Below are 552,670 nucleotides of genomic sequence, written 5' to 3'. Positions count from 1 at the left end.
TATTACCGTTGGACATAATTTCACTTGTCCAACAATAATTAGAGTTTGTTACATTTTGTAAATGTTTGCGATGTTAACAAATTTCATTGATATTATTAATGAAATCGGGCTTACGTGTTAATCTACGAAGGTACGATCTGAAAAGAAAGACTTCTTCGGCGTCGGCGAGTACGAGTAGGTTAGACTCTACGCTGTATAGTAACCGTGCGCGTTACGTTCACACTGCACAAGCACATGGCAAGTCAATGGCGCTAAAAATTTGAACGAGACGATTTCTCGAACTTGGACGTTTTTTTTAAATTAATAATTTAGAAAGTATCACACTTTTTTTTTGAAAAATTATCAGGACGTCATTGAGTAAAAATTGATAATTTTCCGAGAACGGATGTTCAGATAATTTTAGTAAGAATTCTTTTGTATTTTCAAAATCCCTAAAAAATGTGAGGAGAGAACTTTTTTGTTTCATGACAACGTGTAAATGAACGAGTTAATATCAACATAATTAGAGGGAACATTTTTCGAATACTATAAGATAATGAATCAATTTCACTGAATTTAGGTGTTATATTTAGTTTTTTAAATTGCTATAATGTCAAAAATATAATGGAATCAACATTTATGTTGGAAAATTCACCCACGGTAGGATCATGCGTAAGTTATTTTAATATTTTGAAACGATCGTATCAAAAATCAGAATCGCGTCGCTCACCAAAATAAGTCTTGATTGAAAATTTTCTAAATTGTTGAATTTAATCAAAGAATTGCATACAAGAAAAAATTATTCAATATTCTAATGCGAGCCTCAGGTAAGTAATTTGCCCTTGTTCAATGAAGGTGCAGTAATATCAATCATAATTATGTAATAGATTGGCACAAACAAAAATAATAAATGATTATTTTTCATGCAAAATCAGTGAAAACTCATTCATCCACGCAGTTCCTTCGACTGGATTCAATTATAGAATCTAAAATTAGACAGTCACATATGCTACCAGAATCGTTTGTGAAAGAGACGAGTACGAAGTAGCATTTTTTCCTGCGGTACTCGTCATTTTTCTCGTGAAAGCTCAAATAATCGCTGTACTTTCTTTTTCTTCTAATTGCGTCTAGTAATCGTTTAGCGAAATTTTTTAATGTTTCACACGATAAAACTGCGACGGAAGCGCAATAACCGTGGCGTCCGCAACTGATAAAGTATACGGAAAACGGCAGAGCCGTTAATTTTGCAAAAATCGAACGATCGCTCGGTATACTCGGTGTTGAATGGAGCTTCCGAGTCAACAGCTATACGGTTGCAAAATTGACCCATTGTCAAGTGGCAGAGCCGCGATATATAGTCGCACGAGAGATGAGCAAGAAAATCTAGACGTTGATGTGTGTACGTGCAGCAGTCGTGTGTATATGTAAGGCCGAGAACTATATAGCAGCAGTAGCAGCAGCAGCAGCAGCAGCGGAGTTGGTAGGTTCTGCGCACGCGAATTTACGCGATACACACACGCGAAAATGTTTGCTCCGTTCCAGGTGGAGCCGCAGGCGCGCAAATGTGTATAGCAGCAGAGGTTTTTAGCAGCAGCATCTGAGAGAGTGCGAGAAGGCCGCGGCAAATAGCGCAGGCTACAGCAGCAGCAGCAGTTGCAGAGGCATCCGAGAGGCGAGAGCCAAGGCTGGGCACAAGTGCTGGTGCGTGTGTGCAGCGCGAATTATCCGTGCGAGTGTGCAGCAGTGCCGAGAGGGAGATCGTCGGAGTTCGCGTGCTCTTCTCCGTGCAGTGCACAAGAGAGTAGTGCTCGTAGGTGTGTATGTGTTGTAGGTGTTGGCGTGTTGGTGCGGGTGTCGCGCGAGTGCAGCTGCAGAAGAGATAGCGAGTCGAGAGCGCGAGCTTGGGGGGCTGATGCTGCTGCTTTCTCTCCTTGGCATCATCCGCGTCTCGTCCGAGTCTTGACCCTTGACCAAAACCAAAAAGGAAGGAAAGAAAGAAACCACCGCCGCCCTGCCGATATCCCACGAGTCGTCTTCGTCCTGTTACTCCATACTTCGAGCCCTTTTTGCTGAGATCTGCCGCCGCAGTCGCCGCCGCCTCCTTTGTGCATAATACACGATACATGTTTTGGCGACGCTCGTAGCTCTTCCGAGTCTCAGGAGAAAGCCATAAGCAGTAGGTACAGCTCGATGCACTTGCTGTGACGACGAAAGTGCAGCAGTGACAATAACAACAACAACAACAATTGGCCCCACGACTGCCAAAAGCATCGTAGGCCAGCAGCGAGAAGTGAACCGACTCGAGTGCGGGTCATGCTGCTCCAAGCGTCAACGATAAACGTAATCGAAGCGAAGCAGCAGCAGCAGCAGCAGCAACAACGGTGAAGTGAGTGCACATTATACACGAGAGGGTAGCAGCAACGAGTATACTGCCCACCACTAAGCAGCAGCAGCAGCAGCAGTAGCAGCTGAATTAAAGCAGCCAGCACACACACAGACACACGTACAAGGACAATCTTTAGGACAACGAGCAATCATCACACATCACACATCATGTCGGATCGGGAGAGCCTCGACGATCAGCCTCAGAGTAAGTATTTGTCGTTGTCCTAGGCGACGATCTCACGTCGTGTGCATATCCGAGATACCCCGTCGTCCGTGGCAAGTCGCGCGCATCCGTGCAAGTGTGGACATCTGACTCTTGTGTACGTGTGTGTGTGTGTGTGTATGTGTGCGTGCGTTGTATGTGGCTGCGTGTGTGCTTGCTCTCGGTACGCGATGTGTGTGGCAGCGAGCGCGAATGCTTGCGTGCTTGCGGATGTGTGCTCGAGTGTGCCTGCGTTCGTGTTCGTGTGTGTGTGTGTATGTGTGTCAGTCAGGGTGACTTCGGGGCGGGGGCGCCGCCGCTGACTCGCGACACATCGGGCGGCCGTATCATCCAAGATGGCCGGTGTCTGAGTCTCGCGACTCTCTTTCTGTCTCTCTCTCTCTCTTTTCAGTATGCGCGCGCGCGCGCGCTCACGAGCAAACCCAACTGCTGTTCGCCAAACCCAGCTATGTTGCTGCTGTTAAAAAAAAAGAAACGTATTTTTTTTTTTTTTTTGCGTGTGGCTCGGTAATACGCGCGTATGCAGCAATGGCTAAACTCTCGTACAAACGCTCTCGACAAAGAAAGGGCTGCTGCTGCTGCTGGCGAGAGCACAGGAGTTGCGCTCCGAAAGGCTAAAAATGTGAAAGAGAGACAGAGAGAGAGATAGAGAGAGAAAAAAGTGAGAGCGAGCAAAAGAACAATCGAAAATCAAAGTTGGAGCAGCAGCAGCAGCAGGCTGTGTGCAACGAGAAAGTTTCTTTCTCTCTCTCTCTCTCTCTCCTGCTGCTGCTGCATCACGCATGCACGCGAACGTATTTGAACGGGCTTGCATCCGGATGAAATGTTGAACCAGCATCGCGACCATATTACGTGCATCAAGCTTCCAGGCGACGCGCGCGCGCGACTTGCGGATACGATCGCGAAAGCTCGCGCGACTCGCTGCCAATCTTGATCTTTCGCCTTCGTTGCGTGTCGTCGTGTCCTCTTGCGTACTGCACCTTTATGATGCCCTTCGATGCTCGCGGCAAGTCGATTCGCTCGCAAAAATATAAACGATAATAAAGGCTTTTGCTCCGAAATGATCGGCGCAACGAGAGCCTGTATGACATTATGAACAATTAAATCAATCGTTATGTACGTATGTATGTGTGCTTGGTCGTGTCGCTATGTCGGGCGAGCACGTGCTCTTTCGTTGCGAAGCGTGCTTGTATGCGAGACGGACGTTCGTTCGCGGTCCGATCGACTTTCGAGCTCGATGCTAATTTATCGCTTCTGTGTTTTTTTTCTCTTTTTGCAGAATATGGCAACTCAGGAAGCATGGACGCGTCTGGAGCAGATTTCGAGTCCGGTGAGTATATGGAAGCGACGACGAGCAGCTTCGCACACTCACACACGCATACGGACGTTGTAAATTCACATACACACGCATACATACATTATAGACACACGTATAGTCTGCATACATGCCCTGTGCGTAACACGCTCTTGGCTCTTTTTCTCTCTCTCTTTCGTCGTTGTGGCCTGTGTTGTGTGCACGTTACACAGACATATAAAGAGCTGCGAATGCGCACCAATCTCTGGACTCGGCTACAAGCAATTTGACATCGCATAGAGGATGCGAAAAAGGCTTTGGCCTCGGTCTCTCTCTCTTACATGTATAAACGAGACAGCTGTGTAAAAGCAGCTTATCTCGTTGGACACAAAAAAAAGAGGCGTGTTGCTGCTGGCTTTTGGCCCTCGAGGCCTCTCCTGCTCTCTCTCTCTCTCTCTCTCTCTCTTTCTTCTCGTCGACGAACAATTTTGTACAAGACGCCGCCGAGTCACGAATGCAAAACCTCTACTCGGCGTCCTTGTTTTGGCTCTCGACTCTCGAGACTCTGCGTTCACGCGGGTGTATGCGAAAAGTGCACATGCACATGCGCTCGTATTAATAGACTCGCTGATGTTGCACCGCACAGTGTGCACACGAGAGCTCTGCGAGGCGCCGTCGCCTGCACCGCAGCAGCAGCAGCAGCAGCAGCAGCAGCATGTGCACACACACACACACACACACTCTATGCTATACTACATGGGTGTAGTGCAGAGCAGGTATTAATACAAAGAGTCGTAGTCGTCGTCGCGCGACGGGGTCGAGACTGCAGCAGCAGCAGCAGTAGCAGCGGGCGGACTATTCTCGCGCGCGATAGATTATATCGTGTACAGCAGTAGTGGCATAAGCTCGAAGCGAGCATTCGACGGCTTATATACCGACGTATATAGACGTGCACTGCGAGTCGTCGTGCTGCGTGCGCCTTATACAGCGTATTATATGCATAAATGATACGTATCCGTATATAACTATAGATAAATGGACACAGGGTGTAGTACACCTTTATACGCGAGCTAGGACTGTAAGCTATACGCTGCATATAGCAAGTAGACGAGAGAGAGAGAGAGAGAGAGAGAGCAGTGGGCAAGTTGGAGTCAGCTGTGTAGCTCAACTGACGTCAGACCGGGAGGCAGGCGTGGAGGGGAGCGCGAGCCGATCACGTGGCACCCGACTGTAGACTTTCACGTGGCGCGTTGCAATTTCGTGCTGCTGCTGCTGCTGCTCGACGCGCATACCTCGTATAGCATAGACGATATCGAGTGCGCTTGCCTATAAGCTCTCGCGAGCCCGCAACGCGTTCCAAGCCGGTTCCCTGCCAGACGGGATGGATGCAAATTGTAATTCGATGATTTTTCGCAGGAAAAAAATTACCGATGTCCTTGGTTTGGCCCGCGAGAAATAGAGAGAGAGAGAGAGAGAGACTCGGTCTTTGACCCATAATCGACGGCGGGCAGCGCGAGCGCGCAGCTGATATTGATCCGCGCGTCGCAACTACACAGAGCTGCTACTGTTGCACTCTCAAGTTTGCGCGCGTGCAAGCTCTCGTCGTCGTCGTCGTCGTCGTCGCACCGCCTATCATCGCGTACCACACGGGCTATATTTACACTCGCGCGATATCGCGTGCCGCACTCGTTATCGCGATGGGGCCGATCCATACGCGCCGAGCACGGCTTACCGATTTACACCTGCGACGACATACACACGTATGCAACTGTACACGAATCCCTTTGTGCCATTGCCACAGCTGCGCATTGGTTACGATTCGAGGTGGCGATTGCGATTTTACACGTACACACGATGACTCGTAAAAAAGCTCGAACGCACGAATTTATGCGCTACATGGCTTTTTCACAGGCCAACAAGGCCAGCAGGGCGAGCAGGAGTTGGCCACGAAGATGCTTCAGATCCAGAGCAAACGATTCTACCTCGACGTCAAACAGAACAAACGCGGCCGATTCATCAAAGTCGCCGAGGTGAGTCTCGTCTCATCACCGAGTATATTGCTTAAATACATCCTCCGATGCACGATTATCTAATCGTTATCCATTTTTCACGAAATTTTACAGATCGGCGCCGACGGCAGGCGGAGTCAAATATTCTTGGCGTTGAGCACTGCATCCGAGTTCCGGGATCATCTTTCGACGTTTAGCGACTATTACGCTTCCTTAGGTAAACATAACATATAATGTATCTCCCGCACGCGGGTGCGGGCAGGCTGCAGTCGATTAACGTGCAAAAGGCCTCGATTTCCGCTACTCGCGTCGTATCGGGCTCGAGTCATCCGCAGACCACCCAACGTTCTATGTGGTTTAATCGTGCGAAATTAATTGGCCTCGCGCATCGAGTGCCGAAGCACAGTATGTCTATTGCATACTTGCGTGCGTTATGTGTGTGTGCACGTGTACACACATGGCTCGTTCGCGCTCGGTCGAGCGCAACCCCTTTAAGAGAGAGGCCTATTAGGACCTAACTAGGTCACAGAGCGCAGAGCAGCAGCAGCCTACGCTCGCCTCGCCTCGCCTCGCTCACCCCCGAGATCTCTTTTCCTCGTTTGCACGTTAATTGACGGGCGAAATAACCCATCTGCAAATTGCTGATTGCCAATCGGCTCTCTCGCTAATTCCTCGCCTTTCTCGCCTTTTCCCGGGGCGCTCCGTGTTGTATACTTGCAGGACCACCCAATCCGGAAAACGTACCTGACGACGGCAAGCTCAAATCCGAAAAGATGATCAAGGATAATCGGCGCTACTATTTGGACCTGAAGGAAAACTCGCGTGGACGCTTCCTGCGGGTGAGTCACCCTGTATGTATACCAACAGCACATCTGTTTGATTATATTATTTTCGTACTTTTTGTTCTCACGTTATTATATACATGCGAGTATGTGCGAGGGCGCGTCTGTAAGTGTGTGTGCGTGCGTGCGTGCGTGTACACGAGTATTGCATCCCTCTCGATGTTTATTCATGCTATATACGAGACTCGAGAGATTTGTAAAACTCCTGCAAGAGTCCGACGAGCGAATGAATGCCAAGCAGCAGCTGAGTACGCAGCGCGTCGTATGCACATCGAGCGAAGCCGTGTTCATTTGGACTAAAGGGAGCGCGCGCATGCGCCGCCCCATCCGGCCTTATTATTGCAGGTGTCGCAGACGATTACGCGCGGCGGACCCAGGACTCAGATCGCGATTCCGGCCCAGGGGATGATCGAGTTCCGCGACGCCCTCACGGATCTGCTCGAGGAGTTCGGCACCGACGACGGCGGCTTCAAGGGCGAGCTTCCCGACGGCCGCTACATGCGCGTCGATAATAAAAATTTCTATTTCGACATCGGACAGAATAATCGCGGCATCTACATGAGAATTTCCGAGGTTTGCTACCGTACCTTACACGAGCTTGTGATATATTTTTTACTCGCTCGCGCGTCGATGCGCGAACGGCAAAAATTGCGAGCTCTCTTATACATTTGCTTCTTTTTGTAGGTGAAAACCAACTTTAGAACAGCCATAACGGTGCCTGAAAAATCGTGGGCCAAGTTCCGCGACGTGTTCGCCGATTACTGCGACAAAATGAAAGAAGGCAGTGGTAGCTCATTGTCGGCCTCTGGCTCAACCGGTGGCAGTACCGACAACGCCAAGAGCCCAGGACAGGCAGCGCAGGCATCGTCGCCCTCCGGCACCTCTCAACAGCAGCAGCCGCCACAGCAGCAGCCTAATAATTCCAGCGCAAATCTCGACTCACCCCTCATCAAGTGAAAAAGGCTTTAACTTAACTCGAACTCTGATGATGATTAATTGCACCTCTGACTCTCGTTCTCTCTATCTCATCGATTCTCCGATACTACTACTACTAATAATAATTAATATTATTACTATTCGACATTCGCATAAAAAAAAACCTACGGTAATCACATTATTTCAATTGTATTGTGAAAATGTTTCATATGTCACTATCTTCACTGTTATCGACACGAGAACGCTTCTGTACGCGTTTGCGAGCTAAGCTGCTCTCAATGGTGTTTTACGAACCCAGTGATTCTACTTTATTAAAAACACCAAAATCATCAATTATTCTGACCATTACGAAAAGAAAAATGATTAAACAGAATATAGAGAGTATCGAGAAATCAAGCGCCACTCTATTAAAACAAAAAAGTAATAACAATAACTAATGAGGTCGAGAGGGTTCGAGGCAAGGATAACAGCGTCGTCATCCACGCGTCGCGCTTCAACTCCTCCGTGGTCCGTGTGTCCACACCCATCGTGATCTTCTTTTTCTGCCAAGCAGAATCGATGCATTATATAATAATTATTATAATTATATTATTATGAAAACAAACTATGCGAGAGTACAGTTAACGCCGCGAAAGATGGAGTAAAAACGCAAACGACTAAACGTAATGACTATATCTAATTTCCTGCTGCCCTTCGATTGTGTATAATAAATATATTATTATATTATATACATAAATGAATATATATTTAAAAGTATAGGCCGTTTAATGCGATTGCGCCTTTGAAAGGTCTCGCTTGGCCTGGTGATTTCTCACTTTTAGAATCATCGATTATTGAACAAATTAATTGATGAATTGAAATATAATACGAAGTCATGAGCGCGCACGCCAATCGTACGCGCCTCGTTAATGACTCGTGTGTGTACACGTTTAAAATAAATGTATTGTATATACGTATGTATATTTGCACACGCTTACATGTAACAAATTTTAATAATAATAATAATAATGTATGTGCAAGTACACGTACGTTGAGAAAAGTTTGAAAAACTGAAAAAAAAATTATAAGCGAGCAACGACGATGGGCAGTTTTATGGAAAAGTTTCCTTTCGTCGATATTTCTGAGATCAGAATCATTCAAAGATGTACCCGCATAACTAGATCTTATACCGATAATTAACTTTACAAACATCAAGTCCTTGAAGGATATGATTTTTTGCCATCAATTAAGTATACTATTATAAATTTTTACAATTGTTTGCGGTCGTTTACCGGGTGAACGATGTCAGATTGTTCGTTTTATTGCGAAGTGTCATTTTTATCATCTAAACTTTCGATATGAATTATTAACACTATTATTATGTATGATTAAGTGATATGAGCATTTGCGTGCATGAAGAATGCTCAGAGTGAAGTGGCTTTAAAGTGATTAATTAACTATTCGATTACACAATTTTCGTTATGCTATAGTTTTTTTTGCAATTATACCGTTCGACATTCTCGACTTTCTATTTCAAATGCATTTCGTCCAATCGCGTGATTCCTTAATATATGATATTATATATTTTAAAAAGGACATGGACTAGAGTGAAGGTTGCGTTACAATTGAATTTGATTGTTTAGATTTTATGGATAAAAAAAGTTGTTACAATTAAAAGGAGTAAAAGAAAAACTAAATAATGATAACGATCGCATCGCCGTGGAATAGAGCCGAGCATCATCCCGCCCAGCTTAGCTCTTAGCTCTTGGTTGATTGTCTACGTACGTGTACAAGAGATTAACTTATATCGTATTACAAAGTTGGCATTTCGTAAAGAGCAGGTTTTGAAACGGTGCAAAACAAATGAAAATATTAATTGTTTTTATTGTAAGTGAGAGAAAAATTCTATTTAAAAATGAAAAGCCTTCGAGGCTCTTTCATTGGCATACCCTTCCACGTATAATTAATGAAAGATGGCTTCTTCGGAAGTTTTTCAAATATGCGCATACACTCATAAACATGTACTATGTACAAACAAGTGTTTTTGTTTATTTCGATCTATGTTTGTTCATTTTTTGTAATTTTTTCGTACTTTCAACGACGAGTTGCTGCTGCGACGATAAGGGTGGCTCTCGTCCCTTTCCTAAGCGACTGTTGATCGGTCCTTTATTATTATTATTATTATTCTTTTTATTATTATTGATACTATTTTAATTATCTGTGTACATCGTAACAAAACCAAGCACGTTTATTTGCAAGCTATATTAATGAATTACATGAAATTAAAAAAAAAATTATTGATTAATAAAATGAAATGTGAACGTCTCTACTGAATAAAACTGGATTTAAAGAAAAAAAACACAATGAAATATTAAATATATTATAAATATATGTATACATAAGGATAGGGAAAAATGAAATGTAAGTGATGCAAAAAAATTAGATCCGTATGCAAATCTATTATATAAAAATGAAAATTATATTAACTTGGTACATAAGATTGATTACGTTGCGCCCAACTCCCCCGTTAATACACTGCAGGCAGATATCGAAGATTATTAGACAATTATAAATAATAACTGCGATACACGACACATCCTCGTATAGAACTGTACAATGAAATATAAGAACGGCTTGTAAAATCTATGTGAACGAAAATGAAACATGCCATCACTATGCTCTATATGAATGCGATGTCACCATGTGATTATTTTTAAATGATATACGCACTTGAAAAAGGATTGCGGCATACATAAGATAATAAAGGCGCAATATAGGTAAAGAGCAGTTGTATCTAAGTCGAGGAAGTTAATGTATGAGCGCATTCAATCCGTACGCAGATAAGTTACGTGCCTAATTCACGTAATATTCTTTCTAACTCTATTCTCTCTTTCTCACACAAATACACGATCGCATATTAGGTATGTATATCTGCGATAAAATAACGTAAAAAAAGCAAACGACGGCATATTAGATATTTGTATTACAAATAGGGTGTTTAAAGGATAATTGTAACCGATTGCGTATAGAAATGTCAAAGTCTGGCGGGACCCAGAAAAATTGGCACTAAGTCAACATTTACACACACTGACTATATGTTACATTAGCTCCTGCAATAAAAACGCACGAATATTCTGAAAAACAATTAAAATCCGTAAACGAAACCGAACAATTCATATTTAGTTTCTGCATGAAATATGTTCATAAGCAAACAAGCCATCGCGATTTTACTGATAAAATCGTCGCCTTTTATTCTGGGTCCCTTACGTTGGGCGCTACGAAAAGATTCATTATAATATAATAAAATAGGCAACGATGCTGTCCGATGAGGGCTGCAACGAGTTGATGTACTTGAATCGCAACGTCGATGGTATAGGACAAAGTAAGAAATGTGTGCGTGTTATTACAAAATATTAACAAACAAGTAATCGATATGTGTATATGTGTATGAGAATAAGGAAAAAAAGAAAATGAATAAGCATGCGTAAAGAAAAAGGTAAAGAAAGTTAAGAAGCTGGCATGGTAGAAATAGTTTGGTGTTTCATTTGCTGTTTTAACGATTAAAGAAAAATAAAAATAATAAAAATCGAAAAATACTACCAAAAGATGAAATATGGTGTCGTTAGATAGTTGTTGGTCGTTGCTGATTATAAACAAATTATGTATAGATAAATGGATAACAAAAAAATTTAAAATAACACACACAAGCCAACTGCGATTTTACGTGCGTAACGATACGAGACGCGATAAAAGATTAAGTGGACAAAAAAACAAATATATATTATAATGCCAGTTTTAAAACGAACAAAACACATTTCTTGATTGGATAAAACGTTATGGTCGTAATTTAGCGGATCTATACAATTGTGCTCGTGATAGAGACTTACATGATGGACAGTGATTTACTAATATGTAATAATGGCCACTGTGTGCTCTGAAAGATTAGCGAAAAGATCTAATTGAATACAGCAACTATCATTATTATCTTATCATAGCAATTATTACTATTAATTAATTATCACTATTATTATTATCATTACAATATATTGATTGTCTTTTAAGAGCATGGATCCAAATTTTTGTTACTGCGATTATTATTGTGGTGTTATGATATGAAAATAAACGAGTCAAGTGTTCACCGATTGGAAGATTCTTCGAGAAGATAGGAAATACATACTTACACTGAAAATAACTGAAAGCACACGCAGAAATAACTTCACCATGAGAGGGAGCAGTGCACAAGACTCGAAAAAAAGTTGAAAAGTTGTTCTTCGGTCTTATAATGCATTATAATATGATTATGTGAATGAAAAATACTGCGAGTTTGAGCCAAATTGAAAAATGATTTTTATTAAATAAACAATTATCGAAAACACAATGTTTTAAGTTACTTGGATTATTTATCGACCAAGTTTCCATGTATGAAAGTTAAATTTAATATCATTCACACTATGAGTTCATTGCACCCTGTTTCTTTCTAAACTCAAATTATGAGTTATTTGAGTTCTAGTTACTTATAGTTACATTTTATGTTGTGCATTGTCATTTTCTGACACGAGCTTTTTAATAAAAAATTTTATGAAAAACATTTGTGATGTTTAAAATTTAGTATTCACAATTTTATGCATTGCATATTATTTTACAGAAATTTCAATAAAAATCTAACAAATTTATTTATTTACATTCATTTCCTTCTTGCAAAAAGTTTGTGACAATTATAATGCTTTTTGCACTGGAGTTTCAATAATATGAAAAAAATTTTCATACTCTGGGAGCCAGTCTGGAAAATGGGAAACTAATACTAAAGCATCATCATGATTTTTTAAAAATATTTGTTTTAACGAATTTACTGTATGACTCTTAGAATCACTTGAATGATTTTCTGGCTTTATTCTTAAAAGAATGACACAGAATTGTAAATTAATTGGATAAAGATCTAATGTGTCTTTGCTATACTTACTGCAATGTAAATCAATTTGTTTCAATACATTTTTTATAAAAGTTTGAGTTTTTTCAGCATACTTTGTTATGACAAACATACTTCTCATTTGCTCAGATAAAAGCTGAAACAACGATGGATCACAACTTATTTTTTCAAATAGAAAGTCAAACTCTCTTAGTTTTTGTTCAAAATTTTGTTTTTCATCCGTGCAGCAAGACATAAAACAGTCATTAAATGGCTTTTCTATCAACCAACATTTTTGAGTTGTGTATATACTCTCAACTAGAATAGAACTTAATTTTAAATTGTCACTCTTATGAAAAATATATTTTAAAAAAGCCTGACTTTTTTCAGTTTGCTCTAAATCTATTATTCTTTTTATCACATTTTCAAAACATCTCATTGACGATCTATCTGTTGTTGAATTCAACAAAACTTCAGCCATCTGGACAAGATTATCAACATCATCGCAACTTTCAATCACTTCTTCAGATGCATATTTTTTCATAATACTCAAGAGTAGGTCACTTGATTTTTTTAATTCTTGATGAGGAAGAACTTTTCCTACAGAACTTTTAATTCTTGTCCAATCTCTCAAAGTATCCTGTAACAATATAAAAATAATAAATTATATTTACGAACAACAAAGTCAAATGTTTAATTTCATGATTTCATCTCATACGCACAATGACATTTAATCTGACAGAGTAACGCTGATAAGCTTCCCTAGAAACTTTATACGACAAAAGTTTTGTGAATGTACTTGATAGTTTTTCATTGAGATTAGGTTTGACGACTGGAAAATTTTCATTTTCATTTATGGATTGCCAATCATCTGATGATGCACTTTTATCAGCTAAATTGCTGCTCTTGATGATACTTTTTAAAATATTTTCATTCATAATGAAAAATTGGCACTCAAAATTTTTAGGATGTTCCTAAAAGAAATCATCATTTGAAAATGTTCGACTAAAATTAATAACAAACATTGAAAAATTGATAAAAGGGGCACTCTTTTGCACTTGAAAAAGATCACTGATTACAAAACAAGTCTAACTGCAATGTTTACGTTTATACACGAATGATCGTGTGTGAACGCGTGTCATATTTCTTGTCATCGTAACACATAGCAACAAAGCAGTAATGCCGCATTGATCAGCTCATGTATAGTTTTTATTTTGGTATTTTTAAAAACCATGAAAGTATATCAATTTCATACTTGTAAATTACGAGGGCCACATTTTATCATTCAATGGGCAAACGTAAGACGCGATTTAAAATATAGGAACATTCTTTAATTTTTATTTGAGCTTCCGATCAACTTCTGCTGACTGCGGTATCTTATGTGGATCCTTTGAACATTTCGCAAGGCTGTTCCTGCATAAATAATGCAAGCTCTTGACCGTCACTGATCGAAGTTCAAAGCAGGACGCGAGGGTCATGGCGAATTTCGAAACACGGCCCTACCTGCAAGGTAACAAATCCGCATTGCGTCTCTGCGTGCAGTGTTCTGCTAGATCGAATGGCCGTATTGATTTATCGTGCAAAAATAATAGGGAAAAATTTAAGAACGGTTGATTGACCCAACCTTCAATTAAAAACAGTTTTCATGATAATGTAGAATTTTCAAGATTAGTCCGACCAGTAAAACGGACTAGAAAAATATTCAAAGAAATGAAGAGAGTTATTCTTTTTTTGAACGGTACTGATGTCAATGGGAAGGTAATACTCATTATCATGTTTTGAATTTGTAACTTTATCTTTTCTGTTATTATTAGCCTAGTTATTAATTTCCGTCATATTAAATTTTTATGGTATTAATTTATTTTAACTTAAATCATTAGAATATGTTGAGTAAAATAACTGGTACGAAATTTAATTATTTTTTTGTTCAATTTAGGTATTTTTAGTAACACATTGCATAGATGAACTTTTTAAAGAAGCTAGTATGAAGTTCAACATTAAAGCCAAAAGACTCTTCACCCCCCAAGGAGGGGAAATTGATGATATTAATTTAATAAGGTACTTCTACATTCTTGTATGTTTATTTATTGTAATAGTTTACTTAATTTTGCAAAATAATTTGAATTATTGTTGCAGGGATGATGATATTCTATATGTATCTAGTGGTGAAGATTTTGCTTGGACAAGTAAAGAATATTCGTTAGGTAATAAGAATACTGATTGGGTCACACTTAATGTTGGAGGCAAATATTTTTCAACCACTAGAAGTACTTTAATTAATAAAGAACCTATGAGTATGTTGGCCAGGTAAAATCAAAAAATATATTATCTTTTTAATTATTTTGTTTTTTTATTAAATGAAAAATTTTATTTTAGAATGTTCACTGAAACTGGTCACAAAGATTGTCAACTATTGCCTGGTAGAAGAGACAAAAATGGAGCATATTTAATAGATCGTAGTCCAACTTATTTTGAACCCATCTTGAATTACTTGAGGCATGGACAGTTGATCATGGATTCTACGTTGAACCCTTTGGGTAAGTTCTATAAATAAGTGGAAGCTTTAATGGAGTGAATGGAAATTCATAATATTTGAAAAATAAAAATTCATCAAGGTGTTTTGGAAGAGGCTCGATTCTTTGGTATCGAAGGAATTGTTAGTAATATAGAACAAATGATTCAAGAAGAGGAAGAAGAAAAAAAACAAGGACCGCTCACAAGAAAAGACATTTTGAAAGCAATCATGTCAACTCCCACTAGTACAGAGTTACGTTTTCAAGGTGTTAGTTTAATTGGTGCAGATCTTTCAAAATTAGATTTGAGAAATATTAATTTTAAGGTAAAAAATTAATAATAAACTCAGAGAACAAATACTTTATCTTAAGAATTTACACGCTGAAAATTTTTTTGAAATAGTTTGCTGATTTACGTCACTGTAATTTATCTTCTGCAAATTTGACTGGGTGCTGCTTAGAAAGGGCCGATTTATCCGGCGCGAATCTTGCTGGGGCCCAACTTGTATGTGTCAAAATGAGCTGTGCCAATCTCGAAGATGCTGACTTACACTCGTGTAATTTTGAAGATCCTGGAGGGAAACCAGCACTCATGGAGGGTGTCAATTTGAAAGGTGCAAATCTTGAAGGCAGTAATATGGCTGCTGCTAATCTCCGAGTTGCAACGCTTAAACATGCTGTGTTGCGAAATTGTGATTTAAGATCAGCTGTCTTAGCTGGTGCTGATCTCGAGGTAAATTAATTCCAAACCAATCTTTTGAATTCACGTATAATTTGTAAAAAAATAATCTATTAATATTTTAGAGTTGCGACTTGTCAGGTTCGGATTTGCACGAAGCAAATCTCCGAGGGGCCAATCTTAAGGACGCTGCTTTTGAATTAATGTTAACACCATTACATATGTCCCAAACAATACGGTGATTTATAATTCTTACTATGAAGTTTATTTTGTAAATTGGATCAAGTATCGAAAAAAACGTTAGTTATACTTATGTTAATATTTTTTTGCTGTGTTCGTCGACTGATTTATTATACGGTTATTAATATGATAAAAATAATTTATTTTCATATAATGTGATTATTGTTGTTACTATTAGTAAAATAATTATTATTATTTATGTACTAATAATGTTGTATCATAAGTAGATCATTTTGTTGTATATGTCTGTCCATAGAGAAATAATAAAATTATTTTTTATAAGGTTTTTGTTGAGATATTTTTCCAATAAAAGACATAAAATTATAAAACAATAAAAATAAGGATTTTTTAGAAAATTTAAGAAAGGTAATTCAATAAATTTCGACACTCATGTGATAAGGATAAAGTAAAATCTTTGATTATTTTAAAGACTTGGAAATATATACAATCACTCAATACGTGTACCGCTTCTGAGTATATATAAATATGAATATATTCATTTATTAATGTATACTTAGTGCAGAGACTCTAAAGTTTTCTTCTTGATGCTCTTAAAAGTGATTTGTATTCAGAAAACAATGAATTGATTGCATAGATAATAATAAAAAGCAGGTGATATTTTTCTATGTGTTGAATGTCAAATAACAACAAGAAGAAAACTTCAGTAAGTCTGTTGGTTTTGCTAACGTTTGTCAATTTTTTTATTCATGGAATCATTCAAGTTATACGAAGACATCAGTAATATTAAAATGTTCAAAAGATCATCAAAGTTTCGTACAAGAAGTAGTGCAAAAGATTTTTTCAATCTGTGACGTAATTCAACATCTTCGTCTTTTTACATCTATACATTTTCACTTTTTTTTTGTCGTTTATACTTTATGTATAACTAATAATTATAATCACGAGATTAACGTGAAAATTTATTTTTACTTCTATCTACGTCATAATATACTCATACCTCTTGAATATGAAAGCAAAGAAAAAGAAGTTTGCCTAAAAAAAGATATGCCACCCGCGCATTATACAATAATCACGCGCTTCAACGTATTTCAATGTAATAAACAGGTAATGGGAGAAGAAAATTTAGAAAAAATGACGAGGATTAAGTTTTGAGCGATTAGTCTTGACAATGAATTGGACACATCGTTCGCAATAAATTTGCACACACACGTATTCATACATACTTACTCGTATTTCATGTACATGAAGGAAGTCGAAGTCAAAGTGTTCAATGGGGTTCGGGCCAGCAGCAAGGTCGAGGACTTACAGATCAAGGACTTTCTTTCGCAAATGTCGCACACATATTATATCTTAATAGAAAATTATCGAATAATTCTCAACGACACAGGCTGCTTTTTGCGATCAAGCGATATTTTATATAATTTTTTTTTTATACGATACAAGCAATATTTAATGTAATCACTAATAAGTGCACTGATCGGTAACAACGAGGTATACAATTTATTAAAAAATCGGTGATTACAAAGGATCAAACAAACAAGGCAAACTTGAAAATTCGTCGGGCAAAAATGGCACTTTTACTCCAGCAATAACAAATTTTTTCACTCAATTCAAACGGACACGATAATGCATTATAAGGTCATTATATAACATTAAAAATAATGACAAAAATAATAATAACTATCTGAAAAAAATTTGCCCCATAAATGATATATATAATTCAATTTATAAAGATTTTTATAATTATATAATTCATTGGACCAAATATTTTTTCAGTATAATAATAATTAAAGTAGTTGTAGTAATAATGATAATAATAATAAGAATAATAATAATGTTATATTCGCACGCAGCAAACCGAAGAAGTTTTATGTTTCTCCGATTATATACTCTCGAGATATTCTTACAGTATTTACAAACTTTATAATTATTGTTACCCATGATGAAAATTACAATAAATCAGTGACGAATCGATATTATAACAATAATTGTGTAATTATCGTTAAAAAAAGAACAGCCAACATTTCAATCTTTTGTTGCTAACTTTTCGTTCTCTTTCGCTCACACATTCACAGTTTAATTGCATTACCTATCTTTCTTCATTGCTATGTATATGGTATATTTAATTATTCATAACCGAATCCCTCTCTTTCTGCTTTTTAGTTAATTTTTACCTCGGAATTATTCGCTCATGCACGTATATTAGCATTATTAATTTTATTATTATAATTAATTATTATTTATTAATGTTGTATTTTCTTATTGAATCATTTACGTTGTTTTACTATATACACGAAAGTGGAAGTGAGACATGCATTTTGCCTTCTTTTACACACATTTATATCGTATTTTTATTTATATTCAAAATTTTTATAAATACAGCAGACTCGTACATTGTAGTGTTTTGGCTCGTTATAATGTATATTTATAATATTATCGTATAATGTTTTTAAGTGATGAATTGTTGCCATTCAGCACGTATAGAAAAAAAGGAGAACCCCAAAAAATTAATCTAATGAATAATATCGAATGTCCTGCGCGGCTATGTATTGTGGTTTTGGACAGCTCATAATATTGTATATCAGATGAATAGTTGATTTTCCGCTGTAGCTTCTTTGGTCTATACGGGCCACAGAGACTACCACGCGATATCAGATTGTATTTTGGTTGTTTTGTTTTTTATTTATCACTATCTATTCGGTAGACTATTTATAAGTATTAGAATTATATCACTACGTCTTGTTATAATAATTAATTTATACGATTTTTGTTTTTCTTATTACAAATTCATCGAGACTTAATCCGCACTTTGGCGCACGTATAAAAAAAATTCGAGAAACGAGTGCAACTATATATTTATATTATGTATATACTTACGTCGTTCGTAGTAAGGATTACGTTTTTTTGGTTTTTCATTGCTTCCGCACAGCATTTTAGTTAGTCGAGACTTTGAGTTTTTGTCAACCCCTTTTATTTAGACACTCACAAAAGGCATTGATACATATTGTATATCAACACTCGAAGTATGCACAAGATCATTTATTCAAGCATGTATATTATAGTTACGATTTCACTGTTCAAAACAGAGAGGAAATTTCGCTAGCACGCCAGCAGATCATTATAATTTTTTGTGTTACACTTTTGCACGCCACACTCGATTGCTGTTTCGCACGCGAGTCGATAGCAATTTCCAATAACACACAATTGGTCTACATTTTAGGTGGACTTGATTTTTTGTTTCGCGCTTCGTATATACATTCACAATTTTTTTATGTATATTTGTTCAAATCGTGGGGCTTGGTAATTATTTTCAGCTCATTTCACGTACATTTTAGGACACGGTTTAAAAATAAAGGCCCCAGGGCACGTTTCAACGTTCGATTAATCAATGAATATCGCACTCGTTTGTACGCATGGCATTTTATATTTGATACAATGAAAGATGGAGTCGTCGAATTTTTTTTTCACTCTTGTTGCGCGTGCACAATTAATAACTGACTAAATGACTTTTATACATTGGTTATACATTATTTATAATAATTGTGTACAAAACAACGGAGCATAATTATTCTTGTGCAAAGTGTTGAACGATCGTACAAATGAGTTGGTTGATTGTAAGTTTTATTCATAAAAAATCTCTCTTTTGTTACATTTTTGGCATTATCTCGACGAATGAAAAATCAACGTTTGGTTACAACGCATACGCATTATATTACCATTGCAGTCGCGTATATAGAAATATAAATTCACACGTGGTGCTCGTTACATTTTGTATTGTTCGTTCGTTATCAAGTGCTTATGGATTCTCTGTGTGTATGTGTGTATAAGTGTGTGTTTGACGTTTTTGTAAAACTTATTGGCACTCATGTGGTACTCGGACCACTCTTAAGTTCTTTAAGACTTTACTCAGTGAGCGAGAATTATTTTGTGTACTTGCGGATTACGACGTTTCGCACGTAGTTAAAAAATTATTCGGTGATAATAATTATTACTCATTCTTTGCGAAAAAACGTAGATCGATACATCAGATTTATTTCGAAAAAAGGAAAGAGAGAGAGAGAGAGAGAGAAAGAGAGATCGCGATAGAAAGATATATTCTTTTATATAAATTTCATATTTATAATATTGCATATTATGTGACTCTGGTGAACGATGCATCGATGTGAGATGATATTCGCAGGTGAATTGAAATGTTTCATTATTCGAACAGCAGCCTCTGGAATAATTAGCTGGTTTTCTATCCTTTTTTGTTATTATCAGAGTGCCGTGGTGCGCAGATGGGGGCAACGCAGAAGCGACAGGCCCCGGGGCCCCATCTCCTAAATGACGTTCATGTTGCGCGGATCCTGTTGTTGTTGTTGTTGTTGCTGCTGTTGTTGCTTCGGTGGTTGTTGCTGCTGCTGCTGTTGCAGCGGTTGAGGTCGTTGGACTCGAGGCAGCCGAGCATCTCCTCCTCGAGCGCTCAAGTCGATGCCCGTTGGGCCCGTCACGTCCGTGTGGAAGGAGTCCTCCTCGTCGCCGGCGCCGTACATGTCGCTGCGGTCCGAGCGTTCGAGTCGCGAGCGACGGTACACGCTGCCACCACCTACAGTCCGACGAATGGAAAAATCATTTGTAATTAATACAGTCGAGCGATTTAACGACGATAGAGTCGCTGTTTATTTTATTTTTTTTTTGTTTTGTTTTTCAAGTATAGTTTTTCTTTCGCTGTGATCGTTAAAACATTTGTCAGACTCATAGATTACTATATTCATATTTTCATTCAAAAAATTCTAATTAGTAAAAAAAAAACGTATTAGCTGTTTTAAGAAGCTTTTCGTAGATAGTCAACAGAAAATAAACCTTCAACATGGCATGCGCATAATTAATTGATAATATAAAAACCAAAGAAACTCTACGAAAAAAATTGTAAATTTATTTCGACTAATGCAGTCTTTAAAATATTTTCTAGGATGTTTATTATAATAGGCATCATTGTCAACATTCAACATGCATAATAATAACAGCGATTGAACATTAAAGTGAAAATATTGAAAAAAAAGGAATGACACACGGTGGTAAAACATAATTGATAAAAAATGAAAGTAAAAAAATTCACTAAATTTTATTACATAGCTCGAAATCTTTTTTTTCTCCTTAATTCAAGGGATGACATTGAAACCACATCAAACAATTATCTCGACGCGCTTTTTTTGGAATTTCTAGATTTTTAATTACTACAATTAATGGGACGTTGACAAAAAATCCAGGGTAAAACTTTATTTTTCATGCATGTACAAAAAACCCTTGAGTATCATAATCCGTACTTACAACCGCGTACGAGGCTTATAGTTATTACAAATTATGTAATATGTCTTTCAGTCTCTTTCAAACTAAACTCATCAGGCAATTGTGTCTATGAAAAAAGGTAATCTATTCCCTTTTCTATAATAACTATTCTCAATGTGCAATAAATATTTTTGGTTTATTTTCTTATTTTACTTTTGAATAACGACGTAGACTTGTGGCAAGGGACGAAGAATCTATTAATCGATAATTACTATGTGCTTGGCTTTTTCATTATCTTCAATCGGTGGGTTCAGGACTCATGTTGACCCTGCCTACTTTTCGGATGATCCCCGTAGCAGCCAATGGTCCCGACGCTTTTTTATCAATAACGGAAAAAAGAAAATATACAATACATACATATCAACTTTAGTATATTTGAGTAAAACTAAAATGTTTTTGTTTTTGTTCTAGCACTTCTATGCTCTAATCTGGGATTTTATGTTGCTGTTAGAATTTCGAATTATCGACGGAAAAACGTTGATCATGAATTGAAAGCCTGACGTGAGACTGATAAAGCATATTACACGTGCTGCAGATTTCGATTGTATCTATTTTTCTGGCAAATCTTCCTAACTTTTTTATCTGGCCTATCACGGCTTCTATTGCTCTATTATATATGAAAAAAATGAATTACTTATTACATAATTTATAATGAAAAAAAAAAAAAAAAAATTAAACAATTAACATGAAAAAAAAGTGAAAGCTGTGAGAATGATTACATAAATAGAGACAGAGATAGAGAGAGAACAAGCGTTAGTAACAAAAAGTGAAGAAAAATGTATAATGAATTTGATGTGATTATATTTGGAAACTAACAGGTCTCAAGCGGAAGATACACAAGCGAGCCTCGCTTTTTTCACTGTGGTGAATACAAATGCGCTGATCCGTAAATCGTCGCTGAAAGAAAATCACAATATGAAAATGCTAACATGACTGTTTTCTCTATTTTAAATGTTTTTTACTTTTTCTTTTTTTTCATAGTCACCTCGAGCATTCACGTTACTTCACACAACAGTTTTAGATGTCATGAGACATGTTTTTTTTTCGACAATTCAACTCGATATTTTTTCATTTGAATAATGAGAAATATAAAATGAACCAATGTGAGATGGGAACATTTGCAGACTCTATGAAAGAAATATTGATAGGAAGACAAACGGTATGCGCAGTGAAGTGATGGTTGAATGATCGAGGCATGAACAATGACTCTTTTACATTATTTAAAATTATAAAGATGACCTGCGTGAAAGAAAAGCTGAAGCAAAAGTGAGACGATATATGCGTACGTCGCGTTGGCAAAACGTCAATTAAATTAAAAATATATATAGTCTGAGAGATAACGTATAGTTAACATGCAACATCTACGTGCAGAAACAATCTGTTTATCATCTAATTAAAATGGATTTTCTTCGGTTCTTTTTTCGGCATGACGAATGAAACATGTGCGACATTATATTTTTAAATAATGGACAGTTAGAGCCAAAAATATAGCAAATGATTGAAAAGCTATGCGATAAAAGTAGGTCAGTGAAAAAAAAAAGTGAAGTCAGAAGGAAAAAAATTATTTAATTTTACACATGAATCGTTGGGATCAACAGTTCAGTGTATACATAATTGCGCGAAACCCTTTATATAACATAAATATTTACCTTATGCATGTACGTGGAATTTACGGGGTAAATACGTTATATTTCAGAAAAAAGTCTGAACGATTCGCGTTTCAAAAAATGTTTGATTCCCGAAAGGCTTCTTCGCAAATACGAGAGTTATTTGAAATTGCAAAAAATATTTTTCAATAGATTTTCTATCGAAAGAAATTTTCCAGAAGTCGAAACTGTAATTGAGAACAAACATCGAGAGTTTATTTCTGGTGGCTTTACTCGATGGAAAGTTAATTTGCGTCCATTCAAAGTACGCGAAAATATTTTGCAATATTTATCATTGACAAATTTTCTGAATGAAACGTTGCTCGATCGAACTATTCCACGTACGTACACGCGTAGGGTAAATGAAGTTTGGCAATTGGTGCAGTGTATAGACGAAAACGTGCAATAATAGATAGATAGAGAGATGCAAGAGAGAAGGTATAGAGCCGAGTATATAGATAGAGAGCCAGAGCTAAAAAAAAAGTAGTAGTAGTAGTAGTAGTAGCCAGTGCTATAGAAGAGAAGATGGGCAGTACCTGAGCCAGCTCGGGGCACCGAGCCGTCGTCGGTCGCGTCGGGAATCGACTTGGACATGTTCATGAGCAGCGACGGATGCGTCGCGTTCCAGTAGTGCTCGAGGTACTCGTGCACGTGGTCGCAGGCGTCCTCCAGCTGGTTCTCGTCCAGGATCACGTCGAACATCTCGCCGGGGCACTGGGACAGCTTCTCGGCGGCGACCATCTGCACGTTGAGGTGTCGCGCCTGCGACTTGCCGCGCGACTTGATCAGCCGCTGCAGCACCTTCTGCGAGGATATCTTGAGGTAGACGATGATCGGTGCCAGGCTCGTCTTGGCCAGCTGCGACGGATGATTGATGGTGTCGCAGTCGAGCACGACGAGCTGCAGCGTGCGCGCCAGCTCGAATATCCTCTCGATCTCGGCCTGGACCTCCTGCAGGCAGCTGCTGCGACTCGTCGAGCGCTCCATCACGGCCCGCTTCGGGTTGTTCAGCAGCGACTTCTTGGCCAGAGAGATGTCCGCCATTACCCTCGTGATGATGATTCTGCAACAAAAAAACACCAACGATGATTCACCGCTTGCTACATAACTACTGTTATTAACGAAATCAACGTCTACTTACCGGCCCTCGAACTTGTGCTTGAGATAGTCGAAGAGCGCCTTCTGCATCATGTCGGTCACCTCGTAACCCTTGAGGGATGGTCCCACCAGAACGACGGGTCTCATGCTGGGCACCACGTCGTAGGGCGACGCCGTTTCCTGAGAAAACCAATCAGCAAACCAAGGTTGGCTCTCGTTGGCTTTTCCGAGCAGGGGAATTTTGCATGCGGGACGGGGTTTTTTGCAAACATTTACCGGTTTTTTGAAGAAGTTTTTTCTCTTCTCCTTGGCCGGTGGATTCGTCATGTTCGTTCGGCCGGGACGGATGTTGCCCATGCTATCGCTGTCGTCGCCTTTACCATCGGCGCGTTTCGCAGGAAGACAGGTGAGCGAGACGAGGAGAGAGAACGAGCGAGAGAGAGAGAGATAGAAAAAAAATAACAGAAATGAGTTAAAATTTTTTTCTCAGCGCGCTTGCGTCAGCGAAACCCAAAAAATCATTGAATAACTTCGTATAGGCAAACGATAAGCGGCAATTCAATCATTCAAGAAGTCAAGGCCGTGCGCGCGAGTGCGAGGCTGAAATTTTTCATTTCTAGCGTTTGATTCATCGCACTCGCAAACTTCTTTAATTTTTTACTTTTTTTTTGAAATTATCGAGTACAGGCCGACACTTCTTAAAGGTTCTCTCTAGATGATGCATTACAAAGCTATGGCACGGAAGCGTTGCAGAAAACTAGTTTATCAATTGTTGTGCTGTGCGCTAGAACTAAAAACAAAAGCTACCCAGCTACGAGAGTGTTAAGCTACTTTTTTACACAGAGTTGGAAGTAATCTCGGCGACACAGTTGAAAACAGTTGGCGTGCTCGGAAAGTTCGTTAATGAACTGATCGCTCCCAACTCTGCGCTGCGTTGACAGATGTGTTACAATTAAACGCGATTAAATGAAAAATGGATAGTGACATTTTCATGACTTTTTGCGCATGTTTCGACTAATTAATTTTGAAAGTGATGATAAAAATGCGTAACGTTTACAAATTGTCATAATCATCGTGGTTTTCGTTATTACTATTTTTTTTCAAAGTTCAATTCGTACTCTCATGAAAATGCTATTGATAAATATTATATGTATAATACAATCTCTTGAATCTCGTATGCAAGACGACATAGAAAAAAAACACAGAAATTGATAAATAATACGGATAAGATTGCAAAAAAATCAATGATTGGGAATTTTTAGAAAAGCGAACATCGATCTTCGAATTTCCATGAATCTTTTGTTTTTTTTTTCATTCGTATTACGCTTCACTGAAATTCGTTCAAATAAATCAGCGTGATGCATGGAAACGAAATAAAAGAAGAAAAAAAACTCGTTGCTAACAGAAAAGAAAAATACAAGTCAAGTTGATATAAAGCAAAAAACCTTGTACTCTATTATTATATCCGATAATCGTGGTCAATATAATATATGCGGTATATTTGTAAACATTACGATGGCTGAGTTAATGAATGCTGTCGATATATAATATTTAAGAGCATAATGCTAAGGATGCAGTTGCATATACAAAAGAATTTGATGAAAATGCAGAGCAAAAATTTTTCTCTAGCTCTGAACTCGAGAACGTACAATAATAATAATAATAATAATAAGTATAAATGTGAAAATCTGCGATCGCTACCGATCGACGATCATTTTGCAGTATAAAAGTAAATGAGATGATCTTTGCAAAAATAACAAAAATACTACCTCGAGGGTCTTCGAGGGTACAAGGTTGCTTTACGTCGGTTTTTATACTTTTTTTTTTTCATTTTTGCCGTTTGCAAAAAAACATTGCGAGTGTCCAAGAAGTGTTATACATTAACAAATTATTACACATTTAAAAACAAATATATAGTAGTAGTATAATACATATTGTAAATATATAAATTGCTATATAAAATGTATTACGTAAAAGATAATACAAAAATTTTCGTGAGCCATCATAATCAATAATATATCGATAGATTTTGCAAAACGAACGCAGACCAAGTACGAGAAAAAACTTTTGAGCGCGAGAAAGAGCACATAGTCAGCGTCAAAGTAATATTGGTATATCAGTACATTATTGAATTGCGTTTCACGCGTCAGCACACGTCAAAAGTTAGTAGTAGTATACAGGGACTTTGCTCATATAGCTTTCTGCTCAGCCCATTAATATATGTATAGCAAGTATTGTAAATGCGTCAGGCGAGTAGAGAGTGTCATCGAGAAAAAACCACACACGAATGGACACTTCACTCTTTGTTTATAAAACAATCGCGTAGAGACTAGTTATTATTATTTAGTTTGGCTTTTCAAACCGGGCGGACTTTGAGAACAAGGGGGGGAGAAATTTCTCAGGTGGCGGAGTCACCTGGTGTGGGCGGTGTGGAACCTCGTGAGGGCATACCGCTCTCACCAAGGTTCCCCGAAGACCCTCCACGTGCACTCGAATATAGACCCTTGGTACCCCTTGCTGAGCTGGCCTGAGCCCGCAGTGATTCCAGCTTGGCCGGCGACGGTATGAACCCGACGTCGGCTTCCTCCTTGACGAGCCTGCCGATCCACCAGTTATTGTCGTACTTTTCCTGTATAGACAAAAAGAGAGAGAGACAAGTTTTATTTTTCCTTCTTTTTTTTATAAATTTATTAGAGGTGTAAAAAAGAGTAATCACTTTGATGTGAAGGAAGTCGCGAACGTCGAAACTGATGGCCGAGCCGTGGACCGGTGAGTCGTCGTCGATCGAGCCATCGTAGCTGACGTTGGTTCGAACGGAAAAGGCCACCGGCTTGTTCTGAAAGAGAGAGCATCAAATATCCTGTTTTAGGTAGGAGAGAGAGAGAGAGAGAGAAAAAAAACCCGCGTCGGGTGTGTAGGTGGAAGAGTATAAAGGAGGAGAAGATGCGTGCGGCTAATTAGCTGATATACGATAATGGCTCGTATTTGCTGCTAAGCCTCTCGTCGCTGTAATTTTATATCTATACGTACAACACACATAGTTTGGCAACTCACCCGAGCTTTTTGCAGCTGGGCGAGGGCTTGTTTTTCCTTCTCGCGTCGCAAGCCCTCCTTCTCCTCGTCCAGCGAGAGATCCGAGCTGGGCTGCGAGTAGTTCGAGTCTGCCGAGCCCTGAAACAGTACACACACAGATCCGTTATCTTTCGACCGTACCCAATGTCATGTCGTGTGCGTAATACGCAACCACGTCGCTTAATATTAAAGAGAAAAAATAAATACGCACGGGGTCGTTTTTATTTTTATCGAGATGTGTAATTAAAAAAAGCAAAACTGCAGGGGGGAATGAATAAAAAATAAAACAAGAAGGATAGATAGAAAAAAAAGTGCTCTGGCAGTGAGCCGTCTGAAAGAGCGAGAGGGCTGCTTTTGTCGAGAGAGACAAGGTCGAGGGTATGCCGCGCGCTCGCAGCTCGTGCGACTCTTGCGGATCGCTCGCTGCGAGCTACGCATGATTAGCTCGATCTGGGGGGGGGACTAATAACGCGCTTAGAAAAGGCAAACAAACGCGACAAAGCACAAAGAGGCCAGCCGCTGCTGACTATGTTGCAGCTATATAGCAGATCCGCGCGTGGACTGCATAAATACTCGCGCGCGACGATAAATAATGCAGATCGCAAGCTTGCAGCGGAGACAGAGAGATGCGAGAGCGAGCCGCGCAAAAGCTCTTATATAGCTGCTCGTGTATCACGAGTATAGACAATCGATCGGCGGCCTACAGACACAGACTACAATATACAGTTACCGCACACGAGAAATTTCTAGAATTAGATGAACATTTTCTCACGGTCTTTTCTATAAAACGGCTCGCAGGTATGTACATTGCTTTCGTGCCGATAAGCCGTCCTCGTTCGAATATAATAATGTACACGACGGCTCGTACACGACGATGCTCAATATTAATGCTATGTGTACGCTATACACAACGCGCGGGGGATGGTCGACGACACGCCGCCACCGCGTGTGTCTATATATGTGCGTTATAATTTGCCTATACATATTGTAACGTTATATGTTGTATATCGTATACACAAAGAGTCGCGTCTCAAGAGCTATATGTATAATAGCTTATATATCGAACCCTCCCTGTGCCTGCCTGCCTATATATACCTGAGTGAATAGCTTGTTGTAGCCGGAATTCTGTTGATTGTAACCGATCATCGCCTTCGGGAGGGCGGCGCACTCGCTACTTGTCGCCGAAACTCAAGTTGTGTGTCGCAATATCGCTGCGGATGCGGCGCGAGACTACCCAGAGTAGTCTCGTCGTCGTCGTCGTCTTCGGAGCTTTTAGTCGTAGACGGAGTGCAGTCGACGACGAGTCTCATCCATAAATATTTAGACGTACGCGAGGGATTTCTTATTTTTCTTCTTCTCCTCGAGCCAAGGCCCGGCAATTTTCGGCACACAACGCAATAACTTTTGCACTCGTGCGCTGTAAATAGTTTTTGATCGCGCGCACACGCACATACACACACGCACCCACGCACTCGACGAAAAACTGAATTATTGCCGTCGCCGATGTCGTCGTCGTGCACACGACGTACTTGTACAGCAGCTAGATTTTGGCGCAAGGCTAGTTCATTATTTTATCGTATCGAAGAACGACGAACGAGAGGAAAGCGCCAAGTACTCGTTGTTGCACTGGGATAATCGTTGCACCACCGACGAAAAGTAACAGCAACAATAACAACAACAACAACGACTACCAACACTACTACTACCAGAACCACGTCGACGACGTTTTGACTTTCTAGTCCTTGATGTGCGCGACGATGACGAGTAATTGTCGTTCCTCGAGGGCTGGTTCATCGTCCCTACTTTGCACACTCTGGAAGATCGATTCAGCACGGGCACAATGAGCTGTGCACGATAAGGGCGGGCGGATGAGTATATTTTATTACGACTCGAATGGGATCGCAAAAAAATAGCTGCTGGACGAGGATGATCGATCGGCCATTGCTGCTACGACGACGCTCGATGATGCCTTTTCTTCCTGCGCTTGAAAGCCATTCGATGTTTATACGCCTAGACTGGTGTTGTTGTTTTATGCGACAACGACGACACGACACACGAGGTCTTGGTACTGCTGCTGCGGTGGCGAGTATGGCACTGGCGCCGCAGCGGCCGCAGCTGCACTTGACACATTCACCCGGCTCGGAACAACAACGTCGCCGACGACGACAACGACGACGACGACGACGAAAATGCAGGAAAGGCCGAGGGACTACGTAGCGGCAGTGGCATCGCTGGTGGTGGTGGTGGTGGTGGTGGCGGCGTAACGGTAGCAGCTAGATAAGCCATGGCTCTCTCCCTCTCTTACAGCATATACACACACACAGAGAGTTAGCTCGAGTCGCCTTACATATACAGCAGTCACATTGGCACGGCACACACAAGCTATCGAGCTTCCGCGCCGAGGAATACGAGGCGCCGCGAGCGAGAGAAGAATATGTAGGTCAGAAGTACGCTATACTCCGTTATATAGAGAGCTCCGTCTGCTGCTGCTGCTCGTGTTCGTTAATTTCCCTTCCTTGGCGCGCGTGTGCGTTACGCGGCACGCTCCCCCGTGTGTGTCTGCGTATTAGCTATACGATACAATGCGAGTCGTCGTCGGCTTTTCGAGCTCGGCTCTTCCAGGGCGGCGGTGGCGGCGAGACAAATTAATATCGTCTCGGCGAATTATAAGGGAGCTTACCCCCTAAAAATATAGAGAGAGAGCCGAGCACGATGCAGCAGCAGTGGGTGTGATGATACTGGAACAGTCCTAGCTCACAGCATGAATGGCAGTTTAGGGTAAACGACCCTCTCTCGGCTCTACGCAAGCGCGCGCAAGCTCCTCTCTCTCTCTATATATACAGATACGCGCAAGCTCCCTCTTCCTCCTCCGTCCGTTTTTCGGTGTACACTCGAGCTGTACGAGCTTGCAGCAAAACAAACCATCCGGACTCTCTCTCTCTCTCTCTTTCACCTCTTCAGCAGATACGTAGGCTTGTTATACTAGCTAATCGGATATTTTTAAATGTTGCAGCTCGACATTTTTCTGTGACGGTTTGTGTATGTGTGTGCGTGTCACAAGCTCTGTTTTTTTTCGCAGGAGAAAGAGAGAGACGAGTGCAAAACTCGGACTGGATCATGACTCGGCAGCAGCTGTGCCCTGAACCCCTCCGCGCGTCTGCAGCAACGGCAGCGCAGAAGAGCAGCACGAGCACACCTTCGCTCGCTAGTTTCTACAGGGGGAGCTTTCGTCGTCGGTGCTCGCGAGCTCGACGTACACCACCACCAACACCACCGCTACCTAACACCGCAGCCAGCAGCAGCAGTAGCAGTAGTAGCAACTGCCGACGATCGACGAATGCTGTGCTACTATATACGAGAGAGAGAGAGAGAGAGAGAGAGAGAGAGGCCTATCGCGAGCTACCTATACTATGTACACAAGCTGCTTCTGTTACCGCTGCGGTACATATTTATCGATCGCTCGCTCGAGCACGTAAACTCTCCTGCTGCTGCTGCTGATATCCGCAGGCCAGTAGATAAATACATGTACGTGATACACGCGGACAGAGACATTTTTTTGTCGAAACGCTCATTTGAGATTAAAGGGACTCGAGTGGGAAGGAAAGCTTGCGAGGGTGAGGCAGAGAGAGAGAGAGAGAGCACGTGTGCTGATTCTTCGAGGCATGCCATGGATCAGTCATTCGACTTTGCACCCCTCGTATATAGCTCAGTCGGTTCCAAGTATTCATTTTTTTTTATTGATGTAAATTGTACGAATTGAAGCGTTGATCGAGTAGATACTGCATACTCACTGCGGACGAAGCGAGCTAGCGCGTGTATTTTGCTATACAGCAGCTTATTACGTTACTACTCCATGTGACTGATCGGCGAGTCTATGTTGCGAAGCTCGACGAGTGTTCGACACGGTACGCAAGCTCTCGAGTGTGTTTGTACATACGTATATTCGGAGATTCTCTCATTCACCGAGTCACGTGGAGCCTAACTTCCAAACAAACTAAAAAAATTTCCAGAATAGAGTGTCATACGACTCGATGAATAAAGGACAATCGCGCGTATACGTACGAGAGCTTTACGTACGGAGAAGCGCAAAAAAAAACAGAACATAATTAGCTGCTCGCGCAGCCGATCGGACGCCGTTAATCATTTCGACGGGGCGTACGACGCGACGACGACGACGACAATTATTAAATCTCTTTCTTCGGTGCTATACGTATGCGGTATACGCATATATAAAGCTCGAGCGAGCGAAGAAGCATCCGCGCACATGCACGCCGCCGAGACAAAACTTGGACCAATAACAAATATTTCGTTGGACTGCTTGCTCGATTTCGATCGGCGGCCGCCGCTGCTGCTGCTTCTTCGCTCGCCTATACGACAATTTACCTATGCTAAACTACGCGCGCGCGCGCGCGTGGTAATTTGGCAAATGTAAAATTTCGACTCGAAATTCTCTCGAGCAGGCGGAAACCGAGCTCGCGCGCGCGCTTATACGTACACGAGTGTGCCACCCCTCACGCTGTATTGTGTATAGACTTGACCCGAGCTAGCGAGCTTTTCTATTATGTACCGAATTCGCGAGTTTACGCAGAGGGAAATTCAAAGCTCGACTGCTGCTCGCTACGCGCTTATATAGGTGGGAGTAACGTGTATATTCGACGCATCGAATTCCTCGCATAGCCGAGCGCTGTAAAAAAAAAGATTTAGAAAAAAAAAGATCGCTTCGGTACGCGATAGTCGCACCTCGACACTACATTATAATATAGCGAATCGTGGTAGCTAATGTGTAGTTCGTCGATTCGTATTCGTTCCGTAAACTGCAACGAAAGCATAATTGCGAGCGCAGACGCTCGATATCGCTCACCTTCCTCTTGCCGAAAGTTTTGTAACGATTCTCTTTGCGTGCGGGACGTCGGAAGGCCGCCATAATACGCTATATGCAAATAATACACAAGCTATGCGTCAGCTCGGGCGGCGGCGGTGGCGAGCTTGCACGACGACGGGCCAACGACGGAATCGGCGGTGGCTTATTGTCGCAGTCGAGACGAGCTTAGGCCTCATTTATGGTCGCACGAAGCTCGGGCCGGACTCGCTTTCCAAAAAGCTCGCGCAGTTGCCACGGCTGTCGCGGAGGCGGCGGCAGATCCGCTCTCTGAGCTTTTTCAATGGAGAAACTTTGACACATGATCGTCAGGCAGGCACTTCACTGCACTCATCGTCGTCGTCGTCGCCTGATCGAGGGCCAGAGTCGATCGATGCCTTTGTAGCGCTGCTTGTGATGCTGCTGGCGCACTCGACGAAACGACACACACTCGCACGCACGCACAATAGCACACACACAAAAGCTCGATAACTTTTGCTCGAGGCAGGAAAATAACCTTTCGATCGAAGCTCTTGACCATCGGGCAACACGCACACACAGACACTTGGTGAAAGTAGCGGACTCGGACACGCAAAATTTAAAAGGAGGAAAAGTGAAAAGCCATGGAGAAGAGGCCGCCGCGGACGCGCGCGATGATCTTTTGGCCGCGATGCCTCTCGCACGCGCTTCCAACGCAAGAAAACTCGCTTGGTCAACGCAACAACGAACTTTACGCTGCTACTGCTGCTGCAGTGGAGTCAGGCTACACAAGCATACACACGTACACATCTGCGCTCGCGTAGCACATGCATGCACACCTACGTGAGCCGAATCTCCTCGTCTCGGCTATAAATAAAAGCTTCGGCGCTGATCTTTTCTCCTCGTGTTTCGTTGCCAACGCGCTCGAGAGCTGCGAGCGCGCCTATATGCACCTATATAATAATACGCACCGCGCGTACGCGCCAGAGAGCGAGGAGAGAGAGAGAGACTTGCATATTGGCTCGTACGTCTGGGTGTAAAGCTCGACACGCATGCTGTGTGCATGTGTTTGTGCGTTTTTCGCCACGACGACGACGACGACGACGACGACGACGTCTCGGCGGGCAGTAGCGCGGCCAAACGCAGAAATGATACTCGAAGGCGCGCGCGTGTCGTTAAGGCCAATAACGCGCTGCAAGCTCGCAAAAAGCTCGGCTGCAACTCATGCACTCGCGGTCCACGTTTCGATGTATATATGGCTATAATATATATCGAGATGATACGAGAGAGAGGCGCACGCACGTGTGCTGCATCATTTTTCGGACGCACCAAGCAATTAATCGACTGCACGCGTCGTGTCCGGGTGCAGAAACAATCGTAGCGGTCCAGATACTTCCGCGGCACCGCGTCAGCATACTCGAATTCTTCTTCGTCGTCCCATTTCGCTTTACCCATGATTGGACTGACTCGTTATTTGCCTATCGATAGCTGCCATCCAAGTCAAAAGTCAAGTGTTGCATCAATAAAAATAAAAGTGAAATAATACCGAGGCAAGGTCGCGGCGAAACGTTTCCAAATAATTAGATTTTGCTAGAGGTGCTTCTCTCTATAGGGCGCGCGCGGACTATACTTGAAAATATTTTTCCCATGATCCGACGGTTAATCTCTCTCTCTCTCTCTCTCTCGATATTGGTCGCGAGTTTACCGATATACAAATTCTGGCGCGCTTTAAAGCGCCATAAAGCTCGCGCGCGCGCCCCGCCAATCCCTACCCTACCGGCGATAGGCAACTCCGTGCGAGCTTTCCTATCGGCCAATCCCCAATTCCATCCGCAGCTCTGTCTATGATCTTTATGTGCGCGCGGCACACCGTATATCATACGCGTAGGTGGCTTTTTACGACTAATTGGTTTTTTATCTGCTAGATGTCGATGAAATGCTGCGTTACATTTCGAATCGCCCCCAGGCCCCTACGTAAACCAATCGACTATATACTGCCATGACATTTCAAACAAACTAGTTTGAGTCGATGAAACTGTATTTTTGCGCGGAGGGCACTCGAGAACGGGGTGGCTGGAAAAAAAACTTGCACCTCGCATAATACCGAGCTTCTCTCTCTCTCGACGTAATGCATCTTTTGCCGACAGGGCGAGGGAAAAAGAGAGAGATGCATGTCGCATAAATCATGAGCCAACGAGGCTCTTGAGGCAATCTTGGAGCGGAAACGAGAGCCTCGCGCGCGCACTAGTGCAAAGAGAGAGAGAGATTAAATCGATCTCTTGAAATATGTAAATTTTTACCGAGCTATCGGCACGAAAAACGATTAGAAGCGTCGTTTATATAGCGAGCCGTTAAAGAAGGAACGCGCGCGCGACCATCGAGCGTAATATATACGTACTATACGGAAAATTAATCGGCCCGAGGTATTATGTCGTTATGTCGCAACGAGATCGCAAAGCACACACACACACACACACACACATATTCTTGGGTACCTACTTTGCTCGGGGGAGGCATGAGCTACTCTTATACGGAGAGTTAAGCAGGCTAAAGAACGCGCGAGTGCTTTCAAGTGTGTATTAATAAAACCACCGGTAAGCTGCTTTGTAAGCTGCGTTATAGTGCTGTACTACTGTCTACTCGCACGATCTCAATAGACGAAAGAGAGAGAGAGGAGCATCGGAACGCGATTTTTGTCACGCTATTTTTACGCCTATAGGCACACGCACTTTTAATTTCTATTTCCATTAAAAATGAAATACCGAATCGGACATGCGGACCCGAGCCTGAGATAGAGAGAAAGAAATGAATGAAAGAAATCTTTGCGGGCGCTCGCGGGGGAGAGACAAACGAATGTGTTGTATGTATAAATGAGACAAACGCCATCGTCGTCGTCGCGTCTCTCTTTCGTAATAATACAATTCGAGTGTCCGACTCTACATTGCCTCGGAGATTTTAATAATTTCGACGACGACTAAGCGCGCGCGTATTATAATACACACTCGGGCATTTTCGCGGCCTGCGAGTGCTGCTGCTGCTGCTGCTGTGGCTGCTCGACGAGCTTTAATAATAGAATATTATTATGATATTCTTAATTCTGTTTACTCCCGCAGTAGTGGCACACACACACACACAGACTGCGCAAATTACGCGCATAGCAGAGCACTCCGGGCTGCAGATTAGACGTACATACGCGCACGATCGTGCGTGGGAGTGCGTGCGTGTACATATGCGCTCGATTTCGTCGTTAAAAAAAAAAAAAAAAAGGCGCATGCGAGATACTACTACTACTACTGAGCTAAGGACTCGCAATTGCGATCGTTAAAAAAGTCGCCGTGTTTTTTTTTCTTTTTTTTTGCGCAACTCCGCGGCTCTCTGGCGCAGAGTATAGAGTAGTTTCGCAAGTAATTTTTTTTTTCTTCCTTTTTTTTGTGCCCGCGTGCATGCGTCCGTGCGTGGATGTGTTTTTATACCCGGCCATCGTAATCGGCGCGCGGACTTTTTACGATTTTATATGCGCGCACGGCCGCCGCCCGACAAAATACCCGCGCGCGCGCACGCATCGACAAATAAATTCACGGACCGAATTTATTATACATTTTTTTCGCTCTCTCTCTCTCTTTTCTCATTCGCAGCTCTCGCTTCTACTACACTAGCATCTCTCTTTGATTGAAAAATTTTTCGCTTATTTTTAGTTGTTTGTACTTTTTCAAAGTTGAGAAATTTCGATGTCGCACGGGTATATATCCGTACTCGCGAGTAACAAGTGATTAATTTCAAAGTCTGTCGGCGTGTATATAATAATTACGTTGCGCGACTTGAAAAAACATATCGTATACATAGAGGGTACGAGAGAGTACAGAAACGGCAACAGCAGCGTATATAGCTTGTCACTTGCGCGATCGCGACGAGCGAAACATTAATTTTAGGGCTTTTTTGATCGAACGACGTACGGGCTCTCTCTTATATGGCTGGATTAGGCCGTGTGTCGCGCGTAAGTCGCATTGAAAACGGTTATTTCTGACAATTACGCGCTCGAGTGAGAATCGGGGCGAGCTTTTTATTTTCAACGAGAAAAGAATGTCGACGGCGGTGGCGCACGTGGAAGTGCCGCTGGAAAAACACGACGAACTCTTTGCCTCGATCGGCGCGAGAGATATTCTAAAATAAAACATTTATTTCGATGCGTTAGATAATAATCGTCGCGTTGCAAGATCGGCCTGCGCCGAGCAGCACCAGCAGCGACTCATAATAACATTTCCTCTCTCTCTCTCGTCGACGCGGTCCAATAATAAAATTTGCGCTCGCGGTAAGTAATGCGCGTGATCGTCGTCGTGTATTGCTTATAATATACGCGAACGATCGGTATGCGTCACGCCGAGACGAAGACGACGACTACGAGCAAAAAGAGAGCTGTATAACGAAAAAGAAAATAACAAGAGAGAGAGAGAGAGAGAGAAGCACTCGACGCGGTCCTTTGCGCCGCGAATTGACTTTGTCCGCGAGATGTGCGCGTATGACGCCGAGTGCCACGTCCAAAAATTCACGTTTTATAAAAGCCTCGATCCGTGCGACGGTGTACATTTGTGTCTGCGCGAATCGGATCGGATCGTAAGAAGGAGAGAGAGAGCTAAGCGCAAGGATCGATGCGGCACATATTTTCACTCGCTATGGCTTTGGTATACAACGCTTGCGTACGACGATAAAATGCCCGAAAAAAAGCAGCTCTGGCCAAGGCCACGACGGCGCGCGGAGAGTACATAGACGAAAAAGAAGTCGGAGAAACGAGAAGTTCGTGGCGCATACACACGCAGCAGCGCACAGCGCAGGAGGTAGAAGAGGAGAGAAGGACGAGGGGTAGGCGCGCGCAAGGAGGAGGACGACGGAGGAGGAGAAGAACGACGAGCGCAAAAAGGAAAAGAAGAAGCAGGCCGAGACACGACGCGTTTTTAAAGCGAATATTACGCGTTGGCGCGCAAACGTTGCTTGTGCAGCAGCAGCAGCTTTCGTGAATCGTCGTCGTCGCGCGCGCGGGAGTGACGCGAATGACTCCTGTACTCGCGCTTCGGGAGACGGGGTGCACGTTTATATAAAAGAAAAGTGTACACGTGCATCTCTTGTGCTGCTCTCTCTCTCACTGGCACGCAGCGCTCAACAACGGCCAAAAGGGGGCGAGATCGGCCAGCAACGAGTAGAGTCGAGTCATCACCTTCCGCGTCTCTCTTTTGCAAACTTGACCTTGATCTTGAGCAGCAGCAGCAGCAGCGAATACACGACGAGCTCACGAGCCTATACAGAGAGAGAGGCAGGGAGGGAGTGTGTATAATATACACGGAGCGCACTAGTCACTCTCGTACTGCGCGCCTTCCCTTATACATACTTACTTAAACGCGTGTGCGCACAAGGAGAGAGATGTGCACTCTCGGAGATCGCAGCGAGACTATATCATATATGCGCGAGAGGTAAAACGACAAAAGGCAGTACGAGCTCGAGGAGAGACAAATAGAATATAGAGGTGGGCTATATAAGCCCGGGCTCACTTGCATGAATTATACCATACCTACGCGCGCGTATAATATAATACTCCGGGCGCGCGTACAAATGGACCTATCTGCTGCCGCGGACAAATGGATCGAATTTCTCGGAATTGAATTGCTGCTACTATACCTATATACACACGAGGTGCTGCTGCTGCAGGAGCGATTATTATGAGCGCGTCGGGCAATTCGGCTTTGTTTTTCTGCTGCTGCTGCACCAAGAGTCACCCAAACCGAGAGTCTTTATTACTCGTACAATGTACACAATAAGTCCGATGGCTCGGTGAAATATCAAGTGCTGCGTGCCATTCTCGCAAATACCTATGCCATGCACGGGTCAAAAGCTTCATTATATTATATATATAGAAAGGCCAAAAGCCAAAAGGAGTCGAGAGGACAATTGTCTAGCCCGAGCTCTGTTATAAGCTTCGCTCGTAAGCGCAGTCGTGACACGAGCGTAATTTCGGAGCCTAATTTGATCGTACGAATTTTCGTCCAATTAAGAGTTTCCCATATTTTGCCTGGAAAATTTATCGATCTGCGTGCATCGGGCAATTTTCGAGATAGTTTTTATGGTTTCGATTTCGGGCGCATAATGAAAAATTCGTCCGCAGTACCTATACACGCATGCATACATATACTCCGGGAGCGGCGCGTATGACTCGTTTTTTTTTTTGCCTCTACGCTATACTCTCTCTCTCTCTCTCTCTTTCTCTCGCTCGTTAGTCTCGTTGATCGAGGAGAGTCAAGGGTTTTAGAAGTCACGGAGCGAGCGAGCTATAAGCGAGAAGCAACAACACACATACGTTATATACTGCACGAGAGGAGCTCGTGTGTATATACGCAGTGGCGGCGGCGGCGGCGGTCATAATGGCAAGACGTGTTTTCGTGTAATGTACTTTTTGTATAGTGTCCTTGATGCGTTGCACAGAAGAAGCAGAGGAGGCTGGGGTATGCTAGCAGAGATCGAGAGGAAGAGCGAGAGAGAGAGAGAGAGAAATGGGGGGAAGAGAGCGAGTGAGTTAGAGAGTGGGAGAGGAGTCTGCGAATGCAGAAGAGGGCCAGCTTCTAAACTCGCATCATCGGGCCAGCCAGCCAGCAGCAGCACATACGCTCTTTGGGCAATAATATGACTACGTCGAAAAGACGTTTATAGTATGGAGGCATTATATAGCCTAGTACGTATGTATGTGTAAAAAAAGGCAGGGGGAACTCTATCTGGCTTTGCGACTCCTTTCGACATTTTTTTCGTGGCTGCTCAGCGCAAACACCATAGTGGTGTATACAGAATCGGCAGACGCGCTTAGCTCGCCTGTACGATATTCCACCAGACTCTATAAATATAATACGAACTCGTATAGGGCATGCCCGATGCACCTTTTGTATACGCGACTCTATAGCGTTCGAATCGGCACGAGCTTTGCCTGCGAGCAGCGAAAGCTCAGGACTAAGGTATGCACGAGTTGTCGCGGACACTGCAGCGTAGGTCTTTTTTCGGAAGTCCGAGAGACAATTAAGAGCAACTGCTGGACTAATCGTGGTACTACGAATTAGTGTAGATTTTCTTGTCTCGGTGCATTCGTTATTTAGTAGTCAAGGTCAAAGAGGGGGCTTGCGCCTCCAATGATTGTATACTTTCACTATACTTTCGTTCTACCGAGCATCATATCGTCGTATTTGCATTTCGATACATTTAGGATATCATATGTACGATTCAAAGAAGAATCAAAGTTCGATCGCAATTTACTGGGCTGAAAGCGGTAAAAATACCTGTTGCCAAATACCTCGACTCGCTTCTCATCCAACGCTCCCTCTCTGCACTCCAAAAGCTCTCTTTCTTTCTCACTCTAGTTTTTCGACTTATATAAAGTAGCCGTTGTACGCGGGGCCTAGGCGCGTTTATATCTCGCCTCGCAATCACGCAGGCGCTGCACGCGAATCGGGACAAGGGCCATGCACAACTAAAAAATCGAGAGAGAGAAAAAAAAAGGATCTCGTGCTCGTACCACATGTGTGTGTACATGCGTGCGACGTTGGGCACGAGTATATATATTAGACTGGAAGCAAAAAAAAAAATTTTTTTTATTTCGCCCGGACCAAACGGAAAAGTGATCTATGTACCAAAAAAATAGTCTGTGCAAAATTTTAGCTCATATAAATTGAGATAACCCGTGCCGCCAGTCGCTTGAAGGTTTTTAAATTCGATTTAAATTAATTTTTACCGCTTCTTTACAGCGATATTCAAATGGCTCTGTAGCCGTCAATTTTCAAGCAAATAAAACTTCGAACCCGTCAAATTAAAGGTCTTGAAAAGACCTTTAATTTGCTTTTTTCAAAATTTTGATTGCTTCAAAATTAACTGCTGTAGAGCCGTTTGAATATTGCTAAAAAATAGAAAAAAATCGAAATTTTTCTAGTTTTCTAATAGCTGAAGTTCACTCGGAGAAACACCAATTTTTCCTAAACTCCGGGGTATTCTTTCGTGTGTAATAAGCTAAAAAATGACGTAAGTTTCGACCAGAATATTGCATCCTAGCTCCGTATAGCGGCATTTTAAATATTCAATTTTTTCGTATTTTTTTTTCTTTCATCCGTCTAATGATTACACGCTTTTTATTATGAGAACATTCACAAAATACTGAAACATTTTCCAAATACTACTGATGATTAAAAGCATCTCAAGACCTATCTTTTAAGCCCCCTAACGAGCTTATAGGTGTCTCGGAGTTAAATCTACAGCCAAATTAAGAATATAATCATTAACGAAGTTGAAAAATAGAATCGCGATTTCAAGCTTAACTATACTAAAGTGTCCTTTAATCCCCAAAAAAATTTGAAAACAACATTTTCGACGTATTTTTCGACGAGAAAACCAATGGTGACCTTGGATTTGACCTTGAACATAACCTCTAAGCTACAGCGAACCAAAATTGATTTTTCGTTTGGTGACCCCCATTTTTTATTGCAGATTTGAAAAGAGCGGAAAATTTTACGTTCAAATACATCTTTAGTTTTATTTCGGGTCATTTTATTCCATTCCTTATGTGAGATTATTCTAGGTTATGTAAGGTCTTTTAGCTTACAACATCGCCCTTAAGTGACCATGAAGATATACTTCCATAACCTAAAAAAAAAACCAAAGATGTATTTGAACGTAAAATTTTCCGCTCTTTTCAAATCTGCAATAAAAAATGGGGGTCACCAAACGAAAAATCAATTTTGGTTCGCTGTAGCTTAGAGGTTATGTTCAAGGTCAAATCCAAGGTCACCATTGGTTTTCTCGTCGAAAAATACGTCGAAAATGTTGTTTTCAAATTTTTTTGGGGATTAAAGGACACTTTAGTATAGTTAAGCTTGAAATCGCGATTCTATTTTTCAACTTCGTTAATGATTATATTCTTAATTTGGCTGTAGATTTAACTCCGAGACACCTATAAGCTCGTTAGGGGGCTTAAAAGATAGGTCTTGAGATGCTTTTAATCATCAGTAGTATTTGGAAAATGTTTCAGTATTTTGTGAATGTTCTCATAATAAAAAGCGTGTAATCATTAGACGGATGAAAGAAAAAAAAATACGAAAAAATTGAATATTTAAAATGCCGCTATACGGAGCTAGGATGCAATATTCTGGTCGAAACTTACGTCATTTTTTAGCTTATTACACACGAAAGAATACCCCGGAGTTTAGGAAAAATTGGTGTTTCTCCGAGTGAACTTCAGCTATTAGAAAACTAGAAAAATTCCGATTTTTTTCTATTTTTTAGCAATATTCAAACGGCTCTACAGCAGTTAATTTTGAAGCAATCAAAATTTTGAAAAAAGCAAATTAAAGGTCTTTTCAAGACCTTTAATTTGAGGGGTTCAAAGTTTTATTTGCTTGAAAATTGACGGCTACAGAGCCATTTGAATATCGCTATAAAGAAGCGGTAAAAATTAATTTAAATCGAATTTAAAAACCTTCAAGCGACGGGCGGCACGGGTTATCTCAATTTATATGAGCTAAAATTTTGCACAGAATATTTTTTTGGTACATAGATCACTTTTCCGTTTGGTCCGGGCGAAATAAAAAAAATTTTTTTTTTTGCTTCCAGTCTAATATATATACGAGGTATATAGCATCGTAGTGCGCCATCAGCCGCTGCCGCTGCTCGTGCACCGCATAATAATATAATAATGTACACAACGCGCGTACCGTGCACTACTACTGCTCCTCGTCGTCGTTGGAAGCAGCTCTCGGTATTTTTAGGCGTTGTAGCACCTGCGGCGACGGCAGCAACGGCTCGCGCGTTTGCACAAACATGTATTATATAGGCATATAGCCGCGGGGACTGTTCTCGAGTGTACCTATATAATATACGTTACAAGTCGTAAGTAAGTAGACGAGCCGTAAGGTTTAGCCGGTGCTTGCTCCGGCGAGCTTTTTTGCCGCCGCCACCACTATCACGTGCGACTGCTACGTACATCGTATGTATATCGATCGTTGCGTCGCGGTTCGCTGCAAAAAACAACGAATTAGCTGCGATCGTTGAGTCGCAGCAGGATTCGAAGTAAGCCGCACGTTTCAAAGCTCGAGCTTGCTCGATTTCCTCGTCGCGATATCTGCGCAGCGATGAAAGTTTCATCGGCTACGTATCCGCGAGCGAAAGCGAAGAAGGCGAGGGATCCATCGTTAACTCTTGACTCGGCTCGCGTTCACGCGGACTCGTGCGCGCGAGTGCAATTGGACACTCGCCGCTGGCCAATCGCGCCCATAGGTGCACTTTGGCGGATAAACTGCCCCCGACTCATCTACTCGCGAGTCCGAAGCTCTTTTCAGCAATATATAGCGGCGGTATATCCAATTACTCGCTCGGCATCGTTGTAATAATGCAAGAGCAGCGGCGCTTGGAAGTCGGGGGGCTCGTGCGCGCACTTATCGCTCGTTCGTTTCGTCGAAATTGCCCAGCTTGCGCTCTAGACGCATCGTGTATGTACGCGTAGTAGATGCATTGTAGATCATGCACAGCTATACGGAGAGAGTCTATAATATACAACTAACTAATCAGGCAGTAGTTGTAGCAAGCTGCAATAATCCCTCTCTGCTATCTCTCTTATACCTCGAACTGCATACAAAGCCGGAGAGCTGAAGCGCAGCTGTTGATAATTAGCGTTGGGCCACGCGCGTATATATATCCTTTTTTTTCGGCGCAGCTCAGCTCTCCGGCTTTCTTTCTAAGCAGCAGCAGCAGCGAGTTTAGGTCACGCTGCGCAAAAATAATAGAAGAAGCGTATATACAGCACAACGCGCGCAAGATGTATGCGATCATCGTGCAGAGAGCAGCAGCAGCAGCAGCGAGAGAGGCGCGTGCTGCACAACGCACTCCGACTGCTAGTAGTAGTAGTAGTAGTAGTAGTAGCAGTAGGGTAGTAGGGGAAATGTGCATAGAGCCGATTGGCAATTCGAAGCTGCGCCTCTATGCCGTCGCCGCCGCGGCACAGCACAGCACAGCACACAACACCTGTCGGAAGTCGAGCTCTGGCTAGTGTGCTCTAGTAGTAGTAATACCTGGAACTGCCCAGAACAGCGGCATAAGATGCATGGGGTTGAGAGAGAGAGCTGATACATAGTGCAACAAGCTTATATACACAGCAGCAGCAGCAGCAGCAGCATATAGCTGCGCCTCAAGGCTCGCTGCATGGCGTGGCGCTTGTGATGCTCCTTTTTTCCTGCACGTTATATATATATACGCGGCAAAGTCGAAAAAAAGCTCGCTCGGCGCGTGCTCCTGCTGCCGCCGAGTCGCGTGTGCAGCTGCGCCCAAGGCTCTTTCAATTGTTCGCGCGCGCGCGCATAGCATATATAGGAGCTCTTCTGTCTGCCTATGTGTGTACATGCATAGCTCCTCCTTCACGCCCGAAAAGCCTATTAGATGCAGCAGCTCTCGCCCAAAGTGCTGCTGCTGCTGCTGTATATCGAGGCTTAGAGATGCAGCACGCGCCGTCTTCTACCAACACACACATACACACGACGACGAAACATAGAGGAGCTGCTGCTGCTGGCAGTCGGCAATGTTGGCGCATAAAAAATGGAAAACGAGCTCTAGAGTGGCGCGCGCAGGAGAGTAATGCACGAGATGCGATGCAGGCCGGAAACGGCGGGCCTTGGCTTTTTTCCCCCTCTCTCTCTCTCTAATGCAGTGGAGTGAATTAGCCAAAGTCTACTACTGAGCGAGTGCAAAATTCAAAACATCTATCTAAGCGCACGAGCACTCGAGTATATAAGTAAGTAAGTAAGTAAGTAAATAAGCGCTAGTAAAGTGTACAACTATTTTGCGCGAGTGCCACGCAGCGACTCGAGAGAGATAACCCCGCGCGCTGACTTTTGCGAGCACGCGATTTAATCGTGCCGAACGAAATCGCGCGCAAAACAACAACAACAAGTCCTGCGGCGCGCATAGACTTTCATTGTTGCGCTCGTAGAGCGAGAGCGTATTATAATATACGAAACTCCGTACGCGGACTCCGATCGATCTGCCATTGTGGACGCGCGTCTTACGATGCTCGTACGAATCCGCGCGTATCGTAATAATATAAAAAAGAAAAGAGAGAGAGAGAGAGAGAGAATCGCCGTGGCCCACCCATCGTGCAAAATATGCTGTATGCTCTGTGCAGCCAACGACGATCTGCTAGCCCGAGCGAGTGAGCTGTGTGCTGGCCCAGGCTTATAATGCACGCATATCGAAAAAAGAGCGACACACGCGCGACCGAGCCTCGTCTTTCTTTCTCTCTTCCTCTCTCTCTCTCTTTCTATTCTTTCTCTGCTTATAATACGCATGCATATACGCATCGTGACGCGAGACCTTGAAAACGTGCTCGAGGCTAAATAGACTAAAGGTAAAAGGAGTGTAATAGCGAGACCCGAGCGAGCTTTGCAGCGACGACAAAGGGTTGTAATATTATTCGATTCTGCGATTGTCCGATTCGCAAGAAAAGTCGTCTCTTTTTGGCGCGTAGAAGTAAGCCGATCGAATTATCGCTCTCGTCTCATGGCGCGCACTCGAACGATTACATATATTATTTTGTAAAATCGCTAATACGCGTTATTATGTTGCACGACGCCGCAGCTCTCATATGGGTCAAAGGCGTCGAGCTACTTAACTCGACGCGCACGATAAACTCGAGTACACAGCTAATACACTTACTTATAATACTTGTAATACGTTCCGGAGAGCCAATGTCAATTTTTCCCAGCGAGCGATCGTATCGATGATTTATATTTCTTTTTCGGCTCGTAAAAAAAATAAACGGAAGCCGAAGAAAATAGCTCTCCGCGCTCATATACGTAGTAGTAGTGGAGTGACTAAGGCGTTGAAAATGTCAGAGCGAGCCCTTATATTAGCCCGAACGCCCGGCGCTTAGCCACGAAGGCTTCCGGGAGAGAAAGTGAATCACGCCGCTGCTGGTGTGCGACGGCTCAATCGCGGCGCGCGACCGTTTATTATAAGTCCAAGTACGGGAGGGAGACGCGGAACTCCGCGATAATGACGTTAAAATTTCAATTAACCCTAAGTGTCAAAGTGTAAGCTTCAGTCCGCGTCGCGCTCGGAGTCGTTTTTACGCCCGTTAGAGAGGCGAGCGAAGAAAAAAGAAAAGCAAACATTTATACGTGCGTCGATTGCGTCGATAGCTTATAAGGTCAGCTGTCCTCTATACCGCACGATACAATCGATCGAATTAATAATGAAAAAAAATTTTTATGCTCGCGCTGTATTTCAAGTGAAATGAGTAAAGCTTCGCAACGGCGCAGAAGGCCGAGTTATCTCTGCGCGCGTTTGGGTGGATCAAGAGAATCGGTTGCAACAGAAAAAAACAAAACGCACCAAGAATAAAGCTGCACCGGCGGCAAGGTGGCGCGCGCGCGGAATAATATCGCGTGCAGGAATAATACGAGCGCGGCAAGGTGAGATTAAAGTAGTTGCGCGCGTTCGCATTTCTAGGCCGGTGCGGTGGAGATCTGCGAATTGTGCACAGCTGCCGTCGCCATATTATGTATAGCTGCTAGGCCTCTCTCTCTCTCTGTGCAGCACAATCTATGTGTCTGCGCCGGCCGGCTTATAATACTTTTTTTTGTTTTTTCTACTACTACTACTCGGATCCGCACGCGTTGTGGTGCACGCAGGTTGCATCGTGTCGAGATAGCTTTGGCTGTATAAAGGGCCGCTGCTGCTCGCTTCAATTGCGAAATCCTTTCTCGTCCTAGCTTCGGCACGAGCCGTGGCTGCTGTAACAGTTTGTTTGTACAGCGCTAAGCCCGGGCACAGCCACGCGCGTTGACTCGGCACCTGTTGACTAGTCGAAGGGCGTAAAGCACATATACGCACAGACACGTTCATTCCCAGCTACCATATTATATTCGTATATATCGAGCGATCGAGTCGTATACGATAGAAATTAAAATTTTGCGGGAGAGGGTAATAACGAGCGCAACGAGTTCATCGCTTGTATCTGCTCGCGGTTCTCGCCGAACGCGATAAGTCCACCGCGATTGTAACGCACGCGATGCCGCGTAATAATTGCGAATTGCGCCGCGCGAGGAAAATTGCTGTATATAACGAGAGAGGCGAGAAGATTTAAAAGCTCGCGCATGAATGCGCATCGTCCAGTGTCGTAAGCTCCGCCAACCCCAGCTTACGTATGTATTGTTAAGTACTGCAACCGACAATGATTTCCGCATTTTTTACCCCCGCTTCTGTGATATAGCCGATCGAACTGCCAACGCGTATCGCTGTAACGTAATCAGCTCGAAGAATGTCGACTTTTTTCTCGCACTTTGTTCTTCAATCTAATCTCTCATTATAAAGAGCATGTATTTTGAAAATCATTTTCCACGCGCAGCTCTCGGAAGCTATCCGCACACATCGCTACCGTATAATATGTGCATTTACAGAAACACAATGATATTTATGAGTTTACGGAATATATCGCGTATTTAACTGGAAAAACGGTATACATGTGCTCCAATTACGAATAATCCGTATACCGCGTTTTCAACGTCGCGTCGCTGAAACCAACTCTCCGCAGCTCGACAAATAATAATTCCTTTCGCGTTGCGAACGACGCAGTATATAGTACACGTTGGGTAAACATTGTACGTACGTACGAACTTTGTCGTGTGTTTTCATTGCTCGCACGTGATATAGTTTTGCATAAAAAAAAAAAAACTTATTTACTTCGAGAGGGAGAGAGAGAAAATTGAACAAAAACTCGTGAGGCAAAAACGTTTGTTATCGAGACACGAATACGTAACGAGGCGCACACGCGACGAGTAATTGTACTCGTAAACGTACTCTACGTATTATAATGGAACAAATATCGCGATGAAGAATTTTTGCAAATCAATTTCGGGGGCTCGCAGTGTACGAATTTCTTAGCCTCGAAAGTATAAAGAAGGCAAAAAAGAAGAAGAAACGAGTAACGCCCGGATGAACCTGATTCGGCTCTAGCTGCCTCGATGTATATTTTTTTTTTTCGAGAGCTATAAGATCAAAGACAAAGATTATTGGAACATCATAGACGCGCGATGCGAAATTTCGTACACTGCGAGCGATCGGTATTAACGATGACGGACACAAGTACGCACCGACTATCCAGAGAGAGAAGAAGAAGGAGGAGAGAGAGAGAGAGAGAGAGAGAAAGGATGGACATAGAGGCTCGATGATAAAAAAGAAGCGCGAGAGAGAGATGAGAAAAAAAAAGAGACGCACAAGGCTATATCAGGTTTACTAATGATGCTGAATACCTGCGCCGGAGAGAGAGCATTATATGGCCCGTTGCACGCGTGTAAATGCTAAGTGAAAATGTGCGTAGTATAAGATCGTCCCTCTCACTCACTCGGCAGCTCCCCGATTTATATAAACATATGCGCGTTATATCGTCTCTCGTTTTATTTCGGTATACGCGTTTACGACAAGTTTTTCAAAGGTAAGAGCAACACGTCGTGTCGCGCTTATAGTGGTGGTGGTGGTTACGGCGGCGGCTCGAGTAGTCGAATCCACCTTAAAAGTCAGACGCGCACGGTTAGGTGCAGTGTCTAAGCAGCGCTAAAAAACCGTTTCGATGCCGAGAGTCGCAGAGCGTCCAAGGTCAGCTTTATACACGACGCACAACACACACCAAAAGCAATGCCAGTTTTTGGTCCCTCTCTTTGCGCTCTCCCATCTCTCTCTCTCTCTCTTTCTCTCTCCTCCTTCGCCCTCTGCGCTTCTTCTTCTTTTTTTTCTTCTCGTCCGCGCGCGCGCGCGCAAGTACACGATTCGGAGGCGCGAAAAGAATTTCTAAAAAGTTTGGCCTTGCACTTTTTATCCGCGATCCTGTATAATCCCGGCGGCGCGATATAGTATAGGGGGCCCACCGATTCGCGATCGATATTTCGTTATTATTAAATTATATGCGCCTGTACCTACGTATTTAATGTATACGCGAGAACACACGATGTGCAGTAAATGCGACGCGGAGTAATTGTAATTTCCAATGACTCGTTGCGATTCGTAATCAATCTTAACGCGCGCTTGGCGTAGACTAAACACCCGATTCGGAGTCATGGAAAAGTTGGGTGTCGAACGACATGGATCGACAGACCAGAAAATTTCTCCGATCGACGCTGCTGCATCGATTACTTACACATACTTACACACACTCATACATGAACGATGACACACGATATATACGCGCGAGTCTCTTTGTTATGTTCAAATAAAAGGCAACTCGTTGAAATGCACGCGGATTAACTGGTCTCTCTCTCTCTCTCTCTCTCTCTTGCGATTCTTGCGTTATTGTATTTCGTCGAGCGAGCTACATACGACGATGATGATACACACAAAAAGATCTGTACAGGAGAGGAGAAGACGAAGACGAAGAAGAAGAAGAAGAGAGAGAAAGAGAGATATTATAAACGATCATCCAAGTTATATAGCATCGTCGCACTAATTCGCGACTTGCGATGATATTCTCTTCTTTCCTCTGCAATATTATATTCACTCTCTCTCTCTCTCTCTCGCGTTGGCTTTTTGGCTGGTATGGCTTGTTGCGCTGTGCTTTTTTTTCTTCTTCGCTTTGGCCCACACTGACTAATACACTAATCTCTCTTTCTCTCTCTCTTATTCTCGCATAGTCCTCGGCTTTTCAAGGTTCCTCTCTTCTCCTACTCTCTTTCCTTTCTTGCAATTATTAGCCGTAGCGCATATATATATGCTGCTTGAGTGCCGTGTATATTCTAAACCGACTACGTACCAAGTCGCGCCAAGAGAGAAAAGGAAAGGGAAGGATGCTGAATGCGCTTCTCTCTCTCTCTCTCTTTCGCATACTCACAATGTATACATACGTATACACATTCGCATTCGCAAAACCAAATCTCCTGCATCGTTGCGGAGCTAAGCGGAGATCGAGCTGCGTGTAAAGTAAAAATTCGCGCATAGCCATGTAGTATCCCTACTCTCTGTCTCTCTCGCAGCGTCTCTCATTCTTTTACATTATACATACATACATCCTTGGCGCAGTGCAGAGAGTACCACGCATATTTGCGCCCGAAATTCCGGATGCTCCTCTCGCTCTCGAGTCCGGGCTATATACGTGTTTTCGAGTCGCATATACAGGGGCAGCCCCGCTCGCTCTCTCCACCCACTCGACTCTCTGACTGACTTTTTCGCTGTTGTTTTGCGCCCCCTTCGTGCGGCGCGCGTGTATATAGCACTGCAGCTCACACGTGTCCATGCGCTTTTTTTCGCAGAGCCGAGCGACGAGCCTCGAGCTTGCTCAGGAATTTGCCTCGTCGTCGCGACTCTTTTCTGCACTGGGGCCTTATCAAGATTCGCACGAGTTACGCAATTTTCGCTTTTATAATATTATTATATGGCATTTTGACGCGAGCCTAATTAAAGCCAATTTACCCCATAAAAGCGCCTCCGCTAAAAACTAGACCACAACATTATCTCTCTCGCTTACTTGGCAGCAGCTCTTATGAATTTCGAATATATGTATATGCCGAATCTTTAGAGAGAGAGAGAGACTCGTGTTCGGTCTTATATGCTCGAGAGCGAGACCGATCACCGCTATTAAATCCATATATTCCAACTTAATAATACTTTTTAAAAACAAAAGCATAATAGAATAGCGTCGAGTGTAAGCTGCCTACACATATGTATGCGCGCACACACCTATACGAGGCTCGCAAGTCCAAGCTATATAATAATCATCTAAAAGGCGTCTCTCTCTCTCGTGGGTCGCGTGCAGTCGAGGTGCTCCGAGGCTCGCCTGCCTGCCCTGAGCCCCGAGCCCGCGCGCGACTCCTATATAACATGCGATAATTATACGAAAAAGCAACTTTGCGTGCTTATAGCTTTTACTTTTAAAGAGCCTGTAATGACTGACTCTTTTCTCTCTCTCTCTCTCTCTCGCTCTCTGTCTGTATGTATGTATTTGCAAAAAGGAGCTGCTGCTGCTGCTGCCGCGCGAGGGAGCAAAAAAAAAAAAGGAAAAAGATATCGCATAATTACCTCGTTAACATGATGTGTGCGGATTCTCCTTCGCTATACTCGCGCGTGTGTGTGTGTGTGTTGCTGCGGCTCGTACGTATTATACGTACGTATATTTATATTGAACAATCGATAGGTCATGCCTGGCGCGTATTACTATATATATACATGTGGCATATAAATTATGTCCCCTTTCCTCCGTGTACGTCGCCGAGACGATTTGAGGAATTTTCGTTGACATTATCAACTGGACACGTGTAAGATCAAATTTTTCGAATGTACACACATAGATACGTGCGCGCGCGCGCGAGCCAGAGAGAGCTCGCAGAAATTACGTCATTCGCTGCGTGCTCGACTTTACGTACAGTACGTGTATGTATGTTGGTACTGCGCGTAATTTTATTCGTGTGGCTATATATTATTATGCAGCAGTTCCCCAATGCGGAGAACGTTTACCAACGTATATACCGCACATACACTACTACTATAATGCAATGACTTTTTTTTTCGTTGTTTTGCTTATATATAGCAGTATTATTATATGTATGCATAACGTCTGCGCGCGAAGTCATCCTCTCTGTGCTCTCTCTCTCTCTCTTCTCTCTCTGCACGATCAAGGCCGCATAGCTGCAGGCCAGTTCGAGGCCTCGAGAACATTAGGACGAGCGAGAGATGCGATTTTGGCAATTGACGCTTCGAAAAATATATATTATAATCGTTTGGATCCAGCCGGCCACGTAGATATATATATAGAGATAGATAGATAGAGAGGGAGCATTTGTATTTAATGCGCCATGGTCACGCATTTCACGCTATTGTATCGCGTGACGTTCCCTAATTATATTCATGAACACGAATCAATCATTTTTGCATTTTATTTACATACGCACACACAGACACGTGCAGCACCGGATAGACTGCTTGCTATATACATGTACATAGGCGAGCGAACAACTCCCACAGCATCGACGAGCTATTTGAATAAGTACAGAAATAATAATCGCTCGCGGCCTATCTACAGCGCTAACAAACAAAAGCCTCGTCCGTCGTCTCTCGGTGAAAAAATGCGCGCGCGAGAGAAAATTGCTGGTATAGTCGCAATGTACGATTTTATGTACGGTAATGTAACAATTGTAATCTCTTTGCGCGCGCAGTATGTACTCTAATGCAGACACATGTGTACACTTGGGCGCTTTCCAGTATTATATTTATTCATAGCTCATGAAAAAACATATGAATATGAAAATGGCTATCGCACTATCTTCGTTTTTACGAGAAAATTGTCACGAAGAATCGGTGAATCGATAGAAATTGGTAAATTGCAACGTCACGAGTCACTCCGGAGTTTCCTATGAACGCGGAATAATATGCCAAAAAGGGTCGAGAGAAGTAATATTTTTGAAGAGCGGAAATTTATGAGACTGATTAGAACGAAGTAAGTATTGCAAATAAACACGGTGACATGATAATATTCGGTATTTTTGCCTATCCCTATGAAAATTTGATTGGGTCAAAAAATCTTGATAACGAATGTACGTAGAATTATATAATGAGATGCTGGTGGAAAAAGATTAAAACGGTTACGAAGTAATAATTTTCTTGTAGTTCTTTTTACAATCATTCATACTTGATAACATTTTTTAGATTAAACCTCATTGAACGTACTTTATAATATTCTCTTGAAAAGACTATATATAGTTTGTATATTTTTAAAACGTACTAAGTCACTCTTGACCAGTTCGCAGAAGCTCATCTGATTTTGTACTGTCATATTGATAACGAGCGCGACGGGAAAGTATCTCAAACCAAGCCTCGACTTCCTAAAACTCTAATGTAACCGATAATATCAATGTATTTTAACCGTTTCATTTTTTTAAAAGACAAATAAAGTAGTATCATCTTTAATCTCTAAATACCTGTAAACCACTTAAAGTTTTAAAGTGTTGTGTACAAGTGCAAGCAAACAAGGATTAGAAATTTGGAGAGGGTTGGCAAGGTGCAACTGGACAATGTAATCTGATTTCTAAGAAAACAAGTATTAGACTGTGCAAAGTGCTTGTTTTTGGCAGATGGTAAGTGTATCATGCTTCATCTACTTTGTGCATTATTTACTATGATGTTTTTCCGAAAAAATCCATTTGACATTTTTTAGCATCTCATTCAAAAGCTAGCGTTTTTTTTCAATTTTGTTACTAAAATGTATGAATATCACTCATAACGATAGAGTTTATACGAAAATTTAACAGTTTTGTTTGCATTTTCTTTGATGTTTTTAAACGTTTCTACTGCGTATAAATATTCAACTTATTCGCGTACATATTTTTACATGTATTTTGCTTTATAAGTAGTTTTACATAAAACAAGAACAACAACAATTTTATATTAAAATTTTAATTTACATAAAGAATTCGAATAAAAATTAAATAATGTTAAAAGTGAAGTGTTGTTATTTATAAAAAATAATAAAGTTGTGAAAATAGTAAGTGCATATTATTAATAAAATTATAATAAATCAAAAATAAGACGTCGAATTTTCCAAAAATCATAGTTTCTGCTAGTGGTTAATTTTTATATAAAAAAAAGTAATTATAAATTTATTTTATATTAGAAGAAATATCTTAGGAAAATTAAATTTTTAATTATAGTTTCTTGAAGATTCCTTAAAATTAAGATTAACAAATTTATCAATTAATTTGGCTTGGGCAACGTAAGATATATGTAAGTTATACAAAGATAAAAATTGGAAATTAATTCTGGCTGGGCCTTTATGAAATTTGTATTAGAAAACTGAAGATTTGTTTGACTTCGCATTGATTTCCATAAAAATTTGGAGCTATCAATTCTTAAGCTATTATTAACTGATAGAAAATGATACGATTGGATACGAATGCGCATCAACAGTTCAATTCACTCGGTTTAAAAGTTACATAAAGAGATTACAGAGTAATCTGTAAATTCATAATTCATTGCTTAAAATCTGTACTGAAATTATGCTAAAAGGTCTGTAGAACAAGGGAAAACTTTCCATGGAGTATTTTTAAAAGATAATTATTCAACGCAAATGTAAAAAACACGTAAAAAAATTGTTATTTTTAATCTGAGTTAGGCATTTCTTTAGAAAACACAAAAGCACTTGTTTTATACGCTCTCATAACCAAAGTCCTTAGCTTGCACTTCTGTTCTATGATGAATAAAATCAAGAGTGGAAAGTTCAAACTATTTACTAGGTAAACTGTGGCTAACATTAAGAAAAGAAAAAAGCAGAAACATAGTGCATTTGCATGTTAGCTATAGTTTACTTTTAATTTATACCGTAATCTGGACCAACAATTTTTTATTAAATAAATTCATTTCCAATAAAAAACTATGATGCCTGTTTAATTGATATGTATGAGAGTAATTATGGTTGTTACATTTGTAAAATTTACATAAATTTATTTATGTGGCATTTCACGTCAACTCTCCCAATGCCGCACAGCGCGGCGTTATTTAGTCGAATCGCTAAATTAAGAAGAAAAAAGTAACCCATCATTTCGATGGAAAATTGAGTCTGCTTTTCCAAAATTTTCCGTTTTACCCGGAAAAATCGCTGGAAAACTTGAACAAAAGTTGATTATCTCGAAAACTTAATTTTTAAGATTTTTCTAAATAGTCTAAATCGAAAGATCAGGAAATTTTCCATCGATATAGACAATTTCTAGAGAGGCGTTTTTTGATTTTAGCGAGATATAGCGAGAGAAAGAAGAAAAAACGTGGCTTTTTCGTGCTTTTTGCATGCCCGACCGGCGTAGCGCGCGCTAATACCACGTTTTTTCTTCTTTCTTTCGCTATATCTTGCTAAAATCAAAAAACGCCTCTCTGGAAATTATTTATATCGATGGGAAATTTCTTGATCTTTCGATCTAGTTTATTTAGAAAAATCTTAAAAATTAAGTTTTTGAGATAATTAATTTCAAAGTTTTTCCAGCGATTTTTCCAGGTGAAAGGGACAATTTAGGGAAATCTGACCTCATCATCGAAAAGCTGAGGCAATTTCCCAACGAAATGATGGGTTACTGTTTTCTTCTAGTTGCATTTAGGTACTTTTACGGTGAGTTACAAATTTAGCGATTCGACTAAATAATGCTGCGCTGTGCAGCACTGGGAGAGTGGACGTGAAATGTCACTTATATAGGGCAACTAACGTAAACTTTTTTTTCAATCAGAAGAACGTATCGCCCTTTTGACGAACCTTGTCCTTATCAACTTGAAGCTTAAAATTATCTGGATCAAATATTTGTATATTAAAATGCAAAATAGCCAGAAAATTCTTACAAAGTGTTTTTGAATTAAATATCACTAGTACACAAATCACACACGATTAGCAACGTGCACTAAACGTCGATCTATCTGCGCAACTGTCAAATCGCTACTCGTCGCTGCTCGGCTCGACGGTCAACACGATCGGCACGTAAGACGGCAGCTTCGCGGAGAAAAAAAACAGGTGGCGTTGACTGCAGTTGCCAAGTAATATCTACCCAACATATAGAGTAAATTAGTTTTAAGTTGAATTAACTCAAGTAGTTCGGTGGATATTGCAGCGATTTTCAAACGATCGCATTTGAACGTGTTCATAAAAAGTTATTGATGTTGTCAACTATTTTGATGATTAACTATGTGTACGAAATTTTAAAATTCAATCGAAAACAGTCGCTGAAAAAGTTTATATAATTTTTCATACAGTCATTTGATTAAAAATTTTTAAAATTCGAGGCTTAAATCACACGTGAAATTTTTCTCACTTGCCGCGGGTAACGGACGTTGTTCATTGAGGTTCCAAAAACTTGGATGAATGAACAAACAATGAAAATTTGTATAGGTATTTTTTCAATAGCTTATTTTATACTTCAGAGAACGAAAAATTACGCTATCTCGAAAATATGAGTACTTATTCCATGTCTGGCATTGCCGAAATGATTTGAAACTTTTCTGTAACTTTGGTGGTCGCACTTTTAGTAGACGTTAAACTATCTATGCATAAATTCAACTATTTTTTAATCGAAAATCATACATTTATTAGAAAAATTTTTCAGAATAGGAAAGGATCAAAACGATTGAAAGAATACAAGTGAATTTTTTCGGATTTTTTTGGTAACCATTTTGATTATTCAAAATCTCCATATAATTCCAGTTTCTAAAATCCAAGTGGTCCAAAAAATATTGAAAGAATTTCAACGTTTTCTTGAGAGGGTTTTCCCTCTTTATCATCACGAAATTATCGCTTACATTCTTCTCGAGCGATTATAATTACTAAAATATTTTTCTTCGTTTTTACGTCAACATGGTGATCTCACGCTGTCAAATTTCCGATTGGAGCGCGGAGTTTATCTTCTGAACTATGATTTCTTTTGGTATGTCCTTATCATTGAGGAATTGTTCAATATTTTTGTCAATAAAATTCATAACCATACTTCTTGATCAAACAAACGACATAGCTTGTACGTCGGTGAAGTGGACTAGAGTAAGGTAGAAGTGTTATAAGTAACCTTACTGTTTTGAGAAAAATATTTAAGACCTTAAGGCACGATGCCATTTTGATTCTTTAGGATGCCAAAAGAAATCTCAGTTCAGAAGATAAAAAATATCTACGAGGAGTATGATGAAGACGACGACGAGCGCGATATCGATACCGCGAGAGGGTTGACCGCCTTCGCCGAGGTTATACCAATCGAACCGTGACACCCCAGTTGCACTTTGCCATGATAGACTGGATCCGTTGAGTTAATGGCCGTCTACAAAAATCTTGAAGCTCCGATTGTGCGAATTGAGTGATATTGGCCGGCGTCCATCGACCAAGTTGCCGTCGTATTGATCGTCAAACCTAGTAGTTGATTTGAAATGATCGGTCGACGTTTAGCATACGTTGCTTAGTTGTGCGTGAGTTCTGTACTAGTGATCTTTTACTCCAGATACTCTGTAAGAATTTTTCCGCCATTTTGAATGGAAAATATTTAACCTGTTTAATACCACGAGACCCTAATTTTGACTTATTTTTCTACGCATCATTTTTTATTAAGCGATTGTCAAATTAATGATAAAATACCATATCTTATGGGATTTTCATCGCTCTTTTCAAATCTGACGTCAGATTTACGATATATGCAACCGTTTCAAAAATACATTTGTTTAAACAAAAAAATGTGGTTTTTGAACATTTGTCTTCAAAATAATCGTATTTTTCACCGCGATTACGCATTCGGATGAGGTTAAAACTCTGGATCTGGTGGCATACAGGTCTATACTATAAGTTAGTGGCGTTTGTTCATCCCGATTCAAGATGTCAGCCACCAAAACAGCTGATTCAACGATTATCGGCTAAAAGACGATACAGCACATGTTATAATGCTTTGAGATGTTTTTACTCGCTAACAATGGACTCTGCGAAAAAATGTTATGAAGCAAAAAGTGTTTAGAATTTATACACAGAAACACACGTGAATTTTTTCAGAATTTTATGGTACTGTTACATTAATTTGACAATCGTTTCATAAAAAAATAACGCGTAGAAAAATAAGTCAAAATTAGGGTCTCTTGGTATTGAACGGGTTAAATATTTTAATTAGATAATTTTAAGCTTGACAGCGATTGGGGCAGGACTTTAAAAAAATTAAGGCAATAAATTTTCTTCATTAAAAAAATACAAACTTACGTTAGTTTGAAGATGTGCGCCTAACTTTTCTCAAGTATACCTCGTGCAGTACCAGATTTTAGGATTTATAACCCTTTGTAAGTTTAACGTCATAGAAAGATTAAATAATAAAGAAAAGTAATAACCTTACCTTTAGAAATTTATTTTAAAGTGCACGAAGAATAATTTAGAAGGACTATTATCGAATACAAGCATAGAGAAGAGCTCAGCTGCGCTTAATTCATCCGACATCGTAATTTTTTTTTAACAGATCTCGGGGAAAAGCGGAAGAAAAATTTCCTCAAAGCCACAAAGAACCTTTTTCGGATCACAACACTCTAATATCTTGCGATTAATTTTCTATTAAACAGCTAGAAGCACAGCCACAGCGTTCATGTACGAGACTCGCCATTTTGGTCGTCGGATTTCTCTCTCTTGCTTGCTTGCGCTCGCTTAGGGTCCGGAGACGACGACGACGTATCGCAACGTTCTGTGAGTCGCTGATAATCGTTCCCTCCTGATTCGCGCGCGCCACTGCTGGTCCAACCTCGTTCGAGAGAGAGCCGAGAATTATTTAGAAAAGTTATCGTCTCTGCGTGTGCGTGCGAGCGAGCGTATGTGCCCGTGGCGTGGTGGCACATTATGCGCAATTATTTTTATGAGTTTTTGATAACGCGCGTCGACTTGAGAGAGAGACTCGACGAGCGTATCGCTCGCTACCAGTGTGTTTTTTGTATTACAAGTATGCTATATCATTGAAAATTTCGAGCTACCGTTAAGCTCGCTACATTATTCGTACGTATATTAAATATATACGCGCATAGCCCCTGTGCACGATAAGAAAAGAGGATAGCCGTTCGAGCGAGGAACTTATGAGTTTTTACGTACTCTCAATTAATGTAGATTAAAAAAATTTTTTTTTATCGAAATAAATGCGGAGCAGCACACACGCACACAGGCAGGCTCCGGATTGCGCACGATGGCAGGAAAAAATGTTCCGTCTTACACCGCGTATATTACTGCGTTAGCAATTTGGGAAAAGGTAATGCGCGATCGTACGCGATCGATAAAAGCGCCGCATATTCTCGGCTTATCTTCCGAATTTCATTATTATAATTCACGCGCACGTACGCGAATGTATAAGAGCTTGAAGAAAAAAAAGCGAGACAAGTTTGCAATTGCTGCTACGGCCGCAGAGCTCGGGTGAAAGAAAGCCCAAAGAGAGGAGGCTCAAGGCGGACGCACAAAGATTTAATTAGCGAAACAAAACGAGGAATTTCGAAGAAAACAAAGCGTATGGGATCGGCGGCAGTGTCGGCGCATAGGTTTATTATCGCGCGTATATATATGCCGCATAGAGTTTGGGCGAATAAGACTTGCGAGAGGAAGAGGTAGAGAAAGAGAGGAATAGACGCTCTCACGACGCTGCTGCTCCCTCTCCTAGAAGGTAATCGATGTAAATTCGTAGAAATGCTATCCTAAGCCCGTGTAACCAGCCTCATAAATCCTGTATTAGCCCGCGGGAGCATTGCTTTTTACCTACTGCTAGCGCAAAGTCTCTGCCCCTTGTAGAGCAGCGCCGAGAATTGTTGAGGCCACACTTGCTGCTGCCAAATTCTCAGCAGCTCCGATGCAAGGAATACATAACGAATTCTTTGATAAAGAAAAAGAGAGAGAGAGAAAAGTAATAAGTAAGCATGACGCGCACAATATGTATGCATTGCTCCTGAAAAATATTATATACTCTTATATAGCCGGGGCCCGGCCAGAAGAGAGCAGCAGCGAATGCCATGTTATGTGCGTGCGTTGCACGATTCGAAATTGATACATAATCATCCGCGATTCGGCCGTTCCTCGTCTGCGTGCGCGCGCTATAATATTTTTAACTCTTTTCTGCGCTGCGTACGCGCGCATACAAACACACGCATATCTCCCTGCTGCTATGCGCGGAGCAGCAGCAGCAGCAGCAGCAGCAGCAGCATAATATGTATAAGCCAAATACCAGTTTTGATTTCTCGGACTTGTTACTCTTTGCTTCGACCGCGCGAGCGCTATGAAATTTTTCGTCTCTTTCGGGCTTTTATATGCCCATAATATACAGCAGCAGCATCACTTTGCAATACCATAGGTACCTTCTTATAATACACGCATACACACATCCGCACAAACTATACATACGTATGTGTTCTTCGTTTTTTTTTTGCGCTGTTTTCGCCCACCTGACTAACCACTTGACGATTAAACCTGCGCGCGCGGGTAAAAAAATGAGAAAGAAGAATAAGGCAAAAAAAAAATAAAAAGGTAAAAAGTTTCATCGCTACTAAATCATGTGCCATCCGAGATACATAGCCCAAAAGTGTACAGGTAAAAAAAAAGCCATTTTGAATTCTCATAGATATCCTTCTACGCCACTCTCGAGCCATGCTGCTCTTCTCTCCCTACGTTCTTGCTTTAATTACCATACGTCGCATTTTATAATATTCTTCAATACGCGTCGGTGCGGCGGCGGCCGCATAGGCACGCACTATTCAGGGCCAAAGGTTTTTTTCGCTATTTTGGCCATTTCTCGCTTTCGCAATTCGACGCGACCGAGACTGTGTATACCGAGTCCTGCGAGCTTTCGGACACCGTAACGGCAGCGGGAGCAGGAGCAGGAGCAGCGCTTGGAAAGCTTCGGGTACATATAACACGAGGCAAACTATACAAAATTGCTTCTCGGGTTGCTTCATAATACAAGGAGAGACGGAAATTTTCCCCTCGCGAGCAGCGTCCCAATCGTATAATGAATAATTATTATCAATTTCGGCGGCGAAGAGCGAGAGCGCATGTCTATAAAGCGCATGACGACGACGACGACGACGACGACGGACAACGACGGAGACGGAGAGACGTAGCGCAAAGAAGTCAAAAAGTCATGGATACATGAGCGCAAAAATCAACTATCTTACGAAAGTGACCAGTTTGACTACTGCGGTTTCAGGTTCTCCTCCTCCTCCTCCTCCTCTTTTCTGCTTCTAAATCTTTTATACGTGTGTATCTCTTTCTGGTACGCAGACATACACACACACACACACACACTTGCTCGCGCACACATGACGCGTATATAATATACACACGTATATGCACACACGCACCGAGAGACATATGTAAGCTATATGCGTATGTATAAGTTCTTCTTTTTCAAACCCTATGTATACGTATATATACATCTCGCTCTTCGTTTATATACATATAATATACCAATGCTACTCCATCTTCGTATGAAAAAAAAGGTAAAAAAACATAAAAAAACTCGTTTATTTTGCACTTCCTTCTTTCTTTAAAGTTTCTAGATTCTCTCTCTCTCACTCTCATACTCGCGCGCTGACTTTCTCAGTCACTCTCCTTTATCTATATTCACCTCGAGCGATGATTTTATTTTTATTCTTTGCAGAAATGCTTTTATTTAGCATTACTTTTTCCCTCGTGTCGTTTTCTCCGAATTCTGACTTGTTCTCGCGCGCGCATTATACACTTGCGTTGCGTTGCGTTGCGCCTTCTTCTCTCGTTCGCTCAATACTTTTTCGCCGTTCTCCTTCTCTCTCTCTCGCGCTTTTTTTTTCTACGCTCTTTTTATTTTTTGCTCCTACGCTCATTCTTTTGCACTTGGCCTTTTGCCTTTACTTTGACTCGGACTTGTTGCCTTTGTTCTTTTTTTTCTCTCTCTCTCTACCAAATTCCTAATTATTTTTCCATTTATATCGAGCGCTCTAGAGAGAGAGAACCGCAGCAGCAATTATAATGTAGCGTCTATCGTTTGCCAGGCTGCCTGCCTGGCGTTGTCGGATGAAACAGATTGAGAGCTTTATCTCTGTCAAGCGCATTTATTATTATTCAACAGTACGAGATAGTTCAGGGGCAAGCTCTCTGGAATTCTTCAACTCACGGGCCAAGCGAGATTTACTTCTAATCTCCGTATTTATCGTTTACTCGTTACTCACCCCAGGCCGGCGCGATTCGGCGCACGAGCGAGCTCTGCTCTCGCGATATAAAAATGTATTATTATACAGTTTGCGTTGCAACACGAGCGCGCTGCTGCTGCCTCTGCAAGAGGGCACCCAAGCCGCAAATCGCCGCAACTATTTCGAGGAGATTATCGCAGTTGTTGCCTCGAATTCGAGACTAAAGAGAAAAATCGTACATTGTCATGTGTATCGGGCGATCGGAAAATTTTTTTCCATTAATCTTTCCTTCGTTCTCGCAACAATTTGTAATTGAGAGTCTCGATCGAGTCGAGAGCCGATCTTCATGAATCGTATATATTTAATACGTTAATAAACATCTTTGCACGGCGCGAGCTTTTAATTATTCATGTGAATCTTTCTCGACAATTTAATTTATGTACCTGCACATAATATCGATGAGAAGAAGAAGAAGAAGAAGAAGAGAGAAAAAAAGTCGCTAGTCATAACCTTTTTTTAACGATGATGATGATGATGCGTGCGTAAATTCGGCAGATCGGGCCATTGCGCGCGCTAATGCAGACGATCGTGCGAGTATACACGCACACGCACTTATGCTTGTAGCGAGAGATAAACAAAATTTGCGAGAAGCGGCGGCATTCGGTGTGCATCGGTATTCGCGCGTTTGAAAAAGCATAGGCTATATGATGAGTTACTACATCGCAGGGCTCCGAGCTCCGATTGAGATGGAAATGCGGACTACTCGCGTGTGTAATATATAATTATAGGCCTCGTTTCGAGTATTTTTTTGAAAAATTAGAGGAATGCCTAATATACGCGCGCGCGATGTATATATGGTGGCAGTGAATTAAAAAATATGCCTCTACTCATTGGGCACCGGGCAGCTATATAATCTCGCGGGCGTTGGATGGATGCCTTACGGGGCTCTATGCGCGCGCCAAATTTATATATATGTGTGTATGTATCTCTCGCTCTATACTAGCCAAGGTACCCGTTTCGTGCGTATACATATATCTAAAAGTCAGGGCGAGCGCATATATATACGCATACTCGTGTGTTTGTGTGTGTGTGGGGCAAAGAAGAGAGAAATATTTACGGACAAAAGTTCCGAGAAATACGTTAACTGCATGTGTCATCTCGAAATCGAATACTCCACCTACCTGGAGATTCCTCTTTGCAATGCGAAAACATAGACAAGAGAGAGAGAACTCGGTATAGGGAAAAAACATATCTCACGAGTTGATTATTATAGCACGAAAGTAGGTACACACAGGCTCGCGTCAGAAATCATAACTATTTCGTGTGTGTGTGTGCGCGCGCCCTATACACGATTCATAATTGGCACACTAACCCTCGCGGTGCGCTGGTGATCCACTGGAGACTTTGGCCCCGTATACGTGTAATACGATCCAGGCCGGATTTACATGCCTCGATGACTCGATGATTCGCGTACACACAAGCGATCCGAGGCGCATAATATTATAATTTATAATTTTCTAGATTTCTGCGGACGCGCAAGGATTCGACTCGAGTTAGTTTGTCGCGCACACTTTGTAGTCGCAGGTGCATCGGGAGAGGGAGGCATAGCATCTTTCGCGTTCAGTCGCGATAAAAGCTGCGGGCGTTTACTGTATTTTTTTATTCAAGCGAAATATCAATTAAGTCGCGGGTCCGAGCTGCAAAACCTGAGCGCGGCGGTCATCCGCAAATACTCATCCGACTCTCTTCCCCTTTAGCTATATACGCGGAGCATTGCCTGCGCTTTTCGCTCGTGAATTTTTATAGTATAATATGCATATAAAGGTATAGCCAACAAAAACTGGGGGAGAGGAGGAGAGCAGCGCATGCAGCGCGCGGATGCTTATATGGGTTTATTCTGACACGCGCCATTAAATAATCCTCTCTTAGCCTGGGCTTGCTCATTAGGATCTTTATGAGGCGAAATATTATTCAAGGTCCGCCGGGGCTAGCTTAAAAATATCGTTCCTTTTTTTTCGCTCTCTTCGTCCTCCTCCTCCTCCTTCTGCTCCTGCTCCTCGTATACATGTATATGCGGAATAGCTAACCGCCAGGACTCGTATATGCAGAGAGAGAGAGAGTAGAGTATATAGCGTATAGAAAGAACGACCCTGAAAAAAAGTAAAGGAGAGTACTGCGCGCAAAAGTCGCTCGATGCCTTTTGCTTAGAAAAAGAGGGAGAGAGAGAGAGAGAGCGAAATCTGACTATTATTATATTTGCCGCGCGCGTAAAAGAATTCTCTCTCGGATTGCGTCGTGCAGCAGCAGCAGCAGCAGCTAAAAATCGATAAAGATTGTATTATTTTTACCCGCAGAGCGCCTATGATCTTGGCCGCCAGCTCGGCTTGCACAGCTACCTATATACCACCACCGCGTGCAGAAAAAAGCCTACATATTCTGTACATAATATAAGCTAGGACCAGTTTTTTCTTCTCCCTCTCTCGTTCTTTCGGCCTCGTCGCGAATTTTTCGGCCGAATCGCGCTGAACTTGAGGACGATGAGTTTTCAAAAAACGACAAACAACAACAACAACAACAACGAGAGGAGCAAGTGCTGGGTGAGGCGCCGCGCAGAAATATCCTTGCGTATCGCTCTGTGTGTCTATACGAGTCTCTCTCTCTCTCTCTCTGTGCGCGTCTCAATAGGCTCGTTATCTTTTTCAGCATCTCGACTATACTTCGACTCACCCTTTTAGCTCTCTTTTCCTCCTCTTCCTCCTCCCGCTGCTACTCTCGCGCGCGATTCCCAACGCTTGCTCATACTGACCTATATCCGGCGAAACCGGGTCTCCCTGCCTCCACCCCCCCCTCCCCCTCATTCCCCCCGCCTCCCTCTTCCCCTCAGCTCCCTCGAGTCGCGCGTTTTATCTCTCGTCGCTCTACTGGCCAGATTCACGAGATGTATATACGTGCAGCAGCACACTGCCACAGCATCGACGCAGCTCTGTGTGTGGTGTGTGTGTGTGTGTGTGTGTGTGTATTGTGTACACGTAGCCGGTAGCGCAGCGCAGGTCTACCCATATAGACTTTGCCGTACGGACGTGCGACTCTTTTATCATCCCCTCTTTTTTTCCGTTTTATTTATTTATTTATTTTTTTTCTTTTTTGACATCTCGGCTAGAGTAAATAAACACTCGAGCTCTCGGCTCAACCTCCAGCACTTGGCTAATTTTTAATTCATCGATAACAGTCGTTAAAATCACTCGGCTCTCTCTCTCAGTCAATATATACAATATCACAAGCTGTTCGGCGAATACCTGCGAGAAACGAGAGAGAGGCGAGAATACGCGACGAGGCCTAATATCGCGTATATAGCTCCGCGACGATCGCAGCAGCAGCAGCCGCCGAGGCTTTGCTATACGACGACGCGCGCAACTTGTGTCAAATTATCGGATATCGGAAAGTCTAATTTAACCTATCTCGCGCTCTGTTAATCCCTTTGAGTTTACCTTCAAAAGATTAAATTCGATTCACCTGTTGTGTATGGAGTCGATACAATGATTACGCTACTTTTTTGTTTTGTTTCGTTTTCGTTCGTATACATATAAAAGGATAGGTGCGAGCCCGCATAGTGAATACACAAAATCGTTCAGCGAGCATTACATGACACCTCTTACGATTCGGTACGCGGCTAGCATCACCATAGAAGAGCGATACAAATATATTCGTTATATAGCTAGTTGAATAGAGTCGGTAACCCGATATAGGCGCCGTAATGTACTGACATTAGAAAATTCTTAGACACGCGCGCCAGGCGCGGGCCAGGCGTGAAAAGTAATTAGCCCGTATAAAGCAACGGGTATACACATTACACGAATTATATATTAAAAGCGGACACTACTAACACTTGTATTAGTAGAATATATTATAATACAACTAGCTAATTATGTGTCAATGAAGGTGAAAGTCGATCTGCCACACGCGTTGTGGTTAGTCCATTAAATGGGTATGTATATAGGATGGACACCGCTACTCGCACTTGTAGCGTCTCTTTGAATGTATATAACAGGACTACCAGCTGCGGCTCGCTCATATACGTAATAAGTAAATCGAGTTGGATCGTCATTGTTCGCATGGCCAATCATCGCGGCTATTTCATATTATTACACGGAACGACTTTGACACGGTACAGTTTAGTATGTATAGGGCGGGGCTCGATTAGTCTAATGCGCGAGGCGTTAATTATCATATATATAAAGAATCCGCACTCACCTGATTGTTGGCTATGTTGGAGGAGGCTTGATGAGCAGCCGATCCTCGCTCACCAGCCCTCGCCGAGGACGGCTCAAGCTGGTCCCTCGACGAGGGCGGCGGCGGCTGCCTCGGGTCGTAGTCGTCGTACTCGTCCTGGTGGGCCAGTGGGTGCCTCCGGTAGCCGCGTAACGGCGCGGCTGCTCCAGCTCGCTCTTGGGACCCGCCGCCACCGCTGCCAGCCACTCGACCACCGCCACCGCCGCGTTCCAGCTCGTACTCTCGATAGTCCCGCGGCGGCTGGTGCTGATGATGATGGTGCTGCGGCGGGGGCTGATGATGGTGATGGTGGTACGAGCGCGGGGTCGAGAGCGCCTGCGGCGGCAGCGAGAGGTCCTCCTCCTCCTCGTCCTCCTCGGAGTCGAGCTGGAGCAGCTGGTCGACCACGCGACGGGGCCGGGGTGGCGCCTGCTGGTGGAGCTCGCCCCCGGACTGGCGCCATGCTCCCGGTCCTACTCCTCCTCCTCCTCCTCCAGCTGCACCTCCTCCGCCACCGGCGACGCCGCTACCGGCCTCGTCCTCGTCCTCGGAGTACAGCTCGGGGCCGCGGGCCAGCCTGCTCGCCGGGGCCCTCACCAGGACCCTGGGCCCGTACCTTATGGATGGCCTGGACGGCTCCGCGTGCGCTGGCGGCTCGTAACGCTGCTGCTGCTGATACACACCTCCTAGCTCACTGTCCCGGGTATCACATGCCTGGCCGCGTCGTCCGTAGGGATAGGAGGAGCCGCCACCACCGCCGCGATACTCGTCCTCGTAGACCAGGCGACGACGCCTGCCCCTGTCGCGAGGGTAGTCGTCGTCGTCGTCGTGGTAGTAGAGTCCGGCAGCAGCAGCCGGCGAGCCGCCCGCCGCCCCCGCTGCCTCCTCCGCCTCCTCCTCCTCCTCCTCGGACGCGTAGTAGTAGTAGTAGCGGGACACCACTACTAACTAACTCCTGCAGTGCTCTGCAGAACCAGCTCCAGCATCGACGAAGCGCCGACTAGTTGCGTCTGTCGAAAAGAACATCGTTTTATACACCCATTGCGTTTCTCATGTACGCGTCAACGTGTCATCTCGATATCGATAAAACGCCTCCGTTATTTACTATCGAAACACTGCGGCTGAGATATCGAAACGGTAGTATAGGGCTCGTCGTGCACGCGTGTGTATATCGCGCGCGCGCGCGAGGCCTCGAGCTAAATTGTTAAACACCTGTTGAACGCATTTAAGCAATCTCCGAGAGAGAGAGAGAGAGTACGATATAGAGAGTCGAGGGGGTGGTGGCTCTCGAGAGTAGCTAAGCCGAGACAAGGAGAGGATAAACAGGAATTTACGAATTTCTGAACTGGAGCCGCGAGTGCAGCCCGGGAGATAGAGGATTTAGTCACGCCCCGTATCTTTGGGATCGTGCCACGCGCCTGACCCACAAATCTATCTCCAATCAAAACATCGACACGTGTATGAACTCGCAGAGTATTAATAGATAGAAGTGCGGGTGTCATGTGCAGCTAAAGTATTTCGAAAATTCTATCGATGACATTATCGCTGTATAACGTAGATATATCCTAATGTAGCACGCGAGGGGGTCTCATTCAGCGGATTAAATTTTGTCATTTTTTTTTTCAAGAAAAATTGAAATTGGAAAACGTCACGATGCTCGGAGACGACGACCGCGTAAGTGTACTCGTTGACAATTGAATATGCTCTTTCTACTCTCGACACAGGTGTCTGGAGTGTAATGAAATTTACGTGCACGTCAGTCGCTCGGAGTGAGAACACTATACGACGACGACGTTGAAGCGGCCGCATGCAAAAGCCCCGAGTGCTAGAACAGTCCATTATCGAGCCGCGCTTCATTGGAAATTATCGAGTATATAGCCCGAGAGCAGCGGCAGCATCAGCAGCTCGACCGACGACGACGACGACGACGACGCTTATTGAAATTCTTTTGAAACAAATTATTATATCGAATGCTGCTGCCGTCGGGCCGAGCTTTACATACAGCGCAGGGCCGGGTTGTCGTCGTCGCTTACTCTCTCTGCTACTCTACTCGGCAAAGTCGAGGCTATTGTATCACTGTATAGCATTATGTACAGAGCGAGAGAGAGTACGTGTATATAGAAAGACGGCCACGCGCGTGGCTCGTTCTCACATTGTGCAGCGTTGTATTATATATCGCCTTGGCTTTGCTTTACTTTAGAAAACTGGATGTACCAGGTTATAACAATGTCGCAGAGATCGACGCGAGGCCTATATACACAAAAGATTAATCCTAATTATTGATCAGTTTTTCCCGACAACTCCAGCGACGAGAAAGAGGAGAGAGAGGGTCGATCGAGTAAGAGGAGTGTCGAGTACGTTGCCTCGAGAAATTTTTTCCTCCGGATATGTGTGAGTGACAGCCGACAGGGACAAGAAGAAGATGAGCGCGCGAGGAAGGGATGTAGTTGTTGCTAATCACTAATCAGAGTATCGATACCTTGAAAAAGTAGAGAAAAATAATAAAGGAGAGCCAAGAGTTCTGGTTTAAGCAGCGAGTCGCGCGCGAAAGTAAGAGAGAGAGAGGAAATCGATCCAGCCACATTATCGGCCAGATGAATCTGGATGGAGCACGTGTGTTTGCATGTTATATATATATAGGTACTCCAAACACAGTTGGCACACGAGGGGGGCTCTATATACATATAGGCGCGCCTTGGATATACAGGCGAGAGAGAAACGCGTGCGCGAATCGCAGGGATATAGATTCATATACACAACCCGGGTAAAAGAAGCCCAATCGCGGAGCTGGTGCGTGCAGTACGATAAATGTGCGTTATATATATTAGTCGCGCATCGAAGGTCGCGCGCGCGCGCGCCAAAACGACGACACCTCGGTACATTTCGTACACAATACCTACACTCGTGCATATTGCAGAGAGCTATAATACACGGGTAGAGTACGGGCAATGGAGCACGCGCTCGAGTCGTCGTGCTGGGGGTAGCTGTGGCGCGTGGACGTCCACCGAGTGTCCTCTGTCCGTCAAACGCGACACAGCTCGAGTCTATTAGCCCTGTATAACGCGCGACATAGGGAGAGAGCAGAGCAGAGCAGAGCAGAGCAGAGCAAGTGGCAAGAGCAGGCCACCACGCGACACGTCGACTACTCTACTCGGCTCGGCTCGAGCGATGTTACGACGACGGACGACGGCAAAACTACTCTGCAGGCGAGGGCACATTAGGTACGGTCGAACGAAGCGGGTCAGCGATCGATTACGCGTGTACACGGCAGTAGCAGCAGCAGCAGCACGACATGCCTACATTGTACACACACGCGTTTAGCGCACGCAAAGAGAGCTGCTGCCTAATACGTAGCGAGGCAAACGCAATTGCGCCAGCAAAAAAAAGCTCGTATACTTTTTTTTATCTTTCTCTCCGTGTGCACGAGGACGATCGCAATTTTGCAAAAAACGACGACTACTCGTCTCCCACGAACGACGACGAGTGCGTGCAGACTCGCTCGCATCACCAGCCAATCGATACACGATGATGCCGCCGCGATATAGACTTGGCACGTTCGACCAATGTCTACGTGTGCATGTGTGTGTGTGTGCAGTCCAAGTCGAGTCACTCTCTCTCGAGTTTCGAGCTTCGAGCTTTCTCGCGTCAACGAAAGTCACTCTTGGGAGGACGGCACCGAGAGCTGTGCAGTTGAGAGGTTAAGGGTAGCTCGGCCTGCGATTGGTCGAACGTTGTGCTCGAACGAGCTGTTCAGAGTCGGTGTTGTGTATAGTGCTGGATCGTCCGAACTTTTGCCTGATCTTACCTGCTGCTTTGCTTGGCTCTTGATTATTAGCTGCCACAAAGACGACTACGACGTCTTGAATAAGTGTGGAGCTGTCACGAGCCTGCACTCGAGGACACGCCAGCAGACTCGTTCATCGCAGCTGAGGACGACGACGACGACGAAGATTGGATCCACGCGCACTTGTATACTTGTAAACTGACTCTACTACAGCATCGACCGTAATTATCAACTCGCTTATTATTCGACAACAACACCCCCGAAACGAGTACGCGTATTATAAATAACTAAGCAGAGAGCGAGAGAAGAGTGAGGTAGCGACTGGCGAGGTCGTCGTCGCCGAGGGTTGCTGCTGCTGCTGCTTGTATTTCTCTCTCTCTATGCTTGCCTGCCTGTGCTGCAGGTTGGCTCTCTCGCCAGTCGAGCTGCTGAGCTTGCGCGTACTGCTGCTAGCACTTCTCGTTGGCTCTTTTGCCTATATGTACACATGCACGAGAACACACTCTGATACACATACACAGCTTCTACTATAGAGATCACACGTAGAAACACCAGCACTACTGGTACTATTGCCGCCTGCTGCTGCCAGTGCTGCCCAGTCTTTCTCTGTACCTACGGAGCTATTACGCGATCCCGAAGGCCGTCGTCGTTGCTCGCAGTCGCACAACCGTGTCACATCTATACTAGCATCCCCCTGCCCTGCCGCTGCTGCTGCCTCTGCACAACACAACCTGCCTGCACCGACACACACACACACACACACACACACACACACACACACACACACACACGCTCGCAATTACCCGATATATAGGTATATTGCGATCCGCTGTGTGTATCATACTACGTGTACTGCTCTCGGGAGGAGGGTGGCGGCGCGGGAGGCACTGACTGTGGATGTATATAGTACACTACGAGGCGGCGCGCGCGGATATCGACCCGTTTCGCGGGTCGCAATATCGTATCGCACCGCAGTAGCAGTGCTAGACGGCGGCCGTTGGCTGACTCTTGCAGCAGCAGCTCCACTTTGGTGCGGATGGCACGACAGGCAGTACTGTATACAGCACGAGGAGAGATCGTCGGCGCACGCGACGACGAGTACTCGCATACTCGTAATATAGAGTCGCCCGGTGCGCTCGTCCCCGCGGCAACTGCACCCGAATCACACGGACGCACTTTTCTCTTATCGCTCGCAAACACGTGCGTTTCGCGCGCGGGTGTTATTGCGCGGCGCGCGCCAAGAGAGAAATCTGTCTGATCGACGGTGAGTTTGCGGGGGGCTAGTGTGCGCTGGGTGCAAGCTGCGAGTCGTCATCCCTCTCATCGACCGTTATACCTTCGCTCGAAGTAGTCGAATGTTCCTTTCGAAACGAAAATTCAACAAAGTTTATCCTCTTCTAAGAATACTTGACGAAAAGCTCCAAAGCTACTTTTTACGTTCTAATTAGGGACTGCTTCAAAATTTTGTAGCGCAAGTCCTTACGCATTTCGTAATTAAAAAATGTACCCGACCAGGTTTGTGCAGAATACTCTTTTATAAAATAATGTATTTTGTGAAAAATTAATGTGAAGAAAATGAGCAGTGAAAATGTTATCTAATGTGCTGCTTTGATATCCAAAATTCTCCTCTTTCAAATCTCAATATAATTCCAAATAAAGAATCTTAACACACAGATAATAACCGTGGTAGATTGCTCAAGTCACTTTTAACTCGACAAACTTACAGGCTTTCGTGAAAGCGTCGTTTGAAAATTTTAGAACGCGTCAACTTTAATCTTTTACGCATATCGTCATTCGAAATTCGCGTGGGGTCGCTTCGAAAAAGCTTCGCTGCAGCCGGACCAACGGCTCTCTGCAATACGTTAAAACGCACGGGGTAGAAAATCTACCCTACCGGCGGGGGTTGCTAGCTCGAAGGGCGCGGGTGGCTGTGGGTGCACAGTCTAGCACGCGCAAGGGGTGCGCTGCGTGGAAAAAGCTCTCCGAGTACCAGCAGATCCGCTGCTCTTACGCTGGGGCCCCCTCTCCGATTACACTCGGATATATATACGTTCTCGCATATATGCACGAGTCAAACTACACACATAAGAGCGAGTATAAATCGCTAATATAATACAAGCGTCGAGTCGATCGGTGTGTGTGTGTGTGTGTGCTTTTCTGCGCGGAGACAGGAGAGGCTCGTCGCTTCCGATCTGCTATACTTGTAGTGGGGGATCAAAGTCAGGGGAAGTCGAGCAGTACTTTGCTTCTCAGACGCCGTATACCTCTACTACTACTATAGCGAGCGAGCGTCGCGACGGCGCACCGGCGACGCGCGAATACACATATACGAAACGAGTGTGTGCGAACATGTGCCCTGCGTGTGCTGTGCTTGTGAGAGTACTCATAGAGTAGTGTATATCACAAGCGTAAGAGAGAGAGAGGAGAGGAGAGCAAGTTTTGGGATTTGGCGCACAGCCTTGGGGCCTTGGCTCGAGGTGTAGATGATGATAGTCGTCGGCGGCTAGCGAGACCTGCAAGTAAAGCACATGAGAGAGCGCGACACACCACGCGTGTCTCTCACTCTCTCTACTCTGCACAGACTGCTTAAAAAGTTTACATATACACAAACGCACTCGCGCGCGCACACACGTATTGGCACGCGCTAGTGTTGGTTAGTGGCTCTCCGCGCTGGACTGTATATAGTCTGCACTCTACTCCGTGTGTGCCGCATAGTGCCGAGTGCGCCTCGCACGCAATTCGCGCGCAGTCTCGCACACACACATACACACTCACACAGAAGCGCCCGCGTTAAAGAGGGAGTCCAATAGAGAAACACCTAAACAGCGGATCGCGCACACAGACAGCAGCGGCAGCAGAGCATTTGAATGCAGCGGCGGCCTCGCCACTCGCACAGTCAGAGTTCGGCACTACTCGGCGTCAAGACCGGCCTGCATCCTACGGACAGTATCGTCCGGGCAGTGGCTCGCGCACCACACACACACACTATATATATCCAGCGGCACATTTCGCTCCAACTGCAACGACAGGCCCAGCGACGACGTTCTGTTTTTTGTCGTTGCGCCACTACTACTACTACTACCGCAACAACAACGAGGCTTTTTAATTAAGCTCTCGCATTCGCAGACACTGCTGCAGCCGCAACTCTTTACTTGGAGGTTAGAGTTTATTATCAATTCTAATCGCAGTTTTTGCCTAATTGTAAACAAGTGCGACTCATCGTCGATCCATTACGATATATACAAAGTGTGTTCTGTCCCCCGCAACGGGTTGTGTGGATTTTTTCGTTTTTTTTCTTGCAACGAAGCAGCAGCAGTTTCAACGGCAGCAGTTGAGCTTCTTCGTGATCGTGTTGTCGCGCGTCGTCGGTCAGTGTCTCTTCGCGGTCGCCAACTGATATATCTACGCACATCGTATGCGCCTTGATTCGCTCCAAGAACTGTTTGTCATTGTTTTAACGATCATTGCGCGTACACGACTCGTGCGTAATTCGCGTATAAACTCGCGTACGCGAGATATATTTCCAGTGCTTTGCCTCTCACGAATGTACATGTACTCCGTTTCGTCGTCGTCGTCGTGTGTGTGCGCCTGGTTTTAATGACTATTCGCCGAATTTAAAATACCGCAGCTTGTTCCTGGTAACGTATGATTATTGCATATTTTTTATACGTATTACGCATAACACGCACATAATAATAAAAACGGTCCAGTTCTTCCTTTGAATTTACCAACTTCGGTGTCATCGACATCTGCGACACGCCGGTGCGTGTTATTTTCTTACTCTTTTTTTTTCGCCTATTCGCTGCTCCGTTTTTTTTTTTGCTGTTGTTTGTTTTTTTTTTCTTGCTCGTTTTTGTTTTTCTACACTCGACTCGTTGCATACGGTCGACTCGTAAGCGTAGCATAGAATCGATAAAAAGTATCCTTTAATTGACAGCAGTCCAGATTCCAGATTACGTAAGTGCATCGTATAGCGCACACATAGAGAGCTCGAGCGAAAGCACACGTATATGTGTGTGCCTGCCATATCTATATAGATACAGAATAAGCGTCAGCAGCAGCAGCAGCAGTCGCAGTTGGTGCGAAATGTTTCTCGTTCTGTGCGCTGACGCTGCTGCTGCCGCTACTGCTGCAACTAACTCTTACAATACTCATTTACTTTAACGAACGTATGTACATTTGAGCTTTTTTAACAGTGCGCAGTGTTTTTCGCGCGACTTGCATGTGCATGTGTGTGTTTATGTGCGTGTGCGACCGCGTTTCAAACTCGTGTGCGTGTATAATAAACGTGGTGCTCGTTGCCGGCCGTCAGTCAGTCGGTCGGTCGGTCGGTCGTGCGAGCGAAGAGATGCGTAGCACAAGTGCGTACGTACGTCTGCTAATATTTCGGCGATGATGCACGCGCACGATTATAAATTATCGATGCAGAAACTCCGCGTATACGGATGTCGTATTCCGCGTAAAATCGCGAGCAGCAGCAGCAGCGAGACGCGTGTGTACCTATATAGTCATATATACAGTACGCGGTATATAGATGTGTAGCGCGAGAGACGACGACGACACGAGTGTTGGTGCAGCCGCGAGCACAAAATCGATAGTTGGCATTCGGTAGGCTTCGTTCTCTCGCTCGCTCGCGACGCGCTTCTGTATAATCCGTATATTGAGAGAGTCTCGCGCGAGCACGAGAGAGAAGAGCCATTATCTTTCTTGGATTCCTCCGTCTATTCTCCAAATCCGTACTGTATAGTTAGGCTTAATTTCGCTCGATTCCGTTTATACGATCGCGTCGCGCCACGCAGTAGTATCACAGTGTCGTCTCTCTGCACTGCACGCCTCTCTACTCGCTGCTACTGTGTTGTTGTTGTTGTTGAATGTCGTTGTTTATGTTTCGCGTCGTGTTCAGTGTACCCCCTTCTTTCTCTCCCATCGAAAAAGGTTGTGTAGCTCGTGCGTGCGAAAATTCGTGTGTGTACCTGCAGCCACGCGAAACGCACACGACGATATAATGCGCGTGTCCGAGTCGCACCGCGTAACAAGTGACCCGTGCAGCAACTCGCACGGCCTGTCAATCTGACGCTCTCGTCGACGTGATTCGCGTTAAAGCCTCGTATTATATGTATACCAGAGGGTTCTAGATCATTCACTCGTTGCTCGGCGATTGTTTTATTTTTTCCTCGAGTTTTTCCTTCCTGTATATGTACGGAAGAGAAGGGTACGGCTACAAAACGCCCCGAATAAAAATCGATAAATCTCATAAAACCTTAATTAATCCGCCGCCGCCGCCGCCTCATCATCGAGTAGAGAGTAATTGACTATATATTTATATCGCGTTGCGCGCGTACAGAGAGGGGCTCGCGGGGCACGCGTATATAGTGTTCGGTGCACCGAGACTCTACGACGATTTTAAATAGATCTCGAAATAGACGACGCTAGGCAGCTTATACGAGTCCGCGTCTCTGGCTCAAAACTACGCAGTAACGCAGTAGTGGTAATGGTAGCAGGGCCACCTCCTGCGGGGGTGGGAGATGATCAATCGCGCGGAAAAGTACTTTCCTATTAACGAACGTATACATTATATTATTGTACACACGACGCACGTTAATATACTCGAAGCTATAATTATTACGAGGCAATTGACGATGGGGCGATATAGATTCGCGAGCTCGCGCGAGAGCGAGATTACACACATCGTACGTATATATATATATGTATATAATACGAGCGAATATATATACATGACGATATAATCGAGGAGAAAAGATGATGCTGCTTCTGCCGGCTCGAAGAACATAGTGGGAGATGTGGAGGAGAGCAACGAACTTGTGTATGTGCAATGCATATAATATGCCCGCGACGTCGCCGCCATTGGTCTTTCGCGCGCGCTATCCGCGCACTTTATATTATATGCTCGCGCTCTGCACCTTGGACACGATTTTTCGCGATCGGACTGCGATGTGATATTGTGTGTATATATATAGGTAACGGCCGATGACGATGCGCGATTGACTTCTCTCTCTCTCACTCTCTCGTCGATTGTGTACACATACACGACGCGTCGCGTCGCGCACTCACCTCAACTGCACACGCTTAAATACTTTATATACTTTAAACTTGTCATTCAACTTGTCTCTCAACTTAAATACTCGTATATGTATTTGTGTGTGTAGGTCGTTTCGCACTGTTGCTTTTTCGTTTCGCTATATAGTTGTTAACGCCACATATTATGATGATAACGTGTTATATGTACGAAATTGTCCGATATCTCGTTTCCTTCTGCCTTCGTACGAGTAACTCGTACGAGCTTATTACAAATCGTGAAGCGGCGGCCAGCGCAATTTTTATTCCCAAATAATGATGTCTCTTCGGTGTTATAAAAAAAAACATTCGAGCCCACGGATAGTTTGATCAATACGTCTTGCACAGACCTCTTTCTGGCTTCATCGGAGCCATTTTCCTCCTCCTTACTTTCTTTGTTGTTTCTCTCTTTCTCGCGCGCGCGCGCGCGAGTGAGCGAACGAGCGGCGCCCAAGTAACCCAAGATACGTGATTAAAACTACTAATGACCCCGGAGCATGAGATTTTTCGTCGATAGCATCGACGCAGTGTATGAAATTCCGACTTTAACCGACCGAGTCGTTCTCGGATAAACCGAGAACAGTTGCAATATTTTTAATCAGTCGAATTATAATTAAATAATTAAATGTTAGTTGTTGAATATAATTTTCATTTATTTCACAATCAACTTTTAATGATTAATTACTCTTCGGGGTAATGAATTATTACATTTTAATCATTAATTACACTCTAAGTTAATTAATAATTAAATTTTAATTACGACTGTGCGGAATTTTCAACTACTATTTCATTAAAAAAAAGGATTCAAAAGTCCAATTCCAATTAATAATTAATTTGATATTTAATTAATTTCTTTAATTAAGTATTTTCAACCCTGCTTGTTACTGGCTCGAACGCGCTAGCACTCGCTGCGGAAAAGCGAAATAAATGAAAAAAGTAATTTTTTTCTCTCCCTTCTCTCTCTCCTCGTCGATAATCGTCGTCGTCGTCGTCGCATGTGCGCGCCTGTCCGTGTATAGAAGCACGAGTACAAGTCAACACCAATACTCTCATTTTTCTCGGCGCAACTCTTGTATTTACTCGAGATAAAATAACACAAGGAGTACGTCGGTGACAACGGCGGCAGCTGCGACGACGACGATGCAACCCGCGCTTAATCGATTATCCGCACAGGCCTTCATTTATACGTCCGCTATTAAATTGGCCTTTTATTATAATTGTCACGCCGATACATGTATATACGCGCGTGTAATGTCGAGAATGTGGCATGCGTAATATACGCCGGAGTCTTAATGTACATTTAATACGGTTCCTTTCCATTTTTATACACATAATAAAATATAATACGAGTACTTAGCGAACGTGTGTGTACGCAAAGAGAGCGAATTCTTATCATCGGTTACACACCAGCAACTGCCTCGGAAAAAAAAAAAATAATAATATAAATATATTATATCGTTCAAGCCGATTGTGGCATTTTATTCCCGCAGTTCCTTCTCGCCTCTGTATATCTTATCGATATATTTTCACGAGGCAGAAAAGCCTCTCGGGGCTCCTCATGTTCGCTCGTTCGACCAACGAAATTGCGATGATTCGGCCAATTGCTCCGAAAATTCTCTGCGTCAGTGCAGTTTACCGTGTACATACACAGGTATACGACCCAATGCGTCAATGATTTTTCCCGTTCGGACCGCACGCAGCATCATCGGCATCGCGTCGGTTCATTTAACATACACTCTCTATACAAACAGAGAGAGGTCCGAGTCGATGACTCAGCCCCGGCCCGATCGATCGGCGGCTCTCTACTATACGAGCACAATTGCAAACTGCGGCTGCGAAGCGGTAACGAGACGCAGCAGCAGCAGCATAAGCACGCGGCACGTTGTTTGTGCGTGCGCCAATGAATGGAGCAGTAATGCGCGCACCGCTTACGGGATTCCCTTTTTCCGGAGCCCCGAAAACGTATACACACAGATACATACACGGTAAATGCGAAAAGGCACGAAAAAAAAAAGACAAAGGATCGGCAGCACATCGGGGGCATTTATATACCTTGTACCGTTATACGTGGAAAACGTCACTTGTGCCAGTGGTACCCCCGCAATAATATATTCCGCGTATTATTATTTTTTTCTTCTTCTTCTTCCTTTAGCGAGGAAGCAGCAGCAGCAGCAGCAGCAGCAGAAGTAGCGGGAGTGGCGGGAACAGAAGAAAAACACGCGCGCGCGCGTTACGTGCATAAAATAGGATCGGCTCACGCTCGTCAGCCACCGCACGTGTCTAGCGCGCTCCTACGGATTTTGCGCGTGTGCGAAATAAGGAAAATTGCTCTCGTTGAAAGGAGCAATAGCAGAGGAACGTTATAATACGCGTTTTATATGTGTAAAAGCGCGTGTGTCCCGGTGCTGCGTTGCACATAACTCGGCAATTACATTATATTCGCGCGCAGTAAAAACCCACGTGGGCGCGCAACACAGAGAGAGAGAGAGAGACACACATACTTATCTTATGAAAGGAGGAGAGAAAGAGAGAGAGAGGAGCAAGGAGGGGAGCGAGAGGGTAAGGCTTGCTGTATGGAATAAACGCGTGGGCGCCGGGGCAAGCCTTTGAGCGCCTGCACACGTTGTATATAGTAGAGTCCTATAGCATGCAACTCTCGCTGTATTTGCGATTATATACCTTTGTTCAAAGTCGATGGATTTCCGATTTCGACACGAGCTTTCGCAGTACATTATTTATTATATTAATGCCGGTTCTATCGCAGACCCGTGCGAGCTGTTTTTTACTGCGCCCCGATTTGCCTCGATTAATGCGCGCGCTGCCTCATCTACATATTATTCGGCGAGCCAATTCATTGTTGCTGTACATTTGACGGGCAGATGTTCCTCCTCGTCGATCGTTGCGTTGTCTAGCATCGACGACGCATCGCTCTCGTTGTCTCTTTTGCGCGTATTTTTTTTTTTTTACTTTTGCTTTTTTTTTAATACGCACACGTCTCTCTCTTTTATGCGAGTCTTTGCGTGACTTCATAGCATAAAGAGAGCAGCAATTATGCTGAATATGTGTATCGCTATTCAAGGCGATTTTAGCTATAAAAGTCGTCAAAATCGTGCGGCGGCTCATTGATTGGTCCGTACGTACGCGCACACGCACACAATCATCGCCAAGCTCCGAAGCATACACAGTTCGCATGATCGTACTCGCTCGCTCGATCTTTTTTCTCTCTTTCCCGTAATCTCAAAATTCAATGCTCCAAAAAATTCTCCTCATCTTACAAAAGCCCCATGTCTTTATATGTACAAAATACGCACGTTGATACTTCATGTGCGCAAATTGTATATATATAAATACATCAGCGTGTATGGGACCAATGACTTCAATACCTTAAAGCAGCAGATCAGAGACTCGTAGGAGAGTTGGCATTTTGATAGGCCTCGGCAATTCCTCGAGCGTATTATTCAACGCTCTTACATATACGTGTGAAACAATCGAAATTACAGGGCACTTTTTTACGACATTTTGCGCGGGGCTTATTATATTTGTGAAGGATCTCTCCCCCCATCGGTAAATGCGTATAATAGTCAAATCCCAAAGCCAGTGTAACAGCACCATCCGCAAATAATGACAATCGCGCTCGGCCATGCGCTAGATTCCATGTAGGCGGCTGTGTCGAACGGAATTTTACGATTCCAAGAACAAATAGTTATAGTGTCTATATACGGTGAAGGGCTGCACACGTACGCGCGCTACAATAATGTAATAATGTGTCTATTGTCGCGCGCAAGCGAAATGTCTCCATATTTTAATGTATCTGTCTCGGCCAACGAGCAAGAGAGCTCGTTTACATAAACACACACGTACGTGCCGCAAGTATGTAGGGAGTAAACTCCACTACTTATACTACAACGATATAATTACAAGAGCTTCAATCAGCGGTCGGAGGTTAAAAAAAGCGCGATTATGCGAACTTGGCAAAATCAACGCACGTCGAGCAAAAGTCAGTTACACTTTACTTACCAACAACTTGCTCTTTTTATTTCGGGTCTTCACTTAAAAATTGTATCGGATTTCTCACCTAGATAATCGTTAGATAATCCTTAGATTTTGCATGCATAATTCATAATTGTGAAAACTCGTGCTCGTAATGAGTCCGCCGCAATAACGCAACTGCAGTAGCAGCGAATTACAGAAAATTCGATCGGCTCTGTATAAAATAATTGATAAGCGATCCCCGAGAGCTTCTCGAGCTGAGAGCGAGTACGCGTTTGAAAATAATATTTAATGGATTAGTATTCAATATGTGCTTCAATATGTAACTTTTATGAATTTTGCATGTATTGCAATGTGATTTACTTAGATGGTGGATCTTTATAGATCCCAACCCGCCAAATCATTTAACACACTCGCACGAGGAAGAGCCTCATCATACATTCACGTATTCTCTCGTACGCACTGGCGTATCCAAAATCATACGAATCGCATTGCCGAATACGACTACGACGACTTTTGACCTCTGATCAATATTTATGCTCATAATAATATATTTATGTACTTTCATTTGAGTATCGTTATTCGTTTCATTCGATACACGCCCCCGATCGAGTTTATTAAGACTGTACGTGAAACCTCTTTACTGTCTGCGCGACGAAGCTTATATACATCGTCGAAAATTTGAAATAATTTTCTAAATTTGGATCTCGATTTCTGCCGTTTGTAATATACACGAAAGAGTACATTGGACGAGACGGGGGCAGAGAGAGAGAGAGACAATTTCGGTAGTATGCTAAAACATCATAATGTTTCGTATACTTTTTTTCACTCCCCCCGAGACTGCATAGATAATTTAGAGCATCCGGCTCGTCGAGTATAGCTCCTCGGAGTCGACGCTCATTTTTTCTTCATAACGTACAAAATGTGTCAGATTTAGCGACGACGACGACGACTCTTGCATGCATATACGAACGCGCTCAATAAAAAGTGTCCCGGGGTAATCGAGGAGCGAAAAGTGCGAATAAAGATGCAACACGATCGAGCGATGTGTATCTCCGCAATGTATAATAATAATACAACGGGCCGCGTATACCGTCGTACGTATATCTCGGCTTTAGCGTAGCGTTAGCTCGTCCGAGTCCGTCATCGGCTCGTCGTGTGTTTTTGTTATTTTTATACTTGCTCCTTTTTTCATGCTGCTATGCCGCTGCTGCTACTGCTGCGGCGGGCTGTGCTGCTGTATAGCTGCGTTACTCTGCCTCGCTACGAGCAATTATTTTTAAACAACACCAATGCACCTCTTGTTTCAGATTGCTCTCGCTCTCTGTCTCTCTCTGTCTTTCTCGCAATGACGACGAGCAGAGCAAGGGAGAGAGAGAGAGAGAGAGAGTGAACGTATGTTTTTCCAACTACTATTACTAGAGAGCTCTTGTGCCGCATCGAAAATAATTGTGGGCCACCAGGCAACGACGCGCAATGAGAGCTCTAGCGCTCTTTCCTCTATATGTGCGCGGACTCGTTTGGTGCACACGCATATACGAGTTATGCGCGTCGGTAGTTGAAGCGGGGTTGGCCACGCGAGCCTAATCAAGCTTTTGCCTCGTATACGCGTCTATGTGTGTGTGTGTATATAATCCGTGTTATAACGAGCGCGCGTTAGGCTACTTTGCGTCGGCGTTGTATTACTTCACGCGCCGAAAATATACAACGGCGTGCGCTCGGTACACCCCGCGAGGAGACCGAGTTGCCGTACGCGTAGGCGCGCGCGCGCGCGAACCTATATTATACACACACACACATTTACAGCCCCATCCATTGGCTACTGCTACCGCTCGTAAACACGTTATATTTATTATTGCCCCGCGCGAATCATCGCGTTGCGCGGACTTTCCTGCTCGTTTATGCCGCTTATACCGCTCCGCTAATGCTGCAAGCCCGACGACGACGACGACGACGACGACGACGACGACGAATTTGAAATTTAAATAATTACGCGCGCGGATATTGCGCAACGATCGTCGTGTGCAAGTGCGCCTATGTGCTGCGTGTACACAGAGAGTTGCACCTTATTATACACGCAGGGAGGGCATAATAATGCGTGTACAAGTGACATCGATCGCGACGCGCAAAACAATAACGATGACTTTGTCGCAAGAGTACATTTGCGCTATACGCACACGTACCGTAACATTACGTTCAAATATATGTATATGCGTAATTGCGCTTGTGTACATGAATGCGATTACAATAACGTTATATAGAGGCGTAAACAAGTGAGTCGTGTTGAGGCGATCGCGCGGAGAAAGCATATAGCAGCAGCAGCAGCAGCTCGCTCGACAGACAGATAAGGCGGCGGAGCACACAGCACACAGAGAGGCAGCCGGACACGCCGTATATTGCTCGTAATAATAAATACAACGCCGAGCTACGCGTGTACAACACAGATATAATTTGTAATGAAAGCTCATCATCATCGTCGTCGTATGCTATATAAAGTTCGCAATAATCGTTTTCATAGAGGCTTGTTACACGTATTATATATTATAATGAGACTCGCGGCTTATCTCGAGTCCAAGAGAATCGACCCGCGTCTTGTGTATGTTCCCCTCGCGCGCCCGAAACTTAATAGAGAGAGAGACACTTTCTGCGGACTCGTTCTTCTCTTCTCTCTCTCTCTCTCTATATTAAACGTAAGCGTACAATAATATTTTAGGAATATAAGTGTAAGCTGCGTAATGTAATATCAATCGATGTTTTAAGTCGACGTTAGCGCATATGATTTCCGCTCGTGCACTCTAATGTCTCTCTCTGTCTTTCGCTCTTTTACGTCATCGCGCGCGGCTCTGATTCTGCCGTATATATATTGTGCGCCTCTCTCTGCACGCGTATTGCTTTTCCGGTGTGTGTTGAGCCGTGCACATTAATTATATATACAGACCGACTCGCGAGCGAGCGCGAGCACACACGCGCACGTACACACATACACACGTGCGATCGCGCGCTCTTGCTGATGGGGTATCGAGTGGCACGTATCATACGCTCTCTCTTTCTGCTTTTATTATATCAAAAAAAAAAAAAAACGAAGAGAAGACAGAGAAAAAGAGTAAGAAAAAAAAAAGAGTTAGCCGAAGAAAAATGTTATATTTAAGAAGAGCAGCGTTTCCTTAAATATAAAGAGGACGCTTGCTACTAACTAAGATTCGACAAAAATTTATCGTTTGTCGTCGCACTTGAATTTTACATTTATAGAGAGAGAGAGCAAAGTGTATGTATACAACTCGCACCACCGCCCGCCCGCCGCCCCCCGCGCGTACACAGAGAGAGAGAGAAAGAGTCGAGCGAATTCAAAAATATATTATGTATGTGTGTGTGTGCTGCTATACAAGCGCACGTACTACAATTATTTATAGACCGGAACATGAGCCTTTTTATTTCGATATCATCACCTCGAGCTGCTCTCGCAGATCTTGGCGCGCACTCGGGGAAAAAGTTAAAGAGAATGAGAGAGAGAGAATGAAAGAGATTACAAGCCTGACACTTTTTTCCGCGACGATTCTCTCTCTTATGCTCTCTCTCTCTCTCTCTCCTTCTCGACATATCAAGTAGTACAGCTTTTAGCAGCGATACGCGCCGCGAAAAGCATAAACGAGGAAAGAAAAGCACGGCCGCGGGGCAGCGCAGTCGACGTGGAGAGATCTAATTTGCACTGTATGACGCTTGCACATTATTACATTAATACATTATACATATAAGGTAGATCACGACTCGATCGCGTGGGGGCCTATATACATCGAACAGTCTCATCCGAATGTTGCACACATATTTTATTTATTATTTCGTTGGCCCGGCAGCAAATCGGAGTACATAAGTAAGTACGTGCAACACATACACAGACACACACAACGCACAGAGAGTGAGTATATGAGAAATTTCTGCGTGTAAGTTGTATATGCTGCACTGCTCTCGGACTGTTGCTGCTGCTGCTGCTGCTGTGTTGCTGCTGCGTGATGATATCGTATCATTAACCGGGAGCCCCCGGATTACACTTGGTCAACGCGCAAATAGCTTCGCTATACTTGTATATTCGTTACATGCGTAAATAATCAAGCTGTGCGTGAGTGTGTAAGTGAGCAGCGAGTCATACTACATATTATTATTTTATTTTATTTTATTTTATTTTTCTTTTTTGGAATTACATCGAATTCGCGTGCGCGCGAACCCGTATTATACGCGCGCTCGTTTATATTATATTATATATATTGTGACCCACGCGAGAGTCCGTTTCGCAACAACAAGCCTCATCATCATCATCGTCGTCGTCGTTGCCGTCGTCGTTTTAATACACAAAAAAATTTAATGCCTCGATTTTTTCGTCGCGCGTGCTGCTGCTATTGCTGTTTTATACACGATATATACACTTTATGCGGCTTGTGGGGCGATGAGTTATGCGCGAGGCGCCCGCGAGCGAGTCACAGCGCCAGAGCCGCCACACATTCGAGCCGCGAGCGAGAGAAACGGCACCCGATATATATATTTGCGCGCTAATACATAACCAGTAGTAATTAACGTGCATAAGTGCAGTAATCGATATACGTAAGATCACTAAAGACGTTCTCGTGCGTTCATCTGCTTGCAGGATTATTGATGCTCTACTTTGGTGACCGCGACGACGAGTGACACGAGTGCAAAAACACACCACAGGTCTCCGCGAGTCTCTCACTGCAACACAGGGAGGAGAAAGGCAGTGCGAGGCGAAGAAGAGGAGGTGGGCGGGTGTGCGTACGTGCACGCGAGTCACGATAGCACCTCTGGTGCCTACGGCCGTGGACCCCGGTAAATCGGGCGCCATGGCGGTCGCTACGACTTCCGCGCAGGGCGAGGCGCCTCACGCCCTCTCGTCGGTCGGTGGCGGCGCCGCCAGCAGCATGAGCATGAGCAGCAGCATCATCAACGACGCGCCCGAGCAGCAGTACTCCCTCAGATGGAACGACTTCCCGGCCTCGATGATCTCCAACTTCAGGCACCTAAGGGACCACCTGGACTTTGTCGACGTCACCCTGGCCTGCTCCAAGAACACCAATTACCTCGCGCACAAGGTCGTCCTCTCGGCCTGCAGTCCCTACTTCAGGTCCATATTAAAGGTGAGTCTCCTCTTTTTTTTTTCTGTTTTTGTTTCCTATCGTTAATTAGGCTTGTCCAGACGAGCGCGTAAAAAAACAAATAGTCGAGCCGATCGAGACTCACTACTATACGCTAATCAGTTGACCGAGTCGCGGCCGAGCTTATCTGAGCGCGTCGCATCGATTGTTTTTATCTCTCTCTCTCTCTCTTTCACTCTGCGTCTTCTCAAAGCACGTGCCGTGCCACACCAAAGTGTCAGAGGTCCAAGTCGCTTTTGTCATTTTTCTCGCATCTCTCTCGTCGCCGTGGAAAGAGGAGGAAAAGAGAAGAAGCTCGGATCTGCGAGTGCGCTGCTTACGATGCATGCGCGAGTACTGCACGAGCAGCTCTCTATTCTGGTCTGGTCGTCAACGACGACGACGACGATTCGTCCGAGTGAGCTTGCACAAGTCGCGCGTGTTCTGCACGCGGACCACAGAGCACACATACGGTGTTTGTGTGTACTTCGGTCTGCTGCTCTACATTCTATTATTAAAAGTGCAGGCGCCCTGCCGTTTTCTTCTTCTTCTTCTTCCTCTCTCTCTCTTTCTCCCCATATTGCACACACGCATTACATAGCCTCTCTCTCTCTCTCTCTTTCACTCTCACTCTGGCCGTCACACCTGTTTTCTGGTGCTGCTGGTGCTGCTTTGCGCTGCAACGCGCGCGGCATTACTACGAGCAGCAGCAGCCCCGACGCGCGCACAAATCTTCATTGCGAAACTTGGTCCATCTATTTTTACGGCCGGCTTGGTGTACGCAGTGCACTGCGCAATTATACCATTTAGTGCCGCTGTTGCTGCTGCTGCTGCCGCTCAAAAACAGCAATAGACACACGCTCCCTTGCGTATTATTACATGCAGCACGAATCTCGATCCGCATCCATCTCTCTCTCTCTCTCTTGCTTGATTTTTTTCGACGTTTCTCGGAATTACGTGCGCGCACGTAACGAATAAGAAAAAAAAATCGGCACTCTAGGCTAGTTAATACGACGCGCGAGTCAGTCGAGTAGAAGTATATACGCATATATATAGAGAGATGCGCGAGGCACGCATATTCGCACGCATTTTTTTTTTCTCATGGACGCCCGAAACTTAATCCTCGATCGAAAAAAGCCATTCGGCAAGAGAGAGAGAGAGATGCTTTATCTTTGCACTTCATTTACTCGTACTGGAACCTGTCGCCGTATTTGCATATATGTTAATTTTTTCTTTCGGTATATATATGTGCGTATATTATGTACGCCCGTGTCTCGTGAGCCACAGCACGATCATCAGGATTCACCGCGATTTTATATTTCTTGCGGCCTCTTCCTGCACACAGACACAGACACACGCTCGAGAGAGCATATATCGAGATCTAATAATATTAATCGCGACCCTTTGTCGCTCGAGACTCCTTATAAAAAAAAAAAGAAACAGCCTCGACGAGTTAATCGTCCGCTTGACCTTGTGTCCGAATTCAATCCGAATTGTGTGCTGCATCGCGTCGTTGAAACGAGAGAGAAATTGCTTATTCTCGAGATTCTCGCTCGCCTTGCAATTAGAGCAAAGCGAATTTCCAAAATATTCACGCTTGTACCCAAATTCATCCCAAGCAATTAGAGTAATATCGTGATTTGGCAAAAAAAAAAAGAATCAATCTTGCTTGCTCTCGTTAGCTTTCTCCACATTGTACGCTGTTTGTGCGAAAAATGTAAGTAAAGAGGTCGCAGGTAGTAGTAGTGGTGGTAGTACTTGCGTCATTAAACGCGAATCAAATCAAACGTACGTTGTCGTCGTCGTCGTCGTCGTCGTCGCTGGCGCGCGCATTTTAATGGAATTCCAATGCAGGCGCAATCGTGCAAAAGGCGTGCGTATACTCGTGCGCGCGCTGGGGCTTTTATGCAAGTACTCTCGGAGCCTCTGCACTCGCACACAGACGTGTGATGTATATAACGAGTTTCGCGTGGGTGGCTTAGACATGTACGTACGTACGTACGTACAGTGAGCAATGCAGAAAGAGGAGTAGTGTCTAAATTAGATGTATCATAATAGCACGAAGCCTAGCGCGATCGGATCGATTCTCGTTTCGCTTCGTTGTTTTTTTTTTTATTATAAGCTGCTACTCGATCAATTTCATTGACTATGTGTCGCAATGTATAAATACGCACACACGTGATATTATAAAAAGCCGCTAAAAATATGGACACAGGATGCTGCTGTATACGGTGGCTCTTCTCACGCAGCATACATATAACAACGCGCACACGGGGGCCCCAATGACGAATATTCCTGCCTGGCAAATATAATTTTTTATTCTCTTTTTTCCTTCGCTCACTTATTCTCTTACCTTATAATACATAGTACTTAATTCCTTTCGCATTATTCGCTTTATTAACGGCAACATATTATATTGCCTACGTTATAATCTTACGAAATATTCCGATGTAGCATACAGCCGGGCTCTGCTGCGTCCTCAACGTCTTTTTTTTTTATTTCACTTTTTTTTTTCATTTTTTTTTTTTTTTTCATTTTAATTGTCGGATCCGATCAGTGAACAATATTTATTGGAATCTGTTCCTTTCTAAATTCGCAAAATCCTTTACGCTCAGCGAACATGCGTGCGTGCGGTAAGTAGAGGGGAATAAAACTACGGAGAGAGAGAGAGAGAGAGAGAGAGAGAACTCGTTTTTTATGACTAGTAACATTATTCAAAGTCTATATTTACATCGCATGTCCGTGTATATCTCTCTCGGTACCGATCGCGCGCGAAGAAACGAACGAAATCCAAATTTTTCTTCTCCCAGGCCGCCGCCGCCGCCGACGACTCTATCGGTTTCGATTATAAAATTAAAAATCTATTATTGTGCGTCTCGCGTAATACAGCGGCTCTGGGCTGGTGCGCGCGCGGGGGAAGCTGCCGCGCCTGTGCAGAATTGCAGCCCGCTTATTTTTATCTTATAATACACGCACGTATAGCAGTAGTACGCCGGGCTTATTACACGACGGAAGTCGCGAGCGGCAGACGATCGCTCGTAATAATCGCTCCAATTTTCTCTAATCCTCGAATCGTTTTCAACGCAAAACGGAAGCTGCGTACGTCAAACTCGGTCTGGAAAGGCGAGCGCGAGTATACCAGCTCCGCGGGGCGATAAAGAGAAAGTGTCTCGCCGGTTCCCCTGCTACATGACGATCGTGTTCGCGTGCGCACGCGAGTGCGTAGGAATTCCGTACGTAGGTCGCGCGGCGCACATACTCGCGGAAGAATAATGCAGCAGCGGCAGCGGCGACTTGCCTAATGCTTTATGAGCGAAGCGCGTGGGCCGTGCTTGCGCGAACGTGTCGTTTTTTTTTTCTTTCCTTTTTTTTTGTCGTCGTCGTCGAAGCGAAGCCATGAGCTCACTCATACGCCTATATAACCGGATCAGAAACCATGGCATGCAAAAACGTGTCCGCGGACATACACACACACACATATCTGATACTCCGGCTACTCTATCTCTCCGAGCACACATAGAGGCAATATTGTTAGCGCCGTCGGGGGATTGTTGTCGCTGTACTTGTCTATATTCTCTCTCTCTGGACTTGGCAGTTTCTTTCTGTCTTTTTCTTTTTCGTGTTGCGTTTCGTATACACAGGTACACACAATCCAATAAAGCAACGGCAGCAGCAGCAGTGTTAATCTTTCGTACCCATTTCAATTCCATTACGTATAGCTTGCAGCTACTTACTAGATCTACGACTTCGGGGCTCTGGGCAAATGCCATACGTGTATTACACGAACAAATCACATTTGTCGTATAGTGCGCGCGACGATGTCACCTGCCTGATTATTAATTAAGTCACTCACACACACACACACACACACACACATATGTACACGCGTGATGCGCCCGATACACGTATTGTCATGCAAAGCTTTTCGGTGGCGTCTCTCACGCTTCGGCCCGCCCCCCTTATAGGCCGCCCGAGAGAAATTACTTGCCCTCCCCTTGCTCGAGCCTCCCCCAACAGCTATGTCGATAATTCCAACAATTTCAATTAACGCTCGTCTCTGTATCCGTGTCTCTCTCTCTCTATCCCTCGTGTGCCTTTGGGCTTTCGAGTATCGAGAGCAACGAGAGCTGCACGCTTACATGGATTTAGATGAAATATAATTACACGCGCACGCGTGAATTGCTTCTGCTTCCTTCTTCTCTTTTTTTTATTCGCATCATGTATTATTCCATCTCCATTACTTTATGTACGTAGATCGAGTACAACCGCAAAAATTTATTCGTATACGGAAAGTTATATATTCATGAAAAATTGAACTCGTTCGCGATGGCATTTGACCGCCAAGGTACCCCCACGCGTGTGAGTACTCATCACTTACCGATATTAATATGCAATGACGGAATCTTTTAATTCCTCGATTATGTCAAGTATGTAATGTGTCCACTTGAAAGTCGACAAGCAATATCGACGGACGTATCGTATTACCTCGAGTAATGATTAATTATTTTTATCCGTAAACGCGACTCGACCTCTCAACTCTCGTGCTATACAAACGGGATGAATTTCAGATCCGCGCGAAAAATAAAAATCTCCGCGCGACCCTTGGGACGTAAGGGGCGCCTCTCTGAATATTACAATATGGACAATTTCGTCGTCGCCGAGCGAGATCTATTGCATTATATCGTATCAATAATTGACCGTATCGTTTCTCTTTGCCCGTGTGTTTAATTAATACGTGCTCGCGCATGCAAAATAAGCTGCGGCCGTTTTGAATGGAAAACGTATTACGTACGCCACCGCCGCCGCCGCCGCCGTTGCTGCTAAGTCGACTCATTGTTCCATTGTAATAAGCTTTCTGTTGTTATTATTGAGCTCGAATATGAAAAAGAGGCCTTTAGACAATTACTCAGTCTGCCTGTGTGTGTGTCTGTATCGCAAACGCAGTCGTCGACAACGACGAGAATAGAGAGAGAGACAGAGAGATCTTTCCCAATTGCGCGCTTTAGAAAATCACATTGATCATCGTCCGATATATAGGCACACGCATTTCGCGTGCAGCCTGTAATTACACGTATATAAAGTCGCTTTGCTCTCTCTCTGGGTATAGTACTCGCGCGTGGGCCGATGCAGCAGCGGATACAAAGTAAGAAAAAAAAATTCATCAATAGCTCGTTAGCATTATTACAGACAATGTGTACGTTATATCTCTATGTAAGAAAAATTTTTCGACGAATCCCACGCGCGTTCGTGTCTGTGCGCGCACTCGGCATCGCTTGCTCAATCGAACGCGTACAATAATAATGGAATGCGCACCTCTGTATATATTACTTCATCCCTTATACATCGAGCAGCTTATTATTCGAAACTGTAATCTTCTATTTTGCTCGTTATACGAGGATGTCTTTTTCACTCTTTCGGCTCTGTCGGATCGTTACAGGACGCGGCGCAGTGCACACACCCCGTCATCATCATGCGAGACGTCCCGCACACGGACATCGAGCAGCTCCTGTCCTTCATGTATCACGGCGAGGTGGCCGTCTCGCAGAATCAGCTGCCGAGCTTTCTCAAGACCGCCGAGATGCTACAGATTCGCGGACTGACGGACTCGAAGGACGACAAGGACGAGAAACAGGACAAAGTCGACATCCAGCCCATCTTCAACAACACCGTAGGAAACACAATGGTAAGTCGCACTTGGCAATTTTGCGCACGCTATCGAAAATTGCTTCGCTCGTTTCTCATTCGCGAATCGTGTGTTATAGGACAACAACACAACCAAACGGAATCACATCGACAGCGTGGACAAAAGTCCGACGTCGAAACGTCGACGAAGCTATACTCCAGAACTGACGGGTCTGACCTCGGAGCCGGTGTCGCGTCCGACCTCGGGCTCGGGCTCCGTATCGAGAATGGGCAATAACGCGGAATCGTTGCTCGGCCAGGCGCTAGAGGGTGGACCCACCATACTGACCCCGTCGAAAAAGAAGCACAGACGACGACGCTCGACGGGCGGCAACGAGTCCGACGACGGCGCCAACAGCGACGCCGACGTCTCGCTCAACGACAGCCAAATCAAATCCGAGCCCATCAACGACACCATCAACGACACCTTCGATCGATCGCTGTTTCACGGTGCCTTCATGAACCTCCAACAAGGTGCTTGTCATATTTTTTTTCTCGCTTATGATTTTTGTAATCGCTTCGAATGTAAAATTGACCGTTGGCGTTCTCTCTCTCGTCCACAGCCGCCTCGTACATGCCCGGTCCATCCGGAATTCAAGACAGTCGCATGGGTGAGTACGACTTTTGGGTCTCTTTCCTTTTTTTTCTTACTTAATCATCGCCACTATTTTTGACACCTGTTTTTTTCACGTAATATACTGACTCGTCAATGATTCAAATTCTGCGCGCTTAACCAAACAATTTTTCTAACTTTTTCGAATTCAAAAAAGCCCAAACTGCTAGCAATCTTCCCGCCATTCCTCCGTTTATATACTTGCATTTGTGCAGAAAAAGCAACTCTGGTCTCTCGTTACTTTTTTTTTTTTAACATTATTATCATTATTTTTAAAAATTTATGATTACGATTAAAATTATTTTTTATTAATGCCACAGTAAAAAATAAATCTGCAGCCACTATTATTTCTTATAATCACTACTGTTATGATTGTTTTTATTACAATGGTTATGATTATTATTATTGTTGTTGTTGTCATGATTATTATTGTTATTATTATTGTTATCATTACTGTTGTTATTATTATCATTACATTGCGTTGAATGCATGGAACTCTCGTACCCCTCTCAACGCCAACCCTCTCTTTCTCTCGCGTAATTTTCTCACTGATCCGCGAATTGTGCACCACTGCAAAAACACCTCTTTCAAACATCACTCATAATTTTTTTTCTCTCGCTCTCTCAATCTCTCTCTCTACGTTTTTTTTTAAATAAATTCACGTGTTACATCATTTCTAATTTCAACTAATAATTTGCACGTGCATATATAAATATTCATACCTCGCCCAGTTGACGATTCTTCGAAGCGAATTTGCGTCGTGGGGTCGACGTGCGTTCGAGATAATCGGTACGCTGCTTAGAGAGATAAAGAGGACAAAAATTTTGACAGATAAACAGAGAAAGAGAAAGAGTGAGAGGGAGAGAGACATACAAAATCAAAGTCAAAAATGTAATTTCATTTTCTATTGCATCTTTTTCTATTGATCGTGCTGGTGTGTATCTATCGTATTGGTGGTGGGAGGGGTAAAAAGGAAGCTTGCGATTATGTAACGATATGAAATATCTCAATTACAAACATGATAATAATAACTGGTGAGCGAAAATAAATTTAAAAAGAAAAAAAACGGAATAAAAAGAGTGAGAGAGCGTGTGCGTATGCTTGAAAGTTAGAAAAAGCTCAAATCGAGAGATACAGATATAGAGATAGAGATAGAGATAGAGAGAGAGAAAAAAAATAAAATTAGTCAATGATACCCGTAAAATCGAGAGTGAGAAAGAGAGAGCGAGAGAGTGAAAGAGAGCGAGAGAAAGAGAGCTAGTTTAGTGTTTAAGGACGCTCTCGGGAGGCTCGAGATGGCTGAGGACTGAAATTGCCTGCTGGTTCCAGGGAGGTGGCAGCCCTCCGCTGACTGCGGCGAGGTTTCGGCATCGTGCAGTGGCTCTGGCGGCTCCTGGCAGCAGCAGGCCACCACGGCGGGGGCCTCCGTCGTCATCCAGCAGCAGCAACAGCAGCAGCAGTTGAACCAGCAGGCTCTCAACGTCCTCAGCAGCCTCAACCCTGAGCAGCTCAATAGTCTGGTTCAGCAGAAACTGCAGCAGCAGCAGCAGCAGCAACAGCAGCAGCCAGCCGGACACGATTTCAATATGATGCTGCAATCGTGCGCTAAAAAGAAGATGGAAGAGCTCGCGTTGATGCAACCCTACACGCAGCAGCAGCAGCAGCAACAGCAGCAGCTCATGACGGACATGCAGACCAAGCCCAAGTGCCCGGAGTGCGGCAAGATATACTCGAACAATTCGAATCTGAAGCAGCACATCGTGAACGTGCACACGATCCAGACCGAGTACGTGTCCTGCCACGTGTGCGGCAAGCAGTTCAAGACCAAGCAGTATTTGCAGATACACCTGCTGTCGATGCACGGCATCAGGAAGCGCAAAAGTTATCCGGTCTATCAGCCGAGCCTCGTGCAAGCTCAAGCTCTGCCCACGGTGGCTGCGGTCTATCAGCAGCAATCGACTTCTCAACAGCAGCAGCAGCAGCAGCAGCAGCTGCAGCAGCATCAAGCTCTGCCCGAAAGGTGGAGCAGCTCCAGCGGCAGCGCCCTCGAGGACAAGCACCACTGATACGGCTGAGCGAGCGCTGATTTTCGCTCCCTCTCTCTCTCGCGATTTTAGCTCGGCCAACTACTACTACTACCGCTACTACTGATTATATACGATAAATTGCGCGCGTCTATGTACACACTCGGAGAGAGAGAGTGACGTGCGTTTGTGTAGCATAGCCTGTATATATTACATATAGGAGTCGTCGTCGCCCGCCCACTGCGAATATAAGTAAAGTATAAGCAGCGCAGGCATCGGTCGCGACTGTGTCGCATTATACGATTCATATATTTGTGTGTGTATAAGTGCATGCATGTGCCGTATGTACGTACTGCGCGCCTAGCACTGCGCTGGCTGTGCGCGCCTGACTGTATGCTGTGTGTCTATATAAGCGTGATATTATAGATGCGCGAAAGTGGCGCGCAGAGAGACAAGCGGAGTTAGACAGAGAGAGAGAGAGCAAACTCGCGCGTATTGATCTCTCTCTCTCTCTCTCTCTCTCTCTCTCTGTCGGGCGCGCAGTCACTCTATGATTCAACAAACAACGCCTTAAGACCTCCCCGCGCTCGCACCTACACGCACACACAAACGCCCACCGTGTGTTGGGCGAAGAAGACACCCCTTCCTTTTCCATCGGCAGTGGCAGCAGCACACTGCTCTCTCTGTACTACTACTACTACTACTACTACTACTACTGCTACTCGACGCTCCGCGCGACTGATAACTCTGTAAAGTTCGCTATCGTACTTTTTCTTCGGTCTCTTCTCTCATTCTTTTCCTCCTTTCTCATCTCTCTCTCTCTCTCTCTCTCTGTCTCTCGCTCACTCAATATCAGTTCTCTCTCAGCTTCCCCACCACCAGCCTCTAACAATTTACCGGAAGAGAGAATAAGATTTCGCGCCCCCTCTCGAACCGTACGTACTACTCCTCTTTGCTGCTGCTGCTGCTCGGAGATTTCTCTCCGCATGCCACGCACCATCGTATCCGTGTGTGTGTGTGTTGTACGTGCTCGCGCCCCTCCCCCTCTCTCTATGTGCTACCGCCGCCGCCGCCGTCGCGCACACACGGAATTCACTGTGTGCTGTGCGCTCTAACCGAAGATTATTTCACCACACACACATGCACGACTATATATGTACAGCAGCATATTCGCATACACACACATAGACGAGCGATCGTTGTGTTCCCTACTACTATACTACTAGTGATGCTGATACCGCTTGTAAGGCATCCGCCCCTTGGTAGATTGCGCTCATCGCGCGAATTCAGCAGCCCCCTTCGTGCGCGCGCCCGTGTGCGATTCTCGACCGAAAAGCCAGTTACTTTTTTTTTTACTTTACTTTAACTTTGCTTCTCTTTGCCTGGCCTTTTAACTTTGCCAAGGGATACGATCTAACGCGCGTTAAAATTGCCTCTTCTTCTTTTTTTTTCAATACTTTGAGTACGACCAGATCCGGCGAATAAAAAAAAAGAGTTGGAAAAAGTGACTTTATTCGTTTTCAACGAAATCAGTAAATATATGTGTATATGCAGCTGAAATTCGCAACGACAGATAAGACAGTAAAAGGCTCGAATGCGAGACAACCGGCCGACGTATAGAGGACGGCGTGACAAAAGCAATAGCTTATAAATAGTTGCTCAGCTGGTACTCGCACGCGCACGGTATACGACGCGTGTGTGCAGTATTGTATGCACCGCACACACACACACACACACACACGCCTACGAGAGAGCGCCTAGTTCGAGCCCACGAGCTCTGTAGTTCGAACTGCGTAAACAGGGCCCTGTGCACGACGACGAGCTTACGTTATAGCCACACGCACACAACCGCTGTCCGAGCAACGAGCAAACATACAGCCCGGAATCTCTTGGAGCGAGGATTAATCACGTCTGGCTGCGCGTAAATACCGCCCGACTGCCATTGTGTGTGTGTGCGCGTGTGTGTCCCGTTTGTCGCGCGTCGATAAATCCCCGGAAAATTTCCGCGTCTTTTTTGGAAAAAAAAGAACGCGACGAAACAATAATAAAAATCAACGAGCTCGGGGACGAGGAGAATAATGATCATGCTAAATCCGTGTAAATCGGTAGCGCGCGGGGCGATTACGCTCTGCCTTCGTGTAAATGTTTCTGAGCACGAGTCGAGCATCAGCGCGGTAGTAAAAAAAAACGCGATCAAAAGGATCGGAAAAATACTTGAGCAGGTGACGCGCCGAACAGATTTTTATTGTACCATACCGAGTCATTTTTTTTTTTCCAGCGAATTTCGATGTAATTTATTCTTCTCGTTGTACGACTCTTAAATTGTAAACGTTCGGCGCACGCATGGGGCTTGCGATGACTTTTCGTCCGTCTCTGGATAGCCCTGCGCGCGAGGTAAGGCGATTCTCCCGGCGTCCATTATAACCCACACAGAGAGCAGAGGGTCGAAAGTCAGAGAGAGAGAGGAGAGATGGAGACTCGTCGAGATTTTCTCTTTTGCGGGTGACACACGGAAATAAGATCAGTTCGCTCGTGGATGAAAGGGGTCGTTGGCTCCTTACGCCGTCCTCGGCCCCTCTCTTATACTATCTGCTAGCTCGGGTGGGCTGGTGCGCGCGCGAACGAGAGAGAGAGAGAAAATAAGCCTCTTTCGCATTTGAGAATACGTAATATTCTTCTGTGGAAATTTCACTTGAACTCTTGCGAGTCCAGTCGCAGAGACGCGCAACCCCACGACTCGCTCGTCCGTCTTTTTTCTCCATTTTGCACAGTGCCACCAACGCAGGAGCGAGCTTTCGCACTTACGATTCGATTCGTTTCTCCCTTTTTTTTATTTTTTTTTTACTTTATTTCGCCTCTGCACCGCTGCGTACGTTGTACATATCGAGAATTTCGACACATGTGCGCAGCCAGCCACCCTTGCCTCCTTTGCCTCCGGCAGAAGGAAATAAGAGAAAATATGTTTGATATTGATTCGGATGAGTTTTGCTCTCCCTCTCTGTCTCTCGTATCTATCCTTCACTTTCTCTTTCGCAATACGTTTCATACATAATTTTTGCTCGTGCTTCTTTTTTACCCTACGTACCTATATACCGCATCTTTTTGTAAGCTGCGATGTATTTCACGTTTCGAGTTGAAATATCGAGAAGCACCAGACGCGATCGCCGCCTCGCATGTGTACGCGCGCGCGCCTATCTACCCCCTTTTGCGAAGTGCTACTACTACACCCGCAAACGAGTCGGGCATATTTTAAGAAGGGTTCGAAGGCCCACCCTGAGCTAACGATTATTTGCATATTTATCACGATATGATTTATGTGCTCTCTCTCGCTGCTGCTGCTGTTGCTGCTGCTGAATTCGGCCAACAATTTTTTAGCTCGCTTTTAATCGAAAAAAAAGGCAGACAAGAAAAATACGTATAAACGATAGCTTCTTTGGCGGAGAAAGATAATAATAATCGAGCTTATTGGGCCGTGAAGGCCGCGAGCACAAACTTTATACTGCAGCAACGCGCAGAGCTACAATCGAGCTTGGATTTTTTGCTTTTTTTCTCTCTTTCTCTGAAAGTACAGTCTATATTTTTTAAGACTCAATTATACTTTCGATCTGTACGACGCTCTCGAATCTCCCTATTGGCTTTAATCAATGCTTGCTGCACGCACAAGTTCACAGCGATCGAATCCAAGTGGTTGGCGAATTTCAGACTTTCCGATTAATTGAAAGGACGCATCTGTCATAATGGGAAATCGTTGTATGCATTGTGTAGGCTATAGAAACAAAAAGACGAGCGCATAATATCTTCGATTAGAGCTGAAAACGCACACATATAAATCTCAGTTCGAGACCGTCATAAATAAATATCAAGCCAAAGAGATCGCGTGACGAATGCGTGAAAAAAAAGCTCGTGTCTCGAGTCGTGCATATACGGGTGCGTACCACCAGACACGTACGTAGACGTGCAAAAGAAGCAAAAAAAAAAGGAAAAAAAAAAACTAGAAAAAAAGGGAGCGAAAGGCGATTGTAAAAGGGGGTTGGTTGGCAAAGCACTAAGGCAAGTCTCGGCTCTTGGTGGAAATGGGCGAGGCGGCGGCGGCAGCGGCGTTGGCGGTGGCGGTGTGAGGCGTCGGCGGCGGTGTGAGGCGTCGGCGGCGGGCGCGCGCTCTGGAGATTCGCAGGAATGATAGTCATATAACGAAGAGAAAGAAGGAGCGAGCGCGTGTGCGAGGCCGATGGATCAATACCCGTTGCGCTGCTTAGATACCTTCCTTCATTGCTCGATGGGCAAAGAGATGGGAAAGGATGAGAAAGAGAGAGAGAATGAGAGGGAAAGAGACAGATACACCATAGATAGACGAAAAGAGAGAAAGAGTAGGATTTCTTCCGGTATGAACGCACATAGACACGCACACACGCGTGCGGAACGGTGCTGTTGTCCCCCCGTGGAGAATTTAACCAATGACTTACGCACCACCACCACCACCACCACAATTACACACAAACGTTAAATACACACATATACGTGTATATCCTGCAATCGGGCACGCCCTGCTACGAGAGCGATACGAGAGTGTGATATAGTTTCAAATTAAGCAAAGACCAAAAAAATAAAGTAGTGAAAACAAAAAAAATCGGCTGAAAAAAAGTTAAAAACGATTTATATGCATGCCTGAGTAGCCAGTTGAATTGTCTGCGCGCGAGCAATGGCGGGAGAGATGCTGCACGCGCGTTGTTTGCAGAAAAATAAAAAAAAAATAAATAAAAAAAATAAAAAAGTAAAAAAAAAAGCTGCAGGGCTCTGACGACGATGATCGCGAAGCGAAAAATGTCTCCTTGCAAAAAAAACAAAAGCTCTGAGCTGTGGCACTGGTTGTTGCCTGGTTGTAGGGTCCTTGCCGGCGTCAATGGCCATCGGTGTCAGCAACAAGGACAGTCAGCATCAGCAGCTCCATCACCACCGCCGGACGTCGCAGTCGTCGTCGTCGACGGCTGTGGAGAATTTCGCCCGTCTTTACAGCGCCCTGAGCAGCGCCACGGCAGCCGCTGCCGTGGGTCGACAGCAGCAGCAGCAGCAGCAGCAGCACTGCTCGCAACAAGCTAGCAACAACGTCGCCGAGGAGCTGAGGCCCGTGTGCCGCTACTGCGGGCGCAGCTACTCCTCGCCCTCGAATCTGCGCCAGCACGTGAAAAACGTACACTCGAACTGGCCGCCGCCCGACACCTGGCCCCAGTGCAACGTGTGCGGCAAGCGCTGCAAGACCAAGCACTACCTCATCAATCACCAGCTGCAGGCCCACGGCATCCACCAGAGGCCCAGTCTGGCCGGTGGCGGTGGCGGTGGTGGCCAGCAGCAGCAGCAGCCCCACCCGACGCGCTGAGTCGACGTTACTCGTACGATTCCCTCCGCGATCGTGACCACCACCCCCCCGCGCTATCGGGCTGACTCGTGACGGACGAGGTTCGGTCCCCGCCACCACCATCGCTTCTTTCGCTTCTTACGTTGTTGTTGTTGTTGTTGATTGATTGACCTCATCATAGCCTTTTGCACCATCTTCATCCTCACAATCACTCAACACGTACACATACATAAAACACACACACAGTTTAATAACACACTTGAAAAGAGAGAAAGAGAGCGAGAGAAAGAGAGAGATACGAAGAGACATATAGATAAATAAATAGTTAGAGTTGAGAGGTTGAGAGAGATATCGAGAGATTTCGAGAGAGAGAGAAACAAACAAAAATCGGGCTGCTTGTGTCGTTGGAGGTGTGTAACATTGTGGTATGGTGGTGGTTGCAGATCAGAAGTACGACGAGCCCAGTGAGACCGCTGCTGCTCATGCCGCTGCTGCTGTTTCTGCCAACCACGCGGCCTACCACCACCCCCACAGCAGTCAACAGCAGCAGCAGCAGCTGCACGCCATGACGAGGCTGCTGCGCCAACACCAGCAGCAGCAGCAGCAGCGCCAACAACTTCAACATCAGAGTCAACAGCAGCAACGTTATGGTCAGCAGCAGCAGCCAAGATCGTCCGCAGGTTTCGCTTGTCCTCTCTGCTCTAGGGTGACCCCCGACATAGGCGACATGAGGGCGCACCTGGACCAGCACTATCCCCGCGACTCGCCCATGTGTCCGGTCGCCTCCTGCGCCAAGACCTTCTCCCATCCCAATAGCGTGCGCAATCACATGCGCCTCAAGCACCCGCTCCAGTGGGACCAGATCAAGACTCTCAGATGGACCTACGTCTGATGACGATAATCTCTTGTATCGGCCTAAAGGACTATCGATATGCCGCTTACCACCTATAGATACCTCTCGTATATATGTAACGACGACATCGCGACGTCGACATTCTTTTTCTTTCTTATATATTTGTCTTATAAAAGAGACGAGCGACGACGCCTCCTATAATCACTATTATGTCTCCGGCTTTGCTGTGATATATGTTATGTAAACTATCTATTTATCCTTGTATGTATAAAAATTGTATGACATTTATATAATTATATATAGTCTATACTTATACACGTAAAACGCAGAACACAAATACAATATATATATACAATATTGATTATATTATTTATGCTCTTGCGAGCGGCTAGTGACATACCGATTATACTCGATTATTACATTTACGTGTACTTATTGCTATCGTAGAGGTAGTCTCTGATACACGCATTACAAACACACAATAATGCATACTCTTTCTGCGTCGACCGAATCGCTGAAAGGACGCACCCGATTACGTTTGTTATTATTTCGTCGCGAACGCGACACGCGTTGGCGCGCGGCTTCCTTCCTTCGAAACTTGCTACCCCCGCCCCGGAACATGTTCACGTGAGTATATACGACAACAACAAGCAAAAAAAAAAATAAATACAGCAACCATCGTGGCCACGATGCAATAAACTTACGCGCACATGTAAATTATTAGCGATCGAAGCGCTGTACACAATACCTAGCGAGCTAAGTTATAGGCTAAAGAGAGATAAAAGTCCCCCCCCCTCCCGAAAAAAAGCAAATACCTCGTATATTTTCAACTTTGCAGCGGACACGCGCGAAAAATATATCGTATAAATAAAAATATCGTACAATAGATACTCTATAGAGATTGTAAGAAGTAGAACGCGATCCATTGCATGCCTAAAATAAAATATTAAAAAAAAAAAAAAAACGATGAAAATGTATATTCAATATGTAAGAGTAGTTAAGGGAGAGAACGAATGAAAAATAACGTTTGCGACGATTAATAATCGGGCGAGAGAAAGACGAAGAAAAAGTTGGGAAAGAAAGCAAAACAATGTTCCTCGAAGCTGAGTAAGCCAGCCTTACGCTACAAAATTAGCTTTATAAAAAAAAAAAATAAAACTTAGAGATTCCTAGATTATTATATCGCGTATAATGGAGTAATCACTCTTAATTTATATAGAAATACTATATATTATGAAAACGAGCGAATTATAGATATATATAAATGAAAAATAAATTTATAAATATAGATGAATTATTTTACGAGACTGCGATATTCATTGTGAGAAAAATAAAGTGAGTGAGACACGCGCGCGACACTTGTTTTTTGAGGATTTTCTACGTTTAACTTTAAATTCAACAATCATATATATGTGTGAGCTTGAAAACGTAAAATGTATTACGATTGTAATACTTTGTAGATGTGATTTAGTTTTTTTGTAATAAGATTAATTTTTATTTTTTTACTAAAAATTCCCCCCCGATCATTGGTCAGTATTTTGGCAAAATTTACAAACAAAAAAATATGTCCCTGAGTGAATGAGAAAAAGTTTGTACATACGTGTGCGTGAAAGACAGGAGAAAAGTTACTATAATTGTAGAAATTAGACAAGTAAGTTCATTATAAATGAGTTATAAAAAATGTTTTAAACGCCGTGTGTTGAATGACTCGTGTGTGTGTGTGTGTGTGTGTGTGTGTGTGTGTGTGTGTGTACATACAATGTATAAAAATATAAAAATGTTTGGCATTTGTTATTTCAACGCGCGTCGCCTAATGTGTAAGCAAAGGGTCTGATATACCAAAAATAACGCACCAAAACGCGTAGACCCGTGTGTCTGCGTGTGTGCCCTCGTAACAGGCGCGCAACGAGCTCCCGTTCATAATCCGCGCGTATACGTGTTGCGTCGAAGGAAATTATTTTTTTTGTTTTTTTTTTGTTTTGTACTTTTCGCGCGCGCGCGCGACACGCGTTGAAAATGAGTATGATACAGTGGTGTACTCGAAGCGAATGATATATATATTCGAAGATATTGGCGCGCATCCGTGTTGTGTTGTCTCCGATACCGGAAAAAATAAAGAGGCGCCAGAGTAACAAAAAAAAAGGTCTATTTTCGAATATAATCTACACACGATTAATCTTCGCAATCAAACTATAATGTACGCGTTACGGTAGCAAATGACAAAACAGTATGCATATGAAAAAAAAAACACAAGTTATATTCTATAGAGAGCGAATTGTGGTGCTTTATTTTAGAAATCTAAAAGAGCAGAATATATTAAGGGAAACAAAATAGTAAAGTCATATTAAAAAACAAACGCGCAAAGAGTACGATAAGAATTATCGACGCCAGAGTTATATGAAATTGTAATTATTTCAATAATGCTTTGTATAATAAAAAAAAATAGGTATCTAAAAACTGAAAGTTCGTCACTTTTTGATTGACCCAAATGCATGCTTTATAGAAAATAAAAAAAAAATTAATAAAATGAAAAAAAATCCATTAGCCTCTAGCGCTATTTTCCTTCTCAACGTAACATTTACGTTTCTCTGCACGAGAGGATACATGCAGTCTGGGCTTAATACTAACATCGCCATGCAGCTGCTCTGCGGGTTTGAACAATTCTTACAGTTAACTCTATCGTAGATTAGACATATATTCCAGAAAGACATTCCCTCCCCCCCAACGATCGTCGATTAAATTTCATTCGTGTCTCGTTTTTCTCTTGCAGTAATAGGACGCAACGGAGAGCAACATCCTCGCATACGCGCTACCGATCCCCGGCCGTGCCCCAAGTGCGGCAAGGTCTATCGATCGGCGCACACGCTGCGCACCCACATGGAGGACAAGCACACCATCTGCCCGGGCTATCGCTGCGTGCTCTGCGGCACCATCGCCAAGTCCAGGAACTCTCTGCACTCGCACATGTCTCGGCAGCATCGCGGCATCAGCACCAAGGACCTGCCGGTGGTGCCCATGCCGGCGCCCTTCGATCCCGAGCTGGCGGTGCGCCTCTTCGCCAAGGCCGGCCACATCGTCGACATCAACGAGCTGCGCGCGAGAGCCAGTCCGACGAACGGCGGCGGAGGCGGCGGCGCTGGCGGGGGAGGCGCCACCTCCTCCTCTTCCTTGGGACGGCGACGATACGACACGCAGTCGATAGACGACGACGACGGGGAAATGAACGCCGACGACCCTCAAGATTTAACGATGGGCGTGACCAACCGGTAAGTGAAATTCACCTAGTCACCGAGAGAGAAATTCTTTTCCCTCGACCCGAACGTTTCGTGTAATTTTTCGTTTCTCTTTCCCCCCCCCGCAGTTATGCCACGTCCACGCCCAACAGCATCTTGAACAAGTTCAATTACACGCAGAACGGACTGCATCAGACGCCTCAGCACGGCGCGGTGTCTTCCGCGAGTGCCAGCAACGGTTGTCTGCCACCGTCCATGTCGCAATTACCAGCGGGACTGGCCGCCTTTAATCCGCTGTCGAGCCTGCAAGGCCAACCGAACGGCTCGAATCCGATCGTCGAGTCGTTCCTGCAGCTCTTGGCCGATAACTCGAGCTTGTCCGCACTCGGTCAGCTGGGCCCGGAGCAGGTGGCGGCTTACACGGCTCAAACGAAGGCCCTCCAGATGAGCGCCTTGCGTAAGTTAGCCAACAGCGCCTACGGCTCGTCGGTGATGATGGCACATGCCGCCGCCGAATCGCCGTCTCATTCTGCGCCGTCGACGTCGAAAAATAACGAACGAGATTCGTCGGTATGTGAGGATGACACTTTTAGCGATGAACTTGAGCCTGATACCGCTCAACCCGAATAAAAAAAAAGCCGCCGAGCTCGATTGCATCGGCCGATTGCACCACACACTATCGCGCGCGCACGCGCGCACATGAATATCAAATATTCTCGTAAATGTACGAGATCGGTTATCCCATTAGCTTTCAATTATCAAAAAACAGCTTGCCGACGGCAGCAACAAATTGAAACGGAAAATTAAAGCTGAGAAAGAGCGCTATATCCTCGAGCTAACTTGAAACTGCCGCCGCACCAATGGAGAAAGAGACTAACAAAATAATTCAGGTTTCTCGAGTAATGCCATACGAAATGAAGATGTTTGAACTTGCATGTGTGCACGAGTGAATGTAGTTTACTTTCAATAAGTAAGGTTTATGTATGCTAGTGAACGTTATCATAATACTACAGGAATGAAACCGATAATATTTTAAGAATATTTAGAGTGAGTTGTGATGAAAGAGATTTAAAAAATATATTTTATGCATTCAAACATCGGCTGTTTATCAACCGGTCTTGGATATTTTTTTTTTAAACTGACGCGTTATCGAAGTTTACTAATCATTTTAAAAAAGACTTTGATTAAATTTTTAAGCAATGAATCGTAATTTTCATTCTTAAAAATATCTATATTGCAAAAAAAAAAACGAAAGACTTCTCGTCGTAAAATAATTTGCTGTTTTTTCAATGGAACTAAATATTTTGTGGTCATAAACTTGAATGGCTCCAAGAAATTCATAATGAAACCACTTCTTGCCTTGATGCTCTCTAAATAGTATATAAATATTTTCTGAACGATTAATGATAATGAAATGTCAAACCTACAGGTTTACCGGTGAAAACGAACGATTAATCGTTAAAAAGTACAAACTTGATCAATCTCAAAAATATTATAAATATCAGAGGTCAAAAAAGAATTTATATACAATTAAAATTTAGTTCTGAACGATTCAATGCATTGATTTAAAAAAATATGTAATATAGTTGCGTGTAAGATATAGTTTAACTAATATTTGGATCTGATTATTTGAATAATGAATCATAAATAAGTATGATGATATAATTAAATTCAACGAATTCGTATAAGATTTTTGAATGATTGAAAGTTGACTTACGAAATGAAAAATATATTGCAAGTGAACGAGTGCAATTATGAATTATTTTAATGTGCATAAGTTATAAATTTAAGCTTTTCAATATAGCTGATCGAGAGGATTTGGGAACAGGCATTAATGTATGCCCATTAAATTATTGAAATCGAACAAAAAATGTGTGAATGATCGCGTGGAGATACCTTTACCGTGCCATATACTCGTTAGAACGAGTCGAACAATGAAAATCAATTTTTCACAAAAAAAGTAATGCAGATCTGAAAAACGATAGACATGTGAGAATTTTTAATGAGGATCTCGTTGGTACAAAGACTCAACCACGAAATTACTACACATTTACTGTATCTCTTACAATATTAATTGTACTATAATAAAATAGCCGCGGATCAAGGGAATACTTTAAAATGAATTTATATCTATTAATAAAAATTGTATTATAATACGAACGGTTTAAAGAGCCGTCGCAGGCTACTGCTGACGAGTTAGAGACGACGTCGAGCATAATTGTAGTTATATTTAACTTTCATCTGAGCTTTTAGAGCTCACAAAGAATCAGATTCTATCCTTTTACCGCAATCATACGATGAAGACGACATAATGTAAATATATATTTATATTTGATAACATTTAACAGCGCAACAGAGTCACATCCGCCGAGTCAGCCTACTAACGATACACAAATATCATAATTTTTTACCACAGTATTTACAATAATTACTATATAAAAATAATAGAGCTCTATTTATACAAGCATTATAACAGAGATAAGTTAACATATCCTAATCTGCGATGATATAAGCCGCCCATTGGAATATTTCACGCATATTTATATTTATACAGAGAATGTATTTTTACCGCGAAAAACGCGTAACTTTGTACACATGCATGCTCGATTGTATATAAAAGACAATGTGTATACCTGAACAAAATGAGGAAAAAAATGAGTTGCCCGTCGTCTCTCGCTTGTCGCCCTTATGTAAATTGCGTTGTAACTTGGTAAAATATTGAAATATAATATGAACCCGAAAATAGTCGACAATAGTCACTTTTATCAAACAATAATACAAATAACAAAATAACAGTATTGCAATAGTTGTTAGAAAAGCCAAAGTCGATCAAGTTCTTCGACCGCAGAAAGCTCCAATCTCACTTGCAGATTTTTCTTATCTTACTGCCTTTGTTGTAATCCGTCCCTCGATCAAATCGAGCAGCAGTCAAATCCATGATCTAATCTTTCTCACAAAGATCGTTGTTAATTAAATGTGTATTTGCCTATAAAAATGTATATCTGTTGTAAAGCGTACGTAGACAGCAAAAAAGGCACCAAGATAAATAGACGCCTACATGGGAGCTTTCGTGCCGGTTTCAACTTGTGACGATGAATATTTTGTTTTTTTGTTTTTTACTCTCTGTTCATAATCGAATGCATACACAATCAATAGATAAATACTCTTGATAGCGATTATGAAGCAAACTACAAAAAAAAACTACAAAAGCATCCAGGCCGTGATACTATAATATTTATATTATTACTACTACCTAACTACTATATACCTATTGAATAAAACAGGTGATACTCTGATGAGTATCTTATATGATTCATACCAATATTTTACCACACGCTTGCCGCGAAGCGTTTTTAACAGATTAATGAACATAATACATACATAACTCTATTTTTTGTCATTTACGTGTTAATTGTTGATTTGTTGGTTTGTTACAAGTTTTTCTTTTTATACTGCTGCGGGCAACAGTTTTGCTTGCGTTCGCGCATGAAATACCATTCATGGGGAAAAATGTATACGGTTTTTTTCAAGTCTGTTAAATGATGATTATTATTTTATAAAGCGAGCCACTTATAACAACATACAGAAAAAGGATAGCCATACTTGTCAGTTATCCATTTCATCATTTGTTCTGCGTCTTTTTAACATGACTATTTTGTATGAATGATCATTAAACGTAAGCGAATTTAAAAGATATTTGACGGAAAAAGTATGTGTATGTAATGAATTTATTCGCATGACGAATTTTTAATTTCATTGTATCTATTTATCGGGTTTATGCACGAATTCTTTATAAAATTTTTCTTCTACTTTTTTTTCTAAAGCCAAAAATAATTTTAAAATTTTTGTGTGTCTGAGTATGATTGAAATTATTAATTGCTTAAAAAGAACTTAAAAAATTAAATTAATGATGAATACGATTATAATAATTATCGTAATTGTAATTATTTAAGTAATTAAATATAATGAAATAACATATAAAACGTAATAGAAATCTCACTGCCGATAAGTTTTTCTTGCGTTCGGTAAATATACATGTTGCGATTTAATGAAAATATTTATTTTTATTTTTTTTTTATTATACCATTTCGCAAGCTGATGTACTTATACTCGTCTTTTATGTACGCGTGCGAGCGGAAGTATTAATTTCTCATTAATCTTACTGTAAGCAGAAGTCATTTTTGTCCAGCGTCATGTGCCGTAAAAAATTCTTGATTGTAGATTTATATCTTATTATTTAATGTTGGAATCTACGAAAATGTACAGATAAAAAATCTGAAAAAGCGAGTAAGCAAAAGATATCGGAAATGCATTTGCCATTGCACGTTATAGAGATATTTGTATCGTACTTATAAGATTATGGGAAAGAATTGAATCTCAAATGCCACGCGATTATAAGAGGAGTAGAAAAAAACTCATATTGTATTTATATTGTAGATATACCTATAGTTTAAAGACAAAAACTAAACAGGGCTAACTTAAGTAATTCATGTTAAGATCGTGAGAGTACAGTTTTTCTATTATCAATTGGCGATTCCGAGCACTTTTAATTATTATTGTTACATTCAAAATATCGAATATTTCGGCAACACGCCGACTTACACACACGATATCAAACTGTTAATTGTGTACTTGAGTCGTTTTCGTTCTATTAATGTGCAATCTACGAGCATTGAAAAGCTAAATTTAAGATTATTCAATCTGTTGACTGTGCACCGACCAATTTCTTAAAATGCCGTTTTTATAAGAATTTATTTTTGAATTAACTTGTAAAGAAGAAACTGCAAAGCAAATGCAGCATCAAATCAAATAGCAAGCTATTGTACTCTTACTTCTTGTCGAAAATTACAATGCATATCGTAAAGTCATGGAGCAAGCAAATGCGTAATATCCAACAATAATTACGAAAACGAGTTCAAGTTTCACAAAGTCAAATAATTTAGATCTAAACTGTTATAATTGAAAATTTAAGGTGCTTTCTAGTTTATTACGTAAATTTATGTACTTATGTATTATTATTGTACTGAAATTGGCAAGTAACTCTATTCTTTACTCTTGCAAAATTTTGTTTTCACCTGTTGATTCGTATTACATCTATCATTGTGTTAATATCCTCAATTCTATTTTTCATCCTCTCATTTTCATTAGCATGTAAGCGTTTGAACTTGCCAAGTTTAAATAAATAATTTCAACGATTACATTACGTTTTTATTTCATTTTTTTCCTTTATCATTTCATTATGTATACTCCCTGTATAATTTCATGACAATATTGCATCTATATCCATTTGTAACAATCGCACGAGATTAACAGAAATATTTTTACATGCAGTCACGATATCATCTTAACCGATAATTGTAAGAATACTTGAAATTGACACGACAAAGGAAAAATTATGTAGCAATGCAAGAATGCGAAACATACAGTGAAAAGCGCCAATTATCAAGCATTTTTCGCTACATCGAAGAAGCTCGTGTTTCGCGGGTTTCGTGCCTTTTTATAGCCTGCGTAAATCCATTATTCTAACACCATTAAGAGTAAAAATCGCAGGTATTCACAGTTCCTAAAATTGCCTCTACATCTACTCAAACAAGTAATGTAAAGGCTGAAATGCATTCGTAATTAAACGAGTGCAAATTGTAAAAAAAAACAAATTAAGTCAAACGAATAATGACATTGTATACGATAATTTTCATAATCATTAACATAATTGTGATGAAGCATCACATAGCATAAAAATATAAAATAAATTATTGTTTGAGCCGATGTATAAAACACCCAATTGTGTATGATGCTTGATAATTAAAGTAAAAAAATATGGTTTTATAGTGTACACGTTTTTATTATTTCATTAGACGTCAGTATAATCAAATGTCTATGGAAATAATGTGAAATGCATAAAATTTTTTTAATGTTTTTTTGCTTTCTCGAAAAATGTAATAAAGAATATTTTTAAAAACTTAAAAAATGCATTTGTTTATTGATTTTGTAAATGTTTACAAATATACGCTTATTGATTTGTATACAATCTTTAAATATTAAATAACATTTGAAGATAGAGAACACTCGATATTTTTGTTAATTATTGCAAAAAATTGGGAAAATTTATGTCGATAACTTTCAAAATGATCAGTTCTCGAGTAAAAAAATTTATTTTTTATTTTTGATTTTTATTTACAAAATCGCGATTCATTTTACCCACTTGGACGTCGTAAGTGTAAAATATAAAAAAAGCTTGCTCTGATTACGAACTAAATGAGAACTGTCAGAGAGACGCTTACTTTGTAAAAAAAATGCTCAATTAATTGATTATTTACAAAATTTTCAATAACTTTTTAATCTTCATAGTGTAATGAACAAGGAAGTTTAAATCGAAGACTGGTTGCGCGCCATTGGCATGCCATGTGAACTGTGGTGGCAGCAATTACAGTCGAAAGTAAGCGTGGCCGGTGGAGAACCTGACCGAGTTTCTAACCTCTGTCGTTTTTATTTTTTTTTAGTACACTGAAGAGACTAATATGTAAGTTTGATTTGTTTATTTATATTAATAATTATTTATATCAATTATTTAAATTAATTTTATCAAAGAAATTTGTTGAAATTGCAAACTTTAACAGAGTGCAACTTGTTTTCATTATAAGATATTAGAGTACCGTAAAATAAACTAGTTACACGAGTGTATTTGTTTTAACGGTTTCAATATCGATTAAGCAACTGTAACAATTAACTTGACAACAATAAAAACAATTGAATAAAAATAACTATCTGTAGAAATTATCTTTGTGTATTAACTTAATCAAAATTAATTCAGATCTTTTGTTTTTCCATTGTAACAGCTCATCATGGGCAAGGGAAATAATATGGTGCCCAATGGGCATTTCCATAAGGACTGGCAGCGGTATGTCCGCACCTGGTTCAACCAGCCCATGCGAAAAATCCGCAGAAGGACCAATCGCATCAAGAAAGCACGCTCTGTTGCCCCAAGGTAAGTTATCAGTTATTTTGTATTCCAAACTTCTTCCAATTATGTGTTTTTGGCATTCATGATACTAATCATATAAACTACTCTTGCAGGCCAGTTCAGGCTTTCAGACCATCAGTACACTGCCCAACCCAGCGTTACCACAAGAAGGTCAGGGAAGGTAGAGGATTCACCCTCGCTGAACTTAAAGCTAGTGGGCTCAACAAACGCTATGCCCAGACCATTGGCATCGCTGTCGATCCCCGCAGAAGGAACAAGTCAATTGAAAGCCTTCAACGAAATGTCCAAAGGCTAAAGGAATATAAGACAAGACTTATTTTGTTCCCTCTGAATCCCAAAAAGGTATGTTGCAAAAGTCTCTTCTTTGTTTTTAATTAAACTTTGAATTAACATCTAAAAATACAAAATATTTTAATCTATTTGTCATGTGGTTATTCATGTTTATGAAAGTAATTGCCAAGGGATATTTTCTAAAACCAACAATTTCATGTTTTTCAGATCAAGAAGGGAGAGACTGAACAGTCACAAGCTGTAACTCAAATTAAGGGCAAAGTGATGCCAGAGGGTGTTAAGGCTCCATCCGCCAAATCAATGGCCCGAGTCATCACTGAAGATGAAAAGAAATTCAATGCTTACGTTGCATTGAGAGTTGCCAGAGCCGACGCTCGTCTTGTTGGCATCAGAGCAAAACGTGTCAAGGATGCATCTGAAAATCCAGATGATGTTACCAAAGTCAAGGACAAGAAAGCAAAAAAATAAGTTCATCGACACTGTATTATGTTTATTAAATTTTAGAATAGATTTTATAATAAAATGAAATATCATAATATAATTAGATGAAATAAATTTTTTAATGAAATATTCGTGTCACACAATATCTATGAATTGGGACCCAGCATCTACCCAAATTTTTCCTACATAAAATGACAAAAGGAATTAGTCTTATTTTTTCTTATTTTTGATATATAAAAAGAAGCTATGATCGATGATTTTAATTTAAAAAAAAAAAACTTAACTTTGATTTATCTTTTATTATTTTTTTATTTAACATCTTTAACAGACGCTATTACTATCATTGTAATTGTAATTATTATTACATTTTATTATTATTACGACTCGACTTTAGAAAAAATTGGATACTATCAGATAACGTGCAATCTTCATTGCCAACAGTACGCGAAAAACATAACCCTGTTTACACACATAACTTGTCAATGTTTTTGTATGCATGATGTACGTCAGTTCCTAGCAGGCGATGTCAGAACTTCATCAGAAAAGTTGATAAAAAGAGTATAAACATTTATAGTGTCTTCTAAAATAGTGTAGTCGAGTAAAGATGTCGGTGAAAATCGGCCAGAGGGTTGAAATTGCTGGCAAGGATTGCCAGGGCGTTATCGCCTATGTTGGTCATCCAGCTTTTGCTGCAGGCAAGTGGATTGGTGTCATTCTTGATGAGCCAAAAGGGAGAAATAATGGCACCATCAAAGGGCAGTTTTATTTTAAGGTAGTGTAACAGGACTAATTGAATGAAACTAATTGCCTATGTAAGAACTTGACAGTAAAAAACCAACTTTCTCTTCAATATTGTAATTATTGATTTTGCTTACTTGGTAAGCCAATTAATTTCTTAAATTTTTGTCAATGAATTTCATTAATATTTTTTGGTTCTCAAAAAGCAGTCACATATTTAAAATTCAAATTTATTCAGGTCCCTTTATTAATATTTCGCATACTCATTATTTGAATACCCAAAGTCTAACAATTTTCTTTCTGCATTTGTAACAGTGTCCTGACAATCATGGAATGTTTGTGAGGCAAACTCAATTAATCATGCTTGATGATGCTGGGAATAGACAGGATTCTGCAAGCCCAGCCTTATCTGCTAGTGCTAGTGGTCAAACTACTCCAGATGAAGTTGGAGCATCAAGAGCAAGAAGTCGTCTAACAACGTAAGTGCAGTATACTAAATTATTTATTAGCTAATTATTTATTAGTTACGATTATAATCTTTGATAATTTTTCAATAATTATTATAATTAGGATTCTTTAGTATTTTTGATACATTTTTATATAAGTAGAAACGTAATTGATAAGCGTATGCTGAAAGCTAGAATACTTCATGTTAGCATGGACGAATGAGTTTGTGATTTTCATAATAATTATGTAATTAATACATTTTTGAGTTCATTTGAAATTTTTTTAATCATAGTTCTCCATGAGTTTTTGGTACAATTATTTTTCCTTTTTAAATTAATAATTTTAAAATTATGCATTTGCCTGTATCCTAAAAAGAAACAGAGTCTGTATGCAAGTTATGTTTCTTAATAACATACATTAGCTCAAATTTTTAATTTCACCGTAGTGCTGCAGTACGACAAAGGAATCAACCAACAGCGTAAGTTTTCTGAAATAATAGTTTATAACATGTTTTTAATCACCAATTGGTTCTAACTGACCGTGAAAAAAAAATTAATTCAATTTTAACATGCCTACGCTGCTATACAAAGTGTTCGGAGAAAAACGTCACCAGCAAAAGTTATACAACATACAGAAAAACTTTCAGGGTAAGAAGTGAATGAGACAAAATGGTCAAAAACTGTGTTTGGTTTCATTATATAAATTCTGCTTTTCATTGAATCCATCGTGTGTCACTTTTATGTTTGTGTTTTTGTAAAATTGGTACTTGAAAATCAACTTTTTTTAAGATGACTACTTTGAAAGTTTTTTTAAACGATCATTCTTATATTTTTAGTTAGTCTATTTGTATATTCTTGTGTGATTATGATTAATGTTTAAATACAACAATGCTTCGTTGGATCTGCAGGTTTGTTTTCTGTTGTGTAGTTACTTTTTAGGTTTTCATTTTTAAATTTTATTTACACCATCTATAAGTGTTGAACTATTGTCACAAACATGTACATGTATCGCTACTTTATTAATAAAATTTATGGCCCAATTTTAAATATTTAACATCAATATTTTACGTATAAAAGCGCTCGTTTGAAAAAACTTATTTTGATAATGAACATTCAAACAAACAATATTTAAAATACCAAATTCTGACAATATTAATACCTAATAAACTAAGCCTATCTAATGTAAATTAATATTTATATCGATTTCTTTTAAAAATCTTCGATTCTTTAAAAAGTTAAATCAAGGTTGTAACAGTCGCTTCAGAAAGACTTTTTTAAAATTTTAATCAAATTTCAATTATTCTCACTACGATCGCTCCTCACTGAAGCTTAAAAACTGCGTTTGACATTTAAATTTGCATTAATTTTTAACTCTACTTTTTTTCCTTTTCATGTCACAGCTCTAGATTATCGTTGAGTGGTAGCAGAACTCAATTGAAGGCTCCTAGTACCGAAAACCTTAGCACAACTAGTGGCTATGAACGTAAGGATGCCGGAGAGTCTCACATACCCGCACCGATGACAGTGATCAAACGAGCTTCTTTCATCGAGGTATTTTAAAAATGCTCACTCAGTCATTTCTTTACAATTTTCCCCCTACATATTTAATTGTGTTTTTTAATCAATACCTATATCTGGTTTTCGGGACTATTACGTTTATCTTTTAAAAAAATCAATTTATTGATACTAATTGACAATGAAATATTAAGTGAAATGTTTCATAGATCAAGAAGCTAAATTCATAAAAATTCTGTAAGCAATAGATGAATACTTTAAATGTTTATTTTGTTCTGGTTGAGGTAAGTTTATGGTTTGATAAGTGTTTTCTTGAAGACGTAAAATCTATTCTCACTGCATCACTTTCTGACTAACTAGAATGCTGAAAAGATCAGTTTCAACCATCACGATAAAAGCAATGGGACAAACAATTTAAATAATGGTTGAAGTATAATGTCGGAAAAATTGTTGAACGAAGTAATGCACGGCTATTTTCTTATCTTATTTTTCCGAACAAATTCTTGTACAGCACAGCCACCAAAATATGTTGCAAATACTGTACTATTGCTTTTCACAAGTGTGCCTTGTGAAAACATTCTTCAGAGGAAAACATGTTCACTCACATGAAACTACGTGTTTTGCAGAAAAATCCTAGCACGAGTGCCGCTTCCAGCAAAAAATCAAAGACGTCCGAAGAACACGACAATGTAATTAATACTCAATAATTTTTTTGTTTTCAGTTTATCTATATATGCCTCCTAACGTTAATAATCAGTGTTTATTTAATGGTTTTAATATAATGTATCATTTTAACTTCGTTATTAATCCCCTCGATCATTCACCATAAAAAATGACACTCATTTATCAAGTTCGTTTGAAAATCGTGTATTTTTTCTTACGCGTATATTATAACAAAAATTTAAAAAATTGCATAAATAGTCAATATCTGTGGCTCTCTAAAGTATGATGTTGACAGAAAAAGTATGAAAAACGATTTTTAAACGATCTTGAAAAATGTAACAAATATATAAATCTATATATATTATAAATTGTTAAAAATCAATTACAGAGTCAATCACAAGTGTTCTAAAAAATAATTGCTTGAAAAATTTTACCGCATGATCCGTAATCTGTATTTTCTTGTTGCTTTCATGCATAACTAGTATATAATTTACCACAACACCTACACTAAAAAAATTTAGTCATGAATATCCCATGGAGCTTTTCACTGATTGGACAAATGTCACATTTTTTCTTTAACTCTAGCTATTATCAGAGGGCAGTTTTGATTGTATACTTTCCTGAAATTGAATATTCATTTTAACAGTATGCAATCATCGCTCTCATAATTACGGCGATCCATTTGCTTTTTTATATCATTTTGAAATTGTGTTCATCTGCTGTAAATATTTTTTTCTCATTCAATTTATAGCAGGTGGGCATACATTTCGACTAATGAAAAAATTTAGATATTTAGGTTTACTGTTTAGGAGTGTTTACTAATTCTCACCACGAAGCAAGATATGTCACGTGCATTTTCATGTCATAAACATTGGAAGCTGTCGCCAAAGAAATATGTGTTGCAAAACTTTCTATTTTATATACATAGATAAAGTCGATATTTTTAGTGACTGTGATAGACCACTATGATTGCATTGCTTTTATGTTACTATCTTAACTAACTGAGTGTTTAACTTTAATTGAAAAAGAGAACTTTGTGGTAATTAGAAATAATTAGTAATACTAACAACGTTCTCTGGAAAAATAATATTAGTCCCTTGACCGCCTAAAATTTAAATGTTCATAAAACTGAAAAATTAATAATAATTAGGGTGATCATAATACTTATACGAGCATCAGTTTTTCGAGTAACACGTGTAATGGGTGATCTAAAAACATCTTTTACATTGACAAATATTTCGTTCGATTTTGCGTAACAAAAGATTTTTTGTTCTACCATACAGACGGGCTTTGTAGAAAATCTAAAGCCACAATTCGTTCCTGGTCAGGCAATAGGTCCAAGTGCAATATCCAACACGATGGAAGAGAAACTTTCGCTTCTTCAAGCTCAGCAAGAAAATGATAATCTGAAAGCACAAATAAAGGATTTGAACGAACGCATCGAAGTGTTGCGCGTGAAGAGGATGCAAGACAAAGACAAGATGAAGGAGTTTGAAAAGGTTCGACTGCAGTGCGAGCAGCTCATCGAATTTAAAAATAAAGTCATGGAGACTCAGGTACTTATCTCAAGCGAAACAAATTTTGCTCATTTAATTTTTGCCCTAATCGAAACTGTCCCCTAGGCTTCTTTGCAAAGAGATTTACAAAGGGCTCGTCAAGAGGCTCGAGACGCTCACGCGGCCCGCGAGCAATATCAGGATGAAATGGCTGATTTGTCTGAAACCGTAGAAATGGCTACGCTCGACAAGGAAATGGCCGAGGAAAAGGCCGAAACTCTACAAATTGAGCTCGAACAACTGAAAGAAAAGCTCGAGGAGCAATCGTTGGATCTGGAAATTTTACGCAATGAAATGTCAGAAAAGGTACGCTGCAACGTTCAAATGGATATTTTTTTTCATTTAAATAGCAGAATTAGTAATGATAAAATTATTAATTATTGTACAGATGGGCAGCGGAGGTGTGAGAGAAAATGCCACGAGTTTTGAAGTCAAACAATTGGAGCAGCAAAATACCAGGCTTCGCGAGACTCTTGTGAGAATGCGAGATTTATCGGCTCACGAGAAACACGAGTTCCAAAAATTACAAAAAGATCTCGAGCAAAAGAAATCGGAAATTCTGGAGCTGAGCAGAACAAAAGAGAAGCTTTCCGCTCGAGTTGAGGAGATGGAGCATCAAATAGCTGATTTGCAGGAACAAGTGGATGCTGCGATGGGTGCCGAAGAGATGATCGAAGTTCTTGGAGAACGCAAGATAGCTTTGGAGGAAAAAGTAGCTAAATTAGAAGAGGAAGTATCGGATTTGGAGGCCCTTCAGGTATTTGAACATTATTTAGAAATAATATTAAAATTAACTCTTAGCTTATAATTGTATATTATTTCAACAGGATACGACGGATCAATTGCTCGAGTCATCGAAGGAGCTCGAATTGGAGTTACGCGAAGAATTAGACATGGCTCTCAGCGCAGCTCGAGAAGCACAGCGTCAGAGAGACGCGGCTCTGGAGACTCTATCGGATAGAGAATTGACCATTTCGAAATTCCGCGAGCTCACCCAAAAACTGCAAGTCCAGTGCATCGAATTGCAAGAGAAATTGCAATCGACGGGTGGTGTGAAAGGACAGACCGGGCAGCAGCTCGCTGAAATTTTAGATTTCCAGAAGACGTTCGCCGAGAGTCGAGCGCAGACCAAAGCCGTCGACTTGGAGTTGAGGCGGCTGGATGCCGAGGAGGCACGAGCCCACGTCAACTACTTGCTGTCGTTCATGCCGCCGGCGTTCATGAGTCGCGGCGGCGATCACGATGCCATTTTGACGTTGCTCTTGATTCCCAGGACGATACAGAAAACCGATATCGTCGTCTCCCAGGTCAGAGACAAGTACAAACTCGTCGAGAAAGTCGACAGGGCGTCGGTGCTCAAAGGTCACGCGGTGGCGCAGGCGGCCTTCAGCTCCCGACTGGCCGCGCACATGTACAGCTTGCAAACGTCGCTGGGCTGCTTCGATTCGGCCCTCAAAGCCTGCAGCACGGAAAACTTATTGAAATTGGGAAGCGCGTATCCGGAGATAGCTGCCCAGGAGAAGGCCGTCGATTCGTTGATCGAGCTCGCGAAACGAGATCAGCTCGATGAGAATCTCGCGATGGAGGCTATCGAGCGCTGCTGCGCCTACTTCTTCACCCTCTACGGCGTGTACTTCGGCGAAGAAGATTTCGCCAATCAAGCAAAGCTAGTTTACAATGGGACTAAGTGAGTACGATTGTTATACCAAGCGAGAAGACTCGACGCTAACATCGATTATTTGATTTTCAAGGTGCATCGGCAGTGCTTGCGAAGCCATACGAGTGGAGGCGGCAGCCCTAAAAACTCTCATAGACGGCGAGCCAGGGGACATGGGTCTACTGTGTCAACACATCGAGCTGACCTGCAATTCGATCGAGCAAAATTTGAAATCAGCCAGAAGACGCGTTCCCCGCGACTCTCTGAACGCGTCGACTCCCAACGAGGCTCATCTCGGCCTCGAGCAGCACTGGTTCGAGCAAATACAGAACTGCTACGATCACGCCGTAAAACTGATGCGCACCCTGCACGATCTCGTGAAAAGCACGCTCCAAGCTGTACAAAGTTCCGGAGGTGAGTTGATTTTTCAATCGGTTATTCGATTATACGCTTTCTCCACCACCTCTCCTCGCAATCAAGATCTTTTTCTATAAGGTCTCGCGGCGCCTGCCAAATTGACGTTTAATTGACGTTCGAGGTGATCAATTTTCCCAAGATGCTTAATTGAGCGTGTACTGTTTGCGAGAAAAGAACGACTTTTTGAAACGCAAGCGCGCACTCGATTACCAGTGATCCAATTTTTCCCGGGCTTGAATGCCTCATTAAGCACGTTTTATTGGGAAGCTGAAATTGGGTCAGTGATCGAACTTTTTTTTTTTCAATCAAAGAAAACGATTCGAAAACTCGATTTATCCCGAGACGTTCGCCCGGCGATTCAATTCTCGGAATTTAGACATTTCAATTATCGCGATGAAAGGAAAAAACATATTTATTGTATTACTTTTGTTTTTCAAAAAGCATCCGTGGAGCAAGAGAAAGGTTTGAGCTCGCCGCGTATGAAGGAAATGGCTGCCGCATCGACGGAAAAAGTCTACGAATCCGACGACATTGGTGCAATCGCAACTATAAAAGCCAGCCTCGGCGTGATACAAAAAACCGCTTCCAATCTGTCCGAGCGCATGTCCGAGTGCGAAAACGAACTGGCAATGAGCAGTACCTCGGCGTCGCAGAAGAAATTATCTAACGCGGAGGAAACGAGTCCTATCTCCATCAGAGCGCAGGCGGCTCGAAAAGAGCTCGAGGAAACGAAAATTCTCACGAGGTAAGTAAAAATAACGAGCAATGAATTTGGCGACGCGGAGGAAAAAAAAACTCGTCTCGTATATTCTTGCTGTATTCGAGCGCGCATACGTGCAATTTTACAAAAATGCCATGTTTACTCTACATATGCTAAGTCATAATGTACTTACATTTTTTTTCCTCGTAGAAAACTCGAGGCGAAAGACAGCGACATACGCGAGTCCAAATTGGCTCTTCGCGAGAAGCAAGAAGAGCTGTCTGAGATGATCTTGAGAAAAGAATTGGCCGAAAAGCGCCTAGCGACGCAACAGCACGAGCACGAGCTAGCTATCGAGAAACTCAAGAGAAACTTGGAGGAGGTGCAGACTCAATTAAGAAGAAAGGTTTGTATTCTATTTTCCAACTGCATTATTTAGTTAAATTTGATTTTTGGCAAGAGTTTGATTCTCAATTATTATTTAATGGTTCTTAAAATCATTTTATCTCTTTCTCTCTCTAACGAGCAAAAATGAATTGCAGGAAAAAGAGTTCGAGGAAACGATGGACCACTTGCAAACGGATATCGACAGTTTAGAATCAGAAAGAGGTCAGCTGAAAGAAAAACTCAAATCTATTGGCAAAAAAGGAGGCGTTCCGTCGACTCCTGGATCGGAAAATCTACCGAGTTTCGCGTCTTCTGGTACACCCATGCTCGAGGGTGCTCTGCACGATAAGCTCGAAGCTCTACGGGAAGCTCTGCGCGACGAGTCTCGTCAAAAGCGAAATTTACTCGCCGACAGTCTACAGCGGAAACTCAACGCTCTGCCGGTTTTGCCTAAACTGGACGTGAAACCCGACGACGATCCCAAAGTCAAGGAACTCGTGGAAAAGAAAACTGAACTGCTCAGGGTTCGTTAAATTTAATTTAACTCTCGTAATCTAAAATTTATGAAAAATAATTTATCGATTCTTATTTTTTGTAGGAGGCCAAAAAATTGACGTTCTTCCCGGTTGTGCCAGACTTAACGCGAAAGAAACTGCTTCTTGCTACGGATGAACCTATACTAGAAAAAGCTTTGCCTGTCTATCAATTGCTAGAAAGGGAGCAAAATCTTAGAAATTTGAAGAACCGCGTCGACGAATTGAGCGTAAGTAACCGACATCTTCTAAATACTGTTCTAACGATTCTAATGTTTATTGCTTTTCATACAGAATCAAGTCCGAGAAGAAACGATAAAGCGTACTTTCGGAGGCCAGGCTGAGGCGGAGTTTGCCGTATTTCCATCGCGGCATGTGGCGGCAGCTTTGAAAAATTCCAAGGAACCTGTCACTGCTGAAATTATAATACCGCGAAAGGGCCCGTCGCAAATCATAAACATGCCCGTTGGTACTCAAGAACTGCGTAAAGTTCACATGCTGTTATCGTATTAAAGCTCTATAGAATTGTATTATTGTACAGACTTACCGCAAGTAATTATTGCTATTGTTTTGTCCACACTGGCATATCGACGACATAATTGCATAATTAGGTAAATTTAATTTCGCGTCAGTGTTTTTCACCCTGTTACGGAAAAGATGAATGAAATGTTATAATAATTATATATATAACTGATGCAGTATAAAATTACACTTTCCCGAGAATTAAAATGTGTAAATAGCTTATATATTGATGGAATAATAAGAATGAACAACGCACAGAATGCAGTTAATGAATTTTTGATATTTTTATTTTCACCTATGATTTTTGTTTCATAAATTGATGAGATTAACTTTGTGAAAGTGCAAAACAATGAAGATTCTTCGTAATTGAAACTCCATTGAAGCGTGTCTTTTTGTCATTTATTTTCGATACATATCGATAAGCTCGATGAATGTGCTTCAGTGATTGTTTTAAATTTATTACAGATATTATTTTTTTTATTTTTTATTTTTTCTTAAATAACAACTACTATACGAGAAAATTAGACCGTATCAGCTAACGCCTTACAATTATATTATATTTTAATATGTAAAATGTACCAATTACAATAAAAACAATAACGATGAAATATTTAAATTCTATTTTGTGATATAAATTCCATTGTCATGCACATTGAGTTATTTTCTGAACTGAAAGTCGGTCGCTTTAGTCCCTACGACAATGTTTATAAGTTTTATAAAAAGTTTCTTTTATTTTAACAATACAAAATTAATTTTATATATATTTACAGTCATTCGCATTTATAGCTCTTATTTTCGCATAATACAAAACAATAACGAACGTCGCGTTAATTCACTAGATAACACAGAAATAAACTATCGAATCATTTTTAATAAGGTAAAGTTTTTTTAGACTTAATTTTTTTCTTGGAAGAAACTTAATAGCTTTATAATCATGACATCTGACTGAATAAACTTTCTTTACATATCTAGCTTTATATCGCTTATAAATCTACGTCGCAGCTTTAACCTACATATAGAATTCAATAGCAAGAGTTTGACAGTAATAGACGCTGTTTCGAAGTGGAATGTATAACAAGTATTTGTTGATGAGTATGTCCGTAATTTTATTTTTTAAAGCATGCTCTACCATATTTAATCGTACTTTTATTCGTTTTCATATTTACATAGAATCATTTATTATTTCCTAAGCGAACAATCGAATGACTTTGCGACGAAGACGATCGCTAAATAATATCAACAGTTTGAGTTTGCACAGCTTTCGCATTAGAGCAGTATGGTTTGTAAAATAAGAAAATAAAACAAAGAGCACCGTTTGGGTCTCATCGACGCTCAACGAGACCAACGAGACGCGGCGTCACATATTTACACGTAAATCGTAATACTGTTTTCGAGAGTATCAAATTATCGTAACAATAATTCGCGTCGTTAAACGAAGAAGCAACGAGAGCTTTCGAATAATGGATATTTGCGAGGACAAAAGTTGAATCGCTCGGTGAAACGACTTCTCCGTTGGGTCGAGGGACGACGAAATCGACGAGGTGTCAAAGCGCCGTCTCCTCGGTGCGACGCTGATTCGGCGAGGTGGTGCTGGTAGCAGTGGTAGTCTGCGAGGTCCCCTGCAGCTGCTGCTGCTGCGACTGCGACTGTTGTTGTTGCTGCTGCTGCTGCGTCTGAGTCTCACCGCCGCCGAACGTCACGGAGAAGTCGGTCCTGTCTCACGTCCTCGAGGTCTGCTGGCGCCAATTGGCGTTGGTCATCTGGCCCCGATGCTCGGCGTTGGGATGCAGAGCGTCGAATCGGCCACCCGAGTCGCGAAAGCAGTGGCGACAGGTCAGCCGCCAGAACGCCATGCGAAAGTCGGCCGAGTAAAAGGCGTAGATGAAGGGATTGATGGCCGAGTTTATCCAGCCTGTAACGAGGCAAGAGAGTAGGACATATCAAAGAGAGCTGAATTTCGAGAGACAGAGAGAGCAGAGCCGAGATTGAAATTTATCAAGTCCGTGTGTGTAGTAGACTGGATGCAGTTGCTTATATACGAGAGCGAGGGACTTTGCTGGGCTAAGGGACGGACGGACGGACGGAGGGTGGCTTGCATGTGTAGATATTCGCGGCCTGCAAGAGTCAATGTTTATTCATGAATCTGCACTTGGCAACAGCAGCAGCAGCAGCAGCAGCAGCAGCAGCAGCAGCTCCTCCAGCTCGAGAATGAATCATAGTCCATTAAACCTCAGCTCCGGCTCATAATTATTATATCTACTCTTGCACGGGGCAGAGAAAGAGAGAGAGAGAGAGCTTGCAAGCTCTGCAAGCACAAACGCGACTAGACGTGTACCTAGGTAGGTACGAATTTGTACGGAGCTGCTGCTGCTGCATACTACGGCTGCTCTTGTGCGGTGGCTATTTTTCCAGGACAAATAAACAAAGCTCCCCGCTGCTGGTAGTGCTGCGTTTAGTTAGGTACTCTGTATGCCGTATGGATCATTCGAAAATTCGTATGTGGTTTCGTGCGCGCTACGCGAGAAGTCTCATAAATCAACTAGTGCAGTGGCGCGCGCTGCTGCTGCTGCTGTAGTAAGCGAGCAAAGTTTGTAGCCGGGCGCGCGCGAGGCATGATTTATGACGCGAAAAGAGAGAGAGAGAGAGAGAGAGAGAGAGACTAGTCGCGAAGATCGGGCCGGAAGTCAAAGTCGAAAAAGAGACAGGACGCGCGACGAGCTGATATATATTACGACGTGTTCATTCGAATCGAGCCGTCGACGCGCGGCATAGCTCGATTATTTCATCACGTGCACTTGTTGTTTTTTTTTTTGCATTCTATTATGTATGAAGAGAGAGACGACAAGAGACAAGGAGGGACGAGGACAAGAGTGGCTGCAACAAAATGGAAAAGAGCAACTCTCGACGGGGGCTGCACGTGTACAAGAGAGCCTATAGGCCAAGTGGGCTAATTATCTCTTTGAAGATGGGACGAGCACGTGCTCGATGGAAGATAGGAAATGGGTTTTGATATACACAGTTCGATTACTCACCGAGCCAAGTGAGGGCCGGCATGAGGGCGTCCGGCGGCGCGACCGGTACGAAGGGCGTCGCCAAGTAGAGTATGAAAAAGGGCAGCCAGCAGAGGACGAATCCGCCCACCACCACCGCCAGAGTGCCGGCCGTCTTGGTCTCGCGGGTCACCCGATTGATGCAGCTGCTGCTGTGCTGATGGCTGCGTATCGTCCCGAGCCGACCGAGGCTGCTAACGCTCGGCTTGGCGCTGCCGCGACTCGGACTGAGCAGCGTCTGAGGGCCGCCACTGGACTCGGTCGTCGTGGGCGAGCTCGGTGCTCCTCCTCCTCCTCCATCGTTGCCGGAGCTTGTGACGTCCAACGACGGCACCTGCAGAGTCGTGGTGGTGGCTGGCTTGCTGCTGGCAGCTGGCGCAGCTGTGGTGCTGGTGGTGGCGTCGCTCGTCGTGCCGTACTCCGAGACGGAGAGCCTCAACGACAGGGCCTGGCGCAGCGACGACTTGGCCAGCTTCGTCGACGAGGCCTGTCGAATTTTCCAAATACAAACACGCGTGTGTGAGCGATCGAGCGCACGTATAAGAGCAAAGCCGAGCTTGGCATTAATTAGTCAGAAATGGAGTGGCAAGCTCCATGTATACACAATGTAGAGAGCCTATATGTATGAGCTTTATGGCGCGCGCGGGGGGTAGCGGTTGCTGTAGTTGCGTTATGCGCGCTACGTGCAGATGCACTGCCACATCCTTTATATGTACTATATAATGTTCTCTCGCTCGCTCGCTCTCGACGTCGAGCTTACAAGCTAAATTCGAATAAGCCAAGTTTCTCTATATCAAGCCAGAAGTTGGTGCACTGCGAGAGAGAGAGAGAGAAAGAGCGGCTACCGGCCTCTCTCTCTGCGCTCTGTGTGTATATTTACATAATTTAATGCTGTACCGAGCGGCTGGCGGCAAAACTCGTCTAGCTACGACACAGCCTTATATATGCGCGTTATATATTATATATTATAGCTTGGATTTATAATACTCGCGGCCTCCCCCCCAGTGTATAGCAGATTTATTAGCTGCACTACTACCGTGCATACTCGCGGACGAGAGGAGAATTCGAGTACATTATATATATAATTTGCAACGGAACGCGAAGAATGCCAAACTACCTGTGGACAGTTCCTCCTGATGACGGAGCGCTTGTGAGCCCTGGGAAAGCCGCCGCTGTCGAATTTGCCCTGATGCTCGTTGCCAGTCTGTTGCTGATGATGATGATGATGATGATGGGGCGCCGCGGCCGAGGAGTCGCTCGTCTCGAGGCTCCGATGACGCTTGGCTATGACGCACGATATACGCCCGTACACGTAGAGCATGACGAGCATCGGCAGGAAGAAGCTGCCCATGGCCGAGAAAACGACGTACGAGCGGTCCATGTTGTACGAGCACTTCTTGTCGATCTCGAGGCTGTTCCTGACCATGGGGAAGCAGCCGAGCAGAGGCGGACTCGTGATGGCCCCGGCCGAGATCCAGACGACGACGATCATCAGGCCGGCCAGGCGTTTGCTGCGACGCCTGCGGCTGTAGATCAGCGGCTGCGTCACCGCCAGGTATCTAAAGATAAAATTCGAGCGATTAATTCATTTCGTAACGAAGAAGCTGCGATCTTTTACAGAGCTATAGCAGCGGACGACTAATTGCCAGCGAGTAACCGAATTAACGCTCGAATTGTAACGAGAGCCATTGTGCTCGCGGTGGTGGCAGCAATTAGAGCCGCCGCTGCGACCGCGGGTAATATTTATTAAATTAAATATATTATATGAAACAAAACGCGCGGGGCTAAATTGAAAAGGGCCACCCCTAACAGCGGCCAGTAAGCAAAAAAAGACAAAGCAACAGCAGCAGCAGCAGAGACAGAGAGAGTCAGAGAGCTGCATAGCTGCGGCGAGTTGTGGCGCGAGAGCAAGAGCGAGTTCTCGTCACGTGCGGGTGGGCGCCGCGCGGCATATAATCAGCTCGTTTTCCACGTCGAGAAATACGTGACTTGCCTTGGCTACTCTCTCTCTCTCTCTCTCATGCTGCTTTTTTTTTCATTTCGCCTCCGCTGCTGCTGCTGCTGCTGTGTGCATATGCATACATATATATATACGCGAAGGGATAGTAGTGGTGCTTATAAGCTGCGCTGCAGCCAAGTGATAGTAGTGGTAATATAGCTTACCTGTCTATGGATATGGCGCAGAGCGACAGTATGCTGGCCGTACAAAGTAGCACGTCGAGCGACACCCAAGAGTCGCAGAGTATCTCGCCGAGCTCCCATTCGCCGCCGTTCAGCTGCGCATATACATAGTGTTGACATACGGAAAATTTCAATTATTCTCGGCTACTTCACCCCGCTACATGTATAGCTGCTGCAGATTATGCAAATTTATTATTGCGTACACCTCTTTGGCTGTTTCTGCCAGCCATCCCGAAAAGAAGCTGAACAAATTTATACCCGCGAATTTCTATACTTATTAAATTCTGCAGCTCTTACGGGTACAACTCGCATACCTTTATATTGTTATTATATTATAGTCAGGCTTTGGAAAGAGAGTTTGGCGCGTTACGTATCGCGTACACCGCACGTTTTCCGCTGGCAACTTTTAGCCCTTTTGCGGTGCTTTTAACACCACCGCAGCAGCAGCGCACAATGCCACACTCGAGGCGCGAATAATTCTCGAGAATCCTTTCTTCCTTTCGATTTCGAGACTTCTCGAGACTCGATTGTGCGAGATTTGATTAAATTTCTGCTAAAGCGAGAAGCACCGCGACCGGGCTAATTCTTGACATTACTATTTCACACGTCGGACGCGAAAAAACAACGCGATTCGCCACCCCGTAAATTTTTAAAGCGCGTCCAAAACGACGCAATCCGATCGCGCAACCCGAGGTGTTTTGTCGACGGTACACAGCTGTTAAAATTAACGCAACGGCATGCACCCCCGCAAATACGTGTCGCGCGCGCGGGCTATTCGATCGAGCGTAAAAATTCCGAAAACAAGCGCAACTACTGTGCTGGTGGCTATGCAAATGGCTTTTAAGACGCAGCGTACGGTATACGGATCGCTGCTACCGCTGGGGCGAATTTACATGTTGCCGCAACGATGCACTGCGCACTGCATGGTACACGTATGCATGTGTAGAGGGGGGGNGGGGGGGGGGGGGGGGAAAAAGTGAAAAAAATAAAAAAATTCGATACGCGCTTTGAAGCTCGAACTTTACTCTTGCGCCGCTGCAGTCTAACGGGGCTCGCAGCGGCTCTTTGCGTGCGCTCACCCATACATACACCCACGTGTACACAAAGCTCGCGCGTGCCAAACTCGTTATTATATTCCGTATGTGCATACGAGGGGGTAGGGTAAAACAAAAGCCACGAAAAAGTTACGTTTATCCGCGCGTGTCTATACATGTATGCACCTGCACGCGTACACCTATACAATATAGGTATCTGTGCAGTGCGCAGCCCGGCTCAAATCCACTTGTTATTTTCTTGCCAACCGACGCTTTCCGATCGTTGTTCTCTCTTTCACTCTCGTTACGGCGCTTTATTTGCCAGTTTTGCTATTTTCGCGAGGTAAAACGCAGGCATTTTCCATCGGAAGCTATTGTACGCGTACAACGGCAAACGAATTGCAATTTAATAATTTAAATTAATATTGAAAGCAGGCCGAAAGAGAGAGAGAGAGAGAAAAACAACATTTAAAATTGTAATATTACTCTCGTGGCTATACGAATAGCTAGTGGCTCGCGCGCACCTGAATATGAATACATGAAAAGCTCGATGGAGTTTATTAAAAATTCATCGGATACTGTTGCACGTTCGCGCTTTGCTGCTGCTGCTGCTGCTGCTTTGCTGTGTTGCTTCGCGGCGCGCGTACGAATCATGAATGTATTTGTAAGGTAGACTAATGTAAAGGCTGTTCGACTGCAGGGGCCCTTCCGGACCGACTCGAGCTTTCGCGCGCGCTCCCCAGATTTGCCGATTACGAGCCGAGTGCATTACGAGATTCCGCGTATGAAGATGCGATTTTTTCTTCGTTCTCGTATACCGTCGTGCAATTCAAATTCAACGCGATGCGCCTTCATTACGCTTTGGATTAAAAAAATTTCGGGCCAAAGTTCACGACTCCGAAATTAGTATTCTAATTGGAAAAAAATTTCTCATTCTCGTTGCATCCGTTTGCGTTTACGCTTTAATCCAAAATTATTATTTTCGCGCGCTCCGAGCGCTATATACGCGAATCGAGGAATGAAACGCTAAATGATTTAATTAAGGATTTCGTGCGCAACAAAAAAAAGAAAGAAAAAAAAGAACGATCCAATTCACGCGCGGGCACGTGGGTGTTAACGCGCGTCGAAAAGTCCTCCTCCTCTCCCCACGGCAAAGCGCGACGAGCGGCGGTGGCTCATTGTGTGCTGTTTTCTTGCGCCTTCGTCGCCGCCTCGTCGACGGCGGTGGCGGCGACATAGCCTTTGTCTGGCGGCGCCGCGTTTGTGCAATACAGAAACTTTTCTTTGCAAATTAGACAACGATCAAAGAAAGCTACGGCAAGTGCGCGAATAAAGTTAAGGCGCGAAATTGCACGAATTGCAGTTGTGCAGCCCCCCACTGACACACGTTGATACAAAAGCTCGCGACGGACGCGTCGATGAGCCTCATTTTCATTCGCGAGCACCGTATGCGAAACTATCTGCAGCACACGCTGTATGTAGACGCGACAGCAGAATGAGCTTCGCGCGTAGCTCTCTATTGGCCTCGCGGTGGCCATCGCATCGATTTTCAGCCGCTGCGGGCGATGTTGTTGGGCGGGAGAAAAAAAAGTGTTGACTCGAGGCAATATAAATCGATTCGTTTTGCGGACAGGCGAGCCGGAAAAAACCAAGTTTTTTATCAAAAGTAACAGTTTTAAGAAAGTTTCAGGGTTACGCGCGGAAAAAGCTGCGACGACTACGACTACGACGCTGATTTAATATACGTGCCCACGAGATATTGCGTCGACTTAAATCGTACGTACGTGTACGTAGCCCCGGTGCCGGATCGCGGCATCATCGTGCCAAGATTAAGATTTATATTCGGCGAAACGTGGCCGCGGCGACTTTTCTGCTCGATAACAGGATATTTGCTCGCACGAAAGATGACACTCGCTTTGCTTTGGGAAAAGTATATTAATAAGCTCGCGAGCAATTGACAAATTTATTTTTTCTCCTTTATATCAAGTAATATTTCGACGTAAAACTTTGGACTTTTGTCGTCGTCGTCGTCGTGCACTCGCAAATGGAATAAAACAAGAATATAACAACGAGCAGCAGAACAATGATCTCCAAACGAGCTTTAGACTTTTCTCGAGGGAGCAGCCGTCGCTCTCTGTATACTACTTTGCGTCGTCGAGTAATTCGCACATTTACATCTCATTGAGTCTCCGAGAGTCGCGGTACAAAAACGGAAACATATTTTCCGATCTTACACGTGCAGGAGCGAGAGATGCGTGGCTACATATGTATCCGAGGATCGATCGATCGCGAGAGAGATTCCGGCGCGATGATCAAAGTCAACTGCGTCAGGGTCGGTGCGGTACCTCAAGTAGCAGCAGCAAATATGCGAATACCAGAACACGCATACACGCCCGGTAATTAGCGGTCGAATCATGCCGATTGTTTCTCTAAACGAAGGGGCGCCTCTACTATATACGTGCGTACCTGTAGCAGCACAGCCGGCGGCATGACCGCCAATCCGACCAAGAGATCAGCCGCCGCTAGGCTCGATACGAAGCAATTGGTAACGGACCGCAGCCGACGCGTCGTTATTACCGCCGCTATGACCAGTGTATTGCCCACCTGCAACAACAACAACAACAACAACAGCAATAAGCGACGAATACAAGTATAAATGATCGGTTGGCAAAAAAAAAGTCATATTATATTCGCAATTGGCAATTGGAGCTCAGCTGTATATGCATATAGATTGGCTTGGCAATTTAACTCGTGCAGCAGGGCGCAGCGCGCAGGAGGAGTTATATTAGAGACGTGCAGCAGCAGCAGCAGCAGCAGCGCCGGGCAAATTCATCGAGCGGATTTAATCCGATCGCCCTCCTGCCTCTGCCTCTGTGTGTGTGTGTGTGTGTGTGTGTGTGTGTGTGTAACGTTTATACAAGCACCGCTGCAGCGAGGTATGAGGCTTGTGATCTATTGGCATTCCGCGCTGAGTAATATTGCGCGTTTCTGGGCGCGTTCATTATTATCCGATTGCCATCCGCGGAACGTAGCGCCAACTTTTTAGCCACCGCCGGAAATAGCTATTTTGTACGCGAGACTTTGCTCGTCCTCCGAAATTCTTTATCCATCTCTCGGTTCGCTCGAGAGCTCGGCCGAATCAATCAAGACGATCGTGCACGCGTGCGAGGCCAAATTAATAATGAATCGATTAATTTGCCGTGCCGAGTGAAATCAGTTGAATATGCATGAATCTCTCTCTGGGAGCAAGTGCACCCAACGTAGTATACGTATATATTTGAAAATTCTATCGTCTATGTACAATACTCGTTGTATGTGTGTATACAGGCGGTTCATCGACTCCGAAGCGCTTAGAGAGAGAGCAGAGATGGTAACAGCAGCAGTGCACGCACGAAATCTCCAAGTAGCAACAATGCGGGCGGCCTCTCCCCCTTACACTATACTACTTTGGTACACTATACAACGCCATATATTATATAAGCTGCACTCGAGGGAGGACGAGAGAGAATAGCTCTGACGTATACGCGTCATCGAGAGTCGTCGTGATTTGTCTTGGCGCACTTTAACTGCGGAGCAGAGAACGGCAAAAGTTTTCCAATCGATGAGTGTTTGTTAAGTTAAATTGTTGACTCTCTATCTCTCTCTCTCTCTCTCTGGGAAGCTCGAGCTCGTAGATAAATATGTACATTTCATTGGGAGCGCCTCGTCCTCCGCATCACACTCGAAGCCGTCGTCGTCGCTATATACATATTGATCGCTGCATCGCACGTTGATTGGCAAATCTCCGATGAGAGAGAGAAACATTTTAATTAAAAATTCACGAGCGACGACGACAACGATTTCCGCACTCGCAATTGCCAATATACGAATACATATATAGATACTCACTATGGTAACGACGATGAGGAGCGAGAAGCAGGCGGCCAAAAACAGATCGGTCCAGTCGGGCAGGTAGTCGCCGCCGTCCTCGTCGTCCGTCGCGTTGTTCCGTTGTCGTTGCGTGAGATTGACTAGCAGCAGCGAGCCGAGATCGGTATCGTTCTCGCTTGCCCGCGTCAAGTTATCCATCACGCGCCTTGTCGCCTTCCATTCGGCCTACTTACCGCACCCCCGCCTCGCCAACCCCCATCGAGTATACCCAAAGATCGGCCCAACGTTCAATGGACCATGATTTTCTATTTGCCCAGTAGTCGAGGAGAGATTGGCCTTGGATCGCGTGGGCCCCCGCGCACTACGGCAGCGGCCTTTTCTTTCGCACTTGATTCATTTTCAGTCGCGCGCCGGTCTCTGCAAAACAGAAAACATAGACGTATGATAAACGCGTATATACAGCGCGAGATATATAAATTCGTTGAATCCGTCGCAGAAATAAAAAGGAAAACAAATTCAAACCCTCGTGTATATCTACGAGCTGCTATATAGGGAGAATTTGTAAGCCAAGCTCGGCTATGTTGTATTCGATCGTGCCGAATGGAATCGAACAAGCGCGAGGCTGTATCCGCTCGTCCGTCGATCTTCGAGCCCTGCGCCAATCCGATCAGCAGCAGCAGCAGCAGCAGCGAGGCTCGACGCGCTATACTGCATACTCACGGCAGCAACATCGACGTAGCGTATAGCCTTATACACGACTAGCTGCTTAGAGCTGAGCAGCAGCAACACGAGATCCCTTCGACATAGCCGTGCTAATACACGAGCGTATCGATGCATGTGCAGCTACTTCGGCTGATCTGCTCTCCTTGAGCCCGATACATTCGAGATGTCTCATTCCTATGTAATAACGTTGTATTAAAAATTCACTCGAGTTCGATCCTGTATTACATAGCTACGAATTAAATGACGTTATTCTTCTTTGTCGCAGGTGCATCGTATACAGCTCGCGAGTTAGATCCTCCTCTCTTCCTTTTTGTGCCCTGGCTCTCTCTGTTTTTTGAATAACGCTCCTGGCCCGTGCGATATTTATCATCTCTCTACTTTTTTTTTATACCGACGAGTAGAGCGCGGCGGGGGCGAAAAAAGCTTTTATGAAAATTAAAAGCTCCGGCTGCTGCTGCTGCTGCTGCCGGGGGTCTAAAAATAAGTGAAAGGCAAATAGAACGACCGAGGAGGCGCGCAACGGTAGTGGAGCGGAGGGCTACACGTCGAACTCGCGCGCGCGACAATTCCGAGAGAGGATGAGAATTGGAATCGAGCGAATATAATCTCTCCCCGCGACTACGACGACGACTTTGACTCGAGGAAGTCGGGGCGACGCTTTTTTTTTTTTACTACTTTCTTCTTTTTTTTACTCTTCATCGTCGATATGCTCGCACACAAATTTTGCGAGCAGAGCTCCAAAGTGAGAGCCGCAGGAGGAGGAGGACGACGACGACACTTTCTCGACTCTCGAGATACGCGTCATAAAAATGAAATTTACGACGCCAGCAGGTGGGGCATAAATATGCCGCCGCCGCGTTGAACGTTTCAATCAACTCTCGCTCTATATCATATAATATATATGCGTATTCGTCTTGGGCCGCAAGCTCGCGCTCTTACACGTATCTAATGCATCGTTCGTTCACCGGACGGTCACTTTGCCTCTATATACGCGTGTGTGTATCGCACGCGTCTGGCGCGCGGAATAACCTGGTTAAATGACGAATTAATTCTGCATCAAAGGTGCAGAGAGTGCGTTAGCTCGCTTTAAAGGGCCATTACTTTGCATTACTCCATGGAAACGAGGGCGCAATTTTATCGTTTAAATGATACACGCGCGCAGGCTCGCGACAAAAAAACAGAGAGTCACTCTCCGTATTGTTTCTCCTCTCGCGCGTACATCTATGACTCGTCTTTACGAGGATTTACATAGTATATATACATGATCCACATGGAATAATCGCGCGTACGTAACATTTTCTCGTACAATTTTTTCTCTCCGTTTCGCGCACAAAAGCGCGCGAGCGATATCCCCTAAATGCGTGTTTAATCAACTCGAGCTCTGGATCTTAAGAGTCAATATCGTATATGTGTACGCGCTTTAAAGCGTTCGAGCTATGATAAAAAAAAACAAGGGAGCGAATAGCACTAGTGAATATTTTACGGCTCGATGTACGATTTTCGCTAAAAACTTTTTCTATCCTCTCTCTTTCTCTTGCCTCGCGCGCAGACGATTGAAAAGCCTCTAAGTGGATGAAAACTTGCCGATGACTTTATTCCGTAACTAATTCCGTTTGTACTCTACCAGCTACACCTATATCTCGTACCTGTACGTTCTTGGCGCAGTTTCGAGAGCCCGAAGGAGGTAAGGGGTCTAAGTGTACTCTGCGCACGCCACCTCGACGTCCGTACATATACGTATCCCCGCACGTAGATAGGATACATGCCACTCGCGCCCGACCTTATATATATCGCCATTATCGACTTGGATCCAATTTTACGCGCCATACGGCTACGGAACGTAATTATACATATGTCACGAGTCGGGTCTATAATGAACGCGTACCTATATATGGCTTCAATCAAATTTCACACTCTCCTCTCGGTTAAATTAAATTCATTAGCAGCTCCAATAGCCCAGATGTATTTGCACTCGCGCGCGAGCCATAATGCGCAGCACTAGCCATTATCTATGTAGCTCTACCTATACGTACACCTACGTGGTCGTTTCTCTGACAAATCGAATGATCCAACAAATTATTTACTGTTGACGTAAAAAAGTTGTTGGTTTTTTTTTCGTATGAAGAGACGTTCAAAAAAAGGAAAATAGCAAAACCGAACTTCTCAAGTACCGAACCGAAGTCTATCTTATACTAGATCTTAGCCTTTTCTCTTGTGATTATCGAGAATTCGGGCACGCGCCATCTAGTGTTATCTTGAGTATTATTTGATGTTTTGTTCGATGAGGATGAGGTTTGAAAAAAATTTTTTTTCGTGACATTTTTTCCGAATTACGTGACTTTTTTTAAACATTGTTTTACGCGTATCTCGCTTGGAAATAATCGATTACTTCGCATTATACGATAATTCCAATTGTATTATTTGCACTGTATTCCTTTTTTGTAAGTTTTTACAATATCTAGTTTAAAAAGCTCGCTAGCACATTTTTTTCTTCAGCCGATCAAGATCGAGCTGGGGATTGTTGAAAATTCTAATAAAGTTCGAGGACACAAAGAAGCGGCGTTAAAAACAAGTTTTCCGTACCAGTGAAAACATTTTTTTGTTGGCCTTACGATTTTACAAAGAATCGGCCATATGTATACACCAAGGCTTTGGCACGTGGGAAAACAAGGGGCCGCTGCGAGGCGGACGCAGACACGTTTTTGAAAAAGTTGCGAAAGGGCCTCGATACTGTATAACGGCCGCGTGCGCCAGAGATAAAAGTTCGAGAGGCGCATTTAATGAGATCGAGGAAGGTAATTTACATGCCTCGCTTAGCATGTGAACGGGAGCTCATCAGCTCTTTCTCTCGCTCGCTCGGGCGCGCATATACGCTTTAACTGCTCTTGTTTTCGGGCGATCGCGTGCACTCACGCACGCAGAGAGAGAGAGAGAGAGAGAGAGAGAGAGAGAGAGAGAGAGAGAGAGAGAGGAAAAGTTTTGTGTGCAAACAAAACGACGCCCTCCTGCCCCACGTGCGAGCGAGGGCGATATCGCGCAGCAAAAAAAAAGAGAAAGAAAGAAAAAAGCGCCGAAAGCTCGACGCGCAGCGTATAAATGCCCACATTATATCGTAGCCTAAACGCGTACTGTATGTGTGTGTGTGTGTGCGTGTCGTCGACGAGCAATGCGAAACAAATTTAAAGTAGAGAAAATATGTAAGGTCCGTGTGTTGTGCAGTAGTTATACAATGCGTATTAGCTGTATACAGCTGTCGTGCGAGCGGCGCGGGCCCCCGTGCAGCCTCGATCGAAAAAGCTGCGAGGCACTCGTGCGAGCTATGCCAAAGTTTCCGCGTCGCAAGCTCCACAGTAGCTATATAGCTAGATCTAGCTCGAGTCGCGTATATATATAATAATGATCGTGTGGGGAGTCGAGCGCTCGCTCGGTCATAAATTCGGAATCTCATTTTAGCGCGTGGCCAGCTGTCCATGCGCTCGCGAGATGTATATCTATATGAACGGACAACGTGGGGGGGTTCCCCCGTAGCGCACTAAGCGCCACTTAATTATCTCGCCCGGCTTGCATTATTCATCGCCTTATCTTCTATAAAAATTGTATTATATAATCTGCTCTCTCTCTCTCTCTCCCTCTCATTCTCTCTCTTGGTGAAGATAACGCTCGAGTAGAGGCGGCGCTACATCGATGGAATTCAAATGACGGACGGACGAAGAAGAAAATTTGCGGAAAGCTCGCTCGCTCGTGAACTCGCGCTATGTAGAGAGCTATATATTTGTGTGTGTGCTCGCGCTGGCACGGGGGATGTTTAATGTATGAGCTAGTTATACGGCTCGATATCATATAGTGCCAAGATTCGATTTTCGATCGACTGCGTTCGCTCTCTCTCTCTCTCTTCGATATATTATATAATAAATTTTAACTCCTTTCTACGCGCGCCAAATGACACACGGGCGGTGATATCGTAATCGAGTTTCGGCTCGCCACTACGCAGCAGCGGCAACGATCAGCGGCTCCTCCCCGAAAAAAAAGCTCGGCTAATTGCGAGCTAGCAATAGGTACGTATAGGCCTTACGTAACGTCGCTCGCTCGGCGATCCACACGTGCGATTAGAGTTTGCGGCGTATTATATGCGTGTGTACACGCAATAATAACAATAATATTATATATCCCCCTGCCTATTCTCCTGTGCAATGCACGAATGCACGAATGCACGTGTGTGCGCCTGTGTGTGTGTGGGTATACTCCGCAGTATGCGTGCCTCTCTCTGCGTGTGACGTACATGCGTAATTACGTAATTTCTCATAACTAATAGGAGTTGCTCCAGTATACCCACTCTCTCTCTCGCTCGTATTAGAAACTATACTATGCGTGTATAAAGCAGCAACAGCACGTGCTGTATAGCCGTATATGTATATACATCACATGCGCGCACCCCGACTATATAGCAGGGAGAGAGAGGATATTACGGCCCGCCCGATAGGACTCGCGAGGCTTATATTCTAAGGAAGTTGCACACACACACACACACACACACATACACATTCGAGAGACTCGACTAATTTGCCTCGCCCCCCACCCATGCACAGAGAGAGAGACGACGCAGCTCTGCACCGCATCGATTTTTCGCGCCTTTTATAATTACGTTTTGCGCTCTTCGGCCTTGTAATTTACATAACATTGGCTTGTTTTGCCGCGGATAAACTTCGCCATTGCTCTCTTGTTAATTAATCGTTTAAATGCCTTTTCCTCGAAAGCCAGCTTCTCTCCCTGAAAAGACGGGGACGGGGATAATGAAACGTAGATCCGTCAGCGCGTGCTCGTCGCTTTTCGAAGCGCGTAAAGGAGACGATAAGCCTCTGCAGCTCGACGATCTATTCGTATACATAGATAGCAACTGCTGAAACTATTTCGCAGTCGAGTAATCAAAGCTCGAGTTGAAGCGCCCTTGAGATCGAGTCCAAGTTTTATTCGGCGGTTCGAGGGAAACAGAGACAGAGAGCCAAAATAAAAATAAAAAAAAACATCAAGAGTCTCTAGCTTTTTTGTTTTTGTTGCTCCGCTCTCGCTGATTGTCATTCCTGCGGCGTATACAGTCTAGTAGCAGCAGCAGCTACGTTTTATCGACACTGCACGCGCGCGCGCCCAGCCAAGAGTACGCAAACTTTCGATCTATCGGGGAGAATTTTAAAAAGTACTCGTCCACCCGCGCGATTCAGCACCGTGCCAGCGCTGACAGTTATTATTTCATCTTTTTTCCTTTGCTTTACGACTTTTCCCCAGTGCGTAAAAGAGGATTAGAGGTTTACTTCGTTCCGTACCGTAGTTCGCGCAGGGAGGAGCTGCGGAAGAAAAAGTAACATAGTAGTAGTAGTACGCGGCCCTTCGAGGACTTTATCGTTGGCTTTGTTCTCCGATGAAAATGTAATACGAGTAGTGTGCCGAAGGATATGCGCGTGGCAAAAACATCGTAAGACAAAAGTTGGATATTTACCGACTCGTGCGGAAACTGAATTGCCCCCGTTCGCGCGACAGATCGTTGTCTGACTAAAAACTCATCTGTATCACTCGGAGCCGTGCAATATCGATGAATCGCTATTTGTTGACTATACAGAGCCGAGTTGCAATGAGTGAAAAATTTCATTTAAAATACTTTTTTTTTTTACATTTCTTATTTACCGACGATGAATATGAAAAAGTCGTTGATACAAGTTTGAGATCAGACCGATATTGCGAACAATTTCGTACCTTTGTCAAAGTTAATTTTCAATAATTGAGCCGAGGAAAAAGCGGATTAGTTTAGACTGAAGTAATGTCATTCTCGGAATCAAATCCAATCCTCCATCAGATGGCATTTTCGGCAGTCACCGGCTGCGGATTCTAAAACATAAAGTGGATCAAAATTCAATTATTACATTTATTGGAATTTAACTTTTGAAAAATATGACAAAGGTTACTTGATGAAAATCTATACGATGCGGAAGTTTCATAAATTGCGTTGAAAATTGTTATCATTATTGGCCAGGCTTTGACGCTAGCTCAAAAACAAAGGAAAAATTTTAAAAATGTATGAAAATCCATAAGCTGTATAAATCTAAATAATAGAATTTTATACATAAAAAATTAATCAGTTGACACTTGATTTCTAGATTGAGCTTATTGGACTCTTTTCAAATCAGGACACGTAGGAAGATTGCGTCAATTGGTAGGCCGATGGGCTACCTGCAGCAGGTATACTCGTCGACTGTCGAGCCACGTGAAAGCCTAAGCGAGGCGCAAATCAAGGTATAATAGTGATTAATTGGGTTTTCAGCTTAATTTCGTGGCCGTGAGGTACTCCGCATCGTCTACTATCTCGTGCGCAGTGCAGTTATCTATACGTATATCGTTGGCGCGACGTCGTACACGAGACGACACGAGAGCCGCAGGGGAAAGCCTCGAGAGACTCGCAGCAGCAGCTGCAGCGACTCTCTCTCTCGAAGCTCCGTGTGTTTTGTTGCACGATCCGAGCTAATATGCACTTGCGCGCGACTTTACACGGGCAATTAGCGCCTCGGTATCGTCGCGCTATTTGCCTCTCGCAGAGGACCGCCTTTATCTTTGCGTGTTAATTATCGCGCGGTGCGAATCTCGGCGTACGGGACGAGGATTGAAAATAGTACATAGCTGGGGAACTTTTGTTGGGCAATCGACGGCGACGACGACGACGATGACACGTCTTTTTTTCGTCGAAAATAAGTCAAAACAAATCGGCGCGTTATATAGCACACGCGTGACTCCGATAGCTGTACAGCTGTGTATGGAGAGAGAGAGAGGAGCTGCTGCTATACTAGCGGTGTGCAACAAGAAAAAGAGAATATAGAGGGACGAGCTTGCGAGAGAGGGTGAGGGCGAAGCGAGGAGTATTAAGGGGACGATTGGAGCGAGAGCAGAGAGAGAGAGAGAGCGTTAAACGGCCAGACTCGAGCTGCAATCGCCCGACACCTGCACGAGCTTGTTCTATACTGCCACTATACTAGTACTACCTACTACCCTACACACTATACGAGCTAGCTCGAGCTGCGCTGCTACTATATAACACAGCGGCTATTATCTCTCTTCCTCTCTTTTCCGCTATTTTTCCCGCTCTCCTTCCTTTTTTTTTCGTTGCTTTTCTTTCTCGGCTCGCGGAGCACAGCACCCCTCCCCGCCATCGATCGATTTCGTCTATGGCTTTTATGCGTGACTCCGCGCGAATCGAAGATGAATTTTGCCTAACCCGAGCTTGCAGCGCTGCCTGTAACAAAGTGGCCTTGCGTGTTTTTTTTTATTACGCCCCCCCTCGAGCGATCCAAAGCGTTTTTGCTCGTATTATAGGACGTTATACGCTTGTGCGGAAGGCGCGTTAATGAAATATATATATCGAAGACGAGCTGCGAAACGCGTATAACTCGACAGCGTTGCTTACGCGCGAGCAAAAAGCTCCAACGTACTAGTACGTGCGGAACGTAGAGCAGCCACAGCAGCAGTGGCTCAGCCAAACTCCTTTAACGAGGCACCGTTTTCGGAAGTATTTTCGGGGCTTTTAAATGCAGCCACGCTCCGCAGGAAGAGGGGGAGCCACTGCGCGACGAGAGAATGTAAATTTTGTCGAGAGGAGAGCTTTTTTGCCTTGGGTGTTTGCCATCGGTGCTGCTGTTGTCGCCGTAAACCGTGGCGGCGGTTACGTACGTGCGGTTTTTTTTAAAGTCCAAGTGTACCGCAGGCAATTTATATATTACAACATACATCTGCGATGCCGAGCTTAAAGTGAAACATGACGCGCGCGATGTTAATTGCGAAGCTACGTAAAGCTCGCAGTTTGTACGGTTTTATCGCGGCGCGCGTACACGCGCTGCTACGAGAGATATAGTAAGCTTGATTCGGGCCGAGCCGCGGGCTGAAAAATAATCAGTCGAGGCGCGACGAGTCGGAAAAAGCTGCTACCTAAATAAAAGAAAAAAGAAGAAGAAGAAGATATGTTCCACGCGGCTATGCTGCGATGCGGTAGGTAGGTAGGTAGGTAGCTACGCTACGTACGTGTGTGTACGGCACAGGAGCGCCTGTCGCGTGCGAGGATCGCACATACGGGCAATTAGGCACCTGGCGAGGATACATCACGTGCGTCGCGCAAGCTCGTCTCTCTCTCTCTATGTGTGTGTGTGTGTGTGTTGTTAGTGTGTAGCACACACGTACATGCCTCACACAAACGAAATTCAATTAATCATCGGTACACGCGCGCGCGAGCTAGCGAGCGAGCGGCTCTGCGCGATATTTGACGTGAAAGTTATACGAGATCACGAGCGGCTTGCAAGCTCGAAAACCCACCCGCCTCTCCTCCTGACTCTCTGCCTCTCTCTCTGCCTCTCTCTCTGTGTCTGCTGTGTGTATGTCTGCTCTCGCGCGTATGTGTACGCGAGCGAGTATAAATCAAAGTTTGCGGGAACGCAGCCAGCTCGCTATCGCGTACTCTCCAGCTTTTATTATGTACACATCGACGTGACTCTGTACTTTTTTCATCTTTTTCTTTCTTTTTTTTTACTTTTTACGTAATTTTCTCCCAACGATAAGTTTGTCTATCTTTCTTTTCCCCCCTTTTTTTTGCACGAAGCCAGCTGTTAACGCATCCGTTTTTTCGAAGGTCGACGATTTTATTTTTTATTTTTTTTCATTCGATCCAATAAAATGCGAAAGCGAGCGCGCTGCAAAAAAAAGCTCGATTTGCGGCTTTATATACAAGCAAAACGAATCAAGGTCGAAGTATACATAAGAACAAGAGCTCTTAATGCCAGCGAAAATTCCTCCGAGTAACTTTATATCAAACTACTTTCGTGATTGATACTCGAAACTTTTTACGACAATCGAACGCGCGAGCGAGCGAGCGACGACTGCCGAGCTCAAGCGCGAACAAAGAACATTTCTGTAATTTCGTTTTAATTATTACTCTTCCGAAACTTTCCAAGCATAATAATCCAAGAGAGAGAGAGGGAGAGCGAGAAGGGGGGAGGAGAAAGAAGAGCACCGAGGTGAATGAAAAAATGCTATCAAACTAATAATGCTTCTTCGGCTTAATTAGCTTGACGAACAAAAAACGAAGAAGAAATCTAGGAAAGAGAGAGGGGCAGAAGCTCGAATCCCAAGTCCGAGACCTCTTTAATGTAACAACGAGTAGGCACGCATAGGCCATGCCACGGATGCTATACACCGGGGCAAACTTTTTTATTTATGTTTCAAAACTACTACTACTACTATTACTACTAGGACAAAAGTTGAAAGTCCTTTTGTCATTTCCAACGCGTGCAGAAGGTCTCGCGGTAATTATATTACGGCTGCGCGCTTCAGCTCGCTTGTCTTCCTAATGAGTCGTTGTACACATTTTTCAATTGTCCAAAAAATTACCTACGAAATAATTTTTCATTCTAATTGAGACTTGTTGCTCGCCTCGCGATCGTTATTTTGAACCACGACTCTGATTCTTTACCAATCGGTGTACGAGTCGTCGAGGTAAGCTTTTCTTTCTTCTTTGCGTGCGCACTCGATGCGATCGAAGCTATCCTGATATAAAAAATAACGTTTCGAAAAGAAAACTTTGAATATCGAGAATCGATTGTATATCGTAAGCTTGCAGCTAAAAGCTGAAAAAATGCTAATAACTGCGTTGTTGAAATGGAGATTACAAAAAAAAGAAGAAGAAGAAGAAGAAGAAGTTACGAGCATCGATTTATTCAGAGAAAATTTCATGCTCCGATGTAATACAAACGCTCGTGCGACGAAACGGCCTTTTGAAACTCAATCGAAACTCATTTCATAACTCGGGCCGAGCGCGCGCGCGCACATGTGCAATAGACCACCGCGCGCGCTGTACCACTACCGTACGATAACTTTTGTCCGGCGCAAAAAACCCATACTAATCGTAAAAAATGCATGTATATATGTTTACACAAAACACTCGGCTCTGTGGCGGCGGCGGCGCGCGGCAGAGGGGAAAGAAAATGAAAATAAATTTTACTAAAAGCTTAAAAAATTTACGAGCTTCCATTCCCTCTCTCGAACTGCGGTGTGTGTAGACCAAAGCGCGTACACATGGCTTTGCGGCCAGCAAAACGGGCTATAATGAAAACTTTTGTAATTCTCGCTGCGAATAAAAAAGGTGCGCGACGATCCCAAACATCTTTATTATTAACGCGGGATACGGAACGTTCGACGATGTAGCGAGTTCGATTTCGTTCCGCGGGAAGAGCAACGGCAGCGGCAAAAGAAGTAAAGAGAAAAACGGAAAGAAATTATGTCGATGGCGGTATGTTGAAAGTATAAAGTTGTTAGCCATAATTAAAGTCGAGGATCTATTGTGATGGGGCGTACAATTGACGACTCGTCATTTTCGACACGCGTAATAATAGGTATACGGGTTTATACGGAAGGAGCTGCGAATAATTCACTTCTTTTCCTCTTTCGCGCGCTCGCGGCTCTTATTTTCAGGAAAGAAATAACTCGTCGAGCTTAACTAATCATTCCTCTTTTACCGATGCCAGATGAGAACAGTCATCGTCGCAGTCCATACATGGCAGCTGCACAGAAAGGGGTGAGAGACATCAAAGCGACGTCGCACCTCGCGACAAAAAGAGTCGAAAGCTCTCTTGGCATATTTCCGTCGGGAGGGAGAGATTTTCTTTCTTTTTTTTTTTTTTTTGTTTTTTGGCGAAGAGCTAAAAAGCGAGACAGAGGCTGTACTTACACGCCGCTCGTGAAAATCGACAAGTCGAGTGTCTCTTTGTGTGCTGCGCTGCTGTGCTCGACTGCCGCGACGGAGATAGCTGCTGCTGCCGTTGCGCGCGCGATGGGCTATCAACTAGCTCGTGGGCTGGCGCGATGACGACTTTGCACGCGAGCTTTGTCGCCCGGAAACGTATCTATACTAAATATAAAGCAGTAGTAGCTCGAGCGACTTTTCCGGACACCGCACCGCCAGCGCCGCGGCGAAATTTATATTTTATTTTTATGCTTTTCGATGCAGGAAGTCGCCGTTGCAGAGCAACGGACCTCGGCGGCAGGTTACTCGGCCTACATATTCCTCGATCGAGCGCGGGGAGCATTATTAAATAGGACTTCTCTAGACGAGTACGGTGTGTATAGGCGAGCCTCTGGGAGCTTGAATGCTACCCGCGAGCCTATCAGGAAAATGAGCTTTTTTGAAAGCATAAATTATCCGGATCGATTGCTCCTTCATCGGCCGTGTATCATCGAATATGAAAAAAGCCTGCGCGCCGCGTACAACGTATATATGCTGTACTTGGACAAAACGTGTATACGAGCGCGAGTTGCGAACTGCGCGCGAGAGAGAGAGAGGGGCCGACGAGTCGCTTTTAAAAAGCGTCAATACAGATCCGGAGCTTTTTTGCTCCCTCTCTCTCTCTCGCCTTTACAATTGCGAGATGAATGTACAAAGCGGAGAATTGTGTATAGCGAGGCAAGAGCAGAGAAAAAAAAAAGGAAAAAAATAGATGAGGAACGCGTTCACGTATTGATGCAGCGCGAGCTGAGAGAGAGAGATCGACACGGCAGCAGCTCAGCCAAATGGAATACGCCGAGGCGAGCGCGAACGAGTCTTAGCTAACGCTAATTGCCGAGCGAAACATCATCGCCTACGAGCTCGGCTTTTTTGCCCACGGGCGTATTAATTCCGAACGGGAGATGAATTCGGTGCGCGTCTCTTTGGACTTTGGAATTCGATGCTAGCTCTGCCGAGTCGAGTTATGCATGTACGCGCGGGTGGCATTAGGTAAGCTCGCGGGGGAGGGGACTACATACGTGTATGCCAAAGCCGCGCTTACGGCGCTCCAGAGAGAGAGAGAGAGAGAGAGAGACTAGTAGTAGTAGTAGTAGTCGCGCAACGAGCGTGTGTAGTAGCGACGGAGCGGCAATCAATGCAGATCCGATGCACGGCTCGACGATAAATTCTCTCTCTCTCTCTCGGATACGGCCTGGCTCTAGGCTGCCACATAGCTACAGCTGCACTACAGCTCCGCACAGCTATAGGCGCGAGGCTTTGCCACCTATCGTATTTTAAAGCCAGTGCCGCCGTGGGTGAGGTAGGGTATACTATAGCTTCGAGCTGCCGAGCACGCGTGCAGCAGCAGCAGCAGAGTATCGAGAAATGACTCGGCGTCGGCGCCGTGTACGTATAAGCGCGTGCTGCGCGGGAGCCGCTGGATTTAACCCCGCAGTCGTATATATTCAGCGAGTTGCAGCTGAGAATTCAGCCGAGTACAAATCATGCGGGAATTAATGCAAACCCTATCTCTCTCCCTCTCTCTCTCTCTCCTCGCAGGTTCGTCCTCTCTGACTCCTTCTGCATAGCTGCTTTTTTAAGATTATCCGCGGGGAAAAATAAAAAAAATGTCCTCGCCGGGGTGGTCTCTCCGTGGCAGCAGCAGCAGCAGCAGCTCGAGCCGCGGCCTTAAAATCAACATAATTACGCTCGACGAGCTCGCAGCGGCAGTAACCCAGCTCTCGTTGTAGCTAAATTAAACAAACCCTCTGCCGCTTTTTAGCGCAATAATATTCTAAAGCCTTCCTTCCAGCCCGAGCTAACTCTCTCTCGCTCTCCCCGTAGCATTTCTATAAATTTAAAATCACGTGAACTCGAGGCTCTGCACATACACGTATATACGCAGACATACACATGCAGACCCGTAATATAAAGTAGCGGTAGGAAAGGCCGGAAATTCACCTGGTGCATGCCGCGCGCCAGGCCTCGGGGCTCTTTAATAAGAACGTTTTCGTGGCCCATAAAAACACAAACGTGCTGCTGCAGCTAGCTCCGTGCATGCGCCCCTCCCTCCCGAGCCAATGAATAAGGCATGCCAGGCCAAGCTAACTTTTCTCTTTTCTTGGCTTCTTGGCTTCTTGACTTCTTGGCTTCTTCTTCCTGCTGCTGCTGCTGTTGCTGCTCGACTGGAGTAGGTCTACCCTCGATGCTCCGACGGACCGATTTTATGACTCTATATAGCTCAGCCGTGTCTGCCTGCCTGCCTGCCTGCGTGCTTGACGATGTACATATATTTCAAGAGAGAGATCAAGATGGGAACGAGCGAAAAAAATTACCTTGATGCTCGACGAGCTTTTCCTTTTTCTTATATACTACGACGACGACGACAGTACCATGATGACGACGACTACGGACATTAACGTAAATCTTGTACGACTGTTTGTACGCGAGGCTTTATGAGCTGTGTGATTTGTCACGCGACCATTAATTATTTTTCGCTCTTTTCCGCGCGAGCTGGAGCTCAGCTGCTCCCATGACGACGACGACGCCGAATGTGTGCCCGCAAGTCGGGAGTCGAGCTGAGATTTTCGAGTGTTTCGAGCTCTCTTTTTCTCGATTCGATCGCGTTTCATGTAATTTGTTTCGTTTCTTCGAAACTTCTAGCCAATGATATCCGATACTCGCCGTGAAGCGATTTACAGCCAAGTGTACACGTCGAAACTTTGGAAAATTGATTTTTTTTCTCTCTCTTTCTTTTTTTTTTTTTGCTGTATTTTTCCTTTTCGTTCGCAGCCCAACGCACAAAGTTCCTTGTTGCACAATGGCTGGCGCGGAGGAAACAAATTTTCATGCCACTTTTTTACTCTCTCTCTGCTCTGCTGTGCTCCGCTCTCGATACATGACACGCGCATAGAAGGTGGGCGCGCGGGCGCGAGCTTAAGGAAAAATGGCTCGAGATTCGTTGTCTGGTAGGGGAGAAAAAGTTTAGCAAGTTTTGCCGCACACACGCCAGTTTGACTCGCGCGAATGGATTTCAATATCGCTCGGCGCGCGTATACGCGTGAAAATTCTCCTCCACCACCTCCCCTCGCTGTATATTTTCTGCGCCTCTTATTTTATTCCCGCGAAATCGGCATATGAGAAAGTTGGGATTTATCGATGATGCTTTATGAAATATACGAAGACCGAGTGCATAAGCTCTGACGTACGTTGGCCTTCGACGCGGGGTGAAAAAAGCAGCAGCAGCGCAAATACATCGCAACTTTTTATATACGTGTATAGTATACGAGAACGCAGTGCATCGTCGGCTAAAAGGGCCGAGATAGATACGATTAGTCACGGAATCGCCAAGAACCGGGCAAAAGAAAGTGAGTAGGAGAAAGAGAGCAAGAGGGCAGAAAATACGTAGGTATGCTGCACCCTGGGCGTTGATTGAATCGCGCCTCAGCCACGGTCTGCGCTCTGTACTGTAATATATCATACGTACGTGTGCAGCGAGTATGCAGCGCACGATTGTGTGTTTAAGAGGCCTCATTAGAGAACGCGAGTCGAGCTCGAGAAAGAAAGCGAGAATATAATACAAGAATACGACGAGCAGCGACGAGAGAGAGAAAACAGAGAAGAATTAGAGTGCGCGAAAGTTTGAGGTTTTCATCGTGGCCTCGGTAATAGCAGCCCCGCACATTCCTGTCCCAGAGACATTGATACTCGGTGCAAAAATATAATGATACAGGGAGCAAGATTAATTAGTTTTGAGGTAGCACGACGCTTATAGCGCAACTCGGCTGTATGGCAATGGATTGTTAATTTTAAATCGTCCTGCGCTGCTGCTGCTGCTGCTGCTGTGCTAATGCTGATGCTGATGCTACTGCTTTAGTCGCGAAATCTTGACTCGCTAAAGTGTAATTATAGCGACAGAGGACAATTAGAAGCTCGTAGAGACACGAGTGTAGCGTCGTCGGCGGTGCTTGGTCAAATACCTACCCCCGCGTGTACCCACTCGACTGGAAGTTTCGCGCATTCGTCATCGCGTTTTCGAGTGTGTGCAGTATATACATATATACGACGCGCTGCTTCTCAGCTCGCAGTGCAGCAGCACGACTCGGTGGAAGCACGAATTTCCACTACGGTCTGTTGACGCGATACTAGGCAAAAATTAACGCGCGAAATGCAAACGACGGAATTGTGTATATATTGTGATGGCCGCGTTGTGTAGCTGGCGTCTAAGCTCCGTCAAGACTCGTCGGTCTATATAAGCCACCTATCAAGCTGCGACGAGAGCTACGTGTACACGGGCGGCAAAATTAATCCTCTCTCTCGTCTCGCCTTCCCTCGGCCTCTGATCTGCAGCAGCAGCGCATAGAGCGGGGGGCTCTTTGCACCGTACACAGTGTATCGCAAACATATACAAGCCAATTTATCAAACTTCGGCTCTTATACCGATAAAATGTTTTCTTCCTTCTCCGCACGGATTTCGGATTCGCGCGTACGTGTGTGCGCGTCTATAGATATTCTTCTCTGCTCTGCCTCTGTAGCGCCCTGTGTATACGTATGCATGTACACAGAGCTCTGGAAAATGAAAATTTATGCTTCGACGATTTCGCTCGCAAACTCCTCGAGCGGATGAATTATAACAGGAGAGGGGCTAAACAAGTAAGCAGTGCATTAAATTATGTTTTACCATTTCGCGCGTCTATCGGCCGCCGCCGCCGCCGACTTCACAGCGCCCGAAAGAAAACATTCTCCAAACTGGATTAATTAGCTCAAGTACTTTTGTGTGTTGCGCAAACTTGAGGTATTTTCAATATCATTAACATAACTCTTAGAGAGAATTACGCCCGGACGAGCTGAGCCACATACACGCGTACACAGGCCAAGTTTTTCAATCGCAAACGGATACGTTGAACAAATAAACTTTTGCTTCAAGTACATAATAAGATTTGTCCGAATAACTTGACTCTTTTCTCCCACCCTCCCTCTATACTGAGAAAAAAAGCTCCATGTAAATCAATGCCGCATTACATCATTTGAATGTAACAAGACTCCGATGCTGCGCTCGTGTATATATGCTTACACCCACGCATACGTGTAACACGTACTTATGTGTGTATGTGTGTAAAAAAAAATCGATACAGAGTGCACGTACGGAGCAAATGCGATCTTCTTTTGATTCAAAGCTCTACCGGAAGGACTCGTGTGTAATGTACGTTGCCTTCTTCTTCTTCTTTTTATACCTCCTTTCTCTTCGCCTTCTTTTTACATGCATGAAACTCATATTTTTCCTGCGTGTATTTTCTTTTTAGTGGTTACGGGATTTGCGAGTACCCGATTTTTTCGAGTTTTACTCGACTCGTCGAGTTGGAGTCGAGTCAGGAAAATTTGAGTATCTTAATAGATAAAAATTTTGAAGATAAAAATATAGAAAAAAGAAAAAAATTTGATAACCATGTCCTCAGGAAGTCCTATACTATTTGTATGTACTCTTAGAAGTGAATTACCACTTGTGGGAGCGACTTTCTCGAGATGCGCCACCTGGCGGTCGGTCTTGAAGCTCGTCGTGGAAAAAAATGAAGGCGAAAAAGTAACAAGTTTGAGTTTATTGATTCGACTGCGTTCTTTATTGAATTTTATAAGATTTTAGGTCTTGCTCTCGAGAATTTGTTTCCATGTAGTCTTATTTACAGTGCCATAAAAATTCCATTCTAAACAAAAATATGAACCCCCCTAAAAGATACGATAAGATCACGAATAAAAATGTATATCGGAATAAAAATGTATATGTTGAGGTAGAATCATTTGAATGGAAGTGAAAAAGAGTAACATTATAGGCAAGGCAAAGGGCACTACGACTTAGATATCATTAAGGAGACTCGCGCAGTTTTAATTTCAAGTTAAAAAACTTCTGACCAGCGAGGAGTGTAATTACATATGTTTAAAGCCACGATGAATTTTTTCTCCGCATCCAAAAGACGACTTCAAAGAAGCCGAGTTATGAATGTGAAATTTTTCGAAAATTCTTCATAAAAATACTTTTGAAATTAGGTGCTCTAAGCAATTTCGAGCGCGCGCGATAAATTTATTTATGAAACGAGTTAATTCAGAAAGAATCGTTACTGGAAAAAATTCAAATAAGCACGTCGCCGAGTCTTTTTTTACTTCTTGGGTCTATTTCATATAATAACAACACCCGACCATAATTTCTGGAAATTCCTTGCCGAGCTGCGGGCGCGCACACACACACACACACACACACACGCGAACACACATACATTACGCTACGAGGTAGAGTATATAGCGTGTGCATTGTTGCGGCGGCAAAAAATGGACTAGGTTATTCGCGACGGAAGTCTTATACGTCGGTGATGTATACGATACAAGATAAAGGCCTCGTCCTTGGCTTGGCGGGGAGGGAAAATATATGGCGTATTAACGCGGCGCATAGCCTTTAATCTTACAAATATTTACTGTCGTTGAATAAATAAAAAAAAAGTACAAACTCGACTGGCGTCGCGCGCATTTGTTATTTTTTACGAGAGCTAGAGAAAAAAAAGGAAGAAACGACGAAAGAGTCGGTTGTCGCGAGGAAAAAGTAGTATAGAGCTGCATATAGGACAATCAGAAGCGCGAATCGGCAATTTTCGTCGGCTCTCGCCCCAACGTGTTCATGAGAGCTACAGACTCTCGGTTCATTCGCCAGTTACATTCTGGACGTTGCGGATCGCTGCATGTAAATTTTTGTGCGAATGAAAGCGAGCTTGCGAGCTATTGTGATAAATGAGAGCTCTCTCTCTCTCGGATACTTTGGCGGACAAAACGATGATACAGCCGCAGCCGCGAAACAAGCTCTTGTTTGACGGCCGGAACAAAAAACAGCACTACGGCCGTGAATCGAGAAAGAAGCCGAGCAAATCGATGCGTGGGGGGAGAAAAGGGCTAATTTTCGGAGCAATGATAAATCGTGGCATAGGTGTGTATCGACGCTACGAAAATGCTCTGGGCTCCGCGCGCAGCTCGTCCCCCGTACGGTCCATTATTATTGGCTCTCTTGGCGAGCTCGCAGCAGCGGCAGCAGTAGTGATTTATTTAGCAATAATAATTATTCAAGCTTGGCTCGCTGCGTTCGAGCGTTGAAAATAGCCGATTAATCACTTGGGCTATATTCACTTATTCGCGTACATCATATGCAGCGGTAGCTAGCTAGCTAGCTAGCTGGTAGTAGTGGTATATAGAGCTTATAGCTGCGCGCAAGTATGAAAAAAAATTCCTCGCGTAGCTCACGACTCGCTGTACGCAGAGAGCCGGAGAAAAGCTCGCAGCCTGTGGTGGTACTGGCCGACCAAGAGCAGAGAGAGAGAGAGCCTTGCCTGTTGGCAAGACGACTCGAGATTCCTCTTGTTTTTCTTTTTTTTTTTAGCTTGCAGCGCTCTCTTGGTATATAGCAGCTCGCGAGAGAGAGAGAGTAACGCGACTGATTTAAATGCTGCATGCACTACAGCAGCAGCAGCCACCGAGCTCGAGCTCGCTATAAGCTCGGTACTAGGTATACTAGCTGCTGCTGTTGCTCGCGCGCGAGAGGGGAAAGTTTGCGCGCGTGAAACATTCTTCGCGTGCCCCAACGCGTGTTTTATATACAGTCGGGTAGCTAAGGAACAGACAAGCAGATGGTTTTCTTTTCTTGTTATGCCGAAGAAAAGTTTCTCTCTCTCTCTCTTGCACTGTTCTCTGTGTATACATGGTATATATGCTTGTGGTTTCTGCAGCAGCGCACACACAACGCGCTATATACAGAGTATACATACGGCACGCGTTATATATATAATACCAGCGCTATAATGCCCTACTCGTGGAAATAATGCGATTCGAGTGTAAATTTCGCGCGCGACTGGGGCTATTCTTTTGCATCCTAGTCGGCGGCGATGCAGCGCATCGGAATACGTAATGAACGCCTTGCCTTGTTTTCTCTCTCTCTCTCTCTCTCTCTCTCTCTCTCTCTCTCTCTCTCCCTTCACTCGTCATTCGTCGCGCCGCCGCCGACGGCTTGTTTCGGATTATTTCCCCTGGCGATAATAGCCAAGCCTCCAAGTGATTTTTCTCTCTCTCTTTCGAAAGCGAACTACTACTACTACTCGGTGCACGCGAGAGACGAACTAGGTCGCTCGATTCTTCCCCAAAAATTTTCCCTCGCAAACTAAGAGAGAGAGAGAGAGAAGCGTCGTCGTTATTCCAGATGGGCTGCATAGAATCAGCATTTTTCAAAAGATTATGCAAAACGCGAATATATCGTGAGTCACGTGACGCCGCCGCCGCTGCTGCTGCCGAGGAAGCGTGAAAATTTTCCAACCAGCCCTTACGTACAACGCGGATAGGTATAAGTCTGTCTGTGCAGCTCACCGCCGAGTTAGTGGCGGTATAAGTTCTCGCGCGGATATAAGCCGCTGACGGAATGATCGCGCATAGCTATATACGTATATAGTAGCGGAGCCCGCGACGAGTTCGACTTCTCGTACGTTTCGATCGGCCAAAAAAAAAGTCGAGCTGGCTGCTTCTGCCTAAATGCCTGACGCACCACCACGCGCGTATTATCTATCGAAACCGTCGACTATTCGTCATATCAGGCGCAGAGCAGCAGCGGCAGCGGCACTGCACATAATACGGGGTAGTAGAGTCGGCGGCGCTCGAGGAAGAAGAAATACGCGGCCCCCGGTGAAATACGTCGTTTGGAGCGCACTCGAACGCACACACACACGTGTGAAATTTGCTCAGCTCACGTGGCACTTTTTCGAGTACGTAATGTACTCTCTTGGATTTATTATTATCTCGGCATGGTCGCTTTGGCAAAATGTGTGTGTGTATGTAGGTATAGAACGAGCCGAGGGACTACACAGTATACGCGCGGTTCGACGGGCTGCGCGAGCGAATTGCGGCCAACAGATTTTTCCGAGCTCGAGCTGCGTGTCACGGGTACCTCGGGTAGGTCGTTTATCAAATATTCAGCCCGCAGCAGCGGCAGACTGAAACGGTCCCCGCGTTAAAATCGAACTCGAGGCAGTTACACACACGGATGAAATATATAACTGTCCAGGGCGGGCGGCAGTTTTAGCCTTTGTGTAGATACGGCCGATAATACTTCCGCTCTCTATTCAGTCGCGCGCGCGTCCATGCGACTACTACTACTACTACTACTACTATATAGCAGCAGCCCCAGCCGGGCCGGATTATATCCGTATTTATTTGCGCGAATGATTTCGCTCGCGCTACAACTGCAACGAGCCCCCGAGTGTAGTCGGATGTTTTACATTCGTGGAAATTACCCGACATTATCGTAAACGTTGCTCGCTGCCCTACAATTGGTAATCTAATTTCGCGCGCGAAAATATATATTCGTGCGCTGCAGTAATACCAGTGTGTGTGTGTATACCTAACGTCGCGCCGTATATATATTGCAGCCCGGCGCGGGCGCGCGACAAAACATAAAAATAAAACTTAATCGCGCCCCCCCCTGCGATCGATTCTTGTAAATCATGCATATTAATTCGCGCGCTGTGCCTTTTAATTTAACGCCGTATATATACCGTATATATACCGGCGCTAAAATCATGCGCCAAGCCAGGGCCGGGATATAAAACGTCATGCATACATTCATAAAGCTTCCATCATCGCTGATGGCCCGGCCGTAGCTCGAGGGTGGCTGTATGTGCAGTATATATTGTATATGCATAGGATAGAAAGCGTAAACACACATATAAAATAATCGACGAAAGCTCGCCTGCTAGACTGCCTCGACTGCTCGACGCTGTGGCAGTTATTTACAATCAACGCGATCATTAGCTTCTATTATGTCTCTCCCGGTCGGCGAGCTATATACACATACCGAGAGGAGGGATAGTGCGCGGCACGTTGCGATATTATGCCGTCGACCTACATTGCGAGAACGCGAAAACGTCGTCTTACGTTCAATGCGGCTAATATCCGTCCTTTATTATGATATTACTCGCGTCGTCGCGTCGCGCGAAACAAAGTCGTTATTTATATTAAAGAGATGCCACGCGTTGCTGCTGCTACTGCTGCTGCTGGTGTTTTCCATCAACGTGTCTCGTGTCACGCGAGGCGCATTATTATTATAATGCTAAACAGCTACCGCCGCTAGACGCCTGATGAAATTAAACGAAAGGAAAGAAAGAGGCTCTACGGCCGGCAGCGACTTTAAATTCCGCAGATGGGATACGACAGCTTATTTAGCTGTAAACCAAGCCGTTGCGCGCGCGCGCGGTAATTAGCCGCGGGCGATTATTATTCGGCGAGCGAGAGAGAAATGCAATTATGCAAGTGCGATCGCTGCCGTATGAACGCCGCGTGGCAAGTATCAACCGACCCCCCTCTTGTCCCTGCGATCCGAAATTGGCCAGTCCGCAGCTGGTCGCTGCTAACATTTATTTAGTCGAGGAAATGAAGCACTTTAGTTCGAAAATTTGGGCGGTAAGGCGGACCGAGAGGCGATTTTTTGCATTCGATTCAGGAACGCTAGTGAAAACTTTGGGACCTATTGCGATGACGTCCCGGCGGCCAAGTACGAAAAAGTTAATTTCTGCTGGGGGATTCATGAAAAATAATATACGCTTCTATGAAGCGAACAAAGAAAGCCTGGGAGCACATGTTTATCAGCATAATTACACGTGCTCTGAGGCTTTCCAGCATTTCGCTCCCTAGGCACGCAATATACTATTACATCGGTCAAAATCGATCGTATTATTACGCGGCACGTCCCCACAGTCCAAACTATAATTATTAACATAATCACTCCACGAGAGAACGACAAACGATGCGAAAACATCTTCTTTTGTTCCGTTGCATAACTCGTCCGGCTATTATGTATAGGTGGCGCACAATTGCCAGCTAATCCTCAGAAATGTAGGCGCGGTATATCGGGTAAAAACAGCTTGCGGCAGCAAATTGAAAACACGCGTGGCTCATGCGACGGCGTCACATATTTGATTAATGAAAGCTGCTGCTGCTGCTGCTGCTGCGGCAAAAGATGAATTCTGAATGCTGTCTAACGTGTCATATTGACGCAGTCGGGGTGGCATCCGCGCGTCAGCAGCATCCGCGTACGCTGCAGCACGTACCACTACCATTGCCACTACTAGTTGGCAGACTGGAGCACAGAACACATAATTTGGTACTTGCCGCAGAGCGAGAGAGAGAGAGCTAGTACATGCAGTATTGGGAAAGCCTCGTCCTTTTCGCGCGCGCTGCACAAAACGTCGTTGTATTCGCGACGCTGTGGCACTAGCAGCAGCAGCGAAATAGTTTGACGATTGAAATTTCCTGCATACCAAGTACGCATCGCATCTCCACGTATATATATGTGCGCCAAGCAGTGGCGTAACGGGCGCGAGGTGCGCTTATACATAATATACGAGCTTGTCGTCGCCGCGTCGAGCTGCTGTGGCTGGCGCACATCGCGCGGCACCGCAGCGAAATTACAAAATTTACACGTGACTCGGAGGTGATTATTAGAAAAAGCGAATTATATCGAGGATATACGCGTATACGGCGGCTGACTGGCATGCATCAGCGAGTTGGAGATATCGCCTCGTCGAATTTACGAGCTTTAGCACCTGCGCGAATTATTAAAAGTCGAAATTAAACGGCGCGACCCTATATGCCCATATGATTGTGCGGCCGAGCGAGCTGTTTCGTCGAAAAAAAAAAAGTCATGCGTCGAGAGACCGGGCGACAAATTCCGGCTATTACGGTAGTCGTTTCATTTCGAAATTGCTCGCCATATAATTTCGTTGATATGATATACTAGCTCTCTGACTGACGCGCGCTGCCAACGGAGAAAGAGCTCTAGCTTTGCACACACAAAAAAAGGGAGGGGCGGGGGGAAAGGGTAAATTTAATTTCGAAACAGCCCGAGCTTTCGCACGCGGGGCGCGTGATACTACACTCGCGCTAGCCAAAAATATTAATAATGCCCGAAAAGTTTTATCACACGGCGGTGGCGGCGGAATTTCCCCACGTCCTGGTACAAAGTCGTAGTCGTAGTCGTCGTCGTCGTCGCCGCCGCGTCGGGGGCTAGACGCTGTAACTTTGCATTAGGCGCAGGCACGTGAAAATATAAAAGTTCTCTTTGCCAGGCGCTGCGCTGCGCACAGAGAGCTGAGCCGAGCTCTGAGCCGAGCTGAAAGCAAGATGTTACACTCGGGCTGGCAGGTCGGCTTTTGTGCATCGCGCGCCAGCTCATGCCAGCTCGATCGTAACAAGTGCCACTGAAGCCCCTCGCGCAGTCCTTCACCCTAGTTCATAAGTATTTTCTTTGCCTGCGAGCTTACACTGTCTAACCACTTGTACGTACCGTACGTAATATATTATTACCCCCGTGATATGGTATATCTGTAGCTTTCTTTTTTTTTTGCTTATATATAGCAGCGAGCAAGTTTCTAGCTTTTTCTTACGTAAGGAAGAGAGTGCGAGAAGGATCCCTTCTTAGTTATGATGATTTTTGCCCTCGAGTAGAGTAGCTAGGGTAAATGTCGCTCCGGCATAATTAACAGTTTCAAGACGTGCCTTTGAAGAAAACTAGACAAAGATCGGACCAAGAACCTCCGAGGCTCTTTTCTTATTACAACGTGCCACTATGGCTGCGGGTATTATGTAACTCGACGAGCCAGAGTCGATGCCACCACCACCGCCGCATGGCTCTCTCGCGACGACAGGAATAATAATGTGCCACGGACACTCTCGAACTCGAAGAGAGAGAGAGTTAGTTTGCCCCAGTCCTTCCACGTGATCATCGCGACCCGGAAAATGAAGTAAAAACATTATATTCGTCGATAATCCCGCGCGGCTCCCTTATATACGCGCGGTGTTATTTCAACGGGTTTTTTTCCCGCGGTTTTATACGAGAGTCAATTCCGTGCGCTATCCAACCAGCAGCAGTTCGAGTCTATCCAGCGTCAATTGTGCGCGTGGACATTAATTCCTTCGGCTTCCACGGACCCTTTCTCGTATTTCCTGCGCCCTTTTTTTCTAATTTTTTTGTCGTCGTCGTCGTCGTCGTCCTCGCGAGGGCAAATTTCCGGTGAATACGCGAATAATTTTGTATTACGCGTCGCTCTACATCATCCGCGAGAATAATGGGAGGATAGGTCTGGGGTCGTCGTTACGCGTATTCGACGCTGCTGCGGCTCGGGGGCGAGCTTTTCCGCTCGGCTAGACGCGCGCTCGTACTCGGTTCTAATTTATAAGCGCTTCGTGCGCTCGCAAGCTCGAGCTTTTTCGAGCTCGATCCGCGATGACGACTCCGAGTCTCGGGCTAACGTACAGGATTTTTCCAGCTGAAGGCTCGTTAAGATAGACCAAAAAAAATGACCTCGATTACGCGTACACTGTATGCAGGATATAAGGACGTAATAGCTCGGACACGTTTTTAAATACTTGTACAAGGAGCCGTGCGATCGAAGGGCCAAGTAAATTAGTGCATAATATCGAATGCAATAATGATCGAGCTGCTGCAGAAGTACGCGCGTATAACATATATATCCCAGTAACCGCTCAACGTGTATCAAGAACAATGTCCCGCTGGCCATCGCCGCAGATTAGATCTATACACTGTGTAATGCGGGAGGGAGGAAGGAAGGGGGACACTGAAAGTGAACGAGCGCGGCTAGTCGAGTCGTCGTGCCGTATTATACACACAGATACGCGCGTTGGCGCTCGGCCGCGCATGTGCACTACTTGCGCCCTATTACGCTAGCTACACATACGTAAGCTAGCCCTCCCCCGCTACCGCTCTGCAAGCTCTCCGCGATGGAGGAATTTTCGATAAAATTTACGAGCTATACACGAGTGATTCCGATAAGATGCGGCTCTCTCGCTCTCTGCGGGCCGCATACTGCACACACGGACAACTTGGGCTCGCAGCCCATAATCTATTTATCCCGCGTACTCGGCACGATCTCGCGTGTATCATACGTACGTAGTACTGCTCGCTCGCGCATCAAAGTAGAAAAGTATCGCAGAGGGGGTGTGCGGAAAAAGCGAGTTGGATCGCTCGGAAGCGCCCAAAGTTTTGTAGCTACCGATGTGCCGTGTGTGTTACCATTTCGCATGTCTCGTACAATAAGCAATCAGTGAATAAAGGATAGGATACGCGTGCTTATATCATGTGCTGCTGCTGCTGCTGCTACTAAAGCTCATTCGAGCTAAGCGAAACTTTGGCTGGATGTGTGTGCTATATACACATGCGAGTCGGCGGGAACCAACGTCAGCTTACACGAGGCTACTGCGGCTGCTGCGTAAATGACGCGCTAGACTCGAAAGAATCGGAGCGAGATCGAATTACTTTATGCCGTGACACCGTGGATTGGGGGGATGGAAAACTTTTGAATAAATATTAACATTTATCACAACATATGTGTACGAGGATATAATTACTTTAAAGTACTTAGTTTTAAATGGCCAAAATATTCTTCAAAGAAATCCGCGCTAATTTGGAATTTTAAACTGGTTCAATAATTGTAGGATAAATGTATAAACAGATAAATCGGTAATCTAATTGTCAACAAAACGATTTTGACATCGTTCCTCGATACGTCAGTTTGAATGTTGTTTTTCTCGAGGAATCAAGACATAATAACAAAAGATAAATTTTACTAATTCAATTTTTGTGACAATAAATAGAAGGATACATCGTTTATTTTAGGCACTAATATGGATAAAAATCATCAGGAATCCGAAGAAGTTATATCGAAAAATAATCCTAGTGGACACGACATTGCTGTTTCTGATGAAAATCAGCCCGTTTTTGATATTTGTCAGGAGGCATTTACACTAGAATCAAGTGGGATAATACATCAAGACACAACCAACAACGAACAAAAAAATTACGCATGTGACAAATGCGCAAAAAAGTTCGAGTTCCGAAGTCATTTGAGCAGACACCAAATATCAGAACACAAAAGCCGCAACGATTTTGCATGCGACCAGTGCGAGAAAAAATTTGTGAAAAAATCGAGTTTGTTTACGCACCAGAAACTGGTACACAAAGATCGCGAAGATTACTCATGCAACAAGTGCGATAAAAAATTTGAAAATAAATTAACTTTATTCAAGCATAAAAAAATATTCCATGAAGTTTTCAAGGATTACTTATGTGAAATGTGCGCCAAAAGGTTTGGAAATAAAAAGAGGTTGCTAATGCACATAACGAGGGTCCACGAGGGTCGCGAAGATTTTGCAAGTGACGCGCGTAGGAGAAAATTTGATGGTGAATCGAATTTGCTCTTCCAACGAATAACAGTACACGAAGGTTGCAAATATTACGCATGCGACAAGTGTGAAAAGAAATTTGGAAAAAAATCGAATTTGTCTGAGCATCAAAAGACAGTCCACGAAGATCGGAAAGATTTCGCATGCGACAATTGCACAAAGAGATTTAAAAATGAACAAAGTTTGCTCATACATGTGAAGACTATCCACGAGGGTCGCAAAGATTACGCATGTAACAAGTGCGAAAAAAAATTTGGATATAAAAGGCTTTTATCCTACCACCAAAAGACAGCCCATGAAGGTCGTAAAGATTTTGCTTGCGATAAATGTGAGAAGAAATTTGGACTAAAGTGGATTATGACTCAGCACCAAAAGATAGTTCATGAGGGTCGCAAAGATTATGCATGCGACAAATGCGAGAAGAAGTTTGGAACCAAAACGCGTATGCTCGATCATCAAAGAGCAGTCCACGAGGGTCGCAAAGATTTTGCGTGCGACAAGTGCAACAGGAAATTTGGATATAAATTTTATATGCTTTTGCACCAAAGGACAGTCCATGAAGATCTGAAGGATTACGCATGTGATAAATGCGAGAAAAAATTCGGACAAAGATCTTCCTGGCTTCTCCACCAAAAGATAGTCCACGAAGGTCGCAAAGATTACGCATGTGACATATGCGAGAAGAAATTTGGGGGACAAAGCAATTTGATGGTGCACCAAAAAATAATACATGACGGTTACAAAGATTACGCATGTGAAAAATGCCAGAAGAAATTTGGGCAAAAAGTGCATTTGCTCAATCACATAACGGCAGTCCATGAGGGTCGGAAAGATTACGCATGCGACAAATGCGAAAAGAAATTTGGACAAAAAAGTAATTTGACTAGACACCAAAGGACATTCCATGAAAGTCGGAAAGATTTCACGTGTGACAAGTGCGAAAAAAAATTCGGGTATCAAAGTAATTTGACTAAGCATCGAAAAACATTCCACTAAGGTCGGAAAGATTACGCATGCGAGAATCGTGAGAAGGTATTTTGACGGAAAAAAAAGTTTGATAGGAACCACAAAACAATACACGAAGGTCGCATAAATTACCCCCATGTGACAAGAGGGAGAAAAAATTTGGGGAACAAGGAAATTTGAGCACATCAAAAAACAGTACTCGGATGACGCAAAGATTTTGCATACGAAAAATACGATTAGAAATCATGTACGTTACCAAATTTTAGTGGACACCGAATTATACAGATAATGACAACGTTTTTGTATGTGAATGTGTACAATTGTATCGATTCTCACCTAAGACAATAATCAAGTTTATAATAATAATTTATTGTTTATAAGAATGTCACGAACTGATTGCCGTTATTTGCTTTATATTGTTACTCGGATAATAGCGCGTATCTCATCAGTGAAATAATGACTAGCGCCGATGTTTTTTTTTTTTTTTTGACAATTCTAAATATATATAGAAACTTATATGTAATTTCAGGTAAAAGTTTTTCTAAAATTCTCATAAAGTTTCTACCGAAATGATTGTGTTTTTTCTGAACCTCGTGAAATCAACTATCATAACGCTTGTGTTCACTGTCGTGGTGGTACATTATTTTTTAACCAAACCAAATTTCGCGTACTGTTAATTACTACTCTCCGTGCATGTTTTGGCTACATTGCTTCTGCAAGCTTATTATGAAACGTTCAACATTGCATATATTAGCGTTTACTGAAAATTTAATCGATTTCATGTAAAAAGTTCTCTGGAACTTTTTTATTTCAAGGTGATGAATTTTAGGTCACACGTCCAGTGTCCTCCTGCGGTCATCCTGTCAGTTTTTATATTTACCATTTTTAAATTGGTTCTAAAATTGTAGGATAAATGTATAAACAGAAAATCGGTAATCTAATTGTAAACAATATGGTTATAAACGATTTTGACATCGTTCCTCGATACATCAATCAAGTTTATAATAGAATTAAATCAGTTTAAATGTTGTTTTTCTCAATGAAACAAGACTTAATATGAAAAGATGAAACAAGACTTAATATGAAAAGATAAATTTTACTAATTCAATTTTCGTGAAAATAAATAGAAGGATACATCGTTTATTTCAAGCAGTAAAATGGTAACGAGTGTGAAAAAATCCGAGGAAATTGCATCGGACAATCATTCAATTGAACACGAAATTGTTGTTTTGAACGAAAAAAAATACGTTTGTGATATTTGCCAGGAGGCATTTACACTGGAATCAACCATGATAACACATCGATACACAGTTCACGATGAACAAAAAGATTATGCTTGCGACAAGTGCGACAAGAAATTTGTGAAAAAAACAAGTTTGTTTCAGCATCAAAAATCAGCTCACAAAGATCACGAAGATTACTCATGCAACAAGTGCGAGAAGAAATTTGAAACTAAATCAACTTTACTCAAGCATAAAAAAATATTTCACGAAGTTTTCAAAGATTACTTATGTGAAAAGTGCGCCAAGAGATTTGGAAATAAAAAGAGGTTACTAATGCACATAACGACATTCCATGAGGATTACAAAAATTTCGCATGCGACAAGTGCGAGGAGGAATTTAGATATAAATCGCATTTGCTATTCCATCTACGGACTGTACATACACATTTAAAAGAATACATATGCGATGACTGTGAGAAAAAATTCAGAAATAAATTTAATTTGTTCTTGCACGTAACAAGAGTTCACGAGGGTCGCAAATATTACGCTTGCCACGAGTGTGAAAAAAATTTTGGATATAAAATTCATCTGCACACGCATATAAAAACGGTCCACGAGCGTCGGAAAGATTACTCATGTAACAATTGCGAGAAGAAATTCGGACAAAAATCGACTTTGTTCAGGCACCAACAAACAGTCCATGAAGGTCGCAAAGATTACTCATGCAATAGGTGCGACAAGAAATTTGGATATCTATCGATTTTGCTCGACCACCAAAGAACAGTACACGAAGGTCGCAAAGATTATGCATGCAACAAATGTGAAAAGAAATTTGGACAAAGACCGCATTTGTTCTCCCATCAAAAGATAACCCACGAAGGTCGCAAAAATTTCGCATGCGATAAGTGCGAGAAGAAATTTGGAATGAAACACGATTTGATTAGACATCACAGAACAGTCCATGAAGGTCGACAAGATTTTGCTTGTGACAAATGTCAGAAGAAATTTGCGGAACGAAGCAATTTGATCAAACACCAAAGAACAGTCCATGAAGGTCGACAAGATTTTGTTTGTGACAAATGTCAGAAGAAATTTGCAGAACGAGGCAATTTGTCCAAACACCAAATGACGGTACATGATAATCGCAAAGATTTTGCATGCGACAAGTGCGAGAAAAAATTTGAACGAAGATCAAATTGGCTTCTCCATCAAAAAACAGTCCACGGAGATCAGAAAAATTACACGTGCAATAATTGCGAGAAGATGTTTAGACATCGAAACGATTTGACCAGACACCAAAAGTTAGTTCACGAAGGTAACAAAAATTATGTATTCCATCGTAACTCAGTTGACACAAAAATACAGTCCATAAAATTTACAGAAACCGATTACAAACAAGTTGCAACGAGCTGAAAAAAGTGAAGACTTTAAGTTATAACAATAATTGCCAAATAACAAATACCTGTTAATCAAGTCTCAAACTTACTAAAAATGTGATGATGGCAAATACTAGTGGTATACTCTAGGATATATCGACCCTTTTAGTATTTTGGATCATGATCAGAGATGTTTTATCGGAGCCATTTTTTTACATTATTATCGTATATCCTTCTATTATAGTTTACTTTACGCAGTTAACACTGATTATATTATTTTGACTAATTCATCAGATAATAGCGTGTATCTCAATAGTAAAATAATTACAGGTGTTGATTTTTTTCTAGACAATTGTAAATGTACATAGATGATTATACAGTTTCTCGTTTGAACTTTGTGCTTTAACTATCATTACACCTTTACCTATTGTCGTGTTACTGAATTTAATATTTTGAGTTTTCATAAATCAATCGTCTAAGTGAGCGGCAGATGAAAATTTGCTTGGGGTGGCACTTTGTCCAGTCAGCCACTGAAGACGAGATTAGTTATTTAAGAAATTAAGAAAGGAAAACGACGACGACGATGAGATGAGCAAGTTCCGATCCGCAAACTTTTATTCGCTCTCTCTCTATCTCTCTCTCTCGAGTAAGGAAGGAAGGAAGGAACGAATAAACGATCTCTGGCCCCTTTCAATTAATACTTGTTTCTTCGTAGTGTAAAACAATTCCTCGAGGCCAAATGTGAGTCGATCAGCGCTCGGACTTTTGAATATCGATGAGCTGCATTTGTTCGCTTCACTCATATATATACGTGCTATAGAGTGCGCGCTCGGCGCATACAATACATTGTGCTTGCGACGCGACTCCGCGAGAGCGTATAAAATAAACAAATGACTAGCCGAACGAGTGCATTTAATCCTCGTGAATTATGTGCATATATTCATTAGTCGATTTTCGGGGGACTGGAGAACGAGAGCGAGCGCAGCCTATATCGCGCGCGTATGTGTGTGCAGCCACTCGTGTCCATCATCCGCTCGCGAGTCTGTCTCGTTCACGGAAGTCAATTGCGCTGCGTCGACAAAAAAGGAAAAGTAAACTCGCGAAAAATGGGATAAAAATAGGATTTCGCTGGGTAGAGGACAGAAAGAGAGAGATCCATGCTTATACGCTATTATTTGCTGTGTAGCTACTGCCGCTGTATATATACAGTAGCAGCGTGGCGTTGTTGGCCGAAGCAAGTAGTACGAGTCAAGCGCCCGGTCAGACGCTGCTGCTGCTGTGTGTGTGCAGCGATCGTTAAGTTTCGCAGTAAAGTCATTCGTCCGTGAATTTATGTGGCCTCGCGGGGGGACACGCCAGTATGAGACTCGAGACTCGTGATTCGATACAGCTACACGGTTTGTGTACAACAGACAGTATATAGGAGGGTTCGACAAACCATCGGCATTTCGAAACGTACTCGATATAAGGCGGAAAAATAAAGTCTTCCCTTCTCGCGTTTTCGCACGTGCACAGTATTTGAATAAATCAGCTCGAGGAAAGTAAGAAAAAAAAGAAGAAGAAGAAGGGAAGAGGCGCCAAGTATTACAGCGAAGCGGGCCGCCGCCTCGAGCCGCAAACGCGCGCACGCAATAATTCATGGCCGGAGCACGGCTCGAGTATACACACACACGTACACAAACATAAACGCGCGTCGGTCCATCCGCACGCGAATCTCGCTTTTACACATCGCTTATACACAGTAGGGCAGCAGCAGCAGGTATTTATACAGGGAACGCGTCGAAGTGAGATGTTTACGAGAATATCTCTTTGCATGGAGCAGCGGCTCGATGGAATCGCCGCCCAGCGACAATATATTACGCGCATAAGCTGGCCGGAAAACCGCACGATACAGCTGCACGCGAACTAATTTAGCAGGATATACCTGCGACTGTCCGTTATGGCGGAAAAAATTATTTCGTTCCGACACTTGCTCTTCTCGTTCGAGAGATCGAGCGAGAAAAACAACGTTTTGCAGCGTGTGTGCGGCTGCAAATTTACCTCTCCTATACTTGCAACCACCAGTCAATTGGCTCGCATCGGTCGATGGCTTTCGTCTCTCCCGTACACTTTGATTCTCGAATACCAACCGCTATCTGTTAGGACCATCGCGACTACGTAATATCGACTGCACCACACAGCCGAGTCGGCCGATAAGACGGACGACGAGCTGCAGATGCATTAATTAATGCTACATATAGTACACGTGTGACTCTCGTGCGTCGCACACATCCCCAGCTGAATTCCTCGAGGCGAGTTTAATCGAGCTCGCGAATTCGCCGTCGGCAATCGACACCTTGGCTGCGTAATAATAGCTGGGAGAGTCGAGACAATAAACGTGAGAAGCGCTGCTACGTGCGCGGAAATGCGGATCGGATTCGACGCTTTTTTTTGTTCGGAGAGCAGCTGAGAGCGCGGCAACAAAAAAAAAACCAAAAAAAAGAAAAACAAATCCAACGCACACGCTGCAACTGCTGCAGTGCGAAATCGATCGGAGCTGCGCGAGCTTCTCTCTCGCTCTCAGAATTGCGTGCGCCTCATTGCGTAATAAGACTATACATTTCTGTCTCTATCTATCTCTCTCTCTCTCTCTCTTGCTCCGCTCGGCACTGCACACGCAGCAGCGGCAGCTATATGCGTTACAAATACGAGAGAGAGAGCTGATATGCACGTGGCACAGATTCGTCACATATAATGCAAGCTGCACGGCGTATATATATAACGTACACGAGCTGCACTGCCGAGCGTTTCAATTATCGCTAATCTGGCTGAGTAACGGCTGTAGCTGCTGCTGCTGCTGCTGCTGCCTGTAGTGCACGGCGGCCGAAATCTCGGCCATCAATTTAAGCATCTAGAAACGTGAAAATGGCAGCCCTGCAGTATCGGATCGTCGTCGTCGTAGCTCGAGATACGGGCCTCGAAATCACGAATGAAACTTTCCATGCAATAAAGAGCTCCGCACGGCTGCTATAAATATATAAAAATGTTTCTTCCGCGTTTGCGTTTATTATTATTTTCTTTTCTTTTCTTGACTCTACCACCGCTGCTGCTGCTTGGCTCACTCGATAGACGCGATATCGCCGCCCCACCCGCTATATAATTGAGCCCAAGTGTTATTGAGTTACACGAGTGGTATTGACGCTGTCGCGCGCGTTTAAAGCGCGTTAATCTCTCATTCTGCCGTCATATGCGCGAGCTTGTACATATATAGCTCTATCCGGGCTTATAAAGTACCCTATATCGGTGCGCGGCGTCCGCATTGCCCGTATTCGCTCTCTATATTGCGTAGCAGCAGCAGCGGCAGAGACTGAAAAGCATTGTCCGATACATATACAGGCAGCGCAGCAAGCAAGCAAGAGAGAGAGAGTCAAGTGGGTGTAGTCGAGGCTGCTGCGCTCGATCCGATCGATAGCTTCACAATTTGCTCCCGAGCGCGCATCTATTTTCCGGCTTCGATCTCGTTATAAGCGTATATAATAATATACCTATAATAATGCGTGTCATATCCGAGCTCCTGAAAAATCATCCATTACGGCGTATATAGCGCGCGCGCGATGACAAATGCTCCCCGCGCCCTTATCCGGCACAATTATTATCAACTGCTCGACGACGACGACTTATACTACCACTACTACTACTAGACTCTCTCTCATACTTTATGCATCGAATATCTCCCCGCGATAAATTTTTAGATGAGATTTTGAGAAGGAGCCGGCGAAATTACAATCTCTCGTTCTCGCGAGAGAAAATTTATGCTCCCGTGCTGCGAGCCGCGCTAAAAGTTTCCTTGGGAAAATATCGTTGGCCGAAGCTCCAGCAGCTTAAAGCAGACTCCAAGCCAGAGAGAGAGAGATTGTCCCGATCTCGCACCATTATCACGCACGATGATCGTTGAAAGAATCATTCGCTCGCAAAAGAGAGGATGCGGATATATTATTGCTGTATCTGCGCTGCACGTGTGCACCGCAGCCGCCTTTCAGACTACTACTGCTACTCGTCGTCGTAGTCGGCGTTATATTTTCAATTAAACTTGATGGCTTAATGGACCAGAAGCTCGTCGAGCCGCAGATCGCATTGCGAGCCGAGTCGGCGTCGGCGCATATATATTCATTATGTGGCAGTTACGCGCGCGCCAATGTAGCATATATTTACGCGCACTCTACTTTCGCAGCGGTATGCGTGTGTCCCGATCCGTGATCGACATTTTTCAATCGGGCCATGGGAGTCGAGAGTGTGCGAAACGAGAGAGAGAGAGAGAGAGAGAGAGAGACAAAGATACGAGCGAAATAAATTAAGCGAACGTACGTGTGTGTATGTATCAGGCATATAATTACGTCATTAGTCTCTGGGGCGATTGAAGCGTGCGTGGCGCTGGCGATTTTTATATAGAGAGCGCAGGCAGCTGCGCGACAAACAAATTAACTTTTCACGCGCGCGCGTCCCGTCCTCGATCCAAGCATTTTATTATCTTTTCGTATTATTCGCTGCGCAGAGCTTCCACGACGGCATAATCAAGTTTATATATGAGCATACGCGCGTACAACGTTATATATCTGCAGTCAGTCGGAGGATACCGAGTTAAAAGTTATTTCGTGTAAATAGCCCAACGTCGCAACGGACCGTCGATTCCGCACCTGATCCGAACTATATTATACGGATCGCATTTATTTATTTGACTCTTTTTAAAAACATTTTAACCCTATCGTTGAGATACGTAAAATTATAATTAATAAGTCGGCAACAGCAGCGGCAGCCGAGCGAGAAAGGAACATTCGAGCGCGCGCAGCGCATTCGTAATGTCTCGACGGCCCTCTTATAATTGCCATTGTAATTAAGCTATATGTGCAGCTTGCGATACATAGCCCAAACCAGAGCTAGTCTAGCGAAAGCAGCTGTGAAAAACAAGCGCGACGCTCTTCCTTTGCGCTTAGTCACCTCCCCCCCGCCCGAAATCTCGACGGTGCGCCGCTATATATATACCTATACGTACGCTGCAGCTCTCGAGCGCCGAGCATTAGGTAATTAACTTGGCTGCTCTTGTACGCGTAATGCCAACCCTATATAGCTTCTACTTTGCGCGCGATCGATATATATCAGTTATACATACGCGTATTTTATTATTTCATCTCCGTGCTTCGTATATTATTCCCCGTCTCCTTTTTGTTGGCCGCTTTTCACGTGGAAAATCGTGAATTTTCCCCAAATCCCATTGAAGCGACTGCGTAGTACACGCGTTCCGCTGCAGCGTATCTCTGTGCCACGAGGGGGGGGAGGGAAAAAAGCCCGCCGCCTGTGTTTCGCAGACGAGTACACGGCTATATTCGCGCGTGCTGCTGCGGAGCTTTTGAAAACTCGCGTGAGCGCAACTTGCGCGGGACCGTCATAATTTTTACTTCCTCATTGTTCCATTGTAACCGTGCCGAACTAAATTCTTGCTTTCAGGTCCTCTTTTTGTTTTCTCTGCTGGTCTCTTCTTTCTTTCTTTCCTTTTTTTTTATATTTCTCTTTTTTTTAATCTCTGCTCAGGTGCGAGGGTCGAAAAATAGTTTACAAGTGTAGTGGCAGTAGCGAACAATGACCAACTTTTTTGCCTCCTATCCCCTCTCGTAAGAGGAATAAATTTGGCGTTTTATTCGCCAATAGCCAGCAAGGAAATCAATGAATCAAAGAAAAAAGAGAGGGAGAGCGAGAAAGAGAGAGAAAAAGCTCGATATAAAACCAATCAAGAAACGTTTGTACAACTGCAATTTAGTTTCGCTCGCAAAGGTTGTTGTATCTTTTCGACACCTTGGGCGAAAAAAAAAGCCTCGCGCGCATTTATATAGCCCAGACTCTCTGCTTTCAACTTCAAAGCAGTTAGGCAAACTATCGAAAGAAAATTGGAGAAACACATCAAGGCGAGTTGCCGCTGCCGCTGCCGCTGCTGCTGCTGCGCAGAAAGGAATAGAAAAAAAATAAAATAAATAAAACTCGTGACAGCTCAAATATAGAAAGCTCTGTGCAGCGGCGAGAGAAATTGAGCCGCTTAAGGTACCCTTTCTCTCTTCCTCTATATATGTAAACTCAAAGCCTTCAAATGTACAGAGGCTTTATAGTCGAATTTTACTTTTTTTCTGCTCGTCCTGTGTGTATGGTTTGTTTTTGGTATTTATCAAATACGTGTATACAATTTCGTTTTATTCCCTCCCTAAATACATAAACGAGTAAACAATATTTTTATACATGTAAAAAAAACGAATACACGGCGTCTCATGATTCGCGAGCATAATAACGCAAAACGCGACCTTTGAGCTTTATAAATGAAATAAAATCAACGTCGATCAGGAAATTTGTCGTCGCGAACGTTAAAAGTCACACACGTGATATATTTTATGAATAAACAATTTTTGCGCACTCCCACTCGAGTGGCGTGTATGAAGTAGCGAAACACACGCGGTGCGACACAAGTCAAACACATGCGGGGGCGACACGAGCAGAGCAAAAACGACGTCGACGATGAAAATGCGACACGAAAATGATCGCGTCGTCCACTTTGAAAGGCGCGCTGCGCGTGTCAGTGAACGAGAGCGACGAATTCATATAATTTAGCCTCGGGAAAACAATTGTTGCTTCCATCCGAGCACAACACGCTGAGCTGCAGCTCTTCTGTATAATCCGCTGTATGAACATTCAGCACGTAGTACTCGGCGCAGGGATAGAAGATGCTCCCGAGCGATATTACAACAAACATTTTACCGAGGATTTTTCAAGGATAAGCGAAGCTATACATTCGCAGCTGCTTTCGCCCACGTTCTCGCTCACGCTGCAGTGCTCTTGTTTTTCATTTCTGTTTTACATCGAGATGCATGCCGTTACAGCAGACTCGCGGATCGACTCGCATAATTCCGAGAAAAGCTCTCTATAGTGCTCATTTTTTTCTCGATAAAATCCTATATAGAATATAGATCTGTTGAGATATTATAACCACTCTGGCCCCTTTGCGCGTTCGATCGATTCCGGGCAATTTTTTTTCGTATTCCGACGACGACGAGCTGCCGAGCTTTCGAGCTGACGCTAATGCCATCACTCAACGACGAGAGCGATGCGGATTTTGACGTGGCTGCCAGTCAAGCTGCCGAGGTCGAAAGTGGCTCAACCGCTCGGTTAATCAGCTGATTGCGAGTCAATTAAAAAAGCTATGAGCCGCGCGACGACGACGACGACGACGACGACGAAGGGCGGAAAAGTGAAAAGGCAGCGAGCGCTTGACTTTGGACAATTCTTGACCTAAATTATACCCTTCGCGTCGCACACAATGCGATAAGAACGAGCCGCTGCACTCAATATATGCAGAGAGAGAGAAGGCAATGTCATTATCGTGATTGGTATACCGTTTCAGGATATATAACAGCCCTAGTGTCATATTCGTGTGCGCGAGAGAGAGAGAGAGAAAAAACCTCAGCACCTTTCGATTTTCCGATATCAGTGTCTGTGTGGGTGTGTGTGGATATACATGTATAAGCCGCTCTCGAGTATACACGCACTCAAACACACACACATGCACGAGTAGTTTTCATATAAGAAAAAAGTCTTCTTATACTTGCCTAGCGGTGCAGTTCTTATCTGCGCGCCAGACACAGTGCGGCGCGGGCTAAGGGGAAAGAGAGGAAAAACTCTTTCATTACCCGAAAATCCGAAAACCAACCGCAGCTGCAGTAGTATAGCAGAAGCAGCGAAGGAGGAAACCTTGGCGGCGGATATATACGTACATATAGCATGTGCATACGTATACGCGTGCAGAGAGCGAGAGAGAGAGGAAGGGAATATTTCGACGCACCACTGACGAAACTTCTGCCTTTCAATGTGTGCGCGTGGATGCGAAAACTGCTGCACTACTGTGTAGACTATAACCAGTCCCGTGTAACTTTACAGCTTATGCAACCTTGGCTGCTTTTCTCCCTCCTACTTTTTTCTTCCTCTTCGAGTCTTTTTCTTCCTCTTATTATTAACGGGACACGCGTTATTGAATTCAGACTATTTCAGATGCATTTCGAGTAATGCACGTACATATACGCATGTAGGAGAAAAAATCGATACACTTTCTTTAAAAGCACGTATAGTCGTTGACTCGCAAATTCCCATGCTCGCTCGTTTATTTATTTATTTATATTCCTCCCTTTTTTCTCGTTTTTTCATCGGCTGCAACGAGCTCTGGTATAACGGTAGAGCAGCGAGGCAAGCACAACGATGCTGCTGCTGCTGAATAGCTGTTTGTCTCTCTCTCTCTCTCTCTCTCTCTCGGATTTTACTGCCTTTTTTCGGAATTACGAGTTATCGCCCGCCCTGTGTGCCTCGCTCGCGAGAGCTACACACACACAGATATACCTTCTTCTAGCTCTCGTGTTGCCTTCGCGCGGGCGCGATCTATTTTATCGTTACTGTTTTTTATGTACCATATACACTGCTACTGCTGCTGCTGCTGCTGCTGCTGCTGCTCGGGCGACACCGGGGCTATGTACGTAGTCTTGCGCGACCGTCTCTACTCACTTAAATGGCTCATAGTACACGCCAGAGATAAGAGAGATGACTTGCTTTTCTTGAGAGACTCGAAGCTCCCGTAGAGAGAGAGCCAAGATTAAGAGATAATAATTGCGCGCTGCGGGACGAATGACGAGCGTTACGTTACAGCGGCGCGATATAGATACCTTTTTCGGATTAAACATCGTCGTAACTAGCAAATTGTTTCGCCCTTATATAGCTCGGAAACTTTTTCTCTCTTGTACGCGTTATACGTATATATATATATAAGATGAAGGGAACGGCAGCAGCAGCTATTGTTCACGTGCTGCACGCGAGCTTATGCGCTCGGCGCCCTTTTTCCCAAAAAGCTCAAAACTTAATCGGTGTCAAAACATCCAGATTATACCGTATATATAACTGACAATGGCTCCCCGACGAACAATAAAGAGGAGCATAAAAATATACTCTTGCCGCTATTATTCGCTGCCATTGAGAAACAATCAAAAGCTCGAGATTTTGCCTTCGAAAGACACGAGCACGCGAAACGACGTCTCGCAATTCTGCTGCTGTTGCTGCTTTTATATATATATAAAAGCGACAACTTAATCGAGTTTCTTTGCCGAGCGGATTAAAGCTCAATTGATCCACGATGAAGTAGCTTCTTTGATGCCAAATTATATGTATATACATGGCTGCTGCTGCAGCAGCTATTTTTACGAACTTACTTTCACTCTCACTCTCTCTCTCTCTCTCTCGAAAATAAAAAGAAGAGAAGAGCAAAAAAAAGACGTGCTTGTACAAAAGATGCGAGGGATAGGAAAAAGGCTCGTCGTCGTCGTCGTCGTAGTCGTTCGGGGACGGCTTCTGTATGTGCCTCGAGCACGCGCGCGTATAAGGACACACAAAAGCGGCAAAAGATGGAACCGAGCGCAGGACCCGAGAAAATTTCGCTCCAGCAACACACACAGTTACAAACACACACACACACACACACACACACACGTACGAGAACTGCTGTAAAGAAGAATTTCTTTGGATTAACTGTGCGCACATAGCCGATAACATACGTGTGCTTCAATCGGCGATCCTTTCGCTTATCGCGTTCTTTTTTTTCTTCTTCCTCTTCGGTATGAAAAGGTTTGTAAAAAAAAAATAGCGTTGATTCTGCGACAATATGGTGCTCTTTATGTAACATGTAGCGTGTAACGCGAGCTTACGGCTGACCTTTTTTTTTGTATAGATACAACTTTTTTTTTGTTGTTTTCATCAAAATCGCGAAATTTACATCGCAGTGAACAGGTATATAATTGTTAATCAGCCGTTGTTTTATTCATGTCATTAGCGGCTTGATGAGCTTTTCGGGTCATTCCATTTTGGCAGGTCGTAATAGTTCTTCGTACAGAAACTCGCGCTTGCGAATATGTTACTTAAACAAATACAATTACGCGCGTATATCGTACGTTATATATATATGGGCGCGCTAAAATGTATTGTATATATCTGTGGTAGAAAGGCATAACGACTTAAGTCCATTTTTCGTATTTTCGAGAAAAACGCGTTTTAAGTTGATTGTGCCAGCCTAATAAGACGCGGACGAGTTGAGGTCTGAACCTATAATATTTTTACCTATTATGAGGTAGCTTTTGAACTATGTACTTATGAAATTGAAAGGCGCATCATAGCGATGATAGGGAGCAAAAAATATGGACTTAAGTTGTTTTGCCTTTCCACGGTTTGCACTTAAGTCCACTTTTGGCGGTCACACTTTTTTCAATATCGATAATTTCGCGCAGTTTGTTCGCACAACCTCATTTAATGATTTTACATTGATAAGATAGCTCATTTAACGTTATACTGCCGTCAGATCTCAAATCTTGCAACGAAAAAAGGCCAAACTGAAAATCGAGAAAATTGCCCCTCGCGTATCAAATGTAACAATCATATAGTGTAATTCACAACATTCGAAGAGTGTGGAGCTATGTTTAACATTCTAATACCATTTTCTTTCATTTTCAAATAAAATTAGACTCTCTAAAGCATTTTGAAACTCGCAAGGGTGGACTTAAGTCGTTTTGCCTTTCCCCAGTCTTCGCGAAATGGACTTAAGTCGTTATGCACGATGCTGCAACTAATGCTAGACGCTATATTCGTCTATTCTGACCCTTGTACATTAAAATAGACACTAAATATAGACGTTTTTCATCATAAAATCGATTTTCAAAAAAATGGACTTAAGTCGTTATGCCTTTCCACCACAGATATATTATACATTATCGTGGCTATATATTAGATAAGCTTTTCGCGCATTGTGTAATGCACGAGAGAAGTTGTCCTGCGAGCTCCGCAAAGTTCGGCTGACGTTTAAAGTTGATTTGCCATCCGAGAAATTCGTGGCCTGCAATCTTTCCGAGATCCTTACAATTCTAGGCACAGCTCTACTGCCTATCCAAAACTCACGATGTACCACGAAACGAGATTATTTCGGCGTGTTACGCGAATAATTTTCTCCCTCGACGCATCGACGAAAAAAAGTTGAGCTTTTTTTTTTGGTACGACTTGGCGGTGTATATGTAAAATTGATATGCCATTAATTTCCGGACAATGAGACGAGCGCGCTCGTTGCGCAAAAAAGCTCAACAATGCAGTAACAATTTTTCGCTGCTATATACACGGGCCACAATGTGCGGCGCTCCGCGAGTGGAAATTCTTTCGTTGCGTAATTTCGCATCGCTTCAAAGCCGCTTCTGCTTTGAATATATATTTGTGTACTTTTTTTGTTGTCGTACTCTTTTTGTCGATAATCCATTCAGCGCCGCCTCATTTGTGTATACGATATACGTAAGAGCTTGCGGGCGCATAAGCATATGCAGCAGCAGAAGCAGCTGCTGGCAAGTCTCAATAATTCAACGTCGGCTTGAGAGAGAGAGCTTTCGCTTGGGCTTTTTTTTGGTCCGATCAAACGCGCGCGTACGCCTCTACTCCTCATTGGCATCGGAATACATAAAGTACACGTATATAAGCGCGCTCGAATCGCTGCCATTAATCGAATGCGTTTCTTGCCGGAGCTTGCGCGATTCCCGCAAAGCTTTGCTTGCAGCTCTCGCGGATTTATTATTTATGCAAATGGAAGGTAAAGAAGCTCGAAGCGAGCGAGCTTAGGCATTTCCATATACGCGCTGCGTTAATTGCGTTATAACTTCAGCTGCTGCTGCTGCTTTTACAGACTCTCGAATCGGAACTACCTATAATTTTTTTTTCTCTCCTACCACTACGCTACGCTGCGCGATCGGGAAGGTAAATTTGACGAGGCGAAAAAAAAGAGAGTGACCGCGCGCTCGAGCTGGAAAAAATGAGAATACGCTGCGGCGCGCTTTATCGGTTCGCTGGGCTCGAGTAACCAGATACACATAGAGAGCTGCGGGGCCAATTAAGTTTGCGCGCTCATTTCGCCACCCCCGCGCGCTGGAATGGCAATTCGCAACGAAGCGATAGAGCCGTTACTTAACTAGTATTTAGTTACCGTGTAAAATAAAGCTGCAGCTACGTAGAGTCTTCTTCGCAGCAATGAACATCGAGGAAAAAAATTCGAGATTATTACCACTGCATCCCGTATATGTGCGGGGGGCGAAGCAAGTCACAGAAAAGTATCACACAGCACACCGATTGTACGGCACTTTTTTTTTCTTTGAAAACTGGAGTACGTCGAAAGTCGCGCGCGCGCTCGACTGGTCGCGCACCAGCACTGGTACTGGAGAACGGGAGGCGCGATCGAGCTTTACGTATACGCGCTTATTGTACGGAGACTCTCCGTATCTCGTTCCGTGCGAGGCAGACAACGCGCTGGTCGCGCGCCAACTGCTGCTGCTTTGCTACCCTTTTGCCATGGAGAGCAGCAGCAGCAGCAGTAGCAGCCGCGCAGCAGCTATAGCGCCAGAGAGAGAGAGATATGCCCTTCCTCCGCCTCCACCGTCTCCTCCTACTGCGTGTATAGCTGTACTATACTACTATAGAGCAGCGACTATGCTATACTTAAACTGTACTGGCGAATGCATTTGGGTGCGCACGGCTAGCCAGCAGCAGCTCGCATGACACGTGTTTTCTCCTTCTCTCTACTCTTTTTTTTGTTTTTAGAGCTCGTTCAACGCCGGAGATTAAGAGTCGAACAGAAAAATTATTAGTCACGACGATTGCGCAACGGAAAAAGCTCCAAAATTACTCGAGAAAAATTGGAAGAAAAAAAAACAGCGTGCGGACGAAGCTTATTCGAGGCAAAGTGTGCACACAGCGTATAATGTAAATAGTCGCGTCTCGAGTCCTCGGTAAAAGACAACTTGGAAGCCCTGCGGACGCGGCGATGGCTGCCTCTGCATACCGCCCTGCGGAGTCCTCGCCGCGCGACTTACCTCGAGGGACTAGACACCGCAGCAGCAGCAGCAGCGGCATCAGCTCGACGTGTAAACACGTTTTACATGGACAGCTCGTCTCTCTCTTTCTATCTCTCTTACCTGGACGCGCGAATTATACGCGTTAAAGCTCGTTTGCTCGACGACGCGTATACAGCTACGCTGCAGTAGTAGCTCGACTCGGCGAAGCGTGATATACTGGGCGACAAAAAGACGCTACGTGATACTGCGACAAAAACTCGAATCAACCCGCGTATTTATTTAGCTGAGCGAAGCGAAGTCCTACTATTGTTAACTCAGGACGGCCTTGTAAACACGATACCTCAATAATCGTTCAACCGATTAGGTCCAAATTTTTATGGTGCCTTTCTAGCGACCCGAAGATGTGCTGTATAAATTTTGGAATCGATACGATCATTTTTCACCCCTCTATCAACCCTTAAACTATTTACGTGATTCTCGCGTTATATTCATCAGAATTTTTGTATCAATATGTATCTGGAGGATTAAATAAATAAATAAATAAATAAAAATATAAATAAAAAATAAAAAAAATAAAAAAAAATAAAAAAAAATAAAAAAAAAAAAAAAAATAAAAAAGAAATTTAATAAATAAATAATGCTCTAGATCGAGTTGGAAGCACTTAAATGATATAATGCAAAGAACAAAAAAGATTTATAATATGTTAAATATTTTTATCATCCCTTAACGTCCCCAAGTACGTCTTCAGAAATGTTTTCAGAATTTTTGTGCAGTATTACATCATGCTTATACCCCAATGATATTTATAGGGTAATTTGAATTATGTTATAAATGTTATATCCCTCCTCATATATGTATTTATTTTTTTTTTTTTTTTTTTCAAACGTGAATTTAATTTATTTGATACTGTAATATCATATATGGGTAAGGCTCAGAATTTTTTAAATAAACCTGCGCTCGTATGTCACCGATCTTGACGCGCTTTTGGTATGTTATAGTACATAGTAAAAAGGTCCCAAAAACAAAATTTGAGACCCCCTCCCCCCTCCTACCCCCCACTTCCGGTATAAACGTCCATTTTCTATCTATATTTTTTCTGAAGGCCTGAAGCAATTAAAAAATCTGAAAAAATTCACAAAAATACTTTTCAACAATCCAAACAACCTTGAATTTTTTCAGATTTTTTGAGTGCTTCAGGCCTTCAGAAAAAATTATTGAAAATTTTGAAAATTCATATACGGCGCTACGATGCAATACAAAGCCCGATCTTTTTTTCCACTTATTTTTGACATCAAAATACATAACCTCAAATTTTTTCAGATTTTTTCAGACAGAGCGCTGGCGGTTTTTAGCCGAAAAACGCCCTTTTTTTACGAAAATAATTTTTTTAGGGCGATATGAAGCTTTAAAAAATCTGGAAAAATTTTTTTCTTGTTTTTCAGGTCAAAATACATAACCTTGAATTTTTTCAAATTTTTTAATTGAAGGCGATAGCATCTATGGCTAAAAAACGCTATTTTTATGAAAAACGGTTCCTGGAACCCAGAGGTTCCGGTAAAAAAATTTGAAAAAATTTTTTTCGAATTCCTTGTCAAATTTTAATAAATTTTGACCGTCGCAAAATTTCGATTGGAGCTTCCTAGCTCATTCTAGAGCATAACAAAGATTCGAGCGAAATTCTGAAGACGTTCATCACAATTACATTATTTTTCAAATTTCTTCAGAATTTCGCTCGAATCTTTGTTATGCTCTAGAATGAGCTAGGAAGCTCCAATCGAAATTTTGCGACGGTCAAAATTTATTAAAATTTGACAAGGAATTCGAAAAAAATTTTTTCAAATTTTTTTACCGGAACCTCTGGGTTCCAGGAACCGTTTTTCATAAAAATAGCGTTTTTTAGCCATAGATGCTATCGCCTTCAATTAAAAAATTTGAAAAAATTCAAGGTTATGTATTTTGACCTGAAAAACAAGAAAAAAATTTTTCCAGATTTTTTAAAGCTTCATATCGCCCTAAAAAAATTATTTTCGTAAAAAAAGGGCGTTTTTCGGCTAAAAACCGCCAGCGCTCTGTCTGAAAAAATCTGAAAAAATTTGAGGTTATGTATTTTGATGTCAAAAATAAGTGGAAAAAAAGATCGGGCTTTGTATTGCATCGTAGCGCCGTATATGAATTTTCAAAATTTTCAATAATTTTTTCTGAAGGCCTGAAGCACTCAAAAAATCTGAAAAAATTCAAGGTTGTTTGGATTGTTGAAAAGTATTTTTGTGAATTTTTTCAGATTTTTTAATTGCTTCAGGCCTTCAGAAAAAATATAGATAGAAAATGGACGTTTATACCGGAAGTGGGGGGTAGGAGGGGGGAGGGGGTCTAAAATTTTGGTTTTGGGTCTTTTTTACCATGTACTATAACATACCAAAAGCGCGTCAAGATCGGTGACATACGAGCGCAGGTTTATTTAAAAAATTCTGAGCCTTACCCATATGTATTTGGATAATTCGAAAATATTATTAAATTTTTGTTAAATAAAGTATTTCAAACTGTTATAAATTAGACAATTTGATATGTCATTGATTAATATTGCGGTTCTTCTTTATTCCTAAGTCTTCAAAATCGCATTTAAATCTTTCTGATTTTATAGTACGAAATAAATGAATAAATAAACATATAACCATATTTCGCTCAGCTTTAGCAACAAATGTTGCCACTAGTTTACTTGATTTGCATAAAGGTACGCGCGGCTTTCCTATAATTACGCGTCCGTGTCCTTTCAGCTGCCGATGATCGTCGTCGTCGTCGTCGTCCTCAAAGTCGAACTCGCCGCGTGGGCCAACTTTGCAGCTGCGACGGCTGCACTTGAATGCACACACGGACACATCCTTATTCTCTACGCTGTGTATCTATCCGATCTATCCGAAGAATATCCGCGTGGAGAGTAGCTGAGAGCCGAGTCACAGCGTGTCAAAGGGGGATCTCGGCTAATCTTGTGCAACTATGGCCGCATGTCAAGCTCGAGGAATTTAATCGAAAACCGACGTCATTGTCGAGTGACACAAACGCGCCGCAAGTACGCGTGTATGTACAGCAGCGATTACTACTTGGACAGTTAATTTCGTCATCTCTGTCTCCGCTTCCTCTTTCATTATTTTATTTATTTTTTTCTTTTTTTATTTTTTTGTGGAGCTCGATAAGCGCAACCGAATCGATGCCCCTTTTGGTTCGGCCACTCGATCGAGCTGGATTTTTTCGGACTCGCGGAATGGGCTGATTCCGAATTCCCTTATACAGCAGCAGCTGCTGGCAAATCCGTCGTTCAACGTGAAACTACACGCGCGCGCGCGCGATTACACAGAGCAGCTACTACGTGTTTGCGCGTCGAATTTCAACGCCGAGTGAAATACGCAGAGCCCTCATATCTCGCGTAGAAATGTATATAAATAAGCTCGAGAGAAACTCGCGCCGACTCTCGTCGCTTTGGACTCGAATAATTACGATCGAAATGTAAACGACACCTATTCACGTTATTTACAGAATAATTTCGAGTCTGAGAGCTCCGGCTCGAGAGAGAGATTTCGCGCAGCTGATGGCAGTCGCATATATACGGCACATACAAGTTTTCAATGAGAAGTTTTCGATTACCCCCCTCCGGTGCGAGCACTTGAGCAGCTCCTCGTCGAGTGCAGCGAGCTGCAGCCTCGTATTCTTGTTCTCATCCTTGATGAAGTTTGTGTGCGCGCACGCCGAGCCAAGAACTTGTTGTCGTTTTGTTGTTGTCGAAAGAGAGGCACACGTACGTATATAGGCGGATGCGGAGGCAAGAGTTTTCCGCTGCACAGCCCCTATAGCTTCTCTGTATTATATAGTGCAACTCCGCCGAGTCCCCGAGTACTACTCTCGACGGCTAAGCCAAAGCTATACTCTTTACATGCGCACACACACACAAACGGCACATTTCTCCGCCACGGCTTTTCTCGTATTTTCGGCAAATATTTTCAGTCGGTTGCCCCCCGCGCGTGCGGATGACCAGCTCTGTCATAACAGTTTACTCGGCCGCAATCGTCGACGACGGACAACTTCTGAATTCGCGTTTTTTTTCTGGACTGACGATACCATACACATTTGTCCTCACTCATTTGTTACGTAACAGAGATGCAACGCTGTTTAATTATAGGATGACGCATAAAGGGAATACATTTGAGTAAACTTTTGTTTGAAAGCATTTCACAATATAACTTCTTTGAAATAAAGCTCAATTTATTTTCATCCAAGCTCTCTGCACTAAATCACTTACAAAAATCTTTCTGTACTTGAACTCTTTGAAGCAATTTCGTTGTAATTACTTTAGATTAATTAATTAACTCATTTTTTATTTATTCATTCGATACAAGTAATACTCTTTACTTTTAAAATTTGCGAAAGCGTTTGAAACAACACATTAATTGATTAATTATTTACAAATTTTTTTCTTTTTTAACTATAACAATGAAAAATCTCCTGATTTACGATTCTCACTATACTTAATTATTTAAACATCAAGTATTTACAATTTTTTGACACGTACAATGTTGAAATAATTTGGCCAAACTATCTTAAAAATCTTGAGGTCTCCGAAAATAATTAATCTTCACTCCTGGCTATAAACGTGCGATAATACAATTTTTGAATAATACGTGGGTAAATCACTTGCTTCCACCAATTGACTCCTTTATTTTTTGTGATCGAACTTGATGTGTCTGATGAGACTCCTCGAATGGGCGTACGATTTGGGACACGAGGTGCATTGGTAACGTGTCGCTGAAACGGATGGGGCACAAGGACTGTCCACATTAGTTGATGTACTCTTAGAAGTTCTTTTCGGGGTGTCGGCGAGAAGCTCGCTGGGTGTGCTTGTAAGACTCGACTCCGCCTTTGAAACGTCCTCGTTGCAATTCGACTGCTCTGAATCAAGCGAGCTTTCGGTCTTCGTTTTTTCGTGCGTATCGTTAATGTGGGAGACGAGATCCTCCAAATTGTCGTACGATTTGGAACACGAGGTGCATTCATGGCGTGTCGCTGAATCGGATTGGTCACGAGGACTGTCCACTTTAGTCGAAATCCTCTCAGAAGTTCTTCTCGGGCTGTCCGCGAGAAGCTTTCGGAATCTTTTAAGGCTCGACTCCACTATCGAAACGTCCTCATTGTTCTCGTTGCAAGTCGGCTGCTCTGAATCAAACGAGCTTTCGGCTATCGTTCCATCGTGCTCATTATTCCAGTCAGTCTGAAGCTCTCTTCGAGTAGCGAATTTTTCCGCACCAGCGTCGAACTCGAAGTCTCTTTTTCTCTTTGCCTTCGTAAATTCCGAGCTATCGTTACGAACGTTGATACTTTCGGTACTACTAAATCGGGTCGGAGTGGGTGTTGATGTCGAACTGTCAAGCATTTCGAGAGCTACTTTTCCATCACAATCATTTTCGTCTCTTTCAGACTCGTGCTCGACACTCGAATAGTCACCAAAAATCCACGAAGCAGGGAATATTTCTGAATCGGGCTCCAAATCACACTCGTCGCGCAAGACATCCAAATAATCGATGCCGGTGTCGCTTAATCGCTCATCGTTATGGTCTAACGTGTCGAGAAGATGATCGAAAATATAAGAAATAAGAAAGTCGCAAAGCTGCTGCTCGGCTTCGGGCGACGAAAACACGTCGCGGCACAGGTGGAAAAATTTTCTGCCGCAGGCCTCGAACTCGTACGGATGGTGAGTTTTTTCGGTGATCTTTCGATGCAGGTCGAGATTCCGCTCCGACGAGTATCTCTCGCTGTAGAAGACGGACTCGAATTCCGGACGGACGACGTGCCTGGCAAAGAGGTGTCTTCGCAGGTTGATCGGGCGACCGAACGAGCCTGAACAGACGTGGCAGCTCAGCCCCTTGACGAAGCGGTACTCACGCGTTGGCGGCGGCGGCGGTGGCGGTGGCGATGCTGGTGGAGGATCCATCCGAGCGATCCTCCTCAATTCGTCCATCATGACTTGGATCGTCGTCGGGGTTTCGTCGGACTGCGAAGAGTCGGGCGATGTACTAGCGCTCGAGACGCCGCTCTCGTCGCTGTGCACCAGTGCTCGGTGCCGCCTCTGCCTCTTGCCGTCCGCGTCGACCGTCTCCTCTTCTTCCTCCGTCTCCTCGGCCTCCTCGTCCGATTGCTCTTCGTCCTTTCTCTTTCGCTTCTTCGACTTTTTCGGCTTGGGCTTTGGCTTCTGCTTTTGGGCCGAGTGCAGCGACATCACGTGCCTCCTCAGGCCGGAAGACTGGGAGAAGCGTTTGCCGCACTCGTTGCACCGGCTGCGCTTCAGGCCGGAGGAATTGCCCACGCCCGAGTCGTCGTGACCACCGGCGCCGGTTGCCGCGTTGTGCCGAAGGCTGCTGTGCTCCTGGACGTCCTCGGCTCGCTTGAACGCGCCGCCGCACGTCTCGCAGACGTGCTTGGCTTCGAGCTCCGGATGGTTCTTGACCAGGTGACGCTGCAAGTCGCCGTGGTTCCGGTAGCTGGCCGAGCACTCGCTGCACTCGTAGACGCTGTCGATGAGCTGCAGGTTATCGTCCGCCGTCGACGACATGATTTCGAGGTACGCGCTATACGATTCAAGAAGCAAAAAAGGCACGAGAGGCAGATTTTCCGCTCGATCGAATCAAATAATCGGAAAGATAAGGCAGGAGAGCGTTTCGACCGTTGACAGCAGACTATATTTTAGAACGTTCGACGCGTTGGCATCGGAGAGCGACGCGGGCCGCGGCCGGGCTCGTGTTTACAAATAAACACCCATACAGAGAGATCATCGGTCTCGATGGAGATTAGCCACACTCATAATACTGACATAATTACTCGCGACTTTGATTCGTCGCGATCGATTAAAAATAGCTGCTTATATTATATAACATCGGCTCGAAAAAATCTTAACGAGCGTGCCTAACAATAATACGCGCGTCGCGAGCAATAAACAGAGTCGCTATATAATACCGTAATAGTCGCGGCGCGTGCAGGCAGAAAGAGAGAGAGAATCGCATAATGAAACGGTCATGCATAGGCCGCCCGGGCGCGCATAAAAGAAGCTGAATAAATTAAGCGATACGCGCGTGTACGTATAATACGTACGTTTTTGTGGCCCCGGCTGTTATTAGATAATACACACGTATAAACTGGCGGACGAAATAACAGAGCTGCTCCGCGCCACGACGAGGCTGCTGCTGCTTTTTATTATAAAATAAATATATACGCGCGTTTTCGTGTGCAATTGCAGTTGAGCGGCATGATACGTATTTTGCCGTATGTACGGCTGAAAAATATACATGCCTCTATGTATGTATGTTGTGCTGCTGTGCCGCCTTATCGGCAAGTATTTCAACACGAATAGAGACATTAATTATATTGGCCGATTTGAAGCGGCGCAACACGCGCTGCTGCTGCTGCTATACACGCCCGATTAAATTGCCCAACCCATACAAACGTATACACAGACATTCGGTTCGCGATATGTATCTCGTCCGCTGTAATATGTTCTGTATATATATATTCCCGGCTATTCTGTGTATATATGACCGAGAGAGAGAGAGAGAGAAAGCGGGTGTCGAAATATCAGACGGGTATACGTATAACGTATCTTGATTCGCGATAAGTTACGAATACACTTGCACGATGTACTCTGTATGTAGCGAAACTCTCTGTATCTACGCCTGATTCGATTTGCAAATGTGCCCCGTGCGGCAGTAGCAGCAGCAGAAGCAGTAACAGCAGCAGCATCAGAGAGAAGAAATTATAAACTGAAAATCAATCAAGTTTTCCAAGGCAAAGTTCCGGGATAAATATTTTGCCGGGGCTGCTGCTAACTCTGTTGCGAAATAGCTCGACTCCTCTCGTTAGTGCCTCCCTCATGCCTGCTGCTGCACTTCCGCCGTCCTAGTAGTCGTCGTGGCCGCGAACGTCGGCTTTTCCCTTAAATCCACTTATTAACTATGCAAATATTCATCGATTACGAGAGCTGCTGCTGCTGCTTTGGCTCGTATATTTACTAGTTGCCCGAGACGAAAACTATTTGCCCCCCTCGCAGAACTCGGCCGATTAATATCCTCGGCGCGGCTACACTCGAGCTACTTATACACATAGAGCGGCACGGGCAAAGGCTAATCATATCGATTAGCGGATCGGCCCCCCGCGCTCACTTTTATCTCTCTCTCTCTCTCTTTGAGACGTATTTTAATATACGTATATACAAGTTTCGTCGTTGCGGCGTGGAAAGCTCCAGAGTGAGTGGCAACTTTTTATATCTGAGCTAGCCGCGCGAGTAAATAAGAGCCTTTTTATCGTCTTTCGTCCAATCTCGTCGTTGCCGTCGCCGCCACCACCGACGCGACTCGGGGGACTGCTTTAATTCGAAAATAATAGCGCTCTCGATGACGTAAATCACCCTCCTCGCGCGCATATACACACATACTCGCAGCTTCTGCTATGTACGAATTGGTGTTGTGCACACAGCTGAGATTGCTTTTACCCTCCCAAAAAAAAGAAAAAAAAAAGGGAGTCGAGAAAAGAAGGCAAAATGACATTTTTCCCATTAACATAAAGCGCTGCAGCCAGCCAGTTCAGCTATAGAGCTAGCTCGCGCTTTTTATTTGGCTCCGGTCACACAATGCCGCATTACATACAATTGCTTTTTGCGCCGAGCTCCAGCCGCCCCCCATGAGAATTTCATCCGCAGCTCCTCCTCTCCTCTCTGCTTCTTCTTTCTCGCTGACTTATACCTTTCTTACGCGCGCATAATAATGTATACGCGCGTCTCGCGACTTTTTCTCGCGGTCGAAATACGCGCGAGCGAAGCCGTGTCGTGGTGCATCGAGCCCCGCAACGACGACGCGCGTACATAAATTTCGATAAAAAGTCTCTTGTTCTTCGATTCGGCCAAGTTCGTGGCTTCTTTTCTCCGTCTCTCAGTCTATATACTTGTATGCGATACTCGCACATGACATGGAAGTCGCGCGGAGCAGCGAGAAATCACGTTTGAAAGAAGCACAGGACTCGAAGCACAGAGGGAGAAACGATACGAGGCCAGAGGATGGGGGGAGGGTAGGAGAAGGGGAAGAGTAAGCTCGACTGCAAATCAGGACGCGGCGCTTCAATAGCATCAGGTACACCCTTTGTCTGTCGCGTGCTGTATTCTAGTTCTCTCTCTCCAAATCGGCCTCGTATTCCTCCGAGCCATCGTTCACAGCTGTTGCTGCTGCTGCTGCACACGTATTCCTCTACAAACCGCTTGTACATCCGCGAATTTTTATCTCTACCTCTCTGTCCCCACGAGCTCGATAATAATAGCTCCCGGTTGATGCCAAGCTGCCGCCGTCGTCCTTGTGTCAGCGTCCTCTACACGTGTTGTCGATTTAGCTCCAGCTAGCTCATATCGTATGATATTGCTTAATTCTTTTATCGACACTCGTATCGAGCGATCCGCGATGTACACGTCGGAGTGTATTACTGCCACCGTCGCGAGGATCGGTACAGCGACGAAGATAAATTTCTCAGAGTCGTGATCGCTCTCGCGTCTCGAGAATATCGACTACTGACCCACTGACTGTATGGACTCTTGTGATTTTTATATTTATTTTACTCGAATCGATTAGTCTATTTGCTATAAAATAATTTTGTATATAAATATAAACAGTCTACGTCTAAAAAGTTAATATAAACTATATGATATAAAAATTGTATAAATCTATGTAAATGTGAGCGAGCGAGTCTTCAGGCAGGCCGAGGCGTCGATCGACTGCGACGTCTGTCGCTCGTCGCACCACTGCTGTACGGAGCTCGTCTTCCTAGCTGCTGCTGCTGCTGCTGTTGACTCGAACCAGTCGAGCGTCGTCGTCTCCTTCTCGCTGCCTCGATGTCGTCGAATCGTCGCTGAATCTCGAGCAGACTCGTCACGTCGCGATGAAGCCGCTCGATACAGTCGCGTCGCTCGGTCTCGAGCTCGAGCGCCTCCGCCTTGAAACCGTCCACCAGCAACTCCTCTTCCTGCTCCTCCTCCTCGTCCGATGTCTCCAGAGGTGGTTGCTGAGACGACTGCTGCTGCTGGTGGCCGTTATTTTTCCGAAACGACGACGCGCCCGACGCCACGTCGACTCGTACTACTCGCTTCGTCGCCGGCTGTTTCATTCGTTCGATATTAGTCTTGGACTTGCTGCTCCTGGGAAGGCGATCGGAGTCGCCCGCTGCCGCGGAGTAGCGAGCCTCGTCCAGCGTCTCCTCGCCCTGGTCGTAGTCGCTCAAGTCGAGCTGCTGCATCGCCGCCGCTTTCTAAGTGTGCAACGCGCAATTTCCATTACGATATCGTCTCGAAAATGAATCGATCTATTTTTTCAGCGCGAAGGTCGGGCGCAATTTCGGTAAAATCAAAATAAATCGAAATATCACATACAGAGAGCTGCTCCTCTGTATATGTACGCGAGATTTAGCTGTCACAGCGAAACACGAGGAAGCTTCTGAAATTGAAAGATGAAACAACACAAAACTCACTCGAAGTCGGCTCTCGTCGTCGTTGGGAGCAGTAGTAGTAGTAGTAGTCGAATTACGACGCTCGGGCCATCTCTCGCAGCTGCTTACTCTCGGGCAGATTCTTTCTTGCTGCTTATTTTGCTGACGACGTACTGCGCCTGGACGTTTGCGGCGTGCTGCCCGCTGCTGTAGCTGCTGCTGCTGCTGCTGCTGCTGCTGCTGCTTCTGCTGTCGGATCGAGTTTTGACCCAGCTCCGTCGTCTCTATTTTTTCCTAAATGCGTCGAGCATTGTCCAACTTTTATCTTTATTTATTTATTATTTTTTTTTTTACGAATTTTATCAAGTGCAAGTCACGAGAATCAACATTTTCGCTCGGATAAAATTGATTTATCCGGAACAAATGGCTCGGGAGAGTAATTGATTGGAAAATCACAAGAACCGTAATGGGCCATCGAGGGGGGCGGCTCGACGCGCTTATATACCGTACAAATAAATTAATGAAAAATGACGAAAGTTTATCGTCGTTGCTACATGGCAGTCGCCTCGACGACTCGGGGCCAAATTTTCCCTGATCCCAAAGTCCATTATGCTAATAGTCGTTCTGGCGTGTAGGCCAAAGGACCAAAATATCAATAAAACTATGTATACGCGAAATCGCAGAGGCTTTCGAATAGAAAAGTAATAACAGAGTATCAAAATTTCATTGCTCTTAGATTCTATCGTTGATGTCTTTTTTTTTATCTCGTCTCTTTTTCTCTTTCCGATCCCAGTACGCATGCACACAAGTATGTATACGACACATATACACGAACGAGCATTCTTCCATATACTCCTTGAGTCTCTCTCTCTCTTCTTTCTTTTGGAATTCCATCCGTTAAAGTGAAGGAAAGACAGCCTGAGGGCATTTAAGGGAAAAATGCACGTCTCTACGATTTTGCTGCGCAGTGGAAGAAGAAAAAAAAAAGAAGACGATCCGACTATCTGCTCGGAGGCAAAAAGCTTTCGATATATATGTACATTTATATGTGCGTAGCAAGAGTACAGGCATATATATATATATCGAGCGGAATCGCATAAAGCGCGATATGCAAAAAACCGAATTCAAACCGAACGATAATGAATAAAATTGTATATCGCCGGTGATTCCAGATTTAATAAGAAAAATGGCGTTATCGAGTTCGTTCGAGCGAAATTACCTCGGTCCTGGAGAGGATAGTTATTTTTGCGGCCGACGCGGCGACGTCGTCGGCCTTGAGGTCCATCTCGCGCAACAACTCGTCGACGGTGGTGCGACGGTGCTTGACGCTGCTGGCTTGTTGTTGTTGTTGGTTGCTGGCCGAGTTGGGCGGACACTTGCGCGCCTTGGCCTTGCAGTCGGGCACGCAGCACTTGGGCGTCTCCTGGCCCTCGCTCGAGTTGTACTGAGTCGTGGAGTTGTTGTCCATGTCGTAGAGGCTGCATCTGAGCCGATTCGACAGGCAGAAACAAGTGACGCAGTGCGGCACCGGCGTCGACTTTGGTCTCGTCATCGTGTTCTTGTCCTCGTCCTCGTCCTCCTCGTCGTCGTCGCTCCGTATACGCAGCAGCAGCAGATCATCCTCCTCGATGCAACGACAAGCGCCGTTGAGCTGCGGTATGCTCGAGCGTTTGCCAGTGACGTTACTTTCGCTTGGCTGCTGTTGTTGCTGCTGCTGCTACTCGATCGATCGATTGTAGTTAATTATACGAGTGACAAAGCCTCGAGGCTTGCTCTCGGTCCGTACCTCGCGAGGATCGGCGTACATGTTTGACTCTTCCTCTTTGGCCGACTCGACGACACGTCCGATCCCTCGTTGTTCCCTCGTTGTTCCCTTTCAATTCCACTCGCTCGTGCTCATGATGCGGCCCTTTATGTGTTTCGTCGAAAAAGAGAAAATCCACGACTGCAGGAAAATACGACGAGCTCCGATGCGCGCTGAATCGGCCTTAATTTGTTATATCGGCTTGATGGGTTATGTGAGTGTGTGTTATGTTTACGTGTGTGTGTGTGTGTGTGTGTGTGTGTGTGTGTATGGCATTGACGTCTCGAACGACAACAACTACCACTATAACTATAGCCTAGGTTATAAGCAGCCCGGCGCCGCGTTGCTAATTTGCCTAAGTGGCCCCCTTGCCGCGCGCACAAAGCCCCACCGGCGCGCGAGACGTCAAAGTAAAAAAAAAAAAAAAGAAGAAGAAAAGAAAGAAAAACTGCGTTAGATTCGTGACGAGAATGCACGGCAGCTACTTATATATTACGAGATGACGAATAGCCACATTGCCGCTTTTTTGAATGCCGCTTCTCTCGCTCGCTCGCTCGCAGACAGCTAACAAGCGCCCCGCTGAATGCCAGCATTAAAAACAGGGAGCGAAAAAAAAACAGGAAAAAAAACGGGGATAAAAAGCGTACACGCGCATACACACACTCGGTGCGTATAATGCAGGCGCAAACACAGCGATAGTACGCGAGAGAGCTAAAGTTTGTTGTATCACGCAACAGCGCGATAATCATCGCGACCCTTTTTTTTTTACGATTTTCAATGCGACTGGCTCAATGGATTCGATACAGGTATAATAGCGGACAGATACACGTGCACGCGTACAATTTTTCATGCTCGAAACATCGACGCTCTTGTTCTCTCTTCATTAAAAATAAAAACTGAGAGCTTTTTTACGACGACTGCTCGGTCTACTCCATCGTACTATACGTAGTTCGCCAGTTGCGAGCTTGCGGCCATGGCGAGAGCGCAGGTCGTCGTCGGTGAGCTCGTCTACCCGAACGAGTGGCCCAGATTGGCGAGGGGGCGAAACCTCGCGGATCGATGGGGGGTCCGTCCCGTGCTGCTGGAGCCGAGAGAGCCGCCGGGAGTGGGCATGGAGAAGCTGCGAGCTCGAACGAGCCTCGGCCGCTACCTGTCCACCTGCGCCAACGAGGCCAGCCTGCACGGACTGAATCATCTGTCGGCCGCCCGGAGACACCCGTGCGAGCGCTGCCTCTTCGCCGCCGTGATAATCGCCGCGCTGGCGGCCCTCCTCGCCGTGGCTCTGGACTCGTGGCTGCGCTATCGCAGCCCCGACTCGACCATACTGCTGCTGGATAATAATTTTCGAAAGTTTGAAATTGCCAAGCCAGCCGTGACCGTTTGCCCTGTTAATCTATTACTTAGCCGAAAGTTCGGCCAAGTTTTTCAAAAGTACGGCTCTTAGGCGGCGCCACAGCCACCGCGTATATAGCAGCTCTAGCTATAATATACCTTCTTATACATGCGGGTGGAGAGAGAAATTTATTTAAGCGCTTTTCTTTTTTAATAATACAGGTACAAGGTCGACGATACGGCCGAGACGAGGGAGTTTTTCAGGAATCTGGCCGGTTGGACGTACGAGAGCGGCGCCGAGCGAATAAATCCGAATTTTTCCGCCGTGGCGCCCGATCTCTGGCTGAGGATGCTTTACGAGCTGCGAGCCGATGTGCTGCTCGAGTCGACCTATCAGGAGGACATCGAGCGCGACCGAGTCTGGACCAGCACCGAGAGCGGCTTGTGCCTCGTCGTCGCCAGCAACATAAGGCCCTACATCGATATCGAGTATTCCAATTTCTTCATCTTTTTTTAATTTCTCTTACGCAATCATTTTCTTTTTTTTTTTATAGGAACTGGTTGTCGAACAAAGTACCGAAAAATGCCAAGAGCGTGCGGACGAAAAAAGCTACCTTTGGCGTGAAAAATTCCGGAGCCGTCGGATACATCAGCTCGAGCAGTCACGATTTTCGGGTAAGTACTCGTACAGACTATTTGGATGCGCGTTACTTTTTCGTGCGTGCAGTTCTACTGGCACTATCCCGACACGCTGGGCGACTACTCCAACGGCAAATCCAGCAAGCTCGTCCGCCTGTTGACGCTGAACTCGATGACGCTGAGCATCGAGGAGGTCGCGAGCACGAGCCGCGTGAGGGCGTCCAGCGATCCTCGACGGCGCGACTGCAAATTACATCGGGACAAGGCGGCCGTTGCGACTGGCCCCGGGGGATGGCCCATCTATGCACGAGCCATCTGCGAGCGAGAGTGTCGTTACGCCAGAGTCGAGCAGCTCTGCCAGTGTCGACCGCACACGGCCATGCGACGCACCGGTCTGTTTTCATCGATATATATCATTACTCTGTGTGTGTGTGCCGGCAATAAATAATTTCGGACGCGTTCCGTTGTTGTTGAACTGCGCGCAGGCATGCCAATTTGCAACGCCAGTCAGCTGCACTACTGTCTGGCGGGACAAGCGGCTAATTTGATGGCGTTGAAAAGCCGAGATCTTCGAGCTTGCGGTTGTATACAAGATTGCAACGGAGCACTCTACCTTGATAAAGAATTCGACTCGTTCGCTTTGTAAGTATTGCGAATCTCAGCTTCGAGCCAATTACACGAGAACGAATCTTTCTACCCGTTTTTTTTCTTATTTTCTTTCTTCTTCTTCTTTTTTTCTTCTATTTTTATTCCAGCAAGGAGGGCTCGCCACCGGATGCTGTAATAAATCTCGGCATAGACTTTCCACAAATCAAATACATTCGCGAGGAGATTTTCGGTTTTACTGATTTTTTAGGTAAAATAAAACTTTTCCCGCAGCCGCTTCCATACCCGCCCGTCGTATATATTTATGTATACTCACTCGCTGCTTTTTTCATCAGGATCAGTTGGAGGCGCGGCGGGTCTGTTCTTGGGCGCGAGCGTTTTATCGGTTTTCGAAATAATTTACTTTGCTACGCTGAGATTTTTCTTCTATAATCAAGAGGAGAAACGACGGGCTGAAAAAAAACGAAAGTTCCTACTTGAGAGTAATTTGGATTTCGCCAGAAGCATGAAGATAAATAAACATTACAAAGTTCAAAGTAGTCTAGGATAAAAAATATTACATCGTATTTATTGTAAACAATTATTAAAATCTCATAATTACTTTCATAATGATAACTTACTTTAAAATCTCATCAATAGTCAATACATTAATAACCAAATATATTGCTCGTTTGGATCCAAAGAGCAATTTAATTTTAACATTCATATAGATTAAATGTGCAGGAGTCGATAAATTTATTATTCATTATTTTATAAACAAGCCAAGATATCCGCAAAAGGAGAGCCAGGTTCTTTCGAAGCCTCCTCGAACGTCTTAACAAAGGTTTCTCTTTGAGAGTCACTAGGCAACTGAAAAATCAAGGAATGTTCAGATTTTCATCATGATGTAAAAGAAATTGAATGTAACGTTAAACCAACCTGCGAGTAAAAGTCCAAAGCAGCTATACAAAGTATTTTCTTATCCTCTGCCTCGTATTTGCCGATCCTCGACTGCACGTGCGGAAATCTTCGATACGGTTCGAGAGTTAAGGATCGTAAGAGCGTCAAAAGGACTTTTTTTTGTCGTACTTTCGTTTAAAGTAAAAAAGGATACAGAGCACGTAGCCAGGGATTCGTCGACGAGCTGAGGAAGAAGCAAGACAGGCACCAAGTCGACATTATAAGCGGTAAGCTCTGAATAAAGTTTTGTATGCTGAAAACCACCCAAGTTTGCAGCAGGCTAAGCTGCGCGCTGCTGCCGGCTTTTTCGCACACCTATATATGATTGAAGTTAATACGATTACAAACATTCAACGCAGCCCTTTATGATAAAGTTAACGCTATTATGGCAGTTGATACAGCAGCAGCAGCGGCAGCTGCACCGCCGCCTCCACCGCCGCGAAAACTTCCGACAAAAGATTTAATTAAACGTTTTGTTTAAGGCAACTTGCTATTACATGCGACTGCGCGTGAGCCGCTGCTCGTACACTTGGCTGCTGCTGCTGCTTCGAGCGCAAAGAGCTTACCTTAAACACAATAGCGGACATCAAACGAGGGTAGGGCTGCTGCGGCGACAAAAACTCTCCGATAACTTTTGTCAAGATATCCATCGGCGGGAAGAAGTCGATGAGCACTTCGGCCAGCACGTCGCAGAGTATCTCGACCTCGAGTGGGTAGGCTTTTTTGATCTTATCGAAAATAGCTGAAGATCTCTCGATCGAGCGAACGAGTACTTCGGGCTCGAGTGCGTCGGCTGCGGCGAGCCCCTCCCCCGCCGACGCCGCCTCCTCCTCTTCTTCGGCTTTGTTGAAACGCTCCGCGCTCTCGGTGTACATACAAGTGAGAAAGAGCTGTAGCGCCGGCAACGAGAGCACCGGATTCGACTGGCGCAATCGATCCAGCGATATCTTGACTATTTGCTCGGACACCTTGCCGAGGACGCTGCGAGTGGCGACGAGGCGCTCCAGGCCCTGCAGCAGCATCCGATGCAGCGAGCTGGAAATGCTCGCCGAGGAGACCAGCGACATGATCATTCCCAGGACGGCGGGCGCCTCGACCTCGGGCGGAGTGCTCTCCGCGTGCTCCAGCAGGAAAAACACCAGCGCCCAGAGCAGGCACTGGTGCTCCTGGCTCTGGCTCGACACTCGATTGTCAGCCGTGCCGTTCAAGTGGCGCGTGATGTACTCGATGCTCGCCGAGTGAACCGTGCTCATCGTTTCCTCGCAGTCGGCCAGCACGGCGCTTTGAAGTATGTACAGAGTGCCGTGCAGCGTCGCCATTCGCATGGATATCGAGCCGCACTTCAAGCTGCTGTCGACTATGCGCCTCACCTTGTCCAGAGTCTCGGTGTCCTGAGCGACCCAACGAACGTAAAATTACATTAGCTAATGCACGAATAATCGAGACTTTCTCGTTCGTACTTACCAGTGGGGTGAGCACGGCGACCGATTTGCAAATGGCGAGGATCAGATATCTGCGCAGTATCTCGTCGTCGGCCACCTGAGCCTTCCACAGATCGAGGCAAGACTCGAGCATCCACTGAAAGTGAGATCTCTCGGAGAACAGATCGGAGACAAAGAGCAGCGACTTGATCAGCTCGTGGAGCAAGCGCAAAGGTACTTTGGCGCTCGGACTCAGCCACGAGTTGTAGAGGTCAAGCAGGAAATACAGGCAGGAATTAACGTCGAGAGCCGAGTTTGCCAGTGCATTATCCCGTCGCTTCTTTAGTTTCAGCACCGATGAACTGAGCTTGTCGGCGTGTAACGAGCATTGGCACCACAGATACGACACGGACAATTGACTAAACGCTTGATCTTTTTCGCTGGAACGAGGCTCCAAATTGCCGCGATTGAAAATATGCTCGAGCTCTGGCAAATCACAGTCACTTGTGTTTAATCTGAAATCATTTTCGAACGCATCGCTCATTAAACTCATATTTATATAGTGAAAAAAACCTTTTTTTTCTACCTCCATAGTAGTAATTCTTGAACGTAAAACAGCCTTTTGGTACTTTTTTTCTGCAAAGACAGCTGAGGATCGCGAGGATGTCTGATGACTCTCCCATTGCTCGGATTGCCCGGAGTTGGCAAAACAAGAGTCTGCACGAGCAGACTAGTGATGGCTTGCACAGCGAGACTGGCCGTATGACTCAGACTTGACGCAGAGTCCATTTGCTCTGATCGATTGTTCTGAAGCTGTGAAACGTTCAACACACCCAGCAATACCATCCAGATCTCTTCGAATTGCTGCCGAGACGTCCAACCGAGCAAGGAAATGCGGTACATGAATTCCTCTAGGATTTCGAGATCGGGAATATAGTTAGGCTCCGAAAGAAACAGAGCGAAATTACACCTGGACGAAACGAAGCGTGAGATAAGATTAATTTGTACTTTTCAACGCATTAGCAGAGATTATACTCACTTGGTAGGACCGGATCCAACAATATCACAGCCTTGCCTCCACAACAGCGGAGGCATCAGCACAAATGAATTTACCAATTGTTGTCTAGCTACACTTACAATTATACTTTTTATGGAATCATAGAAAAACATTGGAATGTCATCATTTTCCGACTTTTTATCGTTCGATCTTTGTCTTCTCTCTAACCAAGCGACCAACCCCGACATTTGTAAACATGCGGTGGCGTACTCTCTAGTGGATTCGCATGCCATTGCATCTTGCAACCCATGGCAGTTCTCATAAATTTGATCAGGCTCAGCGCAGGAGTGATTTTTACAAAAATATCGAACAATGGTGTCCAACGCAGACGCAGCTGAACACGTCAAAGAATACTGCCTCGAAGATGATAAGAATGCATTTACATCTGGATTCTGAAGGATTACTTTAGCACATCTCAAGGCAAAATCAAGTTCATGTGGTGATACTTGACCAGCTGACGGATAATTGTAAATAAACGATTGGCAAATTTCGAGACACAAAACCGAGAAATGCGATAACGGCTCCGCGTAATCGGGTTCGATCGGACGCTCAAGTTTCGATGACCATTTGACGTAGGCCGTCACCGCTGGGATTAAATTAAATATGATTTGCCGAAATTCTGGATCTTCCAAACGAGTCACTAAGGACGATGTATACGAGTTTACTTTCTCAGCAAGGGGTACAAAAATTTCATGAGGTTTTTCTAACTTGTTAAGAATACTGGTGATTTGCTGTATTATACTTTGTTTAGTGGCGGTGAACAACATATGTTCGGATGGTTCTCTATACTTATCAGCACCATCGAGCTCTGAAATAATAGAATCAATTAAATAAAGACAAGTTTTAATGTGCACGAAAACTCACTGACAATGCTTACCTAATTTTTGTATACCAACTGCAGTCAGTCTAGCACCAATTATCACACACTCTTGTAATAACTTGATATCAAAACTCGACGATGAAAATATATCAAGACACTCGTTGACGTTCAAGTGACTAAGAAGCAAGGCTGATTCGTAACAACCATAACTAATGCACGATGTGCAGCATCGGGCTTTGACCTGTACACATAAAAAATATGTTGAAAGAATTTGTTTAAAAAAATTAATTTCGAAAAACTAACTTGTGAAAAAAACCAAGTGCGATCCAGTTTAAAGCTCTTTATGTCATTGAAAGCCGACGATTTTTTAAGCTCCAAATTGAGAGGTTGCAAATCGTAATGGACTGTTGCAAGTTTGTTAAGTAAACCAACCAGGGCTCCGTGTTTTTTAGCGAGACCTTTTTTTTCTAGGGCCGTGAAAATATTCTACAAAATTAAAAAATTATTAACTCTTCATCATCGCTATTAAGGATAAACTTTAACACAGAAAATTATTTATTTCCAAGACATATACCTTCAACTCATCTCCACTAAGATGAATCAAAACTTCATCTTTTCCCATTGTGAGTAATAATTCAACTCTCCTACTAGCAAGTTTAGCTGCCAATCTAGACAGCACTAAATATTTGGTAGTCAGCAAACTTGGCACAAGAATCTTCAAAACTTTTCCTGATTGAGCCTGATGAACTGCCTCGAGACACCTAAGCAATCTTTTGACATACACTGGTTTATCAGTGGACGGATCGATTTCGAGTGCACTGAGAAATAAACCACTCGACTCTGACTCTCGATGTACTGCCACAGTAACCAACTCCCGTACCGGTTCTTCTTCTGACATTTTTACCGCGGCTGACGAGTGATTAGCCAAGAACCATCGTAAACTCTCAGAGTCGCTTATATTCTCGCAGATATAGTCACAAAATAGAATAAGAGATGCACGTCGGTGAATCAGTGTATTTAAGGATACCTCGTGGTCTTTTGACGAAGATGGTCCAATCATTTCTGACCAGAACTTTATCCGATCGTAGCCTAGAAGAGTAAGAAGATAGACCCACTGACACGAAATTATTGGACAATTTTTTCCAATCGATATCATGGCCGCGTTCGAATGATCCAGTGAAAACTGTTCATTTTCAGGAATGTCTCTACCACTCAGCAATTGCATACTGGCATTCGCAACCTTGCAATGACTTCCCGTCTCGAACATGTGAATGCACAGTTGCAAAAATAATCCAGACTGCTGCACGAGCTGGTTTTCATCTTTGAAATCGCCTTGACAGTTTAAGAATTTAACAGCCGATCCTTGAATGACATCGAGGAGGACCGTAGCAATCATTTCGACGGCTCGTAACAAAAATCTGGCCAATATTCTTTCCGGCGGAATAATTAGTTCAGGCTCCATGCGCCCCGAAACATTGAGTGGATCGCCGCTGAGGGAACGTTTTACATCGCTTTTGAGCATCAATATGTCGGCCAATTCGGGAAACGTGATCGCCACGTCAGCCAAACGCGACAGCATCGCTTCCTCCTTGGCGTAAGATACGATAGCCAGCAGAGAGGAGTTTACGGTGACTAACCATCGTTGAAAGTCCACGACAGTAACTGACGGCAGATCGTGCGACGATTGGTTGATCGAAGGAGGCACAGCGAGTAGCACTTTGAGCAGCGGGTCAACGGGCCTGAATACGGTTGGCGATGCTGCAGAGAATAATTTTATCAACGCAAAGTTGGCTTCGTTGAATTCCAATCGGACTTTTCTGGACGACAGCATTGGGAGTATCGTATCTAAAGCCTGCCTCGACCATCTTCTCCATTTTTCTTCTCCATTGCCGCAGTTACTACCTCGCGACTCGGTAAGACATCTCGCAATTAATTCGATTATTGCAGGATATTCGGCCAATCTCAACATCATCGACATCAATACTTCTCTCGTCGTCTCGAGCTCTTTTTCCTCGTTCGGGTTGGAGGGCGGATTTTTCATGAGGAACATTTCCTCCACGACAGGCACCAATGCTGGGATGCAGTGAGTTTGTGGCGCTTGTCCACTGGCCATCAAGCCATCGCACAACTGTATAATTTTCGGCATTCCGATGATCATTTTTGAATGATACTTCTCGTACGACAGCCTCACGAGAAAGTCGACAATTTTCGGGAGTAAGAGTTCTGTCTGTGGAATGTGACCGTCTTCGATGAACTCGAATTGCTTCATTACAAAGCCGATGAAAATCTTATCCGAGTCCATGAGACAATAATTTATACGTAGTTGTACCAGTTGACTCAGAAGCATCAACACTTCGCATTGCAGCGAGATACAATTGGTAATGGTGTATTGAATCAAGGATTTTATGACCAGCGGTTCGAACAAACGTATGAACGATCCTACAGAGTTTTGATCAGAGTTGCGATTTAATATTTTAAGAAACGCAGGCAATTTTTTATCCTCCGTACGTTGAATTGACTTTACCACACTGAAATTATTAGATAGAGAGATTTGAGAAATAAATTTTGAGAATATTTAAAATTTGAAAACTCACCGGTAGGCCACATCCGGTTCGTTACAATTTTTGCTATTGCTATCGATTTCCTTAATTCTTTCGTTCATAACTTTTGCCGGTCTCTGAAAGCATTGCTCGTAAAATCCGGTGTCCCGCTCGATATCGTCGTCGTCGTCCCAAGCCAACTTGGTGTTGATTAATTTTCTGGACTCTCGAATCTCGAACCACCTGGCGACCAGATTCGTGCCAAAGAGACTTTTAAGAAGCTGGCGAACGCATTGAATCGTCGCCGTGGGTAGCAGCGTCATCGTCGATTGAAGGTAATGAAGTATTTCCTCGACCACGCGATTCGATTCGATGACCGTAGCTACCTCCAGCACTTGGGCCAAAGCTCGCAAGCACGCGTTCAGCAAGCCGAGATACAGCTCGCTGGCGGATTGATCGAGCGTTATGCGGTAATTCGAGTGAGCAGTTCTCATTAATTCGTACAGGCGGTAGTAGTGACTTTGACCGGTTAGCGAGCCCAGCTGGTCCTTGCTGTTGAAGCGGAAGATGGGTCGGCTTTGGTGCTGAGATTCGCTGCTGCTTTTTTCCGAAGATTTCGTGGACTTAGACGAGCCTTCCATGAGTTTACGTTTGGGTGACTGTGCCGTTGGCGAGGAGAGATTATTGGCCAGATTTGACTTGCTCGAGCTTGGAATCGGCTGTGAAAAGACAATAAAATTGTTGGTGCATAACTACTGTCAAGAAAGTTATCACTAATGAAAAATTATCTAACCGATGGTAAATCTTCAATAACGTGTTGAAAAATATTTAATATTCTCAGCAAATGTTGCAAAAGGTTCTCCATGTTCCTCGAAGTTTCCTTGTCTTTAAAAAAACTCCAGTACTTATAGTCCGATTCTTGCTCGAGTCTTTGCGCTTCATGACGAAAGCTGCTGCAAGCGATACCAGCTGCTAAATTACTGGAGAGTAGCAGCAGGTGCCTATGTAACGACAAGTCCAAGCCAAGTGGCGAAGTCGTCAATAAGATCATTGATTGAGAGAAAAGACTACTGCTCAATGGGATCAGAGGTTCACTCGTTATATCTATTAAAAATAAATTTAAACATTAATCCTTCTCAAAAATCAAATCATCAAATCTCGCGAATTTGACGCACCTGGTAAACGCTCGGTTGTATCGCTGCGTGCATTGGATCTCTTTTTTTCCGTCTTGCTTTTGTGCCCTCTTGGACCTACGTGACAATCCCAGGCTCTGTGATAGATACTCGTTAGATATGTTTCGCTCAAAGTATAGAGAGCCTCGCAGTAGCCGTACGAGGACTGCTTGGACGAATGAATGAGCAGACGTTCGACCAATACGTTCAGAATTCGCGACAGGGCTTCGTCGATTTCTACCATGTGATCGCGAGAAACGTCGACAGGACGATGAAACAGAGCTGCGAATGTCGGCATTAGACTGTCGACCAGAAGACGATGATGCACGCTGTGAGATGGGCCGATCGGAGCTTGTATGCTCGTCACCACGTGATGCTCGGTGTACTGCATCGCACGACGAGTAAGGGCGTCCTCTCGCGCTTGATTGAAGTGCAAGCATGGAATGATCCTGAAATACGATTTTTTTTCATCGAGTATTTTTATTATTCAATGGTTCGATCGATCGTGTTTTCTTACTTGACTATTGCATTGCTGGCAGCCTTTCGGACTCGCTGATCTACGTCGACCAAAAATTTCAACAAAATATCGACGACTTTGTCTTGAAACTTCAAATCCGAACATACGTGCTCGATCGTTGTATAAGGGAGTTCACAAACCACTTCCGCTAGTTTTATTTTCACCAGGAAGTACGGATTATTCGCTAAACATGGTAAAGTTTCTAACATGCTGATTGCATGAAGGCTCTGCGCAGATTCTAGTAAAGTTGGCAAAAGTACACTGACTGCGCTGAGACTTTGACGACATGTTGTTGCAGATTCATCCTCGAGACCCTGACAAATAAAAAATTATGTTAGAAATATTATAAGAGACAACAATTGGGGAAAATTACCTCTACTATAGAATTTGTCAGCCTTTTGAAGTCAACTAATTCAGAATGTTTCAATAGAACATCTTTGTTTTCTAAAACACTTCTCAAGTAATTTGCTATCAAAAGCACTACGTTTCCCCTGATTTGTGGATCTTGATGTTTTGCAAACTCCAATACATCTGAAATTATTTGGCTTTCGCCATTGGTAGTTTCTAATTTTTCGTTCAGCATCTCTGGTACAAGTCGTAGAACCCCAGCCAAACAACTAAGAGCTAGTGATTTAACACTTACTCTGAACAAATCGTCGGAAACTATTTCACCAGGTACGCCAGTTAAAAGAAAAGAAGAGGCTACAAGACGACAGCAGTATCTTAGAGCTGGTGCAGAATCGTTGATGTTACCGATTGTTAATTCACCACGTTTACACATGTACTCTTGAACATTATTGTGAATCGTATCGTCGAGGTTGTAATAAGTCGACGGTGAATCTTCTTCGATTTCTGAATTTAATTGATCTTGACTAGTAGGTAAACTTAGTTCACTTGGTTTTTCTATGCGAGACGGCTCACTACTTGCATTACTTTCTAGATCATTATCTTCTGCTGTAAGTATCAAAATTTAGGATTATTTTTTAGTCATAAGAATTTAAAATTCAAACTTTTTTTAACTTACTATTTATACTTCCAATATGAAGTCCACTATAGTCCTCCATTTCTTTGGCATCAATGATCTGACTAGAATTAAATGAAACGATTTTGCCCATTGTTTTTTGAAAATTTGTTGAAACATCTACACTATCAGTCATCCATTTTTCTACTTTTGGATTTATTTCTGGAATGTCTATATCATTTTCAAAAAGATTAGTGGTAGATCCAAAATCTTCTGATGACATAACTGTTGTTGATAAACTTATTTTACTGGACCACTGTTTTCCATGATCTTTTAATTTATTAATTCGATGAGCTATACCATCTTTTGACAACAACACTCTAATAACATTTTCTGGAGGATTCTGAAGCAATTGAGCCAAAGTTTCTAATGCAGCATTTATCACATTATGATTTGAATAAAATTTAGCATAATATAAGCACAATTCATAAATGCAAATATAATGTTCTAGAATGTGATCTGAATTAAAATTTTCTGTTATGGTTGATTTTGAATCAATATTAGGTATTATTAGTCTTAAACATGTAAAAACTCCAAAAATAGAATTCATATTTTCTGCTTTTTGTACTTCATCAGTACTTGTTTCAGATTCTTGAGATAGAACATCTAAAAAAAATTTAAATATTACTTCACTGCTTACAATTTATTACATTATACTTTTTAATGAAAAATAATTACCTAATAAATGTTCTACAACAAAGTTAAAAAATTTTGGAGGCTTACGACAATTTACACACATTGCTACAATCATATTAGCTGCACTTCTTCTGATGGTAGCCTCATTAGATGCAATATTTTGAAAAAATGCTTTGAGTAAAACCTGAATTATAATTGAAATATGATAAATCTATTTAATATAAACTGCTAAACCTATAAAAAAGAATTACCTGTACATCCTTGTCTGCAAGATAGTGACCTAACGTTTTTAAAATTAACGTTAATGATTGAGATAAAGTTTCTAATACTGTATCTTCTTTACGTTTGACTATTTCTAAAATACATGGTGTCAGCTGCGAAGCAAAAACTTTGGCTTTTACTGGCCTTATCATATGGCTGAGCAAACCAAATCTCCACAAAGCTGCTTTTAAGCACCGTGCTGCACCATTCCTTTTAATTTCACGGTACAACTCAAATTGTATTTTGAGCACATAACTTTCAACAGTTGCCTGCAGAAGAAACAACAATTGTAGTCATTTTTTTTTTTCAAAACTATCATGAATATTTACCTTAATAATTTTATTAAGGCATTCATCAGCTACTGTTCTAATATCAGCATCAAAATCATCACATAAGCAAAGCAAAGTTTCTATTGAAAGATTCAGAACTTGAGGTGCAGATTTGACAACTGTCAGAGTTACATTATTTGTCAAAGACAAACAATTGGCAATTTTTTCTTTTTTCCTAAGAATGAAAAATGGAAATGTTTAGTAAAACTTGATTCGTTAATTAAATACTGAGTTAATAAACATTTACACACTTGGTATCATGATCAGATGATAAGGATTCTTGAAGTTGTAAGGTACGCAAATTTTCTATTGACTTGGCAATAACTCCTAAAGCTGTCATTGTTACTTTATTCAGTTTATGGCAAATAAACACATGAAAAAGGCCATTCCGTTCTATAATTAATCATTTGTAAGAGGTACACAGCAATTTTCAAAATAAAACTGCATCATGCAAAGTGAATCACAACAAACTGACTGACAGCATTCGTCTCTTGAGTTGTTTGTTTTTAAAATTCGACTGCCAGCTGGCCATACTCACGAGCGCACATAACCGCAAGTGGTAAGGCAATATTTCTTGATGCAGAATAATATCGGTGGCTTTTGTAAAACATAACACCTTGATTCGCTGTAAGATGCATCATCACATTATACAATACCAATCGAGTCTATTTCACTCTCCTTTTTATCTTTCTTTAGCTTTATCTTTTAGAGTGTAGTCCTTTGAACAAAACAAAGAAAGGAAGGATCGCGACAGTTAGAGAGAAAGAGGAATGAGGAAGTGATGATACGCGTTTGAATTGAGGGTTCACACGCGCGGGGTAGTTATCTATCTCGAATGCATTTTTAGCGGCTTATATTAATGCAAATGACAATTTAACAATATAAAAACGACTTGAACGGATAAAAATTGAATTGCAACGACGATGTTGATAAATATAGTTGCCGATAAATTTCAAAAATTTGCGATTTTATTAATTAATATTCCGAAGAGTTAAAGTCAAGGTCATGCCAATTAAAATAAGAAAATAACGAATAAATAATTATCAAACATGTAAGAGCACTTGTCGTTTTGGTGCTGAAAAGTTCTAACCGACCGCAAAAAGCGACATTAATACTGGTTGTAATACTTTAATCGATTTTAAAAGAACTCATAAAGAAAAAATTTTAAAAATTAAGAGGTAATAATTAAGAAAAATTGAAAAGAATAAAAAATGTATAATATGTACTTAAAATTTATTTCTCATAAAAATATGCATATTATGTACAAAGTATTGAAGTTTTATGAACATGTGAATAGTATCAAAGTACTAAAGTCTTATGAATATGAACAAAGTAATCAAAAGCATTGATTATTAAAATTTATATGGCACCCATAGCTTAAGAGTTGTATCAAAAGACATAGTTGCAATGTATTTCACCAGATACGTCAAAAGACATTACTTCATCATGGTGACAGACTAAGATTTTTGGTATCAGTGGTTTGGTATAAGTGTAGCTGGCAAATTATTTTTGCCTTTTTATCGTATGAAGTGGTGATCAAATAGTAACCATTGCCTTTTTGGTGTTTTAACAATAGTGGTCACTTGAACCAGTTGACTGTCAATGTTTGTTAAAAGTTTTTTACCACTTCTGCCTCCACACACGGTCAGCTAAAACGTGTATCTTACATATTTTTTGTGTTGTATCCGCTTTGAATAGAAATGTAATACAGCTTACATGTACATTGCTACAAAGACTTTTCAGTGTTCTTAACTTACTACAATCTGGCCCAAACTACATAAACTGCATAAAGCTGATCGAGAGGCTGTGGTTAATATTTGAAAATCTGGACTTAATTCACTATAGGATACAGGCACTATTTGAGAACCATAATCGTACTAATCTGAGTGAATCTGGATGTTCATTAGACCAAATTTTGTCTAGATTCTCCTGAATTCGCTTTAATCTCTCGTTAACTCTTTTCTTAATGGCATCCGTCCCTGAACAAGACATTAATTTTCGTAGATGACGTCTCATGGCATCCGGTCCTTCGGCAAATAAACTAGTAGGTTGCTCTAAACGCCACAAAATTTCTTTAACTACTGAATCATCTTTTGGCAGAATTATTTCTTTAGCTTTTTTTTTCCTTTCTAATTCTTCTCGAGTTTGTCGGTAGTTCGACATACTTGTCTCCAACTCAAAGTACTGATCCAATGTGTAAATATTGCCCGGCATTTCAGATAGTATCGAATCTCTACTTGTATAGCAGAACACTGGATCTGAATGGTAATGACCAAATCTTTGCTTTTTGACGAGAGGGATATATGCGCCTACTGACCTGATGCGTATTCTGCAAGCACAAAGATATAGGATCGAGTTCGATCGATATCAAGATTTTTTACCGCGAGTCGAGCTATTCGCAATTCAAGCCTCCAAACGGTAAGTATAAATACCTTTGTATATCGTGGCTCCCGCAGTGCCGACAATTCGCAACACGTGCCTCAGATATTTGCTTACCACTGACACATCACACGGACCACAGTACCGAGAGTTGAGACTGACAATAATAGTTACTAATGCTTCTGCTAACAATCATGTGCGTATCATCTTGCTATTTTGTAAGCGCCAAATTTGAAATATCGCAAAAACTATTATTGGTTCCTGGATGGAAAAATAATTCTCTTGTTATTTTTTTAATGACAAAACTTGTTACAGGCATAAGAGATTCATCCTCTCAATGTACTACTACGAGCCTCGTCTCGTGCTGTTTAATTGCAATAGTTCAATTTCTGCGTGAGACTCAATTTTCGCAATAGGACTTATCTACGATGCGATTCTGATCTTGATATTGAATTTTATAACCATTACAACAAAAATGAGTAAATATCTACAAATGTTACGATCTAGCGGTTCCAAACAATAAGTACACCGACCAATGACTTGTCCGTCAAAATAAGTGCCAGTACAGCGACTTCAGTAAGATTCAAACAAAGTAGATCGCCACCTTCATTTTTCATAATTCTGAGGAATGTGGTTTTCAATGAAAAATAAACTCAGCACAGTGTACACAAGGGATGTATTTGAAATGATCAACGCAATCAACGTATGCAAAATGTAGTATGCGTTTAAATTTTCTCGCGACAATAGAGTCTATATGTATAAGATAAGTTGGTTTTATCATGAAAAATATGGCATTTGATGAAAATTCAGCGCATATGTACAAAGGTCGTTCAACGGTGAGTTCGTCTACAAAGCATAGATTTTCACGTAATCGACCTTCAAGGACTCGTCGTCGGCCGTCCAGGTCCTGCGCCAAGTGTCCTGCGACGTGTAGAAATTCAGAACCGCCTTGGCGCCGATGTTCCTCCAGGGCTTGACGGATCCCGAGCTCGTGCAGTAATCGGGGAACTCGGACAAGCCTCCGACGGCCAGGCCAAGCGTCAAGAAGAACTGCGGAGCAAAAAATTAGTAAGAGACAACCGATGCGGTAGCGGAGTCGATAACGATCGATCTTTACCGGGGTGTCGTTGGGCACGTTGACGGATCTCTCGTCGTAAACTTGACCGTCGACCTTGAGACTGATTCGGTCGAGGGTCCAGATCAACTCGTAGGTGTGATAGGCCTCGGACCAGGGATTCTCGCCGACCTTCGTCGATCTGAACTCGTTGACGCGCTGAAACTGCTGGCGGGTGTCCTGCTCGACGACGCCGCCCCAGAGTACGTGGCCGCTGATGTCCAGGCCGTCCTTGGAGCGCAGATCGACGTTTCCGGCCGACGAGGCTATTCGGATGTTTTGATTTCTCCCGTTGGGATTTGCTTTCGCGGTCTCCAGCATCAGCACTTGGGTAAACAAAAAAAAAACGTTTAAATCGACCGTGTTCGATCGTGTATGTAGCGATTTGCACGCGATAAAAATCATTTACGTGGATAAATCCAGTCGCCTTTGGGAAGCTTGGCTCTGATCTCGACTTTTCCGTACTGAAAGTTGAAGGATTTCTTGGTATTGAGACGACCCGAAGCCACCGGTGGCAATATATTCCAGTGGACTCCTTTGCGCAGGCAATCGCTACCTCTTGGATTGCCCGTACATCTGCCGAAAAAAAAAGAAATAATTGATTTGAATTTCGAAAGATCCCGATAACGAACAATCGATACGACGCTCACTTGTTCAACTTGAGCTCTCCGTATCTGACGAAGGTATCGTTGGACTCTTCCGACAGCAAAGTCGGCGTCAATTTCAGGCCGTTTCTTATTTTCACGTTTCTCGGCGAATCTCGATAAACGACAAACTCGTAATCCTGATAAAAATAAAACGGATGAAAAAGTAAAATCGATTAAATGTATCGATCGGTGGTCGTACCGGCGCCGTATTGAACTGCTCGAGGGTCGTCCACTGGGCGTCGGACGAGCGAAAGTCTTCGCTGAAGACGAGCTTGCCCGCGCACGGGGACGTCTGTCGCGAGCCGAACGAGTCGTAGAGCTTGGTGGCCGAGAGCGAGCGGCACTCGCCGTTGCCGCTGTTTCCCGAATTATTTTCCAGCTCGGGCATGTCCCTCTCGTCGATGAGACCGACGACGCTCTGGATCTTGTTGCCGTTGTAATCGTAAAAGTCTACGGATATAAAATCGAATTATACACGAGGAATATTTTATACGGCGATCGGCGCATTCACCCTTGACTCTGTGCTCCTGATTGAGGAGATTGTAGCCGAGGCCCCGATAGACCACGTGGACCCAGTAGTAGACGACGTCGTTCTCCTGCAGCTGGGTCGTCTTGTCCTGATAGACCCATCGGCCGTTGCGCTGCTTGATGATGTCGCGGGCGATCATGCCGGCCTCGAGGGCGTAAAAGTCCTCGTTGATGTTGATGTGGAAGGCCACGAGGCTGATGCCGCTCTCGTCTGCGCCAACAATCTTATTAATATAGTACTTGACTAGACACGGGTTCGATCGATGAGATACTCACGCGGAATCGAGACTCGTATTCCAGCGGGTTTTAACGGCTCGACGGTGGCCATGGGTGGGTTGTAGGCCCCGACCCCGGCGACGAGGCAGCAGCACGTCAGAAACAAGAGCCCGGACAGCTCCATGGCGATTTTTCGCGGAATACAACTCGGTATATAAAACGATCTCTGTGCAGCTCCGCTCGCTGTATACTGAGAATTGCCGATGCGCTCGATCGCGACGAGAGCAGCTCGTTCGGGACAATGTTTGCGTCGGCAGTTAGGCGGAAAAACTGGTTTTACATCGATGTATATGTATGCACATGTGCGCATCTGCTGCCGCTCTGGCCGATCGTCTGTGTGTGTATATATAGTTATAATATATTATTATAGTCGCTGATCGTCTCGAGATTGCACGGATTTTCAAGTGTGTATCATCTTAATGCGTATTATTCTTTCGAGTGTTTGTAATCGTCATCGCTCTCTCGTGTCTATATGTGTGCCTTATCGCTTCGGATATTTTAATTCATTGCATAATTTATATAAGCCGCCTTGAACTATTGATAAATACATGATTTACGCGTCGATCGAGTATCTACACAGCTGCGCACTCGAGACCAATTCGTTAAAATAATTATACACATTTGGACGTTTAAAGTATTAAAAGTAATATATATTTCGTCGTTGAAAATGAACGAAGTAGCCGCGTACATAATCAATACATCTTGTGGCGACAAGCCGCGGAGGAGGGCTTATTGGACTGAGACGACGATCGGTTGGACTTGGACGATGTTCTCTTGGGCGCGCGCTCGGCCAGCGCCGCGAAGTAGGCGGCGAACAGCTTGCCGCCCTCCACGTAGCAGTGCTTGGAGATGTTCTCGCCGGAGCGATGGGCCTTGGACTCGCAGTCGACGATCGGCAGCACGAGTATGTTGCGGCCCGGCATCGCGTCCCGAAGCTTCAGCAGGGTGGGGAAGCCGTTGCCCTCGCGAATGAAGCTCGCCTCCTCCTTGTAGACCTGCCTGATGGCCAGATTGGCCGCCTCGTAGTTCCAGTGGTCGTGGTCCTCCACCCACGGGTCCAAACAGTTCTCCGACTTGACCTCGACGCGATTCGGTGTCTCGAGCTCGGCCACGCATCGGTCGATCGCCTCCAGGGTCTGCTTCACGATGCGCTCGTGCTTCTGATTCGGCACCGTCCTGCGCCAACGATCGACTTTTATGATCGATTGCCGATTACGATTGCATCGATTACAATTGTCTTTTCTCAATACCGAATGGAAAATCGGGCGTGAATCTCGTTGGGTATGTCGAGCAGACTGACGCAGTTGGCCGTGTTGATGAAGTGCAGATTGAACCAGGGATAGCGCCAGACGTGCATGAGCACGAGCTTGAGGTTCTCGTCGTGGCCGAGCTTGTTGACGCCGACGTTGGCCCGGTACTCGTTCTTGTTGGTCTTGATCTTGTGATAGAAGGACTCCTCGTCGGGGGTCACGGGCTGCACGTCGCTGCTCAGGCTGCTCATCTTCACGTTGCCGAACGGGTCCACGAGGCTCCTGAGGATGTGCAGCAGGTCGGACATGGGCTCGCGCACTACGCCCCCGTAATCGCCGCTGGCCAGGCTCCTTCTCGGGCCCGAGATCTTCAGGTCGAAGTAGCAGACGCCCCGCATGCCGTAGACGATGCACGGGTGACTCTTGCCGATCCAGCGGCTCTCGTTCAGGGCGATGCAGTCGACGTCGGCCAGGAAGGTCGACTTGAGCTGCTCCAGCACTTGGCTCAGGCCGCGACTCTTGCACTCGTGCATCGACTCGCACACGATCTTCAGGTTGATGGGCAGCTCGATGCCGAGCTCGCGGTACGCCTCGATCGCGTGCAGGAAGCACAGCAGGGGACCCTTCATCTTGGCCGCGCCCCGCCCCACCAGTTTGCCGTCCTCCTCCTCCGTGAGCTCGTACGGGTCGTGGATCCACTTGTAGCGGCGGACTTTCAGCACGTCCAGGTGGCAGTAGTACAGCAGCGTGACTTTCTTCGGGTCCTTGCCGAGGCTACCGATGATTATCAGCGGATGGTGGCCCTGCGGTGGATTTTTCGATCGCTATGACTAATTCCTGTTTCGTTCGTCGATCGGCAGCTGAATATAAGAGTTAAGGGCTTGCCTCGTCCTTGTCGTCGCCGGATTCGTGAAGAACCACTTGGAAGCCGAGGCCCTTCAGCCTGTTCGACATCCATTGGACCACTTTCGACAGCTGCTTGCCGGCGTTCGGATCCGACGAGACATTCGCGATGCTGATTAAATTTCGAAGCTCTTCGATGTGCCTCGCCTTTTCACGGTCGAGATACTTTAAACATTGCACTACGTTTGCCGGGATAGGCATTTTAATTATACCGATGTTATATTTATCATTTTTATCTACGATATTAGGTTAATCGATTTTCCAGATTCACTTGTTTTACAATTGGTATAATTGACAACAATTGTGCACTCGGTATTATCGTGATAAAAGTAACGTCTTTGAAACAAAGAACAAATATTTAATATACCTCATGTAAATTCGGCTTTATTTTATATATCATTGGCCGCAACATTTATTGGCTTATTGCTATTACATAAAACTGTACAATATCGTAACAACGTGTTAAACAAAGACAATTAACTGCCTATTTCATTTGTAGAATAAGATATTCAATTTCAACTCAAAGTTAGTTTTCCTAATTAAAATTTTAAAAGTCTAAGTCTTTTTTCTCGAGTCACAATTTATTTGGTAGAACATAAACACCACGGTGAAATGGCTTCATCGCAATTCAATAAAACATTGAGAATTGTCAATTCAGTATTGCCTATCGTAACATTGATTGATTTTTCTAATTTGTAAGATACATTGTTCAATCCAGTCTGTCTATCTCTCCTGCGTGTTACTTCTCTCTGATTAAAACATTTGACCATATCTCTTTTCCTATGGTTTCTATTGTGAACATGTCTAAAATAAGATTATTTATTAATTAATAACAATTTAGATCACAGATTATGAAAATGATTGAGCCAATGCTTACTTAAAAGTTTTCTCCTTTCCTGTAGAAAGATTTGGAGGCCTTGTCACATTTAATCCAGCCTCTTTTAATCTCACATAAAATTCATCATCTTCCAGTCCCCACCCCCAATATTTATTTGACATTCCATTAACTTGTTCAAAGTGTTCCCTGTATAGTAATGAATTGTTAACTTAAAATAGCTAAAAAAATTCAATAAATATAATATAGAGTATATAAATTACCTATTAAGTAGTAAAATCCCTCCAATAAATGTTTCATAATGATAACGAGGATGTAGCGTTGGTGATGAAATATGTAGAGGACCTTCTCTTGGATAATAGTAATGTAGTTTATCATTCATAGGTAGAAGATCAACATCATGCATTGCAATATAATCAAATTCCTTTCTTGTTTCCAAAAAACCAACATTAATAAGTGATGCTCGATTAAATCTAAATTTATCTATCTGAAAATATAAATAAATGAGTTAAATTCTCTTTAAGCTTTCATTTATTCATTTATTCAGTCATTATTTCACAGAGCCCAACCTGATTCAATATGAATATATGATAATCTAAATTTTGCTTATCAAGAAACTCTTTCATGTGAGGTGCAAACATAAGCAACTCGTCAAAGCGGTCTCGAAATGGCACTAATACAGCTAAACGATGTTTGTGATGCTTTTGAATTTGCTTACTGGGCAAATGGTTTAATTTTGCAGTATCTTCATACTTATCACAGTTGCAGTCTTCTGAAAATCAAAATGAAAAGGAGTTTAGACAAAAATATGTAAACAAGTGTCCTATAACCTTCGTGAAAGCGAGTGTGTCGCATGAAAAAAACTTTTTAAAAAACTTACCAGCACAAATTGGCGTGAGGCCGATGAAGCACGTAACGACGAGAATAGCAAGTATACAAGCGAACACGTACTTGAGTTTGATGTTTCTGAGGACGGTGTCGATAGGCGCGTTAGATCGCGGAGGATTCAACGAGTTGTACATCGTCGACGAGGCGGTGTTTCAGGCGACGACGACTCAATACCAGCAGCTCTCATGAGCTATCTAGCGAAATTACAAAATACTAGCTGCCGTTTTGCTAATTTCTTCTTGGCTCTAGCCATGATCTTCGACTGCCAGTAGAAATCACTGCTCGATCAGCCGTTCTAACCTGGCCACGACGTTGTCTGACATGCCAGACCGGCCAGCTCTGGTATTTCTGCACTACATACACCGGTCCGCCCACGCAACGCGACAAAACTCGCTCCAAGATTTTTTTTTCATGAAACTACCGAAACCACGAATGCGATCGATTCGAGTTATCGGGCTTACGAGCTGATTAATCAATGAAAAGCCTAATTTATATTTGTTTTGTCACTGGCATCCATGTCGTTTGCATTCGATAAACTTATAAATTAGGTGCATTTTAAAATTGTCAGCAGGTTTAATTATGTAAAGAAAACATTGATCCTGCCGTAAGCATTTATTATTTTTAAATTACAACTGCTGCACATGTGAGTCTATTTTCATGTTTTGACAGGGATGTGAAAAAAAAAACAAATCGATGCTAATGACAAACAAAGTCGCGACCTCGCGGCAAATCGGGATCGATCGCATTTCGCGCAGTCTGCATTGGCTGCAGACGACGCTAGCGTGCAGAGATTCCATCGGCACCACGCTATTCATATAATTCCAGCAGTCGTTCCCGCAGCAAAAAATAACCCACGGCCCATAGGGTTTGCCGTTTGGGAGAATCGCGTTTGCATCGTAAGTTGACGTCATGTGTGTTTTGCGTTGCGCAGAAACCGTACGCGCAGCGCAAATATCACGCGGCGGCGCTGCCTGCCGCCCCAACCAACTATAGCGACAGCCTCGGCAACTCGAGAATATTCAGTAACGAGTCAGTAGTCGAGGTGTCGACGTCGCGCTGAGTTGTTTTTTTTTCTTGACTCAACATTGATACAGTTCGTATCTAAGTACACGTACAGTGTCGGGAATCGCTTATCACCGAATCTTGTGCAAGAAAAAGTAACCTAGAAGATCGCCCTTGTCGACGGTTTCATCGATCGGACCGCAAGAGAGAAAGAGAGAAGAAGGAAAAAGCAAAAAGCAAGGTAAACAACGGCCATACAGCTCGCAGACGCTTTGTACTTTAAAACACATGCACGATACACGCAAACTGTTAACTCAACACATGCTGCTACGCATATAGACTTTTATAGCTGTATCGACCACCCACACAGAGCCAAGTTCCAGAATGTACTTGAAAACGCGACGTACTTTACGCTGGTGTGTGTGCGTGTGTACGTCGACTTGCTATGACGCATCGCCGAATTCGTTGTCGTGTTATTATAAACTTGCCTACCTTGTCGCGTTTACGAAGACTTTTAATACCCATCGAAGCACACCTTTCGTGCAATTTACATAATGTCTGCTCGGCAGGGATTCACGTCGGCGGCGGCAGCAGCCGATCGCAATTCTAAACGGCTCGACACACCAGAAACCAGCTCATACCTACACGCATAGATAATGTACACACCTATAAGCTTACATACCCAGACGCTTTTTGTGCTTTCACGTATATATATATATGTGCTGTACAATATTTTGATGCCTCTGTATTCGAACCTGTTGATGCTTCGATTCGCTTCCTGTATTCGTGTAATAATTATATCCTATACAAGTAAAATTAGACCATTGTGCGCTGCTACACGTGAGCGATTGTCTGCGGCATCATGTATATACATTGTTTTGCATTTACATCAGTATATAATCCAGTAGCGTGGTCGGGTTTTCCAGCGTCGTCCGCCCAAGAAGCCACCACCGCACTGGCGCTTATTTCGTCAGCTCGCGCAAGACGGACTTTGATCTATCTACGCGTATACTCACCTACTTCGAAGGCGCGTGCATTACCTACATTCTGTAATTTTTATTGCATTTCGTTCGCGCGACTACTCGGATTTCGCACGCATACACACACACGCGAACGTGCGCCGTTATAGCCGACCGCATCGACGAACGCCGATCTTGATGGCCGCCACTACAAGTCTATACGTAACGACGGTCTCGTGCTGCATTTTGTTCTTGTTGTTCTTTATTTTATTTATGCGTGTGTGTGTCGCGCCCGTGTTTACGACACATCCATAGAGCAAAGCAGCATTGGAGCAATAGACGCGTAAAACAATACGCGCGTCGTATAGACAGGCACACGCACCTGCGTCATCGTACAGGGAAATCCCCTCGTGTGCCTTGTGTTCTTAGAGCGACTCGTGCGCGACATTGCGACACTTTATATTACGTTGATAATAAGCTTTCTTCGCGTCTTTCTGGAAACTTGCAGTATACTTGTTTATCGTACATGACAGCTTTTGTGTTATCTTTCAAACGCTGCTCCGAGTACAAGTGGCCTATTTTATAAGCACGTATGCATCTTTCGTACATTTTTCGGCCTTTCTGACGCTCAAGATTTCCGCTAGTTATGCTTTTTGGAGCTCCACAGACGGATAATGACTTTGTTTTTCAAAAAACTCAACTATTTACGAAGCCTTTACCGGCGATGACATTACTCCTATTAACGCAATCTAATCGATTTTTATTTTTTCGATACTAAATAATTGCCTTTTTACGACGACGAGTTCTATTCTTTTTTTATTGGCCTCATTGCGATCATAATTGTGCGTGGGCATGAATTAGCGTGGCCTTGAATCCGGGCCATTGTTGACACTCGACGACGCGGCCTTGAGCCACTGTTCGCGTTAACGTGTAATGCACAACAAAGCGTGGCTGCTTTTTTTCACGCACCGACGCTAACTTTGGAACGAAAGTTCATTGCACCAGACCCCAGCTTGAAGCGGCGAGCAGAGAAATCCAAGACTTACAAGTGCGCCGCAGCGTTTCCCTGCGTACACATCCGTCTGCGTATTATGCGCTACGATGAATATGCCCTGCTCATTTTATAAAATTAAACGCATGACTCACGTCGTGAGCTCTAATGTCAACGATCAACGTTTACGTGTGCCCTACGTGTGCGCAGATTAAGCCATCTCTATATAAGCTTTGACTCACACCGCGATAACGCCACGATGCTCAAAGAATATGTAGACTTGTACGAACGCGACGTTATTACAGGTACAGATAATGCTTTTTACGTAACACATCGCGACTTCGTGCATGAAATTGGTCTACGCACGACACGCTCGTGCATAAACTTGGCTTTGGAGAGACACGTTTTTCAACCGATTCCAGTGCTTCGTCAGTGGTGGGATACACTCGCCGGCAATACTTATGAATAATTGATCGAGCCATTTGACATGCACATAATATAGTACAAAAAATGTTACTCGGTCAAAATGATACGAGCAAACTTCAAATTTAGTTTGACTAAAAATAATCGATCGAATTTGTTTTGTCGCGAGCTTCGCCCGATCGTTTAAGAGATCGCGTCGCTTGGCCTTTACGAAAATAATACTAATCCATAATGCAACCTGTGCATTTGAATATTGACGTTTCATGTTCGGGAGATATCTTATGTACTTGTGGCGTACTGCGTAACCGACTTGTTTTCATTCGATCGGCGTGGATTGAGTAATGCAGTAGAAATTGCATTTTATATTTATAAAGGATTTTCTTTTCCCACACATGTAAAAATTGAAGTCGATATAATCTAGAAGAAATAAACTTCCCGAATTACAAATGCGCCAGCTAAAAATTATTAATTCTTGGAATTATCTTGAATTTGATTTTGTGTTTATGTATCATCATTGCTTCTGCACATTTATTAAGTAATTACCATTCAAAATGGACACATGCTCACAAATCATTTGCAAATTTACAATAAAATCACAAGTTGAGCTTAATGATACATTGTTTGAACGATTCATTCATTGCTTTATCAAGAACAACTGATAAGTATTAAATTATACTCTAACTGTAAAGAGTTTATACTTAGATACTTAAAACTTGACTTTTTAATGCAGATTATCTTACTTGAAATATAGCTATTAATTAGTTGATTAAATTAGCCTAATCTTAATATTTTTTTCAGCTAGGAAAGATGGCAAATTGGCAGAACAATCCTGGTGGTGGTTTCTACCCTGGCCAACAAGGTTTTTTAATTTTTTTTTTGTTTGTATTTTATCGTCGCATTAAGTAAAAATCGTTAGCTTTTTCTTTGTAATTAGAAATTAGTACTGCTATTTGAGTAATACTGCATTCATTAATAAAAATTTTACATACTCATGAGTTCTTTTTAACATTTTAACATTATGTCATAACTTCATACTCGCTGAACCAATACTGTAGAGAGTGCAATTTCTAATAATATCTTGTTTCAGGTTACCCACCCTATCCACCAGGTGCTAATCCAGGTTATCCAGGAGGTAATCCAGGCTATCCAGGTGGTTATCCTCCACCACCAGGTACATTCATCAGTACCATTATAAATCTTAAATCCTATATATACATTATTATACTAAATTATTGGTTTCTTTTGCAGGTCCGGGATTTGCTGTTCCACCTCCTACTGCCCCTTACGGACACGTTCCACCACAAGGTGGTATGGGCGCGATGTATGGGACTAATTATGCAGAGGACCCCATGGCCGATGAGGTCAAGGGGTTCGCTTTTAATGATGTATCTATTAGACAAGGATTTATCAGGCAAGTTTCATTATGATTGTATTTTACAATTTAATCTATGATTTTAATTATATGAAATTAATTTTAAAAATTAATATTCATTGAATTATTACAGGAAAGTTTACTCAATCTTAATGCTGCAACTTCTCATCACGTTTGGAATGGTAGCACTTTTTTCATTCAATGCTAATGCAAAACAGTTTGCACTTCAACATACGGAAATTGTATGGATTTGCATGATTGTAACGTTTGTTTTACTAATTGCCATGGCCTGCTGTACAAATGTTCGCCGTCAAGCTCCAATGAACTTTATATTTTTAATGATTTTCACTATTGCTGAAGCTGTTCTACTTGGTTTTGTTTCTTCTATGCACGATGAAAAATATGTGAGTATATACTTAATATTTTATTGTTGTAAAATAATGAGTATATTCATCTTCATATTAATATCATGATCATTACACTTTTTTAGGTTTTGATGGCTGTTGGGATAACAGTTGTAATTTGCTTTTCCTTGACTTTGTTTGCATTCCAAACAAAATACGATTTTACTGGAATGGGTACATACCTTTTCGTCGCTGCCATAGTTCTTATGATCTTTGGATTAATTACCATATTTTACCATGGAAAAACAGTAACTATTGTATATAGTTCTTTTGGAGCTCTACTTTTCTCCTTCTATCTCGTTTATGACACACAATTGATGCTTGGAGGAAAACATAAGTATTCGCTATCACCTGAAGAGTACATTTTTGCATCATTAAATTTGTATCTAGACATTGTGAATATCTTTATCTACATCTTAAGTATTTTAAGCGCTAGCTCGCGAGACTAAATGCATAATTAACGTTATAAATTTCATAAATCATTGAAATCACAAATATTGGAAATCTGTTTGTGTGTATAAATTTACTACGTGTGTTTCTAAGTATTCTGGTTTAAGAAATAATTCAAGTATAACATATGACATATTTATACAGCATGATGAGTTATGAAAAGTTTCCTGTTATAATGACTTCTATTATTTTGATTTTAGTTAAGTAAAATGAAACCATTAAGGTACTTCTTGTATTAATATTTGAATATTGCAACGAAAATTTTGTATGAGATCGTTTCATATTAATACTACTTTCTTTTTTCATTTTTTTTATTAGTTCTGCCAAATTTTTTGACGGAGTAGTTTTTTGATAACTTGGAGTACATGTAACTATTATAATAAGATTTGTATAATTTTACAATAAGTTTAATAAATTTCTCTTCTTGTAAAGTATTCATTAATTAATACTGATCAAACAATCAGTAATTGATCATTGATTTGAAGTTTTTGAAAGTGAATATAAATATCTAAGTATCTAAAATCATAACTACCAATTGGAAATAAAAAATTAAAAAAAAAACTCAAACAAATTTTATCTAGTATTTCAACTTTAAATGTCTCATTGTAAAAAAGTATGATTACATGTTAACGATTATGATTGTCTCTAGGTAATTAAATAATATGTATAACTAGAGAGACGGTTAATAATAGCATTTTACTTTGACTTTCGTTGCTTTTACTATTCGTCATATTAAATAGTAAATTTTTCGCCATTAACATTACATCATCTTGTTAAAAATGAATATGTAATCACTTGATTAAATGTTGGTGTACGATAAGAGAAAGTGTCTTATGCTTATGATACTTACTGTATGATATTAAGTTAATTATATGGACACATTTATAAAATTAAAAAAACTATTGAAACGACTATTGATTGTTAATAGAACAAATCTTTTTTGGTACAAAATTATAAAAATATTTTTTTATTATCGTTCACAATAGGATAGTTTAATAATTTATTTAATAAAAAGTCAATTTTGAATTATGATTTTGGTTTCCTTAATTCCGAATGTATATTTTATAAAATTTTAGATAGCCTTACTTTAATTTTTTAAGAAAACAACTATTTTCAACTTGTATTTCAAAGGTCCAACTGTTTTTGCAATTTTAAAGAATTTAGGAACATAGAGAATAAGAATTTTTCAAATCTGTTGTACCTTGATATAAAAGAAAATATAAATTTTAAGTAAGACTTGTATAGAATTTATAATGTAAAACGGATAATCCACGAAAATAAATTATGCTACAACCTAAAAGTAAATAAAAGTCATTGTTACCAAGTTTTTATTTTATTATGCAATTTGAAAAACAGGCGAGAGCAAAGGCTCAGTTTTTTTAACTTCTAGTATTACTCAGTTCGCCTTAATATGTAACGAAGGATCACAATATTAGATTGCAACAAATCAGAGATTATAAAATACAAACAATAATTTTATAATTAAATATTCTATTCGTAAAATATAAGAAATTTGTGAGCTTTGTCTTTGTCAACCGACGCCTTTCGCACTGAAACTGTCAGCTTTATTGCATCGCGACGTGAACGGCACATCGCGCACAAATATAATATTCATAAATTCAAGTCAGATTTTATGAAAATAACTTGTAATAAATCGACTCGAATGGATGAATTTAAATAAAAATACATCGACGATTGTCATTGATGTGCAAAATAATTTTACACACTCTACTACGTTGAACAAATTAGTGTATACAATAGACTGCTTCTCATTTGTTTTTCCATAATAAAAAATTTGTTTTGACATGATTATGTTCATTTATTTCTATAAATATTTTGCACCATCTTATTTGACATTTTTCATGTGCCAACTACAGATATTAGTTGAGCGAACTGTAATAAAAAAGTGTTACTTATACTTTTCCTCTGTAATAAAAACGGTTGATTATTACAGAATTCAAATTTTTTATTAATATGATTTTTCTTTACTGAAATTCTATCATAAAAATAAAGTAATTTAGTATAAAGGACACGCATATTAATTGAATTTCATGTTTATTTGAAACTTTACATATTTTTCATATCAAATTTTACTTATGAATTAAGTATTTTTATCTACCGAAAATATTAAAAAAATATGAATTTTGTTGGCTTACTTTTCGCATAAGCTCAATTTTCATGTTGAGTTGTATAGCATCGTGAATGGTACAAAATGATCTTTAGATGATTAAACTATACAATGTACAAAAAAACTTGCAGAGAAAATCATTCTCCATCAAGAAGTCTTTTCATATATTTTTAAGGTGAAAACGACATTGAAATAAGTAATACTCATTACATTTTACGACATCGATCGCGTATCAGCTCAATTGTACATTAATATTACGAAAAATCTTACTTTCTATACAACAAATCACAATACAACCTCCTACATTGTCATCGAGAACAGTCTTACGTGAGTTAATCATATTAATATTAATATATAGTTAACGCGAATTTATTTTGTTAATGTGATTGCTAGCAGTAATATTATATAAATGTAAGAGCAAAAATCGAAACAAACCGCATTGATACAAGGCGTATTTCTTCGTGAAGAGATTCAATGCATGTGTGCGACAATACATTTATGAATAATAATGAGATATGCGCACATTCACTCGTGTTTCATCGTTTTTAATACAATATATAAGTAGAAACGAACAATATCGAGCGTAAACACAGTTAAAGAAGTTATAGAAAAGAGAACAAGCTTAAGATAGAAGAGTATTAAAATTTGTTCGGCCGAAACTAAAGCAAGTATGGTAGCTTATTGCGCGTTTATTCATCGACGCATTAATCGTCTATTAAACGCATCGTTAATAAGAGAATCAGTGAGTATTTGAACTTGGATATCTAATTTATGATTGGTAGTGCGTCTGCTTTGTTTCTTCAGCATGACTACAGACAGCTCCTGGCTGCAATATTAGCGTAATTGTGTAAATCATAGTGAACAACGGTCAGTTATTATCAGCGGTAACGATGTAGTATGAAACTGATTCAGCAGCAACGACTGCTTGTCTTTTCTTGTCTGCGATCGACCTGTACGCGGTCTGGTGCATCGTGAGGATCTCTGCCTTGCGTTTTGTCAAATATTGCTTCTGCCAATTCACGGAAGGCACGATCGATGTTGATGTCGGCTTTTGCTGATGTCTCCATAAAACGTATGCCATGCTCTCTAGCGATCTGAAAGATCGGCATAATTTATCAATTTATTATAATTGATTCAATTTTAGTTTCGGTTTTCATTCAAAATGGCTATACTTACTTTTTCTCCCTTTTCAGTACTCACAACGCGTTTATCTTCCATGTCGCTTTTATTTCCCAAGATCATTTTTTCGACGTTTTCACTTGCATGCTGCAATACAATGTTTTAAAAATTTATTTTTATGAATCTCACATAATTTTTTTGCAAAAATATTAAAAATTTACCTCGTCAATATTTCTCAACCAATTAACAATATTTTCAAAAGATTTTTCTGCTGTTATGTCATACACTAACATTATACCCATTGCACCTCTGTAATAAGAAGTTGTGATAGTGTGAAACCGCTCTTGACCAGCAGTATCCCTGAAAAGTTAGATTTAGATTTCAGTTTCACAATATTTTATAAATCAATTTGAGCAATGCATTAACAGTTATATCATCTTACCATATTTGAAGTTTTATTTTTTTGCCCCGTAATTCTACAGTTTTGATTTTGAAATCTATTCCTGAAAAAAAGTGAGCGAATAAATAATCAGTGAGTTTCAAGCCTATCAAACTATCATTTGAAACAGATAATATTTTAATCTCTTTTTGATTATTCATGAACTTCTAAAAAAAATTCAACATTTTTTAACAATACAATTTTTAATTACTGTCTGACATTCATAAATACACTATTCATTTTTTTAGCAAGTATTTTCAAATCTTTAATAAAAATATGAAAAAATAACCAAATAAGAAATAACTTTTCTTATCAATGGCTGTATTCAATTAATAAACAAATATACAAAAAGAAAGAGATTCCTCAATTCATTGCCGTTTATCATCAGGACTGCTAAAAATGTATGCTCTCAGACCGTGAATTGAATAATCTCTAAATTCATTGCTTTGTCTTATCACGTTGAAGCGAGGCTTTGAACGAAGGGAGTTTTTTTATCTAGCCCCAACTAACCTTGATCTATGATCGCATTTATCCCTAAACTAGCCAGTCATTTTTCGGCTGTGTCCGATAAAGTAAAGTAAAGTCATATTTTTAATGAAAATTGAAGACAAGAGACAGAGCGATTCGAGTCTCGCAATAGCCTATATAGAATACATCTCGGCGGGGCAGAGCGTTTAAAAATAAAACTACATCATAGACAGACGTCGTTTCATTAAACCGTCAATGTGGCACGCAATAGTTGCAGCTGTATATGCTCGCGAGCTCAGCAAGTACGACACGAATGCACATTTTTTCCGATGCAAGTAAATCTAGGATTAATCGAAATTGTGTATCGTCGCTCACCTATGGTCGATATGAACGTCGTCGAGAAGGCGTCGTCGGAAAAACGAAAGAGTATGCACGTTTTGCCGACACCGCTGTCGCCGATGAGCAACAATTTGAACAACAAATCGTAGGTCTTCTTCGCCATCGTCGTCTTGTCTCGCGGCCCTTCGAATTATATTGGTCCGAGTCTTGTCAATGGGTTTTTTGCACTCAATTTCCAAACCGCAATAGCACTGCTCGCGAGCGACGAGTCACACACTTTATAAGTACGTAAGGCAAGCAAGTTTCAAACCGAGCTATATAGGCTGGTCTTCAGCGTTTTCTGTCTTGTTTGTATGTGTATATATCTGCGCCAGTCTCGCGCAGTGTATAATGATATATATGTTTATAGCGATGAAAAAGGAAACGGAGGGGATGGGGAGACCGACGGACGGACGGACGGCGGCGGCGACGACGGCGAGCGATTAGCGACGAGCGCCGGGCTGCGGCTGCTAGCGCAAGGCCTTATAGCCTGCCTGTAGTATATCGCAAATATGGGTATATACTGGACAGAATTTTACAGCTGCATTCACTGCACCGTTATGATATTATTCTATTGGGTTAATTTGGATCGGCGGCTTTTCTACAATGCTACGCGCTAGGCTGCACAAAAAATCCACCTCAGAAAGCCCTAGCTTCGATTTAGCTTTTATTTCGATTTCAAGATAGATCTATCGATGCAATCAACATTTTTTTTTCGAAATATTTGATTTTCACTTTTTGAAAAACGAGCGAGCACAATGTAAGGGTGTCCCGTGAAGAGTGATTTATGCAATTAAAATATCGGCGCGCACGTCAATCATTACCAGCAGCTGAGCGCGACAATTTGGCGGGCGACTGAAAGTCACTCTCGCGGGTTCTCTCATGACGTCTATTCAGAATCCTTTGTTTACACGTGCTGCGCCTTTAACCATAATAGCTCTTCAGCGAGCCGAAGTTCAATCACTTGATCATTTTTTTAGCATTCTTCGTGTCAATGGCATGAATCGGTTCTGACAGTTGGTTCAAATTGAACTTTTGAATTCATTTATCTGCATTTTGATGGGACGTTCGATTACGCTTCAACTTGAAAAAAAAAATTCAAGATGAATAATGTAATCGAAATAAGTGATGATTCAATCGATGGTGACGACCTTTCTAATAAATGTTTTACTCAAAAATCAGTAACTAATGCGCTGGATGCGATTTGCATTGACAGTAACTCTGATGATAACGAAACTAGTTTAGTGAGAGGTGAGTTGAGCCGTAGATTCAGTTTATCAGATTTTCCTGAAGTCGATTTTGGACATGAAGTTGAAAGAAGTGAAGATGCTCGAGGCGGCGTTGATGTATATAGAGGGACCCAAAATACTGAATCATATTCAAATTCTCCATTCAAAAATGATATAAAAAGTAATGATAAAAATAGTATTGAATTATCTTCAGAGGATGATTATGAATCAGAAGTAGTCAAAGCTCCAGTTACCTATCCAAAAATTACTTCTAATCTTTCATCTGATGAATCTGATGATTCAGAGCCAAAGTACGAGAAAGAAAGAGGTAAAGATTAGAATAACATTTTTTTATGAGCAATAAAATAATTTGAAATAATATTTTAGGAAAGAAAAAACAACCAAAGTCCAAGAAAGTCAATCAGGAAAAAAAAAGAAAACAAGAGGAAAAGCAGCAAGAGAGACAACGTAAACAAGAAGAAGCTGCAAGGCAAAAGGCATTGAAACAATTAAACAGCAAAAATAAGCTCAGTGCTGATCCTGAACATTGTCTAAAATTAATGGAAATTAACTATGATCATGAAATAATGTCATCTGATTTTTTTATTGATTTTTTGCAAACTATTGCTGAATCTAAAATCAAACATTCTGTTCAATCACAAATTATACCTAACAGTATCACATGGAAAAGAACAGAAGAACAGAATTATTTAAACGATTCAAACGAAATTTGTACAAAATCTATTACTATTGATGAATGTCAAACAATAATAGTTTGGAATTGTAAAGAAGCTGTCAAACAAGTATACGAAAATAATTTTTTGAATACAATTAAAAAGATTAAATGTCTTTTACCAAAAAAAAAGATTACATTAGTTATTTATAAAATAGAAGATTATTTCAAATATTCAAAAAATTTGAAAGATGCAGCTATGCATGAGCAAATACTGGGTAAGTTAATTCAAGTATTAATAAATTATTTTCAGTAAATGATTTGATATTACTATAACAGGTACAGATAAACAGAAAAAAAGAAAAGTAGATAAAAATAATTACTCAGACTATCCAAAAATATCTAGAAAAAAGTTTGAAGAAATTCTAGTAGAAGTACAAGTAATTTATGGTGTAAATACAAGAATCATTGAGAGTCAGTCAGATATAGCTTTGCTTATTTATCAATATACCAAATCAATAGCATTACTACCTTCAAAAAAGGAGAAAAGACAAGAATCTTCATCTGTTGATTGGTATGTTAACAGTGACAACAGAGATACCGTCAAAGTTGATAAAGATGGTAATGGCTTAAAAAGGCTTTGGCAGCAACAACTGGGTCAATTTTCCCTTGTCAGTTTAGAAACTTCAGAATCTATAGCATCCATTTATAAGAGTCCATGTCAACTTATGGAGGTAGGATTTTATAAATCAGCATTCGTTAAATAATAATTTGTTTCATAACGTGAAAAAATATTTCCAGGCTTACAACAACTGTACTCCAGCTGAAGGAGAAGGATTACTAAAAGATATTCCGGTAAATAAAATAAGCTTCCTATATCATTATAATTTAAGTATGAATTCACAGTTATTTTTAATGTTTTTAGATAAGAAGAGCTGCGGGACCTCTTACAAGTATTAGAAAAGTAGGTCCAGAATTGAGTCGTAAAGTTTATGCTATGTTCACTTCAAAAGATGGGGAAGCATTTTTACATGAGTAGATAAATTTTTAATATAGTTTTGGAGAAAATATTTATCTATAATTAAGACTAGATTTTTTTATATTAAATATTGAATGAAATATATTTTTTATAATTTTAATTAATATCATAACAACTTTTTCTAAATTTATTCATTGTATGTACATAATTTATAAAATAATGATTATTTCTTTAAGAATTGTAAAATTTTCTTATTTTGAATGTTTTACTTGAAATTAAAATCTAAGACACATTATTAAAACATGCAACAAATAATTCACCACTTAAACTAAATTATAATACAAAATCAACATTGAAAATTATTGAAATATACATACATTTATAATTTAAGCTTCTTTATATAGAATGACTTTAAAATAACTTGAATGAACTAACGGTTTTTTTATCATACAATGAAAATATAGTTCAATTCATTCAATTTTACATTAATTTAAATATTTGGGATGAACACATAAAGTATTTTTTAATCGAGTTAAACATAATATTGTATTGATTCAAGTACAACAAATGTTCATCATCAATTAAGGCACTCTCAAACTTTTTTCACATTACTTTTAACTTTTACTATTTTTGTATTCGTTGTTTTTGATCCTGTTGGTTTTGGAGTTGCTTTATTGGTTTTTGTTAGTATCACTGGTCCACTCGAATTACTTTGATCAGTGCGTTTAGCTAAAATTATTTTTGTATACTTTACTCCGATCGGTTGTTGCGAAGGTGTTCCTTCGTTTATGTAAACTAAACTGGGTATGGTCGTAGTTGTCGATGTCGGAGGAAGATCAGTTGGTACAGAATCTGTACCATCTTTGGCAATGATGATAGGTAAATCAAGAATATTCGGTATTAGATTTTTACTAAGATTTGCTCCACTTTCCGCTTGTGCTTGTGGTGACTGAAGTTGTTTTGACGGGCTTGTTTTAGTTTTTTTCGTTGCGACAGGCTGTGAATTATTTTTAGTTAACAAATAATATTATACAATTTGAATTAAGTGAAAATATGAATGTGTCAAATCACGAAAAAGTAAAAAGTTCACGAATATGCGTTGTCAAAATACGTAAAAGTCTCACATTGTTATAAACATTTCAAATATTTTTAATCTCTCATTCTTTTATTTTTTTTAATTTTAGAATATTAATTATTTTTTGAATTTACTTCAAGTCAGGCTTAATTGTAGAAAATATTTGAATAAAGGGGGATATAAAGTCCATACCTTATTGGCATTCGGCGGACGACCTTTACTAGGCAATTGCGGGCATTTAATTGTATCTAGTGGAGTTGACAAGTTCAAATCCTTGCGAGGAGTTTTAGGCAACGAAACGACCAAAGGAGCTGAAGTGCGTCTCTTAGGTGATTTCGTTTTCACTTGTTGATTTGAGTGTTGTTGGAGCAAAGGCTGATGTAATTTTTTGCTGCTGTTGATATCAGCAACTATAAATGTAAAGAGAAGATGGAACTATAGAAGACGAGATTTTATACAATGATTTCTCGTATTTTAAAATATTACGAGGTAATATAAACAGTTGAAAGATTTTCAAGTTCTTATTTTCATTTGAACACACAAAAAATTAGAATATAAAAGTGAAAATAGCAATACATGCCCTTTTTAGTTCATTAGAAGATAGTGCATTAACTAGACATGTTAGTACGATTTACAGTAGTTAATTCTGATATAAGGAGTGGGATTTATCAAAAAAGGTCTAAAGATAAAAAATTATAAATAAATTTACAAAAATATTTATTTGAATCTAATTTTGATCCGTCCAAGTGATTTTGGTCGAACATTTTTAATTTCCGATTTGCAGTTAAATATTTCATCACATTCAATATTTTTGAAATGATATTCAAATTTGATTGTAGCAAAACGATTGTAACAACTATACAACTTTATAAGAACGTTTTCGCTATAGTGGTACTGAATCAGTTTATCACAGTTAAATTCAAAAAATATCAGTGTGATACAAAATCCTACTTTTTACAATAACAGTTTAATATTTATATCTTAAATAAATAGTTATACTCGATTTTATGCTTAAGGTTCTTTCAAAGAAAATACGTTCGTACTTATTCGACATCTCTATTTTCAAATTTTATGAATCTTAACTAGTGATTTTCACATACATTCACTCATTTGCATGGGGGTCAGAATATGTTCTAACTATTCTCTACCTTTAGTTGCCACAGAATTTGATGCAGCTGCTACTGTGGTTGTAGCAGATGTTGTTGAAACTGTTGTAGAAGATAACGATTTCGGATTAAAAAGTATATTTGATGACGTTACCGGCTTCAATGTTGCGTGATTAAGGTTGATACTTTTAACATGCTGAATACTAGGGAGATTCACTGTTGGTATACTGGATGTAGCCTTTGAACTAGAGACTAAACAAAAAATAAGTGTATAAAAAAATCACGAATAATTGACCTGCATACGTAAAATCTATGAAATTACCTGCTGACATGGGCGGAAGAACTTTGATTGTACCACCAGTTTGGGCACCAGCAGGTACGAAGTTTCCTTCATTCAGTTTATTAACTGTATTGCTAGCTCTGGAACTGTTACTAGTTTGCTGAACTTTTTTTTGTGGCATAATCATTTTAATTTTAGCTATATTTTGTGTTTGTCCTCCTACACTGACCTGACTATTATTTTTTAAAACTTTAAAGTACGCATTTGACTGCGTTTTCAAAGAGTTTAATGTTGGGGGTTCCAAACGAATAGCACCCATAGAAGATAAACTTGCAAAAGAACCAATGTTTAAAGTTATACCACCAGTTGGATTTTCTAAATTTTGTTGCTGCTAAAACAATTAAAGTAAAATACATGTAGACTTTGATTTTAAGAAAATATAATTTAAAATTAAGCTCAAAATATAATACTTGAGGCGTGATCGTAGCAGAAATTATTTGATCTGGTTCATTTCGAGTATTAGATGCAGTTGGTTTAGATTTTTTTCTAGGCTGAGGACTTGAAAGGCTCGTCGATGCATTTCTTTTCACTGCAGCTGTTTGTTTGATTGAAGGTAAATTCGCGGGAGTACGAATCTTTTTTGCAACTTGAGGTTCACTGTCAAATGTATTAGCCGACACTTTCCGTTTCCGTAAGTCAACTTGCTTATCTACAAAAAAGTATATTTAAAAATTTGAACATGGAAAAATACAATTTTTAAATTATTATTTACTCACTTCTATTTTCATATGAATTAACGGAATTAGCAGTTCGTATAATGGGATGCGGTTGTAATAAAATATTACTAGCGAAATCGGCAATTTCATCGATTATGCATCTATCAACCATACTTTGACTGATTTTTTCATTGATTTTTTTTGATGTGGAAATTCTTAAATGGTCATCAGCAGAACCAACTACCACCAAACTAGTTGGTACAAGCATACGTTGACGAATATCTTCGATATCGTCGGGTCTTACTAGCATTGCATGCTGACCTATCACAAACATAATAGGGCAACGTGCATCCAAAAGAACATCATCGGGAGAACCACGTTTACCATCAGCTGTATTGAAAGGAAATCCAAGACAAACAATTGCTGTCACTGCATCTAACAGTGCGACCTAAAAAAGAATTCAAATGATATTTTTATTATCATTAATTAGTACTAGTGACTATTACTAGGACTTAATTTATACATGATTTTAATAACTGTGACATAATGGAAATCTTAATGACATACATAAATTTTACATTTTTCTATTTTTTCACATACCTGACAAGCTAAAGCTGCTCCTGTATTAAATCCAATTAATACTATAGGTCTTCCAGGCTGACCCACCTTAACTTCCTGAATTTTTAATCGAGTAGCTTGAACCAATTGTTCCAGACCAATCATGACTGAAACTTTGTTAGCAGCGAGTGGTTGATATGAGTTAACTGTAACAACATTGGCTAAATTTCCCAATTGACTAATCCACTTATTATGTCTTGATGAAAGAGTAGTGGGACTTCCACTAGGAACAACAATGAAAATTGGATTTTCAGGTAACTTTTTCTAGAACAAAAAAAAAGTTTATTACAAATTTTAATTGAGCACATTACTATATTTACTGTATTTTTTTGAAGAAATTTCTCACTCTAACTTACTGGTTTGTTAGCATTTAATACAGGTGTTATAGGGTCCCAAGACTTTTTTAGAAGAGGTCCTAATGTATCCCATGTTACAGTGCTTCCCTTAGAATTTAAACTTGGTTGGGTATTGATCATTTTATCAATAAGTGTAGGAATTTTTTGTCTTAAGCTTTGCAGGATATCTAAATAAATAGCCAAATAACTCTGTGGTAAATGATCATACAGTAAACTATGGAGCCATTGTGCTATTTTCATATCCCAAGCTGCTGATGCCATAGTTTCCCTAAATTTTTTGGCTGTATTATCAATGGATGCTCTTCGTATAATGGGTTCATAAGGGTCATTTGCTTTGGCTAATCTTGTTAATCGTTCAGAATTTAGTATTCTTACAATTCGTGAAAATATTCGCATTTCAAGTGGTGCCCAGCCAGTTTTATCTATTTTATCTTCCCAATCTTCAGTTTCTTCTGGTCTGACAAATTTTGCAACTCTTGCAAATTCATCCATTGTTTGATACACATTGGAAGTATCAAATGGAGGTGGAGTTTTTTCTTCAAAATCACCAACAACGTCAATAATATCTTCATCTCCTTTTTTTCTAAAATAAGGAAATAAGTAACAAAATGAATACACATCAATAAAGCTAGAAAAATCAATAGTCAAAATACTCACTTAGATATCACTTCAGTCTTTGGAAAAAATAATTTTTTAACAGGCTTAACAAATGCATGATCGGGTTTCCAATTATATGGTCTAGCATAACAATGGTCTTTGATACTTGGATGAGGTTCGAGTTCCAGAGTACCAGCTAGATCACGAAGATAATTTAAAAAATTATTGCCAGTTTCCTCTGGCATTACACTATTTGGGCTTGGCATGCTTGGCTTGACAGTACTAACTGAAGGAGAAGAAGAAGTAGTCGAAGATGTGTTATTCAACAGCATTTGGGATGTATTATTTTCTTTCCCAGATTTTGCTGTTGAATCCGGTGGTTGTCAAATTTTTGGTAAACACTTTGATCTGGAAGAAATAAACTAGTATCAAAATAACCTCTAGGGTAAATTCTCGCGGTCGTTTAAATCTTTTTGCGTCATAACATTTGACAAGCACGTCTTTGGCGCAGAAAAATGATTGCAAAATTAACAATTCATTCAAATTTCTTTATAAATTTACAATCGTTATAAGCAATTGAAAAAGACGATCATTGTTCTGTAAGCATTTTTAAATTAGGTAATTTTGTGCAAGATTTGAATCGACCGGCACATTTGGTCGTAATCAGAACGATTGATTGAGACAGGGAGTAGCGACAGCGCGACCGGGGATTGCAAACACGTGCACGAGGACGCACAGTGGCAGACTCGCGATCAAGCTCGTTGTTGATAAACTCTACGACATCATGCTCGTAAACGAACCTCGCAACGTTATCGATAGCTGCAGCGATCATTTCACCACTGCGAGCGAGTTCGACTTCGAGGGCAGGAAAGCCAGCGAAGGCAGCTTCTTCGTCGTCGTCGTCGTCGTCGTTGATGAGCGGTGGCACACGCGGCGGCAGCGCCGACGTTATCGCAACACTACCACTACCACTCGCGTTCTTTAGGGGCGACGGTCGCGAGACCCGACTGCTGGCCGAAGATGATCTTCGCTGCTGCTGCTGCTGCTGTGTCGAGTTGTTCGCCGCGGCAACGACACGCGCCGCCGCCGCTGCCGCCGACTCGGATCCGCTCTTGCGAACACCGCTCGAATCTTCCTGCGCCGCCATTTGACACGATTTGAAGCGATGTCTAAACGCTATGACGGTAGCACGAGACTGGCTCGACTATAGCCGAGACTTGTTTTTCTTATTATAGAAAAATATAGAAATGTCCTCAATGCCGACGTGCAACGGCCAATGACTGATGTGTATTAGCAAAGCGCGCGTCTCCGTACAGTGGATATTTAAATGCAGCTGTGCTTACTGTTCGCTCGTATATATAGCAACTGCTGGCGCAAGCGAAAACCACGACTGAGGCTAGTTTTACAATGGCTTGGCGATAAATAGCCACTAGTCATCCTCGCGACTTGTCAGACGAGTCGTTGCTTTGGGAGGTGGAGGAGGAGGTAGAGGAGGAGTGCCCTCGTGTCTCGCTCTTATTGCTAAATATAAATAACGTAAAAAAGAAAAAAAAAACAACAGTTCGATTCGAAGAGGGGATGTTACACGCTATATGCAAAGCCGATCGAGTCGTTCGTCGTTGGAACGACGTTGCCAAACGTGCGTCCGTAACTCCGAACTTGCGAGGAATGGCGCGCAGCGCGAATTTCGTTTTCGACCCGAGTCCGCAGCCGCCGCCGCTTTGAAAGATAGAGAGCTTATTTGCCTGACGGACGATCGAGTACTCGCAAGTTTGGCGGTTTATTGCTTTGTTTGAGGCATGTACAACAGCTCGAATCAAGTATGCATCGGTCAGCTTGAAAATTAATACGAGTTGCAATATGTTATGTCGCGCGCAACCCAAACATTTCGACGCATCATCGACTTACGCGTCGATGCACGAGTCTATTTAGGGTTCGAAATTTCGCACGAATAAGGTTCGACGGGCCGTCGAATGGCAGGTGTCTCGAGCGAACGACGGCCTGCACTGCACACACCTGGATGGCGCTGCGGAGCTTTTTGTCATAGCTGCAGGTGCACGTATACGATATTATATATGTAGCTCAAAGTGTGTACGCGCAAGCACGGGGCAAGTCAGGTCGGTTCGCATGGACTTGCAGCAGCAGCAGCAGGAGGGGGATCGATAAAAATGTACTCGCGCTCGAGTGCACGAGACTCCTGCAGCGGACTCGAGCGTACGTTGTTTGTTCGTCGTGGCCCATTACGATCATCGATTGCGAAGAAATTGGCCAAAGTAGGGTGACGTTTCACCCAAGTCCGTATTATTATCGGCTGGACTCGTTTCGATACTCGCGCGCAATTATAGATTCGATTTTTTTTCGGTCGTTGCCGAGCCATGCCCCGCGATCATCGACTGGAATCATATAGGATAGATATTCCAGTGGATCATTACGCGGGAGTGCCTCCGCGCGATGGCAGTAGCACTGGAGCATTAGAGCGCTCGCAGTGCAGCGGTTGGCCTAGTCTCTCTGCTCTCTGGACTCTGTCGCTGCAGCGGTGCGCGCGCGGGCCGCAAGTAGTACAAGTGCATAACAACAACACATCGATAATCCAGCTGCGCAGTAGAGCCTCGAAGCGTAGCAGGTCGTGACGCAGCCTACGTCAAGCTCACGGCCGCCCGAGGCGAGCGCGACTGCCACTGCACTGCACTGCTCCTCGCAAGCTCGCTCGCTCTCGCCAGTACGAGTCTACGAATCACGGGGATAAGAGGGGTACGCTCGAAGCCGCCTTGGGATGACTTGTCATGTGCCGCGGTGACTCGCTACCAATTACCCAGGATCAGACATCAACGGCAGCAGCACCACTAGCAGCACTAGTGTCGAATCGTCGCGACGAGTTCCCAGCGCAAAAGAAGAGTCTCGATGCAGAGCCAACAGCAGCAACAGCAGCAGCAGTCCAACAACGGCAGCGGCATTTACACCAAGGTCTGGCGAGATGATCGTCCGCCACCGCCGCCGCCAGCCCGCAGCCGCACCGCGACCATCGATCATCATCATCATCCGGCCTCCTCCTATCACCACCATCACGACTGGGCCCAGCAGCGCAGCAGCAGCACCAGTCGGCTGAGCAGCAACTCCATGAGCAACTACCAGACGCTCGGCAGCGGCGCGTCTTCTGCTTCGGCTTCGCGCGCCAATTCGCCCTCGTCGGCTCATCACTCGGCGTCGAGCGACAGACAGTTGCTGCTCTCCTCGCAGCAACAGCAGCAGCAGGGCCCAGGCGGCAGCGGCAGTCAGCGCGGCGCTACGAGCCCCAATCATTACTATTGTTACGAGCAGCCGATCCTCGAGACAGTCATGATCGTGGAGGTCTTCTTCCGTGTTCTCCTGGCGATCGTTAACATGTGAGTGATATACATTTACTTGTATTTATGTAGCTACCTCGAGCTCTATAGTCTTGCTCGAGCGAATATCGATCAAACACCGTTTGCGCAAATTATTTTAAATATAGATCTCACTTTTTTTTGATCGTTTAAATATAGATCGAAATCTTTTCCATTTTCTTCCATTGACTTTTTCATCGCCTTTACTTTATTCATTAATTACTTTATTTAAAATTAAATTGTACTTGGTGCTTTTTTATAATTAAATTGACTTGTTATTTTTTTCTTTTTCCACTCGATACGATTAAAGAGAGCTGGAAAACATGGAGCCCTTCACGAGAAAGATTCACGAGAACGAGCTGTGGCTTTACAAAAATCCCAGAGTAGATTCATACGTGACTACGTCAGTATTATGGGTATGTAAGCGTACCGTGCGTACCACTCAATGTCCTTCGAACAGTAGTTTCGATTCATTTAACGTAATTATAGATAATATGCTGAATTTCCGAACGTTGTTGCTTTACAGGTAGCAATTATACTAGTGCCATTGATAGTCATATCACTGGTTTTTTATATTCAAAAAGAAAAAAACGACTTTTCTCAGGCTGTTTATTCCTATACGTTATCCTTAGGTTTTACTGGAGTAGTGACTAATATATTAAAAATAATTGTTGGTAAGACTTTTTTTTCTTAGACATTAGTCAATTTTATTTATTTTAATGTATTTTGTAGCAATTAGTTTGTAATTTTATTATAAAATTGTAGGTAGGCCTAGACCAGATTTCTTCTATAGATGTTTCCCAGATGGCAATGTCAATTTTGATTTTGAATGCACGGGTGATCCTGTAGCTATAAGAGATGGGAAAAAGTCTTTCCCCAGTGGTCATGCCTCCTGTGAGTTTATTAGTTTTAGTTAATTGATGTCTAGCTAGTTTGGATAGATTGTATTTTGTGCTGAGCAATAACTTTTATTTAAATATTTCAGTGGCCTTTTCAGGATTTGGTTTTGTGGCACTGTACGTAGCTGGAAAGCTCCATACCTTTAGTTGGAATGGGAAGGGACAGTCATGGAAATTGTTTCTTTTTTTATTTCCACTGGGAATTGCTCTTACAATAGCTATAAGCCGTACCTGTGACTATCACCATCACTGGCAAGGTACTATCAATTACTTTAATGTTATATTAAATAACATTAATTGTTTTCAATAAATTAAAATAACATATTTTTGCAGATGTTTTAACGGGTTCATTAATTGGTTTGGCAATGACCTTTTTATGTTACCGCCATTATTATCCACCATTGGACTGTTTAGTTTGTCACAAACCTTATATATCACTGAAGAAAATTGAACCAAAAGAAATGAAAACAACAAGAATAGAACTGAGTCGATGGACGTGATAAGGTTTATCAAAAAAAAATTAGCACCTAAAACTTCATCTCTGGTGCTACACTCTTGTACATATTTGTAATTATTTTAATTTTTCTTTTTTTTTTTTTTATTATGCACTCAACTATTTTGTATAAAAAAAAGAAAAAGACTAAAACTGACAACGATTCGATATATTGCTTGAAAAATATATCGAAAATTTAACTATAAAAGATGTTTTTTTTTATTCAACTACCCTTCGTACCGATGTAATGGAATGCAACCATTTAAATATTTGTGTAGTTCGATTGGAGAAGAAGGCCTTTAATCACGTTTTTGACAATCGAGTCGATCCCGAATTGGAAAATTCTGAAAAGTTTGGCTCGATAAGAGTGCGAATGGAGCTATAATTAGGTATCCAGTTATCGAGTCTCGTCGATTGGCATCAATAAATTTTGCTCTGCCCGCGCGTGAAGCTGGCGCAGCGAGTGCAATAATAAACTGGCGCGATAAAAAATTTAAAAGTCCCTCGCTGCAAGCTCATGCGGCGAAGCTCGCGCGAAATGTGGCAACGACGCGATTTTTTGCGCTGACGGGTATAGTATGTGCGAACTGGTATATATACATATGAGAGAGAATGGACATTGGACGCAGAGGGGCAGACTGCGCAGTGCATCGAGAGAGAAAGAATCAACCACTGCACTCGAGACAGAGTCAACGCTTCGCGCATGCGAAAAAATCACGCGTTTCCGGTTGAAATTTTCTTAAAATTATAGAACGTGTATAAATAGTAAAATTTGTACGGATATAAATAGTAATACTAGCGTATATAAATAGTATGTATATAAATGGTAAATTCATAAATCCATCCCCATCTTTGAGCGCCACCATGTTGTCAGCGTTTTATTCGCGATTTGATTGGTAGATGGTAGTTTGGTATTAAAATTCGAATGCTTTATTTAGACGATGAGATTCAAATAAAATCTCGGCTCCTAAAATTTGTCAGATTCAAAAATTAAAATATCGAAAAAAGAAGTTAAATATGCTGTTCTCGTTAACAGTTGGACAGTACCGCATTAGTTCCTTACCGTAGAATCAAAGCTCACAGTTTTTGTAATTACGTCAACGTAATTCTCTCTTATCCTTTGTTCGATCCTTCCAAAAGATGGAATGTTTAAATTTCGAAAAAATTTGAATCGCCCTCTCGCAAAGTGTAGAATCGATAAAGCAGAACTCGACGAGGTCCGCGCGCGCGTGCATGCACCGCGTCCGCAAATCGCTACTCGGGCCGCGTCACGATTCGCAGCTGCAACGAGCACACGGAGCTATTCACGTCGATGCGAATTATATTCGTGGCTCGCTACTTTTATATTTTCTGCTCCGTGCTGTCGGTGCCGCGACGGTGTGGCACTGCGCGAAACCTTTCCCTCGCTCCGAGGCGTCGCTCCGCTGGATGATGACGGAGAGGGGAGAGCAGCAGCAGCAGCAGCAAAGTCGAGCCTGCCGCGCTGCGAGCAGCACTCGATGCAGCCACCAGAGCAGCAGCTACGATGACTCGCGCCTCTGCGGCCAACAACGTATCGTCGTAGTCGTAGCAGCGCGCACACAAGTCGTTGGATGGGCTCAGTCCCGACTCAGCCATCGAGTATAGAGCAAATATATAGGCGTACCGATTGATACAAATCGCCCGACTCGCGACTCGTTGGCAGTAATTCGGAGTACTGAACACACATTCTCGTTTCTCGCCCTCCTACCCTACGTGTTTGTGTGTGTGTATTTGTTCGGCATGATCGATGTAATCTCTTGGACTTGTTCGTCGTCGCTACCGTCGACCGTTGTTGAATTTTAACTGACGCACAGCACAATATAATCGGAGCATCGCGATTGATGCCTCGAAGCTGCGGAAAATAGCGCCTGCCACAGCAGCATCCGAGCGCAGCAGCGACAAGTTGCAAATATTTTCTGCGTACATAACCTGCCTCGTCGAGAGTTAAAAAGCAGTTGAGTTTTGCACGGAGCTCTCTCCGTCTCTCTATCTCTCTCTCTCCTATACAGCTCTCGCCAATTCCGACTTCCAATATAGGTAGCTATATATAAATACGCAGAGAGCCAAAGTGTGTGACGTGACTGTGTTAGTGTAGGGTGCTGCTGAGTTGTGCTGGCTCTCGGGCTTCGTATCTATCTCGGTGCGATTCAGTGCGCGATACATATATATTATTGTAATTTGTGAGTTTCGCGCTTGTGATCGGAGAATTTGCACTGGTCACACTGCAAGAGAGTTGCTTATCATCGAGCCACGGTCGTGTGTCTCCTAGCTGCGTGCATCAAAGCTGGGACGCTTCGAGTGTGTCTGGTGAACTTCTTTGACAAGTGCGTTATATCTCGGAGCATTTGTAAACCTGTATACATTGCTGTATCGAGCCAAAGAGAAGTTACTCGAGTAACAATAACAACAGGATCATAATAATGATCAACATGGAGACCGATGAAGAGACGCGTCATCGTGAGGTATTTAACAGCTTTTCATTTTTACACTTGAAATCTGAAATGTAGCTGCCTTTATCGTCAAACTTTCGACTGGTTTTGCAGTTCTATTTAAAGTTTATAAATTGCTTTTTAATATTATAAAATCAGCGTCATGTCTTTATAATCCAACGCTATTTGTTTTGACTTATTGTAGATATACATTGTTTTCCAGTTGAGATAGTAATATCTTAGTTGTATGTTGATCTAGCATTGCTACTGCTCAGTGTCTTTTGAGGGTTCATTGACTTGATAGAAAGATGGGGACGAAAAAATTTAAAAAGAACTTGTTTATACGTCCCTTCACACATTCCCCCTATTCCTTTTAAAACATTAAATTTTTCATTTAAATAGCAGACAACTATACATTAAACATTTACACTTGTTATATTTTATTATAACCTTTCATCCATCCTTTCATTTATTTTTACTAATATTAATTCTTCTTTATAGTATTATTGTGAGAATGTTATTAACAAAGTCCAGGGGGTTAGATTTTTTTCTAGGACAGTATTTATTACCTTCAATTTGAACCTTAAAGCTAGACTTACTGAAAACTTAAATATCAATTGACCACCTCACATAATTCATATCATTATCAAATCATATCTATAAAAAAGTTTACTGCTTGCACACAATTTTCTTATGAATGAGGGACAAGTAGCTTACTTGCTTATTAGCTACATTATAAGCTTTCCATTACCTTGATAACAAGTGACAACTATTTATGTGACTAAGTATCTGCCAAACATTATAACTGTTGTTCAAAAGAACAGGATCGTTTTCAGTAGTTTGCTTTCAGCATATTAAGAAATGCTTCAATGATTGATTTTAGTCTCGAGTACTCAAAAACAATGAAAAATAGCATTAGGCGTTCGTTTGTATGTACAGCTGTGAAGTTAATCTTTTTCTCCTCGTTCGCTCGAATTTCAATTCATTAAAAACTGCGAATAGAAATGCGATTTTAAAGAAGCCGTGTGGCACAATAGCAGTCCGCAAAACCTGGCCAATAATTTTGCGCGTTTCGCACGTGTACGTGTGCGAGCATAGAAACGGATCACCGCCATCTTGAGACAGCCTTTTGAAAGCTGGCTGTTGCAAACACGACGGTGTGTGCCTTCGGCCTTTTCCTTTGCTCGCATGCATCTGCCACCGTTCCCAGTGCACAAACGTGTATTGGCACGGGCGCTGTAAATCTCTTTTTTCGCGTTGCATATATCGAGGATCGAATTTCACGCGATCAAGTGAATCTATCGACGAGAACGAAAATTGTCTGGCTTCGGTGATAATTTCAGACATATCGCTGTGACGTGCAAAAAAAACCGAGTCTCGCTATAAACTGCATGTGCACGAGTTCCATGCTGCAACGTGCGATTCGCAGTTATGCATATACGAGCGCGATGCAGACTGACCTAATCACGATATTTTCCAAGGGTATTTGTTTATTTTTTTTTATCGGAGCTACACACACGTTACGTGACATGCGCGTATGCCTATCAGTGCACTAGATGCAAACCGGATGGTAGTTTAATTTCAATGAAGAGTTTTTTTTATCGATTCACGCGACCGGATTTAGATAATAATAAATGAATCGATCATTATTCCCGCTCTGGCTTATAAACAATGAAAATGAAACTCCCGAGGGAGAAAAATTCATAGCCAAACAGCGTGTGTTTGTCATTTGCAATGATAAATTTCGCTACGGATGACGTCACTCGAATGCAGCATCGTTGCGATACACGAGAGCGATATACATTTTCTATACGAGAGCAACAGTCGCCACAGAGCTATCGATGTTATATTTCTGCAGGCGTCAACGAAATAAAAAAAAAACTGAGAAGAAGAAGAAGAAAATAACGACTCGTTGATAGGTGGTATTTAGGTCACGATGCGCGCTCGAAGGTTCCATTTTTGTTGTGTGCACGTCCGCGCGAGCGTTATATGCATTTGTGAGCACAGCGCAAAAATTAAAGTGCAGCGTATAATTTTTATTTAAAAAAATACGTTGCGGTCGTCGCGATTAAGCGACTGATTCGACGGTGAAATAAGAAAAACGTGTCGATGCTTGCACGAGCGAACGAGCCACGTCGAAAATCTACAACGGAGCAATATTCAACGCGTGTTAATTTGAATAATTAGAGAGAGAGAAAAAATCACACACATGACGTTTGGCCACGACCACGACCACGTGTACGACTGCGGACGAGGCACACACGAATGTACACACGTTATACGGAGAGGCAAATGGGATGTATAGAGCTGGCAGCAGCAGAAGCAGTAGCATCGTGTCGCACACTCGTGCAAACGTCAACGCGACTCGCGAGTTCGGGCCGCGGCAACGTGGTACATATCGAATATATATATATGCCACGGTGAAGCGTGCGAATACACAATGCGACGTGTATATGTGTGTCTATTTTATACAAGAGTGGAGAGTTATCGAGTTGTGTGTATACGTGGCCCTTGCGCCGCGTCGCCTTTTCATCGATTTTACCTAGTTTCCAAGGCGTTTGTTTTTTATTCTCTCGCTCGGCTCGGCTCGGCTCGGCTAGCTCTCGCGGCCCCGTTTCTATGCCGCCGCGCATAAGCCCGTCTATACATCTATCCGACTCTATATAGCCAGCCAGTGTGTCTATATAATTCGCATCTGTTGGACCACGATGATGACGACGACGATAATAAGCCGAGGCGCGTGACGAAAAAATCACTTTTCACGCCTCGCCGTACACTTTTGCCTTGTGCAGGTATATAATATAATACATCCAAGTCTTGGACGACGACGACCTCATTTTTTGGAAAAACGAAGCTAATAAGCGTTTTGTCTGGCTTATCTATAGTTAAAAACGTGTGCCGAATTCCGAGACGTTCGCACGATCGATACGCGAGCGATTTCGCGAAATTTTATACTATAATAATACGGCGAGCTGAAAAATCGATCATGCACTCTTGAGCTCGTTTGCAGTCGTCAGCGGCTCGCGAGCATTTCTCCGTATTGTAATAAGACTCGCGATCGCGCGGGAAAGACGAGGATCATCGAGTCCTCGCCACCCTCGTCGTCTAAGCTCGTCGAATTTCCTCTGAACTTCGACGAGCGTGAGTCATATTCGCGTGTCGAAATCTGGCACGAATAGTATGGTATAGCTGTTCTTTCTCCTTGCGCTTACGTATACTCGCGCGGCTTTTCTCATTCTAATCTTTTGTGTCTTTCTTGCTTTTAGATTGAATGCGTCAAAGCGCGACAACAAGTAACGGAGCACATCGCGGCCATGAATTCCCTCATTGTTGTGTCTCACACATATGTTCGCGAGAGATTCGCTTTATTATTTGGAATTTAATGAATAAATTATAAGTTTGTTCGCTGATTGCTCTATGCACACGAGAGACGTTCTCGTAACCTCAGCCTCTGTCTTTACGTATCTCTCTCTGTCTCTCTCTCTCTCGCGCGCGCATGAGCGCATAACATGTAGGTTAATAGGATCCTGCCGCTGCCGCTGGGGAATTATTAATATTATCATTGCGAGCTGCAGCAGTGCTACTGGTTAGTTTGTATAAAGAGAAAACCGTTGATCGATCAGCGTGTATATATACGTGTGTATAGATCTGCAGCGGCAACAGCATTGGAAGCTCGATTGACCCTGCGCCGCGTATGAAATCGCTGCAACGTTCATTAGCTTTTTCTCACGCGTTCTCGCTCGTTTGTAAAAGTTTGCTTTTCTGCGAGCAACTCTGCTAGCGCTGCAGTACTTATGGGTGTATATGCTAGCACTCGAGACTGGAAAAATAATCAACGGCCTATGTATCACAGACGTTGTACGAAAATCGCCTCGCGCGATCGCGAGGCCTAAATCGGAGCACTTCGACGATCGGCTGGACGACTGCTGCGCAACTCCGAGACTGCCAAAATCAGCGTACTTAAATGTGTACAACTGTACACGCGCGCGATCGCCGCAGCTGAGCTGCCGCAAGTATTATTTCGACACGTATAACATACGTGTGATTGACTTTTTTTTGGTATTATACAGCGTCGAGTCGCGCTTCAGTAAGAGCTGAGCCGCGCGTTGGCCAACGTCGACACCCGCGAATCGACTCTTTTTTTTTGCGCCCGTTTCATTAAATGTCACGCGCGAGCGCACTCGTGAACGCATTAACGTACACTAAGTTGAATGGTGGAACACGCATAAGCATAGGATATTCCGGCGTTCCACTGCACAGAATCAAAGTCAACCTATACTCGTATGTTTTATAGAGGCAATAATTACATTTTTTTAGACTTTATTTGAAACCATTTCTAACAACTCTGAAAATTTTTTAAATTAAGCGTACATACCTTCAAGTCAACAAAAATAAAAGGCAATTCGGAGATCTTACGCTCGAAGCACGCTGAATCCAACATAAGTGAAAGTTTACAACGTGTCTGTTGCTTCGTACATCTCTGTCTCTTTCTCGCACTGTTACACGTTTTGGTGTGCGTCAAACGACACGCCCGTATTACTATCGAATCGAGAGACGAATACAATTTTTCAGTTGAATGGTATTTGGAAGGATAACTCACTTGTATGCACTGCGACCAACCGTTCAGTCAGTATCCAATGGAAGGACCCTCAACTCGATAACAATTAATCAAAGCCTAAATCCAGCGAAGTAAGGCCGCTGCTTGTGCCTAGCCGTGGGACTGTACTGCTATTTTCATCATTGCCGCGCATGCTCGATACAGAAATAGCTCCGTCTACGCTCGACTTACGAGTTCCACAAATGAAATAGCATCGTCCACGTATTAATGAATCAAAGTGAACGTACATTCAATACCCGTAACTACGCCGTAGTGTATACATTGGAAAAAGATTGTATCTACTTCAGCAAGTGAATAATATTTATCGTGATTAAAGTGAATAATATTTTTGATTATAAACGAATGTGTGTTTTTGTGTATAAGGGTGCAAAATGTCTGTTCCGCGCGACAACGAATCCGCTCGTAATGTCGATATCAATCGCGAAGAGAGAGAAGAAAACAACGATCACGTGATTCATCTTAACCAAGAAAACCAAATGATAGACATCGCTCATTTTCACACGGCCTGTAAAAAAGGATGCTACGAATACGTCGAGAAGTTCCTCAAGCGCAATCGAGATGCCAATTGCCTCGTGCAAGATACAGGCGATTCACCGCTGCACTTGGCTCTGAGGTCCAACGACATAAAGGTGGCCGAACTGCTGCTGAGAAATGACGCCAATCCCAATATAGCAAACAAGATGGGAATTACTCCCCTACACATCGTTTGCAGGTACAGCCCCGAAAGTGACATAGCGCAGATTTTATTCGAGCTCTGTAACGATAAGTATCGGCCGATACAGATAGACGCCCAAGACAATTGGGGTCGGACACCGCTGTACTGTGCTGTTGATTACGCAAACGTGCACCTGTTTATATTTCTGCTGGATATGGGTGCCAATCCGAACATACCCAATGCGAATAGAATGACGCCTCTGCACGCCATTTGCCAGCTATACGACTTCGAACGTCTGGTGAAGATGTTGGTGGAGTGCAGCCACGCGAAGAAGCAGCCGTTGCACATCGACGCTCAGGACGAGCTGGGCTGGACGCCGCTGCAGTGGGCTCTCTCCTGCAATCACCGCAAACTGGTCCAAGGCTTGCTGAGAAACGGCGCCGATCCGAACTTGGCCAACCGGGAGGGACACAGCCCTCTGCACATCTGTTGCATGAGATCCGACGATTACGCTTCGGCGGAGATGCTATTGAAGATCTGCGAGGAGGAGTATCGGCTGGTGGACGTCGACGCTCGAGACAGGAGGGGTGACACACCCTTGCACTTGGCCCTGCTCTACGGCAGCAGCAATACGGCCGAATTATTGCTCAGACACGGCGCAGATCCTCGTGTAGCCAATGTCCAGGGAGCAACACCTCTGCATATTATTTGCAAGAGCAATTACGACGCTCTTGATTTGGTAAACTTGTTGATCCGGCTCGGCAAGGATAATTTTCAGCCGGTGCTAATCAATGCCCAGGACAATAATGGCAATAGTCCATTGCACTTGGCTCTGCGTCATAATCGCACAAGCTTGATCGAGCTACTGCTAAGGAACGGGGCCAATCCAAATTTGGCCAATAATAAGGGTCGGACAGCTCTTCACATTGTTTGCAAGAGAGGCAACGATGTAGACTTGCTGGAGATGCTATTCGAGATAAGCAAGCAAGCCAATCAGCTGGTGCAGGTCAATATTCAGGACAATTATGGTTACAGTCCCTTACACTTTGCTTTGCGTTACAACCGCACGAATTTGATCGAATCACTGCTGAAAAACGGCGCCGATCCGAATTCGGCCAACGCCAAAGGATCGACAGCTCTCCACGTCGTTTGCAAATATTATCGTAGTCACGTCTTGGCGGAGATGCTATTCAAGAACTGCAACGACAGATATCAGCCGGTGCGAGTCAACGCCCAGGATAATCGTGGCAACACCCCACTGCATTCGGCTTTGCTCTACAATCACAGAAACTTGGTCAAAGTTTTGCTGGAGAATGGGGCCGATCCTGATATAGCCAACGAGGAGAAATCGACAGCTCTGCACATAATTTGCCAGAAAAAATACAGCAATGACTCGATGAATCTGTTCTTCAAGACAATCGACGACATCCAGCAGACAGTGCACGTAAATGCCCGAGACGTGTCGGGTAACACACCGTTGCACTTGGCTCTGGAGCGGGAAAACAAAAATGTAGCCGAGTTGCTGTTGAGAAGAGGAGCCGATTCGAACCTGGCAAACAAGGTCGGAGAGAGACCTCTGCATATTTGCTTAAAAAAAGACGATGATGATTTGGCGACGATGTTCTTCAAAATCAACGACGACATCCAGCAGAAAGTGCAGGTCAATGCACGAGACAAGTGGGGATGCACACCGCTCGAATTGGCTGTGAAAAATCTCTTGCCCGATGCGATCGATGCACTCGTGGATCACGGTGCCAATCTGTCTGGATTCGCGTTTCCCAGCGCGACTTATTTCATCGCGGCATTCGAAGCGCGCCGTCGCGATATCAATTTTAAATTGAGATTAGCATCTGGCCTCATGGCCATTGCCGAACGGCTCGCGAAAAGAGGATACCATCTGCGCCAAAGCCACGCCAGGACCATCATGAAATTGTTCGCCAGGTACGAACTGTTCGAGAGCTCGGCGGTGAACGTCGTCGAACTCTTGCGCAGAGACGAAAAGCTGTCGAGCCAGGCGAAAAAAATCACGATAAATTCGAGCCTGTCGCTCCACGATCTGATCCAGTTGCCGTTCGAGGAGGCGGAAAAACTGGTTTCATTTTCGGACTACTGCGTGCTCGGGCGCTCGAGAAAATTGCGGATGCTTCCCAGAGAGTCGGCTCGGGCTTGCGTCGATCATCTGTGCGAGAAGCTGGCGAGAGGATTCTTCCGAGGAAGGAGCATCGTTCCGTTGTCGCGGCCGGCCAGTCGCCGACTGCCGTACGATCGCCGCGAACCGTTCGTCGAGTCGAACAAAAATTTGTGCCTCGTGCACTTGCCAGCTGTGAGAAACTCGCGTCGGCATTACTTGGAAATATTCATGTTCGTCATTCATTTTATAATGATAATACATTTTTGTTATGGAATTCTATATAATAAATTTCTAAAATGAATCAATAAATTTAATAAAATAATTAATAAAATTATAAAATGAGCTCTGATTAATAAAATAATGAGTTAATAATTAAAATAATTAAAATAATAAATAATTAATTAATAAAATAATTAATAAAATTATAAAATGAGCTCCGAGTATTTTTTAATTAAAAAAGTTGAAATATTGAAAATTTTCCGACGACTGATTGTCAAGTCATTGTCCTCTCGCGTATACACTTGATAGCGCTCGACTAGCCCCGCACAGCAATTGCACTCGGTGTCTGCGCATATACATATAGGCATCATCGCCGCTTACCATATACCTGCACAGACATCGTACAGTGACGCATAATCCTATAATAAGCATCGTTGTCGCGCGTACCTACATAATGCTCGACTCGCACCTAGATCCCCGTATAGCGTGAGTATGTGAGAAAAATAGCTAGTACACCGCTCGGAGCCACCCATATTACATGCATCTCGTATACTGCAGACGTGCAATGGTCCCACCAATATAAGCTCGCATACATTACGTTGTGCACGCGCGAGCCGAGCTAGAGTCAACAAAGATACGCGCACAATTTCCACGTGTTTTCATTGCTGCATGGGCTGCCGTACTACGCGCTGGATTATTTATTGTGCATTCTCGTTCTCGCGAAGAAAATTGATTCCGATCCCTGTGAACAACAGCGGCTCTTCGAGAGAGAGAGAGCGATGCACAAAATTCTGCATCGTCTTTGCGCTTCTCGTGCTGAACAACGCATCCATTATAATCATCCGTTCAAAGTTCACTCTTGATCCGCCGCGGTGAAAATCCTCCTCTCTCTGCTGCTGCTGCTGCTCTTGAGAGGCTCTTTCTCTCTATCTCGGCTTTACGCAACAGCCGCTCGATTGTCAAAGAAAATACGTGGAAAATCTTCGAGTAGAAAGTCGATCCTTGTGCCGTAAGTAAATGAGCGTGTGTGCGTGCCGCGAGCGGATCGAAGCTGCAATGCAATTTCGCAGCCTCTCACTGTATATTACACGCGCTTCTCCATACCGCCGCACTCTGTGTGTACTCGCTCACTCGCTCGAATTATCTCCACGTTCTCTATTTTCGAGGCAAGCGTGAGCACGATTTTATTATAAAGAGACCTGCGAAATACGCGCGAGTTGCGAGCGATTATAAAAAAGGGAAAGGAGCGGCTAGACACGCGCATACACGTTGAACTGGCTGCATCGTGCATCTCTCTGCATCTGCATGCGCGAGCTGTATTATACATGTATACACGTATGTGTTCACCGCTGCGGGCCTTGAAGTTAAGGTCAACGTGTCTCCAAATGCACACGCGCGCGCGCGCCTGCATTGTCCGTGTAATGAGCGGTAGAACGAGTTTCTTTGTATTATTCGAAAATCTTAATTTTTCATTCCGAATCGAGTCGGCCGAGCTTCGTCTCTTTTTCTTCTTCTTCTTTTTATTTGCCTCGAGATGAATTTAATCGAAGCTACTCGAGCAGCAAATCGGTTTTCAAGTGCGGACCTTATCAGATCCTTATCAGATCGGCAACTTTTCGAAGCGCGGCTCTTTCGCTTTATAGCCGAACTACTCACCCGGCGCGCAACTCTCTTTCCCGATGCCTCGCGCGGGCCGCGTTTGTCGTAACAGCGCTGGAGTAGAGAGAGAGACAGATAGAGAGACATCTTCATCCGGCTGCGGAAACGCGATTGTTTCCCGTCGCGAAAAGTCGCACGACAGTTCCCCATCACGTGCGCCTGCTGCAATCAGCGTCTTACGGACAACAATTTCTCGTGCCTCGAGCAACAACAACAACAAAAAAAACTTATCGCGGCGTTACGAAATCTCCTGCTTCCGTATATATTTATTTTCATTTCGCCTTTTCTTTTTTTACTTATCTAAGGAAAAGTGGCTCTGTCCTGATACATGCGACACTTGACCTCGAAATCATATCGCACGACGCGGAGTGCACCTCGGCGAATACATTACATTCTATGTATACGTACGCTTGGCACCTCTCCGGCGGGTCAACAACATCATCTCTCGGCCTCATGCTATGCTAATAATATGTGCATTTATGACATATACGTATGTATGTATGTATGTATTTATGTGTGCATTTGCATGCGACGATCGATCACTCACTCGATAATTCAAGACGAATTAAACTCGAGCGAGCTGCGAATTTTCATAAAGTCGACGAGCGGCGATTCGATCCGTTCGTGTGGGCTCGGTCGAAGGAGAAATTCGAGCACCGGACTCGAGCTCGTATTATGCGCGCCATTATGCGGCTGCGGCCCGCGAGGAATTTGCATTTAAGAATACAATTACAGGCTGCATTCGCGTCTGTCTATATATAAAGTGGCTTTTGAAGGAGAAATAAATTGATAGACGAGGAAATGCATAAAAGTCGAGCTCTGTATTTACTCATCGATTTTGTACGAGGTTGCGCTCGGAGAGCCACGAGATCTTTTGCTCCAGTGATTTGGACGTGCGTACAGAACCGATTAGATCGCGCGTTGGAGACTTTGCACGTTATGACGTTCGAGGTGGCTGTTATAATAGGTACTCGGCATGCAGCTGTGCTATGCGTGTACGTATAAATGCAACCGCACATAGGCACGCAACAAAAGACGAAACTCGAAACAATGCATATCGTATTTGCAGCCAGGCCAGACTTTTAACGCTGCGAGCTTGTGTGTGTGTGGATAAAGGAGAGTGAGAGAAACGGCGCGGCATGACTCATGCCTGTATACCGCGTATCTGTCTCGATACTCGAGAGCGCGACACGTTCGCAGCTGCCGATGCTTGCAATATTATTATTTCTTTATCCATCGCGCTTTATCGCATTTTCAGACTTTTATCGTCTTTCCAGCTGTGCACTTGCTAATTTCAAAACGAGAGGAAAGGCCAGTGATCGCCATGATTCGGAGCGACGATTAATTTTATGCTGTATATACTTTACTGCAGCCTGTGTACAAGGAGTCGCAGAATCTGATACAAGCGCTGGCAGCTCCTGATTTTCTATACAGAGCTGACCCAAACGAGTTTCGACTGCTGCCGCTGCTGCCGCTGCTGCTGCTGCTGCTGCTGCTGCTGCTGCTGCTGCCCTTTCCGCACCTTTAAATGGCAACGAAAGCCGAGAGACACGTATTTCGCAGATTCTTCAAAGAAATCTCCCCTCTCTCTTCCTCCGCTGCACGAGGAAGAGAGCATGCGAAAACCCGCGCGCGCTCGTATGCAACAGGACCGAGCTGACTCGCCGCTGCTATTTATATCTCTCTCTCGACTCTTTTCATTCATTTTTGTCCTGTAATTTGAGTTTCGCCGAGGATTATATACATTTTCATCCGTTTTCTTTTCTCTCCCAATGACAATCGAAAATTGACAATGCGCACATTGGCGCAACACAATTGAGCGATACGCCCGACGCGTTCGCAAATTTTCCATTGTCTCTCTCTCTCGTCTTTTCATTCGTTATCCTCCTCGCGACTCTCTTTAACACAAAGGCCCCCGTTATTATATGTAGGACTTAGAAATCGAATATAATCAACGACGTCTCTCTCGCTCTGCTCCGACTCGTATATTATATCCTCGACTCGACTCTAGTCGCAAAAAACGAAAAAAGAATTTTCCAGCACAAAGCGACGACTGTCTTCCTCGCGTATCGTAAACAAAATCACCGCGCCGATGTTTAGCGGCGTGGACAAGTTATGAAACTGCCGCCTATAGAAAGCTCACACTCTAATACGGAGAATCCGAAAAAAAACTTTCACCTCGCGCGCGCACACGAGTACATATAGCAACATTAATCGTCGAATTTCCGATTCGTCGTACGTATCGACTGATAAGTTGCGTCTCTCTTTGTTGAATACGTCACGCGACCGATGCAAACTTCAAAGGCTCGTCCCTGTAGTAGCTATATATAATGCATCGAGCAATTATAAACTCGTTGGTAAAGGGTCTTTATCGAGCAATATGTGCTACATAGGCGGCGGGGAGTGCACTCCGAGCTCTTAACTCTATAACGATTATAACTGTATAATTCGATCGAATAAAAATTGGCTCCTTTTCGTGTGCAACGTTTAATACGGACCGTTAGCGAGAGACACACTATGAACTCGGCCCACTCGCGACAACGAGCCGACGAATGCGATCGAACAATCGAATGGAAATTGGGTCGACTAAGTATGTATATATACGCACCAATTCGATTTATAATTGTTCGACTGTTTTTTTATATTAATAGTGCCAAATGCAGATCTTTGCCAGCCACCGAGCTGCAGATGCTAGAGAGAAAGCCGCACTCGGCGTTATTTTCTTCTAATGAAATCATTAACGATGATTACCGATAAGGAGTTGTAAAAATAATAAAACGAAAACGGTACTTTCATGCATACACGATAATCCGCGCTAGCGAAAATTTAGCAAACACATTTGCTCGATCCGCCGCGATGCATCGACGTATCAACATTTATTATTTATTAAATATTTTGAAACGATGCTCGCTAAGCCCGAGTCGAGATAGAGAGGGGAAAAAAGAGCGACGCGAGCTCGCGTCTTTAAGTACGTCTATAAGGAAGAGGAAGAAGCCAAGCAAGTGTGAAAAGTCTGCAATGAGAGCTCCAACGAAAAAAGAACGAGAGAGAAACGACTAGCCGTGGCTTAGCCAAGCGCAAATAGATTTGGAATCACCGTTATGTACCTCCTTATTCGCTTGCCACACGTATATACGCCGCCGCAGCTGCTTGTATATAATATATATGAGAGATATTACAAGTAAGAAAAAACGAAACCTGGAATGGAGCACAAAAGTTTACGCTTGCACACCGAGTTGTGTTGCAGCAGCAGCAGCGTGTGCAGTTACTGCAGCAAAGTGTGTGTGTATACAGAGACAAAGACCAGATGCGGACGAAGCCGAGAGAAAATAATTATATTCGCCGCCTTGTCGCGCCGCTGCTGCAACGACTGCAGAGCGAGATGCGGGGCAAAGGCGGTCGTCGCTAAACTAAACTCGTCGATCCCAAAGACAGATAGATGGGATGTATACAAGTTTTTGAGTCCACGGCATGAATAATTCCTGCATTATGTACTACTCTACTCCCGCGATACATAAAGTCGTCCTCCTGCTCGCGCGCTTGTGACGCATTTCGACGCTCGAGGCGCCGCTGCACAGTTGGCCTACAAATCTAGATCCTTTTTTTTTTATTATTATTATTATTATCGCCCTACGTCATCTAGACGGAATTTTTGCAATTTCGTGCCTTTGAAACGTCGCCGCGCACTTTGGGAAGGAAAAAGAAACAGACAGAAAAGACAGCTCGCGCGATCGGCTATATAAAGAGAAAAGAGGAAAATAATGCATCGCAGCGGTGAACTTTTCCGTTGCGCTTATAACTACGTGTACGTAACAAAACGGATGTCTTTTCTTTCCTTCTCCTTTTTTTCCTCCGCTCAGATCGGAGAAATTACATTTGCGTGCGCACTCGATAGTTCGAAGGTTGTTCATCATCGCGTTCTAATATCCACTCGGCTCGATGGCTAATAGCCTAGGTATATAACATCGGCGATATACGCGCGTACCGTATGCCTACACATTGGCAGCTGATCGATACTCTCGCATAAAGGATAATATATAGCCAACTAAGGCGCGCATTCATCTACGTATACTTTTTGAGACAAAGCGTCGATTGTTTTTTTTTTTTTACCTATCGAGAAAAAAAAGACGTAAAAGACGCGACTAATCGCTCGACGCGTGATACGATAATTAAAAAGTAATCCTCGAGAGTCTCTCTCGTCAACGACGGCGAGCATAGAACGTCGCGTGCAAAGTTATATTAGACGGCGCGCACGCAGACAGAGACGCAGACGGGGCTAGCTCGTATACAGCTCCTCTCCTTAATGCCGCGGCGTGCGGAGCAAAAGTTCATGCATTATACACGGAGTCTCGCGCGCATCTCGTTACGCCACACTACTACTATACTACTACTGCTACCACTCTTAGCGAGCACGATTGTGTGCGCTGTATACGTATATAATACACGAGCACTTGAACACGAGTCTCTGCTCACCTCTCGGCTTTTTTCTACCATTCTTTTCTTTTTTTTTATAATTCGCAGAATTTTTTTGAAACGCGCAGCGCTCGACACAATATCCTAGTTTCTTAATTATTTCTTTCCTCGTTTCTCCGCTTGTATACAGCTATGTGTGTGTGTGTGTGCGCGCGCGTTCCAGTGGATTGCGATCTCGCTGGCGCGCGAGAAAATCGCTCGCGATGGATTATGTTAATAAATTCGGACGCGGGGGATAATAATCTCGGAAAATCTTCCTTTTATAGATGTGTAATTGGCTGCGCCGCGGTGAAATCTAGCCGCGCGCACAAAAGCACGAGATCGTAACGCACGATTCCGTATTATACACGCGTAATATATCCGGATGATGCGCGTGCCAGGGTGCCCAGATTCGCCAGGGCAAAATTTGCAAAAGTCCTACGTAGTCCCGATTTGAATTATAATCCGAATTCGTGCGCGGGGAAAGTCAGCCAGCTATACAGCCTCGCGCGCGCAAACATACCTGGATACGCGTTATAAATCGCCAAGTTTGGGAAAAGTTGCGCCGCGCTACTACCACATCTAGGTGTATATAAACCATTAGGCGGGCGACATTATAAAGTGACATTAGCATTGGATAACGGGCCTCGCGCGAGCGCCGTTTTCCCATAAGCCAGAGAGCCTACGGAGCATATTATATTGCGTAAATCATGCGGCCGTCTTTTGACTACTGCACTGCAACTTTAACCTGCGCCCGACGTCGTTGCAGCGCTGCAGCAACCAAGTATACATACGAAACTCGTCGAACGATGATTTATATCTCGGCGACTTTTTGCAAGTGAAAGTACTGTAAACATGGGCTTGCTTGTCTGTAACAGTTGCCGTACGAACTTAAAACTCGGATTAATGGCGTGCACCGCTACTGATTTGGAGCAATCGATGTGCAAAACTCGCTACTCTCGATCCAAGTGATTCGCGAGGGACTTGGATCTGCAGGTAGATGCGAATAGCAGCGCGTCGAAAGGGCAGCTTTTCGCATGATTTTCGAAAGGCGCGAGACAATTTTTTGTCGGAAAGAAGGCCGAATTTCAGCGTGACGCGATCCGTCGCCTCGTTTTTTCAAAATGTTTTGTTGGCTTACTCGTTGGCTCGCTCGAACGAATAAAAAAAAAAGAATTTAAGCTTTCCTCCGGCTGCAAGCGCAAAGTAGGTAGGTAAGAGTCGGCCGCCGAACAAACAGATAACGGCAAACGAGGGCGCGAGATTCGCATTGGCGATTCCATGGTCCTTCCAAGCTACGCATACTAACTACGGCAGTGGCAGTGTAGTTCGGTAAATATATCGTATATAGGAAAGAAAAATATACGAAGCGGCGATTACGAATGTACTTTCCATTCTTATCGCATGCGCGCTAAATTGCATTGGCGCATTCTATTAAGCCGAGAGCAGCGGCGTTAGTTAACTCTCTCTCTCTCTCTCTCCCGACGAGCAAAGTTTCTCTTCTGTGTGCATTATGAGCTACGCATTATATATTCGCAGCTAATTCAAATTTTATGTATACACACATCGAGATCGGATACGTGCTCTTACGCATCTCGTTAAAACTGGACTGCATGCGCGTGGATATGTATAATACGGCGCGTGAGGCCGCGCGCTCGACCGATCCTCGACAATTGCAATTATTAATTTTGCGTAATACGTACGAGAGCTCCGCGATCAGCACGTACTTGGACACGTGGGCAGTAGCGGCGAGCCGATTTTCCAGCGTATAACCGTGCGCGTGGCTTGCTTTATCTTACGTAAATTGAAAATGTCAAGCGCAAAATTTCATCGGCGTTGCGTAATTATATAGATATGGCGCACGAAGCGAGGTCGGGTCCCATTGTCCACGCTTCGAGGTGTTGAATTTTACGCGCGATGTCACGTTGAATAAGTATCGATGATGTCCATGCCGCTTACGCGAGATTGACGCGTCTTCTCCGTTACGATCCGATGTGATTTTTATTCCACGCCGCGGGGAGGCAGTCGAGCGTCCCGAGTAAACAAGATTCGTATCGCCCGATGAACCTATGCGAAGTTTCTTGCGCGCGTGAAAGTTCACTCGATGTGCACTCGTCGATTTTTGTCCGCCGCATACACACACACACACACACTCGAAAAGCACGATCGACTTTCGACTTTTTTGTTTTGTTTCGCAACTCGAGATCGCAGCTTTTTTTCTCCCCCCGTAAGTACATCATCTCCACGAATAAAAGCTGCGCCGCGCACTCGGGAGAGAGAGAGAGAGAACCTCGACGCGAGCAGTTGCTTTTTTTTCTCTCTAATTTTCCATCGAACTCTATAACGTCTGTTTACATAATCGCTCTCGTCAAATGTCCAATATTCGTTCTCGAGTTTCTCGCAAAGCTCATATATACTTTTTCCCGATGGTGCAGAGCGATGCATCGACCTTTCAAGTTTGGTCAAACAAAAGAGGATAAGGTGACAGCGACTCGGTGATTTCAATGACAATAATAGAGTTACGCTCTCGTCAAGAATAGAAGTAAAAAAGCAACAATAATGAATCGTAGTGTATGCGTCGGTCAGCGATAAGAGAATACGTGCACTTGCCTGGACAATTATCGCGCTTGCAAATTATCGTTATTGACTCGCCGTTCTATGTTTTTTCTTTCTCTCGACTCGGCTATATTATATTTATATATAATAAATATTTGAGATACGCATCGCGCTAATGCACCGAGCAGTGCGCGCAAGAAATACCTGCCGCCGAGGAGAGAAGGAAATGAAACGTAAGAGTCTTCGGTGCGCAGCGTTAAAACGTTGCGCCTTTTTTTTTCGTTGCCGTTGTTGCGTACTTACCGCGAATCCGCGCATGTATCGCGAGGCTTTATTACACATATATAACAGCCGCGTAATCTATGTAACGGTACACGTGTCCGCGCGCCTCGTACTCTGTTTATACTTCTTCGGTGCAGCGGACAATCATCGTCAATTATATTATCCACGCGTCACGTACGAAATATTATATTACGTCTCGATTCTCCGTTTCGAGCTGCTTTTCTTCGTCGTACGATACTCCTCGACGACTCGTATGCACTATACACGCGCGGTTTATCGCGCGTCGCCCGAAAACTCCGACGATATCCGTGAGTCGCTGCTGCATACGCACCACCCCGTGCGTGTTATAACGTACATATATGACGAGTGCGCCATAGGCACAGTTCAGGGTCAAGAAACTCTCCGAGTCGGGCAAAACGTGACGCGAGCAGCATCCAGTCTCTCTCTCTCAAACTCGTATACAGTCTCCCCAGACACTCGATCGCGCCTCGGCGGTGCCAACTCTTTTCTTTCGGAGCCGTGTGTCGCAGTTTGGCGGAAATTTATAAACGATGAAAATTTTTAAATAAATCAATGAAGCCTAAAATGCAGCTGCGTCGTAATTTCCGAATATTTTATGTATGGACGGGTAATGAAACAGCGTGTACTCTTTGTAGCTGCAATTCCGATGAAATTTTCCTCGTCAAACTTATTACCGCCGCGTAAAATAATCGGAAAACTACGCTCGGCCGTATAAGCTCGATACGTACTCGACGAGCGCATCCTTTTTCTCCTCTTTCTCTCTGCTGCGCGCTGCAATATAACCCGCCTCTCTTCTCTCTCTCTCTCTCTCCCTTTTATAATTGGCCATAAAAAGTCAAGCCCGAGGCTGATTGTTGCTCTAACTGTAATCCCCGAGAAGAAGTTCGATCGTCGTGGTTTTTTTTTTGAGTTGTTTCTACGCTGCTCAGCAGCGAGAGAAGTGGCAGCAGCAGCAGCCGGATGCGCTCCGTATGCATTGACATAAAAGACAAGTTGCACGGCTTTGGCGTGTAATATTTTTCGTATTTGTATAAATATCGGAGGGGCTCGTTGCGCAACAGTCGTATCGATAAGCCGGCTCGGCATATACACCTATTGCGTAAATCCGTCATTAACTAATTTCAATGGCAACTCGATATCGCACCCGCAACTCGAACCTGCCATTGAAACGCACCGCGCACCAGTCGTACGTATTTTTTTTTTTTTTTTTTCATTAAAAAATTTAATAAGTGCATCCGCCGCAACGATCCGCACTCGGTGTGTGGATGCGCAGCGATAAAAATAAAAAAGAAACGCAAGAAATAAAAGATAAAACAATAACGAGCAAACGTAAGAGATGACGAATATGAAAAAAGTAGAACATATTGCGCGTGTATCGGGAAAAATTTTCAATAAAAACGCGGAAAAAAAATGAGTCGAACTAGCGTAGTATCCGCCAATTACAATCGTGACGTTATGGTATCAACTAGTTTTTTGCCGCTGGCGCTTTTTTTTCCGCGTACATGTGCGTCCGTGTACGAAGAGCTGATCGCGACGTGATCGTTGCGCGTTTACGGTAATGCAAAAGAGGAAATAATCGCGTACGTTGCTCCGATACATGAAGCTCAACGCGCGGCATCGTCGGCTTTAGCAGCAGTCCAAATATCACGCGACGTGGAAAAATACAACTCGCGGCGCCTTTCTTACCCCTGTTCGCAAACCATTTCGTCGTCGTCGTCGTCGTCGTCGTCGTCGTTGGAGAAAAATATGATTCAACAAAAAAAAAAAGAGAGGAAGGAAAAAAACAACGCGCGCGAGGCAGACGGAGGGCAGCAAAAAAGCGAGGGAGAGACTAGCCAAGCGCCAGAGCTTTATCGATCTTCTTCTTTATATATACAGCCTGTATACGTATATAATGTGTGTATATTACTTACAACGTCGTCGTGTCAGTTATACTCGCTCGTCTGCCCCGACGAGTAGTAGTCCTGCATACCCATTTACGACGATAACTCGATAAAAGCGATTATTTTTTTTTCTCCTGTATATAAAATGATTACTGGCCGACTCTCGGGCTTTTCAAAAGTAATAATTTTCGCCCCGTCGCGAACTTTTACATGAAAAAATCCAATCAAGTCCTGCGTACGATGGCGGTGATCGATCAACCCCGCACACTTTTTTTTCTCCCTTCGAAAGCATTCGACGTTCGCTCAGCGACTCGATAGTTCAAAACTTGATTACAATAAAGCGTCTCTATGTGACGATGAAAAAGACAGCCAAGAGACACTCAAAATTTTTCGTTAAACGATTCCATCTGTTCGTGGCGACACGCACATCTTCTTTTTTATTCCGTCCGAGTACCGGTTTTTAGCTCGCTCGCGTTTCTCGTAAAAAAAAACAAACATTAACTCGATGTGTGATTTAGGTCTTGGCCTTGTATAATTATATGATTTTGGACTGTTTTTTGGTACCTGGACAATGCATTCGATCAAAGTCACTTTTGCGCATAAAAAACCAGTCGACGGGCTCGATAAAATGTGTTGTCCGTCGTTGGAGAGCTAGTAATAACGATTGTCATTTCTCTGCTTGCAGACCGCTCCAATGACGCTATTGAGCGACGTTGGCGAGACGAAGAAGGAGCCACCAAGCGCCAGCATGTCGGCGCAATTCAACGAGGAGCTCGACCACTGCATGAAGTACTTTGAAAAGTGGAACGACTTCGAGCAAATCAACTGCGTCGAGCAGCTGCTGTCGCGCATGTGTCACTACCAGCACGGCTACATCAACGACTACCTGAAGCCGATGCTGCAACGAGATTTCATCTCGCTACTGCCCAGTAAGTTGAAGCAATTTGGGGTGCTCATCATGATGATGAAACTTGATTGGTTCGATCTTTCGTTTGCTCGCAGAAAAAGGACTGGACCACGTGAACGAGACGATTCTCTCGTACCTGGACAACGAGTCGCTGGCGGCGGCCGAGCTCGTCTGCAAAGAGTGGCACAGGGTCATAAGCGACGGCATGCTGTGGAAGAAGCTGATCGAGCGCAAAGTCCGGACGGACTCGGTGTGGCGCGGCCTGGCCGAGCGACGGGGCTGGATCCAGTACCTGTTCAAGCCGCGCCACGGCGAGCACCACCCAAACCACACGTTCTATCGGAATCTCTTCCCGAAGATCACGCGCGACATCAAGAACATCGACAACAACTGGCGCAACGGCAACTTCAATCTGCAGCGCATCAATTGCCGCTCGGAGAACTCCAAGGGCGTCTACTGTCTGCAGTACGACGACCAGAAGATCGTCTCGGGTCTCAGGGACAACACGATAAAGATCTGGGACCGCAACAGCCTGCAGTGCGTCAAGGTGCTCACGGGGCATACGGGTTCGGTACTCTGCCTCCAGTACGACGACAAGGTCATCATATCCGGCTCGTCCGACAGCACCGTGCGTGTCTGGGACGCCAATACCGGCGAATTACTGAGTACTCTCATACACCATTGCGAGGCTGTGCTGCATTTACGGTTCAACAACGGTATGATGGTCACATGTTCCAAGGTGCGTTGTTTCTCTTTCAATTCTCTTTGATCGCGCTGATTTTGAAGCTGTGTTTGTAACACGATCGATGAACCTTTCAGGATCGTTCTATTGCCGTTTGGGACATGACGTCGCAGACGGAAATAGCGCTGCGACGCGTACTCGTCGGGCATCGCGCGGCCGTCAATGTGGTGGACTTTGACGAGAAGTACATTGTGTCAGCGAGCGGCGATCGCACGATCAAAGTTTGGAACACGTCTAGTTGCGAATTCGTTCGGACCCTCAGCGGCCATAAACGCGGCATAGCCTGTCTTCAGTATAGAGACCGTCTCGTAGTAAGTGGAAGCAGCGACAACACCATACGGCTCTGGGACATCGAGTGCGGCGCCTGCTTGCGCGTTTTAGAGGGACACGAGGAGCTCGTGCGCTGCATCAGGTTCGACAGTAAACACATCGTCAGTGGTGCTTACGACGGGTTAGTCTCGACTCTTTCTCCTCTCTCCTCCATTGTCAGCAAGTCATCATTTTTCTCTCTTTTTACAGTAAAATCAAAGTCTGGGATTTAGTGGCAGCCTTAGATCCACGAACCAGCTCAGCGAACCTGTGCCTGCGTACATTGGTGGTGAGTTTTTCACTTGTAACTAATCTTCACGCTTAGCCTTCACAATTTGACGACGATTCGACTTTTTTCCAGCAACATACTGGACGAGTATTCCGATTACAATTTGACGAATTTCAAATCGTTTCGTCTTCGCATGACGATACCATACTTATCTGGGACTTCCTCAACTGTAATCAGGAAACTTCGGGCAGCGACAACAGCCCCAACAGTTTTCGAAACAGTGCAGCGAGTAATCATAATCATTCAGATACCAGATCTCCATCTCGTGAGTTACAAATTTTACTCTTTTGATGAAAAAAATTTTTTTTGGTTCCATTTTTTTATGTTTGATTTTTTTTCCTTCTTTTTTTTATGAACGACCGAATCCCTTCCGATATTATAGCACCAGAATTAGTTGAGAATGAATATTAGCAGAAGGATTGAGTAAGCATGCAGAGAAGGCTTGTCCCTATAGTGTTCTATCAATTAAAAAACTTTCTAACAAGTACTGATAACTTCTGTTTTCAACAGCGTTCGAGTGACGATTCAAAACAATGATTCCTTTATTGTGATATAACTGTGAGTATCTCCCTCATGAATATTACCAACTAATTTTACTTAATTTTAGATGATTAATAAGTGCAACGTTATTTCTTCTTACAGACAAATGGTTTAAGAGTAATTTCAATGTGTTCGCGATAACCTGCGCCATGGAAAACGATCGACTGTAAGGGACGATCATTTTCCTGAGTCGAACGCATGCTATCGTGATCTGAGAACAAGGCTGGAGATGAGAAATTTAGCCGCTAATTAGTTCATCGTTTTTCGTTACGAACCGTGTGCATCGAAAAAGCATCAGAAGCATTTTATTCTTCTAGGTACTAAAAAAATCAATAAATATTGTTCGAAAGAATCATGCTTATATTTACATTGAATCGGTATATAAAGCGCATGAAAAGTCAAAACTTGCAGTTATAGCTGCTAATGAATACGAGTACATCCTATGGATGTACATTGAAAACAAGTTCACAAACTACTGGCTTTTCACTTGAACTCAATCAAAGAGTGCATCTCGAGTAAATATGACAAAGTTGACCACTTTTTTCCAATGCAATTTTTGCGCGGAAAAAATTTAAAAACTGTACGAATAAATTGAGTGTGGAATCGTAGAAAAAAGACTTAAGAAAGAAAGGAAACGATCTTAGGATGGTGATTAAGTAAAATACTAGGTGTATTATAGTAAATGAATTTTTTAATGTAATTAATTTATAGTGTGAAGTTGTGCGATCATAAAAGGGACAGCTTATGTTTTGTCGTGTGTTTTAAATGATAATTTCATTGTGTACGTATGTCTGTGACTGAGTTCAAGAAAATCGTATAAACTTTGAACAATTTTTGATTATCGTCTTATAATTACCAAGTTATAAAGTTATTACGTGAAGAAAAGTATGGTTGGAATTGCTATTTATCTAGCAAAATTAACATTAATCGTCAAGCGCCAAATGTGAGTTATAGATGTAAAATAAATATTTTTCTTCACCGTGTATTTGTATGAAATGAAATAAAAATTTTCTATGTTATTCTCCCTGGATTAAAGCAGCAAGTATGTACAATTTTAATAATGACAAGCTTTACATAAGTGATGATTAAATATGCATAAATTTCCAAATAAACGTTTGCGCATTCAAGCCTTAGCTACGATGCAATGCCATTTCTAGTTAAAATTGCTATTTGTAACTGGAAGGTGTGTAAAAAAATTAAAGAGCTCATACAGGTGCTTTGATATTAGTTTTCAATATAATAACTTTTTAATTATGAAATATTTTTTCATTTATTGGCGTAAGCAACATTTTTGAACCAAAACAAAATTCAAAATACAAATTATTCTTATTTGAATAAATGTATACCCTATTGCTATTCAGTTGGTAAAGCACCAATGAAAATTGATTTGAATAATTATGAATGAAAAACCATTCGAAAGTTACAAAATATTGTATAAATTGTGATTAATTTTTCAACTTTCGAGGTTCTACATTTTTTTTTTCATTAATTTTATAAATAATATTTTTTCAATTTGTTCTATGATTTATTCGTAAATTCACAGATGTAAGGAAATGCAGTACTGATTACTTATTTTTAAAAAAGGTGGTGTATGAGTGTGTAAATATATACAAAATTATTTGTCATTCGTAACAAAATAACATTAGTTGGATAAATTCCCAATGTTTCAATGAAACGAAAGAAAAAAATAGACTGAAAAAAAATTCGTAACAAATGTGAGTGTGATTTCAAACTTGTTTTTGATATCTAGATGTATCCTATTTTTCCATGGCAAATCTCACTTTGAAATACATTATACATTTTAATTTTAATAATTTTTGATTTACTTGTGTAAATAATTCTTAACGCTAAGATACCTTGACGCAACATGCGAACAAATTTTTCGATTATAATTGTAAATCAATTCATGAATCAGTCTTTAGACTATAATACAATCATTTTTTGAAAATTTTAAATATTTAAATATCGATTTTAAATCGAAAACGATACAATTTTTGAAATCATAGAGTACCGAATGAAAATGATATCAATGAGCAATAATTACAAATTAAACCCATGGTAATTTTTCATTCAATTCATGTACTTTATAATTTTTAGATTGTTTAAATTGTATATAATTTCGCCCTTTGAATCACAAGTAATTGTCACATTATTCCGATCGTTTGATACTGTGGATGAATGTATTCAATATATAGTAAATAAGTTGATATGTATCACTAAAATGTAACGTAATGTCATAAGAAAATTCCATTTCAGATCTCTTACGAAAATTATAGTTTTATTCGAACTCTACAATTCCTAATGAATCCTGCAACAAATTCGCTTACGAAACTTTTAAACGATACAGCCTTTGTTTGCAAGAACAATTTTCTTATTTACCTTATTTACAGAAATTTGGAATGAATACATTTTTTCTAACATTTTCCGATTGACTTTAATCGAAGTACAAGCTGTGACCAAAACGTACTCGACGGTAAAAAAATACCAGCCTTCTGGTTTAAATTTTAGCCGAGATAAAAAAAAAATTAGCTAATTAGTGAAAATGAGCGCTCATTGATTCTGAGTCTTATCCAACTTTATAAGCCTCTCCTCTATCGGTGAAAATTTCTCCTCGACGAGCAGCAGCAGCCTCATCTCGTACTCCTGCCTCAAGAAATACTTTCGCAGCTCCTCCCTCGGCTCGAAGTGCTCCGGCCTGACGGTCGGCAAGGACTCGTAGTAGGCCTTGTTGGACAGCATAGTCTCGTCGGCTGGGAAGAAGAGCAGGAAGGTCGCGACGGCCTCGCAGGCGCTGCCGATCTCGTTGAGCTTGTAGTAGGCGAACTGCAGGTAATTGAAGAATTGCACGAGCAGTGCGTCGCGGTACTCGCCGTCGATGGTGTTGAGCAGTCGCGAGCATCGCCGCTTGCAGTTGAGATCGAAGACGAAGTGATTGGAGACGGAGGTGACGAAGTCGGGATTCCAGCTCTGCTCGAAGGAGCCCTCGCAGTAGTAGCGGCACTGCTCCTCGCCCTCGAGGTAGGAGGCCACCGCGGCCTCGAGCCTGACCACGGCCTCCTCGTAGTAGCCGGACTCGTAGGCCTTGACGCCGGCCACGTAATCGGCCACGAAGTCCTCGGCCAGCAGATTGCGAATGGTCGTGTTGTCGACCTCGGGCATCTGCATGTACCAGGCCAGAGCCGCTCGGCTGGGCTGGTGATCGGCGTGCCAGACGAGGTAGGAGTAGGCGGCGTTGGCCGCCTCTTGGAGCATGTCCAACTGGTAGTAGCAGACGTGCAGGTAGGCGAAGTACTCGCCGCCCACGAGCTTCCACTCGAACTTCTGGGGGACGCGCCGGAGGGCCTGCTTGTGTCCCGGCAGCTCGCGATAGTCCTGATGGCAGTTGAGCACGCACAGAGCCTCTTGGATCTTTCGCTCGTAAAAGTGCAGATCCTCGATGTTCTCCGGCCAGATGGGCTTGAAGCTCTGCTCGAGTTCGTTGCGACATTGGCGACGGCAGTCGATCAGCGTCGACTTGAGCTGGCGATATTTCGCGGCGAGCTCGTCGAAGCCCCGCACGCAGCCCTTCCAGTCCTCGTCCAGGTAGGCCTGGACGGCCGTCTCGTACGTCTCGACGATGGACTTGTTCCAGTCGACGCGTACGTTTTTACCCACCTCCGTGGCAGCGGAGCTGGCGTTTTTCAACGGACTTGCCGATTCGCGCGGTATCTCGTTGTCCTCCTCGGGTTCGATCACCGAACGGACGACCCCGCTGCAGAGGGCCAGCAGCAGGTACCATCTCAAAATCGAATGCATCGCATGTGCGAATTGACTACGGTGAACGCGCGAGTAGCTCCGAGCGCAAGTAGCTAGATCGACTGGCCGCTGGAGCCGAGAATTGACGCGCGAGCTTGTATATCATTGCGCGAGTCGGGCGACGAACCGCCTACGAGCGCTTTGCGGCTACGCAGTGCTTTCCCCGTCCGTACGCCTCTCAGCAGATGCAGACGATCGTTATGACGTACAGTACGAACTGTACATGAATCAGGGAAGTTACATCTTACCACATGACAATTTCTTTTACGGAAAATGATTGCAATTAATTTTTGAATTTTATTAGGACGAATCTTGCAATTTTTTACTGAATTACGACTCGAAGAATTATTAAGCAATTGTAAATTTTAACTCGAATTTGAAAATTCTCTACCATAATTTAAAATTTCCAAATGCATGGTTAATAGCTTACGAATATTTATCTATTTAATGAAAATGAGACCATTATTGAAACTTAAATGATCAATGTTAGGGATTATTAAAAAATGTGTATTTTTTTGAACGAAAAAAAATTGTTGCTGATACTCAGAGAGTACAATTAAGGAAGTCCTTTTATCAAGCAGTAATTAAAAAATAAGACAATCGGTACATGAATGATTAAATATTATTTATTACAATAGACGAGACATTTTTATTTTTTTAAATAGTACGACTTTGTTCGCTATGAGTATTATAGATGATCGAAGAAACAATTTACTAGTGCTTCTTTTAGTGCATTTAATAATATTTTTTTAAATAATTAAATAAAAAAATTTATTTTAATAAAACAGGAAAAGGAAGTATTACAATTTATTAGGAATAATTAAAACTATTAAACATATTTTAATTTTAAAACTTCAATTTCAGTAAGTAAGTTCAGTGAGTAAGTTCTTACAGTCAAAATATTATTAGTTGTAGAATTATATTCGAATAAAAAAGCAAGTTATAAAAAGTTATAAAAATAGATTGAATTTATATTACTGTTTATCAAATAACAAAGCATCAGAAAATTGTTGGTTCATGAATCTGAATGATTGCGATTCACTGATCTTTTTTTCATATTCAGTGCAATAATTTTCCAATTTCTTCAAAGTATCTTCATTACTACTTTTATTCTCTGAAAGGATTTTTTTACGAATCAAATCATAAATATTATAATAATTTTTACCTGTGATACGCGACTGAAAATTCTGAAATATAATTGCGATTTACAAATAAGATGTAATCAAAAAGTTATATATACATACTTTTAATTTTTACCTCAAATTGTGCATCACAAGGATTCATCTTGATCGCCTTTAAAAAATAATCAGCAGCTGCCTTCAAATTTTTGCATTCCAATAAATGAGTAATTGCTATATGTAACAAGATATATATAGTAAGACTTTTGTTGTCTTGATATCTTTTCAACATACTTTCAAGGTATGCAATGGCATCATAATTATTTGATTTTAACGAAGTATTTCTAATAAGATTAAAATAATCTATATCAGCAGGGAAATTACCCGCTTCACCAATAGCTTTCAGATAATTTTTTTTAGCTTTCTGAAAAGAAGAGAATCTCAAAAGATGTTATTGATTGTTGACATTTTTAAATACTTACAGGATAATTTCTAGTTTTTTCATAATATCTTGCTAGATAATGATAGTAAGTTTTAGTCCTTTTTTCTGCAGGATATGTGTTTTTAACGTAATCCAAACAATTTTTGGCCTTAACAAAATCTTTGTTTTTTATGAAAAATAGGGCAAGAATGAATCTGAATTTCTTCCATTTAGGCTCTTTCAAGTAGATTTCATTGTAAATTTCCGAACATTTTCCCCAATTTCCACTCTCCATGTACATTCTAGCAACAGACATGCCATAATCAATGGATTGAGATAGTTCGTAACATTTTAGATACTCATTTTTTTCTTCTTCTGAAACACATAGACTGCGGTGTTCATAACGTCTTTTTTTTCTAAGGTACTCAGCAGTTATATAGTGCCATAATACACAATTAGGAGCATATGAAGAAGCTAATTTTGATAGTTCTATAGAAATATCTGGATGTGTATCATTAAGCAGTTTTGTCGCTATAGCTTGACATCCAAATACAGTAGCTTTATCAATATCAGATTTGAAATCATTCGCATCTTTTATTTTTCTTTCTATTTCTTTTGCTTTTTCTTCCTTCCCAATCATTGAATAAATATGAAAAGCTGTTGCATCTTTTATGTGTATTAGTACATCGATGGAATAAACTTTTTGCTCCGAAACCCTGTAACAACAATAAACAGTTAGTTTTTTTCGAGAAATCAGAAATTTATTTTATACAGCACCTTTCATAAATATTATCCCAAATAGCATTGATTTTCGCAATTAATTCTTCAGCAGCAATACTATTTCCTATCATAAATTGAATGTATGCAAATGTATTCATCATAATAAAACATGAGATAGGCCAATTTTCATAATCGCGCACGATTTTTTCTTCACAAAATTTTTTAATATTTCTTTGGTCCAATTTCCATGTAAATGGACTTTCTATCTTAAGCCCTTTAGGTAATAATTTATGGATATCCATTATTCTTTGCACTGAAAAGAAAGGCGCTTGATAAAAAAAGTACAAATACATAACACAATTGCAGTGTTTAAATCAATATTTTCAAATTTCAAATTATTTAACTAGTATTTTATGTTGAAGCAATCATTATATATTATTCACATTTTAAGTTCAGAAACACAAAATAATATGATATAACTTAATATGTCACCCTAAAAAATTTTACTGAATTTTAAATTGGGCTTCAGGGCAAAACTATGCAATAAAGTATACTGTATTTGAATAAGATTAACATCGGCTCTTTTCATTTAATAAATAAATAAGTACTCAACTTATTACGATCTTAAGAAAAATCAACTGCACATCTCATATTACGCACAAGTATTCTAAATTTCAATCGTATGAAGAATTAAGGTTTGGATAAGGTAATGTAATCTCGCCATTGTTACTTTTGTTCAATTTCATTTGCATACGATGAGCTTATAAAAAAACGTTCTAATGAGAAATATGATTATAGAATACAGATCACCAAGCTCTCTTACCTAGTTTTTAATGAAAAAGCTGAACTCACTAGATTTTTAATGAAAAAGTCTTGTTGAGAAGCGAAGCCCCAGTCACGATAGAAATGATCGGGAATCCCACTATTAGGCTGTTAGATAATTTCACAGTTAAACTCATCCTTAGTCCTGAGTCACCGATCCCATTATCGAGCTTGCAGGATGAATCGACGGATGGTAACACCAGCGTAGCTTTAACTCTCGACAAGAAATTTTTTTGTATTACTCAATAAAACCACTCTGATCAAATTCGACAACACAACTATTCCCAATCATTCCATCGCGAAGACTCGAAAGCTCTCAAAAAACAACAATCAAACAAAAATTTATAATATGATACAACGTAAAAAATGTTTCATGTCTTTCTTCCTTGTTATCCTGGAAGGCTAACTTTTACACCTCTACAATTTCAATGAGACAATCTGATTTCGTCAAAGTTTGTTACAAAGGGAATAAAAATTATTTAATGGTTTTCGGTAATATGTTTATAATCGTTTTAAAATGATAAATTTATCAATGTTCGATTCAAGTGAGCCACGAGACGATACTGTAGCGGGAAAAAATTGCATTGTAAATCGGTTTATGAATTCAAGTGGCGTTTTTTAGTGTCGTTTCCAAAATAGTTATACAACAAGGGTATTTCATACTTGATCACTAACATCCACTATGAAAAGTTGAAAAGCGATGACAGGGTGCATTTTAAACTGTAATATAACAATCGTTAAATTTTCGTTTCCATTTTAGACTCAATTCAGCAACAGTATCTCAAATAACAAATCAAAGTGATGAGAGTATTTAAACGGAATTTATTGATAATAATAGTCAATCTCAACTATCTAACTACAGCATTATTCCGTTAGTTATCAACAAGCGTCATATACTCTTACATACAATTGAAAATCGTACAAAAATATTCTTCTAATCATGAAGTAGAATATAATAAATGCTCACATTGACAAGTGTTACAATAATATCAATTTATACTCTTTGTCTCAATTAAATCAAAGTTTATATTGATAGGCAGAGATTTATTGTTCCCTGAATGCATTTCGAATTTTATTTATTGAGAGATAAAGTTTCAGCAACACTTAAGCTTAGTAAATCTGAAACATTATTTTCTTTGCGATTTTTGTATTTAATACAATGATTTTTCAATTCTTGAAGAGTATTTCCGTAATTATCTTCATTTCCTGTCAGGATTTTTGAACTGATCAATTCAAAAATATTATACCTATCTACATCTCTAAAACGCGTCTGAAAATTCTGAAATAAAAAGTTATTTTTCAAATCAGAAAATCACTTAAATCAGAGATTTAAACATGTTTTTTATTCTTACCTCTAATTGAGGATCATGTGGATTTGTCTGGATAGCTTTTAAAAAATAATCAGCTGCAAGCTTTAAATTTTTGTTTTTAAACAAATAAGTGATAGCTAAGGTCAACATTATGTGTACAGTGAGACTTTTGTTATCTTTATATCTGTTTAACATACTTTTGAGGTGCTTGATAACTTCATAATCATACTTTGAATTTGAAGTATTTCTAATAAGAATAAGGTAATCCATATCTGCAGGAAAATTATTTGTACCAATAGCTTTCAAATAATTTTCTTTGGCTTTCTGAAAAAAAAAGAGAATCTCAAAAGATGTTATTGATTGTTGACATTTTTAAATACTTACAGGATAATTTCTAGTTTTTTCATAATATCTTGCCAGATAATGATAGTAAGTTTTATTTGACTTTTTTGGAGGTAATATTTTTTCAATGTAGTCCAAACAATCTTTAGCCTTCACAAAATCTTTTGAACTTAAAAAAAATAAGACAAGAGATAATCTTGTTCTCAAGCTTGTAGGCTCTTTAAGGTAAAGACTATTGTACATGTCTGAACATTTTTCCCAATTATTACTCTCCCGGTACAATCTTGCAACACACATGTAGAAATGATCAGATTCTGATAACTCATAACATTTTAAATACTCATTTGTCTCTTCTTCTGAGATATTTGCACTAAAATTATGAAAGCGTCTCTGCATTCGAAGACACTCAGCAATTACATAGTGCCACAACGCACAGTTGGGAACATATGAAGAAGCTAGTTTGGCTAGTTTTAGAGAAATATCTGGAATTTGTTTTTTCTCGTCAAGTAGTTTTGTCGCTAAAGCTTGACATCCAACTATAGTTCCTTTTTCAATATCAGATTTGAAATTATTTGCATCTTTTATTTTCATTTCCATTTCTTTTGCTTTTTCTTTTTTTCCTATCATTGAATATATGTGATATGCTGTTGCATCTTTTATGTGCATCAGTACATCAATTGAATAAACTTTTTGCTCTGAAACACTGTAACAACAATAAACAGTTAATTTTTGAGGCAAACCAAAAATATATTTTATGTAGCAACCTTTCATAAATTCTTTCCCAAAGATCATTAATTTGTTCAATTAATTCTTCAGCAGCAACAATCCTCCCTTGCATATATCTAATGTATGCAAAAGTCACCATTTGAATATAACATGATATCGGTGCTTCTGTATAATCGGCTAAGGTCTTATCTTCCTCACAAAAATCACAAACTTTTTGTAAGTCCAATTGCCAGGTAAATGGACATTCCATTGTAAGGTTTGTAGATGGTAATTCATGGATATCCATTGCAACTTAGTTCTGAAAGTAAAGAAGAAAATTATATCATGCAAAGAACCTTGCTACATGTTTCTCAATTTTTCAAATAATTTTTATTTTATCTTCACTTATATGATGAACATTTTTTGTTGAATTCACTATTATTTTTGTTTGAATTCAAAAAGGACGAATTAATGTTGTTACATTATGATGAAAAATAATATGATACTTTTACTAAAAGCATATGCATAAAATTCGTATTATTACATCGAGTAAGTACGATTTTCTGTATAAATTTTATCAGATATTGTTTTTGTTTGTTTTTATTTTACATAGTACTTTATTACTAATTATTATTAAACTCACCGAATATTTAGCGATACAAAAAAGTGTCTCTTTGAAAATGAATTGAAGCACAGCGAGTTATGTTGTGAAATGAAATCGCACTAGTAGGCGGGATTCGACTGTGAAAGATGTCCAATCCTAGCATAATCCACTACTTTCTTGTATAACAAAGGAATGTTATGTGTAGTCAAGAGTTTGTTCTTCAATCACTTTTGGTGGTTCTAATGTGATTGAAAAAGCAAGTAATCAAATGCGAACATTACTCATGTTGGCAGCACTGACATGTAAAAATGGTAGAGTTTATTTGCCGAAGTAATTCTTGCACTCCTAACACTAGCGATGTTGTGTTACGATTCAAATTCAAGGGCGGTTTTATGCTGTTGTTTCATTGTAGCTGTTAGTCGACTCGTAACTTTTCATTTAACAATAAACAATTAAAAATAACTTCTCTAAATGTTAATTTATACTCGTGCCGCCCGCGCACCCGATGTAAAGATATATTGTGGACTAAATTCTCATAAAAATCGTAAATTTCTTGTTCTAACTTAACACTCTGTCGAGTTCTCCAGCACATTGATGGCCATTTTTTAATTAAAAGTATGATTCTGATGAAAGGCCTTTCAACAACAGTGATTGAAAAAAAAAACAGTTTATATGCATAATCAAACAATATTTATTGTTAAAGACCATTTCCGATGTTACATTACATTAAAAGTATAGTATTGAATTAATACTCAAAACTTTGATACAATTTAAAATTGTAATTGATACAAACACTTTTATATTAGTACACTTTAAAATCAATTTCTAAAACATGATTTTTTAATCAATATGCTCTCTAAAAACTACACTTAGTTACAAAAACAACTTTTAATAAGCATCAATAAAATTATAACTGGACAACGCCATATAAAAATGTAATTTTTTAATTTGTGTGTCTTGGTTATATTTTCAGTCATTCGGGTCTCTTTTCATTTTGAAAGTCAATAATTGCATAGGAAATAGGTTCTTGTTGTTGAGCACATAAACATCTCGCTGTTTCAAATTCAAATTGACCATTAAAATTGCAAGTATAGCATAACCAATCATGCTTTTGGTTTTAAATTTTTCCTGCGTGAATTTCTAATGTTACTATTCTTTAAGGGAAAGTGCTTTAGCAAATTTCTCGTCCAGTGAATCTACGACATTGTTCTTTTCTACTCTCTTTTTATATTCAATGCAATAATTTTTCAATTCTTTGAGAGTATTCCCGTAATTATTTTCATTTCCTGTCAGAATGTTTCTACTAATCAATTGAAAAATGTTATAATTTCTTTTATGATAAAATGAACGGTAATCCTGAAATAAAAAATATTTTTATAAGTTAAGAAAATCAATTCAACCAGTAACTTAAAATACTTTTGATTTTACCGTTAATTGCGGATCGCAAGGATTTATTTTTATAGCCTTTAAAAAATAATCGGCTGCTAGCTTCAAATTTTTGTTTTCAATTAAATAAATGATGCCTAAATGAACCAATATATTCAAAGAACGACTTTTGTTGTCTTCATATCTTTTTAGCATATCTTGAAGGTATTTAATACCGTTATAATTATTCTTTGAACTACATCTAATAAGATTAAAATGATCCATATCAGCAGGAAAATTGCCTGTATCTCCAATAGCTTTTAAATAGTTTTCTTTTGCTTTCTGGAAAAAGAGTTATCTCAATAAATTGTTATTATCGATCGGTTCAATTTCGAAAAACTTACTGCGAAATCTTTAGTTTTTTCATAATATTTTCCCAAATAATGATAGTAAGTTTTTGATGTTTTTTCTGGAGGCAATAACTTTTCAACATAATCTAAACAATTTTTGGCCTTGAAAAAATCCTTTTTATTCATGAAATACAAGGCCAGAATTAATCTCACTTTCATGTTTGTTGGCTCTTTACTGTAGATTTCATTGTATATATCTGAACATTTTTTCCAATTTTTACTTTCCTTATACATTCTTGCAACACACAATCTGTATTGATCAGTTTGTGATAACTCATAGCATTTCAAAAATTCATTTTCTTCTTCTTCAGAAACAATTAAACAATTCTCTTGACAACGTCTTTTTCTTCGTAGACACTTGGCAGTTACATAGTGCCACAATGCACAGTTGGGAACATATGAAATAGCCTGTTTAGCTAATTTCAAAGATATATCTATACTTTTTTCTTTAAACAGACTTAAAGCTATAGCCTGAGATCCAACTATAGTTCCTTTTTCAATATCAGATTTGAAATCATTTGCATTTTTTATTTTCATTTCCATTTCTTCTGATTGGTCTTTTTTTCCAGCAATTAAATATATGCAATAAGCTGTTGCATCTTTTATATGCATTAGTACGTTGACTGAGCAATCTTTTTGCTCTGAAACTCTGTAAAAACAGTAGATGTTTAGTTGGTTTTAAATTAATCATTTTAAGGGTTCATAGTCCCATATAAATCGAAAATATTCTTATTCAATTTTTGGAAAGGTTTTTTTCCCTTTCATTGCATTTTTCAAAACTCTGAAAAGTTGATTTTTCACTGAGATACAGCACTTTTCGTGAATCTTTTTTGTATACTTTTCCTGATAAATTTTTTCTTCTTCTGCGTTTTGCGGTGAGTCGTGTTTTTGATCATCTATCGTAACGTTCAAAACGTACAAAATTAAGTTACAACACCCTACCAGGTAAGGTAATCTTCTTCCGAATATCAAAGGTCACAAACGCAACTTCGAATGGAAAGAGAAAAAAAAGCCCTTTCTAAAAATTGAATAGAAAAAATTTTCGATTTAAAGGTGCCTATGAGCCCTTCAGTTACCTTTCATAAATGTCGTTCCAAACATTATTAATTTCTCTAATAAATTCTTCAGCTGCATCAATTTTTCCTTGCATAGATCTAATATATGCAAATGTGTTCATCTCAAGAAAATGTGTTACTGGGCATTCTTCATAGTCAGCTAACACTGCTTCTTCTTCATGAAAACTACTAACTTGTTTTAAATCCAACTCCCAAGTAAAAGGACTTTCTATCTTAAGCCCTTCAGGTAATAATTTATGGATATCCATTGTTCTTTATTCTGGAAGAGAAAAGTGTTTAACACAAGGAGTATTAAAATTCGATTATTACAGTTTTCAAATAAAAATTTACATCGCGATGTAACAATTATTTTTATTCAAAGTTGAAAAGCAAAAATATAAAATAAGTATGATGAAATAGGGTTATCTTCGATTGAGATTGACCTTTGACTCGATCGTATTATATAAATAAATATTCAATTTATTATGGTCTAAAGCATAATCCTATTCGTATATCATAATAGGTACACTGTCTAAACTGTGCACGCCTACATACATGCACTATTATTTTATTAACATTATCTATATGCATATGCAATTTTGACATATGTAATATATTAAGTTTAGTCAGTGCAAACCAATTCTAAAAATGTGTGTGAATTTCAATTCGGATGCTGTATATGTCGTCATCGTAGCTTTATTTGATTTTAAATACAGAGTGTAAAATTTATCAAAACTTACCAATAAGAGGATTCAATCAATGAGTTTAATTAATAAAATCTCAACGAGAAATTAATTATAAGAAGCAGCCAGTTGTGATAGTATAAGCGTCAATTTCTCTATGAGAGTCGCTTCAATACGATCCACGTATATCCGAATATCACAAAGAAATTTGTTGACTAAAGAATGAACGTACTTTAATTATTTCCAACAGCTCACCGAATCGCCGGTTTAAAAATAGTGTAGTGTATAATGTAAATAAATCATATCGATAGTGCCGAACTGCCTCGATCTATAAACCAAAGTATATCGCACGCTAGCGCCACAAATCACACAATCCGATTTAAAGAGCGTTGTCATCCTTCTCGATTAGCGCGCTTGTCGGCTTATTTTGGTTTACTGCTGAGAAATGTTTATACACATCACAGATCGCAGAAACTGTGACCCTCGACAATTTTGAGAATAAAATTTTTAGATAAACCGGCGAGTTAATAGCAATTCATCTTTTAGTTTTTTATAGAGCTCCAAAATTTTAATATTAAAATAAAGTTTCTTTTGTCCAATTCTTCACGCAGACATTTGAATAATTAGTTTCAACTTTGAACCAGATTAGACGCATCAATATTTTTATCAAAATTGAAAAGTAAAAGTACAATTGAAATAATCGAACAATTACTAAATAAATTTATTGAAAAAGAAAAATAATTTTTTGCAAGAAACTATTTATGTCCATACTCTAATGCGGATATCTTTTTCGTCATATTATTATAAAATTTAATATAAAGATTCATATAGTTTAGATATTTCTAATAATGTCGTTGGCTTTATTGTATGGTCTAGATATCAAATAACAGCTAACTTATAGACTGTGTGCTTCGTCTTCCTATAAGGCATGTACATTTTTCTCGTACAATAAACCATCATACTTTTAGCAATAAAAGTAAAATATCGTTCGGCTGTGACGTCTGAGATGTCCTAATTCTTATCCTATAGGTTCGCTGAAACATTCTAGTCGTCTTCATAAAATATGAAAAATTCCGTTTTTCGTAATATAAATTACATTTTTGACTTTTCGCAAGGAGCATCGTAACATATAAGTATTACGAAACATTTAAAAATATAATTTAAAAACGCGACGTATACTCATTTAAAATTAAAATTTTTAAGCGTAACCATTTCTTCATTCATGCCAATGAAATCGGTAATTTTAATAGCGTAATCATTTTGTACCTTTGTAATGTAAAATGAATCTGTTCAGAATTGGAGTTATTCAAACCACTCACTACACCTCAAAAACTTACATTTACAATTTGTGAACTTCGAACTTAATACTGCAGCTGGTAATTACATGCAACTATACTACTATGAAAAAATAAATTAATGAATGATTATATAATAATATAAAACGATTTTTTATTGATAAACAATTTTTTCGAAAATTATTCTTTGTTATTAACATTTAAAAATACTCTAAAATATTTAATAAAAACCTAAGTTTCAAAAGGCATCCCCCATCTGTATGGGGAACATTTTTTAATGAATCGAAAACCTAACTAAAATACTACATACGACATCATTTTATATGTACAATGTATGTAAAATTATTTATATATTTACAAACTCCAATTGCAACGATCATTTTAAAATATCTTCAATTTTTTTTATAATATATTCAATATTCAGATTATCGTTCTTAACTTCTAAATCCCAATCCAAAACGTCGTCAAGGTCGCATTCGGTTTCCGCATCATCGATTCCTGAGATTGAAATTTTAATCAGTAAGTGCACATTTTTTAAGTAATCATGAGTACCTACCACGTGTAAAAACATATCCGCGTTGGGCTCTGGTTTCGTCGCTGCAGGATACTCGGATTGTCCTGCAAGCGCTGTGGCAGTACTCTCGGAACCACTTTAAATCTGATTTTCTTCTTGCATCACTTACGATCCAGATCGATTTGTTGCTAGCTAAAAACATCATATCATCTCATTGAAAATAATTCACCTCTCCAGTGCGTAAAATTTGAAATTTTACCATTATACATTTGTATAGCAGCACGGCAAAAGTATCCGTAATCTTTATTTCTCATATGTTCACCCCATTTGGCCATCTCCAATCGATAAATTTCTTTGTACTTTCCATCACCAAATAACTGATCAGCATCGAGATTCTTTACTTTTGCCCAATGTGTTTTTATCGGTCCAGAAAGTTTTATAATGACGCTTTTGTCGTCGCCGAGTCTGTTGTAAACATAATGTTAATTAAAGAATTGCCAGATAAGCTAATTTCAATTGAAAGATAAAAAAAATAAAAAACTTTTTTTATCGACTGTAAATGTTGCATCGGAACACTGCGCGCAATTCTGGAATTTCAAATATGCAGACTTCGTGCTGCTCCGTTTCACTTTTTTTTCCCGTTATTCCGGATGTAGAATTTACACTGACTCCTTTCTACATATGTTAAATTCATGCACTTGTATTATATATTAGTTTTTCAAAGTCTACTAGGCGATTCAGGGTATTTTTAAATCCTTGCTTTCAATATATCTCAAACGTCAATTTTTCCCGCTTTTCAATTCAGAGAAATTTTTGAAATTGCACATATTTGTTAAGCGAATATAAAGTTTTTCATGCTCATAAAAAATCGCTAAATTTAAATACCTTTTGAACAATTCATCGGTGATAAAGTCTTTTCCGGATTTTCTTTTGCCACTGAAAATGAGTATTCTATCGGGCTTTTTCGACAAATCACATTCCTCGCCAGCCGCAGCAGACTCGGGCTCGACCGTGCTCGCCATCTTAGCAACACTGACTGTCTGCCACTTATGCTTTACAATTTCATTGTACTGCTTAATTCATTGCCGAAAACGTCACGGACGCGCACGGCCGTATATGCTGATTATTACTGATGCTGTAAAGAACGTGTATATATGCGTATTCATCCATGCGTGCTCACGACAGACAGTCATTTGCACTTTCATTTTCTTTTTCACGTGTGTTCGTGAAATTGACGTTTGATCAATCTGGATCTACCGACACTTTGTCATGATAATTATTTCAACGAAAATACGGCTCTTTTTACAGTGTCTATACGGTAGACAAAAACTCCTACGACTTGTTATTATAAAATAATTATTTCTGACATATATAAGTCAAAGTTTGAATTATTTTTTTTTCAGCTTCGCGTTAATACTCTTTTTAATTGTCCTACAGTTTCCAGGTTGTGTTTTTTGGCATGTTTCTGGCTCCTGAAAATTTTCAGGTCCATCTAAAATAATAAATAATGTTCAATCAAAGGGTCATTTAAAATAAAATTTTTAATATTTCATTAATTTTAAATACAAAAAGGCATAGGTGACAAATTCAAATTGTAAAGACAAACTAATGACCGTACAGTTAAAAAATGCATAGAACTTATTTTCATTACGGTTACTATGATTTTTGATACAGTTGAAACGTTTAGCATAATGCGGAATACTATAAAAATGCACGAATCAGTAGACGCGAACAATAAACATAATACCCTAGGTATAATTTTTTTCATGAAGATAAGATAATGTACGTATTAAAGTTCAAGTTTTAATTGTGACATTGTGCTCAAATTTTATTTTCTCGATTATACTCAAGTCCAAGAAAAACAAGTGTAGAAATTTTAATAATTTTGAATCAAAGAGTCAATTACTAACTTGGCTTTTTTGGAGCTTTATTCTTTACTGTCACGACATTTCACGATATTATTTACTTGATTCCAGGCAAAGTCTTTGAAGCGAGAAAAGTACCGTCACTTCTGTCTGCAATGACGTACTCTATACAGCGCTACCTTAGCTAAATGCGCTCAGCTCGACCTCATGGCCATTCAGTGTTCATCAGTAACACTGAACGGATGATGGCGCGCGCATCTGCTACACACGCTACATAAGTGCATTATTTATACCATATATCGTATCTGTAAAAGAGGCAACGCTATTTTGGACTCGAAAGCTGACTAAACGTCAAAAGACACTCGGGAAAAAATCATGGAAATGGATATAAATAATTCAATGATCCCTGGCGATCAACGCTTAATTGACCATATAGTTGGTGAAGTCAAATCTCAAGGCATTTTTGACCAGTTTAGAAAGGAATGTTTGGCCGACGTCGATACCAAGGTGATTATCATGAACCATTAAATTATCTAATCTAATTTCAAACTTTTAATTCAAGTTTTCTCCTGCATTTCATCGTTCTATTAATTTTTCAAGTTTTATTTCAAATCATAATTTGACTGATTGAAATTTGTGAAATCAATCATGATCTATCTAGTTGCATGAATTTATTTACTTCTTTGTCATAGCGATAGCTTTTTTTTTCCTGGCTCATTAGCTGTTAGTGTTTCATCTGATACTAGACATTCATCTCTTTTTTTTTTGAGGATTTATGCTTGTTAATAAAAAACACATGGTCTTTCAAGGTAAAAGATGCAGTCATTATAAATTAAAGAATTAAGAAAATATTAGTGGTTTCTTGTGAAAAAAGGAAGCTAATTTACTATGCAATATCCTTAAAATAGCTATATGTAGGTTGTAAATTTGTTTTAATAAGTTATAAAGATTATGAGAGTATACTTAAAAAATTAAAAAGCTTGAAATCCAACAAATGAATTTATATCAGTAGTGGATTCTATTTTTTTTTTTAAATAAATTGTTTTTCAATATTCATCATTCGAGTTTGTTTCAAAGAGAAATGTTTGGGATTGCTATATAACACAATTATAATTATTATTCTATTGTTTGAGTTTTTACCTAACCAGTAAAACTTGAAACAAATAATAAATGATTTCAATTTTTGTTCATTTTAATATAGATTCCTAAGACATAACCCTTACTTAAAAATAGATGAATATAAATATTCATTTGTTTTATTGAATATATCCATGTATTAAAAACAACCTTATTTTGCAGCCTGCATACCAAAATTTGAGGACAAGAGTAGAGAGCTCAGTTACTTCATTTTTGAGCAAGCAAACTTGGAGGGCTGATTTAAATAAAAATCAGTTGAGGGAAACATTAAGAAAACATATACGTGATGCGCCATACCTAGATGTAGGTATTGAGAGAATAGTTGATCAAGTAGTTAATCCAAAGATATATTCAAACTTCATGCCTCATATTGAAGATGTCGTTTATAAATACATGGGAATTGAAAGACCCAAACCTCAAAAAAATGGATCTTGCGACTTGACAGACTTGTTACCAAAAGATTTAGATCCAATTTCAGAATCAGACTCTGAAAAGGAGAGTGAAAAAAATCTTGTGATGGATATTAAAAAAGAAGATGATGATGATATGGAAATAAAAGAAACCATCACAGAAGAAATGGAAAAACCATCGTCCAATGTATCTGAAGAAAAACCAATTCTTTCCTCGTCGATAGTACCTGAAGTAAAGGAAGAAACTATTACTCTTGAAAATCAAGAAAGCATGGAAGTTGAAGAGAGCGTGTCAGAAAAAGTTGAGTTAAATACCTCGATAAAATCTGATGATGCTAATAAAACTGAAGAAGATGAAGAAGAAAGTCCAATGTTTGAACCAATTGAAGCTATACATGCAGCAGAATCTAATATGTCAAATGATTCTCCAATGTCTGGAATTTCTGAGTTAACGAGTCCAACTTCACGAAGTCCAGACTATTTGGTTAATACTGCTCGTGATAATTTTGATGGTAGTAATCAAGATTCTCAATTTAGTAAAGTTTCTTCAAATTCACATTTATCTATTGTGACTGATATTGGCTCTTCCAATCAAGCTTCCAACTCCCTGTCAGAATCAAAAGATGATATAAAAAGTTCCAAAGATAATTTTAAGGCCGTAAGAGAGAATGACTCTACTAAAGATTCATTTGAGTTTGAAGTTGCAAAGAAAAATATGAGTAGTAATTTATCAAAAGAAAATTCTCAAGATGCTACTGATTTCAAAAACAGTAAAGATAAGTATGATTCTAGAACAAAAAGCTCAAAAGACAAATATGGAAGTCATAGTAGTAGAGACAAGGATAAAGATTCTAAAAAACAGTATAGCAGTAAATATAGTAAACATTCTAGGAGTAAAAGTAGAGATCAGAACGAATCGGAGAAAAGTGAATCTCAAGACAGTGTCAAATATAAAGATAGTAAAACAAAAGATTCAGAATCGTCAAAAGATGTTAAGGATTTGAAAGATCTGTACAAGGAAAAAATACGAGAACTACGTGAGAAAAAAGAATTAACAGAAAAAGAAAAATTTGGAAGAAGCAGTAAGGACTCTAAGGAAACCAAGGATAAAAAAGAAAATTCAAATAAAGATGATAGTAAAAAATCTTCATCTAAAAGTTCAAGTGATCGCAGACATTCAAGTCAATCAGATTCTCGAGATAAGTATAGTAACACCAAATATGAAGAAAAAAAAAGTGTTACCAGTAAAAATGATTCTAAATCAAGTAGCAGCAGGAGAGATTCAAAATATGAAAGTAGAAGTAGTGATAGATCGAGAGATAAAAAACGCACCACAGAGAAAAAATCTAAGGATGATCACGCCAGTCACAAAAGAAATTCTCATGAGCATCGCTCAATAGACAGAGAAGGATCTAATGATTTTCACAGTAAAAATTCTGATAAAAGTTCACATGAATCAAACCTCTCAAAAGTTGGACAAACTTCCAAAGGAAGCAGTAGAAGTAGCCATTTAAGCGGAGAAAGCTCTAACAATGTGATTGATTTACCTGCAAAATTTAAAAACTCTCATCAGGAACATCAACTTAAGCGAGTGGATCCTGGTTCCTCAGAAATATCATTACCTTTGAAGAAAAGACCACTTCCTAATTCAGACTCTACTCCATGCACATCAGCTCCTAAAAAACCAAAAATAGACGATACAAAAGTCGTGAAAAAGAAAAATGATATTTTCAAAAGTGACATGGATGTTGAATGCGTTCCAGATGATGAACGAGTACAAATTGTTGAATATGAAGATGAAGACTATGATGGTCCTTACCCTGAACCAAATCCTATTTTATCAATTGAAGAGACAAAGAAAATAATTCTTGATACTGAACAATTTACTCAATCAGCCCAAACAAAATTATCAGAAATGGAACAATCCATAAGAGATTCTTTAAGGGAAATGATGGCTGACCATGTTACAAGTAAAAGTCCGATTAATGAATCAACAGAAGACAGCATAAGTAATTCTACACTTGTTGATGATCCTAAAATTGTTACTGATTCAGAATCTCTTCTAGAAACCCTTACTGATGATTCAGTAATTCCATCTGAAAGTCTTCTTGATACTACTCAATCTTCTGGAAATTTATTATTAACTGAGAATATTGAAGAAAATATTGAACATATTCAAATGGATGTAGATGAAGCAGAAAGAAGCATAAAAGAAGATAAAAAGAAGTTGGAGGCAAGTTTCTCAAATAATGAAACAGATATTAAAAATGATGAAAATATCAGTGAGGCTTTTGATGTTGGTGAAAACTTAGTTGACACCAACACTGAAGAAAATAAAAATGATAATTCGCAAGAATATAAACATTGCAATAACCTATCAGAAGTAAAAAGTATTGAGGCGCCTCAAGAACTTGAAGTAATAAAAGATAATGTTCTTTTACTAAATCACGAAGAATCATCCAATATCACAACAGATACTGACAAAATTGAAGAAACAGAAGTACAGGATAGTAAAAGTTCATCTGAAAACTCCAAAGTTGAGGTCAATGACAGTATAGAAAAAATTGATGAATCTGTAGATAGTAATGATGTGTTCAATGAAAAAGACTCTGAAAGCATGGATAGTACAGGTGATAATATCGATGAAGGGAAATTAATCATAGATGAAGATTCTGAAAAAGAAAATGATCAAGAAATTAAAGAACAAGAATTAAGAAACTCCGAATCAAGAGATCAATTTCTAATTGACACTGGTGCTCAAAAATCACCTGCATCAGATTGTTCAAACAATGTGGCAGATGAAGTTACTGATATGAATAATGAGACTATTCAAAAAAATATTGTTTTTGTTCAAAAACCAATTGAAACAATAGATGAAAAAATAGACTTATCTGAAGATAATATTTTGATCCAATCCAGCAAAAGATTAGAATCAATTATCAAATATGAGTCTGAAGATAGCAATTCAGCAGTAAGTTCAATTGATACTGATTTAAACAAAAAAGATTCTGAATCAACTTCAATTGATACATCAAATAATGAAGATATGGATCAAGAAAGTATTAAACCCTCTTTGAAACGTAGAGCTGTTTCACCGATTGAGGAAGATTGCTATTATCTGGAGAATGATACCACACATTATCAAAATTTCTTGTGCTTTTTAAGAAATTTTGAAGCAAACCAGTGCTCAAGTCCAGATCCTCCGGTTGAACTCAGATCTTCTGAAGTTCTAGACAGTCAATCAGAAGCTATTTCTCCTGGAAGAGAATCAGACACTCCATCCCCTGCTTTTAAATTTTCTACAGATTCAACATCTGAAATATCTTCAAGTAATAGTACTTCTGCCGAAGCAGTATTAGAAAATCCTCTAGCAGAATCGGAAATTATGTGTAAAAAAAAGAAGAAAGCCGGCAGGGCTAAGAAAATACATAATTCTCCCAGTACTAGTGGTCAGCAACAAGTTCATCAACCAATGCAACCACAGCCTGGCACATCTAGCATGGAAGATTTCCTTATGCCTCTCAGTCCAGTCAGCGACGCTTCAGTTACCAGTGACCTTGGTCTCACTAGAGAAGAGAAAGGGTAATGATTTTTCCATACGATATCAAATAATTAATAAAACCACTTTAACAATGAACTAAATGGTATTTTACTACTAAAATAATAGGCGTAATCGCAGTAGGCAGCGCTACTCGAGCGACGACTTATACAAGCCCAGGCCTCTAATAACGTCATCTACGCGCAGACAGAGACGTTTCCAACCGGCATAGCCACGCGCCTTTCGGCGCTCCCGACTTCGGTACCGGGTCCAGCCGACATTGCCGACAACGGTATTGTCATCACCAGAATCGCCGAGCCAGCAACAACGCGAACCTCGCATTGTTCTAAGCGATTGTCTTCTAGACCCGGCGACTCGTGCTCGTCTCGCTCGCAAATGATGTATTTTGCTGGGCTTATTCAATAACGTTAATTTATATAGACTATAAAAAAATTATATTTTGCGACATATTATTTACTTAAGATGTCTTTAAACAAAACATCTGTGGATAAAAGCAGGTGTTGAATTAAAATAGTTGGTTCAAGGTGATGCATTTATAGTGCCAAAATCATATAGGTAATTCTCTAATAAGTTGAAAGATAAATGCACTTTTATAACGAAGCTCAATTTGCAGATTTTGATCAGAGCAAACTTTACTATTAAAAAAAGTATGTAGACGATGTTCTTTACATATGATTAAGAGGTAGAAAGCATGAGAATATATTTTATTACTTATTCAATTTTATAATAGAATGAGTATTGATGAACTGTTAAACATTTTATTCTCTGTACAGAAGATTTATGTGCTTTTAACTTTTATTGTGTGTATGTCTGATGGATATTCTGTTTAAGTTGAGAGATCATATAGATTAGTGAATGAATTAATCGTTCGTCTGATTGCTTTTTATTCTCGCACTTCATCTGTCACTCTGATAATCTTTGCTTGGACATTTTCTTCATAGTTTTTGTAATCAAGTAACTGAGCATTATTTGTTATTTTCGTTTGATATTTTAAGTTTTGTTGAAAGTGTTGAAAGTTGCTTTAATTGTTTTTAACAACATGTCCTTACAGTACAATTTAATAAGCGCAAAAATGTTGTCATTAGGTTTAGTGTACAATGTTCTTATCTATAAATTATTTTTATAAATCATATCTGCAAAAATTGCTAACATCACTTTGAAATTTAACTATGATAAATATTCTGGATGTAAATATGAGATAAATAAGTACAAAAATTCGCGAATTTGTGATAAATTGAACATGGTGATGTTCGTGCAAATTTAGAAAAAATCAAAAACACTTCAAATTGATTTGAAAAATAGTATTCTATATTTTTAAATATAGTTTTTGGAACGCTTTAATTAAGCAAATTGCAACCAGTCAGTCAATTTTATTTGGTTAAAAAAATTGTTAATGTTTAAAAATACTTTCACGTCAAAAGTAGAAAGTATTTTTGTATTCCATAAAAATAGTATGAATTTTGAATAAAACCAAAATTACTTAATTCGTAATAAGCACTGAATCGCAATAACATATCTCTCACAATTGACAAATTTTACTTGATTGCCAGCAAAATACTCTTTGCCTGCATACATGTGAACTCATTGTATTTACCAAGAGTAAAATTCATTTTTAATTGTAGTTGTACATAGAAAAAATACGTGCTTATGAAAAATCAATTACGCACGAGATACTCTATAAAGAAAACATGATAGGAAAATTTGTTACATATAGCAGTGCCTGCAGGAATGTATTCATCTTAGATAGTTAAATTTTCCGTAAAATAAATTTATTGTTAAAGATCTTTTTAATCGAATACACACATTTGTATAATTATTATATGTAATTTTACGAAACTGAGTCAGATTTTTTCGGTAATACTAATCTAAAATCGTAGCAATAATTTATTGTACCTATTAATTTAAGCGTTTAATAAAAAGTACTATAAAAATAATGTAAAATCGTTGGTATTTTATTGAGAAGGAAACATTGAATGCTACGTCATTTGGTCGTTACGAAGAACAACCTTGATACTTGAAACTCTCGTAGAACCAGTTGGCGTGTAAAGGATAATAATGCAGAGCGCGGCGCATCGGCGAGTATCGATCGCTAAAAAATCGACTTTCAGTTATTTAAGCGTTGGTGTTGCCACTGGCACCGACCGATTGCGTAACACCGACCAAATAGAGTTCAAAATCATAGAAAATGTATAGATGCATACGTCCGGTCGTGGGCATCCGGCTGAAATTGAGCATACGATTCGTACGAGCTAATAAAAAAACGAGCGCATTTTCCCAGCCGCGATTGGCTTTCACCTTCGATTTTTCATTCGATTTTCCTCATCGCGACGCGATCTCTGCATCAGCGTATACGTAAATAAACAAACGATGCGACTGCATAAACATGTGACGATATAAATCGAGCGCTATATCGGCACGTCGCTGGCTGTACACACATACGTGAGCAATTTCATAGAGAAAAAAAATGTCCTTATCTGCATCTCGCATCGCGTCTCCACTATCTCGCGAGATAGACAAATACGTGAGCCTCCATTAAGTGGGTGAGACGATATATATATTTTAAAACGTCGACGCGGGCAAGGCAAGCGATCGACGCTGTAAATTATCAATTATTGCGTAAACTGCGCGCTATGCCACGAGCTAAGCCCTTATACATTAATTTTGTGCCTTTTTTCGATGTCCAATTTTGAATTTTATATTTTAAAATGATCGATATAGAAAGTAAATTTTGATTGACACGAATAGAGTGAGAATTTAAACTTTCTAATCGAGCGGATTTCTGAACTTTCATGGCGTTGAAAATGTGACATTGCGGTTTTTTCTATGTGCCAAGCGGATTGCATCTCAAGCTAATATATCAAGAGTTGACTTACTTACACTCGTAATTATTTCAAATATGCATATTCAAGTAGGCACTGCAACGCTCGCGGTGCGATAATTTCTAGTGGCCGAATGTTTTTCGATCGATCGTTTTTTTTTTTTTTTTTGCAACGTTCCAGTACAAATCAGCTGGCGGAAAAAAGTAATTGCAATCGAGCCAAAATATCACGAGAAGTACCATAATTGCCAAGTGGACGAAGGCAAAAAAAAAACCAAGAGACTCATTCGCTTGGATTATGTAATTGTTCGCTATTAAGGTGAGCATGCGTATATGGCGCTCGTCGCGAAAAATCAGCGAGTAATTGTTTGTGTATTTTTTCGTCGGCGTTATCGCTCGGAGTTGCGCGGCTGGAGTAACGACGGCCGCAGACTCGGGGGGCCGAAGACGCCGCGACAGTGTACATTTAAGCAGCGATCCACGCGAGCTTACATACTCGATGACAATTGCGATGCAACCGCATACAAACTACTCGGCTCGCATCGATTGCAGGCTAGACGCGTAATAGCGATAGGTATCTTGGTCAAACGTAAGTATAGTAAGTAGGTGCTGCTACCACGCTATTATGCACGAGCTAGAGCTGTCTATAAGCAGAGTCGTCCGATGGGGATACCTATATATTGTACACTGTATATAGGCTGACAAGTCCGACTGAATGGCTACTGCTTGGCCTTAGCAAGCACGTGGTCTCCTCGCCGGGCGTGCGTGCCAGGCGCTTTACGTCGTCTATATATCGCTTTGGCAGGTCCAGTTAGCAGAACGTCGAAAATGTGCAATTGATCGCCTGCTAAGCATTAGCTCGTGCTTTTGGAGATCTTCACGAGTCATAAGATTGACCGTCCGCAGAAATAAAGCGCCAATTTTTGACGACTGCTCCGAAATCCACGACGAATCTGCATAGAGGATTGCGAAGTCCGAAGCAACTCCTTTCTGCGTGATTAGAAATGTTTTAACTGCGAATGAAAGCTGCGCTTTTGGAGTCGTTCTTTAGGGACCTCCAGCAGCGATCGTACGGCCGCTTCGAGTGCCAAAGGTGTACTGTAATATACGAGTCGATACGAAGTCGCGAGTCGAGCAGAACGCGTAACGAAGCTCCGATATCGTAAAGCCGCAATGTAACGTAACGTAAGGTAACGTAACTCGTCGTCGGCTATGCTCGGCAATGTATCGCAAGCCTCGTCGCAATCCACCCGTCACTTTGCACTGCAGCAGCGCAGCGCGCAATTCTCGACTCGAGTCTGCTACGATCATCGTGTCGCACACCGCGCTCCGACTCCGTGATTATTATTATATATACACGCAGACACAGGCACGCGCGTATCTATATGTATAAGTGCAGCAGTAGCAGCAGCCGTAGCGCGATTCCGCAAAGCCGAATCAGTTTCGTCCGCGCTGCTCTGCCTGGCGCCCGTATCAAGCCCCCCGTGCGCGTATAGTATAGTGTGACTATCGCGGAGCGGAGCTCGCCGCCGCCGCACACCGCTCGTGTCTCGTGTGCGATATATACCAACTACGCTCTCAACTTCGTCGAATACACATGTATAGCATGTGTACCAGTATATAGGTATATATCAGTGTATATATATTATATTGCAAAGTGCAGACTGCTGCCGCCGCCGCTGCTGCTGCTGCTGCTGCTGTGCTTTGCAGTCCGAACCGCGTGCGGGCTGGAGTGCGGACGACCCATAGTGCTGTGGTGTGTATATCAATAAGCTAGCATGTTTATCTAAATGGATTAGGAGCAAATATCCTGGTCCGAATCCGACTCCGAGTAAATATATCCCTCTCGCGAGAGGCGATTTCGCCAGTTTGCGATCCTTGCTCGATTTTACGCGAGGAATGTCCGAGTTCGTTTTTTGCTCGTTTTTCGCGTGATTCGCTTTCTACTTCCACAAGTCATTCGCTATCGACGATGAGATTTATTATTCATGTTATGCGGCAGCGGCGAATTTCGACCGAGGCATGAATTCCCGTCGTTTCGTTTCTGCACGAGAGAGACGTGCGTGATTTGCTGCTGCTCTGCTGCTCGAATCAAACTAACCTCTGCAGCCCGTATCATCACAGATCAAACTCCACTTGGGATTTCGCGTATTGCTGCTGCTGGGCTGCTATTCGAGCCGCGGCACGCTTTGGCAGTTTTCGCCTGTTCCTCGTGAAAAAGTGCCCAAGGCACTTTGCAGCAGCAACGTTTCGCGCTGCAGCCGTTCGGTGCCTTTTACTTTGATTCGTTCAAAGGATCGTGTGATCGTCTCCGTCAAAAACTATGATTGACAGTAGTCGGTGAAGTTATTTGGTCGACTGTACCCGGTTGGTCTCTGCTATTTTTTAACTTATTTTTTCCATCTTTGCACTCTTTGCACGCGGCCCCGATCTCGTATGCTCCTCTCGCTCCCTCTCTCTTTTTCTCTCTTTCTCTCACTCGCTCAGTCTCTCTCTCTCTCTCTTTCTCTCCCGCACTCGCGGTTACATCGTAACGTGAGGCAGCTATTATCTGTTTTGCAAGCAATTTGACGAATTGCTCAATACTTTAATAATGATTAAAAACCAACGATTTAAGCATTATTATACCATGTGGTTTGTCGGTATTTCCTGAGGTAATTTTTTTTGCGCCTTCGAACGAACGAGTCTCGTGAGTAGCATTAAATATCATACTCCAACGCTCATCGTCTATGTGTACACACATTTCAACTCCGAAGACAACGAAAGTTAGATAAACCGGTCGTTCCTGCATTTCGTGCGTGACATGTGCTTTTTTTGCCTTCGGCGTAATAAATTCTTCTCAATCCTACGATTGCATAGATTTAGTTGAAAAACTTTGATGCACAATTACTAATTAATCTCTGTTTCAGGTCTAAAATTACTTTGACGTGCCAGTAACTGAAGACGACGAAAGAATGAACGCCGACGATTACGAAAGTCTGCCAACCCAGTCGGTTGGTGTGCACATGATGGCTGGAGCTTGTGCTGGAATTATGGAGCACTGTGTTATGTATTCAGTTGACAGTGTCAAGGTAATTTTATTGTTTGCAAATTCAAAGCTATCACCCAGAGAATTCCTCAGAGGCCAAACTATGTAGCCTCAAATGCTAAACCTGCTCGTCGCGTAGCAAAGAGACACATTTGCTTTTCAAGCATCAGTCTTAGTGTTATAAATAAAAATTGTATGTACCTGGTTGATCTACTTTTAAAAGCTGGGAACTGCTTAACACTACTTCGATACTAATTGATTCACTTGAATATAATTTAATCCATGAAAATTTTCTAAATCAGTGCACTGATCAAATGATTGTAATTTTACTTACAATGTCTAGATAAAGGGCATTGAAAAGTAATAGAAAATGATTCAAAAGTTTTTCATGATTACCATTAAAATAAAAAATATGTCAATTAGTTTGATACAATATTGAATATTAGCCACTTTGCATTGAATTTAATAAGATTCTGATAGGCGCTGAACTATTTATAAAATTAAAAACTTTTCACCACATTAAGTAAAATTTTTAACACTATAAATCCTAATGTAAAATTTATGGTTGTTGTCAAAACTAGGCATTCAATATTTTTCATTATTTCATTCAACGCATCTGAATGTAGGGTTATGTTTGCGCGAATTCATTATGAGTGAGAATATAATAGTCACATGAATAAATTAAAAAGATTTCCCAGTTCTTTAAATGATCATTCCTAAAAATGGAGAAATTCAAACTTTTAGTATCACAATTCAATTCATAATTTAAATCTGTGTCATACTTCCAAATTAATTTTCAAAGTCATTTTGATTATACCTGTGATTACATGCATTATGCAAGCATGATAGTTGAATATAACACGTGAAAGTATTTTAACTATTGAATTGGTATTTGTCAAGTAACAGCTTATTTTTATGCATAAAATTATTCAAATTTTTTTTCTTTTCAAATAAAGCTTAAATTTTCATTTAAGACCAAATGTTTAAAAAATGGAGTACTCAATTTTGCTCATGATGATCTTTGAATTAAATAATTGCAAATACAATTTTTTAAACAATTTAGAATTCTACTTGTGTTCTATTCTTCAAATTGGAAACTGTTAAATATGTTGTGATTATTTCCTTTCTTTAAAGGAGAGCATGTGTCTTGTTGTGAGATTACATAATACTCAGTATTCTTGTAACAGATTCTATTTATGAATTTCTGCTAAGTACCATTCACCCAAACATTAATTATAGATTCTCTGTATGATGAATGCAACAGAATTAAATTCAATTTTTTTATTTATCCTTAAATAAGAAAAAAATGAATTAAAAAAATTATATCATTTTTACAGTCTCAAAAAATGAGAAAAATAATTTTTTTGTAATATTTGATAACAAATTAAAATTTTTTACAGACGAGAAGACAAATAATGACTCCAGGACCCGGTGGAGGTGTAGGAATAATTACAGAAATTGGCAACATGATGCGGCAAGAGGGTATTTTTAGGCCGTTTCGAGGAATCAGTGCTATGGTTATTGGTGCAGGTCCAGCGCATGCTCTCTACTTCTCTTGTTACGAATATTTAAAAGACAGAATATCGAGTACAAAATTACTTAGTGGTCATCTCATTTATGCATTTGCTGGAACGCTATCCACTGTATTACATGATGGCGTGATGAATCCTGCTGAAGGTAAGAATTATTGCAATCATTACAATTAGAATTGTTTTTGAATTTTATCATTTTTGATATTGACTATAATTATTATTGCTAATAAGTAAAACCCAAATTCTAAAAATGATTCAATAATAGTTATAGATGTCATATTATAGAGAAATAAATTTGTTTACAAGCTAGTTATAACATGTCATTTTTGCTGAGTCATAATTTGTCGTATTTAATTTCCGATTGCATGTGCGTGTTTAATAGTTCAAAGTAGTTTTAAAATTTTTGGAATACAAAAAGGAAAGTTTGTCTCATAGGTTTTATTATTATTTTTCATTCCAGTGGTAAAACAACGTATGCAAATGCCAAATTCGCCCTACAGATCAGTGATAAACTGCGTTAAGCAGGTGTACGCGACCGAGGGTCTAGCAGCGTTTTATCGAAGTTACCGAACAACACTGCTCATGAATGTGCCTTTCCAGAGCATTCACTTTGTTACTTACGAATTCGCTCAGTCAATTACGAATCCACAGCGCACCTACAATCCAGCGGCGCATGTTGTTTCCGGTACATGATACTTTATTAATTTGTGTAACATGTATGTGTATACATCTGTTATCGTTGCTAGTATCAATCTAGTACGAAAATGATGTCACTGACCATGAAACAATTATTGGTATTTTTTTTTTCGTCACAATAACATTTTTAAGAATTGATTGTCTGTTTCCAATAAAAAAAAATAGTTACAGAATTATGAAATTTGAATGACATGGAATACATTTTCAGGTGGTATGGCCGGAGCAATAGCAGCTACTGTATCAATGCCTTTGGATGTTTGTAAAACACTGCTCAATACTCAAACAGGGGAAGTAAGAGCCACGGGTATGCGAGACGCCATGGCACTAGTCTACAGGTACTGGGGGATGGCTGGTTTTTTCCGTGGACTCAGTGCGCGGATTGTTTACCAAATGCCCGCTACTGCCATTTGTTGGTCAACGTAAGTAGTTTGAGTTATATAGATTGAATGAAATATTCGTATTTTTTCTAGATTTGTATCTAAATATAGCAGCATCGTATTATTAATTCTGGTTTGTTGTTATTTCTGAATAAAAAATTGATTTTTGCGTTTTAATTGATAAAGGGGACAAAAATTTCAGTTTACTTTCTACAATCGCGTTTGCTCAAATGAAATCATCGCGATAATTTTCACTATCGCGTAATTGATACATCTTATCTTGTGCTATAACTTTCAGCTACAATTTATCGCTTTAAAATTCAGCGTACATTTTGGAACAATGATATCTTTGATGCACACATACACAAAAGAAAAATTCTCAAAAATTACGATGCATTTCAACTAAAGTATTATTTATTTGTTTTAAGGTATGAATTTTTCAAATACATGCTGCAAAACGTTCAAAACGAACCAAGCAAAATGGACAGCATTATAGAAGATGGCCCGTGCAATCTAACGATCCAGCAACGTAACATTAGTAGTAATATTAACATTAGTAATAGTAATATCAATAGTAGTAGTAATAGCACGGTGAGCGTTCCAAGTAACAATTTTCAAGCGGGAGCAGGTCTCCTGTTCAATCCGAAACCTACGACCCCAGTGCTGTTTGATGTCACACGAAGCTAAGACCAATACACCAGAGTGTAAATAAGAATAAAGCGATAAACGCGTTGAAGCGAGAATAATACCCTCACAAGTGTATTACGTCACGTAAACAGTTGTTAGCACAAAAAGCTTTGCTTTTTCAAAATGTAAAATATATGTGTCTCTCGCCAAACAATGTTATACTGTAAACGCGCGAGCAAGTAGAAAAAGAAATTTAGAAACGTTCAAAATATATTTTTCGGAGGCGCTGCTATTTTTGGCTGATTCTTGTCTCAGTATTTAAAATGAATATCATCAAAAAATTGTTTGAAACGAATGTGTGAGTGAGATACGTGTTAATGAAAATGATCTCGTTTCATTTTTGTTATCAATATAAGTAAAGAGGAATCTTTTGGACGATTGTTATAATGAAATATTTTATCTCGTGTAAAAAAAAAGAACATGAAATTTCTCTGGATGGTTAATATCTTGGAGACGTGTAAGATTTTTAGAATTGAATCAGAAAAATAGGGAAATTTTTAAAATAATTGTATAATTATTAAAGCGATAAAATACAATTTCTATAATTATAAATATATTTATAAAATATAATATATTTATATCTTCATAAATATATTTATTAATTATTATACATAATTTGAGTCTCGTTTGTACATTTTATTCGGTACTATTCATTTTAATTTTCCATTGTTAGCGACGTTGATAATGATAAATCGTGTGAAACTAATTTTTTTTGCTATTGTATACAGTAATAGTTAAGAGAATGAATTCACGAAAAAATCATTGCATATATATAATTTTAATTGTATTTTCTTATAGCGATATATGTTAAATATTTTTCAAAATAATTATTAGGTTGAAAATAGTGCGTTTCTATTATAATATGTATAATTGAGAATGGCGACACAGGGCGAAAAAAAGGAATTAATTTGAAGTAGAATTTCAACCTAATGATACTGGTTGAAATTGTATGTTCTCTTACATCATGAACAATACCTAATATAATGACAATTCAATATTAAACTTCTTTTCTACAAAATTTTTGAGTCAATGCTTTTTATTCAAATGACAAGAAATGAGAATTTAAAAATATAAAATATGAAGTGCATCGATCGAATTTTTCAATGTATTACATCAGCTTGTTGATATTAATGATCAATTTAATCTATAAAATAGTATTGAAGTCAGTTTTCACGTGACCAAAATAACCGCGTTTATGAATGAAGAGGATTTCATGTTAAGTACATATTCAAACATCACTTTCTTAATTACCATTACGCCAAACAACTTATTTTAAACTTTGTTGATGACATTGAAATTGTTAAACCACATAAATTTTGAAGTAAGGTTGGGCATGCTGAATTTATTACACATTTATTAAAGCTATTTAATGAAATGAGTATGTTGAAACTTCACATGCAACATTTTTTTTAACAGCATGTAATTAACAACTACTCTTTATTACCAACATTTTATCATCGTTTCATTAACATTTATTCAACATCCAGTTGAATAACGTGATGAACAATAAAATATATTTTCTGTGTCCCACTGTATTGCTTCCCATGGCTGTGATTCTGAGTCAAATACATATGATGTTGACTTTAAGAGGGAGTAATATCATGTGAGTACTCTTTTGTTCACGCCATATGAAAACGAAAACGTCAACTTAAAACAAAGATGATTGCATTCAATCATGCAAAGTTAATGCAGGACATTTCTCAATAATGAAAAAAAAACCATTGTTTTTAAATTCATCAAGTTTTTTCCGTGTATTCAACTTGAAACACTATTACATGTTATCACGTTTATTTTATTTAATTAAAACCAACAATTTTTAAAGATACTCCTTATAGACACGTTTGCTATATCCATTTCTAATGCAAGTAAATAGATTTAATGTTACGTTACCATCTTTTTATATGTTTAATTTTATACTGTTTCAATAAACTTATGTACTCATTAAACAGTTAAAAAATTTTAAAACAAAAAGTTAGTTAATAATTTTGTCATAATGAACTTCGATCAAATTATAGCATTGATCCAGTGTGAGTTAAAGTAAAAAGGTGCAAGATATATAAATTTAAATCAAAAAATTGATAAAATGTTGCTTAAGCTAGCTGTAGCATGTATATATAATATTAAGGCCTGTACTCTTCAAAATTATGACATCATAATGTAACCGATCATAATAAGAGCAATTAAGCAAGAAGGCAAGGTAGTGCAAGTTATAGATGAAAGAAATGTAATATTTGATGTAAATAAAAGAATGATTGTACAAGAAGTACAAGTAATGACAATTAAATAATGATACAATGGTTTTTATTTAAAAATGTTTGAACCAGAGCAAGTCAACTTCATGAATAATATAATTTAAACTAAAATAAATTTTTATTTAAAAAAAAAATCTAATCATAACTGAATACTTTAAATGCATACAGTATATCACATTTTATTTACATTTTAAAAGCAGATAAATTAAATTGTGTCTCCTTCAGTAATGTCATACATCTGACCTTTACACTTTAACCATCCTACATAAAACTCAATTTTTTTCATATATAGAGATAAGTTTTTCCTTGTAATTTGAAAAGACCCTAAATCTATATGAGTTTGAAATTTATTTTTGAACTCATCAGACAAAGGTTTTTGAAGTTTTGTTGTTAATTCTTTCTTTGCTTCATTTATGAGTTGATGGAGATCTGATAATGCAGAAAGACAATAAAATGATTTATTTTCTGCATCAGGTCCATTTAAAATAGCATCTCCTGCAGCTTTGGTACCCATGATTGTTTCCTGGTCACCAGAAAAACTTTCGCACTAGAGAAAAAGATTTTTTTTACAATTATATAAGTTTTTTGAAATTGTTGAAGATCAAAAATATAACTTACATTGGTTATTGCAAGTAAAACACTTTCAACTGCAGAACTAGAATTTTTAAATACCCTGTCTATCTTCATAGTTTCACAGGTATGTAAAAATATGTACATTGCATCCAATGGAGCTGTGTGATGTTCACCATTAAAGTATAAAACATCAAATGCATAAGCGTATAGAGTGTTGATAATGTTGAATCTCAAAAAAGGTGAAGCTTTCTGAAATGAAAAACAGAATATACATGAATGATTTTAGATCATTTTCATATTTCTAAATAAAAGTAGACATCTTACAGATACTGACTCCCATGCTGGAACATCCAAAATTGAAGGACAATTACCAATATAAGATTGAGGTACCTCTTTTTTGCTCAAATCTTCAACTAATGGCTTTTTATGGTGGTAGGTCCACCATGGATTCCATGCTGGCAACAATTTTGATGCTTCTCCACTGTGAATTAAAGCCTCGAATTCTTGCTTTTCACTAGTGGTCAAAGCAGACCACAGTTCATCGGCATTGTTTAAGTTTACATTTTCCAAACGTTTTTCAAGTGATGGTAGCTGTAAATGCATTTGAATTGAGTAAAAGAGTAAAATAAACAAATCAATATTATTTTGATTTTTACATTTTCATCATCAGAGTCAAGATCTGCTTCATAATCAGATTCATCACCTTCTCCCTCCAAAAAGTCATTTAAGGAACAATCTTCATTGTATATCCTTTGCAACATATCTACAGTTTTCTGTTTCAATTCTGCATCACATTGTTGAGATTGTAATTCTTCTTCTACACAATTTTTGTAAAATGTCTCAGAGCATTCTAAATGAGCTTCAGATTGGTAGCATTTTAGTGAACAATAATTGATTGTGCATTTTGGACAGACATAGAGGCTTTGGTTTTCTGTACAGCTATAAAAAATAAACACACAGTTAGATTGTCATATGAATAGTCTACTGCTGTCAACCGTTTTTCCAGACGTATGTAACAACTACATGAAAAAAAAAAACGATTGAATCGACACATTTCGAGTATTTATGCAAGTTTTATATGTAACATGTGGAAATCAAAATGTACTTCGAGCGGAAAATAATCTTTAACAAAAAGAGGATTATTCCGGTATACTAAACTGCAAGGTTAGAATACAAGGCAAAAACGTAGTTTGCTTATACTTTAAAAACACTCAGTAACGGTATTTTTTTATAAACTTACATTTGGCACAAAGTGACATTTGGTCCTGACGGTGCTTCGATTTCCATATCGCAGCAGAATGTTACAATTTTTACACCCAAAAGAAAATTCTAGAATAATGTATTTAATTTTTCAATGTTGTAAACTGATAGTGATCACTGCGATCGCGTACAATACAACACTAGTTTCACCTTATCTCATGTTCGAATGATGCAAAGCCGCCACTGTTTATATTGCTCAATTAAGCACAGATGGGGTGATTTACCTTTAGCCGAAGTTAAACGTGCTTTTATAAGGTCGAATTTTGAAGCGGTCTGCACGGTGCATTCAGCGCTGCGAATGCGACTCACTCCGAATTTGTATTTACTCGAGTTCATTCATTCGCTGCTCGCAATGAAAACGGACTTACAGTCGTCTGGAAAATGGAGTAAGAAATTGATCGACCAATGAAATCGAACACATCTGCTTGTCATTGAACTTTTGAAAGTCGAGTCACAGTATAGAAAATGAGTGTTTCATAAAATCGGAACTCGAAAGAAAATTAGCTAAATCAACCTGTGAAACAAATGAATTGGAAATGATAAAAAATATAAGGTTATTCGAGTATAGCAGAGAAAGTAAATACGCGTAACATTCCAAGTTAAATCTTTTCTAAATTACATTGTACAATAATGTCGAAATCTCGGAATGCCGTGTGCGACACTCGATGTCAAAACTTCCATCGCGAAATGGCCAAGAAAACGGAAAAGCTGAAAACCCTCTGGTTCATAAAAAATCGGCAGCGTCTCTACGATAACCTGGCCAAAGATGGAATATCTCAAAAGCACCGCTTACCGTCGCAATCCAAACAAAAAATCGAACCGATAAAAGAATCCAGACCACCTGTATGCGATCGATGCGTTAGAACTGTTCCAATTGATTGTCACCCATGAATCCTACACGCTTGTTTCAAATGCAGGTAGAGCAGCGACCTTTACCCCCTTGGCGACCGCCCGGGGAGGCGGACGATTTTAGTGAAATGTTGCCGATAAAACCGGCCATCCTCGATATTCTCTACAGGCCCAAAGATCAGAGTTTCCTCTCGAAAAAGAATTACCTCAGAGAAAGGTAAAAGGGCTCAATTGCTGCCGAAATGATGCAAACCCTCGATAATTACCGAATACACGTTTTCGCAGATACAAGGAAAAACCCGACGAGAAATTTTACTTTCCCTACTGTTCGAGCTGGGAATACGGCTGGCGCCTGCGAGACTACCCCAAGCCTCGGGTATCGGATCGGGGTCGTCGCGCCGTCATCCAGTCGTCGTTTTATCGTCGCAACGCCTCGAGCCTCCAGCGCGATCCCGACTGGTATCGAATCTGCCAAACCAGCGACCCGAACAATTTCAACGATGTTCTTACCTACTAATCATTCCGAAGCATAGAATTTTAATGTCGATATCGATCAATTGCATGTAATAAAAATGACGTATTTTCATTATTCATTAACTATTATTCGATTGCGATTTGTTCATGTAGTTTGCTTTGCGCACGGCGCACATAGCCCGCCAAACCGGCGGCGACAGCTCCTGTGTCTATGCCTAATGCCATGCTTTCAGCTTTTCCCAGCGAATAAGCGAACAATAAGAATCGCGCGCGCATCGATACACCATAACCTCGTGAGCTTATTCGCACGCGAGTTACAATTCGCGCCTCTTCTTCACCTTGGCCGCCCCCTAAACGGCGAAGCAGGCGGGTTTTCTCAACGGTCGAGTCGCGAATCACGCGATACAAGCAGCGCCTTGCTCCTCGATAGACGAGACTTTTAAAGTGCAAACTGACGAAAAACAAAAGCCAGAAGGGAATTAGAGTCATCGATTCGTCAAGCCCGTCGACAATTGGACGCATCCTCCGATTACTTATACGTCGTCACCGGGTCACCGCTAAAAAAGCCAAACTACGCTCGTGCCAGTTCGAGTCCGTTATGAACGCGAGGTTACTCGCACAGGTTTAGCACAGACATAAGATTCGCGAGACGCTGTCGTGACAGTCTGTGGCTGCGCGAGCAAATTTACTTGTGAAGAGGGAAAGTGTGTGTGCAGCCGCCGGCGTGTGCAGTGCCAATACCTCGACCGACGATACGGAACGACGACTCGAGTGCACTTGATAATCAAACTCTCGCCTTTTTTGTATTGAAATCCGTATGCCGCAAGTGATCGCGGTGTTGTGCCTCGAAGATGCTGCGCACCAAGAAGGATGTCGATCGCCACGTGAATGATATTTTTCGCAAAATACCCGATGAGACTGAGGTAGGTTTTCGAGTCGACTCCGATGCTCGCAACGGTTAACCGCCAAAATTTTTGTATACTTGCCGCGTGCCCGAATAAACGAGTAATTTTTTTCAAGATGCCCAATTAATGAGCTGCTCTAACGAAAAGCAGAAAAATTTCCTTTATGCGATGAATTTTAATCTTGCAGGATGAAAATCATTCTCAATTCAGCAGTTTTATGCTCGTGTTCTAGAACTTTCAGTCTTTCTCAACATTTCAATCATTAACTATAGAAGCTTATTTTTTCAATATTTTTGAAATTTTTATGGTTTACATCTGGATAAACAAATCAATGTAAAATTGATACAAGCTAAGCAAATCTAAAACTGAGCTCAACTTCAAATGTTTTTAAATCATTACAGAGGAATTTAAGAAGTTACAAAATAGCTGAATTGTATTTCAATGTTGGAGATTATGAAAATGCCAGACGATATCTCTCACGTTATTTGGAAGAAAAAAAGGACGCCAAGGCTTACAAACTCATGGGTCAGATCCACGAAGCTCAGGGAAATAAAGAATCTGCCCTTAGTCAGTTCAAGTTGTCATTTGAATTAGACGGTAGACAAGAAGATCTCATTTTAAAAAGTTTGTTTTATTACAATTATTATTGAGTTGATATTTACACAACTGTATTTTAATAATGTCATTGATTTTCAGTATGTGAACTTTTAGTAGATTCTGATGTTGTTATTGATGTCAATCGAGCCAAATATTGGCTCGAAAGAGCAGAAAAACTTTTTTCCCACGATAAAGTAGTTTTTTGTCTTAAAGAAAAAATTTTATCTTCTGAAGAGTCATCTGGAAAAGGAGAAGGCCTTGAACACTTAATTAAAGGTAACTATACTTTGAAAAAATGTGACTATTAATCTTGAGATAATTTACTCATAGTTAATTTTTAAATATCATGTTATTTAGCTGAATTGTTAGCAAGACCATTAGATGTTAATCTCAGAGTAAAGCTCTTGAAGCATTACATGGAAAATGAAAAGTACGATGTTGCATACAAGCATGCAATGGATATTGAAGCACTCAGTACTCATAGAAACAGTGTAGTTTGGTATAGGGTTTTATGTGAACTTTTTTTAAAATGTAAAAGCTCCAAACATACTAACTGGGTTTACTGGATATCGTATATAAGTGTACTGGAACGTTACGCTGCTTTAGCTATCCAAGAGCAAGGTAACTCTATACAAAAACCATTTGAAGCTCTTCAAGCAGTTTATAAGTAAGTAATTTGAATCATTCAAATTCATAAGATCAAAATTATTATGTTCATAAATTTTATCATCTAATTTAAATTTTTTAGTTTCGATCAGCACTTGTTTGAAGCCAAAGCTCAAAGTTTCTCAAGCCATCCTTCGATGACGGAGAGTGTTTTTGCACACATGTGGGGCCAATTGAACCTACATCTTGCAAGTCTTTTGTTATTAATGACGCAACGTGAACAAGGAAGCTGGACAGAAGCGGGAAGATTATGTGGACCTCTTTTTCTAACAGCTGTTCATACTAAACCAATTGATCTCACTGCTTCTTGGACAACTCATCTTGATTCACAGCTTAAGAATCAATTGCAGCTTTGGTATCGTGAAGGAAATTATCGTTGCAGTCAAGCAGGTATGTTTTGAGTATTTTTAATATTGCAATTTCATACTTTTTGATGAGTTGGGCAGCTTTGAGTAATATGTTAAACGCAAATTTAGGACATGTGCTTCAAGACTATGCTAGAGGTAATCCTAAAAAACTTATCAGCAGTATAGAAAAGTTTTGCTCTGGTTCTTGGAGGGAACGGGTGTATCAGGTACTTGAACTTATTGCATTAAAATATTGAAAAACAATTTGATACTCAAAAATTCTACTCACAATTTCATTGGTTATGTTTTACAGAGAATTTTCGTCAGTAAAATGTATCAAAAAATACGAACATCGTATTTCACCAACAATAATGCAATGAATCCGCGTTACCGACTTCTTACTTCCAATGAATTAAAACAATATGACGAAGTATCGGAAGAAGTGTGGCCGTATTCATTACATCATCAGATTTGGCCAGCCATAAAAAGCCGTAGTACCAACAAATATGAAGCACCACAACCAAATCTCTCTTCTCATTTATTTCCAACTCTTCAATACACTGTTTATAGTCTAAATCAAGCTGGTCCTGCAACTCTTAGCCGTCTTGACATTGATGCATTTTTGAATGCTGCTGGTAAATAAATTTTATCTATACATTTCCATTTGTATAATAGATTATCACTATAATTTAAATTATATTTGCAGTTTTATGTGCATCAGCAGTTGTAGATGAACAACAAAAAAATACTTTTAATCCAGACAAACTTCCAACTTTACCTGCAGATTTAACCAGTCAACTTTGTACTGAAGAGCAACAAAAATGGTTTGTATATCATTTAATATAGTAAATATTAAACTTTTTTACTTGGAGCAATATTTTTGAATAATTGTGATAATTGATTAAAGGTGGACAGCTGCATATAGTATTTCCAGAAAAGAAATGTTTGATGTCAATGATACACGGCAGAATTTGCAGCATGGATTAGAAGTAATTCGCTGCATTGGTAATCATGGTTTGCATCCAGTAATTTTAGTTCACTTGGCGCGATTATTCAACTATAGAGCCAAAAAGTTGAAAGAAAAAAACAGCGAAAGTGGTGATATACCAGCTCTAGAAGCTCGCGCTGATTTGTACTGGTCTGCTGCTGTTCCTTTACTTGAGAGAATGCATAATAACCAAACTATTCGATCATCGCAGAAAAAATTGTTTGATTACACAGGGTAAATGAGAATTTATTAAATTTTGTAATACATTTTGAATTATTTCTCAATATTGAACTGTTGCTTTAGGAAAGAGATGAATAACATGGAAATAACAGAAGCTATTGAAGAAGGAAAATTACTTTTAGTACAGAAATTGGTTAAAGATAAGCTTTATGAACAAGCAATTGAGGCACTGCAATCCTTAAAATGTCCAGAAGCATCGTTTGAACAGGGCCAAGTAAGTAGCGATTGAAAAAACCTAGCTTTCAGCAAGACTCATACTTACTTAAAATACATTAATTTTTTTAGATCTACAAGCAGTTGGCCGAAGAATCCATCGATAACACAGAAATTGAAAGCATGTCATCAGAAATTCGAACGCAATATATAATTATTTTATCTAAAGCTCGCAATTGTTTTTACTTGACGTTGGATCGTTTGCGCAGTCCAAATGCTGATCCAAAACATCCTTTGAATGCAGAACTTTGTAACTACATTACTGAAGTTGAAAATAAGTTGAAACGTATCGATCCTGATGAACTAGACTATGACCGTGAGTTTTATTTGAAGCACTGGATTTTTTTTTAATTCAAAATGAGTTAAATAATTGATCTCTTTTTAACGTCGATTATAGGAGCTCCAAACGATTATGATGAAGTTTCTGAAGAGAGTTACTCTTCTGCTCACAGCGATGAACAACGCTTGCTGGCTGCCAATTCTGTGCCAAATTTGAACAATTCTAATCATCATACACCCAAAAAGCATCATCTACGTCGCACACCTAAAAAATTCAGTACTCCTCAGCCAAATAATATCAGTGTTCTTGAGTTTTCGCGCAGTCGCTTAATAGAATCACGACCAAGTCCAGAAAGGCTTGACGCCCAGATACGTCAGCTTGTTCACTCTGTTGATTCTTTAAAAATACAACAGCGTGAACAACATTTGGCAATGATCTCAAAATTAGATGAACTGATTAAGTTACATTCTGATAAAGATAACCAATTGAAAAAATCTCGTTCATCGCAAAATCAAAATGTTGATGATGTAACATACCATGACGATGATGTGAGGTAAAAAATCTTCGACAAATTTATTCATTTACTCTCAATATGTATTGCATTGATAATAAATAACAAATTTCGATAGTTTTAGCAACACTTCAATGCCGATTGGAGGAATGAGTCGAACAGCTCCTTTAGCGCCAAATTTGTTCGCTCAACGCAGTCCCTATCCCTTTATGTATCCACCAACAACTCCTGCAGCAGCTGCTCTTCAAAATCCCTACTATTCTCAACTGGCTCCATTTGCTGATACAAATGCAGCTGCAGCTGCCGTTGCAGCAGCAGCACAGATGAACTACCATCATCCAGTTATGCCTAACACACAAATGAATTATCATCCAGTAATGCCAGACACCGCTGGACTTTTGACGCATGGATTATTCTCACCTCAGACATTTACTCAACCCCCACCTCAACAGCAACCAAAACCACAACCTCAACTACAACATCAACTTCAACCTCAACAGCAACCTCAAATTCAATCATCACAAACTAGTTTTGTACCTCATATGGTTCAACAGCAACCACAATTGGCTTTTGGAGATCAGAAAAAAATTGAGCCTAAATTCAGGTAAGTTGTATTTATATATCTTAACAAAATGATCAAAATTGTAAGATAATGTCACATTATAAATTCTGCAATCTCACAGTTTTGTGCCCACAAACACCAATGTACTTGAAAATGCACAAAAAGAACCTCAAGTGATGAGCTCAACTCCAACAAATCGTAAACCACCTCCAGTCAATGTAGTAATTACTAAATCTGATACTATGCCAAGTGAAACATCAGCTACACAGCTGCAAACGTTCAGTGTTACTGTACCTCCTCAACATAGACTAGGAGTTACGCCAAATGTTGAACAAGAACCTAATGTTCCTCACAGTTATCAGATATCTATGCCCTCACAAGCAAATATACCAACAACTGTTAATCTTCCACCTTTATCTGCCACTATGACCATTACTTCACCAACTCAAGCAAATGGTTTGTAGCTCTCATAGTTAGTTAGCTTGAATTTACTTTTTGGAATATAATTAATGGTTTGTAAATTACAGATAAAAATACGAGCTCAGTCTCAGTTACCTCGCGCCACAGTATCTCAAGCGATACAGTAGAGGTGGAACACGATCCCATTCCAGATTTTGCGCCTATTATTCCATTACCAGATGAGGTACCTGTAACAACTGGTGAAGAAAACGAAGAAGAACTATTTTGCGCACGGGCCAAACTGTTTCGGTTTGTTGATAAAGAGTGGAAAGAAAGAGGTATTGGCAATGTTAAACTGTTGAAAAATGAAGAAGGCAAAGTTCGTTTACTTATGCGACGCGAGCAAGTATTAAAAATTTGTGCAAATCACATGTTGAGGAAAGATATGGAATTGTCTCCAATGCCTAACAATGAAAAAGCCTACATGTGGGTAGCCAATGACTTTGCCGATGAAGAGCTGAAATTAGAAAAATTGTGCATCAGATTCAAAACTGTTGAAGAAGCTCAAAGTTTCAAGGAGCATTTTGAAAAAGCTAGAGATAGTTTACCAGATGACAGTGTAAAACAATCGAAGCCAAAGACTGAAAGCAGGTAAAATTCTTTATGATATTATTTATTTCTCATTTTACAATTTACGAAGGTGGGCTTAATAGTATCTCATTCACACAACTAATCTACCAGAGTTATTTTTTATAGTGGTATTTTCATTTCTCAGAGGCATAAGTTTGGTTTTTGTTGATATTCTTCGTCGGAATAACACGCGATATAAGGAAACTGAAAATAATGAAGTGCAATAATTTAAATTGAATAATTGGTTGATTTTACGTTACAATTACGTTACAAGTACATCGTAAAATGATGAATAAGTTCCTTGATCGCGAAGATTGCGAAAAACTAATTACAAAGCAAATCAACTCTGGAATCAGACAAACTTATCCCGCAGCAAGAAAGCTGTATTTATGTCTCTAGATTGTTGATTAGTAGCTCGTGCACGGCTTTCTAAATATACCCGAATATAATACATTATTAGCGCGATGATCTCTATGAAATATCACCTACAGTTTTTATAAAACAAAATTTTCATTTATGTATTTTTATTTTTGTTTTGTACATCAATATATAAAAATTTAAGTATTATATGATTAAAACTCACAAAACAATTTCAGTGTATTGAAAAAAGAGTTATCCACTAAACCAGTGTCTACTGAGGCAAAAGTGTCAGAAAACAAACTAGGTGGATTTTCTTTCACATCAACGCCAATTTTGCAACAGGCAAAAACTCCTACGACGCCTTTAGTTCAGAAAAAACCAGAAGAAACTTCAAAGCCAAGTCCATTTGCTACTTTCACATTTGGAAAATCCTCTAATGAACCATCTAAACCTGGTGGTTTTAATTTCGGTGAGAAACTTCAAGAAGTAGTCGCACAAAAACCGCCGTCTTCAATGAATAATAAACCCGCAGAACAGAAAAAGCCGTTGTCAGAAATGTTTAAACCTGCAGCTGGTTCGTGGGAGTGTCAAGCATGCTATACTGTCAACCCGTCGAACAAAACCAATTGTCTTGCTTGCCAAACAGCTTCATCCAAGCAAGCTTCTTCTGCTACTGCTCCTGCTGCATCAAATAAACCACCAGTTAAAAATAGTCTATTTGAGCAATTTAAACCAGCACAAGGTAAAATAATTAATTCAATCTTAGCACGCATATATTATATTTTTTTATTATTTTTATAGGATCATGGGAGTGCAATGATTGCTATACTCGTAATAATGCAGGTACAAGTGCTTGCGCAGCTTGTAATGCTCCGGCTCCAGGAGTTACTCCTACCACGAATTCTGCTCCTAGTGCACAGAGTTCTTTATCTGCAATGTTTAAGCCACCTGCTGATTCATGGGAGTGCAAAGCTTGTTACACCAGAAATGTTGGCTCCAATCAATACTGCGTGGCATGCGACGCCCCTAGTGATCCAAAGTTACCACCTAAACCTAAGCCTGCTGGTGGATTTATGATTTCTGGAAGTTCCGATGCAAAACCATCTTCTTTCTCATTCGGAATGCCACCTGTAAGTATACTAAACAATAAACTTTAATTATTTTAAATTTCAATGAAATTGATATTTATTTTCAAATTTAGACAACTAATATGCAAGCATCCAAGCAGGAGACAGCTTTCAACTTAAGCACCAAAGCTAATGAAACCAAACCTGAATCAACCAAACCAATCTCGATTTTTGGTACCAATCAAGCTTCATCTGGAGCTGGATTTAGCTTCGGCATGCAACCACCATCCACTCCACCCAATCGAAATTCTGGTGCATTTTCATTTGGGTCTCCTGGAAAATCATTTGACTTCCAATTCCAAGCAAAGTCACCCATAAAGTCACCAGAACGACCTGAAACTAGTGATGACGAAGTTGAAGAATCTGAAGATGTTTACTTCGCACCTATCATTCCATTGCCCGATAAAATAGATGTTAAGACTGGCGAAGAAGATGAGGATGTATTGTATAGTCATCGAGCGAAATTGTTTAAATTTGATACAGACACTAAAGAATGGAAAGAACGTGGTTTGGGTGACATCAAACTTTTGAAACATAAAACAACTAAAAAGCTAAGATTAGTCATGAGAAGGGATCAAGTCCTAAAATTATGTTTGAACCATGCTGTGTCTGCAGCTATTGAAATAAAGCCAAAAGATGATAAAACTTGGATGTGGTCAGCTGGTGATTACAGCGAGGGAGCTGTTGAGTACATTCAATTTGCTTGTCGCTTTAAAACTCCTGAAATAGCTGCAGAATTTAAAAAGGCAGTTGATGATGCTTGTAAAGCAGAACCATCGAGTGAAATTGCACCTGAAAAAAAGACTCCAAAAGCTACCAATTTACCCTTGAAAGAACCTTCATCCGACATAGAGGTAACTGAAAAAAAATATGTATATAATTTTCTTTTTACTTCGACGAACTTTTAAAAATTAATCAATCATTATGCATTATTTTATAACAGGTTGTTTATGAAGTTCAAGTATCAGAGGACGACAAAAAAGCTGCTTGTGAGCTAATGCTTCCTGAAAATTTCTACTCTTACAAAAATAAAGCGGATTGCCCAGGCTGTCGTGGTTGTCGTGATGAAGATAAATTTTCATTTGAAAATGTGCCAAGTGGCCCTGTTATTGTTAAAGCTAATAGTCCTTCGACTAGTGCCACCTTCAATTTTGGTGGTAGTAGCAATGTTCAAGGAGGTGGTTTTAAAACGGATTTTGGTTCAACTAAAACGCCAAGTCTTTTTGGTAATTCCAGTTCCAGTAATACAACTGCAAAATCGACTAGTTTCGTTTTTGGAGGTGCTAAAAGTGACTCGACAGATTCACAATTAGATAACTTGAAAATTTGTGAGCCGTCGTCTAAGCCTGCGGCATCGGGAGAAAATGTTTTTAGCTTTGGCTCTTCTACTTCGAAACTAAACTTTGGTTCAACTGCAGCTGTAAGCGCACCCACAACGACTAAATCGTTGTTTGGCCCTAGTGCTATCACTACGGCTCCCGCAAATTCAAAACCACTGTTTGGTTCAAGTTCTGCAACTACACTTCATCCTAGTATGGTAGCGAAAAATTTGTTCAGTGAATCAAAACCAACCTTTGGACAAAATCCACCTCTTTTAGAAGAACCAAAAGTTACGTCGGCTAATTTATTTGGTGGACTAGCAAAATCAACATCTTCTACTACTAGCAGTATAATATTTTCGACTGCTACTCCAAACATGTCAATTTTTGGTGGACAAACAAGTATTACACCTACTTTTGGTACGTTAAACTCTTTGAGAAATGAATTTTTAAATTTCATCATTGAACTTTTGAATTATTTTTCAATTTCCTTTTGCATTTATTAGGTTCTAGTCTTATGAAAGCCCAGTCAACATCTGTAACTGATCAAAGCACAAGCAGTACTAATACAACTACTAGTAGCTCATCGTTATTTGGTTCTAATATTACCAAAACATCAATGAGCACGAATGCTAAGCCTTTTGCTTCATCAGTTTTGGAAGGAAATTTAGGAAAATCTCTCTTTGGTACTGCAACTACGACATCGACGAGCAATCAATCGTTATTTGGCAACAACTCTACAAAATCTATTTCTGTAATTACAACCGAAACATCAAAGACTGGTTTATCGTTAGGCAGTGATTCAACAAAGCCTATTTTCGGCAATTTAAGCTCAACGTCTAATGAATCAAAATCTTTGTTTGGTGGCGCAACAACAATAACACCAATAACAAATATATTTGGTAGCAGTACTCCTACACCAGTAGACAATGTATTTGGAAAAACAAGTGCATCGAGTACTAATATTTTTGGTGGTAAACCAATAATTGCATCACCCCCACAAAGCTTATCTAAATTTGGAGTTGCGTCAGAAGCTGAAGATACTTCGAAAAAAGATACTGTTAGCTTCTTGCCCACTGAAAATGCGTTGTCTTTTTCAGCATTAGCTACCAAAACAGGTGCTGATGATAAACCAGCATTCAAAGTTGGTCAGTAACCTGCTCAGTTCAAATGTAAGCCTTTTTTCCAAGTGCAACTTTGTCTAACGTTTTATTCTTGTTTCTAGATCCAAACTTTACTTTTGAAGGAGCAGGAGCTTCAGTATTTGGTGCTAAAGCTGCAAATACCTCGGTTAAAAAAACTCCATCAAAAGATACATCTTCTAAAACACAAGAAAATGATAACGACGAAGATGGCGATGATGAAAATGAGAATGGAGATGAGCATGATCCCTACTTTGAACCTATAATACCGTTACCTGATGCTATTGAAGTTAGGACTGGCGAAGAAGACGAAGAAAAAGGTTTTTATGCGTTTTGTTAATAACTAAAAATCTTAATATTACGATTCTATAACATCAAAAATGTATTGCAGTATTTGCTCATCGTGCCAAACTCTATCGTTACGATAATAATACGAAAGAATGGAAGGAACGTGGTACCGGTGAAATGAAACTCCTACATCATCGGGATCACGGTACCTATCGTTTACTTTTGCGTCGTGAGCAGGTTCACAAAGTCGTATGTAACATCTTGGTAACCATTGATCTGGATATGCGCCCGATGAACACGTCCGACAGAGCGTGGATGTGGGCAGGTATGAATTATGCCGAGCCCGAAAATCCAGAAATAGAACAATTGGCAGTGAGATTTAAAACACCCGAGCTAGCAGCACAGTTTAAAGAAGCTATTGATAAGGCACAACTTCAACTTGCTGAAAAAATGGCTAATCAAGGTTAGATAACGCAAAGATGAAATTGACCTGACTGTGTTGTTTAATTGAATTATAACATTGAAAGGGAAATGCGTACTTCCCTTCATGGTTGAAGTTTTTTTTGTATTTTTTGTAGATTAGAAACGCAGGTATATTCGTACTTACGCTTTTTGACTTATTCTCTCCACATTCATTGAATTGAATTGAATTTTTAACTTGTGACAATTTTTCAGTTAGTACAGGCGCATTTTTCTATGCATTTAAATAATTTTGCTAAAGATACCATAAACCAATTATTACCTCTGCAACACGATCGTAAGATCTCTCGCTTTATTTTATCACTTTGTTTTACAAACAACATTTTACAGAACAAGTAGGTCATAAAATGTTCATCACAATTTTATGAATAAGTAAATGTTAATTTATTAGCACTTGGTTATCTGCAAGTTTTAAAATAATTTGGTATAGAATAATATTGTAAATAATATGGAATAGAAAATATAAACTTCATAAATTCTCCTTTATTGCTTAATATTATTTTTCTGCTAATGAAACAATACAGTTTGCTTATTTTTTATATTTTTATTTGAGAATCCAAACAAATAATATAAATGAATTATTCAATGTTGTTATATATATTAAATATTCAATTGTCTCTAAGCATGGAAATAAATATGAATATTCTTTAAAGAATACTTTTTTGTAGATCTAAAAAGCTTTTTGTTATTTTTATGCTTATTGATTTATTTCGTACAATTGGTCTTAAATAAATATACTTGTGCCGAATTTTTTGTCTCCATTAATTTTTTACACTTCAATTCGATATTCGTACTTAATGAACAAATCAAAATTTGATATTATTTAACACATTTAAATGTGTAATTTCAAGGTGAGTCCTAACTTTATGCCATTTCATCTGTAATAGTAAAATGTATGAAAATTATCTGCTGAGATTATTTTTTTCAATAATTTCATTCCTAATTTTCAGAATCAAAATACGACGATACACAACCAGAGGAGAGTTATGAAGATTACGACGATGAATACATTGGCGAAGACGATGAGGATGACGAAGACGGAGATATTAATTTGTTTTTGAAAAGAGCAACTCTATTTTCCAAAAATGAAAGTGATGTTTCTTGGAATCATGTTGCAATGGGCAATATCAAAATTATTTATGATTCAGAACTCTTTGGTGGTAGGATCATCATAGAGACTGACAATAAAGAAGTAGTTAGTGACACTGTTATTAGTATGGATACTTCGATGCAAGTATGTACTGGCTCATTTCAGACTAAACAATTTTAGATCCATTTAGTATATTAAAGTAACTTGATCTGTTTTTTTTGTTTTTTTTGAAGCTTATTGACAAAGAGTGCATTTGGGAAGCTATTGATTATGCTATTGATCCACCTACATCACGTAGCTTGAAAGCTGAGTTTTCATCTTCAAATACAGCTCAAGAAATGTACAATGTTTTCTTGGATGTAAGTTCTTATTTTGTTTAAATAGAAAAAGGTAAATGTAGCCGATGATTTATTATAAATTTGTTTTTGTAGGGTCAAGATTTTGCGAGTAAAGCTGACATAAGAGGTTGAAACATAGTCTAACTTTTTATTGATAATTTTAAAATAATAAGTAGATACAGATTCTTAAAGGGATGTCAAGGCCAAGGTAAAATGAAAACTTTTCAGCCTGTTTTTAAAGAATTATATTTTTCTAAAAGGTTCTATAGTGCTCATAAGAACGTTTAAAATAATTCATTATAGTACCGTTTAAAAAAATATTCATTAAAAGTCTTGAAAAAAGTTTTGGAATGCTTACTTTTACCTTGGCTTCCATTCTGTATTGCCTTGAAGTAATCATGGAAATCACTAGATAATGTAAAAAGAAAGTATCGTTTATATGTAAGACAAAAACGGATTGAACAATCTATGTAAGCTTAAAGCAGGTCTTTTATTGTATGTGTTCATGAGAAACAATTTATTTGATTTTTTCTTGAATAGCTTGTTCACCTGTTTTCAATTAAATTACAAAATAGATGTAACTACTATTGATACAAATTATTTGGTAGGATTAATTATTGGAGAAGAAAGTGCAAGACTTTTAGGAGTGATTTTTTTGATTTTCAATTTCCATAGTAATGTTTGTAGTGATTTTTCCTTCTCAGAGCTGTTTGTCACAAGCAATGGGACCTTACTACTCACTACAATCAAGTCTAGTTGAATGAAATCATTTGTCTATTTTTATTACGAATTGGCTCGTGATAATGGTTATAATCATTGTTAATCAATTTTATAAATAAATATATATGCATATATATTATTTGAAAAAATGACTCCACATAAGCATCTTAATATTAAATAGTATCTTATCTGTTAAAAACGAGTTACTCTGAGAAAATATGTAAAAATAATTCAATAAAGACTGTTTCCTACGTTAAAATATAATTTTTGTTTTTTATTTTCTTAACAACCATACAATTTTTTAAAAGATCTTCATATTCATTCCAATATAGCACATAAACAAAAATTTTGCAGAGTCTTTTAAAAAATGATGAGTAGAAGTCTTCAAAAATGGTTTACAAATCTTTATTTTGATCCTGATTTTGACATCTCATATGTAGGATCTGGATTTGGTGTACTCGATGTACGCCAGAATCACTTGAAAAAAAAATCGGTAAGTCAAGTTTTATAGTGCACACCGGGAATTTTAACTTAATTTAAAAATTTAAAAATCGAATCAAAATTAGTTATTGCCGTAAACGAGAACGGTCACCTTAAAGAACATAAATAACTTTTACTATTTTACGTTAGACTATCAAAATGTCTATTTATTGAAATTTCATTGTGATTCAACGATCTTAAGCTGTTTACAATATAAAAATAAAAAAAGCAAGAATAACGATGACAGTGCGCTTTTTTCCAATACAAGAATTTTTTCTACTAACTTGTTGGACTCCGATCTCAATCTTGTTCTTACACATATGCCTATATAATATATACATATGGTAAAAAGCGATGTGTGTGTCCTCACTTGTTGCGTACAGTGGCAATCTGCGGCCGCCGCCATTCACCAATCTACTCTTGCAGAGTAAATTTGTGAAGTACTGATCTACTTATTTACACTTTTTTGTAATCGTTTTACACAATTATGACAGCTGTTACTAAAGGTAATGATTATTTTTTTTATAATTTTAATAAAATAGAGCTGGATTTGTGTATACTTTTCTACTATACCGCGCAGCTGACAAGAAAGATACGAGAAAAGAAGATAATACATATATCAACGTATTATCTATTATTATTTTACTAGTATATTCTTCGGAAAATAATTATTTTCTTTACTCATTTCATATTTTATAGGGTCTCTTTTTTGTTCATTTACTTTTCTAATTCATATTTATTGATGGGTCTTATAGTAACATGAGATTTATACTTTTGTTCATAATTTATATAACATTGATTGTAAGTGACAGGAAAAAAAAACTGTATCGTCTATGAAAAAGATAACACTAACTTTTTGTCAAAAATCTATGACTTTGAACTCTCATTATGCAATTACAAAGTCAATATATTTTAACAGATACTTGCATGAAAATTGAAAGAAAATTTTTTGTTTCAGGAATATTTATTGTAGCCGCAAAGCGTACACCTTTTGGAAAATTTGGTGGATCATTTGTTAATAAAAACATAACTGAATTGTCAGTAGTTGCTTCTAATGCTGCATTGCAATCAGCCAACTTGAAACCTGAAAATATTGATAGCGTAGTTTTTGGCAATGTTTTACCTGTAAGATATAAAATACCTTTTATGTCATATTATAAAATTAAAAAGTATGTACTAAAATTTTGTTTTAATTAACAGCTGTCATCATCTGATGGGGCATTTATGCCCAGGCACGTGCTATTGAAAGCAGGTATTCCTATTGATAAACCAGCTCTGGGTGTCAATCGACTATGTGGTTCTGGTTTTCAAGCTGTTGTCAGCGGTGCTCAGGTACAAAATTTGTAGTAATATTTAAATGTCACACTTTAGACAAATATTTCATAACTTCATGATTTTGACTCCAGAGCATCACAACAAAAGAAGCCCATATCGTTTTAACAGGAGGTGCTGAAAATATGAGTCAAATGCCATTTGTAGTAAGAAATACTCGCTTTGGAACTGCACTTGGTCAAAAATATGAATATGAAGATTCTCTTTGGTTAGGATTAATGGACACTCATTGTGGTTTACCCATGGGTTTGACTGCAGAAAAGTTAGGAGATCAGTTTAAAGTAACCAGAGAAGAAGTAGATAACTTTGCATTGCGAAGCCAACATGCATGGAAAGCTGGTAAGTTGCTTCATATGCTGCATCTGTTAAATTTCTTTGTATTGAGCTTAAAATAACACATCTATTTTATACTGAAGCTCATGACAATGGCTACTTCAAGGCTGAATTAGCACCAGTAATCATTAAATCTAAAAAACGTGAAGTATCAGTTGAGATCGATGAACATCCTAGACCTCAAACGACTATTGATGACCTCAAAAAATTACCTTCTATCTTCAAAAAGGATGGTTTAGTAACTGCTGGAACAGCATCGGTATATTAATTTTTTACTTGTGTTTTAATTTTTTACTTGATATATGACGTGTGAAAACTATGTAAATTATAAATTAATCATTAGGGAGTATGTGATGGAGCTGCGGCCGTTATATTGGCAAGTGAAGAAGCTGTTAAAGCTCATGGCTTGAAACCCTTAGCTCGTTTGGTAGGATACAGTGCTGTTGGAGTTGATCCAACAATCATGGGAATTGGACCATCTCCAGCAATTAAGAATTTATTGAAAGCTACTAACAAGTCTTTGAATGATATGGAATTAGTAGAGGTATAGTATTATTTGTTTTCTTAAGCAAGCCTCTTATTAGTCACAATAATGAAAAACATATTTTGAACTTTATAGATCAATGAAGCTTTTGGTGCTCAAACTCTTGCCTGTGCCAAAGATTTGAATTTAGATTTGAATAAATTGAATGTCAATGGAGGCGCTATTGCTTTGGGACATCCATTAGGAGCATCTGGATCCAGAATTACAGCCCACTTAGTCCATGAATTAAGGTTAATAACTAATATCAGTAATCAATAGCAAACTAAGTGATTGATGGTAAAATGTAATTAAAAATTTTTTTATTTCTAGACGAAGAAATGCTGGTAAATTTGCCATTGGTTCGGCTTGCATCGGCGGTGGTCAAGGAATCGCTGTGATGGTTGAAGCTCTTTAAAAACTGTCACACATAAATTACTTATAACCATTTTTTGATAATATTGTTTGAAGCTTTAGATTTATACACGAGAAATCGGATTTTTTAAATATGTATAATGCAAAACAGAAAATAATGTGATAACTTATAGAGATGAGAATATTTTTACAACATAATGTCGTTTTATTATCACAGGATATAAACTTTGTGCAAGTTACTAACTTATTTTTATACTTATTTTGACTTTTTGATAAATAATTATAAATGTAAATATTTTTAATAACAAAATAAAACCATTTTTTATTATGTAATATATATTATTATTCACAATTATTCGTGTTGATTGAGGAATCAAACTCGCATTTTCACATTTGCCTATCAATTCTATATCTTGATTGTAAAAATTAGAAATATACGTTTAAAAAAAATCATTTACATTCAATCACAAAAATCAATAATTTGATGAGGCACGGAGTATATGGCAGTAAAAAATATTCATTTTTTTATATATTCTATAGGACTTGAAAAGTACAGTCTCTCGAAATGAAACAGTCGTTATATTAATAAAAAATACACGATCATTAAAAGAGACACGAGAAAAATAAATGCAAATACGGCACGTACATATAGTCTCAAACATTTACGTAAAATGTTCATTAAAAGAGAAATACTTTGTCTTATAAACGCAGTAATTGAAGCTAAGTCGACAACCGAATGCTCGTGTCTAATTTTTGGGAGGAGTCTCGGTCAAATACGTAGTGGCACTCTGCACACCTCCCGAGTAGAGGATCAATTTTTCTCTTTTATAATAAGGTATGATTTCATCGACGCTGATGAAGGTTTTCTCTTCTGTTTTCGCTGATCCCAACGCGTACCTAGAAAATGTTAAAAAACGCAACATTAATGAGATAATTATACTAATTGATAAAACAAATTCGGAGAAGCAGATCAAACGAATTACTTGTTATCCGGTCTCTTTCGTATGGGGACATTGTAAACGCGATTTTTGCACCAAAGCACCAAAACGAGTGGATTGGTGGGATTGGTCGTCGATGGCCTTATGAGAAAATATCCATCCGCTGAACTGTCATAAGTACCCTCTGCGTACATCAAGATGAGACATTTAATGTTAAAGCGTCAATAAGTTTTGAAGTAAAAAAAAAAAAGGTATAAAATCAGACGTACTTTCTTCGATAAGTAAATTGGCTTGTTCTCTGGTGAGATTGTGAAACCACGGACGGTCGATGTAAGATTGCTGGCGATTCGGGGGCGGCGGCAGGGGTCGGGCCGCGTTGCTGTTGCTGTTGCTGTTGTTGTTGCTGCAGCTGCTGCTCAGGGACGAACTGCTACCCGTGTGCGGCAGTGTGGCCGATTTTTTGTTTTCCGTCGATCGCTCTGCGAGTAGTGACGCGCAACATCGAAGAATTAAATATTAATTGCATATAATACGAATATAGATAACGACACACGTGCAGGCCCTATACGATTTTTAGGGGATGCACAAGAAAAAGTGCGATACGAACTGACGAGATTCAAGCGAGCTTGAGTCAAGGTAGCCTCGGTTAAACATTCCGACAGGGCGTGCTGGCTTCGATTTATCTTGGTTTTTGGTGGCAATTGCGCGCTCGACTGGCGCTTCGAGTTGGCGCCACCCTGGCCCAGCGACAGCATCACGTCCTTCTGTTCGCGCAACAAAGTCGCCAAACGACCCACTGCGCTTTAAGCAAAGAAAATCTGCGCTCGAGTCATTCAAGCAAAACAAGCTATGTAACTAGCTTCGTAAATTTTAGCTCGGTGCTAGGTAAACTTGTTTATACCGAGCCAAAGAGAAATTTAAAGAAAAAAATCAAAAGGACATTACTTGACGATTTTTGATCATCCGTTGAAATGTTCACTTCCTTCCACAGAGAAACGAGAAAATAATTGTCACTCGGTCACTCAAAGATTTGCAAGAAACGATCGGTGCACCTCAGAAGTTAGACTAGGACTGATGTATACGGGTATAAATCCGAATTCGAACTAAGTAGCGTCGTAGCGCGGCGATTCTTCGCGTTGGTCCTGGATCGCGGCATGGGGTTCGTTGGGCGGCTTCACAGATTTATTATTATATACCTTTTTAACGCGAGTGATCTATAAATAAGCTCGCTCCAAATCGTTTTGTTTGGAAATGACTCGTCGATCGATTGTTCGCACGGTAAACATTAAGAATCGAAAAAGGCACTCGTCTAATTGCGAGCGCACGTGTGTCGTTACGGGAGTTTTTATATAATACCTAGTACGAGTATAATCGAAGTCAACGAACCTGATTTGGCTTCAGTCTTGTTCTTGTTGTTCAAATTGGCAGTGAGATTGGGCGGTGGCTTGGCTGGTAAGGGAGGCGGATCCGGTCTCACCTTGAAATCGGCATTGATGTACTCCCGTCCGTTTTCGTCATCAGGCTGCAGCGACACATTGAATGAAAGTCTCGTTACAGGAAAATCGTCGAGTTACAAGGGCTCACCGATTCCGTGATGGACTCGTAGATCTCGTAAACCTCCTCGTCGTCGAGGCCACCACCGTCCGGGGGAGGCGGTGGCGGTGGTTGTTGCGGCGGCTGCTGCTGTTGTTGTTGTTGTTGCGGCAGTCCGTGATCGTCGCGGACGCTGGCGAACGAGTCGACGCTGACGACGGAGCCTCGCTGCTGCTGATGGCGCTCGACGATCTGCTCGTCGAAGGCCTCGTAGCCCTCCCCGTCGTAGTCCTCCTCGTCCTCGGCGTCGGCGTCGCTGTCGCTGCCGACGGTGGGCCTGCGCGGCAGATTCGCCACGAGATCGAGCTCGCGCAGGCTCATCGACGCCGGCGGCTTCGGCAGATTACGGAGCTGCTGGGCTTGATCACCGCCGTCGCTGCCACTGGTCGAGCCTTGACTGGCCCTGGACGACGTGTCCAGGGACGCCACTCCGCTTACCGGGCTCCTTCGATTCCCTGCGATCGGCCATCGTTGTATTTAATCGGTCATTGATTTTCAAGGGGAAAAAAAAAACTAACTGTGAAAATAGGGTAGCGTATGGGAGGTTCCAGTGGTGCCGTTGCTCTTGGCGCAGTGCAAAAACGACTCCCTCGGCTTGTCTGTCGTATCGTCCGGCCTCTGAGCGGGGCTGGATTTGTTCGGCGATCGATTAGCCCTGATCTCCAACTGCTCCCTCAGCTGGTCGGCCAAACTCTTGGTCGGGCCGGACTTGTGGAGGCGCGACGAGTTCTTCAACGTCTCCTCCTGAGCCTGCTCGACGTTGTGTTTTGTCGTCGTCGTCGTTTGGTCGTTGGCGAACGGCAAATTGGCGTAGGTCGTTTGGTCGTTGACGACGGTGGCGGAGATGTTGGCGTAAGTAGCGGAGCCGTCCGGAGGCGACTCCTCGAGGGACTTGTCTTGCGAGCGACGGTTCAGCCTTTGAAATCGATCGACGTAGCGTAATTGGCAGCAAAGTTCGAGGAAGAAATTATTGGCACTTACGATACATTGGACGATCGCAGCGGATCGGCTCGCATGCTGCGCCGGTCGTTCTCCTGAAACATTCTCAAGCTGCTGCGAAAGTCCGGGCTCGCGTCGTCGTCTCGGCCGGTCGGGTTCGTTTGGCTTTTGGGCGTCGAGGCGATGACCTGGTCCGCGTCCCAGGATATGTTGTCGGAGCTGCTCGCTCGAGACTCGGCTCGGGTCTCCTCCGATCCGATCGACGAATCGGCCCGCGGCTGCTCCGCTCCTTGCGCAAATACCTCCGGGTTCTTTTTCACCTCCTCGACGAACGTCCACAAGTCCCATATGTGAGGCCTCGCGAGGTCCGTCTTCCACAGTGCCAATTTGCCCTCGGTCAAGTGCTGCGTAATCGTAAATTACCATTATACCGAATCTCGTATTAAAAAAAGGAAATGTGTGTACTCACGAGCAGCTCGTCCCCGTCGATCTGGCGTTTCTCGGCCGCCTTGCAGCAGGCCTCCCCCACGCCACTCTGTTGGCAGAGAGCGAGACAAAAAATTAAGTAGAGTCGGCCGAGAGAAAAAAGTGACTAGTCGCGAAAGAATGACCTGTGCGAATGACCAGCAGAGAGAAAGAGAGAGTAAAAAATTAAACAGCCAAAACAGAGATCATGAGATATATCGTTAAGCGTCCTATAATTGAGAGCCGCCACCAAGGAGCTGAACTGCGGCGAAAGGAGAGCTCGCGATGGAATTGTTGAAACGCACATGCGTTGAGCCAACGTCACGTTCTCTCTCCATCTCCCTGTGCTATGATATGATTGCAAAATTGTAGATATTTAGAGACTCTCGAGTCTCAAACGAGTTATACATTATTACAGCGTGCAGGAAGACACGCATATCCCGAGGAATTTAGTAGCAGTAACTGCCAGGCACTGCGTCTCTATGCTTGCAAAATATACGCGTGTCGCGTTCGGAGCCGCTTGTATACATGAATCGCACCTGTTTCATCCAGCTATGTATGAGCTCATTTCTGACATAAATTAATAACAGCAAGCGACCGACACCACCTCGTAGAGGAGGTCTGTAGGAACGCGGGGGTGAAATTCGTTGCGTTTTGGACTTATGGAACTCTACAACTTTTATTTGAACACCACTTTTATTTGCCCAGCTCCGGAAAAATCGTCTCGATAGTTTCTCACACAAATGTAAAGCACAAGCGCGATCATAACTCTCGAAATAGTCGAGATTAAGATTAAATGAACGTGCGAAATAGAAGCAGTCCGTAAAAGCGAATAGTTTCTCTGCCTTTTCTGGTCGTAATTGAATCAGATCATAGAGCGACAGATTCGGTTTCGCCGCATACATTTTTTCGCTTTGCTCGCAAACTCCTCGTCATCGTACCAATTTTTTTCAAGATCCGCTGACTTTTCGAATAATTCGTACTTGGCGAACAATTTCATGATAGTAAGGGCATCATTTTTGGTCCAGTTCGTATCCTCTTTTCTCCAGACTTTCTACGACTGCCAGAGCACCAGGTGCTAGTCTTAATTTAAAATAATACCAAACTCGAACGTAATGCGTTTCCAATCTTTCGGCGGGAAAAACGAAGCTAGACAGATCAGCACCTTGATCCAAAAGTACATCGATCATATCCCAGGAAAAATTCGCAACAGCTAATTGCTGCGATGTACGATTAAACTTGTCCACGGCGTTGCTCCAAATCATTTCCGTCGCGATCCCGATGCTGGGGAGAATTCAATATGGCGCGAAATTCATAACATTCAAAACTCAAATATGAAAAATTATTAGAAAAATTTGAAGATTAAAAAAATTGTAAAGAATAACCCAATCGATCCAACTCGTGCGGTTTTTAAATAATTAAAATTGCAAAGCCAATCGAAAACGTGCCACAGCCTTCAGAACGTGAATGTTTAAGGCTGCAAGCACTTTGGCAGTGATCGAAGTGGACGATATTTTTATCAGTGTATGATTGCAAAATTGTAGATATTTAGAAACTCTCTAGTCTCAAACGAGTTATACATTATTACAGCGCAGGAAGACACGCACGCATGTCCCGAGGAATTTAGTAGCAGTAACTGCCAGGCACTGCGTCTCTATGCTTTCAAAATACACGCGTGCGTCGCATTCGCTTGTATACATGAATCGCACCTGTTTCATCGAGCTATATTTTTTCATCGAGACACATTAATTGTTTAACGTAACGAGCCGTTACGGGCATTGCGCGCTAAAAAACAACGGTCGACGGAGTGAAACAGTCGTGCGTTTACTATAAGCCGTGTCGATCGTGAATATCGATCAGCGCGTTTACGGATTATTATGCAGCATTGCTTATGATCGATTGATCGGTGGCACGCGGATCGACGTCTTACAACAACGCGTTGTTATCGTACAGTGTCATCGATGCAATATCCCTATAAACGTATCGATCGTTTCTTTTTTTTTTCAACTCGACGCGATGTCCAAATTAAGATGCGACGAGTACCGAACATATAAACAGCCGCATTGGGTGGTTCAGTAGTCGCTCGGCAACGAGCTGCGATGCGTCGAAATCTATTTTACGCGCTGCATCGTAATCATTGCAATTAGTATTTAAAAGAGAGAGAGAGAGAGTCATTGCAAATTAGTCATTAGAACGAGCGCGCGGGGTTTAACGACTGATAGCTGCACCGAGCAACGACGATCAATGACAAGGTGTATCCAGCGTACGGAAGAAATTGCAATCGATTATAACGAATAGGTGTATATAAATAGTGCCTAAGAAAAGTGAGTAAGAAAAAACAAGCCAACGAGTAAGTATCTCGAAGCAGAGCACAGCACGTGGTAGTCGCGAAACAAATTGGCCCCCGAGTCTTTGGCGAATATCGGGCAAAGAATCGTTATCTCTACTCATTGTACATATTAGCAGTCATGTGCTAGATCGCGCGTCACAACACACACACACACACACACGTAAGTATATATGATGGTCTTGGTGTGTATGTAGATCAGTGTGCAGTAGTCAGCTGTAGCGCGTGCCACCCGCGCCCATAATACGAAAACAACGCGTATAAAAGCGCATCGCTCCATTCGCTCGCTCGCGTGCACATTCCGATAATCCGCCGAGCCGTAGTAAGCCTGTATATATGTATGTATATAGTTGTACGAGTGCGTCTCAAAGGGATCGCGACACGGATCCTTCGCCATCTCTCTTTTTCACTCGTCCGTCTTCCACATATTATACGCTCTCGAGTTTACTCACCTTCTTGAGCAAGAGCAAGACGTCGGAGCAGCTCCAGTTGGATATGATGTCGAGCGCCTCGCTGCGAGACATCATCGCCTCGTGCTTCATCGGCATCTTTCTATTTATTATAAAATAATAACGACGAGCTGTCGATAGAGCTGCACATTTAGCACTTTATCACGAGCCGTACGTGCACCAGCTTTTTACTCGCTACAACGACGCATCGTCAACACGGCTGCTCGTAATGCACTTGTTACTTGTATCGCACGAGGAAGAAAGTCGAGGAAGAAAGACGAGAGAGATACACTTTTGCAGCGGCAGCGAGCTAGCGCCGGACACTGACTCGTGCGCGAATATATACGACGACACATTCGCAGCGGTGTATTCGTAGTATATATGCCAATTTTCCATACACACATAAACACGCAGCAGCAGCAGCGGCAGCGGCGGAGCAAAACTCGAGAGAGAATACGAGACTCTGCGGTGGGGATCGCCAACTCGCTCGTTCGAACGAGCGCCTTGAATACTGTGATACCACTATGCACGCACGATCGCTGTTATACGTACGTTGAGCGACCGATATTTCCTGTACAGTCAACGAGTTCGTACGTTGTCGCGCGATCGCTTCGATTATAGCTTCGAGTAACGCGGAGCTTTTTTTCCAACTTCCCCGTCAACTTGCCTGTCAACTTCGAAGATTAAATATTCACCATTTTGCCGAGCAATCGGTACCGATGCTTCCGAGTATCGTCCGCTCGACTTCGAAGCCGGAGCTTGCGAGCTTCGCTCGTTCGCGTCGCGTGCTCGCGGATCGAAAGAAAACTCGGTCCCGAACTTGCGATCGTTCTTTATGTCTGACATCGAGATGTTTTTCGCATGCCGGGGATGGCAATGCCTCTCTCGAAAAAAGCTGCATCTTATCGAGGCAAATGTAAATTTGTAAATTGTGTTAATTATTGTACTATTTTATTGGCGCGTCGTTCGAATTTTCAACGATTCCTGGATCCTTACCACTTTCGCCGCGAAAATATTTGCCTTCGAGGGAGTCAAATTTCAGCCGTCGACATTTGAAGCTAGGCACGAACTTACTATTTAAGTATGAATCTTTCAAAAGCAAAACTTTCTCAATCCAACTCGAGCGAGACAGTTGAGTTTTTCGTCAAAAATAAAAATAAAAACGAGTAGTAACAAATTTACGCGTACGGAGCAGGTAAAGCAGGAGCACTAACGTAACGATCGTCGCGTAAATGAACTTTTTGTCCGTAATCGTACGTCGACGCTCCAGACGGTGCAGTAATTCGAGCTTGTATAGCACGATATATATACAGGCTGGCGAGCTTCGACGCTATACAACTACTACGAAACGCGAGCCTATACGCGCTACACACGTATAGCTATATACATGTAAGGGGCGACGCTTTTGCTTTTAGCCGTCTGCTGCTGTTGTGCTCTCGTCTGCTTGTGCCGTTGGCTCGAGAGAGACTCGAGTCGAAGTAGCGCTCAGTCGAGCAACGCCGCGCTCACGGGCAGCAGCCAGCAGCACCAGTAGACAGCATCAGTTATAGACAGCAACAGGCCAGACGCGCGTCACTTTCTCCTCGTCGGCACTGCATACGCATGCGACGACGCATACACTCGTAAGCTCCTCGACGTCGTGCGTGCAAGTAGTGCTTTGGCTTGCAAATAAGAGACTCGACTAAATACTAAATATAGGCCCGAGCTAAAGAGACGAGGAGCAGCAGCAGCGATAGATAGATAGATAAAAGGAGCAACAAACAACTGCGAGTGACGCGCGTTCAGCAGCAGCAACTTTTTTCTCTTTTGTTAACGCGAGCGCATCGATCGAGGCCGAAATATGGATGCCGAAGCTTTTCTCGACATGGCCAACCAAGTGGTCAAGCTCAAGATGTTTCCCTACTTCGACATAGCGCACAGTGTCTTGTGCGCGCTACACGTCAGAGAGGACTTGGGACCCGGTGAGTTTACTTTTTTCTCAACTATATAGTACGTGGTACATAGCACGCCACTGCATGTCTATACAATGTACTTGTATACATGTCTATCTAGTAACACAGCACACGTACACGCATAGACGCGAGATCGCGCGACATCATCTGCATGTGTGTGAACGAACGTGTGTGTATATAGCTATATAGCTACATAGCTTCATGTGTACTGCGGCATATAGCGACTGAAGCCCCGACGACATATCGCGCTCTACCGAGGGATTTCTATTATTAAAAGGGAGCCCCTCTCTCTCTCTATATATATATTAACTTTCAACTCTTTCTCTCTCTCTCTCTCTGGTATGGCGCTTTTTACACGCGCGGAATATCCCTAGCTTTGCACTTTTTCCAATTATCGTCGTGATTTTGCACGCGCGCGCGCGGCTAATGCACCGGGAGCGATTCTATTTTGCGCCTATCCCGCGGTGAAAGTGTCCGCAGCGAGTCAGAGACGCGAAAGTATTATTATCGGAGACAGAAAAAAAAAACAAGTTCATCGATCGACCGCGATTATCGACGCGCAGATAAAAACAAAAGCTCCGATTATTCCAGCGAGCCGCGTCCTCCGTGTTGTGGTCGTTTGATTATTCATAAACGCGTAATGTTTTACGCGCGCTCGTACATTTCTATAACGCGATGATCGAGCGTCGCACCGGAGGTATCGAGGTATATCGTCGATTCGATCGATTTGCCTCTCCGAACGACGCGAGAGTATAAACTGGCGAAATTGAAAAGCGCCGCTCTGTATAACGCGCCAAAAATTACGCAGGTGCTCCAAGATTCGCTCGAGCGATTTACCCCGCGAAAATTCTTGGCACAATCGATTTTATGTATTACACTCACGCGCACACACTCGTTTCCCAGTTATTTCGTCTATTTCTGTGCGCTACCCGAAGAAAATCTAACTGGCCGACGACGCTGCGGTGGACCCCCTCGGCGGCGTAGCGGCGACTTCTTTATTTTCTTCAACTCGCTTAAACCAACATCCACGATTAACAGAGGCCCGCTATTACGCTCCAAGTTCAACGCTCCGCTGTTATTTTTTCTTCTCTCTCTCTCTCTCTCTCTCGCTCCAACGAAATTATGTACGTAGCGACTATATAAACCGCACGACGGCCTATTCGCGCGCGTTTAAAAGCCTCTCGTCTATTTTAACAATTGCGAAAGCATTATATACGTTGGCCCGCACGTGGACTTTACGCAATCTCCGCCCTGTACCTACGCCGTGTGCAAGCGACCGCGCATTTAACCATTTACACTTTTACCATCCGATTAGGCAAATGTTACAGCGCGTCGAATCAGCCCATGACGATCTCTCCGACGCGTCACGTGGCTTTTGTTGATAAATATTTCGTCACGTCGCTCTTTTTTTTTTTAATGTTCACAGGCGCTCAGGCGTTTTCGAGAAAACATCCGCTGTCGTGCTGGCTGTCGACGATGCTCGTCGTCTTTTCCAGCGGTATGCTCTGCAACGGCCTGCTGGGCGAGCCCATACTCGCCCCGCTGAAAAACACGCCTCAAGTTCTCGTTGCCACCGTTGTATGGTAAACGTTTCTTCTTTCGTCTCCTCGTTCTTTTCCGTTGATGCAACTCACTTTCCTATCTCGCTTTTTTGCTCCTTTCAGGTACGTGATATTTTACACGCCGTTCGACATCGGTTACAAGGTAGCCAAGTTTTTGCCCGTAAAAATCGTTTGCTCGGCTATGAAGGAGGTCTACAGGTGTAAAAAGGTCTACGATGGCGTAACGCACGCCGGAAAACTCTATCCAAGCGCTTACCTCATCATGATACTCGTCGGAACTCTCAAAGGTAAAGTGGCTTTCAATTTGCGAGTCGAGTCGCTTTGAACGATGGACGAAATATATTTTTTTCTTCGCAGGAAACGGAGCTGCTTTCATAAAGTTGATCGAGCGTCTGATACGCGGCGCGTGGACACCAACAGCCATGGAATTCATGCAGCCGAGCTTGTGAGTATAACAGTGCTCCTCGTTGTGCGATAAAAAAAAAGTCACGCGCTCGTCACGAACACACTCGTTTATTTATTTTTTTCTTTGCCATTTTTACAGCCCGACCAAGGCTTCCCTCTTAGCTTCCATTATTTTCGTTCTGGACAAGAAGACTGATCTCATTGCGGCGCCCCACGCACTCGTCTACTTCGGCATCGTCATATTCTTCGTGTACTTTAAGGTACTTGTTGAGCGATTTGCATTGACATCGATTTACATTGATTGCCATTTTTCGTCTCGTTGCAGCTATCGTCCATACTACTCGGCATCCACGATCCGATTGTGCCGTTCGAAAATCTATTCTGCGCTCTGTTCCTGGGAGGTATTTGGGACTCGTTGGCTAAAATCTTGGGCCGTGGACAGGCCAAGGACGAAAAGGCCGATCAGAAAAAGACCAATTAAATATCACTCTACCGATGAATCAACGCAAGAGTGTGTACACTTTTGCATGCACTTGATTCTTTTTTATCCACGCTCTTTTCTGATCGTACCGAGCGATGATCTTCAACTTGAAGTGCAGAAAAAAGCACAACAGAGCATATCTTCTACGAGTGTACATTTAAATAAATTATAATAATTTCGGGGGAGAACGACGCATCCGATGCGGACGAAACGTACCAAAAAGAGAAACGACTGCTCTCCAAATATGCAGTTGCAAATTTTATAATGTAAACTAGTCAATCTGGTTAGGAAAAAAACAAATAATCTTTACCCCCTCAAAGCTCGCAATTTTTGTGAACTTGCGCATTTGTTTCTTTCCTACCGGAGGTATTTTAAGGTTCCTGCAAAACCAAAGCGAGGGAGCCAGATTATCGAGGTTTAAGTGCAATATCAAGATTTTCACTATGTTTTAAAAATCACGTAGTATGCAACGGCAGTATTATAATTATACTGATTTTTAAACATTGAATGTCGTGCTGATGGCTTTTCCTTCAGAACTTTTATCGTCGAGTCGTATATTTTTTTGCTTTATTTTAAATGTTGTCACTTTTTTTTGTGGAACGATTGATAACATTTAGTAAAAATGTACGACTCAACATTGACCATCATTTTAATCTGTTTTAAATGATTTATCGCGGAAAACTTTTATGACAATTGTAACGAACTAATCACGAGGGTGATTTGAGTGTTTTACCATGTATCGATCGTGTGTATAATTTGATAGAAAGTCAGACTCAATTTTTTCAACAAAAAAGTTGACAATATATCAATATTAAACTCCCTTAATTCAGGAATAGCTATAGAAACATTATCAATTTTTTATGCATCTCTGAACGGAGTGATATTGTACACAATATATATTTAATATAATATATACCAGATTGTAATAAGTATTCGTATTGTAAATCCTGCTTTTAGAGTACATTTTTAAATGTCACACGTTTGAACAGGCTGCAGTAATTCTTCCTAGTCTTAGATATATCGATAAGCAAACGAAACATATGCAATTTACGAACAATCAAAAAAATCCGATCTACAGTTTGTGCAACCGCGAACTAAATTGCCTTATACAAATCATAAAACGAAAGCCGCGTATACCGCAATGTACTTAAAAATCTGTCGACGAGCAAACTATGATGGACAGAAAACGCGACAAAAACATATTCTACAGTCGATGGGCTGTAATCATGTGCAAGTGAGAATGAAGTTTGTGGTAGTTTTTTCATGACAACTTATTTACATTGAACAAAAGTGTTGGTATATAAAAATGAAAATTGAAAATTGTACTGGACTATTATTCATACAATCCTGTCCTTGTTTCTCTTAAAGAAATTGTTTTCTGAACGATGAAATACCTTATTGTCCATTATTTATTTGATTCATTTCAATTGACTTGATAAAAAGTAATGTATTATATCGATGTACAAGATTTCTTTTCAGTAAGGAGATACTAAACGTATCATGTGCCACATTTTCGATTAAAAAATGTGAGCTTTTCATAAAACCGAGCTACAACTTTTTAGTCGTAAAATTTCAGAATTAGATGCATTCGTTATTAAAGTTGGTAATTAGAATAATTAGTAATCGACAGCACCGAATTCGTTTTCAAGTTGACAGGACTAATCAAACACGTCATCTTATGCAGTTGATCGATCCTGATCCGAGACGAGATGGACGAATTCGAAAAGGAGCCATTGGCTCGACGCACGAGGTCATCCAAATCGAGAGGGTTGACGCTCCAATCGTCCTTGGGCTTCTCGGGTTCTCTATTTTTCACACGAATCACACGAAACACACGATCTGTCGCTGGAGCTATCGCAGCTCGTATCGCCGCTCGTATCGCAGTCCGTATCGCAGCTCGTATCGCAGCTCGTATCGCCGCTCGTATCGCCGCTCGTATCGCCGCTCGTATCGCCGTTCGTATCGCAGTCCGTAGAGTAGTAACTTTTTTGCGAATCCGAGGGACATCCGCAACCTGGCCGATCGGATGAAACTGTTACGCTGCTCAAACTCACCAACGACGAAGCTGCAAATACGTTCGAGCTTATTTTCATTTTCACCGAATTAAGTACTTGTAGCGAACGCGCCGAATCATGCAGTAACTTATAAAAGCACAAAGCTCCAAAATCATAACGAATATCGGACCAAGAAAAATTGACTCACTCGGGGTTCTGCATGGATAGGCAACGTCTTTCACCATTCTGTCGATAACTAGGAACCATTTGGGCCTCTTGCCCTTCTTGATTCTTTTCTCTTCGAGGTATTTGCTCTTCAGAAACTCCATAAACTTGAGACATTCGTGTTCGTCGACGAGGCACACTTGCATTTGCCGAGCGATCTCGTCGTATATGCGGCCTCTCAAAATCGTGTCGTGATACATGGGGTGTCGCGGGTTCCACAGAAAATCTAGTACTCGGTAAAGCGCCAAGAAGCGCAGGATGTTCTTGTCCGACAATACCCAGTCGGGCAGCGATTCAGACGATATGTGCCGGCTTACTTTCATTTTCCTTATTTTTTCAGTTTTTTTTTTTTTTTTTTAATTTTATCGTAGTGTTTAGCGGTATTTCACGAGAATTTGGTTAAGGTTTATAGACATGTCCGATCGTCATTTGAATCTCTGCCATAGAAAAAGATCGTACGCTCATCCAAGTGAAACAAATATTTTTCTTTATTCTTTTTTGCAAAGTTGACATTCGACGAAGCTTGACATTATTTAAAAATTGATAGCTTAAAAAATGGATGGATTTTCAAAATTTTCTCTTCGGTCGCACGGACAATGCGCGATCCTCGTCTCGCTCGTAAAGAACATCCTCGTCGTCGTAAACGTCCTCGTAGTGGACTCGATGATCGGCAAAGTCGTCGTCGTCGTCGTTCTCGTAATTCGGAAGTCGCTTGATCAGCTCGTGGATGTCCGCGTCTCGAGTCTTGTCGAGCGAATAAGACTCTCTACTGCCACCGCCGCAAACTACCAAAAATCGAAGGAAATAACAATGTAGCCAGCCGGAGCTGGAGATTTGGAAAGCTTTCGAATTCTCACTTCGGGTAGGTCTCGCACGAGGAGGTGGATCGTCGCACTCGGGATCAAATCGGATGCACTGCTGCCTGGGTTTGTTCCGCGAGGGCCGAACGACGGCGGAAGCGAGCTGCCGATCGCACCGGATTCGTTCGCGACAGACTTCCTCCTCCTCGTCCTCTTGAGGCGGTGGGCAATCTGTCGAGGAAACAGTCATCGATCTAAGAAGAGACGTTTGATAATCGAGCTAAAAATTCCGAATGCCAACCCTTGCGACGACCGGAGCGCGACGGGGGCGACGCGTCCTCGTAGCAATCGCGGTCATCGTCCTTTTTGTTATTGTTGTTGTTGTTGTCGAGCTCCAAAGCGCAACGGAGAATCTCGAGGAAGTTCTTGGTGAGCTTGGCGCGGGGCGGACTCGAGGAGCGACTCTTGGAGCGTCCATCGGCGGCGCAAGAAGCTGCTTTATTACCAGTGGCCGTGGGACTGCGATCGAGGCGGCAGTGGTTGCTCGACGACGACTTGCCGTTACGGCCGCATTGCTGCGAGGCTTCCCCAGAGGGGGGCGGCTTGGGGCACTTGTCGACGTCCTGCTCCTCCAAGTTGAGCATCTGCTCGAGGCAGCGGAGCAAGAGCTTGGTCGTCGTCGAGTCGTTTTCCGGCTGCTGCTGATCGGCGCCGAGGCACTTTTTGTCGCAGTTGCGCGACGCGCCTGGAAAATTTGCCCGATCGATTCGATTTGTTCGGAAATTAGGAGGGTCGAGATACATTATGATAAGAGACCTGCTGGGACACAATGTTCCGGCTGCGTCTCGAGGGCGCAGCTCTCGTCCGAGTCGGAGTTGGTGCGCACCAGCGGGACGTACTTGCCGCCGGGCGTCAAAAGGACGTAGCTGTGCTCGCCCGAGGGCTGCTGCTCCGCCGCTTCGTCCGTCGAGCTGCAGCTGTTGTAGGCTGCAGAGAGCGAAACGACCGAATTTTCCATCAATTCCGTTCAATTTCTCGTTTTGCCTGTATACGCTCACCTGGAGGCTCGTAAGTGTCCTCGGTGCCGCAGCGGGCGTTCCTCCGGCACGACTTGGAGCGGCTCTTGGATCGCTGTCCGCTGCGGTGAGAGCTGTGGGAGCGGCGGCGCAGATCGGCGCTTCGAACGGCGCAGGCCCTCTCGCTGGTCAGACGATCGGTCTGGACCCTCTGGGAGGATTTGCCCGCTCGACATTGATCCGAGCTCGGGAAGACCACCTTGAACTGCGAGTAAGCCTCGAGGACGCCGTTCTCGAACTTGGCCGAGACCTTGGGTCGATCCTCGCACTGGAAACTCGCCGGAGGTGGGGGTGACTTGGGCCTGCCGGGACAGCAGCTCGTCGAGGGCCTCTGCTGACTCGGAGGAGGACAGGCGACTTTGCTCGGACAGGGTCTCTTGAAGGCCGGACAGGTGCTCCTCGTGCAGGCCTCGGGTTCCTTGGGCCGCTCGAGGAGGCACGGACAGCCGGGACAGGCCGAGGGTGGCCTCGTTCGCGGACACGTCGACGTGGACGGCCTCTCTCGGCTCCTGGAGGGTCGCGTCGGCGAGGTGGCGGCGCTCCTGCAGCCGCAGCCGGGCCTCGGAGGCTTAGAGGGAGCGGCGCAGCCTCGGGGACTCGTGACCGCCGGCATCAGCTCGGGGTGTCGTCGACGGCCAAAGTTCTCCGTGGGCAGACCGGCGGCTGTCGCATCGGGACAAGTTGCCTCGCTGCTCTGGCATAGGTTCTGGACGCGCGTCAATCTCGACAGGTGGCTGGCGTAGCCGGGACAGCCGATCGGCTCCTCCGCCGACTCCCTGTTGTAGCTCGACCAGCGCGGCGACGACGAGTGTCCGGGACAATTTTTGTCTTCGAGACGAGTGCTGGCTTAATTGTTGGTGAGAAAGTTGATTGCGCGAACGATGATTACCTCCGCAACCGGCCCTCTCTCGCGTAGCCGCTCCGTCCGTCCTGCTGCACTTTTCTCTCTCCAGCTTGTTGTTGCACTTGATGCTGTCTCGAGGCTGCTTTTTCTTCTTGAATTTCTTTGCACCGAGCGGGATTTTGCACGGATTTTTACTCTGAAACGCGACGATCGGCCTCGCTCAACGTCGCGACGATCCTTCGTAATATAGGGAGTATCGATCGTACGACTCTTACTCACGTTCCCCAGCTTTATCGGAGCCGGCGGAATCTCTTTGCATTTGCTCGAGCCGATCGAGTGACGAAAAAGTGGCCGGACCGAGCTGCTATTGCATTTTCGCCCGTTGCAGGATGCCAACTCTCGTCGTTTCTCGTTACGCACGACGCGTTGCAGCATCGCGTCGACGATCCCCAGCCATCTCGAATTTTCACGGTTGCGATCGGCCACGTCCCGAGGATCATTCAGCTCTTCGTACCTGCGCGGACACGCTTCGATTTTGATATTCGAGTTATCGCGCAATGAATCAGGTCCAACCTCTTTCTTATGCGCTTGACGAGGCCCAGGCACTCCTCGAAAGTCACGCGATTGTTTAGCCGGACGACGATCTTTCTCAGAGCTTCGGTCCGGGCGCAGAAATCGTCGAACGACCCGTCCGCGGGATTCCAGAGGCACTCGTGGCGCTGATACTGCTCGAGGAACCGTTCGGCCAGCTGATCGTCCCAGTTGGCGTCGTCATCGCTGCTCATTATTGTACTGATGACTTGGATGACTTGGAGGCGATCTCTCGACTCTGCTCGACATTTTCACGACTTTTCGAGCTTACACCGGGGCATTAGTCAATTTTTTTTTCACTGGACAATTTTTTTTTCTTCTATTTACACTCAAATGACGTCGAGGAGTTTATTTTTATTGGGGATATCGCGTGGAGGTTGTAAACGTCGGACGCCGAAAGAGCTTGCGACAACTTCAGACCTGAGTTACTGACCATTATACACGGCATGCACTTTTTAGGAAAAGAAAACTCGCATTAGATTTACAAGATTTTTTATCGCTCAAAATAATTTTTATTTTCTATTACGGTAAAGTTCTCGACCACTATTTTTAACAATTATTGTAAAAAGTAGAAAAATATCGTTGACAACCTCAACATATCACAAACCAAAGAACAGTACAAACATATTATATCATTACAAGTGAATGGATGAACAATATTCGTTCAGATAATACTTGAAAAATTGATAGGCTCCTGAATTTCATCTCAACAATTATTAAATACAAGGCTTACAAACACAATAATTCAGTAACGGAAACACAATCGATATTATTTGTATATCAACACTTATTGTTATGCAATGACGAAAAAAATTAAAAATATATAATGGTTACGTTCGTATGAAATAATAGTCAAGAAATTCAGAACGGGTGCTACAAATTGTGAGAAATGTACAAATTACCAAAATTAATTATCAATAAATAAAAAAATGTCGCCGCAAGATATATTCTTTAATATTTATATTTAAAGTTCATACGAACAAGATATTCAACTTTGACTTGAGCGACGTCATAAACGATAAATTCATTGTAAAGTAATGAGGATTTTTGAGCCAAATCAGCTGGCATACCGGGACCGCATGGCACTTCAACGCCACTCTTGAGTTTGACGCTTTTTTCTGGGTCAGGTTGAGTTTGACCACGACCCCAAGTTGAATGCTTACCAGATGGCAACTTTTCAATGTAATCTGCATGATAACGTTCGTACATATTACCCAATGCGACGTCGCAAAGTAATAGCAGACCAGTTGGCTTTTGCGAATTTGTGCAACAATAATTTGCTGATTTAGATACCATATCCGCAAAGTAAATACCTATTTGAAAATAAAATTATCACGTTACCTATCAAATTATTCATTGCTTTAAAGAAAATTTTGAGAGGCTTACCTTTTCCGAACATGTAACCAGTGACAGGTGCCTCGGGTGGTGCGATTCTGAGACCCTGAGATAAAATACCCGCGTAATTTGTAGTTCTAGAACCGTGCCACAATAGTTTTCGATTCGGCAACTTTTTGAATGGTTTGTAGCGTTTCTCTTCGCCACTTCTGTTAGCAATGAAGACCTCTTCGACAATGAGCTCGTATTGTTTGTGAGTTTCAGCGTGAGTATTCTTAACGTATTTCTCGATAAGCTTGAACTCGTCGCTTTCGCGATCCAAAACTTCGATCTTCGTTTTGAGTTGTTCATAATGAGCATCCAGTGGATTTTGATTTGCATCTGTCTTGGCGTGCAAGAGATTGTAAGCAATCTCCATTTCAAGCAGAGATTCCAACATTTCAACTTTCGTCTGAATCTCAGCATCAGTTTCGATAATGGATGGTCCATCTACGCCGAAGCTATGGGGAATAAAAGTGTAAAATTTATTTGTAGCAGAAATGAATTTGGCTTTTTCTGTACAGCCTTCCTTTATCAGTCCAGCTAGTTCATTCAGCACAGTGTATGCTTGCTGAATTTGTTTTTTTGAAATTTTTCCAAGTGGCATTTTGTCCATATCAATTTCAAATTCAAGCATGGCTTTCTTCATAGAATCGACGTCGAAAATAAGACGCATAAGATCTTGGACTGGCTTTTTAAGTTTACTTTCAATGTTAGAATCAAGCAATTTTGAAGTATCTTCATCATCTCCATGATCGATATCAATAGGGTACATTTTTTGCGGTATTTTAACAAAGCGGTCACGATTTGACCATGAGTTGCCTGTTTTTTCTTCATATAACGCTTTGAATTTTTCCTCGCAATTTTCTAATCCCATCTTATCACAAGACGTTGAACCAATCGTCGTTCCTAATTATGTTATATATTAGTAAAAATTTAATTATTCATATTCATTCATCATAAAATAAGAATTAATACATACCAATGCGACCCCAGCTACGGAACAACCAATACTGTTCATGCTTGTCATGTTTTAATATTTGCATCTTGTAGTAACTATTTTTCTTTAATTGAATGTCAGTTAAACCTAAAGTTACAGTAAACTTTTCTTTTCCACGTTGGTAAACGTGAGCTTCATTTTCAAGATTACTATCTGGATCAACAATACCACCCCCTTTTATTTTCAATTTTGCTGTTCCTGATCCCGATTTCTCGTACCTGCTTTTACCTCGCGAAGCTGATTTCTGTAATAACATTTAGTAAGTATCATCTCAACATTAATTTAAATAATTAGTACTTATTAAACAAAATTTACCGTAGCGATAGATTTAGAAATTCTAGTTGATGGATCACTTCCCCATGGAGCTATTGATTTTTTCTTTATAAGAGTAAAAGGCGTATCCGTGAAATCTTTAGCTTCTTCAACGAAATCTTCTGATACAACATTAATATCGAGATCTTGAGCATCTGCAACTCTTGCTATCATTTTCTCTACATCAATCGGCGAAGCAATTACAGCTGCAGTTTCTTTTGATACTTTGGTTTTCACAGAACCACCCAACAATAAAATTTCTTTCATAAGTTCATCCTTACTTTTTGTTGTTTTACCAGTAATTACAAACTCCATGTGTTTTAAAGGCTTTGGTTTTTCAGGCTTTACTTTAGGGCCATCTGTTACATCTTCTTTCTTGACAGAGCTTGAATAAGTTGGTGCCGTAATTTTAAGGGCTCGACGTTGTATTTTACATTTGTAAGAAGATCTGTAAATTTTAATATTCAAATTGCAAATTACATTCAAGAATAAATGTTATCTTGTTATTATCAAAATACTTTACTTACAAGTAAGATAATTCATCTTTCAAATCTTTTGGTACAACAAATTTTTTTCTCTTAGGATCTTGAGTAAGATATTCACACAAAGACCATTCATCCAATGCCCCAGTACATTTATATCCAGTTCCAGAGACAAACCTAAGTTGACCATCTGGGCATTTAGGACACCGTTCTAAGGCACCAAATTGCATATTGTCTGCTAATGCATCTAAGATCTACAAGTACATAAGGTTTATGGAAAGGTAAATATTAGATTCAATTTCATAGATATTAAAATTGTTCATCGTTAGGATCTTACTTCACTTTGACCAGAAGGTGGAGTTTGTCCATTTGATTCCAGCAATTCTAATAAAACTTTTTTGGGCAAATCCTTTAATTTATCTCTGATAGTGAAGAATTTTTTCGTTTGAGCTTTCAGTTCTTTTTCTTCAGCTGCATCTTCAGGTTCTTTTTTAGGTTTTTTAGCAACTGGTGGAATATCTGCATCATTAGTCTTTGGTAAGGCTTTCTTCAATTTATCTTTATCTTCGGCACTTAGCGTATTGGCTCCAGGAAGATTTGTACCAGAATCAAAATATCCTAAATCAGAACGAATCTTGGCAAAACAGTCAAGATGATGCCAGCGATCAAGACCACCAAATTTACGAGCATCTTCACTTTCATAGTCTTTCTTAGAGATACGCATATCTCCTTTGATAATTGTTTCTTCACAGCCTCTGCACTTGGAACGATTGGATTTGGCATACTCAACTTTGTAATCTTTGTTTACATTGGCAGCTGCAGTTGAAGCTTCAGATGCTTTAGTTCTTTTTCTTCCTTTTGTTGGAGCAGGTGCTGCTGAACCAGACGATTCTTCTAGAAACATTAAAATTTCAAGATAGAATTTTGATTGATTGACAGAAGAAAAAAAGAAAAAATTGTAGTACCTATTTTTTTCCTTATCATTTCTTGATCTTCCCAGCGAATACTATCAAAGTGAGCAATATCCCCAGTATTACCAGGTCTTTGTTTTTGAAAAAAGCAGCTGGCATGATGCCATCTTTCAAGTTTTCCATCGTGAAAAGGACTCTAAAATGAAAATTGTACAGATAAAATTTTGTCTAAAAAATATCAACAGCAATTTGAATTGAATCGGCGATTGTCAGTTGACACATGAAAAATTGTAAATAAAACCGTAGCATATAATTTCGCTAACCTGTACGACAGTGGCAATGCGTAAAGAATCCTTGGCAATAGGAGATTTGCAGACCTTGCAAGAAGCACGTCCACTTTTGGCATATTCAACTCGGTAAGGAAGATCCTCCGCCATCGCGACAATCGAAATCAAACGGCGTAAGCGTGCAGAAACGGGAGTCGGGTGCTGCTGTGTTTATCAACCACGCGAGGCCGGTATCACTGTGTATACTGCGACTGTGCCCGTTCGTACAAGTTTCGCGGCGATATAAGTACGAATGAGGTAAGAAGTTTGTATTATTCGCAATCAATAGGCCTGTGACTCAAACACGGCCGGCGATCTGTGGTGGGCCATTGAACAGACGAGAATGAGAAAAAAGTTCGAGTTGCCGTGCGAGTAAGACAATTTGGCGGGAAAACCCCTGACCGTTGGACGTGCTTTGGGCGATCCAGATGCATTTTAATAAGGAAGATCGATACCCAGAAAACAGCTGGGTCTACCTTTCTATTAAGAAATTAAAATACTAGAGTCGTGAAATACCAAGTAAGCTCTTTTCATTTTAAATATCGAAATCATTGAGTAAATGGGCGATCGTATAGTTTTTATGGTTTTTTTACTTTTACGAATTAAAAACACTTGGCTAAATGTAGACCATCAAATGCCATTATCTTATCGTTTTTCAACAGGCCTTCATTTTTGTAAGCTATAAAAGCGTATAAACGCTAGATTCTTAATTTTAAGTAATCAATCACTTTAAGCGATAAAATAATATAAAAAGCATGAAAATAAAATGTCGGTTTAAAAATGTCAATAATAATATATTTAATATATACTAGAAATTACATAACTTTTTAACTTATAAAATAATCAATATAGCAGTTCGATCATTGGTAAACGATGACGATAGTTAAGATTTTCGATGAAAAAATTATCCAACGACGTTGAGCTCTTTACCGATGTCGACGAATGCATTGATGGCCCTGTCGATCTCGGCCAATGTGTGCGCTGCGCTGATTTGTACCCTAATTCTGGCCAAACCCTTGGGCACAACCGGATAACTGAATCCGATGACGTAGATACCTTTTTCTGCAAAAAGAAAATCGTAAAAACGAATAAAATACTTTTCGAAGCTTTTGCGGTGGGAATTAGACCGGTTGAACGACAATTACCGAGCATTTTATCGGCGAAGACGCTGGCGAGCTTGGCGTCGCCGAGCATGACGGGACAGATGGGATGATTGTCGCCGCTGATCTTGAAGCCAGCCCGAGTCATCTCCTGCCGGAATCGATCGACGTTGCGCTGGAGATTCTTCAACAGATCGGTCGACTCGCTTATGAGATCGATGACCTTGATGCCGGTCGCGACCACCGGTGGCGGAAGCGAATTCGAGAACAGATAGGGCCGACTGCGCTGCCTCAGCAGGTCCACCAGAGCTTTCGAGGTGACGGTGTAGCCGCCCGAAGCTCCGCCCAATGCTTTGCCCAGCGTCGAGTTGATTATGTCGACGCTGCCCAAGCGACCAAAGTACTCCTCGGTTCCTCTGAACGTAATAGATGAATTAGGTTTGAAAAGAATCTGCAGCACTCGCAAGCTCCGTACCTGCCGGTTTTTCCGAAAAAGCCCGTAGCGTGACAGTCGTCGACGAAAGTCAGGGCGTCGTATTTCTTGGCCAGGTCGACGATCTTGCCGAGTGGCGCCACGGTGCCGTCCATGGAGAAGACGCCGTCGGTGGCGATGAGCCTGATCCTCGCCCCGGAGGCCTCCTCGAGCTTGGCCTCGAGATCGGCCAGGTCGCGGTGCTTGTAGCGGTACTTCTTGGCCTTGCACAGCCTGATGCCGTCGATGATGGAGGCGTGATTGAGCTCGTCGCTGAGCACCGCGTCCTCGGGCCCCAGCAGAGTCTCGAAGATGCCGGCGTTGGCGTCGAAGCACGAGGCGTACAGTATCGCGTCCTCGCGGCCGTGAAATCTCGACAGCTTGAGCTCGAGCTCCCGGTGAATGTCCTGGGTGCCGCAGATGAAGCGGACCGAGCTCAGGCCGGCGCCGTAGCGGTCGAGCGCCACCTTGGCCGCCTCCACCACTTCTTTGTCGTCCTGCCGCACGACGACTCGTCGCGTCAATATCATAGAGTCGCTATATCAACTTATAACAAAAACTATATCGACTTACGGATAGGCCCAAATAGTTGTTGGCGCAAAAGTTGAGAACTTTCTTGCCGTCGCTCAGGGCGATCTCGGTGTTCTGAGACGAGGCGATGATCCTCTCGTTTTTCCAAGTACCGGCGTCTCTGATCGACTGCAATTCTGGCTCCAACAGAGCCGCCAGCGAGGTTGCATTTCTCCTGCCGGCAGCAGCGACCAAACAGTGCCTCGCTGATTCATTTCATTATTCGATATCAATTGTTCGTCAAAATTGCGCATAATATTTTGTTTTACCATACCTTTGAGTAGAGCAGAATTCATGGTTTCTAATTTCCGAATCGCCACGGCCACGCACGCATACGTTTGAACTGATGTAAGAGGCTGAACTGAGGCTAAACGCGTGCTCGCGATCAACGAGTTGGGATGAGGTGTAATTACAGCTCGAATAACCGGTCTCGTTGGTCTCTCCTCGGCCTTGACAGGCGTAACGTCTGTATACACGGACCCAATAGTGAAAGCCACTGAGACGCTGCTATACTTTTTCTAACTTGCGGACGGACCGTGCATCGATCGATAAATCAATATTGATACGCTTTCGTCGCGCGACAAGTGCACAGTTTCTTTATATAGAGAGGAATTTTTTGAATAACTTTTTTCTTCTTCTTTTTCTTTCTTTTTTTTTTTTTGACATTTACTCATTTATTGGAAATTCATAAATATATATATTACAAAATCATTTATGCTCCTGGAAACTCTACAATTTCTATCGAGAGAGTACACATGTAATTGCTATCGATAGTTTAATATACAAGTATTTTTTACAATATATCCTATTTCATTGCATGCTCGACTTGAACAAACGCGCAGTAATTTTTTTCAGTCTTACTGATCACGATACACAGCACTTGAATTTCTTCATTTTATAAAATTAAAAGAATTCCATTTTCACGTACGAATGTATTGGCAGATTTTTCATGCTCTCTAGACTTCGGTAAATCACCCGTTAACGCATTCATACCCAAAACAAATATATCTGTGCATTCGTGTTTTAAAGTGCAAACGTACATACATTAATTTACCTCAAAGTAGCTTCATTTTTAGATACACGATTCATCACAGTGATTGCTTTAAACTTTTTTATTTTCAGTTCCAATAATCAAAAATTATTCGTCAAATTCAGGTCTGCACATTATTGCTCAACGCGAAATTAAAATTTCCATCTTTTCAATTTTTGTGCATTCGCTTCTTGAGTAGATTCCATTTCTTACCAATTGCTAAGTAGTTTTTATTAAATTATAAATGCGGGGTTTGTAGAAAATATTTAAAAATCATCAGAGTTGAAGCGAGAAATGACACTAATGGTACAATTTAAATTCAAAACCTTTCATAAAAATTACGAAATATTTTGTTACTATTTTATGCTACTATTCTTAATAAATAAACAACTTAGACTTATTGTTTGCGAATAAAATTTCTAAAAAGATCTTATTCAATTTCAAATCTTATCACTCTTATGGTGGTAACAAGAGCGAAAAAAATTCAACAAAACATCATTACTTATAAATCGATGTTTTTTATGGGTTCCATTCTATCATTAATTGAGAATGTTTAATAAGTGAACAATTTTCTTCACAGAATCAACTGCGTATTCTTGTAAAATGTTCCCTCATAATGAAAACAAAGAAAATTCAATTGCGTGCTCTAATTTGCAAAGGTATGCAAGTTTAAATCCTGCAATCTTGTTTTGGGTATTTAATGTACAAATGGTTGATGTTTATGATGATTTCGACTTTCCGCTAGATATTTTTGTAGCAAAATTGTAAAATTTCGAAAAATTGTAAACGACGAGATACACGAATCCAAGGTATACAAGAATAGCTATCGTTAAAATAAGGTCGAAAACGGCAGGTTTGACACTGTAAAAAAAGATTTAATCGTGTATTAATAAAAATGCAGTGAATTTTAATGTAAAATTTAATTTAATTATAAATTACCTGTAAACATTAATAGTTGCTTTGGTGGTGTCGTAAAATACAACTTCAGGCTCTCGTTTGTCGGGAATGTGGTTGGTGATCTTGACTTCCCCGAGGTACTTTTGCATTGATTCTTTAATGGTATTCACAAGGGAATGTTTATCATTTATCAAAGAAGCCGATCTTGGTTGTGATGTTAAATATTTCATCCACATTGTTAACGAGTCTTTGGATACACTCTAAAAAATTTTTTTTTTTAGTAATTCTATATCAAAATTGTTATACTAATATTCTTTCTGAATAACTTACCAATGGTTCAGAAAATATTTGGCTGTAGCTAACGTTATACATGTGCCGTGCGAGAGCTTCGGCAATAATTGTCGTATGTTTGTACAATTTGTCAATTTTATCGTCGGAGTAAACGTCCAAGATTGTTTTCCTAATTGGATCATCGTGGCTTCTAAGAGAAGAAATAGTGGCAGCAGGCAAACGACGAATACTGTAACGCTCGTGTTCCCAAGCAAGACTGTCGTCCGCTAAATTAATTTTTTTGTGTATTCCTTCAACTGGTGGGTGGTTCAAGTTATTTGCCACTGTTTTAATCTCTTTAGTGAGTAGACCTCCGGCTGAGAAATCTTTGGGTGGTTTAGAGACATGAATATAAAGTTTATCTGATGCAGAAACTGAATCCAAACAAAGTACATATGATGCATCCTGGAAAAAAAATTAATTGAATCAAATAAATTTCAATTCAATAAATAAATTGCAAAGTAAAAACTTGCAATGCTTACTTGAATAACAGATCCTTCAAGGCCATCAAGTTGATCTTCTAACCATTTTTTACTTCCCAAATAGTTGAGTTTACCTGCTCCAGTAACAATGAATACCAAGTTGTGATGAGGCCTGGATTTTCCAACAGAATAAACCACTGAAAATAATCTGGCAAGTTCAAGCAACATTGAGACTCCAGAAGCATTGCTCTCAGCACCAAATGCCAATTCTGATGTGGCACCATGGCTATCATAATGTGCAACTATCGCAATAGTAGGAAGTTTATCTTCTGATCCAGAACCAGTAAGTTTACCATGAAGAGTTGAAATTTTAACATCAGGCTTAACTGCTGGTTGAGCAGAAGGAACAACTACTTGATAGCCACTGGCAGTGATAGAATTAAACAAAGCTTCCGTTGCAGAGCCAGCTTTATCGTCAGTAATAAAACTATTCCCTACATCTTGCAATATTACTTCAAGTTCTGGATTCCATTTACTGAAATAAACTGGTATTGTAGTTTCAGGTACAGTCATCATGGCTACTTCAAGGGCCATAATATGCTAAAAATTTATAAAACATTTTATTATTTTCATGTCCGTTAAGCAACTTATTATTATATAATTTACACTTACTTCTTTTTGCTCATCATTTAACGAGCTCAAATCTTCAGGCAAGACTACAATTAAAGATCCAGCTTTTTTTTTAATAGCTTGGAATGAATCTGGAGTCAAGTCTAAAGCTCTAGCTACAACACAATGTCTTGAAGTACTCCATCCAGATACAGATCTTGCTTCCAAAGAAATGGAAGCACTGCGGCATCCTAAAATGAAGAAATAAATGATTACCTTTTGGTGCTTCAGCTATAATTAGAAATATGTGCGCTCATGAAAGTCAATTGACTATTTTAAGAAGTTTTAAATTAATTTTTGGGTAATTTATGATAAATAAATGTTAAAATTAATAAACTTATACTTTCTCTCAGAACAAAATTTGATTATCACGAGTCATTGATTTTTTATAAATAATTTAATTGAGATTGGTTAATTTGAAGATTTAAACCTCATTAAGTGAAAGAGTATCATTGAAGAGATTATCAAAGTTACTTTAGTTAGATAAGTGATGAAACTGACCATGTGGCACGCCGTGCAAATCATACTGGTTCATGCGAAATGCAGGAAACTCATGGGACGCGGCAACAGGATTAGCCGGTGCAATAATTATAAATATTGGCAGAACGATGAGCAAGTAGTACGGCAAAGAGCCCCGGCATAATTCGACGAAGCCGTCGCACTCGTCGAACCACATGATTTCAATACTTTTGTGTCAGGATAGCGCTGGCGAAGACGTATCCACGTAAACTGCACAACTTGAAATCGAGCTTCAGTGAGAACGACGACGACGACGACGGTCGACGAAGCATAGATATATCAAACACCTCGATGATGCTGACGTCACGTGATAACGTTTCTGTCTGTAGATGTATACACAGATAAGTTGACAGCTATATGTATTGGTATTCGGTTTTACATACAACTACTAACTCTAGTCTAGTATGTGTGCGCTGTAGACTGCTGAACTGATTTTCTGCGGATGTGCTTGAGTACTGAGTGGCGGTGGTGGTGGTAGAAACTCATAGTGTCTAAGTAACTGGCAGACGACATCGTAATATTTAAGGTTAACACTGTAAAAACATCAAGGGTTTTTAATTACATAAGTTTGGCATATTTTTAAGGTAAAGATAACAGTTAATGAGTGAGTGAAAGTTTTTGTTTCATTCAGAAGACTTTAGTGCATGAATAGATTATCTAGAATCATTAAAACTATCGTACATTTTATCGATTCGTTTAATTGATGATTTGGGAGTCTAACTTATTAATAAGTCTGTATATTTTGAAAAGTTAGTAAACAGCACAATTTAAGTATTTTGTTTACATTTTTGCAAATCGAATACGTCTAATTTGTTGAGCATGTAACTCAGATTATCTTTTATTAATCAACAGTCAATTAGGATGCAATCAAACTGGATACACTATTGTGACATGTAGCAATTACACTATTTTTTCCATTTTCCAGATCATGGGAGGTCATCACCATATTACACCTCCACCAGTTCCTGATTATAGAATTTACAAAGTTGAAGAATCGCCAACATATAGTAAAGTGCAAGAACGCTTGGCCAAGCATGGACTAAAAGATCCATGGGCACGAAATTATGTTTGGCGTTGCTATTTGAACAAAGGGATAAAACGTCCTCACTGGGTTATGTTCGACTTCTTTACTTGGGGATGGAAATATTGGGTTCCTCTACTTGGTATTGTAATTGGAGCTGAACAATTTTTGGGAATCGATTATCATGGGCATGCCAAGCAAAAGCATGGTCATGGTCATGATCATGAACACCATTAAAGTGAATACATTCTTAGCAGAAAGTTAAAAATTCTTTATTGTACAAATTGGAAAAATAATTTGTTAATTTATGTACCTACACATTTAAAGTGTAATAAAAGTATGTTAGGAAAATAATACCACTTTTACTTAATGGAAAAGAGCAACAAATAATTCAAATTATTAATCAAACTTTACATTTTAACATGCTAAGAACAGATTTTTTTAAATAACAAAGTATCATACATCATTTTCATCAAAGATTGAAATTACATTTAGAATATTCAGTATAAAAGCAGCATAATTTGTTATATTCAATATTAATTAAGTTTACATATGATAGATTATAAAAATGTAATAAACTAGACATTAGAGAAGACAATAATTAAATGAAGATATTAATTATTTACTATCTACACTTAATAACTTTAAGCTTTAATATTAGTTAAAATATATTATTTTAATGGCATGAAAAATATTACATTAGAAACCTCTCATCGATCAACGTTTTTTTGGCTAAGTTACTTTTTCCATTTATTCTACAAATTGTAATTATCAACTGCGACATAAGCAAGGTAACCATGCAAGCAAGTATATAATCCTCGGATAAAGCCTGTACAAAGATGAAGAGAGCAATTTCAAATGTTCCTAATGTCCATTCGTTGCCGTAAAATATAACTCGATCAAACATATTGCTATTATCTAGAAACATGTAATCAGATGAATTTTTGAAAAACGGACTTTAATTTTAGTTTATTACCTGTGTAAAACGTCGATTGATCGTCATTTTTTCCAATTTCAATATCACAAAGTTTTTCTAAAAGCAGTCTTTCTTTTATAACATAATCTAAATCTTTGAAACAATGGTCGATAAAAGCTGTTAAAAATTTTTTTATTTTCAGATGAGTTTGAAGACTTTTTTCCCAATTGATCGAGTCTAAAATATTCCTTCTTGAAAATCGTTTTTCACCCTGTAAATAGAATTTCAATTATAATCAATTGAAAGAAAAAAATTTGAAAAATGACATAATATCGAAAGCCTACCAAGCTTTGGAGGTCCACGAGCTTTTGATAAATATCTCGAAAAGCAGAAGACAATGAAACGATAAAGGTTTGATTAGTTGAACCAGGAATCAAACCTCTGTGAGCGCACAAATTGTTCTCTTCTTTTTTCAAGTCGTTGATCAAAGTTTCCAAGTCGGTATCGGCGTATCCGTGAACGGACCTTTTAAAATTGAAAATCATTTGAATTTCGCGTTGTTGACTTGGCTGCTGCTTAAAGGCACTCACCTTCCGTGTATGTAGTATCCGTAGTAGTTGTAAGCGAAAATGAACATGCTCACGTTGGCGACCGAGCACAGATCCACGAAATGTTGCATTCGATTTTTCACGTATCGCTCGTAAAAAGTGATGGAAATTATCCACTGGACGGTGTAGCAAAACATGTAGACCAAGGCTCCAACTCCGTATCTGAGGGTGAAATTTTTCTCGTTGGTGGAATTTTCGTTCTCATCGGTTTGCAGCTCGGGCGTCGGCTGGGTCCAGTACTTCAAACCCACGATCTAAAATCAATGAAAAATCGTGTAAATCGTCGTCCGAACGCCGTTCGAGAGTTTTCCACGCACCTCGAGCATGAAAAGCGTAAAGATGATCTGCAGAGCTATGTTTATTCTCCTCTTGGTTTGAATCTTGAACCACTCGTTGGCGACGAAGTAGGTCCTCCATATGCTGACCGGCAATTGCTGGACTCTGTCGCTCGACGGGGCCGGGGGCGGCGTCTCCTCTCGCAGCTGCCGATCGGAAATTTTTTCCTCCCTGGGACTCTCCTCGGCGCTCGAACCGTCGGACTTTTTCTTGCTCCTCTTGGAGGCTCCGTCGGGCTCGAATCTGCTGTCGTAGAGCTTTTTCAAGGACGTGTGGGGCGAATCGTAACTAGCCGCCTGCGCGATGACCCTCGGCTGTTCCCAGTCGATGAAGAAGACGTTGATATTGCGATGACGATAGATTAGCGCCGCTAATTCCACCAACTGCGCGACAAAATAACGATGAACACCCACTGCATAATGAGGAAAATGAACAGTGGTACCGACCTTGAAGCAAAAGGCAATGATTGTGCAGAGGTAAATTTTCGTCTCGACGCTATCCGCCGGCAACAATATGTGCAGCACCGTTTGGCCTTTGTAAAAAATAAATATGTAAACGCAAACGCTAGTCGTGACTAAGAGCAGTACATTTCCGATGGCACCGAGGCAATAGATGAAGAACCAAGCGACGACCCCGACTTTGAGGATGCCGTTGTGGTTTCTCTTGCAGTAGCCCCAAGCCTTGAGCGCCGAGTACATGACGGCCAGTCCCGCGAGAACTCCGATCGCTACCTGCACACCAAAGAAAACGATAATTTTTACTCCAAGTGCTCTACGTTATAAAAATAACGAGTTACCTCTAAGGAGTTATCAACATTTTTGTTGGTCAAGATGAAAATGACTTTGTAATCCACCTTGATTTGCTTATTGTCTTGAATTTCTTGCTTGTCGAGCTCGCCGTACTCGATGACGAGCAGAGGCGAGTAAATGTGCCCACCCTCTTTGTCATTCTGTACGGTAATTCTGCAAGCGCAAACGAGTTTTTCCATCAACTTCTGCAGAGAAAATATTATATACATCGGGAAGAAAAGAAAATGTAATCTCACAAAACTTCCAAGGACTTCATGTAGCGCAAAGTGGAAAGCTCGTCCTCCTGCTTGAACGTGTCGTCCACTAAACTCGGCATGGCTCTGTAGCTCGACAAGCTGTCGACGAGGAAGAATTTTTTCAACGGCTGCCACTGCTTAACAGAAAGCGATTGTTATTTATTATTACAATAAAATAGAAGACGAGAGCATTTTTTCAATAGCCACCAGCTTGTTCTTGGTGAAAAGCGGCAGAGCAGCGAGATAGGACTTGGCCTTGTCGGCGAACAGCAGATAGGGCGAGAAGAAGAGCATCTCGCGAGCGGTGAGCTCCTTGGCGTAGACGCGGCACTGCTTGTTGACGTTGATGCCGAAGCGCACGTCGTTGAGAAAGGTGCAGAAGAGATTGGGCGTGTCGAGGGAGCGCAGCCGGCCGTCCAGGCCGAACGCGACCAGACTGAAGTTGAGCCGATTGTTGCCGTCGTCCTTGTCGAGGGTGTACTTGAGCGGGATGATTTTGTTGTTGGCCACGACGGGATAGCCGCTCTCCTCGTAGAACATCCAGACGAGCTCGTCCGACTGCAGTGCCTTGGCGAGCTTGCAGGCTACGCTCTTGTCCGAGAGGGTCAGCGCGCACATGTTCGACAGTCGCTGGCACGCCGTCTTCTCACCCTCCTGTAATAAAGACGAATTTTCTTATCTCTCTTTTGCAAATAGCAAGTAAAATACACGAGTTATTGTTTGCCTTGCACAAGTAGGCCGAGAGTCGGAGCTCTTTCCGCAGGTAAAAGCTGTCGACGCTCTCACGGGCGAACTGAACGAGGTAAGAGTTGCGAATGTCCATGAAATCGATGAGGTTGCGTCGGAAGCAGTAGTCCTGTATCCTGAGGTGGCTCGCGATCGGACAGGCGCAATTGGCGTGACCGCTCGCCGACGAGTTGTGGCAGGCGAGGCACTTGTAGCCGTTGGCCGACGGATAGCTGCTCTCGGAGCACTGGACGCACCTGAGGCTCTTGAGCAGTTCGCCGCTCGCGTCCCTCTCGACTGATTTTACCAATTTAACAAATGCATAACATTTTACAAATTACAAATCGCGTACCTTTGATCTCGTTGGGTCCGCAGCTGCAGGTGTTGTTGCCGTCGACGCTGGTGGTGGTGATTGTTTTTCTGCAGGGTATGCAGCTCTTCCGGTCGGAAGTGAGCAGCGTCCCAGGAGGACATGGCTCGCATCTCGGCGAGTCGAGCTCTTGGCCGAGGTATACGCTGTACTTGTTGCAAACGCACGAGGCACCTGATTCAAAAGAGGAACGAGTTAGTTATCTCGGAATCGGGGAAAAACACGAAAGAGTCGCACCCGTCTCGGAGGGCACCAAATTCTTTTGCTCGTCGCACTCGACGCAGGCGAAGCTGGCCACGTCGAAGTACTCGTTGCTGCGGCAATTTCTCGGATGCTCGTAGGCGAAGACAAAGTTGTCGTCGTTGTCGTTGGCCGAGTACAGCGAATTGGAAGAAGAAGAAGAAGAAGGAACGGCAGCGGCTGGGCAGCAGGTAAACAGCGCGAACAAACAGAGCCCGATCGCCGACCGATTCAAAGGGCGCATGATCGCGGTACGAGGAGCTCTCGCGGACGCGTCGACCAATTATCGTAATTATTCAGGAGCGTCATTTTACGCGGCTCCCTCTCGACGAAGACGAACCGGTGACTTGAACTCGAGCTTTTGCACTGCACGAGTGACTGTGGACGCGCGCACATAGACGACGACTCCGTGGCTGGCTCATATATTTGTGCGGCCAAGTCGCTATGACGACCGAGTGTATGTGACGGCGGCGGTGGAGGCGCGCAAGGTGCCTGCCGACTTTATCAAGATGCAGGCGCGAGTCGTTAAAATTCATAAGCCCACCTACTCTATTGTATTTACAATTTGCGTGTGTTATGTACGTAAGAGAGCTTTACACGCACTGCCCCCCCGCCACCGTGTTCTTCGCGGTTCGCGCGCTTCATTCTCCTTAGCTTTCCGTGCGATCGATATGAGCTTAGCCGCGATCGAGCTCTGCCTTTTCCTTCTTTCTCATTTTTGTATTTCTTTTTTTTTGCTAGACGTTTAATTTTGGTCGCTGCCGATCGATCGCAAAAATATGCTGATTACGAGCACGACATGGTTCCCGCATTTGCATACGTCACTGCATGCGACCGATTTCGATGGAAACGACAAACTCAAATAATGTTTACGAAGCTGCTTTGTCATATTTTTTTCTCTTCATATACGTAAAACTGAATGGTTCTCTAATAACTTCATCGAATGATTCTCGAAGCCTAGAAGCAATAAACATTTATATATTAGCTTTTTCCAACTCTTGTTCTCGATATAACTTTATCCTTGAAGAAATTCATGGTCGACCGAAGTATATACAATTGTTTTCTTAACTTTACTCGAATATTTATTTTTATAATAAAAATTACGAATTTATTATACGTGCTCTCCACATAAATTTTAAAAAAATTCTGACGGGCACCACCCTCCTAAAGAAAACCCGCTTCTTTTGGCCGTCTTACATTCACCCACATTTTCATGAATGGGAACCAATCGTTTAATAAGTTTTTAACTGTGCACCGTCGGCCCAAAAGTGAGATCGGCTGATTTTTTCGGACGTTTAGAATTTCAAAACTATTTTTCGAAAATTAATTTTTCAAGGAGGCACGCAAATAATGTTAACTGGCTGCTATCTCATACACAAATATCGTTCTAAATAAAAACTCTATGGATTGAATTGGTGTATCGAGAAAAGATGCACCTTTAGCTATGCAACCGATGATAAGAGCCGATAAAACTTTTGTGATCATTTGAGAGTAGAAAAATAGTTAAAGCGAAAAACTATAATTAAAATAAATTGCATAAAATAATTTGCAAGAAAAGTACGAGAACAGATACGTTCAGTCGTTTTCATTTATGTTTGATGAAATTTTACGTAGAAAAGATTTTCATTCATATAACTTCATATGACCCCTATTTAGCGTAACGTAATCAAAACACGAAAAATGGCTGTACGAGACATAACACAGATTCTGTCTGACAGAACAAAAATATATTCACGTGTATGCATTACGATTATCGTGGACCATGTGAGCATTAAATCATACTTAGATCCGAGCTAATTGTATAGTTATTTCGGCTGCTACTCTCAGTGTTTTTTTTGTCGCAACTTTTAAAAAGAAGTTTCGAGAAAGAAGCATAATAACCGTCAAGTGCTCTCAAAGGTTTTTATTGTCTTTGTCGATCGCTGACTTGAGAATACGTTACACGAGAACACGAGAGTAGTACAGCTATAGTACACGGAACTGTCGCCAAAGTGCCATAGAAAACACGCTGAGTCGCGATAGAGGGAGTTTAATGCCAGAGTCACCGCGACGAGCCGAACCGGCGCTCCACTGCTGCTTACTCCCGCCACGCGCTTTACTGGGAATTCGCTGATTTGAGAATCCTGTGCGTGATATTTGACTTCGCCGGTGTGCATTCCCCGCTCGACAGTCAGTGGGTCAAGAGAGCTCGTTTCATCTGTGAGTTCGACTTTGCCAACACGTGTGTGCGAGTTTTGTACTTGCCCTTCCGATATCTCTTTGTATCGTACAAATCGTTTTATCTGTTACAATTATTCGTACCCTTTACGAAATTAATTACATTTTTGCCTGTAGTGGTAAGTGTTTTTTATTCGTTTTTTTGTTTTTTTTTGTTTTTTTTGTTTTAACGTAAGCTAAACAATAGGCTGTCTGTCGTCATAAAAAAAATGAGAAAATTCTTTTGTTTTGGTGAAAATTCCTGCTAGTTTTATCCGTGCCGACAGTCGAGTGTTTTGTACTCTATTTTTTCGCTTTTGGTATGTATGTGTGCCAAACGTAAACACCAGACTATTCGACGATTCTTTGTTAGCCCCACGAGTACGTCGCATGTATGTAGTCGCACGTTTCAAAGCAACAAGTGTCCTCTAATAAAATCACGAAGGACGTTGTGAGAAGCTCGCAGTTTTTACTTTCTCATCATTTCATGTTTCTTTTCGGGTTTCTCAATTTTTGAAATACTTCTGTCAATTTATTTATGAATGTAATCTGATTTTTAGAAGCTGAACAAGTTGAAAATCATCAAAATTGGACTTGTTTTTTTCTTCAACAATTTTACTGAACAATATAAAGATTTAATAACATTGAATCGTTTTTTGATTTACCTATTATAAAATTGTATGATTTTAGAATTGATAATGTGAAGTCAACTCATTCATTTCTTTGTGAACTAATAAAGATATTATTTTTATTTCATTTTCTTTAGAACTACCAAGAAAAATGTCATCAATTCGAACCCAACTCAATGGCAATCGTTTAAAGCCTCCAACAAATGAAGAAATGTGAGTTTCAATTTTTTTATAGTTATAATATATACCAATACTTAAACATTGCTCATGAATTTTTAGGGATGGATATATTGTCAAAGTTACCAAAGTACCTCCGCATCTAGGACAAGTAAGCAATTATACATTTTTAACTTACTAACAATTTTGTATTATATTATTCTTTAAATTACTCATTTGAATTTTAACGCAGGACGCAATTCATGATTTGTTTTTACAATTCGGTCAAATAACAGAAACAAAACTTGTACAAACTACTGCAGGCCCTATAGCATTTGTCACTTTTGCTTCGTATGCAGATGCTGAGTTAGCCATAAATGAAGTATCTGACCAAAAACCATTGCATTTGCATGTAGATTTTGTTGACAAAAATCTGAAGAATCTTGAACCTCATAAAAACTTTGATCTTTCAAAACCTATTGCTGACTTTAGATATCAGCCTGATACTTTGTAAGTTGAATCTCTATTATGATTAATTACTTTATTGAACAAACGTGAAACTTTGAAAAATTTTTAATGTTATTTTCTATTTTTAGAGAATCGACTCAAGGTAAGAAGTTTCTTGAAACAGGACCAGCTAATTGTTCTCCTGCATTACGTGCTACAACTCATCCTACAGATGAAGATTTGTTGTATCCATCTCCTATGGATTATGCAACTTATAATCCTTATGAAAATCCAGGGCCTTTCGAGAATACAAATCTTATGTACACTAGGTAATAACAAAGATGAATATTATTTTGACAACATTACAATTATTATTTACTAATTATGAATATATTTTAGAGGAATGACTCACATTTCAAAAGATGGTCGGAGACATATTAGCTATGGCCGGGGATTTACCTACTACAGTTTGCCTGAACCAAATTACAATATTGGAACTTGTTTGCAGAATGTATGTGAAAGACGTGAAAATGTGAGTGATTTTAAATCTTATCAATTTACAATTTGAAATAATTTAATATATTCAATGAATTTAACAAAATTCTTAAGGGATATTATGAATTTGCTGAAGATGATGTTGAGGATGAAAGTGGTGAATGTGAAATCTGTTCAAGTCCAACAGCATTTAAATGTGCCAAATGCAATTTAACATATTACTGCTCAAAAAGTTGTCAAGTTAAAGCTTGGCCACAACATAAAACCGAATGTCAACCACTTCCGTAAGTATTATATATATTAATCATATTTAAAATAATTTGGGGAAAAAATTGATTAATTAATTTTTTTTTTTTTCAAGAAAATTGATTAAAAAACTAAAAAAATTGGTTCCTCAAAGTACTACTCCAATAGAAAATAAAAACTGCAATGAAACTGAGACACCAGTTGTTAAGTCGCTTCGGAAACCAAAAGTGATGTTGGAACAAGAATCTCAAATCCCCAGTAAGAAGGAAAATAAGGAAACAAAAGGTAATTTAAAAATTTCTTACATACTTTTATTATATTCATTTCCTTATATACACTAAATTTTAAAGCTTAATATTTTATTGCCTAAATATATTGATAATTTCAGATCTTCAAACCAAATTTAATGGTCAAAAGTCTGAACCTGTAAGCAGTAATTTTCAAGCTCTTGCATCAAGTTTTCCTGTTAAACAAAAACAACCAAAAGAACCACTTCAACATGAAGATAGAGTTCAAAATCAAAAATTATCTGAAGTTGAAGATAACATTCGATTTGAACCTCAAGATGATTTTATCCCAAAAAATCGTTATGTTGAAGTTAGTGTTACAGCGGCTCTTGGAAACGGCGAATATTACGTTCAAAAAACGGAAGATGCCCAAAAAATTCAAGACCTTGTTGTAGAAATAGCAAGTTATGTTGAAGGTAAACCCAGATCTGTACCAGACATTGATGTTAAATGTTTGGTTGAGTGGGATGGCATTTGGTTCCGGGCTGTCATTGTTGGTAAAGATAACGAAAATTGCAAGGTGAAGTGTTGTTTTACTTTATATATTTTTTTTGTACAGAATAATTTATATATTATTATGGAATTTCACAGGTGTTTTTTGAAGATTTTGGAACATACGATGATATAGTGGTTACACAGGTCATTCCTATTGGACCCTTTGAAAATCATCCCCTACCAATGTCAAGGCGTATCTGTTTTGATGAAAATTCAAAACGTGTTTTACCAAATTTACAAGTGGAAGATTGTGTACAAGTTAAATGTATCAAAGTAGTCAACAGTGGAACAATTTTAGTTGCAATAAAAGATTCAGAGCAGCTGAATAAGCAAGTAAGTTTTGATAATTTTTGTTTTTAGTCTCTTTGTAATAATGCATCTCTTTATTTTTTTAGATAGAGAATTTATCTCTGAACAAGGACTCTTTGAAGCCAAATCATAAATCTGCTAATGATCAAACTAAAAATGTGACAGTGAAACAATCAGAATCTTTAGATAAACATTCAGTAGTAACGGATGCAATTGATTGTCTAGATTCTGTATTTTTTCACTTGAAGGAAGGTGAAGATGGTATCATTATTTTTGCTGGTGAATTATCTCATTTAGAGTATGGCACTACAGTGGCTATTCACTCTGACGCAACTCCCTTTGAAAAAGTGGTTACAAACTTACCAGAATATTGTATTAACTATGATGGAAAAAATGACCAGAAAAAGTAATAATATTATTTCAATGTTTCTAATTTAATATTTAATTTCTAATTAATTTAATAATCAAGAATCAAAATCATTCAAATATGTAATATTATTTTTTAGTGTTGAAATTGGTGGTATGATTGCTGTAGAACACAATAATGATTGGTTTAGAGGTATAGTTGTGTGTGTAACTCCAGTGCTCAAAGTCGCTTTGATTGATGAATGCAAAATCCTAACGCCGAATAAATATTTACCTCTAAGTGAAGAATTTAAAAATGTTTACAAATTGGGACTTATTTGTACTTTTGAACCTGAAATTGAACTGGTAAGTACTCTAAGTAATTTTTTTCTTTTTCATTAAATTATCAGTTTATTTTTCAATATATAATCATATTTTAGAGTGGACCTTTAGAACCAGCTGAGTTTACAGTCATAGAAGCATCAATTAGTGCAGCCAAAATTGTAGTAAACATTGGAACTAAAAAATATAAAGCAACTCTCACTAAATGGTGTGTTAAACCTGAACAAAAAGGAATAGAGCGGGCACCATTAAGAAGTGGACAAGAGGTTTGTTGTTTATTATTAATAATCCAATTTTAACATATACTTATAATTAATATAATTAAATAGGTGATAATTGTGGACTTTGTTGATCAAGACACTGTATATGTACATAGTCTAGAAGATTCTGAAAAAGAGAGACGACATCAACTAGAACAAAAAGTCGCTAAATATGCTTTGAATCGTAAGTCTTGAATAAATATATTACTGTTGTGTTAATATCCAACAAACCATGCATTAATAATTAAATATTTTCAGGTAAACCATTAGATAAAACTCCAGTTGTGGGTCAAATGGTGTTAGCTCAATATGAGCTAGATAAGAATTTCTACAGAGCAATCATTAATAAGGTTGAAGGAAATATGATCCTTGCCAAGTACATCGATTATGGTAACGTCGAAATCAGCAAAATTGAAAATTTATATATTTTGTCTGACGATATAAAAGAAGTAAGTTAATTTTATAATTTAAAATAAAACTGAAAAAAATTAATATCGTTACGATTTTAGTTACCAGCTTGCGCAGAAAAGGTGAAACTGCAAGGAGTGAAGAGCAAAGAAGAAGCTCCATTAACTGAAGAAGCTTCGACTTATTTGTCTCAGCTCATATCATCTGCAGCCCCTTTAACATGTACATTTACTGGAGATCCAACTGAAGATGGTGTGATCTTGACCTCAGCACATAAAGAAAATATCAATACTCATTTAAATGATGCATTAACACCCACTTGGGAGAAAGGGGCCGATGCACATGATGGTAATTTAATTAATTGATTTGAAAATTATTGAATTTTGTTTATTATTAACTTTTACATGTTGATATCAATACCTGATCGTTTATTTAAGGTAAAAAAGTATGGACTTTAAACGATCTGCCAGATACTGTACTGGGCAGTGTTGGAGAAAATATTGAAGTTATCCCATTAGCTTATTATGTAGATAGAGGACTTTTTGTTATGGCTCCAAATGATGAAATAGCTATCCAAGCTCTACATGTGGATATGGTTCAAAGCGTAAGTTTCATTGAAATTAATTGATTATTCAATTGTATTTTGTTCTTAAAAATAGGTTTTGCTTATAATCATTCATACTTTCATAATTAGATTGCTAACTATGTGGAAAAAACTGATGGTCACTATATACCAAGAGATAAGGAACTATGTATTGCATCATATGAAGGGATCTTTTACAGAGCTATATGTTTAGCTAGAAATGCAACCCCTGATTCAAGCCGTGTTATGTTTATTGACTTTGGTAACACAGAAATCGTTAAACATACTGATATGAGAGAGTTTGTGGAAGATTTCTCTACAATCGGAGCTCTAGGTGTTCTATGTTCTATTTCAAGTAAGGCTGTAACAATTATAATCTTAATCGTAAATTTTACGTATCTTACAATACTTATTATTTTACAGCTCTACTTCCTAATAATGCCAAAACCAAAGAAATAAGTGAAAGAATAAGAGATTTGGTACCGCTTAACGAACTTATAGATATTAAAATACTTGGTAAAGATGAAACAGATATCCCGGATATTGACATACCGGTTCTCCGTTTGAAGTTGAAAGGAGAAAATTTAATTTAAATGAACATTTTTTTTAACAAAAAAATTAGTTTTCATTTTTCTACTTGAAATATCATTTGTAATTCAAGTAAACTAGTTTTTATAAATTCTTTATCATGGATATTCCTTTATTTTTAATTAAAAGAGAACTTTCACTTTACTTTCAGCTAGTGAAAATATTTATTTTAAGAAGTAACAAATTTCATTTTTATAAAATTTTATTGTAATCGTCGACAATATATCTTATTGAACTTTTTTTTGGTATGAAGATAATAGTTACCAAACCATCTAGATTAGTGACCGAATTACTGTATTAATAAAATATTATAGCATTCTAAACATGTGTTTTTTTTTAATAATTTCAACCTTATCAATTTCGCGCGCGAATTTTCGGTCTATCTATGCTATTTGTGTATTATTACTCCGTATTGTAGTGAGAGCCACATAATTCTGTACTTGATCGCCAAGGGGCACTTGTCACACTCAAAAAACATGTCTTCGAGAACTTTAGTGTTACTCACGGAAATATTAGCGGAAGTAAATATTGTATGAAAGCTCTCATCGAATCTATTGATGCTGAATTGCTGTTTAGTTTTGTTAGTACTCTATAAAGAATGATTTGTTGAATTTTTGAAGCAAAAAAGCAGACGCGTGTTGTTACAGAAGTCCAGATATACTATGAGTTAATATTACTGCGCGAATTGTATTCGTATACTGATAAAAACGCGATTCTATCTAATAAGTAAATAATGAGTGTACAAAACAGATACCCTTATGAGGGTTTATTGCATAAGTATACAAATGCTATGAAAGGTTGGCAGTATCGCTGGTTCATTCTTAGTCCAGAAACAGGAGAATTACACTATTTTCTGAGTGAGTCAGAAAAAAATCAAAAACCTAGAAGCTCAATTTACTTGGCTGGTGCTGTCATTGCTCCTAGTGATGAAGACTCTAATACTTTTACAGTGAACTCTGCTACAGGTTGGACTTCATTTATGGAAGTAGTATCTTCAAAATCAGTATTATTTACTAAATAATTTTATTTTATAGGAGATATGATCAAACTGCGGGCAACAGATGCAAGAGCTCGTCAAGAATGGGTAGACAAGCTTCGAGCTGTTACTGAAATATATACTCGTGCTATTGCAAGTAGTCATCCACCTTTACCCCCTCGAGAACATTCGGGTGGCAGTTTGAGAGGAAACCCAAGTGTTAAACTTGAAGTACTTGATGCATTTGCTACATGTCGTGAACAACTTAATAGAGTGGAGAAACAAAGTCTTTCATTAGCACAAGCAATTGAAACATCCGGTTCAAATTTAAATTTAGATCCAGAACTATTATTGCTGAAAGCTACTGCTCATGCAACAGTGTATACTTTAAATCAGTGTCTTAACATCTTGTATCAGTAGCGTGCACTCGAGGCTCTCAGACACAACAGGGGTGTTGTCAGGGCCAAGGTCAACGGGGGCCTCTGGTGTAGGTACAATCATGGTACAGACAATAAGCGGTGATGAACGCTGAACTTGATTTAATTTAAGGTTGACATTTTTATAAAGAAACTCTTGTAGAGTACAGACTATTGAACTTGTTTTTCAAAATAGATAGATACAACAAGTGGAAAGGTTTTAATTCTTAATAAAGTGTAAAGTTAATAATTGAAAGAATTATCCCTCTTGATAAGATTTCTAAAGAAACATTTATTAATATTCTATTTCTACATAAATTTCATAGTATGATCAACAGCTATAACTTATGGTTATAAAAATATTTCATTTGATCTATAATAATATTGAATAAACATTTTACTTCTGATGAATTTTATGATCAATGAAAAAAAATTGTTTTCAATTTACAGTTCTTACCTAATACTAAAAATATATATTACTGTTATGCAATATAAAACTAAATAGATGCAGAGATTAATTCTCTATTTACAATAAATCTGTTAAGAATCATAAAATTTAGCTGTATAATTCATATCATATTTATGTATCTACCATAGAGTTGTGCAAAATTTTACACTTTCAAGTAAAGTTACATTACATTAAAAAAGTAATATTTAATGAAATTTACATATTATTAGTTGCTAATACCAAATCTTCAAAAAGTGTTGAAAATAATCCAACTCTTGCCCATTAATAGCCATAATAATTATTTGTGTAACTCGTAACAAATTGTACAAAAATGTCTTCATGAATAATTGCCAAGATCTAAGAATGAGATATGCTGCTATCCTTTTCTCCATTACTTGTTTATGCTTTATATATATCACTAAGTTCATTGTATTGAGTACAAGTGGCTGAGTACAAAAATAAAATATGAAATAATTTATCAAATTGATATCTCCAATGCAATTGAATAATTTAATTATAAGTTTCATAATGGAGTAAGAGATAAAAAGAAAGAAAGTGAAAATCTTTCGAAACATATCATTATTTGGCAAAATGTAAAGTCAATTTATAAGAATAGCGTTTGCCTTCCAGGATTTTTCTATTGTCATCGAACTTTTTTTAGTACTTGTATTTAAAATGTAACTATACATAGAGCTGAATGTGGAAAGAAAATATTTATGTACTAAAGTTGTTTGTGAAACGATGCATGATAATGAAAATAGAAAAACTGGATTTGCTGGCAATCCTAAATTTTCAGTTAAAATAAAAGTTGTATAATTTTTGGCACTCTAAATAGTCAAGCTGAGATTTGTATAAGAATATTAGCAATCGGTATAAATATGAAATCATGGAGGCAGGAGTAATGTAGATTCATAAATATATAAGGCCATGTAGATAACGAATTTTGTATGCATGCGAACAATATTGAAACGTTCAAAGAACTAACAATAAATCGTTGAAGCTTTTTACAAATAATTTAATTTGTCTTTCATATATAAATACGTGCGCAGACTCAAAGACACCTGTAAGTAGCAACGAAGAAACATATTCTCGTGACGCGTACATGTAAAGTATTTGCATCCTTCAACGGCATGGGCGATTACTTGGCATTAGCTGACATTTCAATGCATCGATTCGATCGATTATTCGTATTATCATTTGGAGGGGTCGCAGTCACGAGACAATAGGCGCGGCGCAATATCGGCCAAAAAGTGTTGCCTCACTCGCGGCGTTAGCTCTCATTCATGCACAGGTCGTGTTTCGTCGATGCTCCGCACGAAAATCGTGATCGGCATGCGCAAAGTAGCCGCTAGTAATCGTGCTTTCCAGAGGTCGAGAGTTTTCCAAGGCCCGCGACCGACGCGACGAGATCGCTCGAGGACCTCGGAGTTTTCTCGAAAGGCTCGCGCCCAAGGACGATCGAGAGCGAATCGACGACGCCCGGAGGCACGCGCGCCACTGCCAAGGTGTCGCGCACGAATCGGGTGAAGGTAATTGGAAAGACAATGCCGCGACGTCGGGCCACGCGCGGGGACTCGCGCGGGGACGAATCGGCAAGTGTACGCCTGGACTCGCGAAGCTGCGTCAGTCGGTATTCGAGCGAGCCATGAGCGAGTTTCCGATGATAGCGATCGGCAGGGAGGAGCTGCTGCTCGACATCGACGATTCGAGACGCGACAGGGAGGAGGATGGCACCGAGCGATCTCACGGCTTCCACCTGGTCCGGTCCAAGTGGGACCCTTACCCCTGGATCGGACCGGTCGAGAAGTCCAGCAGCGCCGACGTGGCCGGACTCAGGTGAGTGAAATAATTTTGGGCCTGCGATGCGAGATCGAGCGAGTATACGGCCGATTGCCGATTGCAGATCGGGCGATTGCCTCTTGGGAGTCGACGGTCGCGACGTCTTGGGTCTCGAGATGAGCGACATAGGCCATCTGATCGGTAAAAACGATCGGGTTAATCTGAGCGTTTGGCGACGTCCAGGCAGCTCCAACGAGCCGAATCTCGCTCGTTTCAGCGACGCCGAGCAATCGCAGCATCAGCAGGTACGTGGCGATCTTTGATAGAAAGTGCGACACGCGATTAAAAAATCTATACGCGGCGTCTAGGCCTCTGTGCTGATGGAAGGGCCGCTGCCCGAGGTAGCCCAGAAGCTCGCGCGCGCCGTCTCCGGCATCGTCAAAGCCCTCGAGTGTCCGGTGTGCCTGGAAAGCTCCTCGCCGCCCGTCTCCCAGTGCGTCCACGGCCACCTGCTCTGCTACGGCTGCCGCCTCAAAACGGACCGCTGCCCCGTCTGTCGGGTCCGCCTCGGCCGGGGCAGGTGTCTGCTCGCCGACAAAGTCCATCGGCTGCTGAGCCAAGAGCTCGTTGGCGATCGGGAGACTCGTTCGCTGCGCGACTGCATCTTTGGGGCGCCGCCAGCTGTAACCGATCATTGCCCGCGTGGAATCAACGACGATCGGCGCCTCGCCAAAAAGCCCAGAGTCAAGCGACTGCTGGAAAAGCTCCTGTTGACCTCGTCCTCCTCGCGAGCGATGGAAGCCGAAGCCGAGCTACTTACCGGATCGACCGAGAGCATCGACGGCTCCGCCGCTTCTTCGGTCGATGGCAATATGCTCTACGGCAGAAGGTGGCTGCTCAAGCTGTACGACAGACGAAAATCGGCCAGCACCGGTGAACTCGATCGCAACAGCGTCGATGCTGACCTCGAGACTGCCGGGAGTAACAAGACGAGCTTCACCGACTTGACGTTCAAAAGTGCAGCCGCTAGCTCTCTGCTTTGCGTGCCGCAGGTTCGATCTTTTTAAAATTTCAGTATTTTCTGAAAACAAAGCATCGTGCGTTCGATCGAGCAGCTCTTTTGCCGTAGATGTCTTATTGGGGAGCTTCGACCGAGTCGATGACCGCTTCCCGAATTTCCTGTCCTCTCTCCTTGCTTGGACGATGTCACCAGGTGCTCGATTCCTCGAATTTCATGGAACACCTCGAAGACCAACACGACGGTCCGATCGTGCATTTTTACAAAAGGCGAGTCACCTTACCGTTTCCTTTTCCCTTCCAAGGAGATGCCATTTATGCTTTGCATCAGAAGGACGATATTTTGATATTACAGGTACGCTTCACGAGTGTATTTTATAACGATATTATGGTCTCGACTAACGGTGAGTCAACATTTTCAGACGCATGAAGATAAGATATGGATTGTTAACGCGCAAATTGACTGTCGGACTAGGTGGGAATGGATGCTGCATGTCACGTCGATCGATGGCAACGAAATTCATTTGAGAAAAGAAGTGGCTAATTTACACGAAACTTACCAGCTTATGTCTCATCAAGTAGCCTCGATACCTGATAATTTTGTTGTGACTTCCCTCACGGTATCGCTTATAGAAGTTAATTCTAATGAGGGTTGCGTTAAGGTTTAAATAATGACTCAGCGTGCTTGGGTATCAAAATCATTGATAAAATTTTTTCATTTTTATTTAAAAAATTCCAACATGCGTCCATGTTTATTAAATATTAATAAAAAGGCACTTGGCACAAGAGATCCATTGATAAATGGAGTACAAAAAATCTTACATTTATTCATAATAAACATTATAAACTATAGCGATAACAATTTCTTACATATTTAGGAGGGAAAATCGCGATTATTCTTACATTACTGAATTTTTTTTCAAATATGATTGCACTATCAAAATATTTTCTCATTATATTCATTATTTCTCATTATAAAACATGCAGACTTTTAATAAAAAATTTAAAAATAAATAATGAGGAAGATGATAGCGATTTTTCACCCTCTACATACAATTACATTACATTTCGTTTATTTTTTTTAAAATTTCTTCCATAAAAGGCTTTTGCATTTCTAAATTGTTTTGCTGTACGCCCTGACCTGCCATTGTATTGTATATAGATCTTAAGCACGCATTATAAGTATCTTTACCTATAACGCTAAAACTTATGTTATACACTTTATGATCCATGGCAATTTTTTTACCTGGAGGCGCAGATATACCTAAACCAGGATTAGGAATTTTTCTCTTTTTTCCTTGTCCAATGGCCAAAGCGACGGATCCACTTTCTCCACCTTCTTCTTTCTCCTCTTTCTCTTTATCGCGTTTGGGGCAGCTGCAGACTCTGACTTCCAATTTTCTTCTACCAAGAATATGATTGCTTTCATCTTCTAATGTGAATATGAGCTCGGTAGCTCTCCTATTCATGCCAGATGAACAACTATTTTTACAAGTAAATAGGAAGTCCATTGGTACATTATTCAGGGCCGTTTCAGGTACACCAAGTGGTGTAAGAACTGATAAGTGTCCATTATTGGCTTCTTCATAACTTGACGTATTATGAAGACATCTTATCACATGCTTAACTTGCATAGGATTAATGTTCCTATTGCTATTGTTGTCCGGGGCCATGTGGTTATGGCACCGAACAACTGGTTGAGATCGGTGTTGATCTAATTTGTAAACCATTGTGGCTCTGACCCAAAGTCCATCTACTGGTGGATTCCATTGAAAAGATAATGGAAGGACTTGTTCCATGTGTATGAAGACTTTGGCTAATTTTTCAGAGTACTAAAAATAAAAATAATTAATTTTATCAATAGTCTTTGATATTCGAACTATATAATATAAAATTCAGAATTTGACAAAGAAAAAGAAACTTACAACCCAATGTTTTCCTGAGTTTTTTGGATTGAATATTAGCTGGAAATTGTATTTACCAGCAAACTCTTCCTTTCCAAGTATTGGCGTGGTCAAGGGTGGCAACGTTTGTGGTAGAAAAAAATGCGGATGCATCAACTGCTGCGGCTGATGTTGTTGTTGTTGTTGTTGTTGTTGTTGTTGATGATGGTATTGCTGCGATGTGTGTGTCTGATCCTGTAATCCTAGTTGTTGTTGCAATGATACTTTCTCATCCATCGCAAGTGGATTGTTCTCTGGTTGACCAAAACTAAGATTACCATTTAAATGAAAATCTTGTGGTAATTCTTGGGACAAGCCTTGAAATAAGTCACAATTGTCGTCAATTTCTCTGAAAGTCAAAATTTAATAGTAAATATTAAAAATTGAATTTTTTAATCAAGTTTATGAGAAAATTAAAATTGTGTAAATCATTCAATAGTATAATATGGTAATTTAAAGGGAAAAATGCATCTTTTAATTTTTGGGCAACATTCCAGTCAGTAACCTAAAAAAGTAAGTGGTACGCGGCTAAGACCGGCGTTTCATACAAAGAATGCGTAGGTTTACAATAACGTACCCAAAAAGTGGTAATTCCATCTTTAATTTTAAAGGTTATCGTATTCGTTGATGTATATCAAATGCACTCAAATCTTAGCAATTAAAATGGCAACGGCCGTGCTTATGACTTAGTGGCATCTGCTCTCCCCCCTAGAGTTCATTGAGATTCGAGACAAAGACAAGTGTGCATGCGAAGCCAATGAACGAAAAAGAACCAAGAATCCCCAGTTTAGGGAACAGGATTAATGCAAATTCCAGATATTCGATGAAAATGAGTTTTTTGCTAAAAAATTCGATGCAAAAACTGTAGCGTAGTCGAGTACCTTACTACGCACAAAATGGTCTCGAGAGTTCAAAAATTCCATTTTGTCGGCGCAGCGGACTGCCTGAACCCAATGCGTTCCTATAAATATTGGTAATCCGCAACGGGGTTTCGGCACCGGGTAGTCGAGACGGAAAAAACAAGCATCGCTCGTAAACACAGATATCATGCATCGTAACTGAAATAGAAAATGCGAAAGCAGTACGAACGGCACATCGGACGGTGTGCGTGTCGCGCGGTGCACCCAGACCGAGCAGCACAATCATAGACTTAACCTAAGCTAAGAAGTAGGTAGAGAAAAGATGCATCAACTCACACGAAATCCTGCAACGGAGGCAAATCCTGCAAGAACCTCTGTTCCTGGGAATCGGTGAAAATGCGAGCTGATTCCCCCGTCATGCTGGCTGTAGCTCCTGTTTACGATTTTCAGGTCGCTTGTAGGCAGAGGGCATTTATAGTTAAAAAGCGCAGCCGTGCACTTGCTCTGTGTCTTCTAGCGGAGCTATGGTGATCGTGTGGCGCGCGAGGCAGCCTAACGAAGACGCCGAGCCGACACGACCGTTTTTTAAAATCACACCAACGTATTTGACTCGCGCGAATGTGTGGGTAGAGTAGTAGGCGACACACGAGAAAAACTAGCGCAATTTGATCGCGCGGCGTTGCCGGCGGCAGCGGTGCGTCGAGGGGGAGGACGAGTCACTCCGCTCATCCACTGACCAGCGGAATCGACGAACGAGAACAGGTTGTGAGATCCCCACTCCGGTCGAGGCACGTATCCGACGCTTGCTTCGATATTTACGGGGGCGTCGGAACGCGAATCAAGTCGCTGCTCGTCTCCGAGCGGCTTCGTGCGTGCGCACGAACGCGCCAAAAGTGCCGGCAAACACCAAGCAAAAATCGTATGCATACATACACCATGAAGCGTTTGCAAATCAAAACATAAACACAATGTAAGGAGGCTTGTCTCTGCGTCAAAGTACGCGTCAATAATAATAGCAATACACTGCTTAGCATCAACCGAGCCCCTACTTCGCTGCGTGTACATTTTGAGCTATCGTTTCGACTGTAAACTAGCAGGATGCTGCATCATTATTGCTTTTTCCTGGAATCACGCACTTTTGCCGCATATACATGTGTGCAGCCATGCGAATCTCAACACATTTGTAACTCTATAACAAAGTCACCGATCCACCTTTCAATGGAGCTTGGCTTATGGTTCCATCTTATTATGTTGCGAAGCTTTTTAATTCAAGGCAATGCCTTTTACCCACACGATGACGATGGTACCTTTAACTTTTGCATCAAGCTGATACAAAAATTTTCATTAAAAATTTTATTATTAATTTTACTGGAACGATTTTTTTTACTAATTAGTTTTGTCCACATCCAGCAGAGACTTGGCAAAACCTCGAGCTCGAATAAAAAAATAAAATCGTTGCCGATTTTTTGTGCTCCTTCTTTGCCAGATGCTCACACACATATATATAACATAAAAGACTTGAAACGACAAAACTGCAGACTGACGCAATACTTTGATACTTGTACGCGAGGGTACATCAAAGGTCGACTCCCTTGAAGAAATCGTAGCTGAGTCCAGTACAGCGAGTGTGCGACATAATGAATTACTAATGAATAACTGAGCGAAAAAGGTCCAATTTCCAGGAGAAATTTTCGTTGAGTTTGTACGATAACTTTTTTGTTAGCTTAAATAATAAAGTTACTTAAAATACCCATAGAAAATTACAGAAATCTAAAAACGCTGAGATTCTATTTTATAGAAAAATTTTATTACGTCAAAGAAAAGTTCTAATTTGAGTATCACCTTAGACAATATTTGGGTAAAATGTAAAATCATATCACAATTACGTAGAAAATGAATTGAATTGTATATAAGTTCTTCAAAAATGACTAAATACATATTTACAATAAGAATTAATTTCATTTCAAGCGAGTCAAGATATTTTATTACTTTCACTAGTCTCCCAGATTAAACCACTTCCATAAGGTTCATGGGTGGATGGAAAAAGTAGATACCACCAACTTCTGAAAAATAAACATTTTTCTTACAACTTATCAACAAATTCGTTTACTATGAATACAACGATTTTTTACCTATCTTTCAGTCCTAAAAACAACATCCAATTTTCTCGTTTTCCAAAATCGTAAGGATTTTTATAGATTTTGCCCTCGGCCTGAAAGCTTTTTTTCAAAGTTTCGTTGATCCGACCTTCGATGCTAGTCTCTCCTCGAGATATAAGTCGAGCGTGCCACCAAGTCAATGGTCCAAGAGATCCAAGTGTTGCTAGAGAAACAAAAGCTGCTATAGTAATGAGTTTTCGGCGATACTCGTTTTCTTTTTGTGCCGCTGCTTGCAAAGCTATTGCATTCCGTTCTTCGACGCTTAAATGGTCCATTGACTCCGTCTGTTAAAACACGATATTTTACGCTCATATGTTTGACTTTTTTCTTGTATAGTACTTCTTTGTAATTATTTTTAAATTACCAAGGGAATTATTTCTGAATTATTTACACGAACAGGATGACCCTCTATCTCTGGTTCGGGTGATAAAAGAAATTCTTCAATTGCTAGTTGAGCTCCAAAAATTGTTATAAAAATTATTCCTATTAGCGTAAAGACCATATACTGAAAAAAGTATCTATGATTGTAATATCCTACACAATTATTTAGCCATGCTGTAAAATTATCATTAAAGAACTGAATGAATGCTATTTTGGGCTTTTTACAATTGGGCAATTGCTTGTTCATATGAATTTTTTTCTAAAAAGGATACGGCAATGATGATCCATCTTGAGTATACATTTATTGCAAACGGAACAGTGATGAGTTCTTGGTGGCTTGGGTTTAATACATTTTTTGCAAATACTAACAGCTTCTGGTATAAGTTCACCCTTAGGTGGAAAACCAGCTGGAACTTTTAGTCCCATGTAATAATGAAAACTAACATTGATTAACAGCCAGTTTCCAACAATAACCAAAACAATAGTAAATTCTGGACTTTTTTCCCACCAATAAGGGAAACCTACATAATATGCGATGTAAACTATTAATGATGTCAATAGTATCACCATTGCTACAAATACCTATAAAAATTTTGTTAATAAATGTACACTTGTTTGTACTGTAAAGAGAAGTAATAAACAAAGACGTACAGGTCCTAAATAGGCAGTAAAGTTTTCGACAAACCATAAAATAGGTTCTAGTAGTATATCGCAAACATAGTTCCAATCTAGGTAGTAGTTGTAAAAAAGGGATTTGAATGTAATTTTCATTCGGAATAATTTTTGTTTGCAGTAACTTTTGTTCCACCTGTAAACAAAAGATGATTTTTTGTAAACATCTTGAAAGCGTTCATTAAATAACAAAATTAAATTTTTACCATCTTGAAATAGTGTGGTTTATCACAGACCAATAAAATTTCACCATTTTCTTTGAATGATGATTTACAATTATGGACTAGATTACTAAACACATCGGAAAAATCATCGTTTGAGATCAGCTGATCTACGTAAACAAAAATACAAACATATACTATTGTTCATTAAAGAATTTACTAGCTACTGAGAAGTTCACTTATGAATGAAAAGAAATTGTTACAAACGGTAAAGTGGTAAAAAATGTAGTGATCTCGTACATTTTTAAAATTTTTCCATCTCTGAAAAGAATAAGGTTATGTTTTTGTGACAGTTCACCTCCATACCTACATCATCTGATTTGTTTTGCTATTGATATACAGCAAGACAATCTAGTAAATTTTTTACTTGATGAAAAATGAAAAATTAATCCATCACTTTGAAGTAAATGAATTGCTGTTATTGAATGTAAAATCAAGCAGATTTAAACTTTACAAGTATTTATTTAAAAGAAGTTTATTTACATGGTTTGATGTAGATCATAACTGAAATTTATCATGTAGCTATGAAATGTGTACACAATTTATTTACATTTTCGTTTCTTTTACAGAATCACAATTATTATTTACAAAATATTTTACATAAATTTTAAAAACAACAAAAAATTATTATTTACTTTTATCTTGAAGTTGTTTTTTAGCGATAACTTCTCTAAATTGTCCTAGAATCAAAGTTTCTCTCTTTTGCCTTTCTTCCTTACTAAACATAGCTAGCGCTCTCTTTTCATCTGCAGAATAAATCTGGTTCTCCTTACGTATACGCACAGCTTCCATTCGGCGATGTCTGCAATAAAAAATGTAGATAAATATTTGCAAAGATTTTAAAAATATTATCTGTCTTTTGAAATACATACCTGCTACCACTCATAACATATCCAACAGATTCAAACGCATCGATTTCGTCGCATGTTAAGCCTATTTCACCTCTTCTGGGAATTCGCTTTCCTTCAGCAACAAATGCAGCCATAGCTGCTCCTTCTCCAGGTAAAAGAGCCTTACCAAAGTCTTTTGAATTGAGGGTACCTTGAGGCTTCTGTACTGGACCGATAATGCCTTCATCAGCACTGCCTTCTGATTCCTGGTCCTTCTTTAATTTAGGCTGTGGTAAAACAGCAGATTTTTCAACCCATTCTTCTTCACTATCACTATCACTTGAAGAGTCATCACTACTGGAATGTTTTTTGGATCTTTTCTTAACTTTTTTAGCTTTTTTAGTTTTCTTTTCCTTCTTCAACTTTTTACTTTTCTGCAATTGTTAAAATTGAACATTAATTTAATGATTTTTATTTATGAAATGATGAGAAAAATTTATTCTAATTACCTTCTTTTTTTCTTTTTTTTCTTTCTTACGCTTTTTTTTCTTCTCATAATCATCATCTTCTGTAGATTTCCTTTTTACAGTTACTGTTTCGTCTGGATCCGAACTGTAAATTATTCATAGAATATTAGAAAAATGTTGCGATTTGACGCTTGACAAACTTCAACGCAACTGCATGTATTTTTAAAAATATAAACACAATAGTTATTAATATTAAGTAAAAAAGTAAAAACTTACTCTACATCGTGTTTTGGGGATGAACTCCATGCTTCTTTGATACCTCTGATACCAATTTTTTCACGTTCAATACGTCTACTGTCAGAAAAGTCGGGTATCTGTTCCCGATGATTACGCATGTATGACATTTTATTGAAAAGGTTACAATTCACCTAAAAACAAATACAAGGCTCGAGCGTCCAAACTGTTACTGTAGTCTATGAATACCTATAAGCGCACTCGTTACACTAACCATGCAAAAATCAAGTCAAGAGTGAAGGGGAGGGGGACCATGCGGTGGCATGTCTGTGGACTGTGGAGGATTGAAAACGGCGACCCGTGGATGTCTGCTGAAGTTATCTGATGGTAATAGGTGATAGCAATCATGACATTTGAAATGAATTATGATTTATAAAATGTTCAGGATTGCGGTGCACTGAATTGTAAATCACGGTTGTGGTCTATATTATAAACTAAAGTAAAATATTGTGTAATATTTTTGTCAACATAGATCTGAAAACACTAATTTTTTGCATCAACACTCCTATGTTTCCATTGAAAAAATATATATATTTTATAAAAGTATTACACTTGAATTAAAATCTCTTAAAATACATTTACAATAACATTTTTACTAATTAATGGTTAACAATAGGTGTGAAGCTTACAAATAACAACATTCAAAACAGAATTAAAACTTTATTTTTTTAATTTAAAAAAATCAAAAAAAATTAACAGTTGATAAAAATCAAATCTTTTTACAAGGCGACAATTTATACATTATTTTTTATACAATGGTTTTTGCTTCTTTTCCAACAACTTCAGAAATGTTATTAATTCCATCATCGTGTAATAATTGAGAAAGTTCACGTTTGATTCTACCAACAATTGGTGGTCCGTGGTAGGTGAATGCAGTATAAATTTGAATCAATGAAGCTCCAGCTTTAAGTTTTCCATAAGCATCAGCTCCACTGAAAATACCACCAACACCAATTATAGGAATGCGACCATTTGTGAGTTGATACATGTTTGCGATGCAGCGAGTTGATAAAGAGGCAATTGGTGCTCCACTCAAACCACCATTTTCATCTTTTGCCTAAAAACCATTTATTCATTTTAAAATATAAATTGATAAAATAAATGGATCTAAATCACTGTGAACTCTCTAAATTTACCTCACTAAGAAGATTTTCTCTGCTCAGTGTAGTATTTGACACAACTAGACCATCCACTCTTGTTTTTGCTCTCATTATTACAGCAGCAATATCTTTCATTTCTTCTTTAGAGAGGTCAGGTGCAACTTTTAAAAGTAAGGGTGGTTTTTTTTCCGTTTTTGAGCGTGCTTCGTTTACGTGACTTAATAATTCTTCCAACTCTTTTTTACCCTGAAGATTACGTAAACCTGGTGTGTTAGGACTAGACACATTGACAACAAAATAATCTGCCAGGTCAGAGAATTTGATTATACCATCAACATAGTCTTGTGTTGCATTAGTGGAATCTTTATTTTTGCCAAGATTAACACCAATTATGCCATTGAATGTTGGAGATGCTTTAAGAGCAGCCAAACGATCATGCACTACATCATGACCTTCACTGTTAAAACCATATCGATTAATAATAGCTTTATCTTCAGAAAGACGAAAGACACGAGGTTTTGGATTACCATCTTGAGGTTTAGGAGTTACTGATCCTGTAAAATCATATTAATTAAATTAATAATAAAAAATGAAGTCAACTGAACTTTAAAATTATTCATGCCTTAATTAATGATGTCATACCGATTTCCACAAAACCAAATCCCATCTTATGTAAACCTTCAACAGCCTCAGCATGTTTATCGAAACCAGCAGCCATTCCTAGAGGGTTGTTAAAATTCAAGCCCCACAAACTTGTGCGTAAAATAGGGGGGTCTGCATTATTTTGTGTTGGCGAAAGACCGAATTTAGCAGTATTTATGGCAAGCCTATGAGCAATTTCAGGATCAACTAATCTCATAAAAGGCATTGCAAATTGATCATAAAATTTTTCATTTCCTTGGTATAATGAGATACCAACAAATAGTGCAGTTGCACTACCAGTTACCCCAAGAAGTGACTTAATTTTTCTGTAATCACTTAATCCACTTATTGGTGGCATTTTGAGAAGTTTTTTGTTATATTACACAAACGATGATTTCTACTGAAATGAAATCAAAAGTAGCACTTTAATACATTTAAACAGTTTTAAACTAAGTCCAAGCTGAGAATATTCATACATGTAACTGACCTTCTTATCAAATATATTTTTCATTCATGCTACACTATCAAGCATCCGTGAAACTCTTTCGACGGATTTTTTTTCGTAAACATTTTACTGACGATAGCAATACACGACTGCGACTTTTTTATTTACATAACACAGGTTATGTTTGCGTCGTAAAATGAAATAGCAACACATATATGACGTTTAACGATCTAAGTATGTATCTTATGTATATAGATTGTGTAGAGAGAAGATGTGTTGAAGCAATGAATCAATGACCAAGGATTGAAATAATTTAAATATATAAATATTCATGTTTGCCAGTTTGTTATTTTCACGAGCAAACAGTATCAAGAAATCTGGAATTTATATTTTTAACTTGAATCATAAGCGGAAAAAATTAAAAAATCGTTTTCACTCAATCGTGTTTCATTCACCGATGTACACAAGTTGTCCGTCGACTGTCTACTAAAATAAAATAAGACAATATACTTTACAGTATTTTAAGTCAACTGTTGGTCCAAAACAATTTATTTGGCGCTCAGAATAAATAGAAAGAATAGATCCAGATAGAACTTTATGAAGGAGAAGTATAGTAGACAATTGTTAATTCAAAAATAATTTTATAAACTTTTTGCAATTTCAGCATACATTGTAAGTTTGTACAAAAGTTAAATGTTTGACATTATAAAATTTACTTACTATTAAAATTACACATATAAATGTATATATTCATTAACATATAAACTTGTAACCAATTGCTAACAAATAGTAAAAAACAGAAATAAAAATATCTATCAACTAGACTATTTTTACAAATAAATATTTATAAAAATATTAACTAACATGAATCTGATAAAATATCTTTCACATTCTCCTGGCTTCATTTTTACACAAAAGATGCACTTAAAAATGGATAACTAGTGTAAGTACAAAAAATTTTTTGGTTTAAAAAGTTTTTAGCTTATCAATAACAATTCTTTTTTAAAGAATGGCTTGTTTTTTCTTTTCATCATTCTCTATACCAGAGTCATGACCATCACCACGACTTTTTAGAAGACATTTATTCTGTTTGACAGAAGCTTTATTTTTTAAAAGTTCTCTTATGCTATCAACCAAGTGTTCAAAAAATTCTGGATAACCATCATATCCTGGAAAGACATTGACATCAATAATTGCATATTTTCCACTATGATTTTCTATGACAACATCCACTCCCACTAAAATAAGTCCAAAAAGTTTTGTGATTTTCTTGACTATTCTATCAAAAACGGTCACATTTGGTTTGACACTAAGCTCTTGCTCTTCTTCAGATATAATAGACCACTTAGAATTTGAACCACTTTTGGAAATATCATGAGAATTGAAAAATATTGTATTCATTGACTTGCAATCTTGTGGATAGAAATTTTTAAAACTAGGCCTTTCAACAACTTGATAATGGTTATTAACAATGAATAATTTATACAAAATGGCATTGTGATTTATAAAATTTTGAGCTACACATGGTATTTGACAATCAGACAGTCCTTGCTCATTGAATATCAACATCATCTAAAACAAGGAAAGAATCATTTATGAGATTAAAAAAAATTGCATTTAATTGTATTTTAAAATTACCTTATGTGCATCACTTGAACCTTGTGCTATCAAAGGTTTGAAAACACATGGATATGTTATTTGATTTTTTTCAAAAATGTTCAATATTTCTGAAACATTTTTCGTTTTTATTTCTACAAAATTAGGAATGAATATGTTATCTGAAAAATAAGAATAGGTTTATAACTGAATATATTGGGTTGATTAATAAAAAATGATTTAGTGTGGATATTACCATCATACTTGAGTCCTGCTTTAATCATTTCATACGAATGATGTCTATTTCTCAGTTGTTGAACTTTTTCAAAAGGATCAATCACATATAAATCTGGATACTTTTCTATGAATTTCTTTAATCTAGTGACTATTTTGATGGCCTGGAAATAAATTACAATTTAGTAACTGAAAATAATTCTTTTATAAGAACATGACTCCAATATAGCTTATGATACTTACATAGTCTAGGCCCTCTTCAGCATGAGATAAAACATCTGTTAACTTATGAAAAAAGATATCAACTGGTCCCTGAGATTCTATATCGTTTTCAACGTCAATCTAATAAAAAGTAGGAAGTAAAAATTGATGAATCGTGATTGATAATTTGTCTGATGATATAATTTATCAATATTGTCAGAGATACTATTTAAGGTAGAGCTATTAGAAGAGTGAATTATTTGGTGCAGCTCATACATAAGATCGATGCACAGCTTACCTTTTTGAGAATGAAGCCCTCCTTGTCGCAGAGTTCTTCAAACTTGTGCCAGTCAAACTTTTGTCGTTTTTTATCGGATATCCAATAACCAATAACAATTCCTTTGCATTCCATTTTATCAACTGTCTACACTTTCACGAGTCAAATCGAACGAGCTTTATAACTTCGTTTAAGGAGTTAGAAGAAAAAGTAGCAATCGTAGATCATGGCAATTAATTGCCTTAGTTATGTCGACGCTGGAAGGTTATGTCGCTGTGATTTGAGATTCACACGGATATGATCAACAATACATTCACCCCGTGTGACGTTGATGCAGTCGTCGAGTGCACTGCACAGTAGGTCAGAGTCGAGATAGGTTACAAAAGTTTTAGGAGGCTTGGGTGACTGCTCGCGCGCGCGTACACACGAGACGACTCTGCTTTGATCGTTACGACGATTATACTTAGGTCGACAAATAGCAAGCAGCAGCGCAAGACGTCGCCGAATTGTGACAGCTGCAAGTTGTTGGCGTCTGCGGCGGAGCGACGACTGGCGAACGCGAAAATCTGTCCGCTGTGATTTTTTCTCCTCGAGTACTTGTATATATAGTTGTAGGCGAGCGACGAGCGGCGCCGCGAGCGCAAACAAACACGTCGTTCGCGATTGGTTTAATCGTGTGGCTTCGTCTCGACTATATACACCGATATACACACACCTATTGCAAGTATAAGGCATATATGTATGGACGGCTCACGTGCGCCGCGAGCAGATGTCCTTTCGTCACGTGGATGAGCAGAGGTAAATACTAAATAAGCGCGCGCGCGGCTCGGCACGCAAGGCCAGGCCTGTATTCGTACGTGCAGTCGGCGTCATGAGCCTCTCTCTTTCTTTGCACTCGGGTTTTCTCGCTGTTGTTTTTCTCTCTGCATTTGTTATTCTTCCAAGCCAATATTAAAGACTCATTCAGCTCGTTTTTCCGTTTTATTTTCGAATCGACGCCGGATTTTTTTTTTTGCCCCTTTATTTTTCTCGATCGATCGATCGATGATCAATTCAGCGGCGCAGCGACTCGCCACGAGCTGGCGGATGATTAATCCGAAAATCACGTGCATCGCGCACGTACGCGCACACTTGTATCATTCTTGTTTTGTCGTCGATCCAATTGCTACGATCCAATTGTACACACCGAGACTCTTTGAACGAGATAAATAATAAAATTGCGGCGTTACATTGATTGCCTTTAATATGGCACTACAGTCTCTTTATTTTACATTTACATGAATTTATAATTAAATTAAGTCTATTACGATATATTTATACAATTAAGTTGACTCAATCTGTTGGTGGAACGAGTTCGCCTAAGCTGCGAGCTGCCGACTGAAAATACATGGTAATATCGACAATCAGAGAATTGGAATGCTATTATCGAGGAAAAGTTGAGAGATAATTGCAACTAACCGTACTGGAAGTGGCATTACTGCTGCTCGTCGTGCTCTTGCTCTTAGTCAATTGGATTTTCCGTCTCACCTCGCCCAACGACAGGGAAGAAGTCGTCGCGCTGCTGAGGCAGACTTCGCCCTCGGAGTACAGGTCCGAAGACGTGTCGGTGATCTGCAACACATTGGCGCGCGTCAAAGCTCGCGTTCGATCAGAGTATCGAATTACCGAGCGAATAATTACCTTGAGTTTGCTGCAACTGTTGACGAGGCCGGCGTCGCCGATCAGAGTCGAAGTAAACAAGCCCTTGACGGCGCATCGATCCGCGCCCGCCTGGATCGAGCACGACTCCAAATTCTTCAGGAGCGACAGCCTCTGTCTCTCGTTGGACTTGAGTCGGCTGGTCTCCTCCAGTATTTCGACCATCGACCTGTTTTGGCGCGACAACGGGCCAGCGTCGTCGCTCGGCAGGCTCGAGGCTCCTATCCTCGACACGAGCCGGAGGCCGTTGCCAAAGTCGGCGCTCTGTTTTTTCGAGGCTGCATCGGAGGACGGGAGCTCGTCGTCCATCGCCTTCATGACCCTCTTGAGGTTCTCGCGAGCTTCCTGCAGGCTATTCTCGATCTTGGACTCGGTCGACAGCTCCTCGAGCTGACTCTTTTCCGCGGACTCTTCGTCGGGCGATTCATCGGGCGTCGCGCTCCGATGCTCGAAATGCGAGACGTGCATGAGTCTCAGGGAATCGTTGACGTTCTCGCTCGCTTTGTCCGTCGACCGGTCGTCCTCGTGTTCGGAGAACGACGTCGATGACGATGGACTTTCTTGGCCATGAGCTTGCGACTCTCGGCTGCCGACTGGACTGTCACGATTTTCGGTACTCATGCTGCTGCTGTTGCTACTAATGTTGTCCTCGTGATCCGTTACGTCACAATCTGCTTCGTTCTTTTTCTCTTTGTTTACTCGTTCTTCGTTACGGTCGCTTTCGAGCGGATCCGATCGCGTCAGTTTTCGCTCTACTGATTTTTTCGCCGTCGAGTTATTGTCTTTGAGCGCGACTGGGACCTTCAAATTGGCCACAAAGCCGCTGTTGGTCCTCGCGTGGCTATCGACGATTTTGGCGTCGCTTCCAAAAGTAGTGCTCGTATCCGGTCTTGGCTCCGATGGCTTGGCCAAGTCGTAAGTCTCGTTCCGACTGATCGCTCGTTCCGATTCATCCTGACAACCGCTGCTTTGCCTACTGCTTTTGCTCGGCAACGACTCCACCGACGCGATGCTCTTGGCGTTTCGCGACGACTCTCGGCTGGCTTTGGCCCTCGACGAGGTACTTTCTTCGCTCTTGTCCAAGGCCAAGTCGATCTCGACGCGAGGTGTCCGGCGAGCCTCGCTCTGCTTATCATTGGCCGTCTTTTTCTGCAAACTAACGCGGCTTTTCTTGCCCATTTGCGGCGACGAATCGGTATCCAACGACGACCCGTTCATCATCAAAAATTGGTCCAATTTCTCGCTGGCTTTACACACGTGCCTGATGAGCGTCCTTTGCTGGTCGAGCAAATTGTCGACCTCGGCCAAAACTCCGGGCTCGCCCAGGCTCACGTTCAGGTCAATAACGTCGTCGAATTCCTCGACGATCGTCGATACTCGTATGTCGTCGTCGTCCTGCTCGAATTGATCACGATTCGTCTCGCTCGCCGCGACTGTTGGCGTCGATTTTTCCTTTTCCTGCTCTGGCACTGGTATGGGAACGACGACGTCGGTTTTCTTCGACTCGTGGTTTATTTCGTAAGTCGCGACGTTATTGTAAGATCTCGGTTGACTTGACTCTTGGGGCTCGATATCGATGATGTTGGCCGCTTGCACAGAAAAACATTCGCCGCTGATACTGATGGCTGGTGCCTTTTGAACGTTCAACGCTGCTTTTCCACTTCTTTCTTTTTCTTCCGTTTTTTGTTCCAGAGGTCTGTTTACTTTGTTTACTTTGGTTTCAGAATGACAAACCAGGCAAGGCTCGAAGCTTCTAACTGGCGAGTTGGATCTCGCTCGAGCCATTCGCGTACTCTTCGAGGCTTCTTTTCTTGCACCTGCCATTTTTTCATGCTTGATTTTAAAATCATCCTTGTCCAGTATGGCACTGGGGCCTGGCTCATAATAGCCCTTCTGAAAAGTCGAAGCCACTACGTTGCGAATGTAAAGCTCCTCGTCGTTGACGTTCTCGCAGTTCGATCTGAAATTGACGCGATGATGCGTGAAATCGCAAAGCAAGGATAGCTTCGAATATATTTGAAACTAATAGGGAGCGTACCCATCGTCTGATATGTCGAGAGGGACGTTTTTGAAATCCATCTGGCTGAGTAGTCGCTCGGCGTTGGCCAAAAGTTTGTCGGCACTTTCGAGGGCTTGGCGCGTCTCGGGACTGATGCACAGACGTCGGGGTGGTTTGCTTCTCGGCTCATCGTCCATTTCCGCCTGAAACGAAGAGTCGATCGAACGAGCGATTAGAGTGTTTTATGTTGAATTAGTTTATGCGAGACAATCGTACCAGATGATCTGCTACGGTTTTCAAACTGACACTCGTGCGGCTGGTGTCGGGCATCGGAGCGCAGGGAAGCCACGACACCGTCGGAACTCGCTCGTCCTCCGACTTTGGCAGCTTCATACTTTCTCCTCCGGATGCCGATGAGTCGTCGCGTTGCTGCTGCTGCTGCTGCTGCTGCTGCTGCTCGTTCGGCGCCAAACTGAAAATTCAAAAATTTCTTTTAGCCCTAAATTCTCTTTTTACTAAATCTGCTGCGCTGCGAGTTAAAGTAAGCTTAGGCAGGCGAACGAGTCGCGATTGTCGAATTTAATGCCAACTACTCGATATTGCCGGGGGGAGGCGTTCGTGTAAGGACATAAACAGCCGGTATCCAGGCAAGGAGGGAAGACTCCAGCTGTCGTCGAATTTGCACGTGTGACGCGCAATATTTGTTACCCCTGCCACAAGTGCAACAGACCAACGCCGCAGAATAAAATTCGTATATTTATGAAAAATAACGCGCTACTTTACAAGAAAAAACAAAATAGATCCAGAGGGTGCACAAATCAGGTCGAACAAGTGAAAAAGGACTTTTTCGACTTCGTTTTCAGATTCCTATTGTTTAAAAAAACATCGAAACAAAAAATATGTAAGAAGTACTGGGTAAAAATATCAAAAAATAGGTATACCACATGATTTTCGGAGTCTGTGAAAGACATATTAATCAATTGGTAAAAAACTATGCATTTCGACTATCCATCTAGATTTAACAAAATAAGAATTAAAAAATATCAATTGTGGTAGGAAAGCCAAAGGATATGGGCCAAGAGGAATTTGAAATCAATAAAGCTCCTTAATTTGTTACACATCAACACATATATTTGTTTGTTTTTGTTTGATTTGCATGTTGCATTTGCAGCTGCGTATAATTATTTAATACATATTTTCGATGAAAAGTATACAGTGTAACGCGTTTCTTCACCGAGATATGGTACACACTATAGAAAATCGTATATATACTTATGTTTCTACTACATTGCATATATATATCGATTTCACCATTATAAAACTTACAAGTTTGTTGTATGTCTGATTATTTGCCATTCGCTTTTGCTGTGCCTGTTTTTCTTGCTATTCGCTTACTCGACGCCTGGTATAAGATTTACGGTAGTAAAATTATTAATATTTATTATTGCGCTCTTTCTTCTTTCTCGCTCACTTTCTTGCATCGGATCGTTATTTTTTTTTATTTATCAATGTAGATTGTAAAAAACAAATCGGTTCATACAAAAGTAAGGAATGATCAGATTCCTGTTTCATACATTTTTATTGTTATTTCTTTTTATTTTATTTTTTTTTAATAATAATTTACCGCGCTAAAAGCTGTTGATTTACTTGATCGTTCCCATCAAATTCGTTTACTCGGGAAGACACCGGTGCTGCCTACTTGGTGCATACTTCATTATAATCGTTAATATTTTACGAGTATTACAAGCACGAAACGCAGATGCTACATATTCGTAGTCAAAAGATGAGACTATTAATTTATTCTTTTCTCCCTCTTTTAATTAATTCTCAATTAACGAAGTGGTACGTTTAAGTGTATGTGCTGTGTAATACAGAGTTGGTGGTACACTAGATACGCGAGCAAAATTTTTAAACAATACACAAGAACAGCGCAAACCTGCTGCGTGTCCCACATTTTTTTTCTCTCCTCGCTTCTCACTTTGACAGACACGATCCGTTTGGGCGTAAATTTGTATGTAATAATAATGCTAAACATTGAATCATTAATAATTACTCCACAGATTGATTTCTTCTCTCAATATTAATGTTAAAGTTATTTATTTATTAGCTTTTTGTTTTTCTTTACTTACATATTATAACGGCGGATTAAATGACAGTTTTAGATTTTGCAATGTTGATAAGAAATTTCGATTTTCATTAATATTTTCTTTTGGCGTTGCCTACATTAACTGTGCCCAGTAAATGATCCATACACGTCAGACGTTATTACTTTTTTACATACACAACCTCATTCTCACAGATCCACAGCTCCATTCGAGTCATCGCCGTCGCATCACGCGCATAAATGGCGTAATTATTTATCCATTTTTTCCAAAGCTTAAATACGTGTTTATTATTTGAATAATAAAAAAACGAGTGTCCGAATAAATGTACATTATATTTGTTCATAGTAGTATCGTATTATAAAACACGAACTATTTCATTCAAGAGTATATTCACAAGAAATAAACAAACACTTAAAAGTGTATATTACTTAGAATATTGGCATTTAAGATTGGGTAGGAACTACCAGAAAGAGACGAAAAAAATTATAACTGCTTACATATTGCTGAATTCGTAGAACTGTGTGTATTTTCATATGCATAAATATTGTGCATTTATAAACACGAGAGACACGCTGCCTATCGAGTAATTTAATCGATGTTTAAGATGATAAGTAATATATTTATATTTATATTTTTTAATATAAAAGACAAGCACATTCCATGGGAAAGTTGTCGCGAGCACTCAGGCACGTCCACACAGTACACCAATTTTATTCGTGCTTCTAATATAAATTCACATTATTTGACAATGAGCCCTCGGGACGTTGCGGAGCTGACAACAACTAACCCGCTGCTTTTTTGCTTCGTATTACAATAGTAGTAATAGTATTTATTTATCATTAGTACGCATGCCAACGTTACTTGTTAATCACTTTATCTTTGTACAATTATTTGTTTTTTTTTTTATGTACACATAAGAAAAAGACCCGTAGGTCCAGCTGCGCGATCGGTCTTACGTATCGCCGCTAGAGTCGGCTTATGTTAATTTCTTCATTTTTTTAAGAAACGAGAAACAAAAAGTATATTTGAGAATACAAGTCAAGTGCACGAAGAAAGTTTTGCGTGGCTCCCTTTGCTTTTGAAGAGGATGCACACAATTTTCTTGTTCAAATAACTTTTTAGACGTAGCGAGTGTGTGGTTCCTATATGTCGGGCAATTTTTTCATTTTTTCATTTGGATTTAATGAAAAATTAAAAAGCCCTCACTTAAAGTCTAGCGTTAAACTAAAGTGTGAACAAGTTCTCTTTCTTTTTTTTATTTTCATTAAGTTGTGTTTACGTTGCCAAACGGAGATACATTATATATACTTCTATTACTTTAAATTCTTGCTCCTTTAATAATTTTCATTTTTTTTTTATTCAACTATAAGTCGACATCGACAATATTTTTTCATGAACTTTCTATCGCGTATATTCATGTCTGTTTTTATTTTTCTTTGAAAAAACTGCCGTTTGGTTCTGAAGAAATTAATTCATTCTCAACTGAGCATTTCCTTTTTCTTTTTTTTTTTTTAAGCGATTCCTCTGATCGCTAAATCTGTTCTCGTTTTGTTCCATATCGTATGAAGTTGAAGAAAATGAGAATACGGAAAGCCCTCACTTTAAAGTCTAGCGTTAAACTGAAAATGAAGACCATCAAATTTGCCTTGCCTCCTCTGTTAAGGTCTTATCAGAGCTCGCATTAGAGATCGTCTTTTCTGCCCGTCGATATCGACAAATTTGTTAATAATTACATTCAGCATAGTTTCTCGTTTATTCAATAAACCAATTCGTATTAAATAGAATCATCATTAAGAAAATTCGGCTTTTTATTACGACGCGTTTATTTATTGTGTACATGTTGACTATTGGAGCAGAGACGCAATAAAAATTAACGAAACGAGATACAAAGCAACGTGTGTATTGTTTCATTCAACAATTATAATATATTTCAATTTTATATATTTCATATATATCTAAAGCTCTTTGTCAAGAGGTGTGTATTGTGTAGAAAGAAGTTAATTTATTAGAAAACGCAATATAAGATTCATTTGTACATTATGGATGCGTTACTTTCATAAGTATACAATTTATTTTTTAGTTTCTAGTCGATAATATTAATCATAATAATGTTCAATGAAATATGTACACATATACATAATGTACAGAAGACCCATTAACAATGGGTTAAAATCCGTCATGTTTAATTATATAATACAATAAGGGTAAAACATAGAAAAAGACTAAATAATAGATCAATGATAATTTAAAAGCGTACGACTTGAATTAGTTAATGCCAATAAATTAAAGTACGGCAACAGTGTTTTGCAATATTTTTTCTCCCAAGTCATCGCGTTAAACTTAAAAGAAAAAAAATAAATATTTGCAACAACGCAATAAAATTTGAAATTTGTATCCAACTGGAGCTGTGTCTTTTAATAAGCGTACGAGCTATTATAAAACGTAAAATTATATATAAAAATTAAAAATTGAGGCGTTTCGAGACTAAGTACAAACCCAATAATGAAAGCGAATCTGTTTTCTCTGTAGCTTACTCGAATTTTCTAATTCTAATTATTTTATATCTATTTTTTTAGTATTTTCATAATTTTTATTTCATTGCAGTTATCTGTTTTTAAACGAGACTTGAATGAATCATGTACATAGTACCTAAGTCAATTTTATGAGTTTGTCAAGGATTTCAAGTCCTATGATAAACTTACTCAAAAAACAGCATGTAAAACAATGAAATTCATAAATGACACTTTCTCATGCATTCTTGAAATCTTTCAACGATGTTGCCATAATTCTCAATTTACACGACAATCAATAGCCGATATTAATATAATAAAATATATTATAATTACAAAAAAAATGTAATAAAACACTATTATAGAACGATTTCTCTCATCACAGCGCTCGCATATAAAGCTATACATAACGACATCCTCGGCCAAACAAAATGGGTCAGGCAGAAAACTTCATTGGAGAAGATTGACCGACCCGAAGCCACGACTTTGAACCAGTATCGTCAGTTGTTGATTTTTTAATTTTTCGGTGGTGATATAAAGTGGTGGTTGTAGTTGTTGTAGTTGTGGTGGCGGCGCATTAGCAAACAAGTTGCTGGCGGGCCTTCACGGCGCGATCGCCATCGAGAGTTTGCGCGTCTCTTTCACCAAGTAGTTCTCCGCTTGCGCGCGAGAACATTATTTATTAAAGCCTCAATTTTCTTTAAAATAGTTTTCCTTAAGTCTCGCGTTTTTTCTCTTTCAAAGTCCCACCGTTTGTAGCGTCTTCGCCCAATATCGTTGCGATTTCTCCTTGCATAAAAGCCCAAGGTACCGAGCTATTTGCCAAAGGACATTTTTCACCACTGGGACAGTAGACCTGTAGATAAAAAAACATAGCGATTGAATAAAGGCTGTACGGGTAGATGGAGATTCAGGTTTGGTTAATAGGAACGGTAATTACCTCAGCCCCAGCTCCTTGTCGTTTGATGCTCTCTCGGCTGCAGGGAAAGCAGAATTTGTGGTGCGGTACGCTAGGACATTGCACAAAGTGCGTATCCTCGAGACGTTCCTGGCACAGGGTGCATTTGAGGGTGGGAGCTACGACTGCCTCTGGATTTCCTCCGCTGCTGGGCTGTGCAGCCGCGCCGTTTTCTGACGACGTTGTCACAGTGGTCGAGGAAACGTGTCTCGAGCTGCTCGGTCTCCTGCCTTGAGGACCTGTGAATTTGGAAAGGCGAGATTAACTCCAAGCTCGAATAATGCTCGTTGACTCGTACTTATGAGTCTGTACGCTTACCTGTACTGTTGGGACTGTGCTGCGATCCCCTGGATGTGCTGCGCTGTTGTACATTAGCTGCGGTCGTTGGTGGACTTCGACTAGTTGGGCTAGGATTGCCACTGGATTGTTGGGGCACCGATTCAGGTGATGCCAAATTGTCAGTTACCGACATCAATGCAGCCATAGGTGATGGACCGCTGCCCGAACCCTAAAAATAACGTAAAATATAGTTGAGTTTTCGTTGGATTACTGAGACAGAGAAACAAAAATAAATTGGAACTGGCGAGATGGAGTGCGATGCATCGAGCGCGAGTTTTTAAATTCCCGATAACGTGCTCGAGTATAAGACGGATGATTGACAGTTTGTGCGCGCGCAGAGCGCTGAAAGGTGCTACGTTACGTAAAAAATTCGAGCGTAATCTTATCATGAGCCCATTGTGATGTTTAGAACTTCTGACAAGACCAAGTGGTCGTAAGAAATGACGATTATTTAATGTATTTCTCAATTCCTCTATTTAACTCTGTACAAAATTTCGTAAGTATAGCTAGAAGATGGCTTATCGCTGGACAAATCATAGCAGAGATTTTTTTGCGCTCATGGACATCAGCTTGTTTAAAAAATTGTACAAGCAATACACAATAATCTGGCGTTTACTCGCGAGAATTAGTAAAAAAAATCGATGTTCGTTATCACCGAGCAGAGAAAAAACGAGAGAACTGTTAAACGAGAATGACATTTTATAAATTTATATTCGGAGTACAACTCGTACACTCGACTACGTACTCGAGGAGCATCGAAAGATAATCGCGTGGATTCGTCAGAACTTTTGTTCCGAGATGAGATGGGGTAAAAAGAGAAGAATAGAGTCTCACCTGGTGATGGTTGGATGTCTGGTTATCTTGAGACGCTTCTTGAGCCGAAGGCGGTGGGGGCGGTGGTGGACTCGTCCTCGGTCTCAGCGGTGAGCCGCTGCCGTTCGTCGATACGTTAGCCTGTGCCAATGGTAGAGACGGACCGACGTAGGCTCCTACGGAAAAGAAAGGGAAAAAATAACGAAGGCTCAAATTCGGCATTGGCGGGGGCCAATTAAAATCGCTCGGTATAATGTACTCGCGCAATCATTGAAAATCGATATAATATAGGTGAAGGCTCGATTATTGGCCGATTATTGGCCGATTATTGGTCGATTATTAGTCGTTGCGCTCGAACGAGTAGCCATACGAACGGCAGCATTCGAAGTCGTTTCAAGGACGCTGCATCAGATCGGAGCTCAAACGTCGTCGAGCTTCTTAAGGAAAGGTAATTTCCGCCCTTTCGAATGCGCTCGTTGCGGTAATTAGAGTCGATGCAATCGATAGACGAGAGGAGCGTCGTACGTACGCCGGTGGCGCATATAAACAAGTACATCGCACAGAGTCGGGCTTTCGTAATTTTGTCGTGCGTACAACGTGCAACGTATATAACGTACAACGTATATATAGTCGGTCGGTCGTATTCGGAGTCGGCGTCGTCGAGTCAAGCCGTCGTGTGGTTTGTCGTCATCGCATCGATCTATACACGCGCGCCAAAGATATTCTCGCGCTATGCGGAATCTCATTCAAGTTGTAGGCAGCGGCTACAGCTGCGCAGCTTACGTAACGGAGCCGCTGCTGCCTCTCCGTGATATTTAGCGCAAAGTCGAGAGCCGTATATAGGCGTGCGAATATTTCGTAACGCGAAATAATGTTATTACCATGGCTGTTGTCAAAACACGCGGATCGATTGCAATTTCGCAGTCCTGCGAGAAACCGAGACGCAGTCGATCCTGCGAGACGGAGCAGAGATCAGCGCGTTTTGTACTATATAACGTCGCGAGTGCGAGTCGCGCAGCACGAGCGTAAACAACGACGTGCATTACCGGCTGTAGCTCGTATATACGTATATATAGATATAAAATATAGCGGCCCGTCGCCATTGTGCATCGTACTGTGGCATTCGCGACACGACGATGACGTAACTCTACGACGACGACGACACTGCATCTACGAATGCGTAATGTAGCCTCCTTTTGAAGCCGTCGCCGACTTGGTACATCGTTACGCTATATGCCTGCGTAGAGCTATAATATGCAGCTATAATACATCACGCAGTCGTCGTCCCTACATCGTCGTTTCGCAAGCTGCCGTGTCGCGACTCGCATGTTGAATTCCTCGCGACTGCAGCGGCGCACGACGAGGCTCGTTCGCACGCGCACACCTGCCGATAGATCCACGATGACGAGAACCTCTTGAATCGCCGTCAAGGCCGTACAGCAGCTCGTATATATATACCTATAATACGCGGTGAATGCAAACGTTCCGCTTTTTTCCGCTCGATGCAAATTTGCCGCCTTTCCCACCGATATTTTATCATCGAGAACGCCGCGCTAAAAATATACTCGGCTCGCGATTCCTCGATCGCTGACCATCCATTGGTCGATCCGATTTTCGAGTCGCTTTTTTTGCGCGATCCCCCCACCTGCGGATAACGTTACTCGTGGCACCGCAGCCTCTCTATGAATGTAGGTAAGTAAGTCGAGCAGTGCAGTGCAGCAGCAGCAGCTGACTCACGCGTGACGCGCCATGTTATGTATTTTCCTCTCTCTTTCAATTTGCCAGGTCATGTATAAACATTTTTGACTTTTGAACCGGCGGCTCGAGCCCGAGCTTGAATCGTAAGCCAAGTGAGCATCTGCATATAGGATGTACATTAGAATGCAGCAGTAGCAACTGCACAACGACTCGCATTCGATTTCGAGCAGCGCATGCTTGCGCGGCGGATTAATTCTTTCCTTGCCATTTACACACTCGTAATGATAAAACAACAGAGCTGTCGCGATAACACGGCAAAAAGGTGTAAAGCGCGCAAGACGATAATAAATATTATCGGCCGAGATAATTTCTGCATGCCAGCCAAAGACGCAGACCGGGCACAAAAATGCAAGACTCGAGTAAAGACTTTGCAATAATAAGCAAAGTCGCGACTCGCTTCTCGGCGTAAATCGCCGCTGCTCCATCCATGTGACGCAACACGTGCTCGCGCTGCAAAATCGACAGACGAGCAGCGAGCACGTGAGCGACGTCCGCGTGTTTTTCTCTCTCTGGCTCGCTCTCGCCGGTATATTATATGTTATGGTTTTTCGCTCGACGAGAAGCATCGTTTGATTCGAGTCAATTAATTGTTTTCGACGACTGCCTCTTATCGTCGCGTTTGCAACTTATCCGCCAACGAGGTTATTTGGACAGCTGAACCTGCGCGAGCTTTCTTCAACCGCAAAATGTGCTTTCTTTTTTATTTTCTCTCACTCGCTCTTTTTTTGATTCATAAATCATCGGTGTGCACGTGGATCTTTATTATCTGTTACACGCGCGTTGATGAAGTTTCGAGTAAAAAAAAAACGTTAAGGCACGCGTGCGAATAACGTTTCTCACGAGAACAGCAGCGAGCTCTATATATATAACGCGTTACATGCGTATGTATTCGCGCGCACAAATGCTTAAAAATATCGGAAATTCTTCTCCGACTATTTCCGTCGATTGCGTTGCTCGGCAAACATTATAATTTTCCACTGCCGGTACGGAGATCCTTCTTTTAAAGCGAGCGAGCAAGCAGCATTTAAATAGCAAAGAAATCATAATAAAACGAGCTTCGTGTTGTAGCGTGTCGACGGCGACGGCGGCAGCAGTGGCACGCGATAAATAATAGAAGAAGAGAAAAAAAAACGAAGAAAAAATTCACAATCATCGCAAAAGTCGACTCATAGCCACGAGATAAGATACACTTAGGCTGCGCCGTGAGCCAACATGTGATCGGTTCTTTTCCGTGACGTGTAATTCTGCAAAAATCTCGAAGCGAGATGTATTGGTGTAGTACGCGTGTGTATTTGTGTGTATTCGTTTGAGAGCGACGTAAATAGTTGCACGTCGACGGCTGAAAACGCGCGCGCGAGCTATTTCATCATAATCGGCACGGCATCGGCATCGTTATCGTTATTATTATTATTATTATCATCATCGACACATGTATACACATGCCTACATGTCGAGTTATAATACGCGCAGCGTCGAAAGGAGTCAGTGATATTTTCTTCAAAAAATAGAAGCGCGACTAGAGAGTTGCGCAAAGTGAAGGAATTCGCACGTGTGCGCCGGCTAAAAAAGCTAAAAAAATTATAGAAGAGGTCGAAGAAGCCATGGCCAAACCTACGGCCTATATATATTTTTTAACACACACGTACAATGCGGTCAAAATGCGTGAAAGTCTGATTCAGCAGCTGGCCCGGCTCGTATATAACATCGTCAGCCGCAAAATTCAGATTAAATATTTTTTTTCTTCGTTTCTGGCAATGTTTTCATTGCCGCGCCATATCTAACGTGTGTGTGTGTGTGTGTTTGTACGCGCAGGTATTCGCGCGCAGTCGTGTTGTCTCTCGAAGCTCTCGCGTGCGTTCACATAAATCGCGATAAAAAAGCGGGCAAAAGCCGCGTGAGAGATCGCCGATAAAATGCTAATGTGCGCACAATGACATTACTGCCTTGTGCTTATTTACGTGTATGCGTATGTGTATTTGTCACGATGACTCGATGGCGGTTTAATTTAGCTCGTCGAACGTGCACGCGGCTATATATACGCCAACTCCCACCGGTTACGTAATGCCGCGCACACTTTTATTCGCCTTTTTTCTTTCATTCGGCCCCTTTGTTTCTCGGCGCACACGCATACGACGAGTCGATCGGATCTCTCGCAACAACATTTACAACTGTCGCGTGCAAGCCGACCTCACGCAGTCGAGATTCTATCGACGATCCGTCTATTATTCAAACGAAAGAAGAAAAGTAAAAAAAGAAAAAACCTCGTAGCCGATGAATCAACAACGCGTATTATACGATTGAGTAATGCTCACGCTATCGGCAGGTTTCTCTTTCTTGCTGCACACACAACAATAAATATATAAGGTTACTCATGCAGCGACGATACACGCGCGCATTCGCGATCTTCGTAACTTGGTGCGAAAAATAAGCAAGAGATAACCAACGGTGCTCGTTCATTCGGCCCGAAGAAATCGCTTGACAATTTTTTGACCCATAAGACGTGCGCCTTTTTCTTTTGCCATTTTTTCAGTCGATGACGCGCTTACCGTTAGATATCAGAAATTAAACGAATCAAACGCGCCCAAGGCTACCGTGCGTCTAGACCTCCACACCTACCCGAGCACTGATACAACGAGTTCGAGCTCGTTAAGTGATAATCGTAACTACTTCTTAATGATCGATTCAATATTATCATTTAAAAGCTGCTTTAAAAACTGGATACAGCAGCTTTTAATAGGGACGATATGCCAATCATCTTTGAATACTTTAACTTTTCCTCGAGTTTATTTTCGTCTCTTTAAATGCATCCGAAAACTTTTTTCCCTTTTCCTGTTGGCTCTCCTGTGGAGCAATATAATGTGCATGCATAATGCGTGACTCATTCAAAGAAAAAAGAAAAAAAAATGAACGAAAGCTCGTAATGGAAAATTTTCGCTTGTTTTATCAGTAATGCAATGACTGTATGTGCACGAAGTTCGCGAAACAATGACGAAATGGAGCGAGCCGTTTTGTTTTTGAGAAAAAAAAACAAAACAAAAATCAAAACAAAAAATCGTGCACTTTGATTTCAAAGCCTGACTGCCTATTCTCGTAGAATAAAAAATGAAAAAAGGAACACAAGAGAGATGTAGTAAGACAGGTAAATTGTACATTAAACAATGATAAATAATAATGATAATGTTCTTGATAAATGCCAGTTGAAGAGGAAAATTTACCCGGGATCTCACTAAATACAACAAAATGATAATGAATTTAACTCCACAATATCTCGTCGTAAAATACTACACATTCGATTCAAGATTAATTTTTACATAAACACCTTCATGTTTGATAGAGAAACATTAAATAAATGCGGAGCGAATAAAAATGCCTAGTTTAAACGAAACTACATTGCTGTGTCCCACTTTTAGCCCAAGACTATTTTTCAGAAGCTATGACACGACATTAGTTGAGGTGAATCGATTACACATTTTTACAATTAATGAAATAGCTGATTCGTTAAAAATGTTTTCATTTCCGAACAGTTGGAAGAGCCGATTACAATCGAGGAATCGTGCTTATATCAAACTATTGTCTCTATCGAAATCAATAAGGCGGTGCACGCGAACAAAATTTTTTCTTTCAAAAGTTCCGTATCAGGCAAATCAGTCAAAGCTACACGCGTTTCTGAATTGACGTCATTATAGAAGCGAGAGGTGATAACAACTTTTTGCGGCGTTAAGTAGCATTTTAACGCGAAGTAATAATTTTTTATCGCGATTTTGCTATTGAGATTCCAATGCGGTCGTTCAATGCACTTAATGAATTGTAATGCAATAGCTGCAGTGAGATATTATAAAATAAGTGAAACAAAGATTATCTCGCGTTGGTATCGTAAAATGAAGGATAGGTAGAGAAGGTTAAGCTTTCAAAGAGCACACGATAATCAGCTGTAAAGAATTGAATCAAACTATAGTTTCGGAATGCCATTAGATAATCTACATAGTAATGTTTTGTTTGGAAACGTGAACGAGTCTGAGGCGCGTCTGACTCCCACCTGTATTGACTCTCATTTCAAGGTCAAATATGATTATTTAAAATTTCGTAATGGAAAGAGAAATTCCGTTAAGCCTAACGGAGTGTATCATGATGATTAAATAGCGGTAGTGTTACAGTGGGCAAAATTCACTTTCAATTTTTAAAAAACTCGACTAGCCGACGAATTGTGACGTCTCACACACGCTCTTGTTTCGAGGGAAAAACAAGGCGGTGACGGCGACGAACTGTCATTGACGGCGGTGGCGCGCAACAGCTGGCCCTTTGTTAAAGCGTCTGCTTGCACGTGCTCGAGAGACACTTCCCCACTTTTCGACTACGCTTATCATCTCTCTCTCTCTCTTTCTCGTGCCCAAACTAACCAATAGAAATTCCGAATTATTCTACTTAAACTCGAGAGCCGAGTGTAAATTTGGAATCGTCTAAGTTGACACCGCGCGAAAGATATCGAGCGTGACAAGAAAAATGTGGATACTACACGTGGAATCGTAAGCGTGTGTTTACGAGCGTATAGTAGTAAAGCCAGTGACATTGATTAGAGCAGCTAGCAGCAGCACTATACCGATGAATGAACGTATTAGCCGAGATAAATGACGTTTCGTGGACGCGCGGAAGTAAAGTGCCGGAGCAACTCATAGACACGACGACGTAAACGCGACGTAGAGTTGGCGCATGAGGAGCTTCACGATCGATCGGAAGACGTACGATGTAACCAAGTTCGAGGGATTATTGTCTGTAGAGTCATTAAAGTTGGTTTGTTTTTTGGATTCTGCAGTCGGGCGAAAGTGCGAGGCTAACGGGACGCAAAGATTTTCGAGAGCTCTATACGGAGCCTAATACCTATTCCGAAATCCGAAAGCAAGCCAAGTCGATTAGCGGTTAACGTTGCCAATAAAGCCGCCGAGCATACCTGTACCTAGACAGTACAGGCATAATAATAAATAGCAGACGTTTGTACGGAAGGCGGTGCAAAGTGGAGCGCACGAATCGCTGGCGTCCAGTTCGGAGCATCGAGTCGCTGCTGGCTCGCGTCGATATTTCCATGATAAATTTTTTTTTTTGCCGCGACTCTCTCTTGCGCGATGCACATGCGACGACGAGCAGAGACTCTTTTCCTCTGGCGCGGCGATATTGATTCATCGGAAAAAGGTTATTTTTTATCCAAACGATTCCGCGTAGCGCCAGCGCTTCGATGTTATTTTCGCGCACGCAAACGTAGGAGCTCTCTTTTGCTCGGACGTTCTCATAAAAAAGCGCTGTAAAAGAATTCGTTGAAACAGCAAGTAAGTAGGTATACCGAGAGCGAGAAGGAGAGTTATAACACACATATATATTAAATATTCTCGAAGCGGAGCACAACATGCTCGAATCACCTACATCGCGAATGTATAATATAATATAGCGGACGACGCGGCGCGTAAACTCGCCGCCGTCCAAAAGTGGGGGAGAGTGCGAGTACGGAGCGTGCAGAAACGGTGCGACTACGCCGGACTGCGTATATAGCAGCGCGAGAGAGGAAAGAGGAGTGCGGGCGGCGGCTGCTGCCGTTGGCGGGGGGAAGGACTTTACCCCCTATTCGTCGTGGAACGAGTGCCCGTATACTCACGGTGCGGCACAGCACGAACACACGGATCGTGACGTCACGCGAGTATAGAGGCGAGCGCAGCGCGCAACCGAGTCAAACGTCACGCTATGCCGGCTGCTGCCGCCGCCGCCGCCGCCGCTCGACTCCGTTTTTTTTTCTTTTTTGCTCGCACACATTGTGGCCTATTGTGTATACATGTGTGTATTTATATTACATGTGACTTGTGCGAGCGTATATAATGCGAGACAGCCGCGGCGGTGGCGGCTATTATATTATGCTACACATTCCGTCCATGTGACACACGTGACTCGCGTGCCGTGGCCCTTGAATGTTTGCTGCTTTTGAACGAAAACTCGGACGGCTACTACATAATCGCATGCGAGATCCGTGACGATCGAAGGTGATTTTACGAGGCGAGAAAAGTAAATATTATCGTTCGGAGCAATCAAAATTGGGCTTACACATACAAAAACACGCGTATAGTCGTGTCCGTAATGTGGCGGATTGCGATCGGGCTCGGGCTCTCTGACAGCGGTAAATAAACCAACGCGAAGAAACTAGATAAGCGCGCGCGCCAAGAGAGACAGAGAGAGAGACAGAGAGATGTTTGCTGATTAAATTCGATTCGCTGTTATTAACGAAAATTGATCGAGCGCTGATTGTAAGCGGCGCGTACAGACTTTTTACACGCCGGCGATTTCGCGAGCTACTCTATTATATACACGACCAGACGACGAGCGACGTCGAGCAATTAAGCGCGCCAACGCCTACCGTATACACACAAATATATAATAGTAAAGAGCACGCATTAAAGAGCTCACGTTAAAAGGGAGATAAGGCAGCTGGTATAGTATAAGTATATAAGCTAAAGTAGTCGGCTGCTTTCGATTGACGGCAGGCGCGTCTATCTAGTCGACCAATCGTAGCGAGAACTAGAACAGTACACATACTCTACGACGTCTAGCCGCTACACGGCATATATAATACATGACATAAACACGCGAGTCTCGTGTGCGTTTTTCGCGTTCGAGCGCGCCTCGAGTCCGCTGCCATTTCCACCAACGTATCGAGTCCGGCGCTGCTGCTACTTTGCATTCTCTTTCTCTCTCCGGCCGCAAATAGCTTCGACATCGCACGATATTACCGAACGACGTTATACCGGTCGCAATAATAATGTAAGCCAGTCTCGCGTATATGTATACGTTATGTGCAGCAGTCTGCGGCACGAATTCGCGATTGCACCGACACGCACACGATTATTATCCCCTACACATACATAACATCGATCCGCCGCCGCAGCCGCAGCCGACGACTATATTGCACTTGGCGCGGGAAATTTCCATTGCATGGCCGACGAGGCTCACGCGGTGTCTTTTTGCATTTGTCGCCGCCGCCACCTATACTCTGCCTATGCTAATATTACATATACTCGTGCATTCGTGACGCGGACCGAATTGACAATTGTCAATGTGGCAGCCGTGCATACATACATATGTACGTACTCGAGTGAGACAGCTTATCGGCACGGCTCATAACGTTGAGCACTTTCATTATCGCATTCGATACATTGGCGCATTAAACTGCGGTAAACAGTGTCGATGATAAAGCCTGCTCGCTCGGCTTTGTATATTCGAGCGAAAAATTCAAACGAACGCGTCGTCGTCGTCGTCTACCTACTATTTATATCGCGAGCGAGCCGGTGCGCACCGACCGACATCCGACGCCGTGTATTATACCGATTATAACGGAATTTTTTTTCCTCCTCCGAGCACGAGAATACGCCGATGAGAAAAGCATCCGAGACAGCAACGCACAGCCGAAAGAATGTAAACAAACATTGCAGTCTCCTCGCCGAATGACCTATAGCTCGCTTTAATAAATCCGACAATAATCGATCCTTCCCTACAATACAGATGCGCCGAATAAATATAAACAGAGCGAGTGACTCGCGAGCGACGTATAAGGGATCGTTAGAGGTAACAAAATTTTGTGCGCTACTCACCGTTGGCCTTGAAGGTAGTGGCGGTCTCGAAGCTCGGCGCCCTGATCGGGTGCTTTTCCTTGACGCGGTCGACGTAGGTCACTGCCAAGCTGACCGAGGGAAGAGACTCGCCCCGAGTCAGGGGTGGCCTCACGCTGTGCTGCGGCTCTTCGATCTGCAGCCGCTTGTCCGGGTGGTCGTCCTCTTCGAGGGCACTGATACCGCGCTTGAGCTGGCCCAATCCGCGACCGGCGTGACCGAGCGACACGTGGTGCGCCGTCAGATGCGTGGCCTGAGCGGCTCCGAGACGCTGAGGCACCCCGGCACTGGGCCTCAGGCCGTTGGCCATGGCGGCCTCGTGGCCGTCCTCGTGCTGGTGCTGCGCCTGGCTCGACTGACGCGACTGGCCGAGCTGCTGCTGCTGCTGTTGCTGCTGCTGTTGTTGCTGTTGCTGCTGCTGTCGCGACGACTGCGAGTTGAACTCGCCGATGGCGTTGCGGTGGTGGAGCGCGTAGCTGGCCGCGGCCGCGTTCATGTTATGGTGTCGGCCGTGACCGGCGGCCGCCGCCGCGGCTGCCACGGCGCTCTGCATCGGCTGCATGACCTCCAGGTTGGCCGCCCCGTTGTGCTGCTCGTGGGAGCTGGTTCTGTAGACCTTGGCAGCGGCCGCGACCGCAGCGGTCGGTCGGTCGCTCTGGTAGACGCCCCCGGTGGACGTCTTCATCTTGCGGGCCGCCTCGATGACGCCGTCGATGCGGTCGGCGCCCTCGTAGTTGACGCATCCGCGACAGACCGGCTCGCTGAAGTCGAGGATCATGGCCCAGGGCATGCGGGGCAGATCGCAGAGGTAGCAGTGCGTGCGCTTGCCCATCTTCAGTTGAGCTATTTTGACGGCTCGTTGGTAATCGTCGTTGGAGATTTGCTGCTGCTGCAGCGGGGCTTGCGGCGTTTGCTGCGACGGCAGTAGCACCCAGTGGACGCTGCTGTTGCCACCGCTAGCTTCTGCTATTTGTTGCTGTTGCGGCGGCTGCTGCTGTTGTTGTTGTTGCGGATCAGCACAAGATGACGATGCTGATGTTACCGCGATGTTGTATCTGCGTGGCTTCGTCGTTTTGATGCTGTTTTAGGCCTTGGTGGGTGATGAGATAATGAGGAGCGCTTAGTCGAGGTGCGACTGTATCACTGGTTGACCCGGCATGTCTTCGATGATGCAAACACTTTAAACACTTTTTTTTATCTTCTTCTCGTCGCACAATCAACAACGAAGCAAGTAGTCACCAATTATTAGCTCGGCAATTATTTCACGATTTCTCGCAGCACTGTTATTATATTTTAATTTTTTGTCGATAAAAAAATTATACCAGAGTCGAAGAATGGTCGATGAAATTCGAAGGAGCTTGGACGAAAAAAGCACTCGCGAAACTTTGGCTCGCGACAGTAATCGGGCACACACTGCTGCTACTCTGCGTTGGGTTGCGAACGCGTGAAAGCGCCTAGCTTACTAGCTCGCAGGCCTCGGCCGAGCTTTTTTGGAGCAGGCGCAAACGAGAGCGGGCAAAAAACAGTTGAAACGAGCGAGCGATTCGACACACAAAAGTGTGTCTCGTGTGTATAAAGAGAAAGAGAGTGAGTGAGAGAGAGAGAGATGTGGTGTGTCGGTGTAGTGAGTCAGAGAATATGGGTATATACGCGTTTCAACTGCGTCGTCGAACGTACAAGTATATATACGTTAGGAGAACAAGATATATATACACATGTGTGTGGCGATGGATGTTGGCGCGTCGTGCGGTTGCGTGAAATGCGCTTCTGTTCTGTTCGGAGCGTCACTACTGTACGGAGAGTAGGAAGCGACTGACCGGCTCGCTCGCTCCGACACACACGGTACACTGGCTGCTATGCGCGGGGAAGTGGGAACAGGCTTAGCGAAAGATCCGCTGACTGTGTGAGTGTGTCGGTACACACTGCAGGCCTTATATATGTGCGAGTGCATCGAGCGACGCGCAAAGTCGTCGTCGTCGTCGTAGTAGTCGTCGTCGTCGGCGGCGGTCGAGCTATATAGCGAGCGACGAGCGTAGTATAGAGAGGGGAGAGCTGCTCCGAACAGCTCGCGCACAGCCGATAGGTATATATAAAACGACGTATACTGCACGTCTGGCTAAATGTACACACATACGTAGAGGTGGATCGGCTATCGCGCGCGCACGCCGCACGTTCGCCGCGCGCCAAGGAGAAGTGGCAACAGTGCGAAACGCGCCACATATATATCTATAGCTATAGCTATATAGAGTATATAGCGCTCGGGAGCTGTAATAATGCTGAACGCATATATATAGCACGTGAAATATACGATACACGAAGATTCGCTGCCACTACTCCCTCTTGGCCCTTCTCCTCTCCTTCGCGCCTCCATACTACACACAGACACACGCGCGACGTGACTGTGAGTCTGCGTACTCGGCTGCCTCTTTCCCTTCCGTCTCGTGCCCCCCCGTCGCCTCCACCGCGATCTATCTATATAAATGTGTGTTATGTATACACGGCATACCTATAGCTATATAATGTAGTCGAAGAGAGCAAAATGCGACGCGCCGATTCTCTCGCTCTCCGATGTCTCTGCTGCGCAAACTGCTCGTGTATACGATATATACAATGCATGCGTTGGAATACTCTGGACATATGGCTGCAGCGACTGGCGAGCGTGTTTTTCTCGCGTGCAGTAGTCGCTCGCCTTTATTTTTTTCTTTACTCTCTCTCTCTCTCTCTTTCTTTCTCTCTGTTTTTTTTTCGTTTTCACGGCTAAACGAGGGAAGCAAGGCGCGCGCTCTCAACGAGCTCTTCGCAATTGTTGCACGGCACAAGCTCGCGTTAGCATCTCGGAGATGGGATAAAAAATATTGGGAGCACGCCTCGTTGTTGGCAAACATTGTCTCGAGGCGAAACAGGCGATAAAAGTCGCAATAGGAGAGAAAAGGGTCGAAAAATGAAATAAAAAAAGTTAGAGAGAGAAGGAGCCTGACGACGTGTATGCACACAAAACATATATAATAGTAGGACAAACTGGGCGGCACAGAAAAACAAATCTGCTAAACTCTGGACCGTTAGTATACATAGGTATAACTAAGCTGCGCACATAATGCGCGAGATGAACAATCGACAAGTTTAAATATAGGTATGTAGTGGATTTGCGGCTGCTGCCTCGTGGATCGCTGAATCGTGGATTGTGGAGAGAGAGAGAGAAAAAGAGAGAAGCAAGAAAGGTCGAGGGCGTGCATCGTTGGCGCGCGGCATTCATAAAAGGTCTCTCTCTCTCTCTTTTGCGCTGCTGCTGCTGCTGCTCGGCGCGCCGCGAATAAGAAATGGTCCCAAAAATGATGCTCGTTCTTTCCTTTTTATTCTCTTTCGTTTTTCTGCCTACCTCCTCTTGTATATATACTCTTATGTACTACTCGCGAATAAACGACAACGTCGCACTACGACTCTACGCTCGCCTCGAGCTTCTCCTGCATCAGCAGAGCACGATTCCACGAATAAGTTTGCGCTGTCGTCGTCGTCGTGCTCGAGGAAAAAGGGAGTTGAGTCGGGTTTTAACGGTAACGAGATATATACTCTCTCTCTCTCTCTCTTGTCTCTCTGAGCTGTTGCTTGGCTCGGCAACGGGGGAGGTATGTGTGTGTGTATATATAAGGAGAGTAGGCTGCAATTTAATGCTATATACTCCCTCCCTACTTGCTATATAGCATATAGCGATGTTGCATAGCGTGTCTGGCCGCGTTGGCTCTCGCTCGAGCGAGGCGGACGCTCGAGAATGCGCCCCGGCGCAAACTGGGTCTCTATACGGGCTTTACCTCCTCCTGCAGTCGCTTTATATATATACTTTACTCGTGCGCTGCAGCATCGTGAGCCAAAGTAGCGAGAGTCGCGCGCGTAAAATCGACTTGCACCTACGTAGCTCAGCTCGCTCTCTGTGTCTGTGTGCCTGCAGCAGCAGCAGATATTTCTCTCGCTATATAGTTGCAGCTTGCACACACTCTATACATCTGACGTAGTAGTAGTATGCTATGCGGCGACTCGCGACTGGCGAGAGAGCGCAAAAGAGAGCGAGCCTCGGCCAATCGGCAACTGTGTTGCTGGCGTCACACAGCCGGTCTCTCATCTTTCTCTCTCGTTCCCTCTCGTTCTCTTTCGATCGCAAAGTCGACTACGTCACGGCATCCTCGCCGTCCTTTCCTATATAGCTATACACAGTCACAGTTCGCACACATTGTCCGATGCACACTTATGCGCTATGCGCTGCATACCATTACTTTTTGCGAATATCAACGATGAGCGAGGATGATCCGAATTTTGGCCGAGCTTTCGTGCGTGGATTAAAGGGCTTTTTCGCTGGTCTACAATCTATACATAAGCTATTGCGAAGCTAAAGTTTGGCTGGCGCTGCGGATTTGTATTTATGACGCAATACTCGACGCTCACCCCTGTCCGATGTTACATGTTTATGTACTCGTGTATAAAAGACTATATCTACATAGTTGCAGCACATGTAGATTTTAGTTTGTCATTTGGATTGCACCCCCCCGTACGCGTCGCCCCATTATCGAAGATTCGACCATGCTCAGGAGCTCTTCTGCCAGTCGTGTGCTCGGGACCCGATTATGTTATTCCTTGCACTGCTCGTTACTTGCGATTCGCTTCACACATCGGCTCGTCTAAATACAAATTGCTCCCAACTCGTTTCTCTTATCATTCTTATTGTCGTCTTCAGCTTTCTCAATTTATAAAATTGCAACCGGCTTGATGTGAGCTTTTTTCTTGCTTGGACACTTTGACAATTTGCGCGGCTCTGTGCTGGCAATTATTCTTCTCCCGTGCGAAACAATACAATTTTGTAATATTTTATTAATTCACGGATTGATTCTCGAAGGATTCTGCGCCAGGTGCAGTTTCAAATGGTTCGCATGGAAAATAGCCAAACGCAGCTAAACTGGGCAAAAGGTAACAAAGAGTCGACACACAATAGCCGGATGCGATCCGCTCGAGAGAGAGAAAAAAAGAAAGGCATGGCATATCAGAAACTCCCCCGCACTCGTTATTATTATACGTATACGGCCCTCCCGTCGCCGCGATAAGATTGGCCGATTCAGCAGCAGAGCGAGTACGTCGATGAATCGCGGACTTTCTCCGCGGCTCGCAGCTCGCTCGCTCGTTCGAATTCCGATAAGAGTTGCTCGCCACGAATCCGTGCACTGTATACCGCCAATTGTAATTATTGGCATTTGGCAGTCGGTTGGTCATTCGATCGGCGCATCTGTTTAACACTCGCAAAAGTTCAACAGTCGAGTCGCCCATCTCTGTGTCGGTCGGCGGTTTTGCACCGCCGACAACAATTATGTAATTCGGTCCGTACGATAATTACGACGTGCGTATAATAGCAGCTGGCGATCGCGCTCGGCGACGTAATTGCGATCCGTGCTGCAGGGACACACGTTGGCGCTTACGTAAAATCATCGAGCTGCACAATAGCTGTAATAGCCGCGCGCGCAGTCCCGTCGTCGATAAGCTCGACACATGCAGAAACACACGTATCGAGTACGAGTTTAATTGCAAGCTTGCGTTATTCGAAGCGCATCGCGAGCAGCGAGGATGCCAAGGGGCCGACGCGTCGTTACGTCACGTCAACAATTTTTCGTCATTGATCATACAAGCAGTCTATGGCGCGAGCTATAAAATACAAAGTAACGAATGGCATTCGCGCCGATTTCCGCTGGGCCGTCGAGCGATCGGCAAAGGATGTCGGCCTCGTCCGCCAACGGAATTGCCAATCGAGCCGATGGATATTTTTCTGCGACCTTGAATGAGCGAGCTTTTAGCTCTCGCTCTCTCTTCTGCACACGACTTAGGCCTTATCAGCGCGACTCGTCGGCCGGCTTATCGCTCCTATGTATATATTACAAAGTCGACGGCGTGACTGCACGAGAAGGTTTGGCAAATACGCGAAATAAGCTTGCCCTCTGTGTTGATAGCGCAGATCGTGAATGCTCTCCATTGTGCGTAGACGACTCGAATTCGACGTTCGCAGTCGCGACGGAAACGACTAGAATCGCGCGCACAGCTTCGTAGCAGGAGATGCCGAGAGCGAGGAAAGAAAAAAAACTCCAACTAAAAGCGAATCGCCGAGTAGCGCGAGGCTCGTTATTATGCAACTGGTATAGCACAGCCTAAGTAGTCATTGACCGGCACTGACACCCAGTTGCACCTATCCAATGGCTATTTTCTACTTTTTCCCCCTCGAGCCATCATCGTCGCGATTCAAGCAGTCGAGTCGGCGATTCGCTGCCATATATATCGAGTCTCTGTAGCTATCGGACGGAGCTGCGAAAAATCAACCGCAACGATGACGACGACGACGACGAGTCACGACACTCGCTCGTATTTATAGCCTTTGCGAGTCTCGAGTCTCGAGGGCCGGCTGCGTTTTATAGCGCTGCAGCTCCCAGAGTATAATATCTATAGATATTATATGCAGTCGACTCTCATGGAGGCTGCTTATGACCTCGTGTGTCCATGAACTTGGGCCGATCATCGGCGAGCAAATCACGGCAACTTGGACCGATTGCCAAAGGGCCCGACATTTTCCAACGAGGACAACGTTTACGACGAATTCGTTGTCACGAGTAAACATGACCTATAGCGGCTTACGAATGTGTGTATGTGTGTGTGTGTGTGTGAGGCCTACACAAGTAGCCGATCTCTTTGCTAACAACGTTGAGCTTGAATTACGCGTCGGACGGGAGTATATATATGGGGCAAATTTCCTGAAGTGTCCTAGCGCTCTGCCGCACGGCATTTTTTGGCCGAATCTCTCAATTTCTAACTCGCTGTAAAAGTATCAAAACGCCCCTCAAAAAAATAACTAACTAATGATTTTGACAGGAAATTTCCTCAGCTTTCTGATGGTGAGGTCCGATTTTCCGGAATTTTCCATTTTCCCCTCGGAAAATGCAAGTAAACATTCAAACTCGAATATCTCAAAAAACGCCACTTTTTTTGCATTTTTTATTGTTTCAATCGAAAGATGAGGTCTTTTTACATCGGATATGGTAGTTTTCAGAGTGTATTTTTTATGAAAACTAAGGAAAATACGGGAGGTTTTAGTTAGCGCTCGGCCGCTCAGCGCGATTTCGAGCCTTGCGCGGCTCGCTGTAACTTGTAACTCGCTCTTATGACATTGTGATTTGGCTGGAAAAATTATTAAACATATGGTTTCGATAGGAAATTTTCTCAGCTTTCTTATGGTGTATTTGGATTTTCCGATAATTTTCATTTTCACTAGAAAAAATGGACTTGAATGTCTATTTTCTACTTTTCCTAATGAAAATGAAAATTATCGGAAAATCCAAATACACCATAAGAAAGCTGAGAAAATTTCCTATCGAAACCATATGTTTAATAATTTTTCCAGCCAAATCACAATGTCATAAGAGCGAGTTACAAGTTACAGCGAGCCGCGCAAGGCTGGAAATCGCGTCGAGCGGCCGAGCGCTAACTAAAACCTCCCGTATTTTCCTTAGTTTTCATCAAAAATACACTCTGAAAACTACCATGTCCGATGTAAAAAGACCTCATCTTTCGATTGAAACAATAAAAAACGCAAAAAAAGTGGCGTTTTTCGAGATATTCGAGTTTGAATGTTTACTTGCATTTTCCGAGGGGAAAATGGAAAATTCCGGAAAATCGGACCTCACCATCAGAAAGCTGAGGAAATTTCCTATCAAAATCATTAGTTAGTTATTTTTTTGAGGGGCGTTTTGATACTTTTACAGCGAGTTAGAAATTGAGTGATTCGGCCAAAAAATGCCGTGCGGCAGAGCGCTAGGACACTTCAGGAAATTTGCCCCATATATAGTGTAACCTTATAGCAGTCGTAATTTCGAGCAAACTGTGCCATTTTTTCTTTGGCTCATGTGCACGTTGTTAAGGCTACTACTACGCCAGAAGGAGAAGAAGCTGACGTCGGCTGATATCGGCCTGCTGACGATGCCATAGCAAAACCGTAATACCAAATCGCTCGGCGCGTGTAATGAACGGCGCGACGTTATTCTGAAACTTCCACTCGGCCGCAGCCGATGTTCTGCCATTTTCCGATTCTCTCGTCGAGGCGGAATAATTATTTATCGCCGCAGTCGAGTGCATGTGTATTTTGGGCATGTATCAGTAGCAGTGCTTGCGCCAAGGAAGCGCAAAAGGAAAATTTTCCTCCCGGTCGCGCGCGCGCGCTATCTTCGCTCTCGAGCAGACTCTACAGACGATTCGCGTGTAAGTGTGTATACGTGCAACTTTTGAGATAAGAGCTGCCTGATGTGTATGCACGCGTGTGCATCGAGTCGCGAATGTGCGTCTCGGTCAGAGTTATACGTGGTATAGAGTCGCGCGATCGTCGATTCGCCATCGGCGGCTCGAGCAGTACCTTAAAACCCCGATCGGCTACTGCAGCAATAATTTCTCCAACGGTTATTTTAAAATTCGCCGAATAATAAGTAATCTCGAGAGATAAATGCGAGACGATTATTATTAGCCGAGCTGGTCAAACTTTGGTCAGCGCTGACGCCACATCGTATCATCGACTGACTCGCTGCGATCATCCATCTTACGCACAAACGACCGAATGTCAACAAAAATTGTACGCGCAGTATCTGATAATTTCGCGTTATCTTTCGCTCTTGCGGCTTACGTAAAAATTAGCACGTTTCTTATTTTTTTTTTACTTTTTCAAATTACAAATGCCCCGAGCGTACTAAGTCGAGAGTTGGCCGATTAATCGACTCGCATGCTAGTAAAAAAAAAACGCAAAGATAGTAAATCGCAGTGGGACAGCGAGTAGGGAGCTCGAGAGTTGAACGACGTGGCCATGCTTGACCTTTCGACTGGCAGCTGGGATGAATGGCGCAGCAGTGCCAATCTCCGTTGCTTTTGTCAACGACTCGACGCGCGCTTGACACAATGCCTTGTCACGGGTTAGCTCTGCGCCTCTCCGGGGAGCCAGCTCGACGCTTTTTTCTCTCTCCAAGACTCTCGAGCTTTCAAAAGCTCGTCTAGACCAAACTTTTGGAACGACGCAGGCAAACGCCGTGACAAAACGTGCAGCGACTGCGCCATCAAATTTACAATTTTCGTCCTCGCCGGTCAACTTTAGTGGAGCTAAAAAATTTCGTAGCTGCGGGTAAAGGCGATTGCGAGCCTCGTCCGCTTTTTCTCTCTGTCTCGCGTTGGTCGTTAAATAGTTTGGCGCATCGAAAAGCCATTACGCTCAGAGACTAGGACGAACAACGTCAAGCCCACTCGAGAGCCGCATACGTTTTGGGACTCTCTCTCTCTCTCTCAAGTTGCAGCCGGTGCAAAGGCAAAAAGGATAATGGCTGCTTCATACGTGTAAGCCTATAATAGCCTGAAGTAGCGCGGAAGGTGGCACGTGCAGTCGGCGCAGCTGCAAATAAACCCACACACAGGCACACGCACACGTACGCGATGCCCGTCTAATAATCGATAGCGGCACGAGCGAGAGGGACGTGTGTGCCTCGCGTGTACAGGTGAATTCCTTATTTATATAATATATATATCTGGATCGATGCACCAAGTGCATCTGCGAACCTATGCAGAACTTCCGTTGTCCGTACAATTCTCAAAGAGTATATAATGCGATGCTCGGCAAAAGCTCGGCAAAAGTCCGACGATAAATATTGAAATCAATGATGCACGAGCGAATTCAATGGTCTCGTTTGTTTTTTTTTTTTTTTTTTTTTTTTTCATTCCACTGAAAGGCAGGGCGAGACACGCGTAGAGCAGAGTAGACTAGGGCGGCCGACATCATCATCCCTGTATGCAGCAGCAGCGTAACAAATTCATTTCAATCAAGTCCAAATCTAGGGGATAAGGATCGAAGGAGGTGGTGTTGCTTCACCCTCGCAGTCAGTCAGTGCAAATAAACGAGGCAGTGGTGGCTCGGCACAGCCGAGTGCATCCCCGAGTTATCATTGCCGCCGAGCCATCCCTGAAGTGCGTAACAGGGCCAAAAAGAAATCCAGACATCCCCTTTCGAGCGACTCGGGAGGCAATATGCTGCCGATCATCCCTGAGACAACTACTATCCTAGATCGAAAATCGCCTCGACTCTAGCCGCCGCATTAATAATCGGCGTATCGAGGCCTCTGGGCAGTTTAGGCCTCGGCTCGGGCAGCATCGAGTGGCACACGTCCGCGACGTAGCTCGCTAGATAGGTGCACGTATAGCAGAGCCTCGACCTTGAACCGTAATATCGATTGGGAAGAGCCGCGCCGCCTATAGGTAGTGCAGCGACTAGCTCGCGAGCAGCAAAGACTCACGCGGCCCCAGCTTGACTCGGATGCTCCACATTTCGAGCCACGTCTCGAGTCATCCCTATCCTGGAGGAGGATCATCGACGAGTTCGAGCCCGACGAATTGTATTCATCCTTTACTACGAATAACGATCGATTCGCGAAACTCCGAGCATCCGAGTCGAGCTGGGCGAAAATGCATCGATGAACGGGTGAAAAAATGCAATGGATAAAAAGTTGAACATACGTTGATGGTATAGTATTTGCTGTAAGCTCGGCACAATATTCATCAAAAGTACTACGGGGTGGTGTCGGGGGGTGGTGGAAGCAGAGGGTGGAAAAGCATCTCTAATTAAAGTAGAGTCGATATCGATCGTCTGGCCAAAGTCGAACGTAAACAAAAGGCGAACGTGAGCCGAAAGGGATTCGCGCATATTACATTCTGCAGTGTTATATTACTATGAACTATACGGCGACACGTGCAGCGCGCGTAATATCGCCAGGCAGCAGCAGCACGAGGGATGAATGTAGAGCAAAATTACCACTCGACGCGTGCATAGGGGAAAAAATGAAGCAACACACACACACACATGTATAAAATATAAGCCGGCTGATATATTGCAGCGCTCGAGTGACGTAACGAAAGCGGCGCATCCGATCCCCGCACACGAGTGTAAAAAGTAATTACTTTTTCGGTCGGCTGATTGATTAAAAAATTTTTGCAGCCGAGCTTCGAGTAGGATCAATTTTTCCCGATGCACTCGACAACAAAGGAACGCAACGAATCGGCCCGATATTTCTCGAATGTTTTTATTATTATCGAGAAAAATTCATTTAGCGCGTTTTAGCGAGCGAATGGCGCACGACGCTTTAAAAAGCTTATCTAACTTTTAGCCGAGGTTTCGAGTGTCGCTACAAGTGCCAAGGAATCGAAAATAGTGAAAGATACGATGGGGCGTGTCTCCGAGCGTCGACTCAATGGATCAGTTTTCAAAATTCTGACGCTATCCCTCGTAAGGCGCAAGGCATCTTTTCGTACAGATATGCATGATATATGGGTTCTTATGCACTGGGTCAGGCACGTGGATGAACTTTTGGTCGTTATCTGGCACGAGGGGGCGGCTCTCATCTGCTTGCATGTCAATTACATGTCATCTTAACGACATAGCACTTGAATTTTAGGCTTTCCTTTGCCTTCTATCGCCTCGTAGCGACACAGGTAGCGTAAACACACCGCGAGTTTATCGCCTCGCGCCCCGATAAAAGGAAAAAAGTTCATACACGTGCCTGACCCTTTTTTATATCGTGCAGGAGCCTGTCAGATAGTGCCCATCAAACCAAGATTAACTCTAGAACCTATTACGCTTCGAGCATATTATTAAGAAATCCATTATCGACGCAGTTATACGTCACGAGTACAGAAGTAAACAAGCATACGTCATGGGACCACCACGAAAACAAAATGTCAAAATGTCGAACGCTGGGACGAGAGGGAGCGGGCCGTATTCACGACGAGCCAGTGCGAATCGTCGAGGATGCAGTCGCATCAGCTGGCCCGGATATCCTTTCGATGCTTCCTCGAAAGCGAGAAAGGCCAGTCGTGCGCTGGCAAATTTTTTGCGAATTTTTGCACGTTTTCTGTGTCATTGGGCGCGGGTAGTTTCTTTTTTCCTCACGTCCAAATGCACATCCTTTGATCAGCTTTGCTTCAACTATTCGAGCATTGCCAATTTTACTGCAAAGGAACGCTGATTTTGAAGCTCGAAAATATTTGCAAAGAGACGCGAGGCTTTTCAATAAAAATTCAAGAGCTAAGAGCGCTTACTTTTTTGCGCGTCGTTTTTTCTACGCATTTTTTCCTGGACACGTGCTGGACTGTTACGTTTTTTGCTTTGACTAAAATATGCAAAAAATGCCTCGTAAAAAGTGCGCCGTGGAAAATCCTCACGTTGCTGCATTATTACCTCGGCGTTTTGCAAATTCTCTTGGGTAAAGCCGAAAAATGTGGTAAAATCAATAGCTTGGCCAAGCTCGATGATTCAAGATTTTCGCGAGCTTTTTTCGCGAATCGCTACGACAAAGGCATCGCGGGGCCGCGTTGTCGTCAGTCGTGTGTCGCGTGCTCGACGTCCGCACGAGTAGAGCCCCGGTTTATTTATTCAGTTTGCAGAGCGTGTCCGCTTCGAGGCGCGTAAAAAGTCGATTTCTTTGTGCATAATGCAGCGAGCAGGGGTCGTACAGGTGCTCGTGCAAGTTTGTGTCGGCTGCTCCGTATCCATAAGACGTTTATTGTCACGCAGAGCCGAGACATCAGCTGCGGTCGGCTATAGCTCTCGGCAGGCCTTGCAAAAAGTATATAGTATTTAGTACACGTATCATTTACAAGCATTAAGTACGGCACGCGGGGCAGTTTTAATTGCGCCATCGAACGTTTACCACATATATCGTTTATTCGTTGGGGTTGGTTTCGTCGGAGTTGCGAGAGCTTCCGCTAAATTGATTTCGAGCCCTGCACTTGGCCTCGCTCGCGATTCGTCATCGTCGTCGTCGTTGCTCGTCCATGCGGCAATTCATACAGAGCGCGACTTTTTTCCAAGATGTACTTTGCCTATGTGCGGCTTTCGGGGACGATAAATTCAGCCGAGGCTTTGGCGCGTCGAGTGGCTGCGGGTGTCGACGACGCCACCAGCAGCCGGGGGCCGCACACCACCTCCTCCTTCGACGTACATATAGCCTAACGACCGAAATCGTACATATATATTCGAGTCGCGCACACGAGTAGTTTCGATCGGTGAATTTTTTACCCAAGAGACGCAGGGGGTAGTAATAAAGAAGCCGAACGAGAAAGAAAGGAAAGAAATACGACTCGGCGAGTTTTCCAGTCGATAGGACGGCGACGACGTTTTCGCTTCTCGATGACAAACTCGCTGAAAAAGCTGCGGCATAAATTAAGGAAAGCTCGACTGTTGGCTTTAATCGAGGCCGTACACGGTGCACGATACGAGGCATCATCTGGCGTTGTTTTGACTGCAGCACGTGCACCGCGCCCCCCGCCTTATTATATGTGTACAAGTAAAGCTTTGAGCCAAGAGTTTACACAAGGTATTGTTGCTTGTATTTGGGAAGCCGTCTGCATTAGCCTATAGGTACATAGAGTACACATAAGCTGAGATAAGACAAATTAAGAGCTCGCTTCGTGTTTGTCCAGAGGGTGTGCGCTCGCAAGTGCGATGATTCGCGGATAATCAACGTGCGGGCATTATTATATTTTGGCAGATCATTATTTCATTCTCGGGAAAACGAGGCGGAGCTTGCGCGAGAGAGCGGCCGGGAGCTCGTTTGGCTCGCAAATTCGAGTGGGAACGATTAGCGGGGGTGAGACACGTGTCTCGTAGTCGAGCCTCTAATAGCAGCCTAGATGTAACGACGTTAATGGCCAGCTTAATTGCTTTTCTCGCCACCTGACGAAGACGCGCGTGCGAACAAAAAAAATCATAGCGCCCTTTTGGAGCGAGCTTTCGTTTCACGAGACGGAGAGAAATCCAAGACGCCTCTCGTAACGCAATATATAGGAGCTACAGGAGTGCGAATAGTCATATGCGTGTGCGTAATGTGTATAAACACAAATGCTCTACGTGTCCCGCAGACTCGAGCTATATAAGCAGCGCGCAAAAGTGCACACACACGCGCGCTATTACGTGCCAGCAGCAGCAGCAGCTTTGGCGGTGGCGGCGTCAGCGTACGCATATATATATAGGAACTTCTCCTCCTCTGGATAAATGTGTGTGTGCGGGTTTGCACGCGTTGCTGCTTTTTCTCTTTGGCGCTTCTCTCTCTCTCTCTTTCCGTCTGTGACGTCACGTTGTGTGCAGTTTACGCTCGCCCCGCTTCTGCCTGTCTTTACACATATATAGCATACCCGTTGCGCTGCTCCACAGCAACTTCCCCTCGTTCGCATCTCTCGTCGCCCAACTTATAAGTAAGTGCGTGTGTGTGCGCGTCACGTGCACATGCACACAAAGAAGAGTCGGCCAGATCGGCTATTGGGCTCCAGCTATATAGCCGCGTACATATATAGTTATAGTTATACACAGAGAGTTAAAAAGGAAGCGCGGCAACGTCGCCGAGGCGCAAATTTATACCCGAGCGGCATAATACATACGTATAGACGTTGTTGGGGCGGGCGCGAGTCGGGCGACGTTGCCACGTCTATGCATGCTCCGAGCATAATAGCAGCCGTTACATATAGGACGAGTATCGTATACCGCTCGCGAGTCGCGCCTGTCGCGACTACCTATATGTAGGTATCTGGCCAAATACCTAAATTATTATTATCCTAAAGCACCTCCAGCTGCAGCCAGCTCGCGTTTTATTTTGCAGGAAAAAAATTGTTATCTCGCGGCTCCTCGATCTCCGACTCGTCTATACGCACAACGATAAAACGACCATTGTGTATATAGGATGTCGCGGCGAGCACATGTATGCTCGTCTCTGTTTATTATCCGTGTGCGCGCACAAATAAAGGATACGAGAAGAGTCGCGCGCGGTTTGCTTTTGCACCGCTACGGAGCTTTAAAGCCGCGACTGTAACACGCACAAACAGCTGGGCGCGCATTACGCATCGTACACGCCGCCTGTAGGTATTAGTATTGCATTCACAGAGATTACTGCCGCCTGCCGATGTATATAGCTGCAGAGTCTTATAGCGCGCGCATATAAACTGCGCCTATGGCATATTGATTTTTCCGACGACGACGACGACGACGATGCTTCATTTTGCTCGGCTTCCTTCCTATTTGTGTGTACCTTATACGACTCTTACGCATCTCCGATTATTATTCCATCGCATATAGAGTAGACGCGTGTACCGCTCATAGGCGCACTGGAGCAGCAGAGACTGTTACTCCGATATTACTCTACTCGGCGCACGCGATATTATCCTTACGCTCCGTCGGATGCATTAGCCACGCTATCGATCACGGCCCTGCATCAAATTTATACACGATGTTAAGAGTCGCGTATAGGTCGAGCCGCGGCGAAAGCAAATATACCCCTGCAAATGTATACGCTCGACCTCGGCGAGCAGCATTAAATACATATATACGGCTCGATTTTCGGAGCTCCGTATCTGCCAATTAAAGTCGCGTCCGTTTCTTTTCTTTTTTTTTTTTTTTTGCCCTCGGCTGTAATACGAGCGATGATAACGACGATCGATGTGCACGACTCGAGTTGTGCCATTCATTCATGTATTATTTTATATATAGTATACATACGTGTAGCTGCGCGTGCTTTTATGCGCGCTACATAATAGATACAATGCGTCGACGAGGGAGCGACACATCTCGTTTCCGCTCGTCGGGCCCACGTATACTCTGCCCTTAATGCTCCGCTGCTTTAATACGCTGTATAGACTACAGCAAAAATAAAATAAATAGCTGGCGAGTTTAAAGCCCAAATACTCCGAAAGACTGTTGTAGTAGAGTCCTGTTGAAACGAGATCGTACTTGTCTCTCTCTCTCTATCGCGTATTCCGTTTCTGTTTTGCTATACGTGACTCGCTGAATGGGGCCAGCCCCAATGACCCGTACGACCCTACCCACCTATGTACTCGAGGCCTACTCGAGCGGCTACACTCGACCCATCGACCTAGAGCCGCTAGGCCCCGCCAGGCCCACAAGCAGAGCACAATTTCTATACGCACAAGGGCAATCGTGCTCCAATTGTGTTACAACTGCTCAAACTTCGGATTGAACCTGTCGTGGAATCCAATTAGATGTCTTCGCGACGTAATCTTGGGCAGTCTATCGGACGATATATCGATCGTCGAGCTGGAGAATCGTTTTTCCAGTCGGCCGACAGCTGAGTCAATTTCGCTCAAGGTCGGTGTCGAGCTCGCGTACAACGTATTTAGCTGTGCAAGTTGGGCGCCAAGTTTCGCTCAATTTTTATTCAATTTTTATTCATTCATGGCCCGATGAGTCGATATACGTTACTCGTATGCTAGCGCGAAGGAAAGCAATGCCGTGATAATATATGTACGAGCGTTTGTTATTGCTAATATAGCCGATCGATGACGAGTCGACGCTTGGGTGACGACGACGACGACGACGAAGCCGAGTCAAGCGACGAAGCGAGTCAGTCGGCTACAAAAAACCTTGAAACGGAGCGTCAACGCACTCTATAGACTGGCGCAGAATCGCGAGCCTCATCGAGCGGCGACTCCATATCCCCCTCTCGCTATATACGTATATAATAATACGTCGCGAGCTCGCGAAAAATCTCTATATACGTGTGTAAGTGCGCCTGTCGTGTACAACGACGCGCATATACATTCACTAATGCAGCGGCAGCAGCAACGAGCCAAATCGATCGCCTCCTCGCGGCGCAGCAATACGAGAATGAAATTCCATACGCGAACCGAGAGAGGAGGTACGAAGAGCGACCGAGAGAGGAGGGTGCGATAAGGGGAAAAAACAGCGACTGCCAGAGAGAGAGAAAGAGAGAAAGAGAGGCGGCCATTCTCGGCGCGTCACGTCTGATCCTACCACCCACTCGGCCGCCCGCAACGACCCAAACGCTCCGAGCGCGACTATATAGGTATACGAGCAAGCCAAGCCAAGCCTGTCGAAGAAAATCAATCCGCGAGGATATAAGCCGAGGCAAAAACGCCAGACGCCGTCTACCTATACTGCACATCCAGTATATATACTTGACTCTGCCGCCACCGCAACTCTGCTCCCAATACCAATTCAGTTCGCTCCTAGCACCTATACCATACCGTACTATATCGCGAGGCAGCTTCTCTCGGCCATTTCTCGCGATTCAGCGATCGAGCGCCAATAATCAGCCCAGTCAAATTTGACGCTCAGCTGCGAGATAAACACTTTTATCGTCCCGCCTCCCATCCATTACCATTGCCCATTCAACCTACCCATTTTTTCTTCTTTCGCTCGAATAGCTGCCTCGATAATCTACACTGGCCGATAATACGAGTAAAACATGTCGCCCGTTCTACACGTACACGCGAATCTATTTTCAAACTTTTTTCACGCATTATTATCCAGTGTTTTCTTTGCCGTTTTCACTGAAATTCACTCGGCTGCTTTTCTTTTTCAAAAGCTTTTAGCATTGCAAATGCTCGACTCTACACGCGGTCTTTGACTCAAAAGCCTTGGACTAAAATATTGAACGTACTTTTTTTCACGATTATTCGTTGTTATTTCTTCTTTTTTTTTCTTGCGCTCGCAATTTTCCCGTATTTTGTAATACGTATAGCGACTGTGTCGACTTTTTCCTCGAGTCTATTTGGGATCTCAAAAAGTATAAGACTCGTTGTAAAGTATGAATTATCGCTCGGGGCTTTGTTCGATCCGGTGACTTTTTCGCGCTCAACTTCTAAGGATAAATTATCGAGGAGCTTGTGCTGCGCCGAGCCAAATGATCAACCGATTGGCTTCATTCTTTGTCGCTTGGAAATGTATTCTAGTAAAACCGGTCCTCGCGCGGCCAGCAAAAATTCGATATCCTTTTGCACACACACACAGGTTTGCTCGCGACTTTTATTGTGAATCAACTTTGAGAATTTCACACCATTTTGTTTGTGGTTTCTCGGCAACAAAAAATTAATTAAGTGTCTCACGCTCCTCTGACCAAAAACAACATTTATAAGGCTTAAAAATACCCATGCGATTTCGATTGGAAGTGGCGAAGACAACAAAAAGAAAAAAAAAATCAAAGAAGCTGCTTGAAAATATTATGCGCACTTGAATACGTAGGCTGGGCCTACAATAATTTGGGCCTGATCCGTCCTTGGCCTCGTTATTCCTTCTCTCGACCTGTGTATATATATTATTCAATTTTTTAATGGCGATCCAGCAAGTTTCCTTCTGCCTCTTCTTTTTTTCCTTTCTCCGTCGCGATATAATAATTGCGAAATCCTGACCCGAGTCTTTGAGAATCTCAGCGGCCCTCGGTGACCATACGTATTTTGTGCTCGATGAAAATTTTTATTACTTTTGCCAGCCCGATATATCATTTTTTTAACGCCGAAAAACGTCGTTCAACGAGAGAGAGATAAAAATATGATTATATTTTTATGTAACAACAATTACGCACTTGCTCTACTTTTTTTCTCGAATCAATTTAATGATAAATCTTTCTCGTTTTTAAATAGCGAGCACGCGATGCTATTTGTAAAACCTTGGGGTAGGATGTTTTATTTTTTTCTTCGAAAGTAAGTATTACGGACTTTTAAGAAATGAGCATGTTTTTTGTCTTCTTTCTTTCTCACCCGAGTCGCCCGAAATGTGTTTACGTAATGTATAACAAGCGTAGACTGCAGCGGCTCGACAAGTGCATAGCAAACAGCGGCAAAGAATCGGCGCGAATCTGCGCGTTGCTCCTTTAGTCTCGCGAATAGATGGACGAAATTTTTTTGTTTATCTTGTTTAAATCGAAATTTCAAGGACACTCGGCCGTGTGCGTGTATCAACGTGCTTAGGAATTCGTCGCTAAAATTTTTGACATATCCGGATATAAATCACCAGCAGAGAACAAACAGTCGCAGGCGACGCGGGATAAGGAAAAAGAGCAGCGAGACAGGATGAAAAGAAGCCGGTTATTATATGAGAGTTCTTGTGCGAGCCTGTTAAGCCCTAAAATAGATTTCAGCTTTTATAATGTGTGTATAATACGAATACACTGGAAGAGAAGAAAAAAGGAGCAGATCTCGGCCGAACTTGGGACTGAGTCAATGACAATATATGCGCGCAAACCTATCACAGTTAACGAAATTCTGCGGCAAAAAAAAAGGAAGAGAAGAAAGGAATAAATACGCATACGCTTCGCTCAGTCAGGCGAATGATCTTGAGACGATGCATTTTTAAACGAACAAAGATATGCCCATTTTTGGCGTTAAACAGAAACATCGATTGCCTTGACCATGCGCGACGCCGTGTTTTTTCATTTAGACTACAGACAAACGTAAACGTATTACACGCACGTGGACCCGCTTCTGTGAAAAATTTTGAATTCGAAAGATCGACGATCGAGAGTCGATTGGTACACCCGAGTGGGTAAAAGTAAAAAGTGCATCTTAATTTGCATAATTTCAGTCATAAAAGCTGTCACTAAATAGGAGTAAAAATTAACAGATGTCAACTAACAATAGTTCTATTTTCGCTCAATCGTATTACTTTTATTATTTTTATTAATTTATTTTTTTACCAACAAAGCCGTAGGCTTTCAGTGTGTGACTTGTAGTGATTTTCAAGGCTACAGACTCACGACTAGCGTAGAGGGCTATATATAGGCTAAATATACTTTTTTAGAAATAAGTGTCAAGCCGCAGAGGCTAGTGACGACGAGATAAATCATGCTCTCCGTGCAGTACGGATATAAACTCGGAGACAAAAGATGATGCAAAAAAAATTTCATCACGATAAAATAATTAGGGATTTTTATGGACTTTGGCGACGATGAAGCTAGGATGGAATTTTGAAAGCACGCGAGATCGCGATGGAAAAAAGGCCCGAGTTCAAGCGAGAAAAACGCTCGCTGGGAGTTTACAAAAAAGAGCAGCTCAGTTGCACACGAGGTTGGAATTAATAATGTTGTCGTTGATCAATCGTGACGATGCAACTCGCCGATCAAATGTGGGGGAAAAAAAGGAAAAAAGCCGAACGTTTCGAAAGGATGATTTAAAATAAGCGAGAGCGAGCCGAGATGATGGATTATATTAATATAGCTTGTGAATATAAGCGATTGTCCCGAGGCCGTGGTATTATGCACATTATTTTCTCTGCATACACGCGCGACTATCGTAATACGATAATATATTTATTTTTCGCTCGCACACACACGAGCGAACGAGAGAGCGAGCGAGCGAGCGAGCGGCTATAACAGAGAGACAGAGAGAAAAAGCAAAGGGGTCGACTTTTAAAAATAACTCGTTGACCAGTTATTGCAATGACGTGCTATATAGGCAGAAGTATAGGCATTATTTATACGATACGCGCTGTGCAGCGCGTCTGCTGCCGCCACAATCGCAAAGCCCGACGAGTGCACTTTTTTGTATTATTCGAATGATCGAGAAGCGAAAAAAAAAATAGCGGCAGCTTGCATAGAAGAGAGATAGAGGGAGGCGCGCATAGGAAAAGCGTCAAACGGAGCAGAAAGCTCGCTCGGCTCGTCGGGGGAAAAAACGAGTCAACGACCGAAAGCTCGGCTGTGCTCGTGCGAGAACGAGCGCGTCACGATACAGCGGCAGTCCTCCTTTTGTTTTGACGCGCTCTTGTTTTGGCTAACGCTGCAGACCGGTTACCCCACGCGCGCAACACACAACACACGACACGCGCGTCGATATTCCGGCCTTTTTACGCGCTCGCATAATATTCGCTCGACGTCCCAGGCTCCTTCTGCGTCTCTCTCATCGATTTGTTTTGTTTTGCTCGAGCTGCAGCACAGGCTTTGTTTGCTCCAACATCATTGTCAAGATAAATCTCGGGAAATCACGCAGCAGCAGCAGCAGCTGTCACAGCTAAAAAGCGCTGCATCGACGTTGCATTTTGACGAGTATCGATGCTTTCTTTGGCTTACAAAGCTCGTGTGCGCCATTATGGAGCTTTTTGCAAGCTCCGAATGCGTCGAAATTTCGAGCTCGAGAAGGAACCGAAGCTCGAGGCCGCTCGTGTAAACGATGAAAATGGCCGAGTTATCTTATCTCCAAGGACTTTGTGTAATTAGCGATGTAGGCGCGTACTCGTAATTAGCAGACCGAAAGATAGAGATAATTTTTCGCAACGATCGAGTAGAAGCGAGACAACGGGCTCAGTTGTAAAGGACGATCGACGTATCTTGGACGTGTCAATGCCTCATCGACGCCAGCAATCGTATCGCGATATCGACTCGACTCGTGTAAACAATACATTCGTGTAACGTCGTTTTTTGCAGATAATTAATTACGACACTCGCGAATCCAGCAGTAATGCGACTATGCGATTGCGTGCTTTGCACCGCGAGCACCTTGCGAGTAATTAGAGAAATACCGCAGCCGCAGAGACACGCGCAGACAGGAGCAGGCGGGGCTTTTCTATATTTATATACTCACACACACACACTGTGGAGCTTTATTTGCAATTCTAATGAGACGATCGCGAGCAGCGGGTCTGTCTCTTGCAGCACACGCTCCGATGCTCCGTGTACCTAGATGTACTTGCCTAGCATGTACGTACGCCGAGTTTCAATTGATAGCCAAGCAAAGCTTTATTTCATTATTGCAGTTTGGACTTGTTCAATTTTCCTAACGAAGCCGCAAAGTACGAGCGACGACGATTCGACTTTTTTCCCTGCACTCTGCTCGAGCCTTCGTTACATTTACAACATTGGCAGATTGTCTCTTCGTTTCAACCAGTGCTTTTTTATTATCTTCCTGGAACAAATTATCTGTTCATTCAATTTCTCAGCTTATAATCATCGATTTTTTTTACGAAATATGATGAAACTCGAAAAAGCAAGAATAACCCGACAAAGGCTCGGTAAAACTAGACGAGTCATATACGAATGAAACTTGAATTTAAAAGTATAAAGGCTGGAAAATAAAGAACGTCCCAAAAGCTCACGCGATTATTTGGGCCCAACACGCGGGTAAAGTACCGCACGTAAAAATATATCGGGTTACGTGCAAGTAAATAGTGAAAAGCCGACGAAAAGCAGGATCCTCGCGCGAAAGGCGAAACGTAAGGGAAAAGGAGAAAAAAGCTCGTTCAAAGCTCAAGTTTAACCGCGGGAAAGCGAGTTCCGTAAATCGCGCAAGACTCGAGCTAAAAGGACGCCGATCAAGATCGATGCTCGGTTTTCGTGGGCGAAAATTGCCATCGAAATCATACGCCGCTGAGATCGCACTCGGGATGGAGTTGGCTATGTAGAGCGAGAAGCAGCACGAGGCAGAGCGGTGGCGGCGGCACCATCATCAGCGGCATCATCTGCTGTTGCTGCTGCTATTTGCGTGACGTCACCGCATGTATACGAGTGGGTTACGTTTTGCTGCATGTAAAGGGCCGCGCGCAGCAGTCAGTCAGTCGAGTTTAGTCGAGCTCGGCTCGGTCGAGCTCACTGCCAGTGTATACTCACTCAGCTCGAGAGAGAGAGAATATTTGCCGAGTCGGCGCGTAGCGAGCAATAATGGCTGACGAACGAGCTGCGACCCCCTCAAGAGCGCGCCGACTGCCGCCGAGCGACGAGAAAGCCATGCTCATGCTGCTGCTGTAGTGTGCTTGGCGCATGCAACAGCAGTATTTCTGCCAGTTCAGCTCGTCTCTCTCTCTCTCTCTCTCTCTCTTACGCCGTGTATCCTCGTGTGCGTGTGGGGCTGCTTGAGCGTGTGAATACGTTTGCTGCTGCTGCTGCTGCTGCCGTCGGTGGCTGCATGAACGAACTTTACTGCGCGTGTCTCTCTTTCTCTTTCCGTACAGCACTCACACAACATAGTTTCATGCGCTGCTCGCAGGAGCGTACAAAGTTGTCGGTGCCGCATTTTTCGCATTTCCAAGGGGCTCCCCGCTCCGATCGATCGGTGCATCCGTGCACTCCGATTCACTTTTTCGTTTTCATTGGCGAATGCCGATGCAGTGCGATCATCTCTTCGTTCGCAGTCTATTCACCTGAAAAGCTTGCCTCTCGTATATACTATAAAGGATAAAGGAATATAATAATTAGATAAGGTCGGCGCGAGCTTTCGCGAGCAGACGCCGCATATCGATTAATCGCTGCCACTCGACGACTGCTTAGCACAGCGACATACCGAAATAGCACGACGAGTCAATTTTTCACGAAAGCTCGCAAGCTCGACTTCCGCCCAAGAATTGCAGGATGCAGGGCACCCGCGAAGCAGGCCTGGGCGCGCAAAGCACATGGTTGGATTTTTGCGCGCTCGTCGTACGTTCTCTCTCTCTCTTTCTTAGCTGGAATCGTCGGTCGTCTTGCAGGTCTTTGTCTACACACTCGTACTCGCACACGGATAGGATTTATTTATTTATATACACACGGGAGAGGAGAGGAGAGAGAGAGAGAGAGAGAGAGAACCGGTTTCTCCCTCCCGCATCCTCGCGCGTTTCCCCTTCACTCTCCCTCTCGCTCCTTTTCTTGCTTTATTTATCTTGCCTGACGCGAGTTTTGCTGCTCTTCCGTTGCTGCCCTCCTGCCCCCGCAGCGGCATAAGTAATAGTAGTCGGTAAGTAGTATATATATGTGCGAGCGTAAGCGTCTCGCGCTCGCCTTGTCGTCGTCGGCGGCGGCAACGACGCATTTTTGCCATTCGTTTTCTTGTAAACCAATACGGCAACTTCTCCTTCTATGTGTATCGTCGTTTTCTCTCTCTCTCTCTCTCTCTAGCTACATCGAGTCGATGTGTATAGGTGTCGCTCGCTCGTAGTCTTATATACATCATCTATATTCGAACATGGCAACGACTGCTCCTTTTATTCGCTTATTTATTGGACGAGGCAACGGGACGCGCTGCTACTATTACTCATCGCCGCGACGTAAAAAGTCAAGCCCCGACGTATACGTACCGTACGGCGTATATACACAAGCAGCTCTACATACTTACACAAGCTCGCTCCGGACTCTTTGGGCTCTCGTCGAGTCTTGGACTCGGGCGCGCAGCTATATAAAGGAGAGAAAATTCGATTTGCAATAAAGTGTGGCCGAGCACAGAGACTGTAGAGCTCTCGGGTGCGATCACGTTCCTCTTTTTCATGCCTGCAGCTCGCTGCTATACGTGATCGCGATGGCTACGGTGGAGTGTATTTTTAAGCGCGAGCAAAGCCGCTCTCCTTGCCTCTTCCAGCGAACCTTGGATATTACATTTTTCCTCTTTGTAGAGTCTTTGTAGAGAGAGAGCGTAAAAGCAAAAGGACGTCCTACTGCGGCCAAGGAGCAAGAGAAAAAGCGGATAGCGCCCGGCGTACTTGCAATGTAAAAGCAAGTTTGTCCAGTGACCGATTTGCTGCACTCCCTAGTTTGCACGTATATCCGCTCGCAACGAGCGCAGCGGTACATTGCCTATATAGATAAAGCTGGCTAAAGACCGCGTCCACGCCTACGTCTCGCGCGCATACCGCTACAAAGTGCAGCTGTCTACGCCTCGATGGCTTTGCGTTCGTGGTGAGCTTTTTGCACCGGATCTAGCTCGATTCAGCTCGAGCTTAACGAAATGCGCGCTTATATGAAATTTCATGCGAGAGCATAATACGACACGGAGCGTCCCAATCGGTATTTCCGGCGGCGGGCGTTACGCGAGCCACTGCGACATAGCCGCGTAGCTAGTAGTATCGAGCGCGACTGGCAGCTGCCGCATGCTGGCGCGAGCTTGCAAGCTCGGTCGGGGGCTCAGACTCGGAGGGCGTGCACGCTTCTCGTCGAGTTTGCACGGATCGATTTTCGCCTCCCTAGCGCTCTCTCTCTCTCTCTCTCTCTCTGCTCGAGCCAGCTTTCCAGTACGTTCTCTGCTAGCCTACTGGGGAGCCAGTGCGTGGCTCGGCGTACTTCTCCTCCGTTGCTCCTCGTCTCTCTCGTCGCCAGCAGCAGCAGCACCTCACCCTCTACTCGTGCCAGCTTCTTGTGACCTCCAGTGGCTACGTCATCGACGCCGAGCCAGCCAACTGCTGTCTGCGCTGCAGCGTACACACACATACACACGTACACCAGCTAAGCTGACTATATAATCGGTCGACGGCGAGAGACGATCGCGCAAGCGCATTGCCCCCGTGTGCATCGCCGAGTAGCCACGGACTCGCGTTGGCTGTTGCGTCACGCGACCGTCAGCCGTGCGGACCACGAGGCGTACACGCGATCAGTGGCCCAGCTTGCGAGCTCGTGGCGATCGAATAACGCGCGAGTTACATGGCATTCGTGCACGACTATCTACGTTTCGATCCTCCGACCATCGCGAGCTTTCGTAACGACGAAAGTCAACTCCGATCGAACGACGTGAAGAGCTTGCACGAGTCCATGTAATAATTTTCGAGAAAATTGTGTCGACTAAAACGACGAAACGGAAAGATGGACGAAAAAGGCCCATCCTAGCCAAGAGCTTTGGCCTGGAGCTCGCTATGGAAGCTTCGTTAACGATCGCCAAGCGTAGTATCGTCGGCTCCTCCTTTCATAAGCTGCCGGAGCGGCGTCGCTCGTCGGGCCAAAAACGCCAAATCGATGCGAAAGTGTGGGATGGGAGGGAGAGAGAGAGAGAGGATGCCTCGAGCTTTCGCGTGTGTGAGTGCGCACGGGTAAGCGCGGATCGATGCCCGCCACCGTGAGCCCGGCGAGCTCCCGTCGTCTAGCAGCCGACCCTACTACTACTACGATCGCTACTACTATGTACGCGCGTGCCTACATATAGCTACGAGTATACGCGAGGAGGCATGGGAGGACTGCTCGCGGTCAATATCACGACCAGAGGCAACCTCGTTCATGCAGCCCATTTTCCCTCCCTCCACTCGTGCCGCCTGTAACAGCCCTCGCCCTCCACCCTATCTCTCGCCCTACGCCTTCGTGCATCCTCCCCACACGTAGTCGTGCCCGACGACCGTCTGCGCATATATACACATAGCCACGGCGGCTTATACCCAGCACGATATTGAGCTGGTGCGGAAGCAGCAGTGCCAAGCAGACAGAGACAGAAAGAGAGAGAGACGTTGTAATACACGAGCCCTGGATTTTTCGATCCGATGCGAGCATACTCGTGCACGTCATGGGCTTCCCTAGCTGCCATCCAAGCCACATACTGAATTCTCTCGTATTCAAACTCGAATTTCTCGTACGATATGATACCTCAGCCGCTGATGCGGTTTTTCACTTTATCCAAAGCTCCGTTGATTCCTTCTTATCGTCCCAGTAATTTCGCCATTATTTTTGACGAGGAAATGACCCATGCATGTTGACCGAGCTTAATACTTGCAGAGCTTGCAAGACAGGACAAATATTTACGTTTGGTGATTGGTCATGCAAAGCTAGGTGCGTCGTGGTAGAGAAAATAGATTTAGGGTGTGACATTTTCGCAACGACGCCGGTATAGGTTAGTGTGGCAAGAGCTTTTTAAATCAACCGGTTGGAAATAAAAATACGACTTTATAACGATCGAAGGAGAGCGAGTGAAAAAGCTCGAGCGAGAATTTGCGCGGATACCTCCACAGGATGGAAATAAAAGTCGGAGAGAAAAAAAGAATGAGATACTGTGTAGCGTGTTGTTGGCCTATTACAGTGTCGCAAATCGACCTCGCACAGGAAGTTATTTCCGAGGCAAAAAGCTCACGCGAGCTGTCCGAGTATTTATGGCATTGTGCACGCACGCACACGTGTACGCGCACGACTCGCGGATGGATTCGTTTCCCGCCATTTCCTCCGCGCGCATCGAGTAATGTAATGATTTTTTGACTGAAATTGCACGCGTCGTTTGCGCAATCGCATTTTCGAATATCGCACACTTTTCCAGTCTTTCCATTATTTGCAGTCGACGATCCGGCCGGGCGTAATGTTCGGGCAGAGGCAGCGCTGTACGGACCGAGCCCAAGCCCAACAAAGGTGTCTCAGCTCTTTATTCGTCGAGTCGACTTTTTGCACCCGCAAGTACATCTTTTGTTCCGACTTCATTTATGCCCACATCGCTTATCGAGGCGATATTCCCGTATTACATTCGGTTCTCATATTTGCACGGCTTCCATTGTCGCTGCTCAATAGTTCGTATTTTAAATCAATGCTGCGTCTGAAGGTACTACTGCTCGTTGTGCTCGCGAGTTTCGGTTCAGACAATCGCGAGGCCGCCCCCGTTCATCTGACTCCCTTCGAATTTTCCTCTTTCTCTTTTTCGCCGATATCGATGCAACTGCAGGCAAATTACCGTTTTCGGGAAAAATCAACGTCAAGTTCGAAAGCCAAAAGTTATCGAGGGCTCGCGACGGCATGAAAAAATTGCCCGTGTAATCACGCAAGAAAAAGATTACGACTTTTTCGTCGGTGGCGTGGAGAAATCACTTAACGAGTTCCGTAACTCTGCTGTACGGCTCGCGATCTACCCGATGTCTGTGCACTATTTAAGCCTCGAAACATGCGAGCTATTATTTACCAATAGATCTCGTGTCTGAGAGTAATTTTGCCCGTGTGTCAGTCCTCTGCCCGCGTGTGTCGTAACCGGCATCAAAATTCTTTTTTTCCCCTTTTTTTCCTCTGCCTCTTATCCTCTTAGTCAATTACGTAGAGTAATGTTGAAAAATGTAAATACAATTGTTAAATTTCCTTACTTCGAGAATGATGTAAATGATTTGGAATAATTATTCAAGCTCGTACGACTTACTTTTTTCAAAAGTAATTCTCAGATATTTTAATATTGTCGGGAAAAATTAAAAATGATCGATTTAAAAAATAGAATAAATCCTTTACAATAACTTTGACGATCCGAGTAATAACAAGCACCGATGCGTAAATATAATGATGTAGGTAAATCGTCCAGAGTGTTATTAACCTAATCAATTATGAGTTGATAGAATCTACACAAATTACTATGGCGCGGTAGATGTGTCAATCGCACGTGCCAAGTCACAAGCTCGTATTTAAATACCGAACGAAGAGTAGCGTGTGCTTTGAGCAAATTATCATTTCAAGTTATTTTGCTCTTTAGGATTCGTTGGTCGCGCTGACAAGCCTCAATTTATGTTTGTCCGTAGAAGAAAATTTTGACACGTATCGATTACTCTTTCAAGTAACACTGACTCGCGATCTTTAATTTTATTCGCTGTTTACACTAAAGACATTAGAATATGCTAATGAGTCGTTACATTCGTACATTCCTAACTCATACTAGGCTTAATGAGGAAGTAATACGATTGAACGAGTAAATCATATAGAGCGTTGATCAAAATTCGTCAAAGACAAAGAAAAAAGCGACTATATAGATTGATACGGTCGATAAAGGAGTCGTATTTGTCGAAAAATGTTGCGGAGTCGCATTTTTCTGCAACATCACCTGTTGGGCTAATTGATTATGCCGTAAGGTGCATGCAAAACTTTCGTTTTCATCATTATTACAAAGTGTGCGCGGCAAGAAGGATGGCCGCTGAAAACAGCTGTTGCAGGCCGTCGGCCGGGCTTAATGCGTGTGCACGTGTGTACAAAGTAAGTACGGACTCGTGCGGATGCATCGGAGCGAAACCGAAACAATTAAAGTTTGGGCTGGCAAAATTAAACGGCTACCACGTACAGCTGGGCAGAAAAAAAGGAGAGCCTCGCAACATGTGTGCTGCGGAGAAGGCGCTGAAATTGGTCTGGAAAAAATGTCGAGGCGTTTTTCTACGGTCCTACGAGCGACGTACAAGCTCGAAAATCGTGCGTCTAGGCAGCGAGCGTAGAGCGACGCTCTCTTAACCTTCGTGCTGATTTTGCCGGCGCACGATATAACCTTCGTCGCAGCTGAGCAGTCCAGCATAATATAAGCAGTTGTGTGTGCGTGTGCTGCGTGCGGCCAAGCATAACGTATTAAATGCACATGCGAGGAGGCAAACGACTGCAGCAGGACGACGTTCCGGTTTGTGAGCGTGCACACGCACACATACATGTATATTCTCTCGCTCTCTTTCCCTCTCGTCCTTTGCACCTGATGTTTGTCCAACGCGAGCAGCAGGTGAATCGCAGCTCCGTCCTACGGAGTCGAGTATAGGCCCATTCGGCGGAAGACGTCGTTGCAGTTATATACAATAATGCGCGAATGTGCCAAAGGGCAGATGGCCTGGAAAAAGACGTTGCTCTTTGCCGAATTACCAGCTGAGCCGTCGCTTCTGGACTTGTAATGCCACTGGATGCTCGAGCTGTATGCTTGCTTTGATTATTATCAATGCCGAAAGCTCGAGTCGTGTTTTGCCAAAAGAAAATAGCTATCGAGAAAGAGGGTGGCGCGCCACAACGAATGGGGTAGGATTTTTCTAATGCTCTGCTCGCTACTTAGAGATGGACAAGATTTTATCGGCCGATCCGAATCACATCTAACGAGCATCTGTTGATGGATTACCATTAATCATCCTTTCGACTACTTTGCGACTCGTGCTTTATGATTTCTCGACGAAATTTCCAACGGAGATGGCACCTGTTGGCCCCGACGACGAAATTTCGCATAATAGATATTCGAGCAGTTTGCTACGTTTGCCTATGTAATTAAGGAAACAACGTTGATCGAATAGATGCCGTCTAAAGGGGGAAGGACTTGTACGTAGGTGTAATTATAAAAAGCCACGACTCTCGTACAAATGGGAATAGAGGCGGCAGGTAGATGGCGGCGAAGGCCGTTCCCAACGAAGCTGCAGCAAGAGTTTCTTTGGCATGCGATACTGGTGCAGTCGAGACAGGATAAGCGCGGGGAACGAGTCGCATGCATCGAATTTGCATCGGAGGAGCTTTTGGTTCTCGCGCTGCCATGCGTGACACGGAGCGGCGCTAAATTCGAGCGGAAAATCGTCGTCGGCTATTCTAGCCTAGCAGCCTCGTAAATTTTTGTAATTTTCGTCGGCTAAGGCTGCTGCTAGTGGCTCGGGGCTTCGCTAGCCTCGTAGAAGGCCTGCAGCTCCGCAGCGTACGTGGCAAGAAAAACAGAGCAGCAGCAGCAGCGACGTTCGATTGCTCTATACGGCAAACTTGAAAATTCATGACGCGCCGTGGCTTTGTACGCGGCCAGAATTCAGCGCATTTTCGAGCCGCAGCGAGCCGCAGCGATGACGTTTTCAAAGTTCGCTAGCCGATGAATTTCGCCGCGTCTTAATTTTGCAGCTCAGCCAAGTGTGCGTTTGTAATTTGCCATAGGAAAATGTGGAAAAAAAGAAGGCAAAAGGAAGGGAAAAATTGTCACCGGCTTCGCGGAGCTAGATACGTAGCTGCTCATGCACTCACGAGTCGCCGTCTGCGGCGGCTAGTCGTGCCGAATAGCGGGGCTCGTACGTGTCGCGCATACAATGCTCTCCGGGGGGCCTGTACGGTTTCGCGCGACGAATACGAAATTCGCCTGGCTCTTGTATTATCGCGCGCACACATATAGGAGCCGTCGATGCGCGCACGCAGCCGGCCGCGATGTGACCGCCGTGCACATCTACTACGTGATACCTATACCTAGGCTGAGCTGTACTACACTGCTCATGCTCTACGTTACTGGCTTCGGGCTCGTCGCGCCTCGAATTCCAAATGATGACGGACCTTACCGCCTACCTACGTAGCTCTCGAGAGCTCGAACAAAGTTTGACGGCTACTTCTGCTGCACAGCGCAATCTAGTCATGTACGAGCATCTTGCGCGCGACGAGCTTCGTTAGTTGCTGCCATTTGCATCCGCTGCATCGAGCTAATTTCGTGCTCGAATTTGACAAATATAGCTCGGGTGAGGACTCGACCAAAAAAAACCGGCTTCGAGGTACTTGGTCGCATCCCCGGTGTATCCGCGGCTTTGATTCATACCCGATGCAGCTCTTACTCCTTTTATTTTCTCTCCCGCAACGGGTTCATAAGCCGTACACCGACGACAGCTCGTAAGCCGCAACGTCGATGCGTGTGTGGTCAGAATCCAGCCAAAGCTTCTTTTTTCTCTCTTCCAATCGCCATCTCCTGCACCTATACTTGTGCGTAAATATAATGATGATAATAACGAGGCAAACGAGTTTCTTTGACTTTTTGCGCGGGTTCGCGCGCAATTTTGTCTCTTTTCGCGCGCATTCTTGTACTCGCTAAAGCTTCGCTCTTGTACAGGCAAATCTCGCAGGCATGTAAAACAAACTAATGATTGGCTCGTTAAGCTTATCGCTCGATCTACCGTACCTATCGCATGCGCCATCCTGATTCATTATTAATGGAGCACAATATGTTCTGGAAAAGCTTTGAATATTTCATCCTCGCTTCTTTTCATTGGGCCACTCGAAGGCCCCACCGATGTCTCTTGGCCTGCATCAAGGTTACAGTCCTCTGGGAGCGAGCGGCAGCCCTTCGTTTCGACTTTCCTACAGTATTATATACTGCTCATACTACGGCTCGTTCGTGCGTTGCGCAGCTACTTGTACTATACAGGCCGCTAATTCGTGTACCAACATTGGCGCGCACGCACAGGCGACGTCGACCAGCTGTAATAGGCCTGCAAACATCCGAGACCTTGAGCTCGACTCCTGCGCCGAAGCCCAACCTGTCGCTCTCGGCTCTGCTTTTCTCCTCACTCTACTTACGCCTAGTATTTGTATGTGTGCGAGGCAAATTTTATTTATGCCTACATCCGAGCCGACTCGGCTCCGCACGAATCAAAACAAACTCGCCTTTCGTTAGCTCCACTTACAGCCGGACGAACTAATGCGTCCGAGTTTTCCGGAATTTTCGCCATTTTCACTTCCTTTTCAGCATTTTCGTGTACGTTAAAACGGACAAGAAAATTGCTGACCTGATCGAAAATTTGCACGCAAAACATTATTGCTCCAAATTTTTATTTTCTATCTAACCTTTATGCTGTATACCTTGTTACGAATTGTCTTTGTTTTTTACTAAGAATCTTTGTATCTTTTCTGTCGCATCGAATTGTATTGTTATTTACGTAACGCACAACTAACCAAACTGAAAATAAAAAAAAATATCAAAAGCCGAATCAGCAAAAGAAATGACTGCCTCCTGTGAGGTTTGAACTCACGACCCCTGGTTTACGAGACCAGTGCTCTACCACTGAGCTAAAGAGGCTCATGTTTGGGAGCGCGATTATCGCTCGTCAAATAAACCATAACTTATAAATACGCTTATCGTTTACCCATCTCTTCTCTATCGGCCTACTTTTCAAGTACTTAAAATTTTTACTAGTTTCGCGAATGATATGTGCTTCTATAATCTCGAGTTTTGGACGAGTAACAAATTTATTCTTCGGGCGATGTAAATGTAATAAATGTACTTATTCATCTTTTTTTCTTCGTCACTTTGAAAGGCAGACATTTTATAAAATAATTTAAAAATTTTGAGTGAAAAAATTAAAAAGTTACACTAATGAGATGTTATACTTATTTCATTCAGTACCATTCAAATTGAAATAACGAGTTGAGCTTTCCAAAGAGTATTTCCCTCTTGTAATTAAATAATTTTTATACAATAATTTGAAAACAGATAGATGGACTCATTTATGCAACGCTCTTCGGCTCTGTCATTAATTTTGGTGAAAAAAATTCTTGAACAGATTTAAAATTCTTTTGTGCGATTATATTATATCTTGAAGCAAGGAGTCATACGAGTACAGCTGCAGCTTTAGAAAAATGATTTTTTTATAAATTGATTCAAGGCCTGATACGCCAAACTAGTTTGAAAATAAAAACTTCCGGCCCACGTGGCGTCTCAAAGGCATACATTCGCTTTTAACGCGCGGATCAAATCTGCCCCAGCCGGATGCTTAATATACATATCCGAAGGCAGATGTTGGTGTATAAATTCGCGCGCTCTGCGCTGCTGTTAAAAACCAAACAAAGTAATAAGGTCTTTGACATCACAGATCAGAAGCTTTATTGCTCATAAGACGGCTAGAAAAAAAAGTTGGCTCAGATTTTCATTAAAAAGAAAATGATGAAGTAAATCGTTGAGTTTCCATCGAATGCAGGTGAAAATTGTCCAATAATTAGTAGTACAACACCCGCGTCGCTCTAAATTCAAGAGGTGTAATCTACCATCTTGTCCTTGTATTCGTCTCATAACAGTCGGCTGCAAATACGTAAGGCGAAAAAATAGTGGCACGCGTGCGGCTGTAACGCCGGCTGCAAATGCGTAATACCTCCCTACGAAAAAAAGATGAATAAAGAAAGGACAGATGTTAGGCACGCATATGCCCGTCTTAAAAATGTCGAGGCCCGATCGAAAGCAAGAGAGGAAATAAACGCGAGCAATGAATTTTTTGGCAGTATGTGTGCGCACTATTGTCAGAAAGCAGATGTTACGTCTTTAATATGCAGTAATATTGTACCGGCGCATGCAGCCGCGCTCCAACACGTATGCAGTAAAATGGGCCAAGAAAATTTTTTTTTCTTGCGCTACGGCGCGGTAACTGTTCGGCATGAAGTTTGCACGGACCATGTATTTTTATACATGCAGTTCTCTATTCGCTTACGTATTCGTTTATGCAAATGCGCCTAATTGGGTAATAAGCAGCTTAAAGGGTGCATCTTTATTGCTACATAGAATCGGACTTTTTTTCCACCCATGAATGGTATACATTTCAACCATATTTTTCCTGAAATTGGGATTCATATGTGATAATTCGACAAATAAACAAAGCAAGTCGGTAAAAATATTTTGTATTTGGCCTCCGCATTATAGTTGCACAAGAGAATGCGATAGCGAAGCGTCCGTCCAGAAGACGGACTTAAAACGACGGGAAACGAGAGACGATTGCTGTTTTGTTGTCGCAGCTATGGTGATATTTTAAATTTACACGCGGAAACTGACAGATAAGAACATGTGCTTGCAGTGCGGGACAATTCCTCGTTTCATAAGCTTCTGAAACGAGATACTTGTATCGTTGAAAATGCGAATTTACAATAGGGTTTTCAACGAGTGATTTAAACGAGACGCTAATAATGATTCGGAAAAATGGTTAAGAGATTTCCAGCTAGATTCAGCCTTATCTAATTAAAAAGCCATTGTTTTGCAAATGCAATGGTTTTTCTTTCAAAGGCGCGCGCGTTCGTTAATTAGGCCGCGCGACCACTGTAACACTTTTACTCTTTATAAGAATTATGGCACTATAAATAATACAAGTGGCTTTTATGATCTCTGGGTATGCATTTCTCGCGAAGCCGGTGCAGTACGAATACTTTTCGAAGAAATCGTCGGTGGCAATCTTTCTCACTCGATATTTAAAAAACAATGGCTGCAGAGCGAGCTGTAGCGCGCCAGTCCCCGAGCGTGCGATATGCGAAATATTGTGTACGATATTTCCCGTTGCAAGAGCGAGCAGTGCAAGGAAAGCAAACGATGCAGAAAAGGAGTGAAAGAGTAAGTGAAGCATAAGCCCAGAGAGAAAGAGAGAGAGAGAGAGTCAAGAATAAAACAAGTCAGAAAAAGGAAGTAGCGAGCGAGTGGAACGAAGAAAAAAATACCCAAGTACGCGTACGAGGGACGAGCATACCGTATATATACAAGTGAGAGAACAAAGAGAAAAAGGGAGAGAGAAGCATGTGCAAGGTCTATAAACAAACGCGTAAAAAGCGCATAAAGCAAGCGCGTATAAACTTTTCGACCACAATCCTGATTGAATACGTCACTTGGTAGCATATTACTTTACCTACGCGAGATTTCTGCCATTAGATTCCTGCAGCTTCGGAAAGAAGACAAAATAATATAATCCAAAGGGACATAAAGCAACCACTCTTCAAGTACAATACCATTTTTAATATTTAATTTCAGAAACACTTGACTACTTTTACTTTTTTTTTGAGAATTCATCAAAGATTCCTTTCTTTGCCCAAAGACATTTATTTCGTCAATAGAATTTCTATAGCGGAAATAATAATTGAAAAATATATTGAATTTGCCTCATAGGCACGCGTACAATTTTTAACAATTGTCATTAAATTAATTTACATTTTCTTTTTATTTAAAGATTTTAACTTTAAATATAACATTTTTTATCTTTAGAAAATAACTCAATTTTGTTTGAAGATTTACCTATTTATGGGTACGTTGATAATGAAGAAAGTCTCCAAAGTTATCGAAGACGCGAATATCGTCCATCCGATATCTTTATGTGTATGTATCTGTGTGTGCACGAGTATAAATTGTAATACCCTTGAACCTTCTCTTTGAGCAGACGATCGCGACGTTGCCGCTTACCGAACCTTCGCCAGCGAGTGCTTAACACGCAAGAAACAAAGACAGAAAAGTGCATGCGCCCACATACATGCATGCAACAAATTCAACTGAATAATTTTTTTTAAAATGTTCTCTCAAAATCTTTGTTCAAAATACGAGTAAAGGTTTTTTGTTGCATTTAACCAGAATAGCATTAGAAAATTATTGAAGTGTTTTTTTAGGCTTTGTTGAAATACAAATGTAGCGCCTGACGAATGCAACCATTTCATTGACATCGTTTGCTGTATGGAAAGAAATGCATCGTCCGATTCAAACATTTTAACCGAATCTCACGAATTTCAATTATCAACCTACGGAACGTAACGTATTATTATTAATTTTATTTCAAGAAAATTTCAATTTTTCAACTCGATAAAAAAAATCTATTCTAAAATATCTATTTTAGAGCATATGTATCGGGAAAAATTTTAAATTAAGTAATAATTACTGTGGGTATGACATTTAAAAGGTTACTAATAACCGTTATGTGTCAGTCGATATAATAATTTCTTTTTCTCGCTTGTCTAGTTCACTACATACAGAGTATTGATATCACGTTATAAGCCCCTATGTTAGGTCAATTTACTTCAATCTTGGCATGTACGAAGCTTAATGCATCAAAGTCAGTTACGGATCAATGCGACAATTTCGAGTTCAGTGACTCGATGATGTGTCATACTTTGGACTAATAGAACGATAAAAGAAAAATTATGATCAAATTATAGGGTCCCTTGGCTTCGCATTATTCGAGCAACGTGAAAAATAAAAAGAATTAACGCGTTCGCGGTGGCATATAGAGTTTCAGACGTGTGAACATTCATTGTGTTTTTTGTCAAATGTTTGTAGGATCCTACGTATTAAGACTCCTGTAAATATACTGCTGCTTACAGAATCTTTTTTTTACTTTTCTACGTCAATTTTCATTTTTTGTGCCTTGAATAGGGCTCAAACTGTACGATGAATGTCGATTTTTGCGGCGCAGTGCACAAATGGGTGAAGTACACGATGCGCAATAGCAAAACTAACTGCTGATGATGCAGATGCAGTAAAGAATACAAGAATATGTAAGGAGGGTTGTTTTTTAGAGTTCGTTCGAGTGCGAACGCTGCGAAGATAGAGAAAAGAGAAATCGCTGATGCCGAGAAAATAGGTTTCCAGAAAATGTGAGATCGGCGCTTATCAAAAAACGATGTAAAGGATGATATTTTTTCATACTCATTATGAACATGTATTTTATTAATCAATAATTTTGAATAAGTGAGAAAAGGGCCCTAGTTGCAATTGGTTACAAAAAATTACAATCACACCCTTAGCAAAAAATCGCATGAGATCAAAAGAAAATCAAATAGAACAAACTCCCTGTTTACAATACATTGGCACAGTACGAATTCATAAGCGCACGAGTAACGTAATTGCGTTATCCTTGTCATTTTCATTCAAATTGAATTTCACTCGAAGAAAGAACTAGAGGGAGATGAAAAGAGAAAGTGAGAGATGTAAAATAATTACCATAGAATAATTGAGCGGCAAGTGAATTCTATGTATCTATCGCTTTATACGCTAGTGCACTTGTTCGCTCCTACAGCACAGTAGTACATATATATTGAATCGCCCAGAGCCATTATTAGCGACATAAGCCGAAAACGTGAAAAGACTCCAGGAGAATGAGTATGAACGAACGTTGCATTAGGGGAGTCTCAGTACATCAGACCCGATGTACACATAAACGAACCGAGTGAGAAATCGAATTCATTATACATAAGGGTAAAGGGAGGGTAAATTACGTCAGCCCAGCGTCCACTTGCAGCAGTTGCTATCGTTCTCTCTCTCTCTGTTTTTCTTTTTCCATGGTGACATGTGCCACACCGCTGCACGTATTGTATTTACTCCATGTTAAAAGTCTGCTACGCGATCGATTCGTAAATTGTATACTTGCATAAGCTGGCAACAGCTGACCATACACCAAATTCATTTCATTTTCCTCTCATGACGTATGCCTGTACATAAATTATTATTAAACGCGCGCTTTCGATGCCAAACAAAGAGTATCTTTAATTTTTACCGTTAAATCATATCTATTTTTAACTTATTATTTAGAGTCTCACGTTTAAAGATCGGTTACAAATTTTGTTCTAAAATCTGAACGAAGTAATGAAAACTGTGGATTCGCATTGTACTAGCTTTCTCTAGTTTTCACAAGCCGAAATAGCTCAGTTGGGAGAGCGTTAGACTGAAGATCTAAATGTCCCCGGTTCAATCCCGGGTTTCGGCAAAGATGGATTTCAGAATCATTTTTTATTGTTTTCATCAAAGGGACTAGTGTAATGTGTATTTGTAATTAGAAACTTATGATCAACAATCATGTACACATTGAGACTAAAGACGAATTGAAAGATGTATTATGTAATTTATATAGAAACACTGGTGAGCAACCCATGTCTCAATCTACAATGTTTCGAGTATTTTAAATGAGGCAGGCTTACAAATTTGGATACGCACATCGAATTTTATGAAAAAAATGTTAACGCAAACAAAAGGGTTTTCACTAAATTTTTTGGGGTTCTCTAAGACGGCGATTTAGATTTATCGGAATGTGAAAAGCTCACCTCTCTGCTCTTGAAAGTTTGCAGTGTTCGTCGAGAGTTTGAGTCGAAGTCGTTACTAGTCGTGGCGATCTCACACTTTTATCGATTGTTCCTGGAAAAAAATACATAAGTTTAATAAAGTTTCACTAAAATAAATGTCAGTTTTTTTCAAAGTTTCTATAATAAATGTTAATAATAATGGTCAAATAAAAAATTATTTCGAATCATTATTATCATTCATTTTAGGATTGGTTTCCTATCGAGGATATTTTATCCATAAAAGTAGTTTCATCTCTTTCGGAGATGAAAACCCTGAGCCTCACTGTTACAGATCTTGAAAATCCAAAAAATGATCAACTATGCCGAAACCCGGGATTGAACCGGGGACATTTAGATCTTCAGTCTAACGCTCTCCCAACTGAGCTATTTCGGCTTATGATGGTATGATACGAAAAAGTAAAAAAAAAAGTAATAACTATGATAAAATTTCTTTTTTCAACGAAATTAAAAATCTTTTATGTTATTGTTGACAAATTATTGATATTTTCTTTCTAACTATAAATACTGTAGTATTGATTAAAATATAATGTATTGAAAGAACAGAATACTATAAATTGAAGTTAAAAAGCATACTTACGCGCTTCCTGTTTTTGCTGATTATCGCTATAAGTATCCAATTGAGTAATTAAGTTATAAGAGGCTAATCCTTGATGCTTCCAATCTTCGATCTCTTTTTTCAATTCATTGATAATTTCATCTTTTTTTAATTCCGGAATATTACTACTTATTTCCAGTTTCTGACGCTCAGTTTGAATTTTTTTCTGATCAACTCGATGTTTTGTATTCTTCATAATTGTTTTTTTTTTGACAGGTAAGTCATCGGGTAACTGTTGCGCCTGTACCTTTCGTCCAGTACTCGGATGACTGTGTGAGCGAGTGCGAGGATTTTTCGATGCCCCTGCCTTTTCAGATTTTTCTCTGGCCAAAAATTGTGGATAATTCCACATGATTGCCTGTAAGATAAAATAGTAATCATTATAACAAGGAATAAATATTGATAGATACTATGTGAAGTTACATTTTCTTGCTTATTTCCCAAACTCAGTGGATTCAACGTTTTCATGGTGCTGTAAATTTGCTACCTCATACAATTTTTCAATACTGGTTGCGTTCGAATATCCAAATTTATTCATAAAAATTTGCAACTATTAAATGAAAAGAATTATCGAAAAACTTCCCTCCAATTTCGTGGTCATAACCTCTGTGCCAATTTTTGCACGTATCTAAACAAATACCTGTTTTTACTTACATCGTAAACACTTGTTTACTAGATTAGGGATTCAATTTCAGTGGTTTCTATTTTTTCCTACGTGTGAATTTCAAAATAAATTTATATCTAGTCGCATTGATATGAATGGGAAAATATACCGATTGTAAAATTGACACGATCATTCTGATTTTCGATAGCTAAATTATAATAAAGGAAATTCGATTACAAACCTCACAACTGTTTGTATTTGTAGTGTAATACGCTGCAGCTGTCAATATCGTAAACTGTAGCAGTGTACGTTCATATCATTCATTCACTTTACGATGTCGCTTTTCAACTTATTTAGAGAAACTGAAAAAAACAATGAAAACTGATCCTAGCCCACGGTTGATACTGATCTTAATCTATCCTTTGCACTTGCGCGTACGTGAACTTGATTGGATTATTCAAAAACGTTGAGAACTCTTACGAATTTAGCGATTTCAGCATCAACTGTCAAGATCTGAGTGTTTGTGTACAACGCTTATAGTAGGAATACAGTGGACAGTATTGCATTTGAAAACGCACGTTTGTCGCGAATTTCTCTTGCGCACGCGCCAATTTTGCCAAAGCCTGTGCAGGTAACCGGCATCTGCTAACGGACAAAACGTAATGATCATACCTTTGCTATGCCATTTTCTAATTATCCTAGTTTATTATAATTTCAATTTATCAGACCATAAGTATTAGTCTTTGTACGCATCTAAAAATATATCATTTATGTGCATAGAAAAAAGATATAGCAATGTAATGATAGTTGGATTCAAAATGTCAGATTATTGTTTTTCAATAGTTGCGAACGAATGAATTGGACGATACTGCCTCCTTGCGGCGATTTGGCTCAAGTGTAAAAACCAAAACATTCACGTGCCGGCGAATCTTACTACGGACACTCGAGAGTTAAGTTGATGCTCGCATAGTTACTTGTTTTTGTTTTGTATATAAAAACGAATACATCAACCGCGTGTAGACTTTGACAATTTTCCTGAAACCAACAAGACATCATTTTAATTTGTTGAAACTCATCATGATGGATCGTGCATTAACGTCGAGAGACGATGTGGAAAAAGTTGTTGCCTTGGTGGAAAAGACTTTAGTGCCAAAACATTCGCAATCCATTCGTCCTTGCGCAGCAGACGATTTTAAAAATTACAAAGAAACTTTGAAATGCAATCTTGAGCTCATCAAAAACTTATTAGAAGATAAGATAATTATAAATTCTAACATAGAAAAAATTTTTATAAAAATTTTTATTATTGTTGGAGAACAGTCTTCTTTGCAACTTTGGAATGATGAAGAGCATGTACAGCAAGCTAAATTAATTGAAAATAAACTCTGTGAAATCTTTAATTGTGAAAATGTAGGAATTTGGCTTGAGAACGAAGATAATTTCAACAAGATATCTGTTGAATTACGTCCAAAACTACTAAAAGATACATGGAAAAGTTATCCAGGAGCTGTTGCCTGTTACAAATGGCTCTTGCAGACCATATCATCTTCTATGACAAGATCTCAGTTGAATGCAGTTACACCTATTCTCTCTTCTCAACTATTTTCAATAATACCTACTGCTTTGATCATTTGCGATGATTACGTTGAAGAAAACAAATTAACTGGTTTAGAATGCCTTCAAATGATTATCAACAGCTGTTCTAAGACTAGACTTTTACAAAAAGCTAATTTAGATAAAGTTATTTTTGACACTTTATTGAATATGACTTACAAGACAGAAAAAAAACCTTTATTACCTCTATACTTTTGTATTGCAGGTTTATTGGATATTTTTGAATACAATGATAAATTTTGTGAATCTAAGAAAATGTATGATTGGTCTGAAAGAGATACAATCATTCAAGTAACTATTAACCAAATGAAACTTCACTTTAACATAGAAAGTTGCGCAGACTATAGTAAATGCTTGACTTTACTTTTAAATAAATTTTCAAGCAAATGGGCACTTCAGTTAATTGAAACTTTTCATCAATTATGCGAGATTACCAACTATAATGCAACAGTTATTCCTCTAATAAATGTTATAAAAAATTATCTATTAATTTATAAACCTCAGGATCCTCAAGTGTATCAAATTCTCCAAACAGATTTGTTGAAAGTTAAACTTATGTTGGATATGCAAGAACAACCATTTGAAGAGGTAGAATCGAATCTGTCTACTTTTGAATCAATGCACTCTCTCTTGGAAAAACTTTGTCCAAATCTTGTAAAGAACTTGAACAAACTCATCTAGACAGAACTAAGTGGGTGAGTAGCATTGGTGTTGACAGTTTACATGAAATTTTGTAATGTTTTCCATTCATTCATACTCATTCATTCACACCTTCATTCATAACAGGGTCAGTAGTAGGAGCATCGGTATAAGATGGCGAGCTGCGAAGACTAGGTGTACCGACGTCGAAAAAAAAGTACGTTGGGGCGCCGGCGCGCGAGTCTTTACAATCAAATTTTAAACCGCAACCAGAGCCACTCTATATCTCCGCAAATCACGATCGCATCGAGAGTTCAGAGCCTGAAGGAATAGTGTATAGTGGATGGCCATTACTGGACGTCGGAGCTCGCGCGCAGCTTCTAAAACCCTCCCCACGCACCGAACGAAAACAAAAGGAACAAAATGAGGAATGTGCGTGTTTATACGTATATACCTGTACCACACAGGTATAGCGTAGCATATACCAAATGTGATGCGAAGAAAGAAAGAGAAAACGAAAGAGAGAGAGAGAGAGAGAGAGAGAGAGAAAGAAAGAGAAAGAGAAAGAAAGAAAGAAGTGAAGCGGCGCCCGGTATGTGTCGTTTGTGCAGTGCTGCTGCTGCGTTTGCTCAACGAAAGATCGCGTGTGTGCCCAAAGTACGTAGGCAACAAGTACCTGTCTGCATTAAAGTTTACATTACTCAACATTCTTGGAGTTTGCGATACGTGCCTCGCGATGTGTAACCGATCGCCGATAAAATAAGGCGTCGCGCGCGCATTACAAAAGCTGCAGCTACACGAGAGCTGCGCGAGCGGCAAACGAGACCGGTGCATCTTTTCGTTATAGCTACCTGTTGCTTAGACGATTCTCTTTTTTTTCCCTCTGCCTCTCGTATATATGTATTTGGAGGCGGTGGTGCTGCTGCTGCTGCTGTTGTAGGGCAAACAAGAAGAGAAGAGAAGAAGTGGAAAGAAGAAGAGCGCTGCGTTGTTGTACGCTCTCGGCGTTGCGAAAAAGAGCGTGTGCAGTAGTCGTCGGAGCGATTTGTTTTGCTTTCCGAGATAGAAGAAACATAACGTGCAAGTTCGTCTCAATCAAGTATTTAGGGCCCTGCGGAGCGTAAGCGATAAATGATAGTCCGACTCGACACCGAGGCGGAGGCGGCGTCTTTCGCTGACCAAGACGACGATGGCAGCGTTGAACAACAAGTCGCAGGAATATTGCGAAAATCGAGATACGACTCGCAGGACCCTCGACCTTGTATTCTATGGTCTCACTATAGCACTCTTTGCTGCTACCATTGTCACAGGTTAAACCAAGTTTATTTCTTTCTTCTTCTTATCTATACATTTTTTTTCAAACAAAAAAACAAACTAAAGCATTTAATAAATAACGTTTCACAAAACTTACAAATGTTTTTTTATTTTATTTTTTTTTTTTATTTTTACTGCTGTTTAAAAGTTCTATAAACCCTATGTACAATTCATTTAAAGTCAATGAGCTAAAAGTCAATGAACAACTTGACATTTTAACTAGATAACATTTGAATTAAAATATTACACGTATATACAATTCTTACAATTAGTGGCTATATTAGCACACGAATCATGATTAAATTTAAATTAAAATACTATACAATTACACGTATATACAATTCTTAAAATTAATAGCTATATCAGCATTCTTATTGGTGAGATCATTGCATATTATTTGAATACATGGTTCTATGTTTTGACAGATCTCATTGCGGTGATTGAACATTGGTTTGATACAAATAAGTCATGGGCTTATTGTACAGCTCTACTGATTCTAGTGCCATCGTTCTTTCTCCAGTTACTAAGTTTAAAATGGTATCAAACAAATGGAAAATTGAAGCTATTTCAATGGATCTCACACATGTTTCACTTAGCAGTAATACATAGGTATTTATTCAGAATATTCCAATTTGATTTGGAAAATTGTTAAAATTTATTCTGTTGGCAGATTTTATTTCTTACTCAACTCTGTACTAAAGTCCATGAAAAGTAAAAATACTTTAAAAGAGAAAGACTGGATTTTTCGATTAGAAAATGAAGCCTTTACATTGAATCTATTCACGTCGCTGCTAGTAGCAGTCCCTCAAATGATATTTCAACTCTATACTATGGCCGTATCTCAACGCGTCACGTTTTGGACAAGTAAGTAGATATATAAAATTTATTCATGCGCATAGACTTCAACATCTTTTTCAGTGTCCGAGTCTTTCATCGAAAATGAGTAATATTCATCGGGATGATATTCAAACAAGATAAAGTCAAGCTTGTAGACCTCGTACACTTGGCGAAGTAGCTTGGTGGGCACTTGTTTAAAATAATACTCCTTGACTTTTTGGGACGTTGAACTTTTTGGGTCGTTCTCGGGAAGTGGCGTGAGTGGGTAGGGAAAGCCGTGCTTATGCATACCGGTTATGAAGAGGTAGAAGTTGTATTCATCCACTAGGTTTTCGAATTTCATCACGTAGTCGTACTTGATCGTGCAGGGATAACAGGTCGAGTTATAAGGCGCCCAGTAATCGTCGGTTTCTTGCTCGTTGACGATGAAGTTCAAGAATTCAGTGAACGTCGGCTCGGCTTGCGTATGTTTCGACGACTTTTGACGATACTTCTCCACGATGCGTTTACCAAAACGTTCGTAGTAATACTCTTGGTCTTGTCGATTTTCCAACTTGTGTCTGTAAGCCGATAGCAGTCGCTCGAAAGGATGCCTCACCACCATAAGGGTCGCCATCCCGGTGGCTCTCTGAAGTAGATTGATTTTCGGCATTAGTAGTACGATCGTGTAGCAAGGTAAAAGGGACAAGTTGAAATATTTACCTTCCTCATTTGGCTGACAGGATAGGTGAGTGTATAGCGTCCCTGGATGATCGCCTCTAAATCCAAATCCAAAGGGTCGCTATTGCCTGTGCGCAGAACGTCGGACTTGGCGTCACCGCTGAGTATGGCAAAATTTTTCTTCCAAATGGTGCTCCCCGCTTTGTAAACCGGACACCATGCCAACGGAGGAACCCCCCTGCGTCAATTGTTTCGTAAAAATGTTCACTCGTTAAACTATGCCAATTAGCGCGCGATTAAACAAATACTCACGGGTTAATCATCATATTCATATATGGATCGACGGATGGATCCTCCGACTCTTGAAAAAAAGCCTCGGCAGAAAGGCCAGAAGTCCGGCAGTTATGCACGATATTGTCTCTTCTCTCACCGAATATGAATTCGTAATTGTTTATCTCATCGTACTCGAGGTGATACGGTGGCTCGATTTCTTCAGTTATTTCTTCGGGAAAAAAGGGCACTTTCCCGATCGGAGAGATTTCGTACTGCGGAATTGATTCCGTATCTTGCTCTGCAGGCAACTCGGAGAAAATCCTCATCAAAGTTATCGTGCAGAAAACGAGAAACAAGATCAGTAGCTCGTTCTTAAGCTGAAAGTAAGCAGAGAAAAACGGTCAGATTCGCGCGGGAAACTTCATCTCCAAACGATCGTCGTCGTGATCGTTGGAACTTTTACCCCCATTTTGGCGTCTTTTATGGCGTAGTCGGGCGAGAGATCGGATCGGTTCTGGAAAGCGTATGGACGATCGGTAGCAGAAGCGCTTCGTCTTCGAATTCGGTGCACTCGATGAAGTTTCTCGACGACTCTCGTGCGATTTCCTTCAGACGCGCGACATCAGCGGGCCGTGATCCAAACTCTCGTGCTCTGCCTCTGAACGCGCACGCGACTCGACTGACGAAGCGCCGAATCGGCCGATCCAATGTTTACGGTCACTCGCGCTGTTCTCATCCGCGCCGCTCTACATCGCAAACAAAAACAAACACACATGGTTCTCGTGATAATCGAGCCGTCGCATGTTGAACTTTGAAATTTTGTGACACCCCTATGTATTAAATGCGAACCATAATGTTGCACGCTGCGGGACTGCACCTCTTTCGTGTGCCGAGACCAACTGCCGGCGAGATAGCAATATTGCACGGCACGATACACGACGCACCAGCTAGGTACAGCTACTTATTCGGCAAATTTATGCGAGGCCGAACCGTTGCTTCGCTTTCGCCGCTCTTCCGATCTCGATTTTATTCATACGTATAGGCGCGTAGACAGCCACTCTTTTCCATACTTTGCGTCCGAGTTTTTGTCGCGGATTAAGCCATACAGATTTGATTACGAGCAGGCTAAAAATTCGTACGGAATGAGCAAACTAGTTTGACCACTTTCTCGGAGCATCGGAACGAAAGAAATTTTTGGCACCCGCGAGTACACTTGTCACCTGCAAACTACAACGTTTTATAATTTATTAATTTTTCTTTCACGTGCGTCGTCCACCTTAGCACCTGTATGGTGGCACCTCACAAATTCCCCGACGTTTCTTGAAAACGAGTGGAATCACGTTTTCGCGCTCTCCGAGAATTATGCTCGCGGCTAATTTTTAAATGTCACAAAATAAGGCGAGTATACGATTCGTTGTTGGGCGCGTCGCGAAAAACGTCTGCCTCGATTAAAATTCATGAATAGTTTTATAAGCCGACCCGCTGCCGATGTACATTGTACATCCATGTAATCAAGGTTGTGCAACAGTTTTTTGTGCGTTGTTAATCGTTGCTCTTTTTATCGGCGCAGGTGCCTGCATAATATCGTCTCTGTGCTCCTTGACATGGGCCCTGTTCGCCTACTCGTTGGCCACGAGCCGCGGCAGCCACCAGGACAGCAGCAAGTCGCAGTACACGTGGTCGTCGATGATGATCCAGGCCTTCTGGCGAGGCGGCATGCTGGCCTCGAGAATAGCGGCTCTGGTCCTGGCTAGCCTCTGCTTTCGCTACTGGGTTTTCCTCATTTTCGGTAAGGCTCCTCGTATTTGTATAAAGCATAATCGCTACATCGACTCTTTTTCATCAGCTCTGCACTCGCTGGCCATGAGCAGTTGGCTCCTCCAGCAGACGACGGACTTCTGCCCGAGCATCCCCCAAGAGATGCTGTACAAGTGCCTCATAGGCTCGGTGTACTTTTTCGACTTTCTGCGACTGAGCGAGCGACAGGTGCGCTTCCGGGTCTCGCTCTTCTACTCGTGCGCGCTCATCGAGAACGTGGCCTTCTACGCGGCCTACGTCCTCTCCTACAAGCATCTGTATCCGAGCAACGTCCTCGTCGTCGGCAGCGTCCTCGTGCTGGGCGGCAGCTTCGTCGGAGCCCTCAGTATGCTGCTGCACTTTTGCATGTTTCAGCACGTCAAGACCATCAAGCTGTGCCACAGAGCCTCGGAGCTGAACAACGCGCGAGATCCCGAGCTGGCGGTGGGCCCAGCCTCGTCGTCGGCCTTCCCTTCGGTCGCTGCTGCTGTCGCCTCCGCGTCGCCGCTGAAAAAGCGCGACAATCGCGACCATCGATCATCCGAGTCGACCGACAAAAATCTCTTGCTCGACAACGTCGTCCAGCGCTCGGACTCTATCGACAAGGACGGCATAATCAACGCCAGCTTTTCCGACGAGAACAACCTCACGGTGCGGGCCGTCGTCGAGGACAACAAGAACTCCAGCCACGACTCCGTTTCCATGGAAAAGTTTCAGTGCCAGGCTGCCACTGCCACTGCCAAATTCGACGGCTTCGATCTCGAGGACGACAAGGAGCTGCTCGATACCAAAGCGCCGAGCAGCAGCGAGTCGCTCGTCAAGCAGAAGCGAAGGGGTATCTGCTCGGAGCTCGACTTGGATCTCGACTTGGAGCTCGACTTGGAGCTCGCTGATCCCGTGGCCGCTGTACGTTATTTACACCATGCACACCAATTATCGATCCAAGGAATTTTTAACGAATACAGCGTTTTCAGGGCAATCTCGAAATTCAAAAACGACGCGCCATATGCTCCTTGACGCAGTTGGGCCTGGAGCTTGTGACGGACGACGAGAACTACGTGGAGAAGAGCTTTTCGCTCGATAAGCTGAAATCCGAGTCAAACGCGTCGCTGAACGAGGACAAATCCGCCGGTGTAATCGATTCTCTGCCCGTCAAAAATTTATTGAACTCGGACAATTTGTCGGAGAGCGTACTTCTTCGTGGGAGGCTCGGCACTCCTGTGGCTTCGGACAGTAGCGAGGACGCATCGATCTCGCCCAGGGTACGCGACGACGTTAATTTCATTTTTTCGTGCGACTAACGACTTACTTTCTTGACTCCTCACGCAGTTTCCGGAAAAAAATGCGCACGTCGACAAAGTCGAAGAAGAGACAATGAGCCACGTAACGTCGGTACACGACTACGAGAACGTGTGCCCGCTGAGCGTAGCGAGGCCGCCCTGGTGCATCAGAAGTTGGCGCGGATACACCGACATCGAGACCTACATACACGACGACAGCGTCGTTCGCGATCGGCGCACGGATACTCTCACCAGCACGACTTTCAGCTCGGACTTTTCCGATGCGACTTACACCAGTCTCAGGAAGTTCATGAGAACCAGTCGGCAGGACGATTATCTCGACACTCTCATTTACGATCTGGCAGATTTGGAATCGGTCGGCAACAAAGCTGCGACGCTCGAAGAAGTCTCCAGCACGACCGACACCGCGACAACGTTACCTGAATCGATCCAAGAGACTTCTCAAGTATGTTTCTCTATTTTTAAGGTGACTGATTCGCGAGAACTGATGAACGATATTCTTTCTTTTTTCTTAGGACCGGTCTAATTTATTCTCGGCTAGACCCGTGGTGATCGACGAGCTGGGTGGCATGTTGTCTTTGGACACCATAACATCTGAAGCGAGTAGCAGCAACCTGCCAGAACTGCGAGTGAACTTGCATAAGCCGAGTTCGGTAAGTTCCCTCGTGGCGACGATCGACGAAATCAGACGTTGCACCGCTGATAACTCGCCACGCTACATTTATCATCGTAACAGCGAGACACCCGCTCGTGTCCAAGATTTTCCACAGCAGAAACAACAACAACAACAGGATTCCCATAAAGTTTTTCTCAAGAAATCTCACTTGGCTAAAGTCTTGTTTGCAGGCAACGATTACAGCAACCTCACTTTCTCTTATAATCCATCCGAGCCTTGGTCGACGACAGGATCTCTCGTAGGAAATTCCGATACGAGTAGTAGTTACGATAAATTGATACGAGAGTGGACAAATTATAGACTGAGAGAAACAAATAGTGTAACGACGCCCTTAATCAACGCAATACTCTCGGACTCTCCCATTCTAGGCCCCAAGACCGAAGTTGTTACTAATGTTGCCCCGGAAGAGGACAATGTCTATGTGGATATGAATGCTTTTGGAGCAAAGGTGAGTGTCATCATAGCTTTGAGGTTTTTTCCTCGGTTAAAATTAACACTCGTTTAATTGTTTCTCTACTTTTTGGTACTTAGAAATGCAGCGAAAAAGACCACGATGTGGAAAATACAATGCCTCCAGAGATTATCCAGGATGAAATTCCCGTAAATATTACGTCTATATTAAGTAAAAATAGCGAAACCATCGTCGAGAAATCCATGACTGGACGAAAAAAAGTAGGTTTCGTTTTGACGGACGAAATCATTGACGATATGTCGACGGACACGAGTTCAGAAAACACGGAAAGTGTGCGTTCTTTGTCTCCAACACTCGCTCAGAATTCCAATTTGAGTATTGACAAACGCCGAGGACTCGTGAGCCGACCGCGATGTAAGTTTTCGTTGCTGCGCGATAGATTCGAATCGTCACCGAATAAATCCGATCAACAGCAAATACCGTTGAACCGAGCCCAGTTGAACAAGCGAATTTCCGTTATATTCAATGATTCGCAAGCTTTCGAAACTTCGCTTAATTGCGATAAGCAGAGCCTCACGAGTAATAATAGTCTGCGTACCGATAACGATGTGAAATACAACGAGCCGACAAATCTAAGAGAAAAAAGACGACTATTTCTAAAACAAGTTTTGTCTCCCCCCCGATTTCAAGGCTGGAGCAAGAAACGTACTTTCAGTCCAAATGCCAAAATAATAAACAAGGCCCACTGACCGCACGATATAATGATTACGCTTTATTAATTGCTAGTGTTAGTATTAAAAATTATACTATAAAAACGTATGCGTACATATACACGCTGGTGTGCTTTTATGCACGCGTAAAAGTTTACACATAAACGTTCCTCTGTCATTGGCATTCAATGTTCCCATACATAAATGAATGTTACGAACTAAGATAGCCATAACGTTCCTTTTATTTATAAATGAACAAAAAATGAAAAGATATGGTGATATCATATCCACACTTAAGGTCTTCCATTATATCGGTTGTGATTATTATACACAGGCTTAGTATTAATATTCATTGTATTTTTTAAAACAAAAATTTTATCAGAATCCCAACGATAAACAGCATTCTATCTTATGCTTAATGCATGAAATTTAACTTCAGTCAACGATTGATATTTTATTTCGAGATTTCGCATGCGTTATTTTTAACATCAAAATGTTAATTTATAAATTTTAATAAATATATCAAGATCTTTTTACGAACAGTAGTTTTATTTATAATTTTCTTCTCGATATCGTTTGAAAAAAAAGGAAATAACGTAAAAATTTAACTCACCGTATTACATATAATTAATTAATTTTTTATGTATTTTTGTAAATTAAATATTTTATAAACTTCATGTATATACTTGTATTTAATAAAACTTATACAATAAACTACAGGATTGTCTTAAAGTAACCTTTGTACAAAATGAAATCTTTATTGAGACTACTACTATATAGTACGAGACGTTAAAAATCATTATACCTAACTTGAATATTCATATTAAAAAAATTTTAATTAATTCAATAACATCAGTGAAACCTTTGATCCTTATACTGCAATTTAAATTTAATAATAATTCTACAGTTATTCATTTCCTTCTAATGATTCCAAAATTAATTTGTATCAATTATAAAGTCGGTATAATCTCGTCAATTCATAAAAATTTATCGAAAATTCAATATGGGCATAAAGATGTTGTACGTTTATCCAATTGAAAAAGATTAATTTAATGTATAATTAATTTTAAAATAATTATTCAAGTTACATATTTTCGACTTCTTATAAATGAATCGCCTTTTAAACTCATAAACATTCACATAATGTTTAACATTACTCCAACTTTTTATACAGTTATACTATAAATTTATATTTTATTGAAACTTATGAAATAGTGACTAGTACCTTAAGATTTATGATTGATCAGATTCTAAAATTTACGCTGTAAGAAAAATCATCAAAAAAGTAATTGGTAATACTATCATAATCTATTTACAAATTTCCCATTTTAATGTAACTCAACACTTGATCTAAAATTATTTTTAAAAAATTGGATCCAATTCAGTCTTAATAGCAAAAGTATTCTTCGTAATTATTACAAGAATTTTTAATACTAATTATTAAACTATACTTATTAAAATCGTATCATTAAAATTAAAAGATTACACGAAATAAATAAAATTGCCATTTTAAAATTCGTGTAATCAATTGATTGAAAGTATTTTGCAAAGTAGAGAAATTAATCACGATTACAATAAAACGTATTATCATACTATACTTTCTTAGATTGTCAAATGACACCTAGAATTTTTATGTTTCTATAGTAATCTTGCATAGAATTTATGGTTTTTTTCGAAAAAATTCATTTTAATGTTTTTTTCGAAGACTTAGTTTTTGTGTATTGTTCTAAACAAATTCCTTGAGAGATTTAATATCCTCTAAAATTAGCTCTTTTCTATAATAAAAATTTTAATTTAATTATAGTTTCAAAAAACTCATTATACAGATACTTTTTTGAACCACTTGATAAAACCAATTATAGGTAACAAATTTAGATAACATCTATTGAAATTATATTCCATCTTTGAAAAAAAATTTAAAGAAGTTCTAATTCCCATTTTAAGTTATATGCTTTTTGCATGATCTTTTTTTATGTAAATAAGTTACCATTAACCATAAAGAGTTATCTGCATGTAAATGGCAGTTTTCATAAACATATAAAACCCTATTACACCAAAACTGATTAATTGGATAGGTTGAATAAGTTCATATTGATCATTAATATTAAAGGCCTCTAATTGGGGAGATTTAAATGTACCTGGCCTTCATATAGGTGTACTTAGATTAGCTTTGTCTCCAAGTCTTATTATCCATTCTATATGACAAATAGATGGCAAACTTTTCATATTGTTACAAATTCGCGTTGCTAGTGGGGTTTTCCGTAATTCTTGTGCCACTCTGTTCAATGACTTTCCTTTAGTTTCAGGATAAAGAAGAAATACATAAATGATAGCAATAAGGCACATAAAACTATAGAATAAATATGTGCCAGGCAATGTCATTGCTCCTGAAAAAATCAAAATTAAAACTTTTGTTTTTAAAAAGCTTTGAGTCACTTTAAATCTACAACATGTATATACATTTAACTTACTTGTCATACTTCCAATTGACTCTGAAAGTGTTATGTGAACTATCCACATCAAAACAACAGAAAACCCAACACATCTACCTCTGTAAGCAGCAGGAAATACTTCACTGAGAGTTAATAAAGGAACTGGTCCAATACCTAAGGCATATGCTGATTCGAATACAAGTAATGTTATGACAGCTAAAATTTTGAGTCCTCCATTTAGCCCATCCGATGTTATAATATTTTGAGTCTGAAATAAAAAATTTGAAAAGAATTATTTGTTTACTAAATTCATTTTAAGACTTGTTTTGATTCACAAAAACTATACCTCACAAGACGATTTCACTTGTGTCCATGTTTCAGTGTTTGGAATAGCCATAGCTAAAGGAGTTGGTAATAGAGGATAAGGTGGAGGTGAGCCAGTTGGAGAAATTGACTTCATTTTAATCATATATTCTGTACCAAAATTACTCGGTGGTAAAAAGCTGCAAGGTTCATTAGGAAAATTCAATAACTCTTCGCCTTTATCTAATGTAGCCAATAATGATAGAAATGATATTGATGTCATGCAAATGGTAGCTGAAGTAATGAGAGCTGTTCGACGTCCACATTTTTCTACTACAATAAGACATAGTATAGTACTAAAAACTCTAACAATTCCAAGGGCAATCATGGATGTAACTTTGGTTATATCTAAAAGTAAAATATATAAAACATTTTTATTCCATTTTATGATAAAATTAACATCATACACTAAAAATTATTACTTGAACAAATTCCTAGGAGTGCAAATAATCTTGGAGCATAGTACAAAACTTGTTGCCTTCCAGTTCCTTGTCTCAAAGCCAGCATAATCATCATGACAATGATTGTTTCAAAAACGTAGCACCATGAATTTTTCACAGGTACTCGAGGAACATTTGCAACTCTTTTCAGTAACATGAAAGAAGGTGATCTTTGCAGAAATATAATAATTGTAAAACAGGTTGTTAGAGCAACAACTGATGTTGCTCCAATAACAGAACGCCATTGATTATCCAAAGTTTTAGATGCAGCCACAATAACTGACAAAAGTAATCCAGCAGCTGAGCCTACTTGATGAAGAGTTATGTTGCATCCTCGCTTAGTAGAGTTTGAAACTTCAGACATATAAATACAGTGAGCCATTGCTGACACTGTTCCAGAATATCCACATATAATCCTTGCAGCCAAGAAAAGAGCATAGTGATTTGCTAATGCTGATAGCATAGAACCAAATGATAGAAGTACTAAAGAACAAATCATAGTCCACCTACGTCCGCAAACATCAATCACAAACCCTAAAAGATGATCAATGAGTAAAGATGAAAGAACTTAGCAAGGAATAATTTTGTTATTTACCTCCAAATAGTGCACCCAGTAGACAACCTATGAACCATACATTAACTATTATATTTTCTTCTTCGCAATCGAGTGCAAAGTTGTTTTTTACTATGGGAGCAAGTTGTTTTCCGATTCCCATGTCATAGCCAAATGCAATACCCGCTGCAACAGCTACAATTGAGACAAGTACATTTTGATTTTCACTCACTAAAGGTGTGAGGTTTTCAGTGTGTTTCGGAATGGGTTTCCGAATTTTTTTTGGAGGGATGTATTCGTACTCTTTAATCGGCAATTTAACAACTGCGTTATTAAGTGCCACTTTGTTATTACTTTTTAGTAAAATCGTTGTATCTTCGTCTTCAGACATTTTTAATTAATAATAATCAACTGAATTGAGAAATTCGTAGCCCTTAAAAAACTGCGTAAGAAATATTTTAAAAAACCACCGTATTTTTATGTTGTAACTTATCAGTTATTGTTCAAACATCTTCATCACTTTTTAAATAAGTCGATCTTGAGGTGACAGTAACTTTGTACGCGCACTTGTTCACCTAGTTTAACTCCAAACTGTATCGATATCAAACAATGCAAGGCATTTAACTTCGTTGCAGCTTTTAAATGCTTCAAGTTTATGTGGGCACCGAATTTCAACGCTCACTCATGAATCCGATGTAGCGTGAAATTATTAGCTAGGAGAAAAATCAAAGTACATAACGTGTTCTCATGGTGAACGCGAAATTATCCTTTGACCCTGATACGCCGTACGGCTTACAGGATTGTGGGTTGTTGGAAGCGGCCATGTATAGGAGAACCTGTGCTCTGGCCGAAGTCGCTACTAGACAGCCTCCCACTTTCGCAAATGTGCATATATACATATACGTATAGTATAGAGATATATACAGTAAGAACGCACAATGTTACCTACCATCCTGCCTACCACTCTTCAAGCACGCGCGAGCTTTCGAAATAATTTCCAAGCAAAACCTGAGCTTCGGACATGAACTTACCGTGAAAATTAAAACGAATTTATGTAAAAACATTTATTCATGAATTTGTATTAACATTTCTTTACATTTTATTGAACAAAGCTATTACATTAATTTTTTACATCTAATTTTATAAGAATTAGGTCAATCAGTGGTACATTATGAGAGCAGCCCAATATACATTTAGGCTGATGCTTTCTGGAAAATCAGAAACTCCACTGGACGTCTGTATCTTTGATTTATTCAAAGTTATTTGTAATTTATTGAGTAGCTTTTAGTATCACTTTGCACAGTTCATTTCAAATATTTTAAAGCCATATTTTTAATTTAATTTCCATGATCTGATTGATAAAGGAATTTTCCCATTGAAATTGTCATTACTTTTCTCCTTTTAATCACATTAGTAACTGCTTTAAATTACTTATCCCTTTTAATGATTTGTTGCGGGGAACTCAGTCATCAGATTATGAACACATTTTATTATATAAATTTCATAACTTTATAAACAAATTATTCTAAACTTTATGTGCAATTTCCATTTTAATTATAAATAGCATAATGCAATGAAATTCTAATTACACAGTTGTTAATGAAAAATAATTTTTTTGCAAACAGTTTTTATATTTAGTTTAGCAGTTTTAAAATAGATTATTAATTACAAATTTTGAATTTTTATACAGTGCTAGAGAAGAAATAAATTATTTATAACAGTACAATCACTCTTTTACACTTGCGATATTACATCGATACCTAAAAAAACAACATTTGACGCTGTGATTCAACATAGAAGTCATATCAATTTTAACAAATAAAAAGTGCACATGTACACAAAATCACTTTGCTATGTTTTACTGAAGTTAATCTTCGGTATAAGTAGCTAAATTTGAAATTTTATTAACACAAGTACACTTGTGAATTTCATCTTAGCCAAAGTTTGAGTCTTAGAGCATCTACTCCATTCAAATAGTAGCGAAACAAGCGCTTATCACGAACAAAACCAAGATTTTCATATAATTTTAGTGCAGGTTGATTTGTAATTTCAGTTTCCAACACAATTTCATCTGCATTGTCATCAATCATTGCTTTTATTGCACGTCTAACTAAATTTGAACCAATTTTACGTTTTCTGTATTTTATATCTACAGCAAGCATAGCTATATAACCTCGTTTAGTTATTTTTCTGTGAATATCTAGTTTGCAAACTATAGCACCTATGCATTCTTTGCCATCCATTGCCTGCAAAAAATTAATTTTAAATGGTATTCATAATAAATATATAGAATTTATAGTGGGATTCTTACCAAGAAGCATAACTTTGGCCAGTTGTGAATAAAATATCGATAAGTGTAAATAGAATATGGTTCGCTCAAGTCTTTTTGAATTAATTTCATTATATCTGGCATTTGTAATTCACTAGTGTAACTAACGTATTCAATTTCCCCTGTTGTACTCTTAGGTAAATCCTGTGCCTCAGTGCCTATGAAGAAAAAACATTTGATAGTAGAATTAAAGCTGCACTAATGAATAATCGAAATAGTAAAATTGTCTCTCAAACTTACATTTTTCATTGACATGATTAGCTTCAGTATTTTTAGACTGGACATTTTGCGTATTATCAACAAAACTTTTGGATTCAGATGACGAAGATTCGGTCCTGCCATTAAGTTGTCGAAGTCCATTCAATTGTTTGGTTTCTGCTGGACGTTGGTCGGTGCTGTTTTTGAGCAAGTATAATCGGGTCTTGATGTCATTGGTTACGATTTCGACATCTGACAAGTTTTCTTTGTCTTTGACCTTATTAATAGTATCGGAATCAACAATAGGCTCTGAGTTGCTGCTGTTTACTACGCTGGTCTCCATTGCCCGTTTTGAAGAAAACTTTTATCGACGATTTTCACCAAAAAAGACAATGATGATGCGTGTTTCGATGCACAATGTAATGAAAAAAATTTAAAAAGAACGCGAGTGTAAGCTTGCATACGATTAGTAAATATAAAAAATATATTATGATTTGAATAACAGGTTAAAAACACTCAAAAATGTTCAACGCACTACACAATGGTCAATTTAGAAGGCCCGAGTGAAAGGGTGGCAATGTCAGCGAGGCCTAAGCTCTTGGTTGATTTTCAGCCGTATTTTCATAATTGACAAACAGTTGGGAACTACAAGAGAAAAGTATTCAATTGCAAAATTAAATGCGTCGACGTTGACAGAATCATGCGATACACCGCTTGACTAACGACACCATATTGAATTCTCTGCAGACTGTCTGCAGAGGCACTAGGCAATGTATGTACACACACATTTTACATCTACATATACTTATGGATATATATATATACTTTGGCAGTTTATTTGCGGTAGGTATGCGTTCTGCCAGTTTGCTCTTATTTCGCGCGCGGAATCGGGATTTTTTAAATATTTCGGGGCCGTAATTGTTCTCTTGTAATTGGATTTAGGACGCACTTTAACCTAAGACACTGGATCTTTGAGAAATTCAACCAACATGATATTTCTTGATGCTATTATTGAAATACATGAACATAAATATTGTACTAGTAGGTATTAATTCCACAGTACTTATATTGTAACCCTGATTTCAAAATTACTTACGATGAGATGAAAGTAAATTCTATGTAGTCTTATTTTTTCAGATTTCTTGATTATAACTGATAACATAACTGATTTACAAAAATGTTAGGATCATTATTTAATTTTTTTTTACTTTTGACTGATCTTATGCTTTATTCGATAGTATCAAATATTTGATTTTTTTAATAAAATACTTGTTCGTTTTTTCTATGCGAACGAGTTACGTGATTCGTAAAAAAATAATGTTGTCATTAATTCATTCAAATATTTATTCAAATATTTCGCACAAATTTTGCCGCATACCACGTGATATTTTTGTTTTTGTGGGTGGCTTCAAGCTTGGATAAGATTCGAGCGTGTAAGGGGGGTCCCCTAACCTATCAATATTTTAGTCAGCATAAGCGAAATACTAAATTAGTAACTGCTGAGTTTTACTGAATGTAGACTATATCTAGCAAGCATTTTTACATAATGTTGCAGAAACGATTGAAAATTTGAGCTGATTGTTTACATACATGCAATAGTAATCTTCGTTTGTTGTTAGTGAAAATAATAGTGCACCGTTTTGGGATTATTCTCAACAGAATTAGACACTCAATTGAAATTTTCTTAGAACAGGTAAATTATTTTTTTAATCAAATATTAAAAATTAAATTTCATTTAATGTTGTAGTTAATCAATAACATTGATGCATGAATCACAATTGTATTAATTATTGCGACTCGATTTATTTAATTGAGACAAGAACACCCAATTAATTTTACTAACATTTGGTAAATATCCAAATTTTCCCTAAAACATGTTACAGCTCACAAAATAGTTGATAGAAAAAATTGTCATAAACTATTTGCTTGAAGAAATTTTGATGGAAACTAATAAAACTTATTTGGCTATATTTTTTTTATATAATATAAAAACTTATTTTTTGTTCTGTAATATTGCCAATATTTTGAAATTGGTTAAAAGTGAAAACAGCTTTAATCATTTTTAACATTCAAGTAGTAAGTCAATAGTCACTGAATTTATAGATAAATTCAGGAAAAGTTAAGAAATTAAACAAATAGTTACAATGAAATGAGCTGTTCTATTTATGGTTTATCATAAAGAATAAACACTAGAAATTATTTAAATCTATATATACTTTTTTATAAGTTAAAACATAAATATTTTGCTATTTTTGCATCTATTTATAAAACCTTAACCTAGGCTGTGCAAGTCATATTTAATCGTGTTTATGTTCATTGAATGAAATTTGCAAGAATTTCAAATTCATTGGTTAGTTTTTATAACAAATCTAGAAAGTATCAAGTAAAGTGAATTTCAAAAACTTCATACATACTTCATCATGAAATTTCTAAGACTTCTTATGAGATAGAACATAAATTTGTTTGTTCAGTTCATTGTGGTGTGAATCTTAATTAACAACTTATTCAACTAGAGTCATTATTAATAATTTGAGCATTTGGGTAAGTAAGTTATAATAATTAACCAATAGAATGTATTTAAATGTTCATTTGCATATTTCATCATTTGATTTATACCCTGTTGAAGTTTGCTTGAACTTGATATGGTAATTCTTATTGGCAATTAAAAATTACGCTCAAATTTTGCTAGCTGTAAAAAAGTTTTATTTTTCGATTTACTTTTTGTTACAGAAAAATGTCTTTTCCAAATAAGGAAGATCGAAAAAAATGCTGGGATAACAGAGATGCATATTGGACATGTCTAGATACAAAAAAATCAGAAGATATGTGCACAGAATTTAGAAAATTATATGAACAATTTTGTCCATCACAGTGGGTAGGTAATTTTTGTTTTGTATATTTTTAAATGCAATTGTACTCTTGAAGATTAATATTAAATTTTTTAGGTAAAACACTTTGACAAAAGAAGAGGATATTTAGTTTTTAAGGAAAAATTAGAGAAAGAAGGGTACGTTCCCGAATTTCCAAAAAAAGAAAAAGTGTAGTGATCAATAACTAATCATTTTTAATTGAATATATGTATATAATGTAATTAGTGAGCATCAACTAACTAAACTCGTTCTAATAAACTGCTTGAAAATAAAATTGGCTGTTTTTTTTTTAAGTCATTCATTTTCCTGCCATTTCTTGTGAATTTTATTTAAGAAGTTTATCAATCAAAGTCTACTCAAATTTTTTTTCATGTTAATATGTTGACTATGAAAAAATTAAAAGTGTTTCAATTTCAAATTTCAGTTTTGCAAAAGATATCGAGAGTCAAGTACCATCCAGCTGTTCTGACTTGATACTTCGAAGACGATCATTTCATGCCTTCTCACCACGAAGATTCAGTACAATTAATTGAATTTTTACAAAACCGCATAAAGTATTACTACAGAGTAACTAGAGCAGATAATAACCTATGATTGTTTAGATGAAATAAATAATTAAAATAAAAAATGGAACCTGTTCACCGCCCCATAAAATCTAAGTCAAGAAAAACAGAACCTGACAAGAGTCTCTCACTACATCCATCTGAATTCAATTTTCCCCTTGATAGAAAAGACATTATTAATTTGGAGTCTCTTCGAGTGAGTAAATCATTTTTCCTCTTATTCAAATTTCAAATTTTTTACTGATTATATATTATTTCTCTTTAAAAATTATAACTTAAAACTCATTTTTTTTATAAAAATGAAAAAGTAGACTTAAAAAAGTTTTGCAAAGTTATTTTCTTTGATATTAAGCAGTAGTTTTTTACTTTCAGGCAATTATTAGTCTATCTTCGTGTCCGACGGGGTTATCGATTTTAAAACAGCAATCGGAAAAATGGGAATCGGTGCTAAAAGCTTTGATGGAATTTCTCAGCAGCAACGAAGATGAAATTTCCACCTGCAGCAATGAAGAAACATTGCTGGCATCACATGCTTATCTATCGTTGCGACGTGCGCTTATGCCATCGCTCAAAGAATTCGAGAAAAAACTACACGAGTATTTAAATCTGAATGAGTCCATGAAGATTTTTCCCGATCTAAAAACTATATTTTCAATAAATAATTTGGAGCTATTTAAGCACCTTATCATTCATGGTTTCCTTCAATTGGGAAACAGTCATGTCATTTCACTGGACGTTTATCGGCACGCTTTTGATTGTCTATATCCACACTGCATCAGATATACCAGCTTTACCTACATGTCTTTTCGATTGTTAAGATCATGGATGCGGCGCATTGAAAAAACCGATTTTTGGTCTAGTGATGTCTGTCTCGACATTGAAGAAAAATTAGAGGCGATCATTTTTTCCAACTGGAACAATGTCATGTGCAAATCAAGTTTTGTCAAAGTATTTAATCAATATTTACTTGCTATGCAGTCAAAATACGACGATTACTTGGAATACCTGTTTCACTGTTGCGTTGATAAAATCTCTTGGTGTCACGTGAGCAAATACGCCATACTCGCTGAAATCTGCGTCTATCTACCGAATATTGATTTAATGACCGATTTTCAATTCTTGTCAAATCTTTTCAACAGTCTGACACTTGGCCACTTGAGCAGCGCCAGTACAAGAGTTTATAGTATCATTTGCGGTCGAATTGACAAAGACCGATGGAAATCGGCTTTTGGAGAACATTTGAAAAATTATGTAATTGATTGGGAAGCCGAGTAAGTTTATCCAATATCTGTATAGAAGTATTTTTAAAATTTACTCATTCAACTTTTATTGATTTTTTAGAAAAAAATACTATGCACTGCAATCTCTCTGTAAATTATGGATTAAGCCTATTTTGAACAAGCATCGAGATCTTTTAGATTTTTTGCTGCGCTGTTGTGACGATAAAAGCGTAGTTTACCAATCATATCTGCTGCGTTTTTCTGCGGGCTTTGGACTACCCCCAATTCGTCTGAAGCTGGCCAACAACGTCACTTTTTTGGACCACGAAGAGGAAGTCGTTCGATTGAACGCGTTCGCGGCTAATTGCTGTCGATCGGCTGTTAGCGTTGACGACACTGATATGGCTAACATCATCAAAACGATTCAGCACTTCCTGTTCTTTAACGCCACTGCCGACACTACATATTTGCGGGAAGGAACAATAGATCATTTTAAAATCTTTTTGATTAGTTTGTTAAAAAAGACATCTGTGTGTCGGGACTCTCTGGTAACGCCTTTTCTAGGGTGGCTCCACGAATTTTTTATCGATTGCTTCGAAATCGGCTCTTGCTATCAGCGCAAAATACTCGGTTTGCAGCTTTACAAGGCAACTTTGATGTTTCTACATGGTGATGTAGGTATATCCAAAGACCCAAATCATAAAGAGGCAGCAAAATCAGGAGTTCAGTTGCAAACTCACATGAAAGATACGGGACAGTGGCGATTTACTGATCGCGAAACTATATCATTACTATTGAAATTAATTCTCGATCCCGCTAGCGATGTTAAAAATTTAGCAACCGATCTCGTTGTGACTTATTTTAGCGCGGATGTCATCACGATCGGGGAAAAAGCTGTAAGTTGTGTGTATGTTTGAATGAATGCAAAATTTAAGGATCATTCGAGTAACTTGTTTTTTTTTTCAGAGTCTCTTTTCGATAGCTTTGAATCATTGCAACTCTTATAAATTCTTCGAGATAGACAGTGGATCGCTGATCATGAAGGTACTAGTTCACTGGTTCCCACTGAACAGAAATGAAAACAAAGAGGCTCTGAAACTCGAAAAAGATTTTGAGTGTCAAGCTTCCATCGCCAAGGCTCAGTTATACTCCAAACTCTTGTTCGAAGAAGCCGGCCATCAATTGATCATGGCTAAGCGAGATATACTCAAAGCTGCTACGCATCGTATGCCATTTTATGGAGCTCTTACGGCTTTGTCGGTGATAGCTTTCAATAACGGCCCGGAGCAACATTTGGTGACCGATCAGTTTCTGAACGAAATCATGGGCTTAGTCGAGAATGCTGCTATATATTTTCTCAGCGCTTTTTCAGCCAAGACGCATGGCGATCTGCAATTAACGAAATTCGATCGTCAATATTCGTCATCTTTTCAAGAGATGGGAATAGCAATCGATGAAGCGATCAAAAGCAGTGAAATAAGCTACGAGTACGACGAGCTCGTTTTGTCGCCGGCACAGCAAACTGTCATGACTTGTATCTGGCGATCGCTGAAGGTATGAAAGCTTCGGAATTTTTTATTTCCACTCGCATAAACAAAATTATCATCTCTCTAATATTTCAGGTTCTTTGTGAACTGGCGGTAGAGGTAGCAAAACACGAGCTAGCCCAAGATAATACAATTTATTGCGCGATGGATATATTGGTGGCAGTCTTGATGAAATGCCGCCAGAAAGGTGTGATCGAGTCCGCGGGAACGGCTATCGGTAAGCTCACGCGGCTCGTTACTGAAACAGGCAGAGGAGTGGCTAGTTTGGACGGTTACCTGGAGAGTCTTTATAACAGGGACTTTTTGGCGAGTATCAATTTAACTCGTAGAGGTGCTGGTTTAACAATTATGTTTCATAAAATCGTGGCCAACGACGTTCGTGGTGAACGGCCAATGCTTCAAAGTGCAGTATCCAATTTATCAAGATCGCTAAGGAAATCAACGAAAAACGAGCAAAAAGTGGCCAACAACTGCGATGATCCATGCGCTTTGCATTTGCACTTTTTCAAGACTCTGGTGGCCGACAAACAGCTACAAGCTGCAATGAGCCCATACCTCGAGGACATAAGTTTACTCTGCTTCGAATACTTGTCCTCGCCTTCCTTCACCATCAGGTAAACATTCGTAAATGCGTCAATTACCGTACTACAATCTTAATAAAAAAAAATCTTAACGAGCTTGAATTGTTTCAGAAACGGGAGCTTGCAGCTGTTTGGCGCGATAGTGTCCCGCTTGGTCGGACAAAACACCGCTGCCCGTATCCTCGACTTTGGATACGGCTACTCGCTCAACTACTTGACGACGCATTTCCCGCGACTGGCTGCTTACATCTTGCTCACTTTGCAGACCTGCTGTCAACAATGGCAGCAATATCGCAGCGGCGAGAACGTCATACACATCCTGTCGTTGCTATCGAAGCTCTTTGTGAGCGGCTGCGAGCTCATGGATGGAGGCGTGGGTACCTGCTACGTACGCCAGATTCGCACTTGTTTGCTGTTCTTTTTCAAAAGTCCCATTGCGCACGTGCGACATCTGGCCGCGAAAGCTTACGTCGCCAGCATCGGCATTGCCGATCTCGAGTTCGAAATCAGCCAAATCAAGGCTCAGCTCGTCGAGTTTTACGATTTTAATCAGCTCAACGGATATCTTCTGACGCTCGAATACCTGTATCAGAAACTCGAAGACGAACAGTTGAGTACCAGTGTCAAGCACACTAAGATCAAGTTGCTCGGTGACGTACGTCGAAATCTCCAAGTCCGTGAAAAAAACGAAACTCTGTGGAACTATTGGACTCGCAGGGCTGAACTGACGTCTCGAAAAAAGCTCTGCTACAGCGTCGAAGCTCAATTACTCAGGTTGTCGCGCAAATTTTACTTGACTATCAAAGACAATCAAAACGATTCGAACGAAAACTCCAAGTCGAGTTGCTTTCACGACATCAATGACAAGACAAGGCCTGGTTTTTTCGAATTTGTCGACGAGCTATCGAGCTTTTGCGTCGATTACATTCAACAAAACGAAGACTACGCTCTGATAAAGAGCCTCTTGAGTGCTAATTGCATCGACTTTGCCACGAGTTTTTTCAAATATGCGCCCACGGACAATCGTCACATCTTGATAAGCTGCATCGATCATGTTACCGAAGGCTTTGACACGTTTCCGATGCAACTGTTGGATCGGTTGAACGTTTACTGCAACGAGTCCGTGAGAAATGCATTCACGAGCCGATTGCTTGAGTTGCAGTACATTGACATCGCCAAAGTTAAAACGTTCGCCACGAAACTCGACTGCGTGAGTGAACGTTCTCATAACGTTACAGAGCTTTTGATACTCGTGCACGTTCTATCGTCTCGAGGCTCTGGAATTCTCGATCTGTTCGAAGACTTGATCAGTTGCATTTACCGGAAAAAAGTGACTTTGGACAACTACTTCGATTGTCCGGAACACTTGAGATTACTCGTTGCGAAAGCTCTCGACGTTATTCTTAGTAACTTCGCTCAGCTTGCGCCTAACTATCGCGTGCAGCCTCTCCTGGCGGGCTTGACTTTAATCAGAGACGATATCGATATTGTTCGACAAATTACGCGCGAAAGTTTAATCAACAATGTCATTTTAGCATGTAAATTGTCAAGAGCTAGAATACAGCATGAACTCGTACATCCTGTTCTCATGTTGAGTTTGAGCGCGAACAACGGTGTGTTGAAAGATCTGAATGCGGAGGATGTTAGAGCCTTCTTTCGAGCTTATCTATCAACGATTAAACCCCAAGAACAACAAAACTCCATTTCTAGTGACGACATCGACAGTCCTTTTGATGATAATTGCGTTTTATCTCACGCTGAAGAAACCAAAATAATCAATTTCATCGTGTTTTGCGTTCAACAAAAAATATGCAATGGAATGTTCACCAAACAGAGGAGTGTTTACGAGAGCATCAGTTATGAGGTGTTTGATATTAAGCACCAGTTGATAGAAAAGATGGATATTGATTTAGGAAGTATTCGCACAATCATGAGCATCAAGTACAGTGAATATTTAAAACTAAAGCTCGACGTTGTTAACGAAAAGTATTTAAAAATCAAATGAATTAACAGAAAGTTTTTTATTTCAAATTTTATTTATTATTATAATTTTTATTATTGAATACTATACATATAAGTGGAGAATTTATACAACAAATCAAACTTTTGTCAATCATAGGTGAGATTACAGAACTCAAGTTTTCTTATCTTGTGCAATCCTTAATACATCAGATTTTTATTATGTATTTGTTTCCGTAAATGCATACACAACTTATAAATGTATCAAATTTTAATACGATAAATTCACCAAAGATTGAATGAAATCAAGTTGTTATATTTTAAAAAATTATCCAATTTATGCTATTTTCATTTATCTATTTTAATAAATAAGAATTAATGAAGTTTTATTAGTTAGACTTAGTAACAATAGGAATTCAGTATAATCTTATGATCATAGTATGTACAACGATGTATTTTTTTAACATAAAATAATAAGAGCACAATAGAAATGCAACACATAGCGACTTAATAAATTATATTTTTTGTCTTATGATTCTTAATTCATGTGTTTGATAATTCTTTTGATATAAAATTGTATAATTCAAAAGAATTTACGAGTGCGTGTAATTTTGTAATTCGACTAGTTGAATAAATGAAGTAATTGATAATGCATTAACTAACTGCAGTAGAGTTCAAAACACTTGTCAACCCTATGTACTTACAAACTCATCTTCAAAAAAAAAAAACCTTTCAGAATTTTTTAAAATTATAATTGATACATACGAAACGTAAAATAATAAATTTGATTAAAAACGAAAACATTATTGGTTTCAGTGACTTTATTTACAACTTAGTACAATCTTAATTCACACAATTTTGTTTTTTTACGTTTTTTTAAATTTTTTATTTTTTTCACGAGTGCTTATTCACAACTATTTTCAAGTAAATCAAACCTTACATAAATACTTGCAAGCAATTAATAATAGCAAGAAATTCATCAATACTCTCAGAACCAATGTAACACTCTTTTTGATATCTTATTTTTGTGGAAATATTTTTTTTTACATTCTATAGTATTGCAGTATCCGTAGATACAGATGTATGAACAATCACGTATGACGTTTGGAAATTCAGCTACAATACTCAACAATGAATAACTAAAGTTTCAAGTGTTTCATAAAATCAATACAATGCAAGCATTGTAAAGCAAAACACAGCTGTACTCAGCCTATTAAAAAATCAGGTTTCCAGTAGCCATTCGAATCTTACAATTATATTTATAAAGATTAAGAATATGCAGTGCTATGCAAGATTATATTTAAGTATCTTGCAAGTGAATTGACCGCTCATCAAAGTGTGGCTGAGTACGGATGTGTTAATTATATTCAAAATTATCACGTAATTTCAATTGTACATGTTTTTTCAGACCATAATTTCTCTAGATATTGTTACTTCTCTAGATCAATCCTACAACTTCTGCATTATTGTTCACACGAAATGCAAAATTTTTTAAATTGCTCTTCATATTCCAGTAAACAATAAATTTACAAAACACTTAATCGATAGTGCTAGGAGACATCTACACTAATAAACAAACGTACACAATGTACATCAAATGGTTAAAAAAATTCGCACAATTTTTGCATTGAAAAAATTTGGTAATCTCTTGAACATCATATAAAAAAAAATCGGCGATCTAATATCAATCATTCGCAAAACACAACCTCATTCTAGGAAAACGACGATTTTTAAAACCTATTCATATTTACAACAGGGTAGTAAGAAAATAACTCATTTCATTATCGTCACGCATTCTCGTAGAAAAATCGTATTTACCCTAGCTTCTGAATTTACACTAATTAATCTCAATTTTTTTATGCGTTGAAACCGCACAGCAGAGATTTTTACTAAAGCTATTAACCTTTATTCAACGACTTTCACATCTGATTGCTCGTATACGTATATATGATAAAAAAGTGAATGAAAATAAATTGTAAAAATCGGTCGGAAGTTAAATATTGTAACTTTGAGTTCCGCATGTGTACACTGGTCAATGTATAAGCGGCTACTTAAACAACGCGATGCTTAAATTACGGAAATGCAGTAAGCATCATTTTTCGTGTAACTATGCTTTATAAAATACGTCGAATATTTTCTAGATTTCTCGATAGATGCCACAGGAGGGAGTTTCAACTTATTATTTGAACATGAAAAAAATGCAAATTGGAAATTAAATGAAGCATTCCATTATTTTGTTACTATTAGAAGTATGCTTTGTTTTCCTTATCAATATCTATACGTCGCTGAAATATTGTTCTATTTATTAGTTTTTCGGAAACTACTACTTGCGACGTTGATACTTTGAGAAAAATAGAAAATCGCTCCTATAAAAATCATACTTTTTTATTTGATTAACGATTTTTTTCTTGACCGTGCTTTGAAGTCTACTAGTCAAGTTTTGGAAAAATGAATAACACCTTTAGAGAGCTACGAAAAAAAAAAATACATTGAATGATCGAATGATATTTTTGTCTATAAAAGATGAGACGTTTGTTCAGTATAATATTGAAAACTCAAAAATTGTGCTACTATACGCATTTCCTGAGGCATCCATCGCAATTCTCATCATATTTCCTATTTATACATTTACTTAGAATTATTGAATAATATATTAACAATATTATTCGAATTTACTAGGTGCATTTTAAAAAGATGCACGTTATTGGGAAGCCGGTGAAGCTTGTGTAGTTTCAGGTGACTCTTCTGGTTTCGAGGGTGATAACACTATAACCTCTTTTTCAACTGAGGCTGATTTCACTTTTTTCAAATTATTTTCAACCTCTTCAGTCATTGCAGGCAAAAGTCGCTTTTTTGCTGGAGTTGGGCTCGGAGTTTTTCGGATTACTTTATTTTTTCTTTCTAGTGGTTTAGCACCAGTATTGGCACTAGGGGAAGTTTTTCTTTTTGCTTGTTTCGAGTCCATAAGCTTTGGAGTGGATTTTTTAAACTGAGCTGGTTTATTTACTTCCATCTGAAAGTACAAAAATAAATGAGCGAATTGTAAACAGAAAAATATTATAACTAATTATTATTTTCAATTTTCGGGCCTAATACATACTTCATTTTTTACTTCATACTGAATTTCCACGGAGGCTGAGTTAGTTGTTTCAGCTTTTAGCGTTTCATCGAGTTTTAAGTCATTTTCAACTTTTTCATCAGTTTCTGGTTTAACTTCGGGTACGTCTATCTTAACGGAGGATGAATTTAGTGCCGTAACCGATGTTTCAGAAGCATTGGCCACGGCATTATCAGCAGCCCCAGAAGCAATATCACCTACAGCAGCGGCGGCAGCCTCTGCTTTTTGATCAGCTTCGTACTCGGCTAGAACTGCATCTAGATTGAAACGTCTACGATAGTTGACGAAAAATGACTTTAGGTGTGATTCATTTTTGGTTCCAATAGTTTCAGCGATGGCCACTGCATCCTTCCCGTACTTCCGAACACCTTGAACGGCCAGTAAAAGCTCGTCATTAGACCAACGAGAAGTAATTCTTGATTTGGTCTCACTGGGTCGCATTGCTGCGAGAGCAGCTGGTGAGAGCTTTCGTTTTACTGCACCTATCTGCTGTTTGTTCATTTGAATCTTCATAAAAAAAAATTTTAATTAGTATCATCATTTAATTTATAGAGAACAGGAGTACTGAGTGATCTTATAGTAGTTAAATGTCGATTTAGAACAAATGTATCCACACGATATGTGACAAAATTTAAGAATAACGTTGTTTTTTGAAATATAACATACTTGTCGTTTGAGACTAACGATTTCAACATCAATCGACTGACATGCGTCGGCAACTTGATTAGGTTGGCCGGCCAAAGCTGCCAGATCGTCGTGATTCACTAAGATACCTCGGGGAAGTTTTCGCTTGTTCATTCGACCAGGCATCGAGCTCAATGGTCTCACCACTCCCGTGCGTCTACAGTTATACAAGTGATATTTGTTCAGTTGAAAAGAATATTTTAATAATTTTTTTCTAGTTTTTTCATCAACTCGAATCACAAAAATTTTTTTTTTTCATATCTTACTGAATAAGAATGGAAATTCGTACGAGCGTGTCAAAGAAGCAGAATGATTCAAAAAGCATTAAAAAATTCTAGTGAATCGAGCCGTATGCTTTTGCTTTGTTATGCACTGACCTCCAATGCTGATAGCAGCTATGACACGCGTGTCCTTTAGGCGTAGAACGAACTTTATGACAAGCAACACCGCAGTTGCTGCAAGAATCCTACAACATATAACATGCCCTTTTTTACACTTGTCTGACTTAGATTCTTCTACTTATTGTCAGGAAGTATGAGGGTTGTGTTGTAGGGTCAAACATTTTACGCGCGTTACAGACGTTTGAGAGTCTTTTTTTATTTACAACGTAAAAGGTTTATATTTGCATAACTGTCTTAAAAATACTTTTGGAAATTTAATATTATTTTAATAGTCATTAAATCGTTTAAATGGATCATATCATAAAAGAGTTGATAGTTCAAAGAATGAAATTGAAACCAAGTATGTACTCTTGAAGAGTACATTGAAAAAGGAAAATCCTGAAAATTTCAGTCCTTTAGGTTCATCCCTCTTGGATCTTATTAGAGTTCAAAGTTGAATTTTTATTTTTCAAATTGTTTTCTGCTTTTTTGGGGTACATATCGGAAAATGGTTTAAATATGATTTTTGATGTAAAATTTGATGAAAAATTCAGATTTGTTGTCAAAAATCATATTCATAAATTTAAAATCCATTTATGCAATAGTATGACGAAAAATGTCTTTTTTCGCACATTTTTTAGTGCGCAAAAAGCGTTTTTGGACACTTGTGTGCGGTAAAATGCCCCATTTTGGACACGGGTGTGCGGTAAAACGCCTCATTTCAATGAACGTATTTTTCGCCTACTATTGCATAAAATTTTGTATGCAACACGTGCCCAGCTTTTTGCGCACAGTGTGCGGAAAAAACACCCACTCGTGCCGGCATAGCCGGCACTCGTGTCTTTTTCCGCACACTCGTGCCCAAAAACGCCTTTTGGGCACTTGTTACATAAATAACTATTAAAATGTAATAAAGTGTAAATGTCAAAAAATAAATGTGTTCATCTACAGCAATTAGGCCAATATTGTAATATGTTTATTGATATATCAAAATACAACTTCTGATCAATTTTTTTCATCGGTTGAAAATCAGAGATAATTCTTCAGCTGTCAAAAGACCAAAAATAATGTAAAATTAGAGCAAAACCATGCTTTTCGGTCCTTTGAAAGCTGGAGAATTATCTCTGATTTTCAACCGATGAAAAAAATTGATCAGAAGTTGTATTTTGATATATCAATAAACATATTACAATATTGGCCTAATTGCTGTAGATGAACACATTTATTTTTTGACATTTACACTTTATTACATTTTAAATGGATTTTAAATTTATGAATATGATTTTTGACAACAAATCTGAATTTTTCATCAAATTTTACATCAAAAATCATATTTAAACCATTTTCCGATATGTACCCCAAAAAAGCAGAAAACCATTTGAAAAATAAAAATTCAACTTTGAACTCTAAAAAGATCCAAGAGGGATGGACCTAAAGGGCTGAAATTTTCAGGATTTTCCTTTTTCAATGTACTCTTCAAGAGTACATACTTTATTTCAATTTCATTTTTTGAAAAATCAACTATTTTATATGACCCAAATACAACGATGTAATTAAATAATGCTGATCTATTTGGCTAATTCATTAAATGAAAATTTTAAAATAGTGCATTAATAAATAATATAATAGCATTCATCACTCGATTTAACTATTTTTACAAGGATATTGAAAGGGTTTTTCTACAAAGTGTTGGCTTATGTGCTTTTAAATAATAAACTATTTTTTAAACTAATTTTTATGGAAATAAAAAACAGATAAGCTGTTCATTTTTTTAGATGAAAAATTTTGATTAATGCTGATTGACCTATGACATTGAAAAATATTAAAGCCAAGTACTGAAAGAAATGAATAAAAAAACTGGAATCTACATGACAGAATTGATTAACGGATTTTTCAAAATTTCATTTAAGATGAAAGAAGATTACTTTCAAAACCATCAAGTAATTTAAAAAAATGTCAAACTGTAAGATTTTTACTTTATTACTTATTTAAAGGTCCCTACTTGTACGAGGCAAGAATTTATCATTCAACTTGAAATTTAAAACCTTAAATAATATGCAATTTGTTTTGAAAAAGTAAAACCTTAAATAATATGCAAATTAATATGATTTTTTTTCAAATTCTAGATTGTTATTTGTTTCATATAATGCAAAAAAGGAAGTAACATCTTAATTAATTCAAACTTATGCAATACACATGGATTGTGTGCACCTAGGCCGTGTGGATACATTTTGATGGGTTAGGTCTTATTGAAATATTATATAGATTAAATGAAAGAATTTTAAAATAAGTCCATTGCACTTGACAAATTTAATTATGGTAGCTGTCTGAATGTTTGTGCAATGGTATGAAATTTATATAAATTATTTACTTATTGATAAAATCATTGAAAAAGTGCAGTGCAAGCGTGGATTTAGAATAAATTAAAGGAGATAGCATATTGAATGCTAATAGACAAATTCACTTACCTTAGGCACCTTTGCTAGGGCTTCTGTATCGCCATCACTCGAGCCATGGTTACTATTGCTGTCTTCTTCATTATCTGATGACTTCTTGCGTCTACGTTTAGCTTGTTTGTCCATCAAGGAAGTTTTTGCTCTGGTCTTTTTCCAACTGTAATAGTGTTTCACTAAACTGGAGATAGGTTTATCAGGAAGCTGCAACAAAATTGGTTTTTCTATAGTCAAAAATTCAAAACAAGTGATAGAAAGAGGTTTAGAGTGCCAACTTACCATTTGTCTAATTTTTGCAAAGTTTTTACCATGGAACGAAAATGCTTGTTCGAACAAGATTTTATCTTCGTTGGTCCACTCATCGGGGAACGGTGTGAAGTTTGATAAATCTAAAATAGCTCGATCTAAGTTATGCTTATGCCAAAACAGCATTCCTAAGGCCTGTTCTCCATTGTACCCATATTGAGTTTTAGCAACATGAACATATTTGTCCACTGTGAATGTAATAAAATATAAATTTACAGAATATTATTGAAGATTCAAAAATTTGAATGGGAAAAATGTTCTTACGTCTGGCATCAGTAATATCATGAACAGGGGACCAAACTAGTAGAGCTTTTTCCTGCGTTGCTTCATTTTTGGATTCTACAGAAACATTGTCAGGAACAGAACAATTTTCAGCAACAGAAACATTTTCAGTTTCAGTTTCATCTTTATTGCCATAAAGTTAATAAAAATTTTCCAAAAAAAAAGAATTAAAAAAAAGTATGAAAAAAAAAATTGAAATAAGTAAATTTACTCACCAGTATCGGGGACTACTTCTGGGATAGCTGCTTGATAATCACGTCCAACACGAATTCGCGCTACTGGAGCTGTAAATGAGTAACCGTTCAACAATTGGGCAAAAAATTGTAATTGTTTAAATATTTGAAACTATGTTTGGTTAAAATTAAAAGCGCAATTAATCGATGAAAGGAAAGAACACGCGCTCGATGTAAGCTTAGCAAAGTTGCGAAATTGCAAAGAAAGGTATGCAATGTATAAGACTGGAGACTGCAACAAGGCGCATTGGAGAATGAACACGAAGAGGAAAATGCAAAAAACTTACTTTCTTCTTCATCGCTAGCACCCGCCGTTGGTGGTGACTTGGGACTGTTGGTACCCGAGCGGCGACCATTCCGAGTCGGGATTGCGGCTTCGTTACCAGCAAGCACCATGATTCAAGTTTGACCGAATCTGCCAGTCGATTGAATGAGGCGCGAGTCTCGGCTGCAACTGTACTACCTGCCGTGTCGGACTCTGGATGCAGGGCGCTGATTATTCTCAAGTCTTCGAGTCAAAAAGCTCCGCTGATCCGTAGCGTATCTAGCTTCTCTCCCACCTCGTGCCGCGAATACCGTTCAGGGATGCGCGCGCACACACGACCAATTGTACTTGGTACAAAAATGGTCTCACACACACGCACGTGTGAGCTGCTACTGATGGCTTGCAACTGACTGAGAATCACGAGGTTAGCTCGCCGAGCGGGAGGCTACTATTTGTCTTGGTGTGCGTGCTGCATGAAGCTGACACGGTCACTGTCGGACGTAGCGTGTGCTCCTCCTTGCTTGTGTGGGTAACTTCGTCACGAACGACCAGTCCTGCCGTCCAATCACGCTTGATTTAGCTAGCTGTATAAACAGACGGGACATTTAAATTTATTTCTGTTTAATTTTTTATTCAAGTGATTTAAAAAAGCTGATCATTATTGTACATTGATACATTCGTACAAAAATGTACAAATACATTAATGAACATATAAAAAAATAATAATTTAGCAATGACTTATACTAGGATTCTCTATGTTTTACGCATTATTTCGCGCATTATTATATATTGAAAAAATAATATATTTTTGTTGTCTATAAAACAATAAGAGATGATATTTATAAAAAAAAAAAAAATGGATTTTGCTATTACAAAAATGATTAAACGAACCGAGCCAAAATTCATATATTATTCCTAACGCTTCCCAAAAGAATAAGACATTTGTTAGTTTGATTTCGATTAAGAACAAATTAACCCGACATTTGAAACAAACTTGTTATATGTATCAACTAATCACAAATATTCATTTTGCAGAGAGTGAAAATAATTATCTTAAAAATAAAATTAAGAATAATTGACTTTTATTCTTTTAAACTTTAATCACCCGAAATATTTATAAATACATACATTTATCAAGTCATCACAATAAGTTTACTGATAAAAATAATTATCTTAATAAGTAAATTAAAAATGATTCGCCTTTAATCTTTAAAAATCAACTACCCTCAACACATAAAAGTTTTAAGAAGGCCGATCGTTTGATTATAAATTGTTACTTTAAGTTATAAAAACGTAAAAGCTTACGATTTATTTGTGTATGTGAAAATCCAGCAATCGAATTATCATTGTCTAGTCTCTGAAATTGTTTAATACGAAAAAAGCAAAAGTAACAACACGCCTATATTCGTGAATAGGTTATGTCATAATAGCGTATCCACTTGGTAATACGATTATATAGCGACCGAAAAAATGAGGCTCGGGGAAAAAGTGAATGTGTGACTGTCAAAAAACGACATATTTTATTTGCATTATTAAAAAGCAAGAGAAGTTGGGTATTAAACGATTTTTAGGTGACGTAAACGATGTTGGGATTTTTTACTATCAATGATGTTTCCATAAAAAACTACGATTTTAAATGTCTGTTTTGCAATAATCGAATAATTCATATGAGTACTGGTCAAAATCTATGTGATTAACATAACAGAATGATCTTAAACGTTTTCGTAGACTAACTAACCGAATGTGCTTCATTCATACAATAAAAAACACAAATTTTGTTTTTCTGCTCTACTATTTTAGGTAAATGAAAACTTTTTGCAGCATGTAGTTATTTGCCTAAAGGAATGTGTATCAACCGTTTTTTAAGGCACACAAATAAAAGTCTTTGGTCTGATTCAACGATTTAATATAACGACAACATTTTTAATCGATCATTTTGATCTGAAACTTTGTATTCTCAAAAATTGAAATGAGAGAACGATATTCTCTGAATAGAAGGGCTTTATGAAAAATAACTCCTTTGTTGAATTGAAAAGTACTCATTTGAATGTTTTATTTAAGTTTGTAGATTAGACTTTCTATGTGAGCTGTTTGTATTGTAATATAGAAAATTACTACTACAAGCGTCATAGTTTTATCTTCCACATCTCGAAGTGGTGTCACTAATTTTACTATAGCTATTGTAGTGAAGGTCAGTACTACATGATAGCTGATACTCGTTCTTTTACATTCTTAAACATTCGAAAAGTTATCAATTCCGAGAATTAAAAATTGTTCAATTTCTACAGTACGAATTCAATTAATCAAAGAAAAAAGAGATAATGAAACAGGTTAACGTTTCTATGAAAATGAGGGATCGTTCTCCACTCGGAATAAGAAAAACTCGAACAGCGATATTATCCCTTGCACATATGCTTTCTGCGTGCAAGTAGCAAGAAATTCGCAATAGCCACTATATAACTGCTCCCCGTTTACGTAACGCAAATATTAGCAGTTATTTCAAGTATAGCAAAAGCTCTCGAGCTCTCATGCCCGTTTAAAAATTATAACCTAAAAATTTGAAACATTGAAGAGAACTTTATTTTTAGCGCTCGATCGGACCGATCTTTGCGTCCAGTTGATCGTCGAAGGAACAATGAATTAATAATCATTTTGATACGAACATTCGCAACTATGAGCATGGGGGATGTATGACGCCTTTTGACACTGTCCAGAGATTTTCGACTCGATCGCTTCGCGCGACCGTGCCGCGTGACGTCACCTATCTTCAACGCACCTTTTCCTTTTCGTTCTTTTTAACACGAGCATTCTCGAACGCAAGACGTAAATATATCTTTTCAACTGAAATTTTAATTTTCAGGCCTATCTGTGGCTTTATTTTCATTTTCATTGAGAACAAAAATAATGATATTTATTACGTAGGATTAATTATTGTATCAGATTTTTGATGATATTAAATTTTTTGCATTAGCGACGCAATAAACACGTGTAAACAGTTTGCAAGCCAAATATTTCATTTGATTTAAAAAATACGTTACTTATTGTGTTTCAAAGATCAAATATCAGTGGTAACAGTGATTATTCGCTTATTAAGTTGAAGAAAACCTAATGATAAATCGGTATATTAGGCGTGAACCAGATCGATTAACGTTTTAATAATATAATAAAAAAATACGTCGTGCTTAGCAAGCTGCAGTAGAGAATGCAATACTGTGCCACTTTAAGCTCAAGAGCCATCTGGCCGGGGATGGCCACGAGAAGGATCAGTATCCAAACCGAGCCTCTCTAATAAGCTCCAAGGGCGTCTGCTGGATAAAAATTCAAAAATATCTTTTCAGTGAGAAAAGTTACGAAAACTCGCTTGCGTGTACTTTGATCAGAAAACGTTTTAAGATTTATTTTAACAAAACAGAAATCATCCTATTTTGCAAGAGAAAATCGTGAATTCAAAAATAAGCCGTTATTTTTTCCTACTTTAGTCTTAGTTTACAAGTAGTTGGATGACAATCTTCGAGCGTTGAGCGATCTCTTTTTCCTTTTTATTCGAGTTACAAGGGATCAAATCTTCATATTAGTAAATGACCGTAGTTTGGTAACAAAAAATAAATATACATTTAAAAGATAACTAATAATATACTTTAGTGCATGGTAAACTGAAAGAAAGATAATAATCATTTCCTTAAAGGAAAGACAGGCTTTTTTTTTAATTTGCAAATTAACATGTATTTTTGCCAGTTAGAAATATTCTGTTGGAATATCGTAAGAACTACTAGCCATTTTCACATGTACGACGAATCTTTGGGAATTTCATTTTCTTCTCGTTGACGCATATGTAGACTACGAATACAGCGAATAGGTCACGTGATCTGATAAAATGGCCGTATGTAACGGAAAAAAGTAGGTGGCTATGTGCGTTCGGTTAATCCAAATTGCTTTGATATTTCCATTCGTAAGCAATCGTTTAATAAGGCATGAACATATAATTATTGTACTTTCGGGGTATATTTCGATGATCTTGCTTTAGATTGTTCAATAACGATTAGCAAGTCTCGAGAAATTGAACAAGTCAAAATATCAACAAACAGTTACGAGGCTTTGATTCATTTGTTATTGACGCGATGCTATTGTAAAATTGGCCATCGAATCGTTCGCAAAGGGTAGGAAAGGGCAGAAAAGAGTAGCGAACGTTGATCGAGGTAAGAATGCGAGGGGGAGAGAGAGAGAGAAAGAGAGAGAGAGAGAGAGAGAACGACTTAGGTGTATATTAATACTCGAGTACGATTACGAAAAGTTGATTGCAAAACTTTCTAAAATCGGTTTCGAACATATCTGAATAATGTTGGCGGCGCGTGAGTAAAAAAAGGGGCCGAGTCGATGCAGATACCGCAAGCATAAACGCGCAAAAATTCACGTCTGATTGCGAGCAAGGAAATCTGTTGGTTCGCAGAGCCGAGGGCAGCTTGCGTATCGCTGCTGCCACTGCGAATGCTGCTATTGCCAAGCTTTCGATTCGCTCGAGCGTCCACGCAGCGCGAGACGATGCGAGCAACAAGAGGGAAACTCTGCGTTGGATGCGGGACGCGCCTCTCTTCTCGCCTTACTACATCGGCATGCTATAGGCCGCTGCTGCTGTCGAGCACGTAACAGCAGTCGCGCAGCTCGAGACACTTTTTCGGCTAGGTAGCTCATTACGAAGATATCGCGAGAAACGATTACTCGTAGATTCGAGGCATTGCCGACGACGACGACCACGGCTCGTGCCGATGGCGCCACCAAACGGATGGATAATTTTTTCATCCTACCCAATGCCTTACCTGCTAGTGCAATAGCTAAGCTCGCCTCGATGTTGGGCCCATGGCTCGTATCTACCTCTGCCACAACTCCCATATACATAAGTTAGCGCGACCAAAATTTATGTTCAACCGTTCGAGCAATAATGAAAATAAAGCCACGTACTGCCGAGCTAAGAAATTTCCGACCCGAAAGCTCCCTACCCCCACGAATTATATACTTTATTGTTATGGAAATAAAACAATGCGAGCTTGAATACATTTTTTTACACCACCGACTTACTTTCTTTTTTTTTTACAACTTTTTAATTGTCGCATTTACTATTCATCATGCTGATCTCGATAAAACTTACATTTCGAAACGTACGAATTAAAATTGAGAAAATTTTGAGAAAATTTAAGAAATTTTTTTTTTAATTTCAGAAATTATCCAAAAGTTTTTAACGAAAAATGCAAGTCTGAAAAAATTTAATCATTTAAACAATGTCAATGTATAATTAGTACTAAAAATTACCAAGGCATTGTGGGTGGACATCGTAAGTCCAAGTATTCGAGTTAAAAAAATGAATTTCAGATCGATTTTAGGTTATTAAGTGGTCTATAGTATGGTATATGGGTGAAGCCGCCGAAAACAAGCATCGTATCGAAGTAAAGATATTGAGCAGCGAGTAACGACATTATTGCTCATATCGACGTCAACAAATTGTTCCAATGTGTATCTTTTCTCACATAGAGCTGATGCGACGAAAAAAGTTGACGTTTCTCTGATAAACGCAAATGAAAAACAAGTTTGAGAATAATAGCTGCAAGTTCAAATTTTCTTTTTATACATGTGGAAAACAGGACGATGATCAAATTTCGTCCGGTCGTAGCTTTTGCTGAAAGAAGACCACGAAAGTGATGTTGAGTCTGTGAAACATTCACAGACGAGTCAACTTAAATTGTTAACAACAATGAAAAATGTATTTATCGCTAGGTGTTATGGGCTGCTGCATGTGGTTTATCAAAAAAGACTGTTGCGAAGTACATATAAATGTGATGTATGTTAATTATATGCATATAATAATTAATGTATAAAAATGATGGCTATACGAACCTGTGCGTGGCTCTCTGCTGCGAGCCAAGTCTCGAATTGGTCAAATTCCTAGGTAACGCCGTCTCCTCGTCAACAAGCGAGCGAAATTATCCAAGTTCGCGGATTCTTTCGAGCTTTGCTTCTAGCTAATCGTGCTCGGGTTGGAAAATGAGAAATACACAAGTTACGAGTCCGTATTCGCGAATCAAGCAGCGCAACGCGTGAAATTTTCAACGTGACCGTGGCAAAAGATAATGCGCTACACCGAGGTTTCCGTACGACGAGTGCGATGTTCAGCGAAATATAAAGCTAATCGAGAGTCGGAGCGTCGAACGAAGGGACTTTCTCGCGAGATGCACACCCGATGTACGGACTCGCAAATATCCCTCGCTTTTTATCGTCAAAGGAAGCACGGCGGCGTGCGTAAAACACGGAGCACCTTACAGTTACATAGACTGCGGCAAGTTGCAAGCAGCTCGGGACTCGGGACTCGACAATCGGGATCTCTGCGATTCGCAACTCTAGACCGTGGGGGCGCTCATGACAGACTTTTCGATTCGTGCCAATAAAGACAGAAACTCATCTTGCCGACTCCGTCGAACGAAGGGGGCGGCACGAGCACGTGTAGTAGTAGCAGTATACGGACAATATATATATATTTCAAGTTTTAATGAATTGCACATCGCAGCATGGAGAATAAAAACTGGAGCGCCCAAGTATATGAATTCGTATACTTGGGATATAGGTAGCAGCGCGGTAGCAATGCTACGACTTGATAAAACTCAGTAATTGAGTAGATTTCGATTGCCTTCTGAGTAAACATAGTGCAGGCGTTCACACTGATTCTTACACCTAATTATATTTGTCTGGAATGGAATATCATATCAATCAATTTTGACGATAAGGTGTCGTCTTATACTGATTGAGGAAATTGCATGTCAAAATCTACAACTAATTTCCACCAATAACTTGTATTTCTGATCGATTTATATTCTCAGTTTAATTAAACTGAAATTTTCAAAAAAATTCAACTTTTTCAAAAGATGTTGTATTTTTTGCATTTTTGGATTCGTTGTGATGATTCCTTTGATTGTAATTTACTTAAAAATGTCAACGACAGCCCATATCTGAAACGAGTGAATGTTCTTTTTAAGTTAAAATAAAGTTTATTGCCTCGCAATATCTAATTTTTCAAAATATCGGGAAAGGTTGGAGGGTGTGTCATTAGTTTATTAGATGTTAAAAAAATAATTCTGTATTAATTGACGACATCGCTTTTTTTCCAATTTCGACTTCATCGTAGCCGACCAGAATTTGTTCAGTTTTTTCGATATTCTTTACAATTTTACCCTTGCATATATTTAAATAATAATTGTAACATAATTGTATGTAACTGTTCACAGGTAACATAATAGCGCAATTATTTGTCCCGCACGTTGCTTTGGTCGTGGCTGATGCAAGCGAAAAATGCCTCATTTGCCCATTCACCTCGAAGCCGGGCCCAAATAATTCCATTTTCGGATCACGGCAGGTCGTAAATATAAGAAGTGTTGGGTACTTGATAAAATCGGAGCATGCCTTTTCCCGGCTACTTTTACTGGACTATAATGACACTGTGACACTGCAATCAGCCTCATCTACTTGCTATATAGTTGCGCTATACATTCGACGACGTGATATAAGTAGATTTCTGTACTGATCTACGCAGGCAGGCCGAGCTGACGACTGCTGGCACGAAAACCAGTGCAGTGTCACTTTCTTGTATGTTGGCAAATGCGCTCGTATCTTAACTCTCTCTATATATACATTCGTATATACATGTATAGATAAAAGAAAAAAGTAAAAAAATGATATATGTATATATCCTAAGTATAATATGCGCAAAGCAAGGCTGGCCCTCGCGCTTGGATAACCGAGCGGCGCAGTGGTGAAGTTGCGGCACTCGGGTCGTCATCTACGTCGCCTGCAGCACTCCTGCTGTGCCCATTGACACCGCCACCGACGAGCGACGACGGGGGCAGACCCGAATCCCGATAACAGAGAGAGAGTCGGATAAGCGACGGGGAAGCTTCACTCGCCCTCACCGGCCTCCGCCGCCACTTTCCCTAATTCGATCCCGTAACCCGTTATAACACATCGCTCTTGTCGTTCGATTGGCCGTGCGTGCGCTACACACGAGTGTCTGCCAGATCAGCGCGTGCATCGTCAGTGTGACATCTGGCCCTTGTATCGTCGTTATACACTGACACAGTGACTGGACATGCGATTCACTCTGGACAACGTGAGTTTTTCCCGCAGGCATCGGCCAGAAAAAGTCAACGCCGACTGAGCCAGTTGGATGCTCATCGAGAACCTATTTTGCTTATGCTTTTTTTACCGTGTTCCGACGTAAGTACGTGCGCTTTCTCGTACCCACGACCTGCTCTATTGCACGCAGCGCTCGCCACGCTCTTTGGCCTCTGACTCTATATACCTATGCTTTTACTCGCTTACCCATCGTATTTGCTTGTCTAGCTACCTCCTCGTCGATACCTTAGTCGTCTGTACGTACGATGCCTTGACGTTTATTTTTCTCACTTTTTGCCGTTTCATTGAATCTGCTCCCCAGTCGCATTCGGTTCTCGCTTCGGCTGCCTTTTCTTCGATAGCTTATCAGACCCGACTAATCGTTTGCACTCTATATGAATTCAGAATTCTGTTTTGCTCGCTTGTTCACTCCTGCCTGTACATTTGACAGTTAACGTGTTTATACCTCCGGATTAATCGCTCTTTCGATTATTTACCATTCTCATTTTACTTAGTAAACTTGAAATAAAAAAATTATTGTACTGTTGGCAGATTATATCAAGTAATTGCAGCCATACATATTTTTTGGCCTTTTCAAATAGCTCCTATTCCCTTTTCACTTTTTTGTCTGCTGATCAACTCAAATAAAATACTTACCTGATTTAGGGTGTGATACTAATATTAAATATTTTTCACGTTTCTGCAACAATTCCTTTCAAAACAATCAAAAAAACTTCTTTCAATTTATACATTTTCATTTGAAAAAAAAAAACTATACCTTTTATTAAATTCATTTCTTTATCACAGCTGAATTCTTATTAATAAATAAAACATCATCTTGCTTGCTAGTTATTCTTTTTCTAATTTTACTATTTTTCTGTCAATTAATTTTGTAAATGTACTTAATATACATATATTTGTGACAGATGGCCATATGAGCAGAAATATCAACGATTGAATTGTCTGAATCATATTTTTATCTATATTACACTATATTTGGAAACATCAGACTAACTTTATATCAAAATGAAGACTGTAGCATTAATAAGCGGTGGCAAAGATTCTTGCTTCAACATGATGCAGTGCCTTGCTGCTGGGCACGAAATTGTGGCCCTGGCAAATTTGTATCCAATTGGAAAAGGTATTTAAATTTCATGCTACACTCAATAATTATGTTTATATTGAAACAAGTCATATTAGTATGTTTAGAGATTATAATTAATGTGTTAAAGTCCAATATTTTCATTTCGATTAATAAATGATAAATGAAAGTTGAAACAAAATACTTTAAACATCTTTAAAGAATTGCATTCCAATCTTATCTCGCCAAAAAAAAATTATCGTTCATCTTGTGATAAAGAATGTTCAATATTATTTTATGCTATAGTATTTGAAATTTTTGATATGTATAAAATAAAATAATAATTTATTAAAAAAATGTTTTTTTCTAATTATACAACTATACAATTCCTTTCATTTTAGATGAACTGGATTCATACATGTTTCAAACAGTTGGTCACCAAGGAGTAGAGTTTATTGGAGAAGCAATAGGATTACCTCTTTACAGGGAGCCTACAACTGGCCAATCTAAGATGCAAGAAAAAAACTACCAACCTACTGAAGAAGATGAAGTTGAAGATTTATATAGACTACTAAAAAAAGTCAAGGTATATGAGTAGTTCATTTCTCTAATTACTTTGTAATAAAGCACAAGCTGTAAAAGAAAATTTTGAACTTATTTTTTGAGACCTTGATGGCCCTCTTTGTTTTGATGTTATTAAAGATGTTGTCTCTGCTCTGTTAAGAAAATTATTCTGTAAAAGTCTCAAAAAATAGGTTTATTTATCACATTTGCGGTGCAAATTTTAAAAATTAATTAAAATACTCTGCTAAATAAAATACAAAATTAATTAAAATTAATTCCGATCTTTATAATATTTAGGACAAAGAAAATATTGAAGCTGTTGCCTCTGGTGCTATCTTTAGTGATTATCAACGAATAAGAGTTGAAAATGTGTAAGCATATGATGAACAGTAATCTCAAACTAAACTAGCTTGAAAAACTTACAAATTAATATTTTTTACAGTTGCAGTAGATTAGGATTGGTTTCACTTTCTTACCTATGGAGGAGAGATCAGGAACAACTCTTAAAAGAAATGATTGAATGTTCTGTAAATGCAGTTATTATTAAAGTTGCTTCATTAGGTTTGGAACCAAGGCATTTGGGTAAATCCATCTCCGAGATGCAGCCACATCTCACCAAAATGGTGAGTAAATATCTGAATGAATACATTTTTTGAGTTAAATTAAATTTGGATGGTTTCCAAATTTCCTTCTAAAGTTTTTATCATCCCTATCCATTAAATTCAATTTAGTAAGTGGTTTTCAAATTGTTCTGAATTTTGAAACAACATATAATATAAATTCTGAATATGAATGAAAGACAAAAATATACTCAGTATTATGTTTTTTTGCAGAAAGAAAAATATGGACTAAATGTTTGTGGCGAAGGAGGTGAATATGAAACATTTACCTTAGATTGTCCTTTATACATCAAAAGCATAGTTGTGTAAGTATTAGCATTTCAAGTTTTATAAAAAAATTGTAAAAAATTAATCAAATTATAAATATTCTAGAGATGAATATGAAAGTGTGGTGCATTCTAATGATGAAATTGCACCAGTTGGGTACCTGAATTTTAAAAAAATACATCTTGAAAATAAAAATGTAAGAAAAATTTTGAAAAACAACTTTTTGTTGATTAATAAGTAAAGTATTTCTTACAAAAATCATTGATTTCAGAATGGTTTAGAGAAATTATCACTTCAAGAAAGACTGAAAAATATAATGGTAAAAACTCCACTCGATTATATTTCTGAAATAGTTGGACCAGAATTGCAAGATGGCTGCAACTTATCTGATGAAGAAAATGAGGAGCAGGAGAAAGATAACAACGACCCACAAGCGACAAATACTGGTAATAATAAGTGTATACTAGAGCATTTTGAAATTACTCATTTCATCTCTAATTGTAACTTTATCAAATGATAATAAGTTACAGGCCAACTAAACCCTCCAAGCCTACAAGATGAAACGTTCGAAACTGAAGAATACCCAGAAAATCCATGTGTCAGTAGGAACCAAACTGGCTGGTACTGGTTTGGTAGTATTGTTGGGAGAAATTCAGAACCAAAGCTTGCTATGGCCGAAGCATTAGACAAATTAATAGGTAAAATGTTATTTCGTTTTTTTTTGATAAAACTGTTATTGAAAGTTGATTTACTTTATCTTTCATTTTCCAGATCTAGTCAAAAGAGAAAATCTTGATATATCTGATATTGTTGCTGTGACAATGTTTTTGAAAGATTTATCTACTTACGCAGATATTAACGAAATTTACGTGTCAAAATTGGCAAAAGTCAATCCTCCGGTGAGGGTGTGTACAGAAATTCCCAATAATTTTCACATTGTTTTGGATGCATTAGCTTATAAAAAAATCGAAGAAGAAGACGAAAAGAGCGATAAGAAAACGCATAAGAGACACACGATGCACGTTCAAAGCATAAGCAATTGGGCACCTGCCAATATCGGACCTTATTCGCAAGCAGTTCGAGTAAGTAAATAATTCGCTTACACGAATTCTCGCTTTTCCTCACTATTTTTGATAAAATACACTGATAAATGAAATTTAAGATGTTCAACGTCATCTCTATCAGTCTCTATCTCTTTTGAATGTCTCAATATAAACTCTCGGTTATAATTTGTTCAATTTTGATATAGTGAGCATATAATAGTATTTCAAATTTTCGTAGATAATTTCAAGTAATGAAACTAGTTTAAAAATCTAAGATTATGTTAAATAAAAATAACTTTTATTTTTGCTTAAAAGAAAAATTCAAAAATAGTATCGAGTAACAAAAGAAAAAAGAATTACATGATCATTATGCATGAGAATAGAATAATATAATTATAGCACTATCTTCTTCAAATTCTTTATAAAAAATTATCGTTTATTTTACTTTAAAGTTGGTTTTGCGGGCATGCAATTTAAATTTTGGTCAATTGTAATTACATTAATATCTATGTTCTATTTTATTTCCGTCATTCATTGATTGGCATTTTGTTGTATGCAATACATGTTATGAGTTTATTGTTGAACAACCAAGATTTTGTGCGGTTAATTTCACATGTCATAAGAATAGATAAATCAATCGATTTTTTGTGCGCGCGTATGTTATAATTCGAAAGTATATACTAGCGCACATTTCTGCCAAGTCAGTTTTTCTAATTTATTTTTATCAAGATGAAGAATGATTTTTTTATTCTTTTCGAACTTCTTTAAACTTTGCATAGGTAGGCGATATAATCAGTGTCGCTGGACAAATTCCATTGATCCCAGGAAATATGTCGATTCTCGAGTCAAATATCAAGCGCCAGTGTCGGCTGACGTTGAGACACATCAACCGCATCGTCAAGGCCATGGACTCAAACACCGAATTGAGACATATTGTGCAGGGCATTTGCTTTCTCACTCATCCCAACTCGATACCTGCCGCGCGAAAAGAATGGGAAAAGCGCACTAACAATGCCATAGTCGATTATGTGGTGGTTACAGGTCTTCCACGTGGTGCACAGGTCGAATGGTGCGTTTGGGCTCATCGTGACAACAATAGATTTGAATGTGAGTTGTTGTTATTTCTAATGACTATTATTAGCGTCGCGGGTGTCACGCTAATGTTCAAAATTCGAGGGAACTAGTAAGAGAGAAAAGTACAAGTCGTGGCTTTTATTAGACTCGAGTATATGTTGCACACACATATTTATCCACTGTTGATGCATACGTCAATGAGCTATTGTACTATATTATTTGTTTCCTTATTTCCACTTAACCATTCGGTGATGGCTTTATTTTCGTCTGATTCTTAAGAGAATTCTACACAACATTAAGTTATATTTAGGATCTACTATATATGTATTTTAAACATCTATGACAATGTGTGCATTTTGTTTTGCGAATACAGACGAAGAGACCGGCAAGTGCGTTGGCAGCTTCAAAGTGGCCATTAGAAGGAGGTGGAACTACGAGAATAACGTTTCAGCCATCGTGTGTTACCTATCGACTGGTGAGTTGTTGGCGGCAGCCAAACTACGACGATCCAAGAAACAATAGAAACTTGCTCATACGTATGATTTCATTTTTATTCATTTTTTTCAACAGGTTCGTCCAATTCAACCGGGAACTTGACCACAGAAACGACAGTCTCATCGTCGGACTTTACGCTGCCAGAATTGATCGAGGCGTTCGAGTACCTGCTGTGCAAATTAACTAAAGGCTCACAGGTGGAAAATCCCTCGTGCAATTTGCGTATATTTTATAAACTTGGTAGCCTGCCAGGACCTAGCTTTATACAGCAGGCCCTAAACCACTTTGCTGATCGCAATCTTGTCACGACTATTATACCAACGCGGCATTTGCACAACTTCAGTACTTTTCTGTCTGTGTGCGGCATCAGGCACGAATAATGGGAATACTTGATTTTTTGAACGTTTATATATTGCATATATGTACGGATGACTTGTACTCTTTCTCTCTTTTTCGTATGCTTATTGATATACTATCAGTTATTGCATAAAGTGAAAATTTGAATGAGCCATGAACAGATGTAATGTCTTACATATGTATGAGCACAATGTTAAAAAGTCTATTGTGATAAGTTTTAATGAACTTGTCCGTTTGTTTTGAGTTTTTATTCTTATTTCATGTATATTTTATTGAGCTCATATTTCTCAAAAGTTGATAAAACTCGTTGTTGAGATAAGTTCTTTATTTGTAGTATACAACCCAATAAAATGATGGATGATTAGAAAACTGAATGTTTGATTGATGATTTTAAATTTTAAATATTGTTGCTGCATTTGACATTGAACATTTTTTGTCATTATTTTTAATTTTCTTATTTTAAATTATTTTGATATTTTTTCAGTAATTATTGGATTTATTTAGAATTTTTCAATTATAACGATATCATCACTGCAAAAAAACTTCTTATACTTTGAAAAGTAAAAAAGAGAAAAAGAGACACATATTAACTGCTGAAACGTATCGCATGGACAATGTACATAAATAGACTATCTGTACACTTCATCGGTAACTCATACACTCGATACTTTTTGACAATGTATTTAGATACTTCTTACATTTTCGCTAGTCAACGGGTCGAGTGCAATCCTAAAGAGGCCGTCCCAGCACTCCGAACAATACGACTTTTTTGTGTATAAATTTGTATAACAGGATTACACAACTTGGCTGCTAATAGAAAACAAATCTACATTCATTCATAAGTGCTCAATTTCGCAATTCATATTGCTTTTTATATACATTGTCATTTATGCTATGAATGAGATTAAAGTGTTCATTTTTAAGGTAAATTATTGAACTTCATTAAGAACCAAAATTACTTTTAAACTTATATTTATCATCAATCAATAACGTATTATCAAACAGTTTATAATCTAATAGGTACATAAAAATATTTTATACGTATATTTCAATAATGAAAATGAAAATTATCAAAGTATAAACACCTTTACAAAATAATGAAATGATCTTCGGAGGAAAAATTTAACTGTTACTAAAATTTCAATTCAATAAGTAAAAAGACTTTTTCCATTGGAATATAATTCTTGAAAAGTTTGATGAAATTGTTTCAATAACAATAATACTCTACGAGCAGGTAAAGAATAAACGGCACAAGGGTATTTAGAAAGGTTTTCAGCATGAAATGAAACATTTTAAAAATCATTCACATGCTTTATAAATGTAAATAATGAAAAATATTGTAAAATTCTCTTAGACTGTGAAAAATTGTCAATAGAATCTTGCATTATCAAAAGAAATTTTATTCATTATTGTTGATTCTTAAATATTAAATTCTGTAAAATTATGTAAGTAATAATTTTCTGTAGTGCGTGATGGAATTGTATGATTATCCAGGTATAAATGAATTGATACAAAACTAATCTATAACTGGCCAGCAGCCCTGTGTGTGATATAATTCAAATACTATGAAATTGAAAAGGGTGAGAATTCGAGGAAAATTCAAACTCGACCTAATAAAATCAAGTATTACCGATAATAAAGAAAAAAAAGAAAAAAATCTATTTTTAAAATGAGTTTCTATTTATAATTTGTTGCTGAAATATTCTAAATGTTATTCATTTTATTCATTTACTGTTACTGATATTAATCAATCAATTTTTAATGTTTATAAATGAAATTTATTAGTGGAAGAAGAATGGAAATTTCACAAAATATTGTCATATGTTTTTCATTTTGTTTGTGTACATTGAAATATGTCAAAGTTCCTCAATAAAAAAAAGCCTAAAATTTACATTTCGTCGTCGATATAACGTAAAAGATAAAAGAAAAACCAAAACAATTATTAAAAACTGAACCTAAAGCTGATTGTTGCAATTTATTATTTTAGTATCAATTATACATAATTTTATAATATACATTATAAGGATACATGATTGTTTAAATTAACAAAAATTTCGCAAAAAAATTTGTTGACGTACAACGCGTCACAGGTACAATTAATGTAGTTAACAAATATTTTTTGAGATACATTTTCATCTGCTCTCTTTCAAACATATAATGTCACTTGTGCACAATTTATTCAGTCACATAGTCATTTGAAGTTTAACCAACTACACACAATCATTTTACATTTAGTTTAATTCGTTCATATTACAACCTTAAAACAATATTCAACATTTCCACTCATTGCTCCAGATACTTAATTTTATATGATTGATATTTGCTGAACGTTTTTATTTCATTTTAACCTCATCATTGTAATCGATGTATCGATCGATTTTAATAACTTTTACTAGACATCTACAAGATGTGAATGTAATTGCTTTTAATGTACATTATTTAAAAAAAGAAACCTATAATTTTTAATTTTTATATAGAAACTAGAGTATTTTCTTCTACTTTTTAATTAGAAGAACTGATTCCCCAAATAGTTTTCCTTGTCAGTGTTCCAATGGATGGGTCCCACGCAATCTTTAAAAATAAAACAATTACATTAAAACTTGACATAAGAGGATAACAATTAAAATTACTGTTCAACTAAATTAATTTATAAGTACTTTTTACTGCCATACATTTACTGCACTAATTCAAAAGTATGACAAACAAAAACATTTAAATTTTATTTCATTCATTGATATTAATATTTTAGAGAATGAAAAAACCAGAGTTTCACTGCAATGAAACTTACTTAGAACACGGCACGCAAAATGTTCCAATATATATTTGGGTGTTATTTGCTGCTTTTTTGTATTCGTGCTGCCACTGGGCGACACTATTCCGTTCGTGATTAATGCCACCAGGCTCTTTGGAATTGCAATTTGAGCAAACTGCGCATTCTTGACAATGCCATCTTCCTGAGGGTACTCTTCTCAGACCAACGCAGTAAATGTGGAACCTAAAATGTATAATTTTTATTGAGTTTAGAAGTAACAATTATTTTCACGCAATATAAAATGGATTTTTTGAAATTTACCCTCTGTCACACATGTCACAAAAAAGCATTTTATCTTCATCTGCAGGATCGTGACACTGAGCACATGTCTTGCAGTCTGTACATTGCCATGGATATGTTCGGATATGGGGTACCATATCAAGGGTCAAATCCGTGCATGAGGGATGCACTGTAATTGAATTATTATAAATCAATTAAAAATATTGTAACAAAGTATTGGTTTGAGAATATGAAATAGAGACAAACCATGTTTACTGCACTTCCCACAAGCTATTAAAATTTCAGCCTGGTTTAATTTATTCAGATGGTTGGAACACATTTTGCATTTAATATCTGAATTAACATCGATTTCTCCCATTGTCGATTGGGATTCTGCTTCTTCTGAATCTGGTCCTTCATCACTTGATGAAGAGCTAGAAAATATTATTAAATAATTATCCAATTAGATCGGTTTTCATTTGAAGCTTGTTAATCTATATATTGTATTTGGGTAAGCGTAAATATATTGGATTATTATGGGCAACGACTAGATACCCTCACAAAAATAATCATAAAACACTTGCCTAGAATCACCAGATGTAGAATCACTATCGCTTTCACTTTGAGACCCATCGGACTGACTATCGAACTGTCTTTCGTTGGGTTTCATCGGTCCATACATTACTGTATTCAAAGGGAAGTATCTAAGTTCATTCGAATTATACTCTCTATAAAACTCTGCAAATTGTCCTGGTATGACAGAACAAGGATAATGATTTGTCGACCGTCTTTCTGGATCATATCTTACTGGTCTCTTCGGTTTGTGCACGGTAAAGGTTTGAAGATCGAGGCTTGAAGTTCGAGAATCAAGTCGTGATTTGTTCAGACGAGTGTTGAAATTAATTGCAGATTGCATGGCCATCTCAGCGAGATCAATTCGGTTGCGTTCGGCATTGGCAGCAGCTGCGAGCTCCTTTTGTTTTTTCGAATGTTCTTTGACTTGTTTTTCGCGTGTATATTTGCGATATTCTTCATACTGCTCAGGAAAATCGGTGCACATGATGTCCAAAACTTCGGAGCTTGAAACAGCTGTCAAACCTAATTAACAAATAAATTTTTTTTAGTTTTTTTTTTCGTTTTTGATATTTGGAAAAAAAGTATTATCTTCTTACCCATGTCGCACATCGACTCGCTAACAAGTCCATGTTCTCTAAGATAGTTTCTTTCTTCCATATCGACCATACGTCTCTTGAGATCGGGATATTTTCGTTTAAAGCTTTTAACACCAAGATATTGCGATATTTGCTCTTGAATCATGAAAGTTTCACCACGAACACCGCTTGGTTTTGTCTCATCGCGGCGCGGCCATTCGTATTCGGCTATTTTTTCAACGGTAAATGGCCCCTCATCTGGATCGAAATTGATTTCCATGCGGCGAGTTCTCTGTACTTTAATTTTTTCAGACTCAGTAGTAGCGGTGCTGCCTTGAGATTCATCGTTCACTAATGGTTCGGACATACCTGGTAAGCGAATGAGAAATACGTACTTTAAATTTTTCAAACAGAAAAGTATCATCATTACTATTTCATATAATTTCTTATTTTGTTTTTTGAAATAACATTAAGAGATAGAAATTTCCTTTGCAAGTAACATTTAATGGTAATATGCGGCATGTGCTGCTCAATATTTTCAAAGAAAACTCACCTGTTGTGGGAACGTTTCGAGCTGGTGTATGCGATCGGGAACCGCACTCTGCACTCATTCTAGTCTCCTCGTCCAACACAGCTGCAATAGGTTCACTTGGTCCACGTATAGCAGGTTCAGTGGGAGCGAGCCAATTCTCTTTACCGCAAGTAGATGTAGCCTCCTCAACGACAGCTTTTGATAATTTCATCGAATCCACTTCCATAGGTGTTATTTCAGTGGTAGCCACAGGTGTAGAAGGCGCTGTATCCAGGTCTTCTACTGTCTCGACGTTTTCTTTAGGTAATTGTTGAAAGTCGACTTGTGGAGGTGTAATTTTTAGCGTTGGTGTGGGTACTCTCGCTAAATTAATTATTTCCACCTCACGTAAATGCGGTGCCGTTCGTTCTACAGTGGGTTGATTAAGAGCACGGAACAACTCGGAAGCACTGTGTCGCGTGCCAGCGGAAGGATCTATTGGTAATTTTTTCAACGTTACAATTGGTTCTGTAGCTTCAATTTCTGGGTAATCAATTTCGATACGTGATCTCTTCGGGGCTGGAGGTTCGCTTTTTCGTTTACCTCGACCTGTAAATATCAGTCATTTATGAGTGAACAATAATATATTTATAAGTTTACACTATATGAAAAAGTGCAGCAACTCACCGCGTCCACGACCACCTCTTTTGGGAGGCGCGTAACTTTTTCGTTCCACTCGACACGTCCTTCTCGGTCTTTCACTATTATCTGCTGCAGCACCGGGTGTGCTTGGCGTTACAGATTGATCCAAATTCAAAGGATCTTGTAAATGCTCTGAGCCACCTGTTGCCACGGAAGCAATAGTGGCAGCGGCTGCGGGAAGTGGATTTCGTCTCGGGCGACCTCGCTTTTTCGGTATTTTAACTGGAGGCAAGTCCTCCATTATCATGACATCTTGACTCGAGCAAGATTCTTCGTTAACTAATACTAATTCTGGCTCAGCCTGATGTTCGATGATTTCACAGTCGGTATTCAAAGATTCTGTCGGTGCGTTCAAAGCACTCTTCAAGCGCTCGCTCATCGAGCTTTCCACTGAAGCATAAGCAGATACCGGTGTAATACTGATTTCCCTATTAAAAACATTCATTTGTTGTCGGCTTATGCTTCCACTCTTAGAGTCCAACATCAATTTTGGCTGTGGAACTGGAACTGGCTGAATAGTGAAGTCGGACGGAGGTTGCATTGGATTAAGGTCTAATTTCATTTTCTTCGATTCGATCGGGGAAATCGTAACTTCAGTGCGCTTGTAAGATAGTTCAGTCACTGGCCTATCTATTATTTGACTTGGTAATGCTTTAATCGTAACATCTTCCGAAATATCTGATGGATTGACAATGGTTGGATGGCCAGTTTTTGATAATTTTATCTTCATTTCTATATGAGCATCTTCTTTCGGTTTTTGTAGTACGTGCTCCTGCACGATAGACGGATCTCCTGTTTTCGAGAGTTTGATCTTCATGCCAAGATGTTCTTGCATTGTATCGTGAACTTTGGCTTTTTTGGAAATTTCAGTTAACGGCTGCTCTTCCGTTTCGTTTGAAATTATCGATGCGTTTCCGTCCTTTGTTTTAGATAGTTTTATTTTGACCGAACCCATTGGTGACGAGGTTCGTTCCATTTCTGTTGTTTTAGAAATGTCATCCAATACGACTGAGGCATCTCCAGTTTTTGATAATTTTATCTTCATACCAATTGGCGACTCTGTGCGCGTCTCTTCTGCAGATCTTTCCTTTTGTTCGTCTGACTGTACAATGGACGCATCGCCAGATTTAGACAGTTTTATCTTCATACCGATCGAAGGAGAGTCTTGTTTTTTCAGTACCAATGATTCCTATTATTAAAATATACTCAACATTAAAAAAAAGTATTTAAAAAAATTAGTACAAAATGAAAAAATCCAAACTAACCGTGTAGGTCTGAGATGCATCTTTTGTAGAGGAAGTATCCGGTTGAACTATTGATGCATCGCCACTTTTTGACAGTTTGATCTTCATACCAATCGATGTTTCGGGCTTCAGTACGTCGTCATCGGGACAAAGTTTACGTTTACTTCCAGTAGATGGACTGTCTGTGTGCCAGTCCTCCATGCCAGAAGTTTCGTTACTTTGAATAATTGAAGGATGACCACCTCTAGATAATTTTAATTTAATCTTTCCAAGTTTTTGATCCTCAGGTGCTGGTGAGTTCGTTGCCGAACGAATTTTGGGGCTCATGGGCGATCGCGGCTCTGAACAATCTGTTATCGCCGATTTGGCAATTTTCAAAATAATACGAGGAGATCCTACGTTTTCGTACTGGAGTTGCTGTTGCTTGTCACCGCTGTGTTTTTCCGGCAGTTCTCCTGGTTCTGGGGTTTGCTTTCGGGACTCGATAACTCCGTTGGTACTAGATGAAGAAGATTCAGAAGTCTCGTCGCTACTAGCTTGTTGCTCATCTTCTGGTGCTGAAGATGCAGCAGATTCGGAGGATAATTTCGAATCAGCAGCTGAGAAAGCCTGTACAGACAATTGATCAACGATTAATAAAACTTTCATAGTTATTTTTACTTTTAATGTAAAATTAAATTCTTGAATGCAGATATAAATGCCTAATATAACTTTTATGTGAAATGGTTAAAACAAAATTATTAAAATAAGTGATAAATAAAATGGTAGAGTACTGTCATACAAAAAAAACATGAAACCTCTATGTCAGAAATTATAATGATTATTGGCAATTAGTTATAAAACATAAATTTACCTTTGAAACATCTTCATCTGAAACTACTATTGTTGAATCTTGCTGAGTTTGTAAAGGACTTTTATTTGATACTTCTGAGCTTTCTAAAAATTTTTTCTCTTGAATGGAGCTCGGAAACTTTCCCTCTAAACACTTTTCTTCTTTTAATTCGTTTTCCTCCTCGGTGGGATTTAAAGCAGCTTCATCCATATTAATATTTTTGTTTTCCTCATCTGCTTTTTCAAATTGTTCCCTAAGCTCCAGTTTTATTTCATGTTCTCTTTCCAATTTGGCAGCCTCTGAGATTATTTCTGCTTCCGAAGTGTCAATCGAATTTGAAATAATTTCGTTTGTTGTTGTATCCATATCTTCTATGTTTACATTTTCATCAGATACTTTAATATCAACAAATGAACTCTCTACGGAATGATCAATTTTAAACATATCATTTGTCTTCAAGTTTTGTTCTACTGATTCTTGCAAACAATCAACGGCAGATTCTAATTCTGATACTTTTTCTACGTTAGACATTGTACTTTCAAACTGATCCGACATTTCAATTTCATCATTATTCACAGGATCTGAATTTTCTTGGCTCTTTTCATCCATTTCGATAACAGGGTCATTACTCATTTCTACTGCATCATTTGGAACACAACGATCATACAATTCATTAATAGATTCATCATTTTCCATTGGCGGTGACTGACTAGATTCCTCAAATACAATAGATATTCCATCTCTATTTACAGACTCAATTTCTGTATTTTTCAAATTTTCTTCTGCAGATGTTAAATTACTTGGCTGAATACTAGAATCTGAGGAGTTTTCAGAATTTTCATCAAGAGTTTTTGCTTTATCGAAACTATCACTTGTTTCACTTGTAACTTCTTTGGTTTTTGATAAACTGTCTGGTTCCGAATCAATATTTTTTTCTGAATAACTCAATGAATTTGAGGCTAATTGTTCATGTCCTACAATATCATCAAGTTTTTGATTGTAATCAAAATTTTGACTCAAGTCTGTTTCCATTTCAACAGGATTTTCTAAAACAACACTTGAACTATCACTTTTTAACAAGCCACTCGATGAATTATCATATGACATTACTTCTTCTGGTATAGATGATCGTGCAATAGGTGAACTGTATTCTTCTGGTTCTAAAGATAAATTAACTTCAACTACATTTTTCGCTTCATCTTCGTTCTCAGAAGACTCTAAGTTTCCTAAACTTGCCAGCATATTATTTGGATGATGGTTTTCTACTTCAGATTGTTTAATATCTTGTTCAGCTTCTTCCATATCTTTGGTTTCAGCTTCTTCAGAACTTTCGAGCATAGATGAGCCTGCATTTTCATCAGCTGATTCTTCTTCTGCAGTTTTAAAACTATCATCATCTTTATTTTGTTCTGCTGGTATTGGTTCATCTAATATAGCAGCACAATTATCGGTTTTCAAATCTTTAGCATTATTGATGATCTCATCAACTTTTATTTCTACAGATTCAGCATGAACGTTTTCTGATTCATTGTTTTGCTGTTTTTCTTTGGAACTATTGGCATTCAAATTTTTTTCATTTTCATCAGATTCTTTAGACACTTTAACCAATGTTGAATTTGATTCTATAACATCGGATGTTGATTCTTGGGGAAATTCCTCAAGATTTTGATCAAAAATATCTTCTTCATCTATTGAAGCAGCAGGTGTTTTTATAGTTTCTTTTAACTCATTATCAATACTCTTGCCTATCGGATTATGAATATTTTTCTCGTTATTTTTTAAGATATGATCAGTGCTATCCGTAATCAAATTTACATTCGGTTGATCGTGATTTTTTTGCATTTCTTCATGTTCATGAGACAATTCATTATTTGTGATTTCATTATTTTCTTCTACTACAGGATCTTTTGTTATTGCTGTCTCAAAGTCTACTTGTCTATAAACTTCAGGAGATTGAGGTTCTGTCTGTTTATCGGAACTAAAATCAGCAAAATTTCTTTTTGTAATATCTTCATTGCTTTTTACAGGTTTAGAAATTTCTGGGGTCTCATCCGAATTAGATTCTGAAGAATCATGCGAATCTTGAGAACAATATGCTTCACTTAACATGGCTAAACTACTATGTACAGTTTTAGTTTTATTTTCATGACTACTACTTAATTCATTGGACAGTTCAGATGATTTTACAGACATATTGAACTGATGAGTTTTATCACTACTTTCCAATTCCCTGTTTTGAGGGAAATTTGATTCATCTTCAAGTTTATCCATTGCTGCAGAATTATCTAATTTTTTAAAATCATCTTTAGGGGGTGAATTTTGTAAGTCACTTTTTCTAGTATCAACATGACTGCTTGTGTTTGTAATAATTTTGGATAAAGCATCTATTTCACTATCAAGGGTAGATTCCAAAGTACTTTTTGATGGCACTTCACCAGAATCCATTGCTCAAAGTAACTTTAAATCACCACAGAAAATAAAAATGCTTGTTATTTACTGTAGTTTTTATACTTTCAAAAAAGAAATTTGTAGAACACATTGGTTTACACGATGCAAAGTCACAATTACAGATGTAGGAATGAGCGTTTAGCATATGTATGGAACATTTTTTAAATAGTTGTAATGTTATTATGCACAATTGTAATTTATTTGTTTGGACTCACTTCCATAAAGGTCGGTGTACATAAAACATAACCAACAAGATATCAACCGTTCACCTCACGTATCATATTTTCGATAAAAATTAAAAGTTTACCAGTGAAAAAAATGACTTTTTTCAGTGCAAATGTATTAACAATCAATTAAATGAAAACGTTAGTTTGTCTTAATGAAACTATGCAGATGTCATATAAATATTTGTGAAATAACACTGGAACGGACGCCAACCGTTAATCGTTCCCCCCTGAAACTGACGACGTGCTTCTGGTTACAGTCAATATAGGCGCGCTCATGAACATCCAGTCAACTCTGTCTATAGGCTGTTTTCACAGTCGTCAGTGACGGTCAAAAATCGACCAGCTGATTTGACTGGAGGCCAAACAAAGCGACCGCCCGTATACTTTACATATTAAAGTTGGTTGGTAAAAGTGCTTATAATTAGTTTAACGCTCAGTAAAAAAATAAACAAAAAATATCTGGAGAAAGCGGAAATCCTTGTGTATCGAAATATCGAAGCGGTTTTTAGTTAAAGTCTTTAGATTGTAAATAAAAAAACATTGAAATTTCGGCTTTTTTGTCTGTTATATTGTCAATAAACTCTAATAAAATAGTTATTAAAAGTGGTTTTTTGGGTTGCAATACAAACCCTCAAGCGGAGAATTGTTTATTCTTTCAAATTACCAATGAAAAACTAAAAAACAATCGTAAGTTTTTTTTAGTTTAGACCGTCACTGACGACTGTGAAAACAGCCTATATGTTACATGCATATATATAAGTTCCAGTGTTGCGGCACTTGATTAAGCTGACTTTGAATTTGCCGATTATTTTTTTAGTATTAAATATAAGTACATATGATTTTTTTTCAGGGATAAAAGTTAGCTAGTTTGAAATTGTATTAAATTTTATTTATAAAAAAAATATTTTGTTTAAAACATTACAGAGTATTTTATAATTCTACTATATACAATAATAATACAATCAACTTTTTACTTGCGCTTATTCGCAAGTTGAGAATTTCTCTTTATTTTTTCAATCATACTATTGACTTCGCGATTTGTTTCACTTATTTGAGCCTTTTCTTTTACACCTTTGTTGTCTCCATTAGTCTGTAAAAAAACAAAATGATATTCAATATTAATATAATTTTGTTATTTATAGAAAATCAATGATTTTAATATCAAAATAAGAAATGAATGTGCTTACGTAATTTGTAGATTCATATGCTTTTTTCTTGAGTTTTTCTTGGATAATTGCTTCAGTACCCTTTGTTTTTCTATAGTGAGGATCAGTAGGATCAATATTATACATATGTGATGAGTATACATCAGCAAAACGAGGGTCATGAACATCAACAGTAAAACTGTCTTGGACTGCCTCAGCTTGTAAATCTTTCTTCTTTTTGCTAAGTCGCTTCTTTTTAGATTTTGATGCAGCTTCTGCTTCTTCAATTCTTTTCATATTGAAATGGTGCTTATCATCTGTTTCATCATCCATCATAATTAATTCCAATTCTGCCTGTTGCTTTTTCTTTTCTTCTTCTTCAGCAGAGTCAATATCTTGATCCTTAGACAACTTCTTTTTTTTAGTTGGAGGTTTTCTATTTTTGAATTCTTCTGCAAAATATGGATCATTCATATCTATATCAGATGGAATCGAATCATCACTATCAGATAAATCATTGTCCTCATTGTTACTGTTCTTCTTATTTCGTTTGGCTTTTCTCTTTTCTCTGCGTTTTTCTAAATATTTCTCAAATGGTGTTAATTCTACTTTTTCTTTCATTTTTTTCTCAACAAGTTTTTCAGCTTTTTCTTTAGTTCCTACTCCCCATGTGAATTCCAGTTGAACATCTTTTTTCTTTTTTTCTTCCTGTGCTTCTTCAATAGATTGCAATAGAGATTTGTATTTTTCTATAGTGTTTTTATTTCCTTGATCAGTATCTACTTTTTTCAACTGTTTTTGAACTTCATCTTCTGATTCATCATCGCTTGTTCCACTTGCAAGGTAAGCCTTTATATCATTTCTATCAATGTCATCTACTTTTCCAGAATTAAGTTTAGCACTTATTTCTTTTCGTTCTGGATTTGTTTCATCCCAAGTGCAGTCCACTTTGACTTGCTGCAATGCAGTATTGGTAAACAGTCTAGGTTGATATTGAGTTAGATCTGGTAACACAGTGCACACTTCTTTAGGTTCTTGATCAAATGTCATATCATTGGGAATAAACCTTAAATCTAGTTTAGTAGCTGAGGACTCATACTCAATTCCATCGCACTCGCTGTAAACTTTGCTGGCAGTTTCAACTGAATCAAAAACAATCACAGCATAATAGTACTTCAGCCTATTCAATTGATATTGTCTTAACTTTTCCATATGGTAGTGGGATCCTTCTTCATTTTCATTACTTACACCATTATCTTTGTCATGATTGGATTCAACAAGCTCTATGGGTCCTTTTACTTCTTCTTCTTGCATGCGCTTCAGTCCAAATTCAGATGGATAAATTGTTACACTATGAATAAAAGCACCAGTGGGTAGAAATGAATTGAAAAGTACCATTAGGTCTGAGGCTCTTATTCTATCCCAATCCAAGTTACAGGCAGCTAAACGAGCAGTACTTTCTTCAGTGGTTTCAGCATCTTTGTCCAACTCGCCCCATGCATGCTCAATACCATCATCGCTACTAATATTGTCTTCCTCGTCAGATTCATCATCCGATGAACTGCTTGACATAAGAACTCCTTCTCCTCTAGCATAATCAATAGTCAGATCTCTCAGTTTTTTCTTAGTTTGAGCATCCAATTTTTTATCATCTTTTTTTTTGGTAAACAATTGTTTTTCATTCTTCTGCTGTTCTTTTTTGTTTTCATCAGATTCATTGTCTGATTCACCGCTACTTTCTGTTTCACTTTCTTTAGATTTAAGATCACTTTTATCACTAGAAAGGTTTGACACATTGAATCTTTCATCAACATTGACTGTTGCTTGCTTCTTGTTTTTCTGTTTTGTTTTGTCTGCTTTCTTTTGTTTTTTTACCAACTTTTTGGTATCAGCAACTTCTGTTGTAGCAGTATCTTCTTGACCGGAGAACTCTTCATCGCTGGATAAATGGTAAAATTTTTTCAAATTGTCCGTCGATGATTGATGTAGTGGTCTACCTCTTTTATCAATAGAGGTTGTTGTAACGAATTTTTGGTCATATAACATTGGCCGGAACCTCTTATCAATTTTCACTTTTCTTTCACTTTTAGGAATTCGACGAAATTTAGGATCTTTTGGAATATGAGCAAAACGCTCATCTTTTGAAAAATCATCCATTTTTAGATGGTTGTTTTATTAATGTAAATGAATTGAGCTAAACAATACACCGATGTTACATGCACGAGTCGCGACAGCAGACACGCCAAGAGTGAATGAAAAAGCACATGGCACATAGGCTACTACTAGCTCTGTTATTCGTATGCCACTAGCTGCTAGGCTGTGCGGTGCTGCCATCTAAAAAATTGAGAGGCAAATTTAAAATGATTTTGAGTAGTGTTGTGGCGTTTGCTGCGGAGGCCAGGCGTTTTATATACTTAAATACTTGACTAGTACTTGAGACTAGATTACAATTTGCATCGATCTCGCCTTTAAAAAATTCTAAGAGTTAAATAATCGTCGTGTTGTTGCCAAATTAAGCCGTGCATCGGTGGTTTTATACGACTAGTGAGTTGCAAAATAGAGCTTATTTCAAGGCTAGACTCGTGCAGGTTTGTGCGAATTGAATGAATTCAATGCAATACACTCCCTTATTTTACTCATCTCTAAACATTGGCGATACAAAGAGGGCTTTCTGCTTGTGAAGAATGTGGGCATGTAGTTTGCACGATCGGTTTAATATATCTTTAAAAATTGCTCGAATAAAATATTTCGTTTATATTGAAGTTATATTTTCTTACAAGATTTGAAAATTGTTATTCAAACATGATAAACTTATGGTATGAAAAATAGTGTACATCGTTAAACAATGAATAGCCAAGGACACATACATTCGAGGGAATTATTTGCTCAGGATCGTCATTAATCATCAGGAGAGGAGAAGTTGGATTTGGAAAGCTCGAAAGCTTTGAAGCCGCAACGCATGAAAAGGACAAGCCATCAAAGAAATGTAACTAAAAAACAATTGCCGTTGTAAGTCGAGGTCGTGTTTGAAAGACTGCAGTAGTGAAAAGCTAGAGAAAAGTCAGTGATGGACAGATGCTTGCAAGCGGTATGGAGATGGGTGAAGCCGCTGGTGAACTGGCGACGCAGCTGGAGACGTCGCCGTCGACGGCAGCGCAGGAGCGACGGATCGCGGCACGCGTGCGAGTTCGAGCAGGGCTCCGAGAGCCAACTGGCGAGGTTACCGCCCAACGCGGCGCTCCGGTCGCGCCTCAAGCGCCGCCTGCAGAAGGTCCTGCTGGTGAGCTCGACGCACCCGTTCACCCGCTACTACCTGCGCAGCAAAGCCTCGATCGCCTTCGAGAAGCAGCGTCACGGCATATCCAGCAACTGGTGGGTCGTGCATCCCTGCAGCAAATTCAGGTACTTGTTGTTTTGTTTGTTCAAGTTTCAATTCTAGTTTCAATTTCTGAATTTTGAAAAGCAGATTCAGCTGGGACGTGGTCATGGCGCTGACGTACATCTACGCCTTCTTCACGATGCCGTACACGATATCGTTTCGCCGACTGGCCTCGAAATCGGTGCGATCGGCTTACCTCGGGCCCATCTACGTGTGCTGTCTGCTCGACGTCTTGCTCAACTTGGTCACGGGTTACTTGTCGCTCGACGGACCCAACGTCGTCATGGAGCCGGTGCACATAGTCAAGTAGGCCTAAAAAACCAGTTCAGGAACGCGTCTGATCATAAAGTTGACCGAGTAACTATCGTTGCGCCAGAAACTACGCCAAGGGATTCCTGCTGATCGACTTGGCGAGCTCGATGCCCTACGAGTGGTTGTACGAGGCCCGGCTGACGCTGCCCAGGCAAAGCATCCAGTGGCACCTGCTGCTGTTCGAGCTGGTGCCCCTGCTGAAGCTCTCGAGGCTGGTGACGCTGCGCATCTACGCCAAGGAGATCCTCGTGGTCGTCGGCGCCTCGAGGGCTCGCGAGTCCGTCATATGCTTGCTCGGCTTGACGGCCTTCATACTTCATTGGGCGGCTTGTTTCACTCACATGTTTCCCTTTTACTACGCCTACGTGTGGAACATCGACGTCCAAGTGAGTAGTCGAACGAGTTGCTATAGTTTATAAGCTAGAGAATGGGGAATTTCGAGCGCAGAAATCGACCAACTACATGTTTATGGCGGAGCTGTACGACAAGCCGGCCTGGCTGGTCTACCTGAAAAACTTGCACATGGGGGCTGGAAATCTCTGCGGCTACACCTACAGCGAGGTGCAGTTCGACCACCTGCCCGACAAGATCGTCAGGTGCATGCTGCTGTTGCTGGGCATGATTTACTTTCTATACGTGATCGTGATCGTGCTGCAGCTGAGCAGCTCGTCGACCGAGCCCGAGCACAAGTACCAGATGATCATGCGCGGCGTCAAGGAGTACACGAGGAACAAGCGACTGCCCGAGCAGCTCAAGAATCGCCTGCTGCACTTTTACGAGCATCGCTTTCAGGGCAGCTTATTCAAGGAGCACGCTATAACTTCGGCTCTCTCCAGTTAGTTCCTTCCTCCCTCTCTATTAAGAATAAAAGTTAATTCAGTTCGTTTGACAGAACACCTGAGGAACGAGGTGACGCAGCACAACAGCCGCAAGCTCATCGAGGCGACGTCGCTCTTCAACAACATACCGCGCAACCTGCTCAACAGCATGATCGGTTCGTTGTTCGAGCTTTGAATATAATAAGCTATATAATGGTAGCGAATTTTATGCACGTTTATAGGAGCCCTGAAGCAGATGATATTCCTGCGCAACGACGTCGTGTACAAGTGGGGCTCCGAGGCCAGCTGCATGTACTTCGTGGTGACGGGCTCGGTGGCCGTGCTGACCTTCAGCGGCGTCGAGGTCTGCCACATCCAAGACGGCGACTACTTCGGCGAGGTGGCTCTGCTCCTCTCGCCGGACAACAAGCGCAGCGTCACCGTCGTGGCCCTCGAGGTCTGCGAGGTGCTGCGGCTCGACGCGCGCGACTTCAACCGCCTGGTGCTGCCCAAGAGCGAGCTCTACAAGCGCCTGAGGAGCGTCGCCCTCGACAGGATCCGAGCCTTCCAAGAGGCCGAGCTCCGTAGTGCCAAAGAGCCGCCAGCTGCTTCTCCTTCTTGAGCTGCGGGCCCTTATCTGCCAATCGCGTCTCAATAAATCGTTGCGCATTATCTTATCGGCCGATCGAGCCCGCATCTTCGTCTTGTGCCAACAGATATGCGCTCTACTTCTCTTGTTATAAACCAATGTTACGAAACAATTGCCACTTTATTGTTAATACTGCTTCTATTGTAAGCTCGATCAAATACATATTTTTTCCATCTTCAACTCGTTCGTAATTGACTTTTGATTTTCCGTCCAACCGACGCAGCATGTTGAGTTGGCGCATTTGTCTCTGCTTACTGATCGTCTCCGCGGAAGGTAAGTTGTCTACGTTGCGCTCCCCATCGTGCTCCCAATTGTGCGCTTGTATCGATTGTTTTTAGCGAAAAAGGGATTCGGACCGATCGACCAAGAATGGGCCTACGTGCAAGTTCGTCCCAAGGCTCACATGTTCTGGTGGCTCTACCAAAGTAGCCCCGACAAGCCACTGGTCATTTGGATCCAAGGCGGGCCCGGCGTTTCCGGCACCGGTTTCGGCAATTTCGAGGAGATCGGCCCGTTGGATGCGCAGCTGCGCCCGAGAAATCACTCCTGGGTCAAAGATTACAATGTGCTTTTCATCGACAATCCCGTGGGCACTGGTTTCAGCTACGTCGAGGATCTCTCGCTTCTCGCCACCAACAATCGACAGATCGCCAAAGATCTTTTCACCTGCGTACGTTCGTTCTTTCAGACATTTACAAAGTTCGGCGAAACTCCAACTTATATACTGGCCGAGTCGTACGGAGGCAAAATGACCGTTGAGTTTGCAAACTTGTGGTATCGGGTGAGTCTGGCTGAATCGACGATCGAGTCTCATCTCTACTATAAACCTTCGTTCTTTTTAGGATCAAGTCAAAGGAAATATCAAGAGTAATTTGAAAGGCATCGGCTTGGTCGATTCACTGATTTCACCCGTAGACATGCACAAGTCCTTGGCCCCGTATTTGTTCAATTTTGTATAACTTCGGATAGTATATAACTTTTAAAAGTCATTGTAACTTAATTTTTTATGCGATCGACATTTTTTTTTACAAGGGAATGATCGACAGGGATGGCTACGAGGCCATCGATAATGCTGCCGATCGATTCGCTGATGCAATTCAACAGGCTCAGTGGTTGAACGCAACCAACATATCGATCGAGATCGAATACTTGATGCAAAAGTATACCTACTCGGTCGATCGGTTGTACATTTTGAAGAAAGTACAACCCAACTACTATCCACAACGTTAGATCAAATTTTCAATATTCTTCCATTCTCTTTAGATACGAATACTTTTTTTATCATTTTAGTGAGAAGTTTTTCAAATCTCTCGAGAGGATTGTATAGCAATGATTTAAAAAGAACCATGCAGAAAGTTCAAAGTACTTTAGGATTAAAATCAGTTTGGGGTAACCAGGAACCTTACGTTTTTAATGCTCTTTATCGTGATTGTCGTAAACCAGTGGTTCGACACGGTAATTATTCCCTCGACCTTTTTCATCATAAAAATTCATTTCTTTCAGTCGCATGTTTATTTATATTTTTAAAGTGGAAAAATTACTCAATGAAACTGATCTGAAGGTGTACATATTTAATGGACAATTAGATCTCATTATAAATACTCCTGGTACTTTAAGTTGGATCGAAAAACTTGATTGGAAAAATAGCAAAAACTGGTTAAATGCTCCTAGATATCCTTTAGTAATTGACAACGTTATCGAGGGTTACTCTAAGGCATATGGAAATTTGAAGTTTTTCTGGGTCGTTAGATCTGGTCATATGGTAATGCTTTTGTAAATATATTTTTTTTATAAAGAGTGCTAACAATGATTGCTTTTTGCAGATTCCTGCCGACAATCCAGTTGCAATGAACAAGATCTTAAGAGATTTAATACATGACGAATCATAAGTTTTTTTTATGTTCCGGTGTTGAATTGGAACTGGGCAAATTTTCCAACGAATAAAAAATTTACATCTACGCTTACGACATTAGTGGTAGCTTTATTTATTATTTTATAATCGTTCTAAAATCATAAAACTTTCTTAAAAACAAATACAAAATTAAATTACACTTTTTTCATCTTGTGTAAAATTTTTTGCGTCAAAAACGCACTTGTGTATATTGTGTGTACAATGCATGTATAATCCACATGTTCTCTCAATAATACGTCGAAGAAGGAATTCAAATTGCGTAAACATGAATCTATACACGTTCTTACGTTTTGCTTTACATTGTGTTCTCACATGGTACACGTATCAACAACGCCTTAAAAATAATTTTTTTAAACATTTATACGCGATAGACATTTTCACAATTTTTCAGGATTTTTTTCTTAATAAGTGACAATATACGATTTAAAATGTATAAAATTGTGAACACCAAAAGGAATAGACGAAGCTGTACTTGGAAAAATTTAATATTTACAAAGATTATCACTAAAACGGACCCTATAACACAAAGAAATTTCAACGATATCGGTCATCGAGTCACAAAAATTACTTCTGACATTCATGACTCATACGATGTACATTTAAATTTACTTACATACAACATTTTCCTTCAAATCGTTAGTTTCAAATACGCCAAAATCTTCAACGATTATCCTAATTAAATGAAAAATTTTACCCGATGGTTCAATTCAATCACGCTTGTATGAATTCGCTTACATTCTATTCCAAATCAAATAAAAGCAATGTAAAGTTTATTATTTTCAACTACGGATGATCCGAATGAAGTATCATAAATAGAGGAGCATGATTCTTGATGAGTTTGTGCATAAATACGCAATGTACATCGTTATAAATTCGCTAGACGTTTAATCTACCATCTCAATGAGCCAATTAACAAATTAAGAGTCGAATTGAGTTAATTTTCCGTCATAGATGGTCTACACCTGCTGACATTATATATTATTTTTAAATATTAGGTTTAATGCTCACGAAAAAAGATCTAATAATTTCCTCATTATCTAACATTCTAACTTTTCAAAATCTGCCGCCGCGATACGTGTGATTCCCTGCGCCTATTCATTGAAAAATAATAATTTTAATCGATTACCGCCTAATTATGTGCACGATATGTTTTAATCCTGATCACAATCATGGGCATTTTATCTCATCAATTTAACTGCAATGCTTCAAATAATTCACTGTTATCAATAGTTGTAATTATAACAAGTCTCGTGACATCATTTTTTCTGGCTATTTAACCTTACTCTTGTGTGAACTTCACAGCAAACAAATTTTATAAAAAAAAATTATTTGTGCTCAAATCCACTGTATTTTTCATACAATAATTATTAGCATTATAGTTCAATTCATACGCATTCACATTTTCACTCTTAACTTATGTTAAAAATTTTAATATTCATCATCAATTTATCATTCATTTTTAAAAATTATACTTTTTTTAAGTTCAATTGGTAAATGTTGAAATTAGCAAATCAAATACGTACACCGTTTTTATACTCAGTTTACATGTATTTTCATTCAAAAACAAACTCAGAGATAAGAAATTTAATGTTCTCAACTTTTAACATTTTACTATTGAACACACAATTTGTTTACTTGATATATAATATACAATATTTTAATAAATTATGTTAAAATAATGCCAATAATATAATTCATTCTATAATAAAAACTACTGGTAAAAGAATTTGCAATTCATATCATTTTAGGTACGAAAGAGGACTAGATTTTAGAGAAGTTGAGAAATATTCCAAATGTTTCGGTTTATCGCTTTGAGAACGAAAACATTCCCTCCAAAGTAATTTTAATTACCCAATCTGCACTAATAAATAACAATTCTAAGCCAGTGTTAGTTTGTTCAAGTTTGTAAAAAGCACTTTAGATTATGTTAAAAATTTACGATTAAGAGCGTCAATATGAAGTTGCTCTAATATACGAGCGGTTATATATAATTGATTAATCCTTTTTTGTCTTATAATGAATTTTTACATGATATTGATTATTTTTATGAAAAAGCTTTCTCTTGGGTTTAGTCATCTTTGATTGATTCGATATCAAACGTGGTACATTTCTGTATTGAAAATTGTTTATTTTTAATCTTGTCCCGGAATGCTTATACAATTACATACTATATAATTTATATATGTGTGTATGTGTGAGTGTGTGTAAGCGCGTCCGTTTAACAGCTATATGAATTATAGCTAGAGTATTTTACAAAAAAAAATTCAGTCATTTACATGTTCCGTGGACGCTTCGAAAGGGGCTTACCAAGATAATTATTATAAAGTAAAATAAAAATCAAAATGATAGCGCAAATCAATGAAACTAATCAAACGGAATATGGTCGAATAGTTAAAATTAATTATTTACATTTAGATATATCATAACAAGAATTACTTTAAAAGCGACTTTGGCTTAATAACTATAAACTAATATGATTTTCTTACTAAAAATACTTTGGTTGGTAAAAAAATCATTTGGTTACATTAATCAAAATTATTGAGGCATATAAAAAATCTATACATTTATGTCAAGCCCCTTGGGAAGGTTTCGCGAAGTAAAACGAACGAACAACATTGCAAGCTTACTTCGCGGGATAAACAAACAACAACAGTGATCTTTTAATTATCAACAATATTAACAATATCAGCATCCTTTTTTTCTTTGTAACCTTGATTATTGTGATCGTCATTTTCATATTTCTTTCGTTAATTCTTATCTCTGACTTCATTTTTTCTCTCTTTATAGTCATAGCTTTTGTTATCCAAAAGCACATAGTTATGTCTATTCGATATACGCCCTTATTACAATAATATAGTATTATATTTTTATATATTTATACTTGTTTATATTTAACCACTATAAGACTACTATGTAACCGACAAAATCATTGTCACGATATATCGCACATCAAAAATCGTCCATATTATTCAAGTTTTTTTTCTTCTCGAATATTTTTGCGAAAAATTTCGTTTAAATTTACATAAAAGGTAATTTAGATCTCAAAGTTATAGTATGATTTAAATGGTTGTATACATTCATATTTCTCGCCTGAATTTGTTTCTTTGCGATTGAACTTTGCCAAATGAAATACACTATTTTAATTAAAAATATGCATACTGTACACACATCTGACTTTTTTGTTTTCAAACATTACCTGTTTCAAAATTATTTCAAGATTTTGAACAACCTTTTCTCTCGGCGTTTCATTTTATTATTATGACATTGATTTTATGTGACTGTGTAAACTATTAAAAAGTTCATTGGGACACATTTAATATCGGCATTTATGTTCATATAAACCTTCAAGTTCATATATCTTTATATCTATTTATGCATCGTTCCAAAATTTTGGTATAGAATGACTGTTTGCTCTTAAATTGGTAAAATAAAGAAAAATACTTTTAATTTTACCCTTTTGTTCAATCGTCCAGTCCATAATTTATATTAATTCATATTGAAATATTAATATATCATTCACGATTAAATATCTATTCATGTATGTCTAGCGATATCTTGACAAAAAAAATTTGTACAATGTTTATAAAATTAAATTTATTATTACTCGAGAATTCAATGTGCTCATGATCTTCGTAACCATGTATCGTTTTTTTTTTCATTTTATAGAAAATTCAGCAATAAATAATTCATTAAGAATTTAAGGTTGTTTAATTACAAGAAATTTTTCAACTAGACATCAATCGTTTTCACATTGGTGGGTCAATTTATTTTAAGACATACTTCAATTGTTCATATAACATCTATTATATTATCTTCAATAGTTTCACATCGTTCCAAAAATGTATACTTTTCACAATAAATGTTGAGAAGAACTTGAAAAAAATTCATAAAATCAAAAAAAAAACTATCAGCAAGTACTACGAGGTCTAAAGTATATGTAGACGCTTTTAAAGAAGAGTTGCACGTTTATATGTTAATTTAAATGGAAAAGAGTTACTCTTCATAAAAAGCGTCGATGCAGCTAGCGTAGTTAAAACTAATTTTTAACAAGATTATCACCATTGAGGCACAGAAGTTAATATGTAACGTAAGGTTTTGGTTGCCGTTATTATGAACATCACGAGGAAAAAACGGACATGAATTTCATCCCACTTATCATCAGTAACGTATAATACTGAGCATTTTATTCATCTTTTTGCAATGACAATGAAACTTTGTGCGCGGTGTGATTCACCGAATTTGTCGTGAAGATGAGGATTAATATGTAATTATTTATTTTATGCAGGGCAGAGAGATTACCTCAAGCGGGGAAGTTTATGTTGTAGTAACAAAATGCGCGTATAAAATTGTTACAATTTATACTTCATTTTTTAGTACAATCTATTAAAAGTCTAGTTTTGCCTTATTGTCTCAAAAGTCTGTAAATAAATACCACTGACCTTTGACAAAAAGAAAATACATCTTAATATTTCACTAATTTTTTCATTTCTGTAGATATCTTTTCTCCTTTTTTGCTCGCGCTAATTATCCAAAAGTCAGAATTGCGCTCTATATAGCGTAATATGTTTCTTGATAAAATACATAAGAACTTTTCTTCAATCACTTCATTTCATGATTATGATGATCTTCTACGAGCTGTACTAGGTGATGATACAACACTCAGCTTTACAAACTCGCACTAAATGTAAGATTAGTAGTTGAACTTTTTAAAATTTTAAATAATTTTGAAGTAACATTCGCACATGACTTTCATTCACTCTATGGTTTGTCACAAATTTTCATTCACTAGAACCTTTATAACGTTAATATGATTGGTATTAGCTTCTTTTTTTTATGTCACTTATGTAATTCGAAGTAAACTGATGCTTTTCGAGGGAGTAAAATAGTCGCTCTTAAACAGTTGCTAAAATGCATGACTCGCGTTCAAATAGGAAATAACGTAGCTAGGGTTTATGGACTAGACGTGGGGCTCGAGGTTCAACATCCTCGATGAGTTGGATCAGGATTTTAAGCTGTTTGTGTCATCAGGCCGCCTTTCCGTACCAACTGTAAGTAAGTTAGCAAATTCTACTTCTAAAATTTGTCTTGCCTGGAAGAAGCCAAAAATTAATATCACGTATTGATTGATTATTAAATATTTTCTCATATTAATTTCATTTAAGCTCTTTAATCACCTGCATATTTTGTGTGGGTATTTGTAAGTGTAGCGCCAAGTTATTGGAATCAAAGCTCTCATCAAGAGCTATCAAGGAGCCATGGACTCCGGATTCCAGGAGATTATTTGCATACTCCTGTAAGGAGAATAATAATTTTAAAAATAAATTATCCGGATGATAATTTTTCAAGCGAGTAAAGTTCCTTTGTCCATTAAACGCCATAAAAAAGCTATTATTTTATTAAAAATATTTAAAAATATTTTCTCAGCATTATATTTGTGATTTTTTCCCTTTATTTTCATTTAAATAATCAACTTACCTTCAAACCAATCGCTTGTACCCATCTAATGCAGCGGTCATTACTCCAAACAATCACGTCAACATTTGCACCCTCGGACATTCTTCGTCTATCCTCCAATTGTTGCCTATCGTAATTTAATCTTTTCAAGCAGCTTATACCGTACTGCAAACTCGTCCTGAAAAAAAAATTATAAACAATCAAAATACTTGGTTTTGTTAAACTTTTTGTAAAATAAATTCGTTAAAATGGTTTACCTGTGAAAATTATCTACCATACGAAGCTGGCTGCGCAGATCTTTCTTCGTGAGGTGATCTAGCATCCTCGCATCTACAAGGCACTCCATAAAAGAACACCGATACTGCGGTAAGCCAAGACTAGGTAGCCAAACATTGCCGATCCACTCGTGATTCATATCACCAAAAGCCAGCGACGACCTGGAAGTTTTTGGTGCCGATGGGCTCGTAAGCGACACCATCTCCTGTATCGCTAGTCGTAGCTTGAGTCGATGCAGAGGGTTACTTATACCGATTTCGCGCTGAATTTCGGTGTCACTGAGCGCACTCATGATGGCTCCGCTCTTGACGTTGGCTCGACAAGCCGCAACGTACCAGGCGGGCATGCCGACCCAAAGCTCCAACCAGGCCACTATCGTTGGTCCATTCCAAAGGGCGAACGGCGTGCCGGCCTTCATGGCTTCCGTCAGCAGTTCGTGTCTCGACGTATCCAGCATACTGTTGGAACAAGAGAGTACGTCACGTGCAAGAGCTTAGTCCAGGACATTCGTTTCAGTTACCAACCTTTTCTTTTTCCTCCGATCAAAGTCACCGGATTTGTTTCCCATCGTCGCTATGACAGATCCTGCAGCTATCTCCCCGTAGTCTGGATCCGGCGTCATGACTCCACCCATACCGGGCACATCGCCAGGCATCACCACATCTTTTCCCTTGTTGATCTTGAGGGCAAAGAAAAACTCATTGAATCTCGTGTTGCACCGTAAAGATCGAGTTAATAAATACCTTGTCCTTTTTGCTGAAAAATCGGCCGAGGCTGCTCTTGATTCCCTTCTTCTTTTGCGCTGCGGCTACGGCGGCGGCAGTTGCGGGGCTCATGGCGATGACGGTCTGCGAGGCATGGTACGGATTCGTGGCTACGGTGTACTGCCCCAGAGGCAATGCGCACGCCGACAGGTTGTTCTTGTGCAAGCTATCCTGGCTGCTGTGTCGCGAAGACAAGGGGGACGGAGTCCCAGAATTGAGTGACGGTCCATTGTGATGACTTGTTAGTGGCCCATGCCTAATGCTGCGCATGGTTTTTACGATACAAACTACTGATCTAAGAGCGCTCTAAATGACATACTACCGTGTAGCGGCGCCAAACGACAGTGTTGCATCATACATACTCTTTGTTAACGAAATAATGTGTGAAAGTGAAGGCGTAACAAAAATTGACAGCAAAAATTGAATGAATCGTTAAAATGACCCCTTTAATCAAATGGTGGATGCAGCTTGAAGATTTTTTCTTACCAAAAAAAAAACGTTATGAGTTTCCGTTATGAGTTTCCGTTATGAGTGACTACGGCTATAATGCGTACATACCCATGAATGAGAACTACATGTGCGCAATATATACCTGTTTAAATAAAAAATGGATTTTCGACTTGGAAATCCAGCGATTTTCTTTTAAACAGGAATATTAGTTATACCGAAGACACAAACATACATCCATACAAAGTCTCTAATATTTCGTCTAACAGGTCATCATAAAATTTCAAACACATATACATAAATGTTTTATTTAAGCCAATAATATTCTTAAATAGCAACTATTATCGTTTTAAAACAAGAAGCAGCATTGTAATGAGCCTATGTAAAATATGAACACGTTCACGATCAAAATATTAGCACAGTTATTATAAACTCAAAACGGTGTAAAAATGATGTATGCATAATACAGCTCTGTGAATGGCAGCAAGCAAACAATATGACTGCTCACAACCATATTGCTCACATACGAGTATATAAAAATTAATTTTCAATACTATATTTATATATTCATGTATGAGAGGGAACTTACAAGAAGCTTTGCGGTCTACACACGACAACTTTACTCATTTCTTTTTTAAATATCGAAAGGGGGATGTATCTATTTTATCTCTCTAGCATAATCAAATTAATTTAAGTTTTTTTAAACAAATATCTCACTTTTTTGCAGAGAGTTTCAGATATAAATATCATATACCTACTCGGAGATGCACTTGAGGCACATAAACCTGTAATCGTTGACATAAAAATTGATTTCATCGTTTATAAAGTACTTTTTTTTTTTTTTTTTTTTTTANTGTTTTTTTTTTTTTTTTTTTTTTTTTTTTTAATCTGCGATGGGCAGGGGCAACAATGGTGAATCGAAGACATTTTACTAGCAATAATCTACGTCTGCTCGACGATGATAATCAATGTCAGGAGAAGCACTTTGATGACTGATTAAGATTGAGAAAGAAAAGACCTTGATCTATGGGTCAAGCTGCGCTGTCGTTTGACGCATTTCCGCTCGCTTATTGTAAGTTCCCTTGTCTGCTTGAGGCATCGATGCCTATCATGGGCTACTGGGCAGATTTGAACATAAGTCGCGTAGCAAGATGCTAAATCGCTGGTCGGTGACGCATTCGACGTAGGCGACGTCGAGCTGCTGGACCAGTCGGGACTGCTTCCTCCGCTACTGTCCCAAAAGTTGCACCATTGAAACTCGTTAGTAGTACGGCTTTGACGGTAATAATGGCCCAGAAGCGAGGAAGTCGCTAAAGTTATTGATAGGCCTTTGAGCACTTTTATGTTTGTTTTATGTAATCAAATAAATGGAAAACCGAGGCGAAATTGAAATATGATAGATCGGAGGCCACGCGTAAAAATAGCCGTTTTTACCGTCGTCGTTATCGAGGTAGTAACTCAAATGCCCAAAGCTGCCCAATGCCGAGTGACGAGGCGATACAGATACAGCAGTGGTGGTGCCAGTCGTTGCATTATTATCGTTATTATTATCATTATTACAGTAGTAATCCGCCAAGAGTAACGGACGACTTTCATAAGACAAGCATGCAGCGTCAAAATTATTAATTAACCTGTGCATGGAGTAGCCAGCGCCGCTTGGGAATCCGCTCTGCCCGGTACGTCTGTGTGCAGCAAGAGTGACGTGGTCGTGATGAGTGCGCACATTGAGATATTTTATTTGCAAATCATAAGAGAAAACAGAAACAAACAATAAAACGATAAAATTTGAAAATTAATACGAGTGCTAATGTGTAGTATTATGCGCAATTCTTTCGTTTTCTTTACGACTTCATGTAAAATATATGTATAAGCAGCAAATACCATGTTGTGCATTATAGATCAGATTTTCATGTAACGTTGCTATTATCTTGCACTATAATCTAAATTTCACTGTATTATAAAACAATTTATTCGCATTGCATCTTATTAATACTGTGCACTTTGCATTTAAGCGATCTACGCGCATTCCGCATACTGATCTTTTTCCAAGCTCTAATAAAACCACATTAGCAAAGCTCTTCGAAATGACTAGGCGTCCGCGTTAATCCAGTTACTAACAGCTTTCGCCTCTGAACGAATTTCATCGAATTGTTAAGTAAACTTTAAGAAACGTTACCTTCTCAGTTCTTCTTGGCTATTGGCAAGCTGTTGCACTACGCGTTCCAGTCTGATTGATCTGGCCGTAAGCGGTGATGCTGCGTCGCTTCCACCACTGCCCATGCCGCCCGAACTGTCGCGTTCAGAAAGCGAATGAAGTTCATCACCAGAGAGCTGCAACTGCCACAGGCAGATTAGTTTTAATTTTTTTCTTTGATATTTTAATTATTAAAAAAAAACATGTAAATTTAAAGAAAAGACGCATTTTTTCGCGTACGACGCAATAATTTAAATAAATGAAATTGAATATACATAGTGCAAAGAATAATCATCAAATCGTTAAAAAAAATTTCTTTTAAATGAAGCGATAAATCGTTGTCCTACATTAGGTTGGTCCTCGTTTGAGGAACTAACGAACCTGGCTTGCGGGAAGTGACTCGGACAGTTGACTGGGGCTAGCCAGAGACGCGATGTATTGTAGATGTGCTGGGGACATTGACGCTGGTGCCTAAAAAAACACCAAGATCAACGCCCGCCGCAAAGAAACATACTTAACTCCTCCGAGCATTTTTTTTCTCAAACGAACCAATCGTCTAAGCTTTAAAAATAATTTGTTTTCCTTACGCTATAATATTGATCTTACTAAAAAGCTTTTTCAAACCCATGCAGAATCTTTCAAACTTTTAAATGCAATTTGTATTTTCATAAGTACACATCATTTTACCACTATAAGTGTATACATGTATAAGCTGAATCGCATCAACTATTGTCATTCTAGATTTAAATTCATTTACAAAAATTTTTATGAGAAATTCAAGCTTATATATTTTATAAGCTTGCATTTTGCCAAACTTCAAAGCTTTATAAACAAAGCAAAACTTTCGAAAATTCAAATATAATTTTTGATGATTTTTCGTTTGCATGTATAATTGTTAAAAATGAATGATGAATTATATGATCAAATCTCCGTTGTAATTTTTATATACATTTATAAAAAAAGCTATTTATCGTTACTAATAAAAATAAACATTAATTTAAATAAATTGGAAAACAAAATTTAAAAAACTAACGTTTATGCTATAAAATAAACATATTTGCGGCACGTAAGACATTCAAAATCAAATTTGCATCATAATTTTTTTGACTGTTGTTTTTCTTATCATTATATTAAATTACTCACAGTATGATACTTGTGCAAGTAGTCTCGGTTGGGGCTGTGATGTGATTTTGGGGTGGATCTGCCACTAAGTGGAGGAGAAGCACGTTCGAGACTTCGGCCTCGTGCTAATAAATTCATATGTTCCAAACTACCCACCCTTGACTCCAGTTCTTCCGCTCGCGCTTCTGTACTTTGCTTTTCCTCCTACACGAGGACGGGATGCAATTAACACAATTTTAGTTTTCTCATAAATGTATAAAAAGTACAAAATCGTACAAATAAATTTATAATATCAATTACAGGAATACAAGAGCTGCTCTGAATTTTTTTATCAAGTAAAGTGAAATTATTTGATAATCTTAATAAAGGTTATGCAAAATCGAAATAGACATACGTGGGTGAGCGTGTATTAAAATTCATTATAATTCATAAATACTCACAAAAAGCATATAATTTTGATACTGGTTAAAATTACAATAAAGCATGTCAGATAAAATATGACAAAAACGAATAAATCTCCTTTGATACTTATACTGAGACTCAATATACATTTTTAAGAAAGTTGAATTTTTCAAATTACATACAATGATCATACGTGTTTCGAGTGAATACGAGAGTGTGCATGTATGCATGTACAAGTATATTAGAAAGGTACTCTATAATGTAAATAAAAATACTAAAATTGAAAAAGTAGAATAACATTCACTAGTGGGCATGCAATTACAAAAATTGCAACGTGCAATTAAGAGAGCTTATACGAGAGACATTACTTCAATGAAATAATTGCAATAAAATATTATTTTGTAGCCGATTTATTTTTTAAAAGTAAGGCACGACGTTCGATCGGTCAACCGGTGGCGAGCTATCTTATTGTATTGCCTATATGCCACGGCAAATTTTCGACCTTTAATAAAAAAAACAGGTCTTGCTGCGGCTAAATATCTCACTGTGCCACGTTTCGCGAAGCCTTGCTTCCCATCTGCGTAAACAATTGCGTCAACACTGTCAAGTGCATCGGCTACGATTTATTGATGCTTTTAATTAATATAAATTAATGTTTATCCCCCCTAAACTCCACTGCAACCCCGACTTTGATCGAACGATTGAGCTAACTTCATGGTACATTTTTCGATTTAATAAGGTAGCGTAAAAATGTAATTGTCACCTTTCTATCAAATAAGCTATTTACATAAGAAGTTTGAAGGACGCTTTAATTTTACTCGTTTCTAAATCCCACCCAAGAAACTATTGTTACAATTTTCACAAATTTACTTGAAAAACATGCAAAACTACATCGTAGATAAAAGTGCTTTACTGTATGAATAATAATCAATTGCAACTACAAAAATGTATTTAGCTCCTAAAGAGATCAACTAGCGATTCCAAAAACATGCGTATCGTCAACTGTTAATACCTGTATTAGCCTGATCTCATTGTTGATGGCATCGAGCTGTTCCTGAAGCATCAACGCTAAAGTCTGTGCGTCAGTGTGGCCAGTTGGACTGATAACGTCGGCAGCGCAGCTCAGAAGACTCTCGTTGTCCCCATCGCCTTCGGCATCACTTGACACATCAAAGGCCTGCTGAACGTTGGCCAATACGTGAGCTTGCTGAAGTTTTTCCCATTCCTGTTCGGCTAAGGTTCGCGCGATATAACCCTGCGAATCCAAGAGCAAACCGCAGAAGCGTCGTTAGTTCCGTTCGCGATACAAGGAAAAAGAGTATTTTATACAAATAAAACATAGACGCTGCTGAACATAAAATAATTTTCATTAAATCAATGCAAAAATAAGTGTCGCTGATGTGATGTATCTGACGCAGATTTTAACGCAATGATTAACATCGAACGTTAAATTGCACATTTATGAAATGATAAAGATATTTTGATCTTTACGATGCCGAATTTCGAAAAATGATCAGACTGTACCGCAATGAAGGGTAAGTTGTTTATGATAATTGCTCATGGTTTGATTTGTAAATAAGCAGCTGAATCGATAGTAACGGCTCCATATACGAGAACTGTTGAAGATCGAATAAAAAATATAGTTGATAGTGCTCACCAGTGGCACGAGTGGAACGTTCTCTGGTGGCGTGAGTCCGTGGTATCGTGAATACCGCTTTTGTGTGAGAACATAATAAAATAACGTGTATAAGCACAATATCAATAACTTGATCGTTGTAACAGCGTTATTTAACACATTATCAATTAACGTTGTATACCGAACAATGACGTATTTAAAAGTACTTTGTTGCGAACTAAATATTGTGAGGCTATTCAATATTATTTGAATAATATATCTTAAGATTGCAACAGTGCATTGTACATAAGACGAAAGAGAAAATAATTGTATTATTGAAAAAAGAAAGGAGAGTTTAAAGCTTACCTTGGATTCTTCCTCGAGCCTCTTGACAGCTCTTCTAGGCAAGGAATGCGTATCGAAGCTGCTGTGGCTGGCACTTCGCGAAAACGAGCTGGGATCCACGGCATTCGGTGATAAACTCCTTGTCAATGCGTCCGTCTGCTGAATATTGAAGGCAATCTCTTGCTGAAGCATCTGGCGCTTGACGCTGTCGATCTCGAGACGAGCCTTGCCCAACTCCTTCATGAGCTCGGCCTTCTCGCTCTGCAAATCTTCGGCAATTTTACGCATCTTTTCGAGCTCCTGCGTCAGGGCGTTCTTTTCTTCCAGTGCGTGCATGCGTTCCTTCAGATGCACTTGCAAACGCTCGTTAGATTCTGTGAAACACGATTGTTCGTTAATCTCTGTGGAAAATCCGTGGAAGCGCTTACTACGTCGGATGCTTACCCGAAAGAAGCTTGTCGACCGTTGAGCTGAGCCTCGTATTGTGCTCTTCGTTCATTTTCAATCTCTGGTTCAGTCTCATAACTTCGCCTGCTTTTTCTTCCAATTGCGTTTCCAGCCTCTGAATTCGATCTTCTGCCGTTCCGTGCCTTTCTTGTGCCTGCGAATTCAAAATACCATGTAATCGTAGTCTAATAAACATTACGCTTTGATCAATAGCAGCATAATAATAATATTAATAATATTTCATTTAAAATTCTAATTTTTATTGACTTCCTGCTTTTACTTCAATAATAAAATTATTGTAATTAGGAAATCTCTGGTTGAATAAGGAAAAATAGTAACGATATTCTATTAATTGATGTTCTTAAATTAGATCAATTCTACTAAAATACCGACGATTAAAAAGTACACATCAATGAATGTAGAAAAAGATTCCTCATATCATATACTGAAATTGTCTGATGCTCAAACATACATTAGTAACAAAAAACACCGTGAACATGCTTTTTTGGCAATTTGACATCTTTCCACGATGGTACTGTTACTTAGTTAGTATGCATGAATTTGAAAATTAGATGATCAGTAGTGCATTCATAATTGTACAATAAATGGCTCAGAAAATCGAAGCTTGAAAAATTTCTTTCAAGAGATGTAATTAATAAATTGAGAAGAAATACTTTTATGAGCTGCATATTTATTTTTATTGAACAAAATACTTAGTGTTTGTAAAAAAAAAGAATGATAAAGAAAGTCAAAAACAAAAAGGTTTTAATTCATTTGAAAAATCCGAATAAATTTATGAATTCAAAGAAATGAATGAAAAACGTGTGAAATTTTCACAAGTATAAATAAAATAATAAATCAATGCTTAATTTAATACTTATTTACATAAATTATGATTATTAATATTAATAATATTATTAATATAAAACAGCACGACAAGGGAATAAATATGTATGAAAATGAATCGATGATATGATAGTGCGTTGTAGTGGAATGTAAAGATAGAGTCGAAAAAAAATATGATAGCAATTTTGCATTATTTGTACAATTGTACGGAAAACTGTTAAAGATGATGGGCTAACTGGAAAGTGTATTGCCACAATTGATAATAGTCGTAACTTTCATTGGAAAATTTATATCGAAATGCAACATTCATAAAGAAGAATAAAATAAAACTCTATAACCGGAAAAAAACTTACCTTTATTTAAGAGAATTAAATAAAATGTTCTGTCATTGAAAAAACACAGATTTTCAGTTTAAAATAAAGATTTCAGTAAAATATTTTGGAATACTGTGTACGTGCAAAGTGAGAACACTCAGATGTAGTATATTACGATAATTAAAAAAAATTTTATTTTTTGAAAAGTTTAAGAAGCGAGAAGTTTGAGAGAACACGAAATTTATCAAAAAACCACCATTATAGCAATGCCGGTAAACATGATATTTGATGTAAGCTTACTTCTAAGTTTGCTATGAACTTGCGACGAAAGTCATAAAAATGACATTGAAAAAGAATAGTTGGTTATACAAGAAGAAAGTATGATTATTGTTATATACAATACAACAGCTAGTTATAATGAAAACGAGAAGAGAGAAAGAGAGAGATAGAAAATATAGGAGCCATGATAAGAGACAGGAAATCTTTGATGTGATGATATGGATTCCCCTGCGTACCTGGTTGGGCCTCCTCACCTGCGTCAGTGCATCCATCCTCTGTTTCAATTGTTCTTCCATCTCGGGTAATTTGGCAAATTGTGCAAGCTCTTGCTCGGCGTGCTCCAATTTTTGCTGAACAGCGGCTATTTTTTCCTCTTGCAACTGGAGGTGAGCGACGATTACGAAAAAAAAAATCAGAAATGAAAGATTTTCGGACGTTTGTGCATTAAAATAATTTCGTGTATTTAATGCATCATCGTATAACAGTTAATATGCGCAACAATCTACGCGGACATGACGATGCAAATGATTTGATTTTTTGGCAATATGTGTGATTCTTTCGGTGCAGCTTTTGCAAGATCTACTTTGTTTCGGTTTACAACTTTAACATGTAGTATATATGCGTGTGCTCGAAAATTGTTGGCCAATCAATCGTGTGATAGCAATCGTGTATGCATGAACTGACACGAATTCCTAACTGAGAGCAATATACTTTTTGACGAGTGTGTGATGAAAGTACTGTACTACAGCACTTGATGCAATGAAAGTAATTGAGAGGCGGTGTTTGAATAAGTCAGTTTACCATTTGTTTAGCAAGTTGGCGAGTTAGTAAGACAGCCGTTGCACCACGCTATTCGTTAATAGTCACACACATAAGTAATCGGGAAATTCAGAAAAAAATTCATTTTAGTATTTTCCAGTTGAATATTATTTTGTTGTTACGCTAGGAAGAGTACTAAAATTAAAACTGTAGTTTCGGACGCGCTAGTAGCTAGTTGTAAATTAATATCAACAAACAATAAATACACGAACCTTGAGCTGAGCCTCTTTGTGCTGCAATTCCTGTTCGAGCTTTTCGTTCAGATCGTGAAGACTGATGGACTCGCGCTGCGCGTTGAGGTAGCGCTTTTCCAAGGTCGCTATTCTCTCCTCCTGGTCTTCCTTTTGCGCTACATTTTCGCGTAGGTCTCTTTGCAACTTGACATTCGTGTCCTGGGCTTTAAGGAAGTCTTTCTGAGTCTTGGACAGATTTTCCTCGAGCTCGGCTACGCGACTCGTCATTTCTGCGACACGTCGCTGCCACGAACTTAGCTCGGCACTCTAAACAATCGATGAGCTCGTTAATAAATAATCAGAGTATTTCACAAATTTATTATTATTCGTATGGTTATGTTAAGTGCCAGCTTTAATCACATATATTTTTATAAAATAATCATAACAGTAAAAACAATCGGTGTCAATTCGATTCTATAAATCAAGTAAGCGTATTAGTGCAAAGTAATCAAGTGTGGGCATATTGAACAAAATTTTTAAAGTAATAAAAGGATAGCGTTTCATTGTGGAATAAATATTTCATTTCGCCTGCATCTAGTAACCTCGACCGTCAGGCAGGTAATTTATCTTGCAATGAATTTTGCAGTTATTCGTAACGTATTCTTCGCAGTTCGTTTTTTTTTAAATTTCGATTCAATAATTCAATTGTACCTGCTTCTCGACTGTAGATTGCAAATTTACGACTTTTGCAGCTGATGTTTGGTCGTCTGATTTTAGACTACCGTTGCTCAGCCTATTTTCAATCTCTTGGACATTATTTTGCTGCATCTGTTGTCCTACAGACGCCGTTTGTCGGTCGCTTTCAATTCTCTATAATTCATGCGGATGAATTTTTATTGTAGATTTAACAACGATTCACGAGCGTAATTTTATTTTCTTAATACGTATACTATATAATATTGCAAGATACCGATGAATGTTTTCTATAAACACCAAATAATCACTATTGCTATTACAATAACTTGATTTAAACCCCATGAAAATAATACATTGTTGTGGAATTTACTTAACATTTGAAAGTTTGTCACTATTTTTATTAGATTTTTTAAATTTAACTCGAAGCTTTATGAGAAAATAACACAATAAATATAAACGAAATAAAATTATAAGAAATGGTAAAAACTTTGCAGATATGATGAATGTCGGTGTCATGTCAAGTGATGTTTATTTAATTTTATCAATATATAATAATTACCTTTTGAATTTGCATCTGCTGTTGTTGCACATGCGAGTCATCTGCTTGTCCATTTTCTTTCGGTCTATCTTCTATAGATTTAAGAGCATGTCCACCCATCTTGTATTGTTGAAGCTGTATTGTATGAAAATCAAATTAACCAATTTTAGTTTATTGCAGTCTTATATAAAGCCAATTAATTTAATTAAGTATTTTTTATTGAGTTAATTTCATTATTTTATATGCGCGTAGTGAAACACAATCAGCTAAAAATGTTTAAATGCGAGCATTATAATGACGATAAAAGGTATTTATGTAAAACCCAAAGAAAAGCCTATTATAAAATTAAGTTTTATCTAAACATCGTGTACCATTGATCAATAAATCGCGAGAATTTTATTTTGCGTTACGCAGCGAACGGTTGAATTTTGTTTATAAATATTATTCATATAATTGTCATTTTTTCTTTACCTCTGCTTTGGTATGGGCAAGTTCCTCTTCCAAGTTTGTGTTTTTCTCGAGAGCCAAGCGCCATCTGTCGCGCACCTGTTTCAAATAGAAAAAAAATGCGAAGAAAAAATATAAAAATTGGATGTATAATATTGATTTACGGAAATAAGAGAAAAAGTAACGTTCAACATCATTGATGCATTAGCTAAAATGCAGTACCTTTTCGTCGAGAGCTTTATGGTGCTCAAAGAGGCTCTTCAGTGCCTTAAGCACCTCGACTTCAGAAGAGACGCCGGACTGTGCTGCGGCCTGCCGCTTGACCACGGTCATCCTCAACGATCTCTCATGCCTCGAAACCAAGCATTCCAGATGTTCCAGCAAAAGCTGTGAGCAAGCAATAAATAAAATCAATTGTATAAAGGACTTTTAGTTAGTACTTTTTACTTTCACCGTTCAATATAAAATATTTAGCGCAAAAAAATTAATTTCTTACAGTACGAAGGAAAACAGAATGCTCTTTAACGAATTGTGTTAGAGAATGGCAACTACAGAAAATCGAAGTTTATTCGAGCAATATACTACAAAAATTTGCTTCACGTCTTTGTTTCAGTATAATCGTATGTACAAATACTCAAAAATGTAGTGTCATTGGACAAGCAAAAATTAAGGCTACTGCGGCGTTATAGCAGTATATAATAAATTAAAGAATATTAATAGGTACATATAGAACAGGACGCGCGACGAGCAATTAGTATACAATAAAGAGCTTCTCCACGAGTACATCAGCTACACAGCAGTAATTATCATTATTACGGGCTCTCTCGCTGGCTACTCACCCTCGTGTTGTTCCGCTCTGCTTTCAATTCCGCGATTTCATCTTCTTTCTCGAGGATACTCTCTCGCGCCGCTGTCAGTTCTTTCGTCAGCTGCGAGAACTCCTGCAACAGACCACAAAAAAACCTATTATCAATCACTGATTTCAATTTTTTTACAATTACGATATAAAGACGCACAACTGCATAACTATTTAGACAGTTTATATCTGATTATGTAAGGATTTTTATTTTATATTCTATGAGTATGAGCTTTTTCGATGATGCTAACGATTATAGCTTGGAAAATCAGACTGGCACTTATAATAAATGTTGTTTCAAGAGATTTCTGTACGGCAAGAATAAAACAAGGAAGATTCATCATCATCATCTTGAAGAATCGTATAAAAGTAAAAAAAAGTCTTTTCTTTGTCGAGAGAACGAATAAAATACGTAAAAACACGTTAATTCTTTCATATCTGTTCCAAGCCGGTTGATATTACAAAGAAAATAATTTCTCCAGTCTGGGCAAGTATACGCCAAAGCTCCTTTTTTCAACACTCGATTGCATAAAAGACGCCTCTTAGGATTCTTTCTTTAAAATTTTTTTAAAGGTTCTTAAATAATTAATCGTTATCTATAGAGTTTCTCAATATATAAGTACATTATTGGCGCGAACAAAAATTATTTAGTTTGTAAATCAGACACTTATATCGCAAAAAGCTTGTAAATCTTTCGCTGCGCATTTGGTATGATAGTACATGAAATATTCAAAAGAGCCCAACTTTTTACTAGCGATCGAGCAGCTTTGAAATAAAAAATCCAACACAGGCTGCAGCATTTGCTGCAAATGTCTCTTTCTATTTTCACCTTTCGGTACGTCCATCGGCCGTGCATAAACCATAGACAAGCCCGACGCTTGGGAAAATACATGCACGTATAAACTGCGTATGCATGTATAGGTACACAAGCGAGCAGTAGAAGGTACTTAGCCGAGCGAGCCGAGTATTGTCACTGGCTGTGCAGGTGGCACGTAGACTAGCATCAGCGCCAGACAATCGATAATTCTCGCGAAAACGCGAGGCGTTTGACGTTACTTTGAAATTTTTTTCGTTGCACTATGTATGATTACTTGTGAGCTTGCTAAAAAAATGTCCCCAGATGCATCACAAAGCTGTCAATTCAAAATTTCAATTTTTCATTGTATCACTTTATCAACTTTACGAATAATAATTGGTCGATTTATCGAATTTTTTTGATGAAATGTACGCAATTTTATTTTCCGACTCCCTCATAATTCTAATACATTCAACTAGCTTTAAATAATTTTCTTGCTACACATATGTATTTATTATCATGAGAATTGAAATAAGCTAAGAAAATGACGACATCTCTAGATAAGACTACAGATCAGCCCAATCAGTAAACCAATGAGTAATTTTGTGAAAAATTTGATAATTATTTTTGCCTGGCATACTTTGAATGCACCAGCGAATTGTGTAGAATTCCGAGGAAAAAAATATCAACTTTGAGCAATTTTGCTTTGCATGGAGCAAAGCTTAGTTCGATCAGAAGTAGACGCAAACTACTCATACATATATGGCGAGTCAGGCTGAACTTTGTACCTCTCGATAAGTTTTAGTTTGAAAAAGTTAGTTTGGACAAGTGCGCGAAAGTCTGCAAAATTCTTACGAGAAATTATTTATCCTCCGATGCTGCTTCGTTCGTTTTGCACTTAATAGAAACTTTCCTAGGCTTTTCTACGTGCAGCATTGATTCTCGCACAGGATGCAGAAAGAGAGTGCGATGAGACCACTCCCTATGGTAAAACTCGAGTGTGAACTTGTCCATGACAAATATTATTCAATGGAGTTTGACGCAACTTGGAGTCGTATTCCCTTCATGCATGACTCTTTGAAATGGATCAGTTTCACATAATGACGCTCCCTTTCGACGAGCCCACTGCATAATTGTACGATAATGTTACGCATATTATGTTGTATGCATATGCGCGCACGTATGGATGAGAGTGCGACAGCTTCTCCTTCCACTTGGACATAATGCGTCATTGTCAACTCAAGTGTATACGTGTCGACGAACTTCAAACGAAGTTGGCTTGTTTTGGTAAAGATAAAGCGGTCTGTTATCGTCGACGACGCCAATGACGACGACGACAGCGACAAGCAAGTAGCCTTAATTATCCTTTCTCCACCATTGGCACAAAAGCTTCTTTTTTTTCACTCGTAGCACACGCTCGCGCTTAATGGATGTATATAGAGAGAAAAAACAGCATCGGCAGTAATAGCGGCCATGTAGCAAGCGAGAGAAAAACGAAGCAAAAAAAAAACTCAAGAAGAAAGCTGTTAGGTAGGACACATACGTAGCGTTGCATCGCTTCATAAAATCCGCACAATCGATTGCATTAGCCAATAGCCTGCAACTGCCTGCGATGCTCGGGATACATTCATTTTTTACATCGAAAAGTATGAATTGACAAATAAATTTATCGGTGTGACTGGATGAACTAGTAAAATGCAACGAACCCCTTTATTAATTTAATGTCGAGTTTGCTATCGGGTGAAGTTTAAATTACGGTCACTGCACGACTAAACTTGAAGGCCATTTCATTGAATAAAATCAAATTCAAAATATAATTGACTTTCATTGATGAAGTTTGAAAAGTAGCAAACTTATTGATTCTTGCGGGATGCATTCATAATAAGGCAAGCGAAGAAAACGAGAAAATTAGATATAATAAAATTCGTGCCCTAGAAGGTGTAATGAACACGGTATTGCTGCCTGTTGCTGCTATGCCGACTATCTCGTTTATGTACACATATATATGCTTATATGCAGTTCATTGCACGCATATAGCACGGAATATAGTTGCTAATTATGTTCAAAATTCATTTTAACACCATCTTGAAGTGTATAGTTCAGGTGTTAAATTAAATAAATTTAATTGATTTCAGATCATAGAAAGTATTTATTATTATTTTATGAAATTGTTAAAAAAAATATTTAATTTTCAAAAAATTATAACGAAACTGATTTTGACATTAACCTTCTTCTTTACTTCTGCTTGTATGCGTTGGCTACAGGTATATTTTCGTATATTACAGCTACAAGTGTGTGTTTTGAACGCTGAGCAATTTTTTTTCTATGCATGCTTACGTAACTCGTTTCCTTCGCCTATAGAAAAACGAATGCATGTTGGTGTGTATGCACACCCGCGTGTGAGTAATTGGACGTACATTAACAAGTGCTTCATCGCTCCAAGATCTGTCACATTTCCAGCATTAAAAAACATTTCTTTGGTAAATAATTGGACAAATTATTTTTTTAAAGGCTAATACGTGTTTAACAGTAAACTAATTATTGCTGAATAATTTTTAGAAACATTAAATAAAGAAAACTGACCAAAAAAGAGCAAAGGTCCTACAGAGAAGAGGTGAAAAGAAGATTCAAGTATAAAAAGGACCTCAAAGGAATGAAATCAAATTTGTAGCTTCTTATAAATCCTTTCTTATCTCGCATGATAACGTTTATAATGGCGAGGCAAATCAGATCATTTTGAATTTTAACCAAAATGAAATTTAGGCTGTCAAGATCAAGCTTGCGCGTATCGTAGTGCGCGTCACTGCAATTACACACGCGAACCAAGTGAACTTTATACTGTGATTACGTGAATGGCGATGTGATCGACGAGTTACAACGACGCGCACTTGTGTGTTTGTATCGGATATTTGCATTATGCAACGGGTCTATGTACCGATCAATTCTTATGTAACACATACTCGTGTTTTATCTTTATCTGTATAAGTTGACGTTTATTCGTATAAACTGGAATATAATCAATTCTTTACCATTCGCAAAACAGCAAGACTCTTTTATCTCAGGAAATTGTAAACAACGCGACAAAATTTCACTAAATTTAATTTTGGCATGCATTTAATTATTATTATCTATCGGAGTGTGATTTTACAAAGTGAAAAAAGACAATTTTAAATAACGAAGGTTTGTTGTACCGTCGTACGAAAACAACAAAATATCATTAAAGTATTCCGATAATGCGTGCATAAAGTAAGGAACAAAAATTAACAAGCTACCTATAACCACTTGATCTCACAACCCATAATTAGCATGTAAAAAACTATTGCAATAAAATGAACTGATGTCGCGGTGAAAGTAGAGAAGAAAAAAATTGTTAATGCCAGCCATTGATTATTAGTTTTTCTATGAGTTTTATTCATATTCTATATCAAGATGCGAATTTATTTTTTTTTTGATTTGTCGCATAAAGGGCGCATAAAAAGAAAACAAAAAATCGATTCGTTAATTGAGCATCCTGCAGCTGTCCATATTATATACAGTAATGCGTATTTGCAGACACATGGGAGGAGCGACGATGCTCTTGGGACTTGAGCATTGAGATATGTATGGGCAATACAGAGGTGTGAAGATCGGGATGAATGACCGACTATGTTGCTAGCCACGACGGTTAATTACATAAATATGCAAGTTCGGAAATGCTTATTTTTCACCCACAAAAAGACTCACAATCCGTGTGGGTGAAGTGCCTTCCGACACATTGATTCGAGTGTTGCAATCGACGAGGCTACGAAATCTTTCTTTCGCCAATCTGACTGTTTAGCATATACTAAACCAGACTTGTGCCCATTCATGTACATTTATAGCATGCGATACGAATAATTGGGCGTTTAATCAAAGTGTTAAATCATTGAATAAATATTTAAAAATTTTAATCGAATTGTAGGATTTTTACGTGGGGATAGTTTTCAGAATGTATCAAGTACTATGTAAATGATACTTCTTGATGGTGGAATTCTGTCAAATTATAGTTTGCATAAATCAATGTTTGTATATCGCGCAAGAACAGCAAGTGAAACATTTTTACAATACAACTTTATCTTTTTTGTATTATATATATCTTGCGTTGACTCGTTCGAAGGTAGAAAAGCTTATTTAGAAATTTGTCTTTTTGACGTGCTCACATCAAGATTCGCGAGTGGGTTGTGTTTTTCACTGTTTATCGCACTTTTATCCGTGGCACAATCAAAAAATTGTTTCTTTCTATTTAAAAAGAAATGAATCTAGAAGAGAAATTTCACTTTGTCCAACTGGTTGTCTGGTTAGATATCATTTTCGACTGTTCAGATTTTCAATAGCCTGCCGATTCGACTCAATCGATTTTGCTGCGCGTAGTAGTTATCCCAGTGATTTTAGTTTCTCGTTCGTACGAACGCAACAATAGAAATATCAACAGGAAAAATACACTCTTTACTACCTACGACTCATGTAACAATGCAACAAAGGTCATGCACCATTTCCATTTCTGGTTGTAACTTATACATAGCAGAAGTATTTTGAGGTGATTGATGACGTATTTTATACTATCCTACATATGCCGCCAGACATAAATATAAAAATGATTCAAGCTGTGTAATTATTTGTATTCTTGACTAAATAGCCAATGTATGTAATACTATAGATATCCAAAATACCTATTTTAGGTAGGCTCTATTTTTTTGGTTCTACCCTCTGAGCAGACGGCAGTGCATTAGATCCCAATATGAGATCGGGTAGGAACGGTGTGGCTGGTTGCATCGATGAAGTATATGTAGCCACTCACGCTTGCACAGACGAAGCGAGTTTCGAGCGAAGTTAGGTATACATAAATTTACCTATATATGGTGGCAACTATAATGCATGCTGCAGTGAAGTTGAAGTCGAAGTCTGGTAGTCAAGGGAGAATCGTTAGCCGCACACACGACACAACACACGAACACGCTCGGTATCTGCGAGAGTATTGGTATACGGGGAATGCGAAAGCTTAAAGAGAGAGCGGACTCGAGGGTAGAAAGATAAAGAGCCGGCAAATTCACATTTATACCTCTTGTTGCTCACGGATACACACCCAAGCACATGGCACGCATACCCGCAGTTCTCAGAGCGGATACGTGCAAGTATAAATGCATATAAATTCTATAGTCTTCGTTTGAAGTTACTATTTGCGTCGATGCTCTTGCTACAGCTTGTATCTGAAGGAAGATTAATATACAAAAATAAAATCTACAACTTAGGAGACGGAACGAAAAGTTTCTTTATTTGTTCTAATCGTAAATTCCACAGGGGTGCAGCAGTTTAGGGTTCCCTGCAATGGAATTCTGAAAAGGTACGAGTTCAGTCAAACCGTAAAAATCATCATTTTTATTCATAAGAATGTTGAAAATAATGAATTAACTAAAGTACCGAGGAGTGATTAGTTAGCTGTTCTAGGGTAAACAAGATCCAAGAGCCCTGTAGAAATGTTTTATTGTGGTAATAGCTTTTTCCGGGATTGAAAAAGCCAAGCAGAGCTTAATGGAAAACCGTGGGTCGACATTGCGTTTCCACAGAGGTAAAACTCTATGGCCTCGATGTTGATTCGACCTCGTAAGCGTGTGGTGGTTTCATCCTCTATCGTTTGGAGCGGCTAAATAAAGTTGCTCAATGGAACAATGATTAGGCAGCTCTGAAACTTGTACCAGTCCGCGACATGTGAACGAGGCTTTCAACTTGGAAGATTTGAGAGGTATGAGTCGAATAGCCCCCAAGCTTCACTAAAAAGGTCACTGACAGCTGCAAGCGCGTGCAGTCGAAAATCGGTAATCAAGTGACGGTAATCAGCTGACGAGTTGCGAAAAACCTTGAAGGATATCGATCATCTTTAGTAGCTGCTTTTTTTCTCAATGAAAGGATCAAAATTTGTCTTAAAAAATTGAACATTCGAAGCATCGTATAAGCTTGCCAGGCGGCATGCGAGCCTCTCTCGGCACTTTAAATACCACAATCGGATCAAGAGATTCCTTACTGGCACAGAGCGAGCACATTGCACACTACATCTATGCTCTCTTTTACGCACGTGTAACGGAGACACTCAGCCAGTTGCGGCTACATTTCGCTCTTGGACGTGTTCCGCTTTCTCGCGTCGACGCCTCTGCCTATGCACGTCCGTTCAGCACGAATTTTCTCGCACTTGAAAGAGAATTAAAAATTATAAAAGCGTTTGTGCCGACGTTGTATCGGGCTCGGGTATTATTTTAATTTATTCGCGTTCGTTGTCGGCGGTTGTTCGCACTTATCGAATGTGGATCAGATAGTAGATGCGGCTATCTTTGAACAAAAAAAAGTGGGTCGTTTGTGTTGGCACTCGATATATTGTGCTAGTACTCGTACAAATACATTCACCTATACGAATGGCTTAATCAAATATGAGTTGTCTTTAATTTCGATCGATTCTTTGTAAAAGTCGAAAAATGTTATAAGGTATCTGTGATCCAGTGGGGCTTGTGCGCACGTATGATTGTAGAAAAAGAGCGAGAGCACGGCCGGAGAGAAACGTGAAACGCCGCGGTGCGATAGATGGCCGAGAGACTTTGAGAAAAGCCTCGCACGCGTCTCCGAGTATCGGGTTGCATAAAGGTCTTGGAAAGTTGAGATAATCCACTATTGCGCGGCTCGCCTATGAGTATGTAAGCGACCGTCACGCGCGACGCTTTCATTGCGCTGCGCAACCAAGTACTCGAACTCGCAGCTTCCGGGACGCGCGAGCACAAATAAAAAGTATAGTTTGCCCTGTCAACCGGCAAGCTCATTAAATACCGATCTCCCAAAATTGAGTGCCTGACACATGCACATAATCGATCTTGCGAAAGAGAGTCAATGTGTATCGATTCAGTTGCATTACATGACCCTGTATAAACATCCATAATAATAATTCGTGCTCTAGCTTGTGTTCATTCATTAGATTTAAAAATGATGTCGCTGTCGTGGAGCTTTTTGAGCAGATCAGCAAGATAAAAATGTTAAACGAGTAAAAAAGTACTCTAAAAGCTGTCGAAACTTTGAATCGAACGTTACATCGTGATTTGGAAATGAAACAACGGCGCTAGCAGGATTTGCGTGACAACGAGCTTTGAACTTGACAAAGCGAGGGTAAGAACAACAATCGTCTAGTCAGAGGTGGCAGATCCTCTCTCGAGTCCGTCGAAATAAAAATAAGCTCGACCTCGCTCGGTTTATTTTCCCGGCATATTAATGCTGCGCTACTTGCGAAAAAAGGGCAGCCACCTACTACTATATCGTGGCGGAATAAAACGTCATCACGCCGAGTGCTAATGAACACATGTGCGTGCGAGCGTAACTGCTGCTGCTACTCGTGTCTCATAAAATACTCGTGAGATATATCACTGCAGCTACTGCTGCTGCTGCTGCTACTGCTGTTACATCTACACTACTACTACGACTACTACTACTGATGCTGATATCGATCCTCTTTTTAGCTCTCGCGCTCGCACACATACCCGATACGTATATATGTATACATGTACAGAGAGCATAGAGAAAAAGAAAAAGATCTTCTTCTCGTGAACCTGCCTACTAATTTTATCCTTGTAAAATTTCTCCACACGTACGTAAGATTTAGCCGAAAAAGCTTTTTATGCATACCGCGGCTATCGGAGCTTTTCGAGGCAATTTCAAATCCTATATAAGCAATTAATACATTTTTCTCCCTTAATCCTTGTTATCGTATTATTTTTTCGATTCAAGCACGGAACATAGTTTTAAATATAGGGAACCCTAGACAAGTCTGTAATAGTTCTCGTTGTGTAAATAAAATAAAACTAGCTTCGAAAAAAATTGTTCATTCAATATACGTAAGTTTATCGTTCAAATTCATGGCTTGCTAATATTTGTGTGATCTTGGTGCAAAATGACTGGTTGAATGCAGTATTGGAAAAAGGGACAATAAATTATTTTTTTAATTTGAGTAGCAAAAGTAGCAATTAATTGTCAGTTACTTTTTATTTCATCAAGAACAAATTTGAATCACTGTGACAAGTGTATATTCTGATAATAATTATGAGTGTTGTTATCAACAAGTTGTACTGTAGGTTGGATGCAACATAATTAACACATTCATTTGGAGCAAAAAGTTTTACCTGTGGAATACTGGCAACCAGTTGTCGATTAAGAGCATCTCTTTCCTTTTCGAGCTCTTGCAGTCTACTATCAGCTTCTTGGAGACGATCTTGACTCTCTCGAAGAGATCCCATGAGCTTGTCACGCTCATCGAGCACCGAGACCATGAGGTGCTCAAAGTTGGCATCTTCACCAGAGAATTGTGAACTTCTCTGGCTGATACTGTCCTCCACAATCGTCGGCATCACGTCACACATCATATTCCACATAGTGTTTAGAACTTAACTTACAATAAAAAACTTTTTTAAAACTTCACTATCTTCAAAATCACTCGATGATTGTTCCTGATCACATTTAAAAACTATTAGCTGGAGCATGTTTTCAAACCATTGATAAAGACTCTTTTTATTTGGTTTGTCACTAAGCAACCGCTATCCGGTACCAACTCGCAGAGTCATTTCTTTGGTGCAAAAAGCTGATGTGAAGGTACAGTTGTAATATCAACTGCTGTTTCATGGGAGCCCTCGCGCACAAGGTGACAGAACTCGCTGATTCTCATCTCTGTTGACGTTTTAGTAATCTGAAATGAGAAAATATAAACAATGATGAGACACAATTTTAAAAATATTTTCTTTGACTTAGCTGCCACAACGTACATTAAGTAACGTTAGTGAAAATCATAAATAATGCCGTTATTGTAAAACATGTATAAACCTGTCAAAAAGTGTAAAACTATAGGTACTTCCGCGAGGTTTTATAAAAGAAAAGTATAAGCGCTGCGTGTACAAAAGGTGTGACTAATCAGTCAGAAGATTATTCACGAGAGACAATCGAGAGAGCAGCAGCAGTAGAATGTGGGAGAATAGCTGGAAAGTCTCTTATCATCGAAAGTAATAATCAATGAGTAGCACCTTATCAGCGGCACAGGTATGTACGACTATAGAGCCGCCTACTATAGGATCCAAGGTGTACGAGCAGTGATAGATGTCAGAAGAGTAAGTCAATACAAGCTCGCGTCAGAGAAAGATAGGAGACTGAGAGAAAAATAAGTATTTGCTACAAATATATTAAAGAGAGATAGAGAGAGAGAAATTAAAACTGACCTTAAGGTGGTAGGGAAGAAGAAGCAGCAGTAGCAGGCACGAAAGACGAAGAGCAGCCGGTGCAAGCTCGGTTGGGAAAAATGTTTGCCGCGGGCGACGACGAGCAGCAGTGGCAGCAGTGTCAGCAGCAGTAGCAGCAGCAGCAGGCGCCGAAGAGCAAGTCAGAGTCGGAGGCCGAGCAGCCGAGCACGAGAGGTCGGACGATGAGAAGGCGGCGGCGAAGAGGAAGCAGGGTGTCGTTGCAGGCATCGCAGGTGCATCCAAGTCGCCGGCGCCGCTGCTGATGCATCCGAGTTTCGAGTTATGTATTACAAGAGAGTCGCTGCTGGGCGGCGAGTCATAGTAGCACGAGTAGAAACGCGAGTACGTCGAGCGGCGGCGGCAGCACCTCGCCCTCCATGGCCGCGCGCGCACCGATCAATCGACCTCGAGAGTCGAGACTTGGCTCGAGCGCGCGCGAGAGAGAGAGAGAGACTAGAGAGAGAGTATTTGAGAGAAAGAGACAGACTGAGAGACTCGCGGCCGCCTATCTATCTCTCTTTATCGCGTGCGAATACTGCTGGATGCGACGTATATATATGCTCGCGCGTACGAGTACTAAATATAGTCGCGCGAGAACACACACATAGACTTGCGTGCGTAGGATATAGGCGCAGGCAGGCAGGCAGGCAGGCAGACAGACACGCAGCCACTCCGCCTGCAGTCGGATTCTGTCGCCGCACACTTTTATCTCCGTATGAAAAAGACGCACTGCATCACTCGGAGACGGCGATTCGTTCGGTGCAGCTGCGTAACGCACGACTCACGAGTCACAGTCACTCACGAGCAGGAGCAGCAGCTTAGCCGGCACTCGGCACTCGGGCAGTCGGCAGGCAGTACTCGGTCGGGAGCGAGTTAAAGGGCGACTCGAGCGAGCGCCGTATGCTCCGAGTTTGCCTCGTATATTTGGATTTTCAGCCTTGGGCTGGCGCTGGGCTAGGCATACACCGTACTAGTTGTAGTGGCGTTCGGCCGATGGCCCCCTATATGTGCCGCTGGCAGCTGCAGCAGACGGAGCGAAACTCGAGGTGACGGCCCTGAAGGAAAGCCTCGCTCGACTCGCGCCGCTGCAACGACGCGGACGCCAGCAGCGCAGCCCGCACAGCCTCGTTATTACTCGTTCCGATTGATTATTGTGTATACCGGAGTGTATGAGGAGTCGTGGACGCGAGCCAGGACGAGCCGTCAGCCGTCAGCTCTAAGCCGATGTGCACGCGTAGCTGCTTGCGCGAGACTAAATCCTTAATACGGAATCGCACATAGACTACTCCGCCGCCACTCGCTAGTTAGTCGCTACTGCTGCAAAGTGCGAAACGCGAATACTCCCACCCGACTTTGCCCCCCTACTGCCCGCCGAACACTATTATTGCACACTGACTCCGCGCACTCCGACTATGTGTGCATTGTGCACATGGATAGCCGATACTAATAACAGCTACATCCAAAGATACTATATAAAGAGATGTAAAATTGATTTTGCCTTAGTTATTAGATACGACTGTAGGAGTGTGCGGGCGGCTGTGACGCATTGCCAATGCAGGAATCAGCACCGGTCCCACGTATACTAGAGGACGGCCCCTCGGTAAGTTTGCGCTGCGCGGCTCGATGCGATCATTGGCTAGCCTCCTCGATCCTCGCCGGCCTCGTGAAATGCGACGTCGAGAGCTCATCGGTCAGGGTAACGTCGATTCGCTCGATTCGCCTTCGGTCCATTGGCGACTCGGTGCCGGCTCCCGTCCATCTGCCGAGAGGTTAAGTTGCAGCTGACTGCTTACTTTATGCATAAACCTTACCCGAAGCGATGAGCTGTAAAATTTCGAGGGGCTTCAAGGGGACATGTACAGCTAACAATTTCATTCGATTTCATTATAAGGTCTGGCAGATGATGGAGCGATCGATGTATCCGATAGACAAGTCAGTCTCGAGCTATCATGATACTTGTTGCAGCTGTGGCACAATTAGGCTCGTTGGATGGATCCTACGACGGCATCTCTCCAAACGCAAGCACGAGCTTATTACGAGCTGCAGCTGCTTGCGTCGAAAAATGGCGATTCGGAAATGTTTCGCATGCTGTGAATCCGTGATGGACTAATCTGTCAATTGATCGACGAGAGAAATGGACGGAGTTCTCGGGATGAAACGAAAGGACGATTGAGCCAGCTGTCGGTAAAAAACCGAGTGATACGTGCCCACGGGAAACTTGAGCCAATTGCATGCCAAAAACGCAGCCACAAGATTAACAAAGCTCTGCCAAGTTTACGTCGAAACTCGTCAAGTTGCGCGATCAATCGGAAAAACGGAGAACGTATCGCAAAAAGCTCGAAAGAGTCCAAGGACTCTAGGTAGTAGGAAGCTGAGCTCGAGCGAGGCCGATTGGCCAGCTCGCGTAACGCGTTCGAAGAGTCCGAAAGCTCGAAAATGAAGCGCGCGCCAAAACGCCACGGAAAGCTCGCTCGTGCGTGCGCAGGACTGAATCCGCCGCCGCTGTTATACGAGGCGTATGGTGTGTCGAGTGCGTAGCGACTAGCGAGGCAGGAGCCGCCGGAATCGAGCTGCGAGATCAATAACTGCCGAGCTTTGAGATGGCTCCGTCGGCGGATAGTCGGCCGAGGAGGCTGCGCGCACAGACACTGCTCAGCTGTGGCCTGCGAAACCGAGCTCCCCTGCGCCTCATGGCCGCTCGAGACCGACCAGTCCGACTTTTCGCCTGGCCATAACTCCGCGAAAGACGTCACGACTCGACGATTTCGCTCGATTCCGATTGAATTCCACTGAACTTTGATAGTACGCGAGTGATCAATGAAGAGCCAGGCGCACGTCTGTTCGCCCGAGGCTCAGGGTAAGTCGACTACGAGTTTACTCTTACGATTGATAATTCGCGACAATTAGTGCTGAGTCGTTTTGTTGCTTTCAGCAGCGGCACTCCTGGGCGAGCTGTCGGCCGACGACGACATGTCCGAGTCGGTGGACGAGCTGCGCGCCAAACTGGCCAACATGAAGCGCCTCATGGAGGAGCGCCGGGGCACTACCCTCGGCGAGCTCTCGGCCCGCAAGCAGCGTCGCAGCCAGGCCGAGATGATAGACGGCAACTTCCTCTCCTGGATCTTCCTCGTGGCCCTCGGCATCATACTCAGCGTCAGCTTCTACGCCTTTTACAACCTCTACCACGCCGTGCTCAAAAAGTTCCCCTCCAAGCACACCGAGCTCTAGACTCTCCAAACTGGAGCCTCCAACGACAGCTGCCCTCCCGATTGTTATCCTCCTTCCTTCCTCGTCCTCTGCGATTCCGATGTCTCTTTTCCCCCCCTTCGTTCGGATCCAGATTTTTCTCGACCCTTTTTGCCACGTACCACGCGTGTTGATGTATATATTTTATAACCGAGAACAAATTTAACTGAATATATAAAGGCTATTATTGTTGTACCATTTTATACTCGCCAAATAAGAGTCAACATAATGATATTGTAATATTTATTCGTGTTGTAAGTTCGACTGGAAATAAAGGAAACAACGTGTTTCAAAACTCAAACGAGCACTTTTTCTTCGCTTCATTCGATCCCAAACGCTTTTAAGAAAAATGTCGCCTGAAACCTCCCTGGTCTTCGATAAAAGTTCGCTGAGATCGTTCGAAATCCTCCTGTTGCTGAGAAAAAATATCGCTCGGTCAAAAATCATATCGCCACTGATTTTGATGACGTTACCTTAGTTATTTCGCGCTCCATTGCCTCTCTTCTCCAAGCCAGGGACATGATGTCATTTTCCATTTCGGCCAGCTGTCGAGTGGTGAACGAGAATTATTACGCGTCATCGTGACAATTATTTCACCATGACCTTTCTTTTAACAAAACGGGCATTTATCGAATAATCAAAGGCCATTTACCTCATTTTTCGTTTTCAGGAGGTCTTTTTTTAATTCGTTTATGCAACTATTGTTTTTTCTTATGGACGCAGATTTTTTACTTATTGAATTATTGATCGGCAGCTTTGCTCTTTTTACGACTACTTTATTTTCTGATTCCTGATCGAATCACTCTTTATTTATCATTGGCTCAATTCATTGCGTTTGTTAATCGCTACTTACTGCGATCTGATTCTCTCCCAGTCGTTGTCGAAGCTCTTGCAGTGGCTCGTCGGCGCTCTTTTCAAAATAATTCCATAATTAGACATTTCAAGTTGACATTTATTTTTTAATTTTCTCACACAACTAACCTCTGCTGGGTCTTGATAAAAAACCTGCAAAAATTATTCTCTTTTAGTGACTTCGCTTATCCATATAGCTTTTATTATGTTTGAAAATATTCTCAACTTACGCAATTTTTCAGCTCTTCCATTTGATTTTTGTACTGCAAGGCAAATGAATTTCTTAGAGTTTTTAAATTAATTGAGTTATAGCAAATTTTCACAAGTACCACTATCACGATGAAACTGGAGATACAAACGACGACAAAGGCAAAGATCCAAGTGAGCTTGAACGCGCAAAATTTGATTATGTATGGCCAAATGATACTATAAATTTGAAAACTCATGATTGAAATTTATTTCATCGATGGGGCAAGAGCCAACACCTAACCAAAATTGTTGCGTCGTTAAACGGTCATGTCAAACAACAACTGGCGGAATTTACCGTCAACTGTTTATTATAACAACTCGAATAAAGTTTAGTAAGTACATACCTATAACTATTTTCGAGTTTAATAAAGGAATGTGATTATGCTAATTCGAGGAGGTCTTCAACTTTCAAGTTTCGCGCTCATCTAGCAGAAAGCGATAACTGCCTGAGCCGAACAGCTGACCCTGTTATATTTACCGAAACACAAGTAAAAAAAAGCTCTGACTCACATTTAGCTCAAACATTTTCATAATTGATAATACTGAATTGGAAAATTAAAAATTAATGTTAATTAAATATTGATAATATCCGAGTACATATGATATTATTATTGTCACGCAATTCGAGTATCAAAAAGCTCAAATTAAAACCGGGTACCGTCACTAAGTTTAATGTTACGGAAAACATTCTGCAAATGTTATTTATCTCATCAACCGCTCAAAACATTTAAAAATCAATTTTCATCTTCATTCATCAGCTCAAGCAATGTCAGTGGTAGCGGCGACGACGAGTGTTTACATAGTGGCTTGAGAAGCAATAATTTTACGTTCAATTATGATACCAACGATGATAGTACAGTTATTTTGCCTTCTCAAGCGCAAATTATCATTGCTGGAGCAGGTACGGTGGCAAATTCGGTAGCTTATCATTTGGTTCTCAAGGGCTGGAAGGATGTACTTATTCTTGATCAAAACAAAATTGGCGAAGGTACTAGTCATTTTGGATCTGGTATTCTAGGTCTTTTTAAGCCTATTGCCCATAGAAATCTCATACAATACAGCATCAAGCTGTATCACCAGCTATCTGAAATGGGATATGACATAGGATTGAAACAATGCGGCAGTATTAATTTAGCTCAAACCAAAGACAGAATGATTGCTCTGAGAAGACGAATGGCCTACAATGAACCCACTGGACTACACTGTGAAGCAAGTTTTTTTATTTATATTTTAGTAAACAATTTAATAATTTTCAAATCAAGGTAAAAGTTTTAATGAATTCTATTTTAACTTAGGTCTTGAGTAGAAATGAAGTAAAAAGAATGCATCCATACCTTCATGTAGATGATCTTGAAGGAGCTGTTTGGGTACCTGAAGATGCTGTTGCAGATTCTGTTGCCATTTGTAAAGTTTTGGCTAATTTAGCCAAGCAAGGAGGAGCCAGATATATTGAACATTGCAAGATTGAAAAAGTCATCACAGAGAATGGAGCTGTTAAAAGAGTCAAAACAAATAGAGGACTCGTAGACTGTGAATACTTTGTAAATTGTGCTGGCATGGTATGTTACTTGAGAAATTAAATTTCAAAGAGCGCAGTATTAACCAAATTTATTCTTTTTTAGTGGGCTCGCGACTTAGGACTTTGTTGCAATCCTCCAGTGAAAATACCTGCTTACCCTGCAGAACATTACTACGCTATTGCAATACCCAACACTGGAGGTTCTCTAAATTTGCCATGTGTTCGAGACTTTGATTCATACTCTTACATGAGGGACTGGCAGGGAGGTATTTTATGTGGTTGGTTCGAATCGGAAGCAAGGCCAGCATTTGAAGGCAGCGGTGTGCCTTCTGATTCTAATTGGAAACAACACATACAAGTCAGGCCTGAACACTGGAAACCACTGTGGGAAAAAATAGTTTACAGAATGCCTATAATGAGCGAAATTAAAGAGCCATTCGTGTACAACTGTCCAGATACTTTTACACCCGATGGCCGGTGGATTATGGGTGAAAGCTCGGACGTAAAGAATTATTACGTTGCCTGTGGCATGAACGGCAATTCTTTACAAGGTAAGATGAATCGTATCAAATGGACCGAGAGAGAATCACTCATTTGATAAGGGAAAAAAATTGATTCATCACAGGTGCTGGAGGAATCGGCAAAGAAGTAGCGGAATGGCTGATTCACGGCGAGGCACCGGCCGAGCTTTTGCCTTTCAACGTGCAGCGATTTCTCGACTTGCACACCAACAAGCAATACTTGCAGAGACGCGTTCGGGAAGTCGTCGGGCGGAATTACGCCATACTCTATCCTCATCAGTGCGAGTACAAATACGCTCGGAAAATGCGATGTTCGCCTCTGTACTCTGTGCTGGAGCAGCGAGGCGCCATATTCGGCATTAAAATGGCTTACGAGCGACCCCTCTATTTCGACTCGACTTATCGACGTAAGTATTTGGCATTGGCTACTAAATCATCATCATTCAGAGTTTTGGATGACGCGTGACCTAAGCGTATACGTCGTTACAGGTGGACAAAAGAAGCCACAGATGCCGGCAGGTAGCTTCTACAAGCCAAAATTCTTTGACTTCATGAAACAGGAGTTCCAAGCGTGCCGCGAGGCCGTCGGAATCATCGATATGAGCTCGTTCTCGAAGATCGAAATAAAATCGGTCGGCTTGGAGGTAGTCGACTACTTGCAGAAGCTGTGCTCGAGCGACGCCAACATCGCGATCGGCAGCATAGCTCACACGGGCATGCAAAACGACGCCGGTGGATACGAGAACGACTGCATGTTGGTGCGCCAAGCGGAAAATAGCTACTACATGGTCTCACCGACCCTTCAACAGACGCGCATATACCAATGGATGTCGAGGCACTTGCCGGCCGATCGATCGGTTGGCTTGAACGACGTCACGTCCAAGTACACCGTGGTCAACGTCATCGGTCCCAAAGCTGCCATTCTCCTCTCCGAACTCTCCAACTCGGATCTGAAGCTGCCCTCCTTCACATACAAGGTGCGCTCTTGAAACTTGCTCGAATTCGGGCCCTTTTTTAACGTCGCTTTTACCCGAGCAGCTGTGCAACGTGGGCTACGCCTCCGACGTCATGGTGATGGCCTTCACCCACACGGGCGAGCCCGGCTACTGCTTGCACATACCGTCCGAGTACGCCCTCCACGTGTACGCCAGCCTCATGGACGTCGGCAGAGACTACGGGCTGCGGGACGTTGGCGTGCTCACCCAACGATTCATGCGCATCGAGAGGTTCATACCTTTTTGGGCGGAAGAACTCACGCCCTTCGTCACGCCTTACGAGGCTGGCAACGGCCACCGTATCAATTTGGACGTGAGTTTCTATTTTCCAAGCTTTTCCAAATTACAACCAGCCTTCGACCAAATTATCATTTCAGAAAGAGTATTTTATCGGCAAATTTGCTTTGCAACGCCAAAAAGAACGAGGCGTTACCAGAAGACTCGTACTTTTCATTATCAATAATTTGGATCTTGACAAAGACGTTTGGGCCTGGGGAGGAGAGCCCATTTACCGCAACGGCGAGTTCGTCGGCACCGTTACCTCCGCCGGGTAAGTTCGGTAACTCATTCTCTCGTTGACTCAAAATCATTGATGCTCATTCGAATTGTGAAACGTTATTCAGGTACGGCTTCAACATTAAGAAGCTCATTTGCCTTGGCTTCATCGGATATTCCGGCTACTCGCAAGGTCTCACCGATCAGCGCAATATAGTGACTAACAATTTTATTCTCGATCCCACAGCCAGATATGAAATCGATATAGCCGGTCACCGATTCCCCATGTCACCGAACATACGATCGCTAACCTTGCCGAGCAAGCGTAATCAAAGATACATACCCACACCCGTTGTTACATACAAGAGTGATATTTCTCATTAACTCGTCGACGTACTTCATTTTTATAAGAATATTTTTTCGTTTGTTTTTCAATCAAATGTTTATAAACTTGTTGATGAGTGGTTGCTGAATCTAATCCAAATTCGACTGATGCACGCGTGTTTGTTTAGTTCATATAATTTTACAATATTCACTCTAGTCACATTTAATAACCAAAGGTATAATTCAACTTTTCTCTGTGAACTATTATTGATGTTTTGTTGTCATGTTCCTATTACTTGTTATTTCATGCACAACAGTTTTAATTACATTAAAATACAGCATAGTTCGTATTAATTTAAAATAAACGACCGAGAGTTTTTACTAAAAGTAATACAAAAATTAAAAACTTAGATCAATATGAAGATTGTTTAAAAAGTTATTTTAATGTCATAAAAGTATACAAAGCTATAGTTATATATCTACATTTTCTAAATGATATTGCTTTTAATTGATGAAAATTAACAATTGTTAGTCAAAGTCTTGTTTCTTAACAATTTATTTTTAGCAAATGTAATCATTTTAAATTCAGCAATTTTTATGTGAAAAGGTATTTAGTTAATTATTTTAAAAATTAGCTATATACATAAGAGTAAAACTTAACTTGAAAGCGATCCTCATGTTTTAATAACAGCAGATCTACTCTAGAAAATAATGGTAAAGTTAATGTTTGTTAAAATAACTGTGAACGCTTGCAGCTTTTTTGAAAGTCAATAAAACAAGTTTGTATTACATTGTTTCTGAATAAAAATAATTTTAATTATTTGTCTCATTGTATTCAATTGTGTGCACTATCAGTGGTTGGTGGCTCAGAAAAGTTAAAGATATCAATTATAACTAATCTTATCACACTTGTTCCTTTTTAAAAAAGAAACTATAAATTTAAAGATTTTTGCATGGTATTTTCAATACTGAAAGCAGATTACTAATTATTCGAAAAAGCATTATTTTACAAATATTCTATAAATCAAATATGTGATATAATATTTATAAAAGAAAAGATCATTTGATCATTTCAGCTAATAACATATTGTCTCCCTGATATACACAAGAATCTTTTGACAACATTATCTGTTATTTATTCTGGTTTGCAAGTTTTTCAAAAATGTACATTTTTTATTTTGGATTTAACAAACATTCAAACACTCATTCAAATCTTACGCTGCCCATTGTTCCAGTTCCTTCAAATCTTCATCTTCTTCTTGTTTTTGTTCTAAAACAATAATAAAAAATTTTAAAAATTTATTATCAGTGCAAGATGATGGTGAAGCCAGTCTAAATAGCCTATTTTCAATTCAGTTTCAGACAACAAGATTGAAAATTTGATTTTTGGACTGGATTTGCCACTTATTAAATTGTAACAAGAATTACTTGATTTTTTAACAGGCTCAGCAGGCAAATTAGCTGCTGGCACTGATGGTAGCTCATCAGTTGTCTGTATTCCCAATAGTTCTTTGTCAAGCTCTTCTTGCTCCAGTTCTTCCAACTCTTTTTCAAGTTCATCTTCATCAATATCTTGACCAAAGGCTACAGGATTAGAAATTGCATCTGAAATTTCTTTAGCCACATCTTGTTGTTCAGCTATGTCATCCATCATGTCATGAACTTGATCAACATCCCTATTAAAAAAAAAAATCCAGTATTTACATTACAATGAAGCTCAAAACATTTGTATGTAAATCATATAAAAATCATACATGTGCTGATGTGCTGCTTTCAGAGCATCAGCTGCATTCTTCATAGTAGTAAGTACAGCAGTATTTGTATTAGCACTTTCCAAAGCCTCTCGTTGCATTTCGATTGTCGATAAAGTTCCATCAATTTGTTGCAACTGTTTTTCATATCGCTTTTTTCGTTTGAGTGCTTGGATTGCAGCTGTAAATTGTTATTAAAAATTTATTGATATGCAACTTGAAGAAAAAATAAAATAAAAATAAATAAATAAAATAATAGAAAAATTCAGTAACTGAAGTACTTTGAGTAAGTAAAAATCAGATATGGATAAAATTGTGGTAGTAATTAGTTTTTGAGAGGACAAATTTGTATTTACATTTACAAAATTAGTAAGTATTAATGTCAATACTAGAGATAGCAAGCAAATGAATGAAAGAAGAAAAGTGAATTCATTATCTAAATTGTAGATGATTCACCCACAGCCATACAGTAGTAGTGGTGGATGTCAATAGAGCATTGCCTAGCTGTTTGATGTAAGGATTGTAGAGTAAACAAATAAACCCACCTCTTTTGTTCTTGGTGCCGTTTTTTTTGGCAGTGAGAATCTCTTGCTCGATTTTGGTCTCGAGGAAGTCCTGCTTCTTCACTAGCATCTCTTCGGTTTCTCTCAGCTTCTGAATGGCCTCGGCTGTCGTCGGAGTGGGTGCCTCTTTCTTCCCACTGAAGACTTTTGCGAAGAAGCTCATTTTGTTGTGTGAATTTATTTACTGTGGGTTTGGAAAATGATGATAAAACTACGTAATAGACAGGGAACAGCGACGGAGTCTGATGAGCTATCTCGCCCCAGCCAGTAGACAGTTTCTGTTTGACTGCTCTACACGATGATTATTTTCACGCAGACACTTATACATATAACGACTAGAAACGAGCGACACGACGATGCGAATTCGACATCAGCGATCAGCATTACAGCAATGAGCTCAGCATATGCGTCTGCAGGAAAATGAGCGCATGCGCCAATCGAAAAAGGCGCGCGAATTTGAATCACGATCGGCCATCTGGCCTAGATGTGCCGATAGATTTTGTGTTTTATCTTATCATTGATGTAAGGAGCGATAGGATTTGAGGCTGTTTTTTAGGTAAAATACAAAACAATCTATGCTTTATTGGAAATCGATAGCACAACATGATTGGAAAAATATTGCAAGCAAATTTCAAAAGGTCTATATTAAAAATGTCTAGGTTGTACACATATTATTGGCTGGTCTAACTTAAAAATTTGTTCATCTAAGCACAACTTTATCTCTTTTGATTTCTATATTAAAAATATAACGTCGACTACTCTATTAAGTCTTTCAGAATGTGCTTCATTGCAATGACATTATCCACTGGTATCTGTAAAAAAAGAATCAGCCCTTGAATATGCAGTACCTTTTTGTCAAATCGAAGCTTAGTAGAGATAAAATAGTAAGTACATGCATACTCATATTAATTGGTTTTGTCAGTTCATTATTAGTATTAAAATGATTGTGCAAAGTTAGACGAGGCGAAAAATTGTAAATGCGAGCTCGATCGCTGACTCGGGCTGACGTACCGCATGGCCGGCTCTGTTGACCCAAAAGAGCTTAAAACGATCGTAGGACTTGCTGTAGCCTTCGATGACGTTATCTATCACTAGAGGCAGTCTTGGAGCTTTTATCCACTTGTCAAGATCCTTCCATCCTTTCATTTTCTCGATCCACTTTAAGGTGCCTGCAATAATAATTCTCCGTACGCATCATTTCCTGATTCGAAAGCTCAAAAATGATGTGTTACCTGGTGTATTTATGATGAAATCCAATTGACCAGTGCAGACGTGAACTTTGAGCTCGGTCGAGTTCAGAAGCATTTCGACTTGAATAATTGTGTAAAATATGCGTGAGACTTTGTGTCGTTGTCTTGTAATAGTCATTATGAAATTACCTTGATCAATGACGGGCTTCATATTGTCCTCTAGCAGTGCCAGAGCAACTTGGTAGCTTTGGTGGCCCCAGTAGCTGGTCAAGTTCAGGGAGCTACGAACCGGGCCATTCATCAAGTCGACGTATTTGTCACTGACTGCGTATTCGTAAAAAAAGGACTCGATGAATATTTTTAACGAGACACGGCGTGCAATCAACTCACGAGCTTTGGAGGAGCAAGTGTCAACTTTGTTGAGGATATTGTACCAGTCCATATTGTCGGTGATGTTGACAACCAAGGCTTCGATTTGCTGGGTAATGTCGACGACTCGAGGCCAATGGCCGGCAGCTGCGGCCTGCTCGAGTTTCTCAGCCACCAGGTCGACTCGACGGAAGCCGATCATGTCGACGAATCCCGTGTGCAGCAGGTAGGAGGCGAAAAATCGGTAATTGTCGATGGCCGATATGGACGAGTCGATGAGTCCGATGCCTCTGAGGTTGCTCCTTATCAATCCCTGCGTCTGTCGCTGTCAAAATCAGTCAACCATCAGCCGAATATCAGCCAAGTATGAGCCAAATATGAGCGATGAAAGTTTCGGCAACTCACTCGGTACCAGTGATTGGCGAACTCGACGGCCATCTTGCCGCCGTACGACTGGGCGACCAGGTAAGCTGGCGTCGCGGCAAAGGCCGTCATGCGCCGGTAGAAGGCCTCGATGCAGCTGACCAAGTCTCGGGCAATTTGCGAGTTGTTGTTGGCGAGGCGCTCGTAATCGTCGACGTAACTGAAGCCCGTGCCCACGGGGTTGTCGATGAACAGCACGTTGTAGTCTTCGACCTGTGGGACAGACGAGCGGGCTTAGTTTTCCTATTTGCTGCTTTTTGAGCTAAAGGAGAGCTACCCATGTGTGGTTTCGCGCTCGGAGTCGGGCGTCGATCGGGCCGATCTCGCCAAAGTTGCCGATCGCGCTGGAGGAGGCTCCGGGGCCGCCCTGCAGCCAGACGACGAGCGGCCTGTCGTTGGCCTCGGAGCCACCGGCGTAGAAGAGCCACCAGAACATGTGGGCTCCTTGGCGCAGCTGCACGTAGGCCCAGTCCTGCTCGCCGGGCCCGAAGCCCTTCCTGCCTGAAACTGCAGCCCGATCACTGGAGTTAGCGAACGGGGGGAACCAATTAAGGGAGGCTCGACTTACCGATCCGAGCCAGGAGCGCCAGGAGCGCCGCAGCGACCGACCGATTCATCATTCTCGCGTAAACTACATGCGAGTGTAACACGAGTGCCATTCGCATCTAACTGGTCTTTATGTATCGGCGCACTCACAGGCTCATGCAAATTTACTATCCTACGTATAGGTATTATTATCGGCGTCGAAGCGTCCAACTGGTCGCTTTCTACTCTACTCCTACGTATGCACCCCACCATCCCACCACCATCGACATAATAAACGAATGCAGTTATAGAATTTGATCGAAACTGCAATTAGCCGATTAGAATCCGATTGGAGACTACTCATTTACGAGGCTGCAACGTCAATCCGACGATTCCCCTTATTCTTACGAAACGCGTGGCGTATAATTACGGCGACTCGAGTGGACGATTCCTCGGGACGAGTCGCGCCTACTAAATTAGAGCCGTCTAGCGTACTTTCTCGCACGAATGTAAGAATCGACGAATGCACGTCGAGGCGAGGCGCGAAAAATCAGCCGCTGAAATCAATCCTCGTTCCGTGTGTTACGACGACCGATTGTAGGTCAAAATTAATTTAGCGGGACATTTACTACATTCGGAGCTGTTGTATTATGATGATTATTACGGATCGATCGAGCTGCAGTCTGGCACACTTTGAGCTGGAGATAATAGGTGCGCGGCTGCAGCAGCAGCGCCTTCCGGCTCTCGAGCTCGGCGCTACCGGTTTTCGAGCTTTCTCGAGGCGCGAATCGAAAGTCGACTCGACCTTGGCTCGATGCACGATACGCGCGATACACCGAGCTGTACACCGGCGCCGTACATAGGCGGCTTATCTCCTTCTCGTCGTCCGAAATCGCCCGGCAGCTGAGCACTCGACCGGCGCCGCTTGACGGACGAGCATCTCGCTCTACTCCTCTCGACTACTTCTCAACGCTTTCATCGGCAAAGTCCCTGCGATCCTCGGTTCCGAGTCCAAACATGACTTGGAAATCGGCCTTGTTGGCCTTCTGTCTCCTCTGTGGCTGCGTCGACCCCTCCACGGCCAGGCTCAAGGCCTTCGATGGCGTCGCTCACGGTACGATTTACTTTTCTCGTTTATAATAACAAATTCTTTGCGGTATCTTATAATAATCGTCCGTGTTAATACACCAGCGCTGAAAGTGTACGGGCATAGCTTTTACGACGTCGCGAGCGGCCGACCATTGCAGGGCAAAATCGCCAACGAGACCAGCCCGTCGAACTCGTCGAGCGAGCTGCCGAGCAAGCTACCCTTCAACCTGCCCAGAATCGAGTTCAATGGCTCCAAGTGCGAGTGCCAGAATTACAGCTGCCAGTGCTGCGCCGGCCTCAACGTCAGCGCGCTCAAGTTCGACCGGCAGTGGTGCGCCAACTTCGCCTACGACAGCTCCGAGTACTCGATCGACCTCAACGTCACCATGAACGACAATTCCATCTACAACAACAGCCTGTCGGGTGAGTCGAAAGAGGCATATTTTCCAATTGCGTCGAGTCAAATGTGAAATCGTAATTTGAAAGAGAAAAAAAACGTTTACACAATCGCTTGGACGTGACGCAATTGCGATAGAGTAATTTAGATTTGTCACGAAGAAATGTATTTAATTATGCGAGAGAGCGAGGATATATCTTGTGCTTGATTCTTGTTGCGCAGCTCGTCACCCACCGCCGGTCTGCCTACCTCTGCCGTACCTGCCGTTTTTGCACTTTTGCCTGCGCTTCTTCGACCTTCGGCTGCCCAACGGGACGGCCTTCCACACCTGCATCGACTTCGAGGCTCGGATCATTCACGCGCCCCTCTTGATACTGCACTTTGACTGCGTGGACATTGGCAGCAACGGCCTCAGCTGGTCCAAGCCCCAGATCGGCAACGACCAGTTGATCAACAACAGCTACGTGGAGGAGCTTACCTCGAGCACCGTTGGTAGCGTTTCAAGCACGTCGACGACGACGACGACGAGCCCGACGACCATCGACTGGGATCCGGTCGAGTTCGAGACCACGACGGAGAGCGACGGTTTGCCGATCAACGGCACGACTCTGTCGCCCGAGCAAGAGGACAAGATCGGAGAGCATCGCTTGCGCCATGCATAATACTGCCATTAGGCACAATCATAATGCCTCTCTTTTTTTGTAAATAATTTAGTCATTTAGCCGTTAAGCGTCACGCAGCATTCTCATTGTAAATAAATACTCTACTCATGCGGATAAGCCATTTTAGGCTCGACAGAGCCACATGTATCATAAAATCGAGACACATATCGCTCGAGTAAAAATAAAAGCCGTTGCGAATAACAAATCATGCTCGACTTGTGCAGCGAATTTCCCCGACTCGAGATGTACCGATTTTCGGGCTTGATTGGTCGCCCGAGCGCGACAGAGAAAGAGAGAGAGAGAGAGAGAGAGAGAGAGAAAGAGAGAAAAAGAGAGGGAGAGAGAGAGAGAGAGTTTTCATCAGAGTGTAATTTCCTCGCGACCGGCCCGTATAAATTAACTGTAAATGAGCCGAAAAAAATCGAAAGTATCCCGCTCATTAGCATGTAAGCAAGTGCGTGCGGGAGTAGTAGGATATAAGCGTGTTTATTAGCCACGAGGTGCACCATTTAATATTTCTTTCGCGTTGCTATACCGTTCGACGCTTCTCTCTCTCTTGCTCTTTCAGCCTCTCTCTCATACACACACAAACACACACACACATACGCGCGCGACAGGCAGTTTTCTCTCTTTCGAGAACACCTAAATTTCTCCAAACCGAAGGGGGTTCGAAACGAGGTCGGTCGTGTGTGTATTATAGATATATCGATCGACTGCGATCGCGACTCTTGCCGGCTCGTTTGTGAGGAGCGTCTTGTCATAAGCTCGCCTCGAGTCGCAGGCGACACAGGTCTCCTGTGTTGTGATCCTGCCATTTCTTTTCTACTCCGCCACGAGCTACGATTCGGTGAGTCCGCTTACAACACGTAAACATTTAGCAATTTTCCATCGGGCCGATCGAGCGATCGATTTGCAGGAAGGAAGGATGCGATCGAGCCGAATATCGCTGCTGTCGATGCTGCTGCTGCTGCTGCTGCTGCTGCTGCTGCTGCTGGCGTCGACGCAGGCCACCAAGATCAGCGGCAAGGCCAAACAAGCGAAAAAGGCCGACTGCTCGAAGCTGGCCGAGCTCGAGGAGACGACGGGCGATCCCAACGCGTCTCCGGCCGCCAGCAGCAGCACCACTCCGAGTAGCGTAATTCAGCCGAGCAAGAACAGCACGAGCAGTCGGCAGCGGCCCTGCGTCTGCGCCCAGGGGGTCTGCTCTTGCTGCTCGCGCATCCTGCTCAATCTCTGGAAGCAGAGGGCCTGCGTCAACGTGACCTACGACCCGGACGAGTTCGAGTTCACCGCGAGGATCAGCATGAACGATCAGCTCTTCTTCACGCGCACCGTCTCGGGCAAGAACCCGAGGCCCGTCTGCGTGCCCGTCCCGAGGATCCCGGCCATCCGAGCCTGCATCCGCTTCTACAACATTTACTTCCAGGGCAGGAACGTGCACGCCTGCGTCAACATGGAGGGCCGAGTTTCCGACACGACTCTCTTCAAGGTAAAGGCAACAAAAAGAACTATTTTGACTTTTTACTACTTTGACACGAATTTTGCAGGTCGGCATGGACTGCATAAGACTCGGGCAGAACGGCGTGGCCCTGGTCAAGCCCGAGGACGGAGGCGGCATCGGCCAAATCGAGCTGCTGCCGAGCGATCCGGGCGAGGCCGACAGCGACGAGGACTACGACGACGATTACGACGACTACGACGACGACGACGACGACTTGTTCGATTACTAGGCCCGTCGACGTTACGTCATTGTGTGCTTGTGCAGAGGCAGCTCGCTCATTTGCACAAACACGAGTGAGCCGAGCGAGCTAGTGCAAACATACTCATCTCATCTCACCGCTACGTCTTCGTCGTTAAATTATGCACATTCATTCCCATCGACTTTTTGTTATTCATCCTTCGACTCATCTACGAAAATTGTACATATCCACATGACATGTTAGTAAGGTTTAAGAAATTACACATATATATTTTTGTAAAAAAAAAAAAAAAACCGATCGTTCATTTTTGCGCCCTTAATACATTAAACTGATTTGAAGATTGATCGAAATACCTCGAAATAGCTCGAGCTCAGTGCAGTCGAGCAAAGTCGAGATCGAAGAAAAAATCCACGAGGTCGGCGAGCGACAGACGCTCCAAGCCGTTCCAGAGGCGGCGCAGGTGCCTCAGCAGCCGATCGCAACCGGCCACGGCCACTCGGAGATTCTTGACTCGCAGGCAGATCATGCGTCCGAGTCACCCGTAGTCTGGATGGAGATGCGAGCAACTACTCGCTCGCTCATGTGCACACACGCTTTGACGGCTTTGACAAAAAGTCGCCAAGCTCTCTGCCGGACTCGTCTGCGCCGCTCACTTAAAATATGATAAGGAAGTTGGCAATAGATATTTATATAGGCGCTTGGGAGCGCTGGCATACATATAATATCGTAACGTATACGCGTATAGGCTGGCGATCGAGCCGGACGCGGCGAGTTCCGATCGCTTATCCTTTAGCAGTCGATGAGAGCGTGATCGAAACCAGTTGCGTCTCGGCTATAGCTATAGCAACAAAAAAGTCCACTAGACGCGTTAGAAATTAGAAAGTCTGCGTGGCGTCTGCGCCGAATAGTAGTATAGCTCGTTGTTGTTGACGTTGTCGCGATCCGCACGTGGCAGCGCTCCCCTGCCAAGCGACAAATAAAAAGGGAGGGGACTTTTTTTATCGAACCTCCGAGTCAAAGTGCAATTGCACGCACGCGATAATTGCGCGTCGAGCAAATCGTTTCGAAAGCCCTGTGTTATATTATATCTTTCGAGTCATTCTTTGTCGCTGCTGCAGCGCGACAACAGCCGATCCAGACAAAACCGCTCGAATAGAGGAAACGATGCGCTATCTGCGTGCAACGATGCGACGCGATGATCCTCTCGCCGCCTCCCGCGACCAGCGAAAGTCCAATTAAACAAAACAAATGCCCCGAGCTTATCAGGCCGCGACGAAAAATAACAACGACTGAAAATTGAGCTCGGCGTTCGGCGTCGATGGGCCAAATTGCGCTTGGCATTTTTTTTTACACTTTACTACTGTAAAAAGTACTCGTGCGAGCCAGTTGGAAGCGCAAATCCAGCCAGCATGAAACTGGTCCCGCTGCTCCTGATCGTCCTCTCGCTGTTCTCGAGCTCGTGCGAGGCTCGGACGAAGCCCCTGCAGCCTCCCGCGCGGACTTTCACTTCTTACCGGACCAACTCCATAAGCCAAAAGTCATGCGTCTGCGAGGCGCCGAGCTCCTGCTCCTGCTGCGAGATCGTGACCATCTTTTACACGGGCGACAAGAAAAAACGTGAGAACGACTCGCTGCTTATAATACTTTCCTCGCGATTCAATGGAAATTTTGCCTACTTGCAGTTTGCTTCAACATGGCTTACCAGAACAATGGCTTGAGCTTCGACTTGGCTTTGGACTCGTTGATCATCAAATCGACGCTCGTGACAAGTAAGCCGTACGTATTCGACCATCTCGGCCCTTCATTTGAAATTCTAACGACCTTTCAGATTACAAGCCGATGGAGATGTGCTCTGCGGTACCCGGTGTGCTTTTCTCCTCGGTCTGCGTCAACATTTTGCAGCTCGACAGATTGCCCAAGTAATTTCCTCTCTAATTCATTTTCCTTCATTTTCATGTAGTTGAAATCGATGGATTAATATCAATGGACACGCGTGTTTAGCTCGATTCACGTCTGCCCTCGAGTGCAGGTATCGTCGAAAAAGGAACGTTGGCAAATAACCTACAGCTGCTCGCAGTTATCCAAAAGCGCATCGACGACTAGCGACGCGGCCACGACCATCGCACCGGCGGCTACCGTCCAGCTGATGCTCGCCTCGACCATGACCATCCAACCGACCTCGTCCTCGTCCTCGGCGGCGGCGACCAAACCCATGGCGAGTATCGCTGCGTTGCGAATACGTTCGTTTTGATCCTTACCGAAATATCCGACTGAAATTCCGCAGGTAGCCACGAGTCAGGAAACGACCTCGACGACGACGACGACGACAACTCCGAAACCGACGTCGATGGCCGCAGGAGCCGCCCTCATGCTCCAAATGCCCGGCATACCCGTGATGGCCATCATGCCCGGCGTTTCGTCCATGGCCATCTCCATGGGCCAGATGCCGAGCGGCCAGAAACCGATGCTGCAGGTGACGAGCGGCAAACCAGCGGCCGTGCCCGGCCAGATGACCATATCCATGAGCGGGGCCAAGGTCAACGAAGCCGCTTCGACCAGCCCGAAACCCGACGCGACCATCAAGACGACTACTTTGAAGCCAGGAGGGCCGATCATGACCCTCATAGGACAGATCATGCCACGGCCCGGCTCGGTCGCCTCGACCTTTCAGAGTTTCGACATTGCCAAAGATCCGACGAATTCCACCAGAAGCCCGATGGCCAAACGGGCCAAACGCAATACCGATTGGTTCGACCTTCTGCACCAGTCCAACAGGTGCGAGAGGGCCTACAAAATTTGCGTCACCAGGTCCAAGCATTACGTCATATCGAAGCTCAAGAGGCCCAGATTGGACAACGGCCAGGGCCAGAGCGTCGACTGCTCCAACAACAAGAACCCCGTGAAAATCGTCAACGGCAACTTGTGCAACTACCCGAGCCCCGCGACTATACCGACCACGCCGGGAATTCCGATTCTGCCGACTCCGCCTCGGCCCGTCGTCCACGAGCCCAACACCATAGTGACCAACTTCAGCGAAGCTTTGGATGCGATCATCATTCAAGACAGCGAGGCCAGTGGCGAGAGTAGCGATTTTTACCCCCAACATGGGCCCTACGTCGTGCCGATACCGCCTCAGAGGCCCGCTAAATATCCCAACAGAATACCGCCTCTGCTCGCGCTACAAATGGATCAACAACAGATCTATAAGGATGCCAATGCTACATTTTCCCTAGCTGATCTCTACTGAATCTCTATCTCGCTTTTCTTGCAAATAGACAGCAAACGACTCTTGATATTAATTACTTTAAGCTATTTTTGTTATTTTAAATATTTCTCTGATAGACATTGACGAGTAAAAAATTAAAAATTATTGTCTGTGAATCATTAAAACCTACTTATACTTGCTGTGTAAATTAGAACGAAGAAATGCTTTGAAATTAAATCTTCTCTCGTCTTATTCGTTGTCACTTCAAGTATTACTTCAGGCTAAATCATCTCACATTCTTAAAAATATTATACCATTTTTAAACTTAAATAAATAGTACCGCTTTAGTTGAGCTTTTTCACATAAATTACAGTTATGGCTTTTTATCATTTTTCATTGTTACGCTTTAAAGAAAAATATATGATAATTGGAAACAAGAGAGAGTAGGAAGGCTATATATTCGGTCGCTTCACAGGAAAAAATAAACGATTCGATTATTTGCTTTCACATTATATATATTTGAGAAATGTGCGATCTTATTAAATAGTGACTACGTTCGCTTTGTAACCTAAGTAACTGGTAATTTATATAATTCAAGAGCATTTGTTGATTAAATAATACGAGGTTGAGGGATGATACTTGTGAATAAATCAACGCTACGAGTAATGTTTCAAAGGGCGCAACATAATTATAAAAAGTAAAATCAGGCTCGTTAATCATGTTGGAGTAAATGGCGTGATATTAGTAGCAAGTTATTATTTTGTCGAAAAAATTCAGCATGCAAGTCGTTGACTCATGAGATTTCGAGTTGGAGCATCGGATCGATCGATTGGTATCCGCAGATAAGTTTGGCGCGAAATCTGCCATGTATCGGTCAATCCAACAACGCGGTTTCCTGCCGGTTCTTCAGGCTTTCGGCCAGTCTCCTTTGTCCATATGGGGATCCAAGGTGCATTACTTTATTATACCTAATACGAGCTCGGAAAAATTTGACACTCGGCGAAATCGGACAGGTGGAGAGCGGATGCATAAGACGCGTGACGGACGAGCAGGTGCGAGCACTGGCCCTCGAAATCGCGGGCACCAACGTCTCGACGACCTACGTCTATTGCCCGAAGAATCCTCGGGCTTCTCTGGGAATTTACATGCCCTATCTCGTCATGGTTATCAAAGGTCTCAAGAGGTACTTTACCTTCGAAGTGACGGTGCGTAGCCGGGAACAACTTGCGGATTGGAGGAGCTGCTCTCTTCTCTACTTTGCCTTTTGTTTCACATCCCGACCAATTTAGGTGCTCGACGATCGCAACGTGCACCGTCGATTTCGCATAAGCAACTTTCAACGGAGTCGGCGCGTCGACCACTTTTGCACATCGATGCCGCTCAGCATGCAGCCCGGTTGGAACGAGATAAGCTTCGACCTCGCCAGTTTTGTCCGCAAAGCCTACAAGACCAACTACGTCGAAACGACGAGAATCAAGATCAACGCCAACTGCCGAATTCGTGTCATTTATTTTTGTGACAAGTAAGTCTAGCTCGTTATTATCTAGCTCGCCACTACTAGTGACGTGTACATTTTTCGCCGACGACTTTGCAGGGTCTACGATGAAAAGGACATTCCGCAAAAGTACAAAATCTTCATGCCACTGGACCACGTCGTTCGAAAAAAAGGCATCGAGGCCAAGAGGAGCGAAGCCGCTCTTAAAGCCGAATCTCGACTATTTTTCGAGGACGAAGAAGAGGAAGAAATGATGTACGTCGAAGTTGGATCCATGCCCGAAGATTCGACGAGCAAGCACAAAGACCAGATCGCCACTGACGGCCAAGCGGCCCAAGCTTCTTCTCGCGTCTTTGCCGACGACGACAACTTCGAGAACGAAGACGACGACGATCGCGTTACCGTCTGGACCGAAGCTAAAGACGATTTGAAATCGGCGGTCGATGGATCGGTCAACGAAAAGACCCAAGATGCGCTTTCTCAAAATCAAGAAGCCAAAGCGGAACCAGCAGCTGAACAATAAGCCCTTTTATCTACAACTTTTCTGTACATTTAACAATAGGAAATCATACTTTTATATCAAACTAACTCTACTTTTATTATAACAAATTATATATCGAGCTAATTCTACTTGTATTATTACAAATTATTAACTATTCTTTTGTTTTCATTTTCAGTGTTGAAAAACTTAAATTAATCTACTAAAACGTAGAACGTTAAATTACTTTGTCACTCATTAAACAGCAACTCATGGATATCAAGTTGCATTTTCTTGATATGTAGGCATATATGACTAATACATTTGACAGTAAATTATAATCTTTATAATTAAAAATATTTTTGGAACTTGCAGCTAATGCATTATGGTACGCTAAAGTGGTTTCCATTTGTTGCTTTCACCGGAGTATCACCATCTTCTACTTTTGCTTGAGATTGGTTTTGATTTGATGTTGTTTGAGTATTGGTATTATTCGTATTTGTATTAGTATTTGAACCTGTAAAAGTTTGAAATTAAATTTCTAGCGTTATTGTAACAGCAGAGTCATTTTACATTTAAGAAAACAAATTACTTGGACAATATTTATATACTGGTTTGGACAATGAAGCATTAGATTTTGAATTTGCTGAAAAACTTCCTGGTCTTTTGACTGTTGCAAGAGTTCTATGACTTTTATTATGATTCCCAAATATAGTTGAATTTCCAAGACCATATTTTGGATTTTTCCTTGCAGGAGATTTCAGCCTATAATTTGTTCCAATTAAGCAAAATCTATCCGGAGGAAGCATAAGTCCACTTGCTGGTTTTATCGCAGGTAAATTAATACTATTCTTTTCTTTTGCTAGTTCTATCAAAACTTCTCTTGGAGGTGGGTTAGTAAAGGTACGGTCCAATCTGAGCTTAACAGCAAGTTTCACATCATCGACGTCGATAACTTTCTTCTTGCTGTGATTGGCATAAACTTTACTATCATCAAGAATTGATGAAACGTATCCTAGTCAAGAAAATTTTCATATAAATAATGCATTTAATAGAAATATCAAATTGAAGCTATACTTACTGTATGTGAATTCTAAAAGTTGATTGATTACTTTGGGTTCATAATCATTGATCCCCATGTCTTGCATTATAGAGGCTATTACTTGTGCATCTTTGGGATAATGTTTAGGATAGCTTGCTTTTGGTTTGTTGTTATCGGTCATGTTTGAATACTAAAAATTACAGAATGGTGAAATGAAACATTATTTTTTCAATGAATAAATAGCTTGCATTTTAAGATTTATTACAAATTAGAGATTTGAAGATGAATTAAAATTAAAGTGATATACACAATTTAAAATGTACTTCAAACTTGCACTTGAAAAAAGTTGAAATTCTTTTTTAATGGTGAAAAAATAAAAAAAGTGATATCAGCTTTCATTATTCCAAAAAAGGTTTTTAAACAAATGGTTTTGGTGCATGGTTTTCTTTTGGGCTCAAATTATGAATAAATGATTGGTTATATTTACCTATTTAAATCACGCAGCTTGATTAGTTTTGAATTAAATTATTAAATTGTAGATTGCAATTGACTTTTGTTCACTTGTTTCGACACTTGAGCATTAATACACAAAACATAAACACAAAGTCCGAACGTAAACAAATTCAGCGGCGGGCGGCGGCTAAGTAGCGGCAACTAATGAAACGCGCAATGCGCAGCCGGGGTGATTTTACCTTCCCCCACCAGTTTCCTATCCGCCAATTTCGAATCGCGACTTTTTTCTCACGATTCAAAAACATTCTGGTAAGTAAAATGAATAAAAAAGAAATTAAGCGTGTGTTGAGAACGATTATTATTTAGTTGCATCAACGCATCAAACATATTTTTAACAATATTTACAATAATCTCGAACTTATTAACATTTTTAACATTATTTACATAGTACATGTTTTAAGAAAATAAGTAGGTACTTTTTACATTTGTTGGTAGCGAACGGATCAATAGCGTCATCATAAAATATTTGTTTCTAGGACTAGAAAAGCATCGATCTTATTCTTAGCAATCAAGGTAACGAGAGCAAAAATAGTTTGTCGATTAAGAAACAGTAAATGGCTGTAATGGGCAATTCATCACGATGGTGTATTTTCTAACTCGTTCGTCACGATGCGTCCACATTTAATAATACTTATCAAATCACAGTTGCTGAGGAACCTGAAAATGCTCTCCCATAAGACTGCTGGAAGCGAGCTACCGATTAGGCTGTTCATCGCGCTCGTCGCTGGTTCGAGTAAATCTCGACGGGCCATGCCGTGCTTGAACTTTCGATGCAGGATGTGTCCGTAAATCGGAGACTTTCTTTCAGCTAAATATCTCGAGTAGACCATTTTGACTAATTTATCATTCTGACAAAGAGAAGCCATTTGGTTGGCATCTTTAAAGAGAATATCGTAGAGAGTGGAATTTTTCGTTATGACAATGCGCTTCAATTCCTCGACTTCCGCTTGACAGGATAAGGTGAAGAGGCTATGCCATCTGCCGCAACTATGGCCCAAAGCATTGCAATTCAACCAAATCCCTGAGCAAAAATGAACGACAAACGTGGTTAGAAAACAGCAGTCAAAGGAGGAGGGGATAGATGTATTGAATGGTAAAATATTACTCACGCAATTGCTCGAAAACTCGTATGATTTTGTCACTTATGTAATAATTAACGATTCTCATTTTTTCGATATGCGTGTAGAGGTACTCGTAGATAAAGTAGACGTTGTTCATCAATCTATTGGCAAAGTCGACGTCCTTGCAGGAGCTCTCGTAGAAGGCCGAGAGCGAAGTATTACCTTGGGCGTCCTCGATGTTGATGTCGCTGCCAAAGTCCAACAGCAACTGAATAACTCGCGAATTGGAATTGGGCTGGCTGATGGCGATGAAGAGCGGAGTTTTATGCTCGTCCACTGCAACGAGACAACGAGACAAAATTAAGCGAGGGCGAACAAAAGGGGGAGGGGTTGTTGGCTAGGCAGTACCGGTTACGCAGTCGACGTCGGCGTCGTGTTTGAGCAGGTACTTGATGAGCGACTCGTTGGCATTGGTACAGGCGTAATGCAGGGGGGTCCAGCCGCGCAGGTCCTTGGCGTTGACGTCGGCGGCGTGGTCGATCAGGTACTTGGTGGCGATCGCTCGGCCAAACTGCAGAGCCAAGTGGAGCGGGCTACAGCCTGGCCAGATGGCCGACGAGTCGTCGACTCTGCGATCCACCTCGATCTCCAGCTCGGAGAACAAGTCGGCGAAGTTCTTGCAGTCTCGCATGCAAGCCAAGTGGAGGCGCGTCAAGCCCGCCGCCTCTCGCTCGCAGCGGCTTATCTTGTCCTCGAGGGCGTCCAGCAGCAGATGCAGCAGAATCTCGTTGCAGCCGTTGGCCTGATCTGCAACGGACGCGATCAATGAGTTACAAGTTAGGCCAAATTAGGCAAGAAAACTCACGCGGAGGCAGAGTCAGGTGAATGGGGGAGAGGCCGGAGGCGTTGGTCTCGGCGGGATCGGCGCCAAAGTGCAGCAGCAGCTCGACGACGTCGCGCTTGTCGGCCAGCACAGCCAAGTGGAGGGCCGTGTTGCCGGGCCAGACGGGCGAGCTGTCCTTGAGGCGCAGGCCGGGGCTGACGCCGCGGCTTATGTACTCCCGGGCCATGGCCAGGTTGCCGCTCATGCAGCCGATGTGGAAGTAGCCGAGGCCGTGGCGGTCCAGGGGATTCTTGTCGGTTATCCGGGCCTGCTGGCAGATGAGCTCGACGATGCAGCAGTTGGAGCCGGACGAGTGGCCGGCGATCTGCTCGGAGGAGAGCTTGCCGACCGAGTCGAAGCTCGGCACGAGGGACGAGGTGGCGGCGGACTTGGCGCTGCAGGCGTCGATCGGCCCGAGCTCGTAGAGGTCGGCGAAGGGCCGCTCCTTGCTCTCGTACTTGCCGAACTTTTGCAGGCAGGCGATGTGGAGGGCCGTGTAGCCGTCGGAGGCCTGCTGGGCGTTGAGGTCGGCCCCGAACTCGATCAGGTACTTGACCAGGCGGTAGTGCTGGTGGATGACGGCCAGGTGCAGGGGCGTGTGCAGCTCGGCGTTGGTCGCGTTGAGGTCGGCGCCCCGCTCGATGAGGGCGCGGATCGTCCTCGAGTCGGCGTCCTGCATGGCCACGTGGAGGGGCGCGTAGCCGAGGGGGCTGGTGCGCGAGTTGACCGGGAGGCCGCGCGACACCAGCAGCTGGACGATCGAGGCGTGCCTGTGCAGCGCGGCCAGGTGCAGCGCCGTCCAGCCCTGGAGCTCGTGGGCCGGCCCGTCGACCCGGGCCTCGAGGTCGAGCCGGGGCGAGGCGAGCAGCTGCTCGACCAGCGACTCGGAGCCGCGCCTCGCCGCCATGTGCAGGCCGTTGAAGCCGCCCGGGCTCCGGAGGTTGGGGTCGGCGCCCGCCTCCAGCAGCAGCGGCAGCAGGCAGCTGTACTCGTTGGCGCTCTGCACGGCCACGTGGAGGGCCGTGTAGCCGGCCCAGAGCTGGGGGCCGCAGTCCTCGCGGATGGGCTCGTTGGGCCGGGCCCCCCCGGCCAGCAGCTTAGCGGCCAGTCTCGAGTTGTCCCGGGCGCAGGCGATGTGCAGCAGGCTCAGGCCCGACTCGTCCACGAGGTTCTCCTGGCTCTTGGACAGGAGGGCCGTCATGAGGCAGTCGATGGTGTACTCGCGAAAGTCGAGCTTGGCCGCCAGGTGCAGGGGCGTCTCGGCGCGCTCGTTCCTCGCCAGGATGGAGGCGCCCTTGCGCAGCAGCAGCTCGACCATCTCGATCTTGCCCATGAGCACGGCCAGGTGGAGGGGGCTGGTCTTGCCGTCGAGGCCGGCGTAGTTGACGCGGCAGCCCCGCTCGACGAGCATCGTCGCGACGCGGCACCGGTTGGCCTTGAGGGCCGACATCAGCAGCGAGTAGTCGATCCACTCCGAGTCGCTCGGCAGGCCCTCCCGGTCGATCAGCTCCTGCAGGTCCTCGATGTCGTCTCGGCTCACGGCGCTTTCCAATTCCGACTGAAGCCGCTGCAACATCCCCCGACTCGATGTGTACAAAAGCCAACATGTCTATGCCCTTCCCATTCGTTACGAACGAGCGTCACCGACTCGAGAAGGATCGAGCTATTCTTTTCACATTTTCGAGCTTCGACCGATCGTTATTTAAACTACCGGATTAAAATCACGCGATCGAATGAAAAATAAGAAAAGCGTATATTCAAACTTGTATTTATGTAAGCAAAAATTGAAAAATTACACAAATTTGCAATGGAGCAAGGGATAGCTCGAGATTTACTTTGGATAGAAAAATAAAGTAAATTGTAAAAATTCGTTGAAATCGATGATAGGTCATTACTTTGTTATTGAATTATTTATCGGTCAGTGGACGCGACGATCGTTCGATCTAGGTTCGAGATCGATCGTGGGGCTCGCACGTGCGTCGAAAGGCCTCCCTCCCACCCTCCTGCCTCGTGCGGCTGTTGTGTAGACTGGCTGGACAGCAGCGAGTTAGACTGTACTCGAATAGCTGCGCATTGGCTGATCGCGCGCCTCGACTCGTACTTGGACTCGATTTTCTATGTCATGCATCTCCTCGCTCCGATTACACAAAACTACCACCTACGCTACCTACAAATTCAATTTGACGTATCTCGACTTTCTCCAATGCCTTTTCCCAACTAACTTTTTTAATCATTCGATGCCGTGCGGATCGAGCAACTTGCAACAATTTATTTTCCCTTCAATTTGCCTACGTATACTCTCAAAGTTTATTCATTGCGAGCGAGTGGGAATCAACTTTGGATAATTGTTCATAATATGTGACGAGTTTATATGGCGAAAATGGCAAAAGACAAAAGACAAATGGTAAAGAGAAAAACTTACAGTCGTCATGTTTTCTTCATGATCTTGTGGCAGACGTTATCTCGAATGCATACATAAGAATAATAATAATTGACAGCACGAGCGACTGCCAGCGAAGGTTGATCCTGCCGTCATTTGGCTCTCGAGGACATGGACGCAGCCGAGCACTCAAGTAATTGGCTTTTCACTGGCAAAAGTAATTTTTCTCATCTTGTCGCAGCCAAGACGATTGGCTCGTTGCACAAACGAGACAGGCACTCGACGCGATGGACGTTATTCGCTCGGAGCGCGAAGCGTTCCATGTTTGCACGAGGCTGCGCGATAAGCGTCGATGTCAGCTGTTCAATGATGTTCATCTCTTTGCTACGTATAATGTATTATAGGTGCTATTGGAGTTAGGACTTTGACGAGCAGCTGCACTGGCCGCACCGACTGCACCGACTGCGTTGCAGTCTGCTACTGCTCGCGCTGCTACGAGTTCGCAAGAAGTTGCCTGCTGACGATCGCTTTCCCAGCCTTGCTATATAGCTATGTAGATGGCCCATTCTATACACTGGCACGTTCCCAATGCTATGTACATTGTGCTATACCAACGTCTCGCACGCTTATCCTTGATTCTAACTACTGAACGTAGTTGTTGGTGACATTGTACATCTTGCACCTATCTGCAACTCCCAACTACACGTCGAACGCGCAGACAATTTTAAATTTCGAATCTTTTCCTTTTTTTCCTGCAACTGTTTTTCACCTTGTAACTTTTTTCCCCCAGCAGTAACTTGAACATTTTATGTTTCATTTCGTTGCTTTAAAATAATCATAATTAGACAATTATTTTTTTTAACTTTTTTTTGTTTATTCCGTCTTCTAAATAATTCACCGTTTTATTTGAAAATCCTCATATCTTAATTTACATTATTGTTAACATGGATTGAAATAAATGCCTATTGAGAATTATGTTTGGACATTGGATTTGACAGAGAATTGGCCATGTGTATATCTGTATCTATATAGATTGTAGGCGTGTGTTTGTATACACTATACACATTAGACATCTGTATGAGTGTTCAAGATACATGTACACAAACTAATACCTTTTGGGGATTGTTACTCGACAAATAGCGCCATCTGAAAATGAAGTAGAAACTCTGCGCTGGACTTGATATACTTAGTATACTATAGAATATAGTCAATGATGTTGACTGTTGGCATTGTGTACACTAGTACAGCCATCAACATCGATGTATCATATCGTACATCAAGTGTAAAGACTGCAGAATTCGAGTAATCAAAAACACAGACGTTTTCACGAGGGAAGGAAAAACATATGGTCGTTAGCAAGTGCAGTGCGACGTATCGTTACAAGTAATAAAAGCGGAGCTCATGCTAAGCATCGAAAGATTCAATAAGCACAAGCTGTGGAGCGGCAAATCATCGAGTCTGACTTGCGACTGAGCAGAAATGGCGTCTAGTCGTCGTGAGTTGGGACTTGTGACTGTAGCTCCTCACTGATACTACCGTACAAATAAACATACAACCAATACATGCGAGAGCATCCCAAACGAGTGTGTGTATAAAAGTCGAGTCTGCTTTCAAGTGTCAACTGCCTAGTGCCCTGTGAGTTCAACAATTTTCCATCGACCAACACGTAAGGACGACCATGAGGAAGCAATGGCAGGTAGACGTTCAGTTTTAAGCAGTGCTGACTGTCTTGGAGGAGCAGCCAGTGAACCTTTCCGGGAACTTTTTGAGGCTTGCAAGACCGGTGATTTAACTAGAGTTAAAAAACTCGTTGGCTGCAAAACAGTCAATGTCCGAGACACGGCTGGAAGAAAATCTACACCTCTTCACTTTGCTGCGGGTAATTATACTTATAGTCATTTACACCTCTACGGGTACATTTTACTTCTGGCTTATTATTCTACAATTTCATATCTTTCATCGACAAATCATTTATTTACTAACATTAATTTTGTTACTTACCTGATACAAATTCCTGCAAACTGCTAATTTTTCCTATGGAATAATTTTTAAACATGTCTGTATATTTTATGATCTTCCATGTATATAAATTATTTTAATGTAGCAATAATTGAGAAGGAAAGAAATACCAATTTCTTTCCTAATTAGCTTATTTACTGACTATCTTAATGGTATATTATATTCCCATGACAGCGAAAAAAGAAATTTCTGAAATCAATTCTAAATTGTCTATGTGAGGTTGATCATTGTATGTTTTGAGGCATTTTATTGTCATACTTTCCAATCCTTATTTAACAGTAACATTTTGTTTTTGGCTCTGGGCTCAAAAATATTACGTCTGATTAAGTAGCACATATATTTTTACTTTAGATCAATATTCTAAACTAACTACAATTTGCAGGATATGGTAGAAGAGAAGTCGTAGAGTACTTACTTCTTGTTGGAGCATCTATACAAGCTCGCGATGATGGAGGGTTGCATCCTTTACATAATGCTTGTTCATTTGGTCACTCTGATGTTGTGAGACTTTTATTAGAAGCTGGAGCTAATCCTAATACACGGGATAATTGGAATTATACTCCACTTCATGAAGCTGCAATAAAGGTATGTAATGTTTTTGTTAAATAAAAATATTAGTTATACTTATTGATAGTTGATGATATATTTTTTAAATTTTAGGGAAAAATAGATGTTTGCATAGCTTTACTTCAACATGGAGCAGATCCAAATATTAGAAACACAGAAGGTAAAACAGCTCTAGAGTTGGCAGATCCTGTAACAAAACCAGTATTGACCGGGGAATATAAAAAAGATGAATTGTTAGAAGCTGCTCGTTCAGGAAATGAAGAGCGTTTGTTACAGTTGTTGAATCCCTTGAATGTTAACTGTCATGCTAGTGATGGACGTAGATCAACTCCACTACATCTAGCTGCTGGTTACAATCGATCTAGAATTGTTCAAATATTATTACAGAATGGTGCAGATGTTCATGCCAAAGATAAAGGGTAACTATTTTTCCTTATATATTGATTAAAGATTTTTTAATGTATTATCTCTTTATTCAAACAGTACTTTACTAATATTGATACATTTTAGGGGATTAGTACCACTGCATAATGCCTGCTCATATGGTCACTTTGAAGTAACTGAGGCTTTGTTAAAACATGGTGCAGCTGTAAATGCCAGTGACCTGTGGGCCTTTACACCATTACATGAAGCTGCAAGCAAGTCTCGTGCAGAAGTTTGCTCATTGTTGCTTAGTGAAGGTGCAGATCCTACCCAATTAAACTGCCATGGGAAAAGTGCTATTGATGTTGCACCTTCCCTTGAATTACAGGAGAGATTAGCTTGTAAGTAATTAGAGGAAATAGTATATTGGCTGAATTAATCAAATATTTTTACTTTTTAAAAATTGATGAAAAAACGGTTGGTATTGATAATTAAATGTAAATTTCAGATGAGTACAAAGGACATTGTTTGTTGGATGCCTGTAAACAGGCAGAAATAACTAAATTGAAAAAGTACTTATCAGTTGAAGTGGCTAACTTCAAACATCCATACACAGGTGACACACCACTTCATTGTGCTGTGTCATCACCCTACCCTAAGCGTAAACAAATAGTAGAGATGTTGGTACGCAAAAATGTTGCCTTGGATGAAAAGAATAAAGATTTCCTTACACCGTTACATTTAGCAACTGATCATTCTCACTATGATGCTATGGATATTTTACTAGCTCATGGTGCCAAAGTTGATGCAGTAGATGGACTTGGGCAGACAGCTTTACATAGGTAATTTTTAAGTTTTTCAGTGAGGTAAATGAAGCCATTTGAATTTTAATAATCATTTTTGTAAAATTGTTTAAGGTGTGCAAGAGAAGATAATATTCAGGCTTGTAGAATCCTTTTGTTATATAATGTTGATCAATCAATTGTATCACTGCAAGGTTACACAGCAGCTCAAGTAGCCACAGAAAACGTTTTAAAAATTTTACAAGGTAAATTTAATCTTTCAAATTACTTAGTTATGCAAACTAATGCATTTCTTGTACTAAAAAGTCGACCTATCGTTCAACATATTTATAAGTTGAATTTATTTTTAAATAAGGGCAAGAATTAAATTTAAAGATCTTATAAAAATTTATTATCGGTTACATAGTTTCTACGATACCACTGTGCTTTACTTTAGATCCACCAAATGGAGCAGAAGATGTTGAAGCTCAATTATTAGAAGCAAGTAAATCAGGAGATTTAACAGCAGTCGAAAGAATACTTCAATCTAATCCACACGCAGTGAATTGCCGTGATTTGGATGGTAGACACTCGACGCCATTACATTTTGCGGCGGGATACAATCGAGTTCCTGTTGTAGAGTATCTTTTAGCTCACGGTGCTGATGTTCATGCGAAAGATAAAGGGTAAATATGAACGATATATGATCGTGAAATCTTTACATAATATATTGAAAAATGTACTTTTTGGTATTGCAGTGGTTTAGTGCCTTTACACAACGCATGTTCTTATGGACATTACGAAGTAACAGAATTGTTGGTAAAACATGGTGCTTCAGTCAATGTGGCTGATCTATGGAAATTCACACCATTGCACGAGGCTGCTGCTAAGGGCAAGTGTGAAATAGTTCGTCTACTGTTGCGCCACGGAGCTGATGCGACCAAAAAAAATCGTGATGGTGCAACTCCGCTGGATCTTGTGCGCGAAGGAGATCAAGATGTCGCAGATTTATTGCGAGGCAACAGTGCTTTACTGGATGCTGCGAAAAAGGGAAATCTCGCTAGAGTGCAGAGACTTGTTACGCAGGATAATATCAATTGTAGAGATGCACAAGGCAGAAACAGCACTCCTTTACACTTAGCAGGTATATTTTTAGATCCGGAGTTCATTATCGGTTTTCGTAACTTTTCACGTCATCAATTTTTTCAGCCGGTTACAATAATCTGGAGGTCGCTGAATTTCTATTAGAGCGAGGAGCCGATGTAAATGCACAAGATAAAGGAGGTCTTATACCATTGCACAATGCATCAAGCTACGGACATCTCGATATTGCCGCATTACTTATCAAGTATAATACGGTGGTAAATGCTACAGACAAGTGGGGCTTTACGCCACTTCATGAGGCCGCTCAGAAAGGCCGCACACAGCTCTGCGCATTATTACTTGCTCACGGAGCGGACCCATTTTTAAAAAATCAAGAGGGACAGAGTCCTGTAGATTTGGCGAATGCAGATGATGTGAGAAGTTTGTTACAAGACGCCATGGCGTCACAGCAAGTTATAACTAGTATTCCACCCGTTGGATTGAATACCAATAGCTCCAGTAGATCACCGAGCAACGTTGCAGGTAAAATATTTACTCGATTGTCAACTTGAAATAATTCACTTTTATTACTGAATTGAATGTAATGGTTTATTTTACATTTTTCAGTTTCTCCTCCGCCGACGCTGAGTCAAGAAACGGTGATCATGCCATCAGGCATAGCCATGACATTATGTGTACCTCTTAGCCGTCCACCATCTTGTATCAATACTTTGAATTCAAGCCACGAGTCCCAACATTGTGCTTCTGAATGTTTAGAGTCAATAGCTAAGGAATCTGCAGCGATAACTGGTATAGCTAATTTTTTGCAAAGTCTAGGTTTAGAACATTTACTCGAGTTATTTGAACGTGAACAAATAACTTTGGACATACTTGCTGAAATGGGACACGAAGATCTCAAGCAAGTTGGAGTATCAGCATATGGTTATAGACACAAACTTATCAAAGGAATGGATAAATTTCTGAATTCATCGTCTAATTCTCTGTGGCAACCATCGATTAATCCTGGCACTTTACTCGTTGATCTTTTGACCGAAGATAAAGAATTTCTGGCTGTAGAGGAAGAAATGCAAAGTACCATTCGAGAACATAGAGACAATGGGCATTCCGGTGGCATTTTTTCACGTTACAATATTGTTAGAGTTAGTATCTGCTAATAATATTTTTTGAGTTATTAACTTATTGATATTTAATGAGTGTAATTGAAATTGTAGATTCAAAAAGTACAAAATCGAAAATTATGGGAACGATATTCTCATCGGCGTCAAGAGGTAGCAGAAGAAGTAGCGGCAGCGCAGGCTCCGACATCTCCCGGTACAACGGGACGAGTGAGCGGACCTTCGTCTTTATCACATGCAAACGAGCGTATGCTCTTTCACGGCAGCCCTTTTATCAATGCCATTGTCCAGAAAGGTTTTGACGAGAGACATGCATATATTGGTGGTATGTTCGGTGCAGGTATTTATTTCGCAGAACATAGTAGCAAAAGCAATCAGTATGTTTACGGAATTTGTGGTGGTACGGGATGTCCAGTTCACAAAGATCGCAGCTGTTATATATGTCACAGGTAAATATTTATGACTCATCAATTAAAAATTTTTTGTCTTTACTGCATATTGGTTATATATTTTAAAATTTCTTTTACTTAAATTTCATTACAGACATCTCTTATTGTGCCGTGTAACTTTGGGTAAATCCTTTTTACAATTTTCGGCGATGAAAATGGCCCATGCACCCCCTGGCCATCACAGCGTTATGGGTCGCCCATCTCAGGGTGGTTTAGCTTTTCCAGAATATGTAGTGTATAGGGGAGAACAAGCGTATCCAGAATATTTAATAACTTATCAAATTGTACGCCCACAGCAAGATCCAAATTCACTCGGTGAATCATCGGATGAACGATGATCGTGGATCGAGGGCAAAACTCTAGATATTGCTTCTGGTTTTATTCGACGTTTGTGCTGTTACTGCCAACATACTGCGACCCTCTAGGTAAAATACTAAACAATTTAAAGTAAATTTGAGCAATTTTCTGCATTTTTGGTAACTTATCAAGCAATAATGTGATAGAATACCATTAAAAATTTTATTTTTATTACATGTAATATTATAAAATAGTGAATGAATTTGAATCAAAGTAATTTTGATTACTTAAAATCGTGCGCTCTATGAAATTTCCAATTATTTTGTTGGAAAAATTTTTGAGTGTCCTCAGAAAATTAGTGGAATATTCATTATTATTTAGCATTGTCGAAGAGAAATTATATGAAATTAAATCTCTGGTGTTACGTTTCTTCATTCTTTAAAAATAAGCTTTTTAAGAGTGAAACTACTTTATTAACATCGTATTATTTTATCGCATATCTTGATAAATTTATTATTATTTTCGATTGAATTTATAACATACACATTTAATTTCGTAAAGTTGTATGACCTTCAGGAAAACTTGACAATATTCACAGCAGTTTAACGCACATTCATTGAATGATGATATGTTTATTAAAAATAGGCTTCCAAATAACTCATTATAAGAGTTTAAGCTTGATTTCCAACCATTCTTAAACTTTTATGCCAGGCAAATGTGAAATTAGATTAAATTGAATCTACTAATTAAATTTTGTCCAACATAATCTTTATAATATTTGAATAGAAAAGCAAAAAAATTGTACATAATATCTGATCTTTTGTAAAAATTTCGATTAGAATAGTAAAATCAAGAAGAGACTTTTTTAATAGAAGCAACTGTTCTTTGTATTATATCGATTAACACAAAAAATATGTTGTTACATAGTGTTTTTTCCCCTGATAGTTAATTTATTCAAAGAAAAAAATATTTTTTATCATCACCAATGGTATCGAAAAATATACACGTGCGTCTATCTTTGCTTTGTTTGAAAAAATGAATGTTTCTGAAATGAAAAATACTGTACTGTTATTGGTACAATTTTAACAGTAAAATGATTCCTAAAATAAATCTTGTGTTTGAATAAACATTGAACTTTAAAAATAAATTCATTACTCAAACTCATAATTAATTAGGATATTGTATAGAAAAAATAATAAAGTCAATGATTGTCTTTAATCTTGGTTGTTATATTAAAATAAATCATGATTTTGTATTCATTATTGAATAATGTTAACTTATGTAATGTAGTAAAGTTATTTTGCTTAGCAAAGGCTTAGGAAATATTTAATGTGTAGATATATGTATAATAGTAATAATCTATATCTATTGTAAAAATTTAATTTGGTGTCAAACACTGCGTTAAAATTGTTTTGGATATGTATAATGGTATTTGAATTATTTTATGAGACTATATGTACAAAGATGCAACTTTTTGAAAATATAGTTAATAATGAGTCAAAGACTGCGAGGAAAAGTGTCGATACTTGTTATGAATTATTAAATAAGATGATTGGTTGAAAGTTATACATAAATATTATTTATTTTGTGATTCTTATTACGAACTAAAATTGCGTTAAAACTTTTTAAAATGTGTCGTAAATTTCATTTGTCATAATATCATATCCATCTATTAATGATGTATATTCTTCGTATTTAGATGTTTATTTCAAATTAGTGATTTTTCAGATATTGTGAAATGAATTTTAAATGTAATTCTTTTAAATTCTACTTAACTAATGAGCATTTAATCACTCGATATTGTGATTTATTGTGTAATGATTAAGCATTTGATAATTGAAACTAAATTTATTTAACGGTTAAAAACTCTATTTCAGTCAAATAAATCTTTGAATCCATTTTCGTGATGTACAAATTAATATTTGAAAAGAGAGTAAATGATATGAGAATATGATCGTAAATAAAGTTCATCAATTAGTAGGCACATTCATAGAAGAAACTTTTAATTTTTATGTACAGTCGTAAAGTCGGGTTCGATGTAGCAAAATGATTATGCTGTATAAAGTTTATGGACGAAATTTGACTTGAAAGCTATTATCCAGCACTAAGAGCTGAATTTAATATTTCTCGCTTTATGAGGTGTTGATACGTTTGAAATTAGTTTGAAAAAACTTGATGCTGTTACAGCATTAATGTTTGCATAAATTCAATCCTCTATGCATTATTTACAGGTATAATTATAAAAATAGGTACTCAATCATGCATTGAATATGTCTGTCTGAGAGTATCACACAAATCATGTAGATAAGCGTAATACTTTTAATAAAATATTTAAATTAAAATTTTTTCTGTAATTATTGATACATGAAAATATATCCTCAGTCAATCAAAAGGAACATAAAAGGACATATAACTTTTGATTTCATTTCTGTCATAAAAATCTCTTAAAACATGAATAAATATTATTTTTATTATTTTTAAAAATGAAAACTGATCAAATTTTATGATATTCATAGTCAAGTATACATAGCAAAAAGACTGAAATATTGTCTTGAATCGATTTTCTAAGCGCCTTATTTCTTTTGTTGTTCGAGTTGATCACACAGCAGGTTGCTACCGTATGTTCGCTTCTTTAGTTTTGTGATATAATTTTGTCGTTTCAGAATGGATCACGAGTGCATCACTAGCCGGAGCTGAGAGACTTTCTGCCCATAAAACGATGTGTAGTTGATTTTCGTTAACATTTAAACTCCCTTTTGTCGATTTTCTTCTTTTTTTTGTTATGATGAATTTTTAAATATTCTTAGTGATTTATTGGTACCCTTGTGGTAAGAATGTTTATTTCATTGACCGATCCGTCTTGTTGATTCGGGTGTGGTAAAAAGAACCCTAAACAGGCTTATAGAAACGCCTGTGTGGTTTAGCAGCTCTGTACTAGATACAAAACGTCAACCGGTACAAATGTGGGTTTAATATAGCTCAAGTTTTCTACGTACCGGTTCAACGGCTTAAGAAGCGCTGGAGCAAAAGAAAAAATTTGAAAGAAAAGAAAGCCGATAATGCTATGGGCGTATTTATTATTTTGCAAAGGTAGTTTATTGAAAGATTGCAAAAGTATTGTCCAGATTACTTGAGATTTATAATGTCCATTATTTGTAAAAACAGACAATTTGTTTATTTATCTATAGTCCAACATAAAGATGGGTGTAGGCTGTTGAATTCAAGCACAGTATTGAAGGTTAATGAAAAAAGTTGTCGAAAATGCTCTCTTAGTCACCTCGATACTCTGCAAGAGTGCAGGAGAAGTTAAACTTTTTGAAAAATTACATAGAGTAGCTCGAATGAATACCGTTAAATAGTTATACAGTTAGTTGTATAAAGTTGACGAGATAGATGAGAGAAATTTTGGAAGCAAAGTTGAAAAATGCACCTGAAAAGAATGGAGTCGCTTATCTGGAGGGGAGAGAGAGAAGATAAAAAAAGCGAGCCGGCTATCGAGATTCGGGGACGCCTGAGAAGTCGTGAACACCGAGGGAACGATAGAGAGAACGAGAGGGAGAGATATAACGCTCGTACAGGCTTGGC

General features: G+C 41.0%; 74 protein-coding genes, 1 long non-coding RNA gene and 3 other non-coding genes across 140 annotated transcripts in view; 35 read left to right on the top strand and 43 right to left on the bottom strand.

Moving 5' to 3' along the window:
- The window catches only part of LOC106658361 (60S ribosomal protein L13-like), a 1,462-nt gene extending 1,237 nt beyond the window's left edge, over window positions 1–225 (bottom strand). The window contains exon 1 of the mRNA XM_014380271.2: window positions 115–225. The gene's annotated coding sequence lies outside the window, so the exon portion shown is untranslated. The remainder of the gene's footprint in view (window positions 1–114) is intronic.
- Window positions 226–1,401: 1,176 nt separating this feature from the next.
- LOC106658427 (transcriptional activator protein Pur-beta) lies at window positions 1,402–12,233 on the top strand. 2 transcript variants are annotated; one of them, XM_014380391.2, is made up of 7 exons: window positions 1,402–2,569; window positions 3,867–3,917; window positions 5,793–5,911; window positions 6,005–6,107; window positions 6,611–6,729; window positions 7,078–7,305; window positions 7,417–12,233. In XM_014380391.2, the coding sequence occupies exons 1-7, from the start codon at window positions 2,533–2,535 to the stop codon at window positions 7,687–7,689; spliced, it is 930 nt and encodes a 309-aa protein (XP_014235877.1). In that variant the 5' UTR covers window positions 1,402–2,532; the 3' UTR covers window positions 7,690–12,233. The 2 variants fall into 2 exon arrangements, with proteins under 2 accessions (XP_014235877.1, XP_014235875.1); XM_014380389.2 differs by having other exon boundaries at window positions 2,533–2,569; window positions 6,611–6,741.
- Window positions 12,234–12,327: 94 nt separating this feature from the next.
- On the bottom strand, window positions 12,328–14,251 carry LOC106658426. The gene is made up of 2 exons (XM_014380388.2): window positions 13,276–14,251; window positions 12,328–13,193 (listed from the first exon to the last, which is right to left on the bottom strand). The coding sequence occupies exons 1-2, from the start codon at window positions 13,489–13,491 to the stop codon at window positions 12,363–12,365; spliced, it is 1,047 nt and encodes a 348-aa protein (XP_014235874.1). The 5' UTR covers window positions 13,492–14,251; the 3' UTR covers window positions 12,328–12,362.
- Window positions 14,252–14,263: 12 nt separating this feature from the next.
- On the top strand, window positions 14,264–16,271 carry LOC106658425 (BTB/POZ domain-containing protein KCTD9). The gene is made up of 7 exons (XM_014380387.1): window positions 14,264–14,311; window positions 14,490–14,611; window positions 14,690–14,860; window positions 14,930–15,090; window positions 15,169–15,392; window positions 15,470–15,799; window positions 15,871–16,271. Exons 1-7 carry the CDS (start codon window positions 14,264–14,266, stop codon window positions 15,985–15,987), a joined length of 1,173 nt encoding a protein of 390 aa, XP_014235873.1. The 3' UTR covers window positions 15,988–16,271.
- A 1,441-nt stretch (window positions 16,272–17,712) lies between these two features.
- On the bottom strand, window positions 17,713–32,658 carry LOC106658303 (voltage-dependent L-type calcium channel subunit beta-2). 2 transcript variants are annotated; one of them, XM_023458122.1, is made up of 8 exons: window positions 31,952–32,658; window positions 27,073–27,189; window positions 26,735–26,854; window positions 26,434–26,647; window positions 24,295–24,392; window positions 24,062–24,198; window positions 23,457–23,983; window positions 17,713–20,531 (listed from the first exon to the last, which is right to left on the bottom strand). In XM_023458122.1, exons 1-8 carry the CDS (start codon window positions 32,012–32,014, stop codon window positions 20,266–20,268), a joined length of 1,542 nt encoding a protein of 513 aa, XP_023313890.1. In that variant the 5' UTR covers window positions 32,015–32,658; the 3' UTR covers window positions 17,713–20,265. The 2 variants fall into 2 exon arrangements, with proteins under 2 accessions (XP_023313890.1, XP_023313892.1); XM_023458124.1 differs by lacking the exon at window positions 31,952–32,658 and adding an exon at window positions 28,186–29,202.
- Window positions 32,659–71,140: 38,482 nt separating this feature from the next.
- Window positions 71,141–104,795, top strand: LOC106658404 (protein abrupt). 4 transcript variants are annotated; one of them, XM_014380340.2, is made up of 7 exons: window positions 71,141–71,791; window positions 83,335–83,839; window positions 89,274–89,519; window positions 89,599–89,992; window positions 90,082–90,129; window positions 101,132–101,627; window positions 101,723–104,795. In XM_014380340.2, the coding sequence occupies exons 2-7, from the start codon at window positions 83,546–83,548 to the stop codon at window positions 102,222–102,224; spliced, it is 1,980 nt and encodes a 659-aa protein (XP_014235826.1). In that variant the 5' UTR covers window positions 71,141–71,791; window positions 83,335–83,545; the 3' UTR covers window positions 102,225–104,795. The 4 variants fall into 4 exon arrangements, with proteins under 4 accessions (XP_014235826.1, XP_023313870.1, XP_014235829.1 ...); XM_014380341.2 differs by lacking the exon at window positions 71,141–71,791 and adding an exon at window positions 71,798–72,271; XM_023458102.1 differs by lacking the exons at window positions 101,132–101,627; window positions 101,723–104,795 and adding an exon at window positions 97,039–97,797.
- A 3,233-nt stretch (window positions 104,796–108,028) lies between these two features.
- On the top strand, window positions 108,029–109,354 carry LOC106658367 (60S ribosomal protein L13-like). The gene is made up of 4 exons (XM_014380278.2): window positions 108,029–108,114; window positions 108,431–108,579; window positions 108,669–108,918; window positions 109,075–109,354. The coding sequence occupies exons 2-4, from the start codon at window positions 108,437–108,439 to the stop codon at window positions 109,333–109,335; spliced, it is 654 nt and encodes a 217-aa protein (XP_014235764.1). The 5' UTR covers window positions 108,029–108,114; window positions 108,431–108,436; the 3' UTR covers window positions 109,336–109,354.
- A 435-nt stretch (window positions 109,355–109,789) lies between these two features.
- On the top strand, window positions 109,790–118,715 carry LOC106658435 (dynactin subunit 1). 3 transcript variants are annotated; one of them, XM_014380407.2, is made up of 16 exons: window positions 109,790–110,080; window positions 110,362–110,525; window positions 110,939–110,971; window positions 111,084–111,140; window positions 111,893–112,043; window positions 112,634–112,696; window positions 113,954–114,226; window positions 114,293–114,532; window positions 114,615–114,983; window positions 115,054–115,913; window positions 115,978–116,297; window positions 116,742–117,045; window positions 117,211–117,406; window positions 117,543–117,911; window positions 117,986–118,150; window positions 118,215–118,715. In XM_014380407.2, exons 1-16 carry the CDS (start codon window positions 109,913–109,915, stop codon window positions 118,431–118,433), a joined length of 3,951 nt encoding a protein of 1,316 aa, XP_014235893.1. In that variant the 5' UTR covers window positions 109,790–109,912; the 3' UTR covers window positions 118,434–118,715. The 3 variants fall into 3 exon arrangements, with proteins under 3 accessions (XP_014235893.1, XP_023313862.1, XP_014235894.1); XM_023458094.1 differs by lacking the exon at window positions 111,084–111,140; XM_014380408.2 differs by lacking the exons at window positions 110,939–110,971; window positions 111,084–111,140.
- A 99-nt stretch (window positions 118,716–118,814) lies between these two features.
- On the bottom strand, window positions 118,815–187,429 carry LOC106658436 (probable G-protein coupled receptor No18). 3 transcript variants are annotated; one of them, XM_023458095.1, is made up of 9 exons: window positions 187,344–187,429; window positions 187,040–187,175; window positions 135,046–135,177; window positions 128,596–128,994; window positions 127,174–127,311; window positions 123,656–123,768; window positions 122,610–123,051; window positions 121,475–121,979; window positions 118,815–120,354 (listed from the first exon to the last, which is right to left on the bottom strand). In XM_023458095.1, the coding sequence occupies exons 4-9, from the start codon at window positions 128,773–128,775 to the stop codon at window positions 120,161–120,163; spliced, it is 1,572 nt and encodes a 523-aa protein (XP_023313863.1). In that variant the 5' UTR covers window positions 128,776–128,994; window positions 135,046–135,177; window positions 187,040–187,175; window positions 187,344–187,429; the 3' UTR covers window positions 118,815–120,160. The 3 variants fall into 3 exon arrangements, with proteins under 3 accessions (XP_023313863.1, XP_014235895.1, XP_014235896.1); XM_014380409.2 differs by lacking the exons at window positions 187,040–187,175; window positions 187,344–187,429 and adding an exon at window positions 170,980–171,295; XM_014380410.2 differs by lacking the exons at window positions 135,046–135,177; window positions 187,040–187,175; window positions 187,344–187,429 and adding an exon at window positions 170,980–171,295.
- LOC106658437 (zinc finger protein 75A-like) lies at window positions 158,578–159,173 on the top strand. The gene is made up of 2 exons (XM_014380411.2): window positions 158,578–158,860; window positions 158,927–159,173. Exons 1-2 carry the CDS (start codon window positions 158,671–158,673, stop codon window positions 158,956–158,958), a joined length of 222 nt encoding a protein of 73 aa, XP_014235897.1. The 5' UTR covers window positions 158,578–158,670; the 3' UTR covers window positions 158,959–159,173.
- LOC111693459 (putative uncharacterized protein DDB_G0271606) lies at window positions 181,611–184,149 on the bottom strand. The gene is made up of 4 exons (XM_023458082.1): window positions 184,129–184,149; window positions 183,562–184,059; window positions 182,385–182,636; window positions 181,611–182,165 (listed from the first exon to the last, which is right to left on the bottom strand). Exons 1-4 carry the CDS (start codon window positions 184,147–184,149, stop codon window positions 181,611–181,613), a joined length of 1,326 nt encoding a protein of 441 aa, XP_023313850.1.
- Window positions 185,120–187,273, top strand: LOC106658302. The gene is made up of 7 exons (XM_014380197.2): window positions 185,120–185,577; window positions 185,701–185,967; window positions 186,033–186,153; window positions 186,206–186,509; window positions 186,603–186,759; window positions 186,873–186,973; window positions 187,059–187,273. Exons 1-7 carry the CDS (start codon window positions 185,120–185,122, stop codon window positions 187,271–187,273), a joined length of 1,623 nt encoding a protein of 540 aa, XP_014235683.2.
- An 18-nt stretch (window positions 187,430–187,447) lies between the features above and the next one.
- On the bottom strand, window positions 187,448–198,217 carry LOC106658331 (huntingtin). The gene is made up of 20 exons (XM_023458093.1): window positions 197,688–198,217; window positions 197,437–197,611; window positions 197,098–197,376; window positions 196,889–197,030; window positions 196,214–196,816; window positions 195,563–196,143; window positions 195,190–195,503; window positions 194,676–195,121; window positions 194,294–194,604; window positions 193,555–194,219; window positions 191,535–193,488; window positions 191,264–191,446; window positions 191,018–191,201; window positions 190,123–190,948; window positions 189,670–190,053; window positions 189,127–189,598; window positions 188,229–189,053; window positions 187,817–187,977; window positions 187,642–187,729; window positions 187,448–187,572 (listed from the first exon to the last, which is right to left on the bottom strand). Exons 1-20 carry the CDS (start codon window positions 197,774–197,776, stop codon window positions 187,474–187,476), a joined length of 8,781 nt encoding a protein of 2,926 aa, XP_023313861.1. The 5' UTR covers window positions 197,777–198,217; the 3' UTR covers window positions 187,448–187,473.
- A 1,355-nt stretch (window positions 198,218–199,572) lies between these two features.
- On the bottom strand, window positions 199,573–202,643 carry LOC106658408 (beta-1,3-glucan-binding protein 2-like). The gene is made up of 8 exons (XM_014380356.2): window positions 202,381–202,643; window positions 202,088–202,315; window positions 201,776–202,026; window positions 201,580–201,713; window positions 201,339–201,505; window positions 200,933–201,255; window positions 199,869–200,865; window positions 199,573–199,765 (listed from the first exon to the last, which is right to left on the bottom strand). Exons 1-7 carry the CDS (start codon window positions 202,502–202,504, stop codon window positions 200,662–200,664), a joined length of 1,431 nt encoding a protein of 476 aa, XP_014235842.1. The 5' UTR covers window positions 202,505–202,643; the 3' UTR covers window positions 199,573–199,765; window positions 199,869–200,661.
- Window positions 202,644–202,717: 74 nt separating this feature from the next.
- On the bottom strand, window positions 202,718–204,788 carry LOC106658410 (cytosolic non-specific dipeptidase-like). Its single transcript, XM_014380358.2, has 3 exons — window positions 204,516–204,788; window positions 203,631–204,433; window positions 202,718–203,556 (listed from the first exon to the last, which is right to left on the bottom strand). The coding sequence occupies exons 1-3, from the start codon at window positions 204,732–204,734 to the stop codon at window positions 203,073–203,075; spliced, it is 1,506 nt and encodes a 501-aa protein (XP_014235844.1). The 5' UTR covers window positions 204,735–204,788; the 3' UTR covers window positions 202,718–203,072.
- Window positions 204,789–204,897: 109 nt separating this feature from the next.
- LOC106658409 (beta-1,4-galactosyltransferase 7) lies at window positions 204,898–207,063 on the bottom strand. Its single transcript, XM_014380357.2, has 5 exons — window positions 206,249–207,063; window positions 205,938–206,140; window positions 205,632–205,855; window positions 205,411–205,557; window positions 204,898–205,337 (listed from the first exon to the last, which is right to left on the bottom strand). The coding sequence occupies exons 1-5, from the start codon at window positions 206,388–206,390 to the stop codon at window positions 205,115–205,117; spliced, it is 939 nt and encodes a 312-aa protein (XP_014235843.1). The 5' UTR covers window positions 206,391–207,063; the 3' UTR covers window positions 204,898–205,114.
- Window positions 207,064–207,271: 208 nt separating this feature from the next.
- On the top strand, window positions 207,272–212,769 carry LOC106658328 (protein lifeguard 1). Of its 3 annotated transcripts, none has more exons than XM_023458090.1 (6): window positions 207,272–207,490; window positions 210,428–210,490; window positions 210,719–210,802; window positions 210,880–211,042; window positions 211,137–211,407; window positions 211,494–212,769. In XM_023458090.1, exons 2-6 carry the CDS (start codon window positions 210,439–210,441, stop codon window positions 211,854–211,856), a joined length of 933 nt encoding a protein of 310 aa, XP_023313858.1. In that variant the 5' UTR covers window positions 207,272–207,490; window positions 210,428–210,438; the 3' UTR covers window positions 211,857–212,769. The 3 variants fall into 3 exon arrangements, with proteins under 3 accessions (XP_023313858.1, XP_014235708.1, XP_014235709.1); XM_014380222.2 differs by having other exon boundaries at window positions 207,272–207,499; window positions 210,430–210,490; XM_014380223.1 differs by lacking the exon at window positions 210,428–210,490 and having other exon boundaries at window positions 207,418–207,499.
- A 1,179-nt stretch (window positions 212,770–213,948) lies between these two features.
- Window positions 213,949–216,513, bottom strand: LOC106658458 (ras-related protein Rab-10). The gene is made up of 5 exons (XM_014380452.2): window positions 216,387–216,513; window positions 215,547–215,607; window positions 215,326–215,464; window positions 215,162–215,251; window positions 213,949–215,079 (listed from the first exon to the last, which is right to left on the bottom strand). The coding sequence occupies exons 1-5, from the start codon at window positions 216,511–216,513 to the stop codon at window positions 214,894–214,896; spliced, it is 603 nt and encodes a 200-aa protein (XP_014235938.1). The 3' UTR covers window positions 213,949–214,893.
- Window positions 216,510–219,376, top strand: LOC106658457 (crossover junction endonuclease EME1). Its single transcript, XM_014380451.2, has 5 exons — window positions 216,510–217,946; window positions 218,006–218,569; window positions 218,631–219,025; window positions 219,093–219,146; window positions 219,217–219,376. Exons 1-5 carry the CDS (start codon window positions 217,493–217,495, stop codon window positions 219,328–219,330), a joined length of 1,581 nt encoding a protein of 526 aa, XP_014235937.1. The 5' UTR covers window positions 216,510–217,492; the 3' UTR covers window positions 219,331–219,376.
- Window positions 219,377–219,718: 342 nt separating this feature from the next.
- LOC106658334 (KAT8 regulatory NSL complex subunit 3) lies at window positions 219,719–235,870 on the bottom strand. Of its 3 annotated transcripts, none has more exons than XM_023458099.1 (10): window positions 224,819–225,488; window positions 224,079–224,426; window positions 223,422–224,004; window positions 223,048–223,329; window positions 222,508–222,895; window positions 222,202–222,440; window positions 221,774–222,119; window positions 221,494–221,703; window positions 220,538–220,755; window positions 219,719–220,267 (listed from the first exon to the last, which is right to left on the bottom strand). In XM_023458099.1, the coding sequence occupies exons 2-10, from the start codon at window positions 224,348–224,350 to the stop codon at window positions 219,863–219,865; spliced, it is 2,943 nt and encodes a 980-aa protein (XP_023313867.1). In that variant the 5' UTR covers window positions 224,351–224,426; window positions 224,819–225,488; the 3' UTR covers window positions 219,719–219,862. The 3 variants fall into 3 exon arrangements, with proteins under 3 accessions (XP_023313867.1, XP_023313866.1, XP_014235719.1); XM_023458098.1 differs by lacking the exon at window positions 224,819–225,488 and adding an exon at window positions 235,598–235,870 and having other exon boundaries at window positions 219,737–220,267; window positions 221,774–222,122; XM_014380233.2 differs by having other exon boundaries at window positions 219,737–220,267; window positions 221,774–222,122; window positions 224,819–225,487.
- On the top strand, window positions 226,284–228,980 carry LOC106658362 (phospholipid phosphatase 5). Its single transcript, XM_014380272.2, has 6 exons — window positions 226,284–227,401; window positions 227,691–227,796; window positions 227,907–228,054; window positions 228,146–228,274; window positions 228,366–228,536; window positions 228,613–228,980. Exons 1-6 carry the CDS (start codon window positions 226,920–226,922, stop codon window positions 228,777–228,779), a joined length of 1,203 nt encoding a protein of 400 aa, XP_014235758.1. The 5' UTR covers window positions 226,284–226,919; the 3' UTR covers window positions 228,780–228,980.
- LOC106658447 (beta-TrCP) lies at window positions 230,298–253,523 on the top strand. Of its 3 annotated transcripts, XM_014380431.2 has the most exons (9): window positions 230,298–231,255; window positions 250,384–250,627; window positions 250,701–251,344; window positions 251,425–251,798; window positions 251,867–251,945; window positions 252,018–252,210; window positions 252,328–252,368; window positions 252,456–252,503; window positions 252,588–253,523. In XM_014380431.2, the coding sequence occupies exons 1-7, from the start codon at window positions 231,214–231,216 to the stop codon at window positions 252,354–252,356; spliced, it is 1,605 nt and encodes a 534-aa protein (XP_014235917.1). In that variant the 5' UTR covers window positions 230,298–231,213; the 3' UTR covers window positions 252,357–252,368; window positions 252,456–252,503; window positions 252,588–253,523. The 3 variants fall into 3 exon arrangements, with proteins under 3 accessions (XP_014235917.1, XP_014235918.1, XP_014235916.1); XM_014380432.2 differs by lacking the exon at window positions 252,328–252,368; XM_014380430.2 differs by having other exon boundaries at window positions 252,328–252,503.
- A 1,008-nt stretch (window positions 253,524–254,531) lies between these two features.
- On the bottom strand, window positions 254,532–256,318 carry LOC106658373 (prolyl 3-hydroxylase 2-like). Its single transcript, XM_014380283.1, has one exon. The coding sequence runs from the start codon at window positions 256,278–256,280 to the stop codon at window positions 255,036–255,038; it is 1,245 nt and encodes a 414-aa protein (XP_014235769.1). The 5' UTR covers window positions 256,281–256,318; the 3' UTR covers window positions 254,532–255,035.
- A 2,131-nt stretch (window positions 256,319–258,449) lies between these two features.
- On the bottom strand, window positions 258,450–259,451 carry LOC111693466. The gene is made up of 3 exons (XR_002763418.1): window positions 259,363–259,451; window positions 258,597–258,852; window positions 258,450–258,535 (listed from the first exon to the last, which is right to left on the bottom strand). It is a non-coding gene; the product is annotated as an uncharacterized LOC111693466 (long non-coding RNA).
- A 745-nt stretch (window positions 259,452–260,196) lies between these two features.
- On the bottom strand, window positions 260,197–262,549 carry LOC106658377. The gene is made up of 5 exons (XM_014380289.2): window positions 262,362–262,549; window positions 261,778–262,037; window positions 261,056–261,716; window positions 260,714–260,995; window positions 260,197–260,640 (listed from the first exon to the last, which is right to left on the bottom strand). The coding sequence occupies exons 2-5, from the start codon at window positions 262,023–262,025 to the stop codon at window positions 260,434–260,436; spliced, it is 1,398 nt and encodes a 465-aa protein (XP_014235775.1). The 5' UTR covers window positions 262,026–262,037; window positions 262,362–262,549; the 3' UTR covers window positions 260,197–260,433.
- A 922-nt stretch (window positions 262,550–263,471) lies between these two features.
- Window positions 263,472–266,193, bottom strand: LOC106658301. The gene is made up of 5 exons (XM_014380196.2): window positions 265,893–266,193; window positions 265,174–265,432; window positions 264,092–264,746; window positions 263,751–264,029; window positions 263,472–263,678 (listed from the first exon to the last, which is right to left on the bottom strand). Exons 2-5 carry the CDS (start codon window positions 265,419–265,421, stop codon window positions 263,472–263,474), a joined length of 1,389 nt encoding a protein of 462 aa, XP_014235682.1. The 5' UTR covers window positions 265,422–265,432; window positions 265,893–266,193.
- A 1,190-nt stretch (window positions 266,194–267,383) lies between these two features.
- Window positions 267,384–269,645, bottom strand: LOC106658376 (phosphomevalonate kinase). Of its 2 annotated transcripts, XM_023458075.1 has the most exons (5): window positions 269,555–269,645; window positions 268,530–269,136; window positions 267,904–268,109; window positions 267,687–267,836; window positions 267,384–267,628 (listed from the first exon to the last, which is right to left on the bottom strand). In XM_023458075.1, the coding sequence occupies exons 2-5, from the start codon at window positions 268,664–268,666 to the stop codon at window positions 267,507–267,509; spliced, it is 615 nt and encodes a 204-aa protein (XP_023313843.1). In that variant the 5' UTR covers window positions 268,667–269,136; window positions 269,555–269,645; the 3' UTR covers window positions 267,384–267,506. The 2 variants fall into 2 exon arrangements, with proteins under 2 accessions (XP_023313843.1, XP_014235774.1); XM_014380288.2 differs by lacking the exon at window positions 269,555–269,645 and having other exon boundaries at window positions 268,530–269,305.
- A 109-nt stretch (window positions 269,646–269,754) lies between these two features.
- On the top strand, window positions 269,755–276,549 carry LOC106658455 (biorientation of chromosomes in cell division protein 1-like 1). The gene is made up of 3 exons (XM_014380448.2): window positions 269,755–270,016; window positions 270,809–274,638; window positions 274,724–276,549. Exons 1-3 carry the CDS (start codon window positions 269,885–269,887, stop codon window positions 274,824–274,826), a joined length of 4,065 nt encoding a protein of 1,354 aa, XP_014235934.1. The 5' UTR covers window positions 269,755–269,884; the 3' UTR covers window positions 274,827–276,549.
- A 2,316-nt stretch (window positions 276,550–278,865) lies between these two features.
- Window positions 278,866–284,435, top strand: LOC106658332 (mitoferrin-1-like). Of its 5 annotated transcripts, none has more exons than XM_014380229.2 (6): window positions 278,866–279,057; window positions 280,343–280,504; window positions 281,862–282,138; window positions 282,454–282,678; window positions 282,898–283,108; window positions 283,495–283,753. In XM_014380229.2, exons 2-6 carry the CDS (start codon window positions 280,388–280,390, stop codon window positions 283,751–283,753), a joined length of 1,089 nt encoding a protein of 362 aa, XP_014235715.1. In that variant the 5' UTR covers window positions 278,866–279,057; window positions 280,343–280,387. The 5 variants fall into 5 exon arrangements, with proteins under 5 accessions (XP_014235715.1, XP_014235714.1, XP_014235716.1 ...); XM_014380228.2 differs by having other exon boundaries at window positions 278,866–279,189; XM_014380230.1 differs by lacking the exon at window positions 278,866–279,057 and adding an exon at window positions 279,296–279,800.
- A 1,720-nt stretch (window positions 284,436–286,155) lies between these two features.
- Window positions 286,156–288,287, bottom strand: LOC106658375 (zinc finger HIT domain-containing protein 2). Of its 2 annotated transcripts, XM_014380287.2 has the most exons (6): window positions 287,989–288,287; window positions 287,819–287,907; window positions 287,235–287,517; window positions 286,903–287,169; window positions 286,624–286,827; window positions 286,156–286,552 (listed from the first exon to the last, which is right to left on the bottom strand). In XM_014380287.2, the coding sequence occupies exons 2-6, from the start codon at window positions 287,863–287,865 to the stop codon at window positions 286,211–286,213; spliced, it is 1,143 nt and encodes a 380-aa protein (XP_014235773.1). In that variant the 5' UTR covers window positions 287,866–287,907; window positions 287,989–288,287; the 3' UTR covers window positions 286,156–286,210. The 2 variants fall into 2 exon arrangements, with proteins under 2 accessions (XP_014235773.1, XP_023313853.1); XM_023458085.1 differs by lacking the exon at window positions 287,989–288,287 and having other exon boundaries at window positions 287,819–287,982.
- Window positions 288,288–288,468: 181 nt separating this feature from the next.
- Window positions 288,469–289,204, top strand: LOC106658382. The gene is made up of 3 exons (XM_014380293.1): window positions 288,469–288,696; window positions 288,756–288,904; window positions 288,973–289,204. Exons 1-3 carry the CDS (start codon window positions 288,469–288,471, stop codon window positions 289,202–289,204), a joined length of 609 nt encoding a protein of 202 aa, XP_014235779.1.
- A 291-nt stretch (window positions 289,205–289,495) lies between these two features.
- LOC106658433 (ranBP2-like and GRIP domain-containing protein 3) lies at window positions 289,496–302,627 on the top strand. Its single transcript, XM_014380402.2, has 25 exons — window positions 289,496–290,084; window positions 290,468–290,690; window positions 290,763–290,939; window positions 291,021–291,330; window positions 291,412–291,719; window positions 291,806–291,903; window positions 291,990–292,311; window positions 292,383–292,500; window positions 292,584–292,898; window positions 292,968–293,118; window positions 293,190–293,433; window positions 293,515–293,950; window positions 294,027–294,512; window positions 294,592–294,926; window positions 294,998–295,520; window positions 296,096–296,601; window positions 296,661–296,989; window positions 297,061–297,840; window positions 297,930–298,725; window positions 298,812–299,453; window positions 299,531–299,767; window positions 299,839–300,198; window positions 301,166–301,449; window positions 301,539–301,664; window positions 301,737–302,627. The coding sequence occupies exons 1-25, from the start codon at window positions 290,013–290,015 to the stop codon at window positions 301,773–301,775; spliced, it is 8,217 nt and encodes a 2,738-aa protein (XP_014235888.1). The 5' UTR covers window positions 289,496–290,012; the 3' UTR covers window positions 301,776–302,627.
- A 594-nt stretch (window positions 302,628–303,221) lies between these two features.
- LOC106658325 (3-ketoacyl-CoA thiolase, mitochondrial) lies at window positions 303,222–305,642 on the top strand. Its single transcript, XM_014380220.2, has 8 exons — window positions 303,222–303,349; window positions 303,802–303,968; window positions 304,044–304,175; window positions 304,250–304,514; window positions 304,592–304,767; window positions 304,852–305,052; window positions 305,128–305,282; window positions 305,362–305,642. Exons 1-8 carry the CDS (start codon window positions 303,331–303,333, stop codon window positions 305,444–305,446), a joined length of 1,200 nt encoding a protein of 399 aa, XP_014235706.1. The 5' UTR covers window positions 303,222–303,330; the 3' UTR covers window positions 305,447–305,642.
- A 78-nt stretch (window positions 305,643–305,720) lies between these two features.
- LOC106658324 (protein BNI1-like) lies at window positions 305,721–312,493 on the bottom strand. Of its 2 annotated transcripts, XM_014380219.2 has the most exons (9): window positions 312,138–312,493; window positions 309,343–309,408; window positions 308,916–309,277; window positions 308,453–308,850; window positions 307,926–308,389; window positions 307,728–307,863; window positions 306,611–306,820; window positions 306,387–306,525; window positions 305,721–306,300 (listed from the first exon to the last, which is right to left on the bottom strand). In XM_014380219.2, exons 1-9 carry the CDS (start codon window positions 312,231–312,233, stop codon window positions 306,150–306,152), a joined length of 2,022 nt encoding a protein of 673 aa, XP_014235705.1. In that variant the 5' UTR covers window positions 312,234–312,493; the 3' UTR covers window positions 305,721–306,149. The 2 variants fall into 2 exon arrangements, with proteins under 2 accessions (XP_014235705.1, XP_023313855.1); XM_023458087.1 differs by lacking the exons at window positions 305,721–306,300; window positions 306,387–306,525; window positions 306,611–306,820 and adding an exon at window positions 307,306–307,513.
- Window positions 312,494–313,639: 1,146 nt separating this feature from the next.
- LOC106658352 (trimeric intracellular cation channel type 1B.1) lies at window positions 313,640–317,857 on the top strand. Its single transcript, XM_014380257.2, has 6 exons — window positions 313,640–314,095; window positions 315,513–315,669; window positions 315,751–315,935; window positions 316,006–316,093; window positions 316,193–316,313; window positions 316,379–317,857. Exons 1-6 carry the CDS (start codon window positions 313,975–313,977, stop codon window positions 316,532–316,534), a joined length of 828 nt encoding a protein of 275 aa, XP_014235743.1. The 5' UTR covers window positions 313,640–313,974; the 3' UTR covers window positions 316,535–317,857.
- A 4,687-nt stretch (window positions 317,858–322,544) lies between these two features.
- On the bottom strand, window positions 322,545–326,800 carry LOC106658341 (poly [ADP-ribose] polymerase). The gene is made up of 8 exons (XM_014380244.2): window positions 326,467–326,800; window positions 326,198–326,339; window positions 325,570–326,126; window positions 325,278–325,486; window positions 324,754–325,198; window positions 324,421–324,682; window positions 323,451–324,347; window positions 322,545–323,377 (listed from the first exon to the last, which is right to left on the bottom strand). Exons 1-8 carry the CDS (start codon window positions 326,578–326,580, stop codon window positions 323,016–323,018), a joined length of 2,988 nt encoding a protein of 995 aa, XP_014235730.1. The 5' UTR covers window positions 326,581–326,800; the 3' UTR covers window positions 322,545–323,015.
- A 573-nt stretch (window positions 326,801–327,373) lies between these two features.
- On the bottom strand, window positions 327,374–329,259 carry LOC106658380 (2-amino-3-ketobutyrate coenzyme A ligase, mitochondrial). Its single transcript, XM_014380292.2, has 5 exons — window positions 328,886–329,259; window positions 328,615–328,817; window positions 328,045–328,538; window positions 327,615–327,985; window positions 327,374–327,531 (listed from the first exon to the last, which is right to left on the bottom strand). Exons 1-5 carry the CDS (start codon window positions 328,905–328,907, stop codon window positions 327,374–327,376), a joined length of 1,248 nt encoding a protein of 415 aa, XP_014235778.1. The 5' UTR covers window positions 328,908–329,259.
- A 10-nt stretch (window positions 329,260–329,269) lies between these two features.
- Window positions 329,270–332,798, bottom strand: LOC106658353 (nicalin-1). The gene is made up of 6 exons (XM_014380258.2): window positions 332,461–332,798; window positions 331,963–332,150; window positions 331,351–331,890; window positions 330,869–331,273; window positions 330,581–330,798; window positions 329,270–330,502 (listed from the first exon to the last, which is right to left on the bottom strand). Exons 1-6 carry the CDS (start codon window positions 332,633–332,635, stop codon window positions 330,361–330,363), a joined length of 1,668 nt encoding a protein of 555 aa, XP_014235744.1. The 5' UTR covers window positions 332,636–332,798; the 3' UTR covers window positions 329,270–330,360.
- A 152-nt stretch (window positions 332,799–332,950) lies between these two features.
- Window positions 332,951–333,853, top strand: LOC106658349 (NADH dehydrogenase [ubiquinone] 1 beta subcomplex subunit 3). The gene is made up of 2 exons (XM_014380255.2): window positions 332,951–333,062; window positions 333,404–333,853. Exon 2 carries the CDS (start codon window positions 333,407–333,409, stop codon window positions 333,734–333,736), a length of 330 nt encoding a protein of 109 aa, XP_014235741.1. The 5' UTR covers window positions 332,951–333,062; window positions 333,404–333,406; the 3' UTR covers window positions 333,737–333,853.
- A 474-nt stretch (window positions 333,854–334,327) lies between these two features.
- On the bottom strand, window positions 334,328–338,109 carry LOC106658348 (meckelin). Its single transcript, XM_014380254.2, is given in 13 exon segments — window positions 334,328–334,417; window positions 334,476–334,638; window positions 334,641–334,686; window positions 334,760–334,940; window positions 335,006–335,277; window positions 335,341–335,742; window positions 335,806–336,090; window positions 336,156–336,321; window positions 336,405–336,538; window positions 336,612–337,058; window positions 337,129–337,427; window positions 337,483–337,674; window positions 337,738–338,109. Coding segments are annotated over 12 exon segments (2,790 nt in total). The 5' UTR covers window positions 337,985–338,109; the 3' UTR covers window positions 334,328–334,417; window positions 334,476–334,519.
- Window positions 338,110–339,815: 1,706 nt separating this feature from the next.
- LOC106658343 (tudor domain-containing protein 1) lies at window positions 339,816–345,849 on the top strand. 2 transcript variants are annotated; one of them, XM_014380245.2, is made up of 19 exons: window positions 339,816–340,076; window positions 340,703–340,778; window positions 340,845–340,893; window positions 340,975–341,231; window positions 341,318–341,497; window positions 341,568–341,700; window positions 341,778–341,947; window positions 342,025–342,194; window positions 342,298–342,716; window positions 342,788–343,024; window positions 343,087–343,406; window positions 343,507–343,711; window positions 343,786–343,953; window positions 344,017–344,131; window positions 344,206–344,396; window positions 344,457–344,703; window positions 344,793–344,959; window positions 345,050–345,293; window positions 345,362–345,849. In XM_014380245.2, exons 2-19 carry the CDS (start codon window positions 340,717–340,719, stop codon window positions 345,529–345,531), a joined length of 3,504 nt encoding a protein of 1,167 aa, XP_014235731.1. In that variant the 5' UTR covers window positions 339,816–340,076; window positions 340,703–340,716; the 3' UTR covers window positions 345,532–345,849. The 2 variants fall into 2 exon arrangements, with proteins under 2 accessions (XP_014235731.1, XP_014235732.1); XM_014380246.2 differs by lacking the exon at window positions 339,816–340,076 and adding an exon at window positions 340,449–340,614.
- A 130-nt stretch (window positions 345,850–345,979) lies between these two features.
- LOC106658364 (oxysterol-binding protein-related protein 11) lies at window positions 345,980–347,853 on the top strand. Its single transcript, XM_014380275.2, has 2 exons — window positions 345,980–346,491; window positions 346,561–347,853. The coding sequence occupies exons 1-2, from the start codon at window positions 346,260–346,262 to the stop codon at window positions 346,920–346,922; spliced, it is 594 nt and encodes a 197-aa protein (XP_014235761.1). The 5' UTR covers window positions 345,980–346,259; the 3' UTR covers window positions 346,923–347,853.
- Window positions 347,854–349,011: 1,158 nt separating this feature from the next.
- LOC106658299 lies at window positions 349,012–350,830 on the top strand. The gene is made up of 5 exons (XM_023458081.1): window positions 349,012–349,202; window positions 349,270–349,450; window positions 349,514–350,197; window positions 350,275–350,517; window positions 350,585–350,830. Exons 1-5 carry the CDS (start codon window positions 349,012–349,014, stop codon window positions 350,828–350,830), a joined length of 1,545 nt encoding a protein of 514 aa, XP_023313849.1.
- A 29-nt stretch (window positions 350,831–350,859) lies between these two features.
- On the bottom strand, window positions 350,860–353,825 carry LOC106658358 (cellular tumor antigen p53). Of its 2 annotated transcripts, none has more exons than XM_014380268.2 (3): window positions 353,302–353,825; window positions 352,088–352,454; window positions 350,860–351,994 (listed from the first exon to the last, which is right to left on the bottom strand). In XM_014380268.2, exons 1-3 carry the CDS (start codon window positions 353,382–353,384, stop codon window positions 351,224–351,226), a joined length of 1,221 nt encoding a protein of 406 aa, XP_014235754.1. In that variant the 5' UTR covers window positions 353,385–353,825; the 3' UTR covers window positions 350,860–351,223. The 2 variants fall into 2 exon arrangements, with proteins under 2 accessions (XP_014235754.1, XP_014235755.1); XM_014380269.2 differs by lacking the exon at window positions 353,302–353,825 and adding an exon at window positions 352,683–352,888.
- Window positions 353,826–354,767: 942 nt separating this feature from the next.
- Window positions 354,768–356,779, bottom strand: LOC106658450 (palmitoyltransferase ZDHHC16A). Of its 3 annotated transcripts, none has more exons than XM_014380439.2 (7): window positions 356,606–356,779; window positions 356,384–356,508; window positions 356,157–356,313; window positions 355,778–356,087; window positions 355,489–355,679; window positions 355,098–355,408; window positions 354,768–355,028 (listed from the first exon to the last, which is right to left on the bottom strand). In XM_014380439.2, the coding sequence occupies exons 2-7, from the start codon at window positions 356,428–356,430 to the stop codon at window positions 354,938–354,940; spliced, it is 1,107 nt and encodes a 368-aa protein (XP_014235925.1). In that variant the 5' UTR covers window positions 356,431–356,508; window positions 356,606–356,779; the 3' UTR covers window positions 354,768–354,937. The 3 variants fall into 3 exon arrangements, with proteins under 3 accessions (XP_014235925.1, XP_014235923.1, XP_023313842.1); XM_014380437.2 differs by having other exon boundaries at window positions 356,639–356,779; XM_023458074.1 differs by having other exon boundaries at window positions 356,384–356,503; window positions 356,639–356,779.
- A 61-nt stretch (window positions 356,780–356,840) lies between these two features.
- LOC106658452 (NKAP family protein CG6066) lies at window positions 356,841–358,202 on the bottom strand. Its single transcript, XM_014380443.2, has 4 exons — window positions 357,972–358,202; window positions 357,738–357,840; window positions 357,271–357,662; window positions 356,841–357,200 (listed from the first exon to the last, which is right to left on the bottom strand). Exons 1-4 carry the CDS (start codon window positions 358,097–358,099, stop codon window positions 357,026–357,028), a joined length of 798 nt encoding a protein of 265 aa, XP_014235929.1. The 5' UTR covers window positions 358,100–358,202; the 3' UTR covers window positions 356,841–357,025.
- Window positions 358,203–358,681: 479 nt separating this feature from the next.
- LOC106658449 (dihydroorotate dehydrogenase (quinone), mitochondrial) lies at window positions 358,682–360,712 on the bottom strand. 3 transcript variants are annotated; one of them, XM_014380436.2, is made up of 4 exons: window positions 360,219–360,712; window positions 359,732–360,131; window positions 359,126–359,643; window positions 358,682–359,046 (listed from the first exon to the last, which is right to left on the bottom strand). In XM_014380436.2, the coding sequence occupies exons 2-4, from the start codon at window positions 360,087–360,089 to the stop codon at window positions 358,738–358,740; spliced, it is 1,185 nt and encodes a 394-aa protein (XP_014235922.1). In that variant the 5' UTR covers window positions 360,090–360,131; window positions 360,219–360,712; the 3' UTR covers window positions 358,682–358,737. The 3 variants fall into 3 exon arrangements, with proteins under 3 accessions (XP_014235922.1, XP_023313841.1, XP_014235921.1); XM_023458073.1 differs by having other exon boundaries at window positions 359,732–360,128; XM_014380435.2 differs by lacking the exon at window positions 360,219–360,712 and having other exon boundaries at window positions 359,732–360,200.
- An 88-nt stretch (window positions 360,713–360,800) lies between these two features.
- On the bottom strand, window positions 360,801–363,651 carry LOC106658451 (inositol-tetrakisphosphate 1-kinase-like). Its single transcript, XM_014380442.2, has 5 exons — window positions 362,506–363,651; window positions 362,250–362,348; window positions 362,029–362,170; window positions 361,815–361,954; window positions 360,801–361,748 (listed from the first exon to the last, which is right to left on the bottom strand). Exons 1-5 carry the CDS (start codon window positions 362,617–362,619, stop codon window positions 361,179–361,181), a joined length of 1,065 nt encoding a protein of 354 aa, XP_014235928.1. The 5' UTR covers window positions 362,620–363,651; the 3' UTR covers window positions 360,801–361,178.
- A 58-nt stretch (window positions 363,652–363,709) lies between these two features.
- On the bottom strand, window positions 363,710–421,949 carry LOC106658390 (serine-rich adhesin for platelets-like). 2 transcript variants are annotated; one of them, XM_014380304.1, is made up of 8 exons: window positions 421,580–421,949; window positions 420,717–421,092; window positions 420,101–420,191; window positions 366,458–366,653; window positions 366,221–366,384; window positions 364,165–366,142; window positions 363,943–364,095; window positions 363,710–363,861 (listed from the first exon to the last, which is right to left on the bottom strand). In XM_014380304.1, exons 2-8 carry the CDS (start codon window positions 421,084–421,086, stop codon window positions 363,817–363,819), a joined length of 2,997 nt encoding a protein of 998 aa, XP_014235790.1. In that variant the 5' UTR covers window positions 421,087–421,092; window positions 421,580–421,949; the 3' UTR covers window positions 363,710–363,816. The 2 variants fall into 2 exon arrangements, with proteins under 2 accessions (XP_014235790.1, XP_014235789.1); XM_014380303.1 differs by lacking the exon at window positions 421,580–421,949 and adding an exon at window positions 421,158–421,206.
- Window positions 367,653–384,314, bottom strand: LOC106658392 (interferon regulatory factor 2-binding protein 2-A-like). Its single transcript, XM_014380305.2, has 5 exons — window positions 382,287–384,314; window positions 372,928–373,082; window positions 372,073–372,262; window positions 371,737–371,993; window positions 367,653–371,652 (listed from the first exon to the last, which is right to left on the bottom strand). Exons 1-5 carry the CDS (start codon window positions 383,134–383,136, stop codon window positions 371,512–371,514), a joined length of 1,593 nt encoding a protein of 530 aa, XP_014235791.1. The 5' UTR covers window positions 383,137–384,314; the 3' UTR covers window positions 367,653–371,511.
- Trnat-cgu lies at window positions 414,279–414,350 on the bottom strand. The gene has a single exon. It is a non-coding gene; the product is annotated as a tRNA-Thr (tRNA).
- Trnaf-gaa lies at window positions 419,694–419,766 on the top strand. The gene has a single exon. It is a non-coding gene; the product is annotated as a tRNA-Phe (tRNA).
- Trnaf-gaa lies at window positions 420,440–420,512 on the bottom strand. The gene has a single exon. It is a non-coding gene; the product is annotated as a tRNA-Phe (tRNA).
- A 345-nt stretch (window positions 421,950–422,294) lies between the features above and the next one.
- On the top strand, window positions 422,295–423,831 carry LOC106658393 (TELO2-interacting protein 2-like). Its single transcript, XM_014380306.2, has 2 exons — window positions 422,295–423,647; window positions 423,739–423,831. The coding sequence occupies exon 1, from the start codon at window positions 422,416–422,418 to the stop codon at window positions 423,631–423,633; it is 1,218 nt and encodes a 405-aa protein (XP_014235792.1). The 5' UTR covers window positions 422,295–422,415; the 3' UTR covers window positions 423,634–423,647; window positions 423,739–423,831.
- Window positions 423,832–424,760: 929 nt separating this feature from the next.
- LOC106658395 lies at window positions 424,761–432,088 on the top strand. Its single transcript, XM_014380309.2, has 9 exons — window positions 424,761–424,901; window positions 425,331–425,514; window positions 425,576–425,769; window positions 428,246–428,464; window positions 428,522–429,378; window positions 429,447–429,734; window positions 429,802–430,218; window positions 430,289–430,897; window positions 430,981–432,088. Exons 1-9 carry the CDS (start codon window positions 424,781–424,783, stop codon window positions 431,608–431,610), a joined length of 3,519 nt encoding a protein of 1,172 aa, XP_014235795.1. The 5' UTR covers window positions 424,761–424,780; the 3' UTR covers window positions 431,611–432,088.
- LOC106658394 (carbohydrate sulfotransferase 11-like) lies at window positions 425,008–427,366 on the bottom strand. The gene is made up of 4 exons (XM_014380307.2): window positions 427,139–427,366; window positions 426,715–427,052; window positions 426,445–426,640; window positions 425,008–426,370 (listed from the first exon to the last, which is right to left on the bottom strand). Exons 1-4 carry the CDS (start codon window positions 427,142–427,144, stop codon window positions 425,789–425,791), a joined length of 1,122 nt encoding a protein of 373 aa, XP_014235793.1. The 5' UTR covers window positions 427,145–427,366; the 3' UTR covers window positions 425,008–425,788.
- Window positions 432,089–433,081: 993 nt separating the features above from the next.
- LOC106658370 (solute carrier family 2, facilitated glucose transporter member 10-like) lies at window positions 433,082–436,186 on the bottom strand. Its single transcript, XM_014380281.2, has 5 exons — window positions 435,402–436,186; window positions 434,789–435,340; window positions 434,350–434,714; window positions 434,043–434,271; window positions 433,082–433,958 (listed from the first exon to the last, which is right to left on the bottom strand). Exons 1-5 carry the CDS (start codon window positions 435,748–435,750, stop codon window positions 433,717–433,719), a joined length of 1,737 nt encoding a protein of 578 aa, XP_014235767.1. The 5' UTR covers window positions 435,751–436,186; the 3' UTR covers window positions 433,082–433,716.
- A 377-nt stretch (window positions 436,187–436,563) lies between these two features.
- On the bottom strand, window positions 436,564–438,672 carry LOC106658459 (N-alpha-acetyltransferase 30). 2 transcript variants are annotated; one of them, XM_014380454.2, is made up of 4 exons: window positions 438,422–438,672; window positions 437,929–438,247; window positions 437,671–437,846; window positions 436,564–437,605 (listed from the first exon to the last, which is right to left on the bottom strand). In XM_014380454.2, exons 2-4 carry the CDS (start codon window positions 438,227–438,229, stop codon window positions 437,288–437,290), a joined length of 795 nt encoding a protein of 264 aa, XP_014235940.1. In that variant the 5' UTR covers window positions 438,230–438,247; window positions 438,422–438,672; the 3' UTR covers window positions 436,564–437,287. The 2 variants fall into 2 exon arrangements, with proteins under 2 accessions (XP_014235940.1, XP_014235939.1); XM_014380453.2 differs by having other exon boundaries at window positions 437,929–438,667.
- A 648-nt stretch (window positions 438,673–439,320) lies between these two features.
- Window positions 439,321–441,374, top strand: LOC106658460 (cytochrome c oxidase assembly factor 6 homolog). Its single transcript, XM_014380455.2, has 4 exons — window positions 439,321–439,579; window positions 440,617–440,761; window positions 440,832–440,893; window positions 441,181–441,374. Exons 2-4 carry the CDS (start codon window positions 440,621–440,623, stop codon window positions 441,287–441,289), a joined length of 312 nt encoding a protein of 103 aa, XP_014235941.1. The 5' UTR covers window positions 439,321–439,579; window positions 440,617–440,620; the 3' UTR covers window positions 441,290–441,374.
- Window positions 441,291–447,354, top strand: LOC106658298. The gene is made up of 6 exons (XM_014380192.2): window positions 441,291–441,515; window positions 441,692–442,590; window positions 442,661–443,435; window positions 443,506–444,093; window positions 444,162–444,700; window positions 444,779–447,354. The coding sequence occupies exons 1-6, from the start codon at window positions 441,384–441,386 to the stop codon at window positions 446,670–446,672; spliced, it is 4,827 nt and encodes a 1,608-aa protein (XP_014235678.1). The 5' UTR covers window positions 441,291–441,383; the 3' UTR covers window positions 446,673–447,354.
- A 223-nt stretch (window positions 447,355–447,577) lies between these two features.
- On the bottom strand, window positions 447,578–460,708 carry LOC106658462 (REST corepressor 1). Of its 5 annotated transcripts, none has more exons than XM_014380457.2 (10): window positions 460,234–460,708; window positions 454,370–454,931; window positions 454,065–454,133; window positions 453,832–453,972; window positions 453,541–453,755; window positions 453,277–453,465; window positions 450,806–450,894; window positions 450,411–450,585; window positions 449,727–450,251; window positions 447,578–449,639 (listed from the first exon to the last, which is right to left on the bottom strand). In XM_014380457.2, the coding sequence occupies exons 2-10, from the start codon at window positions 454,476–454,478 to the stop codon at window positions 449,328–449,330; spliced, it is 1,824 nt and encodes a 607-aa protein (XP_014235943.1). In that variant the 5' UTR covers window positions 454,479–454,931; window positions 460,234–460,708; the 3' UTR covers window positions 447,578–449,327. The 5 variants fall into 5 exon arrangements, with proteins under 5 accessions (XP_014235943.1, XP_014235946.1, XP_014235945.1 ...); XM_014380460.2 differs by having other exon boundaries at window positions 453,832–453,906; XM_014380459.2 differs by having other exon boundaries at window positions 454,065–454,127.
- Window positions 460,709–462,031: 1,323 nt separating this feature from the next.
- On the top strand, window positions 462,032–468,373 carry LOC106658338 (diphthine--ammonia ligase). Of its 5 annotated transcripts, none has more exons than XM_014380239.2 (13): window positions 462,032–462,493; window positions 463,425–463,639; window positions 463,981–464,165; window positions 464,441–464,514; window positions 464,586–464,766; window positions 464,977–465,068; window positions 465,136–465,226; window positions 465,302–465,476; window positions 465,555–465,728; window positions 465,802–466,112; window positions 466,853–467,180; window positions 467,521–467,622; window positions 467,718–468,373. In XM_014380239.2, the coding sequence occupies exons 2-13, from the start codon at window positions 463,525–463,527 to the stop codon at window positions 468,020–468,022; spliced, it is 2,133 nt and encodes a 710-aa protein (XP_014235725.1). In that variant the 5' UTR covers window positions 462,032–462,493; window positions 463,425–463,524; the 3' UTR covers window positions 468,023–468,373. The 5 variants fall into 5 exon arrangements, with proteins under 5 accessions (XP_014235725.1, XP_014235727.1, XP_014235724.1 ...); XM_014380241.2 differs by having other exon boundaries at window positions 462,032–462,600; window positions 465,561–465,728; XM_014380238.2 differs by having other exon boundaries at window positions 462,032–462,600.
- A 1,568-nt stretch (window positions 468,374–469,941) lies between these two features.
- LOC106658454 lies at window positions 469,942–478,600 on the bottom strand. Of its 2 annotated transcripts, XM_014380446.2 has the most exons (10): window positions 475,492–478,599; window positions 474,660–475,247; window positions 473,380–474,583; window positions 472,735–473,301; window positions 472,203–472,550; window positions 471,615–472,128; window positions 471,298–471,464; window positions 471,073–471,220; window positions 470,788–470,994; window positions 469,942–470,570 (listed from the first exon to the last, which is right to left on the bottom strand). In XM_014380446.2, exons 1-10 carry the CDS (start codon window positions 477,913–477,915, stop codon window positions 470,540–470,542), a joined length of 6,198 nt encoding a protein of 2,065 aa, XP_014235932.1. In that variant the 5' UTR covers window positions 477,916–478,599; the 3' UTR covers window positions 469,942–470,539. The 2 variants fall into 2 exon arrangements, with proteins under 2 accessions (XP_014235932.1, XP_014235933.1); XM_014380447.2 differs by lacking the exon at window positions 469,942–470,570 and having other exon boundaries at window positions 470,784–470,994; window positions 475,492–478,600.
- A 322-nt stretch (window positions 478,601–478,922) lies between these two features.
- LOC106658398 (ESF1 homolog) lies at window positions 478,923–481,548 on the bottom strand. The gene is made up of 2 exons (XM_014380331.2): window positions 479,333–481,548; window positions 478,923–479,235 (listed from the first exon to the last, which is right to left on the bottom strand). Exons 1-2 carry the CDS (start codon window positions 481,445–481,447, stop codon window positions 479,116–479,118), a joined length of 2,235 nt encoding a protein of 744 aa, XP_014235817.1. The 5' UTR covers window positions 481,448–481,548; the 3' UTR covers window positions 478,923–479,115.
- Window positions 481,549–482,331: 783 nt separating this feature from the next.
- LOC106658297 (potassium/sodium hyperpolarization-activated cyclic nucleotide-gated channel 2-like) lies at window positions 482,332–484,421 on the top strand. The gene is given in 6 exon segments (XM_014380191.1): window positions 482,332–482,692; window positions 482,757–482,975; window positions 483,019–483,367; window positions 483,429–483,816; window positions 483,874–483,975; window positions 484,042–484,421. Coding segments are annotated over 6 exon segments (1,773 nt in total). The 5' UTR covers window positions 482,332–482,357.
- A 251-nt stretch (window positions 484,422–484,672) lies between these two features.
- On the top strand, window positions 484,673–486,412 carry LOC106658296 (retinoid-inducible serine carboxypeptidase-like). The gene is made up of 7 exons (XM_014380190.1): window positions 484,673–484,721; window positions 484,787–485,229; window positions 485,291–485,401; window positions 485,481–485,673; window positions 485,739–485,903; window positions 485,978–486,210; window positions 486,272–486,412. The coding sequence occupies exons 1-7, from the start codon at window positions 484,673–484,675 to the stop codon at window positions 486,335–486,337; spliced, it is 1,260 nt and encodes a 419-aa protein (XP_014235676.1). The 3' UTR covers window positions 486,338–486,412.
- A 415-nt stretch (window positions 486,413–486,827) lies between these two features.
- Window positions 486,828–514,568, bottom strand: LOC106658396 (liprin-alpha-1). Of its 19 annotated transcripts, none has more exons than XM_023458107.1 (24): window positions 514,442–514,568; window positions 513,359–513,918; window positions 504,378–504,479; window positions 503,761–503,925; window positions 503,563–503,637; window positions 503,113–503,226; window positions 502,569–502,727; window positions 501,897–502,184; window positions 501,667–501,714; window positions 501,102–501,245; window positions 499,424–499,580; window positions 499,001–499,353; window positions 498,677–498,733; window positions 498,032–498,274; window positions 496,639–496,821; window positions 495,877–495,966; window positions 495,478–495,632; window positions 494,933–494,983; window positions 492,834–493,116; window positions 492,615–492,769; window positions 492,072–492,548; window positions 491,836–491,992; window positions 491,535–491,651; window positions 486,828–491,449 (listed from the first exon to the last, which is right to left on the bottom strand). In XM_023458107.1, the coding sequence occupies exons 2-24, from the start codon at window positions 513,605–513,607 to the stop codon at window positions 491,360–491,362; spliced, it is 3,912 nt and encodes a 1,303-aa protein (XP_023313875.1). In that variant the 5' UTR covers window positions 513,608–513,918; window positions 514,442–514,568; the 3' UTR covers window positions 486,828–491,359. The 19 variants fall into 19 exon arrangements, with proteins under 19 accessions (XP_023313875.1, XP_023313882.1, XP_023313883.1 ...); XM_023458114.1 differs by having other exon boundaries at window positions 492,834–493,032; XM_023458115.1 differs by having other exon boundaries at window positions 492,834–493,029.
- A 1,466-nt stretch (window positions 514,569–516,034) lies between these two features.
- On the top strand, window positions 516,035–518,331 carry LOC106658374. Of its 2 annotated transcripts, none has more exons than XM_014380286.2 (2): window positions 516,035–517,319; window positions 517,398–518,331. In XM_014380286.2, exons 1-2 carry the CDS (start codon window positions 517,280–517,282, stop codon window positions 517,688–517,690), a joined length of 333 nt encoding a protein of 110 aa, XP_014235772.1. In that variant the 5' UTR covers window positions 516,035–517,279; the 3' UTR covers window positions 517,691–518,331. The 2 variants fall into 2 exon arrangements, with proteins under 2 accessions (XP_014235772.1, XP_014235770.1); XM_014380284.2 differs by having other exon boundaries at window positions 516,036–517,319; window positions 517,395–518,330.
- Window positions 518,332–518,557: 226 nt separating this feature from the next.
- On the bottom strand, window positions 518,558–519,050 carry LOC106658294. Its single transcript, XM_014380189.1, has 2 exons — window positions 518,791–519,050; window positions 518,558–518,713 (listed from the first exon to the last, which is right to left on the bottom strand). The coding sequence occupies exons 1-2, from the start codon at window positions 519,004–519,006 to the stop codon at window positions 518,558–518,560; spliced, it is 372 nt and encodes a 123-aa protein (XP_014235675.1). The 5' UTR covers window positions 519,007–519,050.
- Window positions 519,051–519,381: 331 nt separating this feature from the next.
- On the top strand, window positions 519,382–523,006 carry LOC106658335 (pyruvate dehydrogenase phosphatase regulatory subunit, mitochondrial-like). Its single transcript, XM_014380234.2, has 8 exons — window positions 519,382–520,018; window positions 520,105–520,368; window positions 520,432–520,879; window positions 520,954–521,256; window positions 521,339–521,826; window positions 521,888–522,157; window positions 522,222–522,394; window positions 522,468–523,006. Exons 1-8 carry the CDS (start codon window positions 519,482–519,484, stop codon window positions 522,721–522,723), a joined length of 2,739 nt encoding a protein of 912 aa, XP_014235720.1. The 5' UTR covers window positions 519,382–519,481; the 3' UTR covers window positions 522,724–523,006.
- Window positions 523,007–523,087: 81 nt separating this feature from the next.
- Window positions 523,088–525,347, bottom strand: LOC106658336 (charged multivesicular body protein 4b). Its single transcript, XM_014380235.1, has 4 exons — window positions 524,960–525,347; window positions 524,418–524,595; window positions 524,092–524,339; window positions 523,088–523,933 (listed from the first exon to the last, which is right to left on the bottom strand). Exons 1-4 carry the CDS (start codon window positions 525,138–525,140, stop codon window positions 523,878–523,880), a joined length of 663 nt encoding a protein of 220 aa, XP_014235721.1. The 5' UTR covers window positions 525,141–525,347; the 3' UTR covers window positions 523,088–523,877.
- Window positions 525,348–525,602: 255 nt separating this feature from the next.
- LOC106658293 (retinoid-inducible serine carboxypeptidase-like) lies at window positions 525,603–527,611 on the bottom strand. 4 transcript variants are annotated; one of them, XM_023458105.1, is made up of 8 exons: window positions 527,528–527,611; window positions 527,237–527,466; window positions 526,942–527,172; window positions 526,558–526,861; window positions 526,357–526,491; window positions 526,210–526,287; window positions 525,989–526,146; window positions 525,603–525,789 (listed from the first exon to the last, which is right to left on the bottom strand). In XM_023458105.1, the coding sequence occupies exons 1-8, from the start codon at window positions 527,577–527,579 to the stop codon at window positions 525,733–525,735; spliced, it is 1,245 nt and encodes a 414-aa protein (XP_023313873.1). In that variant the 5' UTR covers window positions 527,580–527,611; the 3' UTR covers window positions 525,603–525,732. The 4 variants fall into 4 exon arrangements, 2 of the variants coding, with proteins under 2 accessions (XP_023313873.1, XP_023313872.1); XR_002763420.1 differs by having other exon boundaries at window positions 525,878–526,146; window positions 526,210–526,491; XM_023458104.1 differs by having other exon boundaries at window positions 526,210–526,491.
- A 526-nt stretch (window positions 527,612–528,137) lies between these two features.
- LOC106658292 lies at window positions 528,138–529,632 on the top strand. Its single transcript, XM_023458080.1, has 3 exons — window positions 528,138–528,195; window positions 528,472–528,996; window positions 529,193–529,632. The coding sequence occupies exons 1-3, from the start codon at window positions 528,138–528,140 to the stop codon at window positions 529,630–529,632; spliced, it is 1,023 nt and encodes a 340-aa protein (XP_023313848.1).
- Window positions 529,633–530,557: 925 nt separating this feature from the next.
- Window positions 530,558–531,460, top strand: LOC106658291. The gene is made up of 2 exons (XM_023458079.1): window positions 530,558–531,121; window positions 531,180–531,460. Exons 1-2 carry the CDS (start codon window positions 530,558–530,560, stop codon window positions 531,360–531,362), a joined length of 747 nt encoding a protein of 248 aa, XP_023313847.1. The 3' UTR covers window positions 531,363–531,460.
- Window positions 531,461–535,076: 3,616 nt separating this feature from the next.
- Window positions 535,077–536,650, top strand: LOC106658340 (cilia- and flagella-associated protein 20-like). The gene is made up of 4 exons (XM_014380243.2): window positions 535,077–535,486; window positions 535,551–535,742; window positions 535,827–536,059; window positions 536,132–536,650. Exons 1-4 carry the CDS (start codon window positions 535,403–535,405, stop codon window positions 536,553–536,555), a joined length of 933 nt encoding a protein of 310 aa, XP_014235729.1. The 5' UTR covers window positions 535,077–535,402; the 3' UTR covers window positions 536,556–536,650.
- A 134-nt stretch (window positions 536,651–536,784) lies between these two features.
- On the bottom strand, window positions 536,785–538,236 carry LOC106658339 (transcription initiation factor TFIID subunit 9B-like). Its single transcript, XM_014380242.2, has 4 exons — window positions 538,040–538,236; window positions 537,592–537,742; window positions 537,103–537,525; window positions 536,785–537,027 (listed from the first exon to the last, which is right to left on the bottom strand). Exons 2-4 carry the CDS (start codon window positions 537,731–537,733, stop codon window positions 536,894–536,896), a joined length of 699 nt encoding a protein of 232 aa, XP_014235728.1. The 5' UTR covers window positions 537,734–537,742; window positions 538,040–538,236; the 3' UTR covers window positions 536,785–536,893.
- A 103-nt stretch (window positions 538,237–538,339) lies between these two features.
- On the bottom strand, window positions 538,340–543,328 carry LOC106658420 (ankyrin-2-like). The gene is made up of 5 exons (XM_014380376.2): window positions 542,432–543,328; window positions 539,992–541,576; window positions 539,535–539,933; window positions 539,175–539,462; window positions 538,340–539,086 (listed from the first exon to the last, which is right to left on the bottom strand). The coding sequence occupies exons 1-5, from the start codon at window positions 542,438–542,440 to the stop codon at window positions 538,641–538,643; spliced, it is 2,727 nt and encodes a 908-aa protein (XP_014235862.1). The 5' UTR covers window positions 542,441–543,328; the 3' UTR covers window positions 538,340–538,640.
- Window positions 543,329–543,570: 242 nt separating this feature from the next.
- On the top strand, window positions 543,571–550,716 carry LOC106658419 (tankyrase). Of its 2 annotated transcripts, none has more exons than XM_014380375.2 (12): window positions 543,571–544,268; window positions 544,791–544,993; window positions 545,069–545,394; window positions 545,486–545,739; window positions 545,847–546,180; window positions 546,256–546,386; window positions 546,578–546,806; window positions 546,879–547,264; window positions 547,330–547,746; window positions 547,831–548,363; window positions 548,436–548,788; window positions 548,883–550,716. In XM_014380375.2, exons 1-12 carry the CDS (start codon window positions 544,079–544,081, stop codon window positions 549,124–549,126), a joined length of 3,600 nt encoding a protein of 1,199 aa, XP_014235861.1. In that variant the 5' UTR covers window positions 543,571–544,078; the 3' UTR covers window positions 549,127–550,716. The 2 variants fall into 2 exon arrangements, with proteins under 2 accessions (XP_014235861.1, XP_023313871.1); XM_023458103.1 differs by having other exon boundaries at window positions 546,548–546,806.
- The last annotated feature ends 1,954 nt before the right edge of the window (window positions 550,717–552,670 follow it).

This window comes from Trichogramma pretiosum, unplaced genomic scaffold (genome assembly GCF_000599845.2).
Source record: "Trichogramma pretiosum strain Unisexual culture from Peru unplaced genomic scaffold, Tpre_2.0 scaffold70, whole genome shotgun sequence".
Classification (NCBI taxonomy): domain Eukaryota; kingdom Metazoa; phylum Arthropoda; class Insecta; order Hymenoptera; family Trichogrammatidae; genus Trichogramma; species Trichogramma pretiosum.
Note: the sequence above shows the minus strand (reverse complement) of the source record. Positions and strands in the feature narration are given on the sequence as shown.

Coding starts and splice junctions, on each gene's coding strand:
- LOC106658427 (XM_014380389.2), top strand. CDS start 2,533: ATGTCGGATCGGGAGAGCCTCGACGATCAGCCTCAGA. Junction 2,570..3,866: donor CCTCGACGATCAGCCTCAGA/GTAAGTATTTGT, acceptor CTCTTTTTGCAG/AATATGGCAACTCAGGAAGC. Junction 5,912..6,004: donor GATTCATCAAAGTCGCCGAG/GTGAGTCTCGTC, acceptor GAAATTTTACAG/ATCGGCGCCGACGGCAGGCG.
- LOC106658426 (XM_014380388.2), bottom strand. CDS start 13,491: ATGAATGAAAATATTTTAAAAAGTATCATCAAGAGCAGCAATTTAGCT. Junction 13,194..13,275: donor CTGTCAGATTAAATGTCATT/GTGCGTATGAGA, acceptor ATATTGTTACAG/GATACTTTGAGAGATTGGAC.
- LOC106658425 (XM_014380387.1), top strand. CDS start 14,264: ATGAAGAGAGTTATTCTTTTTTTGAACGGTACTGATGTCAATGGGAAG. Junction 14,612..14,689: donor GATGATATTAATTTAATAAG/GTACTTCTACAT, acceptor TTATTGTTGCAG/GGATGATGATATTCTATATG. Junction 14,861..14,929: donor CCTATGAGTATGTTGGCCAG/GTAAAATCAAAA, acceptor ATTTTATTTTAG/AATGTTCACTGAAACTGGTC.
- LOC106658303 (XM_023458122.1), bottom strand. CDS start 32,014: ATGGCGGCCTTCCGACGTCCCGCACGCAAAGAGAATCGTTACAAAACT. Junction 26,855..27,072: donor CCCAGCTGCAAAAAGCTCGG/GTGAGTTGCCAA, acceptor TCTCTCTTTCAG/AACAAGCCGGTGGCCTTTTC. Junction 20,532..23,456: donor GGTGCCCCGAGCTGGCTCAG/GTACTGCCCATC, acceptor GTCGGACTGTAG/GTGGTGGCAGCGTGTACCGT.
- LOC106658404 (XM_014380340.2), top strand. CDS start 83,546: ATGGCGGTCGCTACGACTTCCGCGCAGGGCGAGGCGCCTCACGCCCTC. Junction 83,840..89,273: donor ACTTCAGGTCCATATTAAAG/GTGAGTCTCCTC, acceptor GGATCGTTACAG/GACGCGGCGCAGTGCACACA. Junction 89,993..90,081: donor CTTCATGAACCTCCAACAAG/GTGCTTGTCATA, acceptor TCTCGTCCACAG/CCGCCTCGTACATGCCCGGT.
- LOC106658367 (XM_014380278.2), top strand. CDS start 108,437: ATGGGCAAGGGAAATAATATGGTGCCCAATGGGCATTTCCATAAGGAC. Junction 108,580..108,668: donor GCACGCTCTGTTGCCCCAAG/GTAAGTTATCAG, acceptor CTACTCTTGCAG/GCCAGTTCAGGCTTTCAGAC. Junction 108,919..109,074: donor TCCCTCTGAATCCCAAAAAG/GTATGTTGCAAA, acceptor CATGTTTTTCAG/ATCAAGAAGGGAGAGACTGA.
- LOC106658435 (XM_014380407.2), top strand. CDS start 109,913: ATGTCGGTGAAAATCGGCCAGAGGGTTGAAATTGCTGGCAAGGATTGC. Junction 112,697..113,953: donor CGTCCGAAGAACACGACAAT/GTAATTAATACT, acceptor TCTACCATACAG/ACGGGCTTTGTAGAAAATCT. Junction 116,298..116,741: donor AGCTGTACAAAGTTCCGGAG/GTGAGTTGATTT, acceptor TTTTTCAAAAAG/CATCCGTGGAGCAAGAGAAA.
- LOC106658436 (XM_023458095.1), bottom strand. CDS start 128,775: ATGGATAACTTGACGCGGGCAAGCGAGAACGATACCGATCTCGGCTCG. Junction 123,769..127,173: donor CGCCGGCTGTGCTGCTACAG/GTACGCACGTAT, acceptor GTATATGCGCAG/CTGAACGGCGGCGAATGGGA. Junction 120,355..121,474: donor GCCGGCCCTCACTTGGCTCG/GTGAGTAATCGA, acceptor GCCTCGTTACAG/GCTGGATAAACTCGGCCATC.
- LOC106658437 (XM_014380411.2), top strand. CDS start 158,671: ATGACGGTACATGATAATCGCAAAGATTTTGCATGCGACAAGTGCGAG. Junction 158,861..158,926: donor CCAAAAGTTAGTTCACGAAG/GTAACAAAAATT, acceptor TAAAATTTACAG/AAACCGATTACAAACAAGTT.
- LOC111693459 (XM_023458082.1), bottom strand. CDS start 184,149: ATGTACGCCGATCCTCGCGAG. Junction 182,637..183,561: donor CTATCCTCTCCAGGACCGAG/GTAATTTCGCTC, acceptor CGACGCATTTAG/GAAAAAATAGAGACGACGGA. Junction 182,166..182,384: donor ACGACGAGAGCCGACTTCGA/GTGAGTTTTGTG, acceptor TTGCACACTTAG/AAAGCGGCGGCGATGCAGCA.
- LOC106658302 (XM_014380197.2), top strand. CDS start 185,120: ATGGCGAGAGCGCAGGTCGTCGTCGGTGAGCTCGTCTACCCGAACGAG. Junction 185,968..186,032: donor AGGCCCTACATCGATATCGA/GTATTCCAATTT, acceptor TTTTTTTTATAG/GAACTGGTTGTCGAACAAAG. Junction 186,974..187,058: donor CGGTTTTACTGATTTTTTAG/GTAAAATAAAAC, acceptor TTTTTTCATCAG/GATCAGTTGGAGGCGCGGCG.
- LOC106658331 (XM_023458093.1), bottom strand. CDS start 197,776: ATGACAGCTTTAGGAGTTATTGCCAAGTCAATAGAAAATTTGCGTACC. Junction 195,504..195,562: donor TGACAAATTCTATAGTAGAG/GTAATTTTCCCC, acceptor TTTATTTGTCAG/GGTCTCGAGGATGAATCTGC. Junction 187,573..187,641: donor CTTTGGACTTTTACTCGCAG/GTTGGTTTAACG, acceptor TTGATTTTTCAG/TTGCCTAGTGACTCTCAAAG.
- LOC106658408 (XM_014380356.2), bottom strand. CDS start 202,504: ATGGAGCTGTCCGGGCTCTTGTTTCTGACGTGCTGCTGCCTCGTCGCC. Junction 202,027..202,087: donor TCAGGAGCACAGAGTCAAGG/GTGAATGCGCCG, acceptor TTATATCCGTAG/ACTTTTACGATTACAACGGC. Junction 201,256..201,338: donor AGGCGACTGGATTTATCCAC/GTAAATGATTTT, acceptor TGTTTACCCAAG/TGCTGATGCTGGAGACCGCG.
- LOC106658410 (XM_014380358.2), bottom strand. CDS start 204,734: ATGCCTATCCCGGCAAACGTAGTGCAATGTTTAAAGTATCTCGACCGT. Junction 204,434..204,515: donor CCGGCGACGACAAGGACGAG/GCAAGCCCTTAA, acceptor AATCCACCGCAG/GGCCACCATCCGCTGATAAT. Junction 203,557..203,630: donor CACGCCCGATTTTCCATTCG/GTATTGAGAAAA, acceptor TCGTTGGCGCAG/GACGGTGCCGAATCAGAAGC.
- LOC106658409 (XM_014380357.2), bottom strand. CDS start 206,390: ATGTACAACTCGTTGAATCCTCCGCGATCTAACGCGCCTATCGACACC. Junction 206,141..206,248: donor CCTCACGCCAATTTGTGCTG/GTAAGTTTTTTA, acceptor TTTGATTTTCAG/AAGACTGCAACTGTGATAAG. Junction 205,856..205,937: donor ATATATTCATATTGAATCAG/GTTGGGCTCTGT, acceptor TTATATTTTCAG/ATAGATAAATTTAGATTTAA.
- LOC106658328 (XM_023458090.1), top strand. CDS start 210,439: ATGGCAAATTGGCAGAACAATCCTGGTGGTGGTTTCTACCCTGGCCAA. Junction 210,491..210,718: donor TTTCTACCCTGGCCAACAAG/GTTTTTTAATTT, acceptor ATCTTGTTTCAG/GTTACCCACCCTATCCACCA. Junction 211,043..211,136: donor ATTAGACAAGGATTTATCAG/GCAAGTTTCATT, acceptor GAATTATTACAG/GAAAGTTTACTCAATCTTAA.
- LOC106658458 (XM_014380452.2), bottom strand. CDS start 216,513: ATGGCGAAGAAGACCTACGATTTGTTGTTCAAATTGTTGCTCATCGGC. Junction 215,608..216,386: donor GACGTTCATATCGACCATAG/GTGAGCGACGAT, acceptor ACTTTTTTTCAG/GAATAGATTTCAAAATCAAA. Junction 215,080..215,161: donor GTACTGAAAAGGGAGAAAAA/GTAAGTATAGCC, acceptor CCGATCTTTCAG/ATCGCTAGAGAGCATGGCAT.
- LOC106658457 (XM_014380451.2), top strand. CDS start 217,493: ATGAATAATGTAATCGAAATAAGTGATGATTCAATCGATGGTGACGAC. Junction 217,947..218,005: donor AAAGTACGAGAAAGAAAGAG/GTAAAGATTAGA, acceptor ATAATATTTTAG/GAAAGAAAAAACAACCAAAG. Junction 218,570..218,630: donor TATGCATGAGCAAATACTGG/GTAAGTTAATTC, acceptor TTACTATAACAG/GTACAGATAAACAGAAAAAA.
- LOC106658334 (XM_023458098.1), bottom strand. CDS start 224,350: ATGCTGTTGAATAACACATCTTCGACTACTTCTTCTTCTCCTTCAGTT. Junction 223,330..223,421: donor TATTAAATGCTAACAAACCA/GTAAGTTAGAGT, acceptor TTTTTGTTCTAG/AAAAAGTTACCTGAAAATCC. Junction 220,756..221,493: donor AAATTCTGTGGCAACTAAAG/GTAGAGAATAGT, acceptor TTACATTTATAG/TTGCTGATATCAACAGCAGC.
- LOC106658362 (XM_014380272.2), top strand. CDS start 226,920: ATGCAGAGCCAACAGCAGCAACAGCAGCAGCAGTCCAACAACGGCAGC. Junction 228,055..228,145: donor TATATTAAAAATAATTGTTG/GTAAGACTTTTT, acceptor ATAAAATTGTAG/GTAGGCCTAGACCAGATTTC. Junction 228,275..228,365: donor CCCCAGTGGTCATGCCTCCT/GTGAGTTTATTA, acceptor TAAATATTTCAG/TGGCCTTTTCAGGATTTGGT.
- LOC106658447 (XM_014380431.2), top strand. CDS start 231,214: ATGATCAACATGGAGACCGATGAAGAGACGCGTCATCGTGAG. Junction 251,345..251,424: donor TGATGGTCACATGTTCCAAG/GTGCGTTGTTTC, acceptor TGAACCTTTCAG/GATCGTTCTATTGCCGTTTG. Junction 251,946..252,017: donor TGTGCCTGCGTACATTGGTG/GTGAGTTTTTCA, acceptor ACTTTTTTCCAG/CAACATACTGGACGAGTATT.
- LOC106658373 (XM_014380283.1), bottom strand. CDS start 256,280: ATGCATTCGATTTTGAGATGGTACCTGCTGCTGGCCCTCTGCAGCGGG.
- LOC106658377 (XM_014380289.2), bottom strand. CDS start 262,025: ATGGATATCCATGAATTACCATCTACAAACCTTACAATGGAATGTCCA. Junction 260,996..261,055: donor AAAAAACTAGAAATTATCCT/GTAAGTATTTAA, acceptor TTTTTTTTTCAG/AAAGCCAAAGAAAATTATTT. Junction 260,641..260,713: donor CACATGATCCTCAATTAGAG/GTAAGAATAAAA, acceptor TTTTTATTTCAG/AATTTTCAGACGCGTTTTAG.
- LOC106658301 (XM_014380196.2), bottom strand. CDS start 265,421: ATGGATATCCATAAATTATTACCTGAAGGGCTTAAGATAGAAAGTCCT. Junction 264,747..265,173: donor TGGAACGACATTTATGAAAG/GTAACTGAAGGG, acceptor CTGTTTTTACAG/AGTTTCAGAGCAAAAAGATT. Junction 263,679..263,750: donor CTTGCGATCCGCAATTAACG/GTAAAATCAAAA, acceptor TTTTTATTTCAG/GATTACCGTTCATTTTATCA.
- LOC106658376 (XM_023458075.1), bottom strand. CDS start 268,666: ATGGCGAGCACGGTCGAGCCCGAGTCTGCTGCGGCTGGCGAGGAATGT. Junction 267,837..267,903: donor TGCTATACAAATGTATAATG/GTAAAATTTCAA, acceptor TGATGTTTTTAG/CTAGCAACAAATCGATCTGG. Junction 267,629..267,686: donor CGGATATGTTTTTACACGTG/GTAGGTACTCAT, acceptor TTTCAATCTCAG/GAATCGATGATGCGGAAACC.
- LOC106658455 (XM_014380448.2), top strand. CDS start 269,885: ATGGAAATGGATATAAATAATTCAATGATCCCTGGCGATCAACGCTTA. Junction 270,017..270,808: donor TGGCCGACGTCGATACCAAG/GTGATTATCATG, acceptor CTTATTTTGCAG/CCTGCATACCAAAATTTGAG. Junction 274,639..274,723: donor CTCACTAGAGAAGAGAAAGG/GTAATGATTTTT, acceptor CTAAAATAATAG/GCGTAATCGCAGTAGGCAGC.
- LOC106658332 (XM_014380232.2), top strand. CDS start 280,388: ATGAACGCCGACGATTACGAAAGTCTGCCAACCCAGTCGGTTGGTGTG. Junction 280,505..281,861: donor ATTCAGTTGACAGTGTCAAG/GTAATTTTATTG, acceptor AATTTTTTACAG/ACGAGAAGACAAATAATGAC. Junction 282,679..282,897: donor AGCGGCGCATGTTGTTTCCG/GTACATGATACT, acceptor ATACATTTTCAG/GTGGTATGGCCGGAGCAATA.
- LOC106658375 (XM_014380287.2), bottom strand. CDS start 287,865: ATGGAAATCGAAGCACCGTCAGGACCAAATGTCACTTTGTGCCAAAT. Junction 287,170..287,234: donor TTGACTCTGATGATGAAAAT/GTAAAAATCAAA, acceptor ATGCATTTACAG/CTACCATCACTTGAAAAACG. Junction 286,828..286,902: donor CAGCATGGGAGTCAGTATCT/GTAAGATGTCTA, acceptor TTTTCATTTCAG/AAAGCTTCACCTTTTTTGAG.
- LOC106658382 (XM_014380293.1), top strand. CDS start 288,469: ATGTCGAAATCTCGGAATGCCGTGTGCGACACTCGATGTCAAAACTTC. Junction 288,697..288,755: donor CACCTGTATGCGATCGATGC/GTTAGAACTGTT, acceptor TTTCAAATGCAG/GTAGAGCAGCGACCTTTACC. Junction 288,905..288,972: donor AAGAATTACCTCAGAGAAAG/GTAAAAGGGCTC, acceptor ACGTTTTCGCAG/ATACAAGGAAAAACCCGACG.
- LOC106658433 (XM_014380402.2), top strand. CDS start 290,013: ATGCTGCGCACCAAGAAGGATGTCGATCGCCACGTGAATGATATTTTT. Junction 290,940..291,020: donor CCTTGAACACTTAATTAAAG/GTAACTATACTT, acceptor CATGTTATTTAG/CTGAATTGTTAGCAAGACCA. Junction 296,602..296,660: donor GCAATTTAAACCAGCACAAG/GTAAAATAATTA, acceptor TTATTTTTATAG/GATCATGGGAGTGCAATGAT.
- LOC106658325 (XM_014380220.2), top strand. Junction 304,176..304,249: donor CTGTTGTCAGCGGTGCTCAG/GTACAAAATTTG, acceptor TTTTGACTCCAG/AGCATCACAACAAAAGAAGC. Junction 304,768..304,851: donor TAACTGCTGGAACAGCATCG/GTATATTAATTT, acceptor ATTAATCATTAG/GGAGTATGTGATGGAGCTGC.
- LOC106658324 (XM_014380219.2), bottom strand. CDS start 312,233: ATGCCGATGAAGCACGAGGCGATGATGTCTCGCAGCGAGGCGCTCGAC. Junction 307,864..307,925: donor ACGAGTCCATCACGGAATCG/GTGAGCCCTTGT, acceptor GTGTCGCTGCAG/CCTGATGACGAAAACGGACG. Junction 306,821..307,727: donor CAAGACTGAAGCCAAATCAG/GTTCGTTGACTT, acceptor CACTACTCGCAG/AGCGATCGACGGAAAACAAA.
- LOC106658352 (XM_014380257.2), top strand. CDS start 313,975: ATGGATGCCGAAGCTTTTCTCGACATGGCCAACCAAGTGGTCAAGCTC. Junction 314,096..315,512: donor CAGAGAGGACTTGGGACCCG/GTGAGTTTACTT, acceptor TAATGTTCACAG/GCGCTCAGGCGTTTTCGAGA. Junction 315,936..316,005: donor ACTCGTCGGAACTCTCAAAG/GTAAAGTGGCTT, acceptor TTTTCTTCGCAG/GAAACGGAGCTGCTTTCATA.
- LOC106658341 (XM_014380244.2), bottom strand. CDS start 326,580: ATGGCGGAGGATCTTCCTTACCGAGTTGAATATGCCAAAAGTGGACGT. Junction 326,340..326,466: donor GCATTGCCACTGTCGTACAG/GTTAGCGAAATT, acceptor TTTTCATTTTAG/AGTCCTTTTCACGATGGAAA. Junction 325,487..325,569: donor CACCTTCTGGTCAAAGTGAA/GTAAGATCCTAA, acceptor ATGTACTTGTAG/ATCTTAGATGCATTAGCAGA.
- LOC106658380 (XM_014380292.2), bottom strand. CDS start 328,907: ATGAATTCTGCTCTACTCAAAG. Junction 328,818..328,885: donor GAATTCTGCTCTACTCAAAG/GTATGGTAAAAC, acceptor GAAATGAATCAG/CGAGGCACTGTTTGGTCGCT. Junction 327,532..327,614: donor CTTCGCCGATAAAATGCTCG/GTAATTGTCGTT, acceptor TTCTTTTTGCAG/AAAAAGGTATCTACGTCATC.
- LOC106658353 (XM_014380258.2), bottom strand. CDS start 332,635: ATGTGGTTCGACGAGTGCGACGGCTTCGTCGAATTATGCCGGGGCTCT. Junction 332,151..332,460: donor TTTGCACGGCGTGCCACATG/GTCAGTTTCATC, acceptor TCTTCATTTTAG/GATGCCGCAGTGCTTCCATT. Junction 331,891..331,962: donor TAAATGATGAGCAAAAAGAA/GTAAGTGTAAAT, acceptor ATAAATTTTTAG/CATATTATGGCCCTTGAAGT.
- LOC106658349 (XM_014380255.2), top strand. CDS start 333,407: ATGGGAGGTCATCACCATATTACACCTCCACCAGTTCCTGATTATAGA.
- LOC106658343 (XM_014380245.2), top strand. CDS start 340,717: ATGTCATCAATTCGAACCCAACTCAATGGCAATCGTTTAAAGCCTCCA. Junction 342,195..342,297: donor GGAAAATAAGGAAACAAAAG/GTAATTTAAAAA, acceptor TGATAATTTCAG/ATCTTCAAACCAAATTTAAT. Junction 343,025..343,086: donor CAGAGCAGCTGAATAAGCAA/GTAAGTTTTGAT, acceptor TTATTTTTTTAG/ATAGAGAATTTATCTCTGAA.
- LOC106658364 (XM_014380275.2), top strand. CDS start 346,260: ATGAGTGTACAAAACAGATACCCTTATGAGGGTTTATTGCATAAGTAT. Junction 346,492..346,560: donor TACAGTGAACTCTGCTACAG/GTTGGACTTCAT, acceptor TTTATTTTATAG/GAGATATGATCAAACTGCGG.
- LOC106658299 (XM_023458081.1), top strand. CDS start 349,012: ATGAGCGAGTTTCCGATGATAGCGATCGGCAGGGAGGAGCTGCTGCTC. Junction 349,203..349,269: donor GCCGACGTGGCCGGACTCAG/GTGAGTGAAATA, acceptor TGCCGATTGCAG/ATCGGGCGATTGCCTCTTGG. Junction 350,518..350,584: donor ACGATATTTTGATATTACAG/GTACGCTTCACG, acceptor CAACATTTTCAG/ACGCATGAAGATAAGATATG.
- LOC106658358 (XM_014380268.2), bottom strand. CDS start 353,384: ATGACGGGGGAATCAGCTCGCATTTTCACCGATTCCCAGGAACAGAGG. Junction 352,455..353,301: donor CCTCCGTTGCAGGATTTCGT/GTGAGTTGATGC, acceptor TTTGACTTTCAG/AGAAATTGACGACAATTGTG. Junction 351,995..352,087: donor ACTCAGGAAAACATTGGGTT/GTAAGTTTCTTT, acceptor TTTTATTTTTAG/TACTCTGAAAAATTAGCCAA.
- LOC106658450 (XM_014380439.2), bottom strand. CDS start 356,430: ATGGTGAAATTTTATTGGTCTGTGATAAACCACACTATTTCAAGATG. Junction 356,088..356,156: donor TTACTGCCTATTTAGGACCT/GTACGTCTTTGT, acceptor AAATTTTTATAG/GTATTTGTAGCAATGGTGAT. Junction 355,409..355,488: donor ATTCAGAAATAATTCCCTTG/GTAATTTAAAAA, acceptor GTGTTTTAACAG/ACGGAGTCAATGGACCATTT.
- LOC106658452 (XM_014380443.2), bottom strand. CDS start 358,099: ATGTCATACATGCGTAATCATCGGGAACAGATACCCGACTTTTCTGAC. Junction 357,841..357,971: donor TCCCCAAAACACGATGTAGA/GTAAGTTTTTAC, acceptor AATAATTTACAG/TTCGGATCCAGACGAAACAG. Junction 357,663..357,737: donor AAAAAAAAGAAAAAAAGAAG/GTAATTAGAATA, acceptor TAACAATTGCAG/AAAAGTAAAAAGTTGAAGAA.
- LOC106658449 (XM_014380436.2), bottom strand. CDS start 360,089: ATGCCACCAATAAGTGGATTAAGTGATTACAGAAAAATTAAGTCACTT. Junction 359,644..359,731: donor ATTTGGTTTTGTGGAAATCG/GTATGACATCAT, acceptor ATGATTTTACAG/GATCAGTAACTCCTAAACCT. Junction 359,047..359,125: donor GAGAAAATCTTCTTAGTGAG/GTAAATTTAGAG, acceptor AATGGTTTTTAG/GCAAAAGATGAAAATGGTGG.
- LOC106658451 (XM_014380442.2), bottom strand. CDS start 362,619: ATGGAATGCAAAGGAATTGTTATTGGTTATTGGATATCCGATAAAAAA. Junction 362,349..362,505: donor AGGGCTTCATTCTCAAAAAG/GTAAGCTGTGCA, acceptor ACTTTTTATTAG/ATTGACGTTGAAAACGATAT. Junction 362,171..362,249: donor CTGAAGAGGGCCTAGACTAT/GTAAGTATCATA, acceptor ATTTATTTCCAG/GCCATCAAAATAGTCACTAG.
- LOC106658392 (XM_014380305.2), bottom strand. CDS start 383,136: ATGGGCAAGCGCACGCACTGCTACCTCTGCGATCTGCCCCGCATGCCC. Junction 373,083..382,286: donor CACTACCTTCAAGGCCAACG/GTGAGTAGCGCA, acceptor TCTTTTCCGTAG/GAGCCTACGTCGGTCCGTCT. Junction 371,994..372,072: donor GCACAGTCCCAACAGTACAG/GTAAGCGTACAG, acceptor CCAAATTCACAG/GTCCTCAAGGCAGGAGACCG.
- LOC106658390 (XM_014380303.1), bottom strand. CDS start 421,202: ATGAAAACGTTGAATCCACTGAGTTTGGGAAATAAGCAAGAAAAT. Junction 420,192..420,716: donor TCAGCAAAAACAGGAAGCGC/GTAAGTATGCTT, acceptor ATTTTTTTCCAG/GAACAATCGATAAAAGTGTG. Junction 366,654..420,100: donor AAACTTTCAAGAGCAGAGAG/GTGAGCTTTTCA, acceptor TTGAATTTTCAG/TTTGGCGCCGAACGAGCAGC.
- LOC106658393 (XM_014380306.2), top strand. CDS start 422,416: ATGATGGATCGTGCATTAACGTCGAGAGACGATGTGGAAAAAGTTGTT.
- LOC106658395 (XM_014380309.2), top strand. CDS start 424,781: ATGGCAGCGTTGAACAACAAGTCGCAGGAATATTGCGAAAATCGAGAT. Junction 424,902..425,330: donor TGCTGCTACCATTGTCACAG/GTTAAACCAAGT, acceptor ATGTTTTGACAG/ATCTCATTGCGGTGATTGAA. Junction 428,465..428,521: donor CTGGGTTTTCCTCATTTTCG/GTAAGGCTCCTC, acceptor CTTTTTCATCAG/CTCTGCACTCGCTGGCCATG.
- LOC106658394 (XM_014380307.2), bottom strand. Junction 426,641..426,714: donor ATGAATATGATGATTAACCC/GTGAGTATTTGT, acceptor CAATTGACGCAG/GGGGGTTCCTCCGTTGGCAT. Junction 426,371..426,444: donor CTGTCAGCCAAATGAGGAAG/GTAAATATTTCA, acceptor AATCTACTTCAG/AGAGCCACCGGGATGGCGAC.
- LOC106658370 (XM_014380281.2), bottom strand. CDS start 435,750: ATGTCTGAAGACGAAGATACAACGATTTTACTAAAAAGTAATAACAAA. Junction 434,715..434,788: donor ACTCCTAGGAATTTGTTCAA/GTAATAATTTTT, acceptor TTTTACTTTTAG/ATATAACCAAAGTTACATCC. Junction 434,272..434,349: donor AAGTGAAATCGTCTTGTGAG/GTATAGTTTTTG, acceptor TTTTTATTTCAG/ACTCAAAATATTATAACATC.
- LOC106658459 (XM_014380454.2), bottom strand. CDS start 438,229: ATGGAGACCAGCGTAGTAAACAGCAGCAACTCAGAGCCTATTGTTGAT. Junction 437,847..437,928: donor TAATCATGTCAATGAAAAAT/GTAAGTTTGAGA, acceptor TTTTCTTCATAG/GCACTGAGGCACAGGATTTA. Junction 437,606..437,670: donor GGCCAAAGTTATGCTTCTTG/GTAAGAATCCCA, acceptor AATTTTTTGCAG/GCAATGGATGGCAAAGAATG.
- LOC106658460 (XM_014380455.2), top strand. CDS start 440,621: ATGTCTTTTCCAAATAAGGAAGATCGAAAAAAATGCTGGGATAACAGA. Junction 440,762..440,831: donor AATTTTGTCCATCACAGTGG/GTAGGTAATTTT, acceptor TAAATTTTTTAG/GTAAAACACTTTGACAAAAG. Junction 440,894..441,180: donor GAAAAATTAGAGAAAGAAGG/GTACGTTCCCGA, acceptor TTCAAATTTCAG/TTTTGCAAAAGATATCGAGA.
- LOC106658298 (XM_014380192.2), top strand. CDS start 441,384: ATGGAACCTGTTCACCGCCCCATAAAATCTAAGTCAAGAAAAACAGAA. Junction 442,591..442,660: donor GTAATTGATTGGGAAGCCGA/GTAAGTTTATCC, acceptor TTGATTTTTTAG/AAAAAAATACTATGCACTGC. Junction 444,701..444,778: donor TCGCCTTCCTTCACCATCAG/GTAAACATTCGT, acceptor GAATTGTTTCAG/AAACGGGAGCTTGCAGCTGT.
- LOC106658462 (XM_014380457.2), bottom strand. CDS start 454,478: ATGGTGCTTGCTGGTAACGAAGCCGCAATCCCGACTCGGAATGGTCGC. Junction 454,134..454,369: donor TGCTAGCGATGAAGAAGAAA/GTAAGTTTTTTG, acceptor ACTCATTTACAG/CTCCAGTAGCGCGAATTCGT. Junction 450,895..453,276: donor CCCTAGCAAAGGTGCCTAAG/GTAAGTGAATTT, acceptor TATATGTTGTAG/GATTCTTGCAGCAACTGCGG.
- LOC106658338 (XM_014380239.2), top strand. CDS start 463,525: ATGAAGACTGTAGCATTAATAAGCGGTGGCAAAGATTCTTGCTTCAAC. Junction 467,181..467,520: donor TGACAACAATAGATTTGAAT/GTGAGTTGTTGT, acceptor TTGCGAATACAG/ACGAAGAGACCGGCAAGTGC. Junction 467,623..467,717: donor CGTGTGTTACCTATCGACTG/GTGAGTTGTTGG, acceptor TTTTTTCAACAG/GTTCGTCCAATTCAACCGGG.
- LOC106658454 (XM_014380446.2), bottom strand. CDS start 477,915: ATGGATTCTGGTGAAGTGCCATCAAAAAGTACTTTGGAATCTACCCTT. Junction 472,551..472,734: donor TCGAAACGTTCCCACAACAG/GTGAGTTTTCTT, acceptor TTCGCTTACCAG/GTATGTCCGAACCATTAGTG. Junction 472,129..472,202: donor CGAGTCGATGTGCGACATGG/GTAAGAAGATAA, acceptor TTTGTTAATTAG/GTTTGACAGCTGTTTCAAGC.
- LOC106658398 (XM_014380331.2), bottom strand. CDS start 481,447: ATGGATGATTTTTCAAAAGATGAGCGTTTTGCTCATATTCCAAAAGAT. Junction 479,236..479,332: donor CATATGAATCTACAAATTAC/GTAAGCACATTC, acceptor GTTTTTTTACAG/ACTAATGGAGACAACAAAGG.
- LOC106658296 (XM_014380190.1), top strand. CDS start 484,673: ATGTTGAGTTGGCGCATTTGTCTCTGCTTACTGATCGTCTCCGCGGAA. Junction 485,402..485,480: donor CCCCGTATTTGTTCAATTTT/GTATAACTTCGG, acceptor TTTTTTTACAAG/GGAATGATCGACAGGGATGG. Junction 485,674..485,738: donor ACCCAACTACTATCCACAAC/GTTAGATCAAAT, acceptor TTATCATTTTAG/TGAGAAGTTTTTCAAATCTC.
- LOC106658396 (XM_023458107.1), bottom strand. CDS start 513,607: ATGTGGAATATGATGTGTGACGTGATGCCGACGATTGTGGAGGACAGT. Junction 503,227..503,562: donor TTGCCCATACCAAAGCAGAG/GTAAAGAAAAAA, acceptor CATACAATACAG/CTTCAACAATACAAGATGGG. Junction 495,967..496,638: donor ACTTGCACAAGTATCATACT/GTGAGTAATTTA, acceptor GTGTTTTTTTAG/GCACCAGCGTCAATGTCCCC.
- LOC106658374 (XM_014380284.2), top strand. CDS start 517,280: ATGAAGAGCCAGGCGCACGTCTGTTCGCCCGAGGCTCAGG. Junction 517,320..517,394: donor CTGTTCGCCCGAGGCTCAGG/GTAAGTCGACTA, acceptor TGTTGCTTTCAG/CAGCGGCACTCCTGGGCGAG.
- LOC106658294 (XM_014380189.1), bottom strand. CDS start 519,006: ATGAGTTTTCAAATTTATAGTATCATTTGGCCATACATAATCAAATTT. Junction 518,714..518,790: donor TGGAAGAGCTGAAAAATTGC/GTAAGTTGAGAA, acceptor TAATTTTTGCAG/GTTTTTTATCAAGACCCAGC.
- LOC106658335 (XM_014380234.2), top strand. CDS start 519,482: ATGTTACGGAAAACATTCTGCAAATGTTATTTATCTCATCAACCGCTC. Junction 522,158..522,221: donor GCCACCGTATCAATTTGGAC/GTGAGTTTCTAT, acceptor TTATCATTTCAG/AAAGAGTATTTTATCGGCAA. Junction 522,395..522,467: donor GGCACCGTTACCTCCGCCGG/GTAAGTTCGGTA, acceptor AACGTTATTCAG/GTACGGCTTCAACATTAAGA.
- LOC106658336 (XM_014380235.1), bottom strand. CDS start 525,140: ATGAGCTTCTTCGCAAAAGTCTTCAGTGGGAAGAAAGAGGCACCCACT. Junction 524,596..524,959: donor CGGCACCAAGAACAAAAGAG/GTGGGTTTATTT, acceptor AACAATTTACAG/CTGCAATCCAAGCACTCAAA. Junction 523,934..524,091: donor TGAGCCTGTTAAAAAATCAA/GTAATTCTTGTT, acceptor TTATTGTTTTAG/AACAAAAACAAGAAGAAGAT.
- LOC106658293 (XM_023458104.1), bottom strand. CDS start 527,579: ATGATGAATCGGTCGGTCGCTGCGGCGCTCCTGGCGCTCCTGGCTCGG. Junction 527,173..527,236: donor GAGCGCGAAACCACACATGG/GTAGCTCTCCTT, acceptor TCTGTCCCACAG/GTCGAAGACTACAACGTGCT. Junction 526,147..526,209: donor TTTCATCATAAATACACCAG/GTAACACATCAT, acceptor TTATTATTGCAG/GCACCTTAAAGTGGATCGAG.
- LOC106658292 (XM_023458080.1), top strand. CDS start 528,138: ATGATTATTACGGATCGATCGAGCTGCAGTCTGGCACACTTTGAGCTG. Junction 528,196..528,471: donor CTTTGAGCTGGAGATAATAG/GTGCGCGGCTGC, acceptor TCATCGGCAAAG/TCCCTGCGATCCTCGGTTCC. Junction 528,997..529,192: donor CTACAACAACAGCCTGTCGG/GTGAGTCGAAAG, acceptor CTTGTTGCGCAG/CTCGTCACCCACCGCCGGTC.
- LOC106658291 (XM_023458079.1), top strand. CDS start 530,558: ATGCGATCGAGCCGAATATCGCTGCTGTCGATGCTGCTGCTGCTGCTG. Junction 531,122..531,179: donor CCGACACGACTCTCTTCAAG/GTAAAGGCAACA, acceptor CGAATTTTGCAG/GTCGGCATGGACTGCATAAG.
- LOC106658340 (XM_014380243.2), top strand. CDS start 535,403: ATGTATCGGTCAATCCAACAACGCGGTTTCCTGCCGGTTCTTCAGGCT. Junction 535,487..535,550: donor TGTCCATATGGGGATCCAAG/GTGCATTACTTT, acceptor GAAATCGGACAG/GTGGAGAGCGGATGCATAAG. Junction 535,743..535,826: donor ACTTTACCTTCGAAGTGACG/GTGCGTAGCCGG, acceptor CGACCAATTTAG/GTGCTCGACGATCGCAACGT.
- LOC106658339 (XM_014380242.2), bottom strand. CDS start 537,733: ATGACCGATAACAACAAACCAAAAGCAAGCTATCCTAAACATTATCCC. Junction 537,526..537,591: donor ACTTTTAGAATTCACATACA/GTAAGTATAGCT, acceptor TTTCTTGACTAG/GATACGTTTCATCAATTCTT. Junction 537,028..537,102: donor AGTATATAAATATTGTCCAA/GTAATTTGTTTT, acceptor AAACTTTTACAG/GTTCAAATACTAATACAAAT.
- LOC106658420 (XM_014380376.2), bottom strand. Junction 539,463..539,534: donor CGACGTCGACTGCGTAACCG/GTACTGCCTAGC, acceptor GTCTCGTTGCAG/TGGACGAGCATAAAACTCCG. Junction 539,087..539,174: donor ACGAGTTTTCGAGCAATTGC/GTGAGTAATATT, acceptor ATTTTTGCTCAG/GGATTTGGTTGAATTGCAAT.
- LOC106658419 (XM_023458103.1), top strand. CDS start 544,079: ATGGCAGGTAGACGTTCAGTTTTAAGCAGTGCTGACTGTCTTGGAGGA. Junction 546,387..546,547: donor CGTTTTAAAAATTTTACAAG/GTAAATTTAATC, acceptor TCGGTTACATAG/TTTCTACGATACCACTGTGC. Junction 547,747..547,830: donor ATCACCGAGCAACGTTGCAG/GTAAAATATTTA, acceptor TACATTTTTCAG/TTTCTCCTCCGCCGACGCTG.